The 551700-nt window shown below is 52.2% G+C and overlaps 23 protein-coding genes and 2 long non-coding RNA genes across 55 annotated transcripts; 14 read left to right on the top strand and 11 right to left on the bottom strand.

The window, feature by feature from the left end:
• Positions 1-6952: 6952 nt before the first annotated feature.
• Positions 6953-36056, bottom strand: ACYP2 (acylphosphatase 2). Of its 3 annotated transcripts, none has more exons than XM_061989351.1 (4): positions 35892-36056; positions 34726-34742; positions 32628-32737; positions 6953-7716 (listed from the first exon to the last, which is right to left on the bottom strand). In XM_061989351.1, the coding sequence occupies exons 1-4, from the start codon at positions 35959-35961 to the stop codon at positions 7602-7604; spliced, it is 312 nt and encodes a 103-aa protein (XP_061845335.1). In that variant the 5' UTR covers positions 35962-36056; the 3' UTR covers positions 6953-7601. The 3 variants fall into 3 exon arrangements, with proteins under 3 accessions (XP_061845335.1, XP_061845337.1, XP_061845336.1); XM_061989353.1 differs by lacking the exon at positions 6953-7716 and adding an exon at positions 31065-31168; XM_061989352.1 differs by lacking the exon at positions 6953-7716 and adding an exon at positions 31065-31171.
• A 154-nt stretch (positions 36057-36210) lies between these two features.
• Positions 36211-126441, top strand: PSME4 (proteasome activator subunit 4). Of its 6 annotated transcripts, XM_061989346.1 has the most exons (54): positions 36211-36311; positions 36413-36472; positions 37571-37652; positions 57614-57754; positions 58265-58381; positions 62551-62595; positions 63870-64019; positions 65154-65217; positions 66565-66639; positions 67075-67197; positions 67570-67662; positions 68557-68822; positions 70322-70508; positions 71193-71282; positions 72442-72506; positions 72588-72738; positions 73312-73410; positions 73803-73872; positions 74313-74380; positions 75194-75409; positions 77391-77548; positions 79741-79836; positions 81345-81400; positions 82088-82144; positions 82330-82385; positions 82469-82567; positions 83036-83098; positions 83250-83345; positions 84163-84294; positions 85841-86050; positions 86654-86790; positions 87086-87139; positions 87900-88029; positions 88658-88739; positions 89238-89391; positions 89910-89979; positions 90660-90785; positions 91108-91260; positions 91980-92084; positions 92592-92683; positions 93070-93201; positions 93871-94079; positions 94379-94464; positions 95315-95443; positions 96392-96547; positions 100503-100665; positions 101916-102049; positions 102502-102640; positions 103286-105870; positions 106552-108203; positions 114219-114379; positions 117666-117776; positions 122065-122237; positions 125641-126441. In XM_061989346.1, exons 4-48 carry the CDS (start codon positions 57714-57716, stop codon positions 102634-102636), a joined length of 5190 nt encoding a protein of 1729 aa, XP_061845330.1. In that variant the 5' UTR covers positions 36211-36311; positions 36413-36472; positions 37571-37652; positions 57614-57713; the 3' UTR covers positions 102637-102640; positions 103286-105870; positions 106552-108203; positions 114219-114379; positions 117666-117776; positions 122065-122237; positions 125641-126441. The 6 variants fall into 6 exon arrangements, with proteins under 6 accessions (XP_061845330.1, XP_061845329.1, XP_061845327.1 ...); XM_061989345.1 differs by lacking the exons at positions 36211-36311; positions 36413-36472; positions 37571-37652 and adding exons at positions 50280-50513; positions 119546-119628; XM_061989343.1 differs by lacking the exons at positions 36211-36311; positions 36413-36472; positions 37571-37652 and adding an exon at positions 50280-50513 and having other exon boundaries at positions 106552-107574; positions 108123-108203.
• Positions 108128-111933, top strand: GPR75 (G protein-coupled receptor 75). Of its 2 annotated transcripts, XM_061989349.1 has the most exons (2): positions 108128-108203; positions 109311-111933. In XM_061989349.1, coding segments are annotated over exons 1-2 (1359 nt in total). In that variant the 5' UTR covers positions 108128-108201; the 3' UTR covers positions 110668-111933. The 2 variants fall into 2 exon arrangements, with proteins under 2 accessions (XP_061845333.1, XP_061845332.1); XM_061989348.1 differs by lacking the exon at positions 108128-108203 and having other exon boundaries at positions 109084-111933.
• On the bottom strand, positions 114334-117926 carry LOC104560709 (toll-like receptor 2). Its single transcript, XM_010206127.2, has 2 exons — positions 117870-117926; positions 114334-117024 (listed from the first exon to the last, which is right to left on the bottom strand). Exon 2 carries the CDS (start codon positions 117021-117023, stop codon positions 114447-114449), a length of 2577 nt encoding a protein of 858 aa, XP_010204429.2. The 5' UTR covers position 117024; positions 117870-117926; the 3' UTR covers positions 114334-114446.
• ERLEC1 (endoplasmic reticulum lectin 1) lies at positions 122708-131903 on the bottom strand. Its single transcript, XM_061989350.1, has 14 exons — positions 131729-131903; positions 131070-131174; positions 130159-130239; positions 129338-129415; positions 129118-129181; positions 127522-127562; positions 126600-126823; positions 125797-125926; positions 125224-125385; positions 124578-124637; positions 124019-124143; positions 123346-123423; positions 123082-123157; positions 122708-122971 (listed from the first exon to the last, which is right to left on the bottom strand). Exons 1-14 carry the CDS (start codon positions 131882-131884, stop codon positions 122900-122902), a joined length of 1452 nt encoding a protein of 483 aa, XP_061845334.1. The 5' UTR covers positions 131885-131903; the 3' UTR covers positions 122708-122899.
• A 131-nt stretch (positions 131904-132034) lies between these two features.
• ASB3 (ankyrin repeat and SOCS box containing 3) lies at positions 132035-161288 on the top strand. 7 transcript variants are annotated; one of them, XM_061989358.1, is made up of 11 exons: positions 132035-132145; positions 134769-134834; positions 143895-144109; positions 144496-144654; positions 145953-146065; positions 146623-146758; positions 147479-147656; positions 148327-148524; positions 150111-150362; positions 151692-151825; positions 153607-161288. In XM_061989358.1, exons 3-11 carry the CDS (start codon positions 143914-143916, stop codon positions 153867-153869), a joined length of 1629 nt encoding a protein of 542 aa, XP_061845342.1. In that variant the 5' UTR covers positions 132035-132145; positions 134769-134834; positions 143895-143913; the 3' UTR covers positions 153870-161288. The 7 variants fall into 7 exon arrangements, with proteins under 7 accessions (XP_061845342.1, XP_061845344.1, XP_061845343.1 ...); XM_061989360.1 differs by having other exon boundaries at positions 143900-144109; XM_061989359.1 differs by having other exon boundaries at positions 132035-132140.
• CHAC2 (ChaC glutathione specific gamma-glutamylcyclotransferase 2) lies at positions 137325-143460 on the bottom strand. 2 transcript variants are annotated; one of them, XM_061989366.1, is made up of 3 exons: positions 143274-143460; positions 139858-139893; positions 137325-137874 (listed from the first exon to the last, which is right to left on the bottom strand). In XM_061989366.1, the coding sequence occupies exons 1-3, from the start codon at positions 143406-143408 to the stop codon at positions 137491-137493; spliced, it is 555 nt and encodes a 184-aa protein (XP_061845350.1). In that variant the 5' UTR covers positions 143409-143460; the 3' UTR covers positions 137325-137490. The 2 variants fall into 2 exon arrangements, with proteins under 2 accessions (XP_061845350.1, XP_061845351.1); XM_061989367.1 differs by lacking the exon at positions 139858-139893.
• MALL (mal, T cell differentiation protein like) lies at positions 154223-156898 on the bottom strand. Its single transcript, XM_061989365.1, has 4 exons — positions 156559-156898; positions 155395-155562; positions 154931-155059; positions 154223-154603 (listed from the first exon to the last, which is right to left on the bottom strand). Exons 1-4 carry the CDS (start codon positions 156874-156876, stop codon positions 154541-154543), a joined length of 678 nt encoding a protein of 225 aa, XP_061845349.1. The 5' UTR covers positions 156877-156898; the 3' UTR covers positions 154223-154540.
• NPHP1 (nephrocystin 1) lies at positions 156968-171933 on the bottom strand. 3 transcript variants are annotated; one of them, XM_061989355.1, is made up of 20 exons: positions 171689-171933; positions 171457-171517; positions 170889-171025; positions 170377-170563; positions 169981-170082; positions 169405-169496; positions 168981-169023; positions 168593-168677; positions 168003-168097; positions 167327-167455; positions 166685-166759; positions 166353-166463; positions 164724-164806; positions 164100-164176; positions 163669-163768; positions 163200-163312; positions 160841-160914; positions 160033-160077; positions 158143-158449; positions 156968-158004 (listed from the first exon to the last, which is right to left on the bottom strand). In XM_061989355.1, the coding sequence occupies exons 1-19, from the start codon at positions 171895-171897 to the stop codon at positions 158171-158173; spliced, it is 2097 nt and encodes a 698-aa protein (XP_061845339.1). In that variant the 5' UTR covers positions 171898-171933; the 3' UTR covers positions 156968-158004; positions 158143-158170. The 3 variants fall into 3 exon arrangements, with proteins under 3 accessions (XP_061845339.1, XP_061845340.1, XP_061845338.1); XM_061989356.1 differs by lacking the exon at positions 156968-158004 and having other exon boundaries at positions 158050-158449; positions 171689-171753; positions 171829-171933; XM_061989354.1 differs by lacking the exon at positions 156968-158004 and having other exon boundaries at positions 158050-158449.
• Positions 171934-172056: 123 nt separating this feature from the next.
• On the top strand, positions 172057-184610 carry LOC104551957 (two pore calcium channel protein 1). Of its 2 annotated transcripts, none has more exons than XM_061990533.1 (19): positions 172057-172578; positions 173443-173525; positions 175079-175193; positions 175844-175972; positions 176116-176232; positions 177292-177410; positions 177591-177692; positions 177774-177900; positions 178893-179094; positions 179742-179886; positions 180041-180226; positions 180645-180709; positions 180951-181038; positions 181341-181410; positions 181978-182197; positions 182520-182610; positions 182847-182960; positions 183321-183439; positions 184139-184610. In XM_061990533.1, the coding sequence occupies exons 3-19, from the start codon at positions 175104-175106 to the stop codon at positions 184282-184284; spliced, it is 2130 nt and encodes a 709-aa protein (XP_061846517.1). In that variant the 5' UTR covers positions 172057-172578; positions 173443-173525; positions 175079-175103; the 3' UTR covers positions 184285-184610. The 2 variants fall into 2 exon arrangements, with proteins under 2 accessions (XP_061846517.1, XP_061846516.1); XM_061990532.1 differs by lacking the exon at positions 172057-172578 and adding an exon at positions 173152-173223.
• A 623-nt stretch (positions 184611-185233) lies between these two features.
• Positions 185234-200377, top strand: BUB1 (BUB1 mitotic checkpoint serine/threonine kinase). The gene is made up of 24 exons (XM_061989660.1): positions 185234-185604; positions 186335-186479; positions 186845-187041; positions 187545-187585; positions 187808-187914; positions 188746-188798; positions 188901-189091; positions 189494-189654; positions 189979-190307; positions 190805-190857; positions 191355-191492; positions 192402-192497; positions 193145-193235; positions 193640-193721; positions 194389-194569; positions 195090-195168; positions 195706-195917; positions 196712-196852; positions 197450-197565; positions 198404-198565; positions 198745-198902; positions 199001-199178; positions 199420-199526; positions 200144-200377. Exons 1-24 carry the CDS (start codon positions 185234-185236, stop codon positions 200337-200339), a joined length of 3585 nt encoding a protein of 1194 aa, XP_061845644.1. The 3' UTR covers positions 200340-200377.
• Positions 200378-208846: 8469 nt separating this feature from the next.
• On the top strand, positions 208847-222475 carry BCL2L11 (BCL2 like 11). Of its 2 annotated transcripts, none has more exons than XM_061989368.1 (3): positions 208847-208924; positions 209174-209546; positions 218937-222475. In XM_061989368.1, exons 2-3 carry the CDS (start codon positions 209183-209185, stop codon positions 219509-219511), a joined length of 939 nt encoding a protein of 312 aa, XP_061845352.1. In that variant the 5' UTR covers positions 208847-208924; positions 209174-209182; the 3' UTR covers positions 219512-222475. The 2 variants fall into 2 exon arrangements, with proteins under 2 accessions (XP_061845352.1, XP_061845353.1); XM_061989369.1 differs by lacking the exon at positions 208847-208924 and adding an exon at positions 214967-215079 and having other exon boundaries at positions 209062-209546; positions 218937-219120.
• An 863-nt stretch (positions 222476-223338) lies between these two features.
• On the bottom strand, positions 223339-239444 carry LOC133624812 (uncharacterized). The gene is made up of 3 exons (XR_009818151.1): positions 239297-239444; positions 238476-238572; positions 223339-224626 (listed from the first exon to the last, which is right to left on the bottom strand). It is a non-coding gene; the product is annotated as an uncharacterized LOC133624812 (long non-coding RNA).
• A 6103-nt stretch (positions 239445-245547) lies between these two features.
• On the bottom strand, positions 245548-278098 carry ANAPC1 (anaphase promoting complex subunit 1). Of its 4 annotated transcripts, none has more exons than XM_061989372.1 (47): positions 277710-278098; positions 277468-277629; positions 277264-277315; positions 276895-276998; positions 276439-276521; positions 275701-275774; positions 275279-275424; positions 274151-274371; positions 273308-273517; positions 272637-272732; positions 272108-272198; positions 271928-271993; positions 270848-270985; positions 270376-270516; positions 270000-270060; positions 269311-269498; positions 268426-268500; positions 267204-267469; positions 266475-266566; positions 265427-265575; positions 263800-263878; positions 263655-263691; positions 263473-263543; positions 263161-263339; positions 260651-260877; positions 259313-259431; positions 258573-258844; positions 257510-257744; positions 256540-256631; positions 256231-256365; positions 255993-256075; positions 255732-255810; positions 255129-255203; positions 254356-254432; positions 254053-254143; positions 253904-253957; positions 253470-253663; positions 252945-253031; positions 252142-252259; positions 251268-251345; positions 250796-250863; positions 248927-249065; positions 248479-248565; positions 247869-247964; positions 247375-247573; positions 246858-246992; positions 245548-245897 (listed from the first exon to the last, which is right to left on the bottom strand). In XM_061989372.1, the coding sequence occupies exons 1-47, from the start codon at positions 277920-277922 to the stop codon at positions 245782-245784; spliced, it is 5850 nt and encodes a 1949-aa protein (XP_061845356.1). In that variant the 5' UTR covers positions 277923-278098; the 3' UTR covers positions 245548-245781. The 4 variants fall into 4 exon arrangements, with proteins under 4 accessions (XP_061845356.1, XP_061845358.1, XP_061845357.1 ...); XM_061989374.1 differs by having other exon boundaries at positions 247869-247958; positions 275279-275427; XM_061989373.1 differs by having other exon boundaries at positions 247869-247961; positions 275279-275427.
• Positions 278099-285488: 7390 nt separating this feature from the next.
• MERTK (MER proto-oncogene, tyrosine kinase) lies at positions 285489-306171 on the top strand. 3 transcript variants are annotated; one of them, XM_061989375.1, is made up of 19 exons: positions 285489-285606; positions 289002-289347; positions 289555-289655; positions 289830-290003; positions 291406-291492; positions 292145-292260; positions 294705-294888; positions 295172-295323; positions 298339-298492; positions 298853-299006; positions 300074-300159; positions 300258-300353; positions 301101-301181; positions 301603-301695; positions 301814-301932; positions 302164-302273; positions 302944-303103; positions 304055-304191; positions 305594-306171. In XM_061989375.1, the coding sequence occupies exons 1-19, from the start codon at positions 285537-285539 to the stop codon at positions 306084-306086; spliced, it is 2913 nt and encodes a 970-aa protein (XP_061845359.1). In that variant the 5' UTR covers positions 285489-285536; the 3' UTR covers positions 306087-306171. The 3 variants fall into 3 exon arrangements, with proteins under 3 accessions (XP_061845359.1, XP_061845361.1, XP_061845360.1); XM_061989377.1 differs by having other exon boundaries at positions 298886-299006; XM_061989376.1 differs by having other exon boundaries at positions 298342-298492.
• A 1607-nt stretch (positions 306172-307778) lies between these two features.
• Positions 307779-312428, top strand: FBLN7 (fibulin 7). Its single transcript, XM_061990535.1, has 8 exons — positions 307779-307861; positions 309012-309171; positions 309634-309804; positions 310264-310389; positions 310514-310651; positions 310731-310868; positions 311174-311312; positions 311444-312428. The coding sequence occupies exons 1-8, from the start codon at positions 307781-307783 to the stop codon at positions 311811-311813; spliced, it is 1323 nt and encodes a 440-aa protein (XP_061846519.1). The 5' UTR covers positions 307779-307780; the 3' UTR covers positions 311814-312428.
• Positions 312429-318361: 5933 nt separating this feature from the next.
• On the top strand, positions 318362-341461 carry ZC3H6 (zinc finger CCCH-type containing 6). The gene is made up of 12 exons (XM_061989378.1): positions 318362-319178; positions 326554-326734; positions 327054-327179; positions 328097-328352; positions 329828-329949; positions 331972-332088; positions 333516-333627; positions 334183-334292; positions 335074-335327; positions 335885-336405; positions 337334-337573; positions 338925-341461. The coding sequence occupies exons 1-12, from the start codon at positions 319087-319089 to the stop codon at positions 340442-340444; spliced, it is 3651 nt and encodes a 1216-aa protein (XP_061845362.1). The 5' UTR covers positions 318362-319086; the 3' UTR covers positions 340445-341461.
• A 1669-nt stretch (positions 341462-343130) lies between these two features.
• On the top strand, positions 343131-365865 carry LOC133624813 (beta-soluble NSF attachment protein). Of its 3 annotated transcripts, none has more exons than XM_061989385.1 (11): positions 343131-343193; positions 346912-347047; positions 357256-357335; positions 357893-358009; positions 359303-359380; positions 361666-361721; positions 362060-362144; positions 363142-363246; positions 363588-363656; positions 363749-363799; positions 364528-365865. In XM_061989385.1, exons 2-11 carry the CDS (start codon positions 347005-347007, stop codon positions 364630-364632), a joined length of 789 nt encoding a protein of 262 aa, XP_061845369.1. In that variant the 5' UTR covers positions 343131-343193; positions 346912-347004; the 3' UTR covers positions 364633-365865. The 3 variants fall into 3 exon arrangements, with proteins under 3 accessions (XP_061845369.1, XP_061845368.1, XP_061845370.1); XM_061989384.1 differs by lacking the exons at positions 343131-343193; positions 346912-347047 and adding exons at positions 354348-354514; positions 359168-359214 and having other exon boundaries at positions 364528-365864; XM_061989386.1 differs by lacking the exons at positions 343131-343193; positions 346912-347047 and adding exons at positions 354348-354514; positions 359168-359214 and having other exon boundaries at positions 363730-363799; positions 364528-364618.
• LOC104551735 (GDNF-inducible zinc finger protein 1) lies at positions 365665-377490 on the bottom strand. 3 transcript variants are annotated; one of them, XM_061989382.1, is made up of 6 exons: positions 377413-377490; positions 372541-373916; positions 370628-370722; positions 369667-369834; positions 368101-368258; positions 365665-367394 (listed from the first exon to the last, which is right to left on the bottom strand). In XM_061989382.1, the coding sequence occupies exons 2-6, from the start codon at positions 373893-373895 to the stop codon at positions 367050-367052; spliced, it is 2121 nt and encodes a 706-aa protein (XP_061845366.1). In that variant the 5' UTR covers positions 373896-373916; positions 377413-377490; the 3' UTR covers positions 365665-367049. The 3 variants fall into 3 exon arrangements, with proteins under 3 accessions (XP_061845366.1, XP_061845364.1, XP_061845365.1); XM_061989380.1 differs by lacking the exon at positions 377413-377490 and adding an exon at positions 376747-376851; XM_061989381.1 differs by lacking the exon at positions 377413-377490 and adding an exon at positions 376743-376839.
• On the bottom strand, positions 377049-390146 carry LOC104556293 (GDNF-inducible zinc finger protein 1-like). The gene is made up of 7 exons (XM_061989379.1): positions 389936-390146; positions 383791-385056; positions 381405-382325; positions 380025-380119; positions 379655-379822; positions 378701-378858; positions 377049-377554 (listed from the first exon to the last, which is right to left on the bottom strand). The coding sequence occupies exons 2-7, from the start codon at positions 385053-385055 to the stop codon at positions 377312-377314; spliced, it is 2850 nt and encodes a 949-aa protein (XP_061845363.1). The 5' UTR covers position 385056; positions 389936-390146; the 3' UTR covers positions 377049-377311.
• Positions 390147-429376: 39230 nt separating this feature from the next.
• CD93 (CD93 molecule) lies at positions 429377-433153 on the top strand. Its single transcript, XM_061989387.1, has 2 exons — positions 429377-431403; positions 433065-433153. The coding sequence occupies exons 1-2, from the start codon at positions 429464-429466 to the stop codon at positions 433072-433074; spliced, it is 1950 nt and encodes a 649-aa protein (XP_061845371.1). The 5' UTR covers positions 429377-429463; the 3' UTR covers positions 433075-433153.
• A 6407-nt stretch (positions 433154-439560) lies between these two features.
• THBD (thrombomodulin) lies at positions 439561-441499 on the top strand. The gene has a single exon (XM_061989388.1). The coding sequence runs from the start codon at positions 439615-439617 to the stop codon at positions 441292-441294; it is 1680 nt and encodes a 559-aa protein (XP_061845372.1). The 5' UTR covers positions 439561-439614; the 3' UTR covers positions 441295-441499.
• Positions 441500-443544: 2045 nt separating this feature from the next.
• SSTR4 (somatostatin receptor 4) lies at positions 443545-445253 on the bottom strand. The gene has a single exon (XM_061990538.1). The coding sequence runs from the start codon at positions 445251-445253 to the stop codon at positions 444006-444008; it is 1248 nt and encodes a 415-aa protein (XP_061846522.1). The 3' UTR covers positions 443545-444005.
• A 30063-nt stretch (positions 445254-475316) lies between these two features.
• FOXA2 (forkhead box A2) lies at positions 475317-479112 on the top strand. 3 transcript variants are annotated; one of them, XM_061989391.1, is made up of 4 exons: positions 475317-475335; positions 475979-476121; positions 476824-476893; positions 477533-479112. In XM_061989391.1, exons 3-4 carry the CDS (start codon positions 476825-476827, stop codon positions 478781-478783), a joined length of 1320 nt encoding a protein of 439 aa, XP_061845375.1. In that variant the 5' UTR covers positions 475317-475335; positions 475979-476121; position 476824; the 3' UTR covers positions 478784-479112. The 3 variants fall into 3 exon arrangements, with proteins under 3 accessions (XP_061845375.1, XP_061845374.1, XP_061845373.1); XM_061989390.1 differs by lacking the exon at positions 475317-475335 and adding an exon at positions 475597-475687; XM_061989389.1 differs by lacking the exons at positions 475317-475335; positions 475979-476121 and having other exon boundaries at positions 476807-476893.
• Positions 479113-518929: 39817 nt separating this feature from the next.
• On the top strand, positions 518930-529003 carry LOC133624817 (uncharacterized). Its single transcript, XR_009818152.1, has 4 exons — positions 518930-519011; positions 526318-526404; positions 528009-528167; positions 528923-529003. It is a non-coding gene; the product is annotated as an uncharacterized LOC133624817 (long non-coding RNA).
• Positions 529004-551700: the final 22697 nt, after the last annotated feature.

The raw sequence follows: 551700 nt of genomic DNA on the forward strand, positions 1-551700 counted from the left end.
TTTCTGTCCCTTCTTTTTCTCTTCTTCCCAAAACATCCCAGCATTTCCACTGAAGGAAAGGGCAGCTCAGGAATGCAACACTTCCTACCACCCAAAGAGTAAATTTTATGGCCAGGTTAGAACAAGATTGGCATTTCACACGTGATCATTTCTACAGGTAACTGTCTGCAGAGCTGTAACACTCAGGAGTATTAGAACCATGAAAAATGAACTATCCATTTTTTCACAGGACAAAGAGTGGGCACATAACTAGAAGCTGGAAGTGCCCCTGTGCACTGCTGGCTGTTTAAACAGAGATGATGCAAGCATTACCCACATGTCTTTCATGTACAGAGAGTGACACAGCTCTATATGCATGAAGCTGAAGCAAACAACAGTTCACTCAAGCTCCTGTGTGTGAAGGTACTACGCTCTCTAGTCCTAGCATGCACCTTGGGGCTGAGTGAGCTTCACAATCTCACACCTTAAGAGTTGACAAGATCCCTTTTTACAGCTGAAATTGCTACCTAAAACATAACTAACCTGTCTGTGCCTCGATTTCCCCATGTCTGGCAAATCACACGTCCTGCCTTTGATAAAGTAGTTGGTGAGTGGAAGGCACGAAGTATTTGTGTTCATCTGGTGCTTCTAGGCAGGAAAACTTTGGGAAGGCATTTATCACAAAACTCTGAGTGCTCATCTGGGTCCAGCAAACTTGAAGAGCTGGGAGTCTAGAGGAATCCAAAAATGCATTTCTAAGTTTGAGTAATGTCAGCTTCCAACAAGCTTAAGTGTGATCTGGCTGAAACACTGAAGGTAGAAAACGGGTCCTTCCTCAGTGGTGCTGAATTTCACAGCTCTTCTGAACACTTCAAACAGCAGAATGTAAGAATTCAGGGGGGTTAATGGACCTGGCTTCAGAGGAAAGTGTGGTTCCAAATGTTGGTATTGTATCTTAGAAGTAAGAGAAAGCACAATCTCATCACTCGCTCTGTGCCTACAGTTGAGCTGAAAACGATAGAGTCTTCCATTACTGACTGACAGATTACACTGTCTGCATAATGAATTTAAGTAATCAGCATTATGGCATTCAGGCTATGGCTTAACTGTGATAAACAGTGCCTAAATCCTATTCATCTTGGTATATCACTCATTCTTTGGAACACACATTGCTATTCAGTCATCATTCTGTTTCGAAAGTGTCAGCAAACTTCGATGACTGAACTGGGCTTTTTTTCCTCTCCTAGTTATATAGTGGGTCTTTAGTTAGTTTTAACTTGGTCTGCACATTTTTTGTCTGCCTATTTCCTGACTGCAGACATGGTCATTTCTGATATGAGATGCTCCTGTTACGGCTCCTCCCTTGTCTGGAGATACACATCACGGCCCGGGTGTCTCTTCCTACCTGACACTAAGATTTCTCCCCACAAACAAACCAAGCTGCTCAGCAGTACACTTGTCATACACCTCAGCAGAATACATTAGAGAAATTTTATGAGGCTAGTTGTTTTCAAACAGGGCAAAGAAACACAAGACATCAGCAATGGTTGTACAATGAGTCCCAAATGTCTCCAGCTGTGATAAGCCCAAAGCACTGAGATGCTGCCATCTAAACAGATGAGTCCATCTAACAGTCAATGTATTATATTGACCTTTCTTTTCATGCTCCCAGGAACTCCTTCAGCACAAGACCTCTTCTGCTGAGACTCTCTTCCCCAGCTAGCCTGTTTCTGTTCCTGCTGCTCACCAAGAACAAGTTCCCAGTGATGCCACTGAGTGCAGCTCCAAATAAACACCTTCAGGTAAACTCCATGTTGAGCTTTTTCAGAGCCAAGCTGCTGCACCCCTCCTGCTCTATTTACCATGCCCATGCCTCAGCTGGAATTTTGTTATTAATGCTTCGTAGGGTTGTATGTATCCACTTATCTCTGCTCCCACTCTTTGCAGAACAGCTTTGTGACTACAAATTAGAACCTTGTCTCCTTAGGACAGTGCAGTGCCTGGCACGTTTTCAAGCGGCGAACTTCATGCAAGAAAGTACAGGCTTTCAAAATCTTCCTGAAGTCACAGTGGCACTTCTTTGAGCAGGAAAAAACCAAGCCAGCACCAAGAAAGTGACTTGGTATCATTACCTTATCTGCCACTTCTCAAACACTGTCCCATTAATAATGCATTTCCCTGCTTGGTAGTGTTCCTCCTGTTGCATGACCAATTACTGTTCTCGCTGAAGCCCATGGCAGCGTTCCAGTGGAACAGAAGTTAGTGCCTCCGAGGACAGGACTTGTGTCTCTACACTGTTTATTTTGTTATCTCCCTGCCAAACACAAGTGAATGCCAGGTTACCTTTCAGCTAATGGAGGAGCCTGGGGATTCTGGGTATGCCTCTAATTCAGGCTGGTTTCAGTGCACTGTGTGTATCAGATCCAGGAAAGAATTGCTCTGAAATGCCTGAAGGGCATTGTCCTTTTCCTGGAACAGACACCAGTGCACGGTTCTGATGGACAAAGTTTACTTCTTGACAGTGATCTCACATCTGTGAATCAAGAAGACAGCTTCAAAGCCTACTGTCCACATTGGGAACAACTCAACTGCAGAAAGGAGGGTTACAAGACTGTCCTGTTTCTAAACAGGCATTAGTTACCACCAAGAGGGTACAAGAGAGCCCACAGTGCTTTTTCAACCAAGCACACCTCTTCTCTGATGACCCTGGGCCAAACTTCTCATCCTCTTCCATTACTGCTGTTTAGAGAGGAATTCTTCACACTGCTGACATAAAGACAGTCACATTTCATAACTGATTTATGAGGTGGTTCAGCAGAAAAGATTCATGTATTTGTATCTATGAAGCAGTTACTCAGAAAATACCTGTATGTTCATGTTTGCACTTCTGTATATTCACTAGACAAGTAAAACCACCTAATTGTGGAAGACAACAAGTAGCCTCATAATTATATAAAGCGTTCTTGAGTTTTGACCAGTGAAAGCTTTCATTCTGCAGCTCTTTTAACCAGAAGTGAGGTTGTTCCTCCTTTAGTCTTCCATCTCAGCATTTCTCACTCAGTTATGTCACTGTTACTATCGAATGAATCGAGGCAAGCACGGTTATCTTCAATCTGTGCAACATGTTTTGGTTTTGATGCAGAAATAACATCTGACTCCAATAATATCCACTTACACACACCACACGAGATCCTGTGAGGAGCCTTGCAGAATGAACAATACCAGAGACATTCCAATGGGCAGCACTGACATTATTTAAACAGACTTAAACAAAATTACGGCATACACCAATTTTTGCCCTCATCACTACAGCATTCCCTTCCAATCAGAGTACCTTTAGTGGTAGCAGCATGCAGCTCTGCATTAATCAGTAAGCTCTCTTGACTAATCCAGTTCATTCTGTCTAGTAAGAGGATTCCAGCAGCAAACACGCACACAGTTTTCTAAGAAAGCGGGAAGCCAGGAAAGGCAGCTCCAGAGGATATCAGGAAGATAAAAAGTGACAGATTGGTGTCACATAAGAGAAAGTATAGCAGGAGATGCCACCACGCTTTTCTTGAGATGAAGGCTCAGGGATGAGCAGGTACAGCAGAACGTTCCTATGCTGCGTGGCAACGCCTTGTGTGTTGAGAGTAAACAGCATAATACAAGATTACATCACTCCTGATGAGGCACAACACTCCCTTTCTCTTCACTGCTTAGGGAAGGCATGCTTTTTAGTATTTAATCATATATAAACAGACCCATCACTTTAAATTGCATGGCCATGTAGGAGTTCAGCTGCAGTTTTAGTTAGCATGTCTCATCTTAAGGTTTGATCCTCTAGCCAGGCACAACATTTTCCTTCACGAAAGTTAGCACTGTCCAGAATTCACAACTTGGAAACAGTAGGTACAGACTTGCAGAAGTCTCAACCCTGTTTAGATAGGTATAAGCTGTTTCCCCTTACAGCAAGAATGCAGCTGGCCTGCACACTATTCATTCCTGCTGCACTACACTTAAAAACAAGTAAGTCACAATCAAATGTAAGGACATCTGCAGTTACAGCTGAGTGTTATCAGTGTGTAACAGAAGAGTACGAAGGTGGCAACTTGGATTTGATGTCGTTAGCCATCTGTTCTTGCACAAACTGTATTCCCACAAACTGGATGATTTTGGACTCATACTTTAACAGAATCTGAGGATTAATAAAACGAGAAGATGAATGCATGCAGTGAAAGCCCACACTACACTCATTGCAGTAACACAGTAACATGCAACTCGCAGCTGGAAATGCACCTCCAAGCAACCAACAGGGGACTCATATCTCCCCAAATGTGGCAGTTTCTTGCCCAGACACAGCCAATCCCTCCAACAAGCTCTCCATCCAACTTCAGAATCCTTGTGTTCACTAGCACATAGGCCAGCATGACTGGTCTACCCAGGAAGCTGATGGATGGAAGTTAGCACCGTCTCCTCCCAAGCCACAGGCTCACCATTAAGTGCTGACCTGCTGGACTGCAGGACTGCATCCTGCCTCCATCTGAAGCATCTTTCAGACAGAGAACAGAAGTTACTTTGAACAGTTTTCAAATATCTGTCTTGGAAAAAGTCACCCAAGTTATAAAAAACAAACTGGTGTCTGTTCACTTATAATAGCCTTTTCAGGAGAGCAACAATGACATGCTGTCTTCTAGACTGCTTCTTCTGACACCACCACGTCATCTAAGCTACTTACACACTTAAATCCATTCTCTTTCTTCCAGTCAGTACAGGCCTCCATTTTGTATGAAGCACATGGAGATGCAGGATTATTTGCTTGTTGCTAATGATCACCTGGGCAAGAGTCCTACAAGCTTGTATCTACCCACAAGTAAGGCAGGTGTCACTTTGTGCAAATCAAACGTCTCCCTGTGCATAAAATGAGTTACTTCTCAAGCTGGCTTTGTGCCTCAACAAGTACAGGATCCTAACCATACTGCAGACATGTGCATCCATAAAACACAACTATGCAACAACAGTTAGGAACAGATATGATACATTACAGTTTGATTTCAATGCAATGTAAAAGGAGCCTAAATTGTGAAGGCATTTCCCCATGGCCACACATTAAGACACCAGCAGCACTAAGTCAGTGAAGTATTAACTCCTCAGCTTGACAGCAGATGGGTTTTGGCCTTGGTAACCTCTAAATTCACAGGGACATCCTTTTTTTTCCCCTGTAATTTATGTACTATTGCTACCCTTATCATCCTTTTGGGCCTCCAGCTAGAATGAGGAAGCACAAAGTGACCCCTTCACCCCTCGGAACTCCACTTCAGAGAGCTCTCCACAGGTACGCTCCAGAAGTATCTGGCTGCAAGACACGCCAAAATTGTGAAGGTATAGAACATGATACTTATGCTGACTCACAGAGAGAGGTTCTAGATGTAATCCAGAGTCAACCTTTTCATCAGATAGGCTCAAAACAAGCACAAACGCAGAAGCTGAGTTATCCCACAGACAGAAAAACCCCTTGTGACACAGACCCAACAAGAGACCTGGCCTACAGTGCACAGGCCACAGATTAGAGGAATTATATTGGCTTAATAACATTATTAGCAATAAGTTCTGCTGAAATACTTCTTGGTTAGGAAAAGCATTCTAAATCCTTGGTGTAATGCTCAGATTAAGACTCTAAATATGTATTTTTTCATTTTCAACGTGAGAGAAAGTTCCACACTGATTTATTTCTTCATTGTTCTCAAAGTTCTCTACCCACATATTTTCTCCCCCAAAATGTAAGCACTTCAAGTGGCTGCTTCCCCCTCCCCAAGCCTGGTATTTCTAGTGGAGTGGGGTAAAATTACCAAGTCCTCAGGAGAATCCAGCTCCACCCGTGATAAAACACCAGAACAATTTTGTCTTTGTCTCCTCTTCCTGTGTCCCATTTGTTTTCTGCCTTCCTCTAATGCTGCTCAAAATATGAGCAAAGCAACTTGGCTGGAAATGCCTTTGGCTGGTGGGGTATCTCCTGCCAGGTAGCTTCAGGGAAAATGTAAACTACTTCTGTTTGGCAGGATGCAGTTATGAGAAAGGATGTAACAGCTATTGAGCTTGAACTTTGCCATTTACCATTTGAGCTGACCGAGAGTTATTGACAATGCCTTCAACAAAGGATGCTTGTGTGTAATCACAGAAGTCAAGCTCAGTTTGAATTATAACCATTTATAACTCACTCCTGCAAACTCTACAAAGGAGGTTTTAATGCCTAATGCACCGAGGCCCAGTGAAGAACAAATCCAGCAGTGGGTAGAAACACTTCTTTATATGCACACCTTGCTGTGCACAGATGAGAAAGTGCAATGCTTTAGTTGCAAAACGTCCTTTCCTGAAGTTAAAAAAGTGAACTGCAGATTTTATGATGTTGCCTAATTTGACACTGCCTACCCTGACAAGAGGTATAGGATTACCCTGATAAAAGGTACAGAGCAGCCAGTGGAAATACCTAATTAATCAGCCTCATGAAGGGCATCTTAGTGGCTACAGCCTGAGCAGACACCAGCAGGCTCTGCCCATGGTCAGACACAACCCGAGGCCACGTTGCTGCAGTACTACTGACTTCCCCCAGGGACTTACAGTGTGAGCCTCCAGCACAGCATCATCACACCCATCTCCATTAACTGAGTGTACTGCCAGGTCACACCAGTGCTGGCTTGGATAGGTCAGAGATCTAACCAAACTCTTCCAGTATGTATTAATCCTGACTCAGAAGTACTTTAGAAGTGAGGATACAGCTCTGTTCCAGCCCTGACAGATTCCTTGGTGCCTGTGAAAAGAGCACTATGTATGAGAATTGGATCCAATACTGCAAAGACTTATCCAAAATGTATTGCAAGCACATAACTCAAGTGTCTTAGGACCTTTCTTGATGTGATGTGGGCGGGTGCATCACGTTCCATTGGGTTCCAACATACATTAACCACGGAGCAAACACATCCACAACGAAAACAACTCAACTCTTCCATTTTACCAAGAACATCGAAAAAGCAGATCAAAACATCTTTTGCAGTCAGTATGGATGTAAGCTGTAAGCAGACAAGGACAAAGGGGTGAGAGGCCACACATTTCATCATCTTGTTCCAAGATTTATCTGCATTATTATAGAGCTTTAAGCCACAGCTGGTAAGATGATCTCAAGTTTGAGGCAACATACATTTATTTGAAATTACCACTGTAACTTAACTACTCATCACAGATAAGATGATCTATAATACAGAGCTGTTACAATTGTTCCAGTCCTGTGGTTAAGTGTCTTTTTGTGAAATTACACCCAGTAGAACATAAGTTTATTGTTTTTCATCTATAAATATGAATCACAGTGTAAAGATTAGGTTCCATAAGGTTATATACAATAGATCTCACTATGCACAAATAATCACTGATACTTGTAAGCATTTATCTAGCTTTTAAGATGTAATAAATTAGAATCTGGCATTTCAGACACTACAGTCTAAGAATTCTTACTTTGTGTGAACAGGGACGATTTATATTTATCTCTAGTACAGAAAGCACCCAAATGCTCTCGAGCCTTTTTATGGAGGCACAGAAAATCTCATGCAGCAGAAACATCATCGTTTTGTGCTTAGTGATGTCTTCTTCTGTTAGTATCTAGTGCTAAATCCTGAGAAGTCAAGTTTGGAAATTTCCTTTTCATTGGAAAAATTTGTTCTGTCTATGCGAGAACTTGGGCTTCCAACCTTGCTCAGCCAGGACTTCCTGCAAGAGAGATAAGGGAGGGTTAGCATATAAAGAACTGCACACATGGAGTTTGTTCTCCTATCATTTCTTCCCCCTGCCTTCTGGTTTGGTTTTTTTTAGCAGTCTTTCAATGAGAAAACAACCCCAAATGTTTCATTCTCTTCTGTTTTCCCTCCCATTAATACTTTGCAGATTTGATGCTGTACTTCCAGCAAGGATGTAAAAATCATTAATCACTGAAAAATCTGATGAAAACAAGAATTCTAACAGCCACTTTACCCTTTCTTGACAATTAAAAGACAGAGAAATTGAAAACGAGCAAGTTCAAAACCAATAAAAACCATAAAGCAAACAACCCCCCCGAATTATGTCAAAGTAATACTACATTGTAATACATCTATCCAACTTCACACAGGCATTCTTAAGCAAGGACTCTGCGTGTATTTGCATTATGATCCAATCTCTAATTATGCTGGGGCTACACAGCACACTAGAAAATGGTATTGAACACAAACCACCGTAAGGGAAGCAAGGCTGGAAGCGACAGCTGCTCCTACACGCACACCCACTACATTCCTGTCCTGCAGCAACTGGCTAATTCACAGTAGTGATCAACTAGAGTGTGCTAAAAGGAGGTGCAGAAACACTTGGACTGCAGAGCACGCTGCTTAGAGAGGTTTCTCCACCACAAAGTGCTTTCTTGGTATTTCTGTTACACTGAAGTCCTGGAAACAAAGTCTTTCAGTGTGCCATATTTAAGGAGAATTCTACTTCCATACAAATACCTCTTGTGTCACGATGCATGAAGTGGTACAGATACAGAGCAGTGATTGGTAGTTTAAATATACCATCATTTATTTAAATTCAAAGCTGAAGACCACAAAAGTTGTTACTAACAGTTATGTTAATCCTTGGCAAAATCACACTAAGCATTACAAAATCCAGTGCTGCGTAGAAGCTGCTTATCATAGCGAGTCAATAAATAAAACAACTGAGGTACAGAAATGCACCTTGTTAGATACCCCATGTAACCGGACTGTTTAGACAATTTGACTCCATGTAACACAGCAATTACACTTATGAAAATCCAATTAGAACAATCCAGCTCCATGGCAACTCTTTACAGGATGCACATATTTTACTCTTTATTTAAGGCAGGAGGTAGGGATGGAAGTGTCAGGGAACTGCTCCCCACGTAGGATTTGCCTGACTGTAAGGGCTCAGTTCTTCATTGAGATGCCCATATTTTGCAACTGGACTTTCTTCATTGATCTGAAGTGACAGACCACTCAGTGAACATCCATTTTAAAACTCACTGCTGCTATTCATTTCTCTTCAGGAGTGAGAATGATAGCTTCCACCTCACTTGTCACATGGGGTACACATGAATCAAATGAGGACACTCCTTTAGTCTGCAATAACACAATACACAGCTTACTCCTTCTAAACAGAAGTTAGGAGGGGATTGGTCTCTTCTCCCAGTAAGCGACAGCTCAAGAGGAAATGGACTCAAGTTGCCTCAGGGTGGTTTAGATTGGAGCTGAGGCAGAACTGTTTCCATGAGAGGGGTGTCAGCCCCTGTGCCAGGCTGCCCAGGGAGCTGGGGGAGTGCCCAGCCCTGGAGGGATCCCAAAGCCATGGGGCTGAGGTGCTGAGGGCCAGGGGTTAGTGCTGGGCTGGGCAGGGTGAGGAGAGAGCTGGGACTGCAGGAGCTTCAAGGGCTTTTCAAATCAAATGCCACACTGAATACATGCTTTCTCTATCCCTATATTCATGGTGGCATGCTCCCAGGAATTAAAAACAATTGGATCCATCATTCTTTTCCTCTTATTTCATTCACTAAACCAAACCTTGCAAAGTGAGGCTTTGGTTTGTTACCTAGGCAACTGGGCTCTGTCCATTCAACATGCTATTGGAAAATGACACCTGAAGAACTGGGTTTGCAACATCCCAGATCAGGTTCTCATAGAAAGAGCCTGGCTGGGCACAGCATTCCAAGCAGGCACATCTCTTGCAAGCTGAAGCAGGTAAATGAACACTGCACTGTTCCTGTGTTAGAGTCTGCATCAAACCATGGATGTACATCGGAAGCTTCTGTAACAGTTTATTTCTTGTATGTGAAATGCCACAGTTTTATCCTGAGATGGGAGCAATTTCCAGTCTGTAGTGCTAGAAATGGACCTGAAGATGACCTACAGTACTAATACTTGGTGAGCAAAGCACAACACAGGAAGACGTTTGTTTCTTCACATTAACCACAGTGTCACAGTGGAACAAGAGAAATGTGTGCTTTTGTTTAGAGGAAGAGAAAATAAAGGCACTGAGGCTTGCTTACACTCAATTTCCCTTTGTTTGGGATAAAATATTGGAGAGAATATTGCTTTGTGAAGCTTGTATTTACATCTGTGACAGTGTATACACTAGGATTGCAAATATTTACGAAATACCTCCAAATTATTGTATTCTGAAACAGTACTGTCAAGTCTTCATAAATCCTGATACTTAAACATTTGCAGAAGAAATGTGGAATTGTTTTTCATTGCTGGTTGGCTTCTGAGCTTTTGGAAAGAACTTTAGCCAAGCTTTTCAAGTTTTTCTCTCTAATCATAAGAGTTAACAATATTTTACTTAACATCTCTGTTTTTATAAATCTCAAATTCACATGGAGGTAAAGTCTCCAGTAGCCTGTACAGTAAAGGCCTTTCACAGCTTACTGGAGGGCCATTCCCTTGTCCTGACACCTCTGCTCCTGCCACAGAAGCCTAATAATAAAACAGGAATCTGAAAACATAATTTATAGGGTTCAATGTTGCTGTGAAAAAAATGCAGGAAGGGTAAAAACCTTGGTAACAAAACTGACTGAAAATAGTGCTGTTTGACATGCTTTGAATCATAGTGTGGCCTGAAAAAAACCCACATTTAGCATTTTAATTTTAGATCAGTGCCTCAGTAAGGTGGAGAAAGCAGGTTCTGAAGAAAATGCATGAGGGATCCTGGGGAGAATCCTGGCAAGAATTACTCACATTTTGGTGCAGAATAAGGCCAAGAGGACTCAGCAGTATGTACAGTCCAATTGCTCTTCATGGCCTTCATCCTTTGTTCTCTGTAATTTTTTTTCACTCTCAAAACCAAGCTCTAGCTTGGGGTAAAATCTGAAGGCACCTGACCTGAAAAGCTGCAGCCTCTACAGCTCTGCTCAAGGGGCCTCTGTGCTGCCATGGAAACTGCTGCATCTCCTCAGGCAAAGGGTATCTGGTGGTGTTTAGACTGTTGTGCCTGCTGCTGCCTGATACACCATCATGCCCACTGCTGTCACAGCAGTCCATACCAGCTCAGGATTAACATCTGCACCTGATGCATGTCCATGCCATTTGCATACTTCACCATATTGCTCACCAGCAGCTCTGGGCATCCTGACTACAGGTATTTCTTGGCCCACTGCATATTTAGCAGAATTCTGGAACTGTTTTAGAAAGGGGAGAAGGGTATTTAATGAAAACTAGTGCTTTACTTTGTGTTTTTAAACACAGCTGCCAGATGAATGTTGTTAATGTGCTTGTATTTCTTCTTTTTCTGTCAAATCCTGCTGCACTCAAGGCCAATGTTCCTCCAGAGAATACACCAAGAGCTTTTTCTTTGAGGTTCTATTTGAAAGTACTGTCAACAGCAAGAGCAAATTAGCAGAATCTGATCTATTAAAGACACTGTACATCAATACAGAACATGCCCAACATGTTTTGGTGTCACATTTCTAGAAAGCTCTGAAAAATGACTTCTATCTTGTTCATCACGTTGAGTACATTACTGGCAAGAGTTTTTCATCTATAAATGATTATTACTAGTTTGCATTAGCACAAAATTTGACTCTAAGTACCTCAAAATCACTTTTATATTTTATTAAATGTCTTTGCTTCTTAATTTAAAGAGGAGGAACTATCCCAGAATGAACAAAATCAAGTCTGCATTGCACACAAGGAAAAGGTAACTTCAAAGATATGTTGTGGATTTTCCTACTAATTATTTTTGGTAAACTTTTAAGTAGAATCTATTAATTGCCTTAAACATGGGTCACAAGAAGGGGTCATTTTATGAAAAACTTACCAGAATACCTCTTTGTTTAAACCATGTTTAGCAAGACAATTCTGGCTTCCATCACAGATCTTATCAGAAAAAAATCAATGCAACAGTGCAGAAATTTGTTACAACAAAGAGTAAATAAGTAAATGAAAAGTAAAACCAAATTCAGTCATTTCAGTAACCCAGACCAGCTTTTCTGTCCACACTGACCTACCGAAGGGATAAGATAAAGGAGAATTTCCTGTTAAGCTTGAGCCCCATCTTCCCAAAGCAGCAAACATGCCAGAAAGTCAGAAGCAGCAAAAAGGCCTATTGTACTTTTATCTTGTCATATGTCTGCCTCTACAGGGTACCATTTGGCTCACAAGGCAGACAGGAATTTTGGCTAACCACACTCCATTGCACAGAATGCAACTGAAAGTCATTTCTCATCCCACATCTATTAAACCAAAGGCCACAGGAAGCTTAAATGAGGAGGAGTTACTGCTGTTAGTGTACTGATTCAGACTTCTGGAAAAGAAAACCAAGTTCTAATGCTAAGAAGTTGTTTATCACCTGTCATTCACAAGGATTTAAAACAAATGGTTGTGCTAGAGTTGAACAAAGAGTAAAGTACCATCACCTCTGATCACCAATTGTATCCTGAAAAACATTAGTGAACCCCCTACCTTGGCCACTTCAAAGTGACCCTATTGGAAGATCATAATGAACCATCACACTTTGACCAAATCAGTTTTACTTTAAGTCCTTTTCATTCCATAGTCTGGTAAAAATAAAAGTCACTATAGTAAAGAGAATCCAGTTACAGCCATCCAGTTGGAGACTCCAAATCAATTCAACACACATCCATAGTCCAGGAAAGCATTCAAATTAAGACAGAAAACTGCAGGTGACACACAACCAAGAATCAAAAAGGTAACAGTATTCTGTTCTGCAGTAATGAGTTTCAGTAAGGAAAACAGACATGATCACCATATGAGGACCAACCCCCACATTACCATACTTCCTCTGTCCTTTAAGTAATTCTCAGAAGACAGATTTCCAGAGAAAAAAAAATAGAGATTCATTTCTTACGCAAGAACCAAAAATAACAGCAGATCAAAACAGCAAATTCCTTCAAGCACTACTGGGACTCTTGTTGTTTTCCTCAAAAGGCTCCCTTACTTTACAAATACTCCTGATAGCTACAAGACTGGAAAACGAGGCCACTCAGGGAAGTTGCAATTTCCAATTTAAAAAGAAGGCAGATGTTAAAAGGGAAGCATTATCACTTTGAAAGCATTACGTTACAGAGCACTGAGCAAGTCTGAGAGAGTATCTGATGTTTCCAGTGTTGCACTGACAGCACACAAAATTATTTATCCCTAGAAAACCACTGTTTGAACAGTTCAGGCTGGCTCACTTCAAAGCATGGGAGAGTGAGTGCTTCTATCACAGTACCTTGTACAAGCATGTGCATGTGAGCAGAGACGAGGCAGCTGATTCCTCACGCTGAAGTGCATGTACAAGTGCTTTTGTATGCACAAAACATCTGCCTGCTCATTGCTACAGTAAAAAAAACCTCATCTCTCAGATTGTCACAAAGATCTCATCCAAAACCACGTGAAGCTCACTTACTTAGGACAGGGTGGCAGTTCACTTATTTTCTTCTTACTATTGGGCCAACAGATTAATGTATGTTGGGACGTGCAAATTACCTTTAAAGACAACTGCAACACATTCGGTGTCCAGCTCCTATAGAAGTAAAACTAAAACCTGAGATTTTCTTTTTTCTTTTCACCTGTAGATTGCAAATGTGGTTTGAAGTTTTCTCACTAAGCATTCAGCCAGCTCAGCTCCATTTTTCCACCGACTTTACACTACGTGATTAATTTGGTAATTTAAATGGCACACTTCTAAGGAAGCAGTTACACCCATCTGTTTGACTTGCAACCTCAAGGAGCCTTTTTTAAAGCAACTGTGACACAAAATACTAGACATTTTCGCATCTGAATTAAAAGCTCAGGTGAACATTTGAATAATGTTATATTTAATAATGATATATCAGAAAGCCACCAAGTAGATTACACTAGCTAATAGGCTGCTTACATTTCACAAGATGACAGAATTTGGGCTTTCTCAAGACTTACTTTCATAATGGTCTGTTTTTTCTTTCATTACAAATACAGCTACAATAAGGAGGAAGCAAAAGTTTAACATGAGGATATGTTACAGCTATTAGGTTCTTTATTTGACAAGAGCTATTTGTGGTTTCCTGCACACCAGAACATGCTCTTGAGGTGAACCCTGCCCGTATGTTTACAAGGAGAGTAACATTGTGTCCCTGGTATACAAGATGTATATATAATATTCCCTGGAAATAAAGTTCCCCTTGAAATTGACCAGATTTGTTAGGAAGAATCTGGATTTGTTGATATGTATTATTTACTGTTTCCATAAATAACAAATAGATCTTGTTTATGAACAGTCCTATACTTCTCAAAGCCTAGTCTGTCTCACCTGCCTCAAGCTAAACCTCTGAACACAACAAACAGCCTAAGGCAGCTGAGGCACAAGAATGAGATGTGCCAGGCCTCTGGCATGCTGCCTCTAACGGAAGGGCAGACAGACCTTATGGAAGCAACACTGACATCCCAGAGCATCGTATTTCATTAAGAAACTTATTTTCTTTCTTTAACGTATTCCTTAAGATGTTTTCTGACTTCACATACAATAAAATACCATTATTGTATATAGGTTGCTTTGCTCTGTTGGCTTTATGAACTGCAGAAGTTGATCACTTCACTTGTGGGCACTTTGGTTTTAAGTTCACAAGATGACACAGGCTCTCTTTGTAGGTAGGCAATAAACATAGCATCTAAAGTAGCCTTCCAAGTTGTGATCCCAAACTGCTCTGATAGGAGGTATGCTGGATATATCACTTGAGATTCTTAATATGGGTTAATAAAAATAACTGTGTAATAAATAAGACATTAAAATAGGAATTAAAAATATTTATTGTATAGTTAAATAAACTGTATAAACCAACTGTGAGCTACCTGATGTCCCACATGTCTGTATTATTCACATCTGCTTTGTAACATCTCAAATTCTTAGGCTTTATACTTTCTATTAATACCACAAAACACTTGATAGGAAGAAAAAAAAGATGTGCTCACATGAGCTGCAAGTGTGCCTATGGCAAAGTCCATTCCTGTGGTCTATAAACTGTCATTATGAATATACTCACTTGGTAGAAATAAACACACTTAACATCAAAACTCCAAGCTATTTAAAGAGGCTATGAGAGCATGAACACACATTTTGGTTCAGTGTTTTTCTTTGTGTAAAAAACCTTGTTATTTTAAACAAGGCTTCCAACATTTATTGAAATAAGATCTGATACATGTTCTACTCAGTGGTTCCTGTGCTACACTGCACTGTGTGTTTTATGAAACCTGATATTCAGAATATTTATCTAAAGAGCACTTCCTGCTTCTTTGCAACAGTGATAAAATTCATCAAGAAACAGAGAAATCTTTCTGGGGGAAAAATCTTCTTTCCTACAAAAATAAACTCAGACTGAGGACCTTAAAATACCACCTTCAAGGGAGCTACACAAAGCAAACCAACAGATTTACTGATTTCTTGTTTTATTATGAAGAAGGGGCTTCATCTCTCCTCTAAACCTTCTATTAGTTCTGGACACTTTCCTGCTGACTCATTAGAATCTGCCCTTCAGCAATATTTTTTGTTGTTATTGTCAGTTTCATACTTCAAACATCAGAATAAAAGCAGAGAAGAGAGCACCTCATTTCTACTCAAGTCAGCAGCAGCACTTCTAATGAGGGCAGCGAGACAGACCCGGCCACTGGTTTCAGAAAAATTAAACAAAGATCTACAACTGCTTCCAGAAAATAAACAGCTAATGAAGCCTGAGCCAAGGAAACCATCTTTGGAAGACAAGTGGTCCCTACTATTTGCAAGTCATCTGAAATAAGTCTTGTTAATACCCACTAATGAGCACCTTCTCTTGCACAACATTTTAATTCTGCCCCTTCTGCTTCCTGCAAGCTGCCAGAGCACAAATGTGGAAAAAAGTGCTTTGGGGTAACACACCCAGGAAACACACCTCCAAATTGTTAAATGTGCAGTGAGCTGGGCAATTTTCTCACTGCAAAGGATTGTTGCACTTAGGGCTGGGACAAAGGCTGGACTCGACAGTCTTAAAGGTCTCTTCTGGCTCAAACAATTCTATGATTCTATGAATTACTCTTTTAGAAAACATATTGATACTATCTTTAGGATAACTACATATTCCTTAGACACAGGTATCAAGTAGTTAAATCTGAGTTTCTCTTGAGTATTTTCTAGTCCAAATAACTTGTTTTGTTTCCAGTGTTTAAAAAGCATTTTCAGAACTATGAGCCACGAGCTATGAATAAAAGTAGTTTGGTTTGGAGTTTTTTTAATTAACATCAACAGTTAGGTGAAACCAGCTCTCTGCTTTTTTGTATCTACAACTAAGCACAGCAGCTATCAGATCTTGAAAAGCATTGCTCAGGCAACACTCCCTCTGCTGCCTCTCACAAACACCAGAGCAAGAGTAATACATTGCAATTTCTTCATCCACAACAAGCTTTGATATTTTGTGAAATGCCTGGTAAGAACAGAATTACTGGTGAAGTATAAATATGCTCCAAAATGCCTAAATCGTCCCATTTTCTCATCTTTCCCTCAAGCTTCAGGGGCTGTCAGAAAGTATCACACATCTCATTTGTTTTCAGTAATTTACGCCATTTCTTTCTTTCCCTCCCTCCTTTTTTGAAGTTTTATTCTGCCTGGACAGTTAGAGCAGACAGATCTGTTTCTGATCACTCACACTGCAGTCTTCTGCAGGGTTTTACAATGTGAATTGAGAGCTCCAAAAAAATCCTAGAAAACCAGTAATTTCCCTAGCAGCTAATTTTACTAACATTTGTTATGTACAAACACTGCATGAAGAGCATGCTTGACAACCCAAGCTTTCCTGGCTGATTGCCAGTGCAATTCATGCAAGAAAGGATGGGTACTGAATGCTGCCAGTCTAGTCAGGACTAACTGCTTCGGAATATATTTTGTTCCCCATTACAAAGCTTGTCTGCACCCCCTTGAAAGGGCTTTCCAGTAGAATTCATGCAACTGGGATATTTCACTGGTACAGTCACAGATGCTCAGCTGCATCATGTCTTTCCTGAGTCAAAGTGTTTCCAGTGGTAGTCATGATGTGCTGATCACCTGTGTGCAAAATTCAGCCCCTTCCTTGTTAACTGTAACATTCCTGACTCAACTGTGCTAAAGATACTACTTAGTTAAAGTCATACTGAAGTATGTAAACTAGTCCGTTTCAAAGAACTGATTTGAAAATGAATTTGAGTTATTTGGTGCTTCCAGTGACAAAGATCTCCAAGGGCAGAGTTGAAATGCTGGCACTGAAGACTGGCACGTGTCCTAGCATACCACCTCTCAAAAGCCACACGCTCCTGCTCTTTCAACTTGCTCACGAAGGTCTGTTTGGCCGTTTTTAAGTGCACAGAGAATAAAAGGTGTATGTTTTCTTTTTTGTAACACCAAGACCTTAGAAGCAAAACACCACCACTAATAATTGAGGAAGAAGAGTTATGCAAGCTTATCAATATCACCAGTGTATGATCTGGGGGAGCTTTTCTAAATTAGTAGATTCATCAAATGAATATCAGAACAGTTCATGCACTTTATAAACACAAAAGTATGCTCCAGCTTCCCTTTTGTCCAGAAAAAAAAGAAGTCCAAACACTGTGTAAATTGTATCAGTTAAAAGGGAACGTAACATGGGTATCAAATTCAGACTATCATACACATCAGGTGTGTCTAGACCACAGATTTGGCTTCAGATGAGGACAGAAAAGCCTTCAGGAAATCAAATGCCCATTCTGGGATAAGCAAGGCCTGAATTTTAAGAATGGTTATGATGACAAATTTCACCAAACAGATGTACTGAGATCAGGAAGGAGCTCGGTGCACATCACTTCTGGCATCACATTACAGAGTTTCAAACTGGGTACCAGTAACAAGAGAAAAGCAGAGATTACATACAATCGTTCTGTTCTTTCGTTCTCTTTTTTAATGGTAAAACCAACTTGTAATCCTTTTAGCAATTTTGCTTAGTTATCCATATATTCTGATGCACTATGTACAAAAATGCTACCACACCGTCATGATTTTTTCATCTCCCAGAACACATAAACGCCCCTATTTCAGCTTGAAAATAATTATTTCCACCTCATCTTTAATTGCTGGACGTTCTTCACGACACAGCTTTCCAAAACTGGAAGACAAAACCTTGCTATTCCTAAGCAGTGAAAGGTCCATTTCTAATTTCAGATGTTCACAGTGCTTCACTTTCACAGATCAAGTTCAGTGAAGGTCTGTGAAAGTTACCCACCTACTTAAACATTTTCCTGTTCAAGATATTCACTTATTAAAAACAATTTAACTCAAGCACCTGATTCATTACAAATACACCCAGACAACTGGTAAGCATCTCTCAATGTAACTAACTCAAGGATTAAGTGTATTAGTTTATGAAATCTGGATTTAGACTCTTAGTCAAAGGAATCCAGTATGAACTTGAGGAGACAACGCCCTCTTTAATCCAGACAAAAGGCAGTGTAATTACAGCTGACATTCAGAGTACTTAATTAAATATTAATATCTAGTGCTTCATCTGGATATTACAGCTGCAGTAAAATGATAAAAACAAAGCCAAAACCCCTGCCCAGATAATCAAATTGTAACTGATGGCTGAAAATACCCTTAGACTTCTCTCCACACATTCAAACCTGAGTTAGTGCTGAGCCTTATCTACTGCTCCTTCCCTGTGCCTCAAGATAAAGGTTGCTCCATATGCTAGAGCAGATTCTCTCCCAAACTCCACAGCACTGATGTATCCAAAGGGCTGGATGGCATTCAAGAACTAGATAAAAGGCAACAGTTTCTTACCTTTCCCAAAATGCAGCACATGGCTTCTCTTCAGAAAAAAGAGCCGTGCATTTTCCCCAGCTCTACAACTGATGCACCACTGGCATGACCAGCAAATACCAAGGAGGAAACAAATAAAACCCTAACACTTGGAAGACAATAAAAACTTTCTTTCACCTAAACACATACAGAACCCTTAAAGAAAAAAAATACACAGGTGAAAAAGAATGTAACAAGTAGAATGCTAAGGAAAACAAATTAGCAGAACAGAAAAGTATGCATGAACAATTCAGGCCTTGATCTGTGTGCACAGTTTTAAGACAATTACATTTACTATGAGCACATGTGACAAAAATGGTTACATGGCTGTAGTTTTAACATGAACCATAAGCAGTTCAAAGTTGCTAGGTTTAAATAGAACAGCCACACAATACTGACAGAAACCTGGCTGGACACCAAGACCAAACATAGACATGGATGCTAAAGGGATGCAAGAAGCACTTAATTCAGAATAATGGGTAGCTTTCCAATTCATTTATATGTGGAAAAATCCTTGTCTCTCCAATTTGTGTCCATCTCTTCATCAGTGTTACGCTTACAACTCAAGGCTGCCTTGCTGCATGTACACGCTACCATGCAACGTGAGCACTGTGACTGTAGCTCTAACTTACATTGCTTGCCACTAGCTCCAGGAGCAAGTTCTGACAGTCAAAAAATCACAGGTTCCTGGCTAATGCATTAAAGATGCAGATGGTGCAACGTTTCTTATGAGCTCTGGGTATCTAAGACAGAAAACTACTCATCGGCAAAAAGGACAGAGGAAAAACAAGAAGCTGCTCTAAGCAGAGTTAAATGCAGCAAAGATAGAGCAAGCATGAACAGTAACAGTGTGCCTAAATATGCATAGTTAAAGACAGCAGAACACACTACAACAGCATCCAGCAACACATCAGCATTCCCATCCTCTGGTTTTGGTCCTTATGCTCAAAAGGACAACAACCTGCATGAACGGTGTCAGAAAAATGGAGAATGAGGACTTCACGCCAAGCTTCCCGGTGGGGTTCCCTGGTTGCTGGGTAGTTTGCTCATGGCAGGAGGCAAAACCTGAGACAGAACATCTCCAGTGTATGATGGAAAACTCAAATGACAAGTGGAGATGAACTTTCAATTAAGGACTTATAGAAACAGAATCAGCCAAGTGTTTCTACAGTGTTGCTCCAAAGTAACAGGCTCTTTAAATTAGGCATGTTTGTGTAAAATGTGATAAAGAATCCCTACATCTCTGCTGGGTGGTGTTACTGTGTAACATTGAAATTGCACTGATATGCCTTCAAAGTAAAATCAGTTTTCAAGAGAAGTCCAAATTCCAAGCAATTCCTTACTATTTCCTGTTCTCCAGGGCACCTCAGTGAATTCTGGAAGACACTGTGTTTGCTAAGGAATGCAAAACACTTCCCTTACGGCAAAATTCTTCCAGATAATGAAACTGTTGCATGACAGATGCTGGCAAGAGGACACATATCATTCCAGCTATCAAAAGAATTCTTTAAAAAAAGCAAATTATTTCTCACTAATTAAAACTTTATGTACATCCACCACTTCTAATAGGCATTTGAGAAAAAAATGATGTTATGATAATGTACATTCCATAGCTAGTATTATCAAGAGTATCCAGAAAACAGGGCCCAAGTGGCTCTGCATTCACCCCATAGGTCTGAAAGAGCTCTCAGCACAGTGATGCTTGGCCAATTTTGTAACTGGGTTGGTAACAGTGAGACACAGAGACATAATAATGGCTTTGTTCAGTTCGTTGCCAGGAAATGGTGACTCGGTGTGTAAAGTTGTCTCTTCAACTAATAGTAAGTCCTATGAAGTTACAGAAAATAAATGAAACATAACTCTGAAGACCTCATCCTACCATACACCATACCAGGAATCTCTAGTCAAAAAAACCCAAAGCAACAAACTGAAGTAAACCACAAAAAAATTCCCTGAACAAGCAATTTCTATTTTAGAGAAACTCAAAAGTATTTTAAGCTACCAAGTGGCATTAGCCATCAAAAAAGCCCTTTAATATTTTACAACTGAGGTCCTAAAATACTTCTTCTTTTCAAGAAAGTACTTCTGCACAATAGTTCCAGTCACAGAATTTCAGCTGTACCTGGAAGTAGCGGGTATTGCTACCTTCCTTAGCTTAGAGGTGGCATGAGGTTCCTGCCTAGCATTCACATCTGGCTTCAATTACATTGGTTCAGAACACCTATCAGGCTGTCAGACTGGCACCTCAGTAGTATTTTAGGCATTCAACCTTGTAATTCTAAACTGTAAAGCAGTCAAGGCAGCATCTGTTGAATGGTATTGCAAGTCCTCAAAATTACCCCACCAAGACACTATATAAAGATATTCAAGGACAGAGCCAGATGTCTATGTTACCTATTCTTACATAAATGTCTCTCTTCCTTTCTTTTCACTTACTGTTCTACTCATGTCACATGTTGCAGTTGGTTCTTTGCAATCTGGATCAGTGTGACTTTCTGGTTGAAGATATATTTAGTGAAACTCTTGACTGTTCTTCCTCATAAGATAACAAAAGGTAATCCCCAAACTGCTGTCTGACTGTCTGATTTGGAAGTGTTCTTTGATAATAGCCACTAAAACCATGGCATTGGTTTCCCTGCAAAGCAGATGGAAAACAGGAAAGAAATATCTAGAAGGCAAAAAACAGACAGCAACTTTTAGATATGCAAGTAGATTGACATCTAGTGTGAAAATACTGAACTACAAAGCCTACACTGCATACCAACAAGCATTAATTATATTGAAGATATGGATTTTTTAAATTGCAAGAGAACTAAATCCTCCAAATACACGCATCTTTGTTTTTTAAAATGCTATGCAGAGACAAAAAAATGCACTAGTGACTGAGAAAATGTAGCTTTTAACAGAGAAGAAGTGAGATGTCAGCAGTCAATCCTCAAAGCCAATGACAGAATTAAGTGAGAAACTCAGGACGACTGAGAGGAGAGGAGCACAGGCTAGCTGGTCAAGCACAGATTCCTCTTCTAGCCTTGGGTAAGGTGAAGCAGAAAAGTTAAGAGACAAAGGCAGAATAATTGCATGATTTGGTTTCGGTTTAAGATGGAAAAGGATCTTGAATATCTTCATTTTTGTGATGTGGGCCCAAAGACTGATGAGGAGTGGCCTAAATAGTCTCTAGGCAACTCTGCTCTTCAGCACAACACATACAGCCATGAAACACATTGAAGACATTTATCTATCTACAACATGAAAGTCTCTATATTGTAGGGCAGACAAATGAAAGGCTCTTCATAGCCACCCCATTAAAGACTGAACCCTAGTATCAATATGATCATCCTAGAATTTAGCTTTCTAAATATCTACAGTCAACAATATTAATTCCTGCAACGTAATCTCAAAAGTGTTTGTCACCTTTTTATTCTTATCAGTATCATGTCAAAGTATCTGGTAGCACGGGCAGAGATTTTCAGACCTAAACACGTTTCAGGCCTCACGTCAGATTTTATTCTTTTGGATTTAGCATCACTTAATATCATCAAACTGATATGAAGGAGCAGTCAGCAGCAGAGATGTGCTACTTACAGGCACCTCAAACAAAAGCACTCCCATTAGTTTCTGTATTTCTTGCTATTATCACTCAACTAAACTTTTTCCTTCTGGTTGTCTCAAATCACAGAATCGAACCCGGAAGCACTGATGATTACACCGTGTTCTGATAACACTGCCCAGAGTGATGCTTAATTGCCAACATTCATTATTTTTTATGAGTAAATACGATTCCCAGGCTTGACACGGACTCAGTATTAACCACTGAATAACTGACAGTTTCCAATGTTGGAGATACAACCAAAGGCTTTCATTTTTTTTTTTTACTTGGGAAAACTTAGGACTCGAGGCAACCTCTGTGCAATGCATCAGGAGTGAGTGATGACTTCAGGGCAGGCTCTGGAAATGATAAATACATCTGGAAAAAACGAAACAAATAGCTACTCACTGTGCCATTTTCACAAGGACAGAGAACAGAAAACGAAGTCTACACACTGAAGTAAAACTTTCCTGACAGTAACTATACTGTACACATCAAGTCAACCAGAAAATACTTTCTTGGCACCATTTAGATCCTACAGAGTTCTAAAGAGAAAGCTAAAAAGAATTTGCTCAATACCAAAGACCCTGCCAATCTCAAATATACCCAGTTTTGCTCAAGCTGGGGATTTTCAGAAACTGCAAACAAGCAGACCCCGAGGATAAAATCCCTGCCTTGTCAATTCTTGTTCTGTGCTAGCAACCCAACAATATAAACTAACTGGAGAAATGCCCAGTAAAGATCCACGACTGCAGCCAAGAAAACTATTCCAGAAACATACAGAAAACAAATGGAAATTACTTAGCTTTGGAAGAAAAAGCGTAAGTTTGTTTTCTTTGACTATCTGACAGATCTAGGGAGCAAGTTTCTTTATACTTACTGGACATGTTCCTGTGTGACCTGATCTAGGTGACCCTGCTTCTGCAGGGGGGTTGGACTGGATGATACCTAAAGGTCCCTTCCAATCCCTGCCATTCTATGATTCCATTCACCATATCTTACCCATTAGACATGTTAACTCCTAGCTCACTATGTTACTTTTGAAGTTTATTCCTATCAAAAGCAGTTTGTGTCTCATCTCTTCACATACCAACTCCAACACTCCAGGTCCTCCTCTAGCAGCCCTGCTCTACACACTTTAATTTTTACACTGGACTCAGGCAAAGATCACCATTATTTAAATGTGATGAAACAAGATTTTTGTATGCAACTACAGGAAGAGAAACAGAACCTAAACCACAGATTAAATACACTTCCCTGCATCTTTAGAAACAAAAACTCCACAGTTCAAAAGAAAGACTGCAGCAGATGAAAAAGGGAATACTAAATGGATGAAAGAAACCAACATATCCAAAACCAACACACGATATTCCCACTGTGGAGAACCTCTAGTTCCAAACCAGTTGATATTTTATATCATTATTGGATTATGAAACACACTGAGTGTGATTAAAAAAAACAAACCAAAACTTAAGCACACATGGCACTGCTTGAATCATAATTGTTTTCTTTAGCATCATTTTCTTTTCCTTAGGAGAACTAGACATGAGAAGAACAAAATGTGCACTGAACCTGAACAGGTACAGCACAGAACAAGAAATACCTGGAAACTGTTCATAATACCCTTAGCATCTCCTTTTCACTAAAGCTTAGTAATAATCCCACATGTTCAGATTTGATTAATCAAGTGCCAGAAAATCATGAGACTGGCTGAAATTTTATGAGACCTTCAAAATGAAATTCAGAGCCTTTGATTGCCTTTGGGTTTTGGCATTATTTTAGCGTGACGGCTTTTTCTCTGCAAGGCTGGAAACCTTTCTTTAAAGCAGAATTCCTGTGTAACAGTTTTGTACCAAGTACTGAGGCTTTAAGAAAAAACATCAAGTATTGCCACAAAAATCTTTCATTACCAATGCAGTCAAACAAGATGTAATCAGAGTTATTAGCTAATTAAATATTATCAGTGTGCCTGAAGACAGGCTTCACAGCAGACAGACTGTTGCTGTTCTCTATAAACGAACTCAAAACTAACCCCTTTTTCTAGATATTTTGTTTTACTCGCCAACTAAAACACATCAGAAGTTATTTGCTAGACCAACAGCCCTCTTTGCATCATTTCCTAAGTTTTAGCCCTTTCTCCCAGGGGAATTAACGTTTTTCTTTTGAAAAAAAATCTTTCCATCATGATACCTGTGCTTTGGAAAAAACCCATCATGAGCCTGGTTTGCTTTGGTTTTAATGTATTTGTAATTCATCCAGGTAGAATTTTTGTCTTCCACTCACTTTGTCCCACTCCAGTGAAATACACATGGCCAAAATGTCAACTTAAATTGCCATGGGAAGATTTTCTTTGCTGTCAGAGCCAGAACTGGGAGGGTAAAAGTGCTCATGGATTTCCATCTCTGCTGGCCTCTGACAGCTGCTCTTCTTTCTATTGGAGACTGACAAAGTCAAGGGCAAATAAGAGAAATCATTTAGAAGTACTTGATCCTCCTGCTCATCTTGGTGTTTCCTCTTTGAGCTGGTTATAAAATCAGAACTAATATTAACTTTTATGTTGACATTCAGACTACTTCATCTTACACCTTCCCTTGAAGTGAACTCCTTGTCATTGTCCCCACCAGTCCCAAAGCAAAGAAAAAGGTCTTTTTGCTTACTCTATCAGAGGGTAAGCTCACAAGGTCCTGTCTGAAATCTCTACAATGGTGATAAAGCACAAGTGAATGTAAAGGTGGTAATTTCTTCTTGTATACTAATTATTTAAACATAAAAGCTTGTTATAAACAATGCTAAGAGGCTTATGTTACACAGCCATGGACTACAGCTTTGTTTTCATTAAATATACAGCAAAATGCAAAGCTCACTGTAAGGACCAGGATGACTGTACAGTAGTGACACAGAGTATACATTATGCTTGCCTACAGCAGACTCGGTAGGGAATGTGGAGCACAATCATTTTGTTCTCCTGTATTTAGATACGACCTCGAGATCAACTCCAAAAGCCACTGGCACGTTACACTACTGATCCACTTCAAGAGCAGGGAAGCAGTTTGAAAGGAGGAAGGGGTTAGCAACCACAATGCTTTTAACAAGTGGCATCAACATTAACTTGAAGTGGACTGCTTGTTCCACCCTCAGGCAAGCCCAGTCACCTCTGTTTGTGGGAGCATTTTACCAGGGCTAACTTACACTTGCAGCTCTGCCTAATCTTGTGACCAGCTGATGATTCTGGATTGTATTTTCAGAGGTGCACATCACAGAACTTATTTCTACCTAAAGACAGCTGTTTCAAAATAACACTTGCTACATACCACATACACTTCATTGACATCAATGTATTATTGAAACTACTATAAATTCTCTTTCCCACTTTGTCCTTTGAGGTTTTTCCTAACAGCAGAAACAATAAGCAGCAGCCTACTGGGGAAACTACCACTGCAAACAAACACTCTGCTACCCTGGAACACTGACACACATCAACCCAAGTGACCACATACTTATTGCATTCAGTGCTCTGGCACTTCTGTCCTTTTCCTCACTAAATAAAATGCTGTTAGAGAGCACGCAGCACCTGGCATAGGGTACGAAAACACACCACTTCTGTCAAGTCCTCCATACCAAAAAGCACATGATGTGATTTCAAACAGGCAAAGAGTGCAGTAAGGCAAATGTTTCCCATGGTAAGTGCCACAATGCAGTCAGGGAGATACATATAGACAGATGCTTCACCAACAGACTCCCACTAGAAACACCTGGGCTCGTCTTTGTACAGAAGTTGATTCAAGATTAACAGTTTAACTTTTGGTAACTATGTTAGCTGCAAAAACATTTGGACCAAGTTCTATTTTCAAACACATGGTAACACAGACATTTTTTTATGCCTTTCTACAGTGAGTCACATTCCTGGTGACACGATCCCCTCAGGAGTAGATAAGTTTCCATGCAAGACTCCAACTAAATCCATTAGCTTCCATTCTTTACCTCCAATTGGGAGTATAGTTGAAACACAGTCAGGAAGAGGACAGCCAACAGCACAGCATGCCTTCCCTAGGGCCACTGTTGTCAGGGTAAATGCATCAGGCAGGTCTCTAGTGGGAAGGATCCTTTCAGCGATCCCTGCAGAGGTCACAGTGCTGTCCCACACATCCCAACAACCCACACAGCATGACATTTTAATCCACTAGGCACAACAGTGTCACCTATTCCATCCACATGCCCCAGGTCCCACATTTACTCCACACTTTGCAATTTCCATTTGTCTCCAGCAGACATACCTTACATGCCTGACAACTACAGAACTCAACATGACTTTCAAGTCTATTAGATGGCTCCCAACACAAGCCAAATAGTCAGCATTTCTCAGAATGTGTGGAGTTCAATATTTAGGCTGTTAGCCTTCTACACATTTCTGGTTGGGAACAACAGGAATATCTCTTAATACTAGCTACAATAGTAAACCAGACACTAAGCTGAATAGACTTTTGTTAGCCTAAATTCACTGAACACTTCTGACTAAACTCAGTGAAAAGAACAGCTTTCTGAAGATGAGAAGATGATGCAGTTTTAATAAAGACTACATTTCTGGGGTTTTCAAATGTTTATCTATAGGTGTGCATGTACTCAAAACAGCACAGCAGACATAAATCCTGCCTGCTGTTCTGCTCCTTCACCAAAACCCTTTAAAAGGATGATGAAAACAGCATCACATTTCAGAAGAGATTTCCTGAATGCCTGCTGAACTGACTTTGTTGATGAGAACTCACTGAAAATATTAGTTCTCTTACATTCCACGCTGCAACAACTCAGAATTTTCTGCCTATATTATCCATATGGACACGAGCCAGAAAGAAAATGTCTAAGTAATTATTCAATTAATTATTATTAATGCTATCATTTAACCAAAAAAGGCCAGCTGGCATACATGACAATGATTTCACTCATTCACTTACTGTGCAAGAACTACAGAAGACATCTGTTTTCTTGTTAATGGCCAAAAATTACTAAGTTGAACGGTTTTGTTTTAAACTACAGGATCAGAAGGGCAAAGAGAACAGAGTGGTGAAGGACTGGACTGGGGGTCAGGGAACAACTGAAATTCAGCCTGCAAAAAATTCCTGTGTGACTGTGACTATCAGTTCATCTCTGTGCCACAGCTACATATTTTTTAACTAATACTTCCCCATTCTATGACTTCATAGCTTAATTTTATTACGCTTTGATAGTAAGAATCTCTTATGTTAATAAAGCAGAATGGAGTTAATTTTAAATCTACACAGACTGATAGAGGGGTTATAGCAGTGCTGTCTGAAGCTTCCTAGTTTTGACCTTGGAATCTAATTTCCAGGAATGGCTTATATTCTACAGCGAGCAGGGCCAGAGGCTCAAGATTAACATTTGTACAGCATAACGAGATTTGAGGTGAGTTCCTAAACAGTAGGCCAAACCTGCTCAGATCAAAAAATATGACTGAAATCTCATTAAGTGATGGTCTGGAGATTTGTGAGCCAGAACAGTTTGGGTTTATTCCTCCAGAGGATTTAGTTTTTACTATATATTAAAATTCTATGGCTTATAGCATAAAAAACCAAAAGAGAGAGGAAAACTTTCTGTCAAGGACCCTCTTCCATCAGAACACTCACGGAGAGTTCAAGGAATCTTTTTCCAAACATAGTATCATCTGCCCATTTGAAAGCTTGGTTTTGTTTTATTGCACTCTGTATACATTTCAGATTGATTTTCTTTGTTCCTTTAGCACAAGGAAACAAGCAGGAAAAACCCACAGCATTACAGCATAGGAACACAAGTCTGAACACCAGTGGAAAGTACTTCAGCTACACAAGCAGAGTATTAAAACAGTTTCACCCCCATTATGGAAAAAAACCTCACAAAGAACAACAGCTTGGAAAAGAAAACTTCCAATTCAGAAACACTGAGTGAATACAGTAAATCAAACTGAGACCAAAAGGATGTCAGACCAAGCCCAGATTCTCATCCAAGTCACATAAATGATTCTCTGTAAAGAGACTTCATTCAATATCCCCTTCTGAGGGGCCACATGAAACAGAAAGGCAAATATAAAAATGCAATGTTGACTCTGCAGGATAGTTGGCAGCATCCGGAACAGTTCAAGGGAAAAAAATCTCAGGGCACTACGTTAGGCAGATAAATAGCGTATTTCACTGAAGTATAACACAAAGGGGTTGTGGGAGGAGCTGGGAAAACACATCATTTGAAATCTTTGATTTTTGGAATCTTTAAGCCAGACCTTAAGTCTTTGATTTTTTGAATAAATTCCGAACTTGGCAACCCACAAGAGTCTTATCTTCCTTTTTTAATGGATAACTAAGGTGTCATCATTCAAAGACCAAAACATTCTCCTGGGAAAGTGATTTCTAGCCTGTCAATGCAGGTTGCTATGGCAACAACCACGATGACTACAAGCACTTCTAACCTTATTTCATGAATAAGATTGAAAAATATCACAAGATACTATAATGAAACACCCTGTACTACACCTCTTCCTAAGAGAAAGAGCCAAAGGATCACCTCCCCTACCTCATTAAAGACTACCCAGCCTTGCAGAAAAGCGTTCAGTTTACCATAAAACCTTATGGCATTATGGTTTAAAAATGCTGCAACTTGGCTTTTCTTGTGACTTGAGCATTCTTTGGCTTCCAGACAGGTAAAAGACTGAAAATGAGCTTTCAGTAGGTAAGGATAATAGGTGTTAGCTATGTCAAGCAGTAACAGCAAACAAGACTATAGGGAAACAGGGAAAAAGGTAGTGCAGAAAAAGATGGATGCTACCATGGCTAAAAATAGACTGACTTCCAACGAAGCCTGTATAGCTCAAAGTATCTGCAGAACAAACAGCTCCATCTAGAGGTTAAGCACTAAGGGATACTGAAGCAAGCTCACAGGTAAAATGCTCTTGAAAGTTCTTAAAAATACCCTCCAAAATGGCCTGTAAGGTCTCACAATTAAAAATTGGCTTCAGAATACATTACATAAAAGTCACCTGATCTTTGAGCATCTAAAAGTTCATATTAAAATAAACTGCAGATAAATCTTCACATTAAAATATCTAAAAATCAAAATCTGCTCACTCATCCCTTAAATTTCTGGCATTTCAGTGCCACCCTCATGGGAATCCTAGCCTCAGGGAAGTCATCAAATTTAGCAGTTTTCACTGTGATCAAGATTTCACCACCACAGAATGTAAATCAAATAAGGCCTCCCAGCACCACTTCAACAAAAAACTATATTCAATAGTAAGTAAATCATCCAATACAGAATGAAACTTCCTGCACACGCAACAGTCATCAGGCTGCAAACCTTCATACTTACCTGTCATCTTCCACTTCTTTCTGCAAGTGTCACAATGCCCCTGCTACACTGTTACATGCTCCAGAGCAAACGTCATTTTGCTCATCACCACAACTCATCAGAATCACATTTTCTGTTTGCAGGAAAGCAATTACTACCACATTTTGGGACAAAATCCAAGTTTCAGCATACTGCTTAAGAAACTATGTCAGGCTCAGGTAAAAGGGGCTAACTGCTTTCCCCAGCAGGATGTGAAGGAACCAAACCTGTAGCAAACTCTTCTGTGCGACACCTGCAGCAGTAGATGTAGCCTCTGGTTGCCTTCCCACCCCTAATTCTTTAGTTCTAACACAACACATTTCTATATGATTACCCAAGACTCTCCACAGATCATCAGTTTACAGTTTATGATAAACCAAAAGACATTTTCCACTTGCCCCTAAAAAACATTAACAAACCAGAACCACTAGAACTGGTAATACACAATTTGTAAAAGTCCAAGTGCTGCGCCTCCAAAAATCAAGTTATTCTGTGCCTAAAGTTGGAAACTTATGCAAGTGTGAAAATACCTGTTCAAAAGACGCTGTGCAAACCATTCTTAAAAGATTTATAGAATACATTGTTGCAGTGTTTGAAAGAGCACTCACCTTTCTTGAAAGGAAATATTTCTTGAAATACCTGACAACATTGATTCATGCACTGTATTTATCTGAAAAGTGTTCCATTTGTTTGAACATACAAGATCTCCAGATTTTTAAGGAGTGTCCTACACATACAGTCTCTTACAGTAAATACAAACCAGAGCTTGCACAGGAAGCTGATGTCAGAGTATCCTTCTGATATTTCTTCTCGTGATATATATCCTCCTCATTTATCACAGTTTGAATACAAAAGTATGTTTAGGATTACCTGTTTATCTTAATTTGCCATAGCGGAGGGAATCTTCATTTTTATTTAAGATAGCATTTTCAAAAACCCTTGAATCTAGAACACATTATTGTGAATTCCTAGGGAGCATCAAGGAGCATTACAAAAAATGCAGCAAGCTTTGGGAAAAAAACCTTTAAAACTCAAACCTATTTTCATCTCCTATTAACATGTAATAGTAGAGACAAAGGCCTTTCCAAAAAGCTCCCTTTTCATTTGCAAGTTCAACAATTCAATGGCAAAAATAAACTCACTACCTTTTCAATATATCAGAGTACACACAGAGAGCAAGGAAAAGTGAATGGTTTCTCCTTCAGCATTCTACTCGAGGATCTTCAACTTAATCTGTATCACAGTACATATTTCAAAACTGTGCTTCAGCATTGCAACATGGTTCCCATATCAGAGTAGAACATTGATTTCCAGCATGAAATGAAGAGGCCACTCAAAACAATGTTTTATTTGCTCTGGACATCAAACACAACGTACATGAGGAGTTTCAACATCTTCCTGGTTGCAGTCCAGCTTTTACTGACCCTGCTTGTAACAATGAAAAACAAAACCTTTTCATTCCTTTTGAAACAAGCTGTATGCTGTTGTATATATCTTTGTATTCATGTCTTTGAGAACAAGCCTAGTCTTGTCAGTACAATTTTGGAGATATTCTGCAAGATCCCTTATTACACCCAAGCTTTCTGGTATGGGGGTAAGCACAGCTTCATTTAAATGCCACCGGCACAGATAACAGGAAAAACATGGCTAAAACCTCTCTACTCTGCAGTAACCCTAGTTTATGCAAATACAAGAAATACCAGGAGCAAAGCTGTGCTTTCAGTTAAAACTGTTGAATGAGAATAAAACAACTAACTAGAAACTTCGAAATGAAAATGTACTCCTAACAAATAGAACCCAAATGCTGATTTCTCACATGTTCATTTTCTATGTTCTAAATTAACCAGAGTAATGGCACCAACGTACCAAATTCACACAACATTCAGATCGGGCTGTTAGCAAAGGTCTTCCACAAACGAAGACCTGATATAGAAAAATTGTTATTTCTCTGGCTTTGTGAATGTTTGCCAGCCCAAGATAAGCAACCTAATGTTAAGCTCATAAGTAAAAAGCCCCTGCATTAAAAAAAGCATATATAAATCTCTTTACCAGGGAGTGTAACACTATGTCCTCTGCAGAGCCAACTTTGCTTTAATTCTGTTTTGAAGCAATTCCCATATCGGAAAGTACTGGCAGAATTTGTACTGATAATTGCCCATCCATAAGAGATCTTCCAAAGGAAAGTTTCACCATCTCTCCTCCTTTGTGGGGACAATAAACCACTGAAGGATTTTTAACAACTCCTGACAATCTCCCTATAGACACTCGAAAAAACTGATAGCTAGAAGTAACTGAATTGGGCTTTGTGTTTTTTCCAGGCATCATTTCCTCAAAGGAATAGCCTCAAGCTTTTGGAAACTGGCAATTTAATAAAGAAAATCATTACTCATTCTTTTAAAGGCACAAAAATATTGCAAAATGTATTTCCAGACGGTAGAGACTACCAGGCTCTCCTGCAATGCATATTTATGGGTTCCACCTTTTTTTTTTTTAATCAAGAAAACCACATCTGTACCCAGCTTTAGCACAGCTTGAGCAAGAATGTCAAGAAATTCTTTATTCTGTTTCTCAACAGAGGCATTTTGCAGAATTAAAAGCCAGATCTTTGCTTACCTGTAAGGTGCTTTCTTCATTTCACAAGAGAGAAGTCTTAGAGGTATACACTGACAAAGTATGTGACACCAGAAGTTACAGCTGGCTGATGTTACTGCTTTTAAAGCTTAAATGACTTGTTTAAGGCTTAAAAAAACGCATCTCTTCAAAATCAAAACTGATTATTGAGTACTGTTGCATTAGTGGATTATGAATCTACTTGTCACTTTATATTAAAAATGCTTCTGTAAATGACTTTAGTAAGACTAAGAAAAAACAGAAAAATACTTACATTGCATTTACTTTATCTTCTGGGCCCTGAACTTGGCCTGTTACAGTTCCTTGACTGGTATTTTTAACCCAGCCAACCAGTCCTAACTTCCTAGCTTCCTCTTCTGTGTACTGATTTGGAAAATAATGAAAGAGGACAATCAGTGCCAGCACATACACCACATATATACAAATCCCACATCCATTTTTGTGGCTTTAATATCTACACTTAAGATAAAAATCCATGGATGATGCTCATACTCAGGCATTAAGATATTCTTGTCAGCTCTGAAGTTGCAGCAGAAGCAGACAGCTTTTGAAGAATGAGATTTTACATACATATAATAATAAGACTTAATTCCCACTTCCATTTTCACACCTTTTAATACTTTTCTTCAAAAAAATCTTATACAAAAGATGGCTCCAATCAAAATATTAAACTGCTCACAATAAAAGTCACCTTCACTTTCCTCTTTGCTTTATGTACACGCACAGAAATCTTGGAATTGCATCAAGCTTTTTTTTCTTTCATCCACAGAGAGGCTGAGACTTGCTCCCCTTATTTTAGGAATTTCTGAAACAGATTTGATTACAAAAGACTCTACTAATCCCACATCATTCCCTTGTATCTATTCTATTCCTTTCCATAGCTCCTATCACTGCTTATTTGTCTTTTCAACGATCACAGTGCCTATACTCATTAAATATGCTACATGTACAAGCTTCATAGTCCAGTTTCATTCAAAATTCCTTCCACTTGACTTGTACTTTTTAAATTTTACCCCCAGATGCTGCATTACTACTAACAAATAGCAGCAAAGGTCACAAATTTGCCCCTGAACATTGAAGAAAACTTGTTTTGCAGAAATCCATTAATGTTTTATTCTGTGTGGGACAATAAAAATACTGTTAGCCAATATATGGTACTTCATTAACATCAAATTTGTTTACATTAAAGGTACCTCCTCTCTTTTGCTTCTTTTGATTTTATTTTGTGTTACAGGACATCAACAGACTAAGGGCTCCAATAACAAGATCTGAGATTTAATACATTTATATGGGAAACAGTCAAAAAACAGAGTATGTGCAGTCATTCCTAAAACAGTACACAGGTATTAAATGTGCACATTGTATTATCAGCCTCTTCAGAAACTTATCCTTATGGCCACAGCCAATCCTCAGGTCAATATGACAGCAGTCCAAAAGACAAAGCAAATTCTGGTGTAATTTGGCCCATGAAAAGGTGTTGCTAACTATGAAGAGTATTTTTCAAGGTGATTTTGAGCAGCTTCTCTATATAAACTTTTTCAAAAGCATAAAAAAAGAAGCTGACTGGCACTGCAGTGTCTGTTCACATGGCTCCAGGTCAGCTCAAAACAAGGCAGAGCAAGTTTACATCTGCCTACAACAAAATGCATGGACATACACTTTCCATTTTATAGAATTAGTGAATTCAAGACATACTACATTGTAGTCCTCTATCTTCAATTTTGCACTATTTCACAACACATATGAGCTACAGATAAAAACTTTTAGGTCTAATATTAAAGCATGGACCATTATTTTCAGATAAAAACCTGTTCTTATTTGAAACATCCTCTTGTTTCTTGGGTTTATGTGACATGCAAAACTACCTGCTGCATCTTCAGAGCTGGTGGAGATGTTTGGCTGGGATAGGAGTCGCAGCCTGCATGCTTGTAGCACATTGTTACAAGGAAACAAATCTTCTTCAAATACCAGTACTACAATTGCTATTTCAAAAATTAAACTGGAACATATTGTTTCAAAAGCTAAGATAAAGATCTTGAGACATAAACTTCCTAAACATTAACATGTTTCAATGCTCTTGTGGCTCTTCTATCACAAGTAACACAAACCCAATATTTAGGCACTATACAAACAAGCAACACGTTAGTAAGCGTTTAAAAATCAATTTTAATACAACAGTAAAATAGAACTTTCCCCCCCCCCTCCTAAATTCACTTGCAATACTCAACAGCCTATCCTAGAACTCAAAGTTCAGGTTGGATACATTTATACTCCACAGACCTGCTGCCGTATTTTTAGCACTGGAAATACTATACTGTAAAGTAGATCGGGTAAATCAGACATTGCCTTACCATCCTGAAACAAACACCTAAAAGAGAAAGACAAAGACATTAATTTGTGGGAATACCACTTCTACGAATTTCATTTAATATAATGTTACAACAGAAGTCGTTGTGCACTTTTATTAACGTGAATTTCAGAGAGCATTGGGCAAACTCTACAGAACTCGGCTGCGAGCTGTCCGTGAGCCTCCCCTTAGGCAAAATACTCTCCTAACTAACGCAATCTGCGTATGTAGTTTTCTTTAGCCGAGATGCCGCAATACCGAATTGCCCTGACTTCAGTTTTCGGTTTAAGATGAAGGGGAAGGTAGGGGGGGAACATTCCCACACGACGGCGCTCACGGAAAGCGCATGTAACGAAAAGCACATTCGACAGAGCAGCCCAGGCTCTGTCAGGGCAACTGGGGAGCGTATTTACATTCCGTTCAATTCGGGTGTTATTGTCTCCTTACGGCTAGAAACGGCCGCCGCTCCCCTCCCGCCCCAATCGCCTCAGGCCCATCCCGCCTCGCCTGGCTCCGCGCGCACGCGCGTGCCGCCACAGCCGCGCGCCATTTTGCTTCGCCGCCTCAGCGCGGCGCCCGTCACCGCCTGCCTGCCCTCACCGCCCTGCCTAGCCTCCCCTCACCGCCCTGCCTAGCCTCCCCTCACCGCCCTGCCTAGCCTCCCCTCACCGCCCTGCCTAGCCTCCCCTCACCGCCCTGCCTAGCCTCCCCTCACCGCCCGGCCTGCCTGCCTCCCCTCACCGCCCTGCCTAGCCTCCCCTCACCGCCCGGCCGGCCTAGCCTCCCCTCACCGCCCGGCCGGCCTGCCTGCCTCCCCTCACCGCCCGGCCGGCCTGCCTGCCTCCCCTCACCGCCCGGCCGGCCTGCCTGGCCTCCCCTCACCGCCCTGCCTAGCCTCCCCTCACCGCCCGGCCGGCCTAGCCTCCCCTCACCGCCCGGCCTGCCTCCCCTCACCGCCCTGCCTGGCCTCCCCTCACCGCCCTGCCTGGCCTCCCCTCACCGCCCTGCCTGGCCTCCCCTCACCGCCCGGCCTAGCCTCCCCTCACCGCCCGCCTTCCTTCCCTCACCGCCCGCCTTCCTTCCCTCACCGCCCGCCTTCCTTCCCTCACCGCCCGCCTTCCTTCCCTCACCGCCCGCCTTCCTTCCCTCAGCCCTTGAGCCCGGCTTTACCTTGCACTCGTCCAAACACTTCGTAATCCACCGACTTGAGCGCGCCGGAGGCTTTCGCCAGCGCGGACATGGCGGCGGCTGCCGTGGAGTAGTATGTTGCTCTTTAAGCCGCGGCCGAGCGGAGCCGCCGCGCTCCGTCCTCCTCCTCCTCCTCCTCCCCCCCGTCCCAGACGGGAGCGCGCGAGGCTCAAGCTTCCCGCGGGAGCGGCCGCGGGGTCACGCGCACGACGCCTCAGCTGCCCCCTGGCTGTGGGCGGGAAAAGCTGCCCTTGAGGGCAAAACCCGTTTCCGGTGTGAGGGCAAACCTCATTTCCGCCCTGAGGGTAAACCTGTTCCCGCCCCGAGGGCCGCGTCGCCAGAGCCTCGAGGGGAGCCATTCTCCACAGAATGCAGCAGAGGCAGCTACTGGCGTGTCCTGAGGTACTTATTAGGCTCTCATAAACGCATCTTCCCCTCAGGTATTTGAGGTTAGAAGCATGCTGAGGGAGCAAAGGTCTGAAGGAGTCTGTCTCTTGTTTTAGGGTTGGTGCCTCAGGTGTGTATACCCAGCTGGGTTCCCCCCTCGAGCGTCTGGCACACAGGTAACCAGCTTTAGCCTTTTTTCAGGCATTTTGAGGAATCACTAAAGCAAAAAAGCCGTATTTTTGCACATAGCTGAACGGAGGTAATTTTGGCTGATAAGGTGGAAAGAAAAGTAGTTGGAAACTAAACCATTAAAAACCCGCCAAACTTTATCTTGGGCGTCCCTCCCAGGCATGGCTGCCTGCCCGACTTCTCTCATCTCTCCACATTACTTAAGCCTTCACACAGGTTTTTAAAAAGCTCCTTTCTCTTTGCTGTTGAACCATTGTGCTGAGGCAAATACCGAAGCCAACAGGGGGCAGCAGCTCCTCAGCTGGAGCAGTGGGCCTGGACGATAAATAGCTCACCTCATGCTAACTTTTCACCAGTGGTTTCTATTAGTGCTTATGTTTTCATTTATAAACCTTGCCAGAAGCGTTGGCATGTGATTTCTTTTATTTAGATGGTACATTTGTAGAAGTACATGCCAGAAATTGGTTGCTTAGCAGGCTGAATTGCCAACCAAACAACACAAAGGTTTTTCTTCTGGAATGTTCTATGTCTGCTTACACTTTTAACTTCCTCCTGCCCCAGTATTTGCTTTTTCTAAAAAAGTGTGTCTTCGGGCATATTTCTACACTAGAAACAGCAATTAACCAAACTTAGAAGATGAACTCAGCCTTCTCTTACTTGCCAAGAGATAAAGGTAGGTTAACTGAGACATTACAGTGAAAGTCTCATAGTTTTGTTTGCTCTCTCTCCATTAAAGAATTCCCTCCTGCATACCACTTTGTGTCCTAGCAGTAACGCAGCATAACCCGAGTTGTTTACATGTTTGGATCTCAAGACTAGAGCAGTGTTAAAAATAGATCAAGACCTAAAAAAAACCACCCCAAAACTACTCTTCTGACACACATTTAACTGCGAAACAAACATTCAATGTGGTGCAAAACAAAATTACTGACATAGAATCAGAAAACTTCCAGTATCATAGGGAATGGGAACACAATGGGCAGAGTTTCATCATTTGCTTTAACTTTATTAAACCAAACCCTTGCATTATACTGGAGTCATATGTCTGTCTACTGTGGAACTAGCACCATTTTGTTTTTCAACAGGACAATTTTGCAGAAAGGCATAGAATGCAGTACAGGTCCTCTGCCCTTTGCTGCCATCTATCAGCAGTGAAGATCAAGACAGGTAAAAAATACCTTTACAATAGCAGCCTATTTACAGTGTAAACCATCATAACACAAGCCTTGAAACCAGAGCTTGTTCTGGTACTGATTACACTTTGCTATCTGCAGACTGAAACTTTTTGAAGTCTTTATCTTGTCCAAGTGCGAGGTAAGAGATGGCTTCATTGCACATTAGAGGAGCCTTAGTCTGCCTTCTATCAGTGTATGACATAAAATAATGGTTTGGTGCAGAACTGATGAATTACAGATGTTGTAATCATGCATAAATAAACACTAAGCTTCTTTCTATAAGCTTTAACACGAAACAAGGAAGTGTTGCTGTCCTGTAAGGGCTTTGTGAGTACCATGAGTCAGCATATTTAAAGGAAATTAAAAATGGAGCGGAATGGTTGTAAAAGTGTCAACTGAAGTGAAGGTTTAAGCTTTATATACATTTCATATGGTGTACTCTTAGAGAGTCTAAGCACTCTGTAGAAAAGTGTACAAAAAGGGTGTCTGTTGAAGAGAGAACATCTGGATGTAAGTTAAGCCAAAAATCAAAGTAGTGTTTGGCAAAAATTAAGGTCTTACTCTCTTCATCTGCATCGTAAAAAATGACTTTGTACTGTAGAACTGCAAAACCTGAAACTTAACCGTATCAGCCTCATAAAATATCTGATCTACCTGGCTACTTCTGTTGTTATTCTTACTGTGTTACATAGAGAAAAATGTTAACAGAAGGGTTGAAAGAAGTGCTGCGTTCAGTTTTGAAAGAAGACTTGGTTACCCTTGTGGAAAAACAAAAATGAAAGGTGGTGGAAGTGATAACCTGTGGACAAAATGACTGCTAAAATATTTGCTTGGTGGTTAACTGACAAAATAGATCAATGTACAGTATGGTCATAGCACAGGCAGGTGAGCTGGTTACACATTTGTCTCCTGATGCATTCATAATGGAAGATCCAAACCCAGCAATGTGATCTGTGTGGGAGGACGCACAAACCTGTGCAGCGGCCCACTTAAGCAAGAGGAGTGTTGTGCAGAGGAAGGGTCATGTCTATACAGATCAGGTTGCAGGACTGCAGCCAAACTTTGTGTGGATGGGACCTAAATTTGTCCCTCTCCTGCCCTAAAATCAGTCTGCTTACATGAAGTAACACAAGTTATATGTTGACAGATAAAAAAATGGAGAACCCATTATTTTACTGTGGCTAGACTGGACTGTAGGGTTTGTGTTAGTTTATGCTTTTTTAAACAGTTATTCTGAGAGTCTTTATGCAGAAGAACCACATTCTTGTACAGCAAATTGCATGGAAGGCTTTTTGTTTTATTAAAGCTTTAATTCACACCTGAATCTAGGACATGGAGGCCTATCAACTGTATTTTGCTTTGAAATGTGCTTTTGAGTTAAAGCCGTAATCCCCAAAGTTCTTTCGTTCATGATCCTATTCACAGTGCTGTAATTTTGACGTCATATCTAGAGATGAGTATTTGATAAAACTAAACTTCTGTCCACTTTTTATTTATTTTTTTTTATCATTGCCATGTCAAAGTTCCTAGTTTGCTTAACACTCCTCCACATAAAGATCTAAGGCAATAAATCACTGAACCTCCACCAACAAAACTATGTGAAAATAAAGTTCAGACTTTTTTGGTCTAAATTAAGCTTTTAAAACTATTTTTGCTGAAATACAAAAAGAAAGCATCTTCAGGTAAATCAGTTCTAGGTCATAGTAGTAAAAATTTCAATCTGAAAACATAATAAGGAACTAAACCACAAGGTAAGAGTAAATCCTTCTTATGAGGAAATCAGCCCTGAAGACTTGCATCATCATGGCAAAGCTCTCTTAAATCAAAGTGTTGGTAAATAAAACATGAGAATGTGAACTGATGTCTTCTCTAGCAAAAAAATCCATCTCAAGCAAAAATGTGACTGATAAAGTTATGTTATTGACTTCTCAAGCCTAAGAATCTGAGAGTGAAATTTGGGGGTGAAGTAAGTCAGTCCTACAGTAGCACAATGAATCGAGAAAGCCCTGGCTTGGTGATGAAATCAAACCACAAGGCCACCTACTATGGATCCTGCAAGGATTTCAGTTCGCTGGCTGTAATTTGATTGCAGAAAGTAAGTTGACTTCATAAGAAGCTTGTGAACAAAGGAACAATTTAGCCATAGTAATATTTTTGTTTTGTGAATCCAAGACCTGGGAGTTTTATGCCAGTTGGGTTAGATCCTAAATGTAATGACATGCAAAGTCAGTGTCATTCAGGGAAATGTTTATTCTGCGTGGGACAGAATGCTGACGTTCTTTAACTTAGCAAGCTCTTCTTTTGGCATTGTCTTGTGATGTGTTTTACCTGGATGGTTATTTAATGATCTGAAATGTTATGCTTCCTGTGTTTTTGCTGGAGACATCGGGGAAAGACAGAAAGTGTGAAAGGATTGGGACTCGGTGAAGGGAAGCTCGGGCCGTCTTCTTACATTTAGAAGGAGCACATTAGAAGTCTGAGTCACATGGTTTGATAGGAAAGCAGACATTTTATCTGATGTTTCATTTATGAAATACCCATTCATGGGAAGCACATTAAAATTTGGGGGAACATCATCTGAGAGGCTGCTGATGGTTATTTTTTTTCTTCTGACGCCACACGCTGAGGAGGAGGAGACACAGTCATTTGAGGCAGTTAGCTCTTTATTCCCATTGAAATAGACAAAATTTAAACATCACCCTTCCCACAGCCACTAGAACAATGATGTCAGATTTTGTGGAGGATTTAGGGCTGTACAAAAGATGTAAGAAAGCACAAAAGAGTGTGGGTTGGTAAAGGAATGGTTTCTAATGGAGGTGGGTTGACAGCTATTAAATTTTGGAGTTGTGCAAAACTGTTTGATTCATTCTCATTAACTGCACTAGCCCACTATTTCTTCTCAAAGGCAATGAGGAGAAACTCTAATTAGTATTTCGGAATCTTGAAATGTATTATTGCAGCCTGTGTCATCAAGCCTTTCAGTCAGGTCTCGCTGAGTTGATTACTGCTTCCATTCTTGGAACTGGATAACTTCAAAAGCTTCAGTTACAATTTGTATTGAAATAGACAAAGCGAGCTATCTGGTATTTTTACAGGGACATCCAAGAACCAGTGGTGACCAAGCAACTGGTGTTGATGGGAGAGGGTTTGGGGGGGTTGAAACAGCCTCTTAGATTTAGCAATAAAATATTGTCATATTGTCATTTTGATTGAGATGTTCTCTGGGAAAGTGAAATGTCTCTTCTAAACACTTCTTTTAAGTTCCCATAATACTGCTTTATTATTCTGCTGGAAAATTAAATGGTAAATTAGTCATATCAATGAAAAGATGTTGATACGTTCATCTAGTTAAGGTAAAAAGAGAAAGCAAGAAAGGCATTAAATGCATAGATAACTGTCTATATTGTAACACATGAAAACTCCTAGATGGCTTCAGGTGGTTCTTCTGTTCCTTATTCATAGTGCTCCGGTAGAGGACCTTGTACTGATAAGAGTAATCTGATAAGAATAACAATTCTCCCCTGAAGAAGTGATGTTTATGTACTCTTTATGTCTCTATACCTGGCAACTTCCCATACATTTCTCCCAAGTTTGAGCCTACTGGCAAGCTCCAGTCAAAAGAGTGACACATGTTTCAAAGATATTAGCTTGGTGAAAGCAGCATCTGGATGAAGGGAGCTGCTCTTTTTGCCTCTGAATGGTGGGATGAGGCTCTAGAAATACGTATCACGTGATCTATATGCAGCAGGCAAGACCTAACATGCCAAAGGTAATGAAACACACCTCTGCACTGGGGCCTTCTGTGCCCTTTTTTTTGTCCAAACTAGACAGGGTTTATACATGCACAAAAAAAAGGTTGCTACTGTCAGACCTGTACTTACACTACTTTGATGTCATATTCCCCATCCAACCTAGGAAAACAAACGGTTCTGATGAAGTAGGAGGAATCAGCTTGATTTATGTAGCAAGAATTCATGTTTTGAAGCAGCTTGAATGCTTTCCAGAAATCAGTGACGATGTGGGAAAGGGTGATCTGGTTGATAGTGTTTGGATTTTTAAAAAGCTTTTGACAAAATCCCACATTAGATTACTCTCAGCGGTAAAAGCTACTGCAAAGAACTACAGAAGTATCTTATTACACTAAATGAGTGGACATTAAAATGTCAGACAAAATTTATTGTTACTAAAATGATGTGCTGAGCCAAAGGACACCAAACTGTGCAAACACAGCAGTGGTTTCTGCATGAGCCGTTTATCATTGAAGAAAGAGATTCTGGAGTTGCTTTGAACAGTTTTATGAGAAGATCAGCATAACGCTCAGTTAGTGTCAAGAAAAGTCCTTAGAAGCTGTTACATTAAAAGAAAGTAAACCAGAAAATACCCTCAGGTCACTGTGCCAACCCTGGCTGTACCAAATATTCTGATTTATCCATCTCTCTTCTCAAAAGCAACAGAAAAGGCAACAGACAAAATCAGTAAGGAGGATCTGGAACAGCTTCATATGAAGAAATACTAAATAGACTCATTCTCTCCTGTGTCTTCTTGAGGCAGAAGAATATTATTCTGCCCAGGGGATACCACACAGGCCTGTGTAATCATAAATGGTGATCAGACCTCATTATTTCTCACATATGAGAACTCGTGGGCACCAAACAAAATTACCAGGTAACAAGTCAATGACAAATGAACGGGAACAACTTTTCACACTGTGCATGAGTCGGAAATTGCAGTTGCAGAACATTTGTGCCAAAGCATAATGAGCTTAAAAAGCAGATGAATGAGGGGATGAGAACCAATTTAGCATTATTAAACACAACAAAATAGCCTGTGACTCAGGATGTCTATCTGTGAACTGAGGAAAATGGAGAGTACACAGAGGGGAAGTAAAATTGTATGTGTGCCCAGTTCTTAGTCTAGTTCTTAGTTTTAGTCTTGTCACAGGAAACTGTTCTTGCATGTTTCCGCAGCAAAGACTGACTGAGCAAAGACTGAGGTGAGTGTTAAAGAAACTGAAAGCTTTCCTGGAAAAAAGGGAATGTTTGCATGGGCTGGAGAGAGAAAAAGGCACAGAGCCCAGGAATCTAATGAGGAAAAGAGGTCAATGTCTAAGCTTAAAAAAAACAGTCAAAATGAGGGAACCAGGAGGAGATAACAAAGCAGCCCTGCTGGTACCAACCAGTCCCTGCAGAGGCCCTGGAGAGCTGATGGATGCTAGCCCATGTTTTGTGCACAGCCTCTGGTACACAGGGCTGATGCCTGTTACAGGCGTTCCCATGGCCAACAGTGTAAGCGCTGCCGCTGATGCTGGGATCAGAAAGTGATCCCTACTTGGTAACACCTCTGGTACCCCCACATGACTCCAATTCCCCTTTCTCCCAGCTTCCCATTTCAAAATGCCCTGCATTTTGGAGGTGTTCATTTGCTGGGGATAACCAGAGTGACTGACCCAGTTTCTTCTAATTTCAGCGCCTGTCAGGCCTCCTGATACCATTCCAGATGCTGTTGACCAATCATTTACTGTCTTTCCCAGGCAAAGAGGGCTGGGATCTCTAAGGACAACCATTATTCCAATCACGCCTCATCAGACCTTTGCCAGATTAATTCCTAGCATGGTTATAGGATTTGAGCATGCATTTGCCACAGCCAAGAAAGCATGAATTGGATTCCTTATCCATCCATTGCAATGGTACTGAAAAAAGAAAACACATGGGGGTTGTAGATAGTGGTATCACTATCTGTCTGAGGAAATAACAGTTAACGCCTACTATATTGTCCTGCAGAGCTCTCTTTTGAGATTACAAGCTATCTATTCTGCTCTTTTTGTTCAAGACATTCTCACTTCAGTTTTTTAAGACTCCATAGTTCTTTCACCCAGTTCCTGGTACTTCACCCAGCAGAAGGGCAGCTTCTGTCTTTATACTAAATATGGCTTGGTTTTCCACTGGGCTTAGTCTTTTAGTTACAATACACAGATGTGGCAAAAGCCACTTTTCCCTCTCCATAGGGTTTCTCTGAAATCAAAAGTCCTATTGTGTTCCCTGATTAGAACATTCCTCCTATCCCAAATAGCCTTTTTGGTAGTTACATTTCCAAGGTTGTTAGGAGTGTTAATTTACAGTCATTGTTTCACCTTGAACTCTTAACAAGACACCTGACTCAATATCAAACCCTATCAATTTAGAGTTCCTAGAATCCCAGTTTTAGTCAGCAGGACCTGCATTGCCATAATCATCCCCCTAACACAATTACACTTACTATCCCCGTGTTACTAGGACAGAAGCATAAACAACTTGCCACATTAGACCAAATGAATGCTAGATACCTCTGAGCTGTTTCACATGATCCTCTCAAAGGTTTGTTAATCTGCTGGATGTCTCCATAATACAGTGAGGGAAGCTGCTGCTTTAGAAATGTGCCAGAAAGTCTACCATGCAGATTCAGTGCATAAAACCATGCAGGCAGAAGCAAAGTATAAAAAATTCTTTATCAGGAGAGAAGGGATTGGTTGCTTAAGGCAATATTTAAGTAAGCTTGTCTCTCTTCCAGAATTCATAAATATTTAAATACTTCTCATCCACACATCCAAAGACTGAACACACAATCCCCCTGAAGAGTTAAAGCCTCAGCAATTGCTTGAGCTGTGGCCCTGGTAAACACAACAAGTATTTGTGCTGAATGCTGCTTGAAACAAGGTTGAAAACCTGAGCAAAGATTTTTGGCTGTTATTTGATTTGTCTTGGGTAGACACCACCAACTTCTATCTGGAACACCATGGAAGATGTTGTATTTTCTGCTAATGCCTAATTTAAAAGAGGAAACACTACAGATGTTTTTGGATGAAGAGTACCTGTTCACAAGTTCCATCCATCAGTGATATTCAAATGGGCTTTGAAGGCTTTTGTAAAAGAAAATACCTGTAATCTTCTAATGCAAAGCAGCACACTGCTGTGTGTGATCCTCCACTGAAGTCAATGGGACTATTCTTGAAGTAGGATACCATCAAGCAAGTTGGTATTTCACAACTTGTTCCCATTTTGAAAGATAAATCCTGCCTAGGAAGGTTTATTTATATATAGTTGCCATTTTGCTAACCTAAGAATTGGAAGGAAAGTGAAATTAGAGAGATGAGTAGGTAAACCATGAAACTGAGAGCTGCAGATGCAACAGGTTCATTTACCACTAAAAAAACCCCTACCATCAGCTATTGAAGCAGTGGGGTAAGGTCTGACACAGCTCTGCTTTGGCAAGCACAATGTAGCTGTATGAAACAGCAAAGTCCATCGTGAGCAGTTCTACGAAGGCTGCCAAGGGACTACATTTCCTTGATTTCCTAGAACAGCAGGATCCCTAGAATTGACCTTTGCGAGTTCACTGTCATCACATGCTTCTCTGCAGCTGATTTCTGTTTGGCAAGACAGTGAGACGGGAAAATCATCTCAGTGCCTCAAGAGGAAAATACAAAACAAACCAAAAGTAATGTCTGTTTCCCCAAGTTTGGCTGCATTTATTTCATGCCCGAGGAATTATTTCAAATAGTTATGAAGAATTGGGAAAGAAATCAGCGGCAAGCTCTTATAATGAGGCTCAAGTCTATTACTTTTTCTCCCTGCAGGCACAATAGTTTCCAGAGATATTTTCAGGAATATCTTCAGGACTTTCAGATATGTAGAGGAACTGTCAAAGACGGAGTCTCTTGTGTGGATTTGAGACAATTTCGCTTTCAAATCTTAGGCAGCAAGATACTCAAAGAGAACAAATCCAGGGAGTGGAAAGGGAAAACCAATTTTTCTATAAATTGACTTATTTCACCAAGGAGGATTTTGGTCCTGGTTATATGCAAACAGTGGCTGTCCATCCTTGTAAGAACAATAACCTGCTAACTGTAGCTGGGAAAGAGAGGAGGCCAAAGAATATCATCTGAGTTGATACAACTGAGGATGGATTTAACTGCCTGAACTCTCATAAACAGAAGCACCAAGAATGTAAAGTGAAGGGTAGCATTATTGCACATCCTTGGTCAGCCTTGTGTATGTAGAAGATTGTACAGATGCCCATGTTATTGCTTTAACCCTTACACGAGTGTCTGTTCAATATAGGCTACACTGAGAAATGTTCCTCATGTTAGAACACCTGTAGCTAAATGGGCATTAGAGAAACAACATCAATGTGCAGCCTGTGATACTGCACCTGCCTTCCCATCCAACTTGAAACATGAAATAGAGTATTTAGACAGCCTTACTTTAGGGAACTAAAATTAGTTACTCTGAATCATGCTTTAGAAGAAGCTATTTTTGTCCCATACTATACAGGAAGCCTAAGTTCCTTAGCACCTCCTTCAGATGCTGTAATCACTCTTGCCCCCATTCTCCAAATAGGTACGTTCTCTGTAAACCAGAATTTTATGCAATAGGTATATTTCTAAGTTGTGGTCTTATGGCTCATGAAATTGTCTCAATATTTAGGTAGAACAGTGTTTCTCATTTTTTTAAAATGAGGCAAAGGAAGTCACGTTTCTCCAGAGGAGATTTTTCTAGCTACAAACCAGCATAAATAAGATTTTAAAATCAGTGTTTCTTTGACTTAAAAAGTGATTTAAATTGCATTCACGCACTACAGAAGACTGGTTAGACTGACTAATCCTACTGCCATCTTGCTCATTGTTTCTCCAGAAAGTAATAAGTACAGTTAAGTTCCTAGGGGCAGGAGGGGAGAAGAACAGCTGTAATTACTGCTCTTCACTGTTTATTCTAAACAAGGAACTGCTATCACACAAAATCATCAGAACAGCTCAATTCCCCGGGGACAGGGGAGTAAAGGCTTTCACAGCAGGCTGTAATTACAGGCTCTTCTCATGTCCCCATCCTGACAGAGTAGCTCCTGGCAATGAAAATGGCCTTGTTACTCTAAAGACTTGCAGATAGTAATCACAGATATTTCTTCTTGGAGAAATTGAGCTACTGCCATCTTGTCTGAAAGCTGGTGATTGGGATGGCAGCAGCTCCTTGGCTCTCTTCAGTGTCTTTGGTGCCTGGTCTGGATGTCTGACCAGTTTAGGAACTCAGGGATGAGAGTCTGACAGTCCTCATCACTGACAACATCAAAGAGCAAGCTATTATTGTTTATTTTTGCTGGGGAGGGGGGCTCTTTGACAATGGAGGGAGGGCACAGACCAGGACAGGTATGATACAGGTAATGCAAAGATTAGATGGGATGTTCTTTTCCTAATTGTAAAATATACAGACGTCTGTCACTCAAAAAATAAGTCAACTTTTCATTTAGGACATAGAGAACATGGGTCACTAAGCAAAAAGCCTGTATAGGAAAAGTAGTTGCTTGAGAGCTGAGATAGTAGAAACCATGGTTAATGTTGAGTGATAAGTTTCCTAAATACTGATGACAGTGCTGGTGTTAGTTGACCTAAGGCAGCAAGCTATCCAACAAGGGAACATGTGAACAACGTGACTTAAGCCACTGTTAACAGTCGAAATTTCTCATGAATGGAAAGATTGTATTTTTTTTCACAACTACAACACTTGGGATTCATCAGTTCTGAAGATTTAATGCCAAAACCAACAGGTGGCAGCCATATTTGGGTTGCTCTCAATTCATATTCCTCCTACTTAATAAGAGAGGAAAAAGCTGTTGATGCAAGTAGCACAGACGGGTTCCTTGTTATGAAAGCTAGTCCTTCCTCATATGGCTTGGGAACCAAATGTGCTTTTACACACTGCTGCAGCCAAAACACATTGCAAACTTGAAGAACAAATTTATTTTTGACTCACTTGGCAAAGTGTATCCTTTTTTTTTTTCCTCCCCCCTTCAAAATAGCAGAATGCCAGCATCCAAGGGGGAAAGGATTAGCTTTTTAATCATTTGCAGATGTAATTTCATCAGTATGCAAAGAATACTTCAAAAATGCAAATACTTTGTGTGTGCTCACTGATGGAATTGCAAATGGACTCCTTTTTTCCTTGTTTCACATTCTGAAAACTGTTCTCTGTTTCTGAGAACAGAGAGGTCAGATCAGGACTAGCTGAGGTGCTGATGGCATACTTTGCACGTTTTACCCCCAAAGGTGTTTCCTTCTGGTGGAAAGCACTTGTGTGTCTGAGGTACAGGGGTCACATATGAGGAGGCTTGCTGGTTCAGATAAAATAGGCTGTCCGAGGTCAGGAGTGCTTAGTCACGTTGCAAAATACTTAGAAACCTGTGAAAAAAATCAAGCTTTAGCTTTAATTTGGGTTAAAAGGGGCAGAAACTGCAGGAGTATTTTTTCATGATAAGGTAGTTACGAAGCCACAGAATGCAGCTTTGAAGATCCTGGTGTCTCTGCCAATTTCAATTACAGAAAATTGGACGATAATTTTGATACTTTTCTCTCCAAGTCCAAACAAACTCTGCATGCTTCACATTTAATAAATGCTTTTCCACGCTGGAAATGTCTGTTTGAACAAAACACCTTTGCAATTAAGTAGCAAAGAATTGCCTGTATTTGACAGAAAAGAAGTAATTCTAGACTTTCCAGTTTCAAGACACGTATACTTTCACTTAAACATAGATATTTGATTATTACAGCTTCTGGGACACTTGTCCCATTTATCCTTGTCTGAATGGATAAAGCTGTTGATGTCATAGTGATTAGCCACATCTTTTGCTTGTTCCCTGCTTTTACCAACCAAACATTAAAACAAAATGAACTTTGTCCCCATAGAAATTTGACTGTAATCGAGTTTCATTTTGAATCCAGGCCAGAAATTAATGTATACAATGTTTTGCATAACATAGATACGGAGGCAATAGGGTGTAATTGTGAGGCCACCTGAAAGATGTCAACAAATACCTTCCAAATCACAATAACATTTACAGCAAAGTCCAACTATCTTGTAATCGTGTAGAAGTGGATATACACAATCAACAGGGTTATGTGATACCGTATCTTCTAGGAGCGGAAGGGTCTTTCAAAAGCATGGAACACCAAGCAAAACTGTTGTGCTTCCTTTCTTAAAAGTGTAGGTCTAGGAAGGTAAAAAGAGGTAGAGCTAACTTTGTTTTCTTTGATAGCTGCTTGAAAAGGCTCAGCATTTGTAGCCTTGCAATAAGGGGAAATTGGCAAAGTATTTTATTGTGGTCTCATCCTGTAACACAGAAGAGTTACCATCATGGATGCTTTAGGGAAAGGAGCTATTTGATGCACTTAAGTGTGTATAAAGGGATTATACATTCCTTCTCAAGATATTACAAGAAAAATACTTGATGGGAAAGTGATGAAGTAGCATCAAGCCTCCTTTGGAGGAAACATCACTTATATAAGGCTGATTTATCGATGCTTTTTGTCAGAAGAAACCTGCAGCACTCAACACTGTTTATTCCTTTGGTGACTCTAAATGCAAGTAGGGTGATTCTGCTTTTGCAGGTGCAGGTGACTGTAACATTTGGTTCCTCTTGGAGTGGACTGGAACTCCCAATAAAACCCTATAGAAAAGGCAGAGAATCACAGAATCTTAAGGGTTGGAAGGGACCTCGAAAGATCCTGCAGTCCAACCCCTCTGCCAGAGCAGGACCTCTGGTATAAATGCACTGCAGGAATATGCCATGAGAACAGCTGAGTGTTATTGGCCTTAGCTTATCATCCTTAGCTTTGCTGTGGCATTTCTCCTCTTTGTCACGTGTTTCAACATTTAGTTAGCCTTCTTTCTTTTCTCTTTAATTGTTAAGCAGAGCTAGTTTGGGCATAAAGATCAGGAAACAGGATTTGTCCTTGTCCATAGCTTTAAATCTAATCAGTTTGCAGCTGTTGTATGGTCATGATGTAATTCTAGAGGGGAAATTAAATTAACAATTATATTTAGGAGACAGCTGGAGATAACAGCTATCAGTGCTACCAGCCCTGTGGTCACATATTCATCACTGGTTTTATCCTACACCCACAGGCCAATGTCAGAGCCTGGCACCACCGAGCTCCGCTTACTGACTAGCGCTATTATTTCCAATAAGCCTCTTACACACCCACGCAATCTGCTATCAAACTCCATCGCTAATCATCTCCATCGTGAAGTCCATCCCCAGCTTCACACGACAGCAAAATCTTTAGGCAAACACCAACGTTCGGTTCTCTTCCAAAATGTTTCTGCTCTCGTGAACACCTGGGTAGTGAAGGTTTTTCTTCCGAATTACGTGTTGGGACGGTGTCAGCCTTACAGAAAGGCTTTTTAATAAACCGCAAAGCCGCAGAAAGCGATCTCTGACCGCCAGTGCCAGTTACGGCTTTTCCGCCACCTTGTTTTTTCCTCCCCTCGATGCCTTAAACGGAGAACCTCGGGGCTGCACCGCTCCTTTCCCCCTAAGCCCCTCAATTCTGCCCAGGGCCACCCAGTTTCCTTCCCGCAGCACAACAACCCGCGCCCAGGAGAAACACCTCTTTGTGTGTAAGCGCGGCGGGCGGGTGCGGAGGTAACGGCAAGCCCGGGCGGGGGCCGGCACTGCGCGCTGCCCTCGGCCTCCGCCTTCCGCCGCCGCGCCGGAAGCCGGCGGCACGGCACGGGGCGGGGCGGGGCGGGCGGCGCTCGCTGGGCCGGGCCGCGGCTGGCTGCCGGTCTGTCGTCACAGCGCGCCGCGGGCTCGGTGCCGGGGGCCGGGCGCGCAGCCGGGGCGGCGGCGGGGCGCGAAGCAGCGCAGCGCAGGCCATGGCGCCGCCGCAGAAGGAGATCGTTTATAATAAGCTGTTGCCCTACGGGGAGCGCCTGGAGGCCGAGGCCGCCCGCTTTCTCGCGCAGATCAAAGACAACCTGGCGCGGGCCGTGCAGCTTCAGGAGCTGTGGCCCGGGGGGCTCTTCTGGAGCAGGAAGCTTTCGACGTGAGTGACGAAGCGGGGAGCGCCTTCCCCTTTTCCCCGGGGCTGCTGGGGCTCCGGCCCGGGCGGGACGGGGCGGCGGTGTGGTGCTCGGGGTTAAGGCGCCTGGGAGCGGGGCCTCCAGGCTACGAGGGTGCGAAGCCGGGGCGCCGGGCTCGTCCCTTCCCCGCGGGACCGCCCCAGGGCCCGTAGGGCTGTTGGGGAGCGGGGCAGGCGGAAGGCAGGCTCGCTTCATAACGGTTCCTCCTTGCGCCGCTTAGTCAGAGTCGAGCGGGCGCCCGCTGCCCCGTTCCCGCCCCGCCCGGCTCGGCCGAGGATCGGGCGGCGTGGCCAGGGCAGGACTGTGGGCCAGCGCCGAGGGCCGGCCGGCGCCAGCCGAGCTCGGGCGGGAGCTGGGCGTCAGCCCCTGTCTTACACAAGGCCCACGAGTACTTCGGCGTAGGAAACGGGGGCAAAGGTGGCTTTGCTTCCACTGGCTCCCTGGCCGTCTCTGAAACTTAATAAATGTTACGAATCAAGCTCTTATGGGTTTGTCGTTTGGGGTCGGTTTTGGGTTTGTTTTTCATGCATACTTGGCCACTTGTTTCACCTCCTGCCTTTTTAAGCAAGTTGTGCAAGATACTATCTCCGTGTAACTTCTGCTGCAGGAACATGAAGTCTTTCTCAAGACGGGCTATTTGTTAGGTCAGTGCTAGCAGGATTAAATTCTGGCTTAATGCTATGTAAACACCGTTGGTGCCCTTGATATCTTGCCTGTCCTGTGACAGTGTAGTTTGTGCTGGCGTTGACTTCACTGTGCATGCTGGCAAGGTGATTTTAACACAGATAAAACCACGGTGGTTTCGTAGATAGCACTGACTAGAACATAGGTTTCTTTTAGTGAATTTTAGAAAGCATTCTTGAGCCTTTTGTCTTTTGGATACTGACAGTGCCATCATATGACAGTGACTCCTGTAGATTCAGTCAGTAAAACATTTTTCTGTGGATGTTTATTGTCTTGATTTGTTTTTCTGACTACTCTGTGTGCCTTCATAAATGATATTTCCTGTGTGCCTTCATAAATGATGAAATGTGTTCATTTTGTGCAAGTTCAAGATGTTAACTGCAAATTTTCCTCTTCACATAAGTGGTTTTTTTAAATATTAATTGGGAATTTAATATGTGTTTGGCAGTCAAATCTGTTTGATGTGTATGTATTGAAATGGAAGTGTCTTTCTATGTGCCAAGAGGCATTCTTAGATAGAATTACATTGATGGTTGCGAAATGACTCACATGTTTGCGTTATGTGGCAGTTTGAACCTGCTTGGAACCAGTTCAATACTGTTTGCCTTCCTGCCCCCCCCACCCCAGCCATCTGCTAGCTCGTGCTGGTTTCAGTGCTACCTGTTGCCTTTGTACCTGCGGTAGAGCTTCATATACTAATCAAGTTGAAATAAACTGTAGCAGTTCTTACTACAAGAAAGATCAGCATTAGCCAAACAGGTTAAATGTGGCACGTAGGTTCTTTGAAAGTGTGCAGGACTGTAGTAGAGTCGCTCTGCTGCTCGTTCTGTAAATTGCAATTCCTGTTTCCAGTTAAGGCTTCAGGGCAGTGAATTTAACCTATTGAGAACTGCTGATGTGCTACTTTATGAATCACAGAAAGGTCAGGAGGCTGTAATTTGTGGTTTTCCACCTGCTCTTTGAAGTTTTAATTTGCGTGTGTTTGCAACTCTTCCGATGCCTGTTAGTCCCAAGATTTCTTTGTGGCATGTTAGATGCAGTAAGACTCTGAATGTGTTTGGATGTAGACAGGGAGGGAAACAGTGGGCTTGGTTTAAAAATAACATGAGAGATGTTTTGCTTCTTAGTTTACCTTGAGAAAGTACTTCTGTGGGATGAAACATGTTAGTAAAGTTTAGGCCTAGATGAAACACAACCATATGGTGTTTTGAAGTAAAATTGTAGGTTAAGGACAATAAAAGCGAAGATTTTCTATCTTTTGATAGCAGGTGATGCATCTCCAATTCAGCTTACTGCTTTTTTCCCTACTGGCCAGCTATAATAAATAGGATTCTATGATTCTGTGTTCGTTTGGAGAGAAAAATGCCCAGAACGTTCCTAATGGTATGGTTGCTGCTTAGCTCTGCTGTGGGTGTCAATTACAAAATTCTCACAGTATTCTGTGAAATAATTTATAATTCAGGAGCATGACTGACAGGTCTTTAATCTATTTCTTATACAGATGTAAATGTTAACATAAACATTGTAATAGGTACATTGTGATATGAACAAAGATGAAAGTTGCCTGCAGATGATATACTTGTGTAGTTACACCTCCTCGGGTGCTTACAGCCTCATCCAACCTGTGTAGACGCTGTGGAGTATGAAGAATGAAAGTGAAACTCAAATCTTTTTTTGAATTAAAAAGTGGAGTATGGGTTGCTATTTCATGGTGACAGCTGAATCTGAGAGCCTGTGTTTCGTGTACTCCCAACAGCTGGAAACATGACTTGCATGTTGTTATCTTAAGAGCAGCTGTTTCAGCTCCCTGATGTCATGGACTGAAGGGGTGGGGGACAGGCAAATTTGGAGTTTATCAGATAGAATGTCTGTGAGGTGATTTGCATTATTCCTTTATGCGTTATTTTCAGTGATGGGAACTGGTTCTTTGGTTGGGATGCACGTGTGGAGTGTGGTGAGAGATCTCATTCTCCTATGAAGACAAGGAATAGTGTGGTTACTTCAGCAACTTCTGACTTAGCGGGACTTCTTATGCATGTGAAGCCACTTGTCTCAAAGATTGGCATTTAAATCTGTAATCATTAGCCCAGATTCTTCCACCTTTGCCTAGTAAAATTTGTCTCTTAAAATGCTGATCTTTTTGTGAAAGCAGAAGACTTAAATCTCAGTTGTATAACTTAACTACAGTGTGTGTGTAAAAAGCAGGTTGCATCAAAATCATTTGCTTAAAAGTTCTTGTGTCACACTCTTTTATGGTCTCTTGGCCAAAAATCAGCTGCCATTTCAATTTTGTCTCATATTTTCCAAAGAAACATTGTTTATAGGGTTTTTTTAAAGTTATTTGTTAGAACATAGCCTGTAAATGAGCACAGTAGTATAATTAGACAATTTAACAGCTACTCTACATGGAGCTGATTCTGCAGCCTGCAAAGCACACTAATGTCTTTCTATGCTTTCTACTTCAGTAAGCAAGGGTAGAGTTTTTGGAGCTAAGACAGTGTCTGTTTCTAAGCATGTCACTTTATCTGCTTCTAAGGTATAGGCATATTACAAAATGGCATTTGACTGTCTTGCCATAAAGTGTGGAAAAAATGCAAATCAACTGTTTTGAATTAGAAAGACAGGACACAAAGTTATAGTGAGGATGGAGACATCTCAGTGAGACTTTGCTGAGGGATTTTAATTACTATTGCATAGAAATCTTGTTTTACACATATTTATCTCATCTTTATCAGGAAAATATCTTTCCTTTTGGATGCATGAGGAATGTGTTTGTGGACTTCGATATCTACATGCAGTTGGAATAGTCTTACTGAGCGTGATGCACTGCTTTTCATAGTATTTGCCAAAAACTGAGGTTTAGACCAATCATAGTCCTCTCCAGTGTGTTAGAAAATGAAAAGAGATAGCTAGGAGTTTAGGAGAGTGCTTTATTCAGCTTCATAAGTGAAGGCAATTTTTAACTGCAGCAGAGCAGCCAACTTTCTAGGTCAATTTAGAATATCCACTTGATAACGATAGTATGCTTCCTAAAAATAGGCTGATTGTAATTGTGGAGTGAGAAATTGGATACCTAATACTTTTTAGAATAGGAAACTGGCTTTTTGGTTCTGATTTTTTTTTTTTTTGAATCCCCAGAGACCCTGTACTCTGTACAGAACAGATGGAGTTGCAAACAGAATTTGAACTTCATAATCATGTTTTTTAGAGTGGGTGGGTTTTGTTGTTGTGTTGGGTTTTTTCTCTCCATGTAGTCAAACTCTAAATCAGTGGACCAGCAATTTCTTTGTCCTTTTTGCAGTTGACTAGTAGATGTTGAGAGCTCATAAAATCTTTGATGGTTTTCTTAGAGGAGCAGTCAAAAAGGCAGTGGAATTGAGATTTCAAGAGTCATCTCAATGTGGTATTACCTGCCTTCAAAGAACTCTTTATTCTTATTTGTTTTAGAGCAGTTTAGTTGGAGAATTGATTTAGTTTCAAACAACTCAATAAATAACTTTTTTTAATGCTGAAGAGATGCCATTTATATGATGAACATACATTTGTGTGATTGGCCCCTAGCCATCCTTCAGGACTCATGATGTCCTGCCTACATTGTTTAGTAATGGTCACGTTTCATCCTTTGTGAAGGGATATTTTGAAAGTACTGCAGTTCCTTCTGTTAGATTTTGCTCAAGTTCATCTCAAGGAAAAGGCAATTATCTCTTTCTAGATGTAATAATTTTCTGTCATTGTCTTAATGCAGAGCTGGATTAAGACAAATAATTGTTGGGTTTAGGATCTGCCTTTCCCCACCTCCATAAAGAAACTGTGAATATGGGAGCAGTTTGGCATCTAGTTGTGCTTCTTGGCCATAGTGACATAGTTGTGTTCAGTACGTTTCTGTGTACTTTACTCCTCCTGTTTTGTAATTAAACAGTATTTTGTATAACAGAACTGCTGTTAGCAAGTGTCAAGGAAGGTAACCAGCCAAACATTTTCTTTTTGGTTATATTTAGCAGCTCTGACAGATTAATTGGATCTCTTGTGTAGTGTTTCTTTGCAGTTAAAACTTATTTTTCAGGCTTCTGCAGTTTCTTTCTTGTTTTTAATTAGACATGAAGAAATGAAACGTGTGTTCTTTGTTAATTTCTGCCTAGCAGTAGGAGAGTAGAAAAGTACGTGCAAGTGCATATGACTGAAAGATAATGAAAGTTATTAAAGGTTAAACTTCATTTCAGAACCTTCTGTTCCACAGGGAAATGAGCTTTAGGTGTTGCTGTGTGGCTGGTGTTTATGTGTACTGCCATGAAGAACACAAACAGTCTTGTTGGCAAACTTCATTAAAATTTGATCATTGCATCAAGCACTGTTTTTTATTAAACAGTAAGTGAAATGAAGTGAAGCGACTGAGTGCCAATGATAGGACTGTGGCTGGTCCTTTCTCTTTCAGACACATACAATACCTCTCACTTGCCTGTTAAGTCTAGCAGAGTCTTTTTAAATGCATGTAGTTTTCCTTTGAGAATCTGGGAATAGCTCTTTGCTTATTAAATTCTTGTACTGATTATTACCCTGGTTATCTTGAAAAAGCTTCCAGACTTTAACAGGGGCCTCTTCCCAAATATAGTATGAGGAATATGTGTGTTTAGAAGGTAGAATATTGTTATTAAAATGAGTAAGTTACATACTTCTGTCAGCCCTCAAACCATCAAGTTTCACCCCTTTTTATTTTTCTGAGGATTCTTTTTGCACATCCATTTTTTGTGTGTGAAATTGCAGGTGTTCAGCTCTTGATGGGGTAATTCTATATGTAGGTGGTGTTTCTTGCCAATCCAGATGATTTAGGTTCCTGTGGCAGAAGTGGGTTATCCTGTATTTTGCTGCTTCAGTATTCTTTTATTTTTTCCTGAAAACTGGTGCTTATTGGTTTACCAGAGCTCTGTAGCTATTCCTGTGTGTCTTCAAGGGGAACTGGAGGTTGTGAGGAAAGAGCAAGGGCACTTGGTACCTGTATATTTAAGGAAGATAACTCTGGTCAGATTACTAGCTGTATGTGATCCTGAAAGTTCAGAGAGAATTTTGCTTTGAAGTCAGGAACAGATATCTGGGGAAATAAAAGAAACAAATACTTGAGTCCAAATCCCACGTGCTCCTGTTGTCACTGTGTGAAGCATGTTTTCTGTCAGTGTGGTTTATTAATGGGTCTAACTTTTCAGTCTCAAGTAGTCAGTTCTCCCACTAGCACTTTTGGGAGGAGTTAAAGTTTATAGAGGACCATGAGCATTTGAAACTAAAATATGTGTAATATTGAACTTCACTCCTCAATGTCACAGGAGTCAAGTTCAGAAATCAAGACTGTTTGTTTTCATTGTTACATCATTAACTGCTAATGTTTGCCCCTTTAAAATTACCTGTCCTCTATTCCTTTCAAGTCTGAGTCCTTTACAGTTGTTTCCTTCCAATTTTTTCACGTGGTGGTTCCATGTGGGATTCTCCAATGTGTGCTGCCCTGCATACTGGATAAGTAGTGTGAGATCTGGCATTCTTCACACTGTCAGAAGAAGCCTTGATCCTTCACTAGTGTTTACTTAGTCACAAATCCATTCAGCCTCTACTAAGTCTTGAAAACAACGAATTGGCTTCTGAAAAAAAATGTTTCATAGGGGTTCATATCTTGTATGGTTTGTCTAACTGCTACTTGGGGGACAACAATTAGTAAACCTCTTGTGAATCTTAGCCATAGTTGAAGCAGTAATAAGCAAAGTGTGCTTCCTGAGTGAGCACTTGTGTGACAGGTCACATCACACTAGAACCTTATATGGCTTTTGATGGTACAAATTATCTTTTAAGAATTTAAGTGTATTCCTTTATTCCATCTAAACTTGAAAACACCAAGCATTTATTCCAGAGTTAGTCCCAATGGATCTATACATTCTTAAAACAGTAACTATAACGGATAGCAGTGGGGCTCAGCACCCTCAAAGCTCAGTGGCTAAATCAGTTCTTCAGTGTTACTGGGAGCTATCAGATTTGAACTTCACTTGAAATTTTGTTGTTAGATACTGGATTGTGTACAGAGGTAGTAAATTTCATGTCCAGTGCATTTTGAGCAGAGGTGATAAAATGCAATCTCTGTTTTTATTGTACCTGGTGTGAGCATGAAGTTCAAGAATTTGTAGGGTCTTGGAAAAAAATGTTTATTTGGTCATTTTCTGTTGTTAGCTTAGTTGACAAGTCTTCTATTGCTGTATATCTTTAGATTCTTATTTATTGGACTTGTGAACCAGGTTTTAGTTTCATTTCATCGATCAGCAAGTCAGGTGGAATCTGACTCAGGTCTTACATGAAATGGAAATGTTTAACAATATTGCTGACTCATCTTGTATTTTGTTTGTAGATACATCCGATTATATGGAAGAAAATTTAGCAGAGAAGATCATGTGCTTTTTATCAAATTGCTGTATGAGTTGGTAACGATTCCAAAGCTCGAGATCAGCATGATGCAAGGGTTTTCACGCCTGTTGATAAACCTGTTGAAGTAAGTATGGATTTCTGCTGACTGATGAAACTTTTCTAAGGAGTTGATCACTTGGCTTAATGTCGTTATATACAGATTACTTCATCTCCTCTCTACAAATGAGGTTGCTTAAAGTGTTCTCATTGTGTGAACTCTTTGCCACTTTCAAAGCATTATGAGTGATATCGAAAGTGAGAGGATATCAGGTTTGCACCTTCCTTTAGGAAGAGGATGCCTCTCAGAGCACCAAGTGTTAAGGTTGAATCTCAAATACAGAGAAGGTGAAGGCTGTCTAACGACTTGATAGTTTATTTCACTTAGTCAGACTTTTCCTGAGGATCTTGACAGCTTCTGTTTGTGCAGAAGTGCTGCAAGCAGCCAGCTTATTTCCTTGCCTGACCTTCCTGTGCTTTGTGCCAAGTGCTGGAGATAAGCAAAATTCAGAGCAGTGATTTAGGGTATGCTGATGTGTGGTGAAAATGTTTAATCCTAAAATGCTCATTGGCTGGTTTGGGTTTCTTTTCCTATTAGGAAAAAAGAGCTGCTTTCCAGGGATGATTTAGAGTTACCATGGAGACCACTTTATGAAATGTTGGAAAGAATATTATACTCCAAAACAGAACATCTTGGATTGAATTGGTTTCCCAAGTAAGTTTGCATTTAAAACATTTGGTAGGCTATGAGTACCTGTAATGCTTGGAAAGTACTTTGTGATTTGCTTTTCATGTCTGGAATTCAGTGCACAGTAAATATTCTCCTTCTGTTTTCATGAAGTGTACTTCAGCGATCGCATGCCTGTGTGTCTTTCTGCCAGGCAGTTGTGTGTGTTATGCAATTTCTCTCTTTATGAATGTGATGGAGTTAATTTTTAAATCTGCTGGAACAAGGGCCTGCATTAATTTAGGATGGTAACCCCCAGATTAAGGCATTTCATGTTAAATTTTTTCAAGATATTCGAGTTAAAGGTCTGGTCACCTGTTTTATTACACAGTAAGGTTTTTGGGGGAAAAAGTGTTGCTGTTCTTAAATGTGTGTGCTGTAATCATTTCTGGTATCTGAAACCTAGTGCCCTCTGTAGAAAATACATAGCTGTATTTTCAGATTGGTGGTATGATATGTGGACAAATCAGGTTTGTTTTTTTCCCAGTTGAGGATTCTGTAAGTGTTCTAGTGATTGTAAAAATGACAGCTTGTTTTCTTTGCTTTCTTTGTGCTGCCAATCCCTCTCCACCTGTCAAATTTCCAAAATCATAGGTCTTCTAAAATTACTACTAGTCAAGGTCTTGCTCTATAAGATTATACAAGGTATTACATGTTCAGACAAACATAATGAGTTTAAACTTATGTCAAGAAATGCAGGTGAAAATATTAAATTGGTTTCAGCAATCCCTTAATTGTCTGTCTAGGGATATTGACTAACTTCCTTTACTGGGTGGAAGATTCTGTTGCTGTAAGTGACTTGAACAGAAAATACATGCAGACTTTTAACTTCTTATGGAGCTTTTTATTGTGAATTTCTCTCATGGCTACTGTCTTGCGTTATTTTGCTAATTGCAGATCTTACTTGTTAGTGCAAATCACAAAGAGCAGAGCTTTGTTTATTGGTGTATTTTATGCCCATGCCAGCACCCACTGAAGCCACATACTTTGCTCTGTAGGGATCCTTACTAGTCACTTTTCACTGTGTGAGAAACTTACATAATGGGGAGGGGACATTTCCCAGTGGGAAAAGGAAGTTGAGCTGGGAGGAAGATACTAGTTGTGATGGTCTGTCTGAAATGATAGCTTTGATTAACTGTAGTAGATATCCGACACTCAATATGCAGTGCGATCTGTTCTCATACAGTGTTTATTCTTTAATGTCAATTTGGAGGGTTACCTTTTTGATGGAAGTCAAGAGAGATTTAATTAAAGAGCTGAGATGATTTGTAGCTGTTAATTTAACCGCTGTTTTACTTTCTGTTTTCTACATTCAGTTCATATCGACCAGGCTTGTCTTCACCTAAAACATTTGTGCTTAATGTATTACATAGGTGGTAAGAATGACTTTTTGTTTCGTTCAGCTCTGGCCGATGTGTAATCTTCTGCATGTTCTGTTAGACTGTAACACTTGTCACACAGGTGTAATTTTCTGCATAAATAATTGTATTGGAAAACCAACGTTAACATTACACCACTGTGTATGAGAATGTCGCACTGTATGTAAACCTTTCTAATTGGGGAACAAGATAGTGTGTGTGAAGTGGCTGATAAAGTGGCTATATGCTAACTAATTTAACCAGCATATGTATTTCAAGGGTCAAAGGAAAGGTTGGGTTTACGTTTGAGTAATTGCTGTGTCTGAATATAGTTGAAATAAGTATTAGTGTCCAAGTGCATGTTGCTGAGTGGATGCACCTTACTATTAAAAACTATGAAATCATGGAAAGTGCTTTAGCAGTGTGGTCATAGGTTCTGGAAAATACACCCAGCAACAACCTTGTAGCTGTGAAATGTGAAACAAAAGTTTCTATGTTGGAAGAGCTTACTATCGATTTTGACAGTGAAAACCAGATAGGAGTTCTGGGGTATACAGGGGTTCAGAGAAGTGAAATAAGTGGAGCTGCAGTAGTTTTTTACTTTGGGGGTTTGTAGGAAGAAATTTTTAGTTGTATTAATTCAATGTGAGATTGATACTTGTCTCTCTGGAGTTAGAAATTCACTAAAATCATTTGTAAAGCTATAGCTGGCTGCTGTTTTCGTTGTCTTAAGCTCTGTTAATGGAGCGTCCACTGCACGTCAGGCAAAGGACACTGAATGGGATGAGAAAGTTCTCTTTATTTCATTAAATATATGGTTGTGTCAGAACTTAAGAGGAGATACCTTCCTGTGTAAGTGGCTTTGTAACCTCTCATTTGCAAAAGTTTTAATACCTTAATCCCAGTGGTCAGAACTAAAAACCTGAGTGAGGAGTGCAAATTACAGGAGGCTGATCCAGTCTGGTGTGGTTTAGCTATAGTTGATTGCTATTGTGCTCATGCTCTGTTAATCCATGGCTAGATTTACTGTTAGAAAGCATATGGAAATTTGTGAGTGTGATATGCAGGAAGTCTAACCAAAAAAGGAACAGAAACCACTGCTAGAAAAGTTTGAGAGAGTATGTTCAAAGTGATAATCAAAACAGTCACCAGCAGCCTCTTGCCTTCCCCGGGTATATTGTCCTGTCTTTTGCTAACTAGTAGCCATCAGTCATGGTTATCTGTAGTTTAACTGTGTTCTAGATGGAAGTATTGTCTACTGGTGCTTTTTTCTTTCTAGCTTCTGTTCTAAATTAGTGATGGGAAGGCAGGGGAGGACATCCCTTCCAGTCTTTCTCCATATCTCTCTTCAAATGCTGAGGTCTGACTGTGAATCTGAAAGACTTGATCTCTGGCATTGGTGTTTCTTAAAACTCCTCTGTCCCTCATGTTCTCCTTAGTGATTGCTTACTTCAGTAGACTGTGATAGTATGGAGATAGGGGTTTTTTGGTTTTGTCACACACATATTTTTCTTGTTCATTTTTAATGCTCTTAAGAATATTGCTGGTTCATGTATTATTTATCTCCTCTTGGAACAACTATTTATTTATTTTCTGGATATTTTTTTAGAAGAGCATTTGCTTTAACCCAGAATCTTTGAGCTTCTTGCAGAGTTTGATCATATTTTTGTTTAACGAACATTTGCTCATACCTCTTCAATAGAAGCTGTCAGCTCAAAATTTTACCTACCTTACCACTTGCATAAAATGTACAGAGTTTTCATCTCTAAAGCACTGCTTGAACTGAAGTAGTGATGTGGAGACTGAGTGGTCATTTTACTGGCTTGCATTGAAGGGAAATAGGGGTTTATCCTTTTTGTTTCTTCTGGCTTGTGTGGAATCAGTTCATTTTGTGTAGGACTAGGGAGAGAGTGTTTGCATGCTCAGTATTTGTGTGTCTTATTGACCTTAACTGATCGAAAGATGATCCATTTGCATCATCTTTTTCCAACCCAAACAGCATCTCCCTATGTTAGTTATTTTATGCTGAACTAAAGGATTTAACTAAGAGTGCAGAAAGTACAACTAAAAGACAGGAAGTTCTTCTGCCAGATCTTAGTGGGTTTTTTTTTATTCAGGGAATGTTTTTTGCTAAAAGTGCAATTCAATCTGGAGCTCATCTTGTAATAAGGGAAAGATTTGAATAATGTGACAGTTTGCTACCTTTATGGTTCCATTGATCGATCGCTCTCTCTACACCTCCTCCCTTTATTCTTTGGGTTTGTTCTGAGGTTTAGTCTGTAAGCAGATTGATTGCATCCTGTGACAATACATGATAAAATGATTTCTCAAATAAGTTGTCTTGCTATGGATGAAAACACTTTTGAAATCAGCTGTTAATCGTGAAGGAAGCCAATGAAACAATAACTGATTTGCAGATAGTTCACTTCTCTTTCTTGGAAGCACTGGAACAAAACCAGTGCAAAAGGACAGATCTGATGTTTAGAGTCTAATGATAACAATTATCTGAACTCTGTTGCCATTATTCATCTTACAAATATGTGTTCTCCGTTTCCTCAAGAAGTTATCTTGCTCTGCTGGTTGTTCATTGATTAAATGCAGGATATTACTTACAAGAAATTGTTATTCCATTTTAATCATTATGATTAGATTGGCTACTGCATGTTCACAGAAGACATCTAATTGCATCAACATTATTTTAAGTTCTTGAGGGGGAAAAATCAGCAAATAGTTGTTTCTTTTTTGCTGTCATTGACATTTGGTAATATACTATCCCTAATGTTTCCTTTCTTGTTTCAGTTCTGTAGAAAGTGTTCTGAAAACACTGGTGAAGAGCTGCAGACCGTAAGTGTTTGGTTTCTTTAAGCCTGTTTCTTAAATATTACTTTTAAGAGAGGGAAAAAAAGTGTTAAGAATCCCCAACCAACCAAAATAAACCTACCCCAGAACTCCACACCCTACTAGTCGTAGCATGGCTTGATGTTCCGACTCATGTAAGAAGCTTGGGGTGGAAGGTTGAGTCTCATAATACAGTGAAACAGAATGAATGATGGATACCACAGTTTCATAGATTACATAGGAGAACAAAATGTTTAAATGAAGTGCAAGACTTTTTCTCTTCTCCTTAACAGCCTTTGTTAAGAATTCATTAATAGTTAAGACAGGCTGTCACTAGCTAAGGCCACTGTTTCTTTCATTGTTTTGTGCTCTGTTCTGATCACTGAGAATGTGTGCCTGAATCAGACTTGCTCTCTGCACTAGTTCACTGTTTTAACAGCTTAAGGTACTGCAATGATGCAGAGAGGAGACTTGTTCTCTTCTCTTTACTTTTCCAATGACCCTTTGTAGTTATTGTCTGCTTTTGTGGCGGCAGTTGTTTCACATGGTACTTATTCCGTTGAGCATTCCTACCAGAGATGCTGTTCTAAACACATGCTGTTAGTATGAGGAATGTAAGGGTAAAGCAACCATATGCTTTTCCCAAATGTGTGTATGTGTACATATATATATATCTAGTTTTGTAGCTAAATAAAGCCCCTCAGTGTTCAACGTTGATTTTTATGGTATCTGTTGTGACTGTGAAAGTCACTGAAACAGTGTTTTAAAAATGAAAATGTGATTTTTATCTCTTGGAAATTTTTACTTAAGGTTGGGACCCTGACATTGTTACTGCCAGTTGGCCCCATTTCAACTGCTATAATTATGTTGTGTAAACAGCTGTATCTGGTGTGTGTTTGAAATCCTGCATTTACTTTCCTTTAAATAACCATCGTTCTTGTAATGTTCCTTGTGCCTTAAGTAATGTTCATTTTATATTGCATCAAATGTGAATAGTAGCAGTTAGCTTTTGACCAGCCTTCAAGTTGAAACAGTTTTGTGGTGTTTAAGATCTTTTCTAATTCAGTAAGGCAAGAACCTTCTTACATTTGTGGTCTTATAGCGATGCACCACGGTCTTGGTCTGAACTTCATGTTTTTTGAAGGCCAAGTAAGTGGAGTTGAGGATTTCCCGTCTTACTGGAAAACTACAATTTATGGCAAATTAGTAGATACCTTTAAATATGTTTTTAAAAGGCTCAAACTTCAAAGCCAAGTCCATAATGGTTTCTTTGTTTTCAGCTATTTTCCAGAAGATGCCACTGCAGAGATGCTCGATGAATGGAGGCCTCTAATGTGTCCCTTTGATGTTACCATGCAAAAGGCTATTACCTACTTTGAACTGTTTCTACCTACTACCCTTCCTCCTGAACTTCACCAGAAAGGTTTCAAGTAAGTGCACTTGAACATCTGTGGGGTACTCTGTTGCAGATGCAGGCAGTTATCTTTTACAGGATGAGCTGAAGTCTTACCAAGCAAAGTGAATGGTGGCTTTTAACAGCCTTTTTGGAAAGAGTTCAAGGCAGAAATTCTGTCAGTTCTTCTTTTGTAAAAGTGACCTAAGGGAGTCTTAGTACCTATTCTCTACTGAAAAGCACAGAATGGACAACAAAGCAAGCTAAATTGGGTTAAATACATGTTAGTTCTGAAGGAATAGCCACACAAAGAAAAATGATTAATCATAGCAGAGTTTTAAGTCCTACCTCTGTTTAATTTGGGTTAGCTTCTGATGAGTCTTTCATGTAGGTTGAAATACAGCTGTTACTACAAATATGGGATTGTAAGGTGGAGTTCTTCAGTTCACTATAAAGAAGTGGAGATGTGAGATGGTAGGAAGGCCACTACAGGAAATAGGATTGAGAGTTAAAGGAGCAATATTTGCATGACAGGACAGTATCTAGATCATCTTTAAGGTGGAACTATTGAACTCTGAAACATAAGCCAGCGATATTTAGTGTGTGTTGAGATTACTTAGGCAGGTTAGGCTAAAAATATATTTGTGCTATAGAGTTATTAAAAACTTCATGGAAGGGAGTGAATATGGTTTGTAAAGGTGAATTGAATTCAGGAGCTGGTATGGAGGGTTTGCATCCCTGGCCTCAGGTAAATTCAGACTAAATGCTGATGTAATTTGTAACCATCAGTCATTAGGGACAAATTTTCAGGCAGAGGGAAATGACGTGTGATTTTTTTTCCTATGTTTTACCTGTGTTGGGATGGCAATATGTAATGAAATGGCAAAGCTGGAGTAGGTAAGGAAACTCATGGTGAAACACTTGTGTGAAGGAGGTGGTGGGGAGGTGGGGTGGATAAGGAAAGAGTAAGAGGAGGAGAGGTAAAAGAAGCAAGGACTGAAACTCAGAGTTGGAGGTAGGGAGAATACTGTGGGAGGCTAAGGGATCTCTGCTCTTGCTGAGTTGCGGGACAGATGAGTTGCTGCAGCCACCTGACAAAGTGGGGGATAAGCATTCAGTGGGGAAGCTGCTTTCACAACATCACAATCGTTCTCATTCTGCTTTCTTGCAGACTTTGGTTTGATGAATTTATAGGCCTTTGGGTGTCAGTTCAAAATCTTCCCCAATGGGAAGGGGTGAGTATTTACTTTACATCCACACTAGAAGAAATACATTTAAATGATGTTCCTGCTGTGTGCTTGCAAAGCTAAGGCAAACGGTGATAGCATGGATTTTTCTTTTCTGCCTGCTTTAACTAGTAGAAGAAAGCAGAGACAATAAAATCATTAATGTTAGCAAGTAATTACTGGATGAATAAATGAACAGCACTTGTGCTTGCTGAATGTTGTTTAGTAGCTAGCTCGGGCAGCTTTTCTTTGCAGCCTTGGGAATGCTGGCACTCTCCAGGCTGCCTGCTAATGGCTTACCGTGATGCAAAGTGCTGTTGTGGTTTCTATCAATTATAGTTCTATGAAATCTTGTCTTCTGTATCTTAACACATCTTTTGTGGTGCCTAATTTTGAGTAGTAATGCTTTACCTTGACTGCGAGGAGTTGTTGTCATCTTTATTTTACATACAGTAAAGAACCTGTACTCTCGTTGGCCACAAATACTATTGGGCTTGTCTTTTGAGGGAAATAACATACCATGCACCTGCCTGCTGGTTTGGTGTGTTCTTGTATGACTAGATGCAAACTTGGGAAATGAAACAAAATCAAACCTCATCTTGAGACATCACCACCAGCAGCTTAGGTGCTATTGTTGTCAGCTGACCTGTGCCTTGACTTTGCTGTAGGGAGACTTGGCAAATGACCAGGTTGTTTCCATAGTCAGTGTGAAGCTCATTGACCATCTGTCCCCTTTTACTAGTCTCCTGCCTGTTACACACAAGGAGGACTTCTCAGTGTCTTCAGGGAAAGCTGATTTCCAAAGCACAGTTGAATGCCACCTTTGTAGCACGTTTAGTTTCTGGGAATTTCTTTGTGAAGGGACTTGAAGTAGGTTTCTGCTTTGAGTTTGGTTTCATCACAAATAAAGGAGGGCATCTTTGTTCCAACAGTGGGCAACTGTCCAGATTTCAACATGAGAGATTGCCAAAGTCTTATTTGAGATTTGTCTGTAGACACTTTTGTCTGTGTCTTTCTGACAACTATCCAAAAAAAATCACAGTTCTGTCGACTGTTTCTGACAGAAAGATGACAGGATGCACTTTCAATATCATGATTTGGTTTGTTTCTGTCAAATAGTCTAACAAATAATCTTCAACACTCTTTCACAAGACATCTCAGATATTTCTTGGTAGGGTCACATTGCTCAGAATATTCTGTAGGATATTTTCCAGTAACCCATCCACATTGTCATCTCTGCAAAGGCCATGAAAGTAGGTAACACATTTCTGATAGAGAAGTCAATGAAATGGCCAGACTAGAGCTTATCATTCATTATATTGTAATAACTATTTCTTATTGTGTGGTTATTTTCAGCATCTGGTAAACCTATTTGCTCGCTTGGCCACTGACAACATTGGGTACATAGACTGGGATCCATATGTACCAAAGGTAACAGTTCTCATTTTATGAGACGTTGTTTACTTGGAGATAACACCCCAGTATTGCTTTGCTAAGAATAATTCACGTTCCCTGTATGGAACTCAGACTGCACTGACCCACTTTTGGAAATTAGGTGCATTAATTTGAAGACCTAAGTTTAAAACATTTGAGTCATCCTTCTGTAACAGCCAGCACAGGAGGGTGTTGCTGTTATCACCTGACTCAGAACCAAACCAGAGGAACAACATGCCTTCTTGGACAGATGCTGTCTGATTGTATAACTAATCACATGTTCTTGTGGAAGTGGCCCTTGATGATATTCTTTTGTTAAGTAGCATATCTGACCTTTGGATCTGTCAGCTTATGGATTTTTAAAGTTATATTAAACTCAACACCACCACACACCTTTTGATTAGTATATTCATGTCTTTCTCCTTGTTTCAGATCTTTACCAGAATTTTGAGGAGTTTAAATCTTCCAGTGGGAAGCAATCAAGTAGTTGTTCCACGGTTCTTAACCAATGCCTATGATGTGGGACATGCAGTGATGTGGATCACAGCCATGATGGTTAGTCATTTCTACAGTCAAGTGAAACAAAACCTAATGCAGAGCTTTAAGCAAGTGTGTATTTAAAGGTCGTGTTTGTTAGCTCACTGCAGAAGCATGATGTTGGCCAAGGTTTGTTTTAAAGTACGTAGTTTTGCTGTCAGTTTGGAATGTGTATGGAAAGATTTGTTTCAGAGCCACTGACTGTGGCATTCTAGAGGTGAACAGCCAGCTACAGGTGCCACTGTGGGTACACACTTGGGACTGGTGAACAGTTGAATCACTCCAGGTGAACTTGGTCAGATCAGATGGAGAGAACTTCTGTCTTGTACTGTTGTTACCTGTTCATTTTAGCTGTTCATGTCATAAAGTTCTGTTGTTCATTCTGTACAGGGTGGACCAAGTAAGCTGGTGCAGAAGCACTTATCTGGATTGTTCAATAGCATTGCCTCCTTTTACCACCCTTCAAATAACGGACGCTGGCTGGTGAGTGTTTGGCATGCCAGGACAATGACTTTGCTGTAACTGGGATGGTCAAACCTGTCAAATCTAACACGTTGGTAGATGAACTGTGTGTTCCAACAGCCAGATTGTCAGTTGTACAGTATTTTGAAGCTGTAGTTTTCAAGGTATGTGACTACTTTGATTCAAATCATACTTTTGTTCCGATGCCAGGACCACAGCTAATGGGAGTGTCCTTCAAACATCTAGTCCAAGTGCAGTTTAGAAGTCAAAGCTAGACATCTAATTCATAGATAGCTAGAAGAAAGTCAGCATTTTAAAGGAGGGTGATATACAGCCTCAGTGTGACATACCTTTTGTGTCACTGACCTGCTGTCACCAAGTCGGCAAACTCTGGTTTTGATTAACCAAAGTAAAAAAGATTTCTAACGGCTGTGTAGTTGGAAGCAGAGCTTTCTGATGGCATAGCTATTGGAGTCTTCTGCTAGAGGATGCAAGAATCTCCCTGTGATAGCTAACAGAAAGTACAGATGAAAATAGCAAAGCTGGTCAGAGCAGTGCCAGAGGAGCTGACTTGTTCTAGAGCAGGGTGTTGACTTACACGTGACTGTGCAGAAAGTGCTCACACAGATGTCCCTGGTTACCTGTAAGTAATCTTGGTTCTTGACTAATCCTTTGTATATAATTTGTCATGATTTTTTTAATCATAAGGCACGGCACTGGCAGCATAATTAATGTTTTGGGAACTGAAGTCTAATGACAAATTGTGAACGTTGTCTTTTAGAGCTCTTCTGAGTGTTTTCTTATTGCACTCGTGTAATTTCAAGATAATGGTGTATTAATTGTTTGTTGTACACTTAGCAGCTCAGATTCTGCTACTACCAAGTAACTGAGGAGCATTTCTTGTCTGTTCAACAGAACAAACTGATGAAGCTACTTCAGAGGTTACCCAGCAGTGTTGTCAGAAGGCTGCATCGTGAGCGCTACAAGAAAATGACTTGGCTAACTCCTGTGCCTGATACTCATAAACTTACTGATCAAGATGTTACAGACTTTGTACAGTGCATTATTCAACCTGTTCTGCTGGCTATGTTTAGTAAAACTGGAAGCCTGGAGGCTGCCCAAGCTCTGCAGAACCTTGCACTGATGCGTCCTGAATTAGTAATTCCACCTGTACTTGAGAAGTAAGTTCTGCAGAAATGTTAAAACTTCTCTGTTCCCTTCACAGGAAATAAGTATGCAAAGCAATCATGTTAAATGCTAAGCAATTTCCTTGCTGCAAATAAATGCTTGCAGTGTGAGGAGCTGCTATTACACACCCTGGAGCAATCTCCTGAGTCAGGATGGAGAGGAGGAGATGACTTTGAGTTTTATTTTAATTAGGTTTGGTTTGTTGTTTTCAAACACTGGCAAGTGGAATAGTTCTGGGAGCTGTTCATAATCCATGCAATAGAAGGTAGTCCTCAAGTGGTTTGCATTTCTGTTCTCATTTTATATCAGTGTGTATTATTCAGGAGGCATCTTGCACTTTCTCACTAGCTTTCAATTGGGCTGAATATAAATGATGATGGCGTGTTTGTGTAGTCATAAGCATAAGTTTAATGTTCCTGTTATGTACCAGTATGTGACAGATAATTTGAAGTTACTGTTGTTGCCTGTGACTTCATAAACAACACACAGTATGTGCCCACGTCACATGTTTCGTTTGTACCTATTACTAATGCCTTGGTGCCTGAAATTCCAAATGAAGAATGTGGCTCCTTCCTGCCCCGGTGAGAAGCTTTATTCCTTGTCCATGTGCCCTGTCCTATGCAGTCTTTTCTACTTCAACAACTGCTATTGTAAAAACAGTGGAGAAATGAGTTTGTCTTGAAGAGCCCATCCCGAGTTGCATACCTCACTGACTTCACTGTTTGTAACAACTTGATAAATCTGCTCTTACACAAAAACATTTCAAGCACAACAGTTCCAGGGAGGACAGCAATGGATACCCCTATTGGGTATGACTACTCTTTCTGTTTTAACAGCAGACTGAATGTCTGCTCAGTAGTTCAAACTATCACTGGTATGTTTGCCTTGGCTGCAGTTCCAGATGAATTCATTTGGTTGAGTAAATGTAGATCCTTTGTGCTTTAGATGACGTAGGGCAGGGGTAGGACTATGACTCTTGTTAGAAATGTAGGTGCTTGATGACATTAGGAAGTGTTATGGAGTTTGGTATAAAAGGACTAAGTGTAATAAGAAAAAGGCTTAAAAATCATAGTAGTGTGTTTCCATAAAAAGATATGGACTTCAATGGGACATTAATGCATCCCTTGTCTATTTAGAGAGAGTCAAGGCAAGTTTTGACACTTGCCACAACAACCTTAAAGTACCCAGAAGTTCAAATGTGAAAAGAATCATAGCTTTGAATCTAGGAGCCCATGTAGTTATCAGCTAATAGATTATTGACTCCTGAACGTGTTGTGAATAGGACCAAATGAAAGGAGTTTGGTTTTTTTTTTACAGAGGAGTGTAAAGTCCATTGAAAAAAGAGATGAGGGAATGTGGGAGCCATTGAGTAGCTTGAATTTTTCTTGTAGAATTTTTGTACCCTTTCTGTAGAAAATCATGTGTGCAATCCATCTTTTAAAGATTTTAGAAAACATATTGTTCCTAACTTGACTGCTCTTAAACTTTCTAGAACATATCCTGCACTTGAGACATTGACAGAACCCCATCAGCTCACAGCTACGTTAAACTGTGTTATTGGAGTAGCTCGCAGTCTGGTATCGGGGGGAAAGTGGTTTCCTGAAGGTCCAACACACATGCTACCTCTACTGATGAGAGCATTACCTGGGGTGGATCCAAATGACTTCAGCAAGTGTATGGTGAGTGTATAGGTCTTACCTTTTCTTTAGGAGACAGCTAGCCAACTAGCACACTCTGAATAACATGCATATGAAAGTAACTGGTGTTTCCAGGAACTCCTCACCTGCTTCTGGTCTTGTACAGTTCTGTTTGTAGAAAGTTAATATTATCAGCCTTTAACTTGACATTAATGCTTTTGACTTGTTAGACAATGCCAAGTGAATCTTTAACACACTAGATTGTGATAAGCATTGTACTCGCTCTCTGGCAGCTCTGAAAACCAAGATAAAGTAGATGTTCCTGAGCTGCTAGTATAATATAATAGTAGAATATTGGTATTCTCTTAAGATCAACACGAAGACCTTTATTAATAGGTTTTTGTTAAATTAGGCTGTAAAAGCCCACATCTTCAGGAGTTCATATTGCCAATTCAAACAATGTAAACATCACAGGGTTTTTGAAACTTGAAAGTTCAGCACAAAGTGAGTATGACTTGACTCAAAGTGGAGGGGGTTTTTCACAGTGCTGACTGGTAGGTTTTATATATGAAATCAGAAATAAGTTTTGAAGTTTTGGGGTGGAGGAGTTAGGCTCTGGGGTTCTTTAAAGTAAGGATTTGCTTGAGCTCCCTTAACTGCAGAGGATTTTTTTCTTATGTAGAGTACAATAACACTTACTAAAGAGCTGCTTGCAACTCTCAACAGATTACATTCCAGTTCATTGCAACGTTTTCTACTTTGGTGCCTTTAGTAGATTGTTCATCTGTATTGCAAGAAAGAGAAGATCTTTCAGAGGTGAGAGTGCTGTGCAGTTACAAAAACAAATCCAGAACCTACTTTTCAGTTTAATTTCTAGCAATGTAGTAATCTCTACTAGGTTTGCTACTCTCTTTTTGTAAATGTAAAACAAGAGTTAAACAAAAATGCAATGAAAAGATGAAGGTGTGGGTCCTGTTTGCTTGTGGTCCATGTTGTAGGTTTGATATCAGCATGCAAATTTGCCAGGTGTTCTTAGCATTGCTGTTCAGTGATAGGTTGTTGTAGAGATGGTGTTAAATTGTAACAGTTGAATATTTTTATGTCAAAGCTTAGCTGCACAAGGCCATGTGTAGTGTAATTTGACTCTGAGCTTGCCCTGCTAGAGTAGGAGGTTGGACTTACATGGTCTCCAGAGGTCCCTTGCTATTTGAATTTTTCTGAGTCTAATAAAATAGCAGCTGCCATTAAATTGTTGAAGCCTCTTGTTACCACTAAACATTAAGGTGGCAATAAAGACAATCCTTAAAAAGCAATCTTGCAATACCTTGTCCTTTTTTACATAGGAAAAAAAATCCAGTGGAGACCATGAAATAGTTTTTGTTTTTGTACTTACCACTGGACTTTTGATTCTGCTTTTAACACTGCAGTTCAAGCACATAGTAAAACTACCTCTGACCTACTGCAAGCGAGGTAGCAGCAGTGGTATCCATTGTTAGAAGACTCTTCTTGTAGCTCAGAGGACAGCAGCTGCAAATTGCACGTTTCTGAAGGCTCACCAGCCTGGAAGAAGGTTAATTCCATTGCCTCAGAGCTGCAACACCCAAAAATTAAGAGGAGTTTGTAGGCGGAATGTTGAACGTAAATACGTCTGCAGAGCCAAGGCTGCCATGGGGGCTGGCACTCGCCGGCCTCCAGAAATAAGGGCAAAGGTTGTATCCATGGAGATGGACCCAGTTTCATTCTGACAGGTTATTTGGCTAGACATCAAGGCCAGGAAATTGGACAGGACAGTGTAAACAAAGTGTAGTCTTTGTTTCACGTAGCATACTCACAGCTGTGGAAACATTCATGGGAAATGTGCTGTAGTCTGTGTCACTGAGGTTGGAAGGGTTTTGAGTTGGTTAATATGGGAAATAAAGTTCACACCTTCAGAAAAGCCAACCTTTTGTGCTTCTTTTGCATTGCAAAACTGTAGGTGGAAAGAGAACTGTGCTCTGCAACTGCTGAATTTGAGGATTTTGTACTGCAGTTTATGGACAGGTAAGTGAGCCAAGCATAGGTGAAAAACTCAATGCAGCTTCCAAGTTCTGCTGACAAACGTTATTCTCATTGTATTTGTAGGTGTTTTGGACTTATAGAGAGTAGCACGCTGGAACAAACCAGAGAGGAGACTGAAACTGAGAAAATGACTCATCTGGAGAGTCTAGTGGAATTGGGTCTCTCTTCTACTTTCAGTACAATCCTCACTCAGTGTTCAAAGGATATCTTTAAGGTATGCAGAACGTAGGCTCTCCCCCTACCTTTAAGAGGCTGCATTTTCTGTTGTGAACAACTGACACATTCAGATTCTCCCTTCGTTGTCCTCTTGTGACCTTTCACATTTAACCAAGGGAAGTGCTGTGGGAAAAACTTAGGACTTGAAGACATTGTTTCATGGTATTATAAACATCAGTACAGAACTCTTCAAGTTTTTGATGCCAACTTGCCAACTGAGGGTAAACCTTGGGAGAAATCATTCTAACAGCTCATTTTATCACTTGATCATTTTAGGCTGTGATTTTTCATGTCTCTTCATGGTAATGCTAAGCTACCCAATCCCATGCTTTCAGTTTGTCCCTCTTAGAGTAGAATTTTCTCTTCCCACCATAGGGCAAAATGATCTGTTCAGGGAGCCATGTGGTAATGGGGTCAGAGAAATCATGGAAGAATCATCATGGTTGCAGTCTTTTGTTTTAAAAGAACACAATATTATGTGCAGCCACTGACTTCTGTGGGACATCAAACATTTGACAACACCTGGTTTTCTTTTTTGGAGAAAGTAACCATCATTCTGTACCTATTTCAGGTTGCCCTGGAGAAGGTGTTCAACTTTGCTGTTTCAAATATATTTGAGACAAGAGTTGCTGGTCGAATGGTCGCTGATATGTGCCGAGCTGCAGTAAAGGTGAGAGGAAATGCTCTGACTTCACTTGGTCTTTAATTTGAAAAAGAAAAAAGCCAGTGCTACTACTTTTTTTTTCTTATGTAAGATCTTGAATTTTCCTGTAAATACAGGTGGTTCTTAATGTTATGGCTCATGAAAGTAGGTGGTTGCGTATTGTGATATTTCAAGAGGTCGACTCACAAAGGGTTTTTCTGGTGTTTATGTAAGGTTTAAGCTTTACTGAGTGTTTAGGAATTGTGAAGTCAGGCTGACTTCTGGCTGAATGGCAGCTGAGATACAGTCTACTCTCCTCACTTATTCAGTAAGGCGGTTAGAAGATGTGATCAGTGTGTGTACTGAGTTTCGTAAGGTGCCTTTGTTTAAAACGGGTCTATTTATGATGCTGTTTCCAGTGCCGCCCCGAGGAGTCCTTGAAGCTGTTTGTACCACATTGCTGCAACGTTATAACTCACCTCACAGTCAGTAAGTTCATGAAGTCTCTCATATTACTTGCTTAGATTTGAGTTGACTTCTGTTGAAAATAAGATTTAAAAGTCGCGTGTGTTTTCCACAACTTCATTGCAACGATGGAAAGCTCGTTCTGTCCATTATTTTGCCTGAAAAAACCCAACCAACAGCTATTGCTGTGTAATTTCAAGACAGAAGCTACAGGAGCATGCTTCTTTAAAAATGTGACAGTTCTCCATGTGTCCAGACATGGCTTAATTTCTCTAAAAGCATTCAGGGAGTTACATGGACTAAAGTAACTTCCAGCTGTGTGTGGGTGCAGTGTGGATTGGCAGGTTGCAGTAGAAGGGTTGGGAATAAACTTTCAGGATGCAAGTATCTGGTTTATGATCTAGTTTGTTAGGGAAAGTTGACTGCAGTATGGTCACAGCAGTGCTTATCACTTTTTTCTCTAGATGATGATGTATTACATGATGAAGAACTAGATAAGGAGCTGCTTTGGAATCTCCAGCTTTTGTCAGAGGTATTGCAAAGAATATCCTTCCCATGCATGTGTGTCATTCAGTCCTGTTTAGTGTCCCTTGAAGAAAATGAACTTCTACTATTGAAACAAAGTAAATGTATGAATTGCACTGTGGCACTTCTGTTTTTCTTACCTAAGTTAAAATGGGGCATAAGTGAATGTGGTTTGAAGAAAATAAACATGCACTATGTATGTGGAATAAACTGAAAGCATTGAATGCAGTTATTGAGGGGTAGAGCAGGAAGAGGGAAAACCATGGGATGCCTTTGATTTTGAAGGGGGTCAAGTTCACGGTTCTCATGTGCTACTTAAACTTGAAACCAACTCTATTTGACATCTTTATCCATAATCTGGATGAGGGGATTGAGTGCACCCTCAGTAAATGGGCATATGGCACCAAGTTGGGCAGATGTGTTGATGTGCCTGGAAGGCCCTTCAGTGGGCCCTGGCCAGACTGGAGCCATGAGCCCTTACGTATGAGATTTAACAAGGGCGAGTACCTGCAACCCCAGGCTGGGGCAAAGGGGCTGGAAAGCTGCCCAGAGGGAAAGGGCCTGGGGGTGTTGACTGACAGTGGCTGCACTTGAGCCAGCAGTGTGGCCAGGAAGGCCAAGGACATCCTGGCTTGGATCAGCGCTGGTGTGGCAGCAGGAGCAGGGCAGTGAGCTGGTTGTTCATGTGCAAGTCGGGTTTGAACTCAGTGTGACATACTGATTGAAACTTGTTACAGGGTTGGTTGAGTGGTGTGATCCTCTTTGGTCTGCTCAAATAAAACCAGCAGTTTACCTTTGAAATATCTGTCTTTCCCATTAGATCACTCGAGTGGATGGAAAGAAGTTGCTACCATACAGGGAGCAGCTTGGGAAGATACTGCAGCGAACCCTACATTTAACCTGTAAGCAGGGTTACATTCTGTCTTGTAACCTACTGCACCATCTTCTTCGTTCTGCTACACTTATCTACCCCACAGAGTACTGCAGTGTGCCAGGTGGCTTTGACAAGCCTCTTTCTGAATACTTTCCTATCAAGGCAAGGATTTTCATTTATTTAGGATTAGAGGATTTGACTTTCTTTTTTAAAAGCAATTATACACAATATTATTTGTTGTTCTTTGGAGATATCTGGATGTAGGTAACAGCAGCAATGGAAAGTGTAATTGAAAGATGCTTTGGGCTTTGAAATGTATAACAAATGATAAGTTACTGAAAACTACATTGACAGCAAAAGATGAATATTGACTTGAGTAGTTTTATAGCGTGACTTATGAATGCTTTATGATGTGTCTTTTCCAATGGTTGCATGTCTACAGTAAGATAATACAAAGCAAGAGTGTCTGATCGTGTTTCTTAATCATGTGATATAGAATGCATTTAACTGAGACCCTGTTGTCAGGTACAGTGGTATCAACACTTTGGAGTTGAGCAGAATTTTGTGTTCACTTAAACGTGCAGTCAGAGGAGGCATTGCTGCACTGAGACGAGCTTAGTCTTTCATCTGCTTTTGTGGATGAGAGCTGCAGCCTTGCCTCGTTCCTCTCTGTGTAAATGTGGTTATCAGATATAACGAGTAATAGTGCGTGCATGGGAAAATGGGCACCTCAGTGCAAAACAATTGCAAGAAAGGAGATACGGTGTTTTACACATGGGCAGAATAACAAGTGGGCCAAGGTTCTGCCCTGAGCCTGAGACAAAAGGAAAGCAGAAGTGTCAATGTTAACAATTACTGAAACTGTCAGAAGTAATGTGCTAGTCTGCTGTTAAAACTTTGGGGTCAGTTTATCAGTGTTATGGACCAACAATGTGTCAGTTTTCAGCTGACCTGTTTGAATAGAATGATGCTGCATTTTGCTGAAGAGTGATCTTTTACAGAACTTTACAACTGCAGATCATCTAGTGCTTGTTACAGAATGCTACTGCAGTTTTATAAAGTGATGGGAACATCTGCTTGGGCCAGATATTCATTTAAATGGGTAAAGAAGAAAAATCCTGATTAAATGCCTCAGCTCAAAATTGTTCTTGAAAAATTCCTCCTCTGAAACTGGGGAAAAAAAGACAATTAACTTGCTGTTCCATAGATCAGTTAGTGTGTATTATCAACTCTTAATTGCCATTAACAGCTTGAGTTTGTCACTTAATTGTTTGCTACCCTGCCCCAGTGTAAAACTGCAGGTCTGTCCCTTTCTCAGATAATATTGATGGAGGACTAGCTTGCTCTGCCAAGGAGGAGGGGTAATAGCAGGCTCTGCTGAGTGAGTGCATTTGTAGTTTTCATTCAGCCAGAGCAGTCAGGCATTTTAAAAACACAGGGAAGTTTTGAAATAGTAAATTACCACGTAAAATTGGACCAAGACAGGAAATGGGAAGTGAGGACTGCAAAGACCTATCAGTCAGTATAGTCCTAAGCATGGACTTAAGGTTTGAGTATGAATTAGGAACAGATCCTGACTTTCTCTTCGAAATACCCACGTGGTATCAATTGTATAGCAAGTCTGAGCTCTGCAAGCCAAAATAGACAAGTGGTCTTTGTCATGGGGTGACCTGGTGTTATGTGGAAAGTCCAACTCAACACTTAGCTTGCCTTTTCTAATTTTGCTTTAAAAATGAAAGTACTAAGTTTGCTGATGGTGCTTCAAAGCTGAAGGAAGTAGTATTAACTGGGTAACTTCTGCACCTTCCCTAGACGAGCAGCAAAAGGCTGAGTTGTACCTAAGAATGTTTCTGAGTTTGTGTCCAGGCAAAGGAATCAAAGTTCAGTTTCAACTGGATCACTACAGGCCTTTCAGTCCTTTCAGACACCTGTTATTTTCTAGATACATGTAGATATTACAGCAGGTTTGGGATTTCTGTTTGGTTTCATTGTGTCCTGTGTGTTTCCTGGAGTTGTCAGGACAGGTGCTGTGCAGCAGAAGCTGCTTTATGGGGTTGGTTTGGGGTATTTTTAAGTAATAGTGTAATGATTTCAAAAGACATTTTGCTTCCTAGTTGATTAATAAGAAATGTCTTTACTACAGGACTGGGGTAAACCAGGTGACCTGTGGAACTTGGACATCCAGTGGCATGTTCCTTCATCTGAAGAAATAAACTTTGCTTTTTATTTGCTGGATACTTTTCTTCAGCCCGAGCTCACCAGACTAGAGCACTATGCAACTGGAACACTAGAAATGTCCAGGTTAGTGGTGTTACATGATACAGAGAAAGTGCATTTATCCACTTGTGTCTCTTTTAAGCAGTTCTTGTTAATCAGACTGACACTACAATTATTAAGGAGTAAAATACTGTAATGTTTCATTGTCTTGAAGTTATTCCAAGATTTCTGTGGTTTTAGCTCTGGAGTGTGCCGTGTAGCTTGGAAATGCATGTCATGGAATCATGGAATGGTAGGACTTGGAAGGGACCTTTAGAGATCATCCAGTCCAGCCCCCCTGCAGAAGCAGCTCCCACCTAGATCAGGTCACACAGGAACATGTCCAGGTGGGTCTTGAAGCCCTCCAAGGAAGGAGCCTCCACACCCCTCTGGGCAGCCTGATGGATAACATTATTTTGAACAGAATCCCTCTTAGCAACCCAAACCTTAAGACACTGGTATAAAGACTTTTCTCTCGTCGTTTCTTTAAATGCACACCACAGATTAGCTTTTTTCATTAAAATGTGATCAGTTCTTCCTCTGGACTTATCATTTTGACCCAACCATTTATGTTCCGAAGGTATGAAGTGGGACACAGAACTGATTTGACATGGAAATCTGCCTTTCCACCTCATTCCTCTTAGTAAATGGATTCAGTGCATAGTTTGTTCATGCAAATAATGGCAGTGCTGGAAAGGGGGTTGATACAGAGCCAGTGACATAACACATAGGGATTGAGGCAAGAATACCATTGCCCAATGCTTAAATCCTTAGTGTGAAACTGTGGCTTCGTAAGGATAGTTTCCCAAGCACAGGATATCATGAGTTTAGTATGTACTAAAGCAGCTACAAGTATCAAATAGCTAATGCTGTTTACAAGCATTAAATCTCAAACATGATTTCTCACGTTAAACCTCCCTGTCCTTGAAGCTATATATACACCTCAGAGCATGTGACGTTACAGCTCGTGCTGCAAGTGCAGCCCTATGTAGACAGAGCATGATGTATCAGGCTCTGAAACATTCTCCTGTCCTGCCAAGTTCCCACATGTTTTTTTAACTGGAAAAAGACAAGATATACTTGACAAATCAATGCCATCTCTTAAGGTTTTTGGTTTATCTGTACGTTGATTTCTTGGTTTGTCTGTTTTTTCTTTAATCCGTGACACTTGCTATGTAAAGCTGTTAATTTATAACAGAGATGGACTTTGAGTTTGTTGAGGCCTCCCTGTGCCACCTGACAACAATAAAGGGTGGTGATTTGGGAGAATACAGCCAAGTGCATAAATTGCAAATCGAATTTGAAGGCAAGATAGCAGAGCTGTGGGAATACAGAGTGCCATTAGTTGCCAAGGGAGTACAAGTGTGAATAAATGGGATGCTGGATGAGCCAGCGATTGCTTTGAATTGCAGTGTTCCTGGAGCTTGAATTCTTGACAATCTTTTCCTCCAATATTCCACAAAATAATAATTGGAAGTCAGTGATTTTGTTATATATATTAAGGAGTTTCAAAGTCAAATTCCCTGTTACAAAAGAGAAAATGAAAACTTCTAGCAGCCTTTGTTGAACTTAAGTATTTAGAGAGTGAAGTAATGCACGAGTACTAAGAGCTGTTCAGCTAAGAAAACTCTTAAGAGGGTTGAAAGGAGTTATTTTACAAGTCAGAGCTGCCTACCACATAGACAAGATCAAAAGGTGAAGCTTGTAGCAATAGTAAAGGCTACTACTTCAGATGAGAAGTTGTTTCTGTTACTTCAGAGAATTAAGCATTTCTTTGTAAGGCTCTCTGCATTGTTGCATTGCAATTTATTCTCAGACCGTAGAACATCCACTCAAAGTATTTCCTCCTCCCACTCACTTGTTGCTCCTGTGCTAAGGAGTTGGCTAGCTCATGGATTTTTATCTTGAGATAAAATTGTTCCACACGCTACTTTTTGGGTAAAGCTGTCTGTTTTGAGATGACTGATCTCATTGCACTGGTTATCTGCACAGTTTCAGGACATAAAACCTCAGAAAAGGAAGTTAAGAAAAGGAAACTGATAGCTGAAGTCCTGTAGAGGAATGAGGTTGGATCAAAATAAGTGCAGCTTGGCTTCTGTAGTGCTCCCTCTGGTGTTTACAACCAATAGAACTGAAGAAAAATGCTTTTATAAAACTTCACCCAAAAGATATGTTCATCATTTGTCTCTTTTCAAGCATTGAACAGCAGAGTAATCAGATTTTCTTCTTTGTTAAAGAGATGATGTGCAGCAGTGTCTTGCTATAGTGCATAACTGCTTGATTGGTTCTGGGAACGTTCTGCCGCCTCTGAAAGGAGAAAGAGTGGCCCACCTGTAAGTAGAACTTATTTTTCCACCACAAATGTTGTCAGCAATTCTGTTGCTTCATACTGCTTTCTTACTGGTGTTATCACCCAACTGCCATTTTTAAGGAGCTCTCATGCTAGTATAAAGGTGCAGAAATTTGGAACACTGACTTACAGAAACACCTGAGTACTTGAAACATGGAAGTGTTGAGTGTTCTTTGTGCAAGCTACTGAAATGTTTGAAGAATGTAGGTGTTGTCACTGTTGTTTATGCTACTTTCTGTAGGAAATGGAAGCTAGGCATTTACTCATGGGTTTCCCCTCCTCTAAAAGATGCCTTCAGACTGCAGTGCACTGCCTTCTTACTAATGTTCCTGTCACTCTGAATGACTATAAATTCATTAACATCCTGAACTTCTTGCTGCCTGTCTCCTCATACTAAAACAGGAAATAAGTTCCATATGAGTACTCAAACCCCTGTGAATGTTGGCACAAAAGAACCTGGCTGCTGAGGCCAGCCTACAGTAGAACTGTAGCAACAATGCTTGAGTAAACTTTCATTTTGGAAGTAATAGGAACTTTGTGCTGCTTTACAGTAGTTCAGCCTTTCAACCAGACTGGCTTTGAATAGATGAGACTCCTGCTGTAGCTTTGACTTTGAGGAAGTGTGTTGAAATGTTAACATTGGAGGCAATTGTGAGTTTGATCTCAATCTTGCTGTTATTACAGACCATGTTTGAAATGTGGAGGGTTTCAGTTAAGCTTATGGCTGCAATCTGTATTTAGTGACTGTGAAGTTGTTGCTGAGGGGTTTTTATTTTTTTGGACAAGTGCCAGCTACTAGAAGTGCCAACAAGTATTGATGCATCTCAAATGCATTACTTGAGCTGCCTGGCTTTTGGGAGTGTTTTGTACAGCAGAGTAGATGGTGGAACACTTGTTAAGCTCCAGAGCTTTGTAGAGGCCATGTTTTACCATTGACTGTCTAAGGAAATCTGGGAAGGAATCCTTTCATTGAAGAGGCAATGCAGAGCATTCAGGCTGATTATGACCATCTTCTGAAATCAGGCTTCCCAACACTTTCAGGAGACAGTGACTATTCCTGTGGCAGTAACATGCTGCTAGTCCATATTGGGAGAAAGTGGGAGTGTGTTAGCATTGCTTCTTGATTCACTCTGAATCCTGCCCTGCTGTCTGTTAGGCAACAGGCACCACACACTTGCAGTTCAGCCTTCTCAGAGTAAGATGACTAGGAGCCACCCTGGTTTTGCTGAGTGTGTTCATAGGTTTGACAATGAGACCAAATCTCTGGCTGTTTGACAGAACTGAAATGAAGATTCTGGGTTCAAGGTGGTGTCCTTGTGTTGTGATTGTCTCTGGCAGTCCAACCCATAGATACAGGTGACTCATAAATGATAGAACTTTGGTGCTACTGGTGTGAAATTTAACTTGCTAAAAATGAATTAAATGTCCACCAAATTCATATAGCTAATGATTGCCTTCACATATAGCAATGCTTGGTTTGTTTTCATGCAGGGTCCCAAGTCTGGTGCCTTTAGAAGAGACAAAACTGTACACTGGTGTTGAATATGGTAAGTGGATCCTCATTCTGTTCAGATAGGTTGTGTTTTCATTCTTACTTAGACCCACAGCAAGTGCTTATTGGACTATTAAATGGGTTTTAGTGCTTGAATCCTACTTGTAAAACCTGCTCCATTAGTTAGCAAGCGGTGAGTTCTTAGCCATATAACATGTACTAGAGAATGAGCATTTACTTAGTGGTCCCTTGCAGCAATTGAGATTCTTCTGGTTTAAAACTTTGCAAGGGGACTGCTTGAATCATGGAATGGTAGAGTTGGAAGGGACCTTTAGAGATCATCTAGTCCAACCCCCCCTGCAGAATGGATCCTTCATGTGTGGTTTAGATTGAGAGTATCTGTTCACCTTCAATGGAGGGGAACAAAATCTCCAATCTTTTACTGACTTAATCACCTGATATGTAAAATCTATGTTCTATTTTACCCTGCCTAGTGTGTTGCTCAGTTTTCATATACTAAATCATCTGTCTCAATCCATGGTTAAAAATGAAACCAACTGTCAAGGCAGAGAATGAAGTTATTGTACCCGTGAAAAAACATGCTGCTGACTACATACCCAAAGGAAGGCTCTGTGGTGCCCTTAGACAGAACAAGATGGTTATTTTTATAGTAGCCCATGCTGCTGTTTTTGCATAGTCTGCTCTGACTTCCCACTGGTTTATTTCTCTTCTCATTTTGTAGATTTATCAAGAGAGAACTATCGTGAAGCAATTGCAAGGGTTACAAGGAAACTGCTGCGTAAGTTTAACCACTCCTCGCTCTAGAAAGCACTGTGTGGGCTTCTAACTATCATTTCATCTGTGAGAAACTTGTTTTGTATAATTTGCTTCTAATTCTTAAACACCAGCCTTGTAAAACTGAAATTACTGTTAATATTTGAAGCTCTTCTCCTGTCTGATAAGTTGCTTTTCTTCCAATTGCAGGCCATATCCTTGATCATTCAGAAGATGACACCAAGTCTTTATTTCTGATAATAAAGGTATATTGAGAATTTGTGGTACTTAAGACAAGATGATTTGTTTTGCCAAAGATTCACTCTTTGTTGTCTTTTTCTTTCTACAGATCATTAGTGATGTTTTGCAGTTCCAAGGGTCTCACAAGCATGAGTTTGATTCGAGGTGGAAAAGCTTTAATCTAGTGAAAAAATCAATGGAGAACAGGGTCAGTGGTTCTTTTTATCTTTGTCAAGTGTAGAGTGAGCGGTGAAAACAGTTCCTAATGTTCAAAGACTTCTAAAAATATCTCTTTCAGCTGTTCTAATCAGTTTTCCTAATTCTGAAGCCTGATTCCTTGATGATGATATTGTTTTGCAGTGTTTTTTTTTACCTTTGTTTGGAAATCCTTAGTAAATAGCTTTGCATTTCTGCATTGTGGTGACACTGTTTGGACCAAGGTCTTAAGATTTGGCATGGTGACTCCCTTCTTGGTCACTGATAAATTTCTGTGACCAGAGCTTCCTTTTGCTTACAGAGCAACAGCCAAATAAACAACTTTACCAGGGCAGAAAATGAAGAGGAATTTCTTTAGGAAATTTGGCTGTTTCTAGAGTAAAAAGAGTAGATGGGGAATTCACTCTGTACAGCTCACTAATGTCAATGCTCAAGTCTAAACACATTTATTTGTTTACAGCTTCAAGGAAAGAAACAGCATATCAGAGCTTTGCTGATAGACAGAGTTATGTTGCAGCATGAGGTAATACTTTCACTTAAATCTTCACTTGAAAGGCTGATTTGTTGTGTTGTTGTTTAGCCAAAGATGCAACAATCCTACACGAGCAGCTCCTCTCGTGGTTGTGAAATGTAAAAACCATCTGTCCTTTCTTTGTGTTTCCTGTGCAATTTAGCTGAGGACACTAACCATGGAAGGCTGTGAATATAAAACCTCCCACCAGGAGATGATCAGAGATCTTTTGTGTTTGTCCACCAGTTCCTATGGTCAGGTAAGGAACAACCAGCTTCAAACTGAAATACATGGCAGTGTTTTGTTGATCACTTCAAGTAATGTTTCCAGGATCTTCACTTTTCAGTTGATTTCCCTGGGAAGCTGGAATACTGAATCACCTCATCTGCATTGGTTGCCAATTTTGGCATAGTTTCTGCTTTAAACATAGTCCCTTCTTTACCAAGTAAAGAACCTCACTGTGTGAAGAGGCTGCCACCTTAGGTTAAAAATCACACATTTTTTGAGGGCCTTAATTCTGGGCTTCTGAAGAGTCATTCAACTAAAAATGTCTGTAAAAATACACCAGAGGGACACTACTTAGGATGCTAAATCTGCTTTTAGGTAGCTATGATGGCCCCCTAGGTTTTTAAAACACACCAAACAAGTGTGTCCATGGTTGGATTGTGAGCTCTTTGCCTCATGGGAACGCTCTATGTGTATATGTAAACTCAGATCCATCCATGACATCTACAGGCTCTTTAGAGTTCTACCAACTGCATCTGTTACTCGAGCTGTTTGCTTTTTGAATGATCTCAAGGACACAGTGGCCATTCTTGGCAAAATAAAGCATTTTCTTTAACTTTATCAGTGGTCCTGTTTCTAGCACTTGCCTGAGAAGTAGGTGTTTGTAAGCAACTGTGAGCAAAGGTGAGGGGAAGCATGCTGTTTACAACCTTCCACAAATGACTTTGTTGCTGTGCACAGATACATCACATCAACTCTCTGCATAAGTAGCTGAAATGGATAGGGATGTTATTTTTGTATAGTGTACTTCTGGGTCAGAAGACTTTCTAGTAATGTTTCTCTTCCCACAGGTCAGAAATAAAGCTCAACAAGCTTTCTTCACGGCGCTGGGAACGTACAACTTTTGTTGCAGAGATATCATTCCCTTGGTTTTGGAGTTCCTGCGTCCAGACCGGCAAGATGTCACCCAAAAGCAATTTAAAGTACTGTCTCATGGACTTTGTTTGAGATCTGTCTTTTGAAAGTGATTTAGTCAGAGAATTTGTAATGGTGAAAGTGGGATTTGCTTGTGTTGACTGATATTTTCATGGCATACAGCTTAGGCGTGACGAGCGTAAGGAATTGTTTGCATTAAACCAGTTGTCAAGGGAAATGTAGTGTTTATGTATGTTCCTCATTTCATTGTGTGTTCAGGTGTTACAAATGGTATGTTAGCACCTGATTTTAAATTGTGAAATGGGAATGGAGAAGCTATGGTGGTAAAACTCCTTCAGCTGTCCTTTAGGCTGTGGCACTGAACGAAAATACCATGATCTGGACAAAATCTGATCACCCTAAAAAGTGCTACATCAGGTGTTTTGTTACAAGGGAGTAGGTCATTGCTGGTGCTGTCAGGCCTGGAAATGGTGCTGACACAGTGGTGCCAGGATGCAACCTGTGCATCCAGGTGTTTGAAAGCATCATGTGCCCTTCCTTCTTCACCCCCCTCAATCCTCCTGGCCACAGAGGCAAGTGGGACACTTGTCGTATGGGCAGAACAACAGCCATGGCTTCTTGTCCTGCTCCAGCTGCCTGATAGGTGCTGTCAGACAGCATGTGATTGCATTGCTTGGATATCTTATGATCCCTTCTCTGGATGTTTTCCAAACCCTCCTGGATGTGTTCCTGTGTGACCTGATCTAGGTGGGACCTGCTTTAGCAGGAGGATTGGACTGGATGAGCTCTAAAGGTCCCTTCCAACCCCACCATTCTGTGATTCTCTGGTTATTTTTTTCTGCCATCCTTGTACCTTTTTTTCTCCATCCCTGTCTCCTCCCAGAGAAGCAACTCATGCCTAGTTACTTTTTCCCAGCTGGCTCATTTTTGGCTACACTGGGCAGCATTAGCTACCACACCTGAACTGATCTTTCTGATGCTGCTACCAGGCTGGCTTAGCCTGTATGACATGACTGATGTGATTACTTAATCACTGTTGTTCTTGTAAGATTCAGCTCTCCAAAAGGCCCCCAAGACCTCCTTCCAACTGCATGTGAAAATTGGCTATTTCTCACATGACTCCAACTTAATCACCTGTGAAATCCAGCCTTGCTTTGTTTCACTGTGTGTGACTCTTGTCAGCCTCTTACAGGGCATGTCTCTGGTTGTTATCCCGTCCTGTTCAATCAGCATCATTTCAGGTGCCTAGTTAAGAGCATTATGATTTGCCTGCAGACCAACCCTGAATAAGTTCACAGAAAGGTCAAGTGTGGTACTTGGTGGTTGAATAACCTGCTTTATAATGCAGTTCAGAAATCAGACAGCCATTCTGTGGGTAAATCAGTTAGCAGGGCTTCCAGGCTCATTAAAACAGCACCTCAGTGGGAAACGTGGTGTGAAAACCAGGAATTTGACTAGATGAATGTTTATTGTACACTTTAATAGTTCAGTAACGTGAAAATGAGGTTTTTATTCTGTGTGGGTGCATGCTTATGCAGAAAGATAGCATATATTAACAGTGGAGCTTGGTAAATGGCATCGTTCCTTTTACAGGGTGCCTTATATTGTCTCCTTGGAAATCACAGTGGAGTGTGTTTGGCGAACCTTCACGACTGGGACTGCATCGCTCAGACATGGCCAGCAATAGTTTCTTCTGGGCTTAGCAAAGCCATGTCCTTGGAAAAGCCATCCATAGTGAGACTCTTTGATGACCTAGCAGAGAAAATCCATCGGCAGTACGAGACAATTGGACTGGATTTTGCGGTGAGTGCCAGAGTGCTTCAGGTTCACGTGTGGAGTTCTGAGACCGTGGCATTACATCAATGCTTGACTCAGGTGTCTTGTTTGAGGTACTGCTCATGGTTTTGATCACAGTCTGATCCCTCTTAGAGGAATGCAGATGTGTGGTTTTGAGACTGAAGTAGTAGAACTCCCTGTAATACTAGCAGGATTTGTAACTTCTTGCTCACCTCCAGGGAAGCCTGTTGCAGAGAAGAGGTTTAAGTTGCCTTTTGGTGCTGATTAGCATGGGTCATACTGGTGAGGTGTGAAAATGTGCCTTGGTAGGACAGTGTTATCAACTGTGCTAACACACAGCACTCCTTACACAACTGCCTCTTGTCTACTCAGGCAAGGCATGGTACTTACTTTCAAGAGTGAGTGCCATAAACAATTCTGTGTGCTTAAGGTTTGTCTTTAAAATAAACAAGTACTGGGAGAGCACAAAGGCTGTCTTGGCTACTTCTTCAGGTGTATGGATACATCTGTGTGCACAGGAAGTTATGTTGTTCATTCCAAAACACAAACAAGCATTAAAAACCTGGAAGTTGCTGCTCAATCCCCAATCTTTGCACTCTTTGTCATTAGGTTCCAGAGAAATGCATTGAGGTCGCTGTTTTGCTGCAAAAATCACAACATCCAGGTTCAGACTTCCCAGGTCTCTGTTCAGAAGACATTGAGTTGGGAATTCAGCGACAGAAGGAGAAGAACGCTGAGGCTTTGCGGTCAGTGAGCTTGCTGCCTAATGCTTCCTGTGCATTCCCTGTAACAACTCCAAATTGCTCAACTAAGTCTTAAGCCCAACAGAACATCCAAGGATTGCTGTGGTGTATCTTCTCTCCTAGCTTCACAGCCTCTTTTCTCTATGCTTACGCTTCCCTCCTCCTCCTCTTCCCCATTCTCCCGGTGTGTGCTGTGTTTGCTGTATTGCTTTCACCCACCTTTTGTTGGGGGACTTGAAGTCTATTTTTAAATTACTCTCAGTAGTCTCTGGTTGATAATTCCCTCTTTTTCCTTCAGAAACTACGAGAATTTGGTTGACATGCTGCTGGACTGTGTGGAACAAAGAAATCTGTAAGTGGCCCTTTCTTTGCACGGGAACTTTTTGTAGGGATGGGTTGGAGGTGGCTACATCAATAAATGTCACTTGCATCAAGAAGTGTAGTGAGTGTGACCAGAAAGGAGTCATTTTCACTTTTGCCCTCAAAGTAGTTGTCCAAAAGCACTTTGTCAGTAAGGATTGCATAAAATGGATTGTGGCTTGCTTCCTGGAGGGTTTTTTTTGCTAAAGGCATCTGCAATAATTTCTGGAGATCCTCCTGCAGTTCTGCTTCCCCAGGCAGGAAGGTAAAGGTCAGTGTAGGGGAATCTTCCATTGCTGTCCACTAGGCAAACAAGTGAATTATTTGCATTGGGAGCTTGACTTGTTAATAAAAGGCGTCATCACATCTTGGAGTTAAGATTTGTTCTTAATAAGAGCTTTAAATACTCTTTGTTTTGGGGAAATAAGCTTTGATTCTCTCTGCATGATACTGGCATCCAAATAGATTTGAATTGGGACTGCAATACTTCTGTTTAAAGACTTGAAAATATATCCCTGTAGATCTGTATTTTACATTGAAATGCCAAGGTAAAAAAGACACTGTTCACATGGTTGGTGGCATTTGTGTGTTCCCAGAACACTGGAGGTTTCCCCGAGCGACAGCTGAACTCGTGGACTGTAGCTTTAGCATAGAACGTTAGTCCAAGTGTAATTGCTAACCATTTCTGTGCAAAAGCAGCACATGCAACTGTGCCTCTTATTGTCTGTTTGGAATTGTTACTTGTTTTTCAGCCCCTGGAAGTTCGAGCACATAAGCATTGGGTTTCTGTCTCTGCTGCTGAGGGATGACAGGGTACTGCCTGTCCGTGCCATCAAGTTTTTTGTGCAGTGTCTCAACCACGATGCAATTGTTGTTCGTAAGGTAAACCCAATGGAAAGCAGGGGTTTGTGTTTTGCAGCTCTTTGTGGCTTAAATGTCTGTGGTGTTTTGCTCTGATAAAGCACAAAAACTGAGGGGTAGATCCCTCCTCACCCTTCCAGCCATGCATATGTACACAGTCCTTAATCCAAGAAGACGACAGTCTTGGCATTGCTGTAGCCATATGGTGTAACATCTGCAAAGATATGTAATGTACCTATTCATTCTTATTTCCTTCAGAACTATTCTGCAGAAGCCTCTCTGCTATCTGCAGGTTATTACTTGGAACCATCTGGGCATTATATTTGTACCTTTCATTCTGCTTATTGCCTCAATGACACTTGAAACTGATGGCCACCTCCTTTTTTTAGTTCTGAAGCTTGTTGGTGGGGAGGGTTTTCTGGGCTGTGGAGGTCACACTTGAGGCGTGTCCTGTGTCCCCTGAAATGAGTGAGATGGCTTCTTTATGAGAAGTATCAGCCACTGGGGTGACAAAGTTCACTGTAGTGCTTACTGGCCTCATAGGGCACTGAATAGCTGGCTTCAAATGTGTCTGTGATGAGACTGAGCCACATCTTTCTGGAGGTAAATGTATGGGATGGTAACACTCATGTCTATTTCTTTCTTTCAGATGGCCATCTCAGCTGTGGCTGGTATTCTTAAGCAGCTGAAGAGGACACACAAGAAAGTGCCCATCTGCCCTTATGAAATAAGTAGGTTTTATTCAGTGTAGAGATGTCTTACTAACATTTATCTCTTACTTTTTAAAATCATATTGTTCTGGTTACATTAAACACAGAATCAGTAGCTTTTCATTTCCCTCTGGTTGTTCCTGTCCTAAGCTAAGAAAATAGCTAATAAGCAGTTATTTTGCAGTTTGGAGCAGTGTTACTCATGCAGGTGTTGCATTAAGCTCATTGCTTATTTCAGGTGATTTCCTTACAGAAAGCCTTCCAATTTGTGAGAATAATTCCTGTATCTCCTTTGTATTCTTATGGTTCCTATTTGAAATGGCACATGTGTATAAGTTACTAAAGGAAGCTCTTCTGTTACTGTTAGTTTCCATCTCCTAGGGCAAGGCTCTGTGCAGATTTGATTGTGGTGATGGAGATATAAAAGCTCTTGAGAATGTTTTAATGCAAGTAAGTTGTAGCCTTTACAGGGACTGTTAATGAACAAGTGTGATAGAGCATAAATTCCTCTCTGACTAGGTGGAAACCCAAAGCCTTGCAGCGTTCAGGCTGGTGACAGGCCGGATAACCAGTGGCTGCACTATGACAGTCAGAGTTTACCAAAGACTAAGGAAGCTTGGGAGTCATGTTGTTTTGTGGAGAAAACACACTGGGGATATTACACCTGGCCTCAGTGAGTATCATTAAGCATTCCAATACAATTGTAAGACTCAGCAGGTAAAAAACCCCTGTGGGAAATGAACTAATGTTGGTGAGGTTTTACTTTATTGAATTGAAACAGTCACCCCAATGAATGTTGTCCATTGTGCTGCTTGTTGATGTTGCCACTTTTGGCTGGAGTTGATGGGTTTTCTCTTCCTGTTGCTTTTTTAAACATCAGTTATTTGCTGTCTGTTTCTCTTTGGGTTTTATGGGTGCTATAGGCACATATTTCATGTGGGTATTGAACTGCTGGCTTTTAAGTGAAGTTTGCATGTTTGAAGATGACACAGTTGCAAAATATGCAGAGTGTTCTCTCACATCATTCTGGGTTGCCTCCCATAGCAAACCCTTTATTATAACAAACTGCATTTGAGAGGGCTAAATCTCATTTTTTGCACTTCTGACTTAATACAAAGAAAACGGGAAAGAGTAATATTTTTATTTCACTGGAAAACACGTTGCTGTATTCTATCTGTTCTTAATATGCAGAACTATGACAGTTTATGCCCCAGCTGAGCATCAACCGAAGCTTGGGCGAAGGAGAGAGGAACTGACAGAGGTAAGAGTTTTGGTGTGGGGGTTTGTTAGTACTACTTCTGTTCTTTAAACACTGTCCACAGATTACTGTGGAGATCAGATTCCCTTCTCTCTTGCAACCAAAGTGTTGCTTGCCATTTAGAGAGTGATTATACAGAATGTGTGGAAACAGATTTGTTTTGCTTGATTGCAAACCAAGATGGAGACGGAGCTCAGCTCCTCAGTTTCGTGGCTGTGTGGGTACAGTCGTGTTTTTAACAAGAAGCGATAACTATTCTGAAACCTGGATCCCCACAAGACATTTCAAATGGCATTTTTCTGCTTCATTTGCATGTTCAATGTGTTAGCACACAAGAAGGAATTAATATCTGCATGTATCACAGCTTCTCAGCAATCCTGGAATAATTGTATTAATGAGCACTTGTTCCCTTTCAAATGTTTCACCAGAGTTTGGAACAAGGTAGTTGGTGACATTGTGTAGGGGTTGTGCTAATGAAAGGAAAGACAAGCTGAAGTCATTAATGAAAGTGAAAAATCAAGAGTCTTGCAAAACATTATCAAATATTCCCCATAAGATGAGGGAGGAGATGGATGACTTTGGACTAAAGTAGAAGTAAAGCGAGAAGTGGGACTTGGAAAGACTGGAATATCACTGACAAGCACCTCAAAGCTAATCCTTACGTGGTTTTTTTTCTGTTACAGGCAGAACAAATCATATATGATCACTTTTCTGATCCCAAGTTTGTTGAACAGTTAATAAAATTTTTGTCTTTAGAAGACAGAAAAGGAAAAGACAAATTTAATCCTCGCAGATTTTGCCTCTTCAAGGTAACTAGAGTTCAGTGACTAAATTGCATCCATTTGGTAGATGATTATCCAAGTGTGCAGAAGCCACATCACTTGCCTTATACCCCACTGCTGCAAAAAACTGATTCTTAAAGGTATACTGCTATGATTAAGCCTTTTAATCCTTTCTCCTGGTGTAATACAAAAGTACGTAGGACACGTACACGATTCTGTTACAGAAGCAGAGTCATCTCACTTTCTGCATAGTCAATTCTCAAATGCTTCCCAATCCTGGACTCTTCTTATGAAGACCATGATTTAGAAGGATCATTACTGAAGACACTTTTACATCTTGCTTTTTCAGGGCCTTTTCAGAAACTTTGATGATGCATTCTTGCCAGTTCTTCAGCCTCACTTAGAGCAACTTGTGGCAGACTCCCATGAAAGCACCCAGAGATGTGTAGCTGAAATCATAGCTGGCTTAATAAGAGGTTCCAAACACTGGACGTTTGAGAAGGTACTGCAGGAGTGGTTTTGGGTGGCTCCTGGAAGTTAAGGAATAAAACTGAGTTCTTAAACAAATGGAATGTATGAAATCTGAGGGCTTTTTCACCTGTGTCCAAGAAAGGACTGGAATATATTGCAGCCCTTGCTCATTCATTGCTAGACTTGGAGTACAACTCATAGCTTGGTTTGGTTCCTGTATAAAACTAGGTCTTATAAAATGCCTCAGGATTAAAACTAAGAAGAGCTTGCTGGGAAGGAGATAGCGAAGCTCATGTGGCTTGTACATTCCAGTTGGAATAAGTGCTTATGTCCACTTGATGCTATTACATCTGTTATTTACTCCAGACCCAGCTGTTGTAGGTGATCTTTAAATGAGTTTCTACACTGAAAAAAACCCATGGGAGAATCATTTCCTTAAGGAGTTAAGAATTTCTAGCAGTAAAAGACTACTGTCCTACCAAAAGCAAAGTAGGTGCAGTCTCTGCTGCAGTTGTACTCCATGTAGTCCCCAGTATTATGAAACACCTTGTGAACGGAATGGAAATGATTCCTGCAGGCTTAGCTCTGGTGCTATTTATTTCCTTTTATAAGCTTTGTATTATGGCTGCTTCTACAACAAGTATTGGTTTCCCATGACTCAAAAAGATGGCAGGATCTGGGTTCACAAAGCCTAGGTGTCCATTTTGTCCTTAAAGAGATAAATCCTCTCTTTTGCCTTTTGCTGAACAGGTGGAAAATCTTTGGAAGCTTCTCTGTCCATTGCTTCGAACAGCTTTATCCAACATCACAGTGGAAACCTACAACGACTGGGGCACGTGCATAGCAACCTCCTGTGTAAGTACCTCACTTTTAGCCTTGTGCTCAAAGTTATCTTCTCAAGTTATCATCTCAGTGTTACATCTCAAGTTATCTTCTAGCATTAAGATCTGTGTACCCAGTGGTGGACTGGGACTTGTGTCTGAGAAGCAGGGTAAATGACAGGCCACAGATACCTTGCATCATCTTTGTAATCACTCAGCAAAATGCAGCCCAGTTTGTCAGCCAGACCCCTGGCAATTAACTAGCAGTGTTCAGACATGATTCTTCATAGATGTCAAAACTGAAGCTGAAATTCTTTCTGTTCATATCATTGTGTTTACCAAGTAATTAAACCCGTGTTTCACCGAGCTTTTCTCTTGCCGAGGTTCATTGTGAAGAGTTACTCAACTTTGCACTGGCTTTAATAGATTAAACCCAAGAGGTGCTAAGAAGTTATCTGTCAAAACTTTCCTTGTTTGTATGCTATTTACACTCAAAAGATGCCTGATGTGATTTTATCTTCTGATACGTGTTTAATTGCAGGAGAGCAGAGATCCTAGGAAGCTGCACTGGCTGTTTGAATTGCTGTTGGAATCTCCCTTGAGTGGTGAAGGAGGATCATTTGTAGATGCATGGTAAAATGAAACTGCTTTATCATGGCTGAATAAAGGAGGAAAGAAAGCCTGGATAAAATGTACTGAGAGCATATTGTGCCACCTGCCTTGTAGAAGCAGGGAGCATGAGTGCTGCTTCCCAGTTGGCTTCCCCCACACAATGGTATTTTCTTCATTACTTATGCTTTAAATGTAATTACATCTAGTTAGCAGGGTGTGAGGGTTTGGAACTGGCATAGCAGCAGTGCTGTTGTTCCACTCTGTAATTCTTACCCTTTACATGCCACACACATGGAGCCACTTTGATGCATTTACACACACAAAACCTTCCATAACAAAGCTTGGAGGGAACTGGGGAAGGGAGGGGCGATTCTCTATGACTAAAGCTAAGCTGTTCTGATTCCCAGCCGACTTTATGTGCTGCAAGGTGGCCTTGCACAGCAAGAATGGAGAGTGCCAGAGCTGTTGCACAGACTGCTGAAGTACCTGGAACCTAAACTCACACAGGTTTACAAGAACGTGCGAGAGAGAATCGGAAGGTCAGTGTTCTCTTCTGCCCTTCTTGTGGGGTTTATCTCCATTTATCAGGGTAATTAGAGATCTAAGCAACTGCACTGGAGTGGTGGCTGCTTAGCTCTCTGCATTGATACTGGCAGTAGAAATCATTACTAACAGAGTTGCTTCAGAAACCCTGATGATTTCTCTGGTTTTGACTTGCACTCTGTACGGCCTGTTAACGTTTATGCATGAAATCTCTAAAGCTCTTCAAAAAACCAAAACCACAAGCACCAGAGAAACAACTACCCTGCCCCTGCAGAAAAGAACACCAACACCACATCCTCCAGCCACTCCTCCAAAAGAAAACCCCAACCCAACCCCACAACCCAAATTTACAGTGTCAAAACCCTACGAAACCACAAATACACAGGGAATCCTTTAAGGAGCATTTTAGTGACTCAAAAACTAGTTGGAGATGTGCTTGGAAGACAGGCAGTTGTAGCTTGGTGACTGTGTAACCCTGCTTCAAGTAGCCACAAAGAGGCTATTTAAAAACATTGGTTGTTAGGTAACTTGGGAGTGAAGTTAAGGGGAATTTTTGTCTTAAGTCTTAAACTTCCAAGTTCAACAGTGATCTCAGGTCACCTCCAGCTATGATCTCTAGTCATAGTAACTGTATATTCTTGCTTTTCTTCTTTGCTTTTTGTTAGTGTTTTGACCTACATATTCATGATAGATGTCTCCTTGCCAAATACTGCTGCAACGAAGTCTCCTCGTGTCCATGAATTTACTACCCGCATACTTGAACATCTGAAACCCCTCATGGAAGCAGATGAGGAAATCCAGAACCACGTTATGGAAGAGAATGGAGTTGGGGAACAGGATGAGCGAACTCAGGGCATTAAACTCTTGAAAACTAGTGAGTTACTTCATGAGGTTAAGAGATGGGGGGTGTTTCAGGGCATGATGATTGAGGTGCATGCATTATACAGTTGTAGGACACGGTTTCTCCTCTCAGCTATGTGCTGCAACAATTACCTGATGTTTCAGGGCTGAGGTTTGTGAAGTCACCTTTCTAGGGTCAAACTTAACTACCATGTAGATCCACTCAAACGTGTGAAAACCACACAGAGCAGTCTCGTAATGAATTTGGTGTATAACTTGTTTCTGGATGACTTCATCATCTTCATTGGTGATCATTTCTCTTTATAAAAACAGTTCTGAAGTGGCTGATGGCAAGTGCAGGACGGTCCTTCTCTACAGCTGTCACAGAGCAACTCCAGCTTTTACCCTTGTTTTTCAAGGTAAAATTGCTCCTTTATTAGTCATGTTTTATTACAAAGGGATTCTATAAGTAAACCACAGTTATAAAGGGCTTAAATACAAGGAAAGCTTATATGATAGCAAAAAACATGCATACCAGAGATGTTTATAGCTAGTAATCTGTTAAAGCATTTCCTGACAGTCATGGCTTGAATGCCTTGTACATGTGTAATTTGGGGGGAAAATACATGAATGAATCTTCTGTTTCTCTTCTGGTTCTGCAGTTGTTTTCTTTTATACCATGAATTCTTTCTAGATGTTGGCATTTCCCTTGTTTGTCCTGGCACCTCTGACCATTGTGTTCTTTTATGAAGCTGGGGCATTCAGTGCTACATCTCTGAAGTAATAAATACTTGCATGCTCCAAAGCATATTTCTTACTTCATATAAAGATCAGTCAACTCTCCAACCATAGTGTCTGTGACCACAAAATAAAGGTTTGCTTATGGGAAAGTGAACTGGAAATAATGATGAAGCTTGGTCTCAGTTTTGGACCCACTGATTGGATTTGATACCAAAAGAATTGCTATGGGGAACCCAAGTCTTACAGCACCCATGTAGTACTCCTTGAGAGCTTCAGACTAGCCATACTGTTCAGATCAGGAACAAGGATCTTGTGTTTCTGTTGTTTTGTTTCCACAGCTTATTGCTGATAATAGTTTAGTGTTTGATTGCTTTTCCTAGTTAACTTAATCTTTCAGCATTACTTTGCTTGTGCTTTTCCTAGGTGATTGTCCCTTCGTGAGATTAAACTTTGTCAGGATTTGTGCTTAGCAATGTTTATTTACTAACACTAACCTTTTCTTTTTCTCTCTCTTACGTTGTTCTGTAGATTGCACCAGTAGAAAATGACAATAGCTATGATGAGCTCAAAAGAGATGCTAAGATGTGTTTGTCATTAATGTCTCAGGGTTTGCTCTATCCTCAGCAAGTGCCTTTGGTACTTCAGGTGCTAAAACAAGTGAGTATGGTATAAATGGCTTCAAGAAGCTTGTTGTCTGTGCTTTCTTAAGAAAGAATCACAGTAGTTGTGAAGAGAATCAGAGGTTTTCTTAGAGGTGAAAGGAAAGTTTATTAGAAGTGTTTTAGGACATTGCTACAAGTAGTACATGGATCTTGTTTCCTGCTTCCAAATACTTCAACAACTTGTATTTTGATTAAAAAATTGAAGAGTATTCCAGTGAAATCAAATGTGTTTCAGCAGTGGATCAGTTTAAGCCAAATGTCTCCTCATGAGCATAACAATTCCAAATCCAGTTTCAGAATGGGTCTTCATGTAACAAATTGCCCTCGAGTCTCTGCCTTCCTGTAGTTTCACTGTGTTTATCAACTGCCACTGCTTTCTGGAAAACACCACAGCTGACAGTGAACTCCTGAAGGGCTCATTCTGCATACAGATTGTCATGCAAGAAATAGTTGGGATTTTTTTCTCCAGTTATTCAAGACTGATCTGCAGTTGTAAAACTCCCTATTGCAAAACATTGGAGTCATCTGTAGACACACAGTAACTGTGGTGTTGCAATCCAGGCTGCATCGATGCCCCATGCTCTCAGTGATTTGGACTTCCATAAGCACGTGGAGATCAAAGTCAAGGAACTTGGAAAGACTTGACTTCCCAGAACTATTGTAAAGAATGTGTATAACCCAAGCAGAAAGGAAGTTCTGCTTTATTTATATCTGCCTTGTGACTGATTTGGAGAATGAATCAGAAACTTGCCTACTTTAGTAGTGTTAGGTATCTGTTAAGTAACAGTTTGCTTTGGAAGTGAAAGAGGGTACGAAATGAAAGCATCCACAGGAAGGAGCTTATTTACAAGTGTCCCCAAAACTACTTCAATATTGTTGGCTTTACATCAGACAACTGCTTTCTTTCATATTCTTGCTTTCTCATACTTGTTTCTGCTTGTAGACAGCGAGAAGCAATTCTTGGCATGCTCGTTATACCATATTAACCTACCTCCAGACCATGGTGTTCTACAACCTCTTCATCTTCCTCCACAACGAGGAAGCTGTCAATGACATCAGGTGGCTGGTTATAAAACTCCTGGAAGATGAACAGCTTGAGGCAAGTAAAACCATGTTCTCACATGACTGCTTTTTGAAAGTTGCATTGTTTCTGCCTTTCCAGCAGAATGGAACATTGCTTTGTGTCGTTCTTGGTTTAAGTAGAGCTGAAATAGGATACTGTCATTGCACTGTAAATAGTAGCATGGGTAGAAGATTGAACTTCCAACAAGGTACAATGCCTTCTTGTGTGAAAGCTTTATAACGCCTCTATTTGTTACTCTATAGATACGTTTTCCTTTTAATCATATGAGCTTATTAATGCCAAAAACACCTTTTCTTTATACATCCAGCTCACTGAGGACATATTTCTTTAGTTATAAGTAGTTTTGCCTTAGTTTTGTGGAAGATAGATGCTTAATAGGACAGAATTTGTCTAGCAGCTGCTGTTATTGATGGTGTTAGATGACTCAAAAAGAGAGTAGTTTGTGAGCTTGTCAGTCTGACAGGGTTTTGTGTGTCTCTTGAGCTAATGGTACTTCAGTATATACAAATGGAAGGAGAGAAAACCCAACCTCTTGGCTGTGGTCCATGCATGCTGGTGAAGGTCCCTGTGTGAAGGCACAGTGTGCTCTTAGAAGTGCCATCAGGATCACAAGTTTGTTCTCGGGGGGGAAAAAAGGAAAGTGCCTGATGTGACTCACCGAGTCTTGTTTGTCAGGCTTCCAAAAGCTGGGGGAGAATCACAGCAGTGTTTTACTCTGTGACTCATTCACAGAACTGAAGGCTTGTGTTAAAATTTGAGAATTAAAATCTGTTTGACCACATTCAAGCACAGTGAAGAACCTTCAGTGGTAACCTCCAGCCTCTTCGCTTCCCCTGCACCATCGTATTTGACTGTTGTGCTGTTGGCAAATACCAATGAAATCCTAGTTTGGGATGATTTTTTTCTTTCTGAAGGGAAGATTGTGAAGCATGATACTCTTCTGCCAAAAGAAAGGTCCTGGTTTAGGTCTTTGTGGAGCTCCCTGTAAGACAGTGGCTACACCTGAGATTTGAAGCTTGCTTTGGTCAGCAGTGAATTGGAAATGGTTCAAATACACAAGTTAATTTCTGGTTTCAAAGGTTTGATGTTACAATCTCTCTGCTTAAAGAACAGCACTTAAACTACTCTCCCAACAATGCCAATTTCAGTCTTCAGATGAGCTCTGTGATGTGTCTGTGTTACAGTGAGCTGGGAAGCAGCCCCTTGCAGTCCTACATAAGCTGTTCCCCACACCAGTCAGAACACTGACCTCCAGCTCACATAGTTTTGAAAAATGCCTTTTATTCACTTGAGTACCATTTATCTTGTTGTTTTAAATGTGCAAAATTATTCCTGTGCACTACAGAGATGCAAATCAAAAGGCTTATCTGTGTTCCCAACCACTTATGATCATGTTGTTACCATGGAAGCCTTCACTTTTCTTTGGGAAGTAATCTGTGTTTGTTCTTGGTAATAATTGGCAAGGTGCAGTATCTTGCAGAGTAATTTCTATGGGTTTTTTTAAAGCTGGCTGTTTCAGTTAAGAATCCTTAGCTTTATCTACTATTTGATGTCTTGACCTTGTAAAGCTGAGGTTTTGGCTCTTGGATTTAAAGATACCTTTGGTTTGTTGTTCCCCCTCGTACTTTGATACAAAGGTGCCAGACCTAAGGATCCAGCCTGTCTCGTTCTTGGTTCTCATTATCCACTTTGCACTTCTAATATTGCCAGGATTGCTGTTCTCAGACTTCCTGGTGATCTCATTTTTCCATAAAATCTTTGCAACCAACCCTGACAATTGTTTGGAATTAAAGAAAGCTGCACTTAAATAGCACTGTGGGAGATTCTCCTGCAGAAAGTCACAGGGGTCGTGGAGGTGATGGACCACCATCAAAGTAAGAGCTAATGTGACCCTGCAGCTGGTAAAAGGGGAAAGAATATAGTGTTGAGTAGTGATGTGTCTGTGTGCAGCAGTGTAACCCCTATTCAATGGCATGTCTAATTTCCATGTCATGTAGGAGTTTGGGGAAACATGTTTAGCACTAAGTAGTTCCATTTGCTTAGAGTGGAAAGGATCATGTTCAACTTGGAGTTACACTTGAAGTGAAAGCCTTAGTTTATCTGAAAGCATCTTTCAGTTTCCTCAGCCATGATTTGAACTAGGAGGCTATCTGGGTAGATGCTTTGTGTGCTGATATGTTATAAACCAGTGTACTGAATGCAAGGCACTCGTGTCTCTCTAAACAGTTTTCGTATTTCCACTACAGTAGTGGGAAATGTTCTCTTTGTAGAAGTAGCCCCTGGCAAGTACTGCAGCGAGGTTTGGCCTGTGCCATTCTGATACTGCTACAGTCTTGTACACCTGGGTCAATCAGTTCTGACAAAAAAAAACCCCATACTTGATTGGAAGAGTGTTCCTCTGCTGCCCCTCTGCAGCTCTGACGTTATTCCGTAAGTCATCATGTGTAAATGATTTCATGTCAGGTGGGACGGACGATGATCTGGCTGAAGTGTGATTTTTAAAGGCTTTGCTTCTCGGTGCTGCCTGCAGCAAAGCCTTCCTTTCCAACACGTGATTAATTTAGCCATGGAAGTGATTTTAATACAGCAAATAGTCATGTAAATGAGTACAGTCCGCTGGGGAGCTTGCTCACTTTACAGCTAAGCTTCTTTCTATTCTGGATCTTGCATTAGCACATCGTGTTTCATTTAATGGCTCGGTTCTTAAGAGACTCACAAATTGCTGATAAACAATACTGGCAGACTTTCACTCCATGCTTCTCTGTGCTATTAACACAGGAGCTCACATTTGAATAATATGTTATAGAACTGTAAATGGAATGAAGTCTCAAGAGCTTAATTTGAACTTACTATGTTTAATGATTGCAGTACTTGCAGCTGTACTTATGGCTTTGTGGAGGTTCAGAACATTATGTTCAAGGATATAATTTATTGTAATCCTCTGCATTGGATTCAGAGCGTTGGTAGGTGTTTGTGCTCCAGATAGACAAATGTTCTGTTTACAGCCAGGAGTAACAGTATGTGCTTAGGGGAAAATCTGGTGACTGCTGTCAGTGTTTCAACAAGTTGGTTTGGTTCTCAAGTCTGTAAGTGTTGGGAGGTTTTTGTCAGCCTGCAAGTGTTGAAAGTGGAAGTGGGTTTCAGAGGAACTCTAGTTGAGATACAGTCTTACAGCTCTTAAGGAAATTTGAGTAGATAAGAAACTAGTGGTGTTTATCAAAGCAAGTGACTGAGTTGTCTGTACTTGCAATCCCCTAGCAGTGTGTTGTGGCTGCTTCAAAAGGAAGGTGAAAAGGTGATGTTGATGTTAAATGGTTTGGCAGTAGGCGATAACTTGTTTCAGTCGTGCTCTGTGGGGTCTCTGTGTTACTGAAGACTCTTTTTCCTACTTGGGTTTTGTTCATGTAGTGGAAAGAACTGATACTCAGGACAGCCAAGTAAATAGTGTTGGAGTATGACAGATGGATTGTGGCCATGAACCACTGAAGTTAATTGTTATTGCTTATTAATCCAACACTTGCCATGGTACATGAGACAAAGCTGATCCTTGTCCTTCCTGAACGTGCCTTCTTGTGGCACAGCTGTTCTGCTTTGGGTGAGAAGAACATACATAGAGAGACTTAGGAGGTTTATAAAGCAGGTTAATTATCTGGGGGAGTGCAGCTTATGCAGACTGTGATATGTATCTTGACAGTGGAGTGAAATGGCATCATTTGCTTGAGAAATGATGTGAGAGTAGTTCTATATTGCAATAGTACTAGGTAGGTTTATTTGTGAAGAGCCATTTAGTAAACCAGCAGTACTTTATGATCTGTGAGATAAGGGGATAATGTTTTGAAGACTTCTGTTGGCCAAAGTTTGGTAACCTGGCTTAGCTGGATGTGCTTAAAAGGATAGTTACAGCATCAAATCCCCTTCTTGCTGTGCACGTGTGCTTAGTAACTGTGGCATGTTCCATCTCTGCTCACAGGTGAGAGAAATGGCTGCTACCACACTGAGTGGTCTGCTCCAGTGCAACTTCCTCACTATGGATGGGCCCATGCAGAACCATTTTGAACAGCTGTGCAAGATGAGGTTACCAAAAAAGCGCAAGCGAGACCTGGGCTCCGTGGTGGATACAATTCCTTCTGGGGGTAAGAGAATCGCTGCAGACACTAAAACCATGAATGCTGACAGCAGCTTAGGAAGAAACACATGCTTTGTGCTCCACCTAAATGCTTGTTCTGCAAGCACTCCAGCTAGAGTAGTGTGTGTGCTGCAGTGAAGCAGTGTTTAGAACATTATCATATCCCTAGAAAACATATGGCCTGTTGCCCATGAAAAGGGCTTTTCATTCCCAGGCACTCCTGAACCATAATGTCAAATCACTTGTCCTTCCAAACCTTATTGTGTGTTTGTGTACATAGTGCAGATCCTAATCCTTGCTAAGTGCTTGGGGCATTGATTTCCAGCATAAATGATGAATGAGAATGCCAAAACAGGCAAATCATGGCTTTATTATGGATTCCTACGTCAAACTAACTTATTGCTCTTCCAGAGTAAATATCAGAGACTTCTCCATTTCCCACATGCACAGTTGATGTAGTTAAGAATGCAGATGGTCAGGGATAGCTGTTTCCTCAGTAAATCCACTTCACTGCCACAGCAGTTTGTTACCAGTGTGGTTTTTAATTCTAAACACAAAAAACCCACCCAACCCAATAGACACACACCAAAAAACCCACAAACCCGAGAAATGGCCTTAGTTAACCTTAGTTAGGAGTTTTGGCTTCTGACCAACCGTTTCATGTAGCTGAGTCACATTCCTTCGACCCAGAAGGACTGGGTTTCCACCTTGTCATATAGTTGTGGTAACTGGGAAGACATTCTGGATGCAGAAGCAAGGAGCAGCAGAGAATGTAGCTCACAAACTATTTAATGAGTAGAAAGAATCTCAGAGAGAAGGAAGCTCACTTGAAATGTTTATCAGGGGAACAGCAGTTGGAGGTTAGAAATGAGAGAACTAGAGAGCAAAACGGACTTGGTGTGAAAGAAGCAAGTTGGAGATCCTTATGCTTGTGTCAATTTATTTGACTGTGGGGTCTGCAGAACTACCTGCCTTTCTGTAGAAGCTCAAGGTTTCTCTGCTGTGGCAGGGTTTTGGTTTGTTTTTTAATTCAAAACTCCCTCAGTGCTGGCATAGAATCATAGAATGGTAGGGGTAAGTTATTCTGATTGGATCACCTCTGTTTAATATACAGGCTCTCTTCAGTCATTCCCATTCATTAAAAATAGCCTTCTCTTCCCTGGTAAGCAGTTTGAAGTTTGGCTGTGTCACTGAGGAATGTGTTAGAGGGAACAGTTGCACCTTTGCCCAATGTAAGTGTGTGTCCTGCAATTGCAGACTTGGTGAAGCGCCATGCTGGGGTGCTGGGGCTCAGCGCCTGTATCTTGTCAAGCCCATATGATGTACCCACCTGGATGCCACAGCTCTTGATGGATCTCAGTGCCCACCTTAATGATCCTCAGCCTATTGAGGTAACCACACTTATCTTTTTCTGTGTAATACAGCACATCCTTGGCTCCCCTTTCCTAGAAATGAACAGGAAGCTGTTAAGCAGTTTACTTTCTGCTACTTTTTATTAAATGGTTCCAAATGCATTTGAAGTCATGGATTGCTTTAAAGTGGTTTTGGTGCTAGTTCTAATCTTGCTTTCAGATTTAACGCATGAACTGAAAGCTGCAAGAACGATGCCTGTAACGAGGACCTAGTTCTTTTTTGCATTAACAACTGGCCTCTTGTGCATGCCAGCTGTAGAAAATATCAGCCTGAACCCAAGCAATCGCTCTGAAATGCTTAAAACAACAGCTGCAACTTTGCTCAGACACTTTGCTGTGCTCAGCAGTTATTTTTGCTGTATTCAATGCTTGTTCCTTGTGGTGCTCAAGCCCATAACTGATGGGATCAATGCTGATTGTCTGCTGTGCAGATGACTGTGAAGAAAACGCTGTCCAATTTCCGGAGGACCCACCATGACAACTGGCAGGAGCATAAACAGCAGTTCACAGATGACCAGCTACTAGTCCTTACTGACCTCTTGGTTTCACCATGCTATTATGCATAGAGAGGTAAGATGATCTGTTTTGACATAAATTGACAGAAATACCAGTCTTGCAAAACCTACTCCAGCTCTCCGGTGTGGAGTAGGGAGGAATCCCTAACCACAGGCAACATGCTACAGCCAGATGTCAGTCCCTTGCACCTCTAATGGGCTGCTCAAGATCAGACTTATTTTGGTTAAGTATTACCCATCTTTCTGTGTGCCCTTGTACACCAGCATTTTGCTAAGCCACACTTGTTTCCTTGAATAGTGAACTTCCTTTTCTCCATTTTCTGCCAGCTGCCTGCCTTTCAAATGCCTGACAGGTTGACTAAAGGCAAGGTGCCTGCTGCTTTGTCCTTGTGATGCTTCTGAGCATGTTAGCCCACTGCCCAGTCCAGTGTATCATCTGCATCTCACCGTGGGGAACAGCTACTACCAAACTGTTTCCTCTTACCCGTTATGGCTTTTGCTCTTCACACAAGCACATCCCCCAGAGAGGGAATCCATTCCTGGAGTTTCTCTTGTTCCCCTGCAGTATTCAGATCTCTGTTGTATTGGGATGTTTTGTGATAATATGCCAAGAGAAGTTTTAATTGCTGTTTTCATCCTGTTCTGTGGTAATGGCATGAGGTGTTAACCTTGTTTTGAATTCAATCTTGTTTCTTTTCAGGTTCCTTCTGGAAGAGTGAGGATAAAGGAACCTATCCACAAAATAAAGGAAACTCAAAAGAAACGTTTCATGTAGAAAACTTTTGTGTTGGAAATCATGATGCCTAATCAAAACCACTTTTGAAATCAAACATGAAGACCTGGTCCTATTCAAAAAGAATTTCACCTCCCCAGGGAGCAGCTGTGGGAGCCCCACAGTCTGCTTTGTACCTGCACTTGCAGAGCCCGCTCATGAGTTGATTGCGAGACCTTTCTCATTGTCCTCCATCACACATCAGTCTTGTTTCTGCTTTTCTTGCACACGGTGACTTAGCCTGCACATTTCCTACCCTCTTTTCCTGACCTTTCTTCCCAGCTGTTTCTTACATGAAAAGATATGCAGAACCAGAGAGTGCTGCAAACCAGAATATTCTCAGTGAAGCTCTCCAATTCTGTTGATGCAACCTGTTCCCTAAGTCAGCACACGATGCCAGGAGCCTGTCTTTGTCTCAGAGTTGATTTTTCACTACTCAGATCTGAGGGCCTGTCAGGTGATGGGCTCTGCATCATTCAGTCCACCTCAGGGCAGAATTGCCTTTTTGTATCTTCCTTGTCCAAATGTAAATAGCTGATCTTCTCTGTGCAGTAGAGATGATGGCAGGACAAAATGCCTGGCTAGGTCTTCATAGATAGCTTGACCACGTGTGAAATAAACATCTGTGATTATCTGCATATTTTTAAGGGTGAAAGACTGTGGGTGTTTCCACATCATTAGAGCCCACACGTGGGAAATGGTGGACTAGCAAGTGGTGGCTGGGTTCACAGAATGAAGGTGTGCACAGTGTGAGAAGGCACTGAATGGCTGACTGTTTCTATGCTCATCAGGATTGTCACTGTTTGGGCAAGCATCTCTTGTTCCAAGATTGTGGGAGCTCTGTATCTTCTTTGCCTGCAGCTTTGTTGAGAGACTGGTATCTGTTGGCTATTTAACAACATGTTTAATATGTGTTACATAGTTGTAAAAGACTGTATAAATTGTAGAGGCATTGCATTGACAAAACATTGTACAGTTTGCAACCTTTTACATGACACCATTGTGAAATTAATTTGTAAAGATTCATACTTAGATGTTAATACAGCAGTAGCTCTGGCTTTTGTATCGAATCAAATGCCATTCTTAGTTTTTTAAATTATTTTCTTTATCAGGACCTCTCTTTGTGTCTGGAAGGCAGAGCTTTTGCTTCTCCTGTACCCCATCATCACTGTGTCTCATGCGGGTTTTAATGCAACACTTGTGGCCGTGTCTGAAGGCTGGCATCACATTTTCTGGCGTGATAAGTTCATAGAGTGTGAGGTGCATTGAAATAATTCATCAGCTGTTGGTGTGTTTCGACTTCCATGCAGCCCTCCAGGAGCACTGATACATTTCCAGTGACCTACCTGCTGAGGGTGTGACTCACTCCAGACTCCAGCACAGCAGAGTTCCTGGCGCAGTGTCTCCCGAGTGGCAGCACACAGATGTAACCACTGTATAGCGTAGTGCCAAATCTATTATTTCCATTGTGTATGTAGTTTAAGACACAATAAATGGACTGTTTGTAACAGCTGCAACTTTCTGTGTTCCTCAAGCTCAGACTTGTGACTCTGAGACTGTAACTGCAGGTTGTTCACTGAGCTTTTCCTGAGGTGTGTGTTTGTTGTGGGCTTTGGCAGTGAATGAAGGCAAAGGATTAATTAAAGATCTAGTGGTTTGGAAACTAGCTCTTGTATTGATGTAAACATGCCTTGTACCTGGTGAGGTTTCTGTGATTCCACTGAAAGCTGGAGAAGCTATTTGTTGATAGGTTTTTATAGAGCTTTGAAACTAGTGGAAAGAATTTGCTGCAGAGGATCCTCTGTAAAGTATGTGTTGGCTGATGAACTGATGCAGCAGATGCTGTATGTGCTGTTTTGCCTACACTAAGGGCAGCTGACTGTTGCTGCTTTTTACTGCAGTTGGGAGTTTCTTTTGTTCTGTATCTGTAGTCAAGGTGTAGCTGGAGTTGTTGCAGTGTTGAGGATCTAATGCTCTGTAGTCAGGGCTGTGATGGCAAATACCTGGCTGGTATGAATTCACAGTGACTGTTTATAAATCAGCGATAAGTTACTTGATCCAAACAGATGGCCCAGAAAATAGAGTGCCTACTCAAAGTACAGTTCTGTAGGATAAAATACATACACACCTGTGGGAGTGTGAACCAACTTGAACCCAATTGATTGGTCTTCTGAGAATGTAGGAACAGTTTAGAGTTCTTCATCAAATACCACAAGTCCATTGGTGCTTTTGTTCCCTGACTTTCACATCATGAGTTCTGAGCTTTTTGTCACTTTGTCTTCTGCTGTCTCTTCCCTAAAGCCTTAGAGATGAAACAACTGAAATACCTCAGTCTGGAGAGAGAGACATTTCTAGCATGAGAGGAGAGGATTTTCCACCGTGAACAGAAAGGGAGATGGAAAATATGTCTTGGAGATGGTCTGGTGTCCTTGATAAGCCTTAGTGACCACGTGTCAGTCTGCACAAATCACCTCAGTGACCACCACTGTCTGAAGCACCAAAGAATGACTGATGTAAGGCAGAATTTGTTGGGGGATTGGGTTTTTTTGCAGTGACGTCCTGTTAGTGCCTATCTTGCTAGAGGATGAAGTAGAGTGGTCTCCCACTTTTCCATACTCAAGTGGCTACATTTGTGTGTGTGGAACTGCTGAAATCACAGCAGAGACACAATGCTTTGCTAAAAATGTACAGGAAAGTTATCAGTTAGTCAAATAAGACATCAGTGTGTGCCTTTGGGTGGCACCACGTTGGGCCAGAGTCCTTGTAAGGTTTTAACTTTAATCCTGCTGTGAATTACCAGTTAAACAGTTTCACATTCTCACGGCCATTGTGCGGTAACTCGAGTGGATTTCCCCATCCCAAAATACCCTCTGCACATAGTCACCTTGCTGCACAGGCTCTGGAAAACCACATTTCCAGTAAGAGGGTGGAATTCTGCCTGAACCTTACAGATTGTCTGCAAGCTAGAGGTAACCATGCTCTGGGGAAGGGGGTTTGTGGTAGCTAATGCAAGGAGGTACCTGGGCCACTCAGGCAGCAGTGGTTTCACAGTCTGCTGCAAGGAAGAGGTGGTTGGATTACAGAACACAAACTGTGGAAGATGTAGAATGGGGCTGTTTAAGGCAATGCACACACATGGCAAGCAAATTGTCATTGGCTTGCACTGAGGGCTTTTTCTCTCTCTTGATCAACAGGTGCTTCTTAGACACATTAAGAGAGATTTAGAAGGGAAAGTCCATGAGGTGGTGAGAGGCAAGAAAAAGGTTAGTATTGTCTCCCTGAGAAGGAGAGTGACTCTTAGTAAAGCTGTTTTGAATCAAGGGTTCTCTCAGCACAGAGAAAAGCTTAGACTGCAAAGATTGTTAGCAGAATTACCTTTGATTTCTGATGGATTGGAGTGCAGGGCTTAGAGGAATTAGCTGCATCCTAACAAGACAGGCTGTTTCAAAGGATAAAAAGGAGAGGGAGCCTTGCTGCTGGCCATGAGCCTTTCCTAACTCGAGATTAAATGACTTCTCTCACAAAAGGCTCTTGGAAGTTCAGCCTGCTTTCCCTGCTTGGACTTCTGGCATCCAACTTACTGCAGGTAGCTTGGAGAAATTACCTGAGCAGATTTTGCTGGTAGAGATGCAGCTGGACACCCACTTCCCTGGGAATAGTGAGGGGTACTAAGAAATAGGAGATCCAACTATTTCTGACTGGGTGTACAGAGGAAAAACAGCAGTAAACCTAATAAATCTGCTTTAGCAATGACTGTGTGGTCAGATTAGCAAAGAGGTCTTAGGCAGAAAATTAGGTGAGTTGACCTAGAAAATGTTCTGTTAAAGCAGCATTTTAAAGCTTTTGTTTATTCACTCCTGGCTTTTGTTTCCCTCTTTCTGGGTTAATCTCCCCTTTTATTATTCCCACTTTTTTTCCCCTACAACTCTTTCTGTTAAAATCCCAAGGTACTCTTCTTAGGGGCACCTTTCAAAGTCACTTCCTCTTGTGAAGAGAACAATCATCACTGTTTCCTCACTTTGAAGTAATCCCCTCTTGCATTAGGCTGGTGTTTAGTCTGTTGTTTAATCATGCATTTCAGCTCTCTCTGATGTTTATGAATAAGGTGGGATCCCCCTCATTGAGTTTTCTTACCAGGGAAAAGCCTTGTGCTCAGCAGGGCTGGGATTCACCCACAGAATGCAAAATTAACCGTGAGTTGGAGGACAAAACTATAAGTAAGTGTGAAAAGTGGTAGCCAAGCTGAGAGCCAACATAGCCTGAAGCCAGGGGAACCCAGGGGCATCGTGTTCAGGGGTTTGAGACTTCCTCCTCCTGTCTGCAGCTAGCTTAAGAATAAAACCAAAGCCAAATGCACCTGACCTAGTTGCCCCTTTCCCTGCTGCAGACCCTGCTGACCCATGGGGCCTGCTTGGCAGCTGGAGGTGTTGAAGGTGCAAGGCTCAGAGGCCAGGCTGTTGCTGGGATCAGGGGTTTGCTGAAACAAACTGCTCTTGGTTTCAGAAAGAAATGCTTAGGAAAGACAAGCTTTCAGCACAGTTGTCACTGATGGCTCCACATTGCACTGCTGTGCTTGCACATGATTGCTGGGGTAGGGGAAGATAGTTGAGACAACATACAGGTTTGGACAAGTGTATAGTTAGGATATATAGAAATGCACAGCTGGAGACAAGTGCCCATGCCTAAGGCAGAAATACTGCATCTTTTCATAGCACTTCTGTGCCTTGCCTAGCTGGATGTTGATCTTTTCCACCTGCATTTCCAGGGCCTGGGCTTGAGCTCCCCCAGCTATATCTGCCTGTGACAACCTGTGTTGCCTCAGAGAACGTGCGCTCATCCAACCCATGTAAGTCTTTCAAAACCATCCTTTTAAGTGCTCAGACAGCTCTCTCCATCACTTGAAATGGCAACTACTCCTATTTGTAACGGTAGATGATAAATGTGGCAGATAATACTGCTTATTGTGTCCCCCCCACCTCTTGTGTGGGGCTACAGAATATCCTGTGCACAGGTAACACATGAGGCCACCCCTACTCTGCTGAGTTTGCTCAGGAAAGCATTGCAGAAGTGCAAGCAGGGGAAGGTGCAGCATGCAAAACTCTGCCTTAGATCTGGATGAACAGCAAGTCTTGGTTTGGGGCAGGTGTGCTGTTGCTGTTAAGTGAACCGTGAGGGATCTCAATGCCTTGAGTACCCAGCACTTGACTTGGTATCCTTGTTAGCAAGTCTTTCCCCCTCCCTTATTTGCTAAGAAAGCTTAGCAGGGCCAAGCCTCGGCCACATCGCTGGCCTCCCACCCCGCCTGGCAGGGGCCCAGGGACGAGGAAGAACTCCCGAGGGTGCTTCTGCGGCAGGCTGGACCGGCTCTGCCCTCGCAAACGCCATCTGCGCGGCATCCCGTGCCCGCAGGCTGTACGGCGCTGGGTGCGGGAGCGGGCGGCTGCAGGTCCGCGCCCGCAGGTGCAGCGCTGCCGGGCTGTGTGTGCGCGCAGGGCCGCGGCCCCGCCGCGCCGTGACTTCAGCCGCCGCGCAGCCCCGGCCCCGCCAGCGCCGCGGCGCAGGGAGCGGGGCGGGAGGCGCCTGCGGGGCTCCGGCGGCCGCGCCGAGCGGGGCCGGGGCCGGGGCGGGCGCCATGGCGGGGCGGGCGGCGGCGCGGCGGGGGCAGCGCTGAGGAGCGGCGGCCGCGGGCGGCACGGCCCGCCTCGCCTCGCCTCGGCCGCGCTGCCATGAACGCGTCGGGGCGGCTGCCGGCGGGGGCCGAGGAGGAGCCCCCCGGCGCCTCGCTGCTGCGGCTGGGCGGGAACGGCAGCGCGGGCGGCGGCCTCGGCGAGCTGCGGGAGGGCGCTCACGCCGCCACCCTGGCGGCCTGCGCCTCGCTGCTGGCGCTGGTCTTCTGCCTGGGCTCCTACGGAAACCTCATCGTGCTCCTGTCCTTCTTCGACCCGGCCCTCAGGAAATTCAGGACCAACTTCGACTTCATGATCCTCAACCTCTCCTTCTGCGACCTCTTCATCTGCGGCGTGGCCGCCCCCATGTTCGCCTTCATCCTCTTCTTCGGCTCGGCCCGAGGTGTTCCGGGCGCCTTCTGCTTCACTTTCCACCTCACCAGCTCCGGCTTCATCATCATGTCTCTCAAGACGGTGGCAGTCATCGCCCTGCACCGGCTGCGCATGGTGCTGGGGAAGCAGCCGCACCGCGCCGCCTCCTTCCCCTGCACCCTCCTCCTCACCCTGCTCCTGTGGGCCACCAGCTTCACCCTGGCCACCTTGGCCACCCTGAAAACCCACGGCTCCCGCCTCTGCCTGCCCATGTCCAGCTTCGCCGGCGGCGAGGGGAAGATCATCCTCTACCTCTACGTCACCGACTTCATCTGCTGCGTGGCCGTGGTGTCCGTCTCCTACGTCATGATCGCGCAGGCGCTGCGGAGGAACGCCCAGGTGAGGAAGTGCCCCGCGGTCGTGGCCGTGGGCGCCTCTGGACCGCAGCCCTTCGCGGGGCCGCCGGCTGCCCAGAGCGCCGCGCCCGCCTTGTACAGGAACCAGAGCTGCGGCCGGGCACACGGCCACGCCAAGCAGCTCGGCCTCCAGCTACAGCTCGTCTCAGCCGTCAACCTGTCCACGGCCAAAGACTCCAGGGCGGTGGTGACCTGCGTCATCATCGTGCTCTCTGTCTTGGTTTGCTGCCTGCCCCTGGGCATCTCTTTGGTTCAGGACGTGCTGTCCAGCAGCGGTGGTTTCGTTCTCTACCAGTTTGAGCTGTGTGGGTTCACCCTCGTTTTCTTCAAGTCGGGGTTAAATCCTTTTCTGTATTCCCGCAACAGCGCCGGGCTGCGGAGACGAGTCCTCTGGTGCCTGCACTACGGAGCCCTGGGCTGCTGCTGCTGCTGCAAGCAGAAGACGAGGCTTCGGGCCATGGGCAAAGGCAGCCTGGAAGTCAACAGGAACAAGTCATCCCACCACGAGACCAACTCAGCATACATGTTGTCTCCAAAACCTCAGAAGAAGTTTGTGGACCAAGCGTGTGGTCCCAGCCACTCCAAGGACAGCGTGCTGAGTCCCAAGGATTCTGCCGGGCATCAGCACTATGCGCAGAGCAGCTCCACCCCCATGAACACCCGCATCGAACCCTACTACAGTATCTACAACAGCAGCCCTTCCCAGGAAGTGAGCACCCCAAATAGCTTGCAGCCAGTGACCTCCACGTTCGGCTTTGCCAAATCCTACATTGCCATGCACTATCACACCACCAGCAACCTGGGCAGAGGCTGTGACAGCGCTTCCACTAAACCCATCCCGGTGCCCTCGCTGTAGCCTTAGGGGAGGGTGCTGGTTTGGAATCTCTGTGAGAGTCAAAACCAGAGATACTTTATCTCTGGGCTTGTTGCCTGAGCGTGGTTTTGTTACTGCATTTTACTGCTGGACAATTTGTTACAAAGTGCTGTAAGGACATGTGGTTCCTTATGTCACGAGGCAAAAGGGCTCGGAGAACGCTCTGAGGCCCTGCCAAGAAACGTTACCCTTATGGGTGCTTGCCATATTTTCAAGAAGGAAGAATTGGGAGGGTGCTTGGTGTGTGATGATGCTCAAGTTTAAACTCTTCCTGTTGCAGAGGGTTGAAGGAGAAGGGCGGTATTTCATTGTAGCAGGTGTCAGTAATAACAAGAGGCTCACAGGGGAAATGCTGGTTCTGCTGAGGTAACTGGCCCAATTTCCATCAACTTCAGCTGAAGTTTAGGATTTGGGTCTCTGCTCCCTAAGGCAGGACGAGGCATTTTACAAACAGCCTTTTATTGTCACTGGGGAAGGACTTTGAGAAGCATAGTGACACTAACAAACCTCTAAAGTACTGGTATTCCAGTTGCCGCTGTCCAGTTCTGTTAAGGATCGATGGCATTATGTATCCCAAAAGAATACGTCTGGGGAAGTGTTTCACAGCTGATAGAACCATGCAGTAGGTTTTACTTGAGAGATTAATGATCTCCTTGCAGACTTTTATCTGTTGGTTCTCTCCACAGTCAGCAAATAACAGGAGTCAAACACTGCTTCATGAATCTGACTCTATGTATAGTGTCACATGTGGTGGGAAGCCCGTGGTGGAACACAAGGACCCCCAGGCATTGCAGTTCCTGACAGCTGGGGCTTTTCAAAACAAGCAGTCAGCTTCCAGCTTCAGTGGACTTCAGCAGAGCCTCAGCTGAAGCAGCTATGTTCTTTCAGCAGCTAAGGAAGAACCGTGCCACAGACTTCTGGTGCCTCGTTACAGGAACCCGTTTGGGTCCTTGCCGTGTGTGAGTTGTTGTTGGTTCAGGCTGTTGGTGAACTCAGCTGTTTCCAAGGTTTTCCTGGAAGATTTATGACATTATGAATGTTGTTCTTTGTTTAACACTCTGAATTTTAAGTCATTTTGAATAATTCAGGACAGCTTTCTTGCAATAAAACGGTTGTGAACAACTTTCTAACACAAAGGCAAAACTGAAAGGATTTCCATCAGCCTTTTCTCCCCTCCCAGATATTTTTCTCTATGAACAAATAACACGGCTCCTTTCTAAAGTAATTATAAAAGATACCTAAAAGCTCTGTCTGGTTTGGTTTTTCTGTCTTGTCTTTGCCTTTAGTACAGAGTGCACTAATTTGGAGGGAAAGATCCTGTCATTTTGTGTCAGACTGCATGTTCTTAGCAGCGATTGCAGCTTCAGATTGTGTAGGGCAGGACTGCAAAAGCAGTGCCAAGGTGTGCTCCTCAGTTTACTTTGAGTTGGAGGTCTGCATTCAGACTGGGTCTGACAGTAAGCAGTTTGGAGTTTGCTGTGTGACTCATGGTATGCTTTTGGTCTGGAGCATGAGAATGTCATCACTTCATCAAAGAGCAGTTCCTTTCCACCTCATTAGTAAAAGTGGTTTGTATGGAGTGCTCACGTGGGAGTAAAGCCAGAGGGGTGCAGTGTTGGGATAGGAGGAGGTTTTGCTGCCTTGGTGGGATGTATTAACAAACAAACTGAAGCCCCTCCATAGCACTTTGTAATACTGCTTTTCTGATGACTCCTGGGGACAGATGTATTCTTTAATATATACATATAGATGTAGTGTCAGATAGGAAAGTGCAAGGCCTTTAGTCTGCAGGAGGAACAAAACTGATTCAAATCATCACTTGTACAAAATAACTGTCTGGGGAGAAGTTGTGGATGTAGTAAACAGAGATGGGATTTTGTCAAGATGTAGGTACAGCTTCTGTGAAGTGCATCATGAGCCGCAGTAACCAGTTCTGGGACAGAACAATGGGTCTAGACTCTTTTGGAGTGCAGCTTTTCTCTTTTCCCTTTAGCCCCGTGTGGGATGCCTGAGCTGCAGCGATCACAGAGCAGGGTTCAAAAAGCAGCTGTCTAATGGAGAGGGGAAGCAACATAGCCATGGGCAAAGGAGGTGGAAAATGGATGTGAAGAGAGGAGGTGAGGAAGAAAGGAAGCACTAGAAGTATGAGTACTGAATGGTTTAGTAAAAAGGTGGTCTGTAGTTAGTGCAGCCTGTAACACAAGAACAAGCTTCTTGTGAATAGGAAAGGCTGGTAAAGTACCATCCTTACTGCCTGCACGTGTGCTGGGGAACTCAGCCCTGCAGAGCTGCTTAGGAGCAAACCAGAAAGGTTCAACAGGTACTTCACGTGGGTAATAGGAATAGCAGGAGGCTGAGAGTTAAAGCCAACACGCTCTGGAATGCATGCAAAATGTGACACTCCAAGAATTAAAGTGATCCTTGATTTCTGGGGTTCAGGTGAAGCCATTGTGGGGGAGCACGTGCTTCACAGCTTGGTGTGATGCTGCTGCCCTTGGGTATGTGGCCTAAGGACTGTTTATCCTTACTTCCTGCCAGCCTGCATTCGTGCTGTTAGGTGTGTTGCTGACAGGTTGGCCAGGGTGTCTCACAAGATAAGGAGCAGCCTCAAAGAAATCATAGAGCAGCTTATTAGGAAAACAGGTGATGAGTTACTCAGGGCTGATCTCACTGACAAGTGACTTCTGGTTGCTTTTGTGAACAAAAATACTTGGAAGGCTTTATAGTTCAGTCTTTTGAAGTCACAGATCTTGCTTTGTGGTGACAAGAGTTGACTTTTTCAGCTGCTGGCCTGCAGTCCTGTATTTTTTAGCCTTTCTGTAGAAAACCTGAGAGCAAGTCCAGGTTGTGCCTATGCCTAATGATTTGTTCTCACCTAGTATTTGTTTTCTGTCATGGTCTGCTGATTTTCCTTGAAGATGCAAATTACACCAACTGTTTGGGTTGTTTTTTTCCAATTCAATAAATACAGTTGTTAAGTGGCAGTAGGTGATGACAAGGGCCATGCAGAGGCAGCACTGCACCAATTTGAAACGGGTCAGGGTGACTGTGTGAGTGCGACTTTCCTAGGTCTAAAGAATGATACACACAACTTTCTTGCTTGTTGTGCAGAAATGTTTGTAATAGCAGCCTTTAAATAAAGCTCAGACCAATTAGTAGCAGTAGAGGCTGACACACTCAGCTGGAGCTTTTCTGATTAGCTGGGGGTGTGTATTAATCTCTAATTACAAAAGACCTTCAAGTCTGATCTCTTCCACCGGTTACTTAAAGGGAGTGATGTAGCAGTGTGGGTTTGCAGTTGCCCCTCTGATGCCTACGTTAAGTACAAACCTTTTCTCACTAAACTATAGAAAGAAGCTGTTAGCTGTGTACTGTCCTGGGTTCTCTTGTTCTTGGGTGTACACTGTGTGTGCTCCCAAGCCAGAACTGAGGCTGGACAGCAACCTTGCCTTTGAACGGCATGGCTTTTCCCTGCGAGTGCTGGACGAGACGCTCAGGGCACGCAGTGTGACTCAGCCTGTTCTGCCTTTCAGCTGCCAGCCACAGCACTTCAACAAACGTTGGGAGCAGATGGAGCAAGTCAAACACCCAGCAAGAAAAGGCTGTTTCTCACATGCTACCGACCTGCTAGAAACCTCTCTGGGGACCGAGACAAGAAACAAACCTCACTGCAGCGCAGCAGCCTTTGCAGCAGGTAAGCACAGAAACGCTTTTATTGGACTGCAGACTTTCCAGGCACAGCTCTGCCCCGTTCCTGTCCCTCACTCCATCTCATACATGTCCTGAGCGCAGCCGTTCTCCGCTCTCACAAGGGCCTCGTTGGTTGTTTTTAAGACGGCTGCTAGCTGATGCCAGAACAGTTTCTGTTTGTGTTCCTCGGGGCTCCACTTCAAGTAGGTTTTCCTTTTCATCAGTTTCCTGAGTTTGCTGAACTTCTGTGGCACGCTGTTGAGTGGGAGGTCTTCCAGCACAATCATGATGAGAGAATCCTGGTTTTCGTTCAGGACCCGGTGCTCAGCAAAATACAGCTCGTACTGACACCAGCAGCTGTTGACAAAACTGGGAGAGAGCACAAAAAGGACTTTGTGGCTGTTCTCTATGCAGTAAAAGATGTTACCAAGTACAGGGTGCCCTGGTTTGAAATCCCTCTCGTGGTAACATATCTTGAATCCGCCGGTTTCCAGTTTCCTCAGTAGAATCTCCTTGGTCCAGTTTGCATCTTGCTCGCTGTAGGAAATGAAGGCATCGAAGGGCTTGTCTTCTGGCCTCTTCTCGTACTGCTTCCTCTTGGCCATACACCAGTACCAACCCATCCTCACGTACCACGGCCCATCGAAGCGCCAGCATAAGCCCGTGAGCACCAGAACAACCAGGATGGCAACGGAGGCCGTGATGGCCATCTGGATGCCCAGGGAGCAGTGCAGGAGCGTGAGGTTGCTGCTCTCCACCAAGGAGCCCCTTCTGGCCGGTGGGAAGCTGCACCTGAGCTTCCCTTTGCCATTTATCTGCAAGTGGGGGCTGTGCATATAGACATTCACAAACCAGTACAGGTCACAGTTACAGAAAAAATGTTTGCCTTCAACGGTGAGAACGCTCAGACTCGTTAACGGGCCAAAAGTGTCCTCCACTATGGTAGTGATGGCATTGTTGCTGATGTCTAACTCGACCAGGGAAGCTGGGAGAGAGCCTCGCTGCAGAAAGGAGATCTTGTTCCCTGACAGATTGAGATACCTCAGCCCTGGAAGAGACTTCCCAAAGTGGTCAGGGAGTTCTGAGATGAGGTTGTGGCTGCTGTCCAGATGAACGAGGGCAGGGAGGGGGCCGCTGGGTTCCAGTCTGGTGATGAGGTTGCCAGAAACACTGAGATACCGGAGCTTGCCCACGGCGCGGGTTAACGGCAACACGCTCAGCTTGTTCCTGCTGAGGTCACAGCGTGTCAAAGCCCCGGGGAAGTACTCGGGCTGCAGGGCCGTAACCTCGTTGTTCTGGATGTTAAACGTCGTTAAGTTGGAGAGGGACTTAAAAGTAGGGGGTATGGTCTTGATGTCGCTGTTGCTTATGTCGAGGTGCTGCAGGGAGCTGGGCAGGTCAGGAAGCACAGAGATGCGGTTGGTGCTGAGGTCCAAAAATAACAACTCTGCCATCGTGCCGGCAAACCACTCTGGCAGTTCCACAATGGAGCAGTTGGACATCTTGAGGCGTTTGACCTTCTTTGGGAGGCTTTGGATGGGTGTCCCGGCCTGGTTTCTGACAAACGAGATGGCGTCGATGTGTACAAATCCAGGGCCAGGCTTTGGAGCTGCGCCCGTGCCCTCGGCGCGTGCGGTGTAGATGAAGTGGTTGCCCTGCGTGTACATGGTCTCCAGGTTCCACAGCTTCTTAGCGAAATTGGAGGGGATCTGACTCACGTTGGTGAAGGACAAATCGATGACCCGGATGGTTGAAGGGAGGCACAGCGTGTCCAAGCTGTTGATGGGGTTGTGGCTAATGTTTAAGAACAAAAGCTTGCTGAGAGGGAAGCTGCAGATGGCCTCCACGTCCAGGATGTTGATTGTTAGTCTGTTGCAGCTGGCATCAATGGACCTCAGGCTTTTCATTGGCAAGAACAGCACGAACAGCGACAGGAGATCCATTTGCAGGTCGGTGTGACTAATGTCGAGCTCCAGAATGCTGTCCAGCTGAGCTTGGCAGAGATCTGGGTCCAGTTTTTGCATCAGCTCCTCCTCAGTGAGTTTGCTGTGTGACAGGTCGAGTGTCCCATTTACTGGCTCTCCGCAGAAATGAGGCCTCGGTGTGGCTGGCGGAGAGACTGTCGAGTTTCTCTCTGCTCTTTGAGGAAGATGCCTTGGCCTTGGGTTGACATTTGGCAGCACAGATGGGCCTCCTGAATGTGGCTGCTCTGAGGAGTTACCACAGTGCTTATAAAGCTGCAAAGCCCCCGAGGCTTCACTAGTGGGTGAGAGCTTCAGGGGGGCTGGAAGATCCGATACAACAAGTTCCTTACTGTTAAATGATAAATCCACAGAAGCAAGGCAGGGCAGACTCTCAAATGCACCAGGTTCAATGTCCTTAATCTGGTTATAGGAAAGGTCTAAAACTTGCAGCAGAACAAAACCCTCCAGGTCCCTCTTGGTGATGCTTCCAATGACGTTGTGTGAGAAATTGAGTGCTCTTGCCGTTTTTGGAGCTCGTGCTTCTGATACAGAAGAGAGGTTTAAATAGGAGTAGTTATAAACTGGGGAGGCATAGGCTGCAGGGGTTTGAGTTAGGGATCCATTTGCTCTGCTCAGTAAGAAAGGCATGAAGTAGAAATGAAGGCTTCCAATAAGGATCCTCATCCTGGAGGAAAGAAATGTAAAAGCCATCGTTGTAATATGCTCTGAGTTAACAAATACCCTTAAAAACGCCCCCAAAAGCCTCGTTTACTTGCAAGTACAGAAATTGTTTCATTAGCTGGATCCATGAATCCCTTTTTATCCACATAAACAGACACATCTCACTTCCTTGTTGCTTCCAAGAGGCAATGCTAAAGCTAGTGTCAGGTCTGAAGGCATGCTGTTCATTTCAGGTCATTGTAAATAAAGTCTACATGGTTTTTTCTTCTCTCTTTTCTCTCTCCCTCCCCCTCTCCCCAGGCAGGCACTGAGCAGCCTTTGCAATAGCATCTTCCTGTTGCATAACCTAGAAGTTGCACTTCTGGGGCCTCACACACAATCTTAAGGGCTGGCAGGGACCTCAAAAGCTCATCCAGTCCAGTAGGATATTGCAGACTTGCCTGAGGCAGCCTGTGCCAGGAGAGGTCACTGCCTGTGGGGTTGGAGATGTCCCGTTGCCTGGGAGCATCACAGCCCAGCTCCTCTCCTGCCCTGGCTCTGTCACGAGTTTCCTGACACCTCCACTCCATGACTTGTATTTATTACTTGAAAAGGCAGGAAGGTGTGCAGCTTCGTGTTACCATCATCCCCTTTGCTGCCCATCAGGTTTGGACCAACCAGTTGAGCTGAAGAGAAGGGACCCCAGCGCTGTGGCAGCAGGATCCCCCCGGAGTGCCCCTCATCCCTCCCTCCTCGCAGGCTGCAGGAGCCACACGGGTGAGCAAGCCCCCGGCGCCTTCAAAGCATTGCACGTTGGGCTAACAGCTAACAGCTCCCTCCTGCTTCAGCGGCGCTCCCCGTCCCTCTTACCCTGCTTTTAACCGCTCTCCTTGGCGCTGCTCCTGCGTGCTGTGGCCTGCTGCTGCCTTTTGTAGCTCCGGTAGGGGAGTGGGGCGGGACGGGACGGCCCCCGGAGCCGCCCGGCCCCCTCGGCACAAGCCGCTGCCCTTTGCAGGGCCGGCAGAGGAGGCTTGTGCCCGGCTTGTTTCCCCCAGCAGCTGCTCAGCCCGTCGCTGAGGGGAAAAGCAAAGGTGGGAGTTGCACGTTTTAACAGTGAGACGCCGTGAATGGTGTGTGTGCCGGCTGTGCTGCGGGCAGAGCGTGCCAGGGAAGCTCTGCACACACAGGGTTAGAAAACTGATGGGCTCCAGTAAGGTGATTCGGGTGTGGGGTGTTTCCCGAGGTAGGGGAGGGTTTCCTAGTGGGCTATCTTAGGTGTGAACACGAGCTCTTGCAGGCCAGAAGTACCCTGCAAAGTGAGCAGTTGTAGCTTTTGTGCACTTTAGCAAGTGGGGGGAAAACAACAGGAGATTCAGTTGGGATGCTGACAGAGGGCAGGCAGCACATTGCACAAGGTGTAGAGCTGCTGCATTCTTCCCGCTATTGAGGTGGTTTTTTAATGCTCTTTTGTAACTCCCAGTGACTGGAAACTCTTGTAGCAACCCAGAGGCTCCCCTGTCCAGTCCTGGGGGGCTGGAAAACCCCAAGGTTGTTTGTGCTCCCTTCCTGGTCTGACCACGCACTTTCCTGCCCCAGCAGGTCCTGGGAATTGCCCTGGAGTCATCCATTCTTCAGACAGAGCCAAACTTGCTTTAGTAGATAGGAAATGAAGAACATTTCAGACATGTCAGGGAAGATTTTCACTCCTGCTTTCAACTTAGGGTGACTCCACTGAGTCTTTCTTCCTTCATCTAAACATAGGTGTGCTGCTGCTGGACCTCCCTCTTTGTTGCCTCCCTGGGAGGATGCAGCAGCTGTGTGCTAGCACAGGGCTGTGGGAAAATGTCTCCGACCTGGCTGTGTGAATTGTGGCTGGAACTGACAAACTGGGAGAGTGTTATTTGGGTATTTGTTCTGCCCATGTGTTGTGCTGGCACTATGCTGATGTTTGTTTCATCCAGCACAGCACTGGAAATGTGATTAAGGGAGGAGAGCTGAAGCTGTGCAAGACCTGCTCAGATGCAGAGAGGGTGGACACCAGCCTCCAGGAGACAGACCTCTAAGGGACTTCTCTTATTAAAGCAGGCTTAGATTAGGGTGCTGGATGAAAACCCTAAGTGCTAGCTGTATAGCTATACACACAGGGTATTTGTGACCAGGAAATGCACTTGTCTGCCTCTGCCCAGGCAGAGGGGATAATGCCCTGCCTTTCTGTACCACACAGCACCTTAATTCACTCCTTTAGCTAAACGAAACTTCCCAGGGACCGTGTTGCTTTGCATGCTGAGCCACTGCCCCCTCTCAGACCCATCCATCAGCTGTGCAGGTGTCTTACAGAAGCAGGCCCTCTGCTCCTTCATCCTGCCTTGCAGCTAATTGATAATCTGTGACTTTAACTGACAATAAGAAATAAGCTCTAAAAGGAATGCCTCTTGGCTGAGGGCTGCAGCCTGTGAGCAGTGTCTTTGGAAAGGCAAATGAAGGCACAGCAATGACATGACTCTCACCTTCTGCAGCCACTTCTGATTTCCCTGTCTGATGTTCAGTCAGCAGGTCATGGCAGGAGGTGAGCACTGCTCTGGGTTCCACAGGAGGACCCCACAAGTGAGCTTGGGACCTTCCTGTGCAGGTACATTAAGTGCTTGGTGCTGATATTTGTTCTTTCCATGGGCATAAAACCTCTGCTCTGGGACCTGAACCAGCTCATTCTTTGAACTGTTCTAGCAGTAAATAACCTGGATAGGTGGCACGTTTCACTTTCTCAGGGGTTCTTTCCTTTGATGTAACTCCATTGACTAATTGCAGATGCTATCAGTACCTTTCCTGCCACTTTGCTCCCTGCCAGCCACACAATTTTCCATGTTGCTGGCTCTTAAGTGAGTGTGAAAACCTCCCTCCCTCCCTCCCTCTCAGGCTGAGAAGCAAACCTGCATCTTGTGCACAAATCTAAGCAGATCCACCATTCAGTTCTGCTTTGGGCTTTCCACATGCCAGAAGAGGCTTTGGTTTTGGTACTGACACGTTCCTGCAGCTCAGGCTTTCTCTGGGAGAGGGTCAAAGCAGCAAGTTACTCTCAAGTGCACGTTTCAAGTGTGCAATTCAGAGCATTAGTTATTTCTCATGGTCTGTTGGGTTTTTTTGGTGTGTCTCTTCTCCCCTCACTCCCACTTCCATGGTCAGCTGTTGGTCAGGGAGAGGTGGGAGAAGGCCTCAGAGCAAAGCCTGGTCTCTTTGTGGATTCATATGCTTGTGAGCAGATTGGAGACAGGGTCACAACATCTGTGGGAGTGTTGCTTCCTGTGTGGGAGAAAGCAGAGGCTGCAGGGGTATGGAGAACCACCAAGTCCAGATTTAGTGGGTTTGGCAACAGTGTGGTTTGCTCTTCAAATGGCAAAAGTTGGCCTTAGGGGCCAGAGCTGCTTAGTCAAAGCCAGGGTGCTTCCCCATCTTCCACATCACACATCTGTGCTGTGCAGGGAAGTGGAGTTCCTTACCTTCTGCAAACTATTCTTATCTTGTCCCCTGATGTCATTACCACACCCAAGGCGTGTGCAGGAAGGCTTGGCATGCTCTGGGTTCTCTTCCCTTTTAAGCATGAGCAAGCCCCCTGGATGCTGAGGCAGCCTGACCCCGTCCCAGCCCACGCCACTGTCTGCCTTGGGACATCAATGGCAGGTACATCCACATCAAACCTGGGGCCTCTGCTGCCTTGCCAAAGGACAGCCAAGTAGATGTGGGGCAGCCTTGATTCAGAAGAAAGCTCTCCCAAGGGAACTGCACAAATCTGATCCTTGCACCTGCTGCCAGAGCCACGAAGAGAGGATTCAGCAGCCCACTGCAGAGGCAGGTTAGCTGAGGCCAAACAGCTATTGATTTTTCTTACAGTGTGTTGACATGGGGATGTATCTCTGATGCTGTACACTGAGTGTGTGAGGCCTCTGACAGGCCAGACCTGGGGTCAAGGCAGACAAGAGGTAAGGGTGCTGCTCCAAAGCACTCCTCCAAGGCTGGGAGCCATTCCTGCAGCTTTGCAGGTTGTGCAACAGTTGCTTGAGTGTGGCAAAAGACAACCTTCACTGCAAGGTCCAGAGTCACACCACCTCTTGCTGGGTGCTTGATGGGAAGATGAGTCCAGCTGACTGCTGAGGCAAGTATAGGACCTGTAGGGAAGCTAAGTTAAAGATCTGAAGTCCAGAGCACACTGCTTTCATGTCTTCTCTAAAAGCTGCTGCTGAAAAACAGCATTAGAAGTTGTATCACTCTCAGCTTTTTTGTATCACAAGATGAGGGGGGAAAAATGTCTGGGTAGAGGCCTCTCTGCCAGGGAAAAAGAACCTCCCAACTCAGTAAAAGACTCTTTTCCCCCTTTCCATTTCCTCTGGCCCACTGCAATGGGCAATAAAGGTGTGGGCAGGAACCAATGGCTTGGAATTGAAATGCTGTCTCATCCTGCTGCTGCTCTGGGCCTTTTTTTGTCTCCAGGGATGAAGAAATGTGTTCCATTGCACCAGTCTGTCAGCTTCAGGGGATATTCTGGGTAGTGTCTGACTAATCACATGCCAAAGGGTTAGCACATTTCTGTCTGACATCAGTTGTGAAATCCTGTCCCTTGCACAAGGCAAGAGGAAGTGTAGTGGGCTTAGAGCCATGTGCCCATGGCCACACACACACTGCCCTGCTCCTGCCCCTTCCAGCACAGACATCCAGGCACAACTTACACCATGGTGGAACTCAACTAAGCCAGTGCAGTCAATAAGCTCTCTCAGCTGTAAACTCACCCTTTCTGGCCTCCTTCCACATGCTGGGCCTGTGGTCCCATCTGTGCTTTGGAGCAATTCCTGCTCAGAACATGTGCATTCTGTGATTTGATGGCACACCTGGAAAAAGCCTGGGACTGACTTTCTGCCAGCTCCCCCCTGTGTTCTCCTGAGGGCAGGAAATCCTCAGGGGCAGGGTGGGGGGTGGCTGCAAACCAGGCCTTGGCAATCCAAATTCCTTACCTATGTAAGAACTGCTCTTTTACAGTCTTGAGACACTGCTGAGTAACATTTCAATGATCTTCTAGGACTGTACATTGCCAGCAGACCTAAAACTTCACGTGCCTGTACCAAAAACCTTACTTGTGAGGCAGCCACACTACAGAAGAGAAGAGAGCTCCATCCCAGCAGTGTCCCTGCCCTGGATGTCCCACTGTCACTGAGAGGACAGCTCCCCAGACAGCAGCCTGGCTCAGCACAGGTAAGAAGCCTGTCTCACTGCCACAAAACATGGAGTTGGGCATCCCTGGGAGGGTAGCTTAGCAAAGCAGCACATCTGAGGTGTGGCAGGGAGAATGTTCAGCCAGATACATTCAGATGAATTGGACAGTGTTAATCTTACCAAAAAAAAGAGTCCTGGAAAGCAGCCCAGGCTGGGGGAAGAATGAGCAGCTGAAGGGGAGAAGGGTACTGGGAGGAAGGGCTGTGATATTACTACAGCTCCAAGCAGTCCAAACGAGGTACCAGCTGGGTGTGGGCAGAGCAACGGTGATTGGTGCTGTAGCAGCTGCTGCAGGCTCCTGAGCCAGAAGCATTGGTTCTCTTCCTCAGTCTGGTGGCAGCTGGACCCCTCCTTTGAAGCCAGAGCTTGTTAATTTTGCCTTTTTAAAGCTGCTCCTTTAGGCCTGACTGCTGGCTGTGCACTGTGTCATACACCAGCCCAGCAGGACGTGCAAGACAAGATTTTAATCATTAAAAGTTTCTCCATAACCTCTTATATACACATAGTTATACACAAAGTGGTTCCCAAGTCCCTCATTGAACTCTGCTGGTGAGGCTGGCTGGCTGAAAGCTGCTCCCTGGCTGTGTGCTGTCCCAGCAGGGATGTCCCCCAGGGGACCCGGAGGAGTGGCTGGCAGGGCTTCAGCTGGGCACGGACAGCAGCCCGTGTTCATCTGCTGTGTCCAGGATTTTGCAGATGACTGGAGACTCCACCTTGAAAAGAAGAGATTAAAGACTATGAAATCACTGATCAGCTTTGGCAAGAGCTTGTGCTGTGCTAGCTGGCCCCTGATGCTGGGGAATTCACCTGCCTCTTTACGTACCCCAAGGATGTACTGGCAAGAGTGAGGCTCTAACATGTAGATGGTCACAGCATGAGGGGAATCAGACTCTTTACATCTGAAAGAGAAAGGTTGTGGTGTTTAGCATGGAACAAGCACAAGGCCAACACATGTATTTCCCCAGTCCCCACACCATTTTGACAAAGCTAGCAGTCATTGCTTTCCAAGGACCACAGAGGCTTTCCCCTCTGGCATGGGAAGCAGAGACACAAAACATCAGTTTACCAAAAGCAGCTTCAAACTTACTTCAACTTCACAGTCACCTGCCTTGGCTTGTCTGTTAGGTCACACACATCTCCATTGCCATAGAAATGAGACACCATCCTGCCACAGAGCATTGCAACAAAAAGGGTTGGAAACATGAAACACAGTTTTTGAGCAAGCAGCTACTTTGTATGATACAAGAAGTTCCATTTAAGCACAAGGAAAAGCTGTTTTACTGTTCAGGTGAGGGAGCCCTGGCCCAGGGTGTGCAGGCTCCTTCTCCAGAGGTTGGCAAGACCCACCTGGACGTGTTCCTGTGTGACCTGATCTACGGGGACCTGCTTCTGCGGGGGGGTGGACTTAGATGATGTCTAAAGATCCCTTCCAACCCCTACCATTCTATAGGATTCTATGATACAGCACCTCCTCAATCTTCAAACACCTCACTCCAGCACACACACCCTGGAGAAGCAACGTGCTGTGTGTCAGTCCCTGCAGCAGCTCACACTTGCTCAGTACTGGAGGATGTCTCTGTGTCGTATCTGAGGTGTGAGTTACCTTTTGTGGTGTTGCATTGTCTTTGGAGGGGGGGAGGAACTCAAACTGATACAGACTGATCTTGACAGTTTATGGTTTGCAAAGGGGACGGTGCTGTGGTGCAGGAGGGCCCTGGTGTGTGAGGAGCAGCCTGGGCTCAGGCAGGGCAGTGACGTACCGAACGCTCTGCGTGCCGTCCTCCCTCAGCGAGTAGGTTCTAGCAGCATTCCTCCTGGACCACTCAATGTGCTCCTCCCTGCTCCAGGTACCCACCACCACTGAAGTCTTGCCACTCTCCTTGTCCTGAAAAGGGAAAAGCTGGTAATTACACCTCATAGTATGGGATCAGCAGTCAGGATAGTTACTGAGGTGTATAATGGCATTGCTAGGGCACGTCTGCTGCTCTCTACAGAACATGTTCCTGCACCTGGGACAAACTACATCTCATCTTCTGTTGGGGTCAAGGTTTGGGCTGATGGTCTCTTCAGAACAGCCCCCAAGGCTGTGTGAGCTGCTGAAGTGTTGCAGAGACCAGAAAAGCATTCCCAGTCCACCCCCATGTCAGTGTGAGCTGTGCCTGTCGCTGACACGGTGCCTGCACCCCCTGCATACAGAGCACTTCTATTCTGAAATCCCACTTCTTCAGCCCAAGATGTTGCTCAGCCAAGAAAAGGATGCTTCTGGTTGCCAACTGCAGGCAGCTTCTCACACCCTTTTCCCACACCCCCTGAACATACCTCATGGTACTGATGAACATATTTTCCATAGCAGAATTCGTACTTCCACCAGCCGACGCCCTAGGGACAGGGATCATCTCAGCACCACACCAAAGAGCACCCCAAAACAACCCCCTCCACACCCTGGGCCACCAGCTATTTCAGCTGTACAACTCCATAGCTGTTAATTGGATATGGGGATTCCAGGTTTGCACTGAGAGAGACTCTCTGACTAGACTCATTGTCATAGGTGAGGGATGGGAGAAATGAGTTTCAGCAACCACAGGACTGAACTCCTGGTGCTGTTTGTACCACCCCCACATCAGCTTTCCCAGAAACACTGTCCTCTTCCAAAGACAGGGAAACCTTCAGCTGCCTTTCCTCTGCAAGCTGTCCTCTCAAAAGTGTTACCAGGTTGTGCCTCTCCTTAACAAAACCAGCAGTGAGCAGTTCTCAGCGCCTGCTTTCATTTCACTGTCTGCTCAAACAAAGGAATTTCAGCACAAAGGTTGAAGTTCTGGCACAGACTTTGCATTGCATCAATGCAGGGAAAGGCACTTATTGCAATGATGATGTCTGTAAGAATGCAGCTATCCAGAGTTGACAGAAAACCAGGACGTGCAAACTAGGGAGCAGCTACTTTATCACACCTTGCTTTATTCCTCACCCCATGGAAGCAGTAGGAGCCACTGAGGAATTCCTTTATCAGTTGGTCGTCGGTCAGTTTGGAGATGTGGGTTGTCCCCACAGTCAGCAGTTGGTGGCTTCCAACAGCAACAGGCTTATGAATGGCAGAAAACTTCTCTTCTTTTGTCAGATGCATTTCTTCCTGAAATCAAAGTGCACAGAGATACACCCACCTGGGTTCCCTGTGTCCCTTGAAAAGCCTTAGCATTAAGCAGCTTTGTGCCACGTGTAAGCAAAGCAGGCTGTGGTAAAGAGCACAACAGCATTTTGTCTTCCCTGTCTTCAGCACAGCTGAAGAAAGAGAAAGTCAGGAATGTCACATGTGTGTCAACTGTAGGCTACAGAAGTGTTAAATGAGTAGCCCAAACTGATTTGCTTTGTTTCCCTTCCAAATAAGCTGCTACAGACGATGTCACCAAGCTTGCAGACCATCTGAATGACCAGCACGGTGTTACAAGGTTGGACAAGAGGATTTACACCTTGGAACTCAAAATTGGAGCTGTCAGAACACAGAAGAAACCCCTTTGTGTCTTGAGAGTGGAACAAAGCCTACCTCCTTCACCCTGCGGAATGGCACCTTCAGCATTTCTTGCTGCTTCTCCAGCTGCTCCAGGTTGTGGGGTTTGAGTGGGGATCCTGGCAGAGACTGGCAGAAGATGTCATTCACAGGGGAAGCTCTGAACCTGCCCAGACAAGTCAGTGATACGTTGCTTATTACAGTTTACAATTACAGTTGCTTATTTAGCCCCACTGGAAAGTGTTTATGAAGTGTAGGGCTGAGGATGAGGCCCATCAGGCTTTGTTTTCTCTTTCAGAACAGTGATGGGTGAGAACTCAACTTGTTCTGACATCAGTGTTCATGGGAAATTCAAACTCCTCCCTGTGATTCCCCCCATTTGTGTGTCACACTCTCTTTGCAGCTCTGTCTACACCCCCTGAAAAGTCAGAAGTCTGTACTGTTGAGAGTAAGGGCATCCCTTTGAGGATACTTTGGTGCAACTCAGGGAGCAGGAAAATACATCAAACCAGGCCCCTGAACGGCTCCTAAACCTGAATTCTGGAAAACAAAGCTGAAATGGTGAATTTTCCACGTGAAAATGATTTCTACAGCTGGAGGTGAGACAACAAAGCAGGACAAGCAGGTGGGAGCTCCTTCAGTTGGGAGTATGCTGAAATAAATGTGAAGGTTATGGCTCAACATACTTTTGCTTCCTGAGTTTAGAGAAGTTGAAGTCTGTGCACACCTTTAATGCACAAAGGCAATCTGCAGGCTTTGCATACCATGAAGGTGGTCCCCCAAGACTTTGAAACCATAAACTAAGAAGAGACAGGGTCAATGTCATTCATGCACTGTACCTATATTTAGGATGGTTGCACAACAGAGGTGTCAATATAACCACTTCATATTCGCAGGTGGTCACTTCTGCCACTGAAAGGATCTCGTGTTTAGCTTCTGGGTGACAGATGTACATCACTGTGCTTGATCTGGGGAGGTTTTGTCTCAGGCTGCAAGGTGTGCCATTTCCCATTTCCACAGGATAGTAGGGGGTCATCTGCCCTTCTATGTTTTTTGTGGGTATCTAGGTGAAAGAAAGTAGAAGTTAAGAGCCACAGTAAAGCTCCTTTGACTCTTCTGCAATGCAAGATATGGTCACACTGTGCAGAGCCAGCAGGACTGCATTGAAACCAGCAGTTCTACAACATCCAAACATGTTCTAGGTTTCTAGCACAGCACCAGACAAAGGCCTCGAGCCACCTGGGCTCTGAGTGCAAAAGCAGCTGGTTGGGGGAGCATCAAGCCAGCCATGTTCACCCTGTTGACATTTATCCTTCATGTGTTTCATCCAGCTTCCACTTCAGAAATTAATAATGCTCCTGTCTTGGAAGCAGCTCAAGTTCCTGGGTACCAGAAGTTCTGTTAGTGCCAGTGCCATGCTGGACCCCACACACTAGGCCTTTTTCTACCCGTGTTGCTTGAGCTGGGAAAGGTTCTCAGTGCACAACAGATGAGGCTCTGTGCTGAAGGGCAGTGGTGCCTTCTGTGCTCAGGGACCTGACACTCTTCTGTGTCTCACCTACTTTGCTTTTCACTAGAAATTTCCCAAGCTAGACTACATAAGGTTTCTGAGCTGGGACTGATAACCAGGAGTGCAGCTCAGGAACAGTTTCTTTTCTTGATGCTCATTTCTGTAGGGGACTAATTACATCAACTCATCAGATACATAAATTGCCTCCACTATTGACAGCAAAAGTTAGAACAGAGATGTTTTTCACTTGCCTCTTTTGCAGTCTCCTTTGAATTGTCCTTCTCTTCTGGATCTAGGGAATAATTAAGAAAGAGGTAAGCATAAAGTCTGTGAACTTGGCATCAGATGAAATCAGACACAGAGGAGTTTGTGTGCTTTGTGTATTTGCAAGTGCTTTGTGTGTACACTGCCCAAGAGACGGTTTCAGGAACTTGCAGGTGCAAAAAGAGGACAGAAAGGAAATAAACCGTGACCTGGAGCCCAAAGCAAACAACAAAATGTGAGTTAGCATCACCTTATAACAATTCTGAGTATGTAGGACAGGCTAAATCCAGCCCTAGCACCACGACAAGGCCAGTCTGGGAGAAGAAGACTGTTGTTCAGCGATGGGTAGCTGAGCACTCATTCCAAAGGGAGGCTGGACTCCACTCAGAATCAGGGGAGCAAAAGGCCACCCCCTGCTTTGCTGCCCCCCATTCAGCTGTTCCAAGTTTTATCACACCTGTGGCTCTGGCTCAAGGTGGTCTGAGAAACATTCTGTGTTGTTTTGTGAGAGACATGGTGTGAATTGCTGTATGGGAAGCATAGAAAGAGCACAGTCTGCCACCCAAGCAGCCAGGACAGAGGCTCCACAGCCTAAAAGACTCGGGTATGATGGCTTCAGGTATCACCACACGTAACTTGAGCATCTATCCCCACACAACTGGTACCTCAAACATGTTGTTTTCTGTACAGCAGCATCTAGGATTAGGCATCTCTGCACAGGATTAGTGAGAGCACAAACAGGAGCTGTAACTCACTGGTAACCAAATGCCAAACAATGCAGTTTCTGAAGCTGTGGTTCTTTTCAGGACTAAGATACCTCACTGAAGGCTGCAGGCAGGAACTCAAAGGAAGGGGATTAACAGCTCTAAATCCCCTCCAAGACTGAGGCATTGCAGTTAATCATTTTGGAGGAAGAGAACAATGGTGGTGCCCACCTTTTGCACACTAGCCTAGGGTTTAAAAAACCTCTACTAGAGTGTGCTTTTTCTATTGTTTCTGTTCCTCTGATGAATGACCTCTTAGCATGGGGGTTTTTATAAGTCTTTGGATTAATGTACTGCTGAAGTGCTCACCCAGGGAGGTCAGTTCTGGCAGGTACAACCACAGAATTTCCAGCATATACAACAGCTCACGGCCAAAAAACCCAAAGTGCTCAGAAAGTGAGTTATTCTAAACTGCAGCCTGAGTTCCAAAGAAGCACAAGGGAAAACTTGTTCCTTGTTGAGGTGAGGGAGCACAGGAAGGGGCTGCCCAGATGGGCTTTGGAGTCTCCTTCTCTGGGGACATTCCAAACCCACCCAGACAAGTTCCTGTGTGACCTACTCTAGGTGCTCTTGCTCTGGCAGGGGGGTTGCACTGGATGGTCTCTAAAGGTCCCTTCCAGCCCTTGAGATTCTGTGCTGCAAGGTAAGGTGCTGGAAGGGAACTGCCAACCACACATCCTGTAAGCAAAGAAAGTAATCTGCAAACTGTTACTGTGTTGCACTGGGAATCAGTTTTCTACAGCATATTTCTCAGACAGTAATCATTAAAAGGCAGAGAATTAAATTAGCATCATCAAGATAAAATAATCTAAGACAAACCTGGTTCTGATAATGGGCTCTTTAGCATCATATTCCCCAGATAGTATTCTTGGATGTTTATTTTCTACAATCAAAAGAAGTTAAAACAGATTTCAGTTCCCTCTTTCCACACTGTTTTTTTCCAATGTGCAGGAGTTCAAGTCTTCTAGAGGAGTTAAGCATGAAGGTGCCAGTGGAAAAAACAAAGGGGGTTGAGAGTAGGCAATTGTAAGGAGCCCACCTGCCCCGTTTCCTTCTCCTCGTGGTACTGCCGGATGTGTTTCCCGTGGCAGACCTCGTACGTCCAGTAAGATTCAATCTGGAAAACAAACAAAGCCTGGCTTTAAACAAAACCTGATTAAGATACATTATCCCTCCCCACCAAAAGATCTGGCTTTTGCAAGAGGGAAATGCAGCCCAAGCAGGTGGCCTTGGGCACCCTCAGAAACGAGAGCACCCCGAACGGTCTTGGCGTTGCCCAAGCGTTTTGATGAGGTTCCAAACACACCAAGCAGTTTCCTTCACTCTCACACAGACAAAACAAAGGGGAAACACTGCAGTAAGGTGGAAAGCCTAAATGTGCCCCCACACCACTGGGGCTAAGCTGCAGTGACTCAGTGCAGAATGGTTTTGGCAACCACCCTAGACAGGGGCTCTTCACCAGTTGTGCTTGACCCACCCTCCCTTCCTCAGAGCCTCGTGTTGGATGTGGGCAGGTATGAAATGTGGCCACTTTTGCTGTCTCTGTTTCTCAGTACCAGCCTGTCTGGTGTTAGACTTGCTTTGTGATGCAAGACTTGAGCCTTGACAGCTGACACAGACTGGAAGGCTTTCAGAATCTCTCAAGTCCCGTTTGGTTTTGGTGTGACTGTCACACATTGTGGTTTAGGCTCCTGCGAGTTGGGGGTTTAAATCCACAGCTTTTTTAACTGCTCCTATAGCAACCCAATTTATTGGAATGCTGAGATCTACAGTAGACACTACCACTCCACCAAACCTTGACATGGGCTGGATTGCAGACTCCTGATTAGCATTTGAATTACCAACACTGAAGAAACATACTCTATATGAACAGCTGCTTTGCTTAAATAGAGGTTCCAGCAATTCTCCTGGAGTGGGGCCTTTATAGTCCTTTTCTTCTTCCTAGAACAGAAGGATATTTCATTACATTACAACCAAGAGCAGGCTGGTTAGTTAATATTCATTTGCAATTACAAAACATTATGTATTGCAAAACTAAAAGGTACAAAAGCTCCCTGGCAGGGGCTGCCCAGATGGGCTGTGGAGTCTCCCTCCCTGGAGACATTCACACCCAGCTGGACGAGCTCCTGTGTGCCCTACTCTAGGTGGTCTTGCTCTGGCAGGGGGGTTGCACTGGATGAGCTTCCCAGGTCCCTTCCAGCCCTTGAGATGCTGTGATTATTTCCTGCTTGGAAGGAGCTGGCTGGTGGTACAAATGATTAACGATCAACCCCAACAAAGGCCTCCTTAATCTACCTCCTCTCCTAGAGATGAGCAGATGGATACACATCTAAAACCAAAATTAAGCCCCAGACTGTGCACTCAGCTTTCCAAGCAATGACAGACAATGAAAAGGACTGGTGGGAGCAGCACTACTAGGATGGTATTTGCAGACACAGTGACGTGACAGCGCTGTTAACAACCTTTGTAGTTGTTTACTGGCCTAGAAGAGGAGCATGTTACATCCAGTACCTGGCTTTCCCCATCAGTGACAGACCCAGCAGTAAACACAACACTACAGCAATCGTCTGCTGCCTAATAAGGGCTTGAGGATTCCTCAGGTTGGCCCCACTTATTTAGTACACAACACAAACTGAAGGCATCTGCCATCAACTGTGAAGCGTTCTCTGGATTATTCCCTTTCTACACAGGGGAAAGAAAAGAGGTATTCTGAAGCAGCAAAGTAACTTGTCCACAGTTTCTCATTACAAGGATGACGTGACTGAACTTACCTCGTTGCCACTTGCTATCAGGGGAAGTATACACTTGTATTTTTCTTTATCCACAGTGGTCATTATAATGTAGTTATCCTCTTTGTACAGGACACCAGTTGTAGGCTAAAAGAACCAGCCAACCTCCAGGTTAGTCAGGTGAAGTTATTTTTAATGCTGCTTGCTAGAAGTACCCCAGAGTTGGTGAGCAGTGCACTTAATTCACAGGGCAGGTGGCCCACGACTGTTTCCTGGGGTTTCATTCTATGACAAAACTGGGCTCTGGCATTTAAGCGTCCCAGTATTTGCTTGCCTTCTCCTTTGCTTCCATCTTTGTGCCTCCAGCCACGTTCCTGCCCTCCTCCACCTTTCCAGGTCCCTTCCACCCCTTCAGACTCTTGAAGCAGCCCCCTCCGTCCCATTACACCCTGCAGCTGCCGCTCCCGCACCGACTCCAGGACACATTTCCCAGGGATATCTCCTTCCTCCCCTCCGGGTCCGTGCCCACGGCCTACCCCTCGGTGCCGCTGCGTGCCGGCAGCCCCTGCTCGCCCCGCCGCCAGCCCCCCGGGCGCAGCCGTTCAGCAGCAAAGCGCTGAGCAGGAGGCTGCCGCCGCCGCGCTGCTGCAGCGGGGGAGCGCCGGGGGACCCCTCACCCCCGCCCCCGCCGCGCTACCGACCAGGCTGAACTCGGTGCCGGGCCAGTTCACCCTGAAGGGGATGTCGTCGCTGAGCTGAGGGACAGCGCGGCCGCCTTCCGCCACGGCCACGGCCGCCAGCAGCCCGCACAGCAGCGCCCGCGGCGCGGCCGGGGCCCGCAGCCGCCACCCCCTCATGCCGGCCGGCGGCGGCGCGGAGCGAGCCCGGCGGGGAGCGGCGCAGCGAGGGCGGGCCGCGCCGCCACGTCTGCTTCCGCCGGGGCCGCGCCGCCGCCACATCCGGGGCAGCCGGCGCTTGGCGGGAGCGCGCGGCGCCGGCGCCGCTGGGGGAGAGCTGCGCGGCCGGGCCCGGCACCGGCGCCCGCGGGCCTCCAGGCGCCCGGGAGCGGAGCGGCCCTGGCACCGGGAAAGGAGCGTGTGCGGATCGGCCCCGGTGAGGTGAGGGGAGGTGTGGGGAGTGCGTGGGATCCTGTGTGTGAGGGGAGGTGTGTGTGGGGTGTGTTGGTCCCAGTATGTGAAGGAAGGTGTGTGTGGGGTGTGTGAGGGGAGATGTGTGTGTGAGGGGAGATGTGTGGGGAGTGTATTGGTCCCAGTATGTGAAGGAAGGTGTGTGTGGGGTGTATCGGCCCCTGTGTGTGAGGGGAGAGGTGTGTGTGAGGGGAGAGGTGTGTGTGAGGGGAGAGGTGTGTGTGAGGGGAGAGGTGTGTGTGAGGGGAGAGGTGTGTGTGAGGGGAGAGGTGTGTGTGAGGGGAGGTGTGTGTGAGGGGAGAGGTGTGTGAGGGAAGGTGTGTGTGGGGTGTATCGGCCTTTGAATGTGAGGGAAGGGAAGGTGTGTGTGGGGTGTATTCGCCCCGGTGTGTGAGGGAAAGTGTGTGTGGGGGGAGATGTGTGTGTGGGGGGAGATGTGTGTGTGGGGGGAGATGTGTGTGTGGGGGGAGATGTGTGTGTGGGGGGAGATGTGTGTGTGGGGGGAGATGTGTGTGTGGGGGGAGATGTGTGTGTGAGGGGAGATGTGTGTGTGGGGGGAGATGTGTGTGTGGGGGGAGATGTGTGTGTGAGGGGAGATGTGTGTGTGAGGGGAGATGTGTGTGTGAGGGGAGATGTGTGTGGGGTGTGTTGGTCCCAGTATGTGAAGGAAGGTGTGTGTGGGCTGAGTCGGCCCCTGTGTGTGAGGGGAGGTGTGTGTGAGGGAAGGTGTGTGTGGGGTCTATCAGCCCCTGTGTGTGAGGGGAGGTGTGTGGGGGGTATATCGGCCTCTGTGTGTGGGGAAGGTGTGTGTGGGGTGTATTGGCCCCTGTGTGTGAGGGAAGGTGTGTGTGGGGTCTATCAGCCCCTGTGTGTGAGTGGAGGTGTGTGGGGGGTATATCGGCCTCTGTGTGTGGGGAAGGTGTGTGTGGGGTGTATTGGCCCCTGTGTGTGAGGGAAGGTGTGTGTGGGGTGTATTGGCCCCTGTGTGTGAGGGAAGGTGTGTGTGGGGTGTATTGGCCCCTGTGTGTGAGGGATGGTGTGTGGGGGGTGTATTGGCCCCTGTGTGTGAGGGAAGGTGTGTGTGGGGTGTATTGGCCCCTGTGTGTGAGGGAAGGTGTGTGTGGGGTGTATTGGCCCCTGTGTGTGAGGGAAGGTGTGTGTGGGGTGTATTGGCCCCTGTGTGTGAGGGAAGGTGTGTGTGGGGTGTATTGGCCCCTGTGTGTGAGGGATGGTGTGTGTGGGGTGTATTGGCCCCTGTGTGTGAGGGAAGGTGTGTGTGGGGTGTATTGGCCCCTGTGTGTGAGGGAAGGTGTGTGGGGGGTGTATTGGCCCCTGTGTGTGAGGGATGGTGTGTGGGGGGTGTATTGGCCCCTGTGTGTGAGGGAAGGTGTGTGTGGGGTGTATTGGCCCCTGTGTGTGGGGAAGGTGTGTGTGGGGTGTATTGGCCCCTGTGTGTGAGGGAAGGTGTGTGTGGGGTCTATCGGCCCCTGTGTGTGAGGGGAGGTGTGTGGGGGGTATATCGGCCTCTGTGTGTGGGGAAGGTGTGTGTGGGGTGTATTGGCCCCTGTGTGTGAGGGAAGGTGTGTGTGGGGTGTACTGGTCCCGGTATGTGAGGGAAGGTGTGTGTGGGGTGTATTGGTCCCTGTGTGTGGGGAAGGTGTGTGTGGGGTGTATTGGTCCCTGTGTGTGAGGGAAGGTGTGTGTGGGGTCTATCAGCCCCTGTGTGTGGGGAAGGTGTGTGTGGGGTGTATTGGCCCCTGTGTGTGAGGGAAGGTGTGTGTGGGGTGTACTGGTCCCGGTATGTGAGGGAAGGTGTGTGTGGGGTGTATTGGTCCCTGTGTGTGGGGAAGGTGTGTGTGGGGTGTATTGGTCCCTGTGTGTGAGGGAAGGTGTGTGTGGGGTGTACTGGTCCCGGTATGTGAGGGAAGGTGTGTGTGGGGTGTATTGGTCCCTGTGTGTGGGGAAGGTGTGTGTGGGGTGTATTGGTCCCTGTGTGTGGGGAAGGTGTGTGTGGGGTGTATTGGCCCCTGTGTGTGGGGAAGGTGTGTGTGGGGTGTACTGGTCCCAGTATGTGAGGGAAGGTGTGTGTGGGGTGTATTGGTCCTGGTGTGTGAGGGAAGATGTATCAGTCTCTGTGAGAGGAGAGGGTTGATTCTTTGTGGTGGGGGTGAGTATGGACTCCTGGGGGCTGGTATATCAGTCCCTGAGGCAGGGAGGGGTATTGGCTGAAGCCACAGTGGCTCTGTAGCTGATTTAGCGCAGGCTGTTAGGAAAGTCCCATACTCTGCCATTGCAGTCCCTCAGTTCTGAGTGTGTCAGGTACTAACCAGGATGAGCTTCGCAGCAGGTCTTGCTCCTGCTCCTGGAGCTTTTGCTCCACCTCTTCCATCCTGGAGCCTGTGGAAGTAATTCCAAAAGAGCCACCCTGTCCCTGAGGTGTATGCCAGCACTAGTGGGTGCTGCAGAAATGAGTTGAAGGGTTTGGCAGCGAGGGGATGGGCAATCACCATGGGCTTTGGCATGGATGGAGTAGGAGGTGCTGGTGCACCCCTGTGCTTCAATTGTGATGGGATTTCCTCTTTTTTTCTACCAGTCTTTACGGATGGAATAGCACCTACAAGGTTCTGTGGTACAGAGCAAGTCTGGAAGACGCCAAAAGGTAAGGAACACAGTTTAATGTTGCTGTAAAGACAATGAAGTGTTTTTATCTTGAATCAATTATAAGTTGAGATGCAGCTGGCGTGAAAGGGAGATTCTGGAGGGAGGAGAAGAGTGAGGCAGTTTATTATCTGCTTTGTGGTTGGCAATGAGGTGACATAAGGGGATAACAGTAATATTTTGGCACTGTATAGTGGCTCATAATAAACCCTAATGGGCAGAGTGGGCACCGAAATGTTTAATGGGAGAACTGTTTGAAGGCAGAGAAAGCAGGTGATACCAGGAGCAATGCCAATGATGGAGAGGAAGGTAACCCTGGGTGCTGTGTTGCAAATTCAGGTGGTTTGGTTTAAGATCCCTTGTTCTGCTCTGCTCTTTGCTGTTTTGCTGGCAGTGATGTGTGCGTTCAATTTCGTGTTTATGTTGGGCAGCCCCTGGCAGAGTGTGAATTGTTGAAGTAGGTGGTCTGTAATCCCTTGGCTGGCTCTTGCTATGAAGAGACGAACAATTTCCAGATGGAAATAATATAAGTGAGAACAGTTTTCTTGTTGAAGGGTGTAATTTCTTTTCCTTTTAAAGTGATATCAAAGTAGATACGGCTGTACTGGGAGAAGAATCCTTCCAGTTCAAGCACGGGCACAATGAGAGGAAAATGCCAGAATGCCTGCAGAGAAGAGACCTAAGTTGTAAAAGATCAAAAGAATTCAGACAAGACATTTGTCTGCGACAAAGGAGGGTAACAAGGGAAGGGAAGCTACTTGAATAGAAAGGCAGAGGAGCAAGGAAATGACTTCAATACAGGAATACTGAGGGAGTGTGAAGTTGGATACTTGAGGCTCTACTGTAGCTGGTCATCAAAGTGAATGTGTGGTTAATGTCCAGCTTCTGTGGAAGACTGCTATAGAAGCCTGGTTACTTGAAAAAATAGTCTTTTTCTGATCTGGTGACAATGACGTACTTGGACAGTAGAAAGTCAAGATGCAGGGTCCTGCCAGAAGCTTACTGTCCTCTTGTCTCCTCTGCCAGTAAGTAGCTCGGCTGTGCAGAGTGCAAAAGCACCTCCTAAGAGCTTTTGTTGCACAGAGGCGTCATACAGCAATAGATCAGCTGGGGGAGCTGTAGGATTCGGGTTTTTCCAAACACTGTTTGGAAACAAGTTGAGAAGTAGCTGTGTGTGTGTGGTTGTGTAATGAAACGTGTCACAAATTTACACCTTTGCCCAGTAAGGGGGGGGGGAAAGAAGCATATATGCCATATAAAAAGGGTGTGTTATTTTTTTGTGGTGAGGAGTAGGTCTGAAAGCATGCTGGGCTTTTGTTGGCAATTGCAGCTGCAGGAAGAGTCATGGCTCCAATCCCATACAGCAGCAATAACAGTGTGTTTCTGGTCCTTTAATTAATTCCTGATGTTGACACAGTTTAAGACTGGATGATAGCAGCTGGCTCTTGTACATCGCTTTGCACCATTAGATCTTGCAGCATTTTGTAACAAGGTACAATTAAAATTGATGTCCATCCTAACATGGACACACTGTAAATAAACATAACACTTCTGGAAATTGGTTTTCCCAGCACCATTAGTAAATGGGATGTGTTTTTATTGTGCTGAAGTTGTGTGTACAAACTGGAACCTGTGTTACAGGCATTATTGCAAGTTTGATGAGTCTGGAAAGTCAATGAACCAACCATGTCCTGAATGTAATCCAAGACACAAAATGTAGAGCCATACATAGTCACAGTGCCCTAACACAGTGCTTAAATTAGTTAGAGTTTGACAGAGGGAATCCTGGCTGATGTTTTTGGACTGAGTGTGGCACCCCCTGCCCTGTTTTAAGGAAGAAGGGTAAGTCTTGAGGGAAGTATTTTAAAAAAATGAGTTTCTAAACATTCTTGCTGCATTGTCACTTCAAATCATCCTCTTTTGACTTTATTCTTTCTATTGGTAAATAAAATGAGGCACTGATACGTTACAGCTTCTTTGTGCCCAAGTGCCTTGTGCTTCAGTTTTCAGGGGCTTGATGTAAGGAGACAAGGGAAAGAATTAATTTCTTGACAATGAAATGGTTTATCATCTGCCTTTAAGGACTAACCAATATATAAAGGATGACAGATTCATTGGACTAACTTAATTTCAGCCAAGCTGAACATTGATATAAATGTTCTACTGTGCATTCACTACGTAATTTGCAGCTACTCAATGTTTATCTCTTTAGCTGCACTAGCTCCACACCTGTGGTCATGAATCAGAAAGAACTGTTGCTTAAGTCAGTGGGAGTTCCATCTGGATGCAGATTTGAAGATTAAAAACATCCTACAGATTTTTTTAAAGCCTAAAATAATAACAATAATAAATAAATCTTCACACAAAAGAGAAGCTTAAGTGTCCCTTGCCAGATTTTCATAAAGATGCAGTCTTTGGATAAAAACCCAACACACCAAATTCAAACCTAAAACACTTCCCCTGCTCCCCTTTCTGTAGACTGCTGAAAGAATGATTTTTGTAAGTGTGCTTTAATAACCAACTAAGACTTTGAATGCAGCATGAAAATAAATTAGACAGCGTAGTACAGAGAAACGTGCCTCCAAGCCATACACCCATTGTGCAACAAAACCATTCCTCTGCAGATGAGGCAAAGCCATTACAAGTAAGAAGGCTGTTTATAGACAATTTAGGTTTTGATGCTTTTCCAAAAGTTCCTTTACTAGTCTCTCTAAGGAGAAGAGGTGCTCATCTGCATCCTCTGGTACGAGATTTCTGATGGAATTAGCGAGTTCAAACAGGTATTCTGTGTTTCTTCCACTGGGACCAACTGAGTTCAGAATCTGTTCAGCAATTTCTTCTAGAGGCGCTGGACCCAGGTAGTTTGGGTTGTCACAAGTTCCAATGTATAGCAGAACATCAAACGGTTTCACTGAGGAGTCTTTGGGATAGAAGCTGACAGTTGTAGTCCTGTAGCCTCCTTTCTCTCTGAAGTCCAGGTATGCCTTTACCTCACCTTCCTGTCCAGCTGGCAGTCTGTAAGCGACACCCCATACACATCCCTGTGGGAGGATACAAGCAAAGAAAGTCCAAGCAGTGTTTAGCAGGATGCATAGAGATTAATGTAGTCCTGTTATATTTAGGTAAAACTCTCTTAAAGAAGTGTATGTTCTTCCATTCTGAGTCTGTTCGTGCCCTGTTTGTAGAAGGAGTCTCAAACTAAATGGGCTGCCTCATTTAGGAAGTATCCAGTCAAAATGGCAGTTCTGCAGATTGATACCCACTTTCTTGCTAATGCTGAGGCCTTGCTTACAAAACATTTTCTCATTAAACAACCTTGGTGTGGGCTACTAAGGAGGAATTTGCAATCAGACCATATGCTTGTCTAAGGCATTTTCTCGAAAAAAATGAGGAGTCATTTTCACTCACATCCTTTGTAGGTGGTGACAGGATTTTATATGCTATGGCCAGTAGAGGCAATTCCTGTTTCAGATGATGGAAAGTTATAACCAGAAATCTGACAAGGAGTGTGATGTTTGTTTTCTGTGTGGTTTCCCCTTACCTGTGGAGGAAAGGCAGATGGAGCAAGTAAAAAGAACTCTCTCAACTAGATGTCCCCAAGCTGCAATATGCATATCACTATTGAAAATGGACACTCAAGCAAGCTTGTCACATTGCTTAATGTTTATGTGTAAAGGGTGATTATCTGAACAGATTCTGGAGAAAAGGGGAAAAAACCCAAGCAAACCAAAGTGGTTGGCTAAGGGGGGGAAAAGTTTTCATGGTAACAGATAAGTTTGCTTAACGATACAAAGTGGGCGACAACAAACATAACCACTCTTTGTCAGTTTAGGCACCTGTGTAACATAATGGTACCCTGCAGTCCAGTAACGTGGAAAACCCCTTGCTAGAAGGGTACAGAAAATCACAATGAGAGACAGAGCACCCCATTTTGCTGGTTTTGCTAACTGCAGAAGCACAGTTGAAGTTTACTGATCGCTGCTGAACTTACCTCTCTTTGTGGCTGCTGTTTCAGGAAAATAGACCAGTAAGACAGTGATGTTGTAATTGTGTAGGTTAGCAAAATAAAACCTAACCGCCACCAAAAGAGCCACCCTCTGGTTATGACAGCCTGGTGTCCCTGTGTCCATCCTTCCTGCCCTCCTGCCTCTGGAGGCACTACTACCTGCAGCAAGGTGCCAGAACAGAGCTTGCTGCTGGGTGTGGGCCCCAAAGGAGAGCTTTTTAGGGGGTAAGATCCCTAAGTAAAATCATGGGTAGTTGTAAGGACAGCTTCTTTACTATCAAACGGGATTAGACACGGGTAAAATATAAGCCTAGGTACTTGTAGAAGCAGAAAAATCTTGGTTTTCCCACAGCTTACGTGACAGTAAGCCTAGGCCTTGTTTCATCTCCCCTCCCTCCACAGCCACAGCATGCCCCTTGCAAACACCTTCCTTGCACCAAGTGAGACCCAGGGGGAAGGTCAAAAGAGAAGCAAGGCCACAGACTGGGGCCAATGACCCTTTTCTCTAACCAGGAGCTAATTGCGCAATAGTACTTAGAAACCAGAAGCACAGCTGTGGCATTGAATTCCTTCAGCACTTTATCTGTGTAGCGAGAAAAAGTAAGGCAAGGGTGACTCCTTCTCTTATCACTGCAGTGTAATCTTGGTTTGTTTCGGTTTTTCTTCTGGGAGGGCAAGATTACAGTTCTGACACAACATCTGGGGTCTGCTACTGGCATGTCCTCAGCACTGTACCTACACTGAGGAAAATTCTGCTATCAATGGATAGCTGAAGTGACCACTCTGGAAAACACTTTAACATATACCTTTGATAGTAACAGACTCAAAACTCCTTCCAGGTTCTTAGATGGAATGATTCCTTTGAAACAATCAAGAGTCATTATTTAACTCCCAAGAAATTTCGAGGGACTTTTAATTGATGATAACTGAATGATGAAGCAAAAATAAACAGACTACACAGGCTGGGAATGCAACAGGACATTCTGTACACTACAGAGACAGTGCAGGAGTACTATACCTCAGTGTCTTCAACAAGAGTCACAACTCTTCCAGGCTAAAATTAAAACAACAACAAAGTTCATTAACAGGCTTTTATCCTAAACCATGAGCAAAATCAAAACAAGGGGGGAAAAAAGTAATGCAAGGGTCAGAGAACTAATTCAGGACAGTCTCGGTAAGATCTTTGTCTTTGAGGTCCAGTATAAATATTTTCTGAGAACAGCTTTTGATCTGTGTTAGATGAACTGTGATAAACAAGATGTTAAATACTGTGTGGAAAGCATCTGCAACATCAAAGGTAAACGCAGGGCAGTCACAAAGGGGAGATTTTGAATGCCCTTGCTTTGTATGCAGTGCCTAGACTCAGTTCTATTCCTGTTTAAAACAGTGACCATCATTCGTTAGTGTGAAACTCTTCCCCTTGCTCGGTCCTGTTGCTGCTCTACAGCACTGTGCCATATTTTTATCTCTGGACTATGAGAAGATCCCTGTCCTCTCCACTCCAGGCCCCTCACTGGCAGCCCTTCAATGGGAAGCACCTGCCAGGGAAAATCAGGGACTTGCAGAAGCAGGGAGGCACCTCTGGACATCCTCTTGTCCAGCCTCCTTTTTTTCTCCATTTCACTTAAACTAAAAGCCTTTCATTATCTTGAACTTACTTCACCTTAAGCTGACCCAGTGATCCTGTGCATGCAGAAACACGGCATGTGTTCCTTTGGACACCGGACAGCGTGAGCAGACTGCTGGAGCTAGATCAATCACATCAAGTTTCCCTGATTCTTTTTCTAAGCACATCAGAGGGCCAGGAACAAAGGCAGTCGCTGGCAGAGTGTGAGGCCTGGCAAGTGAGAGCCAACAGCAAATCAAGGAGGGTGGCTAATATTTTTCAGGAAGTATTTTTAGCTTTTTTTCCCCTCCTTCTCAATCTGTTCTAACAAAACCTTTTCCAGTTGTTCCTTGTAAACTATCAAATGTAGCCCCATGATTAAACACCACTTTAGAACTAGGTAACCCTCTTCTTACAGTAGGAGTTGAGCAGTTCAAAGCAGGATGAGAAGGTCAACAGAGTTTTGGACTAAAAGCTTGCAGCCACTGTATGTAGAAGTGCTGTGTATGGTTTCGCTGTGCTGACTGTGGAATGGTGGAGCAAAGAATGTATCAGGAGAGGGATTTTTAACTTGTTGGCTACTACTTTACTGCTGTTGTTTAAAATGTGTTAGTGGTGAAAGGCCAGCTTCAGCTGTCACTCACCCACCAGAGATGCCATTCATCTCTGATGGCAAGGACTATACAGATTTTAGAGCACAGGGTGGTGAAATGGGGGGTCCCAGCTCTCTGTTTCCTCAGCACATGCAGAGGAAGGGTTTTTTGCCCTGCAAGCAGGAGTAACAGCTCAGGGACTGCAGGAATGAAAAAAGGTATTGACTTGTGGATGCTGAGAAGTGCATTCCATTAATGCTAAGTGCTTTGGATAAAACATAAAATGCATTAACCACTCTGCATAAATAATGACCTGTGCCCTGGGTCTGGCCAAACAAGCATCTAAAGACAGAGTTTGGTTGTTGTTCGGAGGCTCTGTGTGCCTGCAGGTGATGACTCTGGGTATAGTCTCGACTGGGGCAGACATAGAAACATCAGAGCTTCTTGGAACCAAGCCTATAGTAGTGGGCAGGAGCGTGGTGTGGCTGTTGCACAACGTTTCTGCTGGCTGCCAGTCCCTGCTGTAGCCCAGCCCAGCAAGACATAATGCAGTGAGGTCTCTAAAGATACTGCAAGAAGGAAGAAAAACTGGCTGGTGTGGGCTTTATTCCTCTCTTATGCCCAAGAGTAAGACTTCCTCTGCTGACTGATTAGAGGGTTTTTTTAATTACTTATATCTCTTTAAAGCCTGGGAGGCAAAGCGTTCAGGGCTCCATTCAGAACCAGGACAGCTGCATGTGCACAGCGCTACTCCAACCCGAAAACATGCCTGTCAAGCCCACAAATTTGTTTCTTTGCACTAAACTTGGGTTGTTTTGCCCAATGCTCGATGCCCCACTCATGCTAGTACCTGAAGCACGGCGATTTGCCTTGCAGATAAGTAAACCCGAGGTGTGTGTTTGGATATTCAGTTCCTTTACAGCGTTGCAGGTTTTAACTAGTGCTCTTTAGGACTAGATGAAAACGCCTCCCACGCTACACGTGGCATGGTGTGGTTTGGTTTTATAATAACCCTGATGCCTTTTCTGGAGGAGCTCTTTTAAAGCCCTACACCCCTTTTAGAGTGGAGTTACCAGGGTGCAGGTTAGATGACTGCTTTAGCAAGCACCTGGAAAACACACTTTGATACCAGAAAGTACTTTCTGAACCTGTAGGTAAAAGGTTAGAGAGCTACCTTTGACTGTCTGTTTCTATAGGTTTATGATCAGTTTGCTTTTCTGGTGACTAAATGTGAGCAGCATCTGCAGCTGTAAATAACAGCCCTGCCACGTCAAAGTCATTCGTCCAACTTGCTGAGTGCTTCTGTAACCTATTGTTTCTTGGAACATTTGTTGAGCTATTTGTAATAAGGGTGATAGTAATAAGGGTGAATAAGTAAGACTTATTCATGCTCCTGTGGCTTAAAAATATCTGTTTGCATTAAATTGGGAATGCTGACATCTGCAGTTTTAGTTACTCTTTCTTGGCTTTGTTTGTTTGTTTTCTTTTCAAACAGTAACTACTTCCCCATCCAGAAGTTATTTGAAAGTTAAAAAAGTGAAAACCCATGAGGCAATTACTCAGACCAATGCTTCTGGCTTTTACTTATTACTAACTGGCCTTTCTCTGCCAAGCCTGACACCCACACTGACGGGGTTTTCCCTTAACGTCTGCATTAACTAACTCGGTTGTTTTGGAGCCATTCAAACGGACTGATGGTTATTTTATTACCCTTCTTATCCTCTTGGAAGTTAACTACGTTGTCTGGGTTTGGTTTTTTAATTGGTAACACGGGAGAAAATGAATTCTCGAGCGTTAGGAAATACTTTGTGCCACGACGAAATCAATTAGAAGTCGAAGGGGAAATACTTAACCCCGGTACTTCGCAAGAGAAGACTGTACCGGCGCTGGCCGGTCGCTCGGAAGGTGTGCCTTTAAGCTTAACCGAGAGCAGCGGCGGTGGCAAGGGCTGCGGGAGGCCGGTGGCGGCGAGGCTGAGCACCGCCGGTGCCCCGGCAGGCGGCTGCGGCGCCTCCGTGCGCGGCCTCGGCCGGCGCCCCGGCCCACGGGAGCAGCCCCGGCGGCCTGGCAGCGCTCCCGCTCCGCGCCGCGGCTGTCCCCGCTGCGGGGCCGTGCGGACGGCCGCAGCCCCGTCCCCGCGCCGGCAGCGCCGAGCCCCGGCAGCGCCGAGCCCCGGCCGCCCCGCCGCCGCGGTGAGGGGCCGCGCTGCCCTCCGCCCGGCCCGGCCCGCCTCACCTTGCCCGGCACGCCGCGGTGGTCGGTGCTGCCCTGCCAGAAGCGGCGGCTGTAGCCCTGGATGCGCCCAACCATCTTCTCCTCGTAGGGGAAGTCCACTTTCCAGATGAGAGAGCCGTAGCCGAACACCCACATGGCTGCCCGCCTGGCACGGCCTCCCGGCCCGGCCTGGCACTGCCGGCCGCCGCGGGCCTGCGCACTGCCGGCGGGCCGGCCCCGCGGGGGCGGGGGAGGCGGGCTGGGCTCTCGGCAGCCGGACAGGGGTGCCGCGGGCACTGGACGGCCAAAAAGCTCCAGCCGGAGGCACGACGGTGTTTTGTCAGAGCAGCGGCGCGGCTGTGGCTCTGCAGGGTGTCTGTCGTGTGCGTCCGCCTTCAGCACTCAGGTTTGCCTTTGCAGTTGTGTCGGTTGGCCTGGGAGGAGACATCCCCTGTCCTCTAACTGCTGCCCAGGGAGCTCCAGGGGAGCTCCTGCCCCCCCAAAACCCATAAACACCCCCCCAAAACCCATGCACCAAACCAAACAAATAACTTTGCACAAAACCCCGCTCATGGACATTAACAGTTATCTCTATTATTTTCTCCTTCCCTTTCTTCCTCTCTCCCACCTTCCCCCTGCAAGAGTAGGCCTTAACGCAGGGATGGATTTCACAGAAGCCTATTCTGATCGATGTTCTGCCGTGGGCTTTGCAGCCAGAGAAGGAAATGTTAAAATGCTGAGGAAGCTAATTAAGCAAGGATACAGCATCGATGTTGCAGATAACAGGGGTTGGGTGCCAATCCATGAAGCAGCAGCTCACAATTCCAGTGAATGTCTGAGGCTGCTAATTCGTGCAGGTAAGGAAAATTTAATGTGAAACAGTATGGCTTTTCTGCCAAATTACCCTGTCATACTAATTAAATAGATTTATCTTAGAGTATTCTTACTTGTTTTGTAAAGTTCTGTGTGGTTTGTAGATAATGACTAGCAGAGGCAAGGAGAAATTGACATGTTGTGGTCTGTGCAAGACATTTGCTTTTACTCACCTGCCTTGGACAGAGCAGGCAGTCTGCAGAAGGCCAGCAGTAACTGATGCCTCTGTGTGAAAAAGCTGATAGCAGCCCAACTGTGGATATGCTGTAGGCCACACCTCTCTAGTAGCTCGGTTCTTTTAAGAAAATAACCATGTTTTGTAGCTCATTGCTAAATAGACCTTTCCCCCCTCCCTAATTCCCCTCTGCAGCTCCGTCTGACGAGTACATAAACTCCAAGACGTTTGAAGGGATGTGCGCGCTGCACCTCTCCGCACGCCACGGCGCCTTGGAAAGCGCTCGTGTTCTTCTGGAAGCTGGGGCTGACCCCAATGAAGTCACCAACGAAGCAACCACCCCGCTGTTCCTAGGTGACATGAGCTTCCTTCATCTCAGAACTGACAAGTGGAGAAAAGCTCATTTGCTGATTTTAAACTCGCTGGGATTCATTCACTGCCTATCACATTTCGTGCTTCCGTAGCTTAAGTACTGGGCTTTAGACTTGGAGGTGGAGTGGGTCTAGAGATTACTTTTTGAAGTATAGGAGCTGTAGAATTACATCTGCATCAGGGTGTTCCAAGTCTTTTTTTAAATCCCTCTCTACTTTTCGTGTGAAGAGACTTGTTATCCTTTTTGAAAGTCCTGATTTAGCAATTAAAGCCCATTACTTCAGGTGGTTTTATTCCGATGATTTAAGTTTGACATAATTAAATGCTTAAAACTCCTGCCATAGTCAATCCTCATTACATATGCTTATTGTTTCACTGCCTCCATACCCAGGCAATCGTCATGGCTGCTGCCTTACCTTTATTTACAAGTCTGTTCACGTTTTTAAGCAACTAAATAGCTTATTTGCCTAAACCAGTGTTACAGGCAGCACTTGTGGGGAAGTCATCATTAAAAGCACACTGGGTAGTGGTAGCTAACACTACGTTTAAGTGCTTACCTACACTGGACAGGGCCAAGAAATGGTCTTGGGGCTTGGATTTTTAAAAAGGGCAAAGTTTATGGCCAGGTTAGTGCAGACATAACCCTAACAGGGTTATGGCACAGCTCAGTGTTGGACATGGAGTACTGCAAGCCAGGGGCACTGAGTGTGCTAACACTCCAAAAATGATTCAATCATTAGCAAATATTCACAAGTCATTTGTCACCCTACCGAGCTTTTATGGTTACACAGGAAATGTGCTTTGGTGGAGCTGTCAGTGGCTAAATCCCAATGCAGATCAGGATGCTAAAGGAGGCTTAGTCAATGAATGCATTAGCAGAAATTAAGTGCACACAGTAGAAATGATGATTGGTTTTTTTAATACAAGTGTTTAAAACAGTTTTAAACTTTAATGTTGAAGCTTGGAGGAATTTGTTAGAAATAGCCACTGGGCTTCATAAATTTGGGAGGCCAAAGAGCAACTTGCTTCTGTTCTCTGTGTTAGCACAGTGGAGGTGGAATTTTAACAGGTCTGTCTGAAAACTGTGGGTAACTTTCCCTTCTCCAGCACTGTCTTGCGAGTGTAAATGTAAAAGGCAGGTAAAGAGCACACACAAGGGAAGTTTTTAATAGATTATGATGTCAGGAAGTTAGTGCTGAGACCATTTGAGTTTTTTCAGTGAGTCCTTTAAGCCTGTTTATTACAATTCTTTTTTCCTTTCTTGGTTGCTCTGTGTAAAGCTGTTGAGAATGGACACGTAGACATGGCAAAGTTTCTGCTTCAACGGGGAGCAAACGTTCAGGGACCTCATTCTTGGTCTGGATGGAATTCTTTGCACACAGCTGCTTTTCAGGTAACCTGTAGGTGTAGTATCACGTAATTTCCATGTGTCTGGTGTGTTCTGAGTGGTAGTTTTATCAGGTAGCTTTGTGTAACCTCCCCTAGCAGTCACAAGGTTTCCTAAATGCTTAAACTCTTTGGTGCATTGCATCTGAAGCTACGTGAGATGTTAATGTTGGGCAGCAATTGTTTAAGTATTGCATGTACTGACCAGCTCACATTGTTATATTTGGGAAGTGAATGTCTACAAGGCTTTTCTTTGGAGGAGGAAAAAGAGTTCTGTTCAATATCTCATCCTCAGTGAAATGCCTGACCTATTCCTACAATACATATATGCTAGCTTAATGATTCTAATAAAAGAATCTAACTTCCATTTGTGTGTGTCATGTAAGTGAGCAAATGGGAAAAAATAAGTTGAACAGGTCTTTGTCTGACACTAGTGTTTTTGGTACATCTTTAGACTATTGAATATGCTGCTCTTTTTCCTGTTTCTGTTCGGCATGTGTGGGAAACACAGTTTATGTCAATGCCCAACTTCCTGTTGGTTAAGGATAACAATACTTATTTCAGGGATTCACTGAGATAATGAAAATACTCCTGGAGAGTGGGGCAAGCAAGGAATCTAAGGATGACTTTGGAATAACACCTTTGTTTGTTGCTGCTCAGTATGGAAAGCTGGAGAGTTTAAAGCTGCTTGTCTCCCAAGGTATTAGTGATCATTCATGTAGCTTCATTGGTTTTACACTTGCATCAGCCTATCCCCAGATACGATCTTAGTTGTGCACTTCATAACTTCAAATTTCAGTTGCAATGGGTATGCAAAACCGTCTTAGTTGCTTAATGTCTTGTTTAAGCACTTTAATGCTGTTTTCAGCAAACGATGGTAGGAAGTAATAGATAAAAGCTATGAAAGGATTGAGGATGGTCAGGGTCCTTGGAGTCCTCAGTAGCACTACAGCAGTGGCCTGCTTTTTGATGCCATTGCTCGTGTAATAGCTTATTGTTCAGGCTAAGTGAAGATCTGTCTCTGCTCATAAAGTGACAGCAAGAGTTTCCTGCACATAAGCAACAAGTTTTATGTGTCTGAGTCTGTGTCCTTACGACCAAAATGAATTGCCATCACTATTAAGCCTGAGGGAGCCATAGCCCAGCCAGAGAAACAGTTCTAACTGACCTACCGAGCAGGTATCTTACAAGTGCTGTGCAATGCATTGCCTTTCCTCTGGCACAGTTCCCTCACTTCATGTAGGTGTTTGACAGAGTTAATGAGAAAGCACTGACTCTTTACTAGCTTGATGATAACCTGTGAAATGTTTCCTCATTTCTGTGGAAGAACTGTTGTGTGGTCAAGTCACTCTGTGAAAAGTGATTCATTTGTTGTTTACCTTGTGTGGTGATGGAAAGTATTGGAGGTTTTTTTGATCAGGTGCAGACATAAACTGTCAAGCCAAGGACCAAGCCACTCCCCTGCTGATTGCTGCACAGGAGGGCCACTTCAAGTGTGTGGAACTGCTGTTAGCAAAGGGGGCAAATCCAAACCTCTTCTGCAACGAGGATAACTGGCAGCTGCCCATTCACGCGGCGGCTGAAATGGGCCGTAAGAAGTAGGTGATCGAAAAGATACTCAGTAATAGAAACATAGGGGACAGAGAGGAAGTGTTAGATGAATGCTTCTTCAAACTGATGAGGAGAGCAGGCTGAGGAAGCTGGGATTTGTTCATGTTCTCAGAAACGCGAGCTGTACCGACAACTTTGCTGACCCTAGAAATGGCTTTAAATCAAATGCTGCGCCCTGAGCAGCACCAATAAGTTCCAGTAACAAAGGAGCTGGTGTTTGTCACTAATCCTTCTCAACTGGAAAGAACATGGACTGGAGGTGTGAGCTGTGAGTCAGAGTGATTTTTCTCTTTCAGTATCTCAATGAGTGTTGTTGAGCAGAAATAAACATCCTTTTTATTCTCAACTCGCTTTATCAGTTTGCTTCCAGACCTTGTAGAAGTCTGGATTTAACGTGCAGTGGCACTTGATTGCTGTAAAAAGGATTGTTGGATAATGGGAAGTATCTGTCCCCGATTCAGATGAATATATTCATTGGCAGCCAAAGCACAATGTTTGTTCTGGGTCTGTGTGTGACATGATAAAGGCTGTTCTTTTGTGCAAACTCCAGAGTGAGGAAACAGCTAGGATTTTCTCCTGAAGTTGCAATGACCATGCATTTAAAGTTAATTGTTGCATAAGATGACAAAATAAAAGAGTGTTGTTAAATCCTTGCAGGACATTAGAGATGCTAATACCAGTCACTGATCGGATTTGTGACAAAGGCAAAGGCAAAGTGAGCCCTGTGTATTCAGCGGTATGTGGCGGTCATAAAGAGTGTTTGGAAGTCTTACTCAGAGAAGGCTACAGCCCAGATGCTCAAGAGTGCCTTGACTTTGACTGCAGATCACCCCTGTGTATGGTCTTCCAAAGAGGGTAAGCATAGCTCTTACATCCTGGAGCTATTCATAATGTTGTTGGCCTTTATTGAACCTGGTAACAAATGCATAGTTTTCCTGCCCTCCTGCCTCAGTTTTTGAGCTGACAGAGTTAAGCTGTGAGCATCCAAATGGTGTGTGTGGGGTTTGGGTTGTGTGTCTGAGCTGCAGAACCTTGCTGAAATCTCCGAGGGCAAGCTCAGCTCTTCAGAGACTTGTAGAATATAATTGCAGTTTTCATGCCTTCAGAAGGCCTGATCAGCACACCTCTGTCTTCTGGGAACGTGACTCAACCCTGTAGCTGGTTCAAGTGGATCCTTAAGTAGTCAGATCCTGTTCAGTAAGGAAAATGATTCCTTTTCTCTATGCCAGTCTTGCTGATAAGACAAACAGAATTCATCAGCTCAACACTGGGGCTGTAAGGAGGACTGGGAAACTGAATGATACATTCTTTTAGATCATCACCCAGTTGTTGTTATGGCTGGTATTCAACAGGAAGTAAAACAGTGCTTCATAATGCAAAGGCTGTGGTTGTGGAGCAAAAATAATAAGGAATAAAAGCCTTACTCCTAAGTGTGTGTACATGGTATGTCAGTGAGGTGCTCTTCGTGTCCCTGTTTGTTGGGGTTTTGGTTTCGGTCTGGTTTTTGTGTTCTTTTAGTACAAAAGTTTCTTCTTCCTTTTTCTATGGGAAAAGAAGTCACGGAGCAGTGGGCTGTTACTGTGAAAGATCTAGATGTTGTTGTCCCCAAGCTCTCCTTGTGCTCCTCCCAGACCAATTCAATATATAAAATAACATTCAGAGAGTTGAATACTGGCACAGCACAGATGAAGATGGAGAATCAAATCTCATGCTGTCACATCTGAGCTTTCCACAGAGCTGTAATGTCATTGTGTTTCAGTTGAGGCTTGAGGGCAGTTACCTGACACTGCTGTGTGCTTTAGAGCAATGGAGGAATTTCATGGGGTAGAGGATAACTTTGAAAACTTCTCTTTTTTTCTTCAGCTGATCACTGTCTGTCATTTTCTGTTTTGCCAGAACTCCAGTTATTTCACCCTTTGTAGGTGGTGCTCCTGATAGGTGCTAAGTAACTTTATGTGGCTAGTGTGCTGCATTAAGGCAAATACCTTCAATAAAGGCTTTGGCATCCTCTTAAAACTCAGCTTCTAACAGAGTGTTTCATATACACGGATCAAAATTCATTGCTTATGTGCTGCTGTGGAAATGAATGAGGTTTTAATGGTGGTGAATTTAGCTCACCCCTACTGAAAAGCAATTTATCCAGCAGATGCAAAATCCTTGTGACCAACAGGCTTGCTTGGAAGGGCTGGGAGCTGGTTGGAACCACGGGTTTTTCAGGACAAAAAGAACAAACGAGTGAAATGTCGGGACTGGGGTCTCCTGAAGCAGTTCTGCTTTTTAAGATGACGCTTTGCAGAAAGAGCTGCAGCCAGAATGACGTGCTGGGGTTTGGTTTGTTTTGGGAGAAAAGAACCTGCCTTCTCAGAGGTAAGGAGTGAACTGGTGGCTAGTTTCTGGGGCAAAGCTGACAGGATATCCTGTTCCCTGTGTGCTTCTCGCAGGTTCTTTAGTTTCATCGATATCTTCCTGAGACACGGCATCACCTTACTTGGTGTCCATCTGGGGTATTGCCTGTCCCATCACAAGTTTCCTTTGTTCCGGCGCTTCTTGAAGCTGGGCTGTTCCCTGCCTTCTGGGGACAAGTTAGCAGAGTTCAGGAGCTACGCAATTAAAGCACATGAGGCGTACAAGGAATGGCTGCCGTACCTGCTCTTGGCTGGCTTCAACCCTGTCCATTTGATGTGCAGAGACTGGTAAGCAGAAACCTTTGGTCTGCTGAAACACTGTTTGCTAATGTGCAGAGCTGTTGGCGACGTTGTTTAACGTGTGGTTCCAGAGGATAGCACCTGATAATCAGCTGCCATCATCTGGAATGGTGAGGGTTACAGAAGGGCTGAAACAAATCATCCCTGGGTAAGGGCTGGGTTCAGTAAAACAAATTTCCTATAGGAAGGAAGCCAGAATGGAGATTGTTTCCTCACCACCCAGGGCCAAGGCATCATCTCTCAATCTTATATCAAACATCTTTGTTAGCCCACAAGTTTAGTTGCAAATTGTGTGCGCAGGTATGGGAATGGTGAGAAGGATTTCAAACACCAAGGAGGCATGGGAGACAAATGGAAAGTGCTGCTGGGTCAAGGCTGGGAGGAGAGGAGATGGAGGCAGTTCCAGACTGTGGTGAAACTGTGTGATAAAAATGTCACTCTGGGTTTTTGGGGTATTTTTTTTGCCCATCCAAATAAGTGCTTGGTGATGTTCCATATTGAATTAATTACACACTACAAAATGATGAAGTATTTGTTTTCTGTTTTTTCTTGTCCTTGAAGGTAAAGCTTAGACTTGCCTGTTGTACATCTCTTCTCTTAACAATGTGAGATGTATAAACTCATTGCATGCATCATTTAACTGTATGAAAGGAGTAGGATGTTAAGATTTACCTAAATAATGAGTTGTATTTGAGGTACTGGTAGAATAGAACGTGGTTAAGGTGCTTTACCTGCTCTTATTACTTAAACCTCCCTCTATACTTCCTTAACAATAGCTTAGTTGAATAGCTCTTCATACACTCTAAAGATTTGCTATGTAAGTCATACAGATTTCTGGATACATAGAAATGCAATCTCTGGTAGATGGAGAGCTGGAAACACTTGCAAATGCTGTGGGTTTTCTTGCTTTGTTTTAATAAATCAATAGGTGAATATATGGACATTTCTTCCCCAGATGTGTTGGTAGTGCTTACAGCACTCTGGTGTCTCGGCCCCTTCTTAAAATGTAGGTGGAAATGGAATTAAAAATTAGTGTAGGGGAGAATGCTGCTTATTATTGAGGCATTGAAGTGTCAGAGCAGGTATTTTTCTCTAAAAGTCTGACTTACTTGTTGAAAAAAACAGAGGAAGATCAAGTTATATTAGTAAAGGCTTGTGCTGTCAAAATTACTTTGGATTTCTCTTTAATGCTGTTCTGTTTCTGGGCTTACTAGGCTGTTTAGGGATTTGTTAGCAAATAGTAAAGCTTCCTGTTCTCTGTTTCCATGATTATGCTGCTGTGTAAAATGATATTTGATGGGAGTTTCTGTTCTGCAGGATTTTCTCTGTGAGTGAGAATGTCCTTAATTTCACCCTGGAGTTCACTGACTGGAAGAGACTCCCACGAGCCGTAGAGCAAGACCTTTTGGACTACAAAGAGGAGTTCACTTGGACTCCCAAGAGCCACTTTGGTAAGTGATACAGTTAAGGAAGAAAGCCTCTGTGCATGCCAGCTTCCAGGCTGTGAGTGGGAAGCAGCTCCATGTGCCAGTGCACGATGGCAAAGAAGGCTCAATAATCTGAGGAGCAGAAATAGCAGCTGCCCAAAGCAAAGAAACAAGCAAAATGTATTGGAATGGATTTTACTCATTCCATTGTTCAGTTCCTAGCTGGCATGTTTCAAGTAGCTATTCTCACTTTAGGCTACTTTGTCCACTTGAAATCAATGCATGTGCTGTGAAGTATGGATAGTGGATGTAAGGTGACACTGTGCCTTCCTGAAAGGATTTGTTCAGCCTCCTGGAGGATTTTAGTGAAGGTGATCAATATTACTTGGCTATGTTTTCTAGACAATAGCCCACTGATTATATATTTCCAATAAAGTGTCTGTCCTGTTCTATGGGTATTTGATAGGAATGAAACACAAACTATATCAACCATCATACTGAATGCATTATGTTACTACAAAGTTGCACTGGGATGTCTTTGTTACTGACTCTTTTCAAAGCAAGTTCTACTTTCAAAGGGTCTGTAATCAGTTTTTTACATGTGAACAATGCTGCTCTGGAATGTTTCAAGCTCATTAGGATATTTATTTGGGGAAACTGAGATGAAGTTCTTTCTTTGTGCCCTTTGCTATCAGTAAGTATATTTGTGTTGTAATAGCATACAGTAGGTAAGGCTGAAGAGAGAAAGCAGAGAGGGGTTCCAAAGAAACACAAGGAAAATCTTCACTGTGAGGATGAGGGAGCACTAGAAGGAGCTGCCCAGATAGGTTGTGGAGTCTCCTTCTCTGGAGACATTCCAGACCCATCCTGGACGAGTTCCTGTGTGACCTACTCTAGGTGGTGCTGCTCTGGCAGTTCCAGAGTGGGTGTGGACAACCTCCATCTGAAGGCTTGTAAAATGTGCAAGCCTGGACTGGTCATTGCAAATTGGGCATCACTCAGAATATAAACCCAGCCGCCCCTAACCTTCCACCTCGGTGAGGAGAGTTAGAACGCAAGGGGGTTTATGTTCTGCCAAACCACTCTGTCCCCTTTCAACGTGACATGAGGTTCCACACCTGCTGTACTCACCCTACACGGAGTCACACACACACATCGCCGCCCTTCGTGTCACAGATTCCTGGTGAGTAACGTCAATGAAGCCACTCGGGGAGAGGTTGGAGGCACTAGAGTTTCTGTCAGGATAAGTTGATCCATAACATCAAAAGTTTATATCTGAGCAAATGCACATTCACAGATGTGTTTCTGTGTCTTTTGACATGGTGCTTGTCCTAGCACAAGTCATTTAGCAACATGACAGAGCACCTGGCAGCGTACGCCAACCGAGTCCTGCTGTCATTCAATCCTTCCCCTCAGAGTGTCCCCCCGACTTATTTTGCTGCTGGATTTACTTCTAGACTTAATGTTTCATTTGTTGTGATTTGGCATGAGCCTCTCTGTCCCCCAACAGGCAGCTGGTTAAGCTGGTTAGATCAAACTTTCCAATTAAGAGTGCAATGAATGTTTGACACGCAGTTTCTGGAAGTTTAAGATAACTCTTCTAGCTCCTATAAGGAAATGCCAGAACCACTAATTCTAGCCTGCAACAACCCTTCACTCTCAAGAACTCTGCCTTGTTTTCTGCCAGAGAGACTGGCAGGGGGAATTCAGATGGGATCCAGCTAAACCAGGCAACCATTAGGCAAGCACTGCAATCCCATGGTGCCCTGTTCAGTGTTTGTCTTGGGTTTCTTTGCATTTTTCAGCCTTCATTCCTTGCCTATCTCATCTCTGTCGCCTCAAGATCCGTTCCATTTTAACGAGCAAGCGCCTTCGATCCGACCGGTTTATCCGGGACTTGCCATTGCCAACTTGTCTCCAGGACTTCCTTCTCTACTTGGATGTACTGCGGGTCAACGGCATCCCAGGCGTGGAGGAGTATCTGGGGCAGAGGGAGGAGGGAGCTCCCTCTGCCGGTCACTCCAGCACTGACGATGCAGCGAGAGATGCCTGTTCCAGTGCCAGGTGATGGTGCTGCCGAGCGACTCAGCCCCGTGGCTGCAGATTTTGTACAGGCAACTAGCAGATGCTGGAGAAGCACTACTGTAAATAATTGGAGTGACAAATCTCTTCTGGCTGCAGTTTTCTGCTGTAGCTACAAGTTTGTTAGAAGGCCTGTGATTCACTTGTTTAAAAGGACTGTTGTGGCTTTCTAAGTCTGAACATTTTCTCATTTTTGAAAGGATTTTTTTACATCTTAAGGAGTAAAAAACTCCCTTGTTGAGTGAACACAGCTCACATAGGGGTCATTTATTTGGGGATACACTGCTAGCAGATGCTCTAAGTACTGCATATACCAAATGAGAGTCCAGAAACACAAGATTGTAGTGTTGTTAGGGATTTATGTGTTGGGGGAGGGATCTAGCTGAACCACAGGCAGGACAATAAGAAAGGAACTGCATTTTTTCTTCTTTCTCCTCTCTTCGGCCGTCTGTATTTGGCAGAAGGTCGGAGCAGGAGGCTGACTCATCGCCTCCACCCAGCCCCTCCCCCTGTGGAGCCCATGGGCAAGGCACAGGATATCCCCCCCAAGCACACAACAGAACACCCCTGTACAACAGCCCCTCCTTCAGGGAAGTGAGAAAGCCAGCGCTGGCCTTGTGCTGGGAGAGCCCTCATCCTGCAGAGCTCGAGCCAGCCTCACTGGTAGTAGATGTTGAAGGCGTGCAGGATGTACAGGAAGGCTGTGAGGAAGGCAAAGAACTGCAGGAGAGAAAACAAGCAAAAGCTGGGGTCAGCCGGTTCCTCTCATTGCTCTCCACCTGGGGCAAGCTCCCAGCCTAGAGCTCTTTCCAGCCCCAAAGAGGCAAAGCCCCCTCGTTTCCCCGGAGCCACACGTGGCCGTCCGTGAGCTGCGCCAGGAGCAGCCACACTGGCTGCGCCACACCACAGAGACTGGAGCCGGAGCCCTGACCCGTGTGGCACCGCTGGGCTTGGCCTGGCTCTGCTGTGGCTTGGATATTGGTTCTTGCACCCCCAGGGGGACCTGCAGGAGCTGTGGGCTGCCTGGGCTTTTCTGGGCCCACTCACCGATGCGGCGCTGTTGAGCTGGTAGTAAAGCGGCGTCTGGTACTCAGACTCGGAGCGGATGGTGGCGTTGGCTTGCAGGACTGCGGCACTCAGGTACAGAATGGCTGTGGCACCGTGGTACAGACTGTCCTGCAAAACAAGGGAGCAGGGAGGATCAAAGCCTGCCCAGGACCCCATCCTCCTGTGATTCACCCTGAGGATGGGGCCCACCCTCTGCTCGTGTGAGTGGTGCACACACACACACCCCCCAAGATGGGCTGGGACCAAACCCTTGTTTGTGCCACTCTGAACCCTCCCACACAGTGGCAATAGCCTAGTACAGCTCTCCCCAGCACTTCCAGGTGGAAAGGGCCAGTTGTCTATAGAAGGGGCAGCAGCTGAACAGCTGAGACATCACCAGCCACGGTGGTCTTGTGCCCAGGCTGCTGCTGCCAACACCTGCCAGTGACCCAGCCCCTCCTTACCAGCACTCTCCAGTTCTCGCTGTTTTTGTGAAAGCCAAAGAGGTAGCTCAGGAGGAAGAACAGGGAGATGAGGCAGGAGCTGAGGGACACGTACATCACCCATCCCTGCAGCAGCGGTAAGGAGACGGAAGTGGCAGCCACGAGGATCCACACCCAGGTCCCGCACAACTGCCATGACAAACAGGCACCTCTGATGAGTGTGGAGTGGAGAAAGCCCCTTCTACTCCCTGAGTCCCTCCTCACCTCCCTCCCAGGCCAGCCCCAGCAGCTGTTGAAAGCCCTCCATCTCCAGGCAGTATCCCAGAGTGTCCCAGCCTGACAGCAGCACCACAAGCTGCCATGAGCTTCCCTGAATGCGTTTGGGAGCTGCTTCAAAATGTTTCTTAGGGAAGCGAAAAGTCCACTGACACCTTTAACACAAGGAAACGTCTCGCCCTGAGGGCTTTGCTGCAGAAGCCAGAAAATGGGCTTTTATCTGGGGAAGGTGAGGTCAGCCCAGCCTTGCCCACTAACTAATCTGCTGGACTTGAAATCACAGCATGAGGAAGTCTCCTCCTCACTCCACGCACCAGCCCGTCCACCTGAAGTATTTACTGTGCATAAACAGCACCTGCAGGGTTATCTGGAGGAGCTCAGGCCAGCCAGTGCTGTTCCAGCTCGGGTGGGTCAAACCCCTTCTCCCCGGCTCTGCAGCAGGGAGCCGGCTCTGTGGCCACCAGCAGCTCCCAGCACAGCCCAGCCCCAGGGATTGCCTGTGCTGTGGCAAAGTACACCCGTGGTTATCAGCCAGTGCCCTCGGATGCCCTCTGGACCCAGAAGCAACTGTAAGATTCCTGGAACGTTACAAGATACACAATAGCTTTCAAGCCCCTGGAAAGTCGTAATACAGTGAATAAAACTCCCTTGATTTCCAGGCAATTTGTGTGCAGTGAGAGGCACCAGCAGCTCTTCAGCCTCTCCCAACCCTCTCCTTGCCTCAGCGATGGAGCTGCAGTGTTAGCTTGTCCTCCGGGTGTCCAAAACCCCACACCCGCCCATCACCTTTGTGCACAAGCTAAAAGCCAAGACTTTCTTTGCCCACGGTCTCCAGGGCCGTTCTGGCGGCCGCTCCCTGCCGTTGTGCCTGGCCGGAGCCAGCAGCAGCGGGGAGCTCGGGATACTCACAATCTCCGGTAGGATGAAGGCGTAGGGGATGGTTTTGAAGACGGCGGGTCCGGAGGGCAGGGCGGGCTGCGCGGAGCCTTGCGCGGGGGCGGTGGCCAGGGCCATGGGGGCTGGCGGCCGTGCCCGCTGCGCCGGGGCTGCGCTCGCCTGTGCGTGCTCCGCTCGCCTGTGCGTGCCCCGCGCCGCTCCCGGGCGGCTTTTCAGCGACACACCCGCCGGCGCGTCACGGCGGGACCGGCCCGCGCTGGCACCGCGCCACTCCCGCCGAGGGAAGGGGGAAACGCTACACCCCAGCGGGACAGACACGTTTCCTGACATCCCTCCTTGCCCTTGGCGCGCTCTCAGGCCCGCAATATTCTCCCTTCCACCGCCTCCTCCCTCCCCTGTCAGCTTTCTGCTCCGTGTTCCTGTCAGACTCTTCCCCCCGCCACGTCCAGCCTTTGAAAACTTGCAGCCAAGTGTTCTTTATAGACAGCTCTGTGAGAAGAGGGAGGGTTTGCCCACGTGCTCCCCAGTGCCCAGCAAGGGCTGCAGGACAGCAGCTTGGGTTTCTGCCTCCCGCCAGCTGTGCTTTGGAAGGACTCTGCCTCCCATCAGAACCCAGTAACTGGTGGGGTGAAAGGCTGAAGGTGGCCTCTGCCTGTGAGTGACATCAGTCTGGCCTCTGTAACTCAGGCACTACTCTGCAGCAGGAAGATGGGATCCTAGAGAGATACCGTATCTCTCTGATAAGAGAGCCAAGTGATGCCCCAGGAATTTGCTTCTGTGCCAAGCTCTTGTGCAAGCGAGACCAAAGATCAAATCCATGTTTCTTACTGTTCAAGCTCCTCCTAAGCAAGGGCAAATGCCTTAGGGCATTTTTGGGTTCAGTGTTCTTGTCACCAGGCAGAAAGTGTCCAGACACTCCAACACCAAAAAGACAGGATTAATAACTTCCCCCTGGGAGCAGGCAGCACATACAGCCTGTGGGTACCAACTGCTCAGGGAAAAGGAGCCCCTAGCAGCATCCTGCTCCCCCTGGGTGAGGGAGGTGCTGTAGTGCATGCCCCAACTTCTCACCAGCTTTTATTTGTATGAGGAGGGTCAAGCACATTCCTGTGAGTAACCCAACCTTTTCCTGAGTGGGAAGGAGAAAAACAGTAAGTAGAGAGCAACCTGCTCTGCACTGATTGGACAAGAGATGACTTTTTTCTTCCCCTAACCTTGCTGACCTTGCTGAGCAGCATTCTTAAAAATCATTGCTATCTTCCCTGCCAGTTACCAGTCTACTGGGGTACTGGGACAAAGAGACTTTTGTTTACCCTGATTAAAACAAGAGCTGGAAATTAATTGGAAGGTGCATGAGAGGAGAAAAACAATGTCTCAGCATCTGATCAGCTTCAGCAAAGTACAACACTGGAGGTGGCTACGGGAGGTAGGAACAGCCAGCCACGGCCTCTTCTGACACTGCAAAGTCAAAGAAACGATCCTTCAGTTAAACTGATAACAGGATTCGAGTCTCAAGATGTTAAATGTGTTTAAACATCCATTACAAGTCAGGTAGCACACAGTTTCTCTTGGGTAAGAAATTACTCCTATTGTTACCCCAATTCTGAATTGCTCTGTAATCGAGTCACACGCCGGGATTGTTTTTCCTCAGTTCTCCCAAGAAATCATAAGCCAGCTGTGAGATGTCAAAGGCTGTGTGAGTGTTGTCTGAAGACAGCAGATACTGAAGCGCACCGTCGTTCTCCCGGCTCCTTTTCAAGAAGTCAGCAATCACCTTCCAGCGAGAGGCTTCGGACTCCTCCTCAGCCCACTTGTACTCAGGGAGGAGGGTGGAGTGGAGCAGAGGGAACACAGAGTCGTGGTACACCAGGACAAACAGAGATTTCAGAAATTCTTGATCTCTCTGCAGAGAAGAGCATTTGCAAATATTTCAGTGCAAAGAAGTGGTGTTGCCAAACCCCACCGCAGAAGGATGTCGCACCAGCAACCCTTCCACTAACCCCCAGTTCCCAGCAGAGCCCCACGGGGAGATGTGACCTTCCTCGACAAACACCAGTTCTCCTCAAGCTCACCAGCAGCAGCTACACTATTTAAGCTACAGATCAACACCTGCTCTCCAACCCACCTCCTTTTGCAGATGACAAAGGGCCCCACTATGCAGCAGCCCCTGCCCCAAATGTCAGTGTGACAGACAGCAGCCTGTGTCAGCTGTTCCCTACAGCCTCTGCAGGGACAGGCCAGACTGGGTGCTGTGGCTACTGGGAAGTGCCACATCCTCCCTGCCTTGCAAGCCCAAACTCCACTTTGTTTCTCTGCTGCCCTAGGTGGGGAGTCGCAACAATCCCACTCTCCTGGCAGCACCTGGCACTTAGCAGGAGGCAAGGCCACCCCAGCACTGTTATTTCACACTTGGACAGGGCCTCTGTGTGTGGTGAGAATTATGCCCTCCCCTGTAAAGAGCAGTTTGCAAAGCCCAGAGACCAAGAATCAGCCTGGTCAATTGTCAAACACCCACCACTTTAACTAGACACAATTGGTGTGCCTCATTTTCCACATACACACGAGAAGCCCCTCTTTGTCCAAGAAGGAGACCCAGGGAGGCTCTTCCAGAAACGTTCCAGAAACCTGAGTGCTGTGACTGGCCCTGAGCAGTTCACGTCTGGGCAGGAGAGTCAGCAGCTAAGCATCGAGAACCATGCAAGGAGGAGTGAGAATACAGCAGGCAGCAATCCTCCCAGGGGAGTGGCACACGACAAGTCAGGTAAAACTGGATGGTTCTGGGATGCCGAGGAGTTACTAATTCTTTGAGCAGATCAGCTTTCATTTGGGATGAATGGCCTTGAAAAAGCCATTCTGACTCAACAGCATTTACTTCTGTTTGCGTAAGCCAAGAGGTGTCCTTGTGTAACTTGTCAGGAGCGTGCACCATCAATGAAGTATCCCCCTGCTGCTCACAAGAAGCACGGTGTCTTGGATGCAGAGCCACTGCCTTTCTCATTCAGTTCCCTACCCTTGCTTTGTCCAGAGGACAGGAGGTACAACACAGCAGGGCTCAGCCTGGTGACGTGGCCAGTTCAGTTCTCCAGCTGTCTACATGCCAGAAAGGGACATTACAACTGTGTGAAGCAGAGAGAGCTGCAGAATTTGGGGTCCTTTTTTGGGGAAGACTGGAGCTCAGAGGCTGGGGGAGGAAAGCTCATTTTGTGAAGCTTTGGTACCAATGGAAAGCTTTTACCAAGGAAGCCACGCTTTGGCTATGAACTTGTGGTAGCTTCCCCACTAACAACCATATGCACACACCAAGACACAAAGTTACATCCTTCTTCTCTTAGTTTACTGTTATAAGTGTGGGTAAGAAATGTATTTAGCATCTCTACATTTCCTAATTAAAGGTATGGTGAGAGGAAACATTACCTAGCAATAACCCTGGCAGCTTCCAGTTTGAATTAGATGGAACAGATGTCAAAGGAAAGCCTGTTATGTTACCTTTTCAGATCTCTTCAGTGTTCTTTCTCTGTCTGCCCAAGCGCTCTAAAATGAAATGACAGTGAAAATCAGGCTGAGATTGTGGAGGTCTAAAGCAATCCCATTTTTAGCTGCAAAGTCTCTCAGGGCAATCCCACAGTAGTTTAGGCTCCCGTTGCAGTTCCACTTCCCTTGCACTCCCCCAGCCTCCCCTGTGCCAGTTCAGTTGATCTCAGCAAAGAGCCATTCCCCCAGCTTTTATAGATGGGATGGAGAGTTGAAACTATCAGAGCTGTATAAATGAAATCAAGGGACCCACTTGTCAGGAAAGATCACTCCTAAGTGAGGTTGGTTGATTTGTTTCCACTCCACAAGCGTGGAGAGATACAGCCTAACCACAAAGTGGCTGCTGCTGGGACACCTGCCAGGGAATACACCTGCAGGGGAAATACAGTGAGCACTGGCCTGCCAGCCAGGAGCCAAGGCAGCTGCTACCTGATGTGAAAGCAGCCCTGTCCTTGGAGCCAGACAAACATTCAGCCAGCCAATCCACCCCAGCACTCTCTTGCTGTTGCCACAGGGCTACAGCAGTGCCCAAAAGAGCCAATTCATGCCTTTGCACCCCTCCTCAATGTCCTCAGGTGTTCCCTTGCACTTTTGAAGGCACGAAAGACACAAGCACTGCAGGTCTGTGAAACAATGAGGAAACTTTCCTGCTGTTTGGCTCTTTTGCTGTATCTTTCACAGGATGAGAAAGGCTCATACTGTTGGCAGGTGGCTGGAAATGCTGACAGCCCAGATGTAACTGAGCACCATGTAGATAACGTACCCGAAGGGCATCCATCAGGTCTGGCTGATCCATGAGTTGAGGGAAAGTGGCTAAAACAGGATTACAGATTAAATCTGAAACAGAAGACAAAGGCATTCAAGGCTAAGGAAGAAACAGGGTGGTCTTGGAGGTGTCAACACAAAAGGTAATCAGATCATTCCCTCCCCTCAGAATACTGCAAAGGGAAAATGAGCTGGAGTAGTTGCCCAGAGCAGCAAGGAAGGAAGAAGAGCTCCTCTGCATTCTCAGTTAACCTCAGAGATGAGACACACAAAAACCAACTGCTGGTTTCTTAGGAGAAGCCAGCAAGCCAGAGACCTTTCTGATTTAACCTAGGAGTAGCTTGAGGTGTTTTTCTTCCTTTCTGCACCTGTCTTTGTTATAAACATCTGAAATGGTGCTGCCTGACTTGGATGTTATGAATAAACACCCTTTCGTTCTACCTTCATCCTGCTTGTGTTTGTTGTGTGCCATTCTCAGATGACCAGGTAGCAGGTGGCACAGTAAATATACCAAATGGGACCCAGCATCAAACTGTGTGGGTCCCCTGCATTTAGCTGCTGGGGAGCAGCTGGGTCTGCTGATTCAGCTCAATGGGCAAGAGCTTGCCTCCAGTGACCAGTGGGAATCAAAGCCCCAGTGGCACGGGGATCCTGTCATCAGTTTAATGAGATTGTGGGTAAGATAAAAGGGTTACAAGTGGCACACAGAGAAATTTCCAAGTATTTTCTTCCTCTTGTGAATTTAAACATTTCATGTACATTGTTGTTTCTTCATATTGAAGTGGATGGAGAGTTTAGTAAACACTGACTGTTTACTAACAACAAAGGATCTCACAAAGCACGCCAGAACCCACTGGTTTGGGGAGACACAACAGGCATTTCAAGCTGCCCATTCCTGCAGTGGTAGCTGGTTCTTGAAATAAGACAACTCTTCTTTTGTTACACCAGAGGAAAGTAGGGAATCGCTACCAGAACCACTTCTGAAATGCTGAGGGTCAAGCCTTTCAGTCACTTCAAATGAAGCCTGAATCCAAATGGATGCAATTTAACTCCAGGAGAGGTCACCAGCCTCATCTGTTCTCCTACGATACAAAGATCAAATCAGGTAAGTGTGGCAGTTCTCCACTGGCCTTTAAAACCTGGTTTTAGTTGCTCTGTGACAAGTTTGTTGAATAAAGTATTCATTTTTGAAAGGCTCTGACTTTCAGGTGCTGAAATTGGTACACTCAGAATGTACATTAAAGTGTGTTTTTCTGCAAGAAACTGCTGAAGGGAGTTACATTTGAGCATTGAAATTAGATGATAATTTGATAATAAACTGAAAGATGAACTTTAGTGTGGCTGAAGGTTTTCAGTTCAAGATGTTGGGAAGGGCACAGGCAGATTTATTTGCCATAGGAACAGATGATACCTAGCTCAGTCTGGATAGAACACAGGGAAATCCCTTTGCAGTACCAACATCAGTTCTCTTGCAGTACAGTTAAGAAATGTCATTTGTCCATGTTTCAAGTTGGTTTTAAAATGGAGAGGACTATAACCTGCTACAGCTCTGCTGATGGAAAGATGTGGGAGGAATAAGAGAGGTGCAAAACCAGAGGAAGAAACTGAAGTCTAAAAGCAGAACTGTTCCACTTCTCTCTCTCCCTGTTGGATTAGCCAAAGGGTAAACAACAATAAAAAACAATCAAGAGGGAGGCTCAGCCTTTCTGCCAAACACCCACCTAATCTCTTCTGTAACTCAGACAGCATGCACACACTAGACATGAATGAGTAAAGCTGTGTGTCTATTTCCCATTGCACAGGTGGTATCTCCCAGGTAATCCTTCCCCTTCATGTGCTTTTATGTATGTATGTAGCAGTAACCCTGTTCCTGTCTACACAGGCTTGTTTTGAATGAGAATTCCACTCGGCTCACACTTCACAGAAAACAAAACTACTCTTGTGGTTTTTGCCTTCTGTGATGTGAGCTGATGTGAAACAGGGCAACACATTAGATGGGAGCTCAAAGGGTACTGGTTTGAAATGCAAACTGTCCCAGTGGTGCTGTTCACAGCCAGAGGCTCTTCTCTTACCAGCAGGGACAACAGCTTCCTATTTGTCCCCACAGCACCTGCAGGCTGAATGCTGAAGCATGAGATCCTCTGCACAGGGAGCACGACTTCCCAGCCTCCTGACATAGCCAGTCAGTGCCAGCACTGCCAGGAAACCACATCCTCTGTGCCAGTGAGTCACTCCTGCCGGCCCCTGCTTTCTCTTACAAAGGGGAGACTCTGGGGAGAGTAATTGTCTTTAGGAACCTGATCTGTCTCCACCACACGCTCCACTCCTGAGTCGTTCCTGGGGCCAGCCATTCCTACCTGTGCTCTGCATGCTTATCCTGTCTCTCAGGAGGGCATCACCAAGTAGTTGTCGGTAAAATATCAAGAGGTGGATGTAGCACATGCTGCCAATTAACGTTTCTGGTAGCAAACTGTTGGGAAGACAAACAACAGGCAGCTCAGATCTTTATTCCAAGCTGCTCCTATGGAGCACAGCTCACCAAAACTCAGGGGTGGTGACAGCTTCACGGAGGTGACTCAGCCCATACCAGCTTCTCCATCAGTGGAGGTGGATAAAGCTGTAATGGCCTGACTCCTGCTGCTGTGGTTTTCAGTATTACTTAAAGACTTTAGTTGTTTTCAACAGAATAGCTCTAAATGTCAGAGAGCAAGTACAATATGCTGGTAACACAACCCTCAGATTTTTCCACAGCCAGTGTTCTGGGCAAAGGAACACTTCACCTTTTCTGTTTTATGGTAGCACACACAAATCCTTACTAATACTTACTTCAGGATGTCTTTGGACTGCACACTTAAGGACCTCAGTTTCACTACAAGCACAGGCTGTTTCTTGAGTGTTAGAAGCTGATGAAGAACACCACTGCCTGCTGAAGAAACAAACAGCCAATACAAACATCAGTCATTTTGAAAGAGGATTAATAGTTATATCACAAGAATGTACACTTAAGTTGGGAAAGAGATCTTTTGCTAAGACTGGTAGTTTAAAGGTAGTCTAAAAAGCAGAAGGAAGTGAACATCTGAAAATATATCAGCACATCAGCATTTGGTCTAACATAAGCTATTCCCTCTCCCTGTGGGATGGTGGGTTCATAATATGCATGGAGTAACATGGAAGTAAGCATCCACACACAAAAGGTAAAGGCCTTCTGTAGCTTGCAGCACATGTCACTGGCAAATAAGATTTAGGAGAAACCAAACCTCTTCTTGATATTGATGGGTCAACCTCAACACCTCTCTCGTAGGGAGTACCACCGTTTAACAGCAGCTCATACAGCCTGTGGAAGAGCAGCACAGTTAGGAAGATGTAAGGACATGTCAGAACTGCACAACTGCTTTCTGAGAAGGAAAGAAACCCCTCTCAAATGAAAACCTGACATTCTGCTTGAGGTCATGACCAGTGTTCTATATGAAGTGGCTGCACCTAAGTAAGTAACCAAACCTATATAGATATATTTGGTAAAAACTAAGCATTGCAAGGCTGATCTAGAATGAATCACAGAATCATAGAATGGCAGGGGCTGGAAGGGACCTTTAGAGATGATCCAGTCCAACCCCCCTGCAGAAGCAGGGTCACCTAGATCAGGTCACAAAGGAACACGTCCAGGTGGGTCCTGAAGCCCTCCAAGGAAGGAGCCTCTGCTTAACTCCCTATTAACTAAGATATTTCCAGAGTTATAACACTCCACTGAGGTATATTTTTAAGCACATCCTAGCTGGCAACATTTCATACCTATCAGTGGCTAAGAGTGAAAGATCAGCTTCACTCCTAGCCCCAAATAGATGGAAATGCTGAAAGAGAGAAGGAGAACAGAATCAACTTACTTGGAAGGAACAGGCATGCCATTAGAGGTGAAAAGCTTCAGGAATGCCCAGCCACAGCTTAGCTCTCCTCTTTCACCTGTGGACTGGAAACAAAGAGAAAGGTAAATACCGTGAGCAGCTGAACCAGAATGAGTAACTGAACCACAATAATCACACAGAAATGGTAGAAGCCCCACATCTGTGGTCAGCAGACACTGACTATGTCACATTCACAGGTGTTTGAAGATGCTTTTCCAAGGAGTGCACACAGTTGTGATGAAGTTGATAGTCCATAAGCATATTTAAGAGAGGAGAACATGCACATTTAAGGGAAACTTAAGTAATAAAGCTCCTGAAAGAGAAGAAATGCACAAACACAGAAGGCAAACACCCCCAATACTGCACTGATGCTCTAAAGAATGCAGGGCAGAAAGAGGGAAGGAATTTACCCAGAGGCTTTACCCATCTGATTCCAGAGTCAAGAGCTGCCAAGGCAGTGACCCTGTGCACTGGAAGGCTTTATTCCCAGTGCCTGGGAAAGGGAGCTAGTCCTGTGTGCCAGCCCATCCATTTCCAGACCCCAAAAGCACCAGTAACAGGTAGGAACTTGTAAACACTTGAGCTTTCACTTCAATTTACTCCATAAACAGAAGCAGACAACTTTGTGTGATGATGACCACTCCAGTTAGCATGAGGAGGGCCATTATGCCTCGGTAGGTCTCTGTGAACCATTGCTTCCCAACATGCTGTTCATCACCAGGGCTTACACAGTGCAGTCCCCTACAGGTGTACACTCTGCTTATCTCCCCACCACACTGACATCAGCCTCAGGCACCTCTAAGCTCACACAGGTATCAGGAAAAGAGAAAACACAGCAGTACTCCTCTTTGTGACTTCTCTGCACACCTTTTCAGAGGTGCTGCCCACCTTTCAATACCCTGCCTGCTATCCACTGTGCTTACCCCTCTTCCCACCTTTCACTCGTGGCTTACTTGACTGCCAGGCTTCCCCTGAGAAGACTGTGACCCAAGTGTTCAGGAAGAGGCAGCAAGACTTGAGTCAGTCTTGTAGACAAGATGTCTATTTCAGAACAGTGACCTGTTCCAAAAAGCCAGCCTATCCTCCAAATGTTAGTGTTTCCTACACTCCTGTGTGCTTCTGCCTTCTATTAGTCCTTGAGGGCTTTACCATCCGCTGTGGCTTGGACTCAGAAGCCTATCCTAGATGGACAGGGTGCATCTGTGTCAATCACAGCTAGAAATCAGTGCCCATCCTATTTAAACAGTTACAATTTTAGCTTCCAAATTATCCAGCACAGTAGCCTGAAACAATGAAAACACAGAAACCACAGACAAAAAATGGATGAGTGAAGAGAGAACTGCTCCTTTGCCATCACAGTACGTGAGGTCTTTGGCAAGGCAAATGCACTGGGCAGGAACTCATTCACTCTCTAAATACTGACTGCAAGGAGAAGTTCCCTCCCAGAAGCCAAAAGGAAGACAGCCTTCCAGTAAACTAGGACAAGTTCAGCTATATCTCCTTTTGGATCCCACAGTTTGCTGCCAGGACACTGCAGCTTAACACCAACCACGGGGCAGCTGGTTCCCCTTCGGAGCCTGTGCTGGGAATGATTTGCAGCTTTCCACTTACATTGCGAATGAAAGTGATGCCAAGTTCCAATAGCAGACCAATGTCTGAAGACACAGAGTTGGACCTGACAAAGAAGTCACCATCAAGCAAGCTGGGTAAAATGCCTGTTACCTAATGAAGAGAGAAGGGTGTGGGGGGGAAATACAACTGTTAAAACCCCCTCTGATTTGTGAAGGCCACTGAACACACGAGACATTCACATAAGGTCTCAGCCAGTCCCATCCTAACTTGATCTTCATGTTGGTTGCAGCATGTTTTATTGCAACACAAAAGCAACAGATGCTGTAAACAGATAATTCCTGGCTCCATCACTCCCTGAAGGAGACACCTACCTTTGGAGAAAAGCTCCATGTCTGAGGATTTTTAGGTTGCCACGTGGCTCTCACTGTGTGAATGTTACTCAGCACCTGAAGCACAACAGGGATGAACAAAGCTGAGACAGGTTTTTCTGGAAAGCTATGCAGTGTTAAGAAAATGCAGTGTTACCCCAGAGTCACCCAATGCTGCACATGAAGAGAAAACCCTGCTTTCTCTTCAGCTTTATCAGATGCTTTCAATTCAAGGACCACTCTGAAGCCACACAGCATCTTTCAACCATCCTTGCTTCACACACACCAGCAATAGTCCCTTTGCCCCCAGAAGAGTCCAGTGCAGCTGAAAGAAAACTGCCAGATCCTCAGCCTCAGATTCTGTTACAAAAAGCTGCTCTGGCAGAGACACAAAGGAACACAGAGGAGCAGTCAGAGGGTAGGGGAAACCTGAATATGACCCGGACCCATCCAGTTCTCATTCAGCTCCATTAGTATCGAGCCAGACTCATCAGAGAGTAAATGAAGCAGCTTGGCTGGTAGACTCTGTGTGTGTCTCTCTGAGTGACACAACTGGAGGAGCTGGCTACCAGAGGAAAGTGAGCATGAATGATCCTGAATGATCCATGCCTCAGCAAGGCTCTCCTTGACAGCCACACGACTTACCCGAGTGCCATCGAACAGACAGAGGCGAACGTGTCTGCTGAGAACCTGCACACTGGCTCCTGGGACAGGAATCATCCTACAGCTACACACAGTTCCAACCAGGGACACTCGAGTGGGCCTGGGATAGATCTGCAATTCAGACAGCAGGAGGAGGGGGAATAAATCTGCAGGGTCCTGCTTGTGGTATCATGTTGTGTTTATTTACTGAGGTGACCACGTGTATTGTCCACTAGATTGGGTTCTTCTGGCCACAAAGCTTGTGTATTACAAGCAGTAGCAGCAACATTTCTTCATAAGCCTTTAGACTGCTACAAACACTTCAGTGTGACAGGTAGAAGCCCCTATCAAAGTTTGAGAAGAAACACTCTACAAGTGGTGCAAATGAAAACCAGAAGCATTAGCCAAGTGCCCAGCAGAAGGTCATCCCTCATGAACCTCTGCTTCACCCCACACAGGGGAAGGGACCCACAAACTTCAGATGAAACATGACTCTGAAAAGCCACCAACATGACAATCTGTACTCATTTTTTGTCTGTTAGTGCCTGGGGAGCCTGAATTGACACCAGAGCCTGTCATCAGTTTCACAGCCCTCTATACCCACCCCTGTGGAACACTAGGCATCCTGTCATTTCTCTCAAACCAAAAGCATCATCCCTTTCTTACCAGCAATACTCACAGTGTTTCTTTCAGGGTTCCACACCAAGTCTTTGAAAGCCAACTGTGATGGAGTAAGCTCAGGCTGCAGAAAGTGACTTGCTCGAAATTGATCACCTACAAGAGCAATTTTTCATGATCCTTATTGTCAACAAAAGGAGCACCACCCACAATGGGAATCTCTGACTGGTGCAAAGCCGTGGGGGTATCTTCCACAGGCTCCCTCTGACAAGGCCACTGTTGCCATTTTTAAGTGCTCTGCAGTATTTCACTCCAGAAGCACAATAATTTCATCAACAAAAGGAACTGTTGGTTTGAAACTGTTTGAATCGAAGAGCCTGACAAAACCTGAGCTGTGTAAGGTATTTGCTGCAGACTCCAGAAGGTCTCAGAGGAAACAAAAGGAGGATTGAAAAGAAAGTCAACAGGGAACTAAAACTGAATTGAAGAAGCAAAAAAACCCTTTCATACATTCTTTGGTGGGTCAGTTATAGCCTGTACAGATGTTAGTTAGTAAACAATACTGATTTTAGTGCAATAGGCTAAAGCAGGCTATGAAACCCAGCACAGACACTTGAGAATCTGCACCCAGCTGTGCTGAGGAGTCCTGACCTTCCTCTGAGAGCTGGAAAAGCGTGGACAGGCGGAATCCTGCAGGAACTGCTCCCAGGGTTGCCAGCACCTCTACCGTGTCACTCTGTCACAAAACAAGAAGGAGAAAGAGAAAGGATGTTAGTGTTTCTGCTGTTGAACAGATAACACTGTAGTTGCTACTGTGGCAACACAACCAAAGCTGTTCTATTTGCATCTTCATTCAGACACAGGGGCTGGGCTGCAGACTGTTTCTAAAGCATCAGAGAACATTTCTGTAGCGTTTCCTGCTCTCAAAACCAAAACAGGGATGTTAAATGAAAGCCAATGGTCTGTAATGTGAGAAAGAGTGTTTGGTGAAAGGCCAGTCTTGTCTGCAATAGAATTAACAGCAGCTAACACCACCTACCTCTGCGATGGCTCTTCTTACAGCACTCCAGTGAGAATCTGTTCTGGGAGAAAGAGAAGGTATGTTTTCTGTCACCATTGGTTTGTTTTCAAATAGCAGCAGCCTAACAAGCCCACCTGTCAGAGACACTAATGATGACACCTTCCCAGCCACTAACACTAGTTGCTAGGCTCTCTTGAGCTGGAGCATAACTTGACACGACCCAGTCACTCTTTCATTCAGTGAGGGAGGGAAAAAAAGGCAAACCAAAGCAAACAGCAGCACTCCAGTAAAAGTGTGTCTGCAAACTGTAAAGCAAAGCCAGTGAGTGCGGTACTGGAAAGAAAAACACAGAGAACCTCACACAGTGAGGGGTTCTCACTGTAAGAAAGGTACTGCCAGACTGAAGGAGGGGTAACTTCATACTTCCTGCTTACACATCTACCTTGTTTTGATTTCAGTTCCATCTGCTGTTTCATCCACCACTTCTATGTGCTCTTCACTTTCCTCTTGGCTTTCACCACCTTCATGATGGGCCTGTCATTGAGATGCAGAATGGCAAAGTGCTTGACTGCACACTGGGTACATCTCTGTGTGTGTGTACATAAGCTTACATCTGTCAGCACCTCTACAAAGCTTTAAGCCCCAGTTTTCAATAGGCTCTTCTATACCAAATTACAACACATTCCAACATTTACCTGCACTCACATTTCCTATCAGTGATGAAAAGCCCACATTAGTCTATAGCAGCTTGGACACTTCAGAGCTGACCTTTTGTGACAAAGATGATGACTTTCATACCTGAGAAGCTTCTCTGGGCTTACATGTCACACCTTCTCCAGGCATAAAGCCACTGCTTTTGCCAGCTATCTCCATCCACAGGTACCCACACATGGTGTTCCAACACTGCTGTGTGTCCCCACATAAGCACTGTGGTCAGGTTGATGCAGCTATATTCCCATGAATACAGACAAAACAGCAGAGGTGAGACCAGAAGAGGAGATGATTGCAGCACACTAACCGCAAGATAGGTCCTGGGAACGAGGCCTCTCTCCCCCTTCGAGTTTTCGGCCACCCACCAGCCATCTGCCTTCTTGTCATGTATAAGCAGGACTTCACCTTTCTTTGCCATTAGGAGGAGAGACAAAAGACAACCAGATATTTCAAAATTGCCATGGAAATGATTAAAACCACCCCCCCAAAACCCTACAGAAACATTAAGTGTTCCCACAGCAGAGCTGAGAGACCAGCACGACAGACCCCGCCGCTGCAGGAGGACACTGCACTCCACTAAGCCACATGCACACCAGGAAAAGCCATTTCTCTCTGAATCCCACAAGCAGAGGACTGAATTGTAGTTAGTGCTTAACACAGAACGATCTGCAGCCAACAGACTATCTGAGAGAGGCGGATTTACCGTAAAGGTGAGATCCCCCTCCTGCTGGGCACTGAAGTTTCCAACTGCAACACATTCTTTCACGGTTGGATCATCCAACAATTTATCCTCCTCATCTGCTTCTTCACTGTCTTCCTCCTCACTGCTTTCTTCAACTTCACTCTCATCTTCATCTTCTGTCTGAGGATCTTTGTGACGTTTCTCATCCCTACCCAAAACAAATCAAGCTTTAAAAACACTACTTTAACCAAACTCCTTGGAGCTGCTGTACAGCCTCACAGCACAGGCACTGCCCAGACACACAACTTTCATTCCTGCCTTTTACTCTCTCTCTCTTGATCTGAAAACACTCCCAGAATCCCAAAGGCATCACTCAGGACTGCACCAAGAAACAAGCCCCATAAGGGCTGGCTCACCAGCACTTCTTTTTTAGATAACGAAGGGGATGAGCCAACAGTTTGGCACGGCCCCTTCCAACCCTATGGGTACCACTCTAAGTGCAGACTGCAGTTGCTTGGTTGAAGCTTGCTTACCCTGTATAACTCCTAGTCACGTTATCCTGGTCCAAGACAAGAGTAAGTCTCTGCAGCTGCTGGGAAAGCTTTAGCAATAGCTTTTCCTCTTCTTCTTTCCTCTGGTTGTAATTCCCCACAGGCGCAGGCTCATCAGCCTGAGAAACAACAGCACGGCAAACGGCTCAGAGAACCTCAACAGAAGTTAAAGCTCCCCTATAAAGTTAGTTCTCTGAGCTTTCACCTTCCTGGGCTGCTGTCACTCCTTTAGTGACACCTTCCTTGCCCTGTTACTCTGCCACGATGAAGTTTGGTGTCAGATTTGCAATCTGCACTCCCAGCTTCCCACACTGTGCCTGGGGGTGATGAGCATTTCACAATGACCCGGGCTGAGCAATATTTGAAGCACAGAGCTTGCACACAATGAGGCATTACAGATTATATACCCTTAACAGAAACACATCTCAAAGGTCCCAGTCGAGGCAAGGCATTGCTCTTGTCCTGAGGCAGCCACAGACAAAGGCTGCTGTTCCCTAAATGCCCTCTGTGACATAGAGAAAACCATTCACAAACGTGTCTCTGCACTTACTTTGCTCAAACCACGCAGAGCGTTTGCATTCTCATCCAGCAGTCTCTGGAGCTGCACGCACCTGCATCGAAAGCACGGTCAGAGACACGAGGAGTGAGCTGGGGCAGCGAAGAGAGCTGGGCAATCGGAGGAAAACGGACAGGTGCGCGGGGACCTGCGTGCTCCTTCCTCCGGTGCAAAGCGGCCGGGAGCGGAGGGGCCCCGCTCAGGACAGCCGGGACACCGTGCTCACCTCTGCCAAAGCGCCCTCCGCTGCCCGCGGCCCGCGGCCGCGCTCTCCTCCCGCAGCTCCTCCACCTGCAACACGGGACACACGCCGTGAGCCCCCGGCCGTGCCGAGCCGAGCCGAGCCGAGCCGTGCAGCCCCGGTACCTGCGCCTGCAGCTCCCGGCTCCGGCGCTGCACCCGCTGCAGCGGGCCCCGCGCCCGCCGGCCCGACATGCGGCAGCAACCCGGCTCGGCGCGGCACGGCTCGGCGCGGCACTGCTCGGCGCGGCGCGATGCCGTCGTTTCCGGAGCGCCGGCCCGCGGCCCCGCTCAGGCCCGCCCCGGGGCGTCCCCTGGCCCTTGTGCCCGGGCTTTGCCGCTTAAAACACCAAAAGCCACCCCGGGGAAAGTCGGCGCTTCCGTGGCAGAGGCAGGGCCGGCTGCAGCGGGCTGGGGCACGGGCTGCGGGGCACGGTGCACACAGCCCAGCCCCTGCACTGCAGCCCCGCTTCTACCGAAAACACGGAGCTCGGGGCTGCTCGTTTGGCTCAGATCGGCGGTTTGTGGTCACGAAGGGAGCAGGCAGTGTCTCCCTCAAACGTGTGCAGCTCCGCGCCGCAGTTCAAACCCGCACGGCGCGCTGGAAGGGGCACAAGGCGGGAGCAGCCCCTCGCTCCCACCGAAGGAAACACGCCCCGTGGAGCTGGCCGTCGGGGGGAGAGGACGGAGGAGCCCCTGCAGCCGCCTCCTCGGCTCCTTGTGCCACGGGCAAGAAGAAATGGCGAGCCCCAAGCACAAGCATCCCGCGTTGAACCTGCCCAGCGGGACCCTCCCCACACGCACGGCTCTTTCACTGCCCACGCCTGGCGGCTCTCCTTGCGCTCCTCAGAGAAACGAACACAGGCACGGCTCTCGGTCAGCACTTGAGCACGTTTAATGTGGGCAGCGGGCGCAGGGCAGCGTGCCCCGGGAGCGGGCGGGGGCCAGGCGCGCACGGGAACGCGGCCGCCGGTCCGAGGCGGGGCGGCATCTCGTCACGCGAAGGGCGGCAGAAGCGCGGCTCCTCCAGCAGCACCGGCCCTCTCCGAGGCGGCTCCGGGGCGCATCCCGCTCCTCTCCGCGCTCCGCCGAGGCCAGGCCGCTGCAGGACACAAGGGGCGGGTTGGCGCCGGGCTCCCGCGGCCGCGGCTCGGGGCAGGGAGCGGGGCCGCACCGGCTCAGGCCGCCTCCAGCTGCTGTTGCGCGGCGGCGAGGCGGCGCTGGAGCCGCTGCTGGCGCCAGCGGAGGAAGCGGCGGCGGGCGCGGGCCGCCTGCCAGCCCACCAGCACCCCGGCCGCGAACGCCAGCAGCAGCGACCAGCGCACGACCCGCGGCCGCAGCGCCTCCGGCCCCATCCCCGCGGCCCCGACCGCGCTCCCGGCGCCGCCCCCCGCTTCCGCCGCGCCGGGGGCGGACCCGTGCGAACGCGGCGGGGCCGGGCCGGGGCGGACCCGTGCGAACGCGGCGGGGCCGCGGCGGGGAGCAGCGCCTGCCCGCGCTATGGCGGAGGCGGCCTCGCAGGTAGCGCGGGGGTGCGGGTCCCGCCGGGGAGGATGGGGGTCGCCCGGGCTGGGGCTCCATAGCAGGAGAGGGTGTGCGAAGCTACGGCATCCCGTGTGCCGCTTCTCGCCTATATAACGGTCCTGGGTGAAAGGGACCTCCTTTGAGGTCTACTTGGAGTTTATGTCAGGTTTCCCCACCACCTGATGGGCTGTCTTGTGCTTTTTCCCCCTTGCACAGGATCTGCTGCTGGCAGCGGCGTTTGTCTCCGATGCTCAGTACAACAGGAACATTCCTTTTAAGACCTCGCCGGAGGCAGTCAGGTAAGGAGGGCTTTGTCCCCTCAGACATCTCCAGCATCACGCTGGGGGCAGCTAGGCTGGGGTGGGGAGACAGCCACAGCTGTGTCCAAAGAGCACCAGGCAGCACCAGCCTTTGCTGGCTGCTGAGAAAGTTGGGTCAGTGGGATGCAAAGAACTGGGTTTCAGCTGCAAAACGATTGTCAGGTGGGGCTTAGTGCATCTACATGTTGAGGATGGGAAAGGAAACAAAAGCTATGGAGTGTTTTTGCCAGAGGGAGAAAAGATACTGGAGTCTTTCAAGACTGAAGCTGTAGCACTCTGTGGGAATGAAGAGTCTGGGAAGCTTGGTCAGTTCTCAGCTGTGTGGATGGGGGTGCTGGAGTGTGGCAGTGCTGGGGGTGAGCTGCAGGGTTTCAGGAGCAGGGGCTGGAGGGTTGGCCTGGGGCAGAACAGCTGGTGCCAAGTGGTCCTGGTCATTTGGCAATGGGTGACACCAGCCCTCTGAACACCAAAGCTTCAGCTAGTCAAAGGAGTGTCTGGCACCTCTGCTCAGGGGTGCTTCAGAAAGAGCTGCTGGGGCAGGAGTCATTAAAAGCTTCTGTTAATTGATGATGACTTGGGGAATTCTGCTTAAGGCCATTTTGCCTGCAACAGGGACTCTCTTAAGTTTTAGGTGATGGTAAGAGGCTGAGCAACTTCAGAGAGGTGACTTCACTCAGCTTTGGGCTGCTTTAGGCAAGCTGCTCCCTCGTGTAAAACTAATGGTGGCTAGTGGAGAAGGGAGAAGCAACACAACAGACTGCTAGCAAGGCCATGTGTGAGCATGAGTGACCCCTGGGTCCCTCCCACAAATCCCTTAATTCTCATGTCTTTATTGAATAAGGTGGTTTGGGGATCCTGGAGACACAAGTAGGATTAGGTGTGTTTGTTCCCAAGGATGTGAGCAGGAGCGTTGCTGTAATGAAACAGGCTGTGTGCACGGAGCAGGTGCTGGAAATGAGCAGATCTTACCTGGTACTGAGGGTCTAATATATCCTCTGTGTCATCACCTGCCCCACAGCCTTTGTGCATGTGGTTACTGGGCAGATGGGATGAGTGTTTGGCAATACTGGCAGAGAAGCTGTGTGCTCTGCAGCTCTGCTCCTGCCCAAAGGAGCCACTGGTGTGTGGCATCATGTGAAGCCCTGTGGGAGATTCAGAGGTGGATGTGTCTGTAGCTTTTGGTAGCATTCAGCAGAGGTTTTGCTGCCAGAGAGGACAGAACTCTGCTTAAGCTCTGTGTTAAACCAAAAAACAGTTCATTTTGCAACTCCACTCCTCTCTCTGATGGCTTCTCTTATCTCTTTGCTTTTTAACTGGCAAAGAAGGGGTGTTAGATAACTAATCAGGTGTCATGGGGATAGCTGAGCTTAGCAGAAGTTTGCACTCAAATTCAGGAACAAGGCAAACACAAAAGCAAAGCAGCCTTGGCAAATCTGTGTGCTGCAGTCTTAAACTGATGCCTGTGTTCTTCCAAGATGAGTTTGATGAGCACTGAGGCCTTTGTTTACGGTGCCCCCACTTTCTTTCCCCAGACTTTACTACCTCTACAACCACTGGATGATGCAGACAGCCACCTACTTCTTCATCTTTCTCATCCTGTCCCTTGCAGTGTTTGAAGAACCTGCAGTGTATCCACTCCCCTTCCTGGTAAGTTTTCAGTGTGGAAGCAGCAATACAAGTAGTATTGTGTTGAGTAGTGTACTACAGGTAGTGTAGTGCTTGGTAGAGCCAGCAAGGCTTTCTGGCTTGAAGCTGGTTATCAGAGGTGTGAGATAATTGATGCTGATATTTCTGTTGCTGTCTTTGAAATGGGAACACAAAAGAGCCCAGGAGCTAGCCAGGGACTGTGGGAGCCATTGTGGCCTGCAGACAAAGTCATGTTGCTTCTCTGCACCTCAGAGAATGACTCCAGCCCTCTCTGAGACCCAAGTCCAGACTCCTTGTCTGAAAGCAGAAGCAGAGCGTTGCCCTTAGGACTGACTTTTCTGTAGCCTTTGTTTGCTCTGCACGAGCGTGTTTACAAGAGATGTGCTCCTTCAATCCAAGTACAAATTTACTGGCTCTGACCTGCCCATGGCAGGGGATTTCACAAAAGGAAGCCTGAAACTGTGTGTCAATACCATATATGTGAGCCTGTAAAACAACTGCCAGCAAAACCCACTGCCAAAACGTTTATGCTGACTCTGCCTGGGTATTCTTCTTTGCCCATACCCCAGCCTGAACATCCCCCTCATCTGTGCAAAGAGGGCTTGGGCTGCTCCTGGTTGTCCTGATGTGGGCCCCTTCTCTCTGTGCAGGTCACTTCCCTGGTGGAGGTGTTGTGCCTTCTGGTGTTCTTTGGCCGCCTGACACACTTTGCACAAGTCACCCCTCGCAGTGTTTTCTGGAAGGACACCAAGAACATCTGCATCGTGGCTGCGGTCCTGGTGAGTGTGGCCGAGGCTGAGGCGCCTCTTTGCTCCTGTTGCTTTCCTGGTAACACAGTCCCAGTGTACAAGGGACATTCCTGTTTCAGCTAAGCCTGTTGTCCTCACCCTCAAGACTCGTTTCCAACGTTGTGCTCCTGCAGCTGTCCCTGGCAGACCTGGCCATATACGCAGTGCTCAGGATGTACAGCGTGAGGAGCATTCGATGGTCAAGAATCGTGAGGCCCATCTTCCTCATCAACTTTGCAGAGAGTCGCCAGGTAAGGAGGAGGTCTGGTGGGATGCACCCTGGCTCTGGACAGCCTGCTGCTTTCTGCTGCATCCCCTGTGCCTCAGAAGGGCTTTGTGCAGTTTAGGTTCTGGTGAGTGGAAGCTTCTCTCAGAGGTGGCCCAAAGGAAGAAACTGAGGTGGAGAAAAGGATGTGTTAGCACTGGTGCTGCTTGGGCTCTGTGTGAAGGACTGAAAGGCTTCTCCCTGTACACATGGGCTGAGTTGTTGCTGGCCAGAGCCCTCTGCGTGCTTGGGGCTGGAGTGAGAGCTTCACTCAACACAGTGCTGTGATGATTTAGGGAGGATGACTCTTAAAGTGTAAGACTGCTTGGAGAGGGAGAAATCTCTTTTGGGCTGTGCTTAGTCCAGCCTGTGTGGAGGAGCAGCCTCTGTTTGCAAGCAGAGTTAGGTGTTGTCCTCAGGAGGTGTCAACACGAGCAGTGCCACAGATAAGAACTGTGTCTGCCTGGGTCAGGGCCAGGTTACTTATTTCTGGGAGTCCCCTAGGCAAACAAGCACAAGTGTCGTGCTGTTGTCAGCAACTGAACTTGCAGTCCAGATGGGTGATTTGGACTCTGATTCCTCTTGTCATGGTGAGATCTTTGCCCCTCTGCCCAAGACCGTTCTGGTCCTGACTTCTGAATGAATAAACTCCGGTGGTGTGGAGGCCTGGGGGAGGGAGCAGTTGGACTCTCAGACTCAGACTGTGTGTTTTGTGGCCTGGAATGAGGGGCTTCTGTCCCTGAGCAGTCCCCTGCAGCAAGAGCCTCTCAGCAGTGCCCCAGTGCACTCTGTCCCTTGGCTAGCTGAGCTCAGGGTGGTGTAGGCTTTCTCCTGTCCTCTCCTCAGGGGAACGAGGAGCAAAGGCCTGGTGCTCTTCCACGTGTCTTAGTGGAACAGAGCTGGCACATCTGGGTTAGAATCTCTCCTGCCAGATGACAGCATTCCACTCTTCCTGTCCCTATGTAGCTATTTGATGTGGATGGAATGGTGAGGGGAGGAAAACCAGGTAGCACTTGCCCTTAAACGCTTCCCTTCTCCCTGGCAGATCCGGAGAGCCTTCCGCAGCATCCGCAACACCCTGCCAGAGATCACCTACGTCTTCTTGCTCTTCATGTTTAGCCTTCTCATGTTTTCCCTCATGGCCTTGAAGCTGTTTGGTGAGAGGTGTGAATGCTTGTTTTGCTCAGAGCTGGGTGGGAAGCATGTGTGCACTGCTCTTGGGCTGGAGGCAGTCTGGCAACTCCAAACAATTCCTAGTGAATACAAGCACTGCTGATAAGTGCAGCTGTTGTGGTGGGACATGTGATCTCTGTGTTTAACTTCAGATTGTCCCTTTCCTGTTAGGAACCTCCAGACAGCAGAAGGCTTGCCCTATTTCAGAAACTACCTAGAGATTGTGTTTGACCTCTATGTGCTGGTGACAACAGCAAACAGCCCGGATGTCATGTATGTATGCTGAGCTCGGAGGCTGGCTCTGGGGACTGCTGCTGTCCTGCTCCTACTGGCAGTCTCTCTCCCCTTCTCTAGGATGCCAGCATTTGACTTCAGCTCGTGGTATGCCCTGTTCTTCATTGCCTTTGTCATCATCAACACTTATATCTTCATGTCTCTCTTCTTGGCTGTTGTGTACAACAACTACAAGAAACACCTGAAGGTAATGCTTGGAAGGGTTGAATTGTGGTTGGTGACTGCCTGCTGTTCTAGATAATCCTGTAAGGAAGCATCTGGCTTCCCCTTGGGAAGCTTCTGCTTCTGGAAAGGGTGGAGAAGGGGCTACAGCTTCTTGCCTTTGCTACTGCTCTGCAGATAACAAGCACAGGTCCATCTTTTGTATCGTGTGGATTGCTGGGAGTTCTGCTTGTAACATTTATCAGTGAAATGTCCTGTGAACACAAGAAGTAACAACAGATAGGATGCACATGTCACTGCATTATTGCTGGTAGAGGCTTAGTCCTGTCTCAAAACCACTGTCCACTGCAGGAGACTGTTTCCAGGTGACTATAAGCACACAGCACACCCTTCCTGCCACGGCGTGTGCTCTTAAGGCAGAGTAGTAGGAGGTCTAAGTAAATAAGAACTCTTGCTGCTTCTACCCAAAGTGAGGAGGCAGAGCCTGGTGCTTGTGACCAAAGGCTGAGAGCTGGAAGTTCCTGCAAGCTCCCATGAGGGGACTGGCTCTTTCTCAGTAAGCAGTCTGCTAAGTCTTCCCAGAAGCAGTTCTCCCAAGGATATAAGGTTCTTTAGCCTGCTTAGAGCCCTGTGCAGAAGAGGATCTCCTCTGATTGCACCAGGGTTCACTTTGGGATGGGAAGCGTTTGTGGACACATCCTCTTTGTTTCTGTGAGCTGTGGACGTGCAGATCCTGTGATCTTTGTCACCTCCTTCCTGTTAGACACTGTCCTTTGTCTCTTCTTCCGGGTTTCAGTGCATCTCCTGTCAGCAGTCGTCTCTTGATCCCTCCAGAGCGCTGTGCTGTGTGTGGCTGCCTGTGAAAGAGCATCTCCTCACCCCCACTGACTGCGCTGTACTCTGTGTCTAACACCACTCCAACTGTGTTCCTGTGACTCCCTTCCTATATCTCTGTGCCATGAAAATGAGGAGGGGGAAGGGTTCCTGCAGGTGCCTGAACCCCGGTGCTCTCTCTAGAACGAGATCCGCCAGCTCGCCTACATGAAGCGCCGCAAGATGATAGAGGCCTTCAACCTCCTGAAGGAAGAGGTGGGAGCAGGGGTGGTGGTCAGAGAAGCTCGCTGGAAGCAGCTGGTCAAGCTGGTGGCTCCAGATATCAGCAGCTCGCACCGAGAGCTGCTGCTGCGCATCTCGGACGAGGAGCAGAAGGGTTTTGTAGGTGAGTGCTGGGACGCTGCTGTGCTCGAGGGACTGGGGAGGAGCTGGGGCCCACGGGAGCCTGATGCTTCAAGGGTTTTGGCACCAGGACTTGTGGTCTCTAATGGATCTAGAGGGACTCCAGGCCCCTCCAGCTTGTTCAGGTCCTGAAAGGTTGCTTGTTCTGCCTGTGCTGTGGCCTGTGTCATGTACACTGTGGGCAGCTCGTCATGGCCATTTGACATCAGGTCAAACTTGCCATGGAGAATGAGACCTTTTGTTCTCAGCACAGGATGAGGAGAGCCTCCCTTCTTATCAGATTCCTTCAAGCAACCTGGCTTCCCACACATTCCTCTGGAGCCTCTTGCTCTGTTCCTGCTGGGGATGGGAGAGATGAGTCAGTCTCCTTGCGTTAAACTATGTCTGTCTTTGTGTTGGTGGTTGACCAAGGACTTGAGCCATTGTGCCAGGAGTAGGGCAAGAGAGGCTGCTCAGGCCCTGAGTTCAGCCTGTTCTGTGGTGGATGCCACTCTGCACATGTGCTTTTCCCACTGAACAGATACAGAGTCCAGACTGCTGCAGCTTGTGCACAACTAGGCTTGCATTTGGCAGACACTTGTCTGCTTGTAGTGGCAGCAGACTGACGTGCAGTGCTGTCTCCTCCTGCAGACAAGAAGTCCTTTGTCCAGCTGGCAGATCTGCTCAACATCCAGGTGATCACGCTGCGGATGCGCAGGCACCCGCTGGGGCAGTGGCTGCCCCGTGTGTACGGCTCGGCGCCCAGCCGCCTCCTGCGCGCCGTGGTCAGGCACAGGTGAGCCTCAGCCTTCACAGGCCTGCAGGGCAGGGCTGCTGCAGGCAAATGCTGCTCTGGGTGCCAGAGGGGGTTGGCAAAGAACTCCTGAAACAGCTGTGCAACTTCTGCCTTGGTGGGAGCGGTGACCTGGTTCCTCTTTTTGTCCCTGCAGGGCGTTTGTTTGGACCTACGATGTGATCATTCTAATCAATGCCGTCTTCATTGCTCTGGACGAGGAGATACCTTTCATTTCTTACTCAGAGTGGGTCTTCCTTGCATTGTACATGATTGAGATCTTCCTGAAGGTGTACACTTACGAACCCAGGGCGTTCTTTGGCAGAAATCAGTTCTGGAACTGGTGAGTGGGATGAGTGTTTGTGTGAAGGGTGGCGTGCGGGGCCTGTGTTCAGCTCCTCAAGAGCTGAAAGTCTCTTGGAGAGATGAGCTGCCTAACTCCTGTGAGAGGCTGTCATTAAAATGATCCTGTGCCTCAGAGGACGTGGTGTGCTTTCCTGGCCTAACTTGGCTCTGTTGGGCTACTCTTCCTTCCTGGCTCTGTGAACTCACTCAAAGGTGACCCTGCAGCACGTGTAGAAAATGACTTGACAGGGGAAAGCATTTTGCTAAAAGCTGTCCCACCTTCCCACCCTGCAAACAGATTGAGGTGATGCAGGGCTGCCTGGCACAGGTAGGAGGAAGAGGGGTCCCTACTTCTCTGCCACGTGGCCCGTTCTCTGTCGCCACCAGTCTAACAGCACTGCCTTCCCTCGTGCTAGGTTTGATACCCTCATCATCTTTGCTGCCCTGACTGCAACGATACTCAATTCCACCCTCAAGTCGAGTAAGTGCAGCTTAAGCAGTCTGCATGCATCTGGGAAACTCGGTGGTCTGGAGTCATCTTTTGTCCCCTCCTCGGGCTTGGGAGGCTTTGTGACAATGAATTTCCCACAGGGTTTCTAAGAACTAAACTGTAGCAAATAGTGTTTGACAAGGACATAATCATAGCAAAAGTAAGAGCATGCTCTGTCTCTGTGCTTCCCTGCTCGTGTTTATAACCAAAAACCTCTTGTTTCCTTTCTCAGCCACAAAGTACAACAGCCAACAGATCCTGGACATTGTCTTCATCCTCAGGGTCCTCAGGCTAATAAGGATCGTTGACAGCTTTCAAAGGTAATGAGGAGGATGGGACAGAGCAGTGGGGTTTTTGGGGGGCAGGCTGTGTCAGAAGCTGGCTCAGACAGCACCTTGTGTTGCTCTGTGTGGCTGCTTTGGCCTGAGCCTTGCCACTTAAAGCACCCCAGAGCCTTGTCGCAGCGTGCCTGGGATCAGCCCTCTTGCTACAGCCTCTCTGGAGACTTGTTATACAAGGACTCATGGGGAGCAGGATGCTGGATGGGATGTGATGTGATGATAAGTGAGTGTGGGCTTTGAGCCTCCCCACAGCAGATGCTGCCATGAGTTACTTGTTGCAGGTTCCGCGTCATCATGAACACCCTGATAAACATTGTACCCACGATGCTGACCTTCGGCGGGCTGACCCTGGTAAGAAGCCCTGCTGTCTCAGCTCAAAGCACTCCAGTTGTACAGGGATATGCCTGAGGTCTCATGCTCATGCTGTTCCCAAGAGGATAAATGCAAACCTCTGGGTGGCAGGCCTTTGAAACTGTGGGTGTCTGCTTCATTCTTGCTCAAGGCAGGTGTGAATGTGTGCAGAGGGGTCGGGTTCCTGCTGGTTGCTGGGTCAGGGCAGTCTCCTTTGCTCCATGGAAGCAGTGAGGGTGTTGTGTGACATCTGGGCATCACACTGTAAGGAATCAAACTGTCATTTGGGCAGGCAGCAGAATGAAAACCCCATTTCTCACATAACTTCCTAAAAGTAACTTCCGATACGATGTGAGACTGCTTCATTTCTGTGGATCTAGGCTGTAGTTCTTGGCTTATTACTCCTGCCTGCTAATTGCTCTTGAGTGTCTTGGGTCTCTTGGACTCTGGACTGCTCCTCAGCAGCTTGCTGTGTCTGTAGAAACTGGGAAACCCGAGGTAATTCTAAACCTGCCTTGGAGTTTGCAGCTGCCTGGGGAAGCTGGTGATGGGGGTTTCTCTTCCCAGGTTGTGTACTGTGTATTTGCAATCGTTGGCATGGAGTTATTCCATGGCAAAATCCAGTTCTTCCCTGCAAACTCAAATGCTCCTCATGCCCTGGAATGTGGAAACCCAGCTCTCAAGGATTCTCTCTTTGCTCGTGGGAAATACTGCAAGAACAACTTCAACAACTTTGCATCATCCTTCATTGTCCTGATGGAGCTCACTGTAGTCAACCAGTGGCACGATATCCTTTGTGAGGGAAGGTCCAAACCAAAGCTGGGTGGTCTGTGCTTTGCCCTTTGTACCTGAGACAGCAGAGAAATGGGCCCTGCAGAGGCTTTGTGCAGAGCCTGTGGCTGGGCAGCATTATCTGGTTCCTCCCTTTGCACTCCTCTACAGCAAAACCAGACCATCAGAAGGGTTTGGATTAGAAAAGCCCTTTAAGCTCCTGGAGTCCAAGCCCTCCCCTCACCTTGCCAAGCCCAAGTCAGGATACTGTTACTGTCAGGATACAATGGCCCAGATGCTCTCCTCCTGCAGCCCTCTTGCCCTTAACTCCATCACACTGTTTGCCACTGGATTTGCCAACGTGACGGTGCAGCCTGCCAAGCTGTACTTCATTGCCTTCCACATCGTCATGGTGATAATTATTGTCAAGTAAGTTTTGGTGTGCTCTCCTCTGCCTTGGAGGGAAGGAAAGGCTCTGTCCCCTGCCCAGACAGGCAGGGCATCTGTCCCAGAGGAGTCTCACCTCCCCTGTGTGCTGCCCTGACTTAGAGCTCGCAGAGAGGAGGGATGGGAGTGCTGGGGAATCTTGAGGCAGTTGATGCCCAAAAGCAGGGGGAAGGCCAGTAAGGAAATGCTTCTGTCTAACTGCTCATCACTTCTTTCAGTATCTTTGTGTCATTCATCTTGGAAGCTTTCTTTGTGGAGTACTCCTTAGAGAAGAGTGAAGTAGAAACAGCCATTGAACAGAAGATCCAGGAGCTGGGGATGGGAGTTCAAGAGTAAGCCTCCTGAAAAGGGTAGTGCTGGATGGATGTGGGACTGGAGGGGAAAGCCAGCCCCTGTCCCAGGGTGTGAGCTGAGACTCCTTTTCCTTGTCACAAAGTTCTTGCTCACCTGTCACGACCATGCAGGCTTGGCCTAGCTGTTGGCAGAGGGCTGCTTGTGTTGGCCTCACAGCTGCCTCCCTGAGCTCTTCCAGCCCAGGGCAGTTGCCCTGAGGATGGGAGGAGATGCTGGAGACTAACGCCATGGCTGGTGCTTGCCCTGCCTGAGAGAATCCATTGCTGCTGGGTACATGTGGGCCCTGGGGGTAGGATGTGCCCTCCTCTCCCAACTAACTTCTGGTGCTTCTCGTGCAGGGATGAGCTCCAGGATGAACAGCTCCTCGATAACATGGAGAGTGCAGAGCAGGACCTGGAGGGAGAAGGTGCAACAAAGCCACAGTTTAAAGGGCTGGTGTTTAAAATTGCCTCCAAAAGTAAGTGCAGCCCTACAGTGTTTTCTTTAAGAGGCCAGGACTCCGAACTGTCCCTGATTGTAGCCATGGCTCTGGGGAAGCTTCCTCGTGCTGCTGCTTCCTTTGGGCTACAAAAGCAGTGAGAAACCAGCTGGAGGTTTGAGAGGAGTGTGGATGCTCTAATGTTTGCTGTTTCCTGTTTGCTTCTGTAGCAACTTCTTTTCCTCTCTTCATCCTCAGCCCTCCTGTACACGTTTGTCTTCACTAGAGGACACTGCCTTGGTGGCTGAGGGTCCTGCTGTGGCCAAGAAGTCTGTCTTCTGTACTCCTTCCTCTATGCACTTTGCATTCCTCCTGAATGGTGAATATATGCTCCTTTGCATCTCTACTGGCTTTCTTGCTGTACCTTAGCAGTTTCCCAGGCTCATGTTTCTCAGCATGGCAGCTGCTGGGCAAGCATGGACACAGGAGAATAGAAGGGGTTTAAAACCTTAAAACAATTGTCTTATCTTTTACAAGTGCTCACAGTGCTTAACAGTAGAGGGGGTAAAATACCAGCAAACAGCAGTGGGGACATTTGTTTTCTCACCTATGTGGTGTAAAGCAGTGGGAGCATAAGAACTTCTTTGAGTAGGAGCTGCCTTAAGGTAGCCACTGCCTCACTTCTGCTGAAGAACAGGACTGGATGCTTACCCTGACTCTCTTTTTGGCCACCTGCAGGGTACAGGACGGTTGATGCTCTGCTCCAGCGTATGTTTGAGGCAGAGATACCCCTTGAGGACGAAGGCCCTTCACTTGAAGAGATCTTAAACTTGCCCCTCTCTGCTCCTGTCCCTAGTAATCTGACCTCTGAGAGTGCTGCCTGATGGGGGCAGTGCCTGGCAGCTGATCAGGAGAATAACCCTCGGCTACGTGGGGCTGGAGCGTGTTCCCAAGCAGCTCTTGTGTGCACATGGGACAGATTACACGGTGGAAGGAGCAGCTGAGGCTAGAACAGCTTCATCATGTAAAGGAGCTTTCTCTCATGTACAGTCTCATATAAGCGTTGCAAGCAGCCCCCCCTCTCCGTGCCGGGCAGAGCGGGTGTGTACGTGCCTGTGCTGGCTGTGTACCGCCGCGGGAGGCAGCAGGCTCTGAAACGCCTCCTCCTTGTAGCTGGAGCTGTGTCTCACAACCCTTTCTACGCTTCTCCGGGCCCATTAAAGAGCTCTGTCGCACACGGAGACGTGGTGTGAGAGGCTGGGGTGGGGGAATAAGTGGGTAGGAGAGGCGGGGGGCCGGTGGGGGGCTGCCCGCGCTGTGTGTCCGGGCGGCGGGGGGCCGGTGGGGGGCTGCCCGCGCTGTGTGTCCGGGCGGCGGGGGGCCGGTGGGGGGCTGCCCGCGCTGTGTGTCCGGGCGGCGGCGGGGGGCCGGTGGGTGGCTGCCCGCGCTGTGTGTCCGGGAGGCGGCAGGGGGCCGGTGGGTGGCTGCCCGTGCTGTGTGTCCGGGAGGCGGCGGGGGGGCCGGTGGGGGGCTGCCCGCGCTGTGTGTCCGGGAGGCGGCGGGGGGCCGGTGGGTGGCTGCCCGCGCTGTGTGTCCGGGAGGCGGCGGGGGGCCGGTGGGGGGCTGCCCGCGCTGTGTGTCCGGGCGGCGGTGCCGGCTCAGACCTGCCCGCGGCGTGGCGCGCTTGGCGCGGGGCTGGTTCCCGCCGGGCCGGGGCGCGCGGAGGCGGTGGCCAATGGGGGGGCGGCGGGGGCGGGGCCCGGTGGCGGCTGCGGGGAGGGGGCGGGGCCTGGAGGCAGCCAATGGGAAGGCGGCCGGGAAGGCCAGCGGCCAATGGGGCGGCGGCGCAGCGGGTTTGAATCGGCGGCAGCGGTTGGGGCCGGACGGGGCCGGGATGGAGGCGGCCGTGAGGTGAGCGGCGGGGCACGGGCACGGGCACGGGCACGGGCACGGGCACGGGCACGGAGACTGGCACTGGTACCGGCACTGGGACTGGGACTAAAGCCTGCGGCAAGGGGAGCGGCCCTGCCCCCGCTGCTGTCGGCCCTGGGGCTGCGCAGGCCCGAGGGAGGGCTCCAGGCCTCGGCCTCTGCCCCGGGAGCGAATTCCCCTCAGGACAACCTGCCCCGCGCTTTGTCTTGCAGGAGCTACGAGGCTCATATACAGAGCTACCGCGGGGCTGACCCGCTGGAGCCTTGGCACAGGTGAGTGCGGGTAGCGGGGTTAAAGGAGGCTTGGGTGGAAGCTGCCTTCAAGATCGTGTAGTTCCAGGCTCCCAGCCACACGCAGGGACACCTTCCCCTCGCCCAGGTTGCTCCCAGCCACACGCAGGGACACCTTCCCCTCGCCCAGGTTGCTCCCAGCCACACTCAGGGACACCTTCCACTCACCCAGGGTGCTCCCAGCCACACTCAGGGACACCTTCCACTCACCCAGGGTGCTCCCACCACACTCAGGGACACCTTCCCCTCACCCAGGTTGCTCCCAGCCACACTCAGGGACACCTTCCCCTCGCCCAGGTTGCTCCCAGCCACACTCAGGGACACCTTCCCCTCGCCCAGGTTGCTCCCAGCCACATCCAACCTGCCCTTGGACGCTTACAGGGATGGGCAACCCCAGCATCGCTGGGCAACCTGTGCCAGGACCTCACCACCCTCACAGGGAAAACCTTCTTCCTGATGTCTCATCCTACTCTCCCTTCTGTCAACTTAAAGCTACTATCCTTTATTCTGTACAAAGCTCCTTTCTGAGTTTCTTGTCAGCCCCTTTAGAGACTGGAAGTTTGTTATAAGTTCTCCCTGGAGCCTTCACCAGGCTGAGCAACCCCAGTTCTCCCAATCTGTTGTCATAGGAGAGGAGCCCTCTGATATCTTTGTGGCCATGCTCTGGACTCACTCCAACACATCCATTATAACTTGCTTGAGTGTGTTTCAGATATGCTCAGTGGGTAGAAGGTTGTCTTCCCCTTCAAGAAAAACAAGCCCGCTTGCCCAGCCTGCTGGAGCAGCTTGTGAAGGTGTTCTTGGGTGACAGGAGGTACCACCAAGATCCAAGATTTGTGAAGTACTGTATCAAGCTGGTAAGTAGATGCTTTTTGGGGAATTAAGCTATCCAAAAGACTGTTAAAGTTGGCATGCCATTCTGTAGTTCTGTGACTGCAAAGAGCTGTGGGAGGAAAAGAAACCCTCAGGGATGTGCTGTGGAAATCAGATGTATTGCTCCCTGCAGCAGCTCTAAGAACTTTTCAGCCTCACTGAGGGATGTTGTGTTTATTTTAAAGCTCTGTTATGAAGCTGTTTAGCTTGTCACAGGTTCTACCAACTGGTTTTATCTTTAGCAAGTAATGCTTTCCTATGATGGTAACTAAGAAACTGTTATTGGCTTTTGTGCCTGCAACTTCCTTGTGTGTTTTTGAACGTGCTTATGCATCTTTCTCTTATGCAGGCAGAGTTCATCAGCTCTCCTTGCCAGTATTTTGACTACCTCTACGGACAGGGAGTTGGTGCAAAGACATCCCCCTTCTATGCTGCTTGGGCTCAGCAGCTTGTAAATGAAGGCAACATGCAGTGTGCAGCAGCTGTCCTTCAGAAAGGGCTTCACAACCAGGCACAGCCACAAGAGAGCTTGCACCAGCTGTATTGGTAATTCTGACACCCCTTTTGAGCTCTTCAGATAGTGTTCCCTGGGGCTGCCTCTGCTGCAGTGAGCTCAGGCTCCTGCTCCTCAGCTGAGCTGTGGTGTTTAGCCCAGCCTGAGGATGTGTTGACCATGAGCCACATACGCAGTGTGCTGTGCTTATTGCACAGGACTTAGCTGAGAGTGGGTGCCTGTTGCAGTTTAGCACTTAGCTGCTGGAAGCTCTGGTGTTGGTGCTTATCGTGGTGATGTGTGTTCCCTCTGGTGATGGTAAAACAGGAACCCAGTTTCCATTTACTGCTGCCTCTTGCAGGCTCTTTTATGTTTGTATATGTCCACACACAGTGAGAAGTGTCCTGGAACTAACCAGAGGGTTTTAGTGTTCCATTCCATGGTGTGCTGACCATAGGCAGAAATCAAAGGTTCCTGGTGGGTGGGGGCAATGGGGAACAGGTAGTAATGAAGTTGTGATCTTTAATGATGATAACTGGTGTTTCTTGCAATTCAGCTGGCTGCAGAACTGTGACCCTCAGAATCCTTCATTGCAAGGTGAGGCTAAAGATATCTGCCTGGGAGCTGGAGCTCAGTTAGGTGAATCTTTTGTGTCAGTCAGGGAGTTTTGGCACTAAGTTTATTATTTTCCTGGCCACATTTCATGTCCTTAAGGGGAGTATATTCCAAATGAAGTATTAGCTTCCTAGTACCTAAAGCAATTAACACACGAGAAAGTGATTTGTGCTCATTCATGCAAACCTGTGTTCCCCATCCCAGGTACTGCTGCTGTCATGAAACCCCTTCAGACCTCTCATGCTGCAAATCAAATGGCTCCTCAAAAAGGTGCTTTGAGTCTTGACTCAGTGAACACTTGCAAAAACCAGGTAAATGGCTCTTCAGGGGTGACTTAATCACAGTGGGGAAATGTGGAGTTTAGAGTGGTGAGTTTGGGTGAGAAAAAGAAAAGGTGGGAACTATATCTGATGTATTTCACCTTGTTACTGATGTCCTTGTGCTGTAAGCGTCACGCCTTCGTAGTGGTGTCTCAATTGGGAAGCACTGGGACACACTCTTGAGTCACTTGGCATATTTCCAGAAGCACAGGCAAGGAGTGATTCCTCCCTCTGGTATCCACTCTTTGGAGGAGGAACACTGCTGACAGGCCCTGTGCCAGGCATGCTTTTGGGAAACTGCCTGCACTGAGTTTTGGTGAAATCAAATTGCTACTTCAATACCCTCTGTAGGAATGAAGGAGAGGTACTGCCAGAGCAAGAGGAGACATTCCCAGGCTGGTCCTCAGCAGAATGGGAGCTTCTTGTAGAAGTCAACCTGCTGAGCTGGGAAATGACTGGGAGAAGACATTGCTCACAGCTCACAGGCTCCTCTGTAGCTTGCCAGCTCAGTCTCCATCCCTTTCAGTCTCTGTTCATACTTCGTGGAGATCCTGAGTTAACTGAATCCTTCCAATCCTGTCACCTTGTGGCCAAAAACTCTTGGAGCTGACAGCAAACTGTTATATGTCTGATTCTTCAGGATGAACCTCCTCAGGTTCATAGTTCTCTTTCAGTCTGTTCTTGTCGTGCTCGAGGCCTGAATTGTCATCTTCCCAACCAGAATTACATATTAGGGGCTTTGTGGTTGCTGCTCTTATCCAAATGGATGGTTAACCTTAGAATCCTTCTTTTATTGATTATATACCCTCTACCCTGCTTTAGGGTCCTGATTCTGCTGGTGCTCAGTCCTGCTCTGCTGATGGGAGAGAAGAAGTGTAAGTGTTGGGGGGTTTTTAAAGTCCACGCTGTGGAAAAAGTAATAAGTACCGATGAATCCAATAAACTTGAGCAGAGCTGCTTCTCCTTTTCCCTCACAGAAAGTATGTCACCTACATCTCCAAGTCTGCAGTTCTTCCCAAGCCCTCCTCTGTGGCTGTGGAATGTGAGCAGATTGCCATGTATGATAAAAACCTGCTGGTGTGTGAAGGCTCTGAACTGTCGTTTGAGGAGCTGAGAGCCAAGAGATACTTGAAGAAGTCCGAGCGCCTCAGAAGGCAGCAGGAATGGGGTATTTTTCTCTGGCCATCTGCCTCTTCCAGAAACATTCTCATCTTCTTGGGAAACTAGTACTTGGCTGCTTTCCTTTCTTTTCAGCCTCTCTGCTGAAGCCTGAAAACTTTCTCAATAGCCCAAGTTAGCATCCCTGTACAGAGACAGGGTGGGGTGAGCTTGGAAACATCAGGGGCACGTGCCAGATGACTGACATCACTATTTACTGTTTAAGCTCTTCCCTTGGGCTTGTCTTTTCAAACCTGGATTATCATAAGGAGTGATGTTTCTTCTGAGGAAAGTGTGGGCAGCTCTTGGCAGTACAAGTTACCCTCATAACTAGTGGTTACTCGTAATGTCTGTGGTGAGAAGCTCACCTGGATACCGATTGTTTCACTTGATATCATTGTTTGATCCTTAGAAGCAGAAGAGAGAGACTCTGTAAGGAGGAAAGAGTCAGCTGTCCTCGAACTGCAGGCCCTGCAGGAGAAGCTGGAAAAGCTCACCCAGCTCACCAAAAGCTTGGAGGAAACCAGGCTGGAACCAGCATCTACAGCATCAGCTGAGCCAAATAAGACAGTGGTAAGTGCGTACTGTGAGCTGTAGGAGTAGTGTCTGTGAGCTCATCTCGCACACATGCTTTAGACAGGGACCAGAGCAGACTGCTAACCAAACCTCCAGGCTCAGGCTGCAATACCTGACTAGTATAAATACCTGGCATAACTTTTAAGTACTTCATGGCATCTGTTTGAATGGTTAAACCTGAAAGTGTGGCTTTGCTTCTCCCTCAGTTCAGCTTTAGTTGCACGTGGAAGTTCTGTTAAGCATGAAAAGCTGTGCTAGTGATGCAGAAATAAAAAGGAAAAACTTATATACAGTGTAAAAGAACATTTCTCCTCTCTAAAGGTGCATCCACCTGTGACACCCAGCACAGCTCTCCAGCAGAACTGGATGGCACCTCCTCAAAATGCACATCTGCAAAGCACCCGAGCTCTGGTGCCAGAACAGGCTCCAGCCAGCGCTTCAGCAGCCTCTGCTCTTGCACTGCAGTCAGCAAAACCCCTGGGCCACTGGACATCAGCCTCTCCGTGGGAAGTAACATATAAGAGTGGTGCAGGCAACACCCAGCTAGAGCTTGGGGAGCTCCAGAGCAGTTTGTTCCAGCCACCATTCCAGAATGCTGCAGCTGGGGAGCGGGCACATCCCGAGGCGGCTCCTCGCTGCAGCACTGCACAGTACGTATGAGCAGGCAGAGCCTGGCACAGCACATGGGGCACTCTGCAGTATCTGCCTTCAGCTGACAGTTCACTGCAAATCAAGTCTCATCTTCTTCAGGAAAAGTACCTGAAGTAGCCTGTGGAAACGGATGTTTAGACCCAGATCAAACTCACAGTTCTTAAAGAGCATTTAACACTTGCCTTTTAACCTTTTCAGTGGACTCTTGCTGCCTTTCAGGCTCTGTACCCATTGCCAACTGTAGCAGAGCCTGTCTGGGAGACAGTCCTAGTAATATTCTAATGGGTGTCTCCATCTGTGGGACTAAAAGGAGCCATTCATGGGGGGAGGGGAAAAAACAGGATCATGAGTTGCTGTCTGTCTGGGGTTTCCTTTGTCCTAGACTGAGAAAGGCCTCCTCACTGCTTACAGCACACCACTGCTGGGTCCTCATCTGATACTGGGTTTAAATGATAGCTTTTATTTCAAGCTAATGTTCTTAATCTCTCCTGTGAAGGCAGCCTGACAAGAGACTCACTGGGCCCCAGACTTGTGTGGATGCAAAGGAAGGTAATCCAGTGTGCATAAAGACTGTTGCTGTGACTGTTACTGACCGAGGATCAGTAGGCTGTGCCTGTTAATTCCAACCCTAGCAAAGCTTTCTGACCTTGCCTCGCTCCATCCCTGCATGTCCAGGCAGTGTCTCTGTATCCCTTCCATGGAGCCAGTCCCTGTTTGCAGCTGGTGCACAATTCCTTGTTAGAGCTCAGTTGGGAGCTCGCTGTTTGTCCATGCTGGCCCTCTGCCTGCTTGACTTTGTGTCAGGATGGATCAGACCCTTGGAGACCACCCAGCTGTCCAAGCTCCCCCTTGCCCTTCAAAGCAGTCTCCCTTGGGAATCTGCCAAGCAGATCTCTGACCAAGCCAAAGCCTCTCCCAAAATTCTGGGTTGTCATTCTGCTACTCATCTTGTTTACTTCTCTTGCTAACGTTTTGCTACCCACTGAAACCTACATAAACAATCCCAGGGGGCCTCAGCAATGATCTCACTGTCCTCTCTTTTCTAGCACCCAGGGCTGGAAATTCTTCCTTTGCTTCTGGAAATGTTTCTCAAGCTACCCCAAACACCTCCCTGGGGGGAGCCACACAGGCAACACCCTTCAAAGTGCAGCCTTCACCTACAGTTCACACCAAGGAAGCGTTGGGTAAGTGTCTGCAGTGAGGTGCTGGATGGCATCTTGCCTGCTTGTGTCAGTGAAGCCAATGTACAGGGAGCCCATCTAGTGATGGAGTGTGCACTGCTTAGTGAAAGAGAGAGATAAATTGTTACCCTTCTGTCTGGATGACCCAAAACTTTTGACTGGAAAGAGGTGCTTTAATACCATCCCAGCAACCATGTCCTGTGGACTTGCAGATAAGCCACTGGAGACAGAGCTGCCAGGCTTGTCTGGGCAGTGTGATCTCTGAGCTGCACTTGTCTGTACTGCCAGGGACTCCCCTTCTTGAGATGAACAGCTGAAACAGCCTCATGTGGTGGAAGAATGTTGGGAAGTAAGTCAGCTCTGGCTGATGGTGAGCTTCCCCCAAAGCTGAAACAAACACCTGTGCAAAAGGTCTTTGATTATTTGACAGGTGTTGTCTGTTCTAAATGTTGCTTTTTCCAAATCCTGCAAGGGAAACTACTGTTTTGTTAAGGGAAAACTTATCCCTTTTGTACTCTTCAGTCACATTCACCTCTCTAGATAGGAAGGTGGTGAACTGCTGTAGCAAGTGCTGCAGCTGAGTGTATGTCTGTAAAAGTAATAATTAAAGGTAATCATCATCCATATGTCCAAGAAGGTAAAGGAGTGTTTTCTCCTGTAGGAGAACTTGAAGTCTTACCATGGAGAAGAAAAAAAAGGCCATGGCACAGCAAATACCTGTTGGCTGAGTCAGAGCTTGCTGTGCTTGTGCAGTTGCCTGGGGTGTTTAAATGCCATGTGGGTCACTGGCTGGTTATTGGCATTTGATAAATGATGATAACTGATTGGCATTTGATTTGACCATACCCAAAGGAAGAACCTCTGAATGCTCCTTTTGCTGAGGGTGATGTTCTTGTGGGGGTTTTCTTTCAGGATTTCTCATGGATATGTTCCAAACACCCATCTTGCCTGAACCGTCTGCCCTGGACGAAAGTGAGGAGCAATTTGAAGTCTTTTGCAGAAAAACTGGTGTGTGGTATTGATTTCTCCATGACATTTCCCTCCTTTCTTTCCTGTTCCCCTCTCACCAGTCCTCATAACTTTTGAGAGAAGTAGTTGTTTGAGTGGGGGAGAAGCAGCAACCTCTTCCCTGACAACACAATTTACTGAGAGTCTCTGAATGGTGAGGTGCATTGTGAGGAGGGCAGAGGCACTTGGCTGTTAGCAAAGCCTGTTAATGTGTCTGTTGAATTCTCTGGTGTTTAAAGCCTGTCATAGAGCAGGGCATCATATGAGTGTTTCATATGAGTAAAGCTTTCCTCCTAAAACCTTTTGCAGGCTGGGTGTTAGGATCTGAATCAAGAGCTTAGTGTAATGGTTAAAATTGCCTGAAAGCCATGCAGTAGCAGTGGCTCACAACACTGAACACAGATCTCCCACATGGAGTCAGATGCAGCCAAGAAGGCACCTGTACTGGCCAGTCTTGCTTTGAGCTGGAAAACTCTTCCCCACGTCCAAGAGCTTATAGAAAAGGTGGCTTGAGTGGAGACCTGAGGATGCCCCTGGTCTAGCTGGCTGCTAGCCTTGGCCAGCAGTTGTCTGGTTGGGGTGAAAAGGTGACTGTTTCTTTTCAGCCAACAAAGACTTTCTAACATTTGTTACACTTTGCTTTGCAGATCCTGATGGGAGTCTGAAAACTCCACTTGTTCCCCCTGTCGTGCCTGCATTTTCTATCTTTGAAGATGACAGTGACAAGGAGAACAAGGGGTAAGGAGGCAAAAGAGTAACAGCTGAGCTGGTTTGGTTAAGAATTACATCGAGGGTTGAGGCTCTCCCACAGAACTCTGCTGTGGCTGCCCTGGCAGCATCAGGGGTGGCTCGAATACAGTCACTGGCAGCTGTGTGAAGTGGCATGGCAAAGCTGGAGTTGCTTCCCTGTGGAATTGCACAACATCCCTGTTTGGACAAGGTGCTTGTGAGAGGCTTCATCTTCCCAGTAACTGTGGGAAGCCTGTTTCTTTGAGCTGCTGCAACTTCTCTAAGGATCTGCAAAGGGGATTCTTTTTACAAAAGCATTTAAAATGTAACCAAAGGCACCAAGTCTTTGCTAAGATCACTCTGCCTGGGAAGGGCTGGGGGGAAAAGCTCTTCTAAACCACCTGTTTTGTTAGGATCCCACAGCTCAGAAACAAGCCAGAAGAGCCCAGAACCATTGGAGAACGTCCCTTGGCAGACTGTCCAGTGGCTATGGAAGTGAGTGTCTGGTCTGATGCTGCAAGAATCAGCCTTGAAAAATGGGTTATGTGGTTATAGGGGGTGTGGGAAGTGGTTGTACTTGTGGATCCTTATGAATGATGCCTGGCTGAAGTACCCTTTCCTATTTCCTGCCAATGGGATGACTTAATAGTGGAGTCCTCTACCCCTAAACCAAATCCCACCCTAGTGGATGTGTGGATTTGACGTGTTTTGAGGGAGGAAGGACAAGGGGACAAGAAACAGCATCCTAAGAGCCTCCTCACAGTGTTCATAGCCAAGGAGATGCATAAAACTTCAGTCTGCCTGGGTATCAGTAATCCCTACCAGGCTTTGTCATGCTCCTGTGGCTGGTTTGTGTTTAGCACATTGCTGTGGTGTATAATAATCACTGAGCAATGGGCTGTGTCAGACTCCTGTGGCAATGCTAGCTCACCTGTGTGTGGTGATGACTCTTGCCAACAGTGAGGTGTGATACAAAACCATGTCAAGCTGTCAGCTGGGTTATATTGCCATTCCTTTCTTTTTCTACCACTAAGTTGGCAAGGGCAGGCTGAACATTGGCAAAGCTGGCTGCAGAGGCTGCTGGTGGCTCCCAGGGCACCTCTGGCAGGAGAGGTTTCATGGCTTAGGTTAACATCTGTCTGCCTTTTTCTTTCCTATCTAGGAAGAAACAGGGACATCTGAGTTCCTGAGGGATGACTATACGGTGTGGAACATTGCAAGCAGTAACAAAACTTTAGCTCCCAGCCCAAACAACACAAAAGACTTTGCAGGAGCTGCCCAGCTTGTATCAACACCATTCAGCTACCTGTCAGCACATCCACGGCGGCCTCTGCAGGACAAAGGTAAGGTCCTGAGCACTTTGGGTTGAAAGCTTCCTGTTGTGTACCACATACAGGTGCCCTGGATACCTGGCAGCCCTTGCCAAATGCCAGGCAGCTATGGCTGCTGCTGCCACCCCTCCTGGGCAGTACCCAGCTGCTGGGAGCTTGGGCTGGCCCAGCACAGCAGCTTTCCAAACATTTCTAACTGGAGGAATAAGAGAAGGTAGTTGAGGCTGTGACTGTGCTGTGGAACTGCTGCTCTGAACTGTTCCAAGGGCTTGTAACCAGCCAAAAACTTGAAGTCCCAACACCACCTTCTCTGGGGGCACTTTTGTTTTGACATACACACCCTGAAGAAATCAAGCTGCTGTCTTTACTCATGTGTTTCAAAATAGCCTTGTTCAGTTGTAGCTCTTGTGATGGCTTGGCACCACACAGCTGTAGTGTGACTTAACCTTCTTGTCTTGGTGAGACTACTCCAAATGTGCCTTCCTTTGGGGAAAATAAACCCTTGCTCTTTGTTGCTGCTCCCTCTGTTCAGCCTGTGAGCATGACGTGCAGCAAATGGATCTGGAGTTCCCTGAAGAACTGCACAAGCAGACAAAAGCTAAGAAGCTAAGGTATGTCATGGCTTGCTGAGGTGGTGAAGGGTGTTTGAGAGGGCTGGGCAGATCAAATCTGTGCTGGAGCAGGCAGCTCTGCTCTGCTGCTCTCCTTGCCAAGTAACCCAGGGCTGAGCTATCTGTGTCAGACTGACTCTGCTTGCTTAGCACACATCTTGGTGATTTGCTGGAGGTAAATGAACCTGGCTATGGTGATAATACCCCTGAAAGTGCTCCTGTGAGTTACTTAGGGTGGATGCCACCTTTAAAAGTCAACCTTCCAGGAAGTTTTCATGGCAGTGTGTGTAAAGCTGATGCTTTCATTTCAGTGTGGGCTGAGCTTGTTGGCTGATGAACTTGCAAGTTATTACACTGCAGATGGCATGAAATGGCCAGATCTTATGTTCTTAAGAAATGTCCATTTTATTTCATCTGGACTTCACCTGAATTCCAGCCAAAGTTACAAGCAGGGACATTTGGCACATTTGTGCTTCCTGGATGCAGAAATACTGGTGCAGTGCTGTCAGTTAATAACCCTTTGTTTCAAACATGTAGCCCTGCCCCTGAACAAGGAGAGCTTCGAGGGAATGCCTTGAAACAAGGAAATGGCATTCAAGGAATCACTGCAGCTGCTTCTCAAAGATTGCATGAGCAGACTGCCACCAGCAGAGCTGAACGTTCCTCCTCTGTTGGGGTGGACAGAACTTCCCCTGGAGAGCTGTGTGGAGCTGGGCAGGACAGGGCAGCCCAGACTGTCAGAGCTGCAGGTACACAGCATTGCCTACACTTTCCTTCCTCCAAGTCTGAGCTGGGAAGGGTGTTCCAAACTCACAGCAGTGCTTTGCTCCAACAAAGCTGTCTCATGGCTCTGTGAGGAGATGGCTGTGCATGGATAAGGGATGTGAGGAGGGACAGGCCTGGGTAGCACAGAATCCCCATATGGTGGGGCTGGAAGGGCCCTGCAGAGCTGCTGCAGCCCCAGCCCCTGCTCCAGCAGCTTCCCCTGGCTCAGGGGGCACAGGAATGTGTCCAGCTGGGGTTGGAAACCTGAGCAGGAGCCTCCACACCCTCCCTGGGCAGCCTGGGCCAGGGCTCCCTCACCTCAGCACCAAAGGACTTGCTCCTCCTGTGCCAGAGGCACTGCCTGTGTGCCAGCCTGTGCCCCTTATCCCTTGTCCTGCCACTGGCCACCACACAGCAAACACTGGCCTGCCCACCCTTTAGGGACTGATCAGCATTCATAAGATCCCCCCTCAGCCTTCTCTTCTCCAGGCTGAACAGCCCCAGGTCCCACAGCCTTTGCTCAGAGTAGCCCCTGTGTTGTGTGGCACCAAAGATGTTCTGAGTAGAGAAGTACCTAAGGGTTATTTGTGAGCAGAAGCTCAGATACCTCAGGCAGGTCAGTCTTTGTGGGCAGCTTTAGCAGGGAAGGCACAGCAGTAAAAGCTGGAATGTCAAAATTGAGGCCTACTCAGCTCTCTCTTCTTGAAATACTCATTCAAGTGTTGTGTTGAAATGTCACTTTTCTTAGACCTTAAATGTTTTCCTTCTTTCCATGAAGCCCTTGTTGAGAACCCTTGGGATAAGGAATTGATTTGCAAATTCTTATCAGAGCTTCCTAAACCCCTCCACACTTATGCCAACTACTTTGAGTGGAAATGTGCCCTGCCATTCATCAAACCAAAGGCTGAACTCCCACTGGGTAAGAGCTGCTTCAAACATGTCCCTTGAAAGCATTTCATCAGGATTTTGTGGGAACCTCTGAGGTGTTTTTCTCATTCAGCTTGCTCCTGTGTATGTCCAGAGAGCTTCCATGTTATCTGAACCTCAGATTTTAAATGACCTGGGTGGTCTTTTGTAGCATGAGCATCTTCATTAGGCACTCTCAGCAGGGAATTGTCCTGGTTTTCCTTTCCTAGTCACGTGTGGCACAGCTCAGACTTAGTGTAGAACAGCAGCCATCCTGTGTCAACAAGATCTGTGCAACAGCCATTGCAACACACTTGTCTGACTTAAACATTAGTGTTTACTTTTTAAGGAGAATACACTTTGGAATCTGATTGCTTCCAGGGAGTCAAGCTGAAATAGAAACACTGAGTTTTAGTGTGTGTCACTTCACAGCACTCTGGCTCTCGAGGGCTCACTGCAGGCTCTCTGCTCTGCTAGCAGGAAGAGACTTGTAGAGAAAGACTAGCACCAGGGTCAAAGGGATAAATGACATAGGCTGTTTGCCTTTTTCTGAGTGGGGATGAAGCCATGAAGCCTGCAGGCAGGACTTGATGTTGTTACTCTCTCCAAGGTTCCAGCTCATTCCACGTGGACTGCTTGGTTGGACAGGGAGCTTTTGCCCAAGTCTATCAAGCTTCAATTCTGGGTGCAAGTAACCCTAGAAACAACCAGAAAGTCATATTCAAGGTAAGTAGTGTTGTTTGGAGTAGCTCTGCTGGAGAGTCCATGAGTTGTCTAGAAATGACAGCTACCCTTGGCTGGGCCCTGCTGAGTGTTCTCTGGGGCAGTGTTATTAATCAGTGGCCACTTGTAGATTGAGCAGCTCCTCCTGCTCTGCCCTGCCTTGCCAGGCTGCTGCAGTGCAGGAAGGAGCAAGAGAGGATAGACAGCATGTGTTTCCATCAGAACTGCTGCCAAAGGGACAGGCTGTGTGGCATGAGGTCAGCTCAGCCCCAGAGGGTTGTACCAGGTCATGCCTCCCAGCGCTGCCTGAGAGGGCATGTGTGCACTTACTGCAGGCTGCCTGCAGCGTGCTTGTGTGGTGGAGCTGACACCCCCCCCTTAGCCTCTCACATCTACCTTGGAGTCCTCTTGTGCATCTTCTCTGCAACATTTAATCTTGCAGCAAAAGTCCTTTTAGTGTGACACCCTAAGTGAGAGCTCCCAGTGTGCAAAGGTGCCTGAAGGGCTTCTGTGAGCAGCAGGCACGCAGCACAGCAGGGGAGGGAATCAGAAGGGCTTTCCTGGTTTTGACTTCAAAAGCCTCCTCTGTCACCCAGAGTGGCTGTGGCCAGCAGGAACACTGGCATTTTAAATAACCCAAGGGGGTGTCCAAACCAAAAGGGAGTTGTGTGTGATTTCCAGAGGACTGGTGGTTGTGTGGACCTGACCTTGATTCCTGGTCAAGAGGAAGAAACACTTGATCCTGCCATTCCAAACCAGCAGCACCGAAACTCGGCCTGAGAACAACTTTGCCTTTTGCTGCTGACAGATTTTTCCTGCTGACCCAACTTTCTGGTTTCAGGTGCAGAAGCCTGCTAACCCTTGGGAGTTCTATATAGCCACCCAGCTGGCAGAAAGGCTCAATCCAAGCACACACCATCTCTACATCCACTTCTACTCTGCCCACTTCTTTCAGAACGGAAGCATTTTGGTTGGTGAGCTCCACAACTACGGGACGTTGCTGGTGAGTGTGACCAGCTTGTGCTCTGGGACATCTGCATTGCTCTTGGGGTGCTGTTTACAGCACTCAGATGTCTTCTCTCTGCTTATGGGACTTGATTGTGAATGTGTTCAGTGTTTATCAACAAGGGGCTGTGATGCAGACTGAGCTCTGATGGTTCTGCCCCGTGTTTTCCTCTGCAGAATGCCATAAACATCTACAAGAAGCTCCCTGAGAAGGTGATGCCTCAAGCACTTGTCATCTACTTTGCTGTAAAGATTCTTTATATGTTGGAAGAGCTCCACAGCTGCAAAATCATCCATGGGGACATCAAGCCTGATAATTTCATCCTTGGAGAAAGGCAAGTACTTCCCTTTGCCATCTGAGATGGCAACATGTGATGCTACCATAGCATAGCCTCAGCACTCACCTGATTGCTTCATGTCCTCATGACTGAAGGTTTCTGGACAATGACACGTGTGACATAGATGGTCTCTCCCATGGCTTGACACTCATTGACTTGGGCCAGAGCATAGACATGAAGCTCTTCCCTGAAGGAACAGCATTTACTGCAAGGTGTGAAACATCTGGATTTCAGTGCATCGAGATGCTCACACGGAAACCATGGAACTACCAGGTATGAGGTCACACAGACTTGAACATTTGGAGCTTACTGCTTGCCTCTGCCCTGAATCAAGGGAGTGTAGAGGTGGCAGACTCCTGCTCCACAGTTGCAGCTCCAGCCTGGCGTTTGAAAAGCACAATCTTGCACCCTCTTCTTACAGAGCTTGCCCCGTGGGCTCCACAGAGTGCTTCCCAGCTGATTTTTAGCTGTCTTGATACATTTTTAACATGAAACCTGCTTATGCTTTGTTCAGACAGACTACTTTGGCTTTGCAGCAACCGTGTACTGCATGCTCTTTGGTTCCTACATGCAAGTGAAGAATGAAAATGGTATCTGGAAGCCCGAGGGAGCCTTCAGAAGGTTGGTGTCAAAAACCCCTTTCAAAACCTTCCCTTGTCTAGAAAGATGCATCATTGGTACAAGGTTTCTTTGAAGTTAGTTTCTGTGACAGCTTTCAGGGTTGCTTGCACTCATTTCTTGAGCTGTGGGTTCAGTGCATGGGAACTGCTTCATAAAACCCCCTGCCTGAAGGCCAGGAAGTGTTTCAGCAGTGCCCGTGGTGAACTGCACGGCCTCCTGGCTGCCTGCAAGGAGGAGGCAACAGCTAAGGAGGACAAATCCCTCTGGTTCATACAGCAGCCGCCTTGTGTTCCAGCCCTGTGTGCAGTCAGCTTTTGACTGGGGAGGGGAAGGGGTGACAGTGGGAAATGGTATCTGAACAGCTTGGATTCAGCTCTCTTTATGTGATGTGTTTTTCATAGACTCAGAATAGTTTTGGTTGGAAAAGACCTTTAAGCTGGAGTCCAACCACTCACCCCATGCTGCCACCACTAACCCATGTCCCTCAGCACCTCCTCTCTGCATCTTTCAAACATCTCCAGGGCTTGGGGACTCCACCACCTCCCTGGGCAGCCTTGGCCAGCGTCTTAACAACCCCCTTGGTGTAAAAAGCTCTTCCTCCTCTTGTTCCTCCGCAGGCTTGCCAACGCTGACCTGTGGAAAGAGTTGTTTGAGAGCATGCTCAACATCCCCAGCTGCCACAGCCTGCCTTCCCTGGCAGCCTGGCGCAGAAGGCTCAAGGACTTGTTTTGCAAGTGCTATGCCAAGGAGATCAAGCTGCTTCGGAACAGGCTGGTGGTGCTGCTCATAGAGCACAAGCGCTCCCGCAGATGAGCGCTGCCTCGGCCCGCTGCCGAGGCCTTGGGGCTTTTATTGATGGGAAATCTCTGTGTAACGGCTTCTGTCGGAAATAAATGTTCTTGGGGTTGACTTCAGGAATGGTAACTCGCCTCTTTCTGTGCTCCTGGGGGACAAAATGCACTAAAACTGCTGCTTGTTTTCACTAGTCCAGTTTGGGAGGCACTAGCACTAGTGTGGATGTCTAAGGGGGGTGAGGGGCAAAGCTGGTGGAGATTGGTGTAAGGTGAAGTAATTGCCTTCAGCCTCCCTGGGATTTTTGAGATGGAATGATTGCTGTTGAAGGGACCTTGGGGAGTGGGCTGCTCTGAGCTGACAGCACGGACGCTGCCGAGCTCAGCCCGGCTGCTGGCTCTCGTGTGAGGCCAGGATGCCTACGGGGTGGCACGTGCAGTCCAGGGGAAGGACAGGCTCACCTTACATGTGCTGGATGTCTGATTCCTTCTCCCAACATGGAACGTGTCAAAGGAGCCTTGGGGAGGAGGAGGTGTTGGAAAGGGGAATGCAGTTCCAGACTGAGCCCCTGCTATGGTGGAAGACCCCCACGTCTCGGCAGTGAAATAGCTGTGGGCTGCAAGAGTATGTGCTTCTGTAGCCCTCTACACCTGACCAGGGGAAAGCCATCGGTGTGAGGGGTACAGGTTTGCAGTAGGTCTCTCTTCTCCCAAAAGAGCTGCTGCATTTCCTCCTATCCATGAGTTAGCTGCGGTGCTGAGTCAGTGATGAGATGGACGTGCAGATGAGCAGCAGCACTCAGAGTGCTGCTCTTGTGCCTCTGAGGTTTGGGGCTGACATTCCCAGCCCTCCTGCTCTAACCTTTCAGGAGAGAAACCAAGGTTTGCAGGTTTAATTTAGACAGGAGTGAAATTGCACTTGCTGCCTTGTGTTGAATTCACTTCTGACCAGGCAGAGCACAACTATTAGAGGTGAGGGGAAAACCCAGGGGCAAATCCCTGTCCTGGCTGGAATGGAAAGGGTTCTCTTTCTTTTTGTTGCAAGGCTGTTTGCTGTGGCAGGAGTTTGGGACAATACCCTGGGAAAGCATTCCTTTACAAGTGCCTTCTCTTCCTTCTGACCTGTTTTTGCCTTTCTTCATTCCAGCAGGCCGAGTCCCCGCTGCTGTCCCCTCCGCTCTGCACGAGCTTCACTTGGCTTTGTGGCTCTTATGCATCAGAGTAACCTGAATGACCTGAACGTTGGCAAGGACACCAGGAAGAGCTGGGCACAGCAAAGGATGGCTGCACCTGCCACCTTCCCTCGCTGTGGAGCGACTTTTTGTTTCTCTGCACCCTTCACGCTGCTCGGCTGAGACTTTGCTGCTACCGCCAAGCCACGACTCGATGCTTTGGAAAGCTTCCTGACCTGCCTCCTCCTTCTGCTGGGACCCTCCTTTGGTGGCAAAATCTCCCCCCATTCCTGGGGTGTGCCAGGGAGCTGGGGCTGCTTGCCTGAGCATTGCACTGCAGCTTATTGCCACCTTCGCTAGTGCCTGATGATGAACCTCAGAGGATAAAGGCGTGTGGAGTGCTGCTCCTCCTGGGCTGGAGGAGCTCTGAGTCGGTGCCTCCCAAGCAGTGAGCAACGGAGCTGAGCAACCAGGATCATCCCAGCACCAGGGCACCTCTGGGTAAGTACCTTCTTCTTATCTGTGGCTAAAACAAGATGCTTAGGAGCAGGGGTTAGGGGGCCTGGAGTGGATTGTGAGGAAGATACCGTGCGTGGGAGAGGAGGGGAGGAAAGCTGGCAGCGTGGCTTGGGGGAATGACTGCTCAGTGGGTGTGCAGCACACACAAATACTGCAGCTGGGCTTCATGAGCCTGGCTCTGCTGCCTGCAGATCCTCCCCACTCAAACTGCACAGAGGTGATGTGTTGGCTGAATCTGTTGAGGAGCTGGTGAGCTCTCTGTGGGCAGCACATTCAGGGGCTGCAGGGGGCTCACAGCTATCCTGAGGCTCCTCACAGGCCTGTTGGTGCAGTGCTCTGGTTTGGAATCCCGTGGAACTGCTAGAGAAAAAAGGCTGTTTGGTCAGCAGGATGAGGCTGTTGTCATGGTTGTACGGGAAGGGATGGAGAAAAAGGGTGTGTGGTCGTGGCGAGGGCTGTAATTGCGCCTCTATCCACAGGAGGGAGACAAACAACAGACTTTCATAGGTCTCCCTCCGTCTCAGCTGCTCTCGGGGGTGTTTCTCCCCTGCTGAAATTGGCTGACTTTAAATCCACGTGGTGGTTGGGTAGGTGAGGTAAAGGCAGGCCGGTCCCTGCCACCCCGGGTGCTGAGCAGGGCCGAGAGGCTGTGCTTGCTGCAGGTGGGGATGGCTGGGGTGGCGGTGGGAGGGTTTGCTGTTCTGGCCCGGGAGGTTGGAATCACAGGCTGTTGTGTGTAGAGGTTCTGCAAATGCTCCTTGAGTCGTTTGCCTAAACTCAGCTGCGCTGTAGAAAAGCCTGTATGGGCAGCAGGGACCTTGGGGCTGCTGGGGAGGGGCTGAGGGAATGGGGGTGTTGAGCCTGGAGGTGGCTGAGGGCAGACAGCAGCACTCGCTGACACTCCCTGACAGGAGGCTGCAGGGAGCTGGGGATCTGGCTCTGCTCCCAAGTAATAAACAATGGGGCAAGAGGAAATGTTGCACTCAAGTTGCTGCAGGAGAGCAAGCAGAACCTTTTCCCTGAGAGGGGTGTCAGCCCCTGTGCCAGGCTGCCCAGGGAGCTGGGGCAGTGCCCAGCCCTGCAGGGGTCCCAAAGCCATGGAGCTGAGGGCCGGGGGTTAGTGGTGGCCCTGGCAGTGTGAGAGGAGGGCTGGGACTGCAGCAGCTTCACGTGATTCTATAAACAGTCACTTTGGGTAACTCACTTAGGCTGTTAGTTTATCTGCTCCTCCCACGTCTCGCACCGTGCTCTTGCTCCTTTCCCTGCTCCCGTCCCAGACCAAGGCAGCACTGCTCCTTCCTTGCCTTGGGAAAGCCCTTCCCATCTCCCCCAGCAGCGCAGGATTACTCCTTCCAGCAGCAGGGAGCATCTCCCCACAGCTGGGGCTCCTCTGCCTGCTTTTTATGGCAAACCACTCTCAGATTACCCTTTAACACACCCTGCTTTGCCTCTTGTCAGGCTTCCCGTGGCATATGGAAAAGCCTTTGGGTTTGACACAAAGCAGCTGCTTAACCAGTCAGCTGTAGCGTGTTGCAGCGTGAGGCTGATCAGCTGGAGAAACCTCCTTGGAGCTGCTGGAAATATAAACATCCACTGCTGGGGTTGTGCTTTCTGTGCTCTTCCCTTGCCTCCTTCATTTCATTTTCTTACAAAGGGAGCTGGAGCCAGCTGTTCTCTGTCCAGGCAAAAATCTCTGCCAGGCTCAAGGTTTTATATATATATAGAGAGAGTAAAGATGTATTTAATCCCCTTCTCACAATGCAGTGGCACACACTGCTCTGAAAGTGCAAAGCGTTACGAGCACGTTGTGTTTTGAGCATGATGGGAGCCCTCACCTGCCTCTTTACCCCTAATTCACCCTAATTTCTCCCTCTCCCACCTCAGTGTAGCAATACAGGTGTGTCTCTTCCAGCTGTGTGTGCCATCTAGGGCTTAAATGTCAGCTTCCCCCCCCCCACACACACAGAGTCCTCTGCGGAGCGGGGGAAGGAGCTCGCGTGGGTGTCGGAGTTTCACATCGTTATATATGGTAGATAGGTGTTTGCTACAAGTCTCTGTGCATCCCTCCTGGCTTGGAAAACATCTCTGTGGCTGCAGGCACGGCTCCTGCTCGGTGCTTGAGAGCATCTCAAGGAAGGAGGGCACGGTTGTGAGCTCTGAGGATGTTTGTAGGGATGCAATGGGGAGGATTTTTGCCTGCGAACGCCTTGGTTTTATCATTCCGGGCTCTTGGTTACAAATGGCTTTAGCCAAGTGCTGGGTAGCTGTAGGGGATGGCTAAAGAGACACTGCCTGCCTGTCCTGGGTCAGGTTCAGGCTGTCAGTGCCCCGTTCCTTACCATTAAATAACCTCACAAAGAGAAGCCCCCGTGCTGAGCTGCTGCTCCTGCCATCCCCTAAAGCCATCCAGGTTATCACCACAGCAATGGCTCCACAAAGAGACAACCTGGAGGGGTCGAAGGCTCCTTATTTCCTGACCCATTTTTAAACCAAGCTGCTAAAAAGAGCTTTGCAAGAAGCACCCCAGCAGCAGCCGAGCCCCAGCCGGCGCTGCTGCCGTTGCCTCCAGGGCGCGCGCCGAATCCACGCCGGTGAACATCTCGAGGTATCCCCAGAGTCGCCCTTTAGAGATAACTCATCTTGGGGCCTCCACCACCCACACGGAGAGGAGAGATTTCCTGGTGTGTGGGTGGCTCGCCTTTTTTCTTCTGCACAAAGCCCAAGTTTAGTCACTTTTTCAGCCACTTGCCACAGCTGTGGTGAGCTGGGGGGGCCCCCAGGCAGAGGCCTTGGGGGCTTTGTTGGCCCCTAGGTTCCTCCGTCACTTGCTGGTGGTAACCCGTCCCCAGGAGCCCCTGGCTGAGCCCCTGCTGCTGCCAGATTCCTTCCTTGCGCTGTTTGAGGGTTGTTTAAAGTCGCAGGCGCCTCATTAATTAGTGAATCCAAGTGATACCCCCCAGGGGATGACCCAGCCCCGGCCCAGGGACCACTCGAGGCGGGACAGGACTGTTGTCAGCTCCCATTGCCTCCAGGTGAGGCTGCTGCTGCTGAGGGACCGTCCTCTAATCCATCCACTGTGTCTCCATCCCTGCTGCAGCTGAGTGCACAACAGTGACACCCTGCTATAGCCCTGCCATGTATAACCCCTACACATTCACAGCAGCCATCAGGGACGTGGAGTGAGCTGATGGAAGAGGGGGAATGGATCTCGTTTGGCTCGTTGGGGTTTTCTTCTTTCAACTGCGTGGCTCAGCGCTCGCCTGGGATGTGGAAGACCTGGGTTTGGTCCCTGCCCAGCTCAGGGGATGCAGAGCCGAGGCATGGGTCACTGCAGAGAGAGGAGTCAGGGCAGGCAGGGTTTGGGGCTTTTGGGCGCTGGTGACATCACTTGCAGGTGCCTGAGCCCGGTGGCAGCTCGGTGCACATCCCACGGCTGCTCTCGCCACAGCTGTGCCCAGCTGCGCCTGCCCCGGCTGCTGGAGCCCACACGTGCCGCCTGCTCATCCCTCCCTGCCCGGCAGCTCCTCCAGCCCCTCCTGCCTCCCCCTGCTCCCCCAGCCAGGAAATGCTCCTCCTTTCCCTCCTCTTTCTTCTTCCCTGGCCGCCTGGGAGGCCCCCGGGGCGCCGGGTCCCGGTGCCGAGAGCCGTTGGTGCGCGGCACCGCGCCGTGGTAAAGGTCAGGCTCCGAAGCCCGGCTGAGGCGAAGCCTCCTGCGTGAGGCACGTGGCTGCAACCTGATTTTATCTCCCAGCACAGAGTGAAATAACATTTGTCATGACGGGTTGGAGCGGCAGCAGCCGTCACTGCTTTCCGTTGGGCGCCCTAAGGTTATAAATGGCTTTGGTGAGCAGCTGCGTGCCAGGGCTGTGCCTTGGGCCGGTTTGTGTCTGCCCTCGGGGACACGCTCAGCTTGCTCAGGCTGTGGTGGCAGGGCCAAGGCTCCTTCCTCCCCAGCCTCCGTCCCTCCGCTTCCCTCCGTCCCTCCGCTTCCCTCCGTCCCTCCGCTTCCCTCCGTCCCTCCGCTTCCCTCCGTCCCTCCGCCCCTCCGTCCCTCTGCTTCCCTCCGTCCCTCTTCCCAGCGCCAGCCACGGGCTGCAGGGACGGGGCAGAGGGAGGGCTGTGGGGGGAGATGCAGGCAGCCAGTGCTTGGCCATCACTGTGGGACCTGCATCCCAGCATCCTCATTATTCATCCCCTTCCCCTCTCCTCCCTCCCTTTGATTTTCCACGTGGGAGACGAGGAAGCTCTGGCTGTCTGGTGGCATCTGGGCCGGTGGGAGCTTTGCTAATTGGCCGTTAGTGTTGCAGGATGAGGTCTGAGCCGTGGCATCCCCAACCCAGCATCCCTCAGGGGCTGGGAGGGTGGATGCTGTGGGGACAGAGCCTGTGGCAGGGAGGGTTTGCAAAACTCCACCTCTCTCCATCCCCGAGCCCGAGGTGGTGACCTTCGGGATGTGGCTTTGGTGCAAACGCCCCTGAGGTGGTTCACAACACTAGGAAGGAGGGCACAGTCGAAACAGATTTGTTTCTAGGAGGCTGGTGCTGTGATTCATAGGAGGAGAAATGCTCTGGCAGAAAGAGGGGGTGAAGCTGGCTGCTGGTGGGGCCCAACGAAGCAACCCAGCTGTGGGGGAGCCCCCAGACAGCGCCAAAAGCATTTGCGGGGAAAGGCCAGGCTGTCCTCGCCCCGGGCCTGCCCCAGCACCTCGCTGTTCACATGAGACACCCACACAGAAACCAAACTGAAGGAGGAGGAGAAAATAGACACAGCATCTGCCTGGGGCCTCTGTGCCCCAACCCTCCTGCCCAGCCTCTGTCCCAGCGCTGGCACCTCCCCGGGATGCTCCCCAGCCCCTGAGGGCTGCGTGAAGCCAGTTGTGGGGTTGCTTTGGGGCTGGACAAGGGGATTTCACCCCTGGGACCTTCTGCTAGGGATGGTCTGCAAGCCCATTGCCGGCTTTTGGGAGCTGATGTCCCCACGTGCCGGGGGCTGCTCACCGGGGTCGGGGCCAGCACCTCTCCTGTGCAAGCCAGGCTGCTTCAGCGGGGCTCCTCGGGGTTTGGATTCATAAATAAAGGCCCCTCCTGGGCCTTGTTTTCGTTTCCCTGATCAAATCCCCTCCCTTGCAGCGGAGGCCTGCGAAGGGCCACCCCCAGAGGCAGCAGCAGCGCTGGACATCTGTGTTTTTATAAGGGTGTTTATGGAGTGGATGTGGAAGCAGCCACCGGCGCTGGCCCCGGGCTCCCTGGGCCCCCCTTTGCACAGTAGCAAGGGGCTGGAAGGGGAGGGGGGGGCTACAGAGAAACAGAATCATACAACAGGGGGTTTGTAACGGGGAAGTTGGTCCAAGCCCCTGCTACAGCAGGTTTCCCTCGCTCAGGGGACACAGGAGCGTGTCCAGGCGGGTCTGGAAGCATCCCCAGAAGGAGCCTCCGCACCCTCCCTGTGCCCCCCCGCAGCCTTTGGGGCTGGGGCAGCGCCAGGCACCGCTGCTCCTGCGGCTGCCTGCAGCTGGGCCGGGGGACACGGGGCAGGACGGGGGTCACCTCCCTGCCCACAGCCCCAGCCCAGGCTTCCCGCGGGGTTTTGGGCCGGGGGGGTGGCAGGGGGCGCCGCGGCTGGCCCGGGTGGCGGCGGGACGCCCGTCCCCGCACCTCGGCGCCGGCGCTGGGGCAGGAGGAAGCTGTGGTCGGCAGGTCCCTCCCGGCTGCCAGGGCCCAGCTTTGAGCTAGTCACCGCAAAACAGCGTTAGGATTGTTCATGCAAAGCACCTCCTGCCCGGGCTCTGATTCGGGGTGCCCTGGGGTTTGTTTTCCACTACGCTTTTGCTTATTGTCCTGATTGATTCCTTTCCCTTGCTCCGACTGACCCGCGTCGATATGTGCGTGCCTGGGCACCCGCAGCCCTGCCGGGGGGAGGCAGGGAGACCAAGGGGTGGGTGCGGGAGGCGTGGAGGCTGCACTGTGACCAGTGCGGGGGGAAGCGCTGGGAAGGGTGCCCGTGTCCCGTGCGTGCGGGGGGAAGCGCAGTGAGCGGTGCGGGTGTCCGCGCGTGCAGTGAGCGGTGCGGGTGTCTGTGCGTGCAGTGAGCGGTGCGGGTGTCCGCGCGTGCAGTGAGCGGTGCGGGTGTCTGTGCGTGCAGTGAGCGGTGCGGGTGTCTGTGCGTGCAGGGGAAGCGCAGTGAGCGGTGCGGGTGTCTGTGCGTGCAGTGAGCAGTGCGGGTGTCTGTGCGTGCAGCGGGAAGCGCGCAGTGAGCGGTGCGGGTGTCCGCGCGTGCAGTGAGCGGTGCGGGTGTCTGTGCGTGCAGGGGAAGCGCAGTGAGCGGTGCGGGTGTCTGTGCGTGCAGTGAGCGGTGCGGGTGTCTGTGCGTGCACGGGGAAGCGCAGTGAGCGGTGCGGGTGTCTGTGCGTGCAGGGGAAGCGCAGTGAGCGGTGCGGGTGTCTGTGCGTGCAGTGAGCAGTGCGGGTGTCTGTGCGTGCAGCGGGAAGCGCGCAGTGAGCGGTGCGGGTGTCCGCGCGTGCAGTGAGCGGTGCGGGTGTCCCGTGTGTGCGTGCAGCGGGAAGCGCGCAGTGAGCGGTGCGGGTGTCCGCGCGTGCAGTGAGCGGTGCGGGTGTCCCGTGTGTGCGTGCAGCGGGAAGCGCGCAGTGAGCGGTGCGGGTGTCCGCGCGTGCAGTGAGCGGTGCGGGTGTCCGCGCGCGCGTGCGTGCGGGGCGCGCGGAGGGGCCGTGCCGGTGCGGGAGGGGGCGTGCCGGGGGCGGGGCGAGGCCGCGCTGTAAACACGGGGCGGGGCGGCGGCGGCGCAGGGCCCGGGGCACAGCGCACGGCCGGGCCGGGGCCGCTGGTCGCACCGCCGCAGCCCCGCGGGCGGCCGCCCCTCCGCGCCACGCTCCGCTCCGCCGCAGCCGGCGGGGAGCACTGTGAGCGAGGGCTGGGCGGAGGAGGAGGAGAAGGAGGGGAAGGGGGGGTGCGGGCGAGGCGAGGCGGGCGGCGGGACGGCGGGGGGCGGCGCGGCGCGGAGCTGCCGCCTCAGCACTTTCGGCAGAACAATGGGGCCGGGCGGGGGGGGGGCGGGAGGGGCCGGGCCGGGGCAGGCGGCGGCGGCGGCGGGTCGGCTCCTCCCGGGCTCACGCCGCTCCGCGCCTCACGCCGTGCCGCTCCGCCCGCAGGCAGCCCCGATGGCCAAGCAGCCCTCCGAGGTGAAGGCGCAGCGCGACGGCGAGGGCGGGCGGCTGCCGGTGGCCGCGGAGGGGCCGGGCCCGGCCGCGCAGCTGCGCCCCGGAGCTCCCGCCGCCCTGCCCGGCTCGGGCTCCGCCGCCACGGCGGGGCCTCCGCCGCGGGGCCCCCCCGCCAGCCCCGGCCCCTTCGCCACCCGCTCGCCCCTCTTCATCTTCGTCCGGAGGTCGCCGCTGCTGTCTCGTTCGTCCAGCGGGTACTTCTCCTTCGACGCCGAGCGCAGCCCCGGGCCCCTCAGCTGCGACAAGGCCACGCAGACCCCCAGCCCCCCCTGCCAGGCCCTCAGCCACTGCCTCAGCGCCATGGGTGAGTTCCCGGGGGCGGCGGGAGGGGGGGCCGGGGCCCGCGGCACCGACCCGCAGCGCTCCCGTGCCGTGCCGTGCCGTGCCGTGGCAGCGCCGCCTTCCCCTCTGCGCCGCGCTTGTTTTTCTGCTCAGAGAGGCGAAATGTGGCTTTGGGCAGCGCTGCCCCGCGCCGCCGCGCACCTGCAGCGGCGCCTCCCGCATCCCACCCTCTGCTTTCCGGGGGCTGCGGTGCCCCCTCCCGCCCCAGCCCAGCCCCTGCCCCAGCCCTACCTGCGGCGCGGTTGCGAAAGGCCCCGCCGAGGCCTTGAGCCCGTGCCAGGATGGGGCTGCGGGGCGTGCGGGGGGCTGCTGGCGAGCTCGACCCTTGCCCTGGCAGCCGTGGCGGTGGGGTTGTGCCAGGCCGTGCTGCTGGGGAAACACCCGCTCGCACAGAGCTGGTGCTGCCTTGTTTTTTCCCTCCCCTTCTCATTATTATTTGTGCTCTTTTCCGGGATGGGTCAGCCCGTGCCCGGGGAGGAGGGGACAGAGCTGTTTGATCCAGCTTCCTCCTCGGGGCTTGGCTTGCGGCAGCGCTTCCCGTGCTGCGGGAGGGGGGAGCTGGGGTTGAGCGGCTGCGGCGTGTTTTTGGCGAGGCGCAGAGCCGGAGCAGCGTGGGAGCGGGCGGGCGTTGTGTTGATGTGTGGCTTCACCAGGTAAGGCTGAGCCCAAGCCTCTAGCGGTGGGGAAAACGAGCGTGCCGAGGCTGGCACAGCCTTCCCCTCTCCTCAGTAATCCCCCTTGGGCCGGGGAAGCCTTTTGACCCGGGAGCGAGGCAGGTCTGGCGCCGGTGGCGCTCCTCAGGGATAACAAACACCAGCTCCAAGCTTTACACCATCGAAACAGCTTTTTTTTTGCTGTTGTTGTTGTTGTTGGGGTTTTTTTTTCCCCTTTCTCTCCATGGTTAATGGCTGTGGTTACAGCTGCAGAGGGCTGACTGTAATATGCCCTTAGGAAAGATTTTCTGACATTATTGCAGTAATTACAGCTTAATGCAAGTTTCACAACCTCCCAAACACGTGGCACGGGGATGCTGGAGTTCCTGGGCAGGGAGAAGCTGCAGCCAGTGCTTCAGCACACAGGGGCTGGGGTTTTGGTGGAGGGCTCTTTTCTCCTTGTGGTGCTTCAGGAGGAAACTGAAGTTTTCTCTGGTGTTTTGCTTCTCTTCCTGAGCTCTAGGAAAGCTGTGGAAGCTCTGCTTGTACTGGTGCTGTTGCTGGGGGCATCATCCCAAACAGCTACGAGCAAAGGGAAGATCCTCAAGCTGTCAAAACGGGGCCCTGGGCTGCTCTCAAGCTGGGAGCAGGGGTGTGCAGAGCCCTTTTATCCCTGCTCAGGGGCTGCAGCTCCCAGGCTTTGCCCAGTGCCCCTTCTCCTCAGTGACGTGCCCGGGAGTGCTCCGTGGGGAAGCGGGTCGGTGTCCCCCTGCCAGGAAGCAAAGGGTATCACTGGGTGGTGCTGTCATTGTGTTGTGACATGGGCTGGTTTTTATCTGCTGCAGAAGGCTCAGGCTGGGAGCTGGAGAAGCTTCTGTAGGAAGCTTGAGCGAGTGGCCTTTAGTAGTAATCATCACAACAACAACAATAAGCAGGCGCTTCCTGGCAGGGACAGCGTTTGTGTGCCCTGGCTGCCCTCAGCCTGGCCCGTGGGCTGCTCCCGAGGCTGCCAGAGCCAGGCAAGCTCCTGCTCTGCCCTGCAGCTGCCTCTCTCCTAAACCTCATAAACCCTGCCCCAAACTTCTCAGCGGTGATGGCTCCAAACCCAAACAGGCAGAGGCAGCCCTGAGGAGTTGCAGGGTGCCCTCGGGTGGGAGCGGGTGCTGGCTGCTGGGAGGAGGAATGAGCCCAAGCCCAGCCGTTGCTGGGGTGGCAGAAGGTGGGCAGCCGGGCTCTGGGCTGCAGCTGACAGCATTAGGGGGTGCAACCAGCATCTCCAAAGCTATTTTTGAGTGGCAGAGTAGAGGAGAGCAGCGAGGGGATGCTCTTGGGTGGGAGATGGGAAGGGTTGCAGTGCTGGCTCAGCACATCATAGCATCATAGGGGTTGGAAGGGACCTCTAGACATCATCTAATCCAACGCTCTCACTAAAGCAGGTCCAAATCTGTGAATGTGGTTTTAGGGGGTGAGTAGGGGAGGAGCAGGGGTGAGTTTGTTGTGCCAGGGGAGGTGGAGAGGAAGAAGCTGAGCCTGCTTTCTGCAGAGGAGTGCCGGGACCGCTCACCCCGAAGCCACCCAGCACCAGAGAGCTTCCCTTTGCTGGGGCTGTGTGAGTCTTTAGCTGAGAGTTCAGCCTTTTGGCTCTTAGCAGGAGCTGAGAATTTTGCCTTTTGGGTTTTTGTTGGTGTTGTTGCAAGAGCGTTTCTGTGCAGAGGTGCCAGAGCACAGGGTCCGCACGGGGGGCAGGTTGGGGTGTGTTTGGAGTCCGCACGTGCGGGTGCTTTGTAAGTGGTTCAGATCCTGGTGCGTTTCCCTGTGCTGAGGGAGGGGGCAGAGAAGCAGCAAAGGAGGTGCCCTGGCTGCAGGAGGTGAATTCAAGGAGGGAGCCTTGAGCTGAGATGCTTTGGGTGTTGCTCTGGGTGTTGCTCCTGTTGCTCTCGGTTTGGAGCCACCACGGCCATCGTCTCCTCGAGCTTCACACCCAGCTCACCTGAAGCCGCTTTCCGAGGTGGTTCTTCTTCAGGGGTTTGTGATGACCAAGCCTGGGAGGCAGAGGAGGGACACTTTGGGGTTGGTTTAGGTGCAGTTTGGGCTTGGGTTTGTTTCCCTTGCCGGGGAGGACGGCAGTGCCTCAGTGCCGGTCCCCGGCTGCAGCGTGCCGTGAGCGTGCCGTGGGCTGGCAAGAGCTGCTGCCGGGCTCTCCTCGTGCTCGCCCTCAGCAGAAGGCACCAGCTCGCAGCCTGGCTGCTGGGGGAGCCCCTTGAAAGCACCTCTGACTGGTTTTGGGACCGGTTATGACTGGACCCTTTTGACAGCAGCGCCACAGAAAGTCCTTTCTGAAAACCTCAGCCCGATTTCGCTCTCAGCCACCAACCCCAGGCCTCGCCTGCCGAGGGCTGAGCTCGCTGGGGAGAGGCTGTGCAGGGGGAGGATGGGGCTGAGCTCTCAGGTGCCACTCTGTGCAGAGGCTGTGCAGGGGAGAGGATGGGGCTGAGCTCTTAGGTGCCACACTGGGGAGAGGCTGTGCAGGGGAGAGGATGGGGCTGAGCTCTCAGGTGCCACTCTGTGCAGAGGCTGTGCAGGGGGAGGATGGGGCTGAGCTCTCAGGTGCCACTCTGTGCAGAGGCTGTGCAGGGGAGAGGATGGGGCTGAGCTCTCAGGTGCCACTCTGTGCAGAGGCTGTGCAGGGGAGAGGATGGGGCTGAGCTCTTAGGTGCCACTCTGTGCAGAGGCTGTGCAGGGGAGAGGATGGGGCTGAGCTCTTAGGTGCCACTCTGTGCAGAGGCTGTGCAGGGGGAGAGGACGGGCAAGGAGCAGCGCCTCTGCCTCACACAGCTCCCTCCACATCACCAGCTCTCCTTTCCTCTTTGCATCCCGTTCCTAACTTGGCTATCAGGGGCAGCTCTGGTGTCAGGGAAGAGCTCTGGGAGTGTCTCCCCACCCTGGCCACCATCCCCTGGGGGTTGCTGGGGGCGTGTGGCCGGGACTGAGCCGTGGTTCATTCAGCAGCAGCACGCCAGGGCCGGCCCCGGGTGCTCCTGCGCTACTCCAGCCTGCAAACAAAACCCAAGCAGCAGCCAAGCCCCACGAGCTTGGCTCACGAGGACATTTTCCAGGCAGCCTGGAGCCAGCCTTTGCTTTCAGTTTTTAGTTTTTTCTCTCTATTTTTCACTGCCCCACTAATGCTTTGAGTGTTTGGAAGCTCCTTGTGTCCCCTCGCGAGCGCTCCTGGGCTGGCGTGCCAAGCGCTCCGCTGCGGGCAGCGGTTTGGGGCTGGGTTTTGCCTCGGGTTGTGTGGGGTTGCTTTATGGTTTGTGGGGGTTTTTTTGCCTGTTGTTTGCGTTCCTTTCCCCTCTCCTTAAAGCTGTGATTCCTGCTGGTGGCTCACAGTTGGGTGGGAGAGGGAAGAGGCTGCACGGGGTGCTGCCTGGGTCACCGCTGTTTGAGGTGTCACAGGGTGGTTTCATCATGTCTCTGATCACTTCTTCAAACAGAGGCTCAGCCAGCACAGTACAACTGATGCATTAGCCCTTTTTTTCCCCCCCCTCCTTCTTGCATTGGGCTTTCCTTCTGCTGAAGTGCAGGGAGATGCTGCTGGAAGGGTGAAGGTCCCAGTCCCAGGTGGGAAGGGCTGCAGCGTGCTGAAGTACAGACCCAGCTGTGGCTTTCGTCTCAGCACCACAAAACCAATCGTTTCCCTTCTCTTGCTGGGCACTTTGGAGCTGTTCTGGGGAAGGAATGTGAGAATTTTATTCAACTCCCCCAGACAGAGGGTTTTTAAGGTTAGAGAAGGAGTTGCTGTGCCTGCAAGAAGAGCAAATTACTTGCCAGAAGGAGGAGAAGAGAAGGTTTAGCTAGGGAAAGCAATTGGAGACTGGCAGCTCAGCTTTTCTCCCTCTTTAGGAGGGGACCAAAGCTTGGATATGCCAGAGGAGATGCTCCTAAGGGAAGCCTCCAATGAAAAGTGAAAGCCTGGTGCTATAACAAATAACAAGGAATGAGAGCCTGTCCTACAGGCCCATCACCCACAGTGAGACCCCTGTGCACTGTGCAGCACGTGCAGGCCCCAGCAGCCTGGGCCATGCACAGCTCCAAGGAACTGGGCTTGGGAGCGTGTGAAAACAGTGATACATTCAAGGAGATGTGGTAGTGACCCGTTGGCTCTTCATGGGTTTTATAAAGCATCTGTTAAACTGTGGTACTGGTAAAGTGTTTAGTGCTGTGTCCAACTCTGGGCTCTCCAGGAAAGACAGGGAAGTGCTGGAGAGAGGCCAGGGCAGGGCCACCAAGATGCTGAGGGGCTGGAACGTGTGTGTGAGGAGGAAAGGCTGCAGCCCTGGGGCTGTTCAGCCTGGGGAAGAGAAACCTGAGCTCAGCAATACCTAAAGGGCAGGTGGTGAGAGGCTGGAGCAGTGTTTGTTGTGTGGGGGCCAGTGGCAGGACAAGGGGCAGCGGGCACAGGCTGGCACACAGGCAGTGCCCCTGGCACAGGAGGAGCAAGTCCTTTGGTGCTGAGGGGAGGGAGCCCTGGCCCAGGCTGCCCAGGGAGGGTGTGGAGGCTCCTTCTTGGGAGGTTTCCAACCCCAGCTGGACACGTTGCTGTGCCCCCTGAGCCAGGGGAAGCTGCTGGGGCTGGGGCAGCTCTGCAGGGCCCTGCCAGCCCCCAGCACGCTGGGATTTCCCTTGGTGGGGCTCCTGGGTTTGACCTGCTCCTGTTGTGTTGGTGCAGCTTCCCGGTGGCAGTCGCACTCGCCAGCAGAAGACGTCCAGCCCGAGATCTGGATCGCGCAGGAGCTGCGGCGCATCGGGGACGAGTTCAACGCCTCCTATTGTCCCAGAAGGGTAACTTTCCTCTTCCTACTTTCCTTTACTCATGGTCTCTACAAAGGGAAAAGCTTCATCACCTCTGGACAGCAGCTGAGCGTGTGGCACACAGGCAGTGCCTCTGGCACAGGAGGAGCAAGTCCTTTGGTGCTGAGGGGAGGGAGCCCTGGCCCAGGCTGCCCAGGGAGGGTGTGGAGGCTCCTGCTCAGGTTTCCAACCCCACCTGGACACGTCCCTGTGCCCCCTGAGCCAGGGGAAGCTGCTGGAGCAGGGGCTGGGCTGGAGGAGCTCTGCAGGGCCCTTCCAGCCCCCGCCATTCTGTGATTCTATGAAGTGTAGTTGCAAATGAGACACAGGGATGATGGACTTGGCCTGATGACTTATTTTTGTTCCAGAGACTCTGCCAGACCTGTTCAGGAACACGAGAGTGTATTTATGAGAGTGTAAACTCTCTCACCCTCGAGTGTTGCAACACAGATAGGTGGTACTGATGCAAAAGACACCCCCCTTAGCCAACCCCAAGCCAGCCCAGAGAGGGGAACACAGTGGTTTTCAGCAGTGTTGTCAGGCAGTGAGCTGAGTGCTGCTGCTGGCTGCATGTCCCTGCATGTGGGTTCTGGCCCCAGCCACCCACCCTGGCGCTCGGCTGTGGGAAGAGGAGTCAGGTGGTGAAACACTGCCCTGCTCTCTGTCTGCCTGCCCTGGCTCCTGAGTCACTCCTGCAGCCTGTCTCCTCACTGCTCTGCTGTGCTGGGTGTCTGTAGGCAGGGGCTGTCCCCAGCAATGGCTGCCAGGCTGCTGTGGCTCCACTCTCCCTGCGTGACTTGGGCTGTGGTTTCTTTCTGGGCTCTCTGGCTCTCCTGAGCAGAGAAAGCTGGGTTCTGGTCTGAATCCAGAACATGCCTCTTGCAACCTCTTCTTGGTAGTGGCAGTCTGACCCATCTGGGCTGGCAGAGCTGGAGTGTGCCTGTGCCTTCTCCTCACTGCCTCCCAGAGCAGTGCCTTACATTTGGAGCACAGGCAGCCCTCCTGAGTGCCTCTGGAGAGAGGTTTCATGGAGTCAGAGAATCATTTCACTTGGAGAAGCCCTTGAAGCTGCTGCAGTCCCAGCCCTGCCCTCACCCTGCCCAGCCCAGCACTGACCCACAGCCCTCAGCAGCTCAGCCCCACAGCTTTGGGATCCCTCCAGGGCTGGGCACTCCCCCAGCTCCCTGGGCAGCCTGGCACAGGGGCTGACACCCCTCTCAGGGAAACAGTTCTGCCTCAGCTCCAGCCTCAACCTCCCCTGGGGCAACTGATTCCTCTTGTCCTGTCATTTGTTACTGGAGAGAAGAGACCAGCCCTCACCTCACTGCAGCCTCCTGTCAGGGAGTTGCAGAGAGAGATCACAGAATGGTGGGGTTGGAAGAGACCTCTAAAGATCATCTAGTGCAATCTCTCTGCTCAAGTAGTTCTGCTTAGATGTCTCCCCTCAGGCTCCTCTTCTCCAGGCTCAACACCCCCATTCCCTCAGCCCCTCCCCAGCCCCTTGTGCTCCAGCCCCTTCCCCAGCTCTGTGCCCGGCTCTGGCCACGCTGCAGCCCCTCAGTGTCCCTGTGGCAGTGAGTGAGGGGCCCAGCACTGAGCACAGCCCTGGAGCTGCAGCCTCCCCAGGGCCCAGCACAGGGGGCTGATCACTGCCCTGCTCCTGCTGCCACCCCAGTGTTGCCACAAGCAAGACTGCCCTTGGCCTTCTTGGCTACCTGGGCACACTGCTGGCTTGTGGTGAGCAGGAATGTGCTCCCTGCATCACCTCCTGAGGACCAGCCCCCTCTGTGCTGCCCTGTGTGGGAGCTGGAACTGTGCACTTTGCTCCCTACACAGCCCCAGTGCATGCATTGGATCCAAGGGACGTGGATTGAAAGGCAGGGGTTGGGAAAGGGCTTCCCCCCAGGCCTGAGCAGAGTGGTGCCAGCAGTGGGCTGGGATGCGGGTTGGTGGCTGCAGAGCATCACCCAGGTTTTTGTGAGGTGGCCTTAGCAGGGAGAGAACTGAAACACACTGGGTTTGCTTGCTAGATGACACGAGCAGGGCCTGTCATGCATGACCCTAAGAACACTTTGTCCCTGGCTCAGCATCTGCCAAATCCTCACTCCCTGCACCCACAGACGAGAGGTCTCAGAGCATTTCAGCAACTGCTGTACAATCCCCGGTGTGCTGGGCTGTCGCTTGGGGGAAAGGTGCCTTTTCCTTCTGCCTGAAGGAGGAAGGGATGGTCCCTGCACAGCTGGAGCCTTTGGCAGGAGGAGAGGGGGGTAGGACAGGGGGTTGCCCCGTCATTAGGGATGGGAAAGGAAGAGCCAGTGCCAAAGCGGCACTTGCCGGGCAGGTCGGAGCTGTCAGACGGGTTAGGGCTGTGTGTTCCCCATGGCTGTGCCCTGCCCATCACTCCCCAGGCAGCAGGGAAGGGGAGGGCTCCAGCCAGCCCCTCTTAGCCCCGTGGAGGTGGCCACAGGAGCCTCTGTGCAGTTGCTGGCAGAGGATGCATCCCTCAGTCCTGCGCCCCAGGCTTTGCACAGCTGCCAAACGTCCCACATCGCCTCCCTGATGGCATTGTGCACCTCCATTGAAGGAAACTGAGTTTGGGCATTTCCCTTGCACCCTTCTCCAAGCTCCCTGGGCTTCTGGGCTGTGTTGTCCCTGCTGGCTGCCACGCTGGCTGCCAGGCAGTGCAGCGGGCTCAGCGTGCTGGTGGTGGGGGGCACAGCTCCCGGGTGGCTGAGCCCCACAGGAGAGGGGAGCTGGGAGGTGTGCTGGGCCTGGGTACCCAGCTGCAGGATGCTCCAGCATCCTGTCCCCGTGGCAGTGTGCATATGGGTGTAAACAGCATCCACTCTCTCTCTGTGGCATGCACAGGCATGACTGGGCTGCACTGAATACAGCCTGGAGCGAGTGGCTTTGGGACAGCACAGACAGGGAGAGGCTCTGGGCTGCTCTTTGGCCAGAGTTAAAAAAGGCTTAGGAATACCCAGTCCTTGGGTGATGGTGCCTTTTTGGGTTTCACATGCCCTGCTTTTCAGCCTCTCTCCTGGCTGTGCCTGCAGGCCTTGCTGCTGCTTTGCCCTGTTTCAGCTCCCCCTGGCAGCATGGCGTGCCTCCTGTGCCCACGTGTGCAGACTGGCACGTGAGGAGCGCTGCCGTGGTGGCCACCTTCAAGGCAGATGTGGCCAGGAGCAGGCAGCTTCCACCCTGTGAGTGTTACAGAGCTTTTCACTGATGGGAAGCACGAAAGGTCACGGGGTTTGTTTTCATTCTTTCGTGAAGTGCTTGATTCTGCACCTCTGAAAGTACCAGTGTGTGTAGCACAGGGGAGATCCCAGCGTGCTGGGGGCTGGAAGGGCCCTGCAGAGCTGCCCCAGCCCCTGCTCCAGCAGCTGCCCCTGGCTCAGGGGCACAGCAACGTGTCCAGCTGGGGTTGGAAACCTCCCGAGAAGGACCCTCCAGACCCTCCCTGGGCAGCCTGGGCCAGGACTCCCTCCCCTCAGCACCAAAGGACTTGCTCCTCCTGTGCCAGTGGCACTTGCTGTGCCCCAGCCTGTGCCCCTTATCCCTTGTCCTGGCACTGCCCACCACACAGCAAACACTGCCCCAGCCTCTCACCACCTGCCCTTTAAGGATTGATGAGCACTGAGGAGATGCCCCTGAGCTCAGGCTTCTGTTCCCCAGGCTGAACAGCCCCAGGGCTGCAGCCTTTCCTCCTCACACACACGTTCCATCCCCTCAGCATCTTGGTAGGCCTGTGCTGGCCTCTCTCCAGCGCTTACCCTCAGTCCAAGTCCCTGTCTTGCTTGGTTTTCTTTCCCTTCCTCACGTGTTGTTGCTCCCTTTCCTCGCAGGGTCTCTTGGATCAGCAGGCGGGCAACCCCCAGGTCGTCATCCTGCGCCTGCTGCGTTACATCGTCCGCCTCATCTGGAGGATGCAGTGAGCACCCCGAGGGGCCAGGACTGCTTTGCCCCCTGGGAAAGCCCCAGGGAGGACAGACAGACACACAGACAGATGGATGTGGCTGGCTGCCAGCCTGCCTCTGCCCCGGGACGCGGCGGGTCCACGTGGGCGGCTGAGGCGCCGGTGCTGAGCGGCGCAGGATGCCGTCCCGCAGCGCTGTTCCTCTCGCAGCTCTTTCATAGGCTCCTTTCTCTCAGCATCATTTTCCCAGAGGAGCCTCAGAGAAGATACCCAAAGGCAACGGATTCACTGCTGCTGGGGCGCCGTGCCCAGAACCCCACGGGCTGCCCTGGGACGAAGGCTGCAGGGAGGGAGAGCAGAGAGAGCCCAGCCTGGGGCACAGCCGCCTGCCTTCGCCTCTCACACCTCCTCCAGAGACTGAGCCCTCCCTCTGCCTCCTGGGCCACGGTGGAAGAAGAGCAGAGGAGCAGAGGCCTTTCAGTCAGCACTTCTCCCTGTAAATAGCCGTGGCTGGCCCGAGTCCCGCGCCCGGGTTGGCGGGGTGCAGAGCGCCTGTCTCCTGCTGCCTGCCCGTGTTTCGGGGAGGGGGTTGCTGACACACCTCTGCCTTTTGTCACTCTGCATCTCCAGACTGAGCTGGGAGGCTCCCAGGCTCCAAAGCCCCACAGCAACCAACCAACACCAAGCCCCCAGCCCACCAGCTTGCCTTTTTTACCCCTTTTTCCTTTCTTTTTTGAAGACAACCACTCTGTACAAACGCTTCTGAAGGGCCTGGTGGGTGCAGCAAGTGCTGCTGGGGCTGAGGAACTCGGCAATAAACCCCCCGGAGGCAGCTTGAGACAGCCCCAGGTGCCAGAGCTCTGCAGCCGGACACCGCAGCCCCCGCTGCCCACCTTCAGGGACTGCTTGTCGCTGGCTGTTGGACCCAGGAGGGGCTGTAAGGAGCTGGAGTTGGGGTTGGGGGTGTCTTTGCCCCCCCCTCGGGATCCTGGCACAGCCTGGAGCAGGGGCAGGAGCTGGGCCGTGGGATGCTGGTGTGCAGGATGGTGACGGCTACGGATGCTCCGTGGGGTCTGCTCTCCCCCCAGCCTGCCACCTCTCCCCCCTGCCTGCCTCTGGGAACAGCTGGCTGGGTGCTGGAGTCCCAGGGCACCTCCTCTTCCCCCTGGAGCCCCCACAGCCTGGCTGCAGCTGCCCAAGGGCTCATGGAAGAAGCAGGTCTGTCGCCTCAGCCCCTCGCCGCGTTGTCTCGGGTTGGTGGGTGCTTTCAGGGGGGTGGCTGCTCCAGCCCCTCCCCAGTATCTATGCACAAACATCCCCCTCTCTGCCTCCAGAGAGGCCCTTTTCCCTCTGGCTGGTGCAGGTGCTCCTTAAACCCAAACACCCTGGGTTTACGTCTGGTTTCACCAGCACCATAGGAAAAAAACCCAACCCCAACCCAAGCCCCCGAGTGGCTTTTCCCCACGGTGTGCACACGGGGAGGGGCTGCTGGGGGCTCTGTGTGGTTACTGGTGTCTGTGGGGGTGGGCAGAGTGCTCAGCTGCGGGCTCGGTGCGCTCACGAGTGGGTTTCGTGCCGGGCAGGCTGTCCGGTGTGAGCTGTGTGCGCTGGCTGCCCGTGGCTGCGGCTCCCGCTGCCCTCCCCTGCAGGCTCCCCCCTGCAGAAAAGGTTTCCTTTCGCTTGTTTCTAGCCTTCATGTGGGGGTTTGTGTCTGGACCTTGTCATGGGTTGCAGGATCAGCCTCAGCTGCAGGAGCAGGGCGTGTTTCTGGGAGAGCAGGGCAAGCTGTGTGCTGGTGGAGAGCCAAGTGAGCGGTTAAAGCAGCTGATGAACTCGGGTTTGGCCAGGGCAGGTTCCTCCTCCTGCTTGCCCTGGGGTGTGCCTCAGCAGAGCTCTGCTGCCCCAGCCCTGCTCCAGCCATCCTGGATCTCCTGTAGGGTTTCCACAGGCAGGCCCAGAGCGGGGAGGCCGCTGCCGTGGCTGTCCCGTGGGACCCTGCGTGGAGCTCTTGGTCGTCAAAGGGGAAAGGGAAACACCCCCCACCAAATTTGGCAGCAGAGGTAGCCAGGTGAGCTTGTGGTTTCCCTCCCTGCTCCCCCCCAGTCGAGTTTCATCCCCTGTGGGTGGATGAAGTGGTGCTTTTGGGGCTCACAGCCTCGCAGCATCCCAGAATGTGTCCCTTGGAGTACACCAAAGAACTGCCGAGCACTTTACCCCCTCCTGGCTGCCCTGGAGACACCCACTGCAGGGAGAAACGACCCCGAGTGTTGGCACTGGCTGCCTGGGGCTTCTCCCCGGGAGCTGCTCCCTGCCAAAAGGCAGCCATAGGAAAATTACCTCCCCCTCTCCTTCAAAAGAACCCTCCCAGAGCCTCTCCGGAGAAGGGGGGTGTTTGGAACTGGCCGTGGGGCTGGTTGTAGCTGTGTTCCAGGCTGGGGCAGTGCAGGCACGGCCTGTGGCCTCCCTGCTGCCAAAGGGCTCTGATGAAGATGCTGGATCCCCTGTGATCTCCCCGAGTCCTTCAGGCTTCTCCTCTCTCCCCTCCCTGTAAATACCTATTTATTAGAGTAGGGCACCGTGTTACTTTCATCATCTGAGCCAAATAACCTGCGTGCAATGTTCTCTTCTTCCTCTGGGGTCACTTTTCTACAGCTTACCAAGGGCCAGGCAAGAAAGAAGAAGAAAAGGACAACAGAGGAAAGACCTTTTCTGCTGTTGTTTTTCAGTCAAGCCCTGGCAAATACTGTAGCTTGTCCTTTGGGTTCCTGCTCCCCAGGTGTAACCTCTGCTGCTCCACAGCGCTGGTAGAAACAGCTGATATTTATTTCCTGCTTATTTAAGTGGCTGGAAAAACAACAAAAAAAGCCTTTTTGCCTTCATCCCTGCCCTGCCTCACCTCCCTCTGCCTCACCTCCCCTCCCAGAGCACCCGCTCCTCCCACCAGCCCAGCCCAGCCCCCTTCTGCATCCTCACCTCTCTCCATCTTCACGGGGTTACCTTTTGTTCTGGCCCCTCTCCCAAGTGCCTCTCTTTCCAGGAGCGATTTAGGCACATCAGAGACTTCAGCATTAGTGAAAAGGGGGTGGGAATTTCACCCTGTGCCCCCCCTCCCAACCCTGCTTTGGAAGCCCCATCTTGCCCCTTGAGCAGCAGGTACCGCACAGGGATGTGCTGATGGATCACTAACTCCTTTCTCTCTCTCACACACACACACACACACACACAACCCAGCATATGTAGCAATTTTTTAACTGCAATTTCCCTGGCTTTCCTTGTGTTTTGCACTGATGAATTTTTGGACAGGGTAATTGCCACTTTACTTGTGCAATACTGCTGTAAATAGTCGCAGACCTTCCGGGGTTGTTTTTGTGGGGTTGTTTTGCTTTGGTGGGGTTGGGTTTGTTTTTAAGATGCAATCTTTTATGTCCTTAATATGAGTTTTATATAAATAAAACCTTTCAGCTATTTGCCAGGAGTGCTGTTGTCTTTAAGGGGCCTGGAGATTGCTGGAGAGGGGGGGGATATGTGCTGCTTTATCACCAGCCCTCACCCCTTCTCCCCCAAATCCAGGCCCCTCTGCTCTGCTCCCAGGGGCTCTGCAGGTCCTGGGCTGCTTAAAATGAAGCTGCTTCCTCAGCTGTTGCACCTGGGAGTGCTTTGGGGTTTGGTAGTGAGGTTTGCTTGCCTTTCCTCACATTTATGGAGCTGCATCAATGAGCTTAATGGCTGGGACCCCTTCCAGGCCCTGTCCTCAGCTGGTTTTCACAGGGGTTGTAGAAGTTTGGGGAAGCTGAGGGGGCTCATCTGTGGTTATTTTGATGATCCCCTTATTTGTATTTTTCTTGTGTTATAACCTTCCTTCTTCCATCCCATCTCAGCCCTCCCTGCCTGGACATGTGCCCCTGGGAGCAGTGGGGATGCTTCCAGCCCTCTCTGCCTGGCCATGTCCCCTGGGAGCAGGGGTTGATGCTTCCAGCCCTCTCTGCCCCTCCACTCACCTCTTGTTTTTGTCTTTCACCCCCAGGTTGCAGGCAGCAGGTAACTGATAGTGTCAGCTGTGCTTTGGGGTCTGCTGAGGCTTGAGGCAGAAAAGAGGAGCTGGTGGAAGGCCCCAGGTGAGGTGAGAGGATGGATATGGTGGGCAGAGAGTGTTGAACACCCCAAAGGGGGTGGTGGGACCTGCAGAACTTTTACAAGCTGACTCCACCTGAGCTCCCCCAGGTGCTGCTGCTTTTCCCCCTTCTTGCCCAGCATCCCACCTCATTCCCAAGGGCTGGAAGGGCTGCAGCAGTGCTGTGGGCACCAGCCAAGCCCTCAGCGTGGTGGTGGGCTCAGTGCTTTCACTGCCAGCCCAGGGTATTTTGAGCCACTGTCTTCCCAAAGATGAGCTGGGTAGATGGGGTTGGGTGGTGTGATGCAGCTCAGCAAGACCTGGGTGTCAGCTGGAGAGGCTGAGGAGCAGGAGGAAACGGGGGAGAAGCAGATGGAGGAGGCCCTGGGAAGCCCCAGCCTGTGCTCAGCACTCCCAGCACTCCCCCAGCTGAAGGGGGCTGAAAAAAGACCCCAAAAGTCCTGCCTGAGAAAGAGCTTCAAGAAAAAAACCCTCAGGATTGTTTTGTTTTGTTCTTGTGTGTGTTTCAAATTACAGAAGTTCCTGAAAGGGAAGTTTATTGGTTTCAGGTGCTATTTTGGGGGGCTTCTGTAACTCAAAAAAGGGCTTTGATTGCTCTGGCAGCTGCCTGTGGGTCCCACTGACATTTGGGAGCCTGTGCAGGTGAGTTGCCACACCTCGTGCTCTCCTTTCCTCTCTGCCATGCCTCACCTTGCAAGGATCCCAGCTCCTGCCTGAGCCCCCTGAGCTGGGGAAGGGAGATGCTGGCATCAGGCAGCGGTGTGGCTCTCACCTCTGGGCACGTGCCTGGCCAGCAGCAGGGCTACCTGCTGGGCCACAGCCAACAGCAGCAGTGGGCATGCTCAGGTCTACCTGTGTCTGCATCACCAGTGTCCTCCCCAAAGGACAGCACCAACCTTTCTGTGGTCCTTCAGTTGTCCCCTTCAGCAGCTACTTAAAAGCACCACGTGCAGCTCAGGTTTAAGGGTGACAAACTTCATTCCTTGGACAAGGCAAAGCAAAGGCATCAGCTTGCTCCTGGGACGAGCCACGTGGGAGCCTCAGCATGGCAGAGCCCTGCATGTGCTGTGGGGGAACCTCCCTACCCTCACCCCCATGCCAGCCCCTGCCTCGTGCACACACTGCTGGGGACACACACGCTGCCTGGGAGCAGCTCCAGCCCACCCCAGGACGTTCCCAGTGCCAGGCCAGTGCCAGGCCAGTGCCAAAGCCCCGCTGCCAGGCTCTCAATAGATGTGGTTTTTTTCCCAGTGACTCGCATCTGACCTTTCAAACACCTGTTCAGCCTTAAACAGCTAAAAATACCCCAACCCAGCTTTGCATCTGTTTTTCATATTGCAACAAAGCTCACTGTTTCCAGAGGGTTTTCTTTCTTGCCTTTTCTGGCAGGTTCTAGGATGGTCGAGCTCTCCTCTGTTCAAAGGCAGGGAAGGGCTGAGATGGCTGGCTGCAGGCAGGGCTGCTCAGGGGGGTGACCAGAGAGGTCCCTAGAAGAGATAAAGGGGGCATTATAGATGCTATAGTGGGGCTGGGTGTGTATTGATATGGCCATTCCATCTGCCCCACCAGCAAGGGTTCTGCAAGCCACTGCCCACCCTCCTCTGCCCTTCCTCAGCATCCCACACTGTTGTGGGGGCTGTTACAGATTAGGGCCCAGCAAAGCTTCAGCTGCACGATGGAACTGAGAGCAGGAGGTCACTCCTGTTGCTGACAGCGCCCTACCCCCACAGGCTGGCCCCAGGGAGCCCCTGGGATGCTGGGGCTGGGACCTTCCCGGGGATAACGAGCCCTTTTCTTCCCTGGTTTGATGAATTCCTCCTCTGTGGCCTTTTGCCAGGCTCATCTGGTCTCTGTTCCCTGGAGGGCCCAAGAGCCCTCTGCCCAGCAGCCCTCACAGGCTGAGAAATGGTTTGACAGAGCCATCAGAAGCCAGGATATTAATGAGGGGGAAGGAAGTTGTCAGGAGGCTGGGCAGGCATCCCCTGAGGGGGATGCACACTGCAGCAGAGCATCCCCTCAGCCACACGCTCCTCTGGCACTAATTGGCTCTAATTGGCACGGAAGGAGGGAGGTGAGGAGCTCGGGAGACGCCAGGGCAGGGAGCACGTGAGCATCTGAGGGCACTGAGAGCCTCGTCTCGCCCTCAGCACAGCCCCACACCGCCTGGCCCCGTGCTGGAAGCACACAGGGGCTTCGTCCTTCCTTCTGCAATCTGAACTACTTTGTTCCTGAGACACACAAATAACCCTCCCTGAGCATCAGAGGAGGGGGCACAGGGCTGCAGGCAGCCCAAGAGCTCGCTGGCACAGCATCCCTGCAGCCAGCACTGGCAGAGCAGGGGATGGGGTTAGGGGGGGGAACACAGCCACGAGCACCTGCCAGTGACATTCAGGTGACTTATTGGTAGAAATGGGTTTAAAAATAGGGGGGTTTATGATAAACAAACTAACCTCACACAGGAAGTGAGCTGCAAATACGAAAAGCTCCGTCAGAGAGCCGGTAAAGCACAGGGCTCAACTGGCAACTAATGCACAGGGCTCAACTGGCAACTAAAGCAGAGCTCAACTGGCAACTAATGCACAGGGCTCAACTGGCAACTAAAGCAGAGCTCAACTGGCAACTAATGCACAGGGCTCAACTGGCAACTAATGCACAGGGCTCAACTGGCAACTAATGCACAGGGCTCAACTGGCAACTAAAGCAGAGCTCAACTGGCAACTAATGCACAGGGCTCAACTGGCAACTAAAGCAGAGCTCAACTGGCAACTAATGCACAGGGCTCAACTGGCAACTAATGCACAGGGCTCAACTGGCAACTAAAGCAGAGCTCAACTGGCAACTAAAGCACAGGGCTCAACTGGCAACTAATGCACAGGGCTCAACTGGCAACTAAAGCACAGGGCTCAACTGGCAACTAAAGCAGAGCTCAACTGGCAACTAAAGCAGAGCTCAACTGGCAACTAAAGCAGAGCTCAACTGGCAACTAATGCACAGGGCTCAACTGGCAACTAAAGCAGAGCTCAACTGGCAACTAAAGCAGAGCTCAACTGGCAACTAAAGCAGAGCTCAACTGGCAACTAAAGCACAGGGCTCAACTGGCAACTAAAGCACAGGGCTCAACTGGCAACTAAAGCAGAGCTCAACTGGCAACTAAAGCAGAGCTCAACTGGCAACTAAAGCACAGGGCTCAACTGGCAACTAATGCACAGGGCTCAACTGGCAACTAAAGCACAGGGCTCCACTGGCAACTAATGCACAGGGCTCAACTGGCAACTAAAGCACAGGGCTCCACTGGCAACTAATGCACAGGGCTCAACTGGCAACTAAAGCAGAGCTCAACTGGCAACTAAAGCACAGGGCTCAACTGGCAACTAAAGCAGAGCTCAACTGGCAACTAAAGCACAGGGCTCAACTGGCAACTAAAGCACAGGGCTCAACTGGCAACTAAAGCACAGGGCTCAACTGGCAACTAAAGCAGAGCTCAACTGGCAACTAAAGCACAGAGCTCAACTGGCAACTAAAGCACAGGGCTCAACTGGCAACTAAAGCACAGGGCTCAACTGGCAACTAAAGCACAGGGCTCAACTGGCAACTAAAGCAGAGCTCAACTGGCAACTAAAGCACAGGGCTCCACTGGCAACTAATGCACAGGGCTCAACTGGCAACTAATGCACAGGGCTCAACTGGCAACTAATGCACAGAGTTCAACTGGCAACTAATGCCCAGGGCTCAACTGGCAACTAAAGCAGAGCTCAACTGGCAACTAAAGCACAGGGCTCAACTGGCAACTAAAGCAGAGCTCAACTGGCAACTAATGCACAGGGCTCAACTGGCAACTAATGCACAGGGCTCAACTGGCAACTAAAGCACAGGGCTCCACTGGCAACTAATGCACAGGGCTCAACTGGCAACTAATGCACAGGGCTCAACTGGCAACTAAAGCACAGGGCTCAACTGGCAACTAATGCACAGAGTTCAACTGGCAACTAATGCACAGGGCTCAACTGGCAACTAAAGCAGAGCTCAACTGGCAACTAAAGCACAGGGCTCAACTGGCAACTAAAGCACAGGGCTCAACTGGCAACTAAAGCACAGGGCTCCACTGGCAACTAAAGCACAGGGCTCAACTGGCAACTAAAGCACAGGGCTCAACTGGCAACTAAAGCAGAGCTCAACTGGCAACTAAAGCACAGAGCTCAACTGGCAACTAATGCACAGAGTTCAACTGGCAACTAATGCACAGGGCTCAACTGGCAACTAAAGCAGAGCTCAACTGGCAACTAAAGCACAGGGCTCAACTGGCAACTAAAGCACAGGGCTCAACTGGCAACTAAAGCACAGGGCTCCACTGGCAACTAAAGCACAGGGCTCAACTGGCAACTAAAGCACAGGGCTCAACTGGCAACTAAAGCAGAGCTCAACTGGCAACTAAAGCACAGAGCTCAACTGGCAACTAAAGCACAGGGCTCAACTGGCAACTAATGCACAGGGCTCAACTGGCAACTAATGCACAGGGCTCAACTGGCAACTAATGCACAGAGTTCAACTGGCAACTAATGCCCAGGGCTCAACTGGCAACTAAAGCAGAGCTCAACTGGCAACTAAAGCACAGGGCTCAACTGGCAACTAATGCACAGGGCTCAACTGGCAACTAAAGCAGAGCTCAACTGGCAACTAATGCACAGGGCTCAACTGGCAACTAATGCACAGGGCTCAACTGGCAACTAATGCACAGGGCTCAACTGGCAACTAAAGCAGAGCTCAACTGGCAACTAAAGCACAGGGCTCAACTGGCAACTAATGCACAGGGCTCAACTGGCAACTAATGCACAGGGCTCAACTGGCAACTAAAGCACAGGGCTCCACTGGCAACTAATGCACAGGGCTCAACTGGCAACTAAAGCAGAGCTCAACTGGCAACTAAAGCACAGGGCTCAACTGGCAACTAATGCACAGGGCTCAACTGGCAACTAATGCACAGGGCTCAACTGGCAACTAAAGCAGAGCTCAACTGGCAACTAAAGCACAGGGCTCAACTGGCAACTAAAGCAGAGCTCAACTGGCAACTAATGCACAGGGCTCAACTGGCAACTAAAGCAGAGCTCAACTGGCAACTAAAGCACAGGGCTCAACTGGCAACTAAAGCACAGGGCTCAACTGGCAACTAAAGCAGAGCTCAACTGGCAACTAATGCACAGGGCTCAACTGGCAACTAAAGCAGAGCTCAACTGGCAACTAATGCACAGGGCTCAACTGGCAACTAAAGCACAGGGCTCAACTGGCAACTAAAGCAGAGCTCAACTGGCAACTAAAGCAGAGCTCAACTGGCAACTAAAGCACAGAGCTCAACTGGCAACTAAAGCACAGAGCTCCACTGGCAACTAAAGCACAGGGCTCAACTGGCAACTAAAGCACAGGGCTCAACTGGCAACTAATGCACAGGGCTCAACTGGCAACTAAAGCACAGGGCTCAACTGGCAACTAAAGCAGAGCTCAACTGGCAACTAAAGCACAGAGCTCAACTGGCAACTAAAGCACAGAGCTCCACTGGCAACTAAAGCAGAGCTCAACTGGCAACTAAAGCACAGAGCTCAACTGGCAACTAAAGCACAGAGCTCCACTGGCAACTAAAGTACAGAGCTCAACTGGCAACTAAAGCACAGGGCTCAACTGGCAACTAAAGCACAGGGCTCAACTGGCAACTAAAGCAGAGCTCAACTGGCAACTAAAGCACAGGGCTCAACTGGCAACTAATGCACAGGGCTCAACTGGCAACTAAAGCACAGGGCTCAACTGGCAACTAAAGCACAGAGCTCAACTGGCAACTAATGCACAGGGCTCAACTGGCAACTAATGCACAGGGCTCAACTGGCAACTAATGCACAGGGCTCAACTGGCAACTAAAGCACAGCTCAACTGGCAACTAAAGCAGAGTTCAACTGGCAACTAATGCACAGAGTTCAACTGGCAACTAACCCCCAGCACAAACAAGCCAGGGCAGCGCTGGGAGGGGTTAATGGCTAATTGGGGTCTTATTCATCCTCCCTCCCGGCGTGGGGAGAAGGGGACAGCAGCAAGGAGAAGGAGCAAGGGCACCCCGTGCTGCTGGGGCTGGGGGGTCACAGGGTTTGTTGTTTCTTCTCCACTCTTAAAGCCCTTAAAGTCGAGGCGAAGGCTGAGCCCGTGGCGTGCCCAGCCTTCAGAAAGCCTCTGCTTGTGCTGCTCAAAAGGTTAAGCAGTTTTCCTACCGAAACCCCAGAGTGTGGGCTGTGAAAGAACATGTTAATGAAGAAAATTTCCCCAGGGCTGCTCTTTTTATTATCACCAAAGCCATCGAGTTTCAGTTTGACTTATTTGTATTTATTTATATGTAAAGAGAAAAGCCAACACAAAGATCAAATAAGCAGAACGAAAACAAAAAGCTCATCCTAATTCCTGAGCTCAGCCTCGGCTCTTCACACAAAGAATATCCCCCCTCCCCTCCTCCTCCTCCTCCTCCTCCTCCTCCTCCCCCAGGTACCTGCGGGCTGTTTTCCCCTTTGCTTTGAGCAAAAAAAACCCCACACAACACTCATCACCACAAGCCAAAAGCTGGGTGCTTCGTGTGATATATTTAAGGCTGAGAAAACAACCAAACCAACCATTCCATTGCCCTCAGCAGCTGGAAAGAATGAAGGTGGAAAAGGCACCTGGGCAGGGAAATGCTGGTCAGAGCCCTGCTGCAGCCAGGCTTTTGGGGAGGGGGGCATCTGATTTAAGAGAAGGAGGAGGAGGGAAGAAAACCCCGAGGCATTTCTCCTTTTGTGTGTTTTCACTTCCATCGACAGAGAGCTGCTTCAAAAACACACACACAAAAAAAGCCCTTCAGTGGTCTTGCAGCCTTTAACGTGTTGTTTTTCTACATATTTTATGTTGTTGGCTTCTGTTATCAGCCTCATCTGCAATTTGTGGCCAATTCTGTCATGCTTTAGGCAGACATCTTGTTCCCAAAACTGTTTGCAACCTTTCAGCCAAGGTACAGCCCCGAATACCGGCAGACAAAAGCCACAGCACAACGAGAAAAAGGGCAGGTCGAACCCCCAAACCAGCAGCTGCCCACGGTCGCCTCCCAAAAGCAAAGAGGAGCCCCGTGGCAGTGCCCAGCCGGCCCCTGCCCAGCCGCTGCCCTGCGCCAGCAGCCTCGGCTCCACCGGCACGCTTCGCCTTTCCCCGCCCCAGGAGCAGCTCAGCCCATCCTCAGGGACCCCCCCGGGCTTCTGCCTCGTCCCCAAGAGGGTTTTGCCAGCCGTGGGCAGGATCCCAGGGCAGCCAAAGCCCCCCCATCCCCGAGCCCCCATCTCCCCGTGTGGATTCATCAGTGGAGCTGCAATTCGCCACCAGTCATCTGACAGCGAAACCAACCCCAAAAGCCAGCTCAGTGCCACGGGGCGAGGGCAAAGGGGCAAAGACAACGAAATGAAAGTCAGCCGAGTGCCGGGGAGCGAGAGGCAGCGCTGGCACCGCCGCCAGCCTCCCGGCCGTGCTGGGGAGCCCAGGGGCGGTGCGGGGCATTCCTTTTGCTGAGTGGCCGGGAGGGGTTGGTGGGGTTGCCGGGAAGGCTGGGGGCCGGCGGGCAGGGGCACGCAGGGGTGTGCAGAGGCGTGCAGGGGTGTGCAGGGGGGTGCAGGGGTTGGTGGGGTGCAGGGGTGCAGGCGCCGCCGGCCGCGGGCTGCCGCAGAGGGGAGCGATGCGGCGCATCCCCGGCGGCCCCGCGGCTCCCAGTGAGCCAAGGTGCGGCTTTTCCCGGGGCTGGGGCGGCGTGGCCGGGGCAGCCCGGCCGGGGGAGGGCTGAGGCGTTGTGAAACGCGGCTCCTTGTCCCGAGGCAGCGTGCGGCGGCGGCCGAGCCCGAGCCCTGCCCCGAATAACGCTCCAAACGGTTTCCCGAAGGCGAGGCGCCGGGGGCCGCCGGCCGCCCGCGGGGACACCCCCACAATTTCGGGCTCCCCGGCACTGCCGGTCGCCCCCCCGGCCAGCGCTGCCTTCCCACGTTCCAGCCCTCAGGCTCTGTCCCGCACGGAGCGGAGGGGAGGGGGGCTCCCGGCGCCGCATTCCCGGGCTGAGCCCCCGTGCTGCGTCGGGAGCCAAAGGCGGCGGCGTTTTGGGGAGGAGGGGGCGCAGCCCACACAGGTTCTCATTAAAACAAGAGGCTCGAATCAATCTGTCAGGGCTCTCCCAAAGCTCTCTCCACTTCCTGTGACAAAACAAAACACGCTTCGTTTCAAACCCATTCTTCCTCTATTTAGCGCCGAGGAGCGATGACCAAAAAGCACCCCGAAAACGCCCACCCCGGCCTTCTACACCCCAACGCAGCGCCTGCTGCCCCCTTCCCCTCCCTGCCGAGCCTCCAACAAGCACCAGGCAGCCAAAGAAGCGCTTTCTGGGGCTGAGGGCTGGATGCCCAGGCTGAAGCTGAATTTCCACTTCACTATTTTGGTCCCGCTGCTGTTCGAGTCAAACGCTTCCCCCCTCCGACACACGCACACACACACCCCAACTCAGCCAGCACCTCCACGTCATCGTTTGTAAAACCAGAGCCCCCAAAAAAGCAGGTGGAACAGGTAGGGGCTGCTCATTCCCACTTTGACTCATCCCTCTGTGCGTGGTGTGATGAAACAGCCCCGCGGCCGCCGTAACATTTGCCACGGGGGGCACCGTCGGCCCTTCTCCTGCCTGGCACCCAAAAGAGGGGGGAAAAAACCACCCATCAGTGTAGTTTGACTCATGTGGAAAGAGTGAAGCACAGAGAGTGCCCTCAAATCGGGCTGCTGCTCCCCAGCCTTTCGCTCCGCTGTCTGGCACACGTGAAGAAAGGAGAAGGTTGGACAAATTTGGGGTGTGAATTCGGAGCATTGGCAGGCAGCCCCGGGCTGTGGGTGTCCCCTGCTGCAAGCACAAAGCTGGAGCATCGTTTGGGCAGCCAGCCTAAAGAAAAAGGGTGGGGAAAAAAACCACCCCAAGTTGCTCTGATTCTGCTCTGGTCTGTTGGGGCTGGGGATCGCCTCCTGCCTTGGTGACAGAGGGCTTTGACACAAAGCTGGTCAGAAGCTGAGGGCTGGCTCAAAAACGAAGCCCACCTGGCAAATCAGAGCAAGGGGGTGGCAGTTTGCCCTGACAAGGAGTCAGCTGGGAAGGGAAAAATAAAGGCATGTGGAGAGATGAGCCTCAGGAGGGACTCTGGGAGCTGGTCAGTGCCTGAGCTGGGTGAAACTCGGCAGAAAAGGAGAGTTTTGTGTGTTCCCTGGCCCCCAGTCCCCGGCGGCAGCAGGAGATTCCCTTTGGGGCTGCATCCCACCCGGCATCCCCAGCTCGTGGCCCCAGCTCAGCCCTGGCTGCCTGAGCCAGGAGATGCCAATCTTGTCATCAAAGCTGGCTGAAAACAAAACTGAGAAACAGCTTGTGGTTTGACGAGAATGTATTTACATAAAAATGTGTATTTTAAAAGAAACCCAACCTTTGGGGACGGTGAGAGGAGAGGCACTGCTGCTGTTTGTGAGGTCCCTGACATTTAAACGTGGCCTCACGTGCTCCCCACCGGCCCCACAGCTCCTCCTCGGGGGCCCATCTGAAGTCTAGAAAGGCTTTTTACTATCTCCCCATCGCCTTCCCCAGCCAGCCAGGACAAACAAGGGCCATAAAGAGGAGGGAGGAATTAACTCCAGGGCATGGGTAAGATAAGGGAGCCTCATCTCTCCCCTGCCATCCCTGCTCAAACACAAAAGCCAGGCAGGGCTTAAAACAAACGGCCACACAGCCCCCAGTATACAACCCCGAGCTGGGCTTTGTGGCTGCTGCCTTGGCCCCTGCTTTGCTGCTTCACTCTGCACCTCGCTGGCATCTCACACACACACACACACACACAAGCCTTTTCCTTCCAGCCCTGGCGCCTGTTTGCAGTGGCTCTGGCTGTTTGCAACACGTGTGTTTGTTCTCAGGGCCTTGTGTGTGTGTGTGTTTGCAAACTTGTGCTTGTTTGCGAGGCTGGTGTGTGTTTGCAGTGCCACTGTTTGCTTGCAGCGCTCCTGTTTGCTTGCAAGCGCCGAACTCTTTGCTTTCCAAACAAAAAGAGGGTGAGAAGGAGTTGCCTGATCCCATGGAGGCGACCGGCCCTGTGCCCGCTGCCTCTCCAAGCGCTGAGCGCCCTGCCCGGGCTCTCCAGCCTCGTGGTTTCTCTCCCAAGCCTATTCCCTCTTTTCTGGGTCGTTTTGAGATCACTCCTGGAGCACAAAGTGGGGTTTGGGCAGCTCTGTCTGCAGGTGGGGCTGCCCCAGGGCTCCTGGCCAAGCAGGCGCCTGGGACTCCCCCCCCTCTGTGGCCTGGCAAACGGCCTCAGGGACAGCACTGAGCTCAGGGAAGTGCAAAAGCAGCTTCTAAACACTCCCATCAAGTGGCACCTACAGGGTCCTGAAGTACCAAAACCCCTGAGACCTGCAGCTGGAGCTTTGTGCTCAGTGACATCTCTTCTGCACTGCTCTGGTACCTCTGGCATCCTTCCTGCATCCTCAGCAACCCTCCCATGCCCCCAGCATCCCTCCTGTATGCCTGCCATCCCTCCTGCATCCTCAGCATCCCTCCTGTATGCCTGCCATCCCTCCTGCATCCTCAGCATCCCTCCTGTATGCCTGCCATCCCTCCTGCATCCTCAGCATCCCTCCTGCACTCCCACTACCCCTTCCATACCACCATCATCCCTCCCACACCCTAAGCATCAGTCTGACACCCCAGCACGCCTCACACACCCCTGAAATCGCTCCTGTGCAGCCAAAGACCTTCCCATACCCATGGCATCCCTCCTACACCCCTGGCATCCCTCCTATAACCCCAGCATCACTCTTGCACCCACAACATCCCTCTTGTACCCCCAGCACCCCTCCCACTCATCCCAGCACAGGAATGTGCTCCACATCCCATAGGGCTGGCAGCCTGCCCTGGCAGTAGCCTTTGGGATGCAGGCAGTGATGCTCCCAGGAGCTGCTGGGATGGGGGGAAGCTTTGGGGCAGGAGGTGGGGGTACCCCTGGTGCTGCCACCCCACTGGTGCCTCGGCCGTGACGGGGCGGAACGGGCTCAGCAGCCGCCTCCTGCTCTGCCCACACTGCCATGGTGGGTGTCTGGGCTCAGAGCCTGGGGACACTGCCCTGAAACGCTCACTTCACACAGGGCTATGCAAACACACAGGCTGTCAGGCTAAAGGCTGCCTCTTGGAGTCAAACCACAGCCCAGGCTGGAGCATGGCTGGGAGGTGTGTGTTGCACCGGGCCCCTCTCCCCAAAGCACAACGTCTCCCCCATCTCTCAGCCAGAGGACACGGGAGAGCTGGGGGCGTGGGGGGAGGAAAGGTCACCCTCCCCAAAGCCCTGGGTGCCAGGGCTGCTCTGGAGCCCTTCCTTGCTTCAGCTGCCACCAAACAAAAAGCGCTAGCTCAGCACTTCTGCTGCGCTGCCTTGGCTGCTGGAAGCTACAAATCACTTCTGTCAGGTGGGGAACGGGGCACACGGCCTCTTCCCTCCCTCAGTTGTTGTTACTGCAGGGTAAGATCCCTGCTGGCAGCAAAGCCCTGCAGCAAAGCATCCAACCCCCCCCAGGGGGTCTCCATCCCCTTTGCCCCTGTTCCTCCAGGCACCCACATCCAACAAAGGGTGTTTATTCAGGGCTTCCAGCACAGACAACAACCTCCCAGGCAGCCCCAGGGGCAAGACAGGAGCAAACACATCAGGATACTAGCCAGGAACAACTTGGGCCTGAGGAGTCCTGAGCTCAGCATCATCGCAACTGCCAACATAACAAAGCTGGGGTGCAGACAATACTTACACATAGTGAGGAGGAGGGATGGCAGCTACCTTGGGAGCACCTACTGCAGCTCTCCAGGGTGCCAGGCAAAGCTGGTGGCACCTCATCCTCCTCCTCCCTCCTCGCCCAGGGTGCTTCAAAGCATTGGAGACATTTTACAAAGGGGAAAGGGATGAAAACGTTGCAAAGAGGGGAAATGGATTAAAACCCCGAAAGCATTTAAACCGGTGGAAGCAGTTTAAAGGGGGAAATGGTAAAAGGGATTTTTAGGTGCTGAAAATCGTGAGAACATGGGAAATCTTGGAAGCACTGGGAAGATTTTAAGCAGAAAAAGCAGCCATGGTGGCAGCAGGGAAAAGGGGTGTTGAAAAGGTGCCAAATGTGCGAAATGGTGAAAATCTGAAACCCATCCCGAGCAGCCCAAATGTTGAAAAGACAGTCTGAAAACCTCAAGAAGACTTGAGCGTCATCTGAAGTGATGAAAGGGGTGAAAACGCGGGGGATGGAGAAGCTGCCGGGGCAGCGCAGAGGCTCCTCGGGCCATTTCTTTCTTACCAACACCCCCTGCAGCCGTCAGCGGGAACTGCCCCGAGCACAAACTGCGGGATCTTTGCAAAGAGCAGAGCCCAAACCTCACCGAATCCACTGAAAAAGGGCGGGTTCCCATCCCCTCCTTTCCTTCAGCCCGCCCCAGCGGGTTTCATACACCCATCGCTAAGCACCTGCGCTGCCTTTGCACGTGAAACGCACCCAGCTGCTTCCACTTCAAGGCAGGATTTGGAGCAGAGGTTGCCCCGTGACTAACAAAGCACAGCCTGAGACAGGGATAAGGGTCGTTTTCCTCACGGTTTTTTCCCCTCAAAGCCATCAACACGCTGCCCAAAGCCCCTCGGATCAAGGAGGAAAGGGAGCAGCCGGGGGGGGCATTGAAAATAATGGGGAAAGCAGAACATAAACACCTTCCCCTTAAAAAAAACCCCTCCCAAAACCCAAAGCAAACGAAACGGGGCAAGTAAAGCCTGGCAGGGGTGAGGGGAGCCAGGAAAATGCATCCAAAGGCTTCCTGTGGTCCCTCACCAGTAGAACCCACAGAGCTCAGCAAATGCACGCAGCAGGAGACAGCTGCAGCACAACACACAGGTATTGTAAGCACACATCAGGACATGAGGGGAACAATTCAGATATCGACCAGAAAATGAAGGGAACAACCCAGACACCAGTCAGGAAAGGCAGGGAATAAGCCAGCAGGTCAAGCAGGTCCCACAGCCCCGTGGAAGTTCATCTCCCGTGGGAAGAGGCTGAGCTGATGCTCTGCTGTCTCTCCCCACTCTGAGGGGATGGAGGGTGCAGGACTGGCTGGTGGGAGGATTTGCAGCCAGAGCTAAACTGAGCACATGGAGCACCTGATTCTGTTTAACAAGTGGTAATGCAAGTCGGAAAAAGGCTTTTGGGTGGTTTGCAAAGTGAGTATGGCACGAAATACCATTCTGAAGATGTGCAAACTGTCCTACATGGAGCCAACCGCACCCCCTGCATCTGGCAATTGCTCCAGGCAGAGCAGCAGGCAGGGCACGGAGCCGCTGTGTGTAACGCCGGGGAAGAGCCCCGAGAGCACAAGGAAGGGGCAACTTCGTGCTGGGGACTTGCTCTGCGCTAGCAAATACCTAAACAAGTAAAGAACCGAAATCCCCGAAACCTGGGAGGTGCCGAAGCGCTGCAAAGCTGCGGGTGGCAGCTCGTCCCGGCCGGGGGAGCGGCCCCTGCGTCCGAGGGGCTGGGCAGGAGCCCGGGCAGAAACCCCCTCCCACGGCTCCCACCGAGAGGAGAGGGGAGGGGGACAGCAGCCGGCGGCGGGGTGCTGGGGGGCACATGCCAGGGTGCCCGGCGGCAGCTGCCAGAATGCTCAGCGGCACATGCCGAGGCGCGGGTGGCACATGCCGGGGATGCCCAGTGGCTCGTGTTGGGATGCAAGCTGGCACTTGCCAGGGATGCCTGGGATGCTCTCTGGCACGGTGCCCCAAAGCCACGTGACGCCCTGGCTGCCACAGTGAGAGGGGGGCAGGAGGAGCCCTCGCCCAGTGCTGGGAACGACACCCTAAACCCACGGAGCATCCTTGGATCCCCCAAAGCGGGGCTGGAGCTGCCCGTGTTGTCACCTCAAGCCTCGATACCTTGCCCACGTGTAATCCTTCAGCTTGTCTCGGTTCTTTAAACCAATTTCCCTGTAAGTTCTCACGAAGGAATGGTTCCTGTTTCTCTGCCCCAGCCCTGACCGCGCTTTTCTCTGCCCAGCCCTCTTCCCTGCAGCTCCCCCGGGCTCCTCTGCAGCCCCACGGGAAACCCGGGGATCTGCAACCCGCTCAGCTTTGCCCTCAGTCACAGCCTCTTTCCTTCTTATTCTTTTTAATTCCCAGTGAGCTGAAATTCCCAAGAAATATTGGCTTTGGAGACCTGGCATCACCAACCCCCACCCGGCCCTGGGGGGTGGAGACTGCCCACGGGGAAGCTGAGAGTCAGACACGTTGCTGTGGTCCTGCAGATGCTGTTGAACCCTTTCAGCTGAGGGCTGTGGGTCAGTGCTGGGCTGGGCAGGGTGAGGGCAGGGCTGGGACTGCAGCAGCTTCAGGGGCTTTTCCAGCCCAAACGATTCTGTGATTCTCTGCTTTCGTCAGCACAACGCAACCGCGCGCTCGGGCTTGAAAGTGGGTTTTGTGGTTGGTTTAAGGATGCTGTGATTAACACACACCTTGCTCCTACAGTCATTTTTCTTCCTCTGCCACACAGGCACAGGGACATTCAGGCACTTCCTGACCAGAGAAAACTGGGGCTACCCAGAGGTAACAGGGATGGGCATCCCACTTGCATCCACTGCTCCTCTGCAGGAGGGCGAGGAGAGCGGGGCAGAGGCGGGAGACGCCGCAGCAGCAGCAGCAGCAGCAGCAGCAGCAGCAGCACGCTGAGGAGTGGCAGCACAAGGGGAAGAGTGTCCCAGGCATCTCTGTCCCCTGTCCTGCAGCAGCTGTGCTCGCTGCTGACTCATTTTGGCGGGTGAGCCTGCACCAGGCGGCACCTCCCACCGCCCTCTGGGGTTTTGCTTTTCTTCTTCTCCTCTGTCTGTTACCAAAACCCCTCATCACGTGGCCCCAGCGACACAGCAGCCCCACTTTCATTTACTGGAACTGCCCAGCCTCCAAAAAACACCACTTTCCAGCAGCAGAGCTGAGCCAGCCCTGCCCTCCGAGGACGCCGGAGCTGTGGGGTCCCGGGGGCACTCACAGCCCGCTCCCCAGCCCCGGGGCTTGTGCCAGGCACCCAGGGCTTCCAAGGTAAGAAGCTCCTGCGTGGGTGGGCTCCCTGTCCAGGTGGTCCCCCTCATCTCGATGCCTTGTGGGGTGCACTGGGCACCCCAAACCACCCATCCCAAAGCTGGATGCACGGAGACACTCACTCAACCCGCGGCTCCCTGCCCGCGTCCTCGGTCCCTGCTCCCAGCCAGAACAGCCGACTCACCCACCGACCACCCTGGCCAGGCTGCCCTCTTCATCTCTGCTGCATGAAAGAAGCCTTCTTCAGCTTCTTGCGTTTCAGCAACAGCCTGGGAACTCGCCTATGGAGGAATGAGCCCTTTGTTAGTGGGGAGTGTGGCAGGCTCCACACATGGCTGTTTTGCCTCCAGGCTTGGGTGGGCACCAGCGGGGGCTACGTGCCACCATGGATCTGGGTGCACAGCCAGCACAGCCAGCTGAACCACGGGGGCTTTGCCCCAGGGATTCACCCCCATGCTTCCCACAAGTCCTATTTTACAAGGGGTTTAAGATCAGCTTCTCTGGGCAAAGCCCACAGCCCAAACTGGTGCAGTTTCTGCTTGAATGCCACTGCTGCTGGAATATTAAGCCTTAATGGGAATAATGGGGGGAACGTTGTGGAACCAGAGGAGAGCTTTGCTCAGCACCCTTCGCGGAATCAGAGAAGCAGGTTGGTTGGAAACGACCTTTAAGCTCATCGAGTGCAACCGCTCACCTCCCGCTGCCAAGCCTCTTCCCCAGGCTGCAAGAGTGTGTGCATGGGGCAAAGGACAGCGCGTGCCCTTGGAGCAGATAAAATCCCACCAGCCCAAGCAAACCGCAGCCCCTTCAAGTGCAGAGTCTCCCCTTTCCCCTGCTGTCCCCCTTCCCAGCACCTCCCCGGCGCAGCCCCGCCGCTCCCTGCACGCAGGAGTCACCTCCCGCAGCAAACCCCGCGCACCCGTGTCTGAGCCGGCACCGAAAGCCACGTGGGGACCCTCCCCCGACACATCTGCCTGTCCCACAACAACCCCGTGGCCACCCTACCTGTGCTCTCCTCGCCCCAGCTCCCAGGGCCGTGGCCGGGACGTGCGGCGGGTTTATATGGCCCGGCGGAGGCGTGGGAAGGAGCTTTTCCCACGGCCGAGGGCCGCTCCTGCAGCTGCCTGCACCCTCTGGGAAGGCCTGGGGGTATTTTCCCATCGGAAAGAGCCTTTGCTGGGAAAGGTCTCGTTTCCCAGGGCCTGCAGCCAAAGCCCCGTGGCAGCAGAACGGTGGCTGGGGAGGGGATGAGACGCAGGCACCAGAACCCGCTGGGAGGGGGCTGCTGGGAGGCTCTGCCGAGTGGCCCCTGACCCTCTTGTTTTTGCAGCTCAGTGATGCATGCCCCGTGCTCTCAGGCACCTCGGTGCCTGTCCTCTGGGAAGCATTCTGGTTTTCCCTCCCTCTTGTCCCCATCGGATGGGCTACACAAAGCCGTGACCTCCCTGCAAGCCTCGTGGGAAAGGCTGTCGCTGCGTCCTTGTTTCCCCAGGGGACAGCTCTGGCAAGCGATGCTCGCTCACTCCCAGCCCTTTCACCCACCTCTCCCCCAGCTGAGGGACTCTTTCCCTCTCTCCTGCTGCGGGCACTGGCTCTCACCCTGCTTGTGTCTCACCTCCCTGCTTCCCCCCCCAGCACTCGATTTGTTTTGCACGATTTCTGGTGTGGCCGGGAGCGCAGTTCTTGTGTTTCAAGAAAAGGAGCCGAGCTGACAAGGGCTTACCGGCAAGGTCTGCGCTCCCTGCTTCAACCCGAGTCCAGAGATGACTCAGGCGGCGGTGAGCAGCCCCCGGAGGGGAAGCGCGGCGGCGGCGGCTGATGAAAGCAGCCGCTCGCAAACCCGAGCTCGTTAAAAAGCGTGGCCGTGGCGAGGCTGAGCAGGGGCTCGTTAAAAAGCATGGCCGTGGCGAGGCTGAGCAGGGGCTCGGAGCCAGCGGGGGTCTGACAGCGCCGGGTACCCCGTGGCTGTGCCTCTTGCCCGGCCACCATGGCCACCAGCTCCTAACCTCCAGTTGCGTGCGGTGCCGCAGCCGAGCCGAGGCTCCAACCGCTCCCGCTGAGCGCAGGCGCCCGCGGGGCAGGGAAGGGCATGGAGCAGCGGCTCCCACCGCGCTCAGCTCTGGCTTTCACCCGCTGCTCACACAAGTCACCCACGCTGAGACGCCAGTGGCAGCTTGGCAAAGGAGCCGTCTGCCGTCATGCTGCTTCTCGTGATGCGTGGAGGGAACCTGAAGGGTTAATCATGTGTCTCTGCGCATCACTCCGTGACATCCCGACCCGCTCCAGCCCCGCAGCCTGTCCCACATCACTGAGCATTGGTTTAGAGGTGAATTTACCCGCACTAAAGCACCGATGCCGCCGGCTCCCACCCTCCCGGGGAGGGGGCTTTTGGCTTTCCCGTGCCCCCAAGGGCTGGGTCGTGCAGCAGGAGCTGCACAAACCGGGGGCAGCGGGCCAAGGGACCGGCGCGGGAGCTCTCCTCCCTAATCATTTCAGTATGCTGCCTCGGGAGACCGGCGCTGGAAGCCACTCGCCTTTTCGTGGCCAACTTGGCTGGGACTCGAGGCATCACAAGCCCCCAAATGAACCCGGGAGCGGCGGAGGGTTGGAGGCATCGGAGGCTGCCACCACCTCCCTGGCAGCAGCGTCGGCCACTCGCTGCCCTGTGGCCCCTAACGCTCGGATATTGCCCCAGAAATGCAGGGGGCGGGTGGTCGTGTTCACCCAGCACCCCCCCGGACAGCCCTGAAGCTCGGTCCCAGCAGAGCACGAGGCCGTGGGACATGTTCCAGCTGGAGGGATGGTGGAAGGAATCACCTCAGCGGCATCCCCTGGGCAGGAGGGCGAGCGCTGGGACACGCAGGCATGGTCAGAAAACACCATCTCGCTCCCCTGCCGCCTCCTTCCCTGCCCCTCTTGCAAGGAAAATGGAAAATGTGCTGGCAGTCATTAGCAGCTGCCTGGAAAAAGCCCGTTTGCTGGCCCAGCTTCAGCAGCCCGTGTGCCAGAAAGCCCCGGAGCCCTGCAGCACGTGGCTGGGAGCGTTGTGGAACGGCAGAGCTCGCTGCAGGCAGGGGCTGGGGGTTGGCCTGGGGTTTGGGGGCCTTTTGTTTTTCTCCTTCTTCTTGGTAAATTTTTGTCAAACTTTGTCATTGTCAGATATCCAATTTTCCCTCTAAAAAGAAAACAAGAAGCCCCCGAGGGATGGAAACTGTTCTCGGGGCAGCGCGGGGAGGGGAGCAGCATCAGCCAGTGCCAGCTGCTGGACTCACAGAGCTCCAGCCCTGGCAGCACCCTGAGTCAGAGTGGGGGAAAAGAAACCTCAAAGCAATAGCTGGAGAAGAGCATTTGCAACAATAACAAGAAAACAACCTTGGCAAGGCTGCCTTGCCTTCGTTTTCCTGCCAAACCTCAGAGCCAGGGAGCAGGTTGCTGGAGGAGCGTGGGGTGAAGCAGCAACAAGGAGTTTGGGTTTATCTTATGTTTTGTGTGTTTTTTGGAGCACAAAAGCCCTGCAGAGAAATTCTTTCGAGTCAGGTTTTCCTGGTGGGATGGAAGGACTGTCTGTGCCCTGGGGGATTCGGGTCCCAGGGGCCCACGAGATGCCACTGGCCTGCAGCAGCCGTGGGGTTGAGCGTGAGAAACCGAGATGGGCAAAAGCAACGACCCCCACAGGCGGCGGCAGGCACGGGGGGAGCCTGCAGGGCGGCCCATGCGCTGGGCACGCCGGCACCTGCCTCCCCGCAGAGCCAGAAAACAAGTTGCCAAGTCACAGCAAAACCATGAAAGCAAAACCACAGAGCCCCAAAGCACCTCTCTGAGTCACTCCCCCGGCCGCCACCGCCGTCCCACAGCCCTCCAAAACTCACCGGCACCTGCAGCCACCCCCCAGCTGCCGAGAGGACAGAGGCGCTGCGCCCCAGCCAGCAGCGGCTCACCGCGAGGAGCAGAGCACAGGGAGGGCTCGGGGCATCTCAGCATCCCCCTCGGAGCCCAAACGGACCCAGCAGCCTGGACACTCCTTCCCTGTAACACCACCCCTGCTCTTTATTACCGCTGTCGTTTTAAGCGGTGAGGAAGGCACCAAGCACTGGGGGAAGGTGAATGGAGACGAAGGGTGACAGGAGGTGCTGCCGGCATTAGGCAGCGCTTGTGCCATCTCTGTTTACACGAGTCACGGCGCCCGGCTGCTCCCCTGAAAGCCCGCCGGGCTCTGAGCGCCCCGGGGCTGGCCTCGGGACACCTTTCCCTAACTTCTCTCCGGCTTCTGCGCAGAGGCGGCAGCCGCCTCCCTCGGGACAGACGCGACGAGCGCGGGGAGGGTTGGCCCTTCCTTAGCTGAGGAAGGGCCCGTGTGCGGTGCCGACAGAGGTCCCTGGCGCCGGAAAACTGCCGGACCCAGCCACAAACGGGAAGGGAGGGTGAGCTGAGGGCTGAACAGACAGCCCCGGCGGCTCCGTGCCCACAGCCAGCGGCAAAGCGCCGGGGCGATGCTCGGCGCGGGATGGAGACGGCGTGCTCTGCCCGCCCCGGCCACGGCGAGGAGCTCGAAGGACGGCAACTGAGCCAGGGCAAAGGCAGAGGAATGCTCAGGAGGAAAGGAGACGGTCCCTGCGTGTGGCCGGAGAGGGATTGCGGTGCCGGGGGATGAGAGGAAGGGCAGGAGGAGGGGCTGCTACAGCCCCTGCAGAGCCTTCGGCTTTCCCGCCGGGAAACACCAGGTTTGGGACGGAGGGGCTGGGGGGTATTTACTTCCCCTGGCAAACAGTAGCGGGTGCTGTGGGGTGGTCCCGGGGAGGGCACCTCTCCTGGCCCCAAGCCCCATGGAGGTGACCGAGCCCCCGTGTCCCGACACACGGAGCCGGCCCGGCCGCGACAGAGAGGCTCCGTGTCCCATGTGCCTGGCTCTCTGCCATGCCCCGGCAGAGCTGCTGCCCTCTGCCAAGCCCCCTCCCTCCGGGGGCTGAGTAGCCCAGCTGCCTCCTGCGCTTGCCAGGGGAAGGGTACAGGAGCCTCTGCCCGGGGGCTGCTGCCCACCTGCAGCAGGGGCGAGGAACGGGGTGGGATGCAGGGCTGGGGCATGATGCCAGGAGAGGCAGAGGAATGCAGGGCTGGGGCATCATGCCAGGAGAGGCAGAGGGATGCAGGGCTGGGGCATCATGCCAGGAGAGGCAGAGGGATGCAGGGCTGGGGTATCATGCCAGGAGAGGCAGAGGGATGCAGGGCTGGGGTATCATGCCAGGAGAGGCAGAGGGATGCAGGGCTGGGGTATCATGCCAGGAGAGGCAGAGGGATGCAGCGTGAGGGAACAGCCCCCTGTGCCCAGACTGCCCCTGCCTTGCCCCCTGCACCGGCCCAGGGCATCCCCCCCAGTTCCCCCATCTCCCCCTTCCCGGGGGCCCAGTCACACCCTCCACAACACCCGCGGCAGCACGAGGCAAAGCCCAAACCTCAACCAGGAGCCAGCGCTGAGGCTTTAACCACACACCACGTCAAACAGCCAGCCCACCCCGAGCCCCCCCAGCAGCGCCAGGAGCCCGAGGCATGGCGCAGCCTTTTGCCTGCAGCTTCGTGGTTTCCCCCCCTCAGTTCCAGCCCCACAGCACTCTAAGGCGAGAGCAGCTTACCGCGGCCGGAGGGAGCCAGGCTGGCAGCGTAACGGGCGCCGGGCTGCGGCGCGACACTCCCAGCGCTCCCCACACCATTGGCCCAGGTCGCGCCGGCGGCTGCTTTCAAATTCTGTTCAACCTTAAAAAGGAAACAGGAAGCCTCTCGGCTCTTGCCTCCACGCGGCTCGACAGGCTCGCACACCCACACGCTCTCCTTCCTCCCCTCAGGGCTGCAGCAGGGCCAGAGCTGTGCCCTGGCCACGACCCATGAGCATCCTCTGCCCAGCTGCACGGGAGACGCTTCCTCCAGCCCCAAGGAGGCTGCAAGTTGCAGCTCCCTGCTTGCTTAAAGCCTGCTCTGGTTTCTTTCTTGGTAGTTGGCAAATGCATCTTCATCTTCCAGCTTCCCACAGAGCCAGGCAGCAAGGAGGCTGGTGCTGGAGGCCTGAGCCCACAGGTCCTGCTCAGGGGTGGGTGGCAATGGCTTTATCCCACTCACATGACAAAGCTGGTGGATTGGCTTCTGGTTTTGTTTCTGAAAACAATCCCATGGCTCTGAGCTCCAGCTGTCATGAGAGCCAAGTGCTCCCTTCTCCTTTCCCACATCTCAAATGCACAGCCCTGGCCCAGGCCTGAGCCCTCTGCACAGTCACTGTCCTCAGGGCATGTCCCATTCCCACTTGTCCTCAGCCCCACGTGTCTGGAGCTCAGGTCCTTCCTTCAGGACATCCCAAGCCACTGCAAACCTTGGTCAACACACGCCAAACATCTTTCCAGTAAGATTTAGGAGGTGTTTATGTTCTTTCTACTGCTTACTTCAGAATCCCTCTTCCTCCATCCATCTGTCCCTTCCCCAGAAACCTTTGGCTTCCTTAGTGAGGACCCTCAGAATAAGATCAACTTTGCCACTTGAGAACAGAGCCCCAGAGCTTGGCTGGGGCTGCTTGTGCAGCAGCAATCCTTCAGCCTCTGTCCAGCTTTTACTGGAGCAGCTCCAGCTGCTGTTTGATGCTGAAAAACAAAATGCCTGCCCTGCCCAGAGCAAGGATGGAAGCAGCAGCCACGCTCCAGGCTGAGGGCTCTTGGGAAACACCTCAGGCGGCAGCAGCAGCAGGGGAGGGAGGGAGGGAGGGAGGGAACACCAACGTGTGCCCAGCTCTTTGTCTGTCAGGAGTTTCAGTTCTTGCCCAGACATAACGTAAGACAGTGGAGGCAGGTGTTTGCTCAGCAGCCACTGACTAATTGCAGAACAAAGATTAGAAAAGAGAGAGGGGGGAAAAAAAAAGAGATGTAAACACAGAGCAGTAGCAGCAGATGAGTCGGAGCCCAGCAATTGATACTCACACAGGACACACACAGCAGCCTCCGAGGCAAAACCCAACCAAACCTGAGAAGCAGCCTGAAATGTGATGGCAGTTCCTGAAAAGCAGATGTGGCAGGACACAAGGAGCACGGCAGAGGCTCGTGGTCTCTTTCCAGGCCAGGGGACAGGCGTGTTTGGCACCTCCTGGGCCGCCTGCCTCGTACCTGGTGCAGGCGGATCGAGGTACAGCACAAGCACAGACGTTGTGGAACGGAGGAAATGCTATGGCCCCCAGCCAAGGTCTCTTCAGAGTCCACCACACAAAGATGTATTTGTCAAGGATCCTTAGTTACAAAAGTAAATTTATTATCAGTTCACTTTTACAGTGCCTCTTCAACTGCCTGTAACAGTTTACAAACAACTCCTGCCCACGGCAGCCACAGCCAGGGACACGGCTGAAGTTGGCTGGAGAAGTTACAAAAGTCAAGTACATTTTACCTGCAGGGTTTTACAAAGCATGGAACAAGCCCCAGCTGGCTCTGGCCTTCAGTGACCAGCAGCAGCAGGAGTGCCAGGACCTACAGCACCATGGACTGAGGGTTCTGAAGCAGCAGAGGAGCGAGCCTCAGCAACGCACGCACGGGCATGTTCAGCTGCTTGAACTTCAGCAGCAGCTCCGAGAAGTTTGTGCTTCCTAGAGATTAAATAAGCAAAAGAACGTGGGCACATGCTGCTGTAACACTTGCCCACAGGAGGAAGGGTCAGTGGGGGAAGGTGAGCTGGCCAGTGGCCACTTCTGGAGGTGTGCAGGCTGCTGCTCGCTCTGCTGCAGGTCAGCTTGCATAGTACAGTCCTAAGACACCTCAAATTCAATCCATGTGGCAGGAACTCACAGAACAGAGGCAAGTATCAAGTAGAGAGGACACAGAAAAGCCAGACTTCCATAAAGGCCTCCTGGCCTGAGCAGACAGATAGGCACTTGAGTGGAAAATGTGTGAGAGGAGACAGCAGAGCCTGAAAGCTCAGAGTGCCGTCGCCTGCTCGGGACTCCTGGGCAGGGAACCTTCAGCATCACATTCCTCTCACCCCTGAGTGAGGTAATATCTACATCACACTCATAAACAAGACACAGAGCTCCCCAAATTGGAATTCTTCTGCATTTCTTTTGTAGTCTGAGAAACTTTAAGCAAGCAAAGGTGGGTTGGTACATCCCAGGTTGGGCTGATGGAGGGGAAGACAAAAGCTGCCTAGTGAAAGGGCCCAGAAATCCCCTGGATCCCAAATCAGGCTGCTGCTGGCAAACTGGAAGACCAAGTGATGGCTCTGACTAGGTGCTTACAGGACAGAGACTGAAGGGCATCTGTTTAGCCCAGCAAAATGAATGCTTTCTCTCATCTGGTCCTGCTGCTGCAACAACATCGTTACCTGCAGGTCAGGGGAAAGCCAAGACTCTACACAGGCCAACTCTGGCTTCTTTAATCCTCCCTAAATATTTGTCCAGATTTGAGACAAGTAAAGAACAGAAACTGATGGACCAGCTTCCAGAGGAAATGCACACTGTCACAGAACTTAGAGGCTCCTGTCAGGACACAAGGCCAAACCCTGGGCCTGTGTCTGTGCAAGCTCAGAGTGCTGCCCTGCCCTCCAGCCTTACCTTCCAAGCCTCCAGCTGCCAGCTGAGCTGGTGTGGGGACAGAGTGGTAAACAAGGAAGCAAGCCAGCATGCTCAGCTGAGATTCCTCCGTGGGCTGCCCACTCAGGTAGGAGTGCAGGCACACATCCCCTCCAGCTGTGTTTGTAGGAGGAAACAAAGGCAAGGTGCTGTTAGACAAAGCCTGCTGAACAGAGTCTCCTTCTCCCTAGACAAGGTGGGCTGGGGGGTTACTCACAAACCTTCTTACTTCTTGCCATGGCTACTCTGTTCCCTGCTGTGGCCACCCCTTGCTTTGGCCCCCACAAAATCCCCCCAGTGCAACAGGGGGAAATCATTTTATCAAGGTAACTAAACTTCCCCCCCCCACAACAAGTGAACACCAAGCTGCAACACCCTGTTTTATGCCAACAGGCAAGTGCCTTCCCCTTCAGCTGTCAGTTTTCAGCACTTCTGAGGTGAGTCAACCCAGAGCAGCAAGAAGCCTGAGCTGTGGGATTAACAGCTGCCTTCTCCATACCTTGAAGCCACTGATCCAAAGTGTTGTCTATGGTGCACTTCATCACAGGCAGGAACTCCGAGTTCATGAAGAGCCCTCGGTTTGGATTCCTGCTCATCCTCTCCTGGTGACTTCTGGAGCTGAAGAATTCCAGCACCAGCTTGATCTGCCACAGCTCAAAGGTCTCGGACATCTCTCTGCGTTCCAACCTCCTCACAGCCTAGGCAGAGGGGGAGACACACAGTGATAAGGAAAGAAACATTGCTGCCATAAACACGAAGGAATCCCAAAGCCCTTGCTGCCAAGGGCTGCCCTTCTGAGCACAGAGGGAACAATTGCTGGCTAATGCTGCCAGGGTCACTTTTCACCACCTGAGATTACTTTCCAATGTGCTTTCACTCTGCTCACTAACGTTTCCCCTCCTTCCTTTGCCTTCTGCAAACCCCACGTGCAGCAAACAGCCCTCTTATGGCCAAGCATGGCTTCAGAAGAGGGAAAAGAAGCGTCTACTGCACCTGATCTATGGCTATGTAGGTGGGCAGCATCTCTGGGTTCTCCTGGGTGACGCACTCATAGAGGATTGAGGAGAAGAGATCCAGGATTTCCTGCTTCTGATGAAAGACACACGTTTAACACAGCACACCTGCTAGGTACAGTTCACTTCAGACTCCTGCACTGCTCACACTTCCTTCCATCACAGTTAAGCCATGCAGTGACATTAGGCAAGTTAGTGACACAGCTTGCTTTTGCTCCTGGGCTTGTTAAAACAAGGCATGATGTGGCTATACTTTATTCCCTCCCCTAAGTGACTCTGTGCAGAGACATACAGTGCAAAGCACCCTAACCCTTCTGCAGGGACTTCACCTAAATGCTTCAGGACACTGCACAGGGCTCTTGGTGTTTGTCAAACACATTCAGCAGCAAAAACTGGCGCAGACAACGAGCAGTGGGCAGAAAAACCAAACCAACAACTGCAGGCTCAGCACTGTTTTATACCTTTGTGTTACAAAGCAGCCCTCAGAACGCTCCCTTGAAGGACTGAACTCTGCTTCTCAGCTTAACACAGGACTTTCCCAGCTTTCACTCAGGCAAGAGGCCACAGCAGCCCCCACCTAGGCATCGTACCTGGCCCATGCTCACAGCTGGCTTGCAGAAATAATCGGCGAAGGAGAAGAGAGCAGGGTCAGAAGTGAAGGCTGAAATTGCTTCTGGCTGGAAAAAACCCCAGAGACACAGGCTGAAAAGATGACCACAAATGTAACAGAAGTTCCTACCCAACCCTTCCTTCCCCAGCAGCCAGGTGAGAAGACTGTAACCTACATAAAGCACACCGTGGGCACAGCACGTCCAAAGCTTCTGCCTGCCCATGACAGACGTGCACTCAGACAGCAACTGGCTCACTGCCTGCCCTGAGGGAGCCAGCAGACTTCCTCCAGCAAAGCAGGGACCTCAGCACTCCTGGCCATGAGGCAGAGCTAAGTGCTGGAAGTCACTAACAGCACGAGCTGCTGTGCTTCCCTTGGCCTTTCTTGAGGGGGTATTTCCAGGCAGGAACCCAGTTTGGGAGCCATACCTTGAATGCTCGAGCTTCAGAGTTCCTGTGAGTAACAGTTTGTGCCAGGAGACTGCGCCAGCCCATTGGGTCCTCCTTGTAGGAGAGCTGCCCAGCCCTCAGCTTCACGTACAGGACACCACCCTTTGAAAGAATTGATCTGAAATCACAACGATGGGGCTTAATTGCCATGGGCCCACAGCCACCACCAGGCAGGTCTGCAAAGGAAGCATCAGCTCTGCTGGGATGACAGCCCATGGGATGTCACTTGTTTAGGCTGGGTCCTAAATAAATGGGCTGTGGGGTGATGGGGGTTGGAAGGGTCCTGGCAGAGCTCATCCACCCCCTAAAGCAGGTTTCCCTCCATCAGGGAGCACAGGAACGTGCCCAGGAGGGTTTGGAAACTTCCCAAGCTGAAGAGCCCCAGGTCCCACAGCCTTTCCTCCTCAGAAAGATGTTCCATTCCCCCCCCATCTTGGTAGTCTTGCCTCACTTGGGTATATAGAGAAGCCTTGGTGCCTTCAGGGCAGGTGATGTGATGGCAGGCAGTGGTGATGCAAAACGGATGAGCCCTGCTGGGATGGGGAATATAACTTCCCAAAGCCATCACAGGGGCTTGTGAGACTCTTTTAGGATGAGCAGCCAGCACCATGGGAAACCAGGCAAGTTGGCATCTACAGCTTTTATGCACAGCTTTGAAGGCATGCTGTGATGAGCCTTTCTCCACACAAAAACCCAAACCAAGCCCAAAAGCTAACCAAAGCCCCCCAACTCCTGACTGAGCCTACAAACACAAGGTGCAGAAGTTCAGGGTCACCTTGCTGCATGTTTACCTGACTTCAGAGTGTCTGCTGTGCCAGGAACTGTAGTCACTGAGCAGCCTTTAAGTAACTGAATTGCCTCTATTGAAACTACTTGCTTAGCATAACAATGCAGGAGCCATTCACGTGTGCTAAGGCAGGGAAAATCGCTTCTCACACAGGCACAGATCTCCAAAACACTCAAGTGACAAAGGGCTGAGGACAAGATGTTGTGACAAGAGCTGAGGGATTCAAAGCACCTGGAGAATGGGTAAATCCCACAGGCAGCAAGTTCCTCAGTCACCCACAGTGGTTTCTGTCACAGGAAGGCTCTTGGACAAACAAGTGCAGCAAAAGCTCAGCCCAGGAGAGCAAAGCTGGCTTCATCAGTGTCTCCCTCCTGATCTGCACTCTGCCTCAGTCCTGTTGCTCTTTAAAGGCACAGAGCAGTAGGTGCTGCATCCTAGTGCCTGATTTCCCCCCTCAATCGTGGCACTTCAGTGAACCCCCATGTTACTGAGGAAGGACACAGCTGGCTCCTGTGCCACTGAGTGCCGCTGGGGGCCAAGGGGCAGCGGGGCGAGGAGGATTTTGCCCACGCACTGCTCACTGCGGTAAGGCTCGGTTAGAGAGGCAGCCAGGGCCCTGCACACCTCACCTAACGTGAGAAAAACAGCCCCTGACAAAGCACTAACAGCTCCTACTGCAGCAACAGCCTGGGAAACGTGACATCACAGCCACTCAAGCCTGAACTAAAACCACGAGCCGAAGCTGGTTTCTGGTGCTGCTCCATCCCACTGCCAATACCTGTGGTTTTTACTATCAGGTTTTCCCCTGCCCTGCTTACTCTTTTTTTTGCATGAATTATTCACATCAGTAGGTGAAACCAGCTATGCAGTTTCTTTCTTCACCCTAAAAAGCGCTGTCAAAGGCACAACAGTGAACTGATGCAAGCCAGAGTTGTTCTTCCCATGCCGTAGGTGTTACAGAGTGAGGGAGGTTTGAAAGAAAACAGAGACCAAAAACCCCTCCCCACATGACATAGGGCCACAGGGTCATTACTGAGTGAGGCATTATGGAGAGTACTTACTTCAGATGATTCGTTCCCTTGCTTAAATCTATCACCAACTCCCAGTACCGTGGCCCCTTCACTCTGATCTGTCAATGCAAGCGTTTGGGTTTCATTACTAGATGTAACCACAAGCACAGAAGAGTTCTCTGCACAGTTCTCCCAAGAGCACCCTTTGACAGCGCTGCCCAGCCAGGAAACTCAGAGGGAAGAGCACCCAGCTTTGTGTCTCCTCCAGTGAAGCTTTCTGGCACAGGGAACTCCCTGCTGCATCACTTCTCGAAGGTGTTACCGATCAAGATTGAAGAGAAGCACCGTGGCTTAATTTAACCCGTGCCCCATAGTGACAGAACTGTCTTCAGAGCCATTCCTGTAGGACAGTGCTGCCCAGAGCCTGGCTGCAACTGGACAGGTAATTAAAGGGAAGTCACTGCAGCACTTGGGGTGAAGGCTGGGTAACTGAACTCTCTGTTAAAATGGACATTTCCTTTACCTGCTTCAGTAAGTGAAGCTCTGGAAGAAGCGTGGGTGCCATCAGCTCCTCGGTGGCTTCTGCATACCACTGTGTGCCCTGCAAAATGCCACCAGCATTCACCTGTCAGCAAAGCTCGCTTTGGTGTGAAAAAGAAAGGTGATGTGCGACTCATTTCTGACAGCTGCCCTGGCAGGGGTCACTCAGGTTGTGCTCACTGAGTCCTGAGGAAACCCATGGCCTAAGCACTGCCTTTCACAGCAGGAAACACCTAAATCAAAGGTGCACTTCCCATGGCTGGATCAACACAGTCACAGGCAAATCGGGCCTCTCAATGGAGTCTGCAGCTCTGAGCTGTGTCATGAACACAAAGGGCTCTTTGCCAGAACCACGCTGCTCCTCTTCTCCCCTGAAATCCCAGGAACCCTGTCTCTAGTCCTTTCAAAAGCATAAGCCTGCACAAGACCAACCCTGCAGAAGGCTCTTTCCCAGGAGACACATGATGCAAGCCCCAAGGACAAACACCAAGTCACCCCCTTCAGCAGAAGGCTTTTCAAACCACAGCTGGTTCCAACCACCTCTGTGCCTTGGACAGCCCTTCCTCTTTACAAGGAGAGCTACGACCCTGGGTCAGTCACGACACACTTGACTGTTGGAAGACTCTGGTGCCTTTTACCTGCCCTGTACCCTGCTCTCAAGCCGACACCAAAGGCCACGTGAGGTGTGAGTGGGCTGAGCAAAGCCCTTCACGTCGTCCACGACTCCAACACAAAGCCGAGGCTGCTGGCCACAGCAATGAGAGCCAGTGTGCCTTGGGCACAAGGTGAGAGCCTTCAGCTGCCTCCCACAGCACCTGTGAGGCCCGTGGCCCCTCGCTGCCTGCCGCACGCGTTACCTTGTAGGTCACCTCGATCAGCGCGTAACACGGGCTGTTGGAATCCACGTCGACGGGCGTCAGGAGCCTGGGTTCTGCTGCCAGCACGTACAGGTGACGCAGGGCCTGCAGGTGGTAGCTGTGCAGGGCAGGGAGGCATCAGCACCCTGCAGCTCAGGCAGGGAGCAACCCCCAAACACCCAGCTACAGGCAGGGAACAACCCCCGAACGCCCAACTACAGGCGGCCCGACAACACAACGTAGTTATGATGAAGTTCATGGTAACGTAGCAGGCTTCCTATTTTTTAACACAGGTGGGTTAGCTAACAGAACAGGACTTAATGCATCCTGACTACAACTGATGGAGAGCCACAAATGCACAGATCTTGCACAGTAGCCTTTTCAGCTGAGGCAGCTGGAGCAGCCAAGCCACAGCAGCAGAGCGAGAGGCTCGGGAAGCCTGCTTGTGAGCCCTCGCTGATCAAAGAGCACAGAATCACAGGGTCTCAAGGGCTGGAAGGGACCTGGAAAGCTCATCCAGTGCAACCCCCCTGGTAGAGCAGGACCAGCTAGAGTAGGGCACACAGGAACTCATCCAGCTGGGTTGGAACGTCTCCAGAGAAGGAGACTCCACCACCATCTTGTACCTTCACTCACTTCTGTTTTCCACTTGATTGGGTTTTTTTAAGTTAAAAACCCTTTAAATAATGTATTTACAGAGCACCTCAGGTAAGAGTTCCAGATCATTTCCCTCCAGGCAACCTCTCTTGTCAGACAGTGACTTAGCTGAAGGAAATATGAAGCCTTACCCAGCACAGCCTTACCGATTGTCCGTGCTGTGAACAGGGAAGTGAGGGTACAGGGCACACAGGAGAGCAGCAATTGAGGAGTTTGAAGTGCTCAGTGAGTACCTGTAGGGAAACATCACTAGTTTCTGTGCTAACACACACTGGCTACTAGCAGAGGGCTTGCAAAGTAATGTTGCTGTCCTGGGGACTGGGAGGACAGTAGTGCAGTGCATACAGCTGTGTCCCTATAGGAGTCCTAAAGCACACGGTGGTAGGAAATAAACACAAGCCAGGAACACTCCTATGGCACTTCAGTAACACAGAGGTATCCAGAAGACAACAGGGCTTTGGTTTGCAATAGGAGATGTCTCTCTGGATCCCTAAGTTCACAGGACAGTAGGGGTTGGAAGGGACCTCTGTAGCCACCCAAGTCCAACCCCTGCTAAAGCAGGTCCATCTCTATGAGCAACATCAAAAATCAAGGGCACTGCACACTGCTCCAGCTGAGGCAGGAGAGGTGAGAGGAGGAAGCAATCCCTGTCTTTGGAAGTGGCAAGTTACCTTCCTCCTCCCAGGAAAAGGAGCCCCAGGGCCATGTGGTGAGCCAGGTGGAAGCCGTAGTTCATCTCTCCGCCCGTCTTCTTGTGCATGAAGCGGCAAAGCTGAAGGACTTGGAGGTTTCCTGAGCCAGCCATCACCATGGCCAGGGACAGCAGCAAGACACTCAGGCATGTTTCCAGGTTATAGTGACCTGTCTTCAAGCACAAGAAGAGGGGAGGCATCATTACACTTCTGTGGTCAAACCCACGCTGCTTTCTACCCCAGAGCTCAAAAACCACATTCCACAGAGAGAGGGAGAGCAGAGGATGAGCAAGGCCCTTCACAGAAACAAGCAGTGATTCACAGCCCTGCTGGGAGAGTTTTGGTGAGAGCCATCAAAGCACCTTCCACAACAAAACCTCCTCCTCACTGAGAGGAAGGCAGAAAGCACTTACTATTGAAGCTGTCGGTGCTGACAGACACTTCAGGAAATCCGTTGCATATTTGTACTGGAAGGGAGAAGAAATGCATGCTAAGCACTGACACAAAAAGAGAAGGGTCAGCTCTGTGGGAACTGAAGGGGAGAAGCAGCAAAGGCTCTTACCAAGCAGTTGAAGGCTGCCATGTTTTCTGAACCAGCAAAGCGGAATCCCAGCGACAGGCAGGCCCCAGCAATGATGTAGACGTGAGCTTGCCTGAGGAACAACACAAGCAGCAAGTGACCACCTGCTTCTCTTCTTCTTACCTGAACACACAGCACTAACTCCTTTACAGTCAAAAAAGGCAAACCAAAAAAGGCTCATCCTCTAGAGAAAACAGAGACCAAAGTTCCCCCAAAGATCAAGGGAGAGGGGTTTTTATGTCTCAAGGGCTCCATTTGTTCACAAGTTTTTCACACAGTCCTTACGCCAGTGTTTCTAAACTCAGGTCTTCAGATGAAGGCAGCTCTGTTGCATGAAGAGATATGCTGTTCTCTCTTATGATCTACAAGAAGCACAAAAAGATAGAGAAATGAAGCCAGGGCACACTGGTTAACTGAAACTCTGGGCATCGAGGGTTCCGAAGTGATACAAGACACCTCTGCCTCACAGGCACACAGATGCTGGGTTTTCTTTTCCCCTCACACTACTCCTCCACTGTGCTTCTGATGCAAAGAGGACACCTTCCAATGCTCCTGGACCTGGTCCCTTCAGGGTATCTAAACAATGGCAGGAGTGTGCCAGCAGCACAGTGTCCCTGCATGTGCTCGGATACGAGAGAACACAGCGCAGGATGAGAGCTCAAGAGGCCATGCAGTCCACCAGCATCCTGTATTTATGACAGATATTTATCTCAGTTACTCATAATGCTCAACTGAAACCTTCTTGCAGCAATTTTGCACCTGACTTCTTGCTGGGGCAGCGTGGAGGAAAGTTTAACCCCCTTTTCCTCTCTCTGGCACCATTCTGGGGATTGAGCAGTGGAATCCTTCCTCAGTCCTCTCCTGTCTGGCATGATGGGATGAGAGTCCCTAGTGCTCCCTTCACAGTCCAGGAATCCAGTATGACCATCATCTGGCACGTGAAGGTGAGTAATGCACACCTCCTTGTGCAGTTCACATCACCACAGAGACATTCCCATGCAGAACAGGCCAGGGGGATGGAAAACGGGGAAGTCAAGGCACTGTGTGTAAACACTTACTTGAGGCACGTTGCTATTAACCCACTTGGAATTGGGCAGGATTTCATCCCACAAAATCAGGCATCGAGCCAAGGTCTAAAAAGAAAGGGAGAAAGCCAAAATGTAAGGAAGAAAACAACCCAACAAACACCAGTGGCCTTTCTTTAATGTACTAAAAGCATCCACAAATGCAGCTGGGCAGCTGCTTCTCAGCAGCACCAGTGACAAAGTTGCTTCTAAGGGATGTCAATTCTGCTGGCAGAAAGAAAGAACCACAGAATAAATCCTTGCAAGGTCTGTGCATACAGCTAGCAAACCAAGAGGAACACTCAGTAGGAGCAGATGCTGTTCTTTTATCTGTGACATTAGTTTGGGAAAGCTATAAAAACTGACCTCAAACAAATCACTCTGATGTTCTCACTCCATTCTGTCTGCAGTGCTGCAGGACAAGCAGGCTGCCTTACTACAAGCAGCAATTGCCTGAAGGTATGAATTTGTCTGGCAAGCACCAGGGTTATCAGCTCTCTAAGGGATTCTGGTGGCGTGCATGCGACTGGATAAAGTGAAAGGTGTTTTTCTGTGTCATTAAGTAGATGGAGAAATGAAACAAAAGAGGAATCTTACCCTCAATAGAAGGAACTCTGGTTTTACAAAGTCCAGCAAATACATGGTGTCTGGTGCTTGAAGCCAGTCAGCAATGGATCTGCAGGGCACAGCAAAGAAGGTTCCAGGTCATAGAATGGTAGGAGTTGGAAGGGACCTTTAGAGATCATCCAGTCCAACGTACTTCAGCAACTCACAGCACCGAGGCACACAAAGCACAGCCAACACTGCAGCAGTTTGAACCACTGCTACAAGCTACTGAGCAACTCCAGAGGTCAATACCTGTTATTAGTCTTCAGGTAGATCATAGCCAGTGCAAGTGTGGCACCTGGGCAGGTAACATCCACATTTATGGTGTCTCCCTCCTGTGAAAACACATCGTGTACCATCAGAGCACTCAACGACAAGGGCAACTGCCTGTGGTGCTGCCCAGGGGCACTCAGTGCCTCAAGACAGGCACCTCTCAGACTTCTAGCAGTACCTGGAAGCAAGAAAACCCAAACCTATCATCACCACCTACCTTGATTTGATAGCTGGGAGACTTGTGCTTCTCTCTGTGCATCCCTGCTTGGAACCGCCTGTGCCCTCCCACCATGTACTGGTAAAGCTGCTCGGGAACGTTGAGGTCTGACATGCCTATCAAATTGCTGCCATGCTAAAGAACAGGAGCAGAAGAAATCATTTGCAAATGCTCTGCTACACAAGGGGAAAAAAAATGCTGCTTTTGGCCAAAGGCAGTTGGGAGCCAAGGACGAAACAGCTCTCACAACCCCACTTCTATAAACAACGATTCTGCTGCTGAGGGCAGGTGAAATGAAGAGGCACTTACCCCCAGACAAACCATGCCTAAGGCCAGCCCAGATGCAAGGGAATAGGACTCTCTGTCTGTGCAGTACTCCATTTCTGGGCCAGGGGGACGTCCTGGAGGAAACAGAACAGTGAAACCCAGCTTTTAAATTCCCAGCTAAGAAAAGAATGTCTAATCAAGCACTGCTTTCCTGATGAAGTGATAAAAGCCCGCCCCATCTGTCCCTTCTCAAAGACAATCAGGGAAGTTCTCAGTGGAATCACAAGTAATTGTCACTTAGCTCACCTACCACCAAACACAAGCCCTCCAGAAGCAGCATCTACTGCTAAATGCCACATTACAAGTGCACACACTTTAGGATCTCCAGACCTATTCAAATGCTGCCAGCAGAGTTCAGAAGCTGTTATTAGGAAAGACTGTGCATATATACCAAGTTACCAGAAACACAGGTACTATTTTACCCTTACAATTTATCCCACTCTCCACTTAATAAACCATCTAGTCTCTTTTAACTGAAGCTACAAATAAATGCAAGCTGATGAGGACACGATTCAGATCAGAAGCTTACTGTTCAGAAGAGAGCTCTAAAAGACTATTGTTTCAAAGGCCTTAATTGGAACAGGAGAAGTTAGGATATGGTGGGTGGAAGTACAGACATTTAGTGAGCCAAAAAGACTGGCCAAGCAAGATGAAAGTGGTTTTTTCCCCACTCAGTGTCTCCACCTCTTGTTTCTACAGTGGCAGCTATCTCATGGACAGGCAGGGGAAATGACAAGTGTCTGGGAAGCATCAGATGCATTGGGTATACAGTGTGGAACAGACCTGCTCAAAAGCTGTAGAGGGTCAGGATCTCTGCAGGTGAGGCATCTGGGTCAGGAGCAACCTCTAGTTACAGCAGTTCTCTCACCATGTTGCTCCCAACCCCAGGAACCCCAGACCAGCTCTCAAAAGTTTCCAGATGGAAGAAAAGCTATCTAAAGTTAGCACCTACCTATTTCAGCCAGCAGAACCTCAGCTGTGTGCCTGTGAGCAGTGCCCTGATATACAAGGCCTATTCCTATGACAGCAGCCACCTGCACGTTGTGGGGCACATCCAGCTCCGTGGAAGTGGGTGGCAGGAGGGCAGGGATGTGGATGCTCAGGAGGCGTGTGGTGGCCATGTCCATTGTGCCCAGCTTGGCTGCAGAAACACCCAGCAACAGCCCAATACTTGTCATCTCATGGCCCTGAGGAGGGAAACAAATACCAGTGACCAAAAGAAAGCAGGTATGTTCAGAGAGGGCATTGGTCCTAGTATGTAATACAGACCTCACACACACACAGAGCAGACAAAACCTTTTTCACCCACCTCTTCCTGAAAAGGAAAACGAGGTGTTATGGGTGTGAAGGCTATTTCCCACATGCATGATCTTACTGCAGAGGCAGACTTCCATCCCAAGCAAATTTGCACTGAGCACAGCTGTAATGTAGATGTTTAGTTTCCCCAAAAAAGCCCCCAAATACTTGGGTTGTTCTAATAACAAACCCTCAAGTTTTTGCTTTGAAAGGATCTTTTCTACCTCCTTTGTAGCCCTTTACCAGTCCCTTTAATCTCATCAAATCCAGCCTTTGTCCCAGCCCATTTCCCTCAGTGCAACATCCATTTCCTGCTGTTTAAGTTTGAATGTGATGATGCATTCAGAGGTTCTTACAATTGAAGGCAAGATTTCCAGAGCACACACATGAGCCTCTTAATGCAAAGTCCATAAAATCCCAAGTCTCTGCCTCAATCTCTGTCAGGCAAATCTGAATGCTGTTTGGCAGAAGTCAAGGGGAAATCCAGATTGCTGAGCTGTCCCAGTGAGCTGTGTACAACGTGGAAAGACTTGGGGGTAGAAGTGCTACTGAAGTCCTGCCCTACCAACATCAGTGCAGCAATGCTGACATCCTCCCACGCCAGGAAACTTCCACCGCAGCCTTGCAGACAAACCTGATGATTTTCCTTTCTTGCTTTGCTTCAAGAACTCAAGTCCTGTAGGTGTTTTTCCTCTGCTGCCTGCAACAGAAGGCCTCACCTTTGTTAGGTAGTCGTGGATGTTGAGCGTGGCAAGTTTGGTGAGGTGCCCGTTGAGCCCCAGGGCCATGAGGAAGCCTGCATACTCGTTGGCTAGTTCAGCAATCTTGGGCTTGTTGTAGACAATCCAAGCTGAGTCTATCTGCGAGGCAGGGGCTATCTTCAGGCCAGCAGCCACCCCGTTGTGAAAGCTGGCCCAGCAGGCCATGTTGGGAGGCACATCGATGTTGCCACTGTTGAGATCCACAGTGGTGTTCCTGGGAGGAGCACGGCCTGCCGGGGACACAAGCAGTGCCAGCTATTAGGTAAAGCCAAACTGCTGCAGAAGCAGCTCTCCACCTCAGCAGGGTGCCATGAACACACACTGACAGCACGTGGGGTAACAGCCTCAGGCAGAAGCACAGCAGAGTGGGTGAACCAGCAGTGTGTCCTGTACGGCCCCAACACTGACCAGCTGCCTGCCCCCAGGTCATTCATTTCCCTTCTCGCTGCTTCTCTGAGACCAGGCCTCACGTTTGACACTAACACTGCTCCTGACCTGCCTTCTGGTCAAGTGGCTGGCACAGCTGAAACCAAAGAGCTCCCTCTTCACAAGAGGCACACTTGAGCTATGAAACCCTTTGCAGAAAGACAAAGAGAGACACTACAAAAGCAACAAGAGGTTTCAGACAGAAGTGGGGTGAAGGAACTGCCACGTTGTGTCAGTGCTGGATTCTACTGCAAGGAAGAGCTGAGACATACCTGTCAGGTTGAGCTTGGGGATGGGCAGCTGCTCCGTGGGCACAGGGTGATAGGAGAACAAGGTGAACATCCCTCGTCCAACAGGCAGTGCCATGGTTCTCTGGCAGAGCTGTAACAGCCTGTTGGGGAGGTGAAAGCAACACCAAACCAATGGCTTCAGTTTCTCCAAACACAGGGTATGAAATGAACCCACAGACACCAGGCAAACCGTGTTTTTCCACCCCCACTATGAGACAGCACGTTGCCTTTCCTTTCTCTCCTTCAATAGGACAAACACTTGAACCAAATCTTTGGTCCTCACAAGGTTCATCTCCAAGGTATACTTCAGCTGACATCATGTTGACACTTGCCATGGTTTAGCCCTTGAGGCTAGGTGCTAGCCAAAGAAACCTGTGCTGCAGACAAAATGAGCAGCTGTATCAGAAACAAGATGAAAGGAGAAACCAAAACAAAGCTGATTGCTCTATGGGCTCTTGCTATGACTAGTGATCACATCTAGTAATAACCTGTGCACAGGATTACCAGCATGCTTCCAAGAACACTGACCACAACTCTTCCCCATGTACCCTGGAAGCACTTTCTAGACTTGTCAGATTACTCAGCCCCTGAGGTCAGACACCAATTCGATGCATCCCTTTGGCTCCTTCCTTCTGCAGAGTGTTCTGCATGTCAATGATGTCCTGAAGTCTGCTTTTTGCTTTGAGTTTTTTCCTCAAACAAGATACTTTTAACAGCCCTAAAGCAAGTGGATAAAGCAGCAGGGTCAGGACAACTGTGAAGCCACTGGGCCTACAGGGGCTCCAACGGGAGGCTTCAAATAGAGAAGGGGATGGGTCAGTGAATTTGCTTTCTGTAGAAGCAATGATGTCCCCCTGACTCAAGCTTAGGCATAAGATCAGCTCTGAACACTGGGGTCTCCAGGTTTAGGCAGGGGTTGGACCAGCCTTTGCTCTCCACACTTTCCATGCAGAGCAGGTCCTGCCTGTGTTTCATACTTAGGTGGGAAATAAAGCTACAACCTGTTTCCAGCACGCTGCTTGGAATTCAGACTCCCAAACTCTCCCACGTGCTGCTCCGACCCAGAGAGCCCTCCAGCCCAAATACAGCAGGTCTGACTTACACTGAGCTTCAAGCCCTTGGATTCTGAACCCCAGCCCTCTTCTGTGTGCCCTTCCCTCAGGCCAGCCTGCGTCACCGTGCAGTTCAGACTGCAACGTCGCACACTGTTTGGTCAGATACACTGAATTTTAAGCCACCAAAACCACTGAAGTGGGTGGGTTTTTTTCACCCCAGTGAAAAAACTAGCAAAGCACTGCTGGAAACAGGGATGGTTTTTACCTGTTTTCTTTCTCCTCTATGTATTCATGGTCACTGGCTTCTGGCATCTGCACGACGTTGACACGGACGGGACGGGCGCTCTGCAGGAGCCTGCGGACCTCCTGCACCCTCAGGTCCTCACTCCAGATGAGGGCCATCACCTCCTCGTTCATGTCGTTCATGCCATCCTCATCCTCCTCTGACTCTGTTCCAGAGGGGATATCAGAGGACAGCACTGGGCCCACAGCCTGCAAGGGGGGGAGAAAGGAGAGAAGTGATTCCCGCTGGTGCACGTGGGTTTAGCTTGTCCTCAGCACCCACACCCTGGATGGGCTCAGCACCGTTACCTGCACCGAGGGGGGTGTGCAAATCAAACAGACTGAGGTTCAGGAAGTCACAAACTGTTTTCCCACTCCTTAACATTCATTTAGGTCATGAGGAGTTCTGAATGTTGCAATCAAAAGACATAGCAAAGGTTGTTGGGCAAAGACTGACAGGAAGGAGCTTGAAGAGGCGACATAGGAAATAGTTGCCCATCCTTCAGAACTATTCTGTGTCTCAGAGCAGCAGTAGGAAAGGGCTTTCCCCTCCTTGCCTACACAATTATCTGTATCAGCTATGAAGACTTGTGTTTTTTCTTCTTCAAGTCAACAGTGAGAAGTCAGGAACCTAGATGAGCATTCTGAGGTGTCCTAAGACAGAGGTTAAACCCCAAAAGGCACAGACACAGTCCCCTGGTGACAACCTGCTTTCAGAAAGGCCAGTACCTACTGATCCTTCACCTAGGCAGAGCTGCTGCTCTGAGTGTTCTGTTCAGGAACTTGCTTTATTGTTCTACTGTGTTTTCATGAACCTGGGGTTTCATTTGTACTCCCTCTATAAAAACCCTGGGAAAAACAAGTCACCCCAGGTGTCTGCTGCTGCCAGGCACCCTGCCTTTCACCACAGTACCACAGCCTTTTTGGAGCTTCCACACCTGAGCTACATGACCAGAAAAACACTCCTGAAGCATTTAATTGCTTAGAAGCACTGTGGAAAAGGCCTCTCTCTATGCAAGGTTTATGAAACCCTCCTTTAAGCCTTGATCCTCCCATGTTTACATCTGGCATCACACAAGCGATGCACAGGACCACCATGAATGGCAAGGGTAGCACAGGCTGAGATGCAAGAGTTTGCCCTCAATGTGCTTGCCCTACACTTGCTCCAGACAAAGCTGTCCCTCTGCATGAGGCATGGCTCACTTCAGTTTTAAAGAGCTCTGGAAAATGAGCTTTCCCACAGAACAGAGTTTCCTCAGTCTGACCAAACCCTCTGGACCCTACAGTGGGCCAGCACAGTCCTCTCTTGTTTCCATCTTTCATGGGTGAGAGGTTAATGCAAAAGACACAGAATCACACAGACTCAGTCAAACAAAGGGTCTTCCTGAGGCTCACTGCTAACACATGACAGCAGCAGTGCCAGAGCATTGACAGCTGATGAATGAAAACCAATTCCTTCTGATAAATGCACACCAAGCGTCAATACACAACCGTCCCACCCATACAGGCAGCGTCCGTTCTGAAACAGGAAACTCCACCCTGCCCTCCTGAGAAATGACAAACAATTTGGTGTTTGAAGATCACTTCATCCTTTTAAGGCCATGTGTATTCGGGGCATTGTTATAAAGTGAGGGATAAAACTCAAAGTCAGCATCATTTTCAGGTTCAGGTTCATGGTTGGACAAAATTTCCCCAATGGAATGAAGAGGACAAGGGAAGCAGCTCACTCACTCCTGTCTGACACATTAACCCCTGGTTTGGATATGTAGTTAGTTGTGAAGCCTCTGCTGTATAAAATGGGAATGGTTTTAATGCCACTTCCAAAGCTGAGACAGCAAAAAGGATCTTGACCAAGATGTACCAAGAAGGACCCCGAAGGAAGCTCCAACTCCATGAGATGCCAGCGACTCCCAGCAGCAGAGGAAAGCGTTCAGCAGTAAAAACACCACATGCTCTGTGCCATTTGACTTCAGGGCACAACTAACTGAACCCATTCTGAGGCAAAAAAACCACAGAAAGATGAAAAGTGTGTTTCAGAAAGCAATCCAGCTCTTCCAGAGGAAAGGGAGATGTCAGCTGTGCCAACCCAGGGAGGAGGCAGACTAAAGAGCCACTTCCTTCTCCCTGTGCCATGGCTGCTTCGATGGCAGAGTCTCTGCACAGAATACCAGAGCCCCTAACATCTCCTGAGGGTGTAGCTATTTTGGAGGACTTGGAGGCAAATAGCTCTGCAGACACAACTTTTGAGCACCATACCTAAACCAAGCTCAAAACCTGATGTGTATTGACTGCTGTCACAGCTATGCACACACTGCTCCTTGTGCTGGATGCTGGTTTTTATACTGAACCCCTCCTGGGTCTGTAAACCCCGTGTAAATCTCGAGTGCTGCACCTTCTGAAGCCCTGAGCAGCAGCCGAGGCTGGGGAAGCTTCTGAGCAGAGCTCTCTGCCCAACACCCAGTGCCATGAGATCTGTTTATAGCCATAACTCACCGATTTCCCCTTTGGCAGGTTCCCTTCACAAGCCTGTTTGGACAGGTCCTGGCGCCCAATCAGGAGACAAACTGCTTCTGGCCAGTCTGAGGCTGGCTGCTCCCGGCAGTAGTAGATTGCATCTCTGATGGGAAGAGCCACACCGAAGGGGAGAGACTCCAGGTCTCGTAGGGTGAAGCCTTCAAATGAACGAGAAACACGCTCAACTGCTTCATCAAAGCAAGATCAAGTGTAGCTCACATAGTGCAAGCACCAGACTGTTAGCTTAGGACTGTTACCACTGTGCACAGGGATAACTAAAGCTGCTCTTACCGACGTTAGTCATCCAAAGAACTAACTTCTCAGCCAGGCTGGGAACAGATGTGCTGCACCTGAAACTGCCTCTGTAAAATAAAGGGGAATAAAGGAGAAGCCAGTAAAAAACAGTCTGAAAGGCAGCAGAAAGCAACAACCTCCAGAGTTCAAAATAAGGCTAAAAAGAAGCAGCCCCATACCGATCCTCATCCTCTTCCATTTGCTGCTTCCGTGGTCCTGGAAAAGACAAGGCCACGTTACTCCCGTGCTCCCCAAGCCACAAGGGCAGCACACCACAAGCACAAGGCACTGAGAGATGCTGGAATGGCATCAAAGCATCATTACCTGAGGTAATCTTGTGCAGATAATGGGAGGCTTCGTTAGATACGGCGCTCTCGTCACCAAGGATGTACAGAGCCACGCTCTGCGGAGGAAAGAGGCCCCAAAACACACCGTCAGAGCCCCAGTTTTGGAGTTAACTCCAACAACTTAAACACAGTGGGACAGGCTTACTGTGAAAAGGAGACAGGCACAGCTGAACAAGTAACAATCACTTAAGTTTTCTGTCTCTAAGTCTGGGAATACTAGATCCTGAACCAATGAACTGCATTTTCCCTAACAGCCCTTTCAAAGGTAACAAGGCAAGGTCTTCTAAAGAGAAAAACATGCTTCTAGTCACCTTTGCCGTGCTTCTTACGTGGCATTTAATTCCTCTTGCAAAACACACACATCACCTACAGAAACCACCCTGCACTCAGTGTGCCCCATGCCTTGGATGCTGGCTACTCGGTGAAGGCTGTGAGCGAAGAGCTGCTCCCCACTCAAAGCAGGGTCCCCTTCAGCAAAGTCCAATGAGCTGTCACACTATTTACTGTGTGATTCTGGCAGACCAGCTGGCAAAGGCTAAAGCTACAGGTAAAAATCCTTGTGTTTCTCATTGAGACCTTCCAATGACAGGCTGCTGACACGCCAGCTCTCACCTCCACGCAGGCCAGTCATGCACAAGTAAGAGGAAAGACAGGAGTGGATGGAGCAACACAGGTGATGGCCCAAGGCAAAGGCCACAGCTCTTCAGAGCTCGAATGCAGAGGCAAATTTCAAGTGAAAGCATCAGCACTTTAAATAGTGCTGCTGCCTCACTCCTCACTCTGAAGCAGAGGACTGGCAGCTCGCACCAGAGACTCCACAGCTTGTCTCGGAGTGCACCTGAGCAGAGTCTCTCCTCCTTGTTCTGCTCTTCAGCCACTTCAAGCTCAACAGTTCTGCTTCAAACCCTACATTGGCAGGTTTTCTCCACAACCACTTTGTGAATAAGAGAGGGAGGCTGACCAGAAGATAACATCAGCACTCACGACTACTCATGCAACTCAACAGTGATGCTGATACCTGCCCAAGAAGAAAGCTGGGAAATTCTCAGTCACAAGATACAGTTAACTTCGAGTTCTGATATTACTGTGCACATGCCACTACTGCAAACCACAAAAAAACACAAGCAGTGAAGCATGGGCTACTCACTCTGCACTCATGAGCTCTCCTTCCCGAGCTCAAACACCTCCTCTCCCCTGCCAAAGCCCATCCACACCCAGCAGTAACACTCAAGTCACCAAAGAGGGGACTGGCAGGGATTTCTCTCTGATGAATACATGTTATTCTCCCTGTGGACAGGCTGGCACTGCACAGGGATACCCAAGAGAGTTTTGTGCAGAAAGATGAGCTCTGCTTAGTATGGAGCAGCAGCACTTGGAGATGCTGAAGGCCCCAAAGAGTACAGCTACAGCAGAGTTATTTATCACAAGCTCAATACCCCTCCAGCATGCCCCTGCTGCTCCACACAGCACAATTAAGCCCTCTGTTATGTCACATCCCACTGGGGACACTCCACTTGAAGGAAATCAAGCAGCTGGGACAAACCCTGGCCACAGTGCTGCTATGCTGACAGAAGAAACCATCTCCCTTTTACCAAAGTACCTACCAGTACTACCAGCTTGCTCCTCTCACAGACTCCTGGCAAGTAAGGATAAGGCTGCACTCCCTCTCCCTTCAGACACGAACTCAGCCACTGAAAGATACTCGGAGGCTCAGCAGAAAAAAAGGAGGGATGGTGCATGAAACCTGTTTGGACTTAATCACATGAACAGCAACGACACTGAGTTCATGGCAAATGCACAACAGCTCCCCTCTGTTCCCCAGGCAAGCCCTATGGAGCTTCTATAAACAACAAAACCCACAGCACTTCCCCAATATGTCACACATCTCCTTCCTGTTACATGGAACTTTATAGATCCACAGGAAGGAAAACCTGAGACACCTCCCTGCCTTTCAAACACCAAGTGATCTCAGCCCACAGTGACCAGGAGTGAGTACTGAGCAATTCTCAAAAGCCTCACTGCAGCAGCCTTGAAATTCAGTAACATTGAATTGCTTCAGTGAGAGGACAACCCAACTACAGCCTCTTTGCCTTCTGTGTCCTCAAACAGGAGGAGCAAAGCCTGAGCAATGCTATGAGGTGTTTTTATTTTGGTCAGAACAGCTTTTCTTACACGACAGGCACGTTTCAGCTGGCAGGACACTAACCAGGAGCACAGACAACATATGAGCTTAGTTTAAGTTCTGTGGGTTTAGCTCTGGTATAGTCTTTATGAGGCATAAATGAGAGGCTGCCAGCCTAGCAATACTTTCCACCAGAGAGGCACAGCTCACTACCAGGCTTTTCCACAGCTGTCTGCTAAGATCTCTCAGCCAGCCTGAGCTGGGAGTTTGCCAAGATGAAACCATCATTCCCTCCCCAAGCTCTTAATTCTGGGGAGTGGCCCATGAGGCACTGGACTGGAGGCACCAGCTCATGACCATTTCACTCTAGTTTTCTTCACAGGCTACATGAAAAAGGATCAAGGCAACCTCAGCACAGTGGGCACAGCTTTGCTTATTGACATTAAGACCTGACCAGCTGTGTTCCCTATTAGAGACTATCTGCACATCATTATCATTGAATATCCAGCTTCACAAAGCCTTAAACTCACCTTGATCAATTATGCAAGTCTGCCTGGAGGTTTTTACAAGGGCTGGATAGTCTCTGTAGTAATAATCTATATAAGCTTCAAGCTTTAAGTCCCTAGAATGAGAGAGAGATGAGAATCACATTAGAGGGGGGAGTTAAAAACCCCCAAACAAAACCCTGTTCCACCCTCCTGCAATTCCATGACACTTTCTGTTGAGTTTTCTTAATGTTTGGGTACACATTAGCACTTTTAGGAACCCTTTAGCCACACAGCTACAGTAGGTGCTACTGAGGAAGAACCTAGAGCCTTAGGGAAAAAGGGATCCCACTAGAAACAGCAAACACAACTCGGGGAGATGTGACTGGACCTTTGACTTCAACAAGTATCTGTGCTTATCTATATGCACACAATGCAACTTGAAGGTGGCTGGGGAAGATGCAGCCACTGGCTGCAGTGAAGGCCCCATAACAAACAGGAGTATTTGACATATCTCATGAGCTGAGCTGTGACAACACAGTAGGAAAAACCACAAGCTGCAGCATCCAAGATTTGACGTTAGGAAGTGGCCAGAACCATGTAAGAGGTTTGCTATGGCAAACACCTTTAGGAACAGTGTGGTTTTAAACATCCATTTGCTCTCTTCAAATACATGGAAAGTCTGTTCTACTTTGGGCAAGTAAAAACAATATATACCCATCATCAAGAGCCTCTGCAGGAGGCACAAGGACTGCAGGCTGGCACGGGGCATACCTGGCCAGCTGAACCAGAAGGACAACCAGACAGCGAATGCCTTCTCCCATCAGACTGTTCAGTTTGAGCTCTTCATAGATGAGGTGAAGAACAAAGAAAACAGCAGGAATGTGGGTGAAAAGCAGGGTTGAGGAATCCAAACTAAGGCTCTGTGCAAAGTCGTCCTTGGGAGCCAAAACCTCCAGAGGGTCCAGTCGCAAAGCTTTGGCAACAGGGTGAGACTCAAAATTCCTATGGTAATCAGAACTCAGGAGATACTCCCAGTCCTAGGCCAAATAAACAGGGGAGAGAGGCAGAGGGTCCACAGTGAACATCACTTCCCAGCAAGAGAACCCCAAAGCCCTCTTACAGCAAAGCTTCCCCCCCCTGCCCTCCATCAACCGACACAAACGTGCTTGTTGTATGGTAAAGGTGCTGCAGAAACCCAGCAAGCCACAAAATGCTTCATTTTCACCCTATTTCCTCCCCACCCTGCTGTGCACAAGAGAATCAACGTCTTGTACTTAAGAAAACATGACAAAAGAAAGCCAACAGTGCCTCGACTGCACCAACATTCCATGCAGGAGGCTCCTGCAGCCCAGCCAGGGCTCCCAGCCTCCTTGCACCTCCCCTGCCACAGCACAGCAGGCACTGGATCCTGAGCTGTGTTCCATGTAGACCACAGCCCATAACCCCTTGGGCTCACTGAGCTGTCAACCCACAAAAGTAGATGGCCATAGCTGCATAAGCCTCTTAGGATGGGATGACAGTAAGTCTCATCCAATTTACTGTTTGATTATGCAAAAAACTTCTGACCCCTGCCCAGGCAGAACTCAGGGACTTGACCTTCAACACTCCACAAAGAATCAGTGCATTCAGTGATGTAATGTGAGGCTCCCAACTTGCTAAAGGTGCTGGGCAGCCAGGAGAGGGAGAACTTCACTTCAAAGGGATGAAGCATCTTAGGAGAAACCCGACACAGTCAGGAGACTATCTGGGGTCGCTTTGTGAGCCACATTGAATTAGTTCCCCTGGAAGTGAGAACCCTGACAAGCAAGATCACTGCACAGGGCAAAACAGCTTTCCTTCCCCCTAAAGGCTTGTAATCTCAGATGAGCTCAGATGAAATGCAGTCATCTGAGGGTGTTTCCTCTGGTTTGTCTTTAAACCCCACCACACAACCAAATCCATCCACCACCAACTTCACCCTCTGCCTTTCACTTGGAAGGGAAGAATTTCTTACTTCATCTGACCCCGTTTCTGATGGCCTGGCCTTCTTTGGAGCAATAACTGGTGAAAGTGATCCTTCAAAATCAAGCTGCAAGGAATAAAAAGATCCAAAGTAGCTCAGTATTGAAGCTCCCAAGGCTGCATAAGTGAATGACCAATAACAACACCTGAGTCCATGCCAAGGACTACATTCTGCTGCTTTATGTAGCTCTACACACTTTGCTTTCACATAAAACACACTGCAACTGGGTTTTATTCTATACCCAGCTGATTCATGCAGGGCATGGTGCAGGAATGTCACAGTTTCACTGCCTAACATCTGGCATTTACTAGGACAGAGGAAATTCTGTGGATGAGCTAATGCTAGTGATGTTGTCATACTTTAACTGCTTTCATTTCAGTTGCACTCATATCCTTGCTGGCTTTCTTTCTCCTCAGGGTACTGCAAATGTATTTGCCATCAGGAAACTCACTCACAGACAACTCCAAAGACATGTTGGAAAAAAAAAAAACCCAGAACTTTCAATGTTGTAATTAAAGAACCACATGGCAAATCCTCTTTGGGAAATGTTTCTAGCAAAAATAGGCTTAATATGGATTAGGTGCTTCAGCTCCTTAATCCATCAGTGTTGGTTGTGAAATGGGAGGAGAATCTTCATTCATTCTTGTTTGACCAGAGACACTCAGTGGCAAGTGCCTTATCTGTCATGATAAATACAAAGACATGTACCAAGGTTTATACAACAACAAAGAGCTGCTTTGATAGCATTTGGTTATTTAAGACAAGACACAATCTGTTTCTGACACAACTCAGCCCCTCACTAACCATTCTGAACCTTGAAGAACTGCCAGTGGCATTAAGCATAAGCTAAGCAAACAAACACCTGAGCTTGCTTACATTACGTGTCCAGGACAGTCTCTCTGTGTTGTAACCCATCATGTTCATGAGACATGTCACAAACAAATTCCATTCTGAGTGGTAGCTTGGTCCTCCTGGAGCATTGTAAGCATTGTACCACTTGACAAGCATCTGTACTGCTACCTCCTTGGGCAGGATAGCTTTGACACCTTGCAGGCACCTTTTCACTGTTGGAAAACAAAAAGAAATGGGGGGTGTTTTCCATCAGACTCCCTGGTCCTTCTTCCCATCGGTGCCATCGATCTCTACAGCTCTTGGATCCCTCTTTAAACCCTCCAGCAACTCTTTCAATCACAGCCACGTCACAGAACCTCCCACAGCTGTTCCTTTAGTTCAGCTTGAGCACAGCTCCACAAAAAGGGGAAAATAGTTCCCTTTTGCTCATTACTGAACCCACTTTTTGTTTGAATTGAGATCTCAGCCCTTCCTCCAGCAAGAACACACCCAAGAGTGGAGAGCAAAGCAGCCTAAAGAACAAAGGAAGCTTTAAGAGCACAGCGAGTGAAGCACTGGCAGCAACAGAACACACCTCAATAAATGGTGGCAGCTCTAGAAGGCAGGCTAACAGAGCTTGCAAAAGGTGGTGCTGACTCTAAGCTATGCACAAACTACCCAAAAAGCCTCCAAAGTTCTGGAACTTCTTTGATGTGAGGGATTCTGAATCGTACCTAGTTCCGAAGTGGCGATGTCGGGGATTGTGATCCGAACCATCGTGTTGTTGCTGAGCTCCTGAAAGCATCGAGAAAGGCAAGAGCCAAGTGATGAAACACATCAAAGTAAAGCCAGGGCCCATGTCTATCAACTCAGAACTCCTTTATGTATTAAGGATATTCCTCACTCTTGGCTATTGGCTACACTGAAGGTTCTTCTGGGACTTGGGGAGAATTCCAGAGCCAAAACTGTGCAGCCCCCAGTGCAGGTGTGTGACATGTTGCAGTTGATCAGGAGCTGCTAGCAACGTCTCACAGATGCACTGGAACCAAACCCCACCTTCACTTTCCTTCCCTAACAAAGCACTGACTCAGGCTACAGGAGAATACCTACTAAGGTTACTCTGTTGTGGACAGGATCTCTCAGGGCGTGAATGAAAGTCCCAAGCTGCTGGAAAGTACAGTCTTCAATGTAAGTTGAGTCATGGAGTTTGGCAGAATCCCTCAGCTCTGGAACTGGTGACAAAAGCACACCCTGAAAAGTAGGGGAAATGGTTGCTTAGAACTGTTGGAAGAAGAGGATCAGAGCAAGGGACAGCTAAAACCCACCATTTTTGATGTGCTAGTCAGTATTTTGACAAGAACTATACATCTGTCCAATCTCTGCCTCAGAGTCTTACAGAAGCTGTAAGAAACCAAGTAGTGCAGCATGAACTAACCCTCCTTAAACACTGTTTGTGCAGGGGCTTTACAGAAGCAAAATTAAAGCTTCATCCCCAAAAGCTACCTTTAAAGTAGGAAGCAACCACTCACTTGAAGCTGTTGCAACTCTAACCTTTGCAAGGCAGGACTTGCTTTGTTCTTACCTCCTCTAGAGGCCCCAGGTGCTTGTTCAAAGGCTTGGATGGAGTGCTGACACTATCCAAGGGAGTGCTTGGCCGAGGCATTTGGTTGGACATTGTCAGGGATGGAGCAGGCAGCCCAGGAATAAAAACCTTCCCCACCTTTTTGGGAACAAGATGTAGGAAAACAAAGAGCTGGTTTTCAGAGCTGTGCTTCCAGGAGCTTGCTTACATGGCCAGGCATTATCACACTTTCAACTTCTTAAAGGCAAAGTCTGGATGGAAGTGGCTACAAACTGACAAAGTCTCTGAGAAGACTGGAGGTGATTTTGTGTTAATCCCCTTCTGCAGACACCACACTGACATAGCTCCCATGTATGGCCAGTGTGGTACTTCATTGCTACAGCTCTACTCCCATTACAAGTTCTAGCAGGGCTTCACTGAGAAAGCTCTAGTTTTCAGAGAGTGTACTGGTTTTAAACATACATCCACATCCGTGTGTGTGTGTGTGTGCATTGCAGCATCCAAGGCTTCTGCACACCCAGAGGGAACACAGTGCATGTCTAGAGAATGTCAGAAAAAGCTTGCACTGCTCTGGAACAGCCCTTTGGAAAGCAAAACAATTTGCCACCTACAGCTAGCTGGCATGCTGCAGGGAAGCCTGAAAGTCTTTTGTTCAGGAACAGTTCTTATTTCTCATGTTCTTTGACTTTCCTCTCTTTGAAAGCACTTTATTACTTTAGAATGTCACTATCACTGAAAATAAGCTCAAGGGATTATTTAATTGCACCACAAACTGCCACTGATTCCTCAGGAGTACTTTTCCAGCACTGCACATAACATTTCCCTTGGTATGTGAGCACAGCCACCTTCCCAAGCAAGCAGCAGGCTACAGCAGCTTCCAAGGATACCCTGTGAGGGGTGAGGCACACAGGATCCCTCCAGCACACATCACCTTGCTATCAAAGATTCAAACACGTATTTGGGGAGAGGAAAACAGTTACTCCTGTGCCCCCTGCTCGAGGGGAACCTGCTTTAGCAAGAGAGCTGGACTAGATGATCTCTAAAGGTCCCTCCCAACCTCCACCATCCTGTGATACTCACCCGAACCACTCCAGAATAAAGCACTAGATTCCCACTGCCCTCCAGAACCAGCAGCGTGTCAATACCCTGCAAGAGTAAACCAGAATATTCAGCTGCTTGTATTTAAGCACCAAAAAAAGTTGGACAACACAAGTAAGAAAGTAGGATACTCCAGTAAGGAGTCTGCACAGAGGGATGTACCTGCACTGGGGCTGCATCCTTGGCTTGAATGTTGGTAACAGAACCAAAGATCAGTTGTGACTTGTCATTGCTGTCTTGAAATTTCACACACCTAAAGGTTTGGGAAAACAGGAAACATAAAGAGACTGTCCTAGCTGCTGCTACAGAAAGGACATTCACACCATGGTGGGCAGTACAATTGCTTTCACTGTGGTGTATCTGGTTCCTTCCTCCTTCCTTTGCTTGTTTTGCTCTGCTAGTCTAACTAAAAACCCCCCAATGCACCTCTAAGGGGTAAAGGTGAAGATGAATAAGTATCTCATTCAGCTTAGAAGTGAATGCCCTCTCCCAGCTTCAGGTTTATTTAACTAGCCCAAACCATCCATGTCACCACAGCTAAAGACACATGAGATGAGAGCCAGCAATGCAGCACGTGTCACTTAACTGTCATTCCACAAGCTAGAGGAATCATGTTAAACCCCATACTTAGCTGGTGATTTCCAGAGTGCTTCCCTTTGGTCACCTGTCCCTAAGACAAGGAAATGCTCACCTCAGCTGGAGCTGGGATTCCACTAGAAAGCACAAGAACTTCTGCCCACACAGGTCCGTGCTAATGAACACTTTTGATGCTTGGGAATTCTTCTCTCTGAAAGAGACACAGTGTTTGGGCTACTACAGGAAAACACAGCATCCAGAAGCTGTAGGGTCACATTGGACTTCAAGTAGCAGCACATCAAGTTGATAGAATGCACCAGTCTCAGTCACTTCCCTTGAAGCTGATTGTCCAGCACTCCCAGCTCCACGCTCTGGCATGGAGAGCATGGGCTGTCTGGCTTTGTCCTCCTCATCAACTTAAGGGCTTATGCTGTGTTTTGCCCCTTTTGATGGTGACACATAAAGAGATGCTCACACTAGAAGATCAACAAAGCCCAAAGCAACAGCCAGGTTTAAACTACTTGGCTTTAGAGACCTCATGAAGCCATTCCCCAGCTCAGAAGGCTGCAGATAACACAGCAGGTTAAACTGTCCCAAGTGCCCAGTTCCCTCTGTGTTCAGGGCAGCTGCACACTCTGAGAGCATTCTTTTCCCAAACAATTAGCAAGTGCAGGTCCCACACAGCTCTTTTAAGGCAGCAGCACTTGGAGAAAGCACAAACTAACCTAAGCTGTTGGTTTATTTCTGTTCCACCAGGGAAACCCACCCTGACACGAAGCACCTCACCTCATGCTTGTGAGGGTTTCTGTCCACAGATGGTCAATACACAGCTCAGGAACGATTGGTTCTGTTTCTGGCATAAGGAAGGAATCGTTGGAAGTGCTGTTTGGTGAGTGGGTGATGTTGTGCCTCTTTGGTGACTGAGTATTACTGGAGAAGTTGAACCTCTGCACTCCTGAGAAAGAGTGTACCCCCAGGGCAGGGGAGTGAGAGCGGCTGCAAGCAAAGACATAACACACTGCTGAGAAGTGGCTTTGCAAAAGCAGGTACAGAATGCCAGGCAAAGGCTCTGAAGTGAATGCACTGGCAAAGGCTCTGAAAACAAACCAAACCCACTCTAAACCAGGAGCCTGCTCAGTATTAGCTTCCTTTAACAACACACTCCAACACAGGAAAGCTATTGCCTAACCTTTGTCCAGTCACCTCTGTCAGAATCCAAGAGATGAGGCTTCAACACGCATCAAACTCAACATTTTAAGTTGTGTGGTGCATTCCCTCAGTAATCTCTGCCAGTCTGTGCCCTCTGAAGATGGCTTTCGTTAGAAAACACCCCTCTGACTCAGAAGACCTGCAGACAGTCCCTGACTCCACTACACACTGCTTATGTGATGGCAGAACAGCCTCTTTGGCTCTTGCACTCCAAATACCTTCCTGTGCTATAAGGCTAACAGCACAGCAAGTGTCACAAGAGCATCCCCACAGGGCTTTCAGATGCTGTATCAGAGGAAACACCCACATCTGCCTGTTAGACAGACAGACTTGTAACAGCACAGAGAGGCAGCCAGCAGTTCCAGATGTCCCTGCAATTCCACAGGAACTGCCTGTGTCTGTGTGATGCCCAGCACCCACCTCAGAGCAGCCATGTTGGAGATGGAGGGCGAGCGGGACTGCAGGCTGGGCGACAGAGCCGACCTGCTCTGGCTGTGGATGGATGAGTAGTTCTGGAAAGGGGAGCCCACAGGAGAGTCTCCTTTGGAGATGCTTCTGAGATGAGCAGTCAGAGAGCTGCTGGTGGCTGCGTGCTGTGGCGTACCCATCTGCTCTGAGAACTTCAGCACCGTGTTCTGCTCCTGGAAGAGGAAACAGCAGCCTCAGCACAAACAGCTCGTGGGCACTGCCAGCCAGCAAGGTGCTGGAGTGCTTCCAAAGAAGGGCAACAAAGCTGGTAAAGGGTCTAGACAAAAAAGTCTAATGAGGAACAGCTGAGGGAACTGGGGGTGTGCAGCCTGGAGGAGGCTGAGGGGAGACAGCAGCACTCTCTGACACTCCCTGACAGGAGGCTGCAGTGAGCTGGGAGTCAGGCTCTTCTCCCAAGTAACAAGTGATAGGACAAGAAGAAACAGCCTTAAGTGGGCCCAGGGGAGGTTGAGGCTGGAGCTGAGGCAGAACTGTTTCCCTGAGAGGTGTGTCAGCCCCTGTGCCAGGCTGCCCAGGGAGCTGGGGGAGTGCCCAGCCCTGGAGGGATCCCAAAGCCCTGGAGCTGAGGTGCTGAGGGCTGTGGGTCAGTGCTGGGCTGGGCAGGGTGAGGGCAGGGCTGAGACTTGAAGATCTTAAAGGTGTTTTCCAACCAAGATGATTCTATGATTCTACAGTTCCACAGCTTGTTTCAGTTAGGTGTTAAACTGATACCTAGACAGATGTTCAACCTCAGAGTCACCCCTCAGAGTCACACAAACTACTACCACAGCTCTCCTGGCAGTTTAAGCAGAGCCAAAACCTTCTAGTGCAATGTAAGGAATATGACAAGCACAGCACACTTGGTGATCATTGCCACCACCTGCTCTCCCTGGCTGTGCTACAGACAAACACACAAAAGAAGCTGTCAAAAAAATGCCCAAACACATCAGCAAACATTTCAGTCCCTTCCTAATAAGATAAACCCCAAAGAGCAGGCATTTCTAACACACACAGAAGCCATAAGGGCACGTAAACACACAGAGCTTTTACCACCATGTTGAGTTAGCCATGAAGTCATACCTCTGGCTTCACCCTCCTGAGGGCCCAGACGGTGTGCAAGCTCTGCACAGTGTCATAGGTCATCACAATGGAAGGGTCATCGTTGACAAACACGATCCTCATGGTGTAATCAGCCACGTACTGCACTCTGGTAGAGCCAAGCACACCTGCTAAAGAAGCAGTGAGGTTTGGTTAAGGACAAAGGATGCCTTCTACTGCAGCTACAGGGTTAGCCCTTCCCATACTCTGTGTCTTCTGCCATCTGAGTTTCCTTCCTGAACATCCACCCTGCTCATGAAGCAGATCAAGCACTCCACTCCTGAGCTCCCAAGACAATGACTACGTGCAAACTTGGCAACACAGAACACAACTGAGTGACACAGTTAAGTGTCTGATACCATACTGAAGCACTCCAAGTGCCACAGCTAAAGATGCAGACCTACCTCCAGACTTACAGATGAGGGGTGTTATCTCATCTAAGGGGTGCAGCATGCTGAACATCGTCGGCAAAGGTTCTCTAGAAAGAAACCAAACAGGGCGTGTTCAAAACCCCAGTACTCACAGGCACAACTGCTCTCTCTTGTACCTGCTGTGTGTGCTCAAAACAGCTCCTCAGACCTTAAATCAGAGCCTGAAATGCCAGCTCTTCTAAACACTAGAGACTCACAAGTGCCTGGAACGGACACATAAAGCACAAGAGAAAGCAAGTGGCTGCATTAGGGCTGCTCCTGAGTGCACCAGGCAGCTCCTTCTCAGCTGTACGCCCAGGCACAGAGCCCAGCCTCACCAAGGAGGTAACAGAATGCTCCCTGCATTTAAAGCACCCTGCAGCTGAGAGAATAATCTCTCAATGGCAATCCCTCAGTGAACCTCCCCATCTACCATCACAGCCTGCTACCAGCTCCCAGGACGAATCTTAACGAAATCAGGCTAGTAACTCCCATGCCATGCCTCCTGTGCCCCATTCCCAGGACTGCTACCCCCAATTAGCTCTTAAGCCAACACACCACCAGGGGAATATCACAGATGGGGAGTATTCACAGCCCCTTCCTGCTATTCCCTGACGTTTCACCTGCTGTCACTAACCCCCCTCACAAACACAGGGATGCTTTCTTCCCTGCTCCCCACTTCTCGTGCTCCTGTGCTAGATTAGCAAACAGCCAAAGCCCCTCATTACACACCTGGGGGGGCTTGGAGGTACTTCATGGGAAGAACTGCTGCGCTCAAATAACAAACCATATCTCGTTGGCCAGACATTTGCAACCTGAAAAACAACCACAGAGCTGTGTATGGCCCAAAAGCAGATATAAGCCAAGTATTTACTGTGTTATCTTGCACGATGGAATATCTCATCACAGACAAAGATGTCGAGGCCTTTTCTTGAGAGAAGGGGAATGCAAACTGGAGCAAAGTCTCAGCCTGCAAAGCAGCCCATACCCTCACACTTCCCCACATCAGCTGCCACTGCTTCCAGGTATTCAATGCCCTGACCACACAGCAACATTTTCAGCAGGTTTGGGGGCTTTCACGCAGAGTGAGGAACTTGAGCAGCCCCCACAGGGCTTTATACACACATCCCCAGCACAGAGTGCAAAATGATAACGTGCCCATTTGCAGACAGTAAGGACAGTACTCACTTGGAAAGGTAAAGCAGCAATGTAATCTTTCCCCTCCATGCTGTGCACCTGTACACAGGAATTCTGCAAGATGCAGATACACTTCTCTACTGCTTCAGCACTGCCTGAAAGCGGGGGGGAAGGAACAAAACATACACAAAGAAGTGATGAAGTTTGTGCTGGGACATTTTCTAGACATGAAATGTTAAAGAGGAGATAGTGGAAGGGGTCTGTCTTCACACAAGTCTCCATGACTAAACCGCTCATGCCCAGAGAGCTGAAGCTCTGGCAGAAGGGGGTTGGACTGGATGATCCTCAGAGGTCCCTTCCAGCCTCTGAGATTGTGTGTGACTGTGTGAACACGTGTGTGGCGTTAAACTGGGAACTCACCCTCAGCTGTGTCAGCTTTCTCCCGGGGTACGGTGAAGTCACACCACAGGGCCTGAAACCAAAGGCAAGGCGCTTGTTCCTCACGATGCTACCACACAAGCTCCTCCTCCCGCGTCTCCCCAGGCGACCCCACCTCAGAACAACTCCCCGTTCGGTTTTGAACCCGACCTCCATCCCTGAGCCGCCTCCCCCGGCGTTTCCTACCTGCAGCACGGGGCTGTCGACCGTGAAAGCCTTATAAACCGCAGACGCTTGGCTCCTGCTGCCTTTGCTCCAAATCACCACGTTGCCGGCCACATACAGCTCCTCGTCGTAGCCCACCTCCTCCCCCACATCACCGACGCCCTTCCTCAACTGCCAGCTCTCCTGAAAGCCAAGGAACCCCGCGTTACCCCTCGGCGGCCGCTCGGCGCCCGCGCAGCCCCCGCGGCCCGGCCTGGCCGTACCCGCTGCCGCTCGTGGATCGTCACCTCCCGCAGCGACCCCACCAGCCCGGCCGCGCCGTCGGAGGAGCAGAGCTCGGAGGCGGGCTGCAGCCGGCGCAGCTGGAGGCTGAGGGCGCTGGGGTGCCGCCGGCACTGCTCGCGGCCGCGGGGCGCGAACTCCTGCAGGTCGCCGGCCGCAATCATCGTCGCCCTCTCGTCACAGTGGTCCGACATGGGGGCCCGATATCCTCATTATTTCTGGGACGGACGCGCAGCCGCCGCGCCCGGGCTCCCGCGCACGCCCGGTGGCGGTGTCGGGGGGACGCGGGGAGCGGCCAGGGCACGGCACGGCACGGCACGGCAGGGGGACACGGCGACACGGCGGCGGCGGCGGCTCCTCACACGGGCGCGGCCATGTTGGCGCTCCCGCCGTGCGCCGCGCGGGGCCCGCCGGGGCGGGACGGGCCGGGCCATGGCGGCGGGGCCTGCGCTCTGTGGCCCTTGCCGCAGCAGCCCAGGGGCACATCGGCCGCCAGCACCAGCAGCCCTGGCACAGAATCACCGCGGGCCTCGAGGCTGCTGCAGTCCCGGCGCTGCCGAGACCCACGTTGACCCACAGCCCTCAGCTCCTCAGCCCCAGGGCTTTGGGGTCCCTCCTGCAGTCCCAGCCCAACACTGACCCACAGCTCCAGGGCTTTGGGGTCCCTCCTGCAGTCCCAGCCCAACACTGACCCACAGCTCCAGGGCTTTGGGATCCCTCCTGCAGTCCCAGCCCAACACTGACCCTCATCTCCAGGGCTTTGGGATCCCTCCTGCAGCCCCAGCCCAACACTGACCTCAGCTCCTCAGCTCCAGGGCTTTGGGATCCCTCCTGCAGTCCCAGCCCAACACTGACCCACAGCTCCAGGGCTTTGGGATCCCTCCTGCAGCCCCAGCCCAACACTGACCTCAGCTCCTCAGCTCCAGGGCTTTGGGATCCCTCCTGCAGTCCCAGCCCAACACTGACCTCAGCTCCTCAGCTCCAGGGCTTTGGGATCCCTCCTGCAGTCCCAGCCCAACACTGACCCTCATCTCCAGGGCTTTGGGATCCCTCCTGCAGCCCCAGCCCAACACTGACCTCAGCTCCTCAGCTCCAGGGCTTTGGGATCAGCCCAACACTGACCTCAGCTCCAGGGCTTTGGGATCACTCCTGCAGCCCCAGCCCAACACTGATCTCAGCTCCAGGGCTTTGGGATCCCTCCTGCAGCCCCAGCCCAACACTGATCTCAGCTCCAGGGCTTTGGGATCCCTCTTGCAGTCCCAACACAACCTTGAGTGATGGCTGGACGTGCACCCACAAGCCAGGACACAGTGAACAAAGGAATGAAGTTGTCAGGAATACCTGTACTGTTGTAGAATGATCTGTGGGTCAATCCTCAGCACATGATCCTTCAGACACCAAGTTACTCATATGGGAAAAACCTGTCCCAAAGATTAGTGCTACTGCATGTATCACAACCCAACAAACAATACCTGGATTGTCCAAAGAGATGTCAGGCACAATCCAAATCATGACTGGAATACACAGTGCCTCCCAAGAATCAGCCAGGACACTGGAATGTGCTGGAAGGAAAAGGAAGGGACTGGCTGTGGGAGCAGAGGCCTGTAAAGTGCTTCCCCCAGCTTAGGGAGGAACTTGGATCTGGTCTGTTATGGTACTAAATATTACCAAATGCAAGAATTGATGGGGAAAACATGAGTAAGGAGTTATTTGAAGGAAACTAGAGAGTCTAGTAGTCCCCTCATAGCCAGAACCATGACTCTTACCTCATTACCTTGAGCTGTCCTCAGGAAAAGCCTTAAGGAAATGTTTCCCCCCCCCCAGATGAGGATTATAACAGTGGAAGCAAATAAATGGGCCTCCAGGTGCAGTACCACTCAGGAGCAGCTCATTCACTGTTGCATTCAGTGGTGGCCACTATATAAAGGGAAGGAGGTGGAGAAATGGCCTGTGACTGGTGTGGTGAGACACAGTATCCTCCTCCAACAAAGGCTGTTTTTGAGAAAGGAGGTAAAAGGTACCACTCTGTTGTTTTTAATGCTGGTTTGTGTGTAAGAAAACTGTCCAGCACTCAAAGGAGTGAGAGGAAAGCTTCAAAATGAAAGAAAAGAGGCATTAAAACATCACTAAAAGTACATTGGAGTACAATGGAATAACTGGATATAGACCAACATAATGGAGAAGACTGAGAATGAACACAAGAAACCTCAAGGAGGAATTGCAGCTGCAGCAATGGTGAGTGATTTACCTGAGGACATCTGCAGAGCAGTCTCTGCAAAACCCTCTCTTCTGCTCTCTTGATTGTTTTTACAGCTAGTGTGTGTGTGTGAAACGTTGTACAGTGTGTGTGTGAGAGAGGTTTTAGCACATGTGTAGTGTGATATGTGAGAAGAAACCAATATGTTCCATTCTTTTTGGGTATTGTTCAAGATAGAATCTGAAGTAGATGATAAGTTGTTATTGGAAGCTATTACTGGAGACAAAGAGTTGGTAGGAATGTGGGATTAGCCCTGTGAGGAAATAAAGAGCCTCAATCTGCTCTCATGATGACCCTCGTTAGACACAAACTGAGATTATAAATGCTAAAGCTTCACAAAGCAATAGTGACTAGATAAGGGAAGGTGCCTGCAGAGGCAGTGTGTGCATCAGCCTCCCCTCTGCCATCTTCGCTGGTTTTACCGGCAGTCTGTGTGTGTGCAATGCTCCAGAGCCAGCGTGTGTGTGCAGAGCCGATGGGGGACATGGGGCGCGGGGCCGATGGACAATGCACGGGCGGAACCCTCCGAGCGCCTGAGAGACGGCAGCTGGCAACAGCCGAGGCTGCCCTGCAGGGACTGGCTCTTGCGCTGCCCGTGCTGTGCCCCGTCCGCACGCAGCGGCTGGGCAGGCGGCGCGGGCTCCACCTCGGTCCGCCCTCCCCATGGGCCGCCGCTGCACCTGCGCTCCGGTTCTCAACAAGGTCCGCTCCAGCGCCAGCGCCGCCCCGCACCTTCCCCCAACCGGCGTGCGGAGTGCCGGGCTGGGCGGAGAGGGTCTGGCCAACCGCTGCCAAGGGGGAGGTACAACCGTGCGGCTTCGGTGTATAAAAGCGGCCCCGCCGCTCGTGTCGCTGCTGTGGGTTTGTGGGGCTGCCGCCGAGCGGCTGCGACAGCGCCAGGCTGCAAGAACCGCTGTCTGACCCTGGCGAGGGTGCGACTGTTGGCGAGTGTCAGCCCGGGACGCGCATGAGCTGTTGGAGGAGCACTGAATCCTGTCCGAGGCTGGGCTCGTGGTGCCAGCCCCAGGGCCCGGCTTTGGGGGGCTGCGCGGGCTCCCATCCGTCCGCCCTCCTGATGTTGTTCTGCCGAGACTGTTCGGCTCTCGAGCAGGTCGGGTCCACACCGCCGCCAGCCCCTCCGCTCTGGGCTGTTGTACATCCCTATTCACATGATTTCAGGTGCTCCTGTGGTATGGAAGTCAGGGCTTGGCTGGTCGGTGCCCAAGGCAGCCGTTCTGTCTGGAGCACAGGGTGGTTATATCACCCACCATCTCTCCTAAACGGGCGCAGGGACTTCCCGCCGTGCTTGTGAAAGCCAAGGCTGAGCGTGCAAAAACACTTGGAGCTGCATCTCTCACTGCCAGCACTAGGTGTCAGGCAGTTAGCTTGGCTCTTGTGGTGGGAGCCGCCAGGCTTCGGCGAAGGAACGATGCATTGACGTGCCCTTGTGTGCTCTCCGCTGCCCCCAGTTTGTGTTCCAGTAGCTGCTGTTCTGCCGCACTTGGGGTCTCACGGCTAAACGTGCAGAAATAGCGCTCTGGGATGTACTGAGCTGCCCAAATCGGGTGAGAGAATGAGGTGGTTTTTATTCTCTGAAGAACAAGTGTCACTGCTGGGATCAGCACTGTGCTGTTAATCTGCCCATCTTGCAGGCGCTGTGGCACCACACACGGACGTGTGGGCAGTGAGTGAGCTCGTCCTGTGGTCTTTTCAACCATTCCTGTGTTGCAAAATCAGCTCTTTACCTCTCACCTTCATAACTGCTTCCCCTAAACGAGAGGGTGTTGCTGGCTACAGGTCACAGCCAGCTACCAGCTTTCAGCATAGTGCTGTTCCTGCAGCAGAGTCCTTTCTTCCTCTGTTTGTGTCCAAGTAGCACACCAGAAAATGCTTCTTTTAACAAATGTAGCACCTGTGGTGTAAAGTGCAAAAGGAGTCCGTGCTTGTCAGGCCACAGTCAAAGGAATAATCACCCTGATGGGAACTGGAATGATTGTGCTTTCTGGCAGGCGTGGTTTGCTCTCAGTATATTAGTTTCAAATGGGAAACTGAAGGAGGAGGGAGAAGCTGTGGAAGAATTGAAAACACATTTCAAGCTCATGTTGCAGCCTGTGACTTGGGGAATCCTTGGTTCAAGGCATGCCAATAATCACTATTGTTTTCTCAGAAAGGAGAAGCAGCCTGCTGGGGAAAGCCAGGCTTAGGAGAAGCAAGAATTCACCAGTCTGCAGAGGGCTTTCAAATGGTATTGCAGCTTCTGGCAGGAAGACAGGGGGAAGAAATGGCAGCCTGGATCCGACAGGCCCAGCCAGGACCCACGTTTCCATATGGAGACAAGTGCTGGGGTGTTCACACAAATAAGACTGTGAAGTACAAGCAGCAGTTTTGTGGACAAGTAAGAATGCCCAGGGCTCAAAATGAGGAAGGTTCAAGCCAACATCCAACTTTTGCACATGGCTTTTGGGGAAATAGCTTGCAGACCAGGAGAAATTGTCCTAGGAAGAAAGAGCTGAGCCAAGGGACAGAATGTGCCTGGTGAGAGATGTACCACGTGCCCAAAGAAAGCAACACAAGAAAGAGGCCACTTCAGCAGCACCACAGAATGGTCAGTTTTCTCTGCAGATTGTTTGGGAGCTGCATCCTGTGTGCAGGGTACAACATTTAACACAAAGGAGCCCATCTGCCTTGAGCTAAAGGAAAGTGTTGCCAGGAGAGTTTGGTATTGAAAAGAACGGCAGCCCCTGCAGATAGAAGTGGAAATGGACACGGAGGGGAAGCAGAAATAAAGGAAAGAAGAGATTTATCAAAGTGAAAGCAAAAATACAGAAATAGCAAAGGGGGAATAAGGAAAATCTCAGCAGATAACAGGCCAGAGCCTGGCTGCCAAGTGCCATTTCTGCTAAATGGCCCGATTTCACAAACATGATGTTGTCTCCAAAGAGTCCTGAGAAGAAATGGTGTCAGGGCTCTGAAGGGAAACTGCAAAAACCCCTCAAGGGTCAAGTTCAGGCTCTTGGAGATGCCCTGGGGTGCCTCTGAGAGCACCTACAACGCTCCCCGGGGTCCTGCTAAGAGCAAGCTTGGAAGACCTGTGGAGCTGCTGATGTTATGGGAAGGGGATAACAACTTCTCATCCAAGTGGTGCTTCAGACAGACACCTCTGTGCCCAGAAGCAGGACTCTGAGTGTGGGTGTAAACCGACGCAGCAGCAAAACACAGACTCTCTCTCGCCTCTGCTTTCTCCTCTCCCCGTTTCTCCCTCCTCCCTCCATGCACCAGCCTCTTTCTCACATCAAGCTGTGCCCAAATGACCACAATGAACCTTATCGAGCTGGAGACTTAGTTTACAACAGCGCTGAGCAGAAACCAGCCACAAAGAAATGACCTGGATTAAGGGATTTTGAGAGCGCCACTTCAATCCTCTTTACGTGCCCCTGTGTTCTCGCTGTTTATTTCTTTCCCCTCTCCTCTCTCACAGAAACTGCTGCTGCTTCCTCAGCCCCTGTTAGAGGGGCAATTCTAGGGCATTATCCTGACGTGAGGGGCTGTTTCCACTCTGCAGCCCACAAAGCCCAGAGGCCTTTCCGTTGCTTTGTTCCCGAAAGGCTCGCAGCGCCAGCAGCCACGGGGAAGGCAGCCAGATGAGAGTGCTCCCGTGCAGCAAAGGCTGACCACAAATGACAGGCTCGTACTGACAGCCAGCCCAGCCAGACAGACAGACAAATGCCTGTCCCTGGGTCTCCTCCTACTCCCCGAGTGATGCTGGATGCGCGGGGAATGCACCCAAAATGCAGGGACGAGGCGAGGCTGCTGGAGCTGCACCAAGGCACTGGCCCTTGGGCACCACGGGGGATGCTCAGTCTCCTTGCAGCAGCTTTCAGTACGTTCCTCTTCTCCCCTTTCATCTGGGCCCCTGGCGACACGCGCCCTTCCTTAGCCACTGATCACTTCAAGATGTGAGAAGCTGGTCTGGAAGGAAAGAGGCGGCGAGGGGGGAAATTCAGCCTCTGTCAGCGAGGCCTGAGAAGATGCAGGGAATCAGCAGCTTTGCAAGGCAAAGCAGTCTGGGAGCAATTTCTCCTGGCTTTTTTTCCCCTTCACTCCAGACATTTCTTTTGTTCCCAACTGGAAAAGATTTCAGGTTGGGTTTTGTTAAGGCTCTTTTCTCTCTGACACGCTCAGAAGTGCAATGCCCTTCTCAGCTCTCGGTATAAATCACACCCTAAATGAGCAGCTTCAGCACAGAGCTGTCTTCCTGCCACTTCTCTGTGCACTGCTGCTTACCTCCTGGTAATCAAACACCATTTACACTCTCTTCCTAACTTCAGGGATTTAGAGAGCTGCTGGAAGAAAAAGTTACACTTGTGCCATAACTGCAAAGGCTTTTCTGTGCAGGGAGGGGAAAAGTTGCAGCAGAGAGATGCACTGAATTGAGGCTGCTGGTTCCCCAAATTTGTGGTGAGGGTGAAGCTGAGGGGCCTCGACACAACTTGGTCCCAAAGCCCTTTGAGCATGGCCAGCATTTGGGTCAGGTTCTGAGAAACTTCTTTGTTTCCTTCCCATCAGGAGATGTGTTCAGCCCCTTACTTTAAAGGGCTTGTGTTGCATTTTGGTTTCACTTGGGTTTTCCTCCTTTTCTCACTGTGGCTTGGTTCTGTGCTCTCTGGTCCAGGCAGATGAGGAGCAGTGCTTTCAGCACACCATTCCCTTCCTGGCCTGTGAGGGGTCCTATGCCTGGTTCACCCAAGCAGCAGCTATATCCCCAGCTCCTCAGTCTGGGGCTCTGCTGAGAAGGGAGGATGGGATCAGAGAATTGTTTAAAGAGCTGGAAAAACTCTTGAAGCTGCTGCAGTCTCAGCCCTCCCCTGCCCAGCCCATCATTAACCCACAGCCCTCAGCACCTCAGCTCCACGGCTTTGGGATCCCTGCAGGGCTGGGCACTGCCCCAGCTCCCTGGGCAGCCTGGCACAGGGGCTGACACCCCTCTCAGGGAAAAGGTTCTGCCTCCTATCCTGGAGCAACTTGAGTGCAACATTTGCTCTTGCCCTATTGTTTATTACTTGGGCGAAGAGCCTGATCCCCAGCTCCCTGCAGCCTCCTGTCAGGGAGTGTCAGAGAGTGCTTCCGTCTCCCCTCAGGCTCCTCTCTTCCAGGCTCAACACCCCCATTCCCTCAGCCCCTCCCCAGCCCCTTGTGCTCCAGCCCCTTCCCCAGCTCTGTGTGCAGCTCTGGCCACGCTGCAGCCCCTCAGTGTCCCTGTGGCAGTGAGTGAGGGGCCCAGCACTGACACAGCCCTGGAGCTGCAGCCTCCCCAGGGCCCAGCACAAGCAGAAAGCAGCTGCTTCTCAGCACAGCTCTAAAGACACCTTCCTGGAGAGAAATGAACCCGCTCTCCCTGTGCTGCAGAGTTCTGTCACCGGGGCACCTGTAGGGCCGTGCTGCTCGCCCCGGGGCTCCTCCATGGCCGGGAGGCGGGCCACGGGAGGCGGGCTGGAGGCGGGGCGGAGCGGAGCCGAGCGGAGCCGGGAGCCGCAGCCGGGGTCGATGGGCGATGGGCGGCGGGCGCTGGGCGCTGCTCTGGGCGCTGCTGGCGGCTCTGCGCCCGCCCCGCGCCGGCGCCGGTGAGTGCGCGGGGACCCCGGGGACGGGAGAGGAGCGGGGGGGTCCCGGGGCGGCCCGCTGTTGGCAGTGGCTGCCGGGGAGGGTGTTTGCGCCGGGCACCGGGCTCGTTTTACTTGCAGACGCAGCTTGGTTTCGCTCGGACGGGTTTCACCCCGGTGCCCCCTCCCCGCAGCCCTTCTGCTGCTCGTCGGACCTCAGCAAAGCGTAAACCCCGGGGGGAAGCTCAGCAGGGATTCGGCTGCGGGTTTCGCCGTCCCTCTGCGGCGCGGTTGGGTCGCAGCCCTTTGCTGTGTGATGTGTCTGCGCTCGCTGGCGACACGGCGACAGGCAGGGACCGAGAGCAGCGCCAGAGCCGGGGTCTGTCCCGCTGCGTGCTGGGGAAACGCGGGGACACGCTTCGCGGTGCCGTCGGCCCCCGGCTTTTCAGCTCCACGTGCTTAGTCACCTCCGAAAAAGAAACGCAGAGGATCAGCCGTAGCTTCTGGGCTGAAAGGATGCTGTCGGCAGGGCTGCCGGGCGTTCGCTCGGAGCCTGGGAGCTGCTGGGGGTTTGCAGCCTGTGCTCAGAGGTGCTGGGGTCGCGAGGTCAGTGTGTGATGGGATTTAGGAGGGGGAAGCAGGAATGTGAGTGTTTGCTTTGGGCAGGGTGCAGTTAAAAGTCCTGACTCTGGTCGCAGCAGGAGTCTGCAGATTTAGCCCGGTTTACACAAAAGGCGGGAACTCCAACTCCAAAGGGGTCTCTTTGGAAGTCAGGTGAGGTCTCAGGGAGAAAATCACTCCTTTGACAGCTCCCAGGGCTTGGGGAGGTAGGAAACCTCTCCCGTAGGGGCCCTGCATTCCTCCTGCCTGCTCTGGATGCAAAGCGAACGCTCAACAAGTGCGTGAGCAGAAGCTGCTGTGGGCAGGTGAATTACTTCCAGTAATGGGAAATGCAGGCCTGGGAGCTCTTTGGCAGACCCGTGTGTTTTCTAACACCTTCCTCCCTGCAGCTGGGTGACTTGCTCTTTGAGTCATGCAGACGTGCAGCTCCCTGCTTTTTCATCCCTAGTAACTTATCTATAGCAGGCAGATTTTCTTGCCAAAGCTCCATTCCCTAGGCTGGTAACAGAGGAGGGCACGTGGGACCTGCTGGGCTGCACAGAAAGATCTGTCCCTGCTCGCAGTTGGAGCTTTGCTGGGATCCCAGGTGTTCCAAGAGAGCAGTGAGTGGATTTGTTTCCACACCAGCTTTTCCCTCAGACCAAGCCGCGGCGAGCGAGGGGAGCTGCACCCACACAGGCAGCCAGCTCCTGGGCTCCAGCCTGGGCTTCTGGAGCCAGCCCGAGCAAGTCAAAGCCCTTCAAAGACACCCCGTGAAGATACCCACCTCCCAAACAGCTGGGCATGGAAGGGGGGCTCGGAGGCAGAGCTTAGCCATGAGAAATTCCTCTGGTCACATGAGTCAGAGGGGAAAGTATTTCATTCCTGGGACAGCAAACACCTCTTTCCACTTAATCAGTATAGAAAATGAGGCTAAGATCCTCTTTGGCTTTCAATGGGAAGCAGCGTGGGGGATCAGAAAGCAGCCCAGGGCGGGCAGAGCGGCTGCCAAGGGCAGGGACTGCCGGCACACACCCGCGTCCTCCCGGCCGGGGCTCCCCGCTCCGGCCAGAGCTGGAAAGCTGCGAAATGCAGCATGAAAACAGCTGCTGGAGCTCGGATTGTGCCAGGCCACTCGTGGCTCCAGCCTGAGTAACCTCTGGGAAGAGCAGGGAAGGGGATTTGGGGTCGCTGGCTTGTTTGGTTTGACACGTCTTGTGGGAGCTGCCTGGCTGGTGCAGAGCTGGCGACCCGGCCTGCAAGTAAATGGCAGTTGGCTGGGTTTTACAGCAGTCACATGGCCTTTGTTTGTGTTGGGGTGGTAAGGCTTAGGAAGCAGGTTGGAAAAGCTTAGGGTCTTTCTTTTTTGTTTATCTTTGAAAGGGAAACCCATTGTTTTGTTTCAGAGCCAGGGAGAGCCTTGCTCTTTCCTCTGCAGAACCAGATCGGGCAGAGCTTAAAAACTCTTCTCAAGTTTCTCTCTAGAAGTAGCATTGCTTGAGGGTTAAAAATAGTGAGCAATTTAGCAAAAGGATAGATCCAGCCTCAAAAGTAGGTTGTGTGTTCCTGGCTCTCAGGGAGAAGCACACTAGGCTCGTGCCTTGTCGCTCGCAATAGTCATGACGTAGCTTTAAAAGCTTGTTGTTTGGTGTTTGGGCGCCAAGACCTGCCCCAAAACAAGCTCAGCAGAGCTCCAGGTAAGGGAAGAAGGTTGTGCTTTCCTACCTGCAGTGTTCTCTTTTACATTGTGAGTAGCTGTTGGGTTTTTTTTAGGGGGGGAGGTGTTCAGAAGCAGCAAATTAATGTAGGTTGGAATTCCTGTCTGACACAAAGCCTTTGCTTGCTGAAGGCAGCAAGGGACGTTTCCCCCTCTGGCTGGGGTTTCTGTGTGCCTGTGAGAGCTCAGCAACAGTCTGCTAAAAGCATCTGTTTGTGATATATTGTCTAGGCTTCATCTCTTCAAAAAGACACAGTTCTGTTTAGGGGGGGAAAGGCTTTACATGGAGCTGCTCTTCATCTCGTTTGTGGCTGGGGTGGGAAGTGCTGGGAGGGAGGAGGAAAACAGTCGCAGGAGTCGGGGTGTTTGATGAGTTGTAGGTGAGGGATGAAGCCCTTGGAAAGAGCTGTAAATAGCCTGGGAAGAGACTCTGGGAGAACAAGACTAAGTGGCAGCCGGCTCCTACACCCTGTCTGAAGGCATTTCTTCATCTGTCTGCAGCTGTTTCCCCGAGAAAAGCAGCTTGGTGGCGGCACTTTTGCTTAGCCAAAGAGTTTGTGGTGGGCTCAGAGAGCATCTCCCTCTTTCAGAGCAGCTCACCCTGCCCTGGGAAGGGAGCAGCGTCACCAGCAAACAACCTACAGGAGAGAAATCCCTGCTGGGGACTCTCTCTCTGCCCCAGCTGAAAACTCTGGAGATGGGGCCCCAAAAGGGGTTTACTGGAATAAAGTCCCAAATTCCTCCTGCCCAGGAATCCTTTTATATTGCAGTCCCGGGGGTGTGCTGTGGCAGAAATAGCTCCTGCCTCTCCCCTGACGAAGCTGCCCAGCACTTTCTTTAGCCTGGGCTGCTCCTATTTGTTTGTATTAAAAAGCTCTTTGTTTTTTTGGAGGTGCTGCTGGAAGGTGGTCAGTCCTGGCAGCCTCAGCTCCCTGCTTGCTCCTCGGTGCTCTTACGAGAGGTCTCAGAGATTTTGGGTGCCTTGGGCGTCTAGAAATGAGCCGCCTTTAATTACTAATGCAAGCAGTGGGGCTTTGCAGGGTTTTGGAAGGGGGCAGTTGCTGGCTGGGGGTAACACAGCAGAGGTCTCCTCTTGCAGGTGATGCTGACCAAAGCCGAGGTGCGAGGCTGTCGCTGTCAGCAGAGCCCCACCGCCCGCAGCGCAGCGTTGGCCGCTGGCCCCAGCAGAGCACGCCGCAGCCCTGGCAGCAGCCCCCAGCCAGCTCTCTGAAGTTTAACCCCACGGTGCGACACATCGTGATTAACGAGCACAGGGACGTCACCTTTAATTGCTCCATCAGGGTGCCCCAGCTGCTGCTGAGGCCAGATGCCCCCGGCATTTCCCTGTGGAAGGACGGGAGGGAGCTGCAGGCGCTGGATCGCATCGCCACCAGCCACTTTGAGATCTCTGACGAGGAGGAGGTGGCCATGACCTCCACTTTCAGGTAGCTAGTGCCATCCTTGGAGGGATGAGGCTGGGCATCTTGGGATTTCGATTAGGGCGAGCAGGCTCTCCCTAGTCCCCAAAGCCTTTCTTTGCTGGGTGTGTGCTGTGGGGTGTTGATGCTGGTTGAAGCCATCCCCAGGCGGGAGCTGTGTGTGGGGCAGGGCCCCCTGCAGAGCCCTGGCACGCTCTGTGTTCTCCCTGGCAGCATCCTCGCCGCCCAGCGCTCGGATAATGGCTCCTACGTCTGCAAACTCAACATCTCTGGCATGGAGGTGGTGTCGGACCCCATCTCGGTGCAGCTGGAAGGTGAGCCGTGGGGATGGAGCCTTGTGCCCTGCCTGGGTGACAGCCCCAGGGACTATGAGCTAGGGCCTATGAGCTGTCTTCCAGAAAAGGGGAGTCCTGCTTGGGAAATGGGCTTGTTGCTGGAGCTGGGCTCAGCTCTCTGAACCTTTTGCTTCTCTGCCTGCGTCCGTGCAGGGCTCCCGCACTTCATCCGCCAGCCCGAGAAGATGAACGTCACCAGGAACAGTCCCTTCAACCTCACGTGCCAGGCTGTGGGCCCACCAGAGCCTGTGGAGATCTACTGGTTTCGCAACAACATCCAGGTCAATGAGAAGCCCCAGATCTCGCCGTCAGTCCTGACCGTGCCAGGTGAGCCAGGCAGCATCCTTGCAACCGGGACGCCTCACCTCTGCGTGGCTACCAGGAAAGGGCAGGCTGGGAAGGTGTCTTGTGCCCTTGACCTCCTGTTAGGCTGTGTCACAAGGCTGTTGTGGTCTGCTGTGTTGCTGATGTTTGCCTGGAAAAGCTCAGCACTGTTACGTTGCCCAGGAGGTGTGAGAGAAATTGTGTACAGAGGTCAACAGAGGTCCAGCTTTGCAAAGGAGGTACCACAGAGGCTGCAAAAAGGAGCCCCAGGCTGTTGCTGCTCCATCCTCAAACTGCTCTTTTCCCTAAGCAAGAAGCATTTTCATTCCTACAGAGTGTGGTCATGCCAATGAGCAGGCTGCTGCTCTTACTGCTGGTCCTCTCTTAATGTCTCTGGAAGGCCTTAGGTTGTCCCTGTCAGGGTGTCTCCATGCAGCCCGGTGGAGCACGGGAAGAAAAGTCCTCCAAGGTCCCTTCCAACCCTACCATTCTACGATTCTGTTCCTCTGTGTAACATAAAACCCACCATGGCTTTGCTGCAGAGACAGAGGAGAGACTTCTTGCTTTGCTCAGGATGCAGAGGCCACTAGCTGGTTGTCAGCCAGCCCATAACCGACTCAGCTTGGAGTCCAAGAGCAGGCTTGAAAAGGCGCTGAAAGCCGGAAGAGGTGACTCATTGCTCTTGGATGCTCTTGCATCCAGCTGGCACATGCTAGCCAGGGGCACTGGGGCAGTTCCCCTCCTGGCCCAGGAGCCCCTTTGCACAGTGCAAATACTCGATGTGCCCAGCACATAGGGTAAGCCCTTCACCTTGTAACCTGCCCAGGGGAGACACATGCCCAGGAGGGCCAGCCCTGCACCTGTGGTCATGCATGAGATGCAAACCCCAAGCCCTGCTTTTGCCTGGGGTGATCTCACACGGGCCGTACCCACCCCACTATGGGAAACAAGCAGCGGGCCATGCTCGGGCATTTCCAGTGGCCCCCCAAGAGCTGTCTGTCTCCTCTGCCAGCTGGGATGTTTGAGCAATCTCTGCAAGGCAATCAGTCATGTGTTCCAAGCCGTGGTGGTGGGCTCTTCTGCTTTCTGCCTTTCCCTTTTCGCACGCCGAGGGAGCGCTTGCTCAGGAGGTTGTGCAACAGGGCGGCCGGTCCTTCAGCGGCGGGGAAGGGGGACAAGCTGCCTGGAGAGGGACAGGGTCACCCCTGGGCAGGAGCTGCCAAAGGCCACCAAGGGAAGCAGCGAGGGCGAAAGAAAAGGTCTTTTGTCTTGCTGGGGAAAGAAAATGAAGCAACGGCACAAGAGAGGAAGGCACAAGGGTTTTCTGTGGGCAGCAGGTGGGGAATCGGGGTGGTTTGGGTGCTCTGGGTAGGGTCAGTGACCAGGTCCATTTCCCCCGCTGCAGGGCTCAATGAGACGGCGCTGTTCAGCTGTGAGGCTCACAACAGCAAAGGGCTGACTGCATCCAGCCCGGCCCAGGTCAACGTGAAAGGTGAGGGGCAGCGTGATGCCGCCTTTGCCCGTCGGCTACGTGTGGCCAAGCAGGAGCTGCCCTGACCTCCCCCCTCCCCAGCAGCCCTTCTCCATGAGCTGTTTTGAGGACTTTGATCCTTCTTTTCCCTCAAATGAAACCTACATTTGAAACCCACGGGCATGCAGGTGGTGGCACGGTTACCCGGTGTGGTTCTGTCACCCCAGCATCACGCTGCAGGAGGAGGCACCAAAACCAGCCCGTTTGAGTGCAGAGCTGTGAGCCCCAGAGCAGGCTTCGGAAGGGCTGTATCACTCTTTTCCTTCCTTCACAACCAGGGCAGTGCTCGCACTTTTCCATAGGAAAGGGTGGAAATTGTTGACATTCCTGGTGGGAGCCGCTCTGGCAATGAGAGGAAGGTGTTCCCCGAAACATGCCACTGCTTGTGAGCAGCCCAGAGTGCTGTTTCACCTCACAAATACACAACAGGGTCAAAACAGCCCTGCAAGTGACTTTTGCCCTGCTTCCTCACGCCGGGCTGTGCGACACCCATGGCACGGTGACCGAGGCTGCCGGAGCCAGGGCAGTACCTGTGCTTCACACACCACCAGCCTGAGGCTTGGGGAAAGCCAGGCATGGCTTCCAGCTGACTGCCCTCGGCTTTCCCCTGCAGGGATCCCATCTGCTCCTGCCAGCGTGCGTGTGCTCAACAGAACGGCGGGCGGCATCGCGCTGTCCTGGGTGCCGGGCTTTGATGCCTTCTCTGCCTTCAGCAGCTGCCGTGTCCAGGTGAGCATCCCTACCCGGCTTCCCTTCCCTGGGGTGCTCCCAAGCAGGAGGGAATCGCTGCTGTTTGGCAGGATTTGACCAGGCTGTTCCTTTGGGCAAGCTGGGTTGGATTTTCCCGGCTGCTTTGAAGGGGAAGCTGGAAGGATGTCCCACCCTCGATCTGGGTAGATGGGGAGTTTGTGGGGGCATGAGCAGCAAGCTGAGTGCTGGGTGCAGGGACTGGGGCGGCTGGAGCACTGCCAAGGTGGACAGGAGGCTTGGAAGGAGCTTGGTGGTGTCTGCTCACAGAAAGAGGCTTTGCTGTGCCTGCTGCAAAGGGGATGGTCAGTGGAAGGGATCCCACAGACTGATGCAGGGGCCACGAAGCAGGCTTTCATCCTGGGAGCAGGGGGCTAGAGTGGGGCAGAAATAAGCTGTCATGGCAACAAGCAAGACACCTGCCTCTTGTGAGGAAAGCTGTGAGCCCTGGGTCTCTGTAGCCCCGAGAAGAGAAGGCTAAGGGGGGACTTTATCAGTGCTGGTAAATCCCTGAAGGGTGGGTACTGAGAGGATGGGGCCAGTGTTTGTTGTGTGGTGGCCAGTGCCAGGACGAGGTGTGATGGGCACAGGCTGGCACACAGGCAGTGCCCCTGGCACAGGAGGAGCAAGTCCTTTGGTGCTGAGGGGAGGGAGCCCTGGCCCAGGCTGCCCAGGGAGGGTGTGGAGGCTCCTTCTCGGGAGGTTTGGAGGTGGAGGTTTGTTCTCAGCTCTCTGCTCCTAGCATGCACCAGGGAGGAGCTGACTAGCTCCTAGACAAGGCAGGGAATGCCATCTTCTTGGCCTCAGCCCTGCAAGTATTTTCCACCTGCTCTATCTGCTTGACATCATTGGGTTGCACAGTTCAAGCCCATCTCCTGGTCTCTTGTGGGTGTGTTTTTAATGCTGGCTGATCTACACTCCAGCTGAGGTCACACGTGGAGGGGGGTAATGTTTGAAGCCAGGTAAAAGTGAAAGGAGTTACAGGGATGAAAGGTACTGGAGCTAATATTAGCACTGCATCCACTGGTGCCTTCCAGCTGGAGCTCGGGAAGTGGGGTGGGGAGCCAAGGAATTTCCTATGACTTCACATTCACGGTCTGTCACTAGGAAATAGCCTCTGGAATTGGAAAACAAGACGTGCTTTCTGGCAAAAACACAGCTGTGACTAAGCCCTTTTGCTCCCAGCCCCTTTGATAATGCCCTGGCTCGGGCAGCACAGCCCACCGACCCGCTGACTCACTTCTGAGCACGCTGGTGCTGAGAAGGGGAGCTGTGGCAGTCACACCTGGCAAGCCCAAGCTGCTCATATTTGCCAAAAGCCTGATTTTTTTTCCTTGCAAAATCAAATGAATGTGATGGGTTTGCTCCAGAAGACAAGTGGAGGACTGAGGTAGCCGAGCCAGGCTTGATGCTCATGAGCACAGCCGCTCCAAGTGATGCTTTCGGAAGCAGTTTGCACGTGCATCTGGTAGCTGCTCACTGCCTTCAAAGCATCTAGTGACAGCTTGGGGACCTCCTTAGCTTTAGGAGGCTGGAGGCTCTTCATTTCATTTCTCAGCTTTAGGAGGCTGAGGCTATTCATTCCATTTTTGCCAGTGTTGATACTGAGACCTGCGCCAGTGTTGGTACTGTGCACCTCGGGCCACCCTCGAGCAGAAGGGCCACCCCAAAACCATGCACAGAGGCTTTTGAGAGGACCATATGACCTTCTGCTTGTGGTTCATGCTGAAACATCTCTCGTGGGTTGTACTCACAGTTAACTGTCTTGCTTGCACTGGCATCCCTTGTTCTTGCTCTTCCCTCTTTCCTCCTGCCATTGGGGTTCAGGCCACTCTGGCAGCGCTTCCCACAAGATGGGAGCTGCAAAGGGCTGTGTGGGCGGCACCTTGGGTGCTCAGCAGCCAGCCCTCTGGGGAGACAGCAATTTCTCTGTGCAGAAAGCTTGACTTGGTTTTAGTGCATTGAATTCATCCGTGCTGCTAAACCTAAAGGTGGAGCCTGACAAGGTCTGTGATTAGTCCTGCACTGTCTGATGGCTGTGAGTTGTGAAGTCTAGTGAAGTGTTGCAGGAGAGGACTTTCCTTTGCCTGGGACTCACTGCCTGCTAAAGTTACTGGGTGCTTCTTTCGCTCTGTGCCACAGAGCAGACCATCTCTCCCTCCTTTCTGCACTGACAGGGATTTCACACACCTCTGCCACGTCCCCACCTCGACTCTTTCCTTCTGCCCGTGCATCGGAGCCCTCGCTCTGGGGCCCGTGCAGGGTCTTGCCATCAGCTCTGCAGCCACAGCCCTGCTGGGCTGAGGCAGGGAGGGAGGCAGGGCTCGGGGTCCTGTTTGCAGCTGTGGCATTCCCCCCGTGCCCGTGTCTCACCCCACAGGTTGCTGCTGACTAATCCCCGTTCCGGGGCTGGTTTTTCAATTAAGGTCAAGGAAGCTGTTCCACAGAGCAACGTGTCCCTTCGGCTCTTCAGCACCTCGGTGCCTCCCCACGTGTATCACATCCAGCAGCTGGAGCCCATGGCTGACTACAACATCCGTGTTTCCTGCCGCAACGAGGTGGGCTGGTCGGCGTTCAGCCCCTGGCTCACGGCCAGCACCACCGAGGGAGGTAGGAAACGGGGAGCAAAGGCTGAGGGAGGATGGTTTCCCCGCTGGGGTGATGCAGCTGTGCTTTGGGCAGGACCCTCTGGATGGGTGGCTGCTCTGGGGTCGTGGTTGCTTTACAGAGAGGGACATCTCGACTCTGTTGGTTGGGGAAAGGAAGTTTAGCCACGGGCAGCCACCTGCTGGGAATATTAAGGGCTGTGGGGAGCAGCATGTGCTTTCTCGTTGAGCTACAGCTCCTTTGCCATCAGCCTGCACCCATCCACCCCTCTCCCTGACTCCTGCAGCTCCGACCACGCCGCCACTGAACGTCACGGTGTGGTTCAACGAGTCCAGCTCCTCCCTGGAGATCCGGTGGGTGAAGCCGCCCCTGGGGAGGATCCACGGGGACCTGCAGGGCTATCACATCTGGTACAGGTGGCAGAACTCCAAGGGGTTGGTAAGTCACAGGCCAATGGCGCTAGGAAAAGTCCCAGCAGGCATCAAGCAGGGATGTCCAGTTAGATCCCGGTGCTTCCATCCATCTGTTCTGTCTCAGCTTGTCTGTCTGTCTGTCGCCTTGTGCCTTCACCCGGGCTCTGGCAGTACGAGCAATCTCTCTCTCGTGTGTCTTTGTAACTCGTGGTGTTGTCCTAAGCCATTCATATTGTGACCAGGCAGTGCTGCATGAAGCAGACACGAGGTTTCCCAGCTGCAGGATGCCAGCAGCCAGCCTGCTTTGAACACTCTGGGTATCTCAAAGTTGTTTTCTCTCCCCTGCTGAGGTGAAGGAGCACTGGCAGGGGCTGCCCAGATGGGCTGTGGAGGCTCCTTCTCTGGAGACATCCCAACCCACCTGGATGAGTTCCTGTGTGACCTGCTCTAGCTGGTGCTGCTCTGGCAGGGGGGTTGCACTGGATGAGCTTTCCAGGTCCCTTCCAGCCCTTGGGATCTGTGATCCCGTGAGGTTTGCTGCCATGGCAGCGTGTTTTGCTGTGGGATGCTCAGCCCAGTGTTGACAATCTTTGATGTGGCCTTTGGAGTGGCAATGTCTCTTGGCATTTTAATGGAGTCGGTCCTAAAGTCCCCGGGAGAATTTCTTCCCTGGGATTGGAGCTGTTCCTCACTCAGATGGGATTTATTCTGTGTGTTAACTCATCTGCAAACCCTTGGCACAGAGTTTCATGGCCCATGGAGTATTTTGAGGCCAGGGGCCTGCCTGTGAGCCCGTGAAGTCAAGTGGCACGACCTCTCTTGCCTTTCCCAGGGTTTGGGAAGCAGCCTGCAGGGATTTGCTTGGTTGGCCTGGCCTCTCAGGTAGTCCTGGCTCATCTCAGCTTGCCACAAAGCAAAGAGCATCCCATCCAGGCTCTTGCCCCCTGTCTGCAGCCCCCGGAGAGCTGCGCAGACGGATCCAGCTGTGGTTTGGGTTTCCTGTGTCCCGGGCTGAAAGCACAGAGAGGCACTGACAGCCTGAACCCAACGTGGAAAAAGTGACTCACATGCCCTATTTATTTTTTTCTGTAGGATGCTGCATTTTCTGTTCTGCTTTTGCAGCTCTGAAAGAGAGCACATATAGATCCAGCCCAAGTGAAGCCAGGGAAACAATGGCAGTGTCTTGTGACTGGCATGGAGAGAGAAAAGTGCTGACATATTTGTCATCTCTCAAGCAGAAAGCAAAAAAAAACCCAGAGGACTCACCCTTTGAGCCCTGGGGAGGCTGCCTTTTGTTGTTGTTATTGCCCCAGTCAGGTGCTTACTGGGTGAAAGTTGTGCTTGGGTTGCTGGTTTAGTAGCTGCTCTCAAAAACCCCGGTGGTGGGGAGTGAGTTCAGGTGGGAGGCAGCAGCGCCAGGGACCTTGGCTCTTTGATCTGCAAAGAGCCAGTTGTGTTTGGTGCTGATTTGTTTTGTCAGGCAAAAAAAAACCCCCAAGGGTGAGAAGCAGCCAAGGGCAAGGGCCAGCATGGCTTTTGATAAGGGAGAGGCAGAAGGGCTGGAGCCCGAGCTGTGGCAGAGCACCGAGGGTTGGTGCAGCGCCTGCTTCTCCCAGCCTCCCACCAAAAGGGGCTCCTCAGCCCACAGACAGACTCTGAAAGCACAGGAGCAATGTGCTCGCTGTCCAGCGGAGCTCTGATGCCTCAGGAAAGGAAGTCTCTCGAGTTTTGTTCCTCTAGACAGGCTAAATGCCCCCAGATAGCCACGGGTTTAGCAGGATACCCAGGAGGAAGGGGGTGTCCTGCATTTGTGTGTCAGCAGGGCCACCTGCAGGCCTCTTCTCTCTCCACAACCAGCTTAAAGACTTTAAAAAAGCTCCCTAACCAAACCAAAACGAGGGTTTATTCCAGTCTTTAACCAGCAGCTCTTGCTTGAGCCGAGGCTGCCAGGACTGGGACGTGAAGAAATTCCTCAGCTACCACAAGGCTGCCAAAGGCTGCTGGACGCCGGTGGTTGTGTCCTGCCAGAACCCTCACGCTCTGTTTGCTATCAGCTGGGCTCTGTCCTCAGGTGACCCAGCAGAGCCCTCTCCTGCATGAGACAGCACGTTTCGAGGCTGGCAGCAGGGCAAAGGACCAGGGCTGTGTTTGCAGTGCGGGAGGCGGGAGTGTCGTGGCACTGCCTGGCAGTGCAGATGTGCTCCCGTGCTTCACGTCCTGTTTCAGTGGCTTTCTCATGGCTGCAGACAGCAACCAGTTCCCTCTGAGCAGCTCTGATTCCCTCCTCCTTTTGCTCACCGATCCCCCCAGGCCGTGTGAGACGCTCAGGCAGGGGAGGGAGCCGGGCTCTGCCAGCCACAGATGTTCTCAGCAGCTGAGGGGCGGTGGGGAGCAGCAGCAGGCACTGGAAAAGGCCAGGACATGACAGGGAATTTGCAGGGAAAGACCCACTTGTGTTTTTACTGAAGGGAGCAAGATCAAAAGGTCTGTGCCACGGAGCACACTGGCTCCTGCCACGGGACCAGGCGTGGGAACACGCCCTTAAAACTGGAAATGTTATGAGCTTGACACAAAAAGCACAGCCAGAAAATATCTGCCCTAAGAGCTGCTTTCCATGGCAGGGCACTTGGACGATGGAGGCAGGGGCTGACAAGCGGGGGATGCCGGTGGGAGGAGTGGTGGTGGCGAGCGCCGAGGCTCACGGCCCCCCTGGCATGAGCCACGGGCAACCGGCCGCCATGGAGGGGGACAGGGCTCTGCTGGCCAAGCCAACTGCACTGAGTGCACGACATGCCTTTCCCCCTTCCTCTGAGATTGCTTTCCTGCCTCTCTGCCGCTTGTCCCAGAGCCATCCGGCCCTCCCAGGCAGGGCTATTCATCTCTGCAAATAGCTCGCTGCCGCCTTTCCTCTGGCCTCCTGAAAGCAAAGCAGCAGCGCACAGCTTTGACCAGGGGGAGCAATCCCCGACCCATCTCCAGCTTTGGCCCTCTGGCTGTCCGTCCCCCCCAGCCCAGGCTTCTGTCCCCTTGGTGTCTCCAGCAGAACGCCTCGGCCGAGGCCCGTGAGAACGCCAGCGTGGCCGTGCTGCCCGTGCTGGCCACCAACGCCACCTGCTCCGTGCGCGTGGCCGCCGTCACCAGGGGTGGAGTGGGACCCTTCAGCAGCCCCGTGGAGGTCTTCATCCCCGGCAGCGGTGAGGAGGTGGCCCGGGGGCAGGGGGGGCCGGGGGGGAAACAGGCAGGACGTGCTTTTCCTCGCCCGTTTGGCATCCTTCCATCCCCCTCCGGACTCTTTTCCCTCTCAGCCAGGCTGTCAGCCAGGAACCCGGGTGCTTTGGCGTGCCCTGGTAGCCAGGAGTGGGTTTGGTTTGAGGCCATGGGCAACCCTCCCCCAGTCCCTGGGTGCTGCAGGCTGCTGCCTTCACCGCCTCCACTCATACAACAGGAGCAAAGCACCCAAACGGCTGAAATGAACCTTAAAACCACCCAAAATGAAGCCTTGAGCCACGAGGGTGTGTAATATGCACTGTGCACTGGATGGGCTGTTTTCTCAGGATCAATAACCTCAGCCCCCTCTTCGACCCCAGCCTCCGGGAACGCCGACTCCTTCGTCGTAGCCCTGGGCTTCATCTGCGGGACGGTGGCTGTGGGGCTCATCCTCTGCCTGTCCGTGCTCGTCCAGAAGAGATGCGTGGAAACTAAATACGGGTAAGGCACGGGGACAAGGGCTTGCAGAGGTGCCCTGGGCTGGGCAGGTCGTGGGCACACGGGGCAGGGGGTGGCCAGGCTGGTGTCAGTTGCCATGGGACGTGAGTTGTGGTGTCTTTGCCGCGGGTGGGTTTGTTTCGGTGCCTGTGGCGAGGGACTGGCTGTGTTTTTCCTGCGTGTCCCCTCCCTTCCTTTGCACAGCAGTTCACCTTTCACTCCCTATTCCTATTTCTAAAGGGAAGTGGACTTGTGCAGCTTGGTATGGGAAGGGTGGCCAAGGCAACTTGACGGGGAGGTGAGAGAGCTGAGATGTATTAGTGTCCTGTGGCCTAGAGGAGCCGCCTCCCCTGCCCTGTCACACGCCAGATCTGTGGTGGTCCAAAGGCTCGGCGTGGCAGGAGTGCAGAGACAACCACTGCACTGCAGGAGTGGGGTTTGAATCATGCAGACAAAGGGCTGCTTTCTGCCACAGTGAGCCAAGGCTACTCACTCACCCTGTGACTTTCTAAGTGCTCCTCTTCTTGTTAAACAATTGTGGTGCTGGCAGCTTTTCTCATCACTTGGGTGTCTGCTGCCAAACCAGACCTGTGGTGTAATTAACTCCTTTGGAAGAGCATCATTTCAGTTAAGGGAGTTTGTTGATCTGGTGAAGGGATCCCACACACTCCCATCTTCTGGGGCATCCCAGTTTGGAAACTGGTGGTGTGTAAGGCTCTGTTTCCTCAGAGACCGAGCAAGGGAATACATGGCTTTAGGAAGCGGTAGATCTGGGCACCGTGTTCCTACCAGCACAGATTGCTCTCCAAGTAGGAAATGAGTACCCCATTTCCTCCCCAAAAACCTGCTCTGTGACTCACTCCTCGACAGATCAGCCTTGTTTACCAAGTGGCTGTTTTGCTTGAGCATTGTAAGCAGTGGCACTCATCCACTAAGAGGGAAACGACAAGGATGAGGGGGGAATGTGCACCTCCTCCTTCCCTCCCCACACCCCTGCCTGTGCCAGGGCTGCCTGCTCCTTTGTTAGGGAGCGTGTCCCAGCAGGGTCTGTTTCTCCCCCTCTCCCACAGGAACGCTTTCAGCAGGAATGACCTGGAGCTGGCAGTGAGCTACAGAGCCAAGAAGTCCTACTGCCGGAGAGCTGTAGAGCTGACACGTGAGTGTGTTGGTTTGTCCTGTGAGGAGGTTGTTATCACGGCAGAGATGTGTCTGCAGGTCAGAGCTGACCTGGGCTCCTGTTCCCCTCTCCTGCAGTGGGCAGCCTGGGTGTCAGCAGTGAGCTCCAGCAGAAGCTGCAGGATGTTGTCGTGGACAGGAATGCTCTCAGCCTGGGGAAGGTCCTGGGAGAGGGTGAGTGCTGGGGCTGGAGAGCTGGGGATGGTCATATGGAGCAGGGGCTGCCACTCTTACCTACATCTTCCCCCAGCTCCAGACCCAGGGGATGTAGGGGAGATGGTGGGTCAAGATGACCGGAGAATCATAGAATCATTTTGGTTGGAAAAGACCTTTAAACTCCTGTTGTCCAGCCCTTCCCCTCACCCTGCCCAGCCCACCACTACCCCATGGCCCTCAGCACCTCAACTCCACAGCTTTGGGATCCCTCCAGGGCTGGGCACTCCCCCAATCCCTGGGCAGCCTGGCACAGGGGCTGACACCCCTCTCAGGGAAACAGCTCTGCCTCAGCTCCAACCTCAACCAACTTGAGGCTGTTTCCTCTTGTCCTCTCACTTGTTACTTGGATGTAGAGACTGACCCCCAGCTCACTGCAGCCTCCTGTCAGGGAGTTGCAGAGAGTGCTCCTGTGTCGTCTCAGGCTCCTCTTCTCCAGGCTGCACATCCCCAGTTCCCTCAGCTGTTCCTCATAAGACTTGTTCCCCAGCCCCTTCTCCAGCCTCCTTGCCCGTCTCTGGACACACTGCACACCAAGTGCCAGGACCTCTGGGTTCCTGTCCTCCTTTTGCTGAGGAGACACCCCTGTAGCCTTCTGAGAACAAGGTCTCCACCTTAGACCACTTCAGATCTTGGAGGCCACAGCAGTGTCCCGAAGGAGGTGCTTTAGGCTGTGGATGAAGTGGTGTCTTGTCTCCCGCGGCGCAGGGGAGTTCGGGTCGGTGATGGAGGGCCGTCTCAGCCAGCCCGAGGGCACCCCTCAGAAGGTGGCTGTGAAGACCATGAAGCGTAAGTCACCACCCTGGCCTCACAGGGCATGGGGTTGTTTGTGCCAGGGAGCACCAGTGCTCCTGCTGCCCAGCTCGGGCGGTGCATGCTGGCTCTGTCTGTGGGGCTGCCGGGCTCCCTGCCACAGCTCCTGGTGCCGCTCAGGAAGGGGCACCCGTGTTGGACAGCCAAGGGGTCTGGGAGAGGGCAAGTGCTGGGGATGGACACAGGGAGCAGAGGCTGCCACTCTTACCTACGTCATCCCCCAGCTCCAGGCCCAGGGGATGTGAGGGAGATGGTGGGAGATGACCAAGTGCCAAGGGAGGTCCCTTCCCCCTGACCCAAGTGGGAGCCATGCTGTGAAGGGAGATGGCAGCAGTGATTTGGGGTGGTAAAGCTCTTGGGTTTTTAAACCTCTTCTGGTTTTTTTCCTGCTTCCCAGTGGATAACTTCTCCCAGAGGGAGATAGAAGAGTTCCTCAGCGAAGCAGCGTGCATGAAGGACTTTGACCATCCCAATGTCATCAAGCTCCTAGGTACGGGCTGTCCCCCCTTGCCCTGCGGCTGGGCTTTGGGCTGGGGGCTGGCCTGGGGAGTGCTCAGGCCCCCTCATAGCTGCCTTTGCCCACTGTGAGAGCTGTGTGTGCTCCCCAGGCGTGTGCATCGAGCTGAGCTCGCAGCAGGTGCCCAAGCCCATGGTGATCCTCCCGTTCATGAAGTACGGCGACCTGCACAGCTTCCTGCTGCGCTCCCGGCTGGAGATGGCCCCCCAGGTAACAGCACGGGGGCACAGGGGCAGCAGCAGCGTGGGGACGTGCCTCCTGGGGGACAAATCTGCCACCTCTGCCTTCTGAGAAGAGGACTCGGTTGTTGTCTTCCTCCCTGCCCCTGTCGGGTGGCAGTGGTGGCATCCAGCTCCAGCAGCCCTAGACAGGGAAGCCTCTCATGTCAAACCAAACACGCTGCCCAAATGCCTTGTGCTAACCCCCACCTTCCCTCCCCAGTTTGTGCCCCTGCAGACGCTGGTGAAGTTCATGGTGGACATTGCCCTGGGGATGGAGTATCTGAGCAGCCGGCAGTTTCTGCACAGGGACCTGGCAGCTCGGAACTGCATGTGAGTGAGTTTCCCTCTGCTTCGTCCTGGTGTGTCTGGTTCTGGGATCCCCACCTCAACGAGGGCAGGGAACTCTAGAAGGAGAGAGGCCAGTGCAGGGCTGATAAGATGCTGAGGGGAAGGGAGCATGTGTATGAGGAGGAAAGGCTGCAGCACTTGGGGCTGTGCAGCCTGGAGAAGAGAAGCCTGAGCTCAGGGGGCTTTCTCCCTGCTGATAAATCCCTACAGGGTGGGTGTCAGGAGGCTGGGGCCAGTGTTTGATGTGTGGTGGCCAGTGCCAGGACAAGGGTCACAGGCACAGGCTGGAACACAAAGTGCCACTGGCACAGGAAGAGAAAATCCTTTGATGCTGAGGGGAGGGAGCCCTGGCTCAGGCTGCCCAGGGAGGGTGTGGAGGCTCCTGCTCAGGTTCCCAACCCCAGCTGGACACGTCCCTGTGCCCCCTGAGTCAGGGAAACCTGCTGTAGCAGGGGCTGGGGCAGCTCTGCAGGGCCCTTCCAGCCCCCACCAGGCTGGGATGCTGTGTGGATAGCTGAACACCTGTGGTTTTAGAGCACAATTTCAACAAACCCTCCCTTGGTGTTGTGACACGTGGGAAACAGGCTGAGCTTCAAATTTCTGCTTCAGACTTTGGCTCCTGAGACTCCTCCCTCTTGTCATTCCCCGGCAGGTTACGGGACGACATGACGGTGTGTGTGGCTGACTTTGGCCTGTCCAAGAAGATTTACAGCGGTGATTACTACCGGCAGGGCCGGATAGCAAAGATGCCAGTGAAGTGGATCGCCATCGAGTCGCTGGCTGACCGTGTCTACACCACCAAGAGCGACGTGGTATGGCCATGTGCCTGGGCAATGAGGGCAAGAGCCAGCTCTTGGGGCAGTCACAGGATCATAGAATCCCAGAGGGTTGAAAGGGACCTCCAGAGCTCACCCAGCCCCTGCTCAAGCAGATTCCCCTCGCTCAGGGGGCACAGGAATGTGTCCAGGCAGGTTTGGAAACCTCCCAGAAAGGAGCCTCCACACCCTCCCTGGGCAGCCTGGGCCAGGGCTCACCCTTACAGTAGTTTTTTGTTATGTTTAAGTGGAACTTTTTGCGTCCCAGCTTCTGTCCATGTTGTTCCTGTGCCAGGACAGAGACTCATAGAATCACTTCAGTTGGAAAAGCCCTTGAAGCTGCTGCAGTCCCAGCCCTGCCCTCACCCTGCCCAGCCCAGCACTGACCCACAGCCCTCAGCACCTCAGCGCCACGGCTTTGGGATCCCTCCAGGGCTGGGCACTGCCCCATCCCTCTGGGCAGTCTGGCACAGGGGCTGACACCCCTCTCAGGGAGACAGTTCTGCCTCATCTAAACCTCCCTTGGGGCAACTTGAGGCCTTTTCATCTTGTCCTATCACTTGGATGTAGTGACTGACCCCCAGCTCCCTGCAGCCTCCTGTCAGGGAGTGTCAGGGAGTGCTGCTGTCTGCCCTCAGCCTCCTCCAGGCTCAACACCCCCATTCCCTCAGCTGCTCCCCTCAGAGCTCCAGCCCTGCTGCCCATCCCAGAGGAGCAGGAGGCCGTTGGGAGCGGGACACGCTGACCTTTCTCCGCCTGCCCAGCCCCCTGCAGTGGGCCGCTCGCCTCTCTGTGCCACTGCACGTTGTTTCCCCTTTTGAGGAGAGCAGGACGGGAGTGACAAGCCTGGGCATTGTGTGAGGGCCCAGTGGACGCTGGGCAGTGACCTTTCCCCGTGAAAAGCCTCATTCTTTGCTCCTGGGCACGTCCTTTCCCTGTGTCTGGCAGTGGGCTTTCGGCGTGACCATGTGGGAGATCGCGACGCGCGGGATGACGCCTTACCCAGGGGTGCAGAACCACGAGATCTACGAGTACCTGTGCCATGGGCAGCGCCTCAGAAAGCCCGAGGGCTGCTTGGACCAGCTGTGAGTACCATCACCCTGCCTCTGGGCTCTGCTGCAGCCACAGTGCTCCCTGGTTGCTTCCAGACCACCTGAGCACCGCTTGCCCCTCGGCTGTTTCTGTGGGCTGCAGCTCTTTGTGCTTTCTGGCTCTCAGTTGCTGATGTCTGTGGATTTGTGGCCAAGAGCCCCTGAAGCTGTGCATGGCAGTGCAATCAAAGCCCATTCCAGCGTTCCTTTGCTCCTACCTGCTGCAAATCTGCAGCTGCAGGGAGATGGGTCTGCACGGGACAGGGAGTCAGTCACCTTCCGCCTCACCAGCCCCCTTTCTCCCACAGCTCCCAGAGAGAACAGTCAGCAGAGACTGGGTGCTTTAAAGCGTGGCAGGGACTTACCCTTCCTAGGGAGCTCACAAGAATGCACACACAGGTCAGCTCAGAGGAAAGCCAGAATGGTGTCAGTCAAAATCAGAGTCACAGAGTGACACCCCAAACCCTTGAATGTCTGCCTCAGCTCCTGAGTGTCGAGGTGCCTAATGAAAGCCAGATGCCAGAGCAGAGCAGCCCATCACACAGGCAGCAAAAAGCATCTTCTTAGCTCAAGGCCAATGGACGCCCAGAGATCCCCACAGCCACCCCGGTGTGTTTGCAGGGCTGAGCAGGGGGACGGCCCCGTGGTGACAGGAGCAGTGTCCTCTGCACTTTGGGCTGGAGGAATCTGACCTTTTCAGCATGTTATTTGTTATTTTTTGTATTAGGCTGGTTTTGGCCAGAAGATGTTGGCTGGTGATGTTGTTCCCTGCCCCACAGAACTCGCTGTAGTTGCTTAAGGGCCCTTTGGTGCCTGGAATCTATGAATCTGGAAAGGGAGACAGCAGAAACCCCAGACCTTTGCATTTCTGAGCACCTCAGCAAGGGGTTTTCTCCCAAATTTCCTTCCTGAGTTTTCCTGCAGCTCCATTCCAGCTGAAAATGTTTACACAGCCCCCCTGCAGACCTGAGAGCTGCAAATACACAACTGGTTAAACCGGGGGAGCTGTTTGGAGTCACACACCGGTTCCTCCGAGGCCCCTCTCCCACACATGTCCCTGAGGAAGCAGGAAAGGAACCTTTCATCTGCTCCAGCCTGCTGCAGGGCATGGGACTGTGTGCCCTGACACCCAGCCTGGAATTGGCCACCTGCAGGAAGGAGGAGAGAGCGCTGGGTGTCCTGGGAGCAGAGCTGGGATGCAGATGGCAGGGCTGCAGCTGGCTGCCTCTGCCCAGCCCTCCCTGAATACCAAGCCCATCAGGGGCAAGCAGCCTAAGCAGAGCGAGCTGGTTTTGCTCTGTTGCAATGCAGAGTGTGAAGAGAAGCAGGGAACTGGCTCCCAGCTGGCCTGGGCTGCTCCTCTGTGGGATACCCACTCTCCTCTCCCGCTTTGCAGGTACGAAATCATGTCTGCGTGCTGGAGGGCCGACCCCGCCGCCCGCCCCACCTTCTCCCAGCTCAAGGTCCATCTGGAGAAGCTGCTGGAAAACCTGCCCACTGTCAGAAGCTCCGGGGACGTCATCTACATCAACACCAGCCTGCCCCAGGACAGCCCCAGCCCGGATTCCACGCAGGACTCGGGCTTCCCGCAGGCGGACTCTGACCCGGAGCCCGGGGACGCCGGGGAGCCCTGTTCCCCTCCAGCCCGGCCCGCGCTGGTGCCCGTGGACGTCCACCACGACCAGCCCTGGGGCACGACAAGGTACGTGCTGGAGGAGCAGCTGCCTGGCCCTGCTGAGGAAGCCTACGTGCCCCTGCTGCCCATGGCCCAGGCTGGCACCCTGCCCGCCGGCGAGTGCCCGGGGCCGCCCTGCACCCAGAGCTGCGCCCAGAGCTGCGCCCAGAGCTGCGCCCAGAGCTGCGCTGAGGACTCGGCAGTGCTGCTGTGAGAGCGAGGGTAGGGTCCCTGTGCAAAGCAGGGTGGCAGGAAAAGGACACAGAGGGTCTATTTTAATAAAGAGTGGTCTGGTTTGATTTCTTACTGAGTGTCCCAGCGGAGCTTGGCCCGGCCCAGGAGCCCTTTGCCGGGCTGAAGTGACGGGGGGTTGTGGTTGAACACTGTTTCTTTGTTGCTGGAGTGAGAAGCTTTGGGTATGGGAGCTCCTTACAGCTCTCACAGGTGAGGGGCATCCCCTGAGCCCCCCAGCAGTAACTGGGCTGGTGGGTGCTGAGGTGTAGGGCTCACAGCCCGGCTCCTCTGTGCTGCCCTGCGTGGGGTTGGCTTTCCCTCAGCCCAACACAGGGGCAGGCAGCCGCTTACAGCCTTTTTTTGTTCCCCTTCTTCCCTATTTGTCACAGCTTTTGTGATGGGCAGCCCTAGGGCTGGTCTGGGCTCCTGCTCCACGGCTTGCTGGGGGCTTTCAAGCTCAGAGACTCAGTGAGTGCTTCCCTGTTCCCCTCTCCTAGAGAGCAGGTTCCCGTCTGTGCCAGCCACACACCCAAAAACCATCGGTCCTGGGGCAACGAGAGGGAACCAGGAGCCTGTAAGGGGTGTCCCCGGAAGGATGAGGCCGCCCTGGTCCAGCCTGTCCCTTTTTCCTCGCTGCCTCTTTTCCCTTTGGGGGCATTTCTGCTCTTTCCACAGCCAGGGCTGCTCTGTAGACACGGTGCCCAGCAGATGGAGCCGGGACCCTGCGCACCACCCGCAGCCCCTCGCATCTCCGGCTGGGTGCAGGGATGGGGAGGGGGGAATGGGGAGAGGGAGGAGGTGCAGGAGTGGGGATGGGGATGCAGGGATGGGGAAGGGGGTGCAATGGCTGGGAAATGAATGCAGAGGCTGGGGAAAGGGGGTGCGGGATGGAGTAGGAGGTGCAGTGGCTGGGGAAAGAAGTTGCAGGCTGGGGAAGGGGGTTGCCTGGATTGAAAAGGGGTGCAGGGATGGAGAAGGAGGTGCAGTGGCTGGGGAAGGGAGTTGCCTGGATTGAAAAGGGGTGCAGGGATGGAGAAGGGGTGCAGTGGCTGGGTAAGGAGTTGCAGGATGGGGAAGGGGGTTGCATGGATTGAAAAGGGGTGCAGGGATGGAGAAGGGGTGCAGTGGCTGGGTAAGGAGTTGCAGGCTGGGGAAGGGGGTTGCCTGGATTGAAATGGGGTGCAGGGATGGAGAAGGGGTGCAGTGGCTGGGGAAGGAAGTTGCAGGCTGGGGAAGGGGGTTGTCTGGATTGAAAAGGGGTGCAGGGATGGAGAAGGGGGTCCCGGCCCAGCCGGAGCTGGGGGGTCTGGTGCTGAGCAGAAACAACACGTGTTCTGAAACAAACCCACTCGGAAACACGGCAGGAGAGCGCCGTGTCGGGAGCGCGGACCCTGCGGGAAGGGGCTGCGCAGCGCGGGCCGGGAAGCGGGAACAGCTCGGTGCGTCCCGCGGATGCCGCAGCATCCCGCAGCATCCCGCAGCATCCCGCAGCATCCCGCAGCATCCCGCGCGGCGGCGGGGCCGGTGTCCCCGGGGCGGGGAAGCGCCGCGTCCCGCTGGCTCCACGCGTGGGGCGGGGGCGGCGTGGGAGGGCGAGCCGGGGCGGGGAGAGGCGGCCGCCGGAGCCCGGGACAGCCCTTCCTCGGCGGCCGGGAGCCGCGCCGGGGCCGGACCATGCCGGGGCCGCGGGGCCGCCTCCCGCTGCTGCTGCTGCTGCTGCTGCCGCCGCTGCTCCCGGCGGCACCGGCGCCCCAGGTGAGCGGGGAGAGGGGACGGGAGCGGGGCGAACGGCTTTCCGAGCGGGGAAAGGGCTCCTCTGCTCTTCCATGCGCCCACCGTCGCAGCCCGGCCGTGCGGCCGCGGCAAACAGGTGGGAAGAGCCGCGGGGGCAGCTCCGGCACGACCCGGTTGCGTTTGGGCTCGTGGTTTTCCCTTCTCGCCCCGCTCCCGGAGTTACATCGGGGGGATGGAGAATGCTCCCAGTGCAGCATCCCGCGGGGAGCTCACGCTGGCTCCTGAAGTTAAATCCGGCTCTAACAAAGAGCTGTTTATTAAAGCCAGCGACATGACGGGCATCTCTCAGCCTTCCCCTCCCTCTCGGCACCCCAGAGCTGCAGGCACAGACCAACCAGCTCATCCCCACCGGCAGCCCCCTGAGAGTGCACCGAGGGCAGCAGCACCGCTGGGGATGGCTTTTATTTCTTCTCTGTAAACCCTCAGTAGCTCTGTGGGAAGGAGAACAACTTCACTCCTGCACAATGTGGCTGGAGAGGGGAGGAAGAAATCCTTTGGGCCAAGCGCCCAGCAGCTCTGCTTGCTGTGCCAGAGCTCCCAGCCTCGTGTCACCCCAACCAGACTCCGGGTGCTTTCTCCCCCACACGCTCTGCAAACCTCTGAGCTCTAAAACTGCCTTGGCTTTGCTCAGCTCTTGCTCTTTCTCCCTTAAGCCGGTTCATCAGGAAAGCTGTAGCAGCGATGCCCGTGTCCCGCGTGAGTCAGTCCCGTGGCAGCGATGGGCTCGCAGACAGGACTCCCACCAGTCCCTGGCCCCGGCAGAACTCACAAGACAGCTGTTTTCCTCTTATTTTGTAATGTGGAAGTGGGAGAGGGCTCTAGCTCCAGCAGGATGAAACATGAGTTATGGCATCCCTCCCAGGGCTAACAATGATTCCAGCCCTGCTTGTAGCGCTGCCTTTACCCATTTCGATGTAGGAGAGCACGCCTGAGGGCTAAAAATACTCCTGCATTTGGGTAAAAGGAGGGGGGAGAGATGTGAAATAGGGTATCTCAGGGGATTTTTGCTGCTGTGGAGCTCCTGCAGGAGCATCCCCCGCAGCCAGGGCAGGTTGTGGCTGGTGGGGCAGCAGCGGTGCCCGTGCGCTGAGCGGCCGCCCCGTCCCCGCAGAGCTGCCTGGGCAGGCAGCAGCTCCTGCCCATCATCCGGCAGATGCAGCAGCTGCTGAAGGGGCAGGAGACGCGGTTTGCCGAGAGCCTGCGCCTGATGAAGAGCCGCCTGAGCAGCCTGCACGCCTCCCTGGCCAGAGCCACCCCCGAGCCGCCCGCCGGTGAGTGTGCGCCGGCCACGCTGCTGCGGGCAGCTCGGGATGCTCCGCCCTGGGGTGGGGGGGGGTTGGGCATCCCCAAAACAGCTCTGTCTGTCGTGCTTGTGAACTCCAGAACTCCTCCAGCCTGGTAAGCTGTGGGGAGGCTCAAAGGGCTTTGGCTGCACAGCAGAGAGCTCAGGGCAGAGCACTGGAGGCGAGTGGGCTGGAAAACGGTGTTTCCAGCAAAAGAGCCACAGTCCTGTGCAAGAACGCCACCAAGCCCCGTGCCAGGGGTGTTTAGCCCCAGCATCCCTGCTGGGCTTTCACTGTGGGGCCAGGTGTTACTGATCTCAGCGGGCTCATATTCAAGGGAAAGATTAAAGAGGAGGAACTGGGTGAACTCAGGGACAGGAAAAATGAGGCCGGTGCTCCCCCCAAGCACCATCCCTGAGCACTCACCTTCTCCCCATGATGCTCCCGCAGCCTCCTGCCCTGCCCCGCAGGCCCCTGCCAACGGGAAGAAGTTTGGCACCAAGTATTTGGTGGAGCACGAGGTTCACTTCACCTGCGAGCCGGGGTTCGAGCTGCTGGGCTCCAGCACTCGGACGTGCCAGGCCAACGGCAGCTGGAGCGGGCAGGAGCCGCGCTGCACAGGTACGGCTCAGGGCTGGCCACCCGAAACGGGCCACTGGCCACAGTGGGTGGGCTACCGCCCTGCCACTCGCAACAGCAGGGTGCAGTTTGGGTTCATTTAAAGATGGGGGGTTACTGGGGTTCCCCACTGAATGGGGGAGGTATCGTGGCCACCCCAAACAGCCGATGTCCCAGGGATGCTGCAGCTCCTACAGCTGGTGATTTGGGGTTTCTCATCCTCAAGGGAAGCTGGAGCTCAGCAGGAGGGATGAGGGGGAAAGGCGCTACGATGGCTCCCTGTGCCATGACAAGCCTTTGCACAGGGGCATTGGGAACAGCTGCTGTCTGAGACTGGCAAAGGAAGGGTTGTGCCGTGCTGTGGGGTGCTGGGGGTGTGTGGTGTCCCCGGGGATGGCTTCCCACACAAAATGCAATGCAAGGCATTAAAAACCCATGTGGTCTTGTGTGTGTTTTTGGCAGAGATCAGCGAGTGCTCGAGCAGCCCCTGCCAGAACGGTGGCACATGCCTGGAGGGGCTGAACCACTACAAGTGCCTCTGTCCCCAGCAGTGGACTGGAGCCACCTGCCAGTACCAGGCGCAGACGGGTGAGTGATGACACCCTCCCCGCCAAGCCGGGCTGGGTGACCCCCTATTCCAGCACCTCACCTCATTTCCCACGTGGTGCGTGTGTGTGTGTGTGTGTATGTGCATGTGTGTGTGTCCCCTCAGCTCCCCCAGCCTGGAGCGTGACGGATGACCCGGCGTTCCGGCGGCAGCCGCGCTGCGCGCAGACGGAGCAAGCCCAGCACTGCAGCTGCGAGCCCGGCTTCCACATGAGCGGCACGGCAGCCAACGGCCTCTGCCAGGGTGAGAGGAGTGGAAGGGGCTGCAGGGGGAGGCGGGTGGGGCCCGGGACCTGCACTCCCTTGCCCTCGTGTCTCCGCAGACCTCAACGAGTGCGAGGTGTACAAGCGCGAGGGGGGGCCCCGGCTCTGCGCCCACGCCTGCGTCAACCTCCCCGGCTCCTACCGCTGCGCCTGCCCCGGTGGCTACGTCCTGCTGGGTGACGGCAAGAGCTGCGAAGGTGAGAGGGAGCCACGAGCTATTCCCACCATCAGGGAGTCGTTTCGGTTGGTAAAGGCGTTTTAGATCAAGCCCCACCACCCTCCTCACAGTGCCGCGCTGCGAGAGCGCTGCTGCGTCGCCTGGCTGGCCCAGGGGAGAGGGGACAGTGGGGTTTGAGGCGGTTTGGTTGCTTTCAGCCGCACTCTCATGATTGTTCCATCATACCCGATGCTTGATGAGCTTGGAGGCGCCTTTGCCTGGCCTCGCTGAGGGCGGCTCGAGGTCTCTGGTGCGCTTAACCTGCGGCCCGCCTCTGTTCTGCAGACATCGACGAGTGCGCCCTGTCCCAGGATAACTGCACGAGGGGCACCACCTGCATCAACACCGGGGGCGGCTTCCAGTGCGTCAGCCCCCAGTGCCCCTCGCCCGCCGGCAACGTCACCTACGTCAAGACGTCACCCTTGTAAGTGTGCCACGCCTGCCCCGGCTGCAGGGGCTTGGTGGGTGCCAAAGCCCAACCCGCACCCAAGGCCAGCGGGGTGCGGGACACGGAGCTCCCTGACACCCTGTCCCCGCTCTCCCCTGCCCCTGCAGCCAGTGCGAGCGCAACCCCTGCCCGATGGAGAGCCGCTCGTGTCACCAGGCGCCCAAGACCATCTCGTTCCACTACCTGCCGCTGCCGTCCAAGCTGCTGGCGCCCACGCCGCTGTTCCGCATGGCCACGGCGCCGGGCAGGGCAGGGCCCGACAGCCTGCGCTTCGGCATCGCGGGCGGCAGCGGCAGCCGCGGCCACTTCGTCATGCAGCGCTCGGACCGGCACACGGGCGAGCTGGTCCTGGTGCAGAGCCTCCAGGGGCCACAGACCGTCCAGGTGGACGTGGACATGTCCGAGTACCTGGACCGTGTCTTCCAGGCCAAGCACGTGTCCAAAATCACCATCTTTGTCTCCGCCTATGAGTTTTAAGGGGAGCGGGGCTGCCCCGCCGGCCGCGGCGCCCCGCTCGGCATCCGCAGGCGTGCGACGGAGCTCCAGCTGACACCCCACGCCCAAGCCTCCCTGCAGCCAAGCAGCCTCCCCTCTTCCTGAAGATTATCCTGCCCTGGCAGCTTCTACACTCACCCACCTCAGGGGGGGAAACACAAGCAAATGGAGAGTGAAAGGGATGGGGCGCAGGGGTTAAATGCTCACCCAGCTGCGGGAGCCCAGCAGCGTCCTCCCCCGAGGCTCCAGAAGGATGATGTCCCTGCCTGGTGCAGGAAACAGCAGATAGAAACCACAGCCCTCATTCCCCTTAACTTTTGTTTAGGAAGTCAGTTAACTGGTGCATGCAGGAGGGAGCCTCTCCTCCCTGCCAGCCCGGCCCTGCTTGCACTGACCTCAGCCCCGTGCACAAAACACACCCCCACTCCCCTTTGGATGCTGAGAAAAGCCACGGGGAAGGGTCTGGCCGGGTGTCTTGGTGCGCTGGGACCAGATGAGATCCACAGCCTGGGTTTGTGCGCCCTGCATGTTAGCCACAGCACCCTGACGTTATGCATGTGTCTCATTACGCTGGTGTTAGTACAATTAAAGGATGATGTAGCCTCTGAGCACTGCGGAGCACAATCACGTTCCCACACCTGTGGCCAGAGGGTGATGCTCACCCAGAGCCCTCTGGGGATGGGCTGAGGCTCTGGGAGCAACAACCTGCCTCCATCACTTATTCTTCTGCCTTGAGGTTGGCTTGGAAGAGGCTGGCTGTCCCAGGGCAGCTCAGCAGCAGCAGCACAGGATTACTCTGGTTGGAAAAGCCCTTGAAGCTGCTGCAGTCCCAGCCCTGCCCTCACCCTGCCCAGCCCAGCACTGACCCACAGCCCTCAGCAGCTCAGCCCCACGGCTCTGGGATCCCTCCAGGGCTGGGCACTGCCCCAGCTCCCTGGGCAGCCTGGCACAGGGGCTCACACCCCTCTCAGGGAAACAGTTCTGCCTCAGCTCCAGCCTCAACCTCCCCTGGGGCACCCTGAGCCCATTTCCACTTGTCCTATCACTTGTTACTTGGGAGCAGAGCCTGACCCCCAGCTCCCTGCAGCCTCCTGTCAGGGAGTGTCAGAGAGTGCTGCTGTGTCCCCTCAGGCTCCTCTTCTCCAGGCTCAACACCCCCATTCCCTCAGCCCCTGCCCAGCCCCTTGTGCTCCAGCCCCTTCCCCAGCTCAGTGCCCGGCTCTGGCCACGCTGCAGCCCCTCGGTGTCCCTGTGGCAGTGAGTGAGGGGCCCAGCACTGAGCACAGCCCTCGAGCTGCAGAGGGAACAATCACTGCCCTGGGCTGCTGCCACCCCACTGCCGATCCCAGCCAGGATGCCCTTGGCCTTCTTGCCCACCTGGGCACGCTGCTGGCTCCCGTTCAGCTGCTGCCACCAACCTCCCCAGGCCTTTTCTCTCCAGTAGCTTTCCAGCACCTCTGCCTCAGCCTCGGGCTGGACTCTGCACTTGCCCTTGGGCAACCTCATCCAATTGCCCTCAGCCCATTGCTACCTCACCCCTCAGCATCCTCCTGACACCTCAGGGAAGAAGAAGCTGCTGCTGCTCCCCCAAAAAGGCATCAGCACAGAGTCTCCTTGAAGGGCTGAGCTGCACCCAACTCAAATCCTTCCTGCTCCTTGCCCCGGGGGAAAACACTTTCATCTGTGCTGCACCCTTTGGGGGATTTTTGGGGGGCACAGCTTTCCTGTGGGAGCTCTGGAGGGGGGCTGGATCTCTCCCTGCAGAACAAGGAGGGACATTGAGCTCCTGCTCCTCCTCCCCGCTGCCGGGCAAGGCAGAGGGAGGATGTTTGGGTTGGCTGGTCGGCAGAGCCAGGCAGGGAAATGCATCCCAGGGCTGAGCTGGGGGAGGGAAATGCAAACCCGACAGGCTCGCTCCTCCACACCAGTGCTGCAGAGGGAGAAATGCAAACTAAATGCTTTTCTGAAGGTGTAACTGCTTGGCAAAGCAGGTGGTGCTGGAGAGAGGTGGTCTGGCTCAGGTGGGGTTGCCCATCTTTAGATGAGGGAGTGGGGCAGCACAGGGAAGACCCCCAGCTGCAGGAGGAGGACAGAGCCCAGGAGGACCCTCAGGAGAGGAGAAAGGAGAAGCTGATGGGGCAGCCCAGCTCCAAGGGGTTGAGATGCCCTTTCCTGAGGCAGAAGGACCTGCCTGTGTTGCTGGGCACCTTCTGCTGTGTTGCAGAAGGACCTTTCTGTCAGCCCTGGGGCGGTGTGGAAGGAGTCACCACGCAGCTGGCCTCAGCACCGGGAAGGAGGTGGCTTTGTGGGCCCCTCAGGAGGCTGGGCTGCAAGAGAGGGTAGGTTGCAGTCTAGAGGGTGGGGAACATGCCTGGTTTTATTTGCTCAGCCACGCACAGGGATGGATGGAGCCTGCCGGGGGAAATGCCCTTCAAAGCTCCGTGGGGTGAGAGCAGAGGTACCCACAGACAGACAGGACGGGAGGAAATGGGCTCAGGTTGCACCAGGGGAGGTTTAGATTGGAGATGAGGAAGAACTTTTTCCCTCAGAGGGTTAATTAAGCATTGGAACAAGCTGCCCAGACGGATGGGGCAGTGCCCAGCCCTGCAGGGATCCCAAAGCCCTGGAGCTGAGGTGCTGAGGGCTGTGGGTCAGTGCTGGGCTGGGCAGGGGGAAGGGAAGGCTGGGACTGCAGCAGCTTCAAGGGTCTTTTCTAACTGAAATGGTTCCATGATTCTGCTGAAGGCAACCCAAAGGGTCTCAGGCCAGGCAGAGCTGAGTCTGGGGACAGCAGCAGCTCTCCCGAAGCCCAGCCCGGCATGTGCTTTGAATTAACGCCTTAGGTAAGACGGCAGCGCTGAGGGGCAGCCCCACCGACAAGCCCTGCGGGAAAACAGGAGCCACAACAGCAAGGGAGCTGAGCTTGAGACCAGAAGCAACGTTTCAGCTCTTAGGACAAGCTGAAGATGGGCTTTGTGGAAAGACAACCAGGTCAGGAGGAAGGTGGCTACGGGACAGGCAGCCCGGAGCCTGAGGGTCACTGGAGCAGGTTGCACAGCCATGGTTGCCCAGCTTGGTTTGAGGAGCTTCTGCAAAGGGCTCTTGCTGTGGCTTTGGGTACTGTGATTGGAGTTGTGGTGCTCCAAGAGGTGCAGAAGAAAGGGGAAGCTGGGGATGTGCCAGGAGCAGCTGCTGCCGCCTCACCTCTGCCACCTCCGTCACCCCTCCCTCGCTGTGGTACCTCTGACGGGTGAATGATGTGTTTTGTCACCCTTGCCCTCACAGCACTTCCCTGCCCACCTCGCCAGGCTGGGAGCCTAAACCCGGGAGTCCATGAGAGGAAAAGCTCCTGACAGGGCAGAATACTTTCCATCTGATGCTTCCACCGGCTAACGAGCCTGGAGACGAGCACTTGGAGCTCTGCACTGGCTTTTCCTTGCAGCGCAGCCCCGAAGTGCCGAGGCCAGGGTGAGCTGCTTTCCCCTCTCTGGGCCAGGCTGGGCCCCCTGAAGCCGTGCCCGTGCCCCCAGCCGCTTCTCGCCCACCTCCAGGGCCAGGACTGGAGCTGGGAAGCTCAGCTGTCTCACTCTGCGTTAGCTGGCTGCAGAGCTCGCTCTCAGCCCCAGAATCGTTTAAGGTCTGCTCTGCAGCGTCTGGACTGGGCTGCAAACCTCTGGCCAGCATCTGAACTGACTAAAGGAGATCATTTTTCCCTTCCCAGGGCGGCCGCTCCAGCATCTTGCAGACTTCCCCAGCCTGGAATGTGCAGAGAGAGGCTCTTCTGGCCCTGGTAAATACAACTTCTGTTTGGGATAATAATATTTTGGAGCTCAAAAAAACATAGCTGGTTTGCCTGAGCTCCCCTTCCCTGGGCAGGCAGGCGCCGGCGCAGCAGGTCCCAGACGTGCTCCACGTGCCCCGGGAAGGGTTGGCTGCCCTGCCCGAGCCCCAAAACCACAGGGTCTCGCCCCAAAACCACAGGGTCTCACCCCAAAGGGCTGGGGTATGGGGGTGAGGACGCACAGGCAGAAGGCTCCACGTGGAGGTGGCCTTGGGAGGAGGATGAGCAGCACCCACCGAGGTGCCAGGAGAGGCATGGGGTGCCTGTGGATTCACAGAGGAAACATTCCCTTTCCTCTGCACCCCATGAGGGCAGACAAGCCCCAACCTCAGGGCAGGGCCAAGAGGAGCCAAACGGGGCTTCACATCCCATTTTCTCCTCTTACTCATCACTCTCCTCCCTGACAGACCTCTCCTTGACTGCCGAGCATCCCCCTGCTTCTCAGGCTCAGGAGACACCTCCCTGCAAAGCCAAGTGTGGTGATGATCCCCTTAACACCCAGGAGAAGCTCATGTCACTTCCCACTGCAGGTTCCACGCTGAAGCATCCCTCAGGAGCCTGTGCCTGGTGCAGGGCCCGTCCATCCCACCCCTAACACCGAGTCCTGTCGCCGTCGGGCCCCTCGCTGAAGCCCCACACAGCAAAAAACACTCACTGCAGGCTCTCCAAAAGGCCTGAGCCACGAGAGTTGTGTTTGTTGTGGTTGCTACGTGTGTTGCTACGCTGCCCACACCATAGCCCAGGTCCCAGTACATTAGTGATAGCAGAGAACATACTGGGGGATTTGTTCAGCTGCTTTTGCCAAGTTTAGTGATAGTTTGTGAGGGGGAAAACAACAAAAAGGAGCCACCCAGGAGCTGCTCAGAAGCGTGCCTTCTTCCTGAGGAGGCAAACATGGGGAGGGATGCTCGAAGGAGTGGCTGCACACTGCTCCTGCTCACACGTTCTGGGCTCAAACGCATTTCTGCGGAGGCTGGCTGCAGGAAAAGCAGCAGCCAGGCTCGTAGTCTCACTTCCAAACGCTCCTTCTGCCCCTCTGCCTGGGGAGATGGTGTTGAGCCCTGGGGGCAGTGGCTGATGGGATTAATTAGACTTAATTAGGCATAATGGGCTGCCTGAAGCCACCACTCACACCGCTCCCCATGCTCCCCATGCGCCCTATTCCAGCCCCTGTGCTGCAGGAGGGCTGCTCTTCAGTTGAGGTCGGTTTCCTGGCTTGTTTTTGGGGTGATGATGTTGAACTTGGTTGGGCTTGGCCATGACCTTCTGTCCTGCTCACCTGGCTGGTGTGTGAGACCACGGAGAGGTGGCTGTTCCCTCACAGATGCGAGGCCACGCTGTGTCTCTGTGCAAGGGGGAAACCGTCCCTCCCAAGTGGGAACCGATGTGGGTGTTCTCCCTCTCTCTCTCTTTTTAACATTGCCTTTTTGTTGTTGTTTTTTTGCTAGGGTTTGCTGGCACTGGAAAAACAGAGTCATGTGTCCCGAGAAGCCCTGCAAAGCCAGGGAGACGAGCCTGTAAAGGAAAAAGCGTTGATGTAACGGACTTGGGGCTTCTCCAGCGAGTCTTGACCAAGCCCCTCAAAAAGACAATGCAAGGAGCATGGTTAAAAACGCTCAGAGAGTAATAAACAAGCTTCTCCCTGGGGCCTGGGAAGCGCTGGGAGGCGGCAGAAGCGGGGCTGGGAGGGGAAGGGCAGCGCTGGGCGTGCAGGTGGGTCGTGTCTGCCGCGGGGCCAGCGCTGGCCCGAGCACACACAGCAAGTTTTCTGGGAGGAAGGACGAGCTACGAGGTGACAACAGTTGCAGCTGGTGCTGTTTGAGTTGGACACGGCCCCCCTGAGCTGAGGGCGCTGTGGAAGAGGCTGGGGGTCGCACAAGCGAGGGGAGACGGTGTCTTTCTCCACTGCTCTCCCACAGCCGTGTTAAGGGTTTCTTAATGAGTTTGTAGTGGCTTTTTTAACACAGTGAAGCAACGCTGAGGGAAGCCGACCTCTGGCACACACTTTTGTTTGGGCTGTTGCCCTTTCACCTCCTCAGCGTGAACTCTGATCTCACCCTGAGCAACAACCTCTCCCCTACACAACGTCCCCGTTCCTGTGCCGACTGCCCAAAGCCCTTCCCAGCCTGAGCACGCACCCGGCCGCAGGCTTTGCCTCGGGAGGATGACACGTTGTACAAATCATTTGAATCAGAAGCTCATTAGTAGCGTGTGGCGGGTACAGCCTGAGGCCTAACGGCGCTGTGACGGCTGGGCCGCGCCATGGCGGCTGTGGCATGGGATGGGATGAGGATGGGGGGGGGGTGCGGGGGGAGAAGGCGGTGTGGCGGCTCTCGCGAGGCGGCGCGGGGCGGAAGCCGGGCCTGAGGGAGCGCGGAGGTGTGGGGCGGAGCAGGGAGAGGGGCAGAGACGGCGCGTTGTGTGTGTTTGTGTGCGAACGGGCGCCGGAAGCGCCGTGAAGGGGCGGTGTTGGGCATCCGCCGCCATGACACCCCCCCCCACACACACCCGGCGGGGCGGTGGCGGGAGGGGGCGGGGTCAGCCGCGCTCGCGCGACGTCAGGGCGGCGTTGACGGGCGGCTCGGCTCGGCCAATGGCGTTTCGGGGCGGGGCGCGTGGGCCAATGGCGTTTCGGGGGCGGGGCGGCGCGGTGACGCGGCGGGCGGTGCGGCGGCGGCGGCGGCAGAAGCGCGAGGGGAAGCGGCGGCGGCGGCGGCAGCGGCTGGAGCGCGAGGCGACGCCATCGCGGCCCCGACGGGCCCGGGAAGACGCTGGTGGTGGTGGCGGCCGTGGCCGTGGTGGTGGCGGCGGCGGCGGCGGCGCGGGAGGACGGGCCGGCACGGCCCGCGGCAGCTGAGCGAGCCCGGGGCGGGCGCCGGGGGTCGCTGCCGCCGCCGCTGCTCCTGCCGCCGCTGCTGCCGCCGCCCTCCTCCTCCTCCTCCTCCTCCTCATCTTGCGCCGCCGCCGCCGCCGCCATTTTGTGAGAGTGCCTCGAGCGGGCGCCATGTTTGTAAGGAAGAATTAGGGCAGGCATCTCCGGCCACCAGCACCTCCCTTCCCCCGTGTGTGTGTCCTCTCGTTCTCCTGTGCCCCGGGGCCTGCTCCTCCGAGCCGCCGCTGCCGCCTCCTCCTCCTCCTCCTCCTGCCCGCGCGGGGCGGCCGCGCTCAGCCCGTGCAGCCTCGCCCTGCACTGAGTGCCCGTTAGTGTCTCACTAAGTAACCGTGAGTGAAACCTTCATCATCTCTCCTCACTGAGGGACCCGACCCTCCTCCTCCTCACCGAGCCGCCCCCAGAGCGGCTGTGCGCGCCGCCGCCGCCGCCACCTCCTCCTCCTCCCTCCGCACCACGGGCAGCGGCAGTGTCCTGCCTTCCTCCACCTCCCTCCTCCTCCTCACCACACCACAGCCAGCACAATGGCCTTTGAAAGCCTGTTCTCCAAACCCCCAAACCCAGTTCTTGACCCAAACATGCCCGACTCTGACAGGCAACATGCAGGGGACGAAAGGTCGAGTAACATTCTTCTCTCTCTCTCTCTCCGCTTCTCATAATGGTGATACTTAGTGGGGTGATGATGATGCTGATAATGATGATGCTGATGATGATGATGCTGTGTTAAATGTGCCTAAGGGGGTTAACGATGTTTTTGTGGGGGCAGGTCACCTTCAGGCTGGAAAGCCGGGGCGGTGGTGGTGGGGAATGCAAGGAGGGGAGGGGGGGGTGTCACCGGGTTACAAGTGCATTATTAGCAGGGTCGGTGCTTTGGGGTTTTCTGGGGCTTTTCTCCTTCTTTTTATTTGGGATGCATGCGTTTTACATCTTCATTTATTTATTCTGGCCGGGAAGGGGGACTGTTTTCCATTTCTTTCCATAAATTGCACTTTCCAGCGGGTGTCTGTTGAATGTCACCATTGTTCTTTTCTCTCCCTTGCCCTGGCGCTGCTAGTCAGGTAGGAAAGGGTGCTTGGAGCTGCGGGGTTGGGCTTGGGGCTGGGCTTGGGCTTTGCTTTTTTTTCCTTTCCCCTTTTGGAGGGTTGCTTTTGTTTATGCCAGTATCTCTCACTAGATCCATATTTAACGTCGTTTTCTTGCCAGATTACACCTTACACGTTTAACTGGATCTTGTTTTTATGCAGATTAAGGTCTGACTGACGTTATCTGTGCCACCTCTCAGTCCCCATGCGCAGAAAAGCAGAGTCCTGTTCCTGGTGAAAGGACCTCTGTTCCCTCCCTCCCTCCCCCTCCCTCTCTCGCTCTCTCACACTCTCCTGCAGCTGCTGGAAATTCAAATCCTTTCTCCAGTCAGCCCTGGCCTTCCTAACTAGTTCCAAAAATACCCTGCCAGGGTGCCAGTCCTTCAGTCTACATGTGTTCAGAGCATTTGTGACACAAGTTGCAGGAGGTAAAAATGCTGGGTGTCGACAGCTGGGCTGCAGTTTGTCCTCCCCAGCCCCTGCTCCGTGCCCCCAGCTCCACAGCCTTGATACTTGCTGCAGAGGACTGAGGGGAAAAAAACCCCACTGAAGTTAATAAAATGAAGGCTTGTGAGTGAATGTAACTGTTCCCTCACTGGAGAAAGAGTCCTTGGTCCCCTGTTAGAGGCTGGGAAGCAGAGGCCACACGAGCTGACCCTCCATCCCCAAACCGCCCCGCCATTCTGCAGCAGGTCGAGGGCAGCCCTGTGGGGAACTGCTCCTTCTGGTTCTGCCCCTTCCCAGCTTTGAGGTGTGAGATGGTGGAAGTTGTGTCGTGCAAAAACCAAGAGAGCTGTGTGAAAAGCAAAGTGGGGGTCCATGGGGGAGTGCAGAAGTTGGGGCCTGACCACACGCTAGAAGCGCGCAGCTGCCGCAGGCAGTGGTTTGCGGGGTTCCCAGAGTCAGTGTGTGAGTGGTTCCTGATGCAGGGAGTGGAAATGGGGTGTGTTTTAAAGGCCTCCTGGAGGGCAAGCCCAGGTTAGCTGCTGTTGTGCTGGGAGTGGAGCTTTTCTAGCTTGGGAGCTGCTCAGGCGGGGTCGGGGAGTGAGAGTTCCCTGTACCCAGTGCTCCTCCCTGTACAGCTCTTGCCACACTGGGTAATGACGAAATGCACTGTGTGCTACCTAATGGTCCAGTGTGCTGTCCGTGCAGGGTCATAAACGTGGCTTTGTGATGTTCTGGTCTCAGAAGAGCAGGGGACTCTGGCAACGATCACATCTACCCAGTGTAACAGCAACTTTTCTTACAAACAAGGCTTTTGTGAAGCTTCTGCTCCCCTCTGATGCGAGACCTGTCAAGCCTCTGCTCCCCACACCTCGGCTGTTGTTTACAAACAAGCCCCAGATACGGGTTCTTTGGATTATATTAGTGTGCAAATGTAATCCTGTCAACACTGCTGGCTTGTAACTTCTCGGAGCTGATGAAGGTTTCCCTCCCAGCTTGGCGACTGTAGAGGCCTAAAGAGAGCCAGGGTCTTTCCTGAGCACAGAAGGACATGGTTGTCTCACCAAGGAGAGAGGCAGCACAGCTTTAACCGTCAGCACTTGTGTAGTCCTGGGTTGGTTTTGTCCAGTCTGCGCTCTAGTCGGTTGAAAGAGCAGTTGTGTAGAAAAGCTGCAGGTCCCCACACATCCTGCACTCGTACCCGGAGCTCCCTTGAGCCAGAGTCTCAGTCTAATACTAGCTTGGGGCTTTTCAGATGAGCACAGCTACTTTCAGTGCATATCTTAGCCTTGCAGTGCGTGTGTGCGGCGTTGGTAGCTCAGGAGCAGTGGTTCGCTGTAGGTGCAGCCCGTAGCAGGAAGCTGCTGCAATCGTTGCACACAGATCCCTTTGTGCAGCGCAGATTGGCAGCGTTGCTGGGCACGTCTTGGTGCTCAGGATTTCAGTTGTTATAAAGTGGTTGGTCAGTGGTTTCCAGCAGCAGAAAAGGCGACAAATCCTTGCCTTGTCCCTGCTTTGAGGTTGTTCCGTCCCGAAGTCTGTGTGTTCTTGGTTTGTAGATGGGACAATTGATTGAGGGAGGGAGGGTTTTCACTGCAGAAACCCTTTGGGTCGGCTCTCTGCGGAGACACCGTCTTTGGCAAAGCCTTCGGGGCTTCCTTGGGTGCCTCCTCAAAGCTTTTCCTCTCAGGTTGTGTTTGTTGAGGATGGCTGTGTTCTTTGGCCCAGGCAGGGTGCAGGCAAACAAAGACACAAGTGTGTGGGAAATAACACAAGTGGTTGCTGTCTTGTGGGAGTCAGCAAGGTCTGGTTCCTTGCGAGAGTTAGTGATGGGAGGTACCGTCCTCTGCAGGACGCTTGGTGTGGCTCCTCAGCTCCGCTCTGCACACATTGTCTCTGTAGAGGAAGGTATGTGCCTGAGAGAAGCACTTGACAGGCACCAAAGGCTTTGGTGGCAGCCTTGTGTGGCCTTGGGTTGGCTCACTGTGAGCTGTTCCAGGCGTGCCGGGGGCTCGTGTGCTGCGGTGGGTTCCGCAGGTCGAGCTCGGTGCCAGGCTCACTGTTGCCAAGATCCCCCCCAGAGTGGGTTTAAGACATTAGGCTGGTGCTGATGCTTTCTGTTGGCTGCCCTTGCTTTGCTGCCGTTTGGTTTCTAGGCTTGGGGATTGCTTAGAGCATTATCTGCTGTAGAAATAGCAGTGGCCCCAGCGATAAGGCTGAACGCTGAGGCTCTAACTCGCGGATCACAGGCGCTCCAGTCGTGATTGTGTAGACAGCGTGGTGCTGAGAACTGCAAGTGCATCAGGCCCCTTTTTACCTGCTGATGGTGCAGTAAAGGAAATTCTGCATGTGACAGATACCCCGGTGGCCTGTGAGCTTTCTCCTCCTGGTTTTTGCAGAGGATGTTTGGAAAGGCCACTCCAAAGCTGGGCTTGTCAGTTGCATGTCACGTTCCTCTTCAGCAGAGCAGTGCTGATCCTCCTTGGACACTTTTTCCTTACAGACTGGGTAGGATGTTTACATGTGTAAAGTGCAGTTGGTACAATCCCTTTCTCATTCAACATACACCGATGTGAGTTGTATGAACCAAGGGTTTGGCGATGTGACCCTGCCTGCTCCTAGCTGTGGTGCTGCTCTTCCATAGCCTCCCCCTGGCCAGCCATCCACGTCCAGGTGAGCCAGGTGAATGGAGACCCCGCTCAGCCACCCCTTTGGGTTCATTTCATTTTCCCAGCTGGCTCAGGACTTGCTCCCTTCCCGTGTAGCCCTGCCCTCGCCCAGCCGGGTTTACGCTCTGCCACTCTAGCAGGTCTGTCTGGTTCCCCATAACTGAGACCTGCTCTGCTCAGTTACAGCCAGTGGCAAGGAAAGAGGAAAGTGCAAGTGGTGGCTTGTAGGCAAGATGAGTAACAGCAGGCTGAAACCGGTGTTGCACGCCTCAGTTGTGTGTTTGCTCCGGTACCGCTTAGCGCTGGCGGCTTTGCCCGTGCCTCATCCCCATTGCGTGGCTCCTCGGCTCCCTGAAGCACCACAGCCTCGCAGATCAGGGAAGCACTGTGGAGCAGAAGGCTAAAGAGCTCTGCCAACCCACAGCTGCCTTGCCCTCTGTCCCAGCCTCCCCCTGCACAAGGCTTCCATCCATCCTTAGTTGAAAACTTGACAAGTTGTAAGCGGCTGCGTTATTCTGCCTGGTGCCTTAACGCCCGTTGTCCACACGGGCAGAGTTGGGTTTGAAAATGTTTACTTAGCAGCTGGTTTTAAAGGTGGTTTTCTTTCCTTCAGTAATAGTTAATCACCGAAGAATGTGTTCCTGTGTAGCTGAAGTTGTTTGTGCTCACTGAACATGATTTATTGTTTTCGGTCTGGTTTCAAAACTTGCTTTGACATTAGGAAAGTAGGAGGTGAAGAGAGAATCACTCCCGAACATGCCCTGTGGGCAGACCAGGGCTTGCCTGCTGTCCAGCCAACTGTGCAGGAGTGGCAGAAATGCAGCTGGCTGACATAGCTGTTAGTTCTCTGCCTCCTGGGGAGCAGGAGGTGGGACTTTGTGTAATTTCTTGTACAGTAATAAACCCCAGAGCCTGGGGATGCCTGGGCAGCTAGGGGACAAGGAGGCCTTTGCAAAAGCTGCTGGTTGGCCTCCAGTGCCACCCCAGGAAGCTGCTGCTTTTTGACATACTCTTGGTAATGTTCCCAGACCCAGATGTTACCTGGTGCAGGTTTGTGGTGTGATGGAGAACAGGGCAGAAAGGGAAGCGTGTGCTGATGAAGAGTGACAGCCGTGCCTGGCAGTCCCGAGTGCTGCAGAGCACCAGGCTTTTCTAGGTGCCTTGGGAGGTGGAAATACCTGCAGGAGGGTTCTGTGAAGCAGCAGGAGTGTGTGAGGAGCTGGAATTCTACGGAGGGAGTAGTTTGGGGTGCTAAGGAAAACATGCCCAAAGGATGCAAAGAAGGAAAACCGTCCAGGAGGGGATGTAAAGCTTTTTCACTAAACAAGTCTTGACCAGTATCAAACCCATTTGGATAGCTTCCCATGAGTTTAAACTCTCTCCCCTGCATGAAATGTCCTCCTCCCAGACATGGCAAGGTGTAAACTCAGGGCTGGGAACCTCCTGTTTTGACATGAGAAGATGAGTTGTTGGTGCTAAGCACTGTCTGAGGAAGATGGGCAATAGAGTCCCACATTGTGGAAGAGGGGGTGATCCATCAGTGATTTTAGTTCTTTCTCTCACAGTTGGAGAGGAACCTTTTGTGTGTGTGTGTGTGTACTTAGTCCTTGTACAGGGGCTGACAGGAAAGCCCACAGCCAGTGTTGTGCCTTTTGTTTGTTTCTCTGGTGGAGTGTAGGTGATGTCACCTGATGCTGCATCTCCTGTGCTCTGGGCTGCAAGATGGCATTTGCTGTCCCATGGGTTGTGAGGAAATAGTAGCACCATATGGCAGCTTGTGTTCATCGCTCAGGTCATCCAGGGCTCTCTATTCAAGGAGAGACAGTGGTAGCCAGACACTTCTGAGCAATTTAAACTGAGTACTCAGTGAAGGTGCTTTTGTTTCTCTTCCCAAAGGCATTTCAATGCAGTAAGAATGGGGAAAGCTTGGTAGTCACAAAATTGCTGAGGTTGGAAAAGACCTTTAGGATCATGGAGTCCAACTGTTCCCCCAGCACTGCCACAGCCACCACTAACCCGTGTCCCTCAGTGCCACATCTACACGGCTTTGGACTCCCCCACTCCATGGGCAGCCTGGGACAGGGCTTGACAGCCCTTTTGGTTAAACCATTTTTTCCTTAGCTCCAATCTAAACCTCCCCTGGCACAGCTTGAGGCTGTTTCCTCTTCTATCACTTGTTACTTGGGAGAATAGACCAACCCCCCACCTGGCCACAGCCTCGTGCCAGGTAGTAATGCCACCTGAGATCTTTGGTCAGGGGTGAGTTCACCTCTCCTGCTGTTGGCTGTGCCAGAATGTCATACTGCAGGTCTGCCCTATATCACAGGTGAGGGTTTCAGCTCTGTTAATCTGGAGACTCTGCAGATTTAGCTGAGCCTTTGCAAATACAAGTAGAGAATGCAAGGAAGTAACACGTGGCAGGAGTGAAAAATGGCCCATGTTTGGGCAGAGGCTTCCTGTGACTCCTGAGCTACGTGCCCTGTGGCCATCAGAGACTGTTCCCCCACAGCCTGTTGGCTTTGTCCCAGTGAAGGGTGGGAGTAGATGAAAGAGAAACGGATCTTTAAGAAGACAGTCAAGTTATACTCCCTTGCTTTTCTAGATGAAGAAAACTTTGAGGGTGTTTTTGTGTCAGGCACTTGCAGCAATGCTAGAAGCACAGGAGGATAGTGAGCAAACCCTGAGTGGTGCCTGGGCAGGAGGAGGTCACGTTACATCAGCGTTGCCGTTTGTTTGCTGTAGGGATCTGCCAAAGGGAGAGCAACCTATGGCTCTGACCCCTTTCCTAGAAAATCATCTGCTGACTCTGTTTGTTCCAGGCCACATCTGTTTGTTGACTTTCATTTCTGGTAGTGGAAAAGGAGGCAGTGTCGGTTCACGGCCCCAAAGGCCCTTCCCAAAGCTGCGTGCTGCAGCCAAGGCTGTGGAACGTGCTTAGGAAGTTAACTTCTGCAAAAGGGGTGGGCTCTGCACTCCCTTTCTAACCTTCAGCTTCAGTTTGGACTTTAAATGGGGGTGGGGAGGGGGGAAACCCTACCCAATGGAAGGTGATTTCTGCCCTACCACCTCTTTGAGACTTGGCTTGAGGAATAATTACAGTATTTCCAAGCAGTGCTACGGTTTTGACCATTATCTTTGGAGTCGGATCTATCCAGTCTGGTTCCAAGCTCAGCACTTGGAACATTCTGAGACGTTGTGGAAATAAACTGCAGCACTTGGGAATTGGAGGCCTTGTGTAATCTTATCTTTGCAATGCAATCCAAAGGCTAGTGTTACTGAGATTCTGCTTGATTGTTTTACCTAGAAAGTCATTTGAGTCCTGAATGTGTCCCAGAAGCCTAAATAGATTACAGCAGCTCCCAAAAGAACTGCTAACTGGGAAACGCCTCCTTTCCCAAGGAGCCTTTGCAGTAGGCTTTTACTTCAGAGGCTACTTTAATTGAGCAGACATCCTTGAGAGAATTACCTCTTCTGTTTGGGTTGTTACATGTATTGAGGGAGATTTTTTTGACCTGTTTGGGAGAAAATGGTGTGAGAAGAATGGTGTGAGCAGGAAAAAGCAGCACACAGTTTGTAAACTCGCTGATTTAGCAGTCCAGTTCAAGGCTGTTTTGCACTTTGTTGCTCTTTTAACTAAGGAGGAATGTGAGATGCTAGGAGTTGTTGGGGTGTGACGTGCTCAGAATCGGGTGCACGGGGATGGCAATCTGTCTGGCCAAAAGAAGTACTCTGTGTGTTTGATTTCCCTGTGCAGATGAGGTGGGTGGTAACACGTGGATGTTTTTTCCTCCTGCAGAGAAGATGGAGAGCTGGAAGATGGTGAAATAGATGATGCAGCGTATGAAGATGTGAAGGAGCATGGTGCCAAGGGGGATGATAAGCAGAAGAACGAAAAAGGGCACCGGAAGTCACGGAAGAAACGCAAAAAAGAGAAAGAAAAGAAGAAATCCAAAAGGAGAAGACGGGATAAGCATAAGGTTAGGAGGTGCAAAGCGGGCTGCTGGAGGTGCTTATTGGAGTTCCAGCTTTAGGCAGGGATCCCCAGGGCATTGGGGAAGAAATCTGAAACAGCTTTATTGGTATTCAGACAGACTTTGGGTGCACTTTTCATAGCATGATGGAATGGTGAGGGTTGGGAGGGACCTGGAGAGGTCATGCAGGCCAACCCCTTGCCAAAGCATGTCTCACCTAGAGTAGGTCACACAGGGACTCGTCCAGGTGGGGTGTGAATGCCTGCCAGTATCTGTATGGCAGGTGAGTTACACACAGGCTTAGATTTGCTTCTTTCTTTTGCAGCATAACTCTCCTTCCAGCGACGACAGTTCAGACTACAGCCATGACTCCGACATGGAGCGCACAGAAAGGCCACACAAGAAGAGCAGCAGCTCTTCCTACCGAGACTACGATTCGTCCTTCAACCAGGTACTGAGCTTCAACTCTCATCTCTCCTGTCATTTCTTTAAGTGCCGTTTTAAAAAGGCACCTGTAAACAAAGGCCCATTCTCCCAGGGTTCAGGAAACACATCCAGCTCTCGTCTCCTTAGGTGCATTTCCACATGCAAAGCATTATCTGGGCCAGGAATGTAGGTGGTGTAAACATACCTCAGATTTATTCCTTCCTCAGGCAGCAATGAACATACCTTTATTGGGTTTAGATTGTTCTAAATATCTGGAGTTGATTCTGCTTTCTGACAGTTGAAGTTGTCCTGGCTTACCTCAGTCTGTGCATCTCCATAACCCTCCTGGGTGAGACCACAGGGGGAGATGGAATGCCCTTTGTGGCAGAATCCAGAGGCTCCATGAAACTCTGGCACTTCAGAGAAGAGCTTTTCCTTATAGCCTGAAACCATTCCAGAAACCCCTAAGCCATCCTAACCTATTAACAAACTAAAAGATGCTGTGTGCTGAAAGGAAGTGCTGGCTCAGGAGTGGCCATAAGCAGTGTTTCATCCCCACTGACAGAAGGGACAGGTTGTTGCATCTGTGTCTGAAATCAGCAGGATATGGAGGTGATGAGTGGAAACAAAATGTTTAACTCCTAGCTGATCTAAGTAGCACTCAGGACTGCATGTGTTAAAAGGCTTTCCCACCCCCACTGAAAGGTTTTCTGGAGTGTGGATGCTGAGCTCTTTAATCTTCTGCTCCAATTTTGATGTGTTAGAACGAAAAGTGACTGATTTTTACTAAGTGAGTGGTTTTCACCGCTTCTTTTTAACACCTGATGGTGCAAACGTGAGAACAAACCAGTGTAAAAAGGCTGGGCTTCCTAGAGCAGTTTGGAGGGGTGTTGCTTCAAAATGATGGAGTTGCTTCTAAACACTGCAATCCCTCTCTTACAGCACGGACACGTGTCAGGAAATTACATGAGCTCACAGAAGATGCAGCATAAGAAAAATGTAAAGAGTAAGGAGTATGATGACTACAGTCATTACAGTGATGAAAACTTTGGCAATTATAATGAGGAGGAAAAGGATGAAGATTTTGCTGATCAGCTTAAACAATACAGGCAAGCTAAAGAGACTTCCAGTTCTGATTTGGGACCTCCATTCCTGAAAGAACCAGTGAAAAAACAGGGGATGAAAGGGATCCAGAAAGGTAAGGCTGTGTGAATCACACCTGTGGGAATGGGTGGTGGCAGCTCTTTGTATCCTGCAGTGTTTCAGGATGCCTGTCTTGAGAGCTGAAGGAAGAAAACTGCCCACAGGGGCTTTCCTTTGGGTCAGTAGGTGATACTGGCAGTAGTATTGTGTGGTCACACTGAGTGAAGAAGGAGGCAAGTGTTGGGTACTAGATAGGCAGTAAATAAATCTGTTTGAAAAGCCAAGATCTTTGTTGTGTAACTGCTTGAATAAGAGATCACAGGGCTGTGAGGTGACTTTCTGGTGTAGTTTATGAAAGTCTGAAGTGGGACTTGATGGGTGATGGGCAGAATGTAAATGTGTGACTTCCAAAGCCTAATTTAGGCCAACCCCCACCCCCCCCACCTAAGTGCCAAAGAAACTTACCTCAGTACACCCCAGAAATATGCTATAAAAGCCTTTTCTTTTCCTCTTGCAACTTTGCTTGCATTTAAAGCCGGGCTGCCAGAACTGCTGGTGAAAAGGCATTCCTCTTCACTCGTTCTCAGCCCTTTGACTCAGAGATCAACTTCTCATCTCAGAATCCATCGATTCACTTGCAAAGTTGTCTCCCTTCAGTCATGACTAGCAGTTGGTGAGCAGGGGTTGGTGTGACAGTGTGAACTCCTTGGGAGTTGTCAGGAAGATGCTGTGTGTAACACAAAGGCAGTAAGTTGCCTTTCCTTCCCTACACTGAGGATGTATTGTGTTGTGGTTTGCTTCACGATAAACTGGCAAAAGGTTGGCAGAATCCTACTGGCTGAGACAAAAAATGGCTTTTCATGTGCTGCTTGGCAATCCCACATCACAGTCACCTGAGATGAAGGGAAGGTGTTTTCAGCCTTGCTGTCACAGGGTGGCTGCCACCTGAAGGGGTGTCACCTCTGCAGCGTTTTCCTTGGGTTTAAAGAGGTGAGAAAGTGGATGCTCTGTTTCAGTTGAGGCCGTGACTCCTGGCTGCTGCTGGGTGGCTCAGCCACTGCCTTGAGCCTTCCAAACATCTACCATTAAACATTTTTCTATTCCAAGCTGTTCTGTCACACTGCTTGGGTCCTGATCTCAGGTTTCCTGCCCGCTGTGGGAAGCTACCCTCAGGCCTGGGTGCCAGCCGAGCTGTAACCACGGCAGCTCAGCGCTCAGGAAGTGAGCAAACAGCACCAAGTGTTTCAAATAACATGTCTGCACTTCTAATTTGTCCAAAGCAGAGCCTCACAGATTAATTTCCCAGTCAGCCTGCTGTTGATCTGAAGAGCTTTTCAAAGAGCAGGCCGTGGCACAGAATCCCAATTGCCTGGTGGAGCTGCACTCGGCAGCTCGCGGCTCAAGGAATTGAGGCTGCAAGGAGGGGGATATTTAGTGTGTCAGGTTTACCTTGGATTCCATGCCACTGGGTAACCGTTTCCCTTTGCTTTCTGAGGCCGTTCAAAGGGGTCCTTGCTGGTTGTTTTTCAGGTATTTCCCAAAGAGGCAATAATTACAACGTTGGCCGAGGCCGTGGAATGCAGAAGAAGTTGAAGCGTAAAGATCGTGGAAGGGGAAGAGGGGGCAATAAAGGATCTGATGGCTTTCATGAGGTATGTGGGATTAAAGCCCAGTTCCTAATGTGATTGTTTCAGCTGACTGGATACTTTGCTGTAACAGAAGAGTATTTAGAATCATAGACTGCCAGAACAGTAAGGGTTGGAAGGGAGCTCTGGAGATCATCCCATCGATTGCATCGATTTTCATATGAAAATACAGAGCTTGAAACTTCTATCTAGAAAAATCACTTGAGTTTTCCCACACTTGATGTACAAACTGTGATTGGAAACTTCAGCCAATCACTAACTGTCTCGTTTTTCTTGGAAATATGAGAAACTAGCAGGAAGCACTTGATGTGCTTTGGCTTTGAATGGTGGATGGGCTTTGGTGTTATCTCTGTCTGAAATAAGTTGGTTTGATTTTTCAGCAAAGAAAACAGGCCGCTTTTTCCAGTTTCCACCTGAATGGTGAGGATTTCCCCTCCTCTTTCCATAGCTGTGGCTGTGGAAGTGTGAAAACATACACGACTGTGGTTTTCCTTTAGTGACCCTTTGCACAAGAACTAGGGAAGAAGAATGATGTTTGGTGTTGCACAGTGTTTGTGAAGTTCTCACCCCAGCCTTCGTTTCAGTGAAAAAACAACACAGAATTGGTGCTTAGTGGCTCAAACACATCCATGGCTGAAAAACATTAAGCCAAATCATACTTACATCAGTATACTGCAGCTAAAATGTCTGTGGGTCTCCTCCCTTCTGCACTCAGGAATGCACAGGGCTGGCTGCTTGCTAATCCCATGAGGCGTGACTCAGCCAGCTTCGTTTTTCCCCGTTGGCCTAATTCTCTGGTGCTCCTGGGGTGGTCCCAATCAGGTTTTCCTTTCGCTGCCCTGTGTGTGGTAGGGAGAAGGGCAGCCCTTTGATCTGTTAGGATGATGCCTGGTTTGTAGGACTCCTCCTTTGCCTTGCTGCAGAGTGTGCCCTGTCTCCCAAGCCGTGGGGAAGGGCAGAGGTGAGGAGGCGGCTGCAGGCAGGTCCCAGCAGGCAGCAAACCAAAAGCTGGGCTCCTGGCTGTGGTGAAACAATAAACCCTGAGAGCCAGAGGCTGAGCTGTGTGGTGTGGAGAGGGATGAGCAGCGAAACCCATCACAAAGTGATGTCCCTGGGATTCTCAGGGACACTGTGGGAGCATTTCCACCTTCTTCAGGGTGTTGTTTCGAGTGCCTTGTGGTGTGGGATGCTCAGGGGTGATTTGCTGTGCTCCCAGAGAGACTTGGAGCATCGTGTCTTTGTGATATTAAACCTTGAAGAGGATCAATGATTAGATTCAAAGCTGCTTAGTCCGAAGCAAATGAGATTTCTTTGGTGTTCAGAGTAGAAAATGCGTCTTGATTGGTCCAGGAGTGGTATTTCTGGCTCAAAGATTTCTGCTGCTCAGTGTCAACAAAATAAGCAGATGATTCGTGGTGTTAATGATTTATGACATTGCTTAATCTGCCCAGCAAAACGAGAGCAGACACACTTGGTGTGTGATGCTCCTGTGAGGGTTCTGGACATCCACATCCCTTCCCATTTGGAAGTTCCCACCCAGCAGCTCATGTTTGTGAAAATGGGGAATCAGGAAAGCCTGTTTCCCTCTATCATCAGATAAATAGGCAACTACCTTTGGCATTGTCTGCTGCCCTGTCTGCTGTGTCCCAGACAGCAGTCCATTAAAGGCCGTCTACTTCCACAGCTCCATGACCTCTGCCAGGCCACCTCACCGCTGCTCCCAGGCTCTCTGATTAAATGAGTTCACTGTCAGTTCTTTAGTATATCTCAGGTGCCACGTGGGAATCAAGCCATGAGAGGCAACAATTCTTTGCCTCAACAGGCACATAGTAATTTCTATGTGTCACAATAGAATTGTGCTTCCTCTGCCTCATGGAATAAGCAAACAGGTTGTTTTCCTTCTGAGGGGAGAGGAAAAAAAAAGAGGGAGAACAAAGGAAATAGGTACTGTGGAGATGTAACGTGGATCATACTTTTGCAGCTGCACTTAGTAAGTAAGCATCAGTGGGATGTTCATTTCTCTTCCAGGACGGCAAACCAGTGAAGAAGTGGGTTAATATGAGCCAGGAGTTCATCAATCAGCATACAGTGGAGCACAAAGGCAAACAAATCTGTAAATATTTCCTTGAAGGAAGGTGTATTAAGGTAATGAAGCACCGTGTCTGTCCCTTTGGTGGGAGGAAGGGGAGAAGATGCCCTGTTCTTACTGGTTTTTTCCTTCAACTGCTACAAAACTTGTGTGCTGAAACTCGGTGTTTGGGTTCCTAAAGCTTTGAGATTTAGAGGTGAATGCCAACAGAATGACACTGGTGGGGAAACATCTCCTGTTGCACATTCTGAATCGTAAGGAGCTCTGTTTACAGTGCACCCTGTGTAAACCCACTGTGACCCTCACAGCTCTGCAGTCTGTGAGCAGGCAAGGACTTGGGCATGGGTTAGGTTAAGGTTCTGTGATTACTTCTCTCTTACTTGCCACTGTTAATTAACATTGAAGAAATGGCTTAATTAGGCTAAATCATTTTTCTCTCTAAAGCAAAACTAAGGCTGTAGTAACAGTTCCCCCACCAGAAAATCATCTCCCTTCAGCCAGCAAGTGGAAGGCAGCAGAAAGAAGAGAAAGCTACTCAGGCAGTCAGCTGTCAGGCAAAAACCTGAGCATGACAGACTTATTAAAGCAAACCAAGAATTGCTGGTGCTTCATTTTGAAGCTCATGGGGCTCTGGAGCTGAATCCTCCAGCGTCAGGCCAGTTCAGGCAGTTACAAAACACACTTGGGAGAAACTGCTTACTTCTTGAATAGGTGAGTGTGCCATTTGGATGTGGTGGTTTTGTGTATTTGGAGGCAGAGCATCTGCAGTTGCTTTTTCAAGTGGTCAAAGTAAAGGTGGAAATTGATGTCTGCTTTTTTTTCTGTGCCCAGACCAAGGGGCAGTTGAAAACAGGGCAGTTGTTGCTGCCTTTGTGTGTTTTAGTGTGCCATGCTCAGCAAGGTGAATATTTGCTGCCACCTTCAGTTTTAAATCAAGTGCCTGAGAGAACACAGTGTATTTTTCATGAAAAGAAATGCAAAACGTAGGCAAATACCCTCCAAACCTCTCTGGCAAAGTGATCCCAGGGAGTAACACGATATGGTTGGTATTAACCTCTCTTTTTCCTGCATGGGACAGTCTCAATATGTTTAAAGTTCTCCCACACACCCTTATAAAACAGAACGGGGTGTTCTGACCAAGTGCATCAGTGTTTATATGGAGAAGGATCTCATTGAAGCATTTGTTTAAATGCCTTTTTGATGCTAATTGATAGGTGGCAAGAGAGAAAACTGGGACTGTGTGAGACCAGCTTGTTTTGCTGGCACCACTGTGGATATTGTCTGTTATCCCAGTTCATGAGTGTTCCCCTGTGCCCAGCCCCCACCAGCCAGGGTTTTTAGGGACATGTTTATAACACAGTTATGTGTTGGTAAAGATTCAAAGTTTAAATGCAGCAGGGGAGGATGGCTTTTCCTTAAATGTGAAATGGGATCATCCAGCATTTCAGGTCAAAACCTGAGGGTTTTTGTCTTGTATCCCCAGGGAGAGCAGTGTAAATTTGATCACGACGCAGAGATTGAAAAGAAGAAGGAAATCTGCAAGTTTTACATCCAGGGTTACTGCACCAAAGGAGAGAACTGCATTTATTTGCACAATATCCTTTAATCAAATAAACCCCAGGTTTGGATTAAACTGGAAGTTGATACTCACTCCTGACTGACACAAGTGACTTTAGAGGGTAGATATTTCTTTGCTTGAGACCCTATACCAAAGACTACGTAGTTTTACAGGAAGGTTGATTTTCTGCTGCAGGAGTCAGGAGCAAATACTAAGAAATCACTGTTTTGTTTTCAGCCTGGAGGATTTTGAACACTGTAAAAGGTAAACCCCCTTGAAGTGAGGTGCATTTGCCCAGCCCTGATGTGTTCTCGTTTGTTGTAAAGGACTTGTGTTTGATCCTGGAATTGGGACCTTTACAACTGCAGTGTGAGGATCCAGTCAGATTGTTGTTCAGGCCACACTAATGTAGCTGTTAGCAGAATGTGAAGTGGAGCTCAGGGGTGAGTTGGTTCTTAGCTTTCAAAACTCTGAAGTCACTGCTTTAGACTGGTGAAGAACTGAAGGGCAGTTGGCAGCTGAATTCATAAACCTGTTGGGCTGTGCAGACTAGAAATGAGCCTCTGTTGGGAATCCTTAACGCATTGCTCACATGAATTCCCTTGCAAGTTCTACCATACAGGAGCAAAATGCTATCAAGGAGACAAGTGCAAATTCTCTCATGCTCCCCTGACTGCAGAAACAAAAGAGCTGTTGGATAAGGTGAGCAACCTGTGGTCTGTAAACACGAGGGTGGTTGTTGACAGGGAGTGGGGGTGGGGATGCTGGAGATTTCTATGAGGTTCTCAGAGAGTGTGATGCTAAACCCTAGTGATGTTAAACTTCTCTGCTGCTCTTCAGCACAGTCTGTGCCCAGGAATTCCCCTCTCCATCAGTTGTTCAGTTAGTTTTAGCCGTATCAGACTCCTGGATTTTCACAACTCGATATTTCTGCCCATGAACTTTATTTTGCATCCCTTTTTGTGGCAATCTCCACACAGCCTGTGACAAGAAGTGTGGCTTTTGTGTTGCCTGCCATTAGCTGCCTAGAAGTTAATGTCATCTGACTTCTGCACTCAGGGTGGAGAAAGGAATGAGGTCCCTCCTCTGCACGATTCATGAAACCCTGACCTTTGTTTTGAGTAGGACATCCCAGTCTCTCTCCCATTACTATGCAACAGGCCTTGACAGAAGAGTGGCTTGGATTTAGCTCTAGGAACGTGATCAATCTTAGGATGAAGTCCTTCAGCCTCTGCCACTTAAAAGTACTGTGTGAAGGAAATGGACTTGTGAAATTGCCCCTTTCTGGCCACAGAAACAGTTTTCCTACCGGCTGTGAGTCAGTGTCCAGCAAAGCAGTTGCTAATGGCTGTATCATTCCTGGATGATGGTGGATGTCAGTATGCACTAGCATTGTAGCAGGAAATGACGCTGAAATGGAAAGTGCAAGGCTGGAGTGGGTTGCCTGTGCTGCCAAGTTGTCTGATTCGTGGCTTTGTTTCAGGTTCTCAACACTGAGGAGGAGCCACAAAATGAAGATGAGAAGGAGCTGGAGGAACTCCGAAAGCGTGGCATAGTTCCTCTCCCTAAGCCACCTCCCGGTGTTGGCCTTCTGCCCACCCCTCCAGAGCAATATCCGTTCTCTGAGTCTGACATAGAGAATTACCAAGATCCTTCAGGGGACTATAAGAAAATCCCATCTCTCTTTGAAATAGTGGTGAAGCCTACTGTGGATTTAGCACACAAGATCGGGAAGAAGTAAGTGTCAGAAGTTTGTGTCCAGCTTCAGGAGCAGTTCAGCAGCTTGTTGCTGTCACGAGTGCCTCCTCCTGAGAGTATCACTGAGTTAATGATTGTCAGCTAGTGGCTGTCTCAATGATTCACTTGCTTAATGCTTTCTGTAGAAGGAACCTACTGAGCCTTGACCCTTGTTTTGGCTCTGTGCTCGCCTTGCTGCCTGTTTCTCTTTGCATGTTAAGCAAAGCTCACTCTCTTCTAAATCCTTTTCCTAGCTAGCTTTTTTTTGCCCTGGGCCAGGGGACACTGCTGCTGGAGACTCTCAGCCTCAGCACGTTTCATACTCCTAACTGTAGCACGTGGCCAGTTCTGTGTGTGCTAAAGGAGGGGAGACATGCAGCTGTCAGAGCAGCTCTGTCATGTGTGCAGTCACTCCCTTTGAACCTCATTTTGCTGCTTTCAGGATCTTTAAAGATAAATCAGTACCAGCAGTGAGTGGGGAGGGGAGGGGATGGCTGACAGGCTGTCGGACTTTGCAGGGGTACCGTTGAATTCACTGGTTTTCCTTCTGCCTACAGGCCGCCCACCTTCTACAACAGCGGCTCACCTCCCAGGCCACCGTTCCAGGGCAACGACCCGCACTCCCAGCACATGTACAACCCGGGTTCCAGCCCGGGGCCGGGCCCTGGCATGCCCCAGGGACACAACGGGCCCCCCATGCACCCGGGCTCCCCGGGGCATCACCCGTGCGGGGGGCCGCAGGGCCCGGGCATGCCGCAGAGCCCTCCCATGCAGGGCGTCCCGCCGGGCTTCCTGGGGCCCCAGAACCAGGCTGCTCTGCCCATGCAGGGACAGCAAGGGGGGCCGCCTCTCACGCCACCGGGGCTGGGTGCGTCCTACAACGCGCCAGGAGTCCAAGGACACATGGTGAACGTGCCCCGAGAGAACCACTGCGCCCCGGGGCCACAGTACCAGCAGCTGCCCGGGGAGCGGCAGCCCAACATGAGCTACGAGCCCATGCAGAACCCAGCTGATTTCTATGACAACTACTACTCTCACCAAGCCGTGCATAACTTCCAGCCAGCTAACAACTCTGGTGGTAAGGACGCTTCTAAGCTGGTTTTCATGAATAGGGTGCTTTGCCATTGTGTGGTACTTCAGCCAGATCTCAAACGGCTCCAGGAGAGAGACCTGGGACTCCTGCTTGGTAATGAGCTAACCCTGAGCAGCAATGTGCCCTTGTGGCCGAGAAGGCCAGTGGCAGCCTGGGGGGCATCGACAAGAGTGTGGGCAGCAGGTCGAGGGAGCTTCGGCTCCCCTTCTCCTCTGTCCTGGTGAGGCCTCATCTCCTGTGTCCAGTTCTGGGCTCCCCAGCTCAGGAGGGACAGGGAAGTGCTGGAGAGAGGCCAGTGCAGGGCCACCAAGATGATCAGGGGACTGGAACATCTTTCATATGAGGAAAGGCTGCGGGACCTGGGGCTGTTTAGTCTGGAGGAGAGGAGACTGAGGGGGGAGCTCATTAATACTTACAAGTATTTGAAAGGTGGATGTCAAGGGGATGGGGCAACCCTTCTTTTTCTGTAGTGTCCAGCAATAGGACAAGGTAATGGACAGAAGCTGGAACACAAAAAGTTCCTCTTAAAGAAAAACTTCTCTTCTGTGAGGTGAGGGAGGCTGTGGTGGCTCAGGCTGCCCAGGGAGGCTGTGGAGGCTCCTTCTCGGGAGGTTTCGTTCCTGTGTGACCTGATCTAGGGGCACCTGCTTTGGCAGGGGGTTGGACTGGATGAGCTCTAAAGGTCCCTTCCAGCCCCCACCATTCTGTGATTAAAACCTCATGGCTCCAGAGCTGAGCAGCTGAACGAGCTTTGGTCAGAGAGCCAAACCTCCCGGAGTACCTGGGCTTTCTCAGCTGATGCTTTCCAGTCACCTAGTCCATGGGTTTTCCTGGATTGCATTTAGTTTTGTCCCCTGTGCTGTGAAAGCTTGCCTAGGTTAGTGTCTGACTAGGGTGGTTTTTTGTACTGCAGATGGAACATGGCACGGAGAGTTTGGAGACCACCAGGCTCACCTCATGGCTCAAGAGTCGCATCAGGGCGGCAGCGAGCCGGACTGCATGAGCAGCCACATGGGCCATAAAGCAGCCATTAACGTGCCAGATTTCCTGCCAGCGATGCAGAAGGCTCTCTATGCACGGCTCAGTCAGAAGCATCAGAGAGACGGAGACTCTGTCAGCAGCCAGGGGCAGAGGGCGATGAGCAAAGACGAAGGTAAAGATGGGTTTTGTTGGAGATCTGAATGTCCTCCTTGGCCTGTGTGTTAGCCTGGCACAGAGGTGTTGGCTTGGGGTTTCATCCTGTTAGCCCTCACAGTTACTGTGAATGCACAAGCACCAACTCAAGTGATGTTTTCAGGTGAATATCCTTGCTTTCCTTCCCAGCTGGTTCTGGGATTTTAGCTGGTTCTGGGTTAGTTGCTGCCTTCCAGTTCCACGTAAAGATCCGGGGGTAATTTGTAGGTGTGGTTTGCACCTTTGAAGGGCTCTGTTGTCAATAACTCAATTGCTTCTTAAAGCCCTTGATGGAAGCAGGAAGGTTGCTATTTCCAACTGCCAGTACTGCAAGAGCATCTTAGATTCTGTTTGTTTGCCTGTGCCTTGTGATCTTTTCTGCATGTTCCCTTTCTCTAGAGGAGTTTTTTCCTCTGTGACAGCTGAAATGGGCAGTGTTTAATCTGAGTGTCTCCTCTGTAACCCACACAATGGAGAGCAGTGAGCCTGCCCATCATCCAGCCACACAGGCTACCCTTTACCTTCTCCCTGCTCTGCCCTTTTCTGAGGCTGCTGGGTTACCTGGCCAGAGACTCATCCTGTGTCTGGACAACAGGCAGTTACTGTAGCCAGTGTTTCTGAGGGCATTGCTGGTATGATTCTGATCAAACCAGGAGAGAGATCAGGAGGTGCAGAGTCACCTATTCTGAAAGGAAGGCTTCTCACCAGTGCCTCAGAGTGACTGGGCCTCCTGGGTGGAGGACTCAGGGAAAGCAGCGTGATGGACAAGCGTTCCCATGAGCTGCCTCCAACAAGGTGTCACTCCCTATGTTGAGTGTTTGTGTGGAAACACATGGTGGTGGGCAGTGGAGATGGGGTTTGCCTTCATTTCTCATTTTCCTAAGCCAAAACTGCCCAGTGGCCTCCCTCAGTGAGCAGGCAGGTTTAGGACGTGGACCTGAGCACACACAGCAGTGCTGATAAAGCTTTCCAGTAAGCTGCACCCGATAGCTGAGAATTGATCCTGTAGAATGAAACACTCTGGTTTCTTCCCGAGGCCCCAAACCCTGGTGGCTTGGACTGTAACCTGCCTGTTTTCAGACTCGCTTCAGCATGCCTCCTGACTTGTCCTTCTGGGTCCTTTCCATCAAGACTCTAGATTTTAAGTGGTTTTCCTGTTAGTGGCAGTTTGAAGCAGGTGCCTTCTCCCGACTCGGGCGGCAGAGAGCTCCGTGCAGAGAACGCAGCAGAGTTTGGGGGTGTCTCAGCTCGGTACCTGAGAAGCCACCCTTTGTGTGAGTCAATGCCTCGTGTTCCCGGGCCATGACCGCTTGTTTGTTTTCCCTTTTAAGACGACAATGTCAACTGGTACTCCAGCAGCGAGGAGGAGGAGGGCAGCAGCGTTAAATCCATCCTGAAAACCTTAAAGAAGCAAAGCGAAAGCTTTCGGAGCCGGCAGCAGCACTCGGCAGAGCAGCACCTGCTGGGCATGCCCACCGACCCCAGGCTGGCCAAGGACAAGGCGCCCGCCAGCGCCGACCCCAGGCTGCGCGCCTCGCCCAGGGCCAACCCCAGGAAGCCCCCCGAGGCGGCGGGCCTGGACCCCCGGCTGGCCCGGGACCCCAGGGTGCACAAGGGCGGCGAGGGCGGCCACGGCGGCTCGGCGCTGGCGGCAGCCAAGCCGGACCCGCACCACGCCAAGCCGAAGCAGAAGGGGCTGGAGGATGACGAGGAGGACTCGGAGAGGGAGCTGAGAGAGCGGGCGTTCCTCATCCCCCTGGAGCCCATGCCCGGCGTGACGCTGAGGGACCCCCGCTCCCAGCTCCGCCAGTTCAGCCACATTAAGATGGACGTCACCCTGATGAAGCCCAACTTCGCCAAGCACATCGTGTGGGCGCCCGAGGACCTGCTCCCCATCCCTCTGCCCAAGCCCGACCCCGTCTCTTCCATCAACTTGCCTCTCCCTCCGCTCATCGCCGACCAGAGACTGAACAAGCTGCGGCAGCTGAAGGGCGACGCGCACGCCGCCGCCGCGCCGGCCGACCCGCGCCTGGCCGCCAAGGCCAAGAACAACCTCCTGGCCAGGCCGGGCTACCTGGAGCCCGCCGGGGATCCCCACGCCGGCAGCTCCGGCAAGTTGGGAGACCCCCGCCTGCAGAAGAACGTGGACCCCAGGCTGCACAGACTGTCCGGCGCCGACGCGCATCACGGGGCCGCCAAGGAGCCCCACCCGGCCAAGTTCGACCCGCGCCTGGCCCGAGCCGCGGCCGCCGCCGGCTCCTCGCAGCCCGCCGACGCCGCCAAAGCCGAGCCGGACGCCCTGCCGCCCTACGCCCCCAAGCTGGCGTCCGGCGGGGGCAGGCTGGGCGCCCCGGGCTCCATCCTGAGCGGGATCAGCCTGTACGACCCGAGGGATCCCGGCTCGGCGGCGGAGCCGCCCGCGGCCGGCGCGGGGGACAGCGGGGACAGCCAGAAAAAAAGCATCCTGAAAAACGCGGCCAAGAGCGAAGCGTGTCCCGCGGAGGAGCCGGCGCCGCACAAAGCCGCGCCCGGCGCCGAGAGGAGCGCGGAGGGCTCGGCGGAGGGCGCGGCGGAGAGAGCGGCGGGCGGCAAAGCCCCGGGCAAGGCCGCCAGCGCCGCGCCCGCCAGCGCCGCGCCCGCCGTGCACAACCTGCCCATCCAGGCGCTGTCGGGGCTGATCCGGCCGCAGTACGGCGAGGCGCGGCAGGGCCGGCCCCCGGGGCAGCCCGCGCAGCCCCACGACGGCGGCGGCGAGCCCGGCCCGGCCCCCGGCGCCGCCCCCGACACGGATGACAAGTCCTTGAAAGAGGTGTTCAAGACATTCGACCCGACGGCGTCGCCGTTTTGTTAGCGGCCGGTTTTTTAAGCCGCTGCGGGTCTCGCAGTTCTCGGCTGGTTTTGTAACTGGTTTGTAACTGGTTTGTAACTGGTTTACCTCTCTCTGCTTTATTTATTTGTAAGTTATGATTACCGACACTGCCCAGCTGCTACCCCGGGCCCACGGGCAGCCCTGCAGTACGCTAGAGTGTTTGCAAAGCTGTGCTGTTTTCTATAGGATACTCCTTGTTTTGCCGATTTCAGGGAGAATAAGGGTCGACATAGATCCCTCCCCCTCCCCTCCGCCCCCCTGCTATCGTGGTAGAGCTGATGGAGCACTTTCATTGTACATAAGCCATTAAGGAAAGCCCCTCCCTCACGCCCGTTGTATATGTGCGAGCCGCCTCTTTCCGAAGCGATTTAGAGCTGCCCGTGTCCCCCTTTGTACGACTGTATAGATCCAAGCAATATGATGTACATTAACTGTGAGCCGGGGCCGTTTGGCAGGGACTTGGTGCATCCAAGCCACAGCTCCTGACGGCTGGGTTGCAAAGCGAGTTGTGGGGGAAGCCTGGCCCCTCCTGGCCAGCCCAGGCCGTGTCACAGCGCTGGCAGTTTTTACCCACCCCCCGTCGATAACGGAGTGTGAGAGAGACCCTCGAGGCATCCCGAGGATCACAAATGGCATATCTTTTAAGAGTATTTTATCCTATGCTGTACATAGAAGAAATTGTGAAGTACATAGAGGAAAGTCACTGTTCAAAGTGGAGGAATTAAGTTGTCCAATACAACAATAAGGATGAAACAGACACACCCCCCCTCCCCTCCCCTGACCCCGAGGTTTTTATTTAATGGGTTTTTTTCCACGCATCCACGCCCCTGGTTTAGTGCTCTGAAGTTACCTTGTGGTGTTTCATGTATTTCAATGTATTTTTGTATTCAGCTGCTTAATTTGTATTGCTTTTTTTTGTATGGATGTAACTGCAGTACTTGTATTCATGGTGTCTCTACGACATTTTTAACAAAAGAGATTAAAAAGGGTACAGTGAAAGGGCTGCTGGTGGCTGTGGTGTCAGCAAGGGTGGGAGGGGGCTAAAGCTGCTTCTCCAGGGACGTGCTGGCTGTGGGTTTTCAGACTGACCTGGTAGCAAACCCAAAAGGAGCTGGTCTGCTGCCTGCTCCCAAGGTCTGACCACTCCTCTGCACAGAGTCAGCCTCAGTGGGTGCCAGCACCACCGTGTGACTCACACATGCTCTTTCCTTCCTGGAGGTGCTGCAGGCACAGCTGTCCTCCAGGCCTCTCCTCCTCTTCTGGGTTGCTTTTCCTCCAGAGGAACTGTAGTCACACAGTGAGCTGCCTTTACAATAAAACCTGCCATCTGCTCCACTCCCCCCTGCTTCCCTTGCCTCCAGGTTTCTTTGCTCTGTTGTCCCCTGCTTCCCTTGCCTCCAGGTTTCTTTGCTCCACTGCCCCCTGCTTCCCTTGCCTCCAGGTTTCTTTGCCTCCAGTGTCTTCCTTGGTGGACCCTTGCCTCCTCATTTTGGCATGTTGGCTTGTCCCAGAGAGACTTCATGGTGCTGACTGCGTAGTCTGAGGTTCTGGGGTTCTTGGTGCCTGTGAGGCAAACAGGCAGGAGCCCAAGAGTCTGATGTTGGTGAGCAGAGCTCAGGTAAACCCAGGGAAGCTGCTGGTTCCTGCCTGTTGATGGCTGAAGGCAGCAGTAGTTTCAACTCACCAGAGTATAAACTCTGCTCCTTTTAAGGGTGTTTTCACTGTCGCTCACTCAGAGTAACTGGAATATAGGTAATAGGCATGGAACTTGGTGGTTGTTTCAGAGCAACCTGTTGGTCCTGTATAATTGCTTCCTGCTGCTGCTTCAAGAGGTAACAGGTTGAGCTGCTCATCAAAGTGCAGAGCTGAGCAGCAGGGGGGAAGTGGGAAGGGTTTGGAAATAGCCCCTGGATCCATAGGGGAGCAGAGAGAGAAAGTGGCAGCACTGAGGCCAAGTCGACATGGGAAGCACTTGTGAAGATGCAACTTCTTGTAGGATGCTGATGGGATGAATGGGATTCTCTGTGGCTGTTCTGAAAGCACTGGAGAAGTGGGACTGAAAGGAAAACCTTGATGGCAAGAGCAAAGTGGTGTGCTTTGCAGTTGAGGCAGCTGAAGGACCTCAGGCTGTTTGCCATGGGTCTGGTTGTAGACCCAGTTTGGAGGTGCAGGGTGTGTTCTGGGAGAGGAGCACGGGGTGCTGCCTCCTAACCTTGGCACTCCACTGCCACTCAGGAGCATTCACACAATACAGCTCTTTATTTTGGAAGAAAACGGGTACAGAGGAGGGAAGGTAGTTGCAAAGGGGTCAGCCAGGCCTTGCAGCTCGTCTCCATGTGTAACTGCCACTTTGCTCTCTCCTTCCCAGATCCAGCTGTGCCCAGGGGCCTCCTTCATTCCTTGCTGCTTCATTCCTTGCAGATCTCATCTCTGGGTCTGTGTTGGCCTCGGGCTGCTGCCACCTGCACACTCTCCAGGCATGGACACTGATTGCTGCAGAGCAAGTACTAAACTGTCTGATCCAGGGAAGGTGCTGGGGGAGAACAGATGGGGACAGTCCTGCCACCAAGCAACTCAAGTGTGGGCTGCAGAGTGATTGGTTGTGCCCATCTCTTCCAAAGGTGCTGTGGCTCGTTGCCCTGAGGCTGTGGAGCACTGATGTGGCTGGAGAGCAGTAGCTGGAGCAGCCCAGCCCTTGGTCCTGGATACTCTGGAAGCCAGTAGCCACGAGGTGGGTGACCTTCAGCTTTTTGTCTTGCTCCGGGTAAAAGAGAACCCTGCAGCTGAGAGGGGTTTGGGGAGGAAAGTCTCGTGTTTCTGCAGCATCTGCTGAGTCAGGGGCAGCAGGGCAGGCAGGATGCTTCCTGCTCAAAATGTCTCTGCTCTGCTCTCTGCACTTCAGAAAGACGGAGCATTGCTAGACCACCTGGAGTTTGCTGCCCCAGGACAGAACTGCTCTGCAGGGACCTTTCCAGCCTCCCTGCCCAGCCTGGCTCAATATGTTCCTACCCTGAGGAAAAGACCAAAGTGAATCCTTCCTGTTGTAATGGAAATCTGATCCTTGCAAAGTAGAGAATCCTTAACTGTGCTCCTCTTTTGCATTCCAAAAGTCAGTGGATCCCATCCTTTAGTCTTCCTTCTCATTCTCTCCCTCTGTCTCCTCCAGCTTTTGTAGTGCCTTTGTTCATTTCCCCCCCCACCGAGTTCATACTCTGTGTGGGAGTATGCAGAGTGCCATCTCTGCCCTTCCTGGGCAGCAGTCAGGATGGCAGCCCCGAGAAGAGAAGGGGATGGTTGCTAAAAAGAGGATAGCTGCAGAAGAAGTTGGATAGTGTGCTAAAGACGGGAAGGAGCTCCCAGCTCCCAGGCTTTCTCCTGCAGGAAATGAGCAGTTCAGACCCCCCCCCCGAGCCCCCTCCAGCCCCCGGTGCTGCCACAGGGGCCTTCCCACATCCCTCTGCTCTTAGCTTGGGCAACAAACAACACAGCAGAGCTGGCAGTTATTGAGGGGAGTATAATGAAGGTATCTCTTCCAATGCTGTCTTCCTCTAAATGAATGTTTGCCAAAGGGAAGGAAAGGAGAAGCCTGGCCAAGCGCCTGAGAGGCAGAGCTGGCTGGCAGCAGGGCAGGGACAGAAAGGGCCACAGCTCCCCTTGCTGGCTGCTGTCAGGTGCCAGGGAACACCAGCTGCTCTTTCCCTCAGCAGGAACCCCTCTGCTTTCCCTTCCACTGCATCTTCAAGCTCTTTCCCAGCTCCTGTGTCCTCTGTGGCTTGGTATCACCTCTTACTGCTCCACTTCAGACTCTGGAGGTCAGGCCTCTCAGCTGACACCCCAGCACATGGTGTGGGGTTGTCTCCTATTTGTTGGGTTGCCAAAAAGAAGCAGAGTCTCTGCAGGGTGCCTTTTCAGGCCTGTGCTCTCAGTCCTGCTGCAAGAGCTGCTTTGGGAGAGGAGATGAGGGCTGTGCCTGCCTTCTGCTGAGGCCCCTTAGGCATGCAGTGCCCGTCCAGCAGCCCCTCCCTGGTTTTACAGGTGGGCACGGCCTTTCATAGGTTTTGGGTGCTCAGGGGGTTGTTCCTGCTCTGAGGGCACTGTTGTTGCACCATGGCTGTCAGGGTGGGCTCAGCCCTTGCCCGAGTCTTGCGGAGCCCCAGTTCATCCCTGTCTGAGTTCAAGGACTCCATGGCTCTGTGCCACAGCAGGTTTCTTCTCCACTGCATGCAAAAAGCAGCTACTTCTGCATCTTCAGAGCCAGGTGGGGGCTGTTGCAAGCCCTGTCAGGCAAAAGGTGCGCATGCTTTAGTGTCTGGCACACAGACTCAGCTCAAAGGTCTGTGTGTGTGTGAGAGAGAGAGAGAGAGAGAGATGCTTAAAACGAATGTTTCAAAGCCCTGCTGGCATAGAGAGGAAGGGAGTGCAGGACAGGAGGTAGTTTATGGATGAGCAGGGTAACAGCCCAGGGGAAGGAGCCAGGTCAGAAGGGGCTTGGAAATCTAGAATGGCTAGAGACCAGGCTGGCATCAGCAGGGGGAGAAATGGACGTGCAGGAGGAGGTTCTGCAGCTTGGTGGCTGATTGTTCATCAAATGGGATTCTCATCTAGGCTGTGTGTGTTTTGAAATGACAAGGCTGAAGCTCAGCAGTTCTGTAGGGTTCTGTAGAGCTGTAGGGGTTCTGTAGGGCTGTAGGGGTTCTGTAGGGTTCTGTAGGGCTGTAGGTGTGCTGTAGGTGTTCTGTAGGCCTGTAGGTATTCTGTAGGGCTGTAGGTGTTATGTAGGGTTGGAGGAGTGGTTCTGTAGGGTTCTGTAGGGTTCTGTGGGGCTGTAGGGTTGTGTAGGAGGCCAGGGCCCACGCTGCAAGCCGTGTCAGTGCAGAGTCAGGTCGTGTTTGCCCCCGTTCTGGGTGAGAGCTGCTCTCACAGACTGCAGTCAGATGGATTGGCTGCTGGGGGCAGCTGTGGTCAGAGCTCATGTGACACAGCAGAAAGGCTGAGGCTGGCGGGGACTGTGTGCAAGCGAAGGCCTCAGCCAGCCGGGTGGGAGGGCAAGGGGCCAGCAGCAGATGCCTGCAGTGTTGGTAGTGACACAGAGGGGCTTTCATTTCGGGAACAAGGCAGAAAGGCATAAAAGAACCCACTGCCGTCAGCACCTTCACTCCCAGGCGCGCTGGATGGAGGTGCCTGCGGGCGGGTGAGGGCTGCCCACAGCCCCCTGAGGGCCCGCTGGGTGCCTGAGGTCAGAGGTGCCTTACCGTGACACAGGCTGCCTCGGCTGCCTTGAGGACGTGCCGGGTGGCCCGGAGCAGGTTCTGCGCGTTGCTCACCAGCAGCTCCGCAGCCGCCGCGCTCGCCGCGGTCACCGCCGCCACCCTGCAGAGACGTGGCGTGCCATGGAGCCGGGGCTCACCCGCCACCCCCTGCCTCCCCCACACCCAGCGGGGCTCACCGTGCCAGGAGGGCGAGCTGGGTGCTGACGGCGTGGCTGTGCTCGGCGGCACGGCGCAGCTCGGCACAGCACCGCGGCTCCCGGCACTGCCGCGCCACTGCCCGCCCGAAGCCCGCCAGCACCCGCCCGGCATCAGCCAGCTGCCAGGCACAGCGCACCAGCTGCTCCTTGTCCTGCCGGCACAACCAGAGACACCAGCGCTGCGGGGAGGAGCTGGGGGAGAGGCAAGGTGGGAGGGTCCGGGGAGCACAGGGGGGTCCGGGGAGCACAGAGAGGTGTGGGGAGCACAGGAGAGTCTGGGGAGCACAGGAGAGTCTGGGGAGCACAGGAGAATCCAGGGAGCACAGGGGGTTCCAGGGAGCACAGAGAGGTCTGGGGAGCACAGAGAAATCTGGGGAGCATAGGGGAGTCCAGGGAGCACAGGAGGGTCCAGGGAGCACAGGAGTGTCCAGGGAGCACAGGAGGGTCTGGGGAGCACACGGAGGTCCAGGGAGCACAGGAGGATCCGAGGAGCACAAGGAGGGTCCATGGAACACAGGAGGGTCCAGGGAGCACAAGTACCTTCTGAAAGAAGGCAAGGACTCTCTGGAGACATCCAGAACACTCCTGGATGAGTTCCTGTGTGACCTACTTGAGGTGGCCTGGCTCTGGCAGGGGGGTTGCACTGAATGGTCTCTAAAGGTCCCTTCCAACCCTTAAGATACTGTGAGTGTGTGACTGGGTGCCAAGTTCACATGTAAGCAGGGGGAAGCGATTTCCAGTGCTTTGACTCTCTTACAAGAGCAGGAGGTTTTGGCTCTGTCACTGGCTTTGACCATGCTCTGAGGAAAAAATGTCCTGAGGTGGGGTGGGGGTAGTGAAACACTCTGTACCGTGATGGGACCCTTCTTCTTCAGGAACTGAGTCATGTGCAGCATCCTTGTTGCCATGTCCTTGGTGAGCTGGGACATCTTGCTGGGGCTGCCCTGCCACGTGTCACTGTCTCCTGTGTCATACTCCACAGGGCCACGGGCGAGGGGGATGCTGAGGGGAGCATCCTGGTGCTGTTGAGGCAAGAACTGAACAGATTGGAGATGAGGAGTGTGCACACACACCGATGCTGAGGAGCTTCCACCTCGGTGTTCCTGAAGCAGCTGCTGGTGAGTAGAAACAGGAGAGCTGCCCATCACCACGCTGCCTGCCACCTCCTTCTCCCCTGCCTTCACCCACACTGGGACCATCACGTCCCACTGCCCCCTGCCAGCATCTCCCAGGTCTGGCTGCAAACAAGTAGGGGCTACCAGATGAGCTGATAATACCAATTAAGGGCCCTACAGCCATTTGTTTAAAGGAAAAACTCTTTCAGTTTTTTGAGGGAGCCCTGGCCCAGGCTGCCCAGGGAGGGTTTGGAGGCTCCTTCTCGGGAGGTTTCCAAACCTGACCTAGGTGCGAGCTGCTTTGGCAGGGGGGGTTGGACTGGATGATCTCTAAAGGTCCTTTCCAACCCCCACCAGTCTATGATCTGGATGGTGTTACTGAAACCTTTCCCAGCTCCTGGCAACCAGCAGCAGTTGTTGCAGGAAGGGAGCTGCTGGCGCTGTGTGGAGCTGAGCTGGGCAGAGACAGGGTGTGCTGGAGGGAAAGGAGAGCAGCACAGCCCCCTGCTCCTCAGAAACAGCCCTCTGGAGATGGGCTCAGTCCTGCAGCAGTGCCTCTCGGATCACATATCCAGAGGTGAGCTCAACAGGGCAGCCAGCAACCCGATCTGCCTTTGAAGGTAGCCAAGGACTAGTGACCTCCAGAGGTCCGTGCCAGCATCACCCACCTTACTGCTGGGGGCCGGGAGTGCCAGCCCAGACCCTCACCCTGCAGGATGTGTTGACAGGGGGAAAAAGGCTGCTCTTCCCATCTCTTACCATTCCCTGTGCCTCCTGGGCAGCTGCAGTTCCCCTGGTGCTGCCGCAGGCTCCTGCTGCCCTGGACTGGTGCCCTGGGGCCAGGGGCCGCTCCGGGGCGCGCTGGTACCCGGCGTTGCGCAGCCGCTGCCGCAGGAGCTGCAGGAGGTGCCCGTCCACGGCCCGGGCAGCCCCCAGCCGGCTGCTGAGGAACTGGGCCTGTGCTGCCCAGTGCCAGGTGATGCTCTGCAGATGCAGCCGGCCCTCGGGGTGGCGGCTCCGGAGCTGCTGCCTGGCGCTGCCCACGGCGTCCCAGGTGAGGAGCAGGAGGTGGTCGGCGGCCGACAGCAGCTGCTCCTCCTGCGGCGCTTGGGCACCGGGCTCCAGAGCGTCCCCGAGGGTGGTTCTGACCCACTGGATGTTAGCCACGAGCCTCCTCGCCCGCTCCTCAAAGGCCTCTCTGCTCCTGTCCTGCCCTTCCCCGGAGAGGGGCCGCAGGGCAGGCGCCACGACGTCGCGGATGACGCGCAGCTGCTCGGCGTTGGCCCTCTCCAGGTGGAGCGATAACGCCTTGGCCCTGAGGGCCACGTCTCGCTGCAGCAGCTCGAAGCGAGCCTCCAGGCTGGCAGTGCCCTGCGAGGACACTGACAGGCTCTTGGAGGCATCCAGCAGCGCCTCCATCAGCACCTTCATCTCCTCCCGGAGCGCCAGCATCTCCCTGCCGCCAGCACGGCCCTCGGGGCAGGACAGGTGAGAGAGCCGGGCGGCCTCCTGCAGGCGCAGGGAGCTCTCAGCCACGGCAGCCCAGAGGCTGCGTGAGCATTGCCGGCCCTGCAGGGCGCTCCTCAGCTCGCCCAGGGACAGGCCGTCCCCCGCCGTGAGCCCATCCAGGGCGTGCAGCAGCACGCGCGCCCCGACGGCCCAGCGCACTGCCCGCAGCTCCAGCCTGCTCTGCCCCAGCCTGCAGCCGCCCTGCAGGGACTCCGCTTGCTCCAGGAATGCCTCGGTGTCCAGCTCAGCCTGGCAGAACTCGGCTCGGACCTGTAGGAAGCCGTGCCAGAGCTCGGGGCAGCCGGCGTGTCCCATGGCTCTGGCCGCGCTGGCGACGTCTCCTGCTGACTGCACGGCGGCCGCTAAACCCGCCATGGTCTCCTCCAGAGCCTCTCTGCCCCGCAGCACGTCACCGCGCGAGACAAAGCCGACCACCTGCCGAGACAGCCCGTACCAAGGGCCGGCCAGGGCTGCCAGGCACTCCTGCGTCTCGCGGATGCTCCCCGAGAGCTCCAGCGCCGCTGGCAGCAGCCCCTGCGGCAGCGTGGGGCCCGCGGCGCCGGCCAGCCCGGCCACACGCAGCGCCAGCGGCACCAGGCGCCGGTGCTGCCGCAGGGGCCGTGCCCGGGCGGGCTGGGCCAGGGGCAGCGCTCGCCGCGCCGCGCCGGCACAGCCGTGGGCCAGCTCCAGCAGCGCCTGGCTGGCGGCCGCCATGCCAGCCACGTCCCCGGCACCGGCGGCCGCCAGCAGAGCCGCCACCACGGCGGCTGCGCCCACCGGCCCCGCAGCCACGGCGGCGCGAGCCGCTCCCGGGGTGTCTCCCGGTGACGCAGCCGCCTCCGTGAGGGCTCTGGGCCGTGCCCGCTGCCCGTGCCGGGCCATGTCCCGCCCGCACAGCGCCGCCTCCAGCGCCCGCAGCAGCCGTCCCGCGGCCCCAGCCCACGCCTGGCACAGGGCCCGCAGCCGCCGCGCCGCACCGTGCCGGGCCCTGCCGCCGCTCAGCTCCGCCAGCAGCGCGGGGAGCCCGGCCAGGAGCCCCCTCACGCCCTCTGCCGCCTCTCGGATCTCGCGGGAGGCTCGGGCTTGGGTGCACCTGGCCAGGACAAAGTCAGCCGCCCTCAGCATCTGCTGCGCCTGTGTGAAGAAGCCGGTGACGAGGGGCTGGAGCTTCTTTAAGTAGTGTCCTTGCGGCTCCGTGCCAGCCAGGCCGAGGGCACGTCCAGCCAGGCGCCTGAGGGGCTCCTCCCCTTGGCAGAAGGCGCCGAGGACGAGGCGCAGCGTGGCCGTGAGCACGGCGCGGTCCAGCTCCTGCAGCTCGTCTCTCATGGCGCGACGCTCCTCGCGCAGCCAGCCCCGGCTCTGCCCCGGCCGGCCCTCCTGCCGCCTCAGCCGGCTGCAGATGCCCTTGCTCAGCCCGAGCAGAGCCCGGCAGCGCTTCACCAGCTGCAGCTTCAGCGCTGGCTCCGAGGCCTGTGCCAGCAGCATGCAGTGCAGGACGAGCGCTGCCAGGGCGGCGCTGAGCTCGCCGTCGGCGAGGCACGGCGGCTCTGGCCGGGACAGCAGAGCCAGCAGCCCGCTCAGCTGCAGGCCGAAGGCCCCGCTGCCGTGCCGGGGCTCCTGGCTGCCCTTCAGCAGGGAGCTGAGGCGCTGCACGGCCGCCTGCGCCAGCTGGAAGGCCGGGTGTGTGCGGGGGCCGCCCGGCTGCGGCTGCCCCCGGCGCTGCAGCTGGCTGAGCCTGGCTGCGGGGAGCAGAGCGAGGCAGCGCCGCAGCAGCCGCAGCGCCTGCGCCAGGCTGTGCCGCCCGGGCCCGTCCCGCAGCTGCTGCAGGCGCTGGGCTGCCAGGCTGCTGAGCAGGAGCAGGGCTTCGGCACACGCCTGGAAGGCAGCCAGCAGGCCCGGCACGTCCGCTGCCTCCTGCAGCACGCGCAGGCGCTGCCCCAGCCGCCCCGCAGCCTGGCTTATCCTCCGCACCCCGGCAGCGTCTGCGGCCTGAAGGAGCTGAGCAGGAGAGCAGCAGAGAGACTGGTCAGAGTGGCTGATGCTCAGAAAGGCCTGTGCAGCAGTTCAGGCCTCCTGCAGCCCTCGTAGGGAAGGTAAGGGGTGTGTTTTGTGCCGTGAGGGAACCTAGAGCTTCCCCTGTCCCCTGTGCTGGTGGGGAGCAGCTTTAGTCCCTCCTGCGGCTGCGCCCTCAGCATAGAATCATTTGGGTTGGAAAAGCCCTTGAAGCTGCTGCAGTCCCAGCCCTGCCCTCACCCTGCCCAGCCCAGCACTGACCCACAGCCCTCAGCACCTCAGCCCCACGGCTTTGGGATCCCTGCAGGGCTGGGCACTGCCCCAGCTCCCTGGGCAGCCTGGCACAGGGGCTCACACCCCTCTCAGGGAAACAGTTCTGCCTCAGCTCCAGCCTCAACCTCCCCTGGGGCAACATGAGCCCATTTCTACTTGTCCTATCACTTGTTACTTGGGAGCAGAGCCCAACCCCCAGCTCGCTGCAGCCTCCTGTCAGCGTCAGAGAGTGCTGCTGTGTCCCCTCAGCTTCCTCCAGGCTCAACACCCCCATTCCCTCAGCCCCTCCCCAGCACCCTTGTGCTCCAGCCCCTCAGCTCCCCACCCCGGGATCCCAGCCCTGTCCCTGTGCTCTCACCTTCGCTGTGTGTGTCAGGACTCCCTGTGCTGCTGTCACCAGCTGCTCCCTGCAGGCCGGGCTCCCCGGCTGCCCCTGCAGCACCCGTGCCGCCTGCAGCACGCTGCTCCCTGCCAGCCCCAGCGCCTCGGCCGCGGGACGTGTCTCTGCCACCAAGAGCTCGTCCCCGGACTCCTCAGCCAGCCTGGAACAGAGCTGCGGGGCTCAGCCCTGCCGCAGGGAGCCAGCCCAGCCCCTCCCCGGGCTGAGGGGGCGCTGGGGCTGCCTTGGCACGGTGTTTGTGAGCCGTTTGCAGTGCCTGGGATTCCCTTCAGCATGGGGCAGCTGCTGCCTGTCGGCTCTGAGCTGCAGCAGCACAGTGACCCCGTGCCCAGCCCGGGCATCCAGGCTGCAGCTCCCTGAGGCACTGGGCAGCTGGGCAGCCGCTATTTTAACAAGTGTTGAGCTCAAACTTTACTTGCCGAGGTTTGCCTTCCTTTGCCACAGCTTTTCCAAGCACGGGTCCCTGTTGTGTCCCATCCTTTTCCCTTCTTCATCCTACCCCCCCTCATGTTCCCCATTCCTTCCTCCCCACCTTCCCCATCCTCCCCACCTTCCCCATCCTCTCCTCGTTCCCCATCCTCCCCATGTTCCCCATCCCTTCCTCCCCACGTTCCCCACCCTCCCCACATTCCCCATTCTCCCCACCTTCCCCATCCTCCCCACATTCCCTATCCTCCCCACCTTCCCCATCCTCCCCATGTTCCCCATCCCCCCCATGTTCCCCATCCCTTCCTCCCCACATTCCCCATCCCCCCCATGTTCCCCATCCCTTCCTCCCCACATTCCCCATCCCCCCCATGTTCCCCATCCCTTCCTCCCCACCTTCCCCATCCTCCCCATGTTCCCCATCCCCCCCACATTCCCCATCCCCCCCATGTTCCACATCCCTTCCTCCCCTCGTTCTCCTTCCTCCCCACATTCCCCATCCCTTCCTCCCCATGTTCCCCATCCTCCCCTCGTTCCCCATCCCATCCTCCCCAGCTCCCTGGCCGCTTCTTTGCCGTCCCTTCCTCCTCCTCTCCCCCAGCTGTGCCCAGGAGCTCTACCCAGCAAACTCACCTCCCTGCAACAGAAGCGAGTCCCTCGGTGGCTGTGGCTAATGTTTCGGCGTCCTGCCCGACACGGGGCAGGGTCTGACAAGTCCCCCCTTCCCAGTCCAGGTCGAGGATGAGGTGGCAGAGCTGCACGGCCGTGGGGCACAGGATCCCGGCGAGGGCTTTGTTTTCTGTTAGGAACCCGAGGTCGCAGAGAGCAAGAGGCTCCATTTCGTCCTACCTGGGACACGGGAAACCAAACCCGGGCGTCTTTGTGTTTCGGCCTCGGAGGCGGCTGGCGGCTTCTGGCTGTGAGCCCGTGCCTGCGGCTGGGAGGGCAGGAGCCCCGGGGCCCGGGGCAGCCGGTGTTTGCGCCGGGGCCGGAGCCGTTCCGTGCCCGCAGCTCCCCGCAGCGATCCCCGGGCTCGGGCGGGGCGGATCGGTTACACCGCGATTGCCATCGCCCGGCTGCCACCCCCGGGGGCCTCTCCCCTGCTCGTTCCTGGGCAGGGACGTTTCGGGGAGCCGGGGGTGCCCCCGGGTCCTTCTCCCCCCACCCCATCCTGGGTGCTGCGGGGCTGTCTGCGGGACGGGCTGCGGGGGTGCGACAGTCACCGTGGAGACGGTGCAGGGAGGCGGGACAGGGGGCTGGAAGGGCCCTGCAGAGCTGCCCCAGCCCCTAATAAAGCAGCTTCCCCTGGCTCAGGGGGCACAGGGACGTGTCCAGGTGGGGTTGGGAACCTCCCGAGCAGGAGCCTTCACACCCTCCCTGGGCAGCCTGGGCCAGGGCTCCCTCCCCTCAGCACCAAAGGACTTGCTCCTCCTGTGCCAGGGGCACTGCCTGTGTGCCAGCCTGTGCCTGGTACCCCTTGTCCTGGCACTGCCCACCACAGGAAATGTGTTGCCCCATCCCCGTGACATCCACCTTTAAATACTTGTAAGTATTAACGAGATCCCCCCTTAGTCTGCTCCAGACTGAACAGCCCCAGGTCCCGCAGCCTTTCCTCACAAGGAAGATGCTCCAGTGCCCTGCTCATCTTGGTGGCCCTGCACTGGGCTCCCTGTCCCTCTGCAGCTGAGGAGCCCAGAACTGGACAAAACTGGAGCTCTAAAGGTCCTTCCCAGCGCCACCATCCCGTGACTGTGACAGGGCACATTTTCTGCCTGTTGTTTTTCTGTGTGGAATTGATACCGAACGTACCCAGAAGGGAAGAACGACCCCCACTTTGGCTGATAGATAAGCAACAGCTCGTGAGGACAGACCCCCTTTGCGTGTTCAGAGAAGGGCAGGAACGACCCCCCGTGTGTGACCTCTGCCCGGACGGGGGGGGCAGGGCTGGGTGCTGAAGGGCAGTTTGGGTGCTGGTCAGTGCTGAGCACCCCCGTTCTGCCGGCAGCGTGACAGCGGCAGAAACTGCAGAGGCTGCAGAGTCGTGTGTTGTGACCACGTACGGACAGAACGGAGGTAAATGTGCCTCAAACGACCACCGGAGACGTCCCCCAGCCTCGGGCCCTGGCAGGGCGCCGGTCCCGCCGTGTGTTAGCGTTAGATCCCCACGAATATTCAGCATGTCCCCGGATATACGGAGCGTGCTTTCGGAGCAGAGATCCCCCGCGCTGCAATGGGACCGACGCCAGCGTTTCCTCGCTCAGCACGGCGGGCGAGGCTGTGGGGTGACCGGAGGGGCCGACCCCGCCTCGGGGCTGGCTGCTGGCGGCTCCGTCCCCTTCAGCTGCATCCCGCTGCCCGGCCCCGGCACCCGCAGCTTTCGGCACGGAAAGGGTTCGCCGCGGCGGCCGCCCGGAGGAGGGTTCGGCCCCCGCGCAGCCGCCGCTCGTTGCGAAGCCGCCGTCGAGCGCAGCTGCGAGCGGGAGGAGCCGCCGCGGCCGAGCGGCCGAACGCCGAGCGCTGGGCCGAGCCCGGTGACGCAGGGAGCCGGAGCAGCCCCAGCCGGAGCCGGAGCCGGAGCAGCCGGAGCCGGAGCCGGAGCAGCAGCAGCCGGAGCCCGCCGGGCGCGCTCGGGGCCGGGCTGCGGGTGGGACGCGGCGGCGCGCACCCCGCAATCCCCGCCCCGTGCGCGCTCCCGGCCGTGCCGCCGCGGCGACCAGAGCAGCGGCAGGAGGCGGCAGGAGCCCCGCCGCCATGGACAGCACGGGGAAGGAGCGGGAGGCCGTGCAGCTGATGGCGGAGGCCGAGAAGCGAGTGAAGGGCTCGCACTCCTTCCTGCGGGGGCTCTTCGGGTGAGCGGCGCGGGGGCGGTGCGGGGGCGGGAGGCGAAGGGCGCCGGGCCTCGGGCGGTGGGTGCCTGCGGCGAGGCGGCCCCGGCTCCTGCGCCCCCTGCCCGGCGTGGGTGAGGGTCTCGGTGGGCTGTGCGGGGGGGGCACAGAGACGGCCCCCCGCGATTGCATAGCGAGGATGAGGCCATCCGGGGGTGCTCCAGCAGCCCCCCCATCTCCCCTCTTCTCCTGAAGCCCCTCCGTGGGCACAGCGCTGAGATGAGCCCGCTCGGCCTCTGCAGCTGCGGGCACCTCCTTCTGCCCTCCCCCGCGTCGGGCCGGTGCGGGGGGCGTCCCCGGGCCCTGCGCACGGCGGCTGCGCTCAGCCCGCCTTTATCCCGCCGCGAGCAGGTTGCCCGCTGCTAATCCTGTCGGGGATTTGCTCTGACAGGGCTGAGCTGGGCTGCCCCGGGGAGCGTCCTCACCCGGGGCTGCTGTCAGCGGGGCCGGGATGAAGCCATCCCCATCCCCATCCCCATCCCCCTCTCCATCCCCCTCTCCATCCCCCTCTCCATCCCCCTCTCCATCCCCCTCTCCATCCCATCCCCATCCCCATCCCCATCCCTATCCCCATCCCCATCCCCCTCTCCATCCCCCTCTCCATCCCCCTCTCCATCCCATCCCCATCCCCATCCCCATCCCCATCCCTATCCCCCTCTCCATCCCCCTCTCCATCCCCCTCTCCATCCCCCTCTCCATCCCCCTCTCCATCCCCCTCTCCATCCCATCCCCATCCCATCCCATCCCATCCCCATCGAGGCTTTTTGCGGCTCCGGGGCGGGGACTGGAGCAGGGTCGGGGTTTTGCAGGTGATTTTGTGCCCCGTGGAGCCGTGATCCCTTCATGGCACGGGGGCTATTTGGGGGATGGTGTTGCTGGGGGGGGTGATCCCCTCAGAAAATGGCAGAGCTTCCGTTTTGCTGCGTCTTTTTGTGCCAAAGTGGGTATTGCCGTGCCCGGAAGGGGCTGAAGCAGCGGCAGGTTTGGGCTTCTCCATCATGGCTGGTTTAGTAAGAAGAGTATTGATGGAGTGATGCTGCAGGGGAGGCCTCGATGTTTCCAAACAACAGCCTGGAAAAATCTAGTGCCTGCAGCCCTGGAAGCTGAAGTGTTACAGCTGGATTGGTGGCTGAGCTGGGGCAGATGAGTGGGGCAGCATATGTGTGTGTGCATGCACATGCAAGTGTGTATGTGCATGTACATGCCTGTGTGTGTGCATGCATGCACATATATGTGTGTGTGTGTGCATGTACATGCATGTGTGTGTGTCTCTGTGTATGTGCGTGTGCTGGGGTTACAACCCAGGCAGCACTGCCCAAAGTCCAGGACAGCAACCACCAGACCTTGGGAGAGGCGAATTCATCCTTGTCTCGAGCTAAAAACAGCTACAAAAAATGATACAATTGGTTTGAAAGGGATAGGGGTGGCTGACTGTGGTGTGGGCACCTTCCCAGGGAAAGGAGGTGGCCAGGCCAGGGGGCCCAAAGCCTTCACAAGAGCCAAGTGTGTTCCTGAAGAGCTCCCTCAGCCCCCACGAGTGCTGACCCATCGTTTTGGAGATGCAAAGGCTGAAAGCCCGTCGCGTTTTGGGGGTTGGCCAGGGTGTAGCGTTACCTCGGGCCACCTCCTTTGGCTGCGGCTCCTCTCAAGGGCGAGGAGCCGTCCAAAAAACCCGCCTGTGCTTAGAAATGAGCCGCGGTCCCTGGCAGCGGGCAGGTGCCGGGGGATGGCAGCGGGCACCGGTGGATGCTGTCGGCTCCCGATGGATGCTGTCGGCTCCCGGGAGCGCCGCAGCCCTTGCCGCGGCCAGCAGCGGCGTGTCCCGCAGAGGGCAGCACTGAGCCGCCACGGCCGCGGCCTTCGCAGAGGGTTCAGCTCCGCTCTCATAGCTCATGGCTTGGCTCGGCTTGGCTCGGCTCGGCTTGGCTCGGCTCGGCTTGGCTCGGCTCGGCTCGGCTTGGCTTGGCTTGGCTTGGCTTGGCTTGGCTTGGCTTGGCTTGGCTTGGGGAAGAGCTAAAGCCCAGCGTTGAAGCTCTGGCAGCCTGGTGCTGGTTTTCCTGACGCTCTGGGGGCGATGATGCGGTGGCTGGTCACATCCTAGAGTTCGCCTTTGGCTCTGGGGAGCTGCTCCTGCAAGGGAAGGGGCAGACAGGGGCTTGCTCCAGCCTCCAGTTTCTTTAGGAAGGTGTAAAACCCACAAAGCTGCTGTTTGAGGAGTGGGTTTTGTTGGCTTTCCTGTCCTGGCTTTAGGTGAGGAAGAGCTCTGCTGTCTCTGTCCAGCAAGGGCTTGGTTAGTTACTTGGTGCCTGCTGGCTCTGCCTGGGGGCTTGGGGGACCCCCGAGGTACCACCCTAGTACCTCCCCACTTCCACCTTGCCTCCCTAAGGTGCTGGCACCCTGGGAAGGGGTCTGGGGGGGGCTGCTGGCCCCCTGCATCCAGCTTTCCTCTCCTTGAGCAGTGTGATGCTCACCCTGTGGTGTGAGGATGGCGAGAGGATGGGGCAGCACTTGTTTTCTGTAGTGTCCAGTGAGAGGACAAGGGGTGATGGACAAAAGCTGGAACAACAAACAGTTCCCCTGAAACACAAGGAGAAGCTTGTGATGGTGGAGCCCAGCGGGACCCGATTGTGTGGGGCTGTTTCAGCCCTGTTCTGGGGCTGCTGTTTGGCTCTGGCACGGCCTCAGGGGCTCTCGCTGCCTTTCAGGGGCAACACCAGGGTGGAGGAAGCCTGTGAAATGTACACCAGGGCTGCCAACATGTTCAAGATCGCCAAAAACTGGAGTGGTGAGTACAGCACTGCTGCTGGGGGGCTGTGGAGGGGGCTGGTGCTGCCCGGGGGTCACCCACCAGCACCCCAGTGCCTTTGCAGGTTACCTCAGCAGGGTTTCCCGTGCCAGGCTGTTCCCGTGGGGATGGTCCCTGTGGCAGTGCCGTGATTTGAGTGTTGGGGGGTGAGCAGCACCTTCCTGCTGTGAAACCAGCCGGGCTGCTGTGTACCCCTTCCAAACAAGAGCCCCTCATTCTGCAGGGAAACCTGCTCCAAGGGGCACAGTCCTGGGTTTGCCCTTCAAGCACGGAAAGAGCTTTGGGCTGGGACGTCTGAGCCCATGGGTTTTGAGATCCGAGCGTGGGCGTGGGGCTGTGCCCACGGGGACAGGCTCAGCCCTGGCAGGGGAGCAGCACCCAGCACCACCTGGGGCTGCTGCATCTCCCGGCCTGTCCGGGTGCTGAGCACCCAGTGCTGGGCTCTGTGGCCAGAGGGGTGGGTGTGTTGCGGAGGGGGCTCCCTGGGGTCTGCGTGTGCCGGAGGGGCCCGCGGGGTCCGTGTGCTTCTCTCTCAGCCGCAGGGAACGCCTTCTGTCAGGCAGCCAAGCTGCACATGCAGCTGCAGAGCAAACACGACTCGGCCACCAGCTTCGTGGACGCCGGCAACGCCTACAAAAAGGCAGATCCCCAAGGTAAGGGGCCGTGCCCCAGCCGGCTGCTGCTCCCTGCAGCAGGGCACAGGTCGGCACCCGCGCTTGGGCTGGGCACTGGCTCTACTGAGCCTCCCCGCAGCCCACTCCAGAGCTGTCGCGTCTCCTGCACTTGTGCTGCTCCACAAGGGCCTTTTGGGTGCTGGGAGGCACTCAGCACCACCTCAGCACCAGCTCACGCCTTGCCCTGTGTGGTCGTGAGGCGCAGCCCTCGGGAGCCTCCTGCTTCCTTTGCCTGCCTCTGGAGATGTGTTTGTGTCTTAGGGGATGCTGAAGCCAGGTCCCAGCTCTGGGTGGCAGCAGGATGCCTGCCCTCAGCCCCAGGGTTTCCCCAGGGCAGAGGAGGGATGGGGTGGGACTAGAACAGACCAACCATGATGGGATGAGGATAAAGGATCTGAGATGCTTTACATGGGGGTTGTAAAGAGCAGTGGTGTGGTGTTCTGGGAGACCTTGTCCCCTCCTTGCCCAGACGCACTGAGCAGCCCAGCAGCATCACCCCCCTGCTCTCCCAGGCCAGGGGCTGAGGAAACCAACCTGGGGCTGACAGTGCTGTTGGGTAACTGCAAGCCACCTGCCCGTGGTGCCTGGAAAGGGGCAGCCCCTGTGTGTGCTCAGGAGATGGCTGTTTGGGACTGGGCTCCTGACAAACCCAGGCTACGAGCTGTTGGTATTCTGCCCATCCTCATTTTTTTTCTGGGTACCTGTCAGGGTCAGGATCTTTGCCAGGGCAGGGTGGGGGGTGTTTAGGATGGATGAGTTTGGATCAGAATCGGGGAAAGACTTGTGGCTGAGGTGCTGAGGGCCATGGGTCAGTGGTGGGCTGGGCAGGGTGAGGGGAGGGCTGGGACTGCAGCAGCTTCAAGGGCTTTTCCAACTGAAATGATTCTGGTTCTACCTGCTGGTGCAAAAATGCAAAGGATGTTACACCTGAAGGTCTTGGGAGAGGTCAAAGATGTTGTGTCTGTGGTTGCAGCGGCACAGAAACGTGTGGGCAGGTATTTGAGAAGTGTGTGTGTGTGCCTGAGGAAGGGCCACGTTCCCCAGGTGTGGCTTTTGGAGGGAGGGGGCAGGTGTTGTGCTGGGCCTGGTGACGTGCTGCCTGACACTGTTGTTTTTCCCAAACACTCAATGCTGCAGAGGCCATCAACTGCTTAAATGCAGCTATCGATATCTACACCGACATGGTAAGAGGCGGCTGCGCCGCGGGAGCTGCCGGGGGAGCTGCAGGGCTGGGGGGCAGCTGCCCCTCACCCTGCCCTCTGCCTTCCCCAGGGCCGCTTCACCATCGCTGCCAAGCACCACATCACCATCGCCGAGATCTACGAGGCCGAGCTGGTGGACATAGAGAAGGTAAAAGTGCCGCTGCAGCGCTGGGGCCACGCTCTGTGCAGCCACTCGGGGCTCAGGGGGTGAAGCTGCAGCTGCAGCGCTGGGGCCACGCTCTGTGCAGCCACTCGGGGCTCAGGGGATGAAGCTGCAGCTGCAGCGCTGGGGCCACGCTCTGTGCAGCCACTCGGGGCTCAGGGGGTGAAGCTGCAGCGCTGGGGCCATGCTCTGTGCAGCCACTCGGGGCTCAGGAGGTGAAGCTGCAGCGCTGGGGCCACGCTCTGTGTAGCCACTCGGGGCTCAGGGGGCGAAGTTGCAGCGCTGGGGCCACGCTCTGTGCAGCCACTTGGGGCTCAGGGGGTGAAGCTGCAGCGCTGGGGCCACGCTCTGTGCAGCCACTCGGGGCTCAGGAGGTGAAGCTGCAGCGCTGGGGCCACGCTCTGTGTAGCCACTCGGGGCTCAGGGGGTGAAGTTGCAGCGCCGGGGCCACGCTCTGTGTAGCCACTCGGGGCTCAGGGGGCGAAGTTGCAGCGCTGGGGCCACGCTCTGTGCAGCCACTTGGGGCTCAGGGGGTGAAGCTGCAGCGCTGGGGCCACGCTCTGTGCAGCCACTCGGGGCTCAGGAGGTGAAGCTGCAGCGCTGGGGCCACGCTCTGTGTAGCCACTCGGGGCTCAGGGGGTGAAGTTGCAGCGCCGGGGCCACGCTCTGTGCAGCCACTCGGGGCTCAGGGGGTGAAGTTGCAGCGCCGGGGCCACGCTCTGTGCAGCCACTCGGGGCTCAGGGGGTGAAGCTGCAGTTGCAGCGCCAGGGTCACGCTCTGTGCAGCCACTCGGGGCTCAGGGGGTGAAGCTGCAGCTGCAGCGCTGGGGCCACGCTCTGTGCAGCCACTCGGGGCTCAGGGGATGAAGTTGCAGCGCTGGGGCCACGCTCTGTGCAGCCACTCGGGGCTCAGGGGGTGAAGCTGCAGCGCTGGGGCCACGCTCTGTGCAGCCACTCGGGGCTCAGGGGGTGAAGCTGCAGCTGCAGCGCCAGGGTCATGCTCTGTGCAGCCACTCGGGGCTCAGGGGGTGAAGCTGCAGCTGCAGTGCTGGGGCCACGCTCTGTGCAGCCACTCGGGGCTCAGGGGGTGAAGCTGCAGCTGCAGCGCTGGGGCCATGCTCTGTGCAGCCACTCGGGGCTCAGGGGGTGAAGCTGCAGCTGCAGCGCTGGGGCCACGCTCTGTGCAGCCACTCGGGGCTCAGGGGGTGAAGCTACAGCGCTGGGGCCACGCTCTGTGCAGCCACTCGGGGCTCAGGGGGTGAAGCTGCAGCTGCAGCGCTGGGGCCACGCTCTGTGCAGCCACTCGGGGCTCAGGGGGTGAAGCTGCAGCGCTGGGGCCATGCTCTGTGCAGCCACTCAGGGCTCAGGGGGTGAAGCTGCAGCTGCAGCACTGGGGTCACGCTCTGTGCAGCCACTCGGGGCTCAGGGGGTGAAGCTGCAGCTGCAGCGCTGGGGCCACGCTCTGTGCAGCCACTCGGGGCTCAGGGGGTGAAGCTGCAGCGCTGGGGCCATGCTCTGTGCAGCCACTCGGGGCTCAGGGGGTGAAGCTGCAGCTGCAGCGCTGGGGCCACGCTCTGTGCAGCTTCTGCCACTCGGGGCTCACTTGAAGCTGCTGCTGCTTTTGGGTTATGGTTTGGCACCGACCCTCCCTTGTTCCCAGACCCAGGGCCCCGAGTGGGAATCCGGCAGCAGGTCAAGCAGCCGCAAACCTGCAGCTTGGAGCTGGCAGCACAAACCCGCTGTGGTTTCTAGGGAGTGTTTTGAGGCAGCCACTGCAGCGCAGCTCGTCTGTGCCTGCTGATGGCACCTGTGTGTCCCACCACGGCCAGGCCCCGCTGCTGCCTCAGCACTCTGCTCGGAAACCCCGGGCTTGCTTTGTTTGTGAGACTGGTATCTTTGGAATCGTGAGACCTCCCTGCTTTCCCCTGCCTCTGCTGCTGCTTGCACCAGTTCCTGCCCCCTGCTCTGCCCAGCCGTGTCTCTTTCACTGCAGTGCTGTGCTTTTCTGGACGCAAAGCACTGCTCCGGCAGCCAGATCCCCGAGTTCTGTTTGTTCCCCCACCCACCCCTTTGGCATTTTATGTGTGGAGGGGAGCTCCTGGCGCCCGGGACACGCTGCAGCTTCTGTCGGGGCGGCCCCAGGAGCTGCGGCGCCTCCGCTGCAGCTGGAGTCTGGGATGCCGGAGGTCCCGGTCCCACTGCCGAGGGCAGCCTGGGTGTGAGCAGCTGAGGCGCCTGCAGGGGCCCTGCAGCAGTGTCTCTGTCCCCAGGCCATCGCACACTACGAGCAGGCGGCGGACTACTACAAGGGAGAGGAGTCCAACAGGTCAGTGTGCGTGGGACGGCGGCGGCCGGGGCCGCGTCCTGCCTGGCTCAGCCCCCGCGCCACCCGTCCCTGCTGGGGAAGGCTCTCGTCCCTGGGCTGGCCTGGGGCGTGTGTGCAGGGTGCAGGGGAGGGAGGGAGGGGGCGGTGTGTGCCGCAGCTCTGTGCTCGGCTGGAGCCCAGCGTTGCCTTTCCCTCTCAGTTTTGCACGGCAAAAAGAAGCTTCTCCGGATGTTGAGCTTTTTGGGTCCCGCTTTCACGCACAGCTGGTGCTTGTGGAGGTCCTGGGGGATGGATCCTCCCCCCAGGAGCTGGTGGCTTACTGACTCCTGTCGTTGCAGCTCAGCCAACAAGTGTCTGCTGAAGGTGGCTGCCTACGCCGCGCAGCTGGAGCAGTACCAGAAGGCCATAGAGATCTACGAGCAGGTCAGTCGGCTCAGCTCTGGCCGGGCTCCTTGATGGGGCACTTACACGAGCTGCTTTGCTCCTGTGCTTGAAGCAGTTGGTTTCGTGGGCCAAGGGTTTTTCTTCTCCCCAGAGTTGGGATGTGTGTGGAGAAGGGTTGGGGGAAGCAGGCAGGGAACTGGGCACTGATGCCGCTTGTGAGTGGATCTAGATGGACCTGCTTTGGATCTAGGTGGGACCTGCTTTGGCAGGGGGCTGGACTAGATGATCTCTGAAGGTCCCTTCAGACCCCTGCCATGCTGGGGTTGCTGCTGGGGTTGATTCTGTCATTGCAACGGGCCAAGAGCTTGTTTTGCCCCTGAGTTGTGATGTGTGTGCAGAAGGGCAGTGGGAAGCAGGCAGGGAACTGGGGACTGGTTCTGGGTGGGAGTGTATTTACACAGGCACTTGTCAGAATATTGGCTTCCAGGCTTTTGCTCCTTTGAGTTGGTTTAATGGTTCAGGAGGAATTTCTTTGCTGCCAAGGCTGTCAGGCATTGGAACAGCTGCCCAGGGAGGGGCTGGAGCCACCCTCCCTGGAGGGGTTTCAGAGCTGGGTGGGTGTTGAAGTGAGGGCAATGGGCTGGTGGGTGATGGGGCTGGGACAGAGGCTGCACTCCATGGGCTGAAAGGGCTCTGCCAGCTGAAATGAGTCTGTGAGTCCATGGAGTCCATGACTGATTCTTTGTGGAGTCCATGACTGATTCTATGTGGATTCCATGATTGATTCCATGTTTCTAATGGGCCAAGGGTTTGTTTTGCCCCTGAGTTGAGATGTGTGTGCAGAAGGGCAGTGGGAAGCAGGCAGGGAACTGGGGACTGGTTCTGGGTGGGAGTGTATTGCACAGACCCTTGTCAGAACGTGCTCTGCAGGGTGCTGCTGCACAGAGCCGTGTGCCGGCACCCAGCTGCCCCGGGCTGGATGCAGCTGCGTGTGCTGTGGCTGCCTGTGCTCAGGGGGTGCTGTTTGTGTGGCCAGGTGGGGACCAACACGATGGACAACCCTCTGCTCAAGTACAGCGCCAAGGAGTATTTCTTCAAAGCTGCTCTGTGCCACTTCATCGTGGATGAGCTGAACGCCAAGGTCAGTGCCTCAGGGCCCCTCCTGTCCTGCAGCCTGAGGCTGCCATGTGGCCTGTGTACTTGTGGGAGGTGTGTGCAGATCCCATGTGGCCTGTGTACTTGTGGGAGGTGTGGTGCAGATCCCATGTGGCCTGTGTACTTGTGGGAGGTGTGGTGCAGATCCCATGTGGCCTGTGTACTTGTGGGAGGTGTGGTGCAGATCCCATGTGGCCTGTGTGCTTGTGGGAGGTGTGGTGCAGATCCCATGTGGCCTGTGTACTTGTGGGAGGTGTGGTGCAGAGCAGGGAGGGCAGTGGAGTGCTGAGGAGGGGAAGGAGCAGCAGTTGCTGTGTTGTGTTGCAGCTGGCGCTGGAGAAGTACGAAGAAATGTTCCCGGCCTTCACAGACTCCCGGGAGTGCAAACTGCTGAAGGTGAGAGCAGGCAGCAGCCAGCCCCAGAGCCCTGTGCCAGGGGAGGTGTGCCCTGCATGTGCCTCAGCCTCAGGGCTTCTGTGTCCCTGCAGAAGCTGCTGGAGGCACACGAGGAGCAGAACAGTGAGGCATACACTGAGGCGGTGAGTGGGGCTGGGCAGAGCTGGGGGGCAGCTGTGGGAGCAGGGGCAGGGCTGTGGGCAGGGGGAGCTGTGGCATGGGGGCAGCAGCTGTAGGGGGGAAGAAGGAGAAAGGAAGGGTAGGGCAGGTGCCTGAGATGAAGGGTAATGAATGGGAGAAGTACATGGGTGGAGCAGTGAAGTGCAGTCTGGTCAGGGACTGTGGTCAGGCAAAGAGCTCTCCCTCTCCCTCTCCCTCTCCCTCTCCCTCTCCCTCTCCCTCTCCCTCTCCCTCTCTCTCCCTCTCCCTCTCCCTCTCCCATCCCCTCCCCTCCTCTCGTGCTGTATGTCTCAGCCACTTGCACTGGTTCCCACCCTCTCCCCCAGTCACAAGTGTGTAAGTGCCCTGTTCCCACACTTTCCACCACACCTCATTTCCCTGTCACAGGTGTGTCAATGGCCTTTTGACCCCTGTCCCACCGACCCTCCCTGATCACAAGTGTGTAAATGGCCTTTTCCCCCTCTCCAGTGTCTGTGCCCCCACTCGCTGCTCTCAGTTAACTCTTTCAGTGCTGATGTGTCCATGCCTCAGTCTGTTCTCCCCTGACACCCACCCCCACCCCACCCTGCCCCATCCCCCCCGCCTCTGCTCCCCTGCCCTGCCACCCCATCCCTCTCCTGCCCACCCTGCCCGTCCTGCGCTGTCCCTTGCTCCCCCTGCCCTGTGGCCCTGACGCTGCTGCTGTCCCCAGGTGAAGGAGTTTGACTCCATCTCCCGCCTGGACCAGTGGCTCACCACCATGCTGCTGCGCATCAAGAAGTCCATCCAGGGGGAGGGGGACGGTGACCTCAAGTGACCCCAGCGCTGCCCCAGCCCCCAGCCTGCAGCCACAGCCCCCATCTGTGCCCTCCTCCTCCTCATGCTGACCCATCCCTCGCCACTCTGTCCCTTCAGCCCTGCCCAGGGGTGGCTGGGAGGCTGCTGCCCAGCTTTGGTGGCTGCAGCATGGCCAGCTGTGTGTGTCCCAGCTGTGTTGCTGTGTCAGGACACCCCCCTGGCACTGCCTGGGCTGCTGTGTCAATGCTGGAGCTGTGTTCCTGGTAGCCCTGCAAGGACCTGTGTCTGCCAGCACACCCTCTCCACCAGCACACGTCTCTGCCCCTCCTTTCTCTTCAGGCAACCAAAAGCCTCCAACCCCAGCTCCTCCCCTGTTCTGCACTTGTCACTTTGTCTGCCATCTCCATACTGGTGGGAGCAGGACACTGGCTCATTGCTCCAAGGGGTCCTTTTCTGTGACAGCTTGACTGCTTAAGGCAAAGCAAAACCCACCCTGCTCCTGGGCCACACCAAAATCAGGTTCAGTTTGTGTTCTTCCTGCCCCCTCTCCCCCTGGTGCAGAGCTCCCTGGTATTCTGGCCCCCTGAGCTGTGCAGAGGCAGGCAGCTGAGTGCCCTGGGAAGGGCTGCCCTGTGCTCTCCCTCCCACAGCAACACTCCCCCTCTGCACCCCCTGGGGCTGAGGCTGTGGCTGCTGCCTCGGCTGGGGCTGCCTTGGCTGGGCCTTTCCCCCCTCAGTGTGCTGGAGCTGCTGCCCAGCCAAGTGTTAGCTGTGTAGGAGGCTGCAGCATGTCCCCCAGCGTGTCATTGCTCCCCCCTGCCCCTCTGCTGTGCTCCTCCACCCCCAGCACACCACTCTGTACTAGGAAAGCTCCCCAGTGCCCAGCCTGAGCAACAGTACCATGTTCTCTGTGACTCTGTACGTTAATAAAGGTGAAAAGTCATGACTGTAAGCACCGAGAGCCGTTCTTGCCCCAGCCCACCCTCCTCCTGCCTGCTGGGGAAGGGGCAGAACCAACAGGCCTCTTCCTCACATCACTGCAAGGCTCAGGTTGAAGCTTTCAGCATTTTAATCAGAACAGTTCACAGGGCTCACTCAGGCCTGTACAAGGCAGGAGTACAGCAGTGGCCCCAGCTGCAGGGCGCCAGAGCTCAGGCTGTACACGTGTCTACACCAGCTCTGCACGGGGCTGAGCTTCACCAGGGGCAGCCTGCTCAAATAAATACTTCAAATATAGCCTCTTGCAAATGCTCTCTCTCAAAAATAGTCCCTTTCTCTTCTACATCAAGTTCTGGTGCCACAGACACGCCTCTGACTGAACCTTTTGGGTTCAAAAATCGCTCAGGGCCACACTCTGGGCATCCTTATTGCTCTGCCAGCCCCTAAACATGGCTCACGTGTGCTTATCCTTACACTGCTGCTACCTGGGGCAAGCTTCTCTCACAGCTACAGTGGAAACATCACATCAGCAGTCGAAGGGAACAGCGAAACAAACAGGAAAGTGACTTAAAAGCTCCGTGTTTTGACATCCACAGTGGTGCAGCCACCTACAGCCGCCACTCAGAGTCCAGCAGTGCCTGACAAAGACACACTCCCCGGGAAATGATAGCCTGCGGTCCTCTACCCGCATCTCTCACTCACATCTTCCCACGGCATCGGTCACACACCTCCCTGACTGCAAGCAAACCTCCGTCCGGAGCCTCCTGCAGGGAGCTGAGGCAGCCTAGGAGCACAGTCCCTCCGTGCAGGAGAAAAGCCGCTGCTGCCCTCTGCTGACCCCGCCGGAACCGCCGCCAAACAAACAAAGTAGCAGCTCAAACACAACAAACTTTCTCCTCTCACTTTTCCCACGGAGCTTAAGCCTCTGACCTTTTGACATGGGACGTGTCTGTCTCTTCACCGCCAAAACCGCCTGACCGCCAGTGTCCAGCAGCGCTGAAACGGACCGATCCCACCCCGAGAACCAAACCTGGTGCTGAGCCTCCGGCTCCTCCCACTCGCCAGCAGCGAGCCGCCTCCTTGCTGCACAGATTAAACACACCCTTCCCCACAAGCAGCTTGCTCAAACCCACCGTTTGCATCCATTTCCAGCCCAGGGCTTCCCCTGAGCTCTGCGGCTGCAAAGCACGGCCTCCCTCCTCCTGATTGTACGCCTCTGCCACCAGAGCAAGTGCAAAGCCGAGTCCCACCTTGGTGCGCAGCCTGGGGGGTCGCGGGCCGCCTGCAGCCCACCGCCGCAGTCCCACGGCTCCCTGGGACGGCTGCTGCTGCGGCACCAGCGCCCCGGGCGGCCGGCGCTCTGCCTGCCGGAGCTGGGCGGCCACGGCTGCGGGGAGGAGATCCAGCTCCAGCCCCTCCCCGGAGCGGCTTCTCCTGGCGATATGGTGGCACAGTCAAAGGATTATCCAAAGGTTAAAACGGGATCCGGTAGGCAGGTTATTCCATGTTGACCAGGGCGTGCAGCTGGGGCTGAGCGGAGCCCGTCTGTGTGTGCAGCAGCGTCAGCTCGCTCAGGGAGCCGGCCAGCAGGGCTGGCTGCGGCCCCGGCGCCCCAGCGGCCTTGCAGGCGGAGCCGTGGCCCTGCGGGGCTGGCAGGCTGCCCGGGCCGGCCGCCACGCTCTGGCAGTGGCCGTTTTCAGGGAGAGGCGGCGGCTTGTCGGGGAGCTTGGGCAACACCTCGTATTCCTCATCCGGGAGCTCGGTTTTGTGGCCGTCGTCGCTCTTGGCTGCTCCCTCCACAACGACCAGGAAGGACTTCCAGGGGGTGTTTTTGTCGTGTATCTGAAAGGAAATGACCACAGGGGAGAAGGTTGGAAGCAGCTGGGAGGTGGCAGCTCAGAGCTGATGCTGGGAGAAAAGGGGGTTCTCATCATCCCACAGAACTACCCCAGACGGGGTCGGGGCATGTCCGTCCGTGTCCCTGCCCTGGCAGGGGGCCTGACCCACTAAAGGAATCCCATCCCTTGCCAGCTGCATTGCAAACATGCTGAGGGGTCACAGAACAAGCCTGGGGCTGAGCTGGCCTAGATGGGCCATGCCATGGCAGATCACTGCCAGCTTCAGTGCACACTTGGGGCTGAGCACAGGCCACCTCAGTACGGCGATGGCACACCACAGAGACCCACAGACTCATTACAGTTGGAAAAGATCTTGCACATCAGCAAGTCCAACCACTAACCTCACCCTGGCAAGCCCACCACTGAACTCAACCACGTCACTCAGCACCTCAGCCCCACGGCTTTGGGATCCCTCCAGGGCTGGGCACTGCCCCAGCTCCCTGGGCAGCCTGGCACAGGGGCTGACACCCCTCTCGGGGAAACAGCTCTGCCTCAGCTCCAGCCTCAACCTCCCCTGGGGCAACTGCAGCCCCTTTCCTCTTGTCACTCATTCCTGGGGAGACCAACCCTGAAGCAGCCCCAGCCTGCTGTGAGGGGGGTTGCAGAGTGCTGCTGGCTGGGCAGGGCAGGGCAGGGCAGGCAGTGCTCACCGAGGTGTGCCGCCGCAGGGTGGACTTGTCGGTGAAGGTGCGGCCGCAGGCGTTGCACATGAAGGGCTTCTCGCCGGTGTGGATGCGGTGGTGCCGCTGCAGCGCATTCAGCTGCGTGAACTGCTTCCCACACTGGTCACAGCAGTAGGGACGCTCCCCTGCGGCACGGCACGGCGTCAGTGACATCCAAACTACACCCAAACTACACCCAAACCACACCAAACCACACCGTGCTCTCACAACCCCGAATGGAAGGAACCCCGGCCCAACCTCTGCAAACGCAGGTTCCCCTCGCTCGGGTCACACATCCAGCCGGGTCTGGAAACCCCCAGAGAAGGAGCCTCCACAGCCCATCTCCACAGCACATCCCTCACCTCAACAGGGAACAAATTCTTCCTTATGTTCCTTTGGAACCTCTCCTGTTCCAGCTTGTGCCCATTGCCCCTTGTCCTGTCATTGGCCATGGCCAAGCACAGCCTGGCTCCAGCCTCCTCACACCCACCTCTATATGTGTTGGTAAACATGAATGAGATCTCCCCTCTTCTCCAGACTAAACAAACAGTCCCATTTCTCACAGCATTTCCTCATATGAAAGATGTTCCAGTCCCTGACCATCTTTGTAGCCCTGCACTGGCCTCTCTCCAGCAGCTCCCTGTCCCTCTGGAGCTGGGGAGCTCAGAACAGGCCACAGCACTCCAGATGAGGCCTCACCTCACAGTTCTCCCAGTTCCCAATTCCCAGTTGTCGCACGGGGTACATTTTGACCCACCTGAAGCTTGGCAGAGGAAGGGCCAGACCCACAGCTTGCATAACAACCCCTAAAGCCTCACGTTTGGAACATGTATTTTCCACTAGTGCTGCCCAGAACACTCGTTCTCCTATTGAGCAGGAGCACCTATGCCAGAGCTGCTCACAACCCCTGCACCATCTCCAAACACATCATCAGCTGCCTCGCTGCAGGCAACTGCTCATTAGGCCCATCTCAAACAACCACAGGTTTACTCCTTCCTTGGCTAAGACATACAAAAGGGATACCAAAACACTTTCTAACACGTGCCAAGTGGTGTCACAGAAAGAGAGATCCCCTCCAGAACTGGAAAATGCCATGGACACCAGCACTGCCCCTGCACTGTCCCCTCTGCCCCTACAGCAATGCCACACTGGCCACATGGGCGCAGGAAGCAAAGAGCAAGGCATGGCAACAAAACAGAAGGAATAGAACAAGCACCTCCAAGTAGGAGATGAGACCAACAGGCAAGCTGGGGAAGCAGACAAGCAGCAGATCTCTGCAGTGCTTTGCTCAGAGCCAAAACAGACATAGTTCTTCAGTCACAAACCATCCTGGCAGCAGTGACAACAATATCTGCACAGAAAGGATTCCAGGGGCTTTGCTGTCCCTCAGGGAGCAAAGGACACGCTGCATCGAGAACCAAAACGTGCGTGCAGGGCAGGAATTCAAGTGCTGGCAAAGCCCAGATGAGAAATGCCCTCCTCTGAAGCAGGCAGCTGTGAGCTCTTTGAATGGTGAGGGTTTGTTTCAAAGCCAGAAGAGCAGCTCCCACCTACCTGTGTGCACCTTGATGTGCTGGTAGAGCGAGTTCCTCTGCGCAAACGTCCTGAAGCAGACTTCGCATTTGAAAGGTTTGGAGCCCGTGTGGATCCTGTTGTGGTGTTTCAAGTACTCCTTGGAGGCAAAGCTCTTCCCACATGTTTCACACATGAATGGCCTCTCCCCTGCAGCAAAGGGGCAAGGGGACAATCACACACGAAACCTCTGTGCTACCAGGTGCCACCCAACCACGTGCTGGCCTCACAGAGGGGTCCTTGGAGATCTCTGCACCAAGTACGCAGCTTCCCTGGGAGAAGCCTCTGCAGACCCCTCCAGGCACCACTCTGATGAAAGCAAGGTCTTCCCCCTGTAAGCAGTCAGTTTTAGCTACACACACGTTGAAAAGTGGGCTTGGACTTGTGTATTTCTCTGTCACTGGGAGGTTTTCTGCTGCCCACGTGTAGTTACAGGCTACTGGCAGGATGCAGATGGCTCTAAGGTGGGCCAGTGGAGAGCTGGAAAGCACACACGCTGCTGGGTGGTGTGAGGGGCCAGTTCCAAACACCCTGAAGGGCACCCAGGAGAAGGACACATGCTTTTAAAAAGACTTGTTTGCAGATCAGGGCAAGCCAAGACAGCTGCTTTATATCCCTTGGGCTTCAGTGGGCCAGACTCACAGAGAAATCATTCTTCTCTCCCACTAGGCCTTGCATTGAGGACAGACCCTTGGCTACTGAAGACAAGGGATCCCACCCAGATGGGAACTCCTTGTCTCTTGAATCACCTCCTTTTACTCTCTGCCTATCCACCTACCTTTATCTCAACAAAATCCTGCCTAGGGATGAGAATATCCGATCGTGTATCCAAAAAATCCCACAACCACATACACACAAAAGGCATTTTCTGCATGAAAATAAGCTCTCCCCGATTCACAGCTGGCCTCCTCCTATGCCTAGTGCCCGGGAGAGAAAGCCTTACCTGTGTGACAGCGTTTGTGATAGATAAGCATGTGATTCTGAGTGAACCTGGCACCACATTCATCACAGACAAAAGGTTTCTCACCAGTATGGATTCTGAAATGAGAAAGCAACATTAAAGCACCGAGGTTTCTCCCTTTGCAGCCACGACACAAGTCGTCTTCACTCTGTGGCTGCTCTCTGAAGAGCAGCCCAATGCCCCTGTAAGGTTTCAGTGTCCTTCACAGACACCTTCAGCTGGGCCAAACTCTGCACCGTGCTCTCTGCAGTGCAGCTTTTATTGCCCCACCACTGTGTGATCGAGGGCCCGGATCCAGACATTGCCTTAAGAGCAAAAACAAAACTGTAAAGGCAGAAATGGAGTGAAGTTTGGACAACTCGTATCCCAGGGCAGACAGACTTGAAACAAACACGTAACCATCCTGGGATCTGAGGCAAAGCAGCTGGCTTTGCTGGCACTGGCAATAAAACATCCCCCCTAGTGATGCCCTCCCTGGCACTCTGCTCTGGTGGGGCCAGCAGAGTCCCTGGTTGCCCTGGCACAGGAGGCACCCAAGGAGAGGAACTAGAACACGCCACTTTCTGTTCTGCTGCAGCTTCCTCGCCGGCAGCCCAAGCGTGTGCTACCAGCTCCTCAGGCAGGGCACCCGACAGGGCTGAGCTTACACCTTTGAGCCCATGCCCCCAGGGAGGCTCTCTTGCACAGTGCTGCAGGCAGGCAGCCCGCAGAGTGAGCCACACCAACAGGAAGAGCACGGGTGTACAAACACAGCCAGGAGAGATGAGCAACTCCCGCCACAGACTGTCACGATACACACGTTGGGACAGCAGCGAGTTCCCAGCATTCAGCACACTCACTGGGCGGTCCTGCTGCGTACACTGCGGAGGGGAAACTCCACTTAGGTAATTTCTAAGTTGCCCAAAGCAGATAGTTGTGGTTAGGAAAGGACAGGGGATGAAGGAGAGATGCCCAACAGCTGCACCAGCAGGAGCACCGTAGGAGCACCCTGGCAGGAGTTTGCTTCTAGGTGCACTTTCCACTCCTAGGAGCAAACCTTGAGACTTGCAAGGGACAGGGAAGCAAGCGGTGGCTGCTTTGCAGGAATGCCACCCAGGAGCACGCTGACACTCCTGCACTCTCTGTTTGGGCCCAAGCAGCAGGGCTTTGGGGTATTTCTCCTACACCTCCCTCTCCAGCCTCATCCCCTGGCTGTAGTCTAAACTCTGCTTGCAGGCGACTGCTTCGGCGTTCTGCTGAAAGCAGGCTGGAGCCCCAAGCAGCCAGGATTTCTGCCTTGCTCAAAACATCTCCTCCACAGACTTCCCAGCCCGTGTGTTTGCACCTCCACCTCCGAGTCCCACAGCACTGCGACTCACTCCACCAGCTCCGTGTGGGCGTCTCGCCGCTCGACTCGCCTCCACACAGTCACGTATCAGCCGCTTTCTCTGCCCAGCACCCAAATCTCCTCTTCTGCAATTTAGCCCACAGCCCCATCTCTTCCCAGTGTTTTCACACTCACTGCACAATGTTATTCTGTTGACTACAGAGAGCCATCAGACGATCTGAAATCATCCTAGCCGTAATCCCACGGGCCATTTGGCACGGGGGTCACTCTTCTCACGTGGAATGTGTGCTGACTAGGTCTGCTCCCCCGAGAAAGGGTTAACTGTGCCCTTCAGCAGCAGCAGGCCTCAGCCCACATGCCTCTGCTTTGGCCTAAAGCAAATGAGAGCAGCTCCCTTCACCTGAAAAGCAGGAGGGGAAAAACCCAGCTACGAAGGAAAGGAAACATGGACACTTTGCAGCCGGTCCCATTTTAACACCCCCACTTCACTCGAAGGCTCAAGCTGTGTGTCCAGGGGATCCTGCTTCTCCCCCCAGAATCTAACAAGGCCAGTTAAGTCTGTTCATACCTCATGTGTGTTTTAAGTGCAGAAGGCTGAGAAAACTTAGCCTCACACTCTGTGCACCCATAAGGCTTGTCGCCTGTATGCGTCCTTTCATGGAGCCTCAAGGCAGTTTTGGAGCTCAACCCCTTTCCACACTGCTGGCACTGATGACGCTCCCCACCACCCTCATGAACCTGGAGAATGTGCCTCTTGACGTCCTTCTTCCTCTTGAACTTCTTACCGCAGAGCTCACAAGGGAAGTGGCGCTCGCTGCTGTGGACGTGCCGCTGGTGGCTTTTGAGGTTGCAGCGGTTGGCAAAGGTCTGGCCGCAGGTTTCGCACCGGTACACGACCTCGGCTGCGATGCCGTGGCTGTGCTGGATGTGCTTCAGGAAGCTTTTCTCGTACAGGAATTCCTTCTGGCACGTGCTGCACTTGAAGTTGCTGCCTCGTTTCTTCTTGTCCTCTTCGCGTTTTTGCGGGCTGCCCTCCGCTTCCAAGCTGCCGTCACACTCTTCGCTCTCGGGTTTCATGTCGCTCTCTGCCTGCTCCTCCTCATCCTCCTCCTCCTCTCTCTCCGTGTCGCACGCATCCTCACCCTGAGGGTACCTGTCTCCTTCTGCAGCCACCTCTGCGCTCTTCTGCTGCTCCCTCAGCCGCCTCGTGTATTTCTTCTTGGGGATTTCCACAAACACCTTCCTCCCGGCCAGCCTCCCGCTCGCCCTTCTGATTTTGGCGTAAGGAGGCTTCACCAAATCCTTCTTCTTGTCTGCCTTCTCTCTCGGTTTGGGAGCCGGCCCCTGGGGAGCCGTCCCGCGGCCGGGCCCGGGCGCTGCGGAGCCTGCGGGATCCGGGGCACGCTCCGCCCGCTCAGCTTCCGCCGCGGCGGCTGCCCCAGGCTCCAGCAACAGGCTGCCCTGGGCAGTGCTCTCCTCCTCGGAGCTCTCGGAGAAGTTCTGCAGCTCCAGCAGCACGGATTCGAGCATCTGCTTCTTTAGCTGGAAGCAAGTTTCCGAGAGGTCCAAGCACTTGAGCTTTTCGGCTATTTCTAGCATGCGCTGCACTCTGTCTTCTTCCACCTCGACCTTTGCGGTGTAGACGAACTCAAGGAAGGAGGCGAAATCGGCTACCTGCACCTCGTTGAGGAAGACGTTGGTCCTTGGGCCGTCCATGCCCTTCTCGTTGAGGAACACCTCCTTGAAGAACTTGCTGGTCGCCGCCAACACAGCCTTGTGAGCCACAAACTCTGCCCTGACGCCCTGGTACTCCACGCTGACGGTCACGTCGCAGAGGTGGCCCAGGAGCCGCAGCTGGTGCATCTCATTCAGCAGGTTGATAGGGGAGGACTTGGACTCCAGCAGCACCGCGTTGCTTTCCATCTTCCTTCTCTCTGCAAAAAGCTGATGGCAACATTTGCACGTTAGCTGTCTGCACGGCGGCCGACACAGCTCCCGGGTCTCGCCCAGGCCTCTCCAGACTGCCTCACTTCAGGTGCTGCACTGCAAAGCAGCACTGGGAAACGCCTGCCCATGAGCACAGCTTTCAGAAGAATGTCCCTTTGAGCAGGCCTATTTCAGCCCACACTGCCAGTCATACAAGGAGATGTTCTCTGAAGAGGACAGAGACCTTCCCTGGAGGTCTCCAAACCCTCCTGGACATGTTCCTGCGTGACCTAATCTAGGTGGGACCTGTTTTGGCAGGGGGGTTGGACTGGATGGTCTCCAAAGGTCCCTTCCAACCCCCACCACTCTGTGATTCTATGAATTTGAGTTTAGATCTCAACCATGACTTTACCTGGAACACGAGACACTATCAGAACCTGCACCAGGGACGAGGCAAACAGAGGAAGGTCAAAAGGAATGTTCTCATTAAGGCAAGTGGAACTAAGAAGTTATTCTCCTTCCTAATCAGGCAATCAGAAAAAGGCAAGATGAAGTGAAAGCTAACTGCAATCCTACATCAACACTTCCCCAAAGGGGCTTTTGAGATAAGACTTTGTAAGGAGACTGGGATAAAACTCCCAAGGCTCAGCCAGCCGAAGCAGAGGGGACTGTGTAACCATATCCTCAGACTGGAGGCCTAAGGAATCAGAAAACTTCACCAAACTTCCTCAAAGTGTTTTCTTTTCCTTTAAAAAACACCTTTGTAAAACAATAAAGAAGGAAAACATGTCAAGCACGAGAGACAGGGAAATAGTGTTGACAGCAGCAGAAAGAGATCCTCCTTCTCCATCCTTCCACGTATAAACTCCAGTTTTAGTCCAGATCCACTCAACAAAGCAAAAGTCAGACTCCCATCCCCATAGAGCCTTCTGCTCGAAAGCTCTTTTCAGGAGCCTGCACATTGGAGAGCTCCAAACCACACAGCTTCACGGAGAGGATGAGTAGCCGTGTCAAACTAACCCGTCCTGGGCTTAACGCCACACAAGGGGAAAAGCCCCAGGCAGCCCCTGCCCTAAGGACTTTACCAGCAAGGCAGAGAAGATCTGAGGGAAGTGGAATGGTTTTGCCAACTCCCCCAACAAGCAAGTGGCAGACCAGGGAACACAACCCACCACAGGCACCCAACTTCCCATCTTAAGACTCTACAGAAGAGCATTATCCTCAGAACAAACCCTTCCTATTTTTCCCAACCTTTGAGCCTTCAGCTCGGTAAGTTTTTAATATCAAGATTTAAACAGTCCCATTCATACCTAAACCCCACTGTTACTGAGCTACACTTGCTACACCTAGAACAAAAGGCCCAGGAAGGCGATAGAAGAGTGCCTGTGACAGCTCAGAGCTCCACAAGCACCTCCAGATGTTGCCCACTGTTACAAACCCCAGTGCTGCTCTTCAGTTTGGGCACAAATGGTATATGAACAAGAAGGACAGAGCTTTTGCTCCTGACTGAAAGGCTGGCTCTTACAAACAAGCATAAAAGATGCTGTTTAGACTTTGCTTCCCTTTCTCCATCATCACTCTGCATATTTTTGTCTTCCCAGTCACACAACCCACTGGGGTGAAGGGGCTCAGAACTGTCCTCAGCCAGCTGTTTGTTTCAGGAGCTGACCACAGACACACACTACATCAAATCCTCTTTTTTCTCCTCAAGGCCACAAAGCAGAAACCTCCTGTTCCTCCCATCATAGTACTTGCAGAATTAAAAGCCCCTGTGGAAACACACTGCTTGCTCTGATTGCTTGTTGGTGTGGGATTTGTTAAGAGCAGCAGCAATCATAGAATCACAGAATGGTAGAGGTTGGAAGGGAACTTTAGAGATCATCCAGTCCAACCCCCCTGCAGAAGCAAGTTCACCCAGATCAGGTTGCATAGGAACGTGTCCAGGTGGGTCTTGAAGACCTCCAAGGAAGGAGATGTGCTGTGAAAGCTTTTACACAGGACATTCAATGCATTCATCTCAACAAATGACAAGGCCTGAAACTCTGCAGCCTGAGCCTGCTCACCAGGACAAGTCGTGGAGTCGTGATAAATAAAAGCAACTTTGGCATAAAGGCAGTCATTGTACACTGTGCAGAGAATCACAGAACGGTGGGGGTTTGAAGGGACCTTTAGAGAGCATTCAAGTCCAACTCCCCTGCCAAAACAGCTCCCACCCAGATCAGGTCACACAGGAACGTGTCCAGCTGGGTCTTGAAGCCCTCCACGGAAGGAGCCTCCACACCCTCCCTGGGCAGCCTGTGGCCCCTTCCAGAGAAAAACCGACTCAAGAGCCAGACACACACACAGAGATGGAACAGAAGGGCTCGTGCACACACGAGCCTGTCTGCTCCCCTACACCAGCAACGCCCTGCCTCATCTAGGCTCGCCCCAGCTCCTGAAGCTGTGACAGCACCGCGCACAGCCTGCGGGGCTGAGGCAGCAGCCGGGGCACCCGGCGGGTCACAGAGGGCTGGCGGCCTCTCTGAGGGGCACTCGGGGAAAGGCACCGACCAGGAGACTCCCGCCGGGAAGGCCGGGCACAGCTCAGGCCAGCAGGCCGCAGCGGGCTTCCTCCTCCCGCTGGCCACACGCGCGGGACAAGGCCAGGCCCGGGCCCCGACCCGCTGCAGCGCCCCCGCCCCCGCCACAAGGGCGGGCGGGAGCCTCCCAGAGCGGAACGGGGAGGATTCCCGTCTGTCTGCCCGCACCCGGGGCGGGCGGCGCGGCTCCGTCCCTCCCCGCCGCGGGGCCCGTCCCCTCCCGACCCCTCCCTCAGAGCGGCTCGGGGCTCAGGGCCGGGCGTACCAACCGAGGCGTGCGGGTGCGTGCGGGGCGTCGCGCGGAGCCCCGCGGCGGGCGGCACTCGGCGGCGGCAGCGCGGCGGGCCCGGGCCGCTCCTCACGCTCGGCCTCCGGGCGCGGCCTCCGGGCGCGGCCCCGCTCGCAGCCGCCTCGGCGCAGGCGCGGCCGGACGTGACGCCTCGGCGGCGCGACGCGCGTTGCCAGGCAACGCCGGCCCCGGGCCCCGGCAGCCCGGCCCTACCCTTCCTTCCCTCCTCACCCAGCCGACCGCCCTCCCCGCGTCCTGCGCAGCCAAGGCGACGCACGGCAGTCAGTGACGGACGGGCGGCTCCCGCCAGCGCATCTTTATTGGAACGCGAAGCAGCGGGGCGCCAGGCGTTGCGCCGGGCCCGCCCCGAGCGTACAGAGCACAAAGCTCGGGGGAACGGCCGGGCCCGCCCCGAGCGTACAGAGCACAAAGCTCGGGGGAACGGCCGGGCCCGCCCCGAGCGTACAGAGCACAAAGCTCGGGGAACGGCCGCGGCAGGCTCGGGCTCGGCGCCGGGCGGCACAGCGTCACCATCTCGGCCCTGGTCAGCGCAGGCCGGAGCGCTCGGCCTCGCCGGGGTTGCTGACAGCCGCCGGCGCGTGTGCTGCCTTCTGGACAACAGCGCTGTCCGCTTTATAAAGTTTACCTTGGTCAACCGACCAAACCTCCGGCGCTGAGTCTCCGCCCACGCAGGCTCCCGAAAACGGCTCTATTTTGGACCAGTTATGGTGTTTTTTGGCCGTGAGGTCTATTAAGAAACTTCTCCAGTGAGCGTTTCGGTCGTGAATCTAGAAAAGAAGACCCAGGAGATAAAACGACGACATCTGATATTGTTTCCCTCCCAGGTTTAATCTCTAAAGGCCCCTTCCAACCCCGACCACGCTCTGATTCTATGGTAAGATGTAATCTGCTGCAAGCCCAGCCCACTGCAGGGTTGGCTCTGTGACCTAAACACAGGAGCTGAACTCTGCAAGGCAAGAAGAAGCTGGCTTGGCCGGCTCTGCACTGATTTGCTGGCTCTGCCACGACAGGGCACTTGCAAAACAAGCTGGAATTTTAGCACACAGGCAAATGTTAACAAAAAACCCCTCCTTGTAAATGGGGAAAAGCACCCTTATGTCTGAGCAGTCACCTCACGGACTCGAAGGTCTCTGTAAGACCCATTGTTCAGCACACCACGTTAATGTTTGCAAGTATCTCATTAAGAGGTACCAAGATCTAAATGGTGGGTGTCAGGAGGTTGGGACGTTGCTTTGTTTCTGTTGTATCTATTGTCAGGACAAGGGGTGATGGAAAGAAGCTGGAACACGAAAAAGTTACATTTAAACACAAGGAGAAAGTCTTCCAGTGCTGAGGTGAGGGAGGCCCGGCCCAGGCTGCCCAGGGAGGGTGTGGAGGCCAATTCTTGGGAGGCTTCCAAACCCACCTGGACATGTTCCTGTGCCCCCTGAGCGAGGGCAACCTGCTTTAGCAGGGGCATGAGGCTGGATGATCTCTAAAGACTCCTAACCAGTGTGTGATTCTGTGATCCTGTGACCTTACAACACATAAAGTCACATTCATCTGCAGCACGGAGATGTTCCAAACCACCACGTTACAGCCTCTGTGTAAGAGGCTTCAAAGAGTGCTGAGACTGTAGCAACATAAACCGCAGCACCAGCCCTTTTGAAACAAAAAGGTTCAATCGGCAATAAGCGTTTTACACAGCCCCTACGTTCGACTTTCCTTTTGAAGACAAGCGATCTGACAGCCAGTAGTGGGAGCTGCTGAGCCGCTGGATGGAGAACACCACGCACTTGAGAAAGGCACCCAAAGGCTCTGTGCAGAAGCCCCAGCCCTAACATTCACTCTTCAAAGGCCAGAAGCTAAGACCACCACCGTGAAGCCCCGTTGAAGCAAGCAGGCTGTGTGAGCAGCCGGTGGTGCCAGCGTACCGCCACGTGTCTGCGCAGCGTGGACATGTCGGTGAAACTCCTCTCGCAGGCACGGCACTTGTAGGGCTTCTCCCCGGTGTGGATGCGGTGGTGGCGGCGCAGCGCGCCCTGCTGGGTGAAAGCCTTCCCGCACTGCTCACAGAAATACGGCCGCGTCTCTGGAAACGACAACAAAGCCCGGGCAGCGCGCTGTTAGCTTCTGCCAGCCCTCAGGCAACGGATAACGTTGTCATGTGGTGGAAGTGGGAGGTGACAGGAACATTGGGCTATTTCAGTTGGAAAAGCTCTTTAAGCTGCTGCAGTCCCAGCCCTCCCCTCACCCTGCCACAGCCACACTAACCCCTGTCCCTCAGCACCTCAGCTCCGCGGCTTTAGGATTCCTCCAGGGCTGGGTACTCCCCCAGCTCCCTGGGCAACCTGGCACAGGGGCTGACACCCCTCTCAGGGAAATGGTTCTGCTTGCTCTCCTGCAGCAACTTGAATGCAACATTTGCTCTTGCCCTATTATTTATTACTTGGGTGCAGACACTGACCCCCAGCTCCCTGCAGCCTCCTGTCAGGGTCAGCGAGTGCTGCTGTCTGCCCTCAGCCACCTCCAGGCTCAACACCCCCATTCCCTCAGCCCCTCCCCAGCACCCTTGTGCTCCAGCCCCTTCCCCAGCTCTGTGCGCAGCTCTGGCCACGCTGCAGCCCCTCAGTGTCCCTGTGGCAGTGAGTGAGGGGCCCAGCACTGACACAGCCCTGGAGCTGCAGCCTCCCCAGCAGCGAGTTCAGTGGGACAACCACTTCCTTACTCCTGCCGCTCACACTACGAACCCTGCCTCTCCCCATCACCCAACTCCACAAGCTGATACATGCAGCTCTGGAATACAACTGTGCAACCCCTGAAGTACTTGAAGCAAACTAATTGTGGCTGGGAAAACAAGCGTGTGGGGGAGCTCTGGGCTTTGTTACCTGCGTGGACGTTGGTGTGCTGGGCCAGCGAGGCGCGCAGCCCGAATGCCTTCCCGCACACCTCACACCTGTAGGGCTTGGCGCCCATGTGGCAGCGCTTGTGGCACTTGAGGTACTCCTTGGTGGCAAAGTGTTTTCCACACACATCACACTTAAAGAGACGCTCCCCTAAGCAAACACAAAAAGGCATCCTGAGCTCTTTTCTGCAGAGTGCTGCACTTCACAGACTGCTCTCAAGTACCTTTCTATCCTTGGTAGTTCCTTCCCAGTGCCTCACATCTCTTCTACCAGTTACAAGGGAAACAAAGAGTGCACCTTCTTCAGATCCCACCGAGTCATTTCCAGCAGGGCAGAAGCATCTATTGCCTACCTGTGTGGGTCCGTTTGTGGCCTGTGAGTTTGCCTCTGTCAGCAAAGCAAGCCCCGCAGTCCTCACAAATATACGGCTTTTCCCCTGTGTGGGACCTAAGTGAAGTGAAACACAAGTGAGTTTGAATTAAATAGCTGTTCTGAACGTGTTTGAAATGATCTTTTACACAGTACAGGCAGCAGACTTCATGATTTAAATGAAGTGAGGGAACAGTACATTGTGCTGGCTTGGAAAACAGAGCATCTGTAAGAACTGGTGTTGTACCAAAGCTCTCAAATTCCCCTTTAAAGATGGCCTTTTCCTCACTCTCCTGCTCTACAAAACCCACCTTTCTCTCACAAGTTACAGCTCACAGTATCAGCACCATAAGGGAGAAAGCAGGGAAGATAACAAACTGCTGCTGGGGTACAGACTGGAAGCGCATCCAGATTGTCCCCTCACCAGACCCCCTGGGACACCGTGGGCTGCGTCCTTGGCTCCTGCAAATCCTCTGCCTCACATCCTCCACCCTGCAAACTTTACCTGGCAGGATATTCCCACCTTTAGGGCAAAAGGCACCAAGGAAAGCACTATTTCTGAACTCATGCTGGACATGTGCTTTGAAACTAGCTCAAACCAGCAGAAACCTGGGGCTAACCTTTGGTTGCAACAGCTCTCTGACTTCCCTTGTTCCAACCCAAACAGTGTGCCATGTGAAAATGCTGAGCTGTTGGGCCAAACACTGCACAGACGAGCCAGGCAGTTACCCAAGTCAGAGCCCTGCTCTGCTGCAGGCACGCTGCTCCTCGCATGCAGCGTGGCTCTGCTGCCTTTCAGCACACACACACTGGGCTGCCTGCGTGGACAGAGATGGGATGATTCACCCTCTCCTGGGAGAGGACATCACCACCACCAGGGAGCAATTCACCCAGCCTGGCCCCAGTAACTACAGAGGGAGCCCAGATGAGAAGCCCAGCTTTTGGATTGCGTAGAGATAAATGAGATACCACACTCGGTGACTTATTCAGAGCGATACAGAGAGAGCAGGGCTTGGCACCTGGGTCTCTGAAGTCCCTGCCTAACTCTTCAGCCTACACTGCTTTTCGTCAGTGGAGGCCACCATCCTATTTTGAAGACTGTCTCAAACGAGTGGCTGCTGCTTACAGCTCTGACCAGGGCACTGGTTTCAAAACCCTTCCCAAAACTGATGCAATGGGCAGATGCAGACAAAGCCTTTACGTAAAACAATTAATCAGAGCCACTACAGAACAGATTCCATCCCAGTGTTCCCGCTCTAAGGACACGCGAGGGGAGTGACTCAGCCTGGGGCGCCAGAGGAGGACAAAGAGGGGCTGCAGTGCAGCAGGCGGGCAGGAGAGGGGAGACGCGCCGAGAGCTGACCTGGTGTGGATCTTGAGCTGCGAGGGCTGAGCGAATTTGGCGTGACAAACGCCACACTCGTAGGGCTTCTCCCCGGTGTGCGTCCGCATGTGGAACACGAGCGCCGTGCGCGAGCTCAGCATCTTGCCGCAGACGGAGCACAGCGGCCGCCTGGCTCTGCCCTCGTGCTTCCGCAGGCAGTGCGTCCGCACGTCCCTCTTCCTTTTGAAGGTGGCGGTGCAAAGGCTGCAGGCAAAGCGCCTCTCCTCCGTGTGCACGCACGCACGGTGCTCCTTCCAGCTGTTGTAGCTGGCGAACGACTTGCTGCACACATCACACTGGTAGGCCTTGCCGGGCAAGCACTGGTGGACATCTCTGCAGTGATCCACGTACTTCTTCCGGGAAACAAACTGCTCGTTACACTTCTCACACCTTATCACATAGGCACACCTCTTACTCACCCCGCTTCTATTCACCTTCTTCATTTCAAAGTCCTGCTCTGATTCACGTCCTTTGCTGCCCTTCTCTTTAGCACGTTCCTCCTCCTCAGCACAGACCTCGCCGTTTTCTCCACCGTCTTCGACTTCTGAATACCCCTCTTCGTAACCTGCCTCCTCCTCACCCTTCACACTCGTTCCACCCTCACCTTCGTCCCCTTCCTCGCTTGTTTTTTCCCTCCTTGCTCCAGCTGCCCTGTATTTCTGCCTCCCTTCCCCTCGCTCACTGCCGCCACTTGCTTCAGGAACAGGGGAAGCCCCACATTCTTCCTCAGGGCCGGCGGCCTCTTCGTGCCTCCTGCACTTGTCCCCTTCAGCCCCTGCTGGCCCATCCCACCTCCCTCCACTGGGGCCCTTGTCACAGGCATTTGGTCTGGGAGCAGGTGGAACCACCATCCAATAGACAGGCAGAAGTTTTCTCTCTTGCCCAGACTCGTGAACTTTTCTGTTAAAACAAACAAACAACAGAGCAGGACTTCAAGGCTAATTGTTTCAGCTAATTAATTGTTAACAGCTAATTGCTTCAGCTCAGGGGTGTTTGCCTCTGAGGAAGAGTCTTTCCCTTGGCATTGCTCTTCACACCACTTGAGAAATTAACAGCACTGTTTGGAGAGCACAAGAAGAGGGAAATTCAGTGCAGAGCTGGACCGTGTCATTAAAGACAATTAAAAGGTCTCAGTTCATCCAGGACAGAGCCCCTCAGGTGTATGTATCTGTAGTAACACAGGATGGACTGTGAATTCTCTTGCAAGGCTGTTTAAGAACCCATGGACTTAAACCAAGGGAAATGTAGATGAAATGCCAGTATGGAAAACCAAACCAGATCCCCTGGAACACCATCAGCTGCAGCAGTCGACTCTGCTCACCACTGCTCAGTGGGTGGAACAAGCTGTGTCACCACACTCGCCCCACAGCTGCAAGGTTTTTTCAGATGCTGGACTAAACTACAACCAAATGTTGACTTTGTTTAAAAAGGAAGCTGGGATCCAGTAAAAAAGCCACACAGCTCCCATCCCATGCAGGCAGCATACGGACACACTCAGCATGGGACAGTGGCTCTGCAGTCCTGGAAAGCACTGTATAACTTCAGCACGTCATTTTGCACCAGGCAGTGCTGAAGAAGCCTGTCTGGAAGCTCAGTCTACCCAGCAGAACAGCAGGCAGGACACGTGGCCCATGAAAACCACGCCAAAAAGCACCACGCTGCCCTGACAGTTATGAAACGGGCATTTTCTGGTGCATTTTCAACAGCTGCTGATCCTATTTAAAAACCCAGACCCGAGGCTTCCAAGATCACCTGAGAGACCCAATTGCACAAGTGCCCTTACACTCAGTGGGAAGTGTTCACCTCAGTTCCCAGTCTGGGAGACCCTCCAGGACCGAGAACTCTACAAGGTCAATGGGAAAAAATCTGTGCTGATTTCAACACACCTCTGACCCCATCCAAGGAATCCTGCAGCTAAAGCAGCGAGGAGACATGGAGACAAGAGGAGACAGGATTACTCTCTACAGCTAACTGAGGGGCAGTTGTAGTGAGATGAGGGTCGACCTCTTCTCTCCAGTAATGAACAACAGAACACAAGGAAACGGGTTTAAGTTGTGCCAGGGGCGGTTGAGATGGGGCATTAGGAAAAGCTTTTTCACTGAGAGGGTTGTTAAGCATTGGAAGGGGCTGCCCAGGGAGGTGGTGGAGTCCCCATCCCTGGAGACGTTTAAAAGACACATAGATGAGGTGCTGAGGGATGTGGTTTAGTTCAGTGAAGGGCCCGGCAGTGTGAGTGGTTGGACCCAATGATCTTACAGGTCTTTGTAAGGACTCTCTGAGTGTGTGAGGACTTCAGAGGACACTTTTACCCCGGCACCACGTTTTCCCTGGCGCAGGCAGACACACAGACACAGAAATGCCGTACCTTACGTGGGCACTGTAAGCAGACCTCTGAGCAAAGGCGGCGGGGCAGCGCTGGCACCGATGGGGCTTCTCCCCGGTGTGCGTGTGGAGGCGGCCGGCCGGGCCACACCTGGAGCCGACGGCCTTGTGGCAGCAGGGGCAGGCCTGGGCACGCCGCTGCCTCTCCTGCACCCGGCACACATGCTCCTTTAAGTCCCTCTGCCTCTTAAACCTGTTGTAGCAGAAGAGGCAGGAGGTGCGGCGGTGCTGGCGGAGGGCCCGCAGGGAGGGGCAGAGGTGCTGGCAGGCCTCGCTGCTGTAGCTGCCAGGCAGGCTCCCGGCGTGCCGCAGCCCCACACGCGGCCGGGACTGCTGGAGGGCGCGGAAGGCCTGGTGGCAGCGCTGGCACGCTGGGGCTTTGGCCACGCGCCGCGCCGATTGCCCACCCGCCCTTCTCCCGGCTAACGTGGCAATGAGACCCTCTGCGCCTTCCCACTGCTCAGGCAGGGCCTTTGGCGTGGCCACGCAGGGCTCCCCTGACTCAGTCCCGCTGAGGACAGAACGAGCAGGCTCGTTTCCCAGACAAGCGACGTCCACGCCGAGGCCGTTTCTGGAGTCTGTCTTTGGGAGCTTTGCAGCCCTGGATTTGGGGTCAGGGAAAGCAGTGTCCCCTTGCTCAAGGCTTTCTGCTTGGCCTTCGATCAGGCCGTAGCCAGGAGGCAGCTTCGTGTGGTTTTGCCTGTCCCAGAGTTTGCTCCGTGTGGGGATTGCCACAGCCGGGGAAGCGTTACTCAGCTTGTGGTCCTCCTCGTGCTGGACGCGAGTCCACCGTGGCCCAGCGCTTTCACACAGCTGCCCTTTCAGAGGGCAACTCAAACCTAACCCCTTCCCGCCCTCTGCTTTCACCTCTTCACAAACATCCAGCAGATCCTTACATTCAAGCCTTTCCGCTACTTCCCTCATCCGCTGCAGTTTTTCTGCTTCGATCTCCACTTCTGCCGTGTAAACAAACTCCAGGAAGGAGGCGAACTCCTCTGTGTAGATGTCCTGCAGAGTCACCGTGCAGCTCGCGGCGCCCAGCATCTCATCGCGCAGGAAAAGCCCCTTGAAATAGTTGCTGGAAGCTGCCAAGACAGCTTTGTGAACCAGGAACTCCTCCTGAATCCCGAGCTGCTGTGTGTGAATGGTCACGTCGCAGAGGTGGCCGAACTGGTACAGCGAATGCAGGGCCCTCAGGAGGTGAGGAGCAGCAACCTTGGACTTCATCAGAATTTTCTGCTTCTCCATCCTGCCACAAAAGAACACACAAATGTTTGAGTGCTTGCTCTGCCTCTTCCCTGAGCTACCTCTTCACTCATACACAACATCAGTCATTTAAGGAAAAGCTGAGTGGAGATCTGCATCCTCATTCCTAGTTCATAAGATGTGGCCAAGACCTCAGGGTTGTTTCTGCCCGTGCAGCCATCATCAGCAAACACACTTGGCTTGTTACAGTCACAGACTCAGATTTACACTCCAGGACAACCCTTCAGAGCAAATCTTCTGCAGCACAGACGGTAACAGGAACAAGACACAACTGCCGAGATAGTCCAGCTTAGTGCTAAAGCGCTCTTCACACAAGCACTTCTCAGCAGCAACGGTCGCACCGATTTCTAGGGGAAACAAGCATCTTTCCCCACTCTCTTACAAGGGGGCGACCAAAGCATAGCACAAACAGTTCCATTGAAACTTAAGGAAAAGCTATTTCAGTGCTGAGGTGAGGGAGCCCTGGCCCAGGTTGCCCAGGGAGGGTTTGGAGGCTCCTTCTCGGGAGGTTTCCAAACCCACTGGACGTGTTCCTGTGTGACCTGATCTAGGTGGGAGCTGCTTTGGCAGGGGGTTGGACTGGATGAGCTCTAAAGGCCCCTTCCAACCCCCACCACTCTGTGATTCTATGATACGATTTCCAGTTGTTTCCCAGCTGGGGTTGAATGGCAGCCAGCCTGGTGCCTGGGAACCCTGTGGCTTTCCTGTCTCAACCTGCATATGACATCTCTACCTCTGGAACAAGAAGCCTCATTTACCTTTGCCCACAAAAGCACAAGGATGATGTTGTCAGCCTCGCTGAGGCCTTTAGGTGCTCTGATCTGATCCTCTAAGCTGATATTCCCGATCTAGCTTAGTTTTGAAATGCCTGTGATTTAGGACATGCTTACAACAGCTCTGTAACCCAGGGAGGAACAGCGGGCCAAAACAAACAGACGAATCAGCCTCTTATTGCTGCGAGGCTCCATTTAAGCTTGGCTTGCTGTGCTTCCCTCTCAGTCTAATAATGGCTGGCAGAAAAAGACACCGAGCTGCACTTTCACTTCTCATCTAAATTGTGTTTGACATGATATTAAATACATTCCTGGCAGATACAAACTGTCTGATTAAGAAGACAAATGTGTCTTCAGCATGAAGTACCAGGAAGTCGAACACAATACACAGCCTGGAGTGAAGAGGTTTGATCAGCAAGCTCAAGAGACAGCTTTGAGAATACTCTTCCTATTACAAGCTCCCACAGCAAGCATGGCAGAGGACAACCATCAAATCTGCAAGGTGCAGGTCACTCATTGCTTCTGACACCCTAAAGAATGTTCTAAAAACGACACTGAAAGGTTTAGACTGATTTCCAGCCACACTGGAACATGTACAGCTATGTTTCAGGGAACAGGCAGGATTTCTAACTAGGTAGAAAACGCCTGTCAGTTTGAGTTATACAGAACCCCAAACGTTTGTGCTTAATTAGGGGCTTGATCCTGAGTACTTGACGAGCTCCTGTAAGAAGCCCTCCCCAATCAATGAGTCTCTCAGCCTTCCCACCTAGCTGGTGCAGAACCTCCTCACTCTCCCACTTTGTGCTGATAGCAAGTGCAAGGGTGTTTACTCAGACAAAACAGGAATATTACTACAGAGAAGACAGTCAGGAAGAGTAACTAGAAGAAAAAGACAAGCAAAACACACATTGAAACGTCCCATAGAAGCCAGAAATTGAGGGAGGAGTGAGGGTGTGCAAAATAGCATTGCCTAAATTCTATCAGAAAAGGGCTGCTCACATCTCAACTCCTACAAATGTACAATTATCATCCCAGAATCACAGAATGGTGGGGGTTGGAAGGGACCTCTGGAGATCATCCAGTCCAATCCCCTTGCCAAAGCAGGTCCCACCAAGATCAGGTCACACAGGATCGTGTCTACATGGTTCTTGAGGCCCTCCAAGGAAGGAGCCTCCACACCCTCCCTGGGCAGTCTGGGCCAGGGCACCCTCACCTCAGCACTGAAAGAGCTTTTCCTTATGCTTAAATAGAACTTTTTGTGTTCCAGCTTGGTCTCTGTCTTGCACATTCTGGCCAGTGAGCATCTTCTAAACACTCCCAACACCACACCTACCAAGTGCTCCCTACCAACAGTCACCAGCTATGTGGAAACAATCCCAGCAGCTCCCATGGCACACTTGCAGGCTGCAGGAAGGAGTGCAGACCAAGAGGCTCATACCAAAACTCAGCCCACAAATCCACAAAAGCCATTCATAAAAATCCATTCCACTTAGTCAGTCCCCTGGCTCAGCCTTGTTCATGTTCTCCAACGGGATGTGCTCCTTTCCTTTGTGCCCAGAAGCGACCCCAGCGCCGTGAAGCTCGCTGATCAGTAGCGCTTAAAGAAATCAATGAGCAGAGCTCGTGCTAATTTCCTCCTGCTCCTTTCCCAGATCCCCATCTGCGATAAATCCTTGATAGGCACTCCCATGTGAGCTCCACTATCTGATCCCAAGCCACACGGAGTGGTGTGTTCCAACAGCAGCGCTTTAGGTCAGCTGGTTCCAGATTAAATCAGCCCAGAAATGCTTTACCGAAACGTCTTTCCAGTGAATCAATTGCAAAGTCACCAGTTTGCACTTATTTTTCCTTTCCCCTTTGGGGAAAAAAAACCCCACATGAGGCTGTACTTGGTGTTGCTGTTTGGGGAGGAAATTGATCTTTAGCTTTCTGAAGTGGTGTTCAGTATAGTTTGCTTTCATATGATTTTAGTTTCAGGAGGTTGAGAGCTAAACACAATGTTTCAAGGGTATAAAACAACATGTAGTAAGTGTTTTGCTTTCCCTTGGGCAGTAAAGGAAGCAGCTTCTTACCCCAACGGATCAGGGAAAGCTATTTTCTCTTAATGCTTCATTAATACTCACTGACAAGAGGAGATTCTTGAGTAACTCCCATTCCTGGCAAGGGGAATGAGGATTTACTGCAAGCACTGCAGTAAATCATCTGGTTATTGAATCACAGACAAGGACACATTTTGTTGTAATTACCAGTTAATGCTGGCTTGAAATAATCACCAGGAATTGAACGGGGAAAATAATGGTAACATCATTCACAGTTAAAGCTCCATGTAAGCACAAGAGAAACTTTGGTGCTGAGGTGAGGGAGCCTGGCCCAAGCTGCCCACGGAGGGTGTGGAGGCTTCTCAGGAGGTTCCCAAACTCACCTGGACACGTGGACACGTCTCTGTGCTCCCTGAGCGAGGAGAACCTGCTTTAGCAGGGGCTGGGGCTGGATGAGCTCTGCAGGGCCCTTCCAACCACCACCATGCTGGGATTCTGTTTAACTCTGTCCCACAAGGTACCTTGGTCTTCAAAATGCTTTCACTCAATGCATCACTCAAGCATTCCCAGGGCTGCATCCCAACTCTGTGCCTTTCCTGTGCTCCAGCCAGCCAAAATGACCTCAAAACGACCAGTACTTCTCTGTCCTGCTCTGCTCAGCAGAACCAGCTCATGGGCAGCATTGCAGGATGGTGACAAAGGTGGCAAAAGTGCTATTGCAGCAGCAGGAGCGTGCTGTGCTGCTCCACAACCCCGCTGCCAGCATCTCCCCCTCAGAAACCCCGTGGGAGCTGGGTTAACAGCCCCAAGAATCTGCAATTCTCCCGTGCCCCAAAGCTACTTCTGAAAGCAGCAACAATTTGCCTGTATGCAGGACTTAGGGAAAACACAACTCATGTAACAGAACCTCTGCAAACACAAAAACACCTTTCAATTCTGTTACAGCTCCTGAAAGGTCACTGGAGTAAGCATTTTAGACAGCAAAGCCTGAGAGTGGCTTCCAGCCTCCAAGAAGAGGTTTGTGTTTGTTCTGTGCTGTAACACTGTCTTTTTTACCTCACACATAACTGACAAACAACAACAGAGCCAACAACAGCTCTCTACCAAGCCTTTTCAATCAGATCTTGAGCTTCCCTTTGGAGAAGCAAAGAGGAAATTCTTGCTCAACTTATTTTCCCAGGGAGGGTTCCTTTACACTCTCAAGGGCTGCACATACATGTAAAACAAAGGGATCCAGCAGGGATCAAAATGAGACCCCTTGAAGTATCGATGGTGTTAGGGAAAAATGACCCCTCAAAGAGTCCTGGTATGCTCTTACTTGATCATCTTTGTGCTCTACAGAAACTGCTGGTATGGTGTAAGAGCATGTAATCGCTCCTCTTGCTGCCTGGGCTGCCACGTGGCAAGATAAGCCCAACATGGGTAGATCACAACAGCAGTTCCACACCCCAGATCCAGACTGGTCACATGAACTGCTCGAGAGACTGGATTAAACAACCAGAGCTGTAGCACAATAGGGAACATATTTTGGAGCAAGCAAAACAAGTGAAGTAAAGGGTGATAAAGCCATTGCCACAGATGCACAAGATGCAGCTTCAGTCCTCAGACAAGCCACAACTGTGATGCTTTTTCTGAGTTTTGCTCTTTTTTTCCCTGTAAAACCAGGGAACAGTTGCTGGTCTCAGAGACACACTGTGATGACAAAGCTACCTTAGTAACAGTGAGACAACAAGCTAACAGATGAACAACAGCACTACAAAGACGTAAATAACAGGCAGGGTTACTCAACTGTATTAATCACCTGGGGAATTAAGCTTATTCCCATGGATTCCCACACGATGCAGATACACCAAGTGAGGCTTGTCAGGACACTGAGTGCATGGTAACGACTGCACCTCTCTTGCCACAGTTCGTGGCCTGTTTGCACTTTGGGGTGAACCAAGGAACTGCCACCCAGAGCATCCCAGTTTATCCCTCCAAGAGTCACCGGAGCCTTTATTTCTCTTTAAACGGGCAGAATCTTGAACTCTTCCCTGCTGCAAGTAGTTACCTAGGCAAGCAGAAACACTCCTCACGTGAGAAAATGCAAGGCTGATGGTGCTTCCCAGGCGGAACAGCGCTGATATTCACAGCCCTGTGTGTGAGACACCGCACTGAGCTCCTTGTGCCCTGACAGAACACGGTTGGGATCGTCTTCTGGGCTTTGCGTGGCCAACACGCTTCTGTGTGCGTAACGACCTGCCGTGCCCCCAACCCAAGGCCGTTTCCCCCTCAGTGCTCGACCACGGCCTCGGTTTCCTGACGCCATGCCCAGCAGGGGGCTAAAGCTCCGCGCCGGCCCGGCCCGGCGATGCGGGGCCGTCCGTCAGCCCCGGGGACCCCGCCAGGCCGCCCCCCGCCCGGCTCCCGCGGCAAGGCCTCGCCGCCGCCATGCCCGAGCGCGAAGCGGCGAGGCGCAGCCCGTGCCCCGGGGACGCCAGGCACCCTCCGGCGGGGCTGCAGAGGCCGGGCCCCCTCCCCACCGTGCCTCCGGAGCCCCGCGGCCCGGCCCCGGCCCGGCCTTACCCTGCCACGGGGGGACGCCCCGCGCCCGCCTCAGCCGCGCCCGCCGCGCCTCGCCCGCCCCCGGGAGAAACCACCGCTCCCTCCCCCCCGCATCCCCCCTCCTCAGCGGAATGGTACGGCGAGCCCGGCACGGCCACCGCTACCCGACAGCGACATGGCCGCCCCGGCTTCACCGTGTGTCGCGGCCATGGCGAGGGAGGGCGCCAGGAGCGGGCGGCCATGTTGGGTGCGGGCAGGGCGTTGGCGGGCTCCGTGAGGGGCTGCTGAGGGGGCGCAGCTCCCGCCGCCGCGCAGCCGCCCCCGGGGCTCAGCCGCCGCTCTGCCTCCTCACACGCCGTCCGTTATTTCCTCTCAATACACTGCAGCTTCCAGGGCTCCCTCACAATGACGAAGTTGTTCCTTTGGAACCTCTCCTGTTGCAGCGTGTGCCCGTTGCCCTGCCGTTGGCCGTCACTGAGCACAGCCTGGCTCCAGCCTCCCAACACCCACCTTGATGGATCTGTAACCATGAATGAGCTCACTCAGGCTCCTCCAAGCTGCAGAGCCCCAGCTCCCTCAGCCTTTCAGCACAAGGCAGATGCTCCACTCCATCACCTCTGTGTCCCTGCACTGAGCTCTCTCCAGCAGCTCCCTGTCCTTCTGCAACCGAGGGGCCAAAACTGGACACAATATTCCAGATGCGGTCTCATGAGGGCAGAGGGAACGGGGAGCAGAACCTCTCTCTGCCCATAGCCCTTCTAACCCAGCCCAGGCTGCCATTGGCCTTCTTGCCCACGAGGGCACGTTGCTGGCTCATCTCATCCTGCTGCCCACCAGCACCCCCAGCTCCCTTTCCCTACACTGCTCCCCGAGGGTTCATTCCCCAGCCTGTGCTCTTTCCCAGATACATCACTCTACACTTGCCCTTGTTGAATTTCATTACATTTCTCACTGCCCAACTGTGCAGCCTGTCCAGGTCTGGTTGAATGGCAGCTCAGCCTTCTAGGGTATCAGCCATTCCCCCCAGTTTAGTACCATCAGCAAACTTGCTGACAGTGCCTCTATTCCCTCAGCAAGGTCACTGGTGAACGTATGGAACAGTCCTGGTCCCAGCACAGACCACTGCACAAAGATGTATGGTGTGGAGGGCACTCCCCTCAGGCAGAGGAAAAGCTCTGTGCAAGGTCATGGGACAAGGGCTTTTCCTGGGAGACAGGGAGGAAAAGCTCTGCTCACAGCAGGTATCAGGGGCCCAGCCCTGAAAAATGGTTCAGGCTACCTACAACAGCTACTTCTACAAAACCAGAACAGATTCCAAGTCAAAGCAAACGGCTTATCGCATTTGCAAGTCAAATCAGGTTGTTTAATCAGGTTAATCAGGTGTTTAATCAGGTTCAATTGCTCCTGCAGTTAATAGCTGCTTGTGGTAGGGTTTATTCCTTGAGCACAATGGATGTCTTCAGTCATCTTACAGCCCAGTTTGCTCTGCCAGCTGGATCCAGCTCCTCTCCCGGTACGGATCCTGGGGGATTATTTCCAGCGAAAGGTGATACGAGTGAAGAGTCTGAACTTTGGTGGGGTAAACCTGGTCTTTGAAGAAGCACAAACAGGGGCTCAGATCTCCCAGATCTGCTGTTACTCCAGGACAAGCCATGGTTTCTCAGCAGTGACCACATACCGCTGTCATTTATCACGTGAAACGATGTTAAACAGCCCACGGATGCGACCGGTCGCTCTGTGAGCTGCCAAGTACTTAAACCCACAGATCTCCTTTCCAAGACACATGACACACATTCCTCCTTGGAAGCTTTTATTTATTTAAGTGTGGCTTTTGATCTTCAGCCTCTGATGGCTTCTGAACAGATTGGATGATGAGGTGGCAACGTAAAAGGAGCCCAGGAAGGCACCGCTGGGAGTTGTGCTGCTTACCTTTCTTTTCTCTACTTGTGTCACACAAATTTGAGCCTGGATCCCCCTAATTATCAGGCTGCTGGCTGCCAGATGTTAGTTAATACCCACACAGTTGAGTGAAAGCGAGACTACTGCGGGAAAGACAGAGCAAAAGCGTTTAGAACAAAAAGAAGTAGCACAAACTCAAGTTGCTTGGACTCAGACAGGCAAATCCAGGCTGAGAGATAACTGCCCCTGACGAGTGCATGCTTCCACCATGAATTTGGTTTTCAACCCTGATTATTTTGTTTGTGTTGGGGGAATGTTTCTATTGTCAAGACACAGCTCTAGGAGCGGCGAGGAGCGAGCAGCAATATGAGTGATCCCCGCTAAAATGTCAGGGTAATATTCCCGCACCTCGGCGCGAGGGAATGGTGTTTGCTTTTACTTTATCGGAAACCTGATCCGCTCAGCACTTCTCACCCAGAGGAGTTGGGGGAGAAGATGAAGTGCAGGCTCCTGTCCAATCTAGTCTCGCTCTCATCAGGGTTGAGTGAATTGCTGCAGGAGTTGGCAGCGCCGTTGCACCGGGGTTGTGTCAATCTGCGCCCAGCGGCGCGGGAGGATCCTCGCAGCGCTCCGTGATGGGTCTCACACTCTGCCACCGACCCTGTTTCTCGTGCTGGAGGGGATGGACTCCATTCTCCCGATGTCCTGCGTGCTCAGAATGTTACCTCGTGGCTTCCTGGAGCAGAAGACGGCGCCCTGTGTCCCTCATCCCTGATGAGTGTCCCGATTGCTGAGTGGGGAGAGGGAAGGAGAGTGTCTTGTTCACTCTGAATCGTTGTTTTCAGCACAGTTTCAACAGGAGGCAACAGAGAGGTGCCTGGATGCTCTCAGGCTCAGGAGGACGCTGAACCCGCGTGCCCCTGCGTGAGGCATGCGCTCCAGACACAGGCTGTTGTCATAGAACAGGGCACAGGAACCCATTTTGCCCTCTAAGCCAAAACACAACAGAGTCCAGGAAAGAATCTCAGCCTGGGAACCCAGATCGTATCCCAGTGCTTCCTTTAGCCAGGAGCAAGGGAACACCTCGGGCTTTGATCATGGTGACTAAGACCAGGAAAAGGGGAGAAGCTGGGGAAGCAGCTCTGCCAGCCAGGTTACTCCACTCTGGATACAAGTTCTGTTCCCACAGCACTGAATCCTCACAGAAACTTGCAGGTGCTTGCCCAAGGTCAGGCAGGACATCTTAAGCAAAGCAAGGAATGGAAACAAGAGTCTGAAATCCTAGCCACGCTGCTGGGCTGTCTCTTCCTTTTGGGAGAGGGCTTCTGTAGCTCCCCCTTACACAGCATCACCTGGTTGGCATCAAGGCAGTTGCGTCTCTTCCCCATCCCATTGCAGGTGGGCAAAGCAAGGGCAGCTTTTCAGAAGCCCCAGACCGCCCTGGCAAGGCAAGCTGAAGCCTCCCCTGTACCTGTGCCCTGGACAGTCATCCTTTCCTGGCCTGTCCACCAGGGGATGCTGCAGACTTGGGAAAGAGCAGCCCAGCCTGCAGCCCTGCCCGTCCTCTCCAGGAGCCACACGTCTGCAGCCACTCGCTCACTGACGCAGCTCCCGTGCAAGAGGAAGGGATTTAAAAACACACTTACAACCAGGATAAAAAACATCCCAAGCCCCCAGACCCGCAGCTTTGCTCAGGATCACCATCAGCCCCCACTGTCCCCTTCCCACTGGCTGGGGCATTGCCAGATGAAAGGAATTGCAGTGCAACCAACTCTCCCCTCAGAAGGAATCTGAGCACATAACCACAGAGCCTTTGAGGAGAGGGCTTCAAGATGTGTTTTTCCCAAGCTCGGAGCTGGTGAAACTGAAGGTCTCCTGAAAGGGAGCCAAGCCACCACTCAGCAAACCTTAGCCACGTCCCCAGCACAGAGACAGAGCTTTCAGCACAGTCTAAAAATGCAAACTGCAGACAAAATCCTGACGAGAAACAAAGAGCAGGCCCTTGTGGGATGTGTCAGTGCTGGGGACTGCTCAGCCTCTCATGCTGTTCTGCAGAACATGCTTTGGCATCCCATTTTGCTACAAATCACACATATCCTCCCCCTTACACTGCTTCCACGTTAAGAGGTGGAAGAGATGGATGTATATAAGTGAAATGCCAAGGTCTTGGTGTCACTTGAAGCACACATAGATTGAGAGAAGGTCTAGTGGATTTTTCTTTGTCTTAAACGAGGGGCTATCACAACACCAAAGAGAAGCAAAAGGTAACTGTCAGCAAGGTACAGGTTGTCTCCCTGGAGACACTGGCCATGGGAGCAAACCAAAAGGAAACAGTGGCTCCCTTGTCTCCAGATGATTTCAAGTGCCCTTGCAGAGGGAAAGCTGCTGCTAGCCACCACTGCACTGTCACTGGGTGGTGGTGCATGGTTGATGGTAAATGACAGCAGAGTAGATGCAGTAACAGCCCTCCCTGGCTTTAAGAAGCTCCAAATGTACAACTTCTGTACAGTGTGTAGGATGGAGGATGCCCTCCAGGAGCGTACTACAGGAGTTGGATCAGTTACATGGTTAAGATCCTGACTCCTTCCTACCCAAGGCTTGGCTCCAGCCTGAGAACTCAGGACGTTACAAAGCCCCTGACCTTCATCCTGACCTGCCTTTGTCTGGTAGCCGATGAATAATCATTTGCCAAGTTGGAAAACAGGACAGTGCTTGTCTCCTTTCTGATACCAGACCATCAGGTGGTTTGGTGCATGTTCCCACTACGGGGCTTTCCTTAACCAATGCAGGAGACTTTGGCTGGAAACACAGAATCCCTGCAGTTGGAAAACACCTTGAAGCTCATGGAGTCCAAGCACTCACCTCACACTGTCAGACCCATCACTAAACTAAACCATTTCCCTCAGCTCCTCAGCTGTGTGTCTTTCCCATCTCTCCAAGGATGGGGATTCCACTGTTTCCCTGGGCAGCCCCTCACAATGCTGAGTAACCTTCCTGGGAAAAAAAGGTTCCTGCTTATCCCCAATTTAAACCTCCCCTGGTGCAACCTGAGCCCATCATGCTGCACAGGAAGGCAAAAAGCCTGCTAAGCCATCCTTGGTCTGGTGTGCTAGGAAGAGCTCTCTTCACCACTTCTCCCTCCCTTGTGCTGTTGAACCGACAGTTTTGGTATTAACTTCATGTTACTGACGTGGAGCCACATGCAGAGCTGATGAACATCACTGGGAGGGTTCCCACTGAGGCCAGGGGGGCTGGGCAAGCCCCTCCTTTGAGAGGGGAGGGTCTCTCAGGCATGGGCTTGGCACCAGCTCAGCCTCACTCGACTGGCATTAGGGCAGCTGCGATGTTGGCTCTCGCCTGCCTTCTCTTTCCCCAGCTCGTGTTTCTTCCCAGCTCATTCCTGCACTTAGGACTTGTTCCCACAGCTCCAGGGGGGTGAGGAGGGGGCTGCTTGTGACTTAACTCGCTCCAGTCCTGACACCCTGCTCTCGACAAGCGGCCTGTCAGGCTGATGGAAACCCGAGGGGGAGAGGGGCATGGAAGGATGGTTTCCCTTCCTTACCAAATCAATCCCCAGCACAGCTCATCTGGGATGTGCCCTTGTTTGTTACAGGGATTTAAGCTGTTGGAGCACTGTAAACTACTGTTTCTCCCTGCACCTTCCACAGAAGCAAAACATTTTAACCCCTGCTGAACTACAGGCATCAAACACAGCCCTTGGCTTTGCAAGCATGCATAGGGTCTTTGCCCCACTCCAGGAAGTCCTGAAGGGCTGGAGAGCTCAGGCAAGCTTGCCCTCTTTATGCAGACCCTTTTCTAACTCCATAACTCCACACTGAACCCCATTAACCTCACACTTCCAGTCAAGCCCATATTCTGCCAGTGCATGGGGTCTGGGCAGAGGGGAGGAGGTTGTGAAAGATGATACAGATCTTGTTTCTCTGTCAAGAAAGCAGGTGGATGATGTTTAGTGCCTGGCTTCCAAACAGTGCTGATAGCTGCAGGATGCTAGTGCTCTCTCCTCTTGGAAACAAACTGCCTCCTGTTTAGTTACAGGCACTCAAAGATGAAAAAGCAGTGCTATCAGCAGAGGAGGGGGGAGGGAAAGCTCTTTTATTTCCCTCTCCTACATGATGCCAAATAGGCTGCAGTGGATCACAGAGAATACATTAATATTAGCACCTTGGCCCCAGCCAAAAGCAATAAAGCAAAGAAAGCCACAGTTATTCTTAATGGCAAGAAAACTGCAATGCCTTGCCAGATTTACAGTCCCAGCCTTTGCTAATATTATCCTTTATTTTGACCAAGACTTCTGTTTAAAATAGCTGCTGAAGTGGAGAGGGTGATGCCAGACAAACCCCACCTGATCCCAGCTGGCGCCCAGGGAGAATGCTAAAGAAAAGGAGAACATCCAGACACACCAGGTCAGGCCTCTTTTGCAGTCACAAGCTGCATCTCCCCTCGATCCTCAGCAAGTGGCCTTGCCTTGCAAGACCCCCAAACCCTCTGAAACCCGTGCAAAACCCATGCTGCCAAGCCCAGGCGAGCAGCAAAGCATCCCCAGCTACATCTACCACCAAAATCCCCCACAGTGTGCCAACAGGGATCCCTAAATGGCTACTGCCTGGAAGCAGGCGACTGCAGGGCAAGCCAAGACCTAGGCAGCATTTCCTCAACCAAGACCTTCCTTCTGTAAGGAAAACACAAGCCAAAGCTGTGCCTCTTCCCTCGCCTCTGGCTCTAACGCAGTGTTGTCACGATGATGCACACGTGGCAGATGCAAACACATCCACAACAGCCTCACACCAGGAAGGATCTGCCCCCTCCAGATCATCTTAGAGCAGCCCCCTGACGTCCAGACAGGAGTTGTGCTGCTTTGCTGTGTACACAGTGACATTCTCTTTCCCCCCAGGGATTATTTTGCTTAGTGATGGACCGTCATCATGATGCGAGAATGCAAATGACTTGGAACAAGGTGAGGACTCAGACGTGCATCTGGTGGCTCTCTGGAGGAGCAGAGCCCATGTGCTGGGTTTCAGTGTCTTCAGGGAGCAATGAGCTGGCTCTGGACGTTCTGCAGAGTCCTACCTCCAGCTGCTAGTGCTCCTTCCCTGCCTGGGATGAGAAAATGCCCTTGTCATCGCCAGACTGGGCGTGGAGTCCTCGCCTGCAAGGAGCACACATGCACAGGGCAGAAACAAACACCTGGCAAAGCACTTGTGGGACTCTGAGGATTAGTCAGGGTGTGTGTGTGGGAGTCAGAGCCCAGCTCGGGTCACAGGCAGCCTTCCTGGAGCCTGCAGCTGTGGCCAGCAGCGTTCCTGGAGCCTTGGCTTTGCAGCAGGAGCGCTGCTCTGAAGGAGGCCCCTTCCTGTGTCAGCTGGTAGTAGCTTTGGAGGACAAATCATCATGAGCCAAGCGAGGTGTCCTGGTTGGAGCTGATGGACTGAAGCTGTCAGACAGAGCACGTCTGCATCAATTCACATGTGTGTGCATTGCTGCCCAGGTGGGCTGTGGAGTCTCCTCTGGGGACGTTCCAAACACACCTGGACCAGTTCCTGTGTGACCTAGGTGGTCCTGCTCTGGCAGAGGGGTTGCACTGGATGAGCTTTCAGGGTCCCTTCCAGCCCTTGAGATTGAGAGAGCTGTTGTCTCCCTGCGAGGAGGTGAGGATGGGCTCAAAGGTACAGCTGAAAATATCAAAGTACACAGAGCCACAGCGTGGTAGGGCTTGGAAGGGACCTTTGGAGATCATCTAGTCCAACCCCCCTGCTAAAGCAGGTCCACACCTGCAGGGCATCTTGCCATCTGAAAAGAAGGCATTTATTCTCAGCACTTGCCAAGGCCCAGCAGGTATGAACTTGAGCTACTAAATGCGTCTGAAGAGCCATCTGAGGGTTGCTCTGGGTTTTGAGCAGCTCTCTCCAAAGCAGGTGACAGCCCTGCCGTGGTGGGCAGCCAAAACACTGGGCAGGAAGCACTCATGACCGTAGGAGTGGACAATCCCTGGTCAGAGGTAGCAGCTCCTGCAGCCTCACCTTCTTCCCTTGGCCAGAAATCTGGGTTAAAGTCAGCACAAGCAGCCACACGTGGAGCTCTGGGAGCTCATCCAAGAAACCTGATGCCTATACAAGTAAACAAGCAAGCACACTGCAGCCAGGGCAAGGAGGGACAGGAGGCACACCAGCAGCAGGACATGCTACAGCTGAGAAGGGGAGAAGTTGAGGATAAGCCCTTTGGGCAGTACACTGGAGGTGAAAACCTCCAGCACCAAGCCACATCTTCCCCTGGTTCCAGGAGCCCTGGAACTGAGCTCCAGCCACCTCGTTCTGGAGGCGGTGTGAGAAAAACCTCCAGTTTTGGCTGTAAGGGTGGTCCAACACTGGGGCAGGCTGCCCACAGAGGCTCTGCAGCCTCCATCCTTGGAGATGCTCAAGAGCCACGCGGACGTGGTGCTGGAAGCTGGCACTGGGAGCTGACTGTGCTTGAGCAGGGCTTGGCCTTGCTCCAGGGAGTAAACTCTGTTTATATACCAACAGCTCCTCTGCCTCTGCCCCCGCAGGAAAGCTGCCCCAGGCAGGGCTGGTGGGCTCCAGGCAGCCCGAGAGCCCCGGTTTGCGTGTTGCCGCGAGGTAGCTCGGCATCAGCTCCGTCACCTGGCAGCTGCACACCAGAAGCCTTTGCTGTCAGGCTCCAGGGAACGCTCACAAAGCTGCAGACAAACAGGTCCCCACATCCATCACTTCTCTGCTTCAGAGGGACAGCTCAGCAGCGAGCGACAGCGGCACAGCAAAGGAGGCAACGGCAACTCTCGGCAGCAAACGGCTGTGTCACAGCGGCTGCTCACGTTGTGTTTGCCAGCCCCAGGCTGGGAGCAAAGGCTGCCTTTAGCTACGTGCTCCACATAGAGACCAACCAGCAACACCTTCCCAGCCTCTGCTTTTGTTTTCAAAGCGATTGATCAAATGATCTGCCCAAGGAGCCCAGCTCAGGAGGTTTAGTAATCTGCAGCAGCTCCTGTGATAGCACCACGAGCTCTCACTGCAGTGCTTGGGGGTAATTACCTGCCAGATATCTGAAGAGACACAAAAGCTTATTTAAACCACTTGACTGTTGGCTTTCTGCTTCCTGGAGGGGTAAATAGAGCCCAGGCTCATCCAACTGGAAGCGTGTGACGCATTCAGGTCTAGCTGCAACATTTCACTCCTGTGAAAACCTGACTCACGTTCCCTGGATGCACAATCAGCCCAAGGAGGTTTTCTCCTCTGCCTTCATCTCTCATTCCACGTGAACCTGCTCCTTTTCGCTGTCCTGCCCAGGGAAGGGCCGTGCCCACATCTGTCCTTGTCACCACGAGCAGCAGATGCCGATGGGACGTGGTGATCTCTGCACAGCCTGCATGAGCTCTGGCTGCTGTGCAAGGGGAACATCCAGCCTCATTAAAAACACAATTAATCCCCTTTTAACCAGAAATAGTTGTTCCCAGCGTGGTCATTAAACACAGAAAAGGAGGAGGGGAGTTCTGTGCTGGAAGTTAACAAATTGGTTGGTTTTGAGCTGCTGCCAAAGAGTTGTGCTTTTGCCCTCAGCCCTCCTTGCCCTCTCCAGCTCCAAAGCTCCATGTTTGGATGGGAAATAACTCATTATTTTGCTCACAGGGAAAACAACAGCAAAGAGCAGTAAAGGCAAGCAATGTTCCTCTTGCTGAGGAGCTGAGGGGCAGGGGCAGAGCTGCTCATTTGCTGCAGCGCTGTCTGCTGCTTCTGCAGGAGCAATCAGTGGGGATGGCAATGTTCACTCTTGCAGTTATCAGTTACAACATAAACTGGAGCAGGCAGAGGTGAACATCTTTCCTGAAGCCTAAGAACCAGGCAACTAGGGGCTGAGGTTTGGACATGCCCATCTGAGTGAGAGAGGGAGTGTTTAGTGCCATGGATGCAGGCTGCTTCCCACCTTGGTCCCAGAACAGGGCTGGAGCACCATTAGATTGCTTACTACAGGCACAGCCTGAGAGTCTCAGGCCTCTGGTAGCCAAAGGGGGAAGACCCCAGCAGGCATTGCCCTCAGTCTCTTATGGGCTCAGGGTTATGCCAGCCTGGGAGTTAAAAGAGCAGGATGAGGAAGGGACCTCCAGCCCCAGCTCTTCTTTTGCTTTACCTCTTTTCCCCTTCTTTCTATCTTTGGCTGTAGAACTGCTTAAGTCCCAGGGCTCAGCCCACGCTGCCCTGCTTGCCAGCACCCCTGGGGTCACACTGCCTGAGCCTAGCAATCATTCATAAAGAGTTTTGATCTGGCCAAAGGGGATTAAGGATGGGTCAGTGAAACGCAGTGCAGGCTGGCCAGAAGTTAATGGGGTGAGCAGGCAGAAGGACAGCTTGAACTGAGGACAGGGGTTTACAGCTGGTTTGGTCAAGATATGGCTGGCTTTGGAAACTGTGAGAGTCAGAATGAATCCACTTTGGAGGGGAGAGGCTTCATTAAGTCCAGCTGGAGCAGGAGGAGGGCCACGGGGGTTTTCACCGAGGTTGCAATGATTTACTGGCTTTGCACTTAGTCAACTGTGTAGCACTAAAGTCTCAGGGATGGAAACTGGACCAAGCCTCAGCTCAGCTGAGACTTGCTGCTCCCCCCTGCAGCAGCACAGCCACCCTCCTCTCCAAGTGCACAAGGAGCAGCCAGAAGTATTTGTGAGCAAATCAGAGCTGTAAAACCTTCGTCTCCCTGACTACCATTTAAACTCTCATATTCCTAAGTAGCACTAGGGTTAGAAAGAGGCCACTTGCCCTCCAGTGCAGAGGCAGCAACTGATGTTTGAGCCACGAGCTCTGCATTAACAGCATCTGTTTTACTTTGGGGTGTTTAACAACTGCAGAGCACCAGAGACACAGCTTCAAGAGCTGGAGAAACAGCACAGTGGAGTAAGGAAAAACACTCCTTTGGGTAGAGTTTGAGCTTACAGAGTTTCATTTCACCTTCATTAAAATCCCAGAACATCAGGCACTGATGGGGTTGTTTTTTGCATCCTTATTTCCTCACTCTTTGTAGGATTATAAACCTGTATTGCAGAGCAGTAAGAAAACAAGATGCTGCAAGCATGCTCTTCCTGCTGGGGCTGTAACACAAGCTTAAACCTCTTGGACCTGAAGGAGGAATTGTGCTGTGGGTCTGGGGCACAGCTCAGCTTCCCCTGATTGCAGGTGGGGCTGAGCCCATCTATCTGAGGACAGGCTTTGTCCTGAGATGTGCTTTAAGGAAGCAGCTGCTGAAACAAGGCAGCACTCCAGTATCCACAGAACACTGGGAGCAGGAACTTAAGGCACCTTGCACATGCTGAGCCTTGCAAGGGGAGAGTCTGACCTGGGCATGGGGCTGGAGAGGGCTCTGAGCAAGGCAGAGTTTATGGACTGAGCTCAGGAAACACTCAAGTGCCTAAAGGTAAGGCTCTGACCTATCCTATGCTGAGCACCAGCCTTCCACCACCCCAGATTAAACTCACTCAGAGGGAAAAAGCAGCTTCTCTGAGCGTGGCTATCACAAAGCAGCCCTGTTCTGCGTGCTGCTGCTGTGCCTGGCTTGCTTAATCCCACACATCAATAGCAGAGGATGTAAATTCAGCCAGTCCCTGGATTACAGTGGCTGGAGATTGCAAACACACACAGGGCAGCCCACGTCAGACAAAGGCCAAGCGGGAGATGGCACCGTGGGCACAGAGCCTGGCAGGGCACAGGCTGAAGTGCACACAGAACCGAGGTTACCTGGATTCCTCCACCACCAAGACCCACAGGTACAGTCAGTTGGATGCTGCTGATGTCCTGTGGGAGGAAAACCCAGGGAGAAGAGAAGGAAGAGGCAGGCTGGAAGGGCAGCTGAGCACTGACAGGACTTAGCTCCCTGTCTCCTACCTGACTATTTATTAGTGTGCTCAGTTTAATGGGGAAGTGAGCCATGGCACTCTGCACAGCTGGAGTGGGCTGGGGTCTGCTTGTTTCTGCCCCCTTCCACCTCCCACCTGCAGGGAGAGAAATCTCCATTGCACCAAAACCACACGAAACAGCAACACCTCAGATCACACCCCCCCAACCCTCCCACAACAGCCAGCTTGGAAACTCCTGCCTTCTCAGCAGCTGAAGGCAAGCCCAGATAAATCACAGTGCTGAGCAATGCTGCCTTATGCCAGCCTGAGGTTTCTGTTCCTCTTTTATTTTGGGTGCTTTGCTTCATCTCTCCATTATTGCTCTCAAAACAACCCCCCCAGCCAGAAGCTCTGAAACAAAGGCCAGTGCTCTCATTCACCATCCTGGGCCAGGCTGATCCCTCTCCTTCAGTCACCCTGCCTTGCTCAGCAAACACCCCCTGGATGTGAACTCCCACAGCACAAACGTGTGCCAGGACTAGAAGGAGCTGCAGCCTCTGCCCCACAGCACAGCACCCAAACCAGCCCTGCCCAACACACACCAAACACCTCAGCTTGACTGGGTTTGCTCTTGGAAATGGGGCAAATACAGGAGCTTCTGGTTAAGCATGGCTAGGTGTGTGTTGTCCAAGGCTCCTGTGCACTTTCACACTCGAGCCAGTGCAGGGAGAGCATTTGGGTGTTAGTGGCAGGCTCTGTAAGCACTCCTGTCACTCCATGAAGGGGCACTTTGAGCTGCCACCTGGCCCTGGGCAGTGCAATTGGCTCATGGCTTAGGAAGCTGTAAACATTACATGAAGAATCTCTGCAAATCACCTTGAACTGCCAGCTCCTGGAGAAGCTGGGCAACAGAAGGGAACTGCTGGAGAGGAGGAGGTTTCGTCTCTGCTGGCTTGCAGAACAGGGCAGGCCTGACAAAGGACATCTATTTACATCCAAGCTCTCCAAAGGCTGACAGACCAAGTCCCCATCAGTATCCAAAAGGTGACAAAGAAAGGCAGGGGATATTTTGGGTACCTGTTTTCACAGCCCAGAAAGCATCAGGGCACTCAGCTCGAGAGGAAGGCACTGGGTAATGTTTCCAGCAAGCTGGCTCCACATACCTGCAACCTCAGTGGCGAGTCAAGGGGGGAACAGAGACCTGCCAGACACTGCCATGGCCTCCACCACCAACAGCCCCCTCCTGGAACTGGGCTGCTTTTATTCCAGGAGGCTCTCCAGGCATGTTAAACAGCATCTACTTATGCAGAGGAAGATAATTTTCACCCCCCACGCTGACCTCTAATGAAGATTAATCAGGTCGTGGTTGCAGAGCCCTGAGCAGCAGCAGGTGCCTACTGCTGGGGTAATTACAGCCTCATTAGGGATGTGCCAAAGCAGCCCAACTGCACAGAGGGCCTGATGACAGGCTGACAGAGCACTGCTGATGACAGCAGAGCGTCCCCAGAACTCCTCCAGCCTGGGGAGGGTTTGCAGGGTGAGCTGGTGCAGAGTGAGCATCCCAGCCCCAGGGGCTGAGCCTTCTGGAACCACACTGGGCAAGGAGGGAGAGGAGCCTTGGGGAGCTTCCCCCAGCAGCACTGCAGCGTGGCAGGGGCTTTCCACACCTCAGAAGCAATTCCAGGCTGTCACCACTGGCAGGAACACATAACACACAGTCACATCCTTCCCAAGACAGGCTCGGGGTGACTGCCAGGCTGCTGAGAGACAAGGAGGGGGTGACAGGAGGCTGCTGCTCAGCTGCTGGGCTGTCTCCTCCCCACCCACCCTGCACTGACTGATGCTGGAGACCCTGCAGACATCTCACTTCAAGACAAAACAATGAACACAAGGGTTCCAAACTCACTGCCACTGTTGCTACGGGGTGCATTTCAGCACCTCAAGTGTGAGAGTTTGCATGGTCTCACCTGGCTGCTTCCTGGGAGAAGGTGATGTGGGTTCCTGAAGCTGGAAACCCAGCAGGAGCCTCCCCTGCCAGCACAGGGAAGCACTGCAAGCTGCAGCCCTCTGCAGGCACAGCCTCTTCTCTGGCATTTCACCATTCCTGGCCACTCTGCAGCAGATCAGTGCTGGCAGGGAGCAGAGGAAACTATTAATGTGCTTTGTTACAGAGCAGCCAGCAGCTCTGCTGCAGGCTTTCCCTTCCCAAAGCCCACTGCTGTTTCACTGGAGCTGCTTGGCTCTGAGGCCAGCCATCTGCACCCAGTTTTGGGGACCCTGGAGAGGAGGCAGCGGGGTGAGGGGGATGTGTAAGGCAGCCAGGGCAGGAGGAAGGGCAGGGTGCCCTGGCTGTGTGTGCCAGCCTTCCTGCACCACCCAGGCAGGTCTGGCCCTGTCCCCACTCAAGATGCTTCCCTCAAAGGCTGTCCTGACCATCCCACATTTCCCTCTCTGTCCTCAGGAGACGTGTGCAACCTGCTCCCCACCCCAAAAGCAGGGCTTGCTGTGCTGACCTCACTCCCTGCTCTCCTGGTCATGCTGGTGGATACTGGTGATCAATGCTGCTGAGTTGACAGCAGACTGGGAGCACTGGCTGATTCACCAGAGACTCTGCTGCCAGTCAGCAGGATCTCAACTGCCTGGAGAGTTGGGCAGAGAGGAACCTCCTGAGGTTCAATAAGGGCACGTTCAGAGTCCTGCAGCTGGGAAGGAGCAACCCCCTGCACCAGGCCAGGCTAGGGGTGACCTGCTGGGGAGCAGCTCTGCAGAGAGACACCTGGGAGAGCTGGGTGATAATAAAATGAACATGAGCCAGCAATGTGCCCTTATGGCCAAGAAGCCAATGGCAGCCTGGAGGGCATCAAAACAAAGAGGATGTTATCCCTGCCCTCTCCTCTGCCCTGCTGAGACATCTGGAGTCCTGTGTCCAGTTCTGGAGCTCCCCAGCTCCAGAGAGTCAGGGAACTACTGAAGAGAGGCCAGTGCAGGGCCACCAAGATGCTGAGGGGATGGAACATGTCTGTGAGGAGGAAAGGCTGCAGGAACTGGGGCCTGGAGAAGAGAAAGCCAAGAGCAGACTCTATCAACCCTTATAAATACTGAAGCGGCGCCTAGGGGATGGGGCCAGTCTTTCCCGCAGTGCCCTGTGACAGAACAAGGGGTAACAGGCACACACTGCAACACAGAAAGCTCAGAGACATGAAAAATCCATCCTTCCCAAAAAAGGCAAAGCCAACCAAAGCAGGTTGTATCCTTACAGTGTCAGAGAACAACCTGGCAGAGACCTCGATGCCTCACGAGGCTCAGAAGCCAAAAGGAAGCGAAAGAGATCCAAGACTACTTTCTCAGCTAATCCTGTGAGTTCCTGCAGCTCAGCTGGAGGCCTCCAAAGGCACATGCAAAGCAGTGAGCTGCAGAGTTGCTCCTCAGCATGTGCTGGTGGCACAGGAAAGCAGAGGTAAGAAACCAGAGGCCCCAGAAAGCCTCCAAACGTGACCGACCCTCAATCCCTTCTGCCCCCAGCCACAGCCCTGCCCCTGCACTTCGGTGCTTCACTGCCAGCACTTACCAACTAAAGACTTCATGGGCTCAAGCAAGTCACTTAAAGCTCTCTCAACAACAGCCTTTTAAGTGCATCTTGCCTGGATGGAGCCCTTGGCTCAGGGGCCAAGGAGCAGAGCAGCTGCCTGTGAGCACAGCCCCTTGCTCAGCCCGTGCTGCGGGCACACGCAGCCAGCGCAGTGTGGCATTTCGGGCTGCCCAAGGGAGCCCTGTGCTTGCCAGCAGAGCTTATGGAACGGTCAGAGGGGATCCATCCGAGTCTGCCTCCACAGACAGCACTTTCCTCTCCAGGGCAAGAGGTTGGGGGTTCAAGACACACCCCTAGAACCGAGCGGTGAGCAAACAGCCAGTTATAAACCCGGCACTCAGTGCCACCCCTTGGGCTGGGGACGTGCTTCCTGCCCTCTCCTGGTGCTGACCAGCCTGAGAGACCTGTTGCCAGCAAGACAAGGGGCACAAAGTCCCACTGGAGCTACGACTGGGGGCTGAGCTGGGAGGATCAGGGGGTTTTCTGGAAAGGGAAGGGAAGGAACATCCCCTCTTTGCTCCTGCCCAGAACAAAGCAGGAACCTCAGCCTGGCATTCAAAGGACGAGGTGCAGCACCTGCAGCACACCACCAAGCAGCTGGGTGCCTGGCTGGAGCAGAGGAAGGCATCTGGCACCTTCCACTCCTTGGAGCTTCCTAAACGGGGCTGAAAAAGTCACTTGGGTTATTTTGCTGGGAAACACAAACCAGAAAGACAAAGCCAAGGGGCTGGAGGGTCTCCAGGCCCTGCTGCAAGCCTCCCCTGTGGCCAAACAACAGTCCTGGTGTGCAGCAGGGATGTGCTTTGCTCACCCAGCCCACCCCTCCCAGAGCATCACACTCAGCAAGGGCTGTGAAGCCGCCGCTCCCCGAGGCCCCTTCCCTGGAGCAGCAGCAGCACCCTGCCACTCGCCCAGGGGCCTGGGAATCGCCTCTTCCTCAGTGCCCCAGGCAGCAGCCTGCAGCCTGCCTGTTTGTCTTGGCAGGGCTGTGCTGGCTGGGGTGGAGTTTCCACCTCAGCACTGTCCAAGCAGCAGCCTCAGAGCCGCTGCAGGCACAGCACGGCCCCGGGTGCTTCTGGAGCTGTGTCTGTAGGGAAAGCATGCTGCCTGCCCCAAAAGTGAAGACAGGAGCAGCTGTGACACTGGGAGGAGAGCACTTTCCATGCCCCAGAGGCTGCCCACCCGCAGCCCCACAGCTCCCCACAGCAGCTCTGCTGGCCTGGCTTCTGTCAAAGCCCAGCGAGATGCCTCAGCTGCTGAGCGCTGCTCTGAGCTTGGGAGCAGCTGATGCACTGGGCTGTGCTCAGTCACCCATCCTCCCCTTGCAACAGCTCTGCCAGACAAGTGATACTGCCCTGGGGGGATGTTCCCACCGTGACACACTGGGACTCACCACAAAGGCTGTGTGTGCATCAGCCCTTAGTAAGCTGGAGGGCAGCCAGGCTGGGCTGAGCAGGGCAGCACGCAAGCTGTGACGGAGGCAGCCCAGCACCCCAACAGCCCCGAGGGACCCCTGCAGGCTGCTTCCCTGGGACCTGCCCCCAGCCTGGGCCCTTCCCAACAACTGGAGTGGATCCACTCACGCTATTTCCCCGAGGGAAAGGGGCTGCTCCCTCAACCCCCCTTCCAGTGCTACTTGAAGCTGGAAAAGGCTCTTCCTGGAAAGCAGCAGCGGCCCCTGGGAGCATCCCCCTGGCGTCACACAGCCCTGCAGACCCACCTGGCAGGAGCAGGAGCAGAGTGACGCACAGCTCGCAGCCCATGGCCAGCACCAGCTCCCCTGACGTTCCCCCAGAGGTGACTGGGATGCTTCAGCACTGCAGCTCATCCTCATTTCGCCCTTTTTTTCCATCCCCTTTGCCAGTTTAAAGCCATTTTCAGAGAGAGCCTAAAATAACCTCATTTTTCTAGCATGATCTTGTGCTGGGAAAACGAAGAGCAAGAGCTGGTGAGAGCAGCCCAAAAAGGGAGCAGGTGCCTCCCGTTGCTTGCTGCCTGTGTTTGTGAGGAGCTGCTGCAGGCTGCATAACCCAACCTCTCCTTGGGCTGGAGCCAGACAGAGGGAAGGCAGTGGGCTTAATAACAAATAATTCACTGGCAGGCTTCAAGAAGCTCCCTGCTGAAGTGTTGTTATCCTGAGCACAGTTTTGGGGGATCTTCTCACCTCTCTAAGGTGGGAACAGAGGAAAGGGTGCATCAGCCTCTGGCACCTCACCAGGGTCTCACCCAGTGCACTGCACACCCTGCACGCTGCTCTGTGCCAGAAGTGGTGGATGTGGACAGAGAGGCAGAGGAAGGTGGATGAGGAGGTGCAGAGGGATGAAGCTCATGGCAAAGTGCAGAGGAGGAAGCTTCCCATGAGGGCTGCAACAAGAGGCACCTCTCATCCCTGTTGCCAGCCCTTTGGGATCTGGGTTCTTACAGACCTGTGTGCCAGAAGCAGGCTTCTCAGCTGCCACACACACACACTGGGCTCTGAACACACACAAAGTCCCTCAAATGCTCATCCCTTGCATGTCATGGGGCACCCCACACCCCCTGGCAGTGCCCCCTGCTGCCAGAGAGGCCACAGAGCTGCTCCCATTGACTCACCCCCATGGGTTTCCCACCTGGATGGTGGGGCTTCTACCCAACAGCCTTGGGAGGATCCAGACAGGGTGTCCCTTCCTCCCTCCCTGCTCCTAACTCCCTCCCACCTGCCTTTCTCTCTGGGCTCCTTTGTGCAGAGCAGCTTTTACCCTGGAGCCAGAGGTGATGCAGCTCTGTGTGCCCTCTCATTAACAAAACCAGATCTGCTCTGGTCAGGTTTGAGGCTGAAGGCTGGAGAGGATGGCAGCTCCCTGAGCAGGCAGGCAGGCAGGCAGGCAAACCACAGATGACCCCATCCAGCTCTGCTGATGTAAACCAAGAGCTCGTTGCCATGGCAACAGAGCAAGGACCACAACATGTATTTTTCCAGCGTGATCTCAGCAGCTCCCGGCGCCTGTTCTCACAGGGATGCAGGGCTGGGAGGGGGCTGCTCTCTGCTCTGGCACACACACACAGCCACAGAAGTTACTCATGTGCAGCCAGTTCAGCTGCAGGGCATGAAGATGATTGCACAAGCCCTGAGAGTCCCGGGTAAGTGAGGAATATCCCAGCCAGCCTGCAAGGAAGGGAGGGATAACTGCACCCAGGGCATGGACCGAGGGGAAGAAGCATCTTCTGAGGGTGCCTTCCACTGCCTGCTCATGGATCAGGATCCCACAGAGCCCTGCAGAAGTACTGGTGTAAGCAGAGCAGAGAGGCCACTGTGCAAGGATGGCACAGCAGCAAGGCAGCACTTCTGCTCTCTGAAGCCCTGAGCTTGCAGGCTGAGCACAGCTGCAGGCACCACACGGCACAGACTGCCACCACCAACTTGCAGCCTGCATTCTGAAGCAGCAAAGCTCCACCATTCCATCCTCTGGAGTCTGGGGAGTTATTTACACAGAGCAGCTGGATTCCCTGCCAGCAAAGTAGGTGTTTGTCTCACACCAGCACCAAGAGGCTCAGGCCATTGTGTGGCACTGCCTGTCCCCAAATGTGTGTGCTGGTGTTTCAGTGAGAGGCTGCAGCACCTGGAGACAGACACAGATGGATCACACACAAATGAAACAGCCATTATTCCTCTTCTTTCCCCCCCTTCCCTGTTCCCCAAGGCTGACCCTCCAGGGACACGGTGGATTCTCCACCTTGAAGGCATTTTAATCAAGCCCAAATGCCTTCTTGACTCGAGGTGAGGGTTCAAACATGCTTCATTCTCGCTCAGCACCAAAGCTGCTGGGGGAAGTTTACAGCCCAAGTCCCACAGGAGCTCAGTCCCCACCAGCACAAGCTTCAGCACACATACAAACGAGATCTCAGCCAAAAGCCAGCGAGATCCTCCCCAAAATGCAGCCTGTAGCACTACCATGCAGCCAGAGCTCTGTGGCTTTTGGGTGTAAGCCAGGGGGTCAGGGTGAGGGGGGGCTGCAGGAATCTGCTCTGGTGAGCCAAGATGGGAATGTGCTGAGCATAAATAGAGGAGTACTGCCTCACACAAACCCCCCTCTCCTTCTCAGAAGACATGCAGATCGTATCAGAAAGGGGTTCTGGGTTCAGCAGCAGAGCTGTGTCATTGCCCAGAAGGGAAGCTGTGGTTTGGATGGGGCTCTGATAGCTGCTGGGGTAAGGTGAGGTGTCACCAGCAGCACTGTTACCCCATCACCCCACAGCTTTGCTGCTCTGTGCCAACCATTCAGAGCAAAAAATGCAGCCAGGATGAATAAAGAAAGCCTGAGAAACAGGGCAGGGAAGAGCTCTGAGGGGAGAGGAGGAGGATGGTACCAGCACTGCAGGTTCCTACAGCTGAGCCACGGGCTGCCACTGACACCCAAGCCCTGCCCAGAGACCCAAGTAGATGCTGCTGCTGGTTTTCACTGAAATAAGCCATTAGAAGGAAAGTCATGCCCACTGCCTACAGCCACAGCAGCTCAGGGGGAAGCACTGACTCCCACCCTAATACTCTGAGCACATCTGTTGAGGAGAGCAGCTTTGCCCTCTGTTCCTTTGCCAGATGGGAATCGTTCTCTTGAACTGCCTCACAGAGCACCTTCAGCACAACCTGCTTCCCCACCCCTCTCAGCATACAGCAGGGGGGATCTGCCTGCTGAAGTGTCTGCCTTGGAGACAGCCCTCATCCCAGCTGCAGCCCTCAGAGGGTCTCAGCTGAGAGCAAAAAGGGTGCTGGAAATCGCAGGAGGGCTGTGTGGCCAGGCAGAGCTTTCAGGAGCAGGTCCATTGCACTTCCCTGCAGCACAGGGCACACGGGTTGCCTTAAATCCTTCTGCATGTCCAGTCTCTCATTCCCCAATCCCTTCCTTCCTGCAAAAACAGGGGGGAGGGAATACTTCCCCAGTGAGGTCAGTGGAAAGGCTGCACTTGCCTCCAGCTGGGTTTGGATCAGGCCAGGGTGTGCAGGTGTCTGGGAGGGACAGAGGCACCACAGCACTGATGAGATGTTTTCTGTCCCTCTCACCCTCCCAGAGGGCTCACAGGGGTTTGCAAACAAACCCCCCACCCCAACAGTCCCACCCTCTGCAAGCCCACACTCAGCCCTTCTCTGCCCCCCAGCCTGGGGCCACCCCTGGTTCCTCCCCACCTTTCTCCTCCCTGCTCCTTTCTGGATAACAATTGCAGGATCCAGATGCTTATCAGCAGGGCTCTTCCCAGGCACTTCCAGGGGGATGGGATGCTCCTGGCCCTGGCCCACGCCATCCTTCACCCAGAGGCTCAGAAAGCATCCACAGGTAGAGCCTGGCCCCTGGGAAAGGGAGAAGGCTTGGGGAGTGCTGCAGGAGAGAGAACAGCTACAACATTTCTACATCTCAGACGACAGCAAGATGATAAATGACATTTATAAGTACCTAAAGGGAGGTGTCAGGAGGGTGGCCTGAAACTTTCTTCTGTTGTCTGCAGTGGCAGGATAAGGGGTGAGGGCACAGGCTGGCACACAGGCAGTGCCTCTGGCACAGGAGGAGCAAGTCCTTTGGTGCTGAGGGGAGGGAGCCCTGGCCCAGGCTGCCCAGGGAGGATGTGGAGGCTCCTCAGGAGGTTTCCAACCCCACCTGGACACGTTGCTGTGCCCCCTGAGCCAGGGGAAGCTGCTGGAGCAGGGGCTGGGGCTGCAGCAGCTCTGCAGGGCCCTTCCAGCCCCCACCCGTCCCATGATTGTATGAGTTAGGTGAGACTGGCCATTGTTTCACCAGCTGGCATGAAATCCTGTACCAGCCACAGCTACAGTCAGGCACACACACAGAGCTCTGACCTGTTGCTGAAATGCCAAAGCACAGGAAGCCTTGGGAAGGAGAAGCATCCCTTCTGTGTGGTGCTGTCAGGGGGTTCCCCCTTCCCAAAGCAGAGCTGCGCCACATCTGTCCCGTGCAGATCTCAGCCCTGCCCAGAAGAGCAGCGAGCGGCTCACGAAGGATAACAGCACCTCTGGAGATGGAGCCTGGAAGCCCAATGCATGTTCCTTGTGCTGTTTAGGGTTCTTTCTCCTGGTGCCAGCAGCCTCAGGATATAGCTGCATCAAAGCCCCCAGGTCCCTGTGAGCTCAGCCATCCCCGCGGCGGATGCCTGGAAGACACATGTTTATCACAGCACAGGGGAGGAGCTGCCTGTGGGGACACACACAAATCCTGCTCTAACAGAGATAAAGAGCCTTTGTTTTAAACTCCAGACTAAGCATTTTCTTCGCTGCTTTTCGCAGTTCAGTGCAGGGGGGGGGGGGGGGGGGGGGGGGTAACAAAAGACAAGACCCCAGCTGGAGGCAGGTCCAGAGGCAAGGGGAGGTTTTGCTCCAGCCCAGCACTCCTCCCTCCACTGCAGCACCACACAATGGGCCACTCACTGTATTTACATCCTTTTTTCCTCTCTAAAGTGGTCATATTTCAGCGTGGGCACCTAAAGGCAGGCAGCCAGCACATGCCCTGGCAGCAGTGCCCAGCTCCTGCCGGGCAGCGATAAGGAGGGAGGACCGCAGACACCGGACAGAGGGGACACGTCCTCCAGCCAGGGAACAGCCTGTGCAGGCTCAGAGCCACCTTGCCAGCTCTTATCTTTAGAGCTCACACTACAAACAGTCACCACAGCCCCATCTTTGTAGTTATGGAGCCCTTATCCTGGAGGTTCATAGTCCTGAACAAGGGCTGCCCTCAGCATCCCCGGGCTCAGCCTCACCAGCTACCTGCACAGTCCCCTGGGCTGCAGCCACGGCTGAGCTCAGCAGGGCTGGAAGCTGCAGCCCAGCACAAGCAGCACATCTCATCTGCACCGTTAAAAAACCCCCAAGAAGCCATTGCAATACACATTGTTAGGGGAAGAGCAAAAGAGGCTTGTAAGAGCCTTCCTCCCTGCACCCAAGGGGGTGCAGCCCGGGGCTCCCAGCCCTGAGCCCTGATGAGTGCAGCAAAGTGCTGATGCTTTCCTGTATTGCAGGGTCCCTCCCTGCAGGAAGTCATGCATTGTCCTGCTGAGCACTCAGCTTCCCTGCCCCAGCCAGGCAGGCTGCCAGCCCCCCTGCCCTCCACCACGGAGCAAAGACACTTCACCTTGTCCACAGAGGAGAGGAGGAAAGAAAGAGACAGCATGCCCCTTGCTTTCCAAAGCAGCACCACTGACCACCACCCTGAGGGGTGGCTTAAAGCAGGGCTTGGCAGCTCCACTGAGTTAAGTCAGGCTTAATGACAGGGACCTGAACCCCAAGTCTCAGTTTGGGGTGCAGGGCTGAGTCATTTACCCACACCCTGCTGCAAGCAGGGCCCTTCCACTCATCCCACCCTCACGTGCTGGGACAGCAGGGGCCACAGCTGGTGGCTAATTGCTTTACCAGACTAACTAATGCTGCAGATGGGCTCACTGCCACCTGCAAAGTGCTGCTGGAGGGAGATGGCTGTGTGACACAAACCCATCCCAGCAGCACATCTCACCTCCCATCGCCTCCCACGGGGTGAGGAGCTGGGGAAGGGAAGGGGCTCCCCAGGCCACAGGTCATTAGCTCTGTGTGGAAATGCACTCCTAGAGCAAGTTAATTATGGAGCCCATCCAAGGAGAACAGGCCTTTCTGTCCCCGTGGCTCTGACCTCTGGATGGGATCCATTCTGTTTCGCCAGCTGCTGCAGGAAGCTGTGCTGACATTCTGCTGTGCCACCTCCTGCATCTGGAGATCTTCCCCCTGCCAGACCCACGAGGCTGTCCCCTCTGAGCCCCATCCCCACCTGGACACCTTGGCAGCAGCTTTAAGCACATCCCTTGGCTTTTATTCACCGTGTAGATCATCACCCAAGCTGAGCAAAGGGCATCTTGTACCAGCATCCTCCCAGGCAGACTTGAGGTCCCAGCGGTGCTTCAGATGGAGTGGGATTTGCTCCTTTCCCAGAGTCAAAGCAAGACAGTAAAACCTTGTTGATTTGAGGGGTTCTTTTCTCCTCCTCCTCCCCCCTCACACCAGCTCTGTGGCTGTCTCTCAGCCCTGGAGCAGCAGCTTGGCACGAGGTGCTCCAGCTCCAGGCTTTTTCTGAGCCTGACAGTTTAGCAGCTGAGGGTGACGAGGAGACAGCCCAGCTCTGAAGCCATTCCTCACCCCCATCCTGTTTAAACACAAGGCAGCACCTCAGGGTCCCCTCAGGAGCAGCACAAGGACGAGAGGTGCGTGGCAGCGTGACCTCTGTGCAGCCAGCGGTGCCACGCAGGGCTCAGCAGCTCCTGCCTGCCACTCCAACACCGAGCAGCCCCACCTCCTGGGGTCAGCATGAGATGCAAGTGCTAAAAGAGTTAAAAAGCAAGGGAAAGCAAACTTGGCCTGCCTCAAGCACGTGGCAAACGAAAGGCACGTTGGAACTGGTCTGTACTGCACCAGGTCACAGCAGCTGTGCCCGGGAACGGGACTCCAAGAGCTCACTTGCCGTGCAAAAATGTTGGGGGGGTTGGTTGGTTCCACCCTTCCCATGTCATCACTGCTAAGGTAAACCACAGCATGTAACAGCACAAGGCTTTTGCTTCCCCCCTGTTCTGCGTGTTGGGGTTGGTAACCCATCTGCTCCACCACAAGGTAGGAGAAGCGCTGTCGAAACACACGTGGCAGGAGCTGGAGGGGAGCCTGCACATCAGCACCACCCTGCCTTCAACAACAGCCTGCCACTCAAACCTTGCCCCCCCTCCAGAATGGAAGCTCTCCAGGACTTCTGTAGTTACACCAGCTCCCAAAACAACAGAGGACATTGCACTTGATGGTGCAGAAGGGCCAGTGACCGTCCCTGCACTCCCCTTCAACCCTCCCAGGCTCGCTGAGACTCGTTGAGCCAGGAGGGGGCACATGTGCCTTGGCTGCACAGCACAGACCCTAGCGTGCTCTGGGTGTGCAGCAACACCTCCTAAGGGGCCCAGCCACATGTGGCTTTGGTTAAAACCACTGAAGTGACAAGTTTCCAGCCTGGCTGTTATTGCCAACGAGGCAGCAGTGTGTGGAGATGCTCCCCTGGCTCTGGAAGGAGTCAGTCACCCTTGCCCATGGGGCTGCCCGAGACACAGCCCAGCTCCTGCTCAAAGCCATGACTTAGGGACGTGCTGACAGCACTTTGGAATCTCTTCCTGGCCTTTTTCAGCTCCGTTTCATTTGCTTTTGGGGGTTTAAGTGCAAGGGCAGGGTAGGTTTCTGAGCATTTCTCCCCAGCCAAAGGCACTAGAAACTTGAGGGGGGTTAAAATGACAGCTGCAGCATCATCCAGTTCCAGGGACTGAGACCTGAAGGAAACAGTCACACCTTTATTTACTCATTTTAGCCTGGGTGGGAACAGACACAGCTCCCACCCCACAAAGTCTTTGCAGCCTGCTGCTTCCCCACAGTTAAGCACAAGACCTGCCACCGAGGGAATGCAGCCAGAGGTCCAGGACTCACTTAGGGATTTGGATGCATCTGAGAAGGGGTCAGAGCAGGAGCCAGCCCCACCGTACCCCAGGGCAGGACCCTCTCCCCCAGGGAGCTACAGCATCACATGTGCTGGGTGAGGAAACAGAGCCAGCAGCAGCTTCTGCAGCCTCCAAGGCCTGAATCCCAGGGGATGTGAGAGGGAAACAGAGGGAGGAGTGAAGGGAACAGTTATTCCAGTGCATTTGCTGACCTGGGGATCCAAACCTTCGAGGTTTAAACCCAAAGCCCTCCTGGCAGCCAGGCTCTCGGGAGCAAGGCACCAGCCACTCCTTGCTACCTTCAGCATGACTTTCAGCTGAACCCTCTGCCTTAGAAAACAAAACCATCACAAAGAAGGGACCAGCTCACAGGGACAGGGCTTATCTTTGGCTCCCCCTTGACTTGCTGTTTATACATGGCTGTATTATGAAGCGTGTATTGAATAATGTTAGGCTAAAGATAACCCACTTGTTTATCCTGGATTCAGCTGGCTTTGATGACACCAGAAATAAAGCTCCAGCAATGCTCAGCAGCTGGCTCCTGACACAGCCCCAAACTTCTGCTGAGCTCCCTGCAAGGAGCCAGAGCAGCTTCTTGCAAAGAGCCAGAGCACACGTGAAGCTCGAGCAAAACCCCAGGGACACACGGCCCCAGAAAGGCACAGGCTGAGGCTCCCAAAAGCAGTGCCCTTCCCCAGAATCTAACCCTGCATTTTGGCAGAGAAATCCAAGAGAACAAAAGGAGGTTCAAGAAAGAAATGGGAGTAAGAAGCCCACGCTCATCCCAGTTAGAGGTGCCACGGAGGAGACGCCCAGTGTCAGCATCCACGGGGAAGCGAGGTGGGCTTACAGCTCTTGCAGCTCCTCACTCTGCTCTCCTGGACAGTCTGTCCCTCCTCCTCCTCCTCCTCCTTCCAGGATGAAGATTTGCTGGGTATAACTAAAGAAACTGCCTTGAAGAGAAGAGCCTGGCTCTGGAAGGCAGGAGCTGGGAAGCTGTCAGGAAGAGGTGTCCAGGCACAGCTCCCCTCAGCTCCTGCACAGGCTCCCCAGGGGGATGGCCTCAATGCCTTCAGGGGCTGGGAGATACTCACCTGCCCAACTTCTTGCTAAAAAGAAGAAGTGTTTGAACTCCAGGCTCCTCCTTCCTCATGGATGCACCCTGTGACAGGCCCTCTCCTGGGCACACACTCCCCAGTAACCCCTTTTCCTAGAGCATCTCTATCTCCCCTCACACAGGGACCCCTGAGAGCACCCCAAAACAGCAGCACATGTCTTACCAACATCTCCCCGGGGATAAAGGGTGCACAGGAGACCCATTTGCTGAGGAATCATTGCTAGAACACCATCACTGTGTTTGGAGGCAGGAATTGATGATCCTCCTCCCATGGCAAGCTGCATTCCCCACCCTTGGCACACCACATCCCTCCATCAATCCCCAGGCCTTTGGGCTCCATGAAATGGGGTTTTTTAACCCACTCTCCAGGCAGCAGAGGAAGGAGGAAGAAACAAACACAGGCTGTGCCACCCAACCCAGCCCCCATGGATGCTCCTGGGAGTCAGGGAGGGTCCAGGGAAGACGCTCATTCCCCTGCACCCTCCCTTTCCTTCCAGCTATTGCTGCCCAGGCAGGCCACCACCCAGCCCTCCCCAGCCCCTGGCTTGTTTATAACCCTGCCTTTTCCTTCACATTTCCCTCAGGCAGCTTTCAGTTGCCTCCCAAAGCATCTGCTCCACCTGACCAAGGGGAGAGGAAAAGCAGTTGAATGCAGCAGGGCTGGGACAGCACCAGAGAAAAACAAGAAAGGAGGCAGCTGGGTGTGTGAGATGGAGGAGGAGGGATGGCAGCAGCAGCACCCACCCCACTGAGTCACAGGGATCCCTCCCAGGCCGGGGCTGTGGGAAGGAAGGGGAGCTGTGCTGAGCTCAGGGTGCTGCAGCTGCAGAGCCCGAGTGAGCTGCCGTGGGGTGCTGGGTGCTGCTCCAGTGCCACCCTCTCCGCTCCCATTTGGGGCTGCCAGGTGGCAAATCCCAGCCAGGGAATGTGGGGGGAAAGCCACAAGCACAGAAGCTGTGGCAGGAGGCAGGCAGGGAGCCCTGTGTCACCAGTGAACAGCCTGCAAAGGCAGGAAAGCAACAGCCCGTGTTTAAAAGCCCCCCCAGTCCCATGGCTCTGCTCTGCAGAGGAGGCACCAGGCTTTGGGACACCTTCAGGTACACGTGTGAGTGTCCCAAACATCAACAGGAGCCTCTAAAACCTCCACCCTAGACTCCCACCACCCTCTCTGGACCTCACCATCCCTGCTGGCAGAGGCTGGATCTGCAGGTGCAAGGATGGTGCTGCCTTTGGGACTCCCCCACTGGCACCAAAGTGGGAGGACACAGCCTGTGGGTGCCCACCTCAGACCCCCCCTGCTCCTGCTCCTGCAGTGAAAAGAGGGCATTGTGCTGGCTGTGTGCAGCAGCCCCTCACTCTGCCTGTCCCTGGGAGGGTGAGGACAGCCATCCCTGCAGCACCACTTTGGTCATCTCAAGGGTCATTTGCAGCCCTCACAAACAGGGACCAAGGTATTTCTATTCTTACACCCAGAACTCTGTCCCTCTTCTGTTTCCAAGAGCAAAACTAAAAGCTGAAGCTAATGGCATGTCCAAGGCTTCTCTGCATCACCTCCCACCTGAGCTCAGCCCCAGCTCAGAGATGCTTCCCAGGGCTTGACATTCCCATCCAACAAGGACAACGTTTTTGTCACAGGAGATGAAACCTTACAAACCAGAGGGGAAACAAGTCCTCACAGATCACCTGAGAGAGCAGGGGTGCTACACCCCATTTAGACAACACTTACACAGGCAGAGACTCCCTCAGCCACTCACATCCCCCTCAGCTGCTCTCCTGGGGCATCCCCCAGGGCAGGAGGGGTAACAAATCTGCACTGGAAAAAGCCCTTGGCAGTGAAATGTGCCTTTGGAGTCCAGGAATAATGAGAGCTGCTTAGGACACTGCTGGCTTCCCTTGGGTTTCAGGCAGGGCTGTGGGAGAAGGTGATCCCTGCAGGAACAGACAGCATCACTGCTGGGGCTCCCAGTCAGTGCATATTGCTCATCTTCAGAGCACTTTGGAGGCTGCAACAAGTTCAGGTACCTGTGCTGCAGTCACTGGCAGCAGCAGGAGGTGCAGAGCAGCTCTGGGTGTACAGTAGGCTCCTTATTAGACCTCAGTAGGCTTAGCAGCTTGGGTAGAGCCCAGCTTGTCTCTCCTCCCCCACACTTGTACAATATTTTCCCTTGTGCAATATTTTCCTCAGTGTATCGGACAGAAGGAAAAGGGTTGTATCTGTGTAGTGAGGCAAACCTCAAGCTCTGAGCCTGCAGCCTCCAGTTCTGCTGAAGTTTCACAACTTCAAGGGCAAAAAGAAAAAGAAGCAGAAGCTGCAGTAATAAAACAACACTGCTGGAGCCATTTCTCCTCACACTCAGCTCCAAGGCACTTGGAGACCAAAGCAAATGTGGGAGGCCCCAGGGCTCTCCAAGCAAAGCAGCTCTTTGCCTCATGCTGCTGTGTGCTGCAGGGAGCAGAGGGGCTGGGGTTCTTCACTCCACACCACAGGAGCTGGACAGGATAAAGCAGCTGTGGAAAAGAGGGGAGATGTTGGCCAAAACTGGGGGTAACAAAGGCAAAGCCATGGAGGGAGGTAGTTCTGCATTAGCCAGGAGCCAGAGCCACATCCCTCCCCTGGGCACACTCCTTCTACTCGAGGTGCTTGGTGGCTTCACACTGTGGGGAGGTTTTATTCTTTACTATTTCAAAGGCAAAACTATCAGCCCTAGTGCAGCACAAGAGATGTGGTGGGCTCTGGGGAGCAGACACACACCTGAGCTCCCAGGAGCCAGGTCAGTACTGCACAGCCCTTGCTAGGAGTGTTTAAGAACCTTCACTCATTTGCACCAGGGGGGGAAAAAATGCAGCCACTAAACAGAAGAAGCTAAAACTGAGCCCCCCTGCCAGCATCTGCTACTGACAGGGGGATTTGGCAGAGCTGAAACTCTTTGCAGCAGCAGCAGCATCATTTGCTCTTGCTGCTGCCCCAGAAAATCTGCTTTGGATTGCAGACCAGCAGCAGGCAAATTCCCATCCACACCCACTGCTCCCAGCTCTAAATCCCAGGGCCAGCCTCACTGGGGTTGTTTGCCTGGAGAAATCCCAGGGTTTGTTTTTGTGGCCAGAGGGTGTGTGAGCTAGCCAGGTGTCCTGGTGGAATTCCAACAGCAATATCCCTCAGTCCCCCTCTGAAATTAAAAGAGGGGGTTGTTGCAAGGCTTTAAGCCTGTCCTCTTCTTCACCTTCCCCCCAACTGCACTTTAGGGGGTTGGGTTATGCTGTTTACTGTACAATATTGCTCACTCTGCCATCAGATCAATAGGAGGAGAGCCCCCTGCACACCCCAGAGCCAAGGGACAGCATCTCATTTCGTGCTCTTGTGTTCTCCAGCATGGGGAGAGGTTTATTCCAACACCACATTTTATCCACCCCTGTGGAAACTCTGCCCCAGACCACCCAGTACAAACTGGTTCAGCTGCTCCAGCGCTTGCAAAGCACCACACAGAGCTCCCAGACACGAGGGGAAGTACAATGCATATGGTTAAAAAGCTCTCTGACAACAGGCTACAGCAACAAGTGAGGGGCAAAACGTCCCTTGGTGGGATATTTCCTTGCAGGGAGCCTGGTACTTGCACTGCTGCTGCTCCTGGGAGGCAAGTGCAGTCCTTCCACTTGCAGGAGAAGAAAGAGCTTGGGGAGAGTTTCCTATATACAATCTAAAACAACCTGAAACCCCTGCATGCTCAGAATTAGTCTCCTGACATTCAACATGACTTTGCCTCCCTGGCTGCTCAGCCAGCAGCCCCACACCACCTCTGGCACACGGGCAGAGGTGACCAGCCAGGGCTCAGCCTGCTCCCCATGGGATGCCACAGCCTGCACAGCTCTGGCAGCAGGGCAGGCAGCAGCCCCTCAGGGACAGCAGCCAGAGCCCACTGTTTACTCAGCTCCTTCCTGAGGCTGCAGCACAAGTTGCTTTTGGAGGCTGGGAACTCTTAACGTGCTATTGTTACAGCAGTTGCAGGCTGTGATTCATTACTCAGCCACACATTATCAGTGCCCACAGTAGAAAGGAGAGGAAGAGAGAGATGATGTTTGAAGTATCTGGTTTAAACACAGAAGGGTGAGGTGTGCTGGCCATCTGCAGAGGGCACAGCAGAGCCAAAGCCCAGGGTCCTGAGCACCAGGGCCAGCAGCACACAGCCTTGGTGCACTCTGAGTCCTGCCAGGACTGCAGGGTCAGGCAGCCCCTGCTAATGGCACAGCACCAGAAGTGCTCAGCAAGCCCAAGGGGCCCAGCAGCAGTGCCACAGCTCAGCCTCTCCCTGCACAGGATGTATCCTGTGTCCCAGCACCCCACCCTGCGGAGGATTTCAGCCCAGAGGCACTTACACACGTCCTTATCTGACCTCCAGCATATGATAGCCATTATGCTTAGAGCTGCTAATAACACACTGCCTCAGCTCCCTCCTGCCAGAGGCCCCATGTAACACCTGCAAATGTCTCACCCAAGCAAGCCAGCACACAGAGGGACAGCCAAGAGCAGGGACCTCACCAGAGAAGTACATGGACAACCTCAGCCAGTCTCCCCCCAGCACAGAGCTGCCATCTCAGCACCCACAGCTGTTGCTGGTTTGCTTTATGTCCCTCTAACACAGCTGCTGCAGATCCTTTTAGTTGCCACCATCCCCTTGGTCTTCCCCTTGTCCACTGCCAGCTCAGCACCTCATGCTTGTTCCTGTCCAGAGACAGGCAAGGAGGCTGGGAAGGGTCTAGAAAACAAGTGTGATGAGAAGCAGCTGAGGGAGCTGATGTTTAGCTTGGAGAAGAGAAAGCTGAGGGGAGACAGGAGCACTCTCTGACACTCCCTGACAGGAGGCTGCAGGGAGCTGGGGGTCAGTCTCTGCTCCCCAGTAATGAACAGGGCAAGAGGAAACTGCCTCAAAGTTGCCCCAGGGAAGGAAGAGCTGTTTCCCTGAGAGGGGTGTCAGCCCCTGTGCCAGGCTGCCCAGGGAGCTGGGGCAGTGCCCAGCCCTGGAGGGATCCCAAAGCCGTGGAGCTGAGGTGCTGAGGGCTGCTGGGCAGGGTGAGGGCAGGGCTGGGACTGCAGCAGCTTCAAGGGCTTTTCCAACCCAAATGAGTCTGTGCTCTGAGCAGACCTGACAGTCCCCCTGCTCTCTGCCACTGGAGGATGCTCAAAAGGCTTCAGGAGCTGAGGAGCTGAGGTGCAGAGGAGTAGGAGCAGGGTACAGCCAGGCAAGGAGAGGTCCTACATAAGATAAGAGTAGAAACAGCTCAGGTTTTATCTGCCAGAGGTATGAAACTGCTTGCTTTGATAACGTGGTTGTTCTGGACACTGAGTACCTACACAGATGAGCAGCTCTGCTGACAAATGGGGGGGATGCTGATGGTGCTAAAAGCAGGAGGCATGCAAAGCCCATCCAGGGGTGAGCCCATGCTGATCACCTCTGTCAACCCCAGGAGAGCTGCAAACCACCCAGCCAGGCAGGGAACAGAGCACCATGTGGGGAATGACCCCCTGCACGGGCACAGCCAGCAGGCAGGGTCTCAGGCTGTGTCCCAATTGCATCTGCTGTCAGGGAGGGTAAAACCCACCCAGAGCCTCCCCTGACTTTAGCCTGGAAGTTGCTTCAATGCTGAAGAAACACTGGAAAGCAGCAAGAAATAGGAAGAAGCTGAGAAAGCTGCAAGGAGAGCCCTTAAACTGCTCACTGCCAGGATTGCAAGTGCCAGCACATAAATCAGCACTACCAGGCAAACAGCAAAACCCCCTCCTCCTGAAGTAAGGGTGGAATGCAGAGTGCTGGTGCTCAGGAGGGACAGGATATTCAGGGGGAAACTCTGCCTTCCTTCCCTCACTCCCTACCCCCTTCCAGCAGGGTGGACCTGCCCTTAGTCCATCACAACAGCCCCCTCCTCTGGGCAATTGTCCTGGGGAGGAACAAGGGTTTAGCTAACACAGTGTAAAAGGGCCAAGGGGTAAACCCCTCCCTCCAAGCTGGTTTTGAACAGTCTTGTGATCTCCCTTTCCAGGCTCCCAGGGAGCTGCCTCAGAGCTGCTGGAATGCACAAAGCAGTACTTTGGAAAAGCCTTTCAGACCAGCCCCCAGAAAGGCACAAATTGACACCCCAAAGCACCTTTTTGCTGCCTTTTCCAAGGCACAGCTTGGAAGTCAAGGTGGGGAGTGTGAACCTCTCCTTCCCCTCTGCCCACCAGCCATGAGCTCCCTGAGCTGCAGCTGAGCCTTGGGACAAGGCTGCCATGAGGGGGCTGGAGGGACACATCCAGGCTCTGGTGCTGCAGATGTTCATCCATGGGCTTGAACTTCACACATGGCACATAGAAGCACAGGTAGAAACCTAAGGAAGGCTCCAGCAAAGCACCTCACACCTCACCTGCTTTAACCCTGCTGCCCAGACACAATTCCTGCAGAGTGCAAATATTTCCAAGCAAGGGATGTTTACAGTGCTCTGGGCCACAGCAGAGCCCAAGCCCAGCTCAGGACCACTTGGTCTGGCTGCACTGCATGCAAGTAACAGCAGCAAAAGCTTTTGTAAATGGAAAAGCAAGTAGAGATCCTGGATTTGAGAGTTTGAGGGACAAAGTAGCACAAAGCAGCTCCCCAGGAACTAAAGGTGGGATCACGGGAGAGAGGGCAGAGCAGAAACCCAGCCCTGGCAACCATCTGCCCTTCAAACCACTCACTGAACTGGAGAACAAACTGCATGAAAACACCATTTATTAGCCATTCCCCAGCCACCACTAAAGGCAGACACAGGATTTACATGGGAAGCCGTGCCCAGGGCAATAAATGCAGGCACTAAAAGGGAGAGGGAAGGGGCTGGTTTCTGAGCTCAGAAGCGTGCTGCCTCTCCCTCCCAGCTCATCCTCCCCACATGTGCTTTAATTTTCCTCCCACTCCCATCCTTATTGTACTCCCAGGGAGACAAAACACGATGCTCTCCTCACTAAAACTGCCAACAGCAGGAGGAGGACAAAGATATTCAACTGAACCCCACTTTGGCTTCAGCCCTGTCCCCAGGGTCATCCCTCTGCCCTCCCCTGCTCCTTGTCCTGGGCAGATGGGCTGTCCAGGCCAGGGCTGCTTGCTGAAGGACTCAGCTGCTCCTTGAGGGTATCACTTGCATGAAGTGAGCTAAGAGCTGCTCACTGTTACCTTCATTATGGTGAAATGGGGCTGCCTTGGCAAACTACAGTCACTTCTCAAAGTCAAGTCGCTTGTAACCAGGATTTCATTTGCCCTGGAAGAGGTGGCCACGTGTTTTCAGAGAGGGATGAGAGCCAGAGCAGGTCACTGCTGGCCCTCAGTAATCCCTTCCTCAGGAGAAAGGGGGAAAAGGTGTTTCTGCAGGTGGAAAACAGGCCAGGACAAGGCAGCTTTTCCCAGGAGAGCAGCAGAAGCTGGGACACGAGCTGCATTCCCCTTGGCCACAGCCCCTGGCCCACGATCCCCAAACAACCCTTCCCCACTCCAGTGACCACCTGTGTCTGCTCAGGATGGGCTGCACATCAAAGCCAGCAGAGCAGCTCCCGGCTTTGCAGGACGCAGGACCTGGCTCCATGTCTCTACCTGCTGAAACACAGCTGCGGTTCCATCCAGCACGGCCCCAGCATCCCCCTTTTCGTCAGCCCTCCCTTCCCCTGCCCAGCGTTGCACCTCGAAGGAGCCCCAGCACGGGGGAAGGCGGGACGGCTGAACAGAGCAGCTCCGCGGGATGCTCAGGGGATGAAAGGCAGCGGCTGGCGTGCGGCAGAGCGGGGCAGGGAAGCGCTCTCGGCAGGGGCTGCCTTTCATGGCAGGGGCTGCCTTTCAGGGCAGATGCTGATAACATCTTGGGTTTGGGAAGAAAAAACCCCTCCCCTTTGCTGTTGAAGAGCATCCAGGTCCTGGTGCCCGTGGGCGCGATGCGGGTCAGCGCATCCCTGAGGCTCTGCACGGCGGCAGCTCCCGAAGCAACCGCACTGAGCCCGGCTGCGGTGCCATCCACTGCCTGCTCTGCCTCCCCCTCCTCCTCCTCCTGCTGCCCCTCAGGCTGTGTCAGTGCTTTCAGGAGCCCTCCCAGCCGCCTAAAGCACTGAAAGGCAGGGGGGAGCACATCCTTCCCCTCCCTGCCACAGCCCTTGCGTTGTCACAGCCACTCACAAACAACCCACAGCGCTAAAAGAGGGTCTTGCAAAAACAAACCCAAGCAGTTACTGCTAAGGAATGTGAAGTGTTTTCATTTGCTTTCCTCGTAAAGCTGGCGCTGTTGCATCTCTTCCCAGGGAGTCTTTCCCTTTCTCTGTGTGCAGAGCCCTGCAGAACTCCTGAGAGGATCTGTGGGGTGGGATATTCCTCAGTGGGACGTTGAGATCCTGCTGTAGTCCAAAGGGAATTGTTGATGAACATAGGCAGAATAGGTTTGTAGACCTGTGAATGAAATGTACATGTGTGTGTGTGTGCATAATACCTAAAAATGAGTAACAATTGAGGAGCTGTGACTGAAGGATGGCACTAAGGAATGAACTGTGGCACCGAGCTGCACCTCAGCCATGCTGCAAGGCAGGCTCAGCCCGCTCCTGGGTCACACACAGCCAGGCTTGGCACTTTCTCTGTGGCCTGAGAAGCAGAATAGGAGGCTGAAACATCAGCCTGGTGTGAAGGGATCCCCCCATGTCCCAGACCTTCAATGCTCACGGCCTTTCTCCATCCTGTCACACTCCATCCACGGTTTGGAAGTGGTTTTTCTCCCCCTCCCATCCTCTCCTATTCAATGTTGTTTGCTTTTCTACTTCCTTCCAGACATTTTTAAATGAGTCTCTGGGTCTCCAGCAGCTTGGCTAAAGTGTGCCCAGACAGCACCCGGGGCTGTGCTGACCCCAGCACAGCAGGAGCAGGGCAGGAGGAGCCTCCCCAGCCCTGGCTGCATCCACAAAACACGGCAGAAATAGTTTCTTTGGGTCACTGAACGAGCAAGATGACAACACACCATGGCTTCACCATTCTGAGACCCTTAATAAAAGTCAGTGTTTGGCTTCAGCTGCCTGCAAGGGAGCAGAGATGACAGAAACTCCAGCAAGCCTCTTGCTGATGCTTTGCATTTTACTCCCATTACAGCCCTGTTAAGTCCTGCTCCTTAGCAAGGGACTCCAGCACTGGCCACCAAGCATCAATCCTCCCAAACTGTTCAGATGGAAAACCTTCCAGACAGCTCTGCCAGCATTAAGGTTTCCTTGCTGTAAAAGTAGCTGCTACAAAGCTGAACATCCCATCAGATGCTGCTGGAAATCACCAGAACCAAAGAACCCTTCCTCAAACAGACAGCAGCCTCTCCCCTGCTGTTAGCAGGAGTCAGCCCCTTCCCACATTGCCCAAATCTCCCCCTCCAAGTTTCACCTGCAGTAAGGGTTACCCCACTCCCAGAGCCTGCTGTGCCCCCGAGGACATCCCCAGAGGAAGCCCCAGTTCCTCCTATTCTTCTCAGACTGCTGCTGGCCCAGGTGTCCCCTCCCTGGCCCCATTGTCCCCTGGCCCAGCCCTGGGGGGTTTTTGCACAAACAGCCCTTGCTGATGGCAACCAGACAGCACATGTTTCCTTCTTTGGCCTCGGAGAAACATTCCTTTTTAACCATCTCCTTCAGCAGGATGGTTTGTGAACGTTTCCCAGCTGAATGTTGTCATTTCTTTGCAGTGCAGGATGCCACTGGGGCAGGGTTTCTGCTGCCCAGAAGATCACACAACCACAGAATCACAGAGGAGTAGAAAGATAAGTGGGGGTTGATTCTCTCTTTTTAATTATTTGAGTTCAATGTGTTGGGTTTTCATGAATTATTTGGGGTTTATCATCTCTGGAATGATCTCTCAGGTACTCACCAAGAAATGACATTTAAGTATTTCTGGTTTTGTCCATACCTCCATCTTTTAAGACACAGATCTTCAGGGTCTATTCCAGCCCAAAACTACCCTGTGATTCTATAGTGAGCCATTGGAGGTGAGAAACAAAACCCCACGTAATTTAGGAACCAAGGCACTGTCCCTCAAATGGGAACATCAGCCCAACTGAGAGGCAAATGTAAAAGGCATGGTGTGTGTGATGAAAAACAACACAAGAGCCACGTGCTTTCAAATCACCAACAACTACTCTCTTGCCAAATCTGTGGGTAAAAATATTAGCAGAAGCTTTGCAGATGAAGATCTCACTGAAAAAAAAGGCAGAAGTGGCAGGAGGGGGAGGTTTCCTGCCCATGAAATTGTAACCAGCCCACAAACAGCTCCAGCAGGAACATTCAAACTGTGTTGGGGGGGGGAGTGAGGGGGGAAGGAAGCCACTGGGAAAAAAAAGTCAGGAGTGATATTCTTGCAAATCAAAGGAAAGGATCTGACAGCAAAGTGTTGACAAAGAAGTTCTCCCTGGGACAGGAGCACACGCTTGTACCTGCTCAGACCTCACAGCCATCCTAAGGAGGAATAGCAGCAGCAGGTCAGTCAGACCTCACTCCCATCCTAATGAGGAATAGCAGCAGCAGGTCAGTCAGACCTCACTCCCATCCTAACAAGGAATAGCAGCAGCAATTACTCAGCTGCAATGAGCAAGAAATGATTTATGTTTGTTGGTTTGGTCCATAACTGCACCTTGGAAGTGTCCAGAGGGATTACAGTTAGAAACAGCTTGTTGGACCAAAAATATGCTCCTTTGAGTGGCTGAAAGAAGTTATCAGTGGAGCTCTCAGCTTGTGTGCCCCTGTCAGCTGGGAAGAGAAAACACCAGCAGTGTTTGTATAACTGCAGAGACACGTAGTGGTTCAGCAGAAAGGAAATGCTTTTGTGTTGAGCACTCTTATTTTGTACAAGTGGAAAGAAAATTCCATCCCCCCCCCCGCTTTTCAAGTAGGAAATTCTGAACAAAACCCATCTGAGATGCCATTAAAGGTTATTTTTCCCCCCTGTGCAGTTTTTCAGCATGGCTGCAGACTCAACCCACCCTGTTTTGGGAGCATTACCTGTGAATCCCTGTGTTTGCTCTCAGCTGAGCCAGCAGTGACACCTCCACATCACTCAGATGATGAGTGATGGCTCTCACTGAAGCTTGCCAAAGTGTAGGGTGCAGGAGAGGCTGGGGAAGGGGCTCCTCCTCCCTCCTTTGCATCAAAAGTGTTTTACAACTTTCAGATGTGCAGAGACCCAAAGCCCAGCCCCAGCCCCTGCTGCTGAGCCAGGGCTGGCCCTGGAAGGCTGTACAGAAACAGGTCTGGGAAGGAGCAGCAGCAATCTGTAGTCTTCAGTACTGGAGCTTTTTGGAACCTTTCACATTTAGGGTATAAGAGAGGGAAGTGAACTTGGGAGTCTCTTGTTTTGCTTCCTGGGTTGAATTGCTGGCACTCACCACTGTCGCTGAGCTAACTCAGCACACAGAGCAGCAGATAGATCAACAACTAGGAAGATTACTGGAAGAAACCTTGAGTTGATGGTTATGATGGATGCCTGCTGAGCAGGAAAAGATAAGATAGCCTTACAGGCCAAGGGGTTAAGGTCTGAATGAGCTGCTTTGAGGGGGAAGCTCCAGGAGAAGCTCCTGGGGATGCAGAAGGGTGGGTGGACCATCAGAGAGGGAAGTGGTATTTGGTGCTTTTAAACCTCTTAAGCTTTTTGCTCATTTGCTGTGTGGACCCCCTGCCTCACTACCATGGTGACTATGCAGATAACTCGCCCATGCTGCATGGCATGTGTAAAACAGGGCTCATCAAACCCTCGTCTCATCCACGAGTAAGTGAAAGGCATGGGGGGGACGGTGTCTGGAGGCCCTGCTCTGCAGGCAGGGATCTGCTCCACAAAGTACAGCTTCACAAGCAAACAACCCACGCTGGATGTGCCCAGGGGTGCTGGGCTGTGCAGAAGGCTGGTTTGCACAGGTGCAGGGCTGAGTTCCACGCGTGGCTGTGGCACCTCAGCGCTCAGCACACCCCGGGGCAGATGTCAGCGTGTGGCTTGGCCCCTCCTGGCCTGCGAAGAGAAGCCCCAGTAGCAGCAGAGATGGAACTTTAACACTGAAAAATCCTGACATTTCAATCAGGCTGCCAAAGTGCTTTTGGATCTTAAGCCACTGCTGCAGAGGAGAAGCTTCAAGGCCTTTTGGAAGGTTGATGTTTAAAGGTGACAGCGTGCTATGGCAATGCCTTTGCCCGTTCTGCCCCGGCCTCCTGAAGAGCCAAGGCCAAGTGCAGCTGGTGCTCAGCACCACAATGGGACAGGTGCTGAGCGAGCCGTGAACAGGGAGCACGGCAGCATCAGCCCTCACCCGCATCCAGGGGCCGCTCCAAACAGCACCGGGCTCCGGCCCAGCTTGGCTCTGTCCTGGCAGCCTGGACCTTCCCACGACCCAGCTCCTATTTCAGGCCCTTTTCTGGCTATTTAAAGCACACGAAGAAGGAGAAAAAAATGCACTGGAGCAGCAGTGTGCTCAGGAGCCCCGGAGCCAAACGTTGCCTTGCTGCCCCGGGCCGGCAGCGAGCGATCCCACGGCTCCTCGGGGCTGTTCTTTTTTTATCCCCTTGCAGCCAGACATGCTCGAAAACTATCAGGCCCTATTAAGGATGAGGAGAAAATCATCTGCTCAGGGAGTGAGCAGCTCAAGCCCTCGAAAAACAACTTAGTTTGTGCTGCAGAAAAGCCAGGCCAGGAGAAGCTGAGCGCAGGCAAAGCTGTAGGATGGGAGCTGCGCCGGGGGGAAGGGACAGACAGCGAAGCGACCGCCGGGGCTTGCCACCAGCAACCGGCCGTACAGGAAGCCGTAGCCTCCGGTGATAAATAGGAGACCCGGGAGCACAGGATGCGCGTCGGGCGAGCTCGGCGGGGCGAGGGGATGCGAGCCGGCGGCTGACGAGTCCCTGCATCCGCCCGTCCAGCCGGAGCGATGGCCGCCGCCCGCCCGCCCGCCCGTCCAGCCGGAGGGATGCCCATGGCCCGCCCGCCCGCCCGTCCAGCCGGAGCGATGGCCGCCGCCCGGCTGCCCGCCCGTCCAGCCGGAGGGATGCCCATCGCCCGCCCGCCCGCCCGTCCAGCCGGAGGGATGCCCATCGCCCGCCCCGCCCGCCCGTCCAGCCGGAGGGATGCCCATCGCCCGCCCGCCCGCCCGTCCAGCCGGAGGGATGCCCATCGCCCGCCCGCCTGCCCGTCCAGCCGGAGGGATGCCCGTCGCCCGCCCGCCCGCCCGTCCAGCCGGAGGGATGCCCATCGCCCGGCCGCCCGCCCGTCCAGCCGGAGGGATGCCCGTCGCCCGCCCGCCCGCCCGTCCAGCCGGAGGGATGCCCATCGCCCGCCCGCCCGCCCGTCCAGCCGGAGGGATGCCCGTCTCCCGGCCGCCGCTGCCGCTGCTGCTGCTGCTCTCCTTGGTGCCGGGCTCCGGCGGGGAAGACGCCGAAGTGATGTGCGCCGGCACAGCGTGCTACACCCTGCACCGGGCCGAGCTGGGCTGGAACGGCGCCCAGGAGCGCTGCCGGAACAACGGCGGCAACCTGTCCCCGGTGCGCGGCCCCGCCGAGGCCGAGCTGCTGCGGGAGCTGCTGCGGGCGGGCGGCGGGACGGGCCCGGCTTGGATCGGGCTGGCGCTGGCGCGGGGCCGCTGCGTGCAGCCCCAGGAGCCGCTGCGGGGTTTCGCCTGGGCGGCCGCCGGCGACAGCGGCAACTACTCGGCGTGGCTGTCCGAGCCCGCCGTCACCTGCCTCAGCTCCCGCTGCGTCAGCCTGCGCCTGGACGGGGCGTCCGGCGCCGCCGGCTGGACCGACCGCCCCTGCCGCTCCCCGCTGCCCGCCTTCCTCTGCAAGTTCAGCTTCCAGGGCATGTGCGGCCCTCCGCCGCTGGCCGGGCCCGGCCGGGTCACCTTCGCCACGCCGTTCGGGGTGCGCAGCCCCCGGCTGGCCGCGGCCCCCTTCGGCACGCTGGCGGAAGCCGAATGCGAGGGGGGCTCGGGCCGAGCCTTCGCCGTGTGCAAGGGGCCGCTGGAGGGAGGCGGCTTCGCCTGGCACCCCCCCGGGCCCCTCTGCCCCGCCGCCTGCGCCCTCCGCAACGGGGGCTGCCAGCAGCGCTGCCTGGAGGAGCCGGGCGAGCCCCCGCGCTGCGCCTGCAACCCCGGCTTCGTCCTGGCGCCCGACATGGCCTCCTGCCTGCCCGAGGACGCCTGCCACCCCAACCCGTGCCAGGGCACCTGCAGCGCCCGGCCCGGGGGCTTCGAGTGCGGCTGCCAGCCCGGCTACGTGCTGGCGCCCGACGGCCGCCGCTGCCTGGACGTGGACGAGTGCCCGTCGGGGCCGTGCCAGCACGAGTGCCACAACACGGCCGGCGGCTTCGTGTGCCTCTGCCGGCCCGGCTACCGGCCGGCGGGGCCCGGGGGCCGCCTCTGCCACGACGAGGACGAGTGCGCCCGGCCCGGCGTCTGCCCCCAGCTCTGCCTCAACGTCCCCGGCTCCTTCCAGTGCGCGTGCGGGCCCGGCTACCAGCGCCAGCCCGGCGGCGACGCCTGCCTGGACGTGGACGAGTGCCTGCGGAGCCCCTGCCCCGGCTCCTGCCGGAACCTGCCCGGCACCTTCGAGTGCCTGTGCCCGGCCGGCTTCGTCCCGGAGGAGGATGGACGCGGCTGCCGGCGCGCACCCGCCGCCGCCGAGGAGCCCGCGGGGGCCTCCGCCGACAGCCCGCGGACCACGGGCGTCCCGCGGGCCAGCGGCAGCCCGCAGAGCACGGCCGCGGGTGCCCCCCGGACCACGGGCGTCCCCCCGAGCCCGGGCGGCGAACGCGGCGGGGTGACGCCGCCGGCCCCCACGGCAGTAGCGGCGGCCCCCGGCCCCGAAAGCAGCGCCGACGGGCCCAGGTTGCTCCTCTACTACATCCTGGGCAGCCTGGTAGCCATCCTGCTGCTGCTGGCCTTCGCCCTGGCCCTGCTGGCCTGCAGGAGGAGGGCGGCCAAGAGGGAGAAGCGGGCGGCCAAGAGCGCGGCGGACAACTACTGCTGGGTGCCCGAGCAGGCGGAGAGCCGCGGGGCGGGCGGCGAGCGGAGGTAACGGCACGGCGCGGCCGGGACGGGGGCGGGGGGAGGCCAGAGCTGCCGGCCACAAACAAGCGAAGGGCGCAGGGTGGGAAGGGGGGTGATGCTGTCTGGCCAACGTGGTTTTGCACGTCTGAAACCTGTCCTGGGGTCCCTTGCGAAGCGGGAGCTGCCGTGGCCCCGAAGGCAGGGAGGGGAGGCAGCCCAAAGCAGCCCTGTGCCTTGCAGAGGTGCTGCTCTTCCCTGGGAAGGGTCACGAGGAGCATCGCTGCCAGGTGGAGAGGGAATGGGTTTGCATTTGCATGCCAGGGCTGCTCCTCAAGCCGGCAGAACCTCACCCTTCCACACAAAACAGCAAATGACGAGTGTAGATTTGTTTCCCTGAAGGAAAAGGGTCTGTTTCACTTCTTGTTTGCCCTTCCCTACCTGTATTTGCAGTGCCAACATGCACCCCTGTCCCCACAGCTCCCCCCCCCTCAATCCTTTGCCATCCCAAAGGTGATGCCAGTCACCCCCTGACCTGTCTGCCTGCCAGACCCCTCGCTTCTGCCTTCTCCTCATTGAAATGGGTTTGAAACTCTTACAGGGCAGGAGCTGGTGTGTGCAGCCCCAAGCAGGGCTGCTGTTTGGTCACCTCTCACACCCCAGGTAACTGAACAAACCTTTTTCAAAGGCCAGCAGCAGAGAGCTTGCCCAGGGGAGCAGGAGCCCTGAGGGTCGTGGGGCTGTCACCCAGCAGCTCCCCAGCCCTGGGTGACTGCACTGGAGTTTGGAGCTGGGACACAGAGATGCTCCCAGGGACTGAGCCCCGAGAGGGTGAGACCCTCATCGAGCCCCTGAATGCAGGAGGCCCTGGGAAAGCTGCTCCACTTGACAGGCAGAGAGCACGTGGTGAAAAGGCATGGAACCACTGCCCATCCATTGCCAGTGCATTTGGCTTAAACCACTTGCAAAACACAGATGCAGCTGGATGAGAGACCAGACTTCTCCTGTCAGATCATACTTTTCGGGCAGAACCCCTTTCCCAGCTGCTGGGGTCCAGGCTGAGGGCATTTCCCACTCCTCTCCTTGTAAAGAATACACTCAGTACTGGGTATTTGCTAATTACTCTGTATCAATCCTTTAAACTCACTTCAATGCAAAAGCTTTCTCAGGGCAAAGCTGCTCCCCAGTCCTTCCCCAGCTACCTCACTCCAGAGAGCTGTTCATGCTCAGCCACTCCTGACAGTGAAGCCTCTTTCAGCTGTTCCAGCACGAACCGAAGGGGCATCCCTGCTTCCCATCAAGCAGTGCCAGCTGGGTGATGTACCTATACAAGGCACAAAGGTGCTAGGAGAAGAACAGGCCTGTGATTCCAAGGGTCTGTGAGTTTCCTGAAGTTTCTGCAGGGTTTATTGTATACTTGAGGCTTAATTGCTACAGAAATGGGAACACAAACACAAAGGAGTTTGCTGGAGGCAGCGACCTGCATCCTGTTCTTCCATGTGCGGAGGAAAACCTTTTCCTGCTGTTTTGCTGGGGCTTGGTTGGGTTTGGGGTTATTTTTTTGTCTTCGTTTCTCCATTGTAAAAGGAAAATAAATAAATATCTCAATCCCTAAACAAGCCAAGACAGGAAAATGCAGCTGACAGCAGTGTTTTGAGTGTCCTGTCCACGCTTCCTTTTTTCCGCAGGGTGAACTGAGCGCAGCCTTCTTGGGAGCCCCACACTTAATTCCTACCTTGTGTGTGTTGCCCACCAGCCAGCAGAGCCTTCTGAATACATGAATAAATTAAGCAAATGATCCTGATGTTGGTGGGGTAACCTCCACACAGAGAGTGCTGCCTGTGCCTGTGGGGCTCAGGGGCTGGGTGGGGATGTGCCTCGCATCGCAGGGACCACAAAGCTGAAAAGCATTTTCCAGGCATCAGCAGGCTCAGGGGGGGTTCTGCCTTGTTTTTCACTCAAGGCATCAATGAATTGTCCTACATAACCCTTATTCCACTCTGAGGAAGGGAAAAGGAAGCTAAGTGTGGGCTCAGTGCTGGTACAAGCCTGAGAGGTGTTGCTGATTCCAGAGACTCCTCCAGTCACGCCTGTCACCCTGACCTTTGTGTATTCTACTCTGTACTGTATAACCAGTGGAGTGTGGTCGTGGGTCCAGCCCAGGGAAGGCACTCATTTGTGCCTAAGTTTAGTCTGGGTTCTCCCTGGTGAAGCATTTCCTGATGTAGCATCCTTCACCCCGGTACAATTACACCTGCACAATCCCATCTCTCCTTTTCCCCCGGCCACAACCCACGGGGAACCTTCTGATCCTTAGGGAATTCTCTCAGGCCTGGGGAATCCCAAGGGCTACAAGCAAATAGGCAGGAGCCCAGAGAGTTTGTCCTGCTGTCCCCGTGGGCACCATGTCTGAAGTGCTGTGCACAGATCAGCTGGTTTGCACTGAAGGAAGTGTTGTGTTTGAACATCCTTGGTGGAAACAGACTGAGGGTTACTTGGTCAGCTGCACAGCCAGGGCACAGCACCACAGCCTTGCAGATGCCTCCCAGTTCAAAGAATACGGTTACCCACATGCCAAATCATGCTGTATGTGTTGCTTTTCTGATGGAACACCAATAAAGTGGTTTTTAATAAATGGATATGGGTTGAAAACCTCCTGCTTTGGTACACGAAGCCCCTGTGCTTCCTACAGTCCGGGCTTGTGCTGACAAATCCTCTCTCTGCACATCCCACACGCAGCAGAGTCGAGGGGGGTCTCAGCCTTTCCCAGGCACTGCTGTCCTGAGTGAGGGCCAGTCACTCCCCAGCTACCAAGGCTGTGGGCTGGGGAGACTGGGAGAAGCTCAGTTGGATCCTAAGCCCATGGGCAAAGTCCAAAGCCCATGTACAAGCTCCTCAGCCCACAGGAAAGATCCTAAGCCCACAGGCAAGGTCCTAACCCCATAAGCAAGCTCCCAAGCCCACATGCAAGGTCCCAAGACCATCTGTGAGGTCCTAAGCCCAAACAGGAAGGTCCTAAACTCATGAGCAAGGCCTTAAGCCAATGTGCAAGGTACTAAGCCTACATGCAAGATCCCAAGCCCACAAGCAAGGTCCTGAGCCCACAAGCAAGGTCTTAACCCCATGATCAAGGTCCTGAGTCCATGGTCAAAGTCTGAAACCCATGTGCAAGGTCTCAAGCCCACAGGCAAGGTCCTAAGCCCACGTGCAAGGTCCCAAGAACGTGTGCAAGGTGCCAAGACCGCATACAAGGTCCCAAGCCCACATGCGAGGTCCTAAGCCCATGGGAAAATTCCTAAGCCCACAGGCAAAGTCCTAAGCCCACAAGCAATCCTGCTGCTTTCAGCATACCTCCCTCTGAGGGCAGAGATGTGCTTTTCTGGCTCTGGCTGTCCAGCCTGGCAAAGAAGTCGCTTGACGAATCCAAACTGCAGGGTTGCTGGTGGCCAGAGCTGCCTCCCCGACACGTCCCACCAAACAGAGGCCATCCTTCAAGGGGAAAAGGTCCCAAAGATGGGGAAAGAAAAGCTCAACGACACAACTCCCCCTGGTATCACCCCTGTCTGCAATGGCACTCCCGTGGGGTTCTATCAGCCCCTGACATTTGCTGTAAGGAGTGTTTAAAACCAAGGAAAGCCGACAAAGGTGCCGTATCTCGTGATGGATGTTGGATGCCTCCACACATCAGACTACCGAGAGCATTCCCAGAGCTGTTCTGCCTGCCCTGGGAAGTGCCCATGGGGGTAAAGCACAAGCCAGGCAAAATTTCCAGGAGCCCAGCCAGGGCAGCTGCCCAGGGTGAGACAATGGTTATATTCCAGCAGGAACACTGCTCCCAGCCTGCTGCTGCCTCTAATCCTCTTTGTTTTGCCCTGCTGAGGCTGTGGCCATCAGATGGAGTTCCCCCTGCAAGAGCCTCACGGCTGACCCGATAAAGCAGAGGGAAGGAGAGCAGTGTGGCCATTCAGCCACCCCCTGGGATATATTTTTTCCCCCTCCCTCTATTTTCTGTGGAAGGTGCTGCAAGGAAACAGCCTCCACCAGAGGAGTTCAGAGAAAAGCGACCGACTACTGTTAAAACACAACCTACAAAATGCCACGCTCCTTCCTTCGAATCCCCCGACGAGTCAGCCACTGCAAAAACAAATGCTCTCAATGTCTGCTCATTTCCTCTCTTTATGATCTTTATCTTTTAAGTATTTCTTGGCATTTGGCTCCCCTCTTTCAAGCCCTTTGGAGGCTGCTAGGAGAGGCTCACGGATTGCAGCAGCGCTGGCGACAGCGTGGCAGAGGGAAGGAGAAAGGCTGTGGCAGAGGGAAGGAGAAAGGCTGTGGAGAGGGAAGGAGAAAGGCTGTGGCAGAGGAAAAGAGAAAGGCTGTGGCAGAGGGAGGGATAAAGCTGTGGCAGAGGGACTGTCTTCAACTCTCCTGAAGGAAAATCCAGCCTCAGGTGCCTCAAGCTGCTGGGCAAGTGCATGGGAGAGGCTGCAAGTCTCAACAGAAAGCTCATGGAGAAGGTTAAAAGTCCAATGCCCTTCAAGAGGCAAAACTTGCAATCTTTTCCCTGCTGGGCTCTTGCCAAGGTTTGCCCAGCTTCCCATCCCCTGTAAATCCAGCTACACGTGAGCCATTGCTTACAGAAAGCACCAATGGACTGAGCTACACTGGCTTGGGGTAGGACAGGCTAAAGGCAGCTCTCCAGGTGAAGGCAATGGCAGGAGGACAAGTCACACAGCTTTGGATATATTTATCTGCCTGACACTTCCTGGCCTTGAGGTCTTTTTCTCCTTGCATCTGATCCAGGGAAATTCTCCTTTCCTGCAAGGGATTCCTGCCCTGCACTGGTGGGAACGTGGCTCATACGCAGCCAACAGGCACCTCAGACCCCAAGCACATCCACCCAAACTGGGGACAAGGGACCTCTCTGCAGTTTGAATCACTCCCAAGGGGGATCATGCACAGACTGTGTGTGCTGCTTTATGATCTGACTGGCTTTTCTTGCTCCTTTAACCCTGACAGAACAATTTCTTACATTGTTCTAATGTAGATAATAGAGTTCAGCCTTCTACAGTGTTCATATACTGTCCAGTCCAGATACTAGATCACATCAATGATAGTATGTTATAGTATCTTATGGCATATCATATAGTATATTGTGGTATATTTACTTCTTGTGTTTAATCTATTGCTTGCATTGGGCATGTTTAACATATCCTGTTCCATTCCATTCCCTTGCACTCTATTAAATTGCATCTAATTGCCAGCCTTCTGACAATTACCAAGCAAAAGAACAAAGGGACTTTGTTTCCAGAATGCCACCAACGTTCCAAGAAAGCCCATCACACACATCCCCATAAGCACAGGTCACCAAAACTATCCCAGAGCCCTCTGCCCTCAGCATTCCTCTGGTGACAGTGACACGGCAGATGAGTCAGGCTCCAGCTGAAGCAAAAGGTCTCCCTCCCGTTATCTATCGCTGTGCCTTTGGAGGGGGGTGGAGGAGGGTGATTAGTCAGCTGTTGGAAAGGAAGAGCAGCCTGGCAGCAGGAAGGGCATTGCTGTGGCTGTGAGTCAGCCCCTCAGGGCCACAGCAGCCAACGCCTGTCCTGCTTGGAGGCAGGGAAAAGATCATCCGAATCAAAAAGAGTTGCTGAAACATGATTCATGTCGTTGCTGCTGACCTGGTGATCTCTCCCTGCTGCGGCCAGGGCAGCCCTGCAGACAGCTGTCAGCGGGGCAAGGCCAGCAGTGCCATGACCTGAGAAGCCATTGTTTGGGGACAACTCTTGTCTTTTTCCTGGAAATTTTCAAAACATTTCTCATCCTGCAGCCTTGAAAAGGAAATTTTCAGCTGTTTTTCCCACAGAAATCTCTTGTTGTGGGTGGTTTTTTCTTCTCCTCCCGTTACATTCTGTCTTCTCTCTTTTCCCCTTGTTTGCCCTGAACTCTCCCCCCTTATTTCATGGAATGGTTGGGGTTGGAAGGGATCTGAAAGAATTTGGCTGATTTGCTTCTGGAAACACAAGAAGGAAAGAAAAAAGAAAGAACAAAGGAAATGAAAGCTGGAGGAACAACAAGTTTTACCGAGCAAAGGAAAGCTGGTGCTAAGCAAGTCCTCCAGGACGCCTCTGGGAATTGCCCTGTTTTGTGGCTCTGAAGAGCAACTGGACTCTTCTTGGGTGAATTATTTTACCCAGGCAGTGACTGGCACTGGCTGGGAAATGACAGATTTGAGTGCCCTGTGGGCCAAGATCTGAGCTCCCCGTCGCTCCTCCTGCAGCCTGAGCAGAACGTGGCACGTTCCCTTTCCCAGAGAGACGTGGATGAAGGTGTAAAAGAGGCTGAAGACAGGCAGGGGGAGAGGCTTTGGATGAGGAGCACAAGCTCCTCTGCTTCTGCTTCCATCAGGGCAGCTTTGTAGCTACCAGACAGCACAGCTCATTTGGTGATGCAATGATACCCATCATTATTACTAACTTTAGCATCACCATTATTGTCATTATTACTCTTTTCCCCATGGCCTTGCCTGAGCTTCGTGAACTCCAGGGCTGGGAGAGGATGAGACAAACCAAAGAGTTTAACAAAGTTACCTGCTTGCAATAAGAGAAGCAGGGAGAGGGGGATTTGCTGCTCCACGGGCCATCCCGAGGGCTAACCACGGTGACAGAGTCTTTTGGCAAAAACACCACGCTCAAAATTGGAAAGAAACCCCCACAAAGGCTCAAACACCCTTTTCCTTCGAGTGGTGATGCTCTGGCTGTTTGCTTTTCATTTTTACTTTGCTCTTGGCTACGTTCTGACAGCAGAGATGGATCCTGAGACAACAACAACAGAGAAAGGGTACAGCTGGGCTGATTTGCAAAGCCCAAGGGATAGATAGCCCAGTTGTTTCCAGTGTCCCACCTTGCTGCAGATCCTTTGGGACTGCTTTGCTGTGCTACCAGCTGTCAGGCAGACTGAGATGCTTGTTCAGTGCTATTAACACCCTGTCCCTTAAGCACAGGGAGAGGCTTCCCCAAGTCCCTCGCTGCTGTAAGCAAAAAGCAGTAAATCCCCAGGGACTTGTCAGACTGTCTTTTGCGTTTCTGTAAAGTCTGGCTGTGCCCCGGAGGGGTTGGCAGCCTGACCCTGCCTTCACTCCAGCACATCTTTCATGCGAGGATGAGCAGCGGTTGCTGCCATCGCTACAGGTCTGAGGTCCTCAGTGGCAGAGATGCCGCTTCTTCCTAGCAGTGTGGGTGCCCCCTGCAGCTCCCCAGCCACATGCCACCCTACTGCACACATCACCCCGAGCTGTGCCACCGTCTCTCGAGGACTCTGCCTCACCCCTGGAGAAGTGCAAAGTGATGGGAAGAGGCCAGGGCAGGCACACATACCCATCCCCGTAGCCCCTGATCCTAGCTGCCTTGAAGCTATCTGGTGTTCCTGCCTGGTCTGGTCTGCTCTGAGCCTCCCTCGGAAGGGATTGGCACGAGATGGGAGCACAGAAGCTCAAAAGCTCAAAGAGGCAGCAGGAGCGGTGGGGCTGGAAGGGCTGTGGCATCCCGAGCGGGGACGGCTTGCGGGGCAGCCGTCGGTGCCGCTGCCATCACCGTCTCCCGTCACCTCGGGAGCTGTGCGGGCTTTGGGATGGTGCTGACAGCAGTGAAGCTGGTGCTGTGCCAGGCCGGGCAGCTTTACAGCCGGAGTGAGGGGCGCAGCGGGGTCCGAATGGGCTCCCTTCCCTCCCGAAGTTCCCTCCAGCAACTCACCGCCCGTCCACTGCCTTTGCAGAAGCGGCAAACATCCCTTTTCCCGGCCCTGCTCACCCCTAAGCCAACGTCGCCAGCACTTCGGCGCCGGGAGAGCCGTCCTGGGAGCCCCCTGGCTCTCAGTTCCCCCTGCCCCCCCCCTCCCCGCTCCTCCCATCCCGCAGCGGCGCGGAGCATCCCCGCTCCCGGCGGGACCGGCCCCGGCGCCGCGGGGAGGAGCCGGCAGAAGGAGCGGGGAGGCGCGGGGCGGGGGGGAAGCGGGTGGGCGGCGAGGGGTCCGGCTGGACGGCTGTCCCCGGAGGGGCACGGCCGGGATTTACCCGCCCCCGCCGCAATCACTCCTCGCAGCGGCGGCGGCGGCCCGTCCCCGGAGGCGCTTCCTTCCTGCGGCGGGGCGGCGGGGAGGGCCGGAGCGCTTATAAATGGGGCGGGCGAACGGCGGCATGCCAGAGATTTGCCGAGCCGGCCGGCCCCTCCGCCGCCCGCCATGCAGCGGCTCCCGCTGCCGCTGCCGTTGCTGCTGGCCGGGCTGGGGCTAGGGCTGAGGCTGGGAGGCGAGCCGGAGCCGGTCGCCCCCTCGGGAGCGCAGTGCCTGGAGCACGATTGCTTCGGCATCTTCTGGGCGACGCGACCCTTCGCGGAGGCGAGCGCGGCTTGCGAGGAGGGCGGCGGGCACCTGATGACCGTCCGTTCCACCGTGGCGGAGGACGCGATCGCCCTCCTGCTGCAGAACCGCAGCGGGCAGCTGTGGCTGGGGCTGCGCCTTCCCCAGCCCTGCACCGAGCCCGCGCAGCTCCTTCGAGGTTTCCAGTGGGTGACGGGCGATCGCAGCACCGACTACTCCAACTGGGCGCCGTCGGGGCGGCGGTGCGGGGAGCACTGCGTGACCGTGTCGCGGGAGCTGAGCTGGGAAGAGCGGCGCTGCGAGGCGCCGGCCGACGGCTTCCTCTGCGAGTACAACTACGCGGGCAGCTGCCCCCGACTGCCTCCCTCCGAGGAGCTGCCCGTCACCTACATCACCCCTTTCGGAGCCCGCGGCGGGGACTTTCAGGTTCTGCCGCCCGGCAGCGCCGCCGTGGTGCCGGCGATGGGGCTGGAGCTGCGCTGCGAGGAGGAGGAGGAAAGCGGGGTATTGCGCTGGGGCCGCGGCACGCCGGGAGCCTGGCCCTGCCGCCTGGCCAACGGGGGTTGCGAGGGAACCTGCGGCGAGGAGGGCGGGCGGCCGCGCTGCTCCTGCCCCGACGGCAAGGTGCTGAGCCCCGACGGGCGCGCTTGCGGCTCGCCCTGCGCCGGCGCTCCCTGCCAGCACCACTGCGTGGTCGCCGACAGCTCCTTCCTCTGCATGTGCGAGTCGGGCTACCGCCTGGGCGCCGACGGCAGCAGCTGCGAGGACGACGACGACTGCGCCGTGGTGCCCAGGCTGTGCGAGCAGGAATGCGTCAACACCGAGGGCGGCTTCGAGTGCCGCTGCCACCGCGGCTACGAGATGGTGGAAGGGCGCTGCCGGCCCGTGTCCCGCTGCTACGAGACGCTCTGCGAGCAGCTTTGCGAGGACGTGCCCGACGGCTACCGCTGCGGCTGCATGCCTGGCTACGCCGTGCACCCGCTGGACCCCAGCCGCTGCCAGCTGCACTGCAACAGCAGCCAGTGCCCGGCGCTCTGCGACCCCAACGGCCTGTCCTGCGAGTGCCCCGACGGCTTCCTGCTGGATGAGGAGTCGGGCAGCCAGCCGCTCTGCCACGACATCGACGAGTGCAGCATGAACCACTGCGAGCACAACTGCACCAACCATCCCGGCGGATACCAGTGCCACTGCCACGCCGGCTACTTGCCCCTGGACAAGAACCACTGTGTGAAAATCGCCACTCCCTCCCCAGAGGAGGACGGGGAGGAAATGTACTCGGGAGATTCCGGGCCCGGGACCCAAACGCCCGTCCCCAGCCGGACGCCACCGAAGGCAGAGCAGCTCCACCCCGGCGCCGTGGTGGGCATCGCCGTGGGTGCCCTGTCTGCGGCGCTGGCCGTGCTGGCCCTGGGGTACCACCTGGCAAAGAAGCGCTGCAGGCCCCACACCACCATGGATTACAAGTGCAGCGGCCCCCATGAAAAGGAGATGGGGCTTCAGCCGGTCACCTCGGTGTGTGCTGCCTCCAGCCAGAAACTGTAGGGAGAGCGGGCAGGACGGCGAGGGGGAGGCGGATGGAACTGGGTAACGTTTAATCCCTCCCCCACCTCTCTCCAGCCTTTGCAGTTCTTGAACGATAAAGAGAATTTGGGACAAGCTGTGAGCATCCCCACCTCCAGAAACACTCCCTGGTTTCCAGCCGGCGCTCTGGGAGGCTCCGAGGGAAAACCCTTGGTGTTACAGAAGGGACGACCGGGACTGACTGTTTAAATCCTCCTGGACTGTGGGCTGAGAGCCCTCCTGCCACGGCTGGCCCAGGTGTTGCGGTCCATGGAAGCTCTTCAGGCCTCAAATCCCCCTTCCCTCGGGCAAGAAGCGCTCTGCCGGGCAGGAGATGCCTGTTTTTCCCGGGGTGGGATACTCCTGCCTTTAGCTGAGAGCAAAGATCTTCTGCTCAGCACTTTGCCTCGCTCCTCTGCCTCAGCAGCAGCAATCTCAGCTTTTATTCCCCCCTTGTCTGGTCTTTTGCCAATCACGAGGCAGCCGGGCACCTTTTGCCTTCAACCAGCAGCGTGGGGCTGCTAAAGCGTCACCGTGTGAGGGCTAAAATGCCCGATTTCTATTCCCTCTTTCTTTTGGGGGCTTCTTTTTGTGGGGTGCAGAGGTGAAAAGGGGACACCGAGAAGGCCCAGGGTCATTTTTCCCATGGCAGCAGAGGTTGTTTGCAGCACTGGGGAGCCTCACGGTCCCCACATAAGTTCTCCCACGATATTTTGCCATGGTTGAGTTAAATGGTTTGGGGATTTTTTTCCCCAGACTCAGGTAATCAGCCTCCCCTGTCCACAGGTTATTCTTTTTCCTTTAGTCTCATCCAGGGCTGAGTCTAATCCATGTTGAAGCTCACAGCAAAACTTCCCCGGTGCCCAGGATCCGGCGCTTGCTTCCCAGCCGCAGACAGAGGGAGGGGAAGCTGGGAAACTATGCTCTGTGTTTTTCCAGCTCTGTTGTTTGGTGTGGGGACAAGGGGCAGCTCTGCAAAGCTGTGCCATGCTGGGCAGAGCTGGGGAGATGTCTTGCTGGGGCTGGGTGGATGTCCTGCTGGGGCTAGGGGGATGTCCTGCTGGGGCTGGGGGGGATGTCTTGCTGGGGCTGGGGGGATGTCCTACTGGGGCTAGGGGGATGTCCTGCTGGGGCTGGGGGGTATGTCTTGCTGGGGCTGGGGGGATGTCCTGCTGGGGCTGGGGGGGATGTCCTGCTGGGGCTGGGGGGGATGTCCTGCTGGAGCTAGGGGCATGTCCTGCTCGGGTTAGGGGGATGTCCTGCTGGGGCTGGGGGGCAGCTGCTGACAGCTTTATGGCTGTGAAATATCAACCCACAGCAGTCAGCCCTCGGCTGTCCCACGGGAAGCTTCGCAAGCCCAGGGTCAGGACTCAGGAGGGCTGCAGAGGGGCTGCAGAGCTCAGAGGAGTTACATTCCCCCACAGCCCCCTCTTACCTGCTCTCACATGGCGTTTCCCACCTCGATAGGACAGAGCTACGTTGCAGCCTGCAAGAGATGAGTGTTGTACGCCCCAGAGCTTTCCTGGTGGAGATGGTTCAGCCCCTGTTTTATACACCCAGCACATTTGTAAATACTTATTTATTTATTGGAAATATACCCTGGGCGATGCACAGCCACGTGGTGATTCTGTGTGCAGACCAATAAAGCTTTTACAGTCTGGTTTATAGAAAGCTGCTCACGAAATCTTCTTTCTCCCCTTTTCCCTAAAACGAGTGGGTTTTCCCCGCTGTGCCCCAAGCCCATCTGGCATCCAGAGCCCTGGCAGCCACCAACCCAGCTGGAGCTAAACCCACCCCCCCGAGAGAGCTGTGGGCTCTTAGCGGAGCGGCGGCCTCAAAACATCGCCCTGACGGTTGTTTCACTGCTGTGATTAAAATAGAAGGAATGAGCCATAAATAATGGAGAGCAAGAATAACATTAAAAGGACAAAGTTAAAACTAACTAAGCTTGGGAATGGCTAATTAACGTGCCTGGCCCCAGCGCCGCTCCTCAGCTCAAGCTCCCACGGGTATTTGCGCTCAAGTATCCAGAGGTGACGGTTACCTGTGGCCGCTTCTCCTGCCTGGCGCTGGGGGAAGACACAGCTTTGGTCCCACACGTGCTAAAAACCCCTTTGCCCAGCAATTTGGGGAGGTGGGGGCAGTTAATTGGTGGGACCCGGTGTCTTCTCCTTCCCCCGGTAGCCAAAGGGAGGTTTGGGACTCCCTGGCACCTGCTCTGTTTGTGCCGTCTCGAGCTCTGATTTTGGTTGCTCTCAAACCCTCTTTGTTTTTTTTTGACATGAGAGGAACCCAAAGGGGTCGAATTGCTCTCAGCACCCCGCGGGGCTGCTGTGGAAGTCCGCTGCGGTGCCTCCTCACTGCTATAGGCATAGGGGGCCCGTGGCCTTTAGGACTTTTCCCCGTCCTTCAGAGCACGTTTTGGGTAGGAACGGGGCGAGTGTGTGTTTCCTGATGCCAGAGGGGCACGTGCCCCATGGCCACTCACTGTTCTCCACCGCACCTGGAAGCTGCTCACCGCCCCTGAGCTGCGCTGAGGCTCCTCGGCGCCGAAGGGAACGGCAATAATTAGTCGGTCCATGTAATGAACTGTGTCACGGGCCACTCTTATGGCTTTTTATTTTGTGGAACTGCAGAGCACGGGTGAGGCTCCGGGCTCGTCCCCTCCGCGGCCGCGGCGCCCTGTGCCCACCCTAGAACGTAGTGGTCTTTGTGAGGAGGGGTCCGGGCTTGCAGCAGGGCTCGGGGTGCACGGGTTCCTGCTGGCAGGGCAGGGGCGGGCACATGCAGCCCTTGCCCTTGTCGTCCCCGCGCGGGGCGGCGCAGTAGTCGAGGGGCTCTTCCTCCTCCTCCTCCTCCTCGTCGCCGCGGGCGGCGCCGTGGCCGGCGTGGCAGCAGCAGAGGCTGGCGTCGAGGCAGCGGCGCAGCACGCCGTGGAAGGAGTGGCGGAAGTTCTCGGAGAGGAAGCCGTAGAGGATGGGGTTGGCGCAGCTGTTGGAGTAGCTGAGGATGAGGGAGGCGTTGTTGACCGTGGCGTCCAGGCGGCCGGGCAGCAGGAGGTTGACCAGCTGCACCACGTAGAAGGGCATCCAGCACACCACGAACATGGCCACCACCATCAGCACCAGGCGCGTCAGCTTGCCCTCGGAGCGCCGGCGCTGCTGCCAGCCCACCCGCTGCGCCACCGCCCGCATCTTGCCCACGATCAGCAGGTAGCACAGCCCCATGGCCAGCACCGGCAGCAAGAAGCCCAACAGGGTGGTGTAGACCACGAAAGCCGCCGACCAGGCCGGGCTGGGCCACAGGAGGTTGCAGGCCACGGCTTGGCCGTCGCGGGTGGCCGCCGTGCCGGCGAAGATGGGGATGGGCGAAGCCACCAGCAAGGAGAGGAGCCACACGCCCCCGTTGACCATCTTGGCCACCCGGGGCCGGCGGTAGGTGGCCGCCCGCAGCGGGTGCACCACGGCGATGTAGCGGTCCAGGCTGAGCACGGTCAGGCAGAAGACGCTGGTGAACATGTTGAGGCCGTCGACTCCCAGCACGGTGCGGCACAGGGCCCGGCCGAAGGGCCAGTGGTGCAGAGCGGCCGACGTGGCCACGAAGGGGATGCTGAGCATGAAGAGCTCGTCGGCGATGGCCAGGTTGAGCAGGTAGATGTTGGTGGCCGTCTTCATCTTGGCGTAGCGCAGGATGACGAAGATGACCAGGGAGTTGCCCAGCAGCCCCAGCAGGCACACCAGGGCGTAGATGCACTGGATGACCACCATGCCCGCGATCTCGCCCGCCTTGCCGCCCCACTCCGCCTGCCCCTGCTGCCGGCCGGCCTCCCCCGCCGCGCTGCTGTTGGGGGGCAGCTCGGAGGCGGCCCAGCTGGATACGGTCCAGAGGGGTGCACCGGCAGCCTGGGCCCCCGCCGGGACCTGCTCGGCGTCAGCGCTCATGCTGGGAGAGGGTCCATGGATGGGGCACAGCCGGGAACGGGGGCTGGCCTGCAGGCAGGGCACAGGCAGAGAGAGAATGAGGGGAGAGCTGCGGTGCAGGGCAGAGGCAAAGCACTCACTCTCCCCTGCCCTCCTCCCCCTTGGATCGTGGCCACATGCATCAAGCAGCTCTGGTTCTGCATCCCCTGCTCCCTCCTTCCCCCTCCCGCCCTGCCTGGGCACCTGAACATCACTCCTCAGGGCGGCAGCAACCCAGAGGTCTGGAGTCCCAAGGGCTGAGCATTAACCGTGTGTGAGGGCCCAGCAGCAAACCCCTGGCACGGCCTGAGCATCAACACCAACAGCTCCATCCCTTAACGGCCCTGGGCAAACCTCAGCGGTTCCATTTACCCTCTCAGGGAAAGCAAAGAGAAGGAGAAACCGAGCTGGAGATATTTTACCTCTCAGTTGAAGGAGACTGAAGGAGACTCCGGGCTCCCTCCGGAGGGGGGGCAGAGGCCGGCGCCGGGGGCTGCTCCGGTGGGATCTGCGGGCCGTGGGCAACGCCAGGTCCTGCCTGACCTGAATCAGATGAGCTGCAGGATCCGGACCTTTGAAAGTGAAAGACAGAGCGCGCTCGCCGGGCGGCAACACAGGCTATTGTCCCTGGCCCCCATCACCTCTGCCACGGAAACCAGCTGTCCCGCTGAAGGCGAAAACAACCACAGAGAATAATCCAAGCGTGAGGCTCTCCGCTTGCCAACCGAGAGCAAAGCCGCAGGCCAGCCCTTCCCCTTTCAGCTCAGGTGTGAGCTCCCCCGCTGCCGGCGGCCGAGGGCCCGGAGCATCCCGGAGAGGCTCTGCCGGCGCTGCGGGCACTGCGGCGGGCGGGATGCTGCAGCCCGGGCGGCGCGGCGCGGCGGGAGGCTCCGGGGCCCCCCGCGCTCCCCCTGCGCATCCCCGGGGCCCTGCGGGGTGTCCCCGCCCGGCCGAGGCAGGAGATGGAGGCAGGTTGCCCTGGCGACTGCCGGCAGCAGCCCGCCCCCCGCGCTCGCTCCCGCAGCCCTCCCGCGCGTCCCCGCTTCCCCCCCTGCCCAAGCCCTTCCCTGCCGGCCGCCTCCGCACCAAGGGGGCCAGGACAGGAGCAATCCCACCCCTGGGGTCGGGGAGGCGGTGGGGTGAGGACCAGCACTGCAAAATCTCACCCCAAATGCTCCAGTCTCCACTGAAGCTGCAAGGAGCAAGAGGCAGAGATGGCATCTGGCCCGTTTTGGGGGGATTTTTTTTGTGGTTTGGTTTTGTTTCGGCAACCACTGTGTTTGGGTTTGTGGGGTTTTGGTTGAGGAGAGGGATCAAAGACATCTCCCTGCCAAGAAATCCCCCAGCAGCAGCTCAGCTCTGGGACAGGGAAGGACCCCTTGTCATCATCCATGAGGCTGGGGACCTGCTGATGGTGCAACCCCAATCCTCCCCCCAAACACACACACTCCAGCCTGGGACGGAGCAAAGCACCTTTCCCTCAGTTGCTCGTGGCTCTCATTGCTGAGTCCCAGCGTTGGGTGGGAGCCTGTGGGTCAGGGAGAGGTTTAGGGAAGTCAGGGTGGAGCTGTGAGCTGGCAGCACGCTGCCTGGCTGAGCTCATTCCTGCGAGGAAGAGGTCCTGACAACCCAGATCAACACGGAGATGACTGCATTACTGACAGCAGGCTTGGCCTGCATGGGAAAGCAGGTGCATTTTTTCCTCTTGGTGCTTAAATATACGACCAGAGTAAATTGTGCAGCTGGCAGAGATGCTTTGGCTGTGACATCCCGGCTTAAATAGCATGGATGTGCACAAGTGCTGGTACCCAGAGCCGCAGGGACCGTGGGAGCACAGCACCCCCTCTCCACACCCCACATCTCCCTGGGGTGCTTTATGTGGTGGGGGAAGAAAAAAACTATGACAGTGCAGTCCCTCTGTGATGACACAAAAGTTCCCCAACATGAGTGGCTGTGGGGGCCCAGGAGGGGCAGCGGTGCTCCAGGGGTTCCTGTTGCAGCCAGCCACAGGAAAAGGTCTAATCAAACAATGAAAGCGCCTGGAGATTACATCGAGCCCCTCCTCCACCTCCCAGGAGCAGCAGGAAGCTTTTAAATGCTCTTTTACTGTAAAGGAGGAAACTCCCTCGCAGCGAGCAGGACTTGTGCCCACATTGTACTGCTGGCACTAGTCCTTTGGGTGGGAGAAGCAGGGGTGGATGGCGACTGCCCCGGCCGCAGGGGAAGCTTTTGTGGTGGCTGATGCCACGGAGCCCTCCTTGGAGGGGGATGAGGGTGCCCTGACACTAGTCAGCGCCCTGGGAATTACACTGCAGCAGCCTGGGAGCAGCTGTCCTATGTGGGGTGATTTCCTGAGGGGATCCAGCCCCCAGGGCTTGCCAAAGCTGAGCTTTTCTAAGCCAAGGTGCTCGCTGTGACTGGAAGGACGACCAGCAGTAACGGCTTTAAAGCCCCTCTGTGCCAAGCTCACCAGCCTTTGCCCTCCCTCCCTCTCTCCAAACCCCACATAGCCGAGAGATTGGAGATGAGAGACTCCTCACCAAGTTCTTTTAACCGAACCTCCTCAGAAGCAAACCCACTGTGCTCCATGGGAGCTCTCCTCCATGGGAGCTCTCCAGATGGTTCCCTTCCAAATCAACCCCCAGCCATTCCCTGCTCCATCCCGAGACAGCACCCAGTGGTATTCCAATAGGTTAAAAACCCCCTTCACCTCCACACCCACAGCCTGCAAGAACCAAAGCCAGCTTTTACTGGGTGAGATCTGAAGCCTTCACCCTTATCAAGTGATTGCAAACACAGGCCAAGCTGGGGCATGGGGTCTGGTTCTGTGGGTGCCAAGTGGCCACCCAGCCGAGTGTCGGCAGCCTCCTGCTGGCTGTGTGGAGCGTGCCCTTTGCCAGGCCTGCCCCACACCTTTCCCCCCAACAGCAACCTGCAATCGCTGCCAGCCTGCTGGGATTTGTAAAGCTGAGCCTCCCCCCCTGCCCTGCCAGCCCTTCCAGCAAAAGTCAGCTGCTGCTGCTGCCTTTTCATTTTCTGGCTGCAAGAGAGGGGGAAAAAAAAAGAATCCACCTTGAAACGTGGCCAAAAGAGTTAAAAACAGCCAATGAAAATGTCTTGTTCCTCTCTGATCAAATTGGAAACCCAATGAAACATAGTGCTGGGCAGAACAGGCTGTGGGTTTGTGAGGTGGTTTGCTGGGTTTCTTTTTTTCCCTTTAGGCTGTTTCTTATTTTTAAACCTTTTCCTAAAAAAAGAAATGCAGTTTCAAACCAGAACAGGTGAAACGTTCCAGCCTGGAAATGCCTGAGAAATAGACTTTAGAATGGCACTCAGCTCCTACCCCGTGGTGCAAAGGGGGGCTCCAGCCCGTGCCAAGCTCCGTGGCGTGGCTGGGGAAGCTCTCAGCAGCGATGCTGCTCTGGAGGAGCTGCATATAGATGTACCCAGTGGGAACATATGGGCCATAACACGAGAGCGTGGCGAATCAGCCCCATTTCCATAGCTCAGCGCTGATGCAAACGCTGGTGGTGAGGAGGAACAGATCCCTTCCCTCCTTAATGCTCCCCAAGGCTCATTAGCCCATTTTTACCCACTTACATCTGGTTTCTAATCTGATTAGAAGGAAAGACACGCTGAGGGCTTTGCAGGGCCAAACGTTCCCGGGGGACTGCTCCTCACTGCCAGGCTGGACCCTGGGGGTCGAGATCAGGGAGGGGATTGCTTTGCCACTCCAAACTGCACCCACTTTGTCAGCACCCAGGAGCCTCTTTCTCAGCTAAAAATAGGCTAATCCCTGCAGCAGGAGCTGAACTCGTACAAACTGACGCTGCCAGAAGCGCATTTTCCCCGTTCTTAGCCTTTCAAGCTTGGATATAAACCCTGAACATCTTCTCTTTACAGGCTTTTGATATATCCCTCTCTGCTTTTAGTCACGGAGAAGCCAAAGCCCTTTGCATACCAAAACCTCTGCTGGAACACTGTGCAGCGGGGAAGGAGGAGGGGGGAAGCAGCCCCCACTGCCTGACCCTGCTTCTCCAACTTTTGCTCATGGGTGTACGAACTGAACAATTGCAGGCTCTGAAGAGGAGTGCTCAGCAGAGCCAATGCCACCCCAGCATCCCAGCACTGACTGGAGAGGGTGCAGTTGTCTGACTTCGGTTCATGCACCTTTCTGATCAGAGAGGGAAAAAACAGGCTGGATTTCAGCTGAACTCCAGTTGATTTCACAACTTCGTTCTGAAGCACAAAATAATCCCAGAATGAGCTAATACCGTTGCCACTGGAGCAGAACAGGCAAGCACAGGAGAAGGAGAGGCCTGAAATGCCTTAAACCCTGTGGTTGGGCTGTGCTGCTTCCAGCTTTGTGCAGGAGCAGCCATCACACTGCACATCCCACCCTTCCCTGGGGCAAACCTGGGCCTTCTTCCCTCCCTGAAAGCTAAATGAGTTGATAGAAAAGGAGTTGAAACCAGTGACGCTCACACGGAGAATCACAGCATGGGGGAAGGTTCTGGGCTTCTGGCTGCACCATGGCACAGAGTCACACAGGGCTCCTCCTCAAAGTCCCCTGCCTTGTACAGAGGAGCTGTGAGATGCTTCCCAGCTGTGTTGTGAGAACCAGCAGCTCAAGGCAAAGAGCAGCACCAGAAAACCCCCAAGTGTTCCCCTAACTTCAAAGCACCCGTAGTAGCAGCATCACCCGCTGCCCTTTGAAGCCAGGGGAGAGGCGACATCCCCACCCAGGCCTTTGACAACTGCCCTTTAAAGTGGTGTCATTGTTGGGGTTGGTTAGTTTCTGCCTCTTTCCCAGAAAGCTCTCTCTTGCAGTTAGCTAAATGAAAGCAAATGCTAACAAGGGGAAGAGAGAGGCACTTCAAAACTCAACCTGATGCTGTCCTTGGCTGGGGTCACCCTGACACCCAGCTCTGGCTGCTCTGTGGCACAGAGAGCCTCTGGGTGCCAGAGAGCAAGGACAGGAGGATGCTCCTGGTGTCAGGATGGATTCACATCTCTCCCACCACATCCATGCATGGTAAGGGGTTTAAATGGAAGAGGGAACAAAGTCATCCCATGACGTGGTGGCTGCTGCCTGTCTTTGAGGGTTTTTTCTGCACACTTTCCTCTAACAAAGTGAAAGCAATGAAAACAAAACCCACCAGAAACCTGCCCCACACTCTGCCCCAAAGGTTCTCACAACTCCCTTTCTCACCCTCCAAACCTGCTCAAACATTCAGCCCAGCCAGGGGACGTTACACAGCAAGGGAGGGGTGTTCTGCTCTCCTGCAGCACACGGCCCTTCCTACAAACCACCTTGGGAAGCGAAAAGAAAACCCCCCCAGGTTTCACACAGATGACAATGGGGTTGGTGGAGACTCATGCAGGGCTGGGGATTTCCTGGCAGAGCACACATATCCTTTGCTACAGAAAGCAGACATCAGCAGGGACACCACACCTTTAGGGGGGCTGGAATCCAGCAGGAACAGCCCCTGCCCACGGGGTCCAGCTCTCTCCTGCCTTCTTCCTAAAGCAAAACCTCCTGCTCCGTGATGTTGCCTCAGCCTTCACTGGGTTATTTACTGAACACATCCAGCTACCTTTCTCCCTGTGTGACACCTCTCGGCAGGGGGCTGCCAGACCCGGGTCCCACACGCTGCTTCCAAGGGATGCTGCACAGAGTAATGCATCTGACTCAACCAAGGGAGGAAGCCTGAGGAGGCTCCTCAAAATCCTGCTTCATTTCCCAGGTGCAGGGAATCAAACTGGTTGTGACACCTCACTTGAGTCTCTCCAGAGACTCTCAGCCTTAACACGGGATGGTTTCCCTGCTTTGCATCGCTCCCAAGGTGCCTCCAGCACTCGGGTCCGTGGAGCAGGAAAAGGAGAGGGCAGGGTGTGCCGCAATCGCTTTCTGCACGTGTTTGTTTCACAGAAGCCTGAGAGATTGGCAGCGGGTTAGGTAGGGCTGTCCCCCTCCCGGGAGGATGTCCCCCCCACCCTTCCCCTCGGGCGCCGCGCTGAGCCGCCGGATGGGATGGGATGGGATGGGATGGGACGGGACGGGACGGGACGGGATGGGATGGGATGGGATGGGATGGGATGGGATGGGATGGGATGGGATGGGATAGGATGGGATGCTCCTCCCGCTGCCAGAACCCGGCCCCTTCCCACCCCAACCCTGCGGGGACCCGCGGCCCCCGACCTGCCGCAGCATCCCGCAACTCGGCAGCTTAAGGAAGGTTTTGGCTTTCTGGATGGAGGCGGGTCTTTAGCCGCCGGGGCTGCAGCCTGGCAGGGGAGAGGCAAGAAGGAGCAGGGGCGGGCAGAGCTTCAGGGGCAGCCTGCCCTAAAGTGGGGCCTCTGCAATGGCCACTGAAAGCAGCTTTGCCTCTGGATGCCCTGAGGTTGGTGAGGGAAGCACCCCAGTGTCGCTGTGGCCATGAGCGCTGTGCTGGTCTGCAGAGGGTGACAGGGAGCCTGGCTGGTCTGCAGAGGATGTCGTTGGACCCAGGAGAGGGGCAACCTCCATCAGCTTTTTAGGAAAAGGAAAAAAAGGAAAAGAAACTCCGATTTTCCTGATATTGTTTTGCACCTCTAAAGGAAATTCCAGGACCAGGAACCTTCAGGGAAACAATGAGCGGGGGGTTAGGGGCAAAGGTGGTCTGTCCCAGGTTGATGTGGCTGCTCCTGCAGCTAGGGCAGGTCCCTAAACCCCACTCTGCCACAGCTGGAGAAGGGATGGACACCACAGCACTGCCAGCACCCCACTGCCTGCAGGGCTTGCTTTGCACTTCCTTGCTCCTACAGAAACTCCCTCCCCTAGTTCCAGAGCAGGCAATAACACCTTGGGATGCTCCCTGGTGTTTTGTGCACACAAGAAGCCTCTTGTGTTTTCTTTTCTTCCAGAGAGGCCCAATACTACAGCCTGGCTGCAAGGGTCCCTGCTGGAAGGGTTGGATCTGGATGGAGCCCATCCAGATCACCCCAGTTTTTACTGAGGTGTGACTTTCAGGGCAAAACTATTGTTTTCCCTCTGTTCCTTCCCTGAAACAACAAAGGCAGGTTTTCTTTTCAATGCTTGAAGTTTGTGGGGGAGCAGAGCTCTCCCCTCTCTCAGCATCAGCCACACTCTTCATCCCTGTGATGGGGCTGTGCTTGCTTAGTGATGCTTCAGCCCAGACAACGGATGGGATGGCTGGAGAAAAGCGACAGGGTGCTGAGCCTGAGTCACCTGAGTGGGATGGAGCTCCTGTGGGAACCCACTAGGGAGGGCACCTCACCACTCCAACGAGTGATTCAGCATCGTGGAGGTGTCTGCTGGGACACAGACATCTTCTCCAGTGCCAGAGTGTGGTTATTAATGGCAGTGGGTCCATGAGTGCTGAGGTCCACAGGTTGGATGCAGACGTGCCTCACGATTCCCCATCCTTAAATCCATGTTGGAAGGACATTTCTGCCTTCCCCTGCTCTTCCCCCTGCCTCTCCCTTCCCTCCACTGAGATGGGGGTGTTGGATTCCCAGCTTAGCAAAACAGCCTTTGGTGTCAAATGCTTCATTTCAGGTTTTTGTGAGGAGCCAGTTCCTTTACAAATCACCAGCTGGAAGTTATTAGGCCCCTAAAACAAAATAAATTACCAGAAAATTGTGCCTCCCTGCAGTTGGTCTGCTATTAATTTTGTGCTGAGTGCTGGAGCCAGCTCAGCACCAGCCTGCTGCCTTCCCTCTTCCCCTCTGGCACCCTCCTGCACGAAGGAAAGGGCAGTGGAATATTGTGATGGCAGCGTAAGCACCAACAGCCTCATGGCAGGGAGCTTTTCTTCCTGCTGGCAACAGAGATGCAGTGTTTTAGGTTAGAAATGGACCACAGGGTCCCTCCCTCCCTCCTTCAGCCCTTTTTTTCAGCAAAAGGCAAGCTTTGGCAGGCTGGGATGAATGCTTCCAGTGATGGAGCATCTCTCTGGGGCTCACCCTGGCCTGAAGATTTCTCCCATGCAATGCCCATGTGGGTTTGGTGGTACCAGAAGCATCTTGGTGCCGCTTTGAGGCTCTGCTTTAAGGAGATGCTCTGCATATGGTGCTCCCCGTGATGTCTGGCTGCAGAGTGGTGCCAAAACGCGGAGCAGAGCACAGCGGGAGCTGCACCCTCTGTCCCCTGCTGCAGCACTGCTCCATGGGCATCTGCAGCTGGGGGTTAGGTCATCCTTCCCTGACAGAGCTGAGGGACCACTTGGCCTGCTCCTGAATGGGTCAGGGATGAGTTGGTCTGGGCAGCCCTGAGGATGTTTTTCTAACATTGGGAAAATAACTAAAACAGGTGGGGAAATGGTCTCAGAAGAAGTGCTCTGGTACCAGCCAGGCATCTCAGCAGGTTCCCCAGCCCAGGCAGCCTCTGCTCTTCCCACAAGCAGCATTTCTCAGCACATGGAGCTTTTGCCCAAGGGCAGGAGCCAGGAGCTGCTCCCCTCCCTCCAATTGGGCACCAACACGGCAGCAAATAAAATGTGAGGCTCTGCCTGCCATGGCTGCAAAGAAAACCAGGCAGTGCCAGGCTAACAGTGTGCCCTCTTAAAAGCCTCAAAGCCCAGGTCATTAAGCCCTCTCCTTAGCACTCAAGTACCACCAAGATCCGAATCTCTCTTCTAATAGTTTACCCTTGGCCAACACACATGTTTTCAAGTGAGTAAACTGTTTGCAAGAAGCACTTCCTAGAGCTGGCCCCGGTGTGCCCAAGTCCTCGCCCTTCCCGTCATTTTCCTCAGCAGTGGATCCAATTTCTTTCTTTTCATGCTGAGTTTGCTCAATTGCAAAGAAATAAACAAGCCCTGGTGATTTGTATGACCTCATCCCCAAACACTAATTCGGACAGAGCGCTCCAGTTCATTTCAACATCCCCCCCAAGCTCAGCAGAACGAGGTGAACTTGTCTCTGCCCTTGTCTCTGCCTGACCGTCTCCATCCGAGCTGGAGGGACCGCGGATAATCCCACCCCTCCTTTCACCCTCCCAGCCCTCCACGCCACGGAGGGCTCTCCAGGGAGGCTCTGCAAGGGCTGCAAACCATTTTCTCCCTCCTAGAACAAGCTACAGGCTATCCCTACGGCCACGTTTAGGGGAGGAAGGTGTGAACCCAAGGGTAGTGCAAAAGCAGCACGAGTCGTTTTGGGTCAAAAACAACAGAAAGGAAAGAAAGAACCAAAACCCAACCCTGCTTGTAGGTCAGATTTCTGACAGCATTTACGCCTTCCCAGCCAAGCTGGAAAGAAAACGACCCCGGGGTTCAATGACAAAAATGCTTGATTTGCTAAACAGGGCAAAGCACCTTCCTCTGGCTGCAGGGAACGGGGCCAGGGGGGAGCTGGAGCAGCCCCAGGGCAGCCCTCCCTCCCTCCCTCCCTCCCTCCCGAATAGTTCGAGTTATCAAAAAGCCTGAAGAATTTCAGCTGAATCAGAGCAGTTCCTGGCAGCCAGCGAGATGTGTCTCACCACTAAAACATCCTGGTGCAAACACGTCGCATCGGCTCCGCTGCCAGGGCAGCTCGGGGGACAGCGACACGACCCGACATCCCCCCGACATCCCCCCCCGATACACGGTACTGCGGGGCGGAGCTGCTGGGGCTGCCCCCCATCACCGACACCCTGCCCCTTCCTCCCCTCCCTCTCTGGTTTTTAGCCCTTTGATGAGTTTCCCTCTAAACCGTGCAGCTGCCTCTCACGACGCTGGGAAACCGCCTCGGTTCTCCCTAATTCCCAGGAATTAAGAGCTGGGGTTCTGAGGTATCACAGCATAACACCTCCATTATTACAGTCACAATTTGTCAGGGAGAAATAAAGCCTGTCCCCATTGTAGGGTGCTCTGGAAACTTTTGCTTTCTACCTGCTCCAGAGAAACATCCCGGAGCTTGATCTCTGAACCCCCCCCCAGGCTGTGCCACTGCACCCTCGGGGAGCTGCTGGCTGCACACAGAGCCTGACCAGCCCTCCCAGGCTGCAGCAGAGGCAGGGAAGGGCTGGAGCTGCTCCCAGGGGCTGCACGAATCCCCAGGAGCTGGGGGAAGCTCCACAGCCCGTGGTCACCGCTTTGGGGTGTCCAAGATTAGCAGCATCTGCTGTTTACAGGAAACCTCGAAGGCAACAACTCTCAAGCAAGCAGCCCTGCTTTCTAAGCAGCAGATGCTTTCCCCCCTGGCCCAGCTTTAGGCAAAGGGAAGCTTCAGCTCTCCTTCACCTGTATTTACCCACTCATCTCTGTGTGTAGTGAACCCCCGTTCTGGTGCTTACACACAGTAGACTTGCTCTGCACCCCTGTCGTGTTTGAGCCCCAGACTTGCAGCCAGTGCTGAGAAAAAGGCCCAGAAGCCCGTGGGTGATGAGGGCATGGCTGCAGCACACCTAGGGAAGAGGTAATTAACAGCTAAAAGGGTTCCTTAGATGGCTTTTGTCAGGGTGAGCTCCCATTTGCAGGATGCAAAGGGTCCCTTTATAGAGGGATGAAGGTGACCTTAATGACATAAGTGCTGTGAGGGGAGTAACAGGCCCCCGAGGAGAGCAGAGAACTGCATGCAGGGAGCAGCTCCAGGTGATAAGGGTTAGCACAGATCGCCTGGGCTTGAAGAGAGCCCGGAAGGTGAATCTCTGCTGCCCTCTCCTGTCAGCTCCGCCTGCAAACCCAACCTCACCGGCTTTTGGGACGCTTGGGGTGCTTCTCGCCTTGACTGGAAAACCGAAGCCAGGCAGGTTAACTGGAGGCTTATCCATACTTTGCAAGAGAGTTTCCTGTATGCTATCACCATGAGAATTAAGGCTGTTATGGGGCTGGAACCCCAGCGGTGTGTTTGGCCAGCAGGACCTCAGGCTGCATGGCTGCAGGGGAAGGCAGCCTGGCTCCAGGCAACCCTTGGCTTTGGCACTTTGGGTTTTTTTTTTAATGCTTTAGGGATTTTTAACATCACTTTCAGTCTCAAAGCAGAAAGTCATTTCCAGTAAAGAGAACTTATTCAAGAAGCATTGGGTTAGGATCCTTCCAAGATGCAAAACAAGCAGGTACTGACCGATTTAAAACTTCTTTTCCCCTCCTAAAGCGTTGCTGGGAGATGTGGTCAAAGTGCACCTTTGATTCGGAGCAGTTTTCTGGCCAGAAGGTAACTGTCTGGAGGCTTTTGACTCGCTCAGTTAACATCCAGTACCCTGCAGACACCTTCAGCACAGCTGCTGCTTTTAGGGTTGCTGGGAAACAGCGCTTTTAAACTCTGCAGACTTTTGCCTCTAACTTTGGGGTTTGTGCTGCCTCGTGGGGGGAAAAACCCGGTTTTCAGGAAAACGACCGTTTTTGGTGATTAAAGGTATTTATGAGAAGAAAGTCTGGGGGGAAAAAAAGGACCCTGGAGAAGTGTTTTGGGAGAGTCCTCAAGATGTGAATCCCAATACAAGAGCCCCTCCCGCTGCCAGTTCGCAGTGTATTACCTACACCTGAGGGATGGATGGAGCTGCCCCTTCCTCAGCTCCACCCGCAGGCAGGTTGAAGACAGCTCCCAGGGTGTCTCGCTGCTGTTTTACCCCCAGAATCCCTCGTCTGTCTATGACTACCTCTCCCCTCCCCAGGGGGTGAGGAGCCGGCGTTATCCCCCTCCCCTGCAGCGGGTGGAAGCCGGGGCCGCGCGTCCCCGATGCCAGTCGGCAGAGCTCTGCCGGGGGGAGCTGGGCTGAGCAGGTATTTGTTTACACGGTCTGGGGAACCACAGTGGTGTTCCTTATTCCTGCCCTGGCTGGTGTCCCGCAGGCTCCTGGGCGCTGGCAGCCCGGCGGTGCCGGCCGGGAGCTCTGCAGACACTGCTGCGTTTCACAGCCCCGCTCAATGCCCCTGTGTCTGCTCCTCCAAACGTTCACACCTCCGCGGGAGCCTGCGCACGGGGGAGCTGCCCGTGGGGGCTGCACAGCACGGCTGACAACCCGGGGGCTGCAGGGGTGTCCCAACCCTTCACCAGCCTGGGCACCTCCCCCGTCCCCCTTGTGGAGGGGGCACACGGCCTGGGTCCAGCTGCCGGTTTGGGCTTGGGGCTGTGGCCAAGGTACACAGGACACGTCTGGGAGTGGGCAGAGGCCAGGCTCGGCTTGCTGTGCCCCATCTGACCCAGCTTGCCAGCCCACTGCTCCATCCCAATGCCTCTCACGTCCTCCCTGCGGGTTGAGAGATGTGGCACGGGCTCTGGGGCACAGGGATGCCCTGTCTGGACCCTCCTCTTTCCCTTCCCTGAGCCCCAGACACAGGGCTCCTGAGGCTGGTTCTCTCTCCCAGCCATCAATAAGGTTTTCATTTGCATGTGTCAAGCGCAGGGGTTTGTGCACAACTTCTCTCTGTGCCCAAACCTTGGCTTTAGGGGCATAAATGTTGTGTTTAGTCTGTGAACTGCTGATGCTGAAGAAAGCTGACAGAAATACTCCCCTGACAAAGTAGGGGGAAGGCAGAGGCATTGGCATGGAGCAGGAAGGAACCCTTCTGTCACTGCAACCCTGGATTTGCAGGGTTTACACACCTACAGGTGTATTTAACAAACTTCAAGCAAGATGAGAGAACTGGTGGCTGTGTGGGACAGGTTCTTGGCTAGGCAAGGCAGAGCAGCAAAGGCAAGGGCCTAGATTTACCTCCAACAATAGGAAGAAACCCCTTAATCCCAGATCACCAGAGACTGGCCTGACCTTTGAACCTAGGGAGCTGAGGATGGAGAGAGCAGGAATTCAGCTGATTACCCATCGCCCTGCTCTGGTGTGATCCCCGTGGCAAGGGCTTTGCCGGGCTCCTCAGACCTTGAGGGCCCTGGGGATGGCAGAGCAGCCAGGCTGCCGTTCATCCCTTATGCCTGGCAGCCCCTGCCTGTTTGCCACAGCCCTGCTCGAGCAGCATCCCCCAGCTTTGGAGGCATGAAAGGTGTCTGGGAGCACACGCAGGATGCGCCGGGCGAGGAATCTTCATTTATATTTGAACAGTGCAGTGGAATTTGTCTAAATCCTCCAGATTAACTGCAGGCATGGCAATGGATGGGCTTGGATTGCCCAGGGAAGCTGCAGCCAGCCATGCTGCATGGAGACACAGCAGCCAAAGCAGTGCTCAGAAGCTGCAGTGCCTCCAGGGTTTGGCCCAAATGCTGATGTGCAAAGGATATGGTGCTTCTCGCTGGGAGCTTGTGGTTGTGCTTTATCCCTTTAGCTATGGACAGAACCAACGGGAAGGGGAAAGCGCTGGGGAAAAGGTGAAGCTCCAAAGGTGCTGCTTGTGGTCACCAAATCTCACAGTTCCCGAGTGGATGTGATGGGAATGTTCCTTTGAGCCCCTGGGTGTAGTCTGAGGGTTTCTCTTCTTAGTACAAAAAACAAAGAAAGAGGAGGAGGATTTCCCTTCCTGTTGTGAAAGAAAGGTAATGATGGCTTTGTCTAAAATGCCTTAATATGCTCTGATGTAGTTATTTCCCCTGGGGTGTTGTTCTCCACCTCTGGCCGCAGCTTCTCGTGGTGCTTTTCCTCCAGCCCGGGCAGGGCATTTCTGGGAAGAGTGGGATGAAGCCAGGACAGAGGGATGCATTTATCCCCCCCTACCGCTGACTGAAAGGCCGAGGTGACATCACTTTGCCACTCACTCACACCATATTAATTTAGCTGCACCTTGTTTTGGAGAAGCTGGAGCTTGAGGCTTCGCCGTTTCCTCCGGTCTCCCCGAGCCGGCTGAGGTTTCCTGGCTGCCAGGACGGAGAAGCAGGCAACTTTTATGGCAGGGCACCGCCGAAACCCAGCTGGGGATGAATAGAGCCCAGAAATAGCAAACCTGGAGCGGCTCCCCTTGCCCAGCGGCTCTGCCCGGGCACACGCCGGCCGCAGGAAACCCGACAGCCGGAAAGCATCTGGCCCTGCTCCCCTGGACGGGGCGGGCCAGCTCTGCGGGGACGGTGGCTGCTGGCCACAGGGACGGGCTGGGCGGCCTCAAATCCCCCCTGCAGAGCCGCACCCTCGCTGAGAAGCCGTGCCCGGCCGGCGCTGCTCGCGGCGTGTGTCGGGTGGTCCGAGCGCAGGGATGTCCCGTTCCCTACCCGGCGCGTCCCGGGGCGGCGGCTTTGCTCTCGCCGGGTGCCCGAGCTTCTCCCCGTGTGCACGGGCTGAGGAAACACCCCCTGCGCTTTCCCCAGCCGCTGGCACTGGCAGAGGAAGGCCGCTACCACCTCAAAACCATTTGCAAATAGCTTCTGTTTGCTCAGACAAACACTGGAACAAAATATATCGTTTCTTCTTTTCCTTTTCTGGCAGCAGTGTGTTTATTGCCCTCTGGGCTCCAGCACAGGCTGAGCCCCCCCAGTGCTGCTCAGCACCGGGGCTAATTGGCTGCTTTTCGAGCTGGCCACAGTTTCAGCAGGTTTTCACAAGTGGTTTTTATCCTGAGCACTGTGAGTGTTGCCCTTGCACTTGGCCTTTCTGCCTCCTTCCCACCCGCAGCACCGAGGGGAGGGGGTTGCAGAAGAGCCATCTGTATGACGATGATGTGCTGATGTGGACAAACTGTGCTGATGAGGACATCCTCCTCGCTTTCCTGGGTGGGCAAAGCCCCTCAGGGGCATCTGCAAGGCCCCCTTCTCCCTGCCCAGGTGTGGCTGTGTGTCTCACAGAGAGCCCAGCAGCACACCGAGATCCACGGTGGCACAGGCTCGGGGCTGGAGCATGAGCTTTGCACCCGCTGCCTCACGGGCTTCCCGAGCTGTGTGCACAGCTGGAGAGCAAAACAGCTCCCTGCTTCAGTCACACAGTTGATCCCCTACCTGAGGAAATGGGTTTTTCCTGCCCGGAGTAGGAGCGAGGTCTGGCCAGCTGGGCGAGCAGAAAGAGGCCTTAAGGCTGGGCTGCTGTTTGCTCAAGCAAACAGCTGTGGCAGTGTGGGATGTTTAGCAGCTCTCCCGGTTGCCTCTCCACACCTCTGTGCTGGTCAGGAAGCTGTCCTCTCCTCCCTGGTTTTTGACATTCAGCGTTTTGCATGTGTCTGAAGCAGGGATGCTGTTGTCCAGGGGTGTCTGCCCTCCTGCTATCCCTGCAGAGCATCCTCTGCCAGGGGGTTGAGAGGGTGAGGGAGTCTCAAAATAGCTTTTTACACCTTGCTGAGCCTCACAGTGTGGTGCCTCCAAGCCACAAGCCCTTCTGAGCCCTGTGGCTTAGCCACCTGTGCTGCAGAAGGTGAACGCAGACAATGCAGCCCTGTTTGAGGGGGGAAGGTCCCTCCTGGTCCCTGGAGCACACTCCTGCTGCTGCTCATCCACAAGCTGGTCTGCCTCACTGATCCATCAGAAAGCAAACACAGCCAGCAAAAGGTGGATCTTCTGCTGGTTTAGTGAGTTAGAGCAGCTGGGCTGGCAGGTGGTGCAAGGAAGGGGTAAAACCCCATGTCCAAAAGCAGAGCCAGGGGCATCCCCCTCTGCCCCACTGCCAGCTGCTGCAGGGCCTGATGCCCACCAGCCAGAGGAAAAGGGATTGGGTTTTACTTTTAACCAGCTGGATCCCAGTGCAGCTGTGCCTGGAGCTGTCACAGGGCTCCCTCTGCTCCGTGGTGCAGTAATTATAACGACTCTGCAAGATGTTTATAGCCCCAGGGGACGGGTACCATCTCGGCTGGGAGTGAGAAGGGGGTGTATTTTTGCTGGCCACCTCCAGGAGCAGCATTGCTCAGGGGAAAGCTCAGTTTGGAGCGTTGGCTCGTCCTGACTCAGCTAACGGACCCGACTTCCCCAGGTCCCCATCCCTTCGCCTGCAAGCCACCCCCGTGTGCCTTGTACCCTGTGCCGGGTAGCACCAGCACAGATTGTTACAGTAACACCCAGCCTGGTGGGGGAATTTGGAATGCTTCCCTGGAGAAAAGCACTCAGATGCTGAAAGAAAACACGGGATTTCACTGTATTAGGGCAGCGATTTCAAGGGAGCCCGAATTTGCCCAGATCCTGTGAAATTTCACTGGGATTTGGGCAACAAATCTCTTAAATCCTGGTTGAAAGGGGTTTCCACAACAGCAGTGGCTTTTCTTTCCCTCCCTTGCTTTTTACCCAGCAGATGAACAAACAAAAACAAGCGAGGAAGTAAGGGGAAGGATGATGCAAGGGGCAGGAGGCTGGTATCTGAGCTGTGTTATTACAGAGAAAATGACCTGGCACTGCAAGAATTAAAATAATGTCATTGCTGTTTGCTCTGGCTCAGTTTTAATACCCCAGTCACCTTGACATTTCTAAAAGAATTCTTCAAGTATGTAAGTTCAAAAATTATGCAACTTGGCAAAAGCAAAGGGGGATATGTGAGGCTGATGGAATAAATTGGGAGCTTGGAGGCAGTGGGTGCCCTGTGACCCGTGTGGGGAGTGCTGCTGGTGGGAGCTGGGCTGGAGGAGACCCACAGCTGGGGGGACAGGGAGGGATAACGGGGCATGGTGAGGGGCTGGGGGCTATCCCTGTGTGCCAGTGCCAGGCAAACTGGGGCTGTGTGCTGGTGACACCTCGGTGGATGCAGTCCCAGCCCAGCTTTTCTAGAGATGCTTTGGGTCTTTAACATGTTTGTGATTGAAAACTGATGTGTGAATGCAACCCCAAGGGTGTGGTGGCCTTCCTCCAGCATCCCCCCAGCCCTGCTGCCCCAGACACCCCCTTCTTGGGGAGAAGCTGAGCCAGTGCTGAGGGACAGGGGCTGACCTGCACCCCTCCCCTAGGCAGAGGAGAGTGATTGCTCATGCAGAAGCCACGGAGGAGATCATTTGCCTGGGTAATTGTATGCTTTGCCCTTAAGCGTATTGATTCTGAAAAGTTAATCAGACAATTTGGAGGTGCTATATCTAAAAACATAAAATCCCATTAAACTGATTAAAACTGAATCCATCTTAAATAACCCCATGCAACTTAAAACTGTTGAAATAGCATATTGTATTCAAATAAAATTATTTCAGTCAAACAAGGCTGCCAGGAGCCCTCAGCAGCCAGGAGCCACCTGCACCAGGAGCCCTCAGCAGCCAGGAGCCACCTGCACCAGGAGCCCTCAGCAGCCAGGAGCCACCTGCACCAGGAGCCCTCAGCACCCAAGAGCCACCTGCACCAGGAGCCCTCAGCACCCAGGAGCCACCTGCACCAGGAGCCCTCAGCACCCAGGAGCCACCTGCACCAGGAGCCCTCAGCACCCAGGAGCCACCTGCACCAGGAGCCCTCAGCACCCAGGAGCCACCTGCACCCAGGAGCCGCCTGCACCAGGAGCCCTCAGCACCCAGGAGCCACCTGCACCAGCAGTTCTCAGCACCAGCCTGAAGCCCTCAGCAGCCAGGAGCCGCCTGCACCAGGAGCTCTCAGCAGCCAGGAGCCGCCTGCACCAGGAGCCCTCAGCAGTTGGGAGACACCTGCATCAGGAGCCACCAGCAGCCTGAAGCCCTCAGCAGCCAGGAGCTCCCTGCACCAGGAGTTCTCAGCAGCCAGGAGCTCCCTGCACCAGGAGTTCTCAGCAGCCAGGAGCTCCCTGCACCAGGAGTTCTCAGCAGCCAGGAGCTCCCTGCACCAGGAGTTCTCAGCAGCCAGGAGCCACCTGACAGGGCTGCCATGCTTTGGGGCCGTGGAGATGTTGGTGAGGATCTCTCTGACACAAATTCCTTGGTCACCATGCTGGGGACAGGATGAACATGGAGCCATGTCTGTGTGAGGGATGTGGCATGGCCTCAACAGGCTTCACCTGGCAAAATATGAATGATGGGACAAGAGGAAAGGGGCTGCAGTTGCCCCAGGGGAGGCTGAGGTTGGAGCTGAGGCAGAACCTTTTCCCTGAGAGGGGTGTCAGCCCCTGTGCCAGGCTGCCCAGGGAGCTGGGGCAGTGCCCAGCCCTGGAGGGATCCCAAAGCCGTGAGGCTGAGGGCTGTGGGTCAGTGCTGGGCTGGTCAGGCTGAGGACAGGGCTGGGACTGCAGCAGCTTCAAGAGATTTTCCAAATGTAGTGACTCTAATTCTTTGATATGATGCTCAGCAGTGGCCTGTTCCCATCACCAGTGGGCTGTGGGGCTGTGCCCAAGCTGTGCTGTAGTTTCAGGGGTCACATACACCCTGCTGACACCTGAACAGCTCCTTGAAAAGCACATGACAAAGCATCGTTCTCAAAGGCACCATTAGTCCTGGGTGCCCAACTCAAGACACTGTTTGGGGTCCACTCATCAGCTCAGGAGCCAAAAAGGACTCTGGTGTGGGTGTAACGTATTTTACAAGCCTGCAAGCTCTCACAGGAAGGGAAGTGCTGCAGGAGTGGCAGGGGATCGGATGAGAGCACACTGGCCGTGCCCAGCACATGCTGTGGCAGCCGAGCTTCCTGGTGAGCAGCAGCAGGATTGGCCACCATTAGCCCTGCACACAGGGCTGTGTGGGGCAGAGGGCATTAGCCCTGCAGACAGGGCTGTGTGGGGCAGAGGGCATTAGCCCTGCAGACAGGGCTGTGTGGGGCAGAGGGCACTAGCCTTGCAGACAGGGCTGTGTGGGGCAGAGGGCTTTGCCCTTGGGGCACGTCTTGCAGGAGCAAAGGCTCTCTGATGAGGTCAGGCCTTGATTTAAGCAACACCTTTGCTGGGAGGGGGGAGGAGATAGCTCTGGGTGACCATGAGCTTGGAGCTGATCCCTGCAGGGCTCCCACTCATGCTGCCCCACAGCCTGCAGCTCCCCCTGAACCCCCCACATCAGCCCCTCTCCAACGGGCTGCCCGCTCTCCACGCCAGGCACCCAGCTTCGAAAGCGCTTCCCCCCAGCTCTGCCAGCGTGGAAGATCGGGCAGACGAGGCAGCAAGAGCTGATTTCAGCTGTCTGAGGGACAAGAAAAAGCTTTTTATCTGCCAGGAGGCGAGCTGAGGATTGTCTCTGATTGCATCACCGGGCTAAAGTGCTGCGGAGAGCCGTGTGCCTTCTATTGCCTCCGCGATGTTATCGGCGGGCACCGGCAAAGCAGGACTTGTGACTCGGAGATAAGTGCTGGATTACTCAGTTAGTTTGCTTCCAAATTTGTTTATTTTCCCCTTTCTGAGTCTACCATCTCTCCTTCTTGATAAGTCCAGCTTGCCAGCCAGCCCCTGGTTATTTGTAAGGAAAGCACTGCTCTGCACCTTCACAAGGCAGCCAAAGGAACCACAGCAGCATCCCTGAGAGCCGGGTGAGCACCAGCTCCCAGCCAGGAGCTTGGAACAGGGACTGCTCCAGAATGGGGGGCTTCCCAGGCACTCCACTCCAGCTGGCCTGATGTTTGCTTTGGAAGGGGCTGCCCCCCCCCCCCCCCCCCCCGCTTTGCCAAGTAGGACAGGCATCAGCACACGGAGACATGGGGAAGTTCTAGCACTGAGAACGGAGAGTGCCCGGGGAGCATGTTGGGGTGCCCAGGGTGCCTCTCTGCACACAGGCACGTGCTTCTACACACCCTTCTTTACACACAGGGTCACCAAAAGCTGGGAGAAAGGCTTTTCCATTGGCAAACTGCATTCCTGTCACCATAGGACCTCTGGAGAGCCCGAAGGTGACTGCAGGTGGCTTGGGACCATGTGTAGGCAAGGCAGAAGGTCTTGAGAGGACCAGAAGGCTTTGATCCTTATGGAGCCTGAGGGAGCAGAACCAGCAGCAGTGGGGAGGGCTGTGGGGGAGCCTCTGTCTTTACTCTGAGCCCTGGTCGATGCTTCTGCCCGAGCAGCAAGCGTGCAAACCCCTGCTCCCTCCGAGAGCGGCTGTTTGCCGTGTCTGGCCCCGCGGAGCAGGCAGGGGAGGCAGCAGCACGCTGAATCCCCAGCCCTGACCTCTGCAGCACTGACACGCTGCTTTATCTCCTCCGCAGCCTCGGGGCTGCTTTTTTTGCAGCATCCCGAACAAAGGATGCGCCGGCGGCTGCCGTTTTTCACGACTGCGAGCTGCCACCGGAGAATAAATCCTGACCCCCCTGAGAATAAATCCTGTCCCCCCCTTTCCCCTCCCCGGCAGCGGGGAACCTTCCTGCCAAGGCCGGCGCTGTGTGCCAGCCGCCGAGCCCCCCGCGCCGGGCATAATCCCGCGGCACAGCCAGAGGAGGGGAAGGGGAAGCGGTTCCCTTGTGCCGCGGCGGGACCGCGATCGTGGGGAGCCCATTAGCATCTGTATGTGCGGGGGTTAGGGGAGCAGCGGGGGTGCGGGGGCTCTTCCTGAATCCACATCCTGGCATCCCTGCGCTCCCAGGTGCTGTTTGCCCACCCGAGATGTGGGGCTGGAGGCAGCTGCGCCCCTGGGGCCAGGAAGCATCTTCCTCCTCATCCTCATCCCTCTGCTCCCACCCCGGGGGCTCTGCATCACAAGGCCCGGGGTATTTCCTCGGCCGGGCAGGCTATGTTTGCCGGGGTCCCCAGGGAGCTGATGAGGTGCTAATGTGAGGGATGCTGGTGGCTTTGCAGCCTGGGAAGGGGGATGCTTTAGCCTACTTGCGCCCAGCAAACCCCCTACATGAGAATGCAGCTCGGTAAGGGGGGGGACAGAGGAGAAAACAAGCCTCATTTTGCGGTGGGAAGACCCCCAAGAGGCCGGAGGGAAAGGGATAGAGTGTGAGGGGGGTAGGGGTCTGAAGGAGCAAGGGAGGGCAGGGCTGGCCTCTGTATATTGGGAAAGCTCTCCTGTGAGTCTTTTGTGATGGAAGTAGGTGGGGAGGGGGGTGAGTGAAAGTTGTGTGCTGGGGTGAAAGTTGTGCTGCTCGTGTACCTGCTCTCTGCAGCTGGGGCAGGGAGGCAGCAGGAGCTGGGGAGGTTCTGGCCGGGCAGGAGCCTCCCTGCAGAGCAGGGCACTGGTGGAAAGAGGTTTGGCCCAGGAGGGTCCATGGCCTGTCTCCTTTCCCTTCCTTTTGTAGGCACAAGTGCAAGGGCTGAGGAGAAACCATTCCCCTTTCTTTCCTTGCTATCTTTCTAACTCTTTGGGGATTTGGTGTTGTCTTTATTTTGCTGCCCACTCATCGCTGCGCTCCCCGACCTTTGTTTTCTGACTGGAGAACAAACATGTTCTCTGGGGCATCTTTTGGTATTAAAATAAACACACAACACATCCAGCTGCCCATTCCTGCTGCTTCAGTGGGTGAGAACACACCCAAAGTACAGAGCTCGACATATAATCCATAATCCATGTGCTTCGTTTTGTAAGTGCTGGTGGATAAGAGCGTCCACCTACAGACGGGTATCTGCAGAGATAAGGGCAAGCAGGGCTGTTTGCATACGGAGCCGTGGCTGATGAGGTGTGTAGTGGTCCCCTGTCCCCACAAGAGTGGATTTAACTCCTGGTGGGAGACCATTGGGAGCTGTGTCTCCAGCGCAGAGATTGAATTAGCTGTGCCATGGGGCCGGCAGCACAAGGGCCAGGGCACGGAGACTGGGAGGCTGCCGCCAGAGATAAGCAAGTGCCCTGGCTTCTCACCTGGGATGAGGGCTGGGTGGGACAGGATCTGTGTATGTCCCCAGGGAATGGGTGTCCCTAGCTTGGGAGGAGAAGGGAAAGCAGCAGTTGTTGCTGCTTGCTGCCTCCAGCTCGTGGGGGATGGCTCTGTCCCAAACGGGTGAGGTGCTTCAGCGGTTTGTGCTCGTTCCTGCAGCTTTGCATCTGCAAATATTTGAAGGGAAACATCCACAAGTGCCACAGATGTCTTTTTTTTTCCCCCCCTTTAAAAAGAATATTTTCAATATCTCTTTTCCATGCAAAAAGAAACATTAGGCCCCTGGGGATGCTCAGGTGCCTTCAGCACCAGCCCTGAGCCGTGGCTTTGCCTCTGTGGGACTCGTTGCCCGTGAAGGTTCCCCTGCAAGGAGCTGCCTGATCGCTGGCCCATGTGTGTGCCACGTGCTGCCACCCAAACCCCTCCTGGCACACACCTGAGGCAGGGAGTCACTGTCTCTGCTCCCCACTCCCAACCAGGAGCTGCAAGTGGCCAATGGAAATAGCAGCCTCGTCCATTTCCAGCCCCAGCCCTGGCTTTAACGAGTTGCTTTTGCTCCCCGACAGCTACGGGTCAGGGTCTTCCTCTCTATTACCAAGCCGTCAGCGCCCGGAGGGGAGCACACGCGACCTGCTCCTCGCCTCCCCGTCGGTTAAAACACCAGCCCCGTGCCCAAATGCCACAAAAGGCCTTTGTCCGTGGGCTCTGCTGCCCCGTGGCAGAGGCAGGCGGCGGTGGCGAGCGGCGCTGCAGCCCAGCCGGAGGGACAGCCCCGGAGCCAGGGTCCTGCCTCCCCACGCCAGCCCCGGCAGGAATGTTTGCTGTCACCGCAGCGGCCAGCCCCGGCAGGAATGTTTGCTGTCACCGCAGCCTGCCGCGAGGAAATATTTTCCAAGCAAGAAAGAGAGAGAGAGAGGGAGGGGGGGCAGAAAAAAAAAAGGGCTCGCAGTGTATTTGGCGCTGGCGGCTTCCAGCAGCCTCCGGCAGCCCTCTGTAGCCGTCTTGTTCTGCCGCCGCCGGGACACCTACCCGGAGGAAGAGAGGAGGCGAAGGTGGGAGAGCTTTAAAAAGCTCTGGTTAAGTTTGTTCCACCCTGAGCGGGGCTTTAGAGGCTGCAAAACAGGCGGCGGCTGCTTGGGGAGGAGGCTGGGAGGAGGGTTAGCCGGTCCGCCCGGGATGCTCAGAGCCCCCTGCACAACATCACGTCCCGCGGGAGGAGGGCAGAAGCTGGCGCGGCAGAGCGGGGTGGCTCCGGGGACGTGAGGGGGTGTCCCAGCTCCTTCCCAGGCCTGAGCTGCGAATGTAGGTCAGAGCCCTCTCCTCACTGACAGCCAGTGGCGATGATGGCGTTACAGGTTGGGCTGAAATATGTTCCTCTGGGTCTTTACTCTGGCACCAAAACAAAACGCACTCAGAAAACCCGTGAAAAATAAACCCAGGCCGTGAATGCAGCTGATTGGAAGTTTTTCCAGCAGAAAGTGCTGTCTGACCCATGTAAAACCATTCCTCAGGCCCCTGTGTTGATCTGGGCAATGTTTCCTCCAAGAAAAAAAAAAAAAGCCCAGAAAGATCAGAGCGAGGGGGGAGAAATGTTTGGAGAGAGCTGGAGCCGGCAGCAGAGCTTTTCCATCCCGCTGCAGAGCGGCTCTCCCTTGGAAATGCACTTTATTTAGCAGCCTCAGTGTGCTTTATTTAGCAGCCTGCTGCCTGCTACGTGCTGCCCTGGCAGGGGGCACGGGGAGATGGTCTGCCGTGGGCTTGGCACGGCCCTCGGTGGGCACGCTGCTGCTGCCTCCATGCTTTTCCCCCTCTCCGAGGATGCAGCGATGCGAGTTTTACCGAGGGAAACACCGGCTTTGTTTTTAGGGAGCGAAAGGGTCTCTGCAGGAGCCAGCCCCTGGGATCGAGCCTGGCTGGGATGAGTGTGCCATGGGCTTTGCAGCTCGCTCAGCACACCCTGCTGGGATGGGCAGCCTCAGCTCCCAGGCTGCCTTCTGCTAAAAACACCCCGTTTCCCTCCAGCCACGTTTCAGCCGCGTTTGGAGCTGAGAGCAGGTGCTGAATGCTCGTCCTCGACTTGAGGTGCATTTGTTTCAGCAGCAAGATCGACATTTTTGAGCAGAAAGGAAGGGTAACAGAGCCAGGTGAACGTTTGTTTGGCAAAAGTTAAGCCAGCCATGCAGTTAAAGCTTCCCCAGATCCCAACAGCACAGGTCACAGGCTCCATTTGTTGCCTGGAAATGAATGGGGTGGAACTGAAGCGTCACTGCAGGTGGCAGCAACCCCACAGCCCCAGTGTCGCTGGCCCACGGCACAGGACCCGGACCAAAACCACCACCATCGTTTGGCTGTGCCAAGGTGAAGGTGTTATTGCTGTCCCAGCAGCCCCAGGCTCACCCCAGCCCAGGGTGACCCCACGGCCCTGCCCCGGGGCAGCCTCTGCGTCCCCCTCGCACGGGAACGGGCTCGTGCGCCCGCGGCCGACCCTGGGCAGATTGATGGGGTGATGCTGGGCTGCCATTAGTGGTCAAGGAACCGCAGACTCCAGGCAGGGGCCGAGGCCCAGGCAAGCTCCTGTGGGTTTTTTTCGGAGCAGAACATCTCCGCTGGGGCTGTTTTGCCGGCGGCTCTGCCAGGGACACCTCGTCCCCACCAGCCGCCCCGGGGAGAAGGGGTCCCCTGGGAGCAGCAGGCTCCCTCTGCTGTGCCAGCAGGGCTGGGGGCTTGGTGCAGAGGGGAGGAGAGGCGGGGGCTCTGGGCAAAGCGTGCTGCCCCGCGCCCCGAGCTCAGAGGAGCCGTGGTGCTCGGCGAGCGGCTCGCCCAGCTATTTATACCCGCCGTGCGCCAGAGGAGCCTTTCAGTATAAATGAAGCTATTTTGAAGGTCTTGGCCAGGTATAACTGGTTTAAACAAGGCCGGTAATGACTCAGAGGGCTATAAATGTCCATCAGAGTCCTCAGCAAAGCTGTTGGGGATTGATCTCCTCAGCAAGCAGCCTCCCCTCGCCATGCCTGAGCGTGTTCCCGTCCCCCTGCTCTGACACCAGCCCCACCAACAGCACCTCTACAAATCCCAGCTGCCCGTGGCCTTGAGGATTCACAGGTGTGGATCCTCCACAGTTACCTTGAGCTCTGTATGGATGCCCTGGGCTCCCTCTGTCTCCATTCTCCAGCCAGAGGCTGTGCAGCCATGGCCCTACTGTGGGCTGAGAATCGTGAGCCCGTGATGGGCTGGGGCACAGGGGATGCCCCAGGGACTCTCCTGCCGCATCTCTTTGGCTTTATGGGATGTGTCAAGCCTTTTGGAACTGGGTCCCCTTTTCAGGTGATGGGGACGATGTGCTGGGCCATCCTGGGCTGCAGTGGGGTTGCTTTATCCCATTCAATACCAAAAGCCGCCGTGTTCCTCCTCCCCGGGCTCCTGTGGGAACTGAAGCACCTTCAGACTACGCCGGGCTGGAAGGTTTCCATCAGAAAGGGGTTTTGTTAGGAAACAACAGGGAGTTTTGAAAGCAGAGGGGTTTGGGAGGAGTCTCTATATTCCATCTTTCTGTTTGTTTTCTCATTGTAAAACCAAAGACATTTCAGTTTTCAGAAACTGATGATTAAACATTAAAAAAATACCTGTTTCCCCTGAATGGAACCAAAACCTGGAGACTTTGGTCAGCCAGGTAAAACTTCCCCTGCCTCACAGAGCCTTTTGGGATCTGAGCTAACAAAAGCCTCCTTGGCAGGACGAGCATCGCTGGGCATCTCCCTCAGCACCTCCTTCAGCCTCTGCCATGTGAAGGGGGTGGGGAGGGGGAAACTGGGGTGGCCCCAAGCTCTGAGATGAATCCATCAGCTCCAGCTTTTTCCCACCAAGCCTTCTCCCTCAGCCATCATTCCAGATGCCTGAGCATCTTGTTTACCCAGCAAAATGTGCTCGTGGAGAAAAGCAGCGCCGGGGGCGTCACGTGGGCCACGGTAAACAGCCAGCAGATGCACTCTGTTTATTCTGCTGCAGAGCCTTTGCAGGAGGCACCGTTTTGCTGGTGGGCTCCTCAGAGGGGGCTTTTGCCCAGACCTGCATCCTACACGGTGGCACATGCCCATTGCTGGCAGCCCCACCGGGCACATCACATCATCCCTGGGCGCCAGGGACCAGCGAGGGCCCTACTTTGGGCTGTCCTTGCACCTAGGGGCCAATAGGAAACGCTCTCTGGCTCTCCAGGTAGGTGATGGAGTCCCCATCCTTGGAGATACTGAGAAGACTCACAGATGAAGTGCTGAGCGACATGGTTTAGCGGTGAGCTTGGCAGCGTGAGGGGAGGGATTGGACTCCATGATTTTGGAGGTCTTTTCCAGCCAAAGTGATTCTCTGATGCCATGGTTACTTCTCAGGAGCTCGTTGTCCCCATCAGTACTGGTGCCAGCCCCTGGATGCCGGTGAGCCGGGGACACCTGCTCCATCCCCGAGCAGGACAATAAGGGTGCTTTATTCCCCCCCTCCCATTGCATCCTCCAGACATTTCCAGGGTTCTATTTTACTTTGTGGTGCCAACCACCGATTCCAGCAACTCATTACCTTTACTGGCACGTTGAATAATTACAGAGTGGGGAGGAACGTTAAAATAGCACCCGGAGGACCGAATGTGTCAAAAATAGGGCCACAGGCTGTGTCCCGAGCAGCCAGAGCCATGGGCACACTCATGGATGGAGGCAGCTTGTCTGTGATGGAGTCCCTAAGAACCTGGAGCCAGGGGATGTCATTGCACTCTGAAAAGGACAAACCATCCCTGGGCTCTTGAGCACAACACTGGAAGTATGAAAATCTTGCACACTCCTGGCTCTTCCTTTGTTAGGCTTGTTAAAGCCTTGGAAAACATTTTCCCGAATTAAGAAGCCCCATTAAGTGTTGAATGTAATTAGGAGAGACTTGGCTGTGGAGTTCTTCAAATAGTTAAGTCAATATTGTACGGTGTAATTGTGGTAATTCCCCGGCGGGGCTGCAGCTGACGGCAGCCTGGCTCAGTGCAGAGGTAACTCTGCTTGGGGGGAAGAACTCTCCCCACCACAAAATGCCCCTTGTTCTGATGGCTCCCATCTGCATCCTTGAATGAGCAAAGCTTATTGTTTCCAACGTGCCCCTCAGACACCGCAGGAGCTCCGGAGGCTCCTCAGGAGTGGGGATCTGTCACACCTTCCTGGACCCACGCTGCACGTGACCCTGGGGCTGCTTTTAGCTCAGTCTCTGTTTTAGAGGGCTTTGGTGAGCATGTTCAACCTCTCTCCGGTTTATTTCTCCAGTTCAGAAATGTGAAGCATCATCACCATCACCATCACCATCACCCTTCTCCTCCTCCAGTGGTCTGTTCTGCTGGTTTGAGGGAAAGCTCCTGGGGCTGCTCCCAGCCCAGCTGAGCCCTTGTCCTTACAAAGATCTCTTTCCAGGGATCCTAAAGAAGCAAACTGGGACTGAGGCCAGTAGAGATGCTGCTGGCAGCACATGGCGATGGCAGCTCTCCTGCCCCATCACCCTTCCCTCTCCCCAGCTCAACCCAGGTGCTCCTGCCTCTTCCTTGAGTGCCTCCATGCACCAATTCCACTGTAATTTCATGTCTTATCAAGGGAAAGCCTCAAGAAACCCCGAGGGTAATTGTGGTGGCACAGGACAAGCCCTCAGGGCCGTCTCCCTTCCTGGCAGCCCAGTGCCTTTTGTCTCTAGCGAGATCTGCAGCTGTCCTGGCTCCTTTTGCTTCTTGTTATCGAGGTGCCTCTCTTCTGGAGGACAAGGACTGTTGCTATCTCACAGGAAAGCCCCTTCCTCAGTTGAAGTGGGGAGGAAAAAGAAGAAGTGCCAAAGCCTTTATTCTGAAAGGGTGGTGCAATTGGGAGAGTTCATTATATTGGATTAATTATGATAATTATCAGCAGAAGGGAGATAATTACCCTGGTTGTTGCTGAGAACAAGGTAAGGGGTTCTTGGTGAGGAGGGAGGGCTGATTGTTGTTTCCTGTTGCATGGAACAGCCTGGCTGTGGGATGTTGAGGGGCACAGGGAGGAAATGCCAGTGCTGGGGCTCTCCCACCTCAGGGCACTTGGTTCGAGGCTCTGGCTGCAGTCACCTGCTGCCCCACTCCCTTGCTACCAAAGCCCTGCTGTGGGTCCCAGCTCAGAAGCATCCTCCTCCTCCCCTGCATCACCCTGCTCCTCACATGAAACTGCCATTCCAACCCAGGTGGCTGCACAGGGTAAGTACCCATCCCCGGGAGCGCCAGGGCAGAGGGAGAGGAAGGTGCTCAGTGCCATCACCATGGCTGCAGGGGATGGAGAGGCCCGAGACGTGCCCCAGCTCCCAGGCGAGCCTGGCCCCAGCCGCTGGGCTCGTAGCCTGGGGAGGGACGAGGCGGCTGCTCCAGCCGTGGCTTCGAATGCAGATGAGAAGGTGATTTAAAAATTAAATTTAAAATAAACAGGAGTTAAATATTAAAGAGGAGAAATCAGTGTGAGCTGGTGGGGGTGTGCCTGAGGAACCCAGCCGGGGCTGTTTGAATAAGACACCGCGGAACATTGTTCAATTTTGATCGCCCTGGGTATTTGCTGAAGTGTTTCTCCCGAGGCAAGCGTCTCTATCTCACTGCTGCTTTTCCTGCTCTCTTAAAAGATACCATTCCTCCTCAGGCTGGTGGCCTGGCAGGAAGGGAAGAAGGAGGAGGTGGCTGCAGGACACAGGCGGTTTCTGGGAGCAGAGATCCTCGTTTGCTGCCGGCTGGGTTGGTCCCACATCCAGCACCCTCAGCGCTGATGAATGCAAATGCCTGCGGAGCTCAGAAAGTGTGTGTCCTCCCTGCACACAGACAAAGCCTTTGTCTGAGGACGAGGATCTGTTTGCTGTAGCTCAGCCTGGAGTCCCAGAGATGTGTGCCAGCGATGCTCTGGGCATGCAGGGCTGGGGAGATGCACCATTGTGCCCCGTGGCACAGGGGACATGTGGGATGAGGAGAGCTTCTCCCCATCCAGCACACACTGTAGGGAAGGTGCTGCACATCCCAGGCAGGGCAAGAGGTTTGGCTTGTGGGGCAGGGAGCAAAGGGTGCAACAGCACACCAAGAAGGCAAAACTGGACAGGGCTGGAGCAGCAAGAGCATAGGTGTCCTCTGCACCCGAACAGCAGCCTCGAGGGAACGGTTTGGGTCAAAACCCAAGCAAACAGGACCCTGGTGAAAGCAGCTCTCCCTTGGCACTCACACAGCTTCCAGTCCACGTGCAGTGGGGTGACGAGAAGTGGAAAAACCTCACCTTTGGTGGCAAGAGCATTCAAAGTCCTGCTGAGCGGAGGGGCAAAGAGCACTGCAGCAAAGGAGGCGTGAGCCAGGAGCCTGCAGAGCCCCGGGGGTGTGTGAACCTCCCATCACTCACCGAGGTGCCAGATGTGCCTGGAGCACAGGACGAAGGCCTGAAGCTGGGAGACTTTATTGCATGGGGAAATTCTCCTTCTGGCCTCTCTCTCCTGCTCCCTTGGAGCTCAATGGGAACCTCAGCACCAAATTCAGCTGTGCCAAAAACACGCACCCACCCTCCCACACCCCCGCCTCGTGTGCAAGGGAAGAAAGAAACGGTGCTGAGGCTGAGCACACCGTGCCCTGAGCGGCTGCGGGCGGGGAGCTGAGCAGCCACCGCACCTCTGAGCCGATCGTCTGCCGCCTGTCCAGCAGCCACGTCACGAATGGCACTGAACTCTCCCTGGATTCTGCCTCCCGAGCTCTCTGGCTCGGCTGCCCGATGCTCCGAGGGAGCAGAAAGCTCTCTGGAGCTGCAGGAGGTCGGGGAGCCTGTGCTCAGTCAGCGCCGGGATGCACCGAGACCAGGGACCCCCGGGTGACCCCGAGCACCCCCCGACCCCTCAGCCCCCCCCCACTCACCCCCCGCGGGTGATTTTGGGGGGTGCACAGGAAACCCCTTGCGCGGGCAGGATGCTCCCCCCGGGGCAAAGCCTCTCTAGCAGAGGCGAGGGTGCTCTAGACCCTCACCCAGGGGGACGCAGCACCCGGGGAGTGTCCCCCCCCTACCCCGGACCCCACACCCCACCCCGGCCCTGCGGACCCACAGCAGGCGACAGGGGGCGCCCCGGCACCGCTGTTAGTCGGCGGGACAGCGGGCCGGGTCCCTCCCGGCGGGGCTCGGGGGGATGGGGGGGGCGGCCGCTCCCCTCGCTTTTGGGGAGACTCCCTCCTTCCCCCCTCCCCTCGGGCCATACCCCAACCAACCCCCACATAGGAGCACAAAGAGGCTGAGGTGGGAGGGAGCAGGGTCGCCACTGTCGCCGAGGCTATCGCGATAGGAGCGTGCCCTCCTGTAGGTGGGGGCAAGCCGGGGGGATGGTGGGGATGCTGGTGACGGTGGTGTTTTCGTTTTGGCGATGACTGCTGAGCGTGCTGGGGAGCGGGGAAACGTGCTGCGGGAGGTTTAGGGTTCCTCCCCGAGCGGGAGGTGGAATCCTGCTCTCGCTGAGGGGGGGGATTGTGTTAATATTTAAACACTATCGCCAGCCTTCGCCGATCGATGGGGTTTGGGGTGTTTTTTTCCCCTCTCCCGGGAGCGATAACTAGCTAACTAACTGCCTAAATACATAAAGCAAGCAAGTAAGTAAATAAATAAATAGACGAACAAACCCAGCTGCTTCTGGGTTGGGGTTTGGGTTTGGTTTTTGGGGGTTTGGTTTGTTTGAAGGCTGGTAGATAAAGGTGGGGAATCTATGAAACAAGCAAAAACAAATCCCCGGGCGGGGTGGAGGCGGCCGGGGCCAGGGATGCTGCCGGAGGGGGCATGGCCCCAGCCCGGGGGGAGGGTGGTGCGGGGGTGGAGGGAAGCCCTGGGCTCCCTCCCGCCCGCCCGCCCGCCGAGGAAGGAGCCGCGCTCCGTTCCTCTGCGCCGGCTGGACCCCGCCGGGAGCCGACGCGCCCGCAGCGCCGATGGGGCGGGCGGCGGAGCCGGGTGGGTTTTGGAGACGGCTGATTTTTGTCGCCTTTCTGCCTTTCCTTCTTCCTTCCTTCCTCGTTCTTTCTTTATTTCTTTCCTTCCTTTCTCTCCCCCCACCTTCCCCTCCGGGGCTTTTCGGCAGCGGGAGCTGCGGCGCTGCCCCGACGGCGCCCACCGGGACCCCGCACCGCCCGGCCCGGCACCGGGGCAGCCCCTGCGCCCCGACGGCGCTTCTCCGGCGCCCTGGCCTCCCTCCCCGCCCCTCCCCTGCCCTCCCTGTTTGTTTTAGTTACGAATTTGTTGTAGGTACCTGAGCCGGAGCCCGGGGAAGAGCCAGAGCGGCGGCTGCCGGGCCCGCCGATGGGGCAGAGCCGGAGGGGCACGACCGGGCGGGCGGCGGCCTGAGCCCCGGGGCCGGAGGCTCCGCCGAGCAGCGCCGGGGAGCAAAGGTGCGTGGGGCCGGGCTGGGAGCTGCATCCCCTCCGGGAGGCTGGAGGGGGGGAACGGACAAGGCTCCCTTTGGGGGGGGGTCGGAGGAGGGGGAGGGGAGTCGGATCCCGTCGGGGCTGCCCGGCGTGTTGTGGGGGGAGGTGGAAATGGGCTCCTGCAGGATGCCCCCGCAAAGCCGGGGGTAAGCCGGGTCCGGGGGGTGGTGCTGGCGGCGGGGTGCGGGTAGGTGCGCGGGGGGTCGCGGAGGAGCCTCTCCCGCCTAGGTGTGAGCTGATTATTCAAATGGGCAGCCGAGGACCTGGGGATTGGAGGCTCGCCCGGCCGCTCCGTGCTATATCACTCGGGCACCCACGTCACTGCACCACTTGTCCTCCTCTTCCTCCTCCTCCTCTTCTTCCTCCCTCCTCCCTCCTCCTCCTCCGGCTCCTCCATCGCCTCCGGGCGACTCTTCTCCGCGAAGCACTGCGAAAACCCACCCAAGGAGCAGCAGCGGAAAAAAAAAACCCTACCCCAGCCCCAGCGCCGCTCGATCACCCCCCACACCCACCCCCCCGCCCTTCCTCCCTCCCTCCTCTTCCTCCTCCTCCAGAGGCTCCGACGGAGGGGAGGGAGGGCTGGGGACTTTTTTTTTTTTTGGGTTGCTCTCTGTCGTCGTTTGTTGTGGCTGTTAAATTTTAAACTGCCATGCACTCCACTTCCAGTATGCTGGGAGCGGTGAAAATGGAAGGCCATGAGCACACGGACTGGAGCAACTACTACGGGGAACCCGAGGTAAGGAACAGAAGCGGGGGTTCCGCCGCCTCCCCCCCCGCCCCGTCCGCCTCCCGCCCCGCTCTCGGCCGGGGTCCTCCCCCCCAACCTCTCCGTGCCAGCCCCGGGACAGGATTAACTTTGGCACCGAGCACCGGCCGCGCTGGCTGCGGGCAGGGCTGCGCCGGGCACGGGGCAGCGCGGGTGGGGGAGCCCGGGGGGGGCGCCGGGCAGCGCGGGTGGAGGGTCCCGGGGGGGTGCGGGACTGCGCGGGTCGTTATCCCCCCCACCCCCCCCACCATGTATTTTTCTCGCTCCGGGGAGGGATGTCCCTTCCTCCAACTCCCCTCTCCATGACGGATCTGCCGATCCTGCTGCCATCTCGTCTCTTTTTTAATATAGATATATTTGTTTTTCATTAAGGAGAAAAACAACACCCCCCCCCCGCACCCCCCCCACCCCCCCACCCCGGGATTTAACCCTTCCCACCCCGCAGGGTACGGAGCGCCGGGGCTGCAGAGGCTCCTGCCGGTGGCGATCCGGGCTGGGATAGGGGTGGCCCCCGACCGCTTCCAGCTCCTCGGGCCACCCGCGTCCCCGACGGGGCTACCCACCAATTCCCCCCCCAATCTCCCTCCTGTCTCTTGCTTGCCCCTGCAGAGCTACTCCTCGGTGAGCAACATGAACGCGGGGCTGGGCATGAACAGCATGAACACGTACATGACCATGTCGGCCATGAGCACCACGGCCAACATGACGGCCGCCACCTCCATGAACATGTCCTACGCCAACACGGGCATGAGCCCCTCGCTCACCGGCATGTCCCCGGGCGCGGGGGCCATGCCCGGCATGGGCTCGGCCGGCGTGGCGGGGATGGGCACCCACCTGAGCCCCAGCATGAGCCCCATGGGAGGCCAGGCGGGCTCCATGAACGCCCTGGCCCCCTACACCAACATGAACTCCATGAGCCCCATCTACGGGCAATCCAACCTCAACCGCTCGCGCGACCCCAAGACCTACCGGCGCAGCTACACGCACGCCAAGCCGCCCTACTCCTACATCTCCCTCATCACCATGGCCATCCAGCAGTCGCCCAACAAGATGCTGACGCTGAGCGAGATCTACCAGTGGATCATGGACCTCTTCCCCTTCTACCGCCAGAACCAGCAGCGCTGGCAGAACAGCATCCGCCACTCGCTGTCCTTCAACGACTGCTTCCTCAAGGTGCCGCGCTCCCCGGACAAGCCGGGCAAAGGCTCCTTCTGGACGCTGCACCCCGATTCGGGCAACATGTTTGAGAACGGCTGTTACCTGCGCCGCCAGAAGCGCTTCAAGTGCGAGAAGCAGCTGGCGGCCAAGGACGGCGGCGGGGCGGGCGGTGGGGGCAAGAAGGGGCCCGGGCAGCCCCCCAGCCAGCCCCTGGGGGAAGGCAGCTCCTCGGGGGGTTCCGAGGGCTCTGCCGGCGCCGAGTCCCCGGCCAGCGCCTCGCCGTGCCAGGACCACAAGCGCGCCCTGGCCGACCTGAAGGGCACGGCGGGGCTGAGCCCCGGGGAACCGGCGGCCTCGCCGGCACAGCACCTCCTGGCCCCGCCGCATGCCGGCCTGCCCCACGACGCCCACCTCAAGCCCGAGCACCACTACGCCTTCAACCACCCCTTCTCCATCAACAACCTGATGTCCTCGTCCGAGCAGCAGCACCACCACCCTCACCACCACCACCACCACCACCACAAAATGGACCTGAAGGCCTACGAGCAGGTGATGCACTACTCGGGCTACGCCTCGCCCATGCCTGGCAGCCTGGCCATGGGGCCCGTAACGAACAAAAACGGCTTAGAGTCCTCCCCTTTAGCCGGAGAGACTTCTTACTACCAAGGTGTGTATTCCCGGCCCATCATGAACTCCTCCTAAAAGAGGCGAGGGGGAAAAAAACCTCCCCTGGCGAGGGGGGAAAGCTCCCCCCGCCGTGCCCCCCGTGCAGATGGACTGTGGAGGCTGCCGAGCACGGTACATATACATATATATATATATATATCTATTTTGGGGTTGGGTGTTTTTTCTCCCTTTGGCTCCAGATGTTTGCATCCGTTGGGGAAACAGCAGCCGTCTGTCTCGCAAGCATCCTCCCCCACGCGCTGCTCATCCCCCTCCACGGCCGAGAGCCACCCGTGCCCGGGGAGGGGGTGTGTGTGGGGGGCTGCTGTTCCCTTAGTTTGCCTTGCAGGGTGGTTTGTTTTGGTGGGGAGGGACGGGTTGGGGGCAAGGGATGGGAAGAGGGGGATTTCTGTTGTGCTTTTATGGGGTTTTTTTTTGTCGTGGTGGCCAGGAGGTATAAATATATCTATTTTTTTGTGTGGAAGTGACGGGGGGGTGGGGAGGGAAACAAAAAACACAAGAGAGAAAAGAACCCCCTGACAAACCAAAACCCTCCTTCATTGTGAAACCCATGCTAGTTTGGAATCCGAGGACCAAAACTCTTGTAACGTTGTAAAAAAATGGGGGGAAAGACGAAAGGGGGAAGGAGAGGAAAAAACAAAAAAAAGGACAAAAAAAACCTACGGGAAAAAAACTTAAAAAGGAAAAAAAAAAAAAGTCAGGATAGATTGTTGTAATTGAAACAAACGCTCGATGTTACCGGGAGAGTAAACTACTTGGATCTGATTAATTTATCGTTTCTGTATGCTTTATTTATGGCTTATAAATGTGTATTCTGGTAGTGACTAGCCAGATTTTCACAGAACTATATTAAAGTGTTATTGGAGGTTTTTTTTCCCCTGCATCTGTGTTCCTCCGGGACTCCCCCGTCAGCCCCAGCCCGCTCCGAGCCGCCGGGCCTCGGCACTCCCGCCGCCGGCGCTGCCATCCCCGGCCGTGCCGCCCCGATGGCGCAGCGCTGCCGGCCCGGAGCTCCGCGCCGCTTTCTCTCGGAGGAAACAGCCCCGGGGCCGGGAAGGGAGGCAGAGAGGGGCGGCCCAAGGCGGGTCGGGGAGCCGATGTCTCCCCGCCAAGCCCAGGGGTGGGGAGCGGAGACCCCGCTTCCCTCGGGGGAGCACAGAAGGGCGCAGCCGCCGTCGTCGCGGGCCCCCTCGCCCCGCAATCGCCGGACGGTGTTAATTGCGGGGCGAACTGAGCTGGGTTGGGGCTCGCAGAGGCAGCGCATCCCTGTCCTTCCCGAGGTGGGCCAGGGAGGTACCCTGCTACCTCGGCGCGGAGGTAAACCGGCAGCCAAACAACGGCGAGTGTTTTATTTTGCCTTTAAACATCTCCAGGTGACTCCGAGCCTGACAGCCCAGCGGCGGGACCCACCGACACCCCCGCGCCGCCTCAACGGCCTTATTTCCATTAATTTCGCCCCCTCCTCTCCCGATTTCCCCCGCCGTTAAATGCCCTGCCCGTCTTCCCAACCACTTGTTGTTTTTCCCACGCGTTTACAGCAGTCACCGACGTTGCTTTCCGAAATAACATTCAAATCCTTCTTAGAAATCCGCATTGTCCGCGGGAAGAGAAAAAGGGAAGGGGGAAAAAAAACCCAGAACCCTCCCAAAAAAAAAAAAAGAACCCAAACAGAGATGCAGCCAGAAATGTGTCCGTCCTTCTCTATACGGAAAGGACACACACGTTGTGAACCGAGGCATGCGATGCGTGTCATTAGCACATAAAAGGCTCCCGCGGGCTCGGGGGTGCCGCCGGTTTGGGGAGAGGGCGGCGGGTTGGGTCGCTGCGACCCCCCCCCAAACTATCCCCACCAGCCTCCCGCCGCGCCAACCGGCCTCTGCCCCGCTGCTGCGGGAGGGCACCGGCACGGCGAGGGATGCCCGAGCCGCAAACAGGTCTGCCCCGCGCCCCGACGCCTTTTCTTTTCATCTTTTCCCCCCTTCCCTCTGGCCTGGCTCGCGCTGAAACGCGAGGAAAAGAGCGCGGGGGGGGGGGGGGGGGGGGGGGGCCGGGGGAGAAGGTGGGGGGGGAAAAAAAGCGCTGGCGTTACGCGTTATTTCTTTTGCTTTGCACCTCCCGGCCTCGTCTCGCCCCCTCCCCGCACGGCTGCCCGCCCCCCGCCTCGCTGCAAGCGCATCCTGCTCCTGCCGGTTTAAGCAACCGTGATCTGTGAATAAACAAAGTCAGTAAACAAAAAAGGAAAAGGGGGGGGGGGGGGGGGAAAGAAGAAAAGGAAGGGGGGGGGTGGGGGTGTGTGAATCTAGATCCAAATTCCAGGAGGGTAAACTTTCCATACCACGTCATACTTCAGCAAATTTACACAGATATTATATTGCGCCCCTTTCCTTTCTCGCCCCCCCCCCGCGCCCCCCCCCTCCCCGCCTTTGGAGCCATTGTGCTTAACTGAATTTTATAAAGCTGATCGATATCTTGGTAAAATATTCATTTTTAAACTAGCGGGCAGCGAAATCTTTGCTTTGTGCTAAAGTCAACAGTAGGACAGTTTCAGCTCCAATAAATGCCGGGATGCGCCCAGCTCCCGCAGAGCCGGGGCGAGGCGGGCCGGGGGCGCAGGTAGGTGACACCCGCCGCTCCTTCTCCCCCTTCTCCCCCTCTTTTGACTCCCACCTTCAGCTTCTCCTGCATCCCTCCCTCCTCTTCCTCCTCTTCTTCCTCCCCAGCTCGCCTCAGACCCGGCGAGGAGCGCGGCCCGGCCGGCGGGGCGCTGGGGGCGCGGGGGGGAGGGATGCTCCCCGCCACCTCACTCTCGCGTTTTGGGGGTGAGGGGCTGACCCCATCGCCCCTTTCCCAGCCGAAGAGCCGTTTTAGCAAGCCAAAGCGCGGTGGCGAGCAGGGGAGGGGAGAGAAGGGGCGTTTGGTGGGGAGTGGAGGGGGGCCGCCCGGGCAGGAGCGGGGTGCGGCCGGGGCAAGGCCGGCTGGAAGCGCCGATCCTGCGCGTTTCAGCACCAAAAACCCGTTGCTGGGAGGGGAAGTCGTTGTGGCTCGGCCGGAGGAGGCTGGGAGAGGGACGGGGCCGTGCGGAGCCAGACTCCCGCTCTTCTCCCGCGCCCCCGGGTTTGCCTTTCCCCCCCCCACCTTCAAATATAGCTTTCTTTTACATTTACGTGCGTTTGTTGGGTTTTCTTTTTAACGCCCGTTGTGCTCCCGGCTCCGTCGCACTCTTTTGTTCCCAACTGGCAACGACCAACGCCGTGTCCGTCCCGTGTCCGTGACACCGGGAAAGCGCCTGTGCCCGCAGCCGCAGCCGGTACCGGCGCGCAGGACACGGCCCCGCGTGGGAAAAAAAACAGAGGGGGGGAAAAAACGCCAGTTCCTCCCTCGCTCGTGTTTCCTCGATAAAGGGGGATAAAATGGTGCTTGGGCAGCCCTTCCCGAGGCTCGGCCGCTCTGCACGCCCGGCCGCGGACACGAGTGGCATCGGCCACGCAGGGAAGGAGCGAGGCGGCGTGTGCGTGTGCGTGCGTGTGTCCCCGGCCCGGCGCGGCTGCGGTGACACGTTACATGTCCCCGGCGAGGGGAGAAGGCGCACGGCGGCTAATAGGCTCTCAATAATTCATCACCTCCCGGCCCGCTCGTAATGCACCTCCGCGCGCTCGCCAATTACTTGTCATTAAACGCCTGTCGCCCGCGCGGGGAGGGGGACGCGAGTGGGAAGGTCCCAGCCGCGGCTCCGCGGCAGCCCGCAGCAGCCCTACCCGGTGCGGGGAGGGGGTGCTGCCTTTTTGCCCGCGCCCCCGGGCTTTTTTTCCCCTATTCCTGTAGCCGAGCCTTCCCAGCTCCCTCCAGCGCACCCCCTCCCCCCCTTTCAATTTAACGATGGGGCACAGTGCCGAGCTCCATTTCGACCGTGAATTCCCCCAAAATACAGCTTTGATTTTTTTCGGGGAGACCGAGCGGCATCTAATGGTTTGGGAAGGCTGAGCCGCGTCGGGCTGGGAGGCTGCGGGGAAGGCGGGGGGGAAGGCGGTCAGACCCCAACCCAGCCGCCATCCAGCCGCTCGCTTCCCCTCGCTTATTTCTGTGTTATGTTTTTCCCTGATTTCTCAGGCGAGGAGGGAAGGGGGAAGGGGGGGGGGGGGGCACTTCTGTGAATCGTTCGGGCCTCTAATGCCATGTTCCAATATCTCAAAAGCCATCAAACCATAAAGAAGGTGGCACAGGGCGCAGTCAGATGGCGAAGCCCCCGCGCTGCCAGCTTGGGCAAAGGGGAGGGCTGGCTGCCCCCGGCCCCGACGCGCCCCGGCCTCGCCGCCGGCCCTGCCCTGCCCTGCCCTGCCCGCTCCCGCCGCCAAAAGCGCGTTTATTGATGATCTCTTAAAAAAAACCCACCCTCCCAAAACCCAACAACAACAACAACAAAAAAAAGAGAGAGAAAAACACCCAAGACCGGACAACTCGGGGATGAGATGAGTCTAATTATTGCTGGTTCTAAAAAGAGCTGGAACACCCAAGTAGGGCTTAACTCGTCTCCTGGGAAACTGATGGAGACCTATTTTACAAGCTGTAATTCTGCTTTAGACTATTGCAAGCCGAAGGCAGTTCACACTGTCCTCTTTCTTCTAGAAATAGTCCTAATCCTATATTTCGGCCGGGTAAAGTCCGCTTGTGCTCCGCGCTAGATTAATCCAGAAACCACATTAAACCAGGTAGGGAAGAGGATGGAAAAGGGGAAGAGGAAAAAAAATAATCCTTCAAAGTTTGTTACCTCTGCCCTGCCCAGCCTTCAAAAGAACAAATATTAAAGGACGGTGCCGACGGCTTGGAGCTAAAAACGGGGACTGGGGGTTTCGGGAGGAGACGAGTTTTGGGGGTGGTATTTATTCCCCTCTTTCTCGCTGCGGTGGTTTTTTAGGCTCCCACGGTGGCGAGCGAAATATTTCTCCTTTGCCGATGGAGCCGGGGTGGGGAGCTGCCATGAGGAGACGTGGATTTGGTAGGTGGTTATTTTAGTTGGGGGAAAAACTAAACCAAACAAAAAAAGGGGAAACGAAACGAAACGCCCCTCAAATAAAACAAAACAAACTATTCGAACATTCCCCCGAAAGAAGGGAGAAAAAAAAAGAGAGAGGGAGAAAAACCTCCCACCAAACGAGTCCATTTGCTGCCCCGTCTGGGCACTGCTCCCCATGCTTTTTTCACCCCCAATTATTCTTTAAGGCTCGCATGTGCCCTGGGGGCCGGTCCGGGCTGTCCCTCGAGACACTGGAGCTGCGGAACCCCCCTGTGACCCCGCGGCGCGGCTCGAAATAACGAGGGGAGAGGTTTTAGGGCGTTCGGAGGGGCTTGAGCCGCTGCACCTGAGCGGGGAAAGGGAGGAGGTGGTGGGGAGCAAGGATGGGGGGGATGCCCAGGCAGACACGGGGGGTACGGATCGGGTCCGTGAGGACTGGGAAAAGCTCCATCGAGCCCGGGGTAGTTGTTTTGGGCGGGTGATGGATGAAGAGATGGAGAGAGAGATGCAGGGAGGGACGCGGGGATCCGTGTAGGGAGGAAAGGAGGGATGGGGTGATGGAGGGAGGGATGGATGCATACAGGGATCGATGAAGGGATGATTGGTTTAATGGAGGGATGGGTTGATGGAAGGATGGAGGGACGGCTAGCGGTTCGTTCGGACGCTGTCGCTGCAGGACCCGGACACCCCTCCCCAGGCCGTAGGGCTCCGGGGAGGTGGTGGCGAGCCTGGCAGCGGCACGGATAACGAAAATGTGCGCAACCGGGCCGGGCAGGCGTCGGGAAGGCTGGAGGCTGTGCCGCCGGCGGGGCAGCGGCTCGGGGCCGGGGGGGCTGTGCCGGGCCGTTATGTTTGCAGGTGCAGCCGCGCGTGAAATTGCATGTACCAAAAAAAAAAAAATCAGAAAAGAAAAGTTTTTAAAACCGCAAATGAGGCGGAGGCGGCTCCTCGGGGAGCGGCCGGGGAGGGGGCCCTGCTCACAGTCCCCCGCCACAAGAAGGGGGTTCGTTTGCGGGTGCGGACAGCGTCCGGGGGAGAGGCTGCCACAGCCCGGGGGGTACGGACACTGCCCGGGGGGTACGGACACAGCCCGGGGGGTACGGACGCTGCCCGGGGGGTACGGACGCTGCCCGGGGGGTACGGACACAGCCCCGCGCCCGCAGCTCCCGCCCGGCTGCTGCGCGAACAGTGCGGGCAGGACACGGTCCTTCTGCCCTTAATTCTCCCACGGACCCTTCTCTTTCCCTTTCTTTCATTTCATTGCATTTCCTTTTGGTTTTTTCTTCTCCTTTTCTTTCCCTTTCTTCCCCCCATTCCTTCTCTTTTCTTCTGTTTCTTTCCATTTTATTTTTTCATTTTTCTCATTTCTTTCCCTTTAATTTCCATTTTTCCCTTCTCACATCTTTTAATTTGTTTCACTTTCCCCCCCTAATTGTTTTGCCTACTTTTTTCAATTTCTTTCCTTCACCCCACTTATTTTCGGGTTTTTTTTTTCCCTTTCCTTTCCCCCCCCATTCTCTCCACTTTTTTTTGTGGTTTTTTTAGGGTTTTTTCCCCCTTTCTGTCCCTTTCCTTCCTTTCAGTTTTTTCTCCCGCTGCCTCCATCCCACCCCTCCTCGCATCCCCCCTCACTCCCGCAGGGGAGAGGCACAGAGCAGCTGGGTGAGGCTGGTGGTTTGCGGGCAGCCCAGCTGCCACGGGGCTGGGCACTGGGTGAGGACCGCAGCGGTGGGTCCTTCCTGCTGTCCCACACCTGCCAGGGGCTAGTTTGGTTTTATATAGAGCATGAGGGAGAGGAAACCCCCCCACATACCCTTTGCCGCAGACAGTGGGGATTTTGGCAGCCAGATCCCTTTTGCTGGGCTGGGAGGTCTCTACCTGTCCAAACCACTCAGCCCTGCCAGCACCATCCAGCCCAGGCCAGGGCAAGGTGCTCACCTTGGCTGCAGAAGCAGTGACTTTCTACAGCTTTTTACCTCACATAAGCACTGAAGAGAACGAGCCTCATCCCTCTATGGCTGGAAAACAGCTCCCCAGTGCCAGCGGCACGGAGAGGTGTAAACATGCTGATTTTATTTCCCACCCTGGGACCGAAGGCACGGACATTTGGTGGGGTTTTGGAGACTTTGAATGGCTTTACCAGCTACGTGCCCGCGGAGAGCGGCCGCGCTGCCTTTCGCTGCCGGCACTTGCCGTCCCCTCCGCTCTCCTTGATTTCAGCGGCCCAAGGAATCAGTGTCGGGGGTGGGTGGAAATGTATGTGGAGAGTTGGGGCAAACTTCAGTGCTCCACCGCGCGCTGCCGCGGTGTCTGGAGCCCTCATTAAAGGAGCAGATTCCCATCTCCGATGGCTTCTTTGTGTCTGCGCCCGTGTGCGATACCTGTGTCACGCGCCAGCGGTTCCCGGCGGCGACGGGCGGCAGCCTCATCCCGGCCCCGGGGAAGCTGCGCAAGGTCATCTGCCTGGGTGGATCCTTTTAGGCTTTGAGGAGGTGGTAGCCGGGGGGAAGGGTGGGGGGACGGAAAATATTGTTAACAGCACCTTGAGAAAGTTGAGGGAGTTAATTCGCTCGTGGAGCGCTTTGGTGGATGCACGTTGGTGCTGCGCTGAGAGCTCAGGAAGGGCTTTGCGGAGGAGAACAAACTCTGGCAGCCAAAAATACCTCCCAAGTGATGATTAAACCCCTTCCTGTGCCACTGTGAGGCTCCCCCTCCTTCCTCCACACCGCATAACCCATTGACCCCAGCAGCAAGAAAAGGGGTGACGGAGGCGTGAACCCCATTCTTCAGCAGAGCTCTTGCGCTGCACGGGGCTGTGCATCACCCCTCACTGACCCTGGGAGATGGGAGGGACAAAACCAACAGTCCTACGGTTGGTGGGGGGGTCAGGGGGGCGGGGGGCAGAAGGTGAGGCTCATTTCCAAAGCGTTTGCCAGGACGTTCTGTCACCCCTGGGCACCATCAGAGACATCATTAGCAAACTAATAAAATAGCTGCAGATGTTGAGCCGGCCGCAGTGTGTTTCTTGGGAGCATCCTGACAAACTCTTTGGTTATTAGCCTTCTCCTGGTTCTCTGTTTCTTTTCCTTTCCCCTCCCCATTGCTTCCCTCCTCTGTGAATTTTTAGGGGGAGAAAACCGAAAAAGTCTGGAAAGAGCCTTTTGCGTGAGGAAAGGCAAAAATCCAATGCCTGCCCCGGAGCAATGCCCAGGTGCAAGCCCACAGCACAGCTGCCAGAGCCGGGAGACATGCAGAGACCCTCAAAGAAATAAAAGCAGGTGGAGGCAGGTGTTTCCCTGCCCGTGTCCGGAGCAGGGCTGTGTAGTGCTTCCCCCGACACCGGGATGCTTGGAGGAGGAATATATCAAGCAGGGCGACAGGCTCTGCTGCTGCAGAAACGGAGCTGAGGTTTCTGCAGAAATAAGCAAAGCCTCATCACACCCATGCCCAGGAGGGGGTCGTGTCTGATTAAGTGCCTCTTAACCTTCTCTATATCCTGTTACTAAAGGGAGAAAAAAACCAAACCACGTGAGGAGCTGCTGCTGCCTCTTCACCCGACCGTAAAGGGGAAAAACCGGAGAGGATGCAATTGCCCATCTCTCCAAGATGTTTGGATCCATGACACCAGCCGAGCTCTGTCACAGCAAAAACCCCAGCAGCAGCCAGGTGCTCGGAGAGGGCAGGTGAAGGGAGAAGTCACCCAAACCTTTGAAGGTGACTTCAGACTCTCCCAGCTCTGGATTCTACCATTGCAGGGGCTGTTATTTTGGCTGCTAACCCAGCAGTGCTGGTTTCTCTGGGGGTGCTGAGGCTGCTCGAGCAGAACCCATACCCCTTGATGCATTCTTTTAAAAATGGGGAGCACTTTTCCTACACTGTGTCGTCGTGTGTCCCCCTTCAGAAGTGTTGCTATGGTTTGTACCTGAATCCAACTCAGTAGGGCTGCTCCTGCTCCTGAAAGCAATTTAGCAAACAGTTTGGGTGGGGAATGGGGTGAGAGAAGGCTGAGCTAGGTGGGTGTGCCAGCAGCTGGTGCCATGTTTGCAGGCAAGGCCACGAGCAATGACCAAGGGAGCTGGGATGTGTCAGGGTTCGGGATGCGGTGACGTTTGCGATGCGGCGAGGTTTGGGCTGATGAAACGCCCTGGGGATTCAGGGCTCCCTGCAAAGTGCAGGGACCTGTCCTCACTCTGCAGCCTCTGCCACCTTCTTTTTCATCTGCCTGGGCTGTACCCAGAGGTGCAGCCTACGGCTGGGCCGTGCTGCCGGGGCAGGGCCGGACCCTGGCTCCCTGCTCCGAGCGCCGAGCAAAGACAGACACGGCAGATCTCTCCTTTCTCCCCCCTCCCCGAGTTACTTATTAACCACTGTTCATTTGACAGGATCAATATTTCAAGCGAGGGAGTAAACACTCAAGAAGCAGCACTCTGCCTTTGCTCCCTTTGCCTGCGCGAGATGATTTATTTGGGCAGGCGCATCTGTGCGGCACGGCGGCGCCTGGAGCCCGCTGCCTTTCGGCTCTGGGATATGCAAAGCACATTTATTTCTCCTTTTTATCTCTCATATTGCATGTTGATCCCATACATATAGATTGATTTCGTTCAGGTAGATAATGAAAAGTCAAGTGGAAAATTTACACAAAGGCACTCAGGATCTCGACTTTCTATTGGTATATAAATTGGTTTATTACTTCATTCCCTTAAACAGGGACTTTCACGCTGGGGAGCGCTTGAAAATAGATCATGTTTAAACACAAAACCATTTTACCTTTCACGTGGGTTTGGTTTGGGTGGGTTGTGTGTGGGTTTTTTTTTTCCCAAGCAGTCATTTCCTCGCCACTTTTGTTAATTATCAAAGATATTTGTGTTTAAAGGAGGGCTCGCTCCTCCTCCATCCCTCCAGCAATTCATCTTCCTCCTCTCCTTTCCCTTCACCTGGAAAGTCCTACTGGGAGCTTTGGGAGCCCTGGGCTGTGCCCACCCCACCGACATGTTGAGCTGACAATACCTTGGCAGCTTGTATTAATTCCCTATAAGCAGCTTTCGTTTCGCCACCCTCGCCTGGCGTCAGGAGCTGAATAGAGGGCACTGCGTGTGAGAGCACAGCTTGCAACAAAAAAACTCACCCCAACCCTAAGCAACCCACCAAAACCCACCCCCACCAAAAAAACCTAGAGGAAACATTATTAATAAACATCTCCTGGACATTTGGTGGCTGGTATAGGCTGCTCCAGCTTAAAGCAATTAATTCAGGATACTGACATAAACTCTCCAGCTCTTTGACAGCTTGGAGCTGAAATAAAAATGCTAGTTCTCCAGGGAAAAGGAGAGGATAGTTGGCTCTTTTCTGGACTGTTTGCTTATAGGCCCAGAGAGCAATCTTCCTCGCAGAATGAAATGCAAGGACACAAACAATGTACCAGGGAGAGAATAGGAGATGGGAATGAACAGTTTGAACTATTTGCTCAGCAGAAGGGCAGCCACAATGCTCGGCCAATGGCTTTCCCATGCATCAACCCGGCTTCTTAGCCCCTTTTGTTGTTCAGCCTCTTCCTCCGGCCAGATAAGAGCACAGCTGCGGCGGCGCGGCTCAGTCAGGCCTTCCACTGATCCACGCCGATCTCGCCTCGCCTTCCCCGTGCTTCTCCCCCTGAGGTGCCCTCCCAGGGGTAGCCGATGCTACATTTGCCCCCAAGGCCACTTGCCAGCGCTCAGAGGCACCTCATCCCCTGCAGCTTGCTTTGGCTCCTTCGGGGATGGCTGGGAAAGGCTTTCTGGGCACCCACCGTTGGCACTGTGTCCCCTTGTGCCCTGCTTGGGTCTTCTCCCTCTGAGCCACGCTGGGATGCCTGTCTGGGGAAGAGACATCCCTCACCCACCCTGACACACGCAATCACATCCTCCTTCGGGGCGAGCTGCACCGGGGCTGGGCTCCCAGAGAGAACAGACATAGCCATCAGGGGCTGGAGATGCAGACTTACAAAGGGACAGAAATGTTTTGTGTTTCTGGAAGGCACAACCAGCCTGGAGCGTTTCACTGCCATCAACACACGTGGTCCTCGCAGAGAGGGGTGGCATCTGCCTCCTGCGCTCCCCGCCTGCCTTCCCCTCCCTCCCCTGTGCCCTCCTGCCCCTGAACATCACCCAACCCTCCTCTAACCCTCCCCAGCCACCTTTTGTTTTGCTTTAGCAATGTCACTGCTGATGGGGTGGGCGAATTGCTGCAATCAGCCAGGCAGCAGGCTGGGATGCTTTGGGGATGCTTTGCTGCCTTTATTCTTTATCCCACCCCAGGCTGTTGGTTTTGGGAGCTGGGGCTGCACCACCCGGTTCCCTTGTCCTGGGGTTTATTTAGCTTGAAAGGGTTTTTATGAGGTGAAAAGGCAGAACTGAGGACTAAAGAAAAAGGCTGCCTGGTGTCTTTGGAGCACACCTGCAGGAAACACCACCCTCAGACTGCTGCCATCACCCAAATCTGACACACCGATGGGCCTTGGGGGGGGGGGGTTGTTTTGTTTTGTTTTCAACCTTTTTTTACCCCCTTCTCCCCTGGTGGGTGGTCAGGAGGACAGGCTGAAAAGCAGGAGGGTTCCTATTGTCTCTGCACTGCCTTAGGAGCTGACCCCACGTGTCCCTGACGCTGCTGAGCACCTGGCTGTGCCCAGCACCCGGGGCTGCCGCAGCTCCCCACCAGCCACGCAGCCATGGCACCAATCCAGCCAGCCCACAGGTGCCTGGCCACGCAGTCCCTCAAGAAAAGGGGCTTTATGATGTGCCAGAGGTGGGGTTTCTATGCCCAGGCAGTATCTTTTCAGTCCCCCATGGTTGGGGTACTCCATTGGATCCTTTTCTCAGGACATCTCACCTTGGGAGGGACCCATGAGGGTCATCAGTCCAATTTGATGGCGCAACACTAGAGGAATAACAGGTGCTGGTGTTCATTTCAGGGTGCTCAGGCTCTGCCTGGTAGTTTCTAGCTACAGCCCTGCCCACAAAGTCCCTGAAATGGGCCTGTCCTGCCCAAAAGAGGAGGCTGAGCAGGAGCAGCCCTGGGAGCAGCCCTGGGAGCAGAGCCACGCCAGCGGGGCTCGGGGCTGCTCCCGGCCCAGACAGGTTAATTAATGAGACATTAAAGAGGCGGAATGACACTTCCCAGCACTCACTTACAGGGCTAATTTCCAAACCCCTCCGCCATAGACAAAGAGAGAGTGCAGCCAGTGCAGAGTAATTTGCGCCGTGCTCCCGGCGAATGAATTTAGGGGAGCAAATATAGTTATGCAGAATTTAAATTAAAGTTGACACTAATGTAAACACAGCAATGCAACTGCATGTGTAAGAAATATGATGAGGCTACGGTTTTAATCAGCTCCTTTTAACTCAGGTGGCATTTTAAATCCTTGCCATTTAAATTGGATAAAATCCATAAGCTGGGGAGAAGGAGCAGCAGAGAGAAAGGCAGAGGGCTCGGCTCTGGAGTGTGGGCTCCTCCCTGAGGGATGCCCCGGCTATAGGAGGGGAACTGGGGCTCAGCGGTGCAGCTGCTTGCAGGGGAGACCCACTGCCAGGTAATGATGAGGAGCCCTGTGCCTGGCTCAGGAGACCTGCAGAAGAGTGGGCTGAACATCCCCCTTGGCTCAGGAGACCTGCAGAAGAGTGGGCTGAACATCCCCCCTGGCTCAGGAGACCTGCAGAAGAGTGGGCTGAACATCCCCTCCCTGGCTCAGGAGACCTGCAGAAGAGTGGGCTGAACATCCCCTCCCTGGCCCAGGAGACCTGCAGAAGAGTGGGCTGAACATCTCCCTTGGCTCAGGAGACCTGCAGAAGAGTGGGCTGAACATCCCCCTTGGCTCAGGAGACCTGCAGAAGAGTGGGCTGAACATCCCCCCTGGCTCAGGAGACCTGCAGAAGAGTGGGCTGAACATCCCCAACAGCCCGCCGTGAGACTTCCCAGCCTGACTAGAATCTTGCCAGCTCTTTGACACTCCTGTACCCTTTGCATTGACATTTGGTGGCAGCACAGGCACTCCCCACCTACGTCCACATCATCCAAAATAAGAACTAAACCCAACCAGCAAACCTCAGAGCTCCTCTAAGTGGATCCATCTGCCCCTCGTGGCTGTGCAGCACAACTTGAGGGGGGTGGGGGTGTCTGTCAGTGCCTGCCAGGTTGCCCCATGGCTCCATCTCCAACCTCCATCATAGACTTGGCCAAGAAAACAAAAAAAGCAAAGAGGAAAGAGCAGAGCCTGCCTCAGCTACTTCAAAGCAGGGTGATCCTGAACGGGAGCAATAACAATAGGCATTAACTGCACCACGGCAGGAGCTGCTTCACGGGAGCTTTGTAACCTGGCAAGGCCCAGAGTGCTTTCTGTTACAGTTACAGGAACAATGTGTTTGGCAACTGAATTCTTCTGTCTTTGTTGGTTTGGCTTTTTTCAAAGGGACTGTAATGCCTCTGGCAGGAAGGTGCTGCCAGCGTGGCTCTGCAGCAGCTTTCTCTGCCCCCTGACAAGATGCCTTGGCACGAGGCACCGTCCCCAGTGCTGTGCAAGCAGTGCCAGGGCTTACCCACAGCCTGGCTGGCCACTGGCCCCCACGGCCCCCTGGCCCCAGGGGGTGAGCTAGGGCAGAGCTGCCATGCTGGGGCATGCTGCTTCCCTCCCTGGGTCAGCTTGCTCCTGGAGGGCTGGGGCAGCACCTGCAAGCCCAGATGAAGAGGACGTGCTGAAATGGCATCAACCCTTGTGCCCATCAAGCCGTGCCACGCGTCCCGTTGGCAGGTGGGGCAGGGATTGCTTCGCCTCCACACCTTTGCCCCGAGGAGCGTGGCTGGGATGAAGAATGGAGAAGACAGGGGAGAAATGACCCTCACCAGATATTTCCCTTTCTTTTTCCAATGGTGGTGGTGTTACCTGCTTCAAGCAGCCCTTGCACCAGACTTGCTGGCCCATGGGGTGTGTCCCCACGGAGCTCAGTTAAGCTTCATCCTGCTCTCCCCTGCTATAAATTGAAGCCTATAGCTGAGGAGGGGGAAGCAGCTCGTGCCACAGCTGAGCAAGATCAGAGCTCTTCATTCCCCAGCATCTTGCAGCCCAGGGCTGGCAGCCACAGGTACCAATCTGTTGTGGGGGAGTCAAACAAATCCCCCTTACAAAATGCAAAGCCTTTTGTGTGCATATGGAGGAGGTTCAGCTCCAAAACCAAAATCATAACAGTAATAATGGTAGTAAAAATGATAATCACAGTACCATGATAAATTAAATGGTAGCAACGTTATTGTTGTTGTTGTTGCTGTTTAACCTTTGAGGAAGAAGAAATCTCCTTCTTGGGATTTTTGGGCAGCCTGCCTTTAGGAACTAGGTGCCTCCAGGCATCTGAGGTGCCAGAGCCAGAGGCACCACTGGGCTGGTATGAAGTTTATGCAGCCTGGATCTCTCCTGAGGCGTTAGGGAGGTGCAGGGGACTCCTGGGGCAGTCAGGACAGGTCACACAGCTGTGTTACTGTGCAACGCAGGAAACGTGCAGCGCTGCGTGGGACCGGACCGGGCTTACCCCAGGTAGGTGCTGCCTGGCAGGGATGCCTCCCACAAGACACCTCTGGCTCCTGGCCCCATCCCAGCCTCCAGAAATCTGCCTGCCTGCTGCCTCTGGCAGAGCTGGCCCAGCCCTGCACAGGATTTCGTATTCCTGTAGCTGCCCTAATCCCCCAGTGTGACTCAGCACTGGTAAAATGCCTAAGACAGTAATAAAAAGCGCTATAATGACATTAATTATCCCCTCTAGGTATCCCAGCTGCCCAGCTGCAACACAAAGAGCTATGGCAAGGGTCTGATTTTGGGGGAAAACACTGACAAGGATTCAAAGGAGGTGGAAAAGTCCCCCTAGGGTTCAGGTGGCAAAGCTGGGGAGTGCCTCAGGCAGCGGGGTGCCGTGTTCCTGCGCCCCTGGGAAGGAAGGGAGAGGGGTCCCAGGTGGGGGAATTTCACCCCACAGCCACCCCTCAGCCTCTTGCCTCCGGATGCCTATGTCCACAAACCCCTCTGAGGGCTTAATGAGCTGGCAGACGGCTATTGTCTTGACAAATCTGATTGAAACCAGCCAAGGAGTTCAAGGGTTAGGAGGGGAGGGAAGCACAGACAGGGAGACACCGGAGAGCCGGCTGGCTGCGTGGAGATCAGAATGGATGGGGCTCTTACACAGGTGCAAGCCGCAGAGACCTGTGGAGTGATGGTGATTGCTGCTGAAGAGCACCCGAGTGGCCCTGACACGCCATCCTTCAGCGTTTTCATTGCTGCTGGGTGCCGTGGGGAAGGAGGAAGCAGAGGAGTTGATAAAGAAGCAGAGAACTTGATGTGTTCTGCCCCGATTTTGCTGCTCAGTCCTCCCTGGGTAGAGACAGAGAGCCTTTTCTCTTGCAGAACTGCTGAGGAAATAAGAAAGAGGTGGCACAGGGATGTTGTTTGCCAAACCAATTTGGGTGCCACCTCTTTTCCCCCCCCCATCTCTTAGGGAGAACTGCTTCCACGGGACGGGCTCCTGGGTAAAAGGTGCTGCAGCTCCCCGGGGAGGCCCAGCAGCCCTTATCGAGAGGCTGGGGCAAAGTCCAGATTGCTCAACGCGTTTTTGGGCACTCCTCAGACCTTGCCCGTTGCATTTGGAAGGGGGAAGGCGAAGCAGAGGGGCAGCATTTCCAGCCCTGAATTGTTTCTGCTGCGAAGCTGGGCAGCCCCTGTGCCTACAGAGCCCGCTGCAGCCCTCTCCCCTCTGCCCAGCCACAACGAGCCGGGTTTGGGTTTGCTTTGGGGAGGGGGGTTTGTGTTTTGAGTGTGTGTGTGGGGGGGGTGTTTAACATCTTGAGACCTTCAGGAATGTTGTCCATGTGTGAGTGTAGTGCATTCAAGCTGCTGGAACCACCTTCATCTCAGCAAGACCAGCAGAGATAAGAAGTGGGGTTGAAGTTGGCTGGAATTAGCAGCTGCATCTTGCCTCACAATGCCCCTGCTGCCATTAGCTGTGACCGGGGAATGGCACCAGCAAACTATGCTGGCAATGTTTAACAAACCATCCGTCTTTTACCTGGTCCTGCTCAGCACAAAGCTTTGTTTGAGCCACGGGCCTATTGAGTCTTGCTGCTGTCTGCTTATCGGGGAGATTAATCTCCCGGGTATCACTATATTAATGTTGAACCCGGCCTTTATTGCTCTGAGCCCTCCTCTGGGGTGGCAGGAGGCTGCAGGGGGGCTTCCTGATGCTGACAGGGAAGCCAGGCTCTGCGTTTGCTTGACCCATCTCCATCACCTGCACCCAGCTGCAGCGTGGCATGAGCCCCACGGATCAGAGAATGGGCAAAATCACGGAACCACAGAATCATTTGGGTTGGAAAAGACCTTTAAGGTCAAGTCCCAGCCCTACTCTCACCCTGCCAAGCCCACCACTAACCCATGGCCCTCAGCACCTCAGCTCCGTGGCTTTGGGATCCCTCCAGGGATGCTCATCTCACTGTCCTTTTTAGGGGAGGCTGTGTCCCCCGTGTCACCCCCGGCACCACCCCAGCACGGTGCTGATGGCGGGGAGGCTGCAGCAGGAGCATCTCTGCACCTCCTTGACAGGGACCCACGGAGCGAGGGGCCACGAAGCCATCTCTGCTGCACGGGGGGGTGCAGGGAGGGAGCAGGGTGAAGGTGGCTGTCAGGGAGGTGGCCATGGCAGGGGGCTGGGGCCTGAATTCCTGGCAGAGAGCTGTGCACACACGCCTTATCTCGCCCGGCCGTGTTTGTGCAGCGAGGAGCCAGCCGCCCCGGCAGGCGGGGAGAGGGTGGGGGGAGAGCAGCACCCGCAGCAGCCCCCCAGCCCCTTCCATCCCCTTCCATCCCAGGTTTCTCAGTTATTTGGTGTGCTGCTGTAGGCTTTTTGATAAGGTGTTAGTGTGTCCTGGTCCCTGGAAGGACCCGCTCCCTGTGACTTGTTGCAGAAGGCGACTGGCGCTTTGGTCGCAGCCGTGTCTCGTGGCACAGCCATCCCCTGAGCACTGCCTTGTTTCAGAGCCAGTGCCTGGCATGTGCTCATGGCAGAGGGGTGACACGGTCACAAGCATCACCTAGAGAGGTCCCAGCACTGACACATTGGCTCTGCATCGTCTTGAGCCTGTGGGACGTCCCCTTCTGAAAGGGATCTGCCATGAAAACGCTTGGTGCTACATGTAAAGGTGAACAACACCTGCCTGGGTCTCCTGAAAGTGAGCCAAGCCCCGTCTTCCCAGGCTCAGTAGGGTGAAGGTGAGGGGACACACAGGACCTGGAGGTCCCAGCAGGTGGGTATCAGCCCTGGGTGCTGTGGGATGAAGGATGTAGCCGTGACTGTGCAACTCCCCTTGTTACTGAAGCCCCTCCTTGATCTCAGCAATGCCAGGTACATCCACTCCCAGTGCAGAACGGAGCTGAAAACCTTTATTTGAGCAAAACCAGGGCACTCCTGCATCACATCTGTGCCACTCACCCTCTCATCTCCCTCGGTTGTAATGAGCAGCGTGGGAAATGTACAGCTCCTTATCGATAACAGAAGACAGGAAAGCGAATGCGTCTGGCATGCTGCCCAGCTCAGATGTACCTGCTGGGCACTCATCTGGGCGCCTGGCTCCTCCTCACCTGCCTCAGCACAGGGCAAAGATGCTTTTCTTTGCTGTGAGTGGAGCTGGGGGGTGCCCAGGAGGCGGCTGTGCTGGCGGCGGGCTGCAGCCCCGCCACCCCCTGCCCTCTCCGAGCAGCCCCTGTAATTGCATATTTACCCATCGGAGGCTCTCATTATCTCATTATCATGAGAGGTTAACTGAGTGGCTCTGGGTCACTGAGAAGGTCACTAACAAATGCCAGCAAGGGTTCAGATTCATTCCTTGGCTCGGCATCACTCTGGCGCTGAGCGACTGATGCTGAGGTTGCTGTGGACACATCCCTTGCTGAGCTGGGCAGGATGTGCCCCCTCCCTTACTCTGGCAGCTTGGGTGCATTGTACTGTGCATGGGTGAGCAAGGGCACAGCCAACCCCTTCACATCCCTCCCCTGGGCACCCCAAACCCCTTCACATCCCTCCCCTGGGCACCCCAAACCCCTTCACATCCCTCCCCTGGGCACACCAAACCCCTTCACATCCCTCCCCTGGGCACACCAAACTCCTTCACATCCCTCCCCTGGGCACACCAAACTCCTTCATATCCCTCCCCTGGGCACACCAAACCCCTTCACATCCCTCCCCTGGGCACACCAAACCCCTTCACATCCCTCCCCTGGGCACACCAAACTCCTTCACATCCCTCCCCTGGGCACACCAAACCCCTTCACATCCCTCCCCTGGGCACACCAAACTCCTTCATATCCCTCCCCTGGGCACCCCAAACCCCTTCACATCCCTCCCCTTTGCACCCCAGACCTGTATGAAACAACTGTCAGGTCACAGGAAAGAGCCAGAGGGTCACCACGAGCCCCCAGCTTCAGGAGCCAGGCTTTGCAGCCTTGGAGCCATGGACTGGCAGGGGTTAGAGGGCACTTCCAGACATCATCCAGTCCAACCCCTGAGCTCAGGATGAAGTCAAGATGCAGCAGGTAAGAGTGGTGACGGGGCTTTTCCATGCAGCCCTGTCCCTGGGTGTTTGCACTGCCCTCAGGTGTTCTCCATCTGGGGACTCCTGAAGGGCCTGTCAGCACGAGGCACGAGGCTGCTGAGCTTGGAAAGAGCACCTGGACAGAGAAGGGCTTGCAGCCTGCTGCAGGAGGAGCGGCCCCTTCCCCTTCCCCTGCCTAAGCCAACTCTTCTGCTATGTCAAATAACAGGCAGGCGGAAACCCTGCCCACGCTGGCAAGGGACAGAGGCTTCCCTGTTTGGATTCGAGATGGGGATTTCTGTGGCTGAAAGTACCTTTGTTATTTTTCCAGGAAAGCTTCCTTTTTGGCTGGCTGCAGCCCTGCATAGGATGCACACAGCAAATCCACTGCAGCCCTCGTGGAGGAGGAAAAATATTTAAACAAGCAATTATGAATGAGCTTTGGTTGCTCAGTCCGAGAGCAGCTTCCTACCTCTGTGTTAAAATGTAAGTGATTTAACCTGGAAGCCCAAGCCCAGCCTCAGGAGTTCATTAAGAACCCCTCTCAGATTGGAGCTCTGTGGCCAGGGAGGACCATAATTAGTCTGCTGTGCTCATTAATCACTTGTGCTGCTAGAAGGCTCTGCTCCCCTTCCAGCCTGGCTCTGGCTGGGAGCAGCTCCTGCCCACTGCTTCCCATTTATCTTCTCCCCAGCAGATTAAGGAGCCTTTTAGCACCCTGGATTTTCTCCCTCAGGAGTTGGGGCTGATCTTACATCACAGTCAACTAATTTCTCAGTGTTTCTGAGCAGCTCAAAGCGAGCCATGGGCCCTGCCTGCCATGCACATGGGCTCCTTGGTCCAGCCTGGCATTAACCTCCTGGCTCCCCCCTGCAGCAGAGCCTCAGCTGGAAGGCATAGCAATGAAAGAGCTTTCCTCTGGCTCTCTGCAAGCTTTGACTTGGAGCAGAGCACCTCAATCACTGAGCAAAGCAAGAGCTTCCCATCAAACAGCATGGCCAGAAGGATGTGGGGAGACACAGGTGGGCAGACACAGGTCCAGAGACCACTTCTCACCTCCACAGGGCTAGTGTATTTGCAGAAAGGAGTATAAGCACTGGTCCAGCTCTTCACACCCCCATCTCGGCCAATCCTTGAGAGCCTCACCCTACAAAGAGGGCCCAGGCATCACTCCCCACCTCCAGCTGGGATGCAGCAGCAGATACCTGTGTGGTGGCTCTGAGGCAAGGAGAGGTGAGTTCCTGGTTTTATTCTCTATGGCAGTGTTTCTCCTGGCTTTAAAATCCTTGTTCTCACTGGGTTGTTTGTAAAAAAGTGAAGGTGTGACTAAAAGGACCCGTCCTGACCGATCTCTGAGCACAAGCTGGGGATGCAGGAGCTGTGGCTTTGGGTGTGTTAAACTTCATTGCTGTTGCAAACATGCTCCTGGCTGAGATGTGAGCGTGCAGACACTTCTTCAGGACAGAAGAGCTCTCTGAGGTTTGTGTGTGTGAGTGGTTTTATTACCTCCCAGGGGTGCAAGCTGGCTCTTGGCTCTGCAGGAGGATTTGAAGCCACATTCTTTGTCGTAGCTGTTCTGCTCGACCCTGGTTGCAAAATAGCCATCCCCACTTGGCTGTTTCAAAAGGTGAGGTGGAGATCAAAGCTTGGGGTGGCCTTGGGGCTGCAATGTTTAACTGGTGTTTGGGAAACCTGGCTGCAGGTTCTGGTGCTGGCCTGGGGTTGCTGTGAATTCAGGCCACGTTCCCACGTGTGTGACACAAACCATGGCGAGTGGGCTGTCCTGCCAGGGACACTTCAGTCTGAGCTCCCCAGGCAGGCTGCTGGAGGTACCTGTGTTCAGGAAGCACTTGCTTGTATTTACAGGGGTGATTGCATATAAAGTTTCTCCCTGCTGTCAGATATTGGGGTCTCCAGGTGTAAGGATGTGCATCCCTGCGTGTATCCTGTCCTTCTAATCCTCTCGAGGTGTCTGTTACTTACTGCTGAAAGGCCAGCTGTGGATTATTTGTTCCCATGGTCTAACCAGACCATGTGTTGCTTGTGCTCTTACAGGTGGTCTTCTTCCACCTAAGCCTACAAGTCCTTCTCTGAGTCCAGTGGCACATCTGGCACCCACAATAACGGTGCAGAATTAACGGTGCAGGTGCCTCATTCCATGAGGTTCTGGGGACCTAAACGGGTGGTGAGGAGCTCTCTGAGTATTGCTGCCCTTGGGCAACTTCTCCAGACACAGCTCAGTTCCCCAGGAGACCTGTGGTACGAAGGCTTCCAGTCTCCTTAAAGGTCCTTGGGGACTTTATCTCCATGAGTCACCATTAGCTGGCCTTCACAAATCTATGACATTTAAGGGAGTTTCCTCTTTGGCCTGAAAATAAACCTGCCACAAGGAGCTGGTGGCCCAGCCCCACATTCCTCTGGTGGCTTTGGGCTGTGCTAAGTTCACAAAGAATGTGGTGCCAGGGCTCCCTGGGCTTGAGTAGAAACTTCTCAGGTGCTTTGTGTCTCCTGAGTGCAGCTCCTGTGTCTCCTCTTGCAGGGGGATGGTCTGCAAGCCCTGGTTGCCTTTTCAACAGCTCAGCTGTGAGCATCCCAGGGTGAACACCACATAAATCCATGGAGCAAAGGGAGGAACCCACTGTACTTCCTAGAGTGCTCTGTCCAGGCTCTGTGGGCAGCCCTGTGAGAGCATGAGGGGTGCAGGTAGTGTGGTACTGAAAAGCTGAGGGATCATTGAATTGCTCCCAGGACTTAGGGCTTGATTCGCTGTCTGTCTGCAGAGCTGCTGAGGGAAACTTCACTTGCATGAAGTCCTTAAAGGACTGAACCTGGAAATAACTGCAGAGGGAAAAGGGGCACAGATCTGTGCTCTGGCTGAGCAAGGGCTTCTCCTACCTGGCTGTGTTGAACTGCAGTCTCAGGGCTCTCACATGCAGCTGCAGTTAGTTGGAAGCGTTTGTTCTTTGCGTGGCCATTGCCTCGATGGTTGCCAGCTCCAGAACTAGTAAGGCATTAGGGGTGAAAGCTTTCCATCTGGGAGGGTTCAGCTGGATTTGCATAGCTGAGTGGTATAAATGGAGAGACAAAGCCCTGGAAGGCCCTTGGTGTGGCTGTGCTTCCATCACCGTGCCGCTCTGGCAAGCGGGATGAGCCAAGCGTGCTGTCAGGGTTTGACAGAGTCAAGGGAAAAGTTCAAGCACCTTGAAGTTTGACTGTGATTCTCGTTTAAACCGGCACAAATCACCTTCTCCCAGCAGCTTTATGGGGGTCTGGGGACCTGCTTGTCCTTTATGCTGCAGAATGGGGGGGGTTCTGCTCAGAACCAGCACAAGTGAGTGTGTTTTATTTGCAGAGCCAGCCACTGGTGCCTTTATCAGAGTGGCCATTTACTCTCCTCTTAAACCATGTCCTTGAGAAGTGAGCTCCTTTAAAAAAAACCCCTTGCCCTCCTCCTCCCAATACCTGGAAGATTTGGGCCCTGGGCAAACAATTTGGGGACAAGGACTGCAGTGCAGGAACGGTGGCACCGGGGGAGGAGAGGAGCAGAGCGAGGCAGGCTGCATTCCTCCCCGGCCATACATTAGTCGGGAGGGATTATTTGCTCAGCCCCAAAGCTCACTCACTCACTCACACACACACAGGGACACACACAAATTGACATCTGCTAAGAAATACAAAGCTCTGTATTCAGATGAGCGATATGGAGTGTATGAGCTGCCTGCTCCAGGCTGGCCGACCCCTCAAACCTGCCAGCCCCGTGCTTCACCCCCAAGGAAGGGAGCAAGAGCAGGAGCTGGTGGGAACTCAAAGGAGCTCTCCTGCTTGGGCTTGGACCTTGCTGGGAGCCTGGCCCAGCTGGGGAAGGGGTTCTGTAGGCACGTAGGTCTGTATGCAGAGGCAGAGGCACGGGGAGCTGAGGGCAGGTGGAAGGGCTCTGCAGGCTGGGCAGTGGGACGGGAGGCGTGGGCCAGGCTGTTCATTAGTACCTGGGTATGGCTGCCGCTGACCTGATGGCAAATATGAAATATCAAAGCGCTTGTCAGCACTCCTGAATGGGACAAAGAGAAGGCACATTAATGATTAACTCTGCTAAAAGCTCAGGCTTTTTTATTCCCATGGCGCTGGGACTATCTCGCTGCCATGTGACATGCTTGGGCCATTTTCTAGCAGATTGGGGAAAGCTAGTGAGCAAACACAGGTGCTTTCGAGTCAGCAGCGCTGTCAGGGACAACCACAAACAACACCAGCTATGCCTGCCTAAATTAGCTCCTGTGTTTGCCTCCATTTTTCCCTTCCTGGAGATTTTACTTTCTAAGTCCAGCGTCTTTCGCTCCCATCTTGGACTATTCACAGGCTGTGTTAAAAGAGAGAGAGGCAGAGAAAAGAGAAGAAAAGAGGGGGGGTAACACACACACACACACACACACACAGAAAGTCTGTTCTTTGAACCCCCAGCGCTGCTTGGGGACCCAGTGCAAAGGACCCGAGTAAACTAATTAAAACTACTCAGGTCTTTAACTGCAAAAACAAAACACATTTCTTGTGCTCAAGTGGAATTATTTTAGTGATCCTCAGCAAACACAAAGTCCTGCAAACATGTGCAGGGTGCTGCAGTTGCAATTTCTAATAAGCCTGGCAGCTGGGGGGGAGCTGAAGGGGTCTGGGCTGGGGGTGAGGGGGGTTGTCATTGCTTGCTGTGAGTTACACCTCGGACTCTGTGTGTGTGTGTGTGACCTCCTCGGTGCCACCGACCAGAGTGAAGGTCCCTCTAGTGGTATTATTTGTTTTAATGTATTCCTTCCATCGTGCAAATCAGACAGACTTTCTTTTCCTGTTCAAATATTTATATATGTGTGTTATTGCACTCTGCTTAGACTCCTTGCAATCACAGTGGGGCAATAAAGAACAGACTATCAGCGTGCCATGATAAAGGTACTTTTGAGTAAACAGCAGAAAATGAAATAAAGTTATATATAAAAAGAAAAAAAAAGGCCTGGGATGGTGTAACTGTCTACAAATAATCAGTGTGTCAGGCTGCCTGATATTCCAGCAATTAACAACAACAGGGGTGAAATTGTACCCGAGCTGTGCTATTGAATTTAAATGCTGCCTCCTCTTCAGGCCCTTGAAGGAGGAGTAAAGTGTCCTGCCTTTCCAAAGAAGGGATTTGCAGCCTTTCAGGGGCTGGGTAATCCAGGCAGCAGCCTCTGCTGACTCTGCCAGCTTAAGGGCAGGAGAGGGCATCTAATAATTGAACCTGCCCAGGGCTCCTGCAGCTCCCCAGGGGCTTCAGCTTTGGGGGGCTGCCAAATGCAATGGGGTGATAAGGGGATTGGCCAAGGTCGTATAGCTGGAGCTCCATCAGCATCAACATCATCCTCCTCCTCCTCAGGAGGCTCTGGCAGAGGTACCCTGTGGCTGCCAACCTGCCCTTGCAACAGAGTGATGTGTGAGGCACCCGATGGCACAGGGCAAGGACACACTTTGCTTGGGAAGTGTGTAAAAGTGGCGGGGGGGGGGAAGGAAAGAAACCCTCAAGAGCCTGAAAGTAGTGTCCAGATTTTGTACCAAGGACAATGATTTCAGCTGCAGCATAGTTCACTTAGGGGGGAAATTAAAATCTGTGTATTCAGGGAGATTATGCTTGAACTGGTACCAATTTATTTTGCCAGGTTGAGCTGCAGCCAATTCCCATCCCCTGCGATGGTGGATAAATATCATTAAACAGGGAGAGATGAGGGCGCTTGATGCCCTTGCATTAGCAGGGACTAACAGCCTGTGCTCCAAAAGGGAAGGACAAAACTGGGGAGATTTGGATGCAGATCATCCAAATGAGACAGATTAAGCACGAGGGGCTGAGGGAGACTGGGATCCAGCAAGTGCCATGCTGGGAGCAGTGGGAAACCGCTCTGGCTGTGTTTGCTGGTGGCGTTGGAGGTGGGGGCGCAGCGTGCTGCCTGCACTGGTGTCAGCCCCTTCCAGACAGCACAGGGCTCAGAGTGTGCTAAAGCTGAGGGTGCTGGAGTCCATCCCCCCCTCTGGCCACTGGAGTTTTGGGGGAGATTGGAGCCCAAGCCTGGTGCCGTCTGTGCCAGGCTCCTCTACCAACAGCTTTCCCCTGCAAACCTTCCCATCCTCAAGTTGAGCTAGGGCTTGGTGAAGGAGAAGCTTAAAAGCAATTCTCTTCCCCAACCATATCCTTCGGTGTTGGAACTTTCTGTTCTGCAATAGCGAGGCAAAACAATCTCCAGGAATGGTTTGTTGCAGCTTCTGGCTTTTGGGTTCTAAAGTGTAGTTTTTAAAGGGCCAAGTGTTCCTGAGTTTGGGCAAGTTTCTTGTTTCTGGCAAGGCTGTGGCTGCTTGCTTGGTGGGTGCCATGCCTGTGATCGTTATCAATGACAGTGGGTTTTGGGACCGAGGGCAGAATGCACAGAAATGAATGTTACAAGTAGTATCACAGCCAGGGGAACAAAAAAACCCCAAGCTTCAAACACTTCCTTTTATCCCCTGCAGACTCATTTCATCCAGTGAATTCCCCACTACTTCTGTGTTTGGAGAGGCTGCAGATAAATCTCTGGGTGCCACCTGTATTGCACAGGCAGAGTTTAACCCTTCTTTTGCCACTTCTCTCAGCTAAATAGTTGTTGTCTCTGATTTTTTCCTAGTTAACCACTTCTTGCAGGGTCAGACTGGGGAGGGTGAAGAAGGGAGATGATGAGCTGTGGGGGGATCATAGAATCATTTTGTTTGGAAAAGCCCTTGAAGCTGCTGGAGTCCCAGCCCTCCTCTCACCCTGCCCAGCCCACCACTGACCCCTGGCCCTCAGCACCTCAGCTCCATGGCTTTGGGATCCCTCCAGGGCTGGGCACTCCCCCACTTCCCTGGACAGCCCTGGCACAGGATCTAGATGATGATGCTGTGAATGCCCATGAGGATGCTCTGCCTCATCCTGGGATGTGCACCCCAGAGAGGGTCCAGAGGTAGGCAGGGACAGACAGAGCTTGCAAGGTGAGCTGTGAGGAGCCCTGCTGAGCTCAGTGACCTGTGCAGGGTTGTCACAGCCCGGCTGAAGGACCTGGGGAAGGTCACCCTGGGGATTGCCACATCCCTGCCTGGCCTGGTGCTGGCCACACTAACCATGACCCAGAATGATCTCCCAGCCTGAGCTGTTCAGCAAAGCAGAGGCTCTGGGGTGTGCTTGCAGATGGACAGAGTCATTTTTTGTTTCACTGCTCTATAACAAAAAGACAGAAGGGTAAAAAAAGGAAGTGATACTGTTGCAATCAGCACCCTGTGTGATTAAGATTTATTGCAGGTAGAAAGCAAATAAAGGTATGGTAGGAACTTCTTTATTACCCATATCGTGGTTGCTTATGTGATCAGTGACCTGGAATACAGTCAAATTCATGTTAAATAAAAGCCTAATAGAATTTCTTTCCCCTGCCTGCTGGTGACATGTGGGCAGCAGAACGAGCAGCCAATTGCTGCTGTTTACCCGCTTCCTGCTTCTCTGGAAAGTCAACAGTTTTTAAAGGCTTAGTCTGGCCCTGAATTAAGAAACTTGCACTGGTTTAACTAAGGTCATTGGCAGACAAATAGGATGTAACTGTGGGGATTTTTTTTTATGAGGAGCTTGCTGTGCCAGCTTCCCCTCTCCCTGCCCCCCTGCTCCCACCCTCCCTGCCCCCCTGCTCCCACCATGCAGGCTGCTCCTGCGTCTCTCCAAGCCCTTCTCCCGCTGCTGTGAGAGGGAGACATCACCACGGGCAGGCAGCAGAGGACTGAAGAGCCCCAAGGCACCCAAATGACTTGCAGAGACCACGTTCATCGCGGCCTTAAAGTGGCAATGCCCTGGTTTGCGTGGCAGCCCGGGAGGTGCGGGAGGACCCGATGCCAGCCTGTTCCCAGCTGGGCATCACTAGATGCACTGAGCCTTCTGCTCTGGGCTGTGGCCTCAGAATGCTCTGTGGTGGTAGCACCTCCAGGAGGTACCCATGGGCTCAGATAAGACCTTCCAGACCTTATCTGCTCACTGCTCTCAGACCTTTCTTCTCTTGGTGGTTCATCCATCACTAGTTAACAGGTTACCCTTGCAAGGCTGGCTTTCTTTGTGCCAGTATCTTTAACCTCCTGCAAGTAAATACCCTTTGTACACAGGTATCTGGCTCCCTGATAGTGTATTGTATTCCATCCACCACCAAAAGCACTGGTGGCATGAGGAGAAGCAGGCCATTTAGATAAAAAGCAATTAGCACCTCCCAGTCTAGCTTAGTATATATTGTTTAAGAAAAGGGCCCTGACAGGAGGCTGGTGACATTCCTCCTGCCTGGAAAAAAAGGAGGAGAAGAAGAATAAGAAGGAAAAAAGCCCCAGGTGATTTCAAAGGAAATGTCTCCTGCAGATTTGGAGTTGCCTGGGAGGGGGTTATTTTATTTGCCTGCACATCAGGCAGCAAAAGTCTTCTCTTGCAGCTTCAGAGCAGGAGTTAGGCTTTGGTAAAATAGTTGTTGTGTCCTGAAGGTGAGGGGGGAAAAGTTAGTAAGAAGCTTATAAGAAGAAATCAAACCCAGGAGAGGTTTGGGGGTGTCAGCAAAGTGTCTTGGTTTATTTTATAGCCCCCATCCCTCGTTACACGTGATGGGCTTTAAGGAGGAGGGTGCAAAGTAGTTGCTGCAAGTCTCTGGGAAGAGCCATGTATCTTCATTTATATGTTAATTTGCATTAAATAAATGTCACTATAAACAACTTGTATCTTGGGAGAAGGTGGAAAACATATGGGCCTTTGCCAAGCAGGGGTTATTAATTTTACACTTTCCATCTGGAGCCTCTAAAGGGTCCATTCTCAGAAGCAATAAAGAGCCAAGGTCGCCGCAGCCACCGAGCCTTTGTTCCACCTCCACGGTGCACATGGCTCGTCGCTGCCTGTGTGCCTGCCGGGGCATGTTCTCCTCTTCTCATCAACCATCTCAGCCCTGTAAAGCCCAGGAGAGGCTGGCCTCTGTGCCAGAGGGAGGCACAGCCAGGGACACCTTGCTGGAGGGGAGCCAGGGAGGAAGCACCGAGCTTGCCCTGGCGATGCTGGCAGCGGGATGTGCTGCTGCGTGGAGGGGAGGGGTGGGGGTCCCATCCCTTGGAGAGGAGGGTCAGCTTGCCTGGGTATGGTGGGGTGAGAGGGGTGAAGCTTGGTCACTGGGAGGACATGGCTGGTGGGAAGGGATGAGATTAGTGTTTCAGGCTAGAAGTAGCAAGATTGTCCCAAAAAGGTCACTGCTTTGCATTGGCCCATCAGACTCCTTAGAGCTGCCACAGGGGGAAAACAAAAAGACTTAAGGAAGGTGAAAGGGCCCATCATCAGCATCCTGGGGCTGGGGGGCACAGGTCTGTACCCTGCAGTATCCCAGGAGCTGAGGGGGCACAGTGTGTACCCTGCAGTGTGTCAGGAGCTGGGGAGGCACAGGTCTGTACCCTGCAGTGTCCCAGGAGCTGATGGGCACAGATCTGTACCCTGCAGTATCCCAGGAGCTGATGGGCACAGGTCTGTGCTCTGCAGTGTCCCAGGAGCTGGGGGGACACAGGTCTGTACCCTGCAGTATCCCAGGAGCTGATGGGCACAGGTCTGTGCTCTGCAGTGTCCCAGGAGCTGGGGGGCACAGATCTGTACCCTGCGGTGTCCCAGGAGCTGATGGGCACAGGTCTGTACCCTGCAGTGTGTCAGGAGCTGGGGGGACACAGGTCTGTACCCTGCAGTGTCCCAGGAGCTGATGGGCACAGGTCTGTACCCTGCAGTGTTTCAGGAGCTGGAGGGCACAGATCTGTACCCTGTGGCGTCCCAGGAGCTGATGGGCACAGGTCTGTACCCTGCAGTGTCCCAGGAGCTGATTGGGGAGGCACAGGTCTGTACTCTGCAGTGTCCCAGGAGCTGGGAGGACACAGGTCTGTACCCTGCAGTGTGTCAGGAGCTGGTGGGCACAGGTCTGTACCCTGCAGTGTGTCAGGAGCTGGTGGGCACAGGTCTGTACCCTGCAGTGTGTCAGGAGCTGGGGAGGCACAGGTGTGTACCCTGCAGTGTGTCAGGAGCTGGTGGGCACAGGTCTGTACCCTGCAGTGTGTCAGGAGCTGGTGGGCACAGGTCTGTACCCTGCAGTGTGTCCCAGGAGCTGGGAGGGAGCACAGGTCTGTACCCTGCAGTGTGTCAGGAGCTGGGGGTACACAGGTCTGTACCCTGCAGTGTCCCAGGAGCTGGGGAGGCACAGGTCTGTACCCTGCAGTGTGTCAGGAGCTGGGGGGACACAGGTCTGTGCTCTGCAGTGTCCCAGGAGCTGGGGGGACACAGGTCTGTACCCTGCAGTGTGTCAGGAGCTGGGGGGACACAGGTCTGTGCTCTGCAGTGTCCCAGGAGCTGGGGGGACACAGGTCTGTGCTCTGCAGTGTCCCAGGAGCTGGGAGGGAGCACAGGTCTGTGCCCTGCAGTGTGTCAGGAGCTGGGAGGGAGCACAGGTCTGTGCCCTGCAGTGTGTCAGGAGCTGGGAGGGAGCACAGGTCTGTGCCCTGCAGTGTGTCAGGAGCTGGGGAGGCACAGGTGTGTACCCTGCAGTGTGTCAGGAGCTGGGGGTACACAGGTCTGTACCCTGCAGTGTCCCAGGAGCTGGGGGGACACAGGTCTGTACCCTGCAGTGTGTCAGGAGCTGGGAGGGAGCACAGGTCTGTGCCCTGCAGTGTGTCAGGAGCTGGGAGGGAGCACAGGTCTGTACTCTGCAGTGTCCCAGGAGCTGGGGGAGGGTACAGGTCAGCAAAGCCACCGTGCACCCAGGGCTGGGGACACAGGTCTGCCCTGGCCAACCCAGAGGCCACAGCAGAGCTGCTGGTGGCACGGTCACACCTGCTTAAAACCAGGCTGAGGGTGACACAAGTGTCAGCAAACACTTTCAAACGCCACGAGGTTGTTGCCAGGTACGGGCTGCTGCTTTTCAGCTGCTTGTGCAAGCAGCCCAGGCACCCCCCCTGCTGCCCCTCCAGCTCCTCATAACCTGTCATCCTCTTGCTTTCCGTGGCTCTCCTTGTTCCCTTTCTCCTCCTTTTGTTGCAGCCCTTGTTTGCTTTTCTCACCGCCTGCCCCTCTCCCTTCTCACCCCCGCGTTTATTGGATTTCTCTCTTGGTTCTTGTTTCTCCTCCTGGGCTCCTTCCTTCACCAGCTTTCCTGAGCAGGAAACAAAACTCGATGGTGCTGGCCCTGGTTGAGTGAACTTTTGACCCTCCTGGGCGATGTCGGAGTGAGTTTGAGCCGCGGTTGCAGAAATGAGCCCCAGCCCGTGGCACCTGGAGCCCCAGAACATCCCGGTCCCGGGTGGCCTGTGGCCATTCCGTCCCAGTGGCAGCCGAGCTGCCGGGAGGAGAGCAAGGAGAGACCCCCATATGGCTTGCAGATACCTGTGCAAGGGCCAGGAAGGTGTTACCACGAGCTTGTTGATCTCAAGGGCAAAGGGAAGCCAAAACTGACCAGATGAAGTGCTTGTAGCACAAGCTACTTGGTTTTAGTCTGGTCTTTAATTCCCTCCCAGTCTCCTGACTTTCTCCCAGAGCTCCTGGTGTTTCACTCAAGGAGACTCTACTCCCTAAACCAAGTAGCCTTCACAAACAACAAATAACAACAAAAAACAACAAATAACAACAAAGCCCACCCCAGAAAACTCCCTCAGAGTTTTTGATCACACTATAAAACATCAAAGAATGGACAAGTTCTTCGAGATACCCAAGTTTGATCCTAAAGAGGGAGGGAGAGAGGGTTTGTACAAGGCATCTCGAGGTCTGGTGGGCTGTGCAGCAGTGCCAGGGTGCCCTGGAAGGGATCCCTGGAGCCTGGCATGTAAACATCCTTTTAAACTGGTTCCCTAGGAGCCTCGAAAGTCCCCAGGACTTACACTCCCAAGTCGTTTAGGTGAGCTGAAAAACCTCACCCCAGGGCTCCAAGTAGACCCCCGTTGGTTTGGAGTGTTTGGGGGTTGGTGTTCTGTAACTGAAAGTTGATTTACTTGCTGTTTGGAGAAGGGAAAAGGAGTTTGGTGCCGTTTGAAGGAACGCTGCGTGAGGCAGAGTCACTGGGTGGTTCTTCCTCAAAGTCTGTTCTGAGCTGCCTCCCTTGCAATCATTTTCTAGCTTTCCCCAGCCTGTAAAAGAGGAAAAGGATGCAAATGGTGGTTTTATCTCTGTAGCCCAAACGAATCCAGCCCTGAAATGAAGGGACGGTGTTTGATGGGTGTCCCGTCCCTGCCTCCCCACCTGCTGCAGTAAAAACCTTCCCAGGGGAGCTTCTCCCACCCAGTCGGAAGCCTGGAAGCTGCCTGGAAGCTGCCTGGAAGCTGCCTGGAAGCCACCCCATTCCCAAGCACCCACGGGGTGGGTTGTTTTCTTTTTCCAGGCCTCTCGAGTCTCTCCAGCTCCTGGCTGAGTATTTCCACAGCTCTCCCCAGCTTCATCCTGCCCTGTTCCCAGTCCGACCCGTCCCGTAACAAATCTATTCAGGGAGGCCTCTGAAAAGGGAGAAAGAAATGCCATCCATTCAGGCAGCCCCTGCTCCTCCTGACACCCTCTGTCTCCCCATCCAGTTCATAAAGGACTTTCTGTTGGTTCTCAGCAACCGGGGAGCAGGAATGCCGCCGGCCCAGCGTGGTTTATGTCGGCGGCAGGATGGGGATCAGATGACCCTGGACGTGTTTATTGTAGCAGGGGAAATTAGCAATAAATAAAGGCAAGTGGGCAGAAGAAAACTGGGACCCTCTGGGACTCTTGTGTCTATAGGGTCAGAATCAAAAGAAGGCTTGATTTGCTCCTATAATTTAACCCAGCCCCTGGGCTCCTTTATCAGAGCAAGGACAAGGACATGCTAATCTGAGTGCCCATAATTTAGCGGAGATATACTGTACTTACACTCTGCGTTTCCAGGAGCCTGCTGGCCCTGGGGGGGCCCCTCGGCCCGTTTCAGGTGAAGCTGCCATCAGAAAGCAGCTGGTTTTGGTGCTTGGAGGCTGTTTCATGCCTGTGTGGGCTTTCTAGCCCAAGCACAAGGGGGTTAGGCTATGGGGGTTTTTTTCACTGGGGTGCTGATTTGCCCCAGCCCGTCCCTGCAGTGTGGTGAAGGAGGGCAGCCAGGCATTGCTGCCTCATCGCCAGGGGATGAGACACCTTGCCTGACACCGCTGCAGGACTAAGCTCAGCCACGTAAGCACCATGGGGAGGGGGATTATGAGTCCTCTCACACCCTCAGCGCTCACCCCATCCTGTCCCAGCAGAGGGGGAGGCATCCCTGCAGAAGCCTGGTCCTCCTCCATCCCCCTCAACAGCCAGCCTCAGGCCACCTTCCCCTCTGGGCCCTTGTTTAGGAGGTTAATGGGATTACCCAGTGGCTAAATGGGCTGTGTGTGTGGGTAAATGCAGTGCTGGATGAGGTCCCGAAGGCCTTGTGCTCCCGGGAAGGACAGGGAAAATGCCCCTGTGTGAAGTGCCACTGCCAAGTCCCGCTCCTGGCACTGCCAGTGGCTCCCTGCCAGGCTGGAGGACCTGGATTTAGACTTGCATCAGCTTGGGAGAGGTGTTTTTTCCCTCCTTTCAAAACTTGGCTTGTTCCTAAGATGCTTTCCCCTTCACCAGGGATTGTTCTTCCCATGAAAAAGCACCCACAAACCCACAAAAAACCTGCCAGGGTTTTCAGTAATCTGGGAGGGCAGAGCGAGACAATAAATTCTCTGCTTGAAAGATGAAAGACTACAGTTGAAGGGGAAAGAAAAACCCCACCCCAAACCAGTAACAAAACTCTCTCCCCTCAGCCCTGTGTGCTGTGCCACAGGTGCCTGCAGAGCCTGACCAAACAGCCCGTGGAAAACAGAGGGAACAAAGCTGTTTCATCCCCTTGTAAAACTCCCCTTCAGTGGCCAAAAATATTCCAGCCTGCTCTCTTTTATTTGGTTGTATGTGTGCTCACAAATGCTTTTCTCAGTCCCTGCTCTGTAAGTGGGATGAAGGCACTCACTGGCAGCCTGTGGGTGGGAGCTGGGGAAAAACCAGGTGTGTTCAACATCAGTGCCTTCAAAAGGGTCCCTGGCCAAAGAGCTGGCAGTGCCTTTGCCGCCCTGCTGCAGGGAGCCACGGGCATGGGTCTGGCCCACAGCCCCAGGAGGGATGGAGCCCTGGGAAAGGGGCTGTCTTGGGTGCCTGCTGCCACCCCTTGCCTGCAGAGAGGATGGTGGGGAGCAATTAGGGACCCCAGTGAGGGCTGAAACCCTCCTTCTGTAAAAGGATCCGCTCAGCCGGGTGATAATGGAGGAAATTAATAATGCCCAGAAGACATTAAGGGTAAATATAATTGTAATGTAAACATCATGGCTTGAAATATTGGCTTTTATGTGACAGCTGCTCTCTCAGCACCTGCTTTAGGCTCTTATTCGCAGCAGCAACTCGCAGGCAGCAGCTTTCGTTGCCTGGCTCAGAAACCTCAGGAATATCCCCCTGTTCCTGTTGCCTTGGGGTTGTTCTTCCCTTCTGTTTCCTCACCTGGGTCGTGTTGCTGGCTGTGCTTCGTCCCCATCCCACTAAGGCACGTGGACACTATGAGCATCCCGGTGCCAGGCCACAGACAAGCAAAGGGACCTGTGAAAATAACATCCCCAGCCCTTCCTTGGGAGCAGCTGGGAGCTGCTTCCTGGGAGCCAGGGTTTTTGGAGCCAAGAAGCCCCTGGAGCTCAGGGGATGTAAGGGCTCAGGGGGACAGACTCTGCAACACCAGCTATGTCTGAGCTTGAGTTCTTCCTGCCTAGGCATCCTTTGCTGGGCAGTGGCAAGGTGGAGTGATGGAAACAGCTTGGAGTTGAGCACTGGGAGCTGGAACTGCTGATTGTCTGCTTTTACACAACCTCCCCCTGTGTTTTCTTTCTCAAGACAGAATTGCACCTTTGGGGACAGCAGTGTTCCTGGGGTGTTTCCCCCTCTATAGATGTCTGTACTCAGGTGGCGGCACCACCTGCGCTGGGCACGTTTATGGTCCCTGGGCACCAGCTGCTGCCCAGGGACAGGGCTCTGGCACCCACAGGTCCATAGTCCAGGTAGCCAGCTCTGCCCTCTCTGCTTTGCCCTGCTGCCTCATCTCCTGGCGCTGCTTCACTCCCCCTTTGTTTTGTGATGGGTGTTTTCTCCCCTGCCAGGAAAGACAGTGCAAATCTGGTGGCCCTTTTCCTTTGGTCCTCAGCAGTGTTCTCAGTGTGGTGCAAAAGTTGCAGGAGCTCCTGTGACTATCAGAATTACCCCAGCTCTCAGGTTGTCTGCATACTTTGTTGACTTCAAGATGCCATTTCCAGAGTTGTGTCATTCTGCAGTGAGCCTCTCACATTCACGTGAGGGGAAGTAAGCTCTATCCCTGCCCTCCTCCCTACCCCCTTTCTTTTTTCACAGCCTCAAAACCCAGGAGGGAACTACAAATTACACCCATCCAGGATTTGTTTTTAATTATGTCCTTTTAAAGGTCATTCCATCACTGAGGATGAGTTTTGTGGAGTCCTTTCTGAACGCTGGTTGTTAGCAGCACAGCGTTTCCAAAGCAAATTCACCTCTCAGATGTGGGACAGGGTGGTGGGTGCCCCTCAGAAAGGTCCCTCTGCACCCTCACAGCTTTTCCACAGCATTTAAAAGCTTTGCCTCAGGAAGAGGCTGCAGTTCCCAAGTGTGCAGCAGCAGATGAGAGGGTTGCATCACTCTGGGTTTGAGGGCTGGAATGTTCCCCTGGCCATAGTGATATTGGGGGGCACGGTAAACCTTTACCTTAAAAGAACTGTGGGGCTGGATAAGAGATGTGCCCAGGCTTTGTATTTGCTTTCAGATTAGCAGAGAATTGGCTGGAACAGCGTGTTTTCTGTTGACTGTGACAACAAGCACGGCCCTGGCCCAGGCTGAACCCACTGTGGGGACGAACCCCACGCCGGCAGCGCACGGGCAGGGTAAAGCTGGCAGGAGCCCCACGGGCAGGGTGGGAGGGTGAGGGCTGCAGCTGCCACAGGAGCCAAGGCTGTGCTGGGGAGGGGCCTGGCCGGGAGACCCCTCGGCTCTTTGCTGCTCTGGGATGGTTTTGAAAGGTAATGAGCGTACAAACATGGGAGGGAAAGAGCACTCGGGCAGCGTGGCTGGGGCTCAGGATGGAAAATTCAAACAATATTAGACTCAAAAAGTCAACATTAGACACACTTCTACTAAGGACCTACAAACAAACAGAGTTCCTCTGTACACACATTAACAAACACAGCTCGGATGATGATGGCTGCTTTCACCTTTCCACTGCCGCTGTGGTGGTTCTGGGTGGCTGCTGGCACTGGGGAGGCTGCCCTGGGCAGGGCTTTTGCTGTCAGCTCCCCTCCAGCCAGAGCCACCTCTTGTCTACCTGTTGAGCCTCCTCGGGGAGCACAGCCCTGGGTTCCACGTGTCCCCTGGGGTTTCATCCCTCCGGGTCCAGAGAAGTTGAGTTGTCGGCCGGGTGCTGCTGCCCGGGTTTGCTCTGCAGCCGGGGCGAGGAGCAGGAGCTGCAGTGGCTGCAGGAAGCCTCTGCCCGGGCTGAGGCCCTGGTTGCAGAGTGGGTTGGGTGGGTTGCAGGCAGACAGATGTTGATGGTGCTGCAGGAGGATTAGACTCATAGCTGGATGCTCATTGTGCTTCGGGGGCTGCTGCCAGCGGACAGGAGGTGCCTCGGGCACAGCTCAGTCTGATTCTCCATGACACAGCGGCCCATCCTTGGGGCTGGGTGTTTCCAATCAAGCCTCTCCTTCCCGAAGTCAAAAAGCTCATCTTCCCCCAGGCCCCACTGCTGAGGGAATGAAGCGTGAGACGATCCCCCTTGAAAATCCACCCTTAAACATCCAACTCAATAATGAGCCGGGTGTTCTGGGGGAAAGGAAGAGCAAAGGCAGCCCTTGGGCTCTGCTGCCGCTGGCTCCTCTTCCCAGTTTCACCCCGAAGATAGGGTTGGGGGAGAGCTAAGGGAAAGCCTCCCTCCTAAAGAGCATCCTAATTGTCATTGCCCCCGCGGCAGGCAGTCGATAGCACCCAGCAGGCGCATCCAGGGCGGCCGCCGCTGCGCCGAGCCCCTGCTAATGCAATGCTCTTCCCCGGGATCAAGGTATTAAGGTTTAGGTTATTTGTATTGATTTTATGTGCTGCCATGCTGTGTCAGTCACGCTCATATTTGTGGTTCACAAATTCCTCCTTTAAATGTCACAGCCGTTTCATCTCCCTCTGCCGTCAATACTTCCAGCCGCGGGGGCTGTTTATTAACCCCCGGCGCCGGCTCCTCGTGCTTCTCCTCTCCAAACCCCTTTTTTATTAGCACAAAAAAAGACAAGGGGAGAGGCTGCCCGCACCGTCAGCCGCCCCGAGCGGGCCGCGGGCGCGGGGCAGAGCCGCCCCGACGGCGCGACTCCCCGCAGCCGCGCTGCCCCCCGCACCCTCTAGCGGTTAATGCCATTTTTGGGGAGGAAAAGTCCCGCATCCCGGCGGCCGCGCGAGCGCTCGGCTGGGGCTTTCCTCCCGGCCCGAGCCAGCACTGTGTTTGGATAACGCGATTGCCGAGCGAGAGACGAGAGGAGGGAAAGCGGCGGAGACGGCTTCATCAGGGATTCCCCCCGGGAGAAGCGGGTGCGCTACACGAGCCAGCCCGCAGCCTCGGGGAGCCAAACGCCCTGCCCTCCCCGGGGATGCCCCGCGGGTGCCTCCAAAGACAGAGCGATAATGACCGTATTTATTAGCCGGCGCCTTGTTTTTCTTTGCCGTCCTTTAACAAACAGGCGGCGGAAATGAAACCAGCAAACATGTTCCCCCCCCCATCCATTCCTCTGCGAGCGCTTACTTAAGCTTTTATTATATTTGGCCATGGGACGTTTGGTAAACTTACTGATGATATCAGAGAATGATTTTACAAACAGTAAAAGTTACACTATTGACACCTCCAAATTCGGGAGTATTTACATTGTGTTAGGTGCACACTTGCTCAGCGAGATTAACAAACATTACTCGAAAGGCTATAGCCAAATCCACCGTGGTTGTTTATAAAACCTTTACAACTCATCAGCTTCTACTAACACACTGGCACTGTTCAATTACCATCACTTTTAGAGAGCCTTAGCAAAACACCCAGTGCCCATGTAAATAGACAAATCTGAAAACTAGCTGGTCTGTTGGCTTACATACTGTAGGTAATGTTTTCTTTTGCTCAAATTTGTTCTAGAAACTAATCACGCTCTGATAAAGCCATCTGCAAATATGAGAAAGATTGACATCCACATGTCAAAGTTTACACAGCCTGACCAAGTGTACATATAGTGCGGGCGACGCGAGGGCCCCGCTGCGCCTGGCGCCTGGGGCCGTGCCGCCGGGGCTGCTGCCGCTGCTGCTGCGGGGACGCGGCCCCTGCCCGGGCAGGGCCAGGGGGAACCTCCGTCCTTCCCACGCACGCGGCTCGTTCTGCCCGAGCCCGGGCGGGATGGAGATGCTCTGCTGCATCCCCGGCTCCTCCGAGGCCTCGGCGCCCCGGCCTTGGGATGCTCCCACGCCGGGCTCCACCGACCGCCTTCCACATCCCGCGTAGAGCGGCTTTGCCGTTCCCCCTTTCTCCAGCAGGGAGATAAAGCTGTTTTCTGCCAGGGTTGTGCCCCTGGGGGCACGCTGGTGGAGGTGCCAGGGGAAGGGTGCAGGATGCCCAGGGGTGAGGGCACAGCGGGGCTGTGGCGGGTGGCCGGGGCTGTGCCGCACCGCGGCGGCCAAAGAGGAGTTGGCAAAGGCTTCGTGGTGGCGGAGCTGAGCGAAAGGGTTTGACATGGGAGTTGTCGCCCCGCTGAGGAGCCATCCTTACCCTCGGTCCAAAGTGCAGCTTTCCCTTTGGCTTTCGGTTGCTAAACGCCGCTTTTGTTGACTCCTAAGCGAGGCCAGCGCTCCAGATTTGGAGCCGACGCCAGCGGCTGGCACCTGGACCCCGAGCGCCCAAATACAGAAGGAGGAAATAAATCACCGACGGTTCACTTCATCCTGTTGCTAAAGAAAGGATTTAATGGACTCCCCGTCCTTCTTTTAATCAAATCAAATATCCTGCCCATCCAGGGCCGAGCCTGGACGTTTGCCTCGCCGGCGTGGCCAAGGAGCCAACTTGGAGTGTGTGCTAAGGGGAGAGTGAGAAAAGCTCGAGCCAGCTGCCCTGGGCTCAGATCCTCCTTTTTCAGGCCCCACAGGCCTGGGGCAGGACCCCAAAGCAAGAGGCTGGGGACCCCAGGCACAGGCTTGGGAGCCGCTGCCCTGACACACGTTCCTACCCGTGTCCTCTGCTGCTCGGGCAGCCTCAGCTGCCTCTCGCTGCTCTTGCTTGCCCTGCTGCTACTGGCATTATCTGCCTGTTATTCCACAGCCAGTCTGGGACTGAGAAATGAGGGTGTTTCGGAGCTGAGGGGGGAAATGCCACCTCCTGGGTGCTCCTTCTGTGCTGAGTGTTTGCTACAGCCATGGGTGGCTGTTTCATCCCTGTGTATGATGGAGCTAACTGGTTTTTTTTCAGCCTCTTGGGTAGACACATAGATAGAGAGAGACGTTAAAGCAAAATTCCCAGCCCTTCCCTCTGCTGCTGCTGTGGGGAAGGATGCTCAGGGCTGGCTCTGGCAGGCTGCTGCTGCTTCCCCTGGGAAGGGGGAGCTGTGCCATCCCCACTGGCAGGGAGTGCTGGGGTAAACCCCAACCGCTCCAGGGCTGCTCCACGCCGTGAGGCTGCTGCCAAGGGGAAACGTCAGCTTCCAGAAGGACCTTGAAGGGAAGGAATGAATAAACGGCTAAATCCAGGCTGGATTTCACAGGGGCTGGAGCTGCAGGTCCATACGTGCTGGCGGGTAGGTGTTTAAGGCGACTTGTTTGAAAGCACATCAGCATCAATCATTGTCTGCTGCTACTTGAGAAACAAGGCTGATAGACTAGCGGGGAGCAAAGCTTTCTGCCTGCCTCCGCAGCATGCTGCAATTCAATTAGTCATGGTCAGAGGGTGGCATTATTATTCATACATTACTGATTGTTCCCAAAGTAAACAGCGCGGGGATGGGGTCTGTGATCCTCTCCGTGCCCTTAGCCAGGACACAAAGGGAAATGCGATGCAGACCCTGGGGTGGGATGTTGTTTGCAAACTTCACAGTCAGATCGTGCTGGTTTTTCATCCTCCTCGCAGATAAGTGTCGGTGTATGCATACAAAAAAGCCCCGAGATATTTTACCCCGCTCAGCCACTCAATTCCGTGCTGCTTTGTTTTAGCACTGGTAACTTTTCTCTCTTTTTAACAGCAACAGCAAAAGAAGCAGCAAGCCACATGCTAATTTTAGATAGGAGGGATAGCTTAAACTATGCAAATACAAACCCTGTCACAGCAGAATGTAATAATGATGGACAGCTTAGCAATTAGCAGCAAATAAGCACGCCGTGCAACACAGCAATGTCATTTGCATGCTCACAAAATAGCCACCCGATGCTGTAACGGCCTCTGAAGCCATCTGTTTATGGGCAGCACCGAAAGCCAGCACAGGCACCGCACCGAGCCTGACCCAAGTGCTGGGCACCAGCTTCTGCCCTTGGGGCTGCCGCAGCAAACCACAGAAACCTTCACCCTGGAACAAACATAAGGAAGGGGGCTCCTGACAAGACGGCTAATTGCTTTACACCTTTCTGTCTGTCCCCCCCTCGCCCCCCTGCTCTGTTATCACCTCTGCTAATGGCACAAATTACCACCCAGGCTGCTCTCCTCGATTTAATAAGCGAGTGCAAAGCTGTGGGGAAGGGGGTGAGCGCTGCCTGCAGAGCAGCAACAAGCTCCCAAGAGCTCACAGCACCATGAAGGCCAAACCCCTACCCACTGTCTGCTTCCCTAGTGATGCTGCAGAGCAAAATAGGTGGAAATACACGGGACTGGGATGGGCAGATGTGGAATATCAGTCACCCTGGGAAAGCCTTGTGCTAAAGCAGAGGTTTAGGTGTAGGTGGGTGCCCTGGTCTGGCGCAGCATCCAAGCAGGCAGCAGTGCTGAGTGTACCATGGAGTGTTTAAGGGCACAAGTACCCTCTGAACGATGAAGAGAGTGAAAATAGATAGGCTCAAGGAATGCAAACATCACCTCTGCAGGTACTTATGATACAGACAAGATATGTATTAGGAGATCTATTTTCAAGCATCCAAGCTTAGCTTGGTTAAAGGCTGAATGGATTTGCCAATGCTTGCCATGCTGGGTGACTGCAGAAGGGGTTCAGGTGCCCTCCTGTGCTTAAGCCACTTTGCAAGCTCCTCCTCAGTCTTTGTCCTTCAGGAGCATTAATATTCTGCCCAAATTGTCTTTTCTCCTGGGCCAGGGGGCTCGAAATGCAGATGGAAGTTGTTCTTCTCATTAAAAATAGAGAAAAGAAATGGTGTGACTCTACAGAAATTCAATCTTCTCCCTGGAACCAGCTCCTGGAGCACAGGTGGAGGACAGAAGTTGTGGTGTCTATATCTTATGGTGTGTCTATTACCTTCCAGGCTCGGCAGCAGAGTTCTTGATGTGGCTGCAGCACGTGGAAGTTGCTTTTCACTGCAAGGGTTATCAAGCACTGTAACAGGTAAGCAGTGGAGTCCCCATCCCTGGGGAGGATTCAGAAGACACGCAGATGTGAGGCTGGGGGATGTGGTTTAGTGGTGGCTGTGGCAGTGCTGGGGCAACAGTTGGACTCGAGGACCTTAAAGCTCTTTTCCAACCTCAACGATTCTGGGAGGACACGCAGCACACAAATCCCACCTGAAGGAAAACAGTGACCTGCTGCTCCAAACCCTAATTTTCCCTTTTATTGTGTTTTTTTTTTTTTTTCTTAAAAAAGAGGCCATCTTCCCCATCTCATTGACATTCTTCCCCTGCCCTGCTCCCCTGCCAAAGGACCAACCCCAAAGGTAGCGAGGGAGCAGCCGCAAGCGTCCGGCGGTGCCAGATGCAACGCCTGGTGTCAGTCAGCGGCGGTATTGTGCACTGTGGTTCTGTTCTGGCCCCTTGACAGCTTGATTTAAGGGCTGCTCTCGCTTGCAGTGTTGACATGACAACTGTGGGATATGTCGTAAATATCCCAGGAGTGGACAGGGATTGTGGGGCGGGATTGTCCGGGCGGCATTGTGCGGCATGTGGCCGAGCCCCCGGCCCGGTGCCCGAGCGAGGCTCGCTGGGGTTTTGTTTGGAGAAGAAAGAAATGAGAAAGAAAGGAGAAGGGGAAAAAAACCCCACCCCAACCCACAACAAAACAGGGAGTAAACTTTGGTTTTGGTTGATTTTGTTTGGTGCTGTGGGCTCGCTCCTGACCATCAAGGACCCAGGTGGCTGAAAGCCATCCATCAGCCAGTGGTTTGCTTAAAGACTCTGAGGCTTCTCTTCCCCGTCCCCGAGGCTGAGCTGCTGCTGAAGGTGAAGCCAAGGCTTTTCAGGGCCTGAGTTGGAGGACAGGCTTTTAAATCTGGGCAGGCAGGATGGTGAGAAGGAGTGTGAAGGAGTCTTGATCTAAAGCCAGGGCAGGGTCTCGCCAAGCCCTGTGCAGGGTCCTGCTGGGTACACGTGCCTTTGGAGGCAGGGTTTGGGGTGTGTTGGACCACATGGCATCCCCCAGCAATCCCAACCCCTGTGGATGTTATTGGCCTGTTTCTGGCTTCGTTGTAGAGCATCAGTGAAGTGGTTCCCACCACCTCACCCCATCCAGCAGGCTGCAGCAGCTGCATCCCAGCAGGCTGTGAGCAGAAGGCTGAGAGAAGGAGGTCCCAGGGACACAGATCGCAGGGTTCAGTGCTGCTCTGCCCTGTTATGTGGCATCCAGACAGCTTGGCAGTACCCAGAGGCAAAGAGTATCAACAAAACTGTGCAAGTGGTACCAAATGTGCTTTTCCAAGGAGGCTGCATTCGAGCAGTGGGTGGGCACGATCCTCTGGGCTTCTGGCACCTTTCTGGGGTAAAACAGAACAACCCATGCTCAGAGAAATACTTCAGTCATCATCTTCAAACCCCTGTGCTCAGACTGACCCAGTTCAAAGCCCTTTCCTCAAGCTCACATCCAGGGAGGGTGCCGTTCCCATCCCCGTTTTCTCGAGCTCTGGAGTTTATAAAGCAGCACACACGCATATTGAGTTTTGTTTCAAATTGAAATGAGACATTACTGAAACAAAGGGAAAGTTTCCTCTCCTCTCCCCCCATTCTTTGCCCCTATTATAGGCAGTAAGACAAATGATGGGGAAAAGCTCCTTGCCACTTTTTCCTTTTCTTTTTTTTCCCTTTGTAATTTTGAGAAAAGACCCCCAACTTGAAAGGAAGATGAGCCAGAGCAGCAAGGGAACAAAACCCATCAGCAACTCCATCGCTGGGATTTTCCAACGTTTAAATGCACCGGGGTTACAAGGGAACAATCTCTGTCACTCCTAAAGTTCCCCCCAGCTTGTGGAGCTGCAGAAAGGAAAAAGAGGCGAAGGGGTGGAAAAAAAAGAGAAAGGGAGGGGAAATGATGACTATTGCTAAATGGGAAACACCACATGCAAAAAGTTAATTTAGCCTGAGGCTTCAGCTTGGTTTTCAGGACAATTCATTCAGAGGCAGGCGGGTGCTGCCTCGCTCTGTGCAGCTGCTGCCCTGGAGATGAGCCGAAGCAGAGCCCCTCTCCCAGGGCGCGGGGCCCCGCAGCCCTCAGCCCCTCAGCCCCTTATTCATGGGCTTGACCTGCAAAGGAGCCTGACAACTGGGTAACCTTGATCCAGTCTGAGAGGGGCAGGAATTTACCGGGAGCTTTACGAGGGTTTTATTGCTGTTTCCCCGTGAGCAGCACCAAAGTGCATCCAGGCACCTAAAATTCCCTCCTCCCATAGCCATTCCCTTGCCTGCAGCTGGGTACCTCGAGCATCATGCCTAAGGTCCATCCAGCCCACCCCATCTGCAACAGCAGCCAGAGGCAGATGCTGCAGGGACAGCAGAGGAGGGTGAGCACGTGAGGTTCCCTTCCCAAACACTCTTTGAGCCTTCAGGAAAAAAACAGAGGCACTTGGTAGCTGTTTAGTGTCTCTCCTCTTGCACTGCTTATTTATCCCAAGCTCTTCTGCTGCTGCTGCAGGCTGATCCTCTTTGAAGCAACTCCTGATGCTGTGAGCGCCGGAGCTCTCACCCTCTTCTTGCATGACCTGTCCTTGGCGTGGTGCATGGCCTCTGAGCGTGGCTGCCTGGAAAGCTCGGCACAGAGAGGTGTTTGCGTGGGAGGGTGGGTTTGATACCCCTCATCTTTGGTACCTCCTCTTGGGTTGTTTCATAAAGGATGAGGAAGAGCACCTGATGCCAACACCTCTGCACAGGGTGGAGGAGTGGAGCACAAAGCTGCTGAAGGGAGGGCCCAGGAGAAATCCCAGAAAGGACCTTCAGCACTGGCCAGGGCGAGCATCTCCATCCCACTCTCTGGTGTGTGAGCAGCTCGGGGCTGCTTCCAAGCACTATCATAAAATCATAAATGCAACACTAGTCCTTCTTTCCTTTCCCAGATGCCAGGAGAAATGTCTTGATTAGTTTTTGTTTGCCTGGGCTTGTTTGTTTGTTGATGTGTGGTGTGTGTTTGTAGGTGTGTGCAGGCTTTATTGACCGAACGCTAAGTTGAGGCGTAAGTGGGGTGACGGGGAGGCATAGAGGAGGAGAAGCGAGCTGCCTGGATTGATGGGCATGGCATTTACGCTCCCCATTCAATCTGCATCAGCCAGGAGGGTCACTGCAATATTGGTTTTGACTGAGATGTGCTTTGTGGAGCTCTGAGCAAGCCACAGGCACAGGGCCAGCAGTTAGAAGGCCCTTAGCCTTCTCCTCAAACTCCTCAAAACGGGCCAGAGCCACCACCAGATTGACCTGAGGATGTTTGACCCACGGGCTGGTGAGAGGAGAAGGGGAAGGTTGCAGGTGATGGGCTCACAGGAGAAGTTCTGCTGCTGGGAGCAGCCATGGGGCTGCCCGAGTCAATCCCTGTCACTGCCATCAGTGATGGCATCGCCATCACCGCTGCCATTGCCGTGGCAGTGCCAGGAGAGCCAGGGTAGCTCAGTGGGCACGTCACCTCTGCTCTGGGGCACTAATACTGTGCTGGGAAGCTCAGCTCTGCCTCCCAGGCTGGCTGCCCGTGCCTCTGGGGTCTCCAAGCAGGGCTTCAAGAGCACTCACCAAGTTTTGAGAGCCAGAAGGTAAATAAAAGGCACTTTTTTGTTGTTGTTAGGATTTCATACTTACCACAGCAGGCTGGGGCTTTCTCTCTTTGAGGTTTGACTTGTGGTTTTTAATCACTGGGTGCAGGGAAAGGAAGATGAGGCAAGATGGGGGGAAAAGTCACTTTGTCACCCGTGTCCTGGTGAGACAGCTGAGCAGGGGGTGCTCCCCAGCCCTGCCTTTCCCCGAGCAGAAGTAAAGATGTAACCCCAAGATCTTTATGCACAGTTTGTGATTTGGTGCCCAGCATCAAAAATCAAACCTGCAGACCAAAAACAACACCAGGAGGCTCAAAGATAAAACCTAGGCAAGTCAACATAAACTCATCCCCCGCTGACATCAGCTCAGTGCTGGAGCAACAAACATAAAATGAATATCTCCTTGTCTCTTCAGTCTGTGTTACACAGGTGGGTGTGTGGGGCTCACAGCCTCTGCACAAATGGGCAACATCTGCAGCTGCCCCCAGACAGACAGCCAGCCAGCCAGCCAGCCTGATGTGAATTATTTAACACAAAGTGCCGTGACCTCTATTAACAAAGGGAGATGCTTCCAGACCTGCGGGCAGCACCCTGGGAAGCAGCTGGATCCAAATCAATCTAATTGAAGACGGGCCTGAATTTATTATAGGAACTGCTGTTGAGCATCCTGTTGAGGATGTGGGGCAGGAGGGGAGGGGAAAGTAATAGATGCCAGTACAGTGTTGCTCCTTTTAGCTCAGCTGGAAAGATCCTGGCTGGAAATTGTGCTTAAGTGAGGAGCCGAGGCGTGCTGGGGTGCAGCCCGTGTGCTGCCAGGGGGCTGCTCCGTGCTGGGCAGCTTGGCAGAAAGAAAATTACCTTCAAATTTCCTGACTTTTTTTTTGCCTTCCCCCCCCCCCCCCCTTTTTATTTTTCTTTTTCTTTCCCCTTCCCTTTTCCTCTGCAATCAAAAGAAAGAACTGAAAGAAACGTGCACTTCAAGGCTTTAAATCTGAAACTTCCTAATCCCCTGAAGTCCACACTAGACTTCTTGCCTCCATGGAAACCCCAAAGCATTCATCCAAGTGATTGGCCTCCAATGAATTTTAGATAAGACAGAATGGAACGGAATTGATGTGATTTTAATGCAGAAGAAAGCGGTGGAAGGGAGGTCCACTTGGTTCATATTTGAATAAAGCAAACATGACAGACAAAAGGCTGACAGCTGTAAATGACATTGTCAGTACAAAAATTATCAGCCAGTTTACAATCTGTTTGCTTATGTTGAACAAACAGAATGTGTGTGGCATCCCTTGGCTTCATGAATGGCAGAAATACTTGCAGGCTCCAGAGAGAGGCAGATATCTGTTCCCTCCCAGCCCTCCCACTAGAAGATATCCATTTGACAGCCGGGCTGAAAGGAAAAGGAGCTTTTTTTTTCCCCCTTTCTCCTCCTGCTTTTTTTATTCCTCTAAATTTTTTTAGTGTCTCTTTTCTTCCCCCTCCCCTCCAGCCCTTCTCTTTCTCTCTCTCCTGGTTCTTTGCCCTAGCCGTGGGGGTGTTTTGGGGGGTTGTTTGGTCTGAGGCACAGCCCGTGCCGGTGCAGCAGCGGTGCCGGGCAAAGGCTTTGGGTGGTGGCGGCGGTGGCTCGGGCATTCCAGGCACCAAACCTGCTGTTACCCAGCAAAGCTGCACCCCAACATGCCTCCCTTTGCTCTCCCTTTCTCCTCTCCTTTGTCTCCTCTCCCTTTCTTTCTCTTTCATGCCCAGCACTGGGGGCAGATCCTTTTTGGGGACTGCACCCTCTCAGCGTTGTCTTCAAACCCTTTCTCTCTTTCGTACCTCAGAGCAGCCAAACTATTGGCACCCCCCCAAAAAAACCCCATGAGCTGGGACAAGAGAACCCTTTCCTTCTTTGGGAACGCACTTAAAGAAGTGATCCCGTGTGAAAGTGTGGCTTCAGGACACACGTGAGACGAGTTGTGGGGTCTCAGCTGAGCAGTGTGCGGCGGTCAGGGCACAGAAACCTCCCCCCTTGGTGCACAGAACATGGATTTATAGAACCATTCAGGTCAGAAGAGACCTTTAAGATTTATGTGCATATTTAGCTCAGGTGCTAGGTATCTCCCTTTTCTGCGTGTTTGTGTGTGTGTGTGTGGTTTTGTTTGTTGGCTTTTTGTTTGTAGGGCTTGTTTTCCCTGGGAGGATTTCCATTGCCATCCTGTCCTTGCTTGTGTTTTTCCAGCTGTTCTTTTATGGCCAGGCTTTGCAGAAGTTCTCACCCAAGGCCCTTACACCCTCCAGCCCATTGCCGTGGCCTCAGGCCGCCTTCTCCTCACGCAGCTTGTGATTTCTGCAGACTGCCTGGTTTATTCCATCCTGCCCTGAACCCTAAAGGCAGAAGGGAACCCGATGGCTCCTCGCAGTGAATCAAATCCCCTTCTTCTATGGAAATACAAGGGGAGGGAGGGATGGAAACCCCCCAACCCAAACACCCGAACCCACGCCAGAAACTGTGTTTAGCGGCACTTGGCGTGTTTGATCAGAGGGAGAGAATGATGACAGGTGAGTAGAGGCTGTGTGGGGCAGATAAAGGGAGCAGAATGAGAGCGGGAGCTGCTTTGTGGGCAGCCGAGCATCCAAACACAGGCACTGGGATGAAAAGTTTATCCAATTAGGGGCGAGCGGATGACGCTCGTTACGTTGTGTTACTCTTTTCATTTTAATCTAAATTGCCATTTCTTTCTCTCTGATATGGCAATCGGTCATAAAGGGTTGACCACCATTAAAGCTGTTTGATTTGGAACCCTGTAGTGTTTGACTAAGAGGGTAAATGCAAATTTGATGACAGAATAAGGATAAATTTACATATCAGCTTCGGCTCACATGGAGAGAGTAAACATTCTGTTTATCTCAAGTGTCACTTTATGATTTCAGTAGAATATAAAACTGACCTTGGTCCAGACATTGCAAAAGACCTGAATGAAATATATTGTTGTCTAAATACAATTTACTCAAGTAGAAGTTGTCAGCAAACCCGGCGTAACTCAGCAAACAGGGTTAGACAGCGGGGTCACCGGCACAAAATTGTTGATGATGAAAATCTCGGCAGCTCTGTGGCCCGAGAGAGGGTGGGAAAGGGAAAGGGAAGAAGCTGCTCCTGCAGAGGCCGGTCCCTAAATCACTGCCCTGGCTCCCAGCTGCGGGCTCCAGGCAAAAACCCGAGGAGCTGCAGGCTCGGGGCTGCAGCAGGCGCCCGGGGGCACGAGTGTGGCTGCAGGGCAAATGTATTTGGGCAAAACTGTTAAAATGCTCCATTTGGTACCTTCATTTTTTTCCCCATCTTTTTCCTTTTCTTGCCTTCTGGCTGTTACTCTTTTCCTCTCCTTAAGTTACACTCATCCTCTACTCACCATCACCTGCAAATAACTGCACTTCAGGTTGCACACGTAGTTTGACAGCCCTTTCTTTCTCTTCTGCCCTGGGGTTTGTAGCTGTGTGGAAGTAACAGGAGGCTTTAATGGGGATTCTGCCTCTGCATGGAAATACTTCCAGGTTATGAAACATTTTATTTCCCCCACACACACCAAAGCATCCAAAAGGAAAACAAATGTAGAAAGGAAAGGAGATTTTCTCCCCGTATCAGCTCAGCAATGCCTAAGGAGGGGTGGGAACGCAGAGCGCGGTGCTTAATGAACGAGTTTGTGTATTTCACAGGGAGAGCAGCGAAAAACGACTACACAAATACGAAAGTAACGGGAATTGCCACCCAGAAGCCAGAGGAAGCATCATCTGCTTCTCCAGGTAACCCAAACCATCGGGGAGTGCAAAGCCGCTGCGGGCTCTGCCCTGGAGCCAGATGCACGGCAGCGAGTCGGCACCAAGCCGGGGGTTGGGTGGGCTCCGTGCCCTCCCGGGGCAAGGGCAAGGCTGCAGGGACCCCTTCCCGGGCTGGAGGAGCGCAGAGGCTGCTCCTGGCACAGCGCGGGCAGCGGCGGCTCTGGCGGCACCGGGAGCCTCGCGGCTTGGCAGAGACAAAGGCTGGAGCGGAACAAAAGGCAGAGGGAGATGAAGGCGACTGGTGCGGGGCTGGAGGTCTGGCGTGGCTGCAGATGGGCTTGGCAGCGGGGTTTGGGCTCTGCTGGTGAAAACAGCTACATTCTAATGCCGCTCCCGGACTGCCGAGAGACGCACCGCAGCAACTCGCCTCCCGCCAGAGCTGCTCCCCGAGCGGACCCTTCGCTCTGGGGCAGCGTAAGGGTGGGTGAAACACCCCAGATGGGGGTGCCACATGGCTCTGCCCTGCACCCCACATCCCTGAGGCCCTCCTCATGCTGTAGCAACAGCCCAAACCACGGCTGTAGCCGTTTTCCTGGGCGCATTTAGGATCTATCTCTGTTAATTCACAGGCATCGGTTTGATGAGGGAACCTTACAAAGCTCAGAAGCCTCGTGATACCATGTAGAGGGGTGGCATGGGGGGGTGTCTCAGTTCCCCTTGGGAAGCCACAGAGTGGGGATGGGTGTGGAGGCTGAGACCCATCACTCTGATACATAGGGGAGAGAGATGGCAGGGAGCTACAGCCCCGATGCATCCTTGCTTCAGAGCTCCTCCATGGAAAAGAGGGGAAAACCCCCACAGGAAAAAGAAACCAAAATAAACCAAAGCAGATGGCAGAGAGGAGAGAGGCAGCTCTTGGCCTGGCCAGCCCTGCTCTCCCAGGCTGCGTGGGGAGAGCTCCTGCCCCATCGCTTGATCTGTTCCCCCCATTTATAGAGATTATTTGCACTTCTAAAAGCCTGAACAAGGCTGCAGCTCCTGGGGGCCGGGAGCAGGCTGGGAGAACAAGGGATTTGGGCTGACCCCGGGAATTCCCCGCTGCTGCATTGTTTCAGGGCAGCCAGGAATCAGCAAAAAGAGGGCATTTTGCCTTTCCTGGAGGGAAGGGACTCGTCCTCCAAGGCTGGGGGAAATCATCTCTCTGTTGGCTAGAAAGACTCATGTGTCATCGATTCTGGTGGTGTGTTTATACACAAAAAGCCTGGAGAGAAGGAAGAAGTGGCTGTGGAAGAGCCCCTGCGCTGGCCACGTCTGTCCCGCGTTTCACACCGCAAATGAGGTTGTTTCTCCATGGTTTCAAAATGAGGCTTTTTGTGTCCAAAGCAGAGAAAGGAAAGGTTTGAAAGAAATAACATTGTGACTTTCCTTTTCTTCCCTGGCCTGGGGACCTGGGCAAACAGTGCCCAGGCTGAGCTTCCCCTCCTTTGGAAGACTTTGGCTCAGGAAGGTGTCTGGTCGTGGCTCTGTCCTCTGTCAAAGGTCACACCTCCCTCTTCTGACACGGTGTGAGTGAGGCTTCTGACAGGTGAGCCCTCACTGTGGTGATGATGATGATGATGATGTTACAGGTGCTCTTTGGACATAAGCTGCTTTCCCAGTGAGAAAGGCAGGAGCCTGATTCCCGGAGTGAAATGCACAAGATGGGCTTTGCTAAAGGAGGATTTGGACATCTGGAGCTGGGGCAGGAATCAGGAGGATGCCTGACCAAGAAAAGTCCATTAATTGGGGTGAGGACAGTCCCTAGAGAGCAGCCACATCCCTGGTGGCCCAAATCTTCTGCTTTAATCCTCTCACCCCCGGTGGCTTTCCCAAAGCAGCCAGCTAGAGGGAGGACCAGCCAAACCCCAGCTCCGTGGTGTGCACCCAGACCATGGTGTGCATGGGCCCAGGTGCTCCTCACCCCTCAGGGCTGCCCCACAGACCACCCTGGAGCAGCTGGCAGGCTGTTGCAGGTTCCCAGCCTCTGCAGAGGGATGCATGTGTTTGCCAGTGCCCCAAAAGCCCCTTCACTCCTGCTCCTCCTTGGTACTTACCCATCCTCTTGCTACTCTAAGGGCTGAGGCTGCTGTGTGTTATCAAAACACCTTCCCTTTTGCTCTACCTCACTGAACCCCCCTGTTGTACCCACTGCCCAGCTCAGCACGTCCCCCAGCACCTCGGTGGGCTCCGGATGGGGCCCTGTGATTTGGAGTGCCCTCTACTGCCCGTTCCCATCTCCTCTCAGCCCAAAGCCCAGCTCCGTGGGGTATGATCCCAGCAGCTTTCACACCCAGCCCCAGCACCGCTCCCGGGGGCTGCTCCTGCCATACAGGGGAAGGTGACATCTGAAGCATCATCCTGCCCAGCAACACCTCTGAGAGGAGGAAAGGCTGTCGGCACGGCAGGCGATAGCCATCCCCCCAGAGCAACCCGGGGCTTAGGACGAAGCTGCTGACAGCGCCTCGGTCAGCCCCGTGATGAAGGAATTTTCCTCCTTTTGCAGTGTGAATACTGATTGAGGCAGCTCCGGCGCGGCCGCGGCCGCAGCGCAGGAGGATGGTGCCATCTAAAGGAGCCCAAGGCAAAGGAGAGCAGCAGCAGCAGCCGAAGGACAGCCAGCAGCATCTGAGCTGCTGTGAGGTAGCAGCAGGGCCCCGGCTCAGCAGAGGCTTCTGGAGGACATTGCTGAGGGGTGTTTGACGGTTTCATGCCCCTGAGAGGTAATTGGGGGTCCTCATTTGCATAGAATTGGTCTGTTCCCTACAGAGCTCAAGGGTGTTTTCCTCCTGGCACCTTCTCGTTTCCATCCTGTACATGGCTGGCCCTGGGGGAGTCGGGACTCTGGCTGTTTGGGATCCTCCATCCAAGCAGAGCAGTGCCACCTACCCAAAGCCAAGCTGTCACCACCCTGGAGGAGTTAGTGCAGGTCTCTGGGATCAGGTTTTGGAAGCGCCTGTACCTGACATGTATGAACTCAGCCCTGCCCCTGCAGCTTCGCTGGAGCACCAGGACTGGTTACAGCACAGGTACTGGGAAGCAGCACTTTCCCAGCAGGCTTTTTGAGCTAACCAGCCCCAGCCAACCCGTGGCACGTTTGCTGGCGCTCCTGACCCAGCATCAACTCCCCTCCCCCCCACGATGAATTCCCTTTGTCAAGAGGGCTGCAGTCATCCAAAAAACCTCCTCTTGGCATCCTCAGCTAACAAGCCCAAACCAACCCCAGCATTCCTATTTTACCTTTTCCTTGACTCAGTGCACGCTATGAAAGAGCTGAGCCGTGATTGACCGAGCTGCGGCGGGAGCCCTGCAGGACGGGGCTGCTGCTGGATCCCAGCTCCAGGAGGGAGCCTGACACTTTTGTTTCTGCAATTAATTAATTTTCACCAGGGCTTTCACTTTTACAGCCTCCTTTTTTTCTTTTCCTTTTTGCACTTCCCAGGTTGCTCAACTGGAAATCAATAAGACCACCCCGTGATAAAGACGTCATGTTGAATGTATATGTCGTTAATCACTCGAGTTACCTTTCAACCCAGAGCAGTTGCCTTTGTTGGAGCCTTCCCTCGAGGTACTGGAAAAACAAACAGACACATTTATAACAACCCCTCGGGGCTAAGTCAACAGTTGCATTCACCTCCTTAATCAACATCTTGGGCTTAACCAAGATCATCTCTAAAACTCCTCAAAGAGCTACAAAGCAGCAACTGTACTTTCCCAGTATAGATAATTGGGATTTTACATGGCATGATGATAGACTTCATTGAAGAGGTTATCCTACCATCACTGCTCGCTGATGGGAGTCCCAGAGCCGTTGCCCAAGCCCAAGTGAGAGCTCAGGTACACGATGGCATCGGGGAGACGCGCTGGGGCATGTTTTCCAAGCCAGTACTATCTGGGAGATGAAAGACCTGCAGCCCTTGGCCTTCAACCAGGGATGACATGGACCTGTAAAGCACAGGCCCTGCCATGCTTGGTCCCTATTCCCACGTGTCCCCTGTAGCAGAGAGACGTGGAGGTCAGCAAGTCAAAACCTGGGACAAGCCAGGAGCTGGGACCACCGGGGTTATGGCCATGAGCTCGTGTCAGACACAGGGCTCCCCATCAGCAGGATCCAGCCCACCTCGCTCTTCCCCAGTCAATGAGCTGTGCCAGGTCCTCTCCTCCTCCAAAGCTCCCCACTGCTGCCAGGAGTGACAGAGCCTCTGCTGAAGTCTCCAAAACATTTTTGAATGAAAGTGTCAGTCCGAGATCCGCAGCATGAAACACACCTAACAAAGCCTATTTGCAAAGCAAATTTACTCTGGATTTCCGATACCTAGCAAAGTTTTTTCTATTATATTTATTTAAAATTACAACAGTTTACATTAGAAACAAGCTCAAACAATTAAGGTAAAAGATAAATAACTGCATACAGTTTAATTTCACAAAATGCAAACACACATCTCTCATTGTTCCATTATCCCAGTATTAAGTGCAATAGAATTGTCTGATGCGTTTTCACTGACTTCGAGGCTGCCGAACGCAACGGGCCTGGCTCTTACTAACTAATCCTTGTTTTCCTTCCTCATGCAAGCTGTGGCTCGGAGATTTGAGGGGAGAGGGGGACACCTTCACAGGGAGTGCTTGCTTTCTGCTGGGTGGCTGGGTTCCTCTGGATTGCAGAGGGGCAGGAGTACCACCTACCAAGATGCAGTCCAGAGGAGCAGTGGGAGATTCCCTTTGGAAAACCAGAACATCACCATCACCATCATCATCATCACCATCACCATCATCCCAAGCCTGAAGCTGTCAGGGAGAGCTGTGGGATGCTCTCAGTGCCGTGGTGAGGGAACAGGCCATACTTGCCTTGCTTTCCCTGGCTGCCCTCACTATACACCCCTGGGGGACACACTCTCTGTCTGGGATGCGATTAGGGGGGAAAAAATTGGCTTGGAAATAATCCTTTTAGAAGGATAAAAGTAAAACTAAGAGAGGGCTGATGTGCTTATGTGGTGAGGTCGGGGCTGTACGTGTCACAGCCACTCGTAAGGGCAGTATTGGATCACAGCAGAGTGCCCAGAGGTCTCGGAGAGGGTGGGTTTGGTCTGGAAGGAACAGACTGAGGCTGAAGGAGCAACGGGGGAAAATAAAGCTGCTCTTATCTTATTAGGGCCCTGCTATAAAGAGGCTGCAAATGATGATGTTGTTTCATTTCGGAGAGAGGCAGGAAAGGAGTGGCACAGTGAAACAGCAGCAAATAATGCACAGAGAAGGGGATGGAAGGTAAGAGCTGCCTGATAAGACAAGCAGAGGGGCAGCCAGGAGCCAAGCTGGGCACTCACTGAGCAGGAGGGCTGCCCTGGGGCAGGGCAAAGGTGAGCTCATCCTGTGCCACAGGGCCACCTTGGTCCCTGGCACTGCAAGCCACAGGCCAAGCCAACACCCAGCTGCTAAAACCAGCAGCACTTGGTGACTAATTGAGGTGTAAGTTACAGGTGAATCCGCTCACAAAGGTCTGCAGGTGCCTCCAGTTGCAGCTTTCAACGAGATAAGAGTTGAAGGGCTGAAATGTGCCCTCCCAAACATTGGGCAGTCAGAAGGTAAGTGCTCCTAGCAACTGCCCCAGCCTCTCTCCTCCTCCTTTGCAGCTCCACTTAGGGATTTAGGCAGGGCTGCAGCCCCCACATCACACCGCCACTGTTCTGGGAGCATCTTCTCGTGCTCCCTGAGTTATGAGGACCATATTCATCTTGAAAACAGGCACATTGCTCTTGTGCAAGGATGGCTGGAGCCGGCTGCAGGCTGGGCATGAATCACAGCAGCCTGCTGAGATTGGCCCTATAACTCCTGTCTGCAGCAGCCCTGCTGGGAGCGCTTCCCAAGGCAAATGGAGTGTTTCGGTAAGAGGAGCCCGACGTGCCGTGCCGAAAGGGCAGAGCCTCAGCCCCTGGCAATAGGCACCATTCCCCCCTCCCCTCATCCCCAGGTCAGCTCCTAACGTGGTGTAACTCAGCATAGCCCTGAGGATGTCAGCTCATCCCCACTAACTCACCCAGGCTGGGAACCCTCTGCAGGGGATGAAAGCATTAACTCTGCCGCTGGACAAGCACAGGGCCACCTCCTCCAGACCTCTGCCTGCACCTAGGAGTGAAAAACTGCAATACAACTTACTCCCTCCCTCCCCCTCTTTTTTTCCTCTTAATAATCCTTTAATTCTTTCCCTCACAGTTGCATTCCCTGTCCCTACTCCTGCATCCACAGAAGAGGGGCTGCTGAAGGCTGATAACTCGCTGCCTGGGCAGTCCCAGCTCCCCAGCCTCCCTCCACTCACACCCCCAGACACAGAGGCCGTGTGTCACAGCCCCAAGACAAATGCTCCTGGCACAAAGCTGCGACACAAGCGAGGAGGCTGGAGGGCAGAAGTTATTTGTGTAAGCTGCTGTGCCTCCAGCAGGGAGACAGAGCTGGGACCAAACTTGAAAGGTCAGTCTTGTCTCCTGGTTTGTCCCCCTCCCATTCTCCTGCCTGCACCTGCCCTGAGAGCCCTACCTGTACAAAAGGCAGGCAAGGGGCTGCAAAACCTCCTGGGAGTCATCCCAGGGCCAGATCTGCCTCAGGGAAGCAGGAGGGGAGAGCTGGGCTGCACCTCCACCCCTGGACCAGCTCGGTTTGCTGGCAGCAGCCGGGAGCTACTGCTGCACCTGGGTTTGGTGCAGCGTTTCCATCGGGGTGTTCTCAAGCAGCCCTGAGTCTGCCCACCACTGACAGAGATGTGGAGGTGGAAATCTGGGTGGTTTGCATGCAAATGTATGGACTGGGGAGAGGAGAAAGAGAAAAGGGAAAAGAAAGAAGAAAGGGAGAAAGCAAGCAAGCAGTTGGTGGGAGGCATGAGCAGACAAAGGTGACTCTCTGGGGGCAGGGAAGGGGAGGAGGGGTGAGCATCCTGACAGGCAGCCACCAGCCCTCTCACAGCTTTTTGGGGAAAGCCCTTTGGGTGTGTGCATTTAGATGAAGTTTCCTCTACTTGAAAATTCACCCAGCCTTGGGGCTGTGCCTCTGCATGCTTGCTAACAAAGTGCTTGCCCCCAGCTTTGGTGGCCACGAGCAGAGGTGCTGTGCCAGTCACTCACTGGCAGTCATCTTAATTGTGCCAGATAAAAGAAAGTAGCTCTAAGCTTGGCCCAACAGATACAGCTTGTTTTACCCCACAGGGGCTTCCTGCACTGCTGGGTTTTCAAAGAAAATTGCCAGTTTTCCACTTACACCTTCATAGTAGGGCACCAAGAGCAGAGATGCTGGCTGGCAGGAGAGCAGGGCATCCTTGGAGAGTGAGATGGGGTCCTCACCTTTCCCTCTCCCTTCAGTTCCCTGGGACAAAGCATAAATACCTCCAGCCAAGTGCACTCAGTCTGTACTTGTTTGCCAAGCCATTATCTACTCCTAGGTTATGAGAAGGCGTTTCTGTTTCAATGGGAACTCAATCAATAAATTCCACAGCCTTTCACCCTCTCTTCTCAGCAAACATGGCCATCCCACCCCACTACACCACGTTCTCTCCTTTTGCTGGGGGGCTCTCGTTAAAACAGGGAGCACTGGGCTGCAGCAGAGGACTTGAGGCAGTGCTGGCTGGGGTTCCTCACAAGGAAAGCCTCTCCTCCCCTGCAAAGGGCTGAATGACAGGAGGAGGTGATTCTCCTGCACTTCTCCCCACCCCAACCTATGGAAAACCACCTTCCTTGGAGCTGGACTGGGGGATCTTTCTGGGCCACTTCCAACTTGATGTATTCAGTGATTTTTAATCCAACCTATTAGAACAGTCCCTTGGTTGTCATTGGTTGATGAGATGAACTTTTCTGGTTTCAAAGCAAGAAAACCTCCTGTTTCCCTACATCAAGGATAAATCGGATGCCAAAAGATCCCCCTGGAAGCCCCCTGGGTGCCTGTGAAACTCATCCTTGGTTTGTAGTAGGAGAGGCACTGGGAAGGGATAATGCAGAATGCCAGTCAGCTCCTCCTGGGCTTGTCCTGCAAAGGGCACAGCCTTGTTGGAACAGGATCTGCTGGGCACAGAGAGGGAAGGCTGTGATTTCAGCCCCATTTCACAGGGTGTTCAGTGCTCAGCTGGGATGCATACAGACACGGAGAGTGGAGAGGCATCCCGCGCTTGCTTGTCTCCCTGAAACCACGGCAGCAAGACTTTGAGGTGAGTAACTGGGGATGGGGAGCCCTGGGTTTGTCCCAGAAGCAGCTCTTTTGCAGTAAGGGATACCTTGCAGCACCCTGTGATTTCTCCTGCTCTCTCAGTTTATATACAGCCCTGGACACGGAGGTTTGGGCTGACCCTGGAACGCAGCACAGGATCCAACAGCATATTCCCTCTTGGCTCCAGCTACAGTGAATCACCAGAGAATGAGGGATGTTGTGGCAGCATCACAGGTATCCCAAAGAAACGAAATCAAAGCAGGTTCTATTCCAATCACTGTATTATATCAGGCTAATTTTTAATGGACGCTATTAGAGGGAGAGTCCCACAGTCATTGAAGTGAACGGGAACTATCTTTAAGCCTTAACCTTTTGAATCATCCCCACATGGCATGTCAGAGCTTGTGAACTGGAGCCTTTTGTTCCTCCAGAAACATCTAGCAGACAATTACATGTGAAGGCATCATCTGTGTTTAATAGACAAGCTGTCAAGAAGCAGGCAGCTTGTTACCCTCAGACCACATGCCTAGATAAAGGACGGGGCATTGGGCCTGATTTTCAAAGGCAAGTGTGTTCACAAAGGCAAATTAAAAGCCTTGGGAGCTGTGTTTACTCAGCACCTCTGAAAGTGGTGGCCTGGTGGCCACGATCCAGGTGCTATTGAATTCCCTGGAAGGGCTCCACCAGGTGTCAATGGGTGTTGGATCAGGCCCCTGATGGAGGCAGCCACTTCTCCAGGGAAATGTGACCTGAATGAACACAAAGGCAAAAATGTGCCTCTCACACACAAACCCAGCTGTTTAAACTGCAGACCAGCTCTTTGGGGCTCACTTGTGTGCTCATGAGCCAGGTTAACGGTGTGAGGGCTGACAACTGAGCTGTGCTGGTAAACCACAGACCCTCTGAATCAGCATTGCTCAGTTTGCTGTGCCAGTCGTGGCGAGTGCTGCCACACTCTGTGGGACTGCCAGGGTGCTCCTGCATGATGGGCTTTGTCTGCCCTTTGCATGGCCACAGCCAAAACAGGCATCAAACACACCTTCAAAGCAAAGTGGGGTCTGACACAAGCATTTGAGGCACTGCATTCTGCAAAGGATGTGGAGCTGCCTGGATGGGAGCTATGCCTGGGTGAGCTCCTGCTCAGGCTCCTGCACTCCATCTCACTCCTCCCACTGAGCATTTGTCCTAAGAGGTGGGGGAATGTGCCTCAGATGAAAAAGGAGACAACACTGCTCTTTCAGAGGAGAAAGACTCGCCACACACAAGATTCTGTTAGATGGTCTGGAACCTCTTTGCTTTTCCCCTGTCCTGTGCATAGGGGATGCCACAGCCCAAGAAGTGATGTCTGGGGATTGTGCCTGTACATTTTAAGCCCCCTGAGGCTCAGGCTCAGCAGCAGAGACACTGAGAGAGCAAACCCATCTGTGTGGCACAGATACTCCAGGGCTGGAACACCTTGCTGGCACTGAGGGGAAGGCTTCCATTCAGCTCACTCACACAAAGGTGAGGGCACAACAGCTAAAAGATGGACTGTGAAAGACCCTTAAGCCTCCCAGAGAGATGAGTGAATGCTGGAAGAGATTTGGAGAAGCTGCAAAAGCTCAGGCACTGTGTGACCTGCCGGTGGGAGGCTGCAGAACCCACAGCACGTCACGCTCAGCACCGCTCAGACCTTCCCAGCACCGCTGCCTGGGTGCAGGAGGGTGCTGAGGGCTCTGCCACGGGGAGGACGGGGATGATGCTGGTTTAGAATGTACTTCATCCTTGCCCTGTGCTTGAGCAGGACCTTCCCAGGCTCCGCAGCCCTCCGTTAAAGGCGGACCTGTGTCCAAGCCGTGTCACCAATCGTTTGCCGTCTGCTCCCTCTAGTGGGCACAAGACCTCAAAGCAGCAGAGACGCTTCTGCTCTGCGACGCCGTGGCAACCCTTACCCAGCCAGAAGAGCTGGGGCCGATTGGGGTTTGACACCCCGAGGGCTCAGTCTGCTCTCCTGTGCTTTTGCCCTGTCAAAAATCTGCGTGCAAATGCTACCTTAGCTGCTGGAGGGAGGTGAAGTTTGATGTGGCTTGTTGATGGGGTGAACCCAGCTTGATCCAAGCTCAGGAGGTTTCTTCCCTGCTTGGTTTCCCTGTCTGGTTTTAGGGTGTCTTTTTAGGATCCCTCACCCATCCATCTCCATGATCACCTTCAAAGCCTTAACCAAGACCTAAGAAAACCATCACAAACCAATTCTCCCTGGGAGAGACAATATTTCATTAAAAAACCAAAACCCTGAGGTTCACTTTTCAGGCACCTACAAAATCACCTTGTTCCTCCTGCCTGGGCCATAACTAACTTCTCAACACCCACAGCTGCAACACCGAGCCCTTTGGTTAATGAACAATGGGAAACCTATTGTTTGGCAGTTTTAGAGACTAGGCAGAAAGAATGCACACTGTCAGCATGGCTCTGGGTCTCAGGGGGAACAGGGTAAGAGCACAGTGACCCACAAGCTGCCATCCAAATCCAGCTTCCCCATTAAAGCAACACGTGTGCCGGCAGCGGTGCTTTGACGCCTCCGGGCTGCTCAGCTCTGCAATTTATGGTGTGCTCAGAGCTTGGAATTTGGCTCACGAGAACGGGTCACGCTGCCTGGGGAGGCTGAATACAGCCCTGATCCATGCTGGATCCCAAAAACCAGGTGCCCTTCTGCAGTACCCTCATGTGCAGCCATGGAGTGGGGAAAGGCACATTGCCCTGAGCCACCCAGGTGCTTGTTTAGCCATGGTTTTATCCCACCTCTTGCTAGACCACTCATATGTTTGACCTCTCCAGCATCCTGTGGCAGCAGTTCTCCTGCTTTCTCGCTGATATTGGAAGGGTATTTGTCCGGTGCCCCCTTCCTCTGAGTCGATGTGGGTGAGGAAGGCTCTTGTCTCCGGGCTGCTCTGCCTGTGTGGCTGAATGTCTGCAGACCAAAGGGTTTCGTTTCAGGATCATGGCCTGTGTCATTACTGCTGGCATCCCACACTCCCCTGAACAATAGAGCTTCCTCTGCTAAAACAAGCACCTACAGCATTAGTTAAATCAAAGCCCTTTCAGAGTGACCAATTCCCCTCCAAGAAAATGCAGTTTTCCTATTAAGCCTGAAAGCAATTATCTGGGATTAGCAGCAGATCAAAAGGGATTACTTCCAGTATTGTTTTCAAACCCCTCAGGGCTGGCAGAATTCTGATACTGCACCTCGGGCTGTGCTGGGCTGTGCTGTGCTCCGGAGGATGCCAACCCCCCAGCACCCTGCCATGGTCAGGATACTGCTGTCTGGGTGACCTGGGGCACCTCAGAGGGCTCAGCTCTGGCTGCTCCTCTGGTGTGCTTTGGCAAAGGATGTGTCACTGGTTTGCAGACCCTGCAACCCCTCTCAGAGGGAGTGAGAGCAGCAGTGCTGGGGGGCTGCATGCATGCACCCACCACGGTGGGTATCACTCTGGGTTAGAGCAGAACAGTGTGAAGCCACCACAACTGCAACCAGCTCCTCAGCAAGCAGCTGGGCTCATCATGCTGCCTGCCTCAGTTTCCCCACTGAAGCACACTGCATAAAAGCCAGGTGGTGTGGCTTAGACAGCAGAATGTGAAGGAAGGCTACAGAGAGCAAAGCAGCCAAAGCTACTTCGTGTCATCTGTGTTTCTCTTCAGTCCTACCTGGTGCCTGGTTATTGCAGAGACAAAATGACACAAAGCTGGATGCAAGTCTTATTTCAGGTAAGATGCAGCAGGCTCTTGCGAGAGAGGGGGCTGGACCCCAGGGACCTCACAGCCCCACACAGCAGTTCTCCTGGCTGATGCCTCTGCAGGATTTAGTGGGGTGGGTCCCTGTGAGAGCAGATGCTGTAGATCTGCTGCAGGCTCCCTGGCCAGCACAGGCTAACACTTCATCCTGCTTTGCCCTGGAGAAGCAGGAGGTGAGGCTGGGTCAGGGTGATGTGGCTGGAAGGAGACCTGTGAGCGAATCCACCTCCTGGCGAGGCAGCTCCCTGAGGGAAAGGGTGGGGAAGTGGCAAAGTGCAAAGGGTTATTGTTAAACCAGCAGTGTCAGGTGCCTGCAGAGGTCTGGAGCTATAAGCACATCAGCTCTGTGCAGGGAGGGGAATATCCTTTATTGAGCAGCTGGAAAGAGATAGGGCTTTGGGCTGGGCAAATCCAGAAGCTCCCTGACCTCTGTGTTGGTATCAAACAGACTAATGAGATAGTTCAGTTGCCCAGTTTTCTTTTTAGAGGTCTTTCCTCCAAAGCAAGCCTGCCTCAAAGCTTTGGGCCATGCCACACTGCACAGCACTTATTTTGGGAGCTTCCTGGGAATACTTGTGCAGCTCAGAGTTTTCTGAGGCAAGGGTTAGTCTCACCTTTATCAAACTTGGGGAAGTAAAGAGGAGCTGATGAAGCACTGAAGTGCAGCTCCTGGTGTGTGTGGGGAGCAGAGTGGCAGCAAAGCAGCACCCCAGTACTGCTGAGGGCTGGAGGGACAGTGTGGCAGCAGAGCAGCACCCCAGCACTGCTGAGGGCTGGAGGGACAGTGTGGCAGCAGGGCAGCACACCAGCACTGCTGAGGGCTGGAGGGACAGTGATGCAGCAGAGCAGCACCCCAGCACTGCTGAGGGCTGGAGGGACAGTGATGCAGCAGATCAGCACCCCAGCACTGCTGAGGGCTGGAGGGACAGTGAGGGAGCAGAGCAGCACCCCAGCACTGCTGAGGGCTGGAGGGACAGTGATGCAGCAGAGCAGCACCCCAGCACTGCTGAGGGCTGGAGGGACAGTGTGGCAGCAGAGCAGCACCCCAGCACTGCTGAGGGCTGGAGGGACAGTGTGGCAGCAGAGCAGCACCCCAGCACTGCTGAGGGCTGGAGGGACAGTGAGGGAGCAGAGCAGCACCCCAGCACTGCTGAGGGCTGGAGGGACAGTGTGGCAGCAGAGCAGCACCCCAGCACTGCTGGGGGCTGGAGGGACAGTGTGGCAGCAGAGCAGCACCCCAGCACTGCTGGGGGCTGGAGGGACAGTGTGGCAGGCTTTCACCCCCATGGCAGTGTGGGGCAGGGCGGTTACTTGCAGATAGTGTGTCAGAGCAGTTTGGGGGAGGTCAGAACTGTCCTGAGGTCTGCAGGAGCCCCAGCAAGGAAGGGAACAGCCACTCTGTGATGCTTTGGCAGATGAGAAAGGGCTTTGCTGGTGACCTGCACCTTTCTTTTTCTCTCCTCTTACTCCTCATATCTGAATTTTCTGGTTTTAGGTGAGTTTCTCCTGTAAACAAGCTAAAAAAAAATTAAATGACCATTTGAGATTCAATGGAGAAGGAATAACAGGCCAGGGAGAACAGATATCTAAAGAGCACATGTAATAGGTACATGGATAAGCATCACATGCACTTATAGCCTGGTCACAACCAACCTTCCTGCCTCAGGTTTAACAGCAGAGTTTTCTTTTCCTATTCCATCATATTTTGTCACAGGACAGTTAGTGATCCCTAATTTTCTTCTCTGCCTGAAAAGCAAGGGTTTGATGGGGAGGGTTTTTTTTGGCCAGTGCCAGCAAGGGAATGAAAGTCAGTTGTCTAATTTTTATCTCAGAGAAAGCAATTTTCATAAATGGTGTTCCACTAATGGCTCATGATCACATATAAGCCCCACAGCAAATTACTCTTAATCCAGTTTGTCTGTGTTACGTTACCTGAGGGAAATAATATCAATCCTTTCTCTTTGCTGGCAAACTGCTGGCCAGGGCTCCTCCAATATCTATTAATCCCATCATTTATCTTTGTCAACTGAGAACAAAAATAATTTGTGGGAGAGTAAACGGTGGAGCACACGAGACAGGAGCTCAGCATTATTAAACAGCAGAAAGCAGGTGTTCACAAACCCCAGCTTATTCTTATTGCCAAAACCAGAGTGATTCTCCTCCTGCATCCGTGCACAGTAAACAAGAGTTTAGGGATGCTCTCCTGTTCCAGAGGAAACTGGAATTTCATCGCTCCAGGAACAAGGGACAAATAACCAGGTGTGTGCTGGGAAGTTTGGGTCAGAGGGATGAGAGGAGAGGCTCCTCTTCTCCTGGTGTGCCCAGAGGGTGTTGCTTTTTGGAAAAGATGCTTGTCCTTGGTGGCAGTGCTGGGTGCCAGATTCTTCCAGCCCCCTCCCACCCCAGCTGTCCCCAGGGACACACACTCTCAGTCAGCTTCCTCTCCTCCTCCAGCATCTTCCATGTATTGAAGCATCACGTTGCTTCTCGCTCCCCATCCATCTCACAGGTGCACTGAGACACCCTGTTTGTCTCATTTTCCTCCCCTTGATGCTGTTTTTGCTGGCACTGTGTCTCTGGAGGACCGTTTTGGCTGACTCTGGAGATGCTCTGTTTGAGTTTCCACAGTTTTTTTGGAGGAGGAAGCCCTGCTGTCAGCAGCACACCTCTAATTGGGGCTACTGACCCGCTCTGTGCTGCAGAAAGAGCTGGTTTTCCTCTGGCTTAAATGGGGCTTTAAATGGAGCTTCATAATGAGCCTCATTACAGCAGGTACTCCAGTGTAACGGGGATTAAATTACCCACCGTGGGTTTTCCCCTGGCCACAGTTGCCTGAGGGCTGACAGCTCACCTGCCCACCTGAGGGAGGGCAGCCTGGGCATCACCCCTCACCCCGTGCCCCATAAAGCACAGGCAGGGAAGGAGCTTTTGCAGGGGGTTGTCACCGGTGCTGTGGGGGAGCTGGTGTCAGGGCGCAGGAGTTATGGGGTGCTGCGTGGCAGCAGGTCACACACTCCTCATTCACTGACTGGGACGTGTGCCTCTGCCCTGAATAAATGAATCTAACCCCCTGCTTTGCCATTGCTGGGGCACAAGGGCTGCTTTATCAACCATTAGCATCCATCAGCGTGTGGAATTAACGGCATCAGGGAGAGTGACGGAACCAAGTGAGGACACCTCTGCAGTGCCACCACCTTGAGGACACGGGGGACATCTCATGCAGGCTGAGAGGCTCCCAGAAAACCCCACAGCTCCCCCCTCTGACGCTTTTTATTTCCTCTCCAGGTAATATTTATCCAAAACCTTTTCAGAGCAGTCATAACACGCCATGGCAGCGGCTGCTTTCCTGCCCCGCCGGCTGCTCCGTGCAGCTGCAGTGCTGGGCACTGCCTTCTTCCAGGCTCTTAAAAAGCAAAGTGGGGAGAGATTTCGAAATGGAAACTCTTTGCCAAACCTTTATTATCACAGAATCACAGAATGGTAGGGGTTGGAAGGGACCTTTAGAGATCATCTAGTACAACCCCCCTGCAGAAGCTGTTTTCTCCTGCTGTCCACTCCAACGCCCTGGGAGCCCACGAGCTCCAAGCAGAGTGGCTGGAGGCAGAGCTGCCCAGCTTGTGTTCCCCAGAGGCAGGGATTGTGAGACTGAGATGTCCCTGAGCCACCTGGTATCACTGGCCTGCAGGTCAGTGCTGGAAGCCCTCTCAGGGGCCAGGTGGCCCTGGATGCTGCCTATCACCTATTACCCTGTGGCACTCAAGCTGAGCATCCTCATGTGCCAAGGGGGAGGTCTCGAGGGAGAGCAAGAGATCATCAGTGGTGGCTCCAACTTCCCAAGCTCCCTCTTGAGCCCAGACTCAGTGGGCTTTCAGGGGGAGCAAGCAGGAGGGCGCAGATGGAGCAGTGCCATGGACGAGGCTCTGGTGCCTTGGGAGCTCAGAGGGATTTGAGTGATGCTGCTGCCCCGCACTTGGGATAAGAAAGTTCATTCAACGGGTGCCCAAAGTGGACTTTCTGAAAGTGCTGGTCCTTCTTCTTCAGAGTCACTAGGTGGCAACCTAAGGCATCCTTTGTGTTTGGAGAAGGGCTTGTGGAAGAGGGACATTCCTCTGCTTCTGCCTCTGACCTGCGCTCCCTCCTTTTCTCCTCTTTCCAAAGAGCCCGAATTACCGACAGACACCACAAATCTCCTCAGCTGTGCTCATCAGTGACCGAGGCTGGAGGACACTTCTGCATCTGCTTTATCCCAAGGTTATGCTGGGCACAGACACTGGAATTCCCAGGGCTGTGGTGTTTTGGGAAGTCTGTGGCCAGCTTAAGAGGAATTTCTGGCTGGGGGCACGTTTTTGGTGTGTTTTTTGTCTTTATTCCCTGCCCATGTTTTGTGAGTTCCTTTTCTGGGCCTTGTGATAGAAATATCTGAAAAGATTGTTTTGTTTGTCTGTATTGTTGGGGTTTTTTTCTGAAAGAGGACATTCTATCCAGGAACACATTGTCCATCACACATTTGCAGCCCAACAAAATGCTGCCAGCATTAGAAGGGACTATGGGATTCTGTTCTTTTCCCCCAGTTTCCCATCAGCATTGATGTAATTATGTCTTATTGCTGCAGACAATGTCCTTTTAGCTAAACTTGGACATGGAAGAGTCCCTTGCAGCTCAAACAGCAACCAGCTCTCTCCATCCCTCCCCTTGTCCCCCAAAAGGGGAGAGCTGCAGCTCTATCACTTGACAGCCCTTTGTTTATCCCATGACCTCTCACTGCTTAGTCCACCCGCTCTCAAGACTTTTCGCCCCTAACAATGCTTTTGATTTGTCCTGCCATCACCTCCTGTGAGGAAAACAGAGCTACTCCTTGTGCTGCAAATGACAGGTACTCCTGCAATGCTGGACCCTTCCTTAGTTCCCTCCTGCTGCCCTTCTATTAGCTTCCACTGCACATCAAGTCCTCCCCCCCAAAACTTGGAGCCTCTTTGCATTTCCCAGACCCAGCAGCCTCGATAAGCCTGAGCAGAAGGGAAACATCTCTCTTTCTCCATAGAATGCAGGAGACTCGCTGCCCATCCTGGTACCTGTTTGCCTAGGTGACAACATCGGGATCCCTCAGCAGAGCATCCTTCCTGAGCATCACCCACAAGCAAGCCAGGCTGCAAAAATGGCCACTGCCTTCCCCATTGCTCCAGGCAGAGAAAGGAATCCATTTACACCTTCCTCTTATTTAATTTGGCTCCCAGCAGATCTGTTTTATGGGACTGCCTACTCTGGGAACAAGGATTTTTCAGAGGTTTTATTCTCTCCAGATGTTCTGAGTGTCTTTGGTAACCTTGTTCTGGTGTGAGTGTCTGACAGCGTCCTGCCCCTTCACGGGGTGTGATTAGGTAAGACAGCTTGCTTCTGGGTATAAGCATTAATGGCAAATGAAAGGGAGTCGTGACTCAGTGCAAAAGCTGGACACAGGGTTTTATGAGACCTCAGACACTTCCCCTGTCCTCTGAGAAGTCCAAAATCCCAAAGGAAAAAAGCTGGAGGGGACCCACAGCTTGAAAAGGTTTTCGGATTTGACTGACAGAAGGTTCATTGGGAAGAGTTTCATTTGGAAGTTTAACCCCTTGAAAGTAGAATTCCCAGGAATTCGGGTTTTGGAAGGAAACACCTTCCAGCAGCCTCAGCACACGTGTGCTGCTGGAAGCACAGACAGCTGTCAGGTATCACCTGAGGGCAGGGGATGCTCAGGTCAGTTATCCTACTGAGGAATATCCATCCTAAGGAAAACAGCAGCCCAATGCTTTGGCCCTGTCGTGATCTGCTGCTTTTTGTTTCACCAGCCCTCGCTGCCCAGAGGAGCTGAAGCTCCATGCAGCTCAGGTGAGGTGGTTTGCTCCCAGGACATGCCACGGCTTGACACGGTTCCAGCCGGTCTCTTGCTCGTGCCCCTGTGGTTCATGCCTCGGTGCCTCTGGCCAAACCTGAGCCCCGGTGTAGACAAGGTGAGGTACAACCAGAGCTGAGCACTGCAGCCAGAGAAAACAGCCTTTGCTGGAGCACAGAGAGAATGGTCATTTATGGGTTTCAGGCTACAGAAACATGATCTTTTTACAGGGTTTCTAATGTGGAAATAGCCCGAATGACTGGATCTCTCAGGCTGGGCATTTGGCTTTCAGACAAAGAGCCCCACACATCATTACTTTGGCTTTAATTCCTCCCCTGATACAAAGGGCTGCTTTCTTAGCATGGCTCTTGCTCCAGGATGGTCACCACTGTCCAGTTTCTCACAGTAATTAAGCGGTGAGAGTGAAGAGGTTTTGGTCTGTTATCAGCCAAATGCCTCTTGTGCTTCTTCCCTCGGTTGTATAATTACAGTTCCCTCCCACGAAGGCTGAGGAAGAAAATAATAGGTAAGGTACCCCCATATTCTTTCTGCCTCAGCCTTCAGTCATGTCTAGCTGAAATGTCTGAGTCTTGAAGGCTTCACACCTGGGTTTTCACTCTCTCCATGCGGCCCAGGTTAGGAAAAAGCATCAATGGCCAGGGCCAGGTCTTCATCTGTCAAGAGAGAGTGGAGTCTGATGGAGACAGTCTTGCTCCTGGCTGCTGTCAGGTGGGAGCTCAGTGCCCTGCAGGAACACCTTGATGTTCCGACCTGCAGATTTGTACCCTCAGCCAGCAGCTTCTCCCAGCTCTCAGTCACCTGCAGTTGTGCACCGAGGTCTTTGCTCCTCCTCGCTGCTTCCCTCCTTTCTTTAGACCACAACTGCTTCAGGAGAGGTTCCAGCTCACTTGAGGACCACCAGCTCCAGGAGTTGAAAGCTGGCAGCAAACAAGATCCCTTTGTGGAAAGTGAGTTGAATGTGCCTGCTTTGGGAGCAGTTCACTCATTAACAAGTTGGAGCTTGTTTTTGGTGATACTGCACGCTCGCTCCTTCAGTATCACCCAATCTTTCTCCTGCTGCTACGGCAGAAATGTTTCTGTTTCCCTTCCCTGTACAGACCTGACTCCATACCTCAAAGAACTATTTATTTTATAGGTGGGTTGCTTTTTTTTTCCCCCTAGGCAGATGGTTGAAAAACATTCCCAAGCAGTTGTGCCAGGTTTCGATCACCAATCTTAGGCAGAAGTACAGAGGGCAGCTGTGGGACAATACAAATGATGTGCCAGAGTGTGAGCACATTGGACAAAGCCCAGGATGTGCCATCCTCAGGATGACGTCCCCAGGCTGCACCAAAGCGGGTTTATTGAGCTCAGGAGAAGAACCCCACCAATCTACACTGAAAATCTGGTTTGTGGGGGCTTTGTGCTTGGAAGGTTGTCCTCTCTTCTTTCAGCAGTGACATTAACAGGAGGTTTCAGCTGTTGGGATGCAAACAGAAAGGTTTGTCAGTTTCTGAAGATGCTGTTTTTTATTAGATAATATTAGAAACACTAAGTGTCTGGGCAGAGACTTCTCATTACACTCTTTAGCTTTGCAGAGAGTTAGTTTGTAATGTCAGAGTTTGCAGCCAGTAGCTGAGTTTTTAGAACTCCAGATCTGACAGGTAGGCAGAGGAAGCACTCACATGTGCACAAGGAAGGTGGCAGCTACCTTGTCAAGCCCCAGTGCACAACAGAGCAGGTCTGCAGCACAACACACAGTGGGCTGGCAGCCTCACATCTGCCTTATTTATATTTTTGGTGATTTTATTGCAGCCCATTTAGCTGGTGGGAAGACTGAGAAGGAGTCCAGGAGGAAGCACAGGGAGCAGGTGAGGTCCAGAGAGCAAAACCCGCAAGGAAATCTCCAACCCAGCCTGCTGTTTCCTCTGCACGCTGGGAGAAAAGGCAGGATAAACGTGAACGCCACGGATACATGTGGTGGGTGCAGGAGCATCAGCCTTTCTCTCATTGCTTCTATAAGGATGGCAACCCACAGCTGACAAGCAGAACACAGCACTGAGGCAGGGTAATTTTTATCCAGAGCTGAAATAACCCATGGGGGAGAGCAGAGCGTGGGCTGGAGCCCTGGCAGCTGCTGCCTACTGAGCTCCCCCTGGGTGCCTGCGCAGCAGCCCAGCCCCACCAGGCATTTCAGGGCTCAGGGTTTCATATGAGCTTTATTAGCTTCAGCCAAGTTTTATTTCCTTTTGAATTGAGGAGGCAGAATAAAACGTGATAAGCAGAGCACAGGAAACTCTTGCGGCGGGAGGGAAAGGGCTGGGAAGAAGCAGCGGAGTCGGAGGTAATGAAACAGCTCGTGGGTGTTAGCACCAGCCCCGGGGCAGAAGCAGCACCAGCCCCAGGGCAGAGGCAGCCCCCTCCCCAGGGCCACGAGCCTGCAGAGGCTTCCCAGAGCCGCTGCTCTGCAGATCCCTCCCGCCTGCAGGAAGGATTCAGGGGCTCATTGGACTGGAGTTTAGGGGAGCCCACCTTCCCCTGGCCATGCCCTCTGAAGATGGGGACAGCAGGGCACAAGAAACACTTCCCAGCTGTTTCTTGGGCTAGAAGTGTCTGCCAGTGTTTCCTGCAGCACATCTCTGTGTCAGCTCCTCCTTAAAGCCGTATGAAGCTTCAAAAGCCATGATGCCCCCCAAGGCAGGAGCTGCAGGGGCTGGTGGCACAGTGTGCAGGGCTGCAGCCTGGCCCTGCTGAGTCCCAGCTCTCCTGCCTCCTCAGAGCCAAGGCTGCCCGAAGCTGACCCGCTTTTGTAGCTTCTCTGGTGTCTGACGCTCACGTTGCACAGCTGAACTACCCCTCCTCAGCTCCCCCAAAGCCTCTGTGGGCACATCATACATCTCAGATGTCAGCTCCTCTGCCTAATTCTCTTGCACCAAAAGGTCCAGGAGTTATTTGGGGCACGGGAAGGGGAATTCCAGTGAGGCAGCATGATTGCAAAAGCTGTGCTTCCTTTGGAGACCCAGCTAACAAATCTTGGGGTGATGAACTCGGGGTTTCTCCATCCTTCCAAGCCCATGTGTGTGTGTGTGTGTGTGTGTGTGCTCTGAATCATAATCCTCAGCACAAGATGTGTCCTATCTGCGGCCAAAGAGAGAATGAAAATGGGGAAAAGAAAAAACCAAGGAGTCAGTGATGTGCCAGAACTTTTACTTTTTATTAAAAACTTAAGCCCAGATGACGAGGAACCCACCTGTTTTTGATTTTTTTAATAAAAAGTCAAATAATCCCCACAAACAATTCCTCTGCCGTGGTTTCAATCTCGGAACCGTAAAGATGAACTTTAAAGGCGCTTGTAAAAGAAAGAATATTACAATAATTTCAGTGCAAAACTCCAATATCATATTTTCTTTTATTTGAAGGAAAAAGGGGAATGTACAGAGGATTTCTGCATTTCTTTCTCCCTTCTCAGGATGCAGCAGTCTCAGATAATCTATTTGCTTATGAGAAGGGGAAAGAGGAGGGGAAGGACCTGGAATCCAGGGATATAGGCAGATGCTGAGCAGGAGATGCCCTGGGAGCAGACAGGGGCAGTGCCCACTTCATACCAGCACCATCCTCTCCTAAATTAGGAACTGCAGTCTTGGCTTCCCTGTGACTGGCTGGTGTCTGATAAAGGCTTCACCCTCAGTGGAGGCAGGAAGGATGTCTTCCTTGTGCACTCACATTTGTGTGGATGTCTTCCTTGTGCATTCACATTTGTGTGGATGTCTTCCTTGTGCACTCACATTTGTGTATGGAGATCTTCATAAATATGGAGTGAATTGATATTTCGAGATGCTCAGGTTCGGTAAATGGGCAAAAGGGATTCAAAACTGCTGGGGGCAAACAGGCAGAGAGGGGAAAGGTCCCAGGACAAAAGCCCTGCAAGGGCAGTGGGGCTGCTGCTGAGGGGCTGCAGAGGGGCTGCTGCTGAGGAGCTGCTGTTGAGGGGCTGTTGCTGAAGGGCTGTTGCTGAGGGTCTGCTGCAAAGGGGCTGCTGCTGAGGGGTTACTGCTGAAGGGTTGCTGCTGAAGGGCTGTTGCTGAGGGGCTGCTGCCCAGGGGCTGCAGCATCCTCCATGGCTCCTGCAGGAGGCATTTTGCTGGCAGGGCTGTTGGCCTTACTCTGACATCAGAATTTTAAAGCATATGAGAAGTGATAAAAGCAAACTTTAATCTCCTTTAAAATGTATTTGGGACTGGGGAATTAAAGCTGGTGAGGATTAGGACGTGGTGGAAGAGTGTGCTTCAAAACCGCTGGAAATCCGAGGATTTAAGATATATTAGCAAACAGAAGCAAAGCTTTGGAGGAGCCGCACGGGAGGGACCGGAGCTGGGAGCCAGCCGCATCCTCCTGCCCGTGTGAAGGGCCACAGGAGGCAGGGGAGATGCTGGGCACAGGGGCTTGGGCCAGCTTCAGCACGCTGCATCGAGGGAGGAATGAGAATACAGGCTTAAGTGGGGCAGAAATTCACACAGGAAGAGAAAAGGGAGTTGGAATATAAGCAGGTCTGGGCTCTGGAAATTTGCGAGGCTGACCAGCAGAAGGTGTTCTTGCCAGTGGCAGCAGAGAGTTTCTTTCTGCTTCATTCCCCAGGTCTCTCACTTTTAGTTTCTGTCCAGAATTGCTTTACCAGCTCTGATTTCCCATTTCCATTTTGGCAAAAGGAATACTCAAGGATTCCTGTGCCAGGAGTCACGCTGAAAGCATCTCGGAGCAGAGACTGGCTCAGCTTGCTCTGCTCTGGGGTGAGCTGCAGTCGTGCCAGAGCAGCCTGTTTCATCTCCTCCGGAGGCTCTGGGGCCAAACAAGCGATGGTTTATGGGCATGTAGAATGAGGGCAGCAGGCTGGTGGGTTCGTGGAGAGCTTGCTGTTCCCAACCAGCCCCTACCCAGAGACCTCCCACTCATCTCCCTCCTGACACCCTCGCTGGCACTCACAAACCAGCCCTTGGAGCTGGATCATTGGGGAGCTGGTGGGTGCTACAGCATGGAGGCAAGAGGAGAACCCTCTGCAGCAGCCACACATTGGGAAGGGGCTGGGCAGAAACCTGCCAAGGATGGGTGGGCTGAGGAGCGGCTGCAATTGGGTCAAATTCCTCCTTGTGCTTGTAAATGGGAAGCAATTTGCTCCCAGTGGGTTCGGGGGCTACTCTGGTGCTCTCCGTTTTCTTTCCCCCCGCTCTGGGAGCCATGGGATGATGAGTGCACTCCTGCCTTCAGACACTGTGATGTTTTCCACCCTGTGGCTTGTGCAGGAAATTCTGGGAATAATTGAGGATGACAAGTATGGATTTTGCCTGGGTGATTTATGCACACATATAAATACATCTATATTTTTAATCCTCCTGATCTTCAGCCTTCCCTTCTGATGTGCTTGGCTGCCCCAAAGACACCAGCAGCCATGAAGGCTGTGATGATAATGAACTGTGGGCACCTCCTTTTCTTTCCAACCTGCCCAGGCACCTGCATTGTCCTGCCAGCAGCAAACACAGCCATCCTACCAAAAGCATTCAATTAGGGTCCTCACAACTGGGGAGAGGAGGGGGGAGCCTGGCCCCCCTCTGGCAGAGCTCACTGCCAGGGAGGAGCAGGGCTCTTCCCCTCAGCCCCCTCTCTGCTCGCCACTTGTCCAAATAGTCGTAAATCACCAGCAAATTCCTGGGTCTGCTGGGGAAGTTGGGGCTTCAAAGGCAGTGAGGGGCAAACAGGAACCTTTCATTAACTGTGGGAAAAGCTTCTTCTTGCCTCAGACCACGTGAAAAGTCCTTACCAGGAGAAAACATGAAGGAGGGCACCAGCAACATTGCAATGCGCTTGTCTGCAGCCCTTGTCTGTTTTGCACCCCTGATAACTTGTGGAGTGACAGGACTCCCCATTCCTTGTGCCTTTGTGTTCACTGATGTATTTGCACATGTGTCACACATTTAAGTGGGAAGCTGCCCAGCAGCACTGCGCTGCTGCACATTGCCTTTTCACCCTTAATTTTCCTCCTTGCTTTGTTTTGGTTTTAATATTAGGGGGTGGGGTTAGCACTGCAGAGGAAACACAAACAGGAGCCTTCAGCTGGGATTGTCATTTCCTTCCAGTGTGACCCCAGCGTCAGGCGTTTGACTCCTCAAGGTGAAGAAGAACAAACACGCACCCAGACCAGGAGAACAGAGCACCCGAGCGCCTGATCAGTGCAGGTGCTGGAGGCAGATCCTCCTCGCTGCCAGGGGGCTGAGGGGGTTGGGAGACTCATCAGTGGGTGGCCTGCCAGAGCTGAACCTTGCTGATGGGTGGTCACCAACAAAAAGCACAGAGAGAGCGAGACAGGAAAGTGTCTACAAGCAGATGATTTTCCATGAGGTGGTGGGTGTCTGTTTTGCTGCACGGTGTGAACTGCTGCCCTCCTGCTGAAAGGTGAAATGGTAGTGATGGGAGAGGAGAGGTTGGAGCGTCAGCTTTGGTCAGGCTGGGATGGCTGCTGGCCCTGGATGTGTCCCCAGGCCATGTGTGGCTCAGCTGCACAATGTATTCAAGAGGCTTTGACCTTGTCCCTCTAAAGCAACGCAGTGGCATCTTCATCAGCCGCATCTCCAGAGACACACAAAGTGTCTGGATGGTGACAGGGAAGGACTGGCAGTCACCTGCCTGTGTCCCTGTGCTCTGGTGTGGCTGTACCACCCCAGGCAACACCACCCACATCACCCTTTGTTCCATACATTTACCCCATATATTGTCCCATATATTTACTCCCTGTTGCAAGCTGACTCTTATGATCTAAGAAATAGAACCAACACCCCTGAGGAAACTGAGAAGAAATCAATTTAAACAGGAGAACAAAATCCAGTGTGTTCTCCCAAAATGCTGAGCAGGTGCCTGCTTGCTTCCCTCCCCCTCACCACCCTCACATGGGCAGCAAAGCGCTCTCCTTGACTCCTGAACACACAAATGCCCTGGGTGTAGATGATTTGGAGTCAGCAGGAGATAACCAGCTGCCTGCCATGGCATTGATCAGAGTGTGATGGGTCGGTGTGGAGCTGCTTTTTGCTTGGTAACAAGGCAGGGGGCTGCAGCAGTGGTCATGTAAGCAGCTCTGAGTCAGGCTCACCTGAGCCAATCTGGCACCTCTGCCATCACTAATTAAACAGCAGCAAGTGGAGCAGGTGGAAGGGTGGGGTAGGATAACACTATTTAAGGAGGGAAGCAAGGAGGGAGTGGTGCAAGTGGAAGATGGAGGTAATCATATGGGCACAGCAGTCAGAGATGGATGTGAGGAGGAATGCTGGACCACAGATCCCCCTCAGCCCATGGGCAGTGCAACCCCTGCACCCACGGAGGGCAACGAGGGGAGCTGACAGCTCTAGGAGAGCCCCATGCCGGCAGGTGATTGAGCCCAGGGAGGACTGATTGTGAGTGAAGGCCTTTTTGTGGAGGGCATC

This window comes from Colius striatus, chromosome 2 (genome assembly GCF_028858725.1).
Source record: "Colius striatus isolate bColStr4 chromosome 2, bColStr4.1.hap1, whole genome shotgun sequence".
Taxonomy (NCBI): Eukaryota; Metazoa; Chordata; class Aves; order Coliiformes; family Coliidae; genus Colius; species Colius striatus.

Coding starts and splice junctions, on each gene's coding strand:
- FBLN7 (XM_061990535.1), top strand. CDS start 307,781: ATGCCGGGGCCGCGGGGCCGCCTCCCGCTGCTGCTGCTGCTGCTGCTG. Junction 309,805..310,263: donor GCAGGAGCCGCGCTGCACAG/GTACGGCTCAGG, acceptor TGTTTTTGGCAG/AGATCAGCGAGTGCTCGAGC. Junction 310,652..310,730: donor AGCCAACGGCCTCTGCCAGG/GTGAGAGGAGTG, acceptor GTGTCTCCGCAG/ACCTCAACGAGTGCGAGGTG.
- LOC104556293 (XM_061989379.1), bottom strand. CDS start 385,055: ATGGAGAAGCAGAAAATTCTGATGAAGTCCAAGGTTGCTGCTCCTCAC. Junction 382,326..383,790: donor GCTTACAGTGCCCACGTAAG/GTACGGCATTTC, acceptor TTGTTTTAACAG/AAAAGTTCACGAGTCTGGGC. Junction 379,823..380,024: donor CCACAAACGGACCCACACAG/GTAGGCAATAGA, acceptor GTGTTTGCTTAG/GGGAGCGTCTCTTTAAGTGT.
- PSME4 (XM_061989345.1), top strand. CDS start 50,344: ATGGCGCCGCCGCAGAAGGAGATCGTTTATAATAAGCTGTTGCCCTAC. Junction 72,507..72,587: donor GTACTGCAGTTTATGGACAG/GTAAGTGAGCCA, acceptor TTGTATTTGTAG/GTGTTTTGGACTTATAGAGA. Junction 93,202..93,870: donor GTGCGAGAGAGAATCGGAAG/GTCAGTGTTCTC, acceptor GCTTTTTGTTAG/TGTTTTGACCTACATATTCA.
- NPHP1 (XM_061989355.1), bottom strand. CDS start 171,897: ATGTCGGGCCGGCGGGCGCGGGGCCCGCTGCAGCGGGTGCAGCGCCGG. Junction 169,024..169,404: donor GGAACTGAAATCAAAACAAG/GTAGATGTGTAA, acceptor TCTTTCTCCCAG/AACAGATTCTCACTGGAGTG. Junction 158,450..160,032: donor CACTGAAGAGATCTGAAAAG/GTAACATAACAG, acceptor TCTTCTCTGCAG/AGAGATCAAGAATTTCTGAA.
- MALL (XM_061989365.1), bottom strand. CDS start 156,876: ATGTCAGGAAACGTGTCTGTCCCGCTGGGGTGTAGCGTTTCCCCCTTC. Junction 155,563..156,558: donor CCTTCATCCTACCGGAGATT/GTGAGTATCCCG, acceptor TTGTCATGGCAG/TTGTGCGGGACCTGGGTGTG. Junction 155,060..155,394: donor GCGAGAACTGGAGAGTGCTG/GTAAGGAGGGGC, acceptor CTTGTTTTGCAG/GACAGTCTGTACCACGGTGC.
- ACYP2 (XM_061989351.1), bottom strand. CDS start 35,961: ATGTCCGCGCTGGCGAAAGCCTCCGGCGCGCTCAAGTCGGTGGATTAC. Junction 7,717..32,627: donor GAAGATAAAGTAAATGCAAT/GTAAGTATTTTT, acceptor TCTCTCTTGCAG/GAAGTCCTGGCTGAGCAAGG.
- CD93 (XM_061989387.1), top strand. CDS start 429,464: ATGCCCATCGCCCGCCCGCCCGCCCGTCCAGCCGGAGGGATGCCCATC.
- BCL2L11 (XM_061989368.1), top strand. CDS start 209,183: ATGGCCAAGCAGCCCTCCGAGGTGAAGGCGCAGCGCGACGGCGAGGGC. Junction 209,547..218,936: donor CCACTGCCTCAGCGCCATGG/GTGAGTTCCCGG, acceptor CTTTCCTCGCAG/GGTCTCTTGGATCAGCAGGC.
- FOXA2 (XM_061989389.1), top strand. CDS start 476,807: ATGCACTCCACTTCCAGTATGCTGGGAGCGGTGAAAATGGAAGGCCAT. Junction 476,894..477,532: donor ACTACTACGGGGAACCCGAG/GTAAGGAACAGA, acceptor TTGCCCCTGCAG/AGCTACTCCTCGGTGAGCAA.
- SSTR4 (XM_061990538.1), bottom strand. CDS start 445,253: ATGAGCGCTGACGCCGAGCAGGTCCCGGCGGGGGCCCAGGCTGCCGGT.
- ERLEC1 (XM_061989350.1), bottom strand. CDS start 131,884: ATGAGGGGGTGGCGGCTGCGGGCCCCGGCCGCGCCGCGGGCGCTGCTG. Junction 126,824..127,521: donor CAAAGGAGACTGCAAAAGAG/GCAAGTGAAAAA, acceptor TCTTTCACCTAG/ATACCCACAAAAAACATAGA. Junction 124,144..124,577: donor ATGTTCATCAGTACCATGAG/GTATGTTCAGGG, acceptor TTCCCTTTTCAG/GACAAGGAGAGTGGCAAGAC.
- ASB3 (XM_061989358.1), top strand. CDS start 143,914: ATGGATTTCACAGAAGCCTATTCTGATCGATGTTCTGCCGTGGGCTTT. Junction 146,066..146,622: donor TGCACACAGCTGCTTTTCAG/GTAACCTGTAGG, acceptor TACTTATTTCAG/GGATTCACTGAGATAATGAA. Junction 150,363..151,691: donor CATTTGATGTGCAGAGACTG/GTAAGCAGAAAC, acceptor TCTGTTCTGCAG/GATTTTCTCTGTGAGTGAGA.
- THBD (XM_061989388.1), top strand. CDS start 439,615: ATGCAGCGGCTCCCGCTGCCGCTGCCGTTGCTGCTGGCCGGGCTGGGG.
- BUB1 (XM_061989660.1), top strand. CDS start 185,234: ATGGGGCGGCGGCGCAGCGGGTTTGAATCGGCGGCAGCGGTTGGGGCC. Junction 188,799..188,900: donor GCTGATGGGAGAGAAGAAGT/GTAAGTGTTGGG, acceptor TTTCCCTCACAG/AAAGTATGTCACCTACATCT. Junction 195,169..195,705: donor ACAAAAGCTAAGAAGCTAAG/GTATGTCATGGC, acceptor TCAAACATGTAG/CCCTGCCCCTGAACAAGGAG.
- LOC104560709 (XM_010206127.2), bottom strand. CDS start 117,023: ATGAGGATCCTTATTGGAAGCCTTCATTTCTACTTCATGCCTTTCTTA.
- LOC133624813 (XM_061989384.1), top strand. CDS start 354,417: ATGGACAGCACGGGGAAGGAGCGGGAGGCCGTGCAGCTGATGGCGGAG. Junction 354,515..357,255: donor TTCCTGCGGGGGCTCTTCGG/GTGAGCGGCGCG, acceptor GCTGCCTTTCAG/GGGCAACACCAGGGTGGAGG. Junction 359,215..359,302: donor TCGATATCTACACCGACATG/GTAAGAGGCGGC, acceptor TGCCTTCCCCAG/GGCCGCTTCACCATCGCTGC.
- CHAC2 (XM_061989366.1), bottom strand. CDS start 143,408: ATGTGGGTGTTCGGCTACGGCTCTCTCATCTGGAAAGTGGACTTCCCC. Junction 139,894..143,273: donor ACCGCGGCGTGCCGGGCAAG/GTGAGGCGGGCC, acceptor TTTTAATTTTAG/CCTGGAAGAGTTGTGACTCT. Junction 137,875..139,857: donor CTCTTGTTGAAGACACTGAG/GTATAGTACTCC, acceptor ATCCTCCCACAG/GGATGTGTATGGGGTGTCGC.
- ANAPC1 (XM_061989371.1), bottom strand. CDS start 277,922: ATGTCGGACCACTGTGACGAGAGGGCGACGATGATTGCGGCCGGCGAC. Junction 272,733..273,307: donor GAAACCCTCACAAGCATGAG/GTGAGGTGCTTC, acceptor TGTCTCTTTCAG/AGAGAAGAATTCCCAAGCAT. Junction 256,366..256,539: donor TAGGCATGGTTTGTCTGGGG/GTAAGTGCCTCT, acceptor CCTGTTCTTTAG/CATGGCAGCAATTTGATAGG.
- MERTK (XM_061989375.1), top strand. CDS start 285,537: ATGGGCGGCGGGCGCTGGGCGCTGCTCTGGGCGCTGCTGGCGGCTCTG. Junction 295,324..298,338: donor GGCAGAACTCCAAGGGGTTG/GTAAGTCACAGG, acceptor TGGTGTCTCCAG/CAGAACGCCTCGGCCGAGGC. Junction 298,493..298,852: donor GGTCTTCATCCCCGGCAGCG/GTGAGGAGGTGG, acceptor CTGTTTTCTCAG/GATCAATAACCTCAGCCCCC.
- LOC104551735 (XM_061989382.1), bottom strand. CDS start 373,895: ATGGAAAGCAACGCGGTGCTGCTGGAGTCCAAGTCCTCCCCTATCAAC. Junction 370,723..372,540: donor GCACTTAAAACACACATGAG/GTATGAACAGAC, acceptor TTCTCATTTCAG/AATCCATACTGGTGAGAAAC. Junction 367,395..368,100: donor CCCTGCGGCGGCACACCTCG/GTGAGCACTGCC, acceptor ATTTCCTTTCAG/ATACACGACAAAAACACCCC.
- LOC104551957 (XM_061990532.1), top strand. CDS start 173,203: ATGGCGGAGGCGGCCTCGCAG. Junction 173,224..173,442: donor TGGCGGAGGCGGCCTCGCAG/GTAGCGCGGGGG, acceptor CCCCTTGCACAG/GATCTGCTGCTGGCAGCGGC. Junction 183,440..184,138: donor GTTTAAAATTGCCTCCAAAA/GTAAGTGCAGCC, acceptor GGCCACCTGCAG/GGTACAGGACGGTTGATGCT.
- GPR75 (XM_061989348.1), top strand. CDS start 109,084: ATGAACGCGTCGGGGCGGCTGCCGGCGGGGGCCGAGGAGGAGCCCCCC.
- ZC3H6 (XM_061989378.1), top strand. CDS start 319,087: ATGGCCTTTGAAAGCCTGTTCTCCAAACCCCCAAACCCAGTTCTTGAC. Junction 327,180..328,096: donor ACGATTCGTCCTTCAACCAG/GTACTGAGCTTC, acceptor CCTCTCTTACAG/CACGGACACGTGTCAGGAAA. Junction 334,293..335,073: donor CAAAAGAGCTGTTGGATAAG/GTGAGCAACCTG, acceptor GCTTTGTTTCAG/GTTCTCAACACTGAGGAGGA.